The sequence below is a fragment of the Clarias gariepinus genome, chromosome 3, assembly GCF_024256425.1.
Source record: "Clarias gariepinus isolate MV-2021 ecotype Netherlands chromosome 3, CGAR_prim_01v2, whole genome shotgun sequence".
Lineage (NCBI taxonomy): Eukaryota > Metazoa > Chordata > Actinopteri > Siluriformes > Clariidae > Clarias > Clarias gariepinus.
Window position 1 is genome coordinate 9,627,053 of NC_071102.1, and position 576,716 is coordinate 10,203,768.

General features: G+C 37.9%; 3 protein-coding genes and 1 long non-coding RNA gene across 7 annotated transcripts in view; 2 read left to right on the plus strand and 2 right to left on the minus strand.

The window, feature by feature from the left end:
- znf507 (zinc finger protein 507) overlaps positions 1 to 15,447 on the plus strand; it is a 20,192-nt gene extending 4,745 nt beyond the window's left edge. The window contains exons 2-7 of the mRNA XM_053493306.1: positions 1 to 1,075; positions 4,729 to 4,846; positions 6,141 to 6,252; positions 7,885 to 7,989; positions 9,105 to 9,239; positions 13,051 to 15,447. The exon at positions 1 to 1,075 is cut by the window's left edge and continues 1,018 nt beyond it. Of these exons, the coding sequence (XP_053349281.1) occupies positions 1 to 1,075; positions 4,729 to 4,846; positions 6,141 to 6,252; positions 7,885 to 7,989; positions 9,105 to 9,239; positions 13,051 to 13,366 (1,861 nt within the window). The 3' untranslated portion in view covers positions 13,367 to 15,447. The remainder of the gene's footprint in view (positions 1,076 to 4,728; positions 4,847 to 6,140; positions 6,253 to 7,884; positions 7,990 to 9,104; positions 9,240 to 13,050) is intronic.
- Positions 15,448 to 27,436: 11,989 nt separating this feature from the next.
- dpy19l3 (dpy-19 like C-mannosyltransferase 3) lies at positions 27,437 to 87,455 on the plus strand. 3 transcript variants are annotated; one of them, XM_053493511.1, is made up of 19 exons: positions 27,437 to 27,665; positions 30,407 to 30,530; positions 30,635 to 30,759; positions 39,545 to 39,635; positions 42,962 to 43,083; positions 43,516 to 43,661; positions 43,881 to 44,004; positions 45,409 to 45,543; positions 46,840 to 46,971; positions 48,640 to 48,741; positions 53,774 to 53,847; positions 54,959 to 55,117; positions 58,582 to 58,704; positions 60,768 to 60,879; positions 62,332 to 62,388; positions 62,784 to 62,866; positions 77,114 to 77,246; positions 81,635 to 81,793; positions 87,134 to 87,455. In XM_053493511.1, exons 2-19 carry the CDS (start codon positions 30,422 to 30,424, stop codon positions 87,320 to 87,322), a joined length of 2,175 nt encoding a protein of 724 aa, XP_053349486.1. In that variant the 5' UTR covers positions 27,437 to 27,665; positions 30,407 to 30,421; the 3' UTR covers positions 87,323 to 87,455. The 3 variants fall into 3 exon arrangements, with proteins under 3 accessions (XP_053349486.1, XP_053349484.1, XP_053349483.1); XM_053493509.1 differs by having other exon boundaries at positions 27,438 to 27,665; positions 30,632 to 30,759; XM_053493508.1 differs by lacking the exons at positions 27,437 to 27,665; positions 30,407 to 30,530; positions 30,635 to 30,759 and adding an exon at positions 38,252 to 38,727.
- Positions 87,456 to 93,049: 5,594 nt separating this feature from the next.
- On the minus strand, positions 93,050 to 378,799 carry si:ch211-186j3.6 (neural-cadherin). The gene is made up of 33 exons (XM_053492457.1): positions 377,655 to 378,799; positions 288,557 to 288,754; positions 286,411 to 286,636; positions 283,153 to 283,357; positions 276,762 to 276,873; positions 268,913 to 269,162; positions 263,062 to 263,204; positions 249,516 to 249,688; positions 246,115 to 246,283; positions 244,983 to 245,153; positions 244,597 to 244,769; positions 240,753 to 240,920; positions 236,820 to 237,069; positions 233,663 to 233,790; positions 228,326 to 228,512; positions 221,119 to 221,262; positions 216,841 to 217,124; positions 214,418 to 216,041; positions 211,543 to 211,636; positions 208,603 to 208,787; positions 203,650 to 203,876; positions 194,273 to 194,550; positions 173,448 to 173,662; positions 151,016 to 151,143; positions 150,103 to 150,230; positions 149,345 to 149,468; positions 147,492 to 147,672; positions 146,850 to 147,016; positions 133,733 to 133,997; positions 125,602 to 125,782; positions 116,700 to 116,944; positions 97,065 to 97,219; positions 93,050 to 94,777 (listed from the first exon to the last, which is right to left on the minus strand). The coding sequence occupies exons 1-33, from the start codon at positions 378,658 to 378,660 to the stop codon at positions 94,217 to 94,219; spliced, it is 8,745 nt and encodes a 2,914-aa protein (XP_053348432.1). The 5' UTR covers positions 378,661 to 378,799; the 3' UTR covers positions 93,050 to 94,216.
- Positions 118,371 to 120,347, minus strand: LOC128518976 (uncharacterized). Of its 2 annotated transcripts, XR_008357795.1 has the most exons (4): positions 120,190 to 120,347; positions 119,982 to 120,062; positions 119,344 to 119,880; positions 118,371 to 119,269 (listed from the first exon to the last, which is right to left on the minus strand). It is a non-coding gene; the product is annotated as an uncharacterized LOC128518976 (long non-coding RNA). The 2 variants fall into 2 exon arrangements; XR_008357794.1 differs by having other exon boundaries at positions 118,371 to 119,880.
- Positions 378,800 to 576,716: the final 197,917 nt, after the last annotated feature.

Consider the following 576,716-nt stretch of genomic DNA (forward strand, 5'->3'; position numbering starts at 1 on the left):
AGAGGAGCCTCCAGGAGAGGTTCAGGTGACCCCTGAGGCGCAGATGGAGTTGGAGTTGGAGACGGAAAACCAGCAGACTACAACTGACAGCTTGTTGTCTTCAGTACAGAAGATCATTAGTTCAAGTGGCAACAGTGCCGGCCATGTCAATGTCATTGTGGAGAGACTGCCCTGCACTGAGGAACCTGTCTCCAATAAACCTCTGCTCCTGAGCCCAGAGGTGGCTAGATACAAGACCCTACTAGCCTCCCAGGAGATGGGAATTGAGCGCCAATCTCATCCCGTATACTACGAGGAGCAGGTTCTGATTGACTGGAATGACAGCGACGAGCATCCTGTAATGGAGAGTCAAGAGTCTGTCCCACCTCCGAATGAGAATCTGCCTCCAACACGTAGGAGGACACATTCTGAGTGCTTGCGGTTGCACTCTTTGGCAGCTGAAGCCCTTGTGACTATGCCCTGGAGAGCTACAGAGCTGACCGATCCTGCTGTTAAGGGGACTTCGAGTGTGATCTCTGACACAGGCCAAAAAATACTTGATCTGTCTGCCACTTCTGCAGCATCCAACGCAAAGGTAGCTTCATCAGAGCCAGAACCAGCAACCCTTCTGAACCTCAGCCAGAGTTCCAGGGATCAATTGTTAGAAGGACCCTCAAAAGCTGGAATCAGCACATCTTTACTGACGGTCATTGAGCGGCTACGGGAAAGGTCGGATCAGAATGCATCCGATGAAGATATTCTAAGGGAACTACAGGACAATCCACAGATTCTGAACGGCAGTACATCTACGGGAGATGCAGATGTGGCATGCGAGGTTTCCTCTGCTGAAGCTGATCTGGTGGAGTACATTGCCGGGAGTGACAGACCGTACCGTTGCCGTCTGTGCCTTTACAGCAGTGGCAACAAGGGCTATGTCAAGCAGCACCTGCGTGTTCACAGGCAGCGACAGCCTTACCAATGCCCCATCTGTGAGCACATTGCCTCTGACAGCAAGGATCTGGAGAGCCATATGATGCACCACCGCAAGAGCCGCATGTACCAGTGCAAGCATTGCAACGAGATCTTTCACTATAAGGTGATTGTGCATGACGGGAAAAAAAAAATTCATAATGAATTTTAGATTAGTAGCATGTGGGACCCATAGTACAGTCTTAAATTAAAGGTTAAATCTAGATCTCTAAAAGGTTCTTTTGCTTGTTCCTCAGGGGTACATTAAAGGTTCCTTGTAAAGCCCTACAATTTTGCTTTCATGCACAAGTTTTCCAGTAAGCAATGGACCCTAGGGCTCCAAACTATCTAAAAGGCTCTAAGAAACACTTTTTTTTAACAAGAATATGTTACTTAAATAGCCTCTAAAGTTCCACAAGGTTTGTGCACACAGTTCCCTTTTTTATCTACAAAGGAAATTAATTAACTATTCGGATAAAACCACAAGGGCCTTTATGTTCCAAACATATTTTGCATGCATTTAAACTTATGCAAATAAATAACTTGTTGCCACAATTTAATGTCTTGAAGACACAGGGAAAAGGAAAAAATACAACTTTTTGACCTTTAGAGACTCCATAGTTTTGGTCTTAAGAATTAAGAAGTGTTTTAATGCCCTCAAAATCTGTATTTTTTAGCTGTTAAATGTTAGTTTAATGTGCAAGACTGGTCAGTGCTAAAAAAAAAAATGTGTCATAAAATGTAATAGCCTATCATGTTCCAATATGCAAATGAAGGCCATAGGATTTCTGGAGTTTCCATTTAAAGTACGTACACTCATACTTCCGTGATTGTGCATAAGAGCTTGTTTTCCTGGTTGAACTACAAAGTCGAGAATATACACATTTATTAGACAAACTTCCCCATATAACATGTAGTTAATTAAATATGGAGCCAAATTATGGGAAAGAACCCAGCCCCCAGGTGTCTTTTCATATTTACTCGAGTAAGATTAAAATTTAGCCCCACTGACTCAAATACAATAATAATGCTTTACGGTAAGGTCTAATTTTGCATCATTAGTTAACATCAACAAACCATGAACTTCAGCAGCAGTAAACCCAGCAATTTTAATCTTTAAAGAAACTTAATGTTCAGAATGTATTAGTGTCTCAGCTAATTGTGTCTCATGAACACGCTCATCTACTTTTCTTGGTATTCATAAAATTGTCCCGATACGACTGAACCGATACCACTTCAAGGCCGGTGAGCTGTTTCTCGCTCCAGCCAGTGGAACCAGCTTTCTGGTCATGAACAAAGAAACAAACAAAAAACACCACGAGAGGAAACTTTGGCAACAGCAATAATTGGGTCCGCTTGCGCGCTCTCTGTAGTTTTAATGACCAAGCTTAGCAGCACATTATCTGTGCTTTCAGTGCCAGCCACGAGGGCCGCAGAAATATTTACACGTTAAATTTTTTGCATGGAAAGATGGAAACATAATCACAGCAGTGAATCGCGAAAAACTGTACATACGTCCATCATGCAAAACCGCATAGGTGAGACAGGGTTATTAACACTGTGGCCTCTCAACTGCAGCGTTGAGGGTTGTTCTTGTTCATGTTCTTTCCATCCTTGATGGGTTTCCTCCAATGACCTGAAGAGTAGGGCAATTGGTGTTTCCAAATTGGCCAAAATGTGTGTCTGTGTGTGTGTTCCTGTGATTAACTAGCCTAACTTCACCTAGTCCTACGAGTCCCCGGGATAGGCCATGCCCTCCCATGACCCGGTACAGAATAAGCATTCTATAGAATGAGTAAGCGGCAGTTCAATGCTGCAGAAGTTTATGCCACCTGTGGTGTAGTGCTTCTCTGAAGTTAGAAGATGTATTGACTTTTCTTCTTCCTCAGGGTTCATACCGATGATTGATAAAAAAGTAAACTCGCATTTTTAAGGTTTATAAGGTTCTTACTTCTGGGAACAACAAGCGAGAGAATACTTGATTTTTCCATCGTACAGTGCTGTAAAAATAAAAAATCTCTTTTTGCGTTGTCATACTTAAGTGATTGTGTAATAATATTACAATACTAATCATTTTGTTTGTTGACCTCAAAGATGATCAGAGTAAATACAAAATGCATTTTTTTCCCCTGATTTTTCTCCCTTATTTTAGTTTTGTCCAATTCCTCCCCATCACGAGGGGACTCCCACATTAAGTCGGGAGGGCCGAAGACCATTAGGTGTTTCCTTCGAACCACATGACCCCAGTCGACCGCATCTGCTCGCTCACGCACCGTTGTGGGTGGAGTAACACACTCGGAGGCAGCGCTATTCGCTCCTTCCGCTTTCATGAGCTCACAGACGCCCCTGATTGGCCGTGATTTAATGTGTGAGCACTAAGTACCTCTCATCCCTCCCCTCTGGGAGAGCTCAGCCAATCAGCTCTCTCTAGACCTCCGGCTGCGAGAGCTTACAGCATCACCCAGGAATCGGACTCGCGATCTCTGGATGATAGGGAGAGCACTTTACCACTGCACCACTAGCGGGCCCCAAAATGCAGCTTTTAAACGATCATTTCATTTATTAAGGAAAAAAAGCTGTACCTGACCTATCTGGTCCTAGGTGAAAAAGTAATTGCCCCTAAAACTCAGTCTGGTTGTACCACCCCTGGCAGCAACAACTGCAGTCAGGCATTTGCGATATCTGGCAATAAGTTTTCCATATTGCTGTGGAGAAATTTTGGCCCACTCTTCTATGCAGAATGAGATGGATCTTCTGCTGTGTTTCAGATCATTGTCCTGCTGCATCATAACCCAAGTACGCTTGAGCTTGAGGTCACAAACAGATGCCCGGACACTTTCCTTCAGGATTTTCTGATGCAGCGTAGAATTCATGGTTCCATCAATTACTTTTCCCACATTGGGCCCGGCAGATTTGGACAGCGTTTTTTCCCCTTAATAAATGAAATCATAATTTTAAACTAATTGTATTAGTTATCATAAAAATATGATTGTATTTACTTGGCATGTAATACAATTTCCATGCATTGGCAGATGTCTAATTGTTCAATGGGTATCAAATGATGGCACTATTATGGACAGCTTGGCTGGAAAAAGAATGTTGTTATGGTAACGATAATGGCGAAACACATTATGATGGATAAATATATGAAAATATATACTTTAATGTATGCCAGATTGCCGACTGTAGTAAAACAATTCCGATTAAAACCCGTCAGCTAATAAAGTAGATATATTATTAACAGTATTCTCCAACGGTCTTTGACGAAATTACGGCCTCATGTTTGTACAAGGTGACAGTTATTACTGTCTGGCTTTAAGGAGTCTCAGACTATATAATGGATCACCTTGTCACAATTAATGAATTACAAGCACCACTTTATACATTAGAAGCACTCCCTTTCTTGGGGTGTATAATTATATTCATCATCATAAATTGGCGACGTCCATGTCGTCGCGAATAAAGTCACTTCCACACTGAACATCTATAGTGTTACTTAAAGGTGACATTCTCCTTTTCTTCCTCTCCTAATTTGTTTTCGGACGCAGAGTTTAATTTTTAATTCGTGCAATTACCTTGAAAGTGCTAAAATAACGCATTAATCTCTTGCCGGAGAAGCCGTTCAAGCCCTACGCCCAGCACGGGGGAGTTAATCCGATTAGAAAGTTTGCTATTTCTAAATGTGGAGACGCTGGCCTTTTCTCTCCACTGAGTATTTATTAATATACTTCCTGCGATGAATCACTTTTTTTCCTTTCTTTTTCTTCCGTCCATTTCCAGAGTCAGCTGCGGAACCACGAGAGAGAGCAACACGGGATAAGTGACACGGCGGCGGCCCTCGCGCTTGATGGCGAAACGAAAGCGAACGTGGACGAGTCTGAGAAGATGACTGATGATGGTGAGTCACACCGTTACAGCAGTCTGTAGGACCAGCGCTGGTCTTCTTAAGCATGTGCCGTGATATTCTATCGTAAGTAAGCCGACAAAACCGGCGCAGCTCCCGAAATAAAATGCAGCTGGTCAGTAGGCAGGTTTCGGTGCCATCAGGGATTTGGGTGTAGTGACAGTTTGTTACCACAACAACAGCTTGAGTGGCTCAGGTTACCACAACATGAGCAGAGATAATAGTGCAATGAAAATACTAATAAATATGTTAATTACTAATGCTATCCACTTTCATTAAGGAGCTAAACGCGACATTAAAATGATATATCAATCATGTAAGCATAAGGCAAATTACAATAAGTCAAAGGTGCTTGTCCGTGTATCAATCTTCGGGCTGCGCCGAAAGCGCTTTGGCAGACGCCCTCACCCAAAGAGCAGGTGGGGGTTAAGGGCCTTGCTCAAGGGCTCAACAGTGTGGTGCAGGGATTTGAACCTGTGACCTTTCGATCAGCAGTCCAACACCTAACGACTGAGCTGCCCCTGAGCTTCACATTCACCTTGGCACATGTTTTGCAGCAGATGCTTTTGTATCCAGACTTGGGACCTGCACTAAGGATGTCCTGCATCCAATTCGTTTGCTGAGAATCGAACCAGCATGGTACGCAAGAAAGCTACCACTAAGCCATCACTACCCCAAAAGTGTCATATAATGATGTTTGATAAACACATATGCTTTATAATATGTATATATGGGCAAAGATATCTAGGAAGATATCGATATCTATGACTGAGTGAAAATAAATAATAAACATATTTTAGATTGCATTCAACTTTGTCATTGTACAAAGCCAAATAAATGCAGTTATTTAAATTGTGCAAATATAATAGGGTTTTAATTGTTATTTAAAAAACAATACAAATAAACGTAAGACAATAGAAGACCAAAATCCCTGATGGGGCAAAATCCCTATTGGGACATACTTTAACACAATATTGAAATAATTTGAAATAAAAGTCAGGTTGTCTCGTTATTCTTAGAAAATAATCTGTCATACTTAGTTGCTCGATTCTCATCCTGTTCTGATGACCTCATGATTTGCCGCCTAAACCTGTGCAAACTTTTATCAGATATTTTCCTCTCCACACAAAACTTTCATAACTTTGAGGATTTACGACAGAACAACATGAAACACTCGTGTTTAAAGATTTTATTTTAAAATAATAAAGTATATTTTTGCCACATTATTAGTTAAAATTCCCTGCATAAGTTGTTCGAGTTTCTATCTGTGTGTGTACTTTTCCTGCAGATTGTGTCAGCGAGCAGAAAGTGTATAAATGTGACATGTGTGACTACACCAGCTCTACCTACGTCGGAGTGCGGAACCATCGCAGGATCCACAGTTCCGACAAGCCCTACAGGTGCGTCTCGGTACATCGGTAGCACATCAGTCCAAAAATGTCTGAAAATCACTGCATTGGCCATAATTACTTTATTAATTAGTAATTACTATTAATAGTAATTATTGTAATTAATATTAAAATGAATTCATAGTAGTTTTTGACCTGCTGACAAGGTGACGCATAAATTACAATTCTTAAACACTTCCACGTGTATATAAAAAGTTTCCCATGGGTGTGTATGTGTACGTGTGTAGGAGCAGCATTTAACCACAGGAGGGCAGTAAACTCTAAGTTAAATGTAAAAAAACATTTCTGTAGATGAGCTGTGGGTGTGTTTGAGAGTGTGTAGCTTGCAGAGTGGTAGCGATGCAAGATAGCGGATCACAATCTGGCAAGGGATCACCCCGGCTGGGTCGCCGATGATGAAAGACCTGATGATATTGCTGACCATGTGTCTTAAGTTGCATGTTAGAACGCATCATTGTTCAGCTAATATAGGAATTAACAATTAATTTAACATTTATTATTATTATTAGTAGTAGTATTACTACAATAAAACATTAATTAATTATTTTAATTGAAACATTTTACATGTTATCATATGTAGCTGTGTAAGCTTGTATGTCTTCACATGTTACATAAGAAAAGAAAGTCAAAGTTTAATCCCATTTACTGCACCAACATAACTACCAGCCAGTGTCTTGTTGGCCAGTTATGTAACTTTTAGCTGATTTTATATTCGATAAATAAAAAAAATAAAACAACACTGACAAGCGTTCCATCCAGTGTAGGATCTGCATCCGCTGCGACCAAGACCAGGATGAACTGGTTACTGTGTATAAATTTATAAAAAAAAAAAAAACATGATCATGATTTAAAAACCCAGCAGTAGATGTGAAAAAAAATGATCCATAACACACACACACACACACACACACACACACACACATAGTGGATCTCGTTCTCCAGCTCTTAGCCACGCACGCTGACATCTTTCAGCCATTTTGCTTCTCTCACCTACGCCTGCTTCAAACAGCCCCTCTGAGACGCGCAGCCCTTTCAACTAGCACTCGCCTGAGCACTGAGTGGGATGCAGTGGAAGTGGCAGACAGCATGATGATTTTCTGTCTTTTATAGCAGGGGAAAAAAAAATATTTTAAGCATTCTCCAAGTGGGTGAAATGCAAATGAAACCCATTAAATCCTTTCCGCCAGGGTTCGTACAGTGGGTAAATGCTGTAATGTCAGCTTTTAGCCACAAGAGGGCAGTAAGGCTCAAGTACAATTACACACATACACACATGTAGGGCACTTGCACGTTCTTCAGCTCTCAGCAGGGCCTCTTTGAGCGCGTGGAGTTGTCTCTCAGCCATTCCGCTCCTCTAACCTACGCCTACTTCAAACAGGCCCTCAGAGACGCGCGCCCCTTTCAACGAACGCTTACTTCACCGCCACCCTTTGAGCTCAGACTCCATACAAATGGCTTCTAGCTTCAGATGCAGCACCGTGAGGCGATTGTACATGAGCACGCATCCGAAATTCACACTGGGGGGGGCGCACTCACTCGCTCACTCACTCTGCCGACGGGCGGGGGTTAGACGACTTTCCGTATTTAGAAGTGTTTTTATATGTTCGCTCTGATCTGCCACAGGTGCTGCAGCTGCGACTTCGCCACCACCAACATGAACAGCCTGAAGAGCCACATGAAGAGACACCCACAGGAGCACCAGGCCGTGCAGCTGCTCGAGCAGTACAGGTGAGCGACACGGCACCGAGGCGACTGCCTTCTGTACTCCTGAACCCCCAAGTGGCTCGACAGTCAAAGCTTTTGGCTTTAACGACGAGTTTGAATCCTGACGTAACTATGCACGCCCACGGATCCCACGAGGAAATAATTGGCTCCGCTGTCTTCGCTGGCTGGAAGAAATAAAGGAATGACCATCTTCTCTCCTGTCAATCAAACTGACAGATTTAATCACGGGAATCTGTTCCTTTGCGGAATCCTAAATAACCTGCCGCAGCGGTTTAATGATGTCGCATGAATTACGCGAACGGCAAGCCAAAAGCTGCACTTGTAATCTGTTCCGCGTTTCTCGGTACATTTAATAATCCCGATGTCATTAACGGGGCAGGGAAGCGGCTACCGAGCTGTCGCGCGATGCTGTAAGTCATCGCAAGTTGTTTGCAAGTTTGCTGCAACAGTTGCTTCGACATTACCCGTCCCTGGCGCGGTGCTCTACTGTCCTAAACGGACACCTGGGAAACAAACAAACATTCTCATGCTATTTATTCCCACTCTGTCTGTGTCTGTTTTCACACACGACCCATAACTGCTGGAGATTCAGTAGGCCGGACGAGTCGTTCAGCACCTAGAGGACTTGGATGTAACTAGCTAACTAACTGTAAGGAGGCTAAATTTAAAAGCTTTAAAATTTTTTTTATCCAGGTTCATTTAGGTTTCCAGGCAACCAAAACACGAGACCAGGCAGCACGCTGGAGTTTTTATTTGCTAATGAATTTCACATTTGTCCACCTCTGGCAATTTATTTTAGTTTGCCACGAGGCAGATGAAGTGGATATGAATCATAACGAACAGATTTTGCTGAACTGAAGGTCACTGCGATACACCAGCGTTAGATCTAAATATACAGAAACGGCATAAGGAAACACGCCAATTTATACAGTGTCCAGGAGAACCTCGGCTACACACTTTTACCCGTCTTGTTCTTGCATATCGCGTTCTTTTGTAGTTTTGCTTTAGTTATTTGTTTCTAGTGTTAATTACATAGTTTCTTTATCGTTCCTATAGCGTGAAGATAAATAATATATATTTTTTAATTATTATTATTCATATTTGTCTTTTCTGCTCAGGTGCTCGCTCTGCGGCTACGTGTGCAGTCATCCTCCATCCCTCAAGTCCCACATGTGGAAACACGCCGGGGATCAGAACTACAACTACGAACAAGTGAACAAGGCCATCAACGAGGCCATCTCGCAAAGCAGCCGGTGAGTGTCACCTGGAATCGGTTCTGATCATTATAACTGCAGTGTAGCTTGTTCTGAGGACGTGCTGGAGCTGTACTGCTATAATTTAAGTCTGGATTGGTGTGTCGAGTAAAAAAAAAAGGAATTAATAATAAAATGCTTCGATGTTTCTATTATTTTGTTCGACAGCACAGTCATGTTAGAGTCACGTCTACTGCAGGTCGGCCCTCTGAGTATTGTTTTATTTTTATTATTATTATGTCTCATTTCTATTTACGTTCACAGAGCAGTCAATAACTCAGCACATGGGATTAGTGGCATCAATAGGATCAAATCAAACTGATCCTCTACGTCTGAACTTACAGAATTTTTTAGATTTTTTTAAAATTAAGATTAAGAAGGTCAAGTCAATAAATATCTTCGGTCCGAGGTCAGAGTTTTATGTTCGTGTTAGGATTCAGATAGAAATTTCAAATATATATATATATATATATATATATATATATATATATATATATATATAAAAGTTTAATAATATTTGTCAATCTGGACAATTTGATTTTCGATGCCTTTGTATATTTCCTTGTATTTGTATCGAACACCAACAACATGCTTTGGTCAATCTTCATCACCTTGGACGGCTGCGGATATGTTTGCTTATACTGTCACATTATATGCGCGTCACATTACTGCTTTTTATGAGCCCTACGGTTTCGAAACATATGAGACAAACATCCATACACTGTAGAAGGTTCAGTTTTCATAGTCTACTTTTCTATTTAGAAGTAAGCCATGCTCTCTCATGCTTTCGGTTCTGTTTTGTTGTTTTTTTCCCACACATTCTGTCGATACACACTAAACTATAGGCTTTGCTGAATGATGCATTTCTGGGTAAAAAGATAAGTAAGCTAGGGTAAGCTAGATTACTGGTTTAATAATTATTCACGTTTATACAAATACACCTTTTCTTCGGGAAATTCTTCGCCCAAATTCACTGTCAAAACACCTGGGCCAGCTGACCGACATTAATATAAAGCATCCTCCAGTAAACTGGCTTCTGTTAGAAAACATGAACAGCACCTGTTCCACCTGTTGCATGCTGCAATGCCACGGAACAAAAGAGTGTAACACAGCGACTTTCCTTCATTCATTCGTCTTTAGTAACTAGTTTGTTTGAAACATTTCGGCAAGATTGCTTTTGTGCACCCTTTCAGTGTATGTGGCTGTCTAAAATCATCTTAAGGGCCTCTGTGTGGTGCAGTGGTAAAGTGCTCGCCCTCTCATCCGGAGATCGCGAGTTCGATTCCCGGGTGATGCTGTAACCTCTCGCGGCCGAAGGTCTAGAGAGAGCTAATTGGTTGAGGTACTTTGTGTTCCCACATTAAATCACAGCTCTAAAGCCAATCAGGGAGCGGATAGCGCTGTCCTCCAAGTGTGTTACACCGCCCACAATGATGCGTGAGCGAGCAGTAGTGACAGAGAGGAATTGGACATGACTAAATTGGGGAAAATATCCAAAATAGCCCTCCTCTCAGTATTTAAAAGTCACTTTGTATAACTGTTCTCATCTATGTTCAGTTCAGATTTTTGCACAACAGAAAAGACTCTATAAGTGTAATATCGACACACGTACATTAACAGGATGAAAAAAGTAGTTCATCCTGTGCCAGGAAGCCAATCAAGCGAGTGTGAAGGGCTGGTCCTCTAGCCCATAATTCCACAGCAATTACTGATTATAGTCCATAATATTTTAATTGAATAGATTAGCTGTCATAAATTATTAGTAGACCTGTAATTGTGGATGTACGTTTTAGAAGCTAGTCCATATTGTCCTTACAGTATCATTAGAGCGATGCTGGCTGTGTCCTCCGCACTCAAAGACATTACAGATTATAGGGGGAAAAATGTGTTTAAGTAAAAATATTCGGTTGTAATCTAATAATATATATATAATCTAACTATTTAACTGTAGATGTGCGTCATGCATTAATGGCATGTACATTATAATTATTGGCAAATAGCTGTGGAATAACGAAAAAAATAAATAAATACACTTCCATAAGGAATAGACCCGGATGCTCCATAATGTTATAGTAACTGATACAGTTTGTCTTACCGTCTCAGTTATTTTCCAGGTAAACTAATGTTTTTTTTCTCCTAAAGCACATGACAAAATGACAAATTTTGTCGAACTCTTTCCAACTAGATTGAACAGTGAGAAATGTCCGAGAGGCAGGTTAGTTCCTGTTATCACTTAATGCGCTTAAAGCTACAGTATAGAGAGTCGATTTCTCATCAGCTTCACTTTTTTGCTCTCCCTTGAAGTTAAGACAAGACAGATATGATAAGAGAGCAGTGCTAAGTACGGAAAAAGGACTTAATAATGTATTTATTTATTTATTTATTTGTAAATTGCAAAACTTTTTAAGCAGTTTATAATTTAGCTTAAATTATGTAGAGCATCCAACATAAGACCATGTGAATTAGGGCTGCAGGATGTGATATAAAAATGACATTGCAAAAGTTTGGACATACAACTGCAATGTTTATTTATTTTATTTGGACACCATTGTCTTACTAGTAACATAATTCCAGGTAATTCCTTTTATATTTAAACTTAAAGTTTACATTTTAAAGTTGCTTCGTGATTTTTATAATTAACAAGCCATAAAAGATTATTTATATAGAAACTGTTTTCATAGAACTTTTAAACTTTGAGGCCACCTCTGGTCAATAAATGTTCCCCAAAACTTTATATGGGGTCAAATGACCCCAAAGATAACAGGAGGGTTAAAGTTAAAAAAATAAATGACTTAAATGTCTTAAATTGCTACATATTCAGTGACTTTTATACATAAACTTGGATAACATTATACAACAAATAAGCAATAAGACAAAAGTTGCTATATACTAATACAGGTGTGTGTGAACAGATTTGCCAGGAACTTGAAATATTAATAAAAGAGAAAGCGTGACATATGTGAATTGAATGGTTTTAATATTAATTTCTTTATATTTTATTATATTACTAATTATTAATATTAAGATATTAAATATTATGATTATTATAAGGACATTATTATTGACAGACTTTAGATAAATTCCCAACTATGTCTATATTACCTGTAATAAAGTGAGGTGTTTTTAAATATTTAATGTAAAGAATTGCACAGATTCGTATTGCGATTTTGATGTTTGTGCGATTAATTGTGTAGCAGGTTGTTACTATAGCAACAATAAGATATTACAATACTCTCAAGTTTTAATCATTTACAAATTTATTTGTTTTTGTTTAGTGATTTATTTTCTGTATTCTACAGCGATACTGGGGATTTCAAAACTATGAAATAACACACATGGATTTAGGTATTTACAGTATGTAACAACAACAACAACAGTCTCTTGTTATTTTAAGGTCAGCCTTTCTGGAACAGTATTGTGTCAAGTGCATTTGCAAAACCAGTTAAGCTCCATGACGAAACTGGCTTCGATGAAGACCTACCCAGTAAGGCAAGGCCAAAACCCACCTCTGCTGCAGAGAAGTTGTTCATTTAGAGTCACCAGCCTCAGAAATCACCAATTAACAAACATCACCTCAGAATAGAGGCGTTATGAAGGCTTTACAGATCATAAGTAGCAGATACATCTCAACATTAACCATTGAAGGGAGATTATTGGACGCCTTTAGGTTTGCTTTGGAATGTAGAAAGAAATAAAAATCTGGAACTAATCTGAACAGAAGTTCCAGTTCAATTAACTTGTACAGTTCTAGTAGAATGATCTTCATGACTTAAAGCCTTCATAGACACTCATTTTCACCGTTTCTCTGTAGGCCTCCAGTTGCGCCTTCTAAGTCAGTTCCAGATCCGTCCACAGACCGTCCGTACATCTTCCTGAGCCAGAAAGAGAAGACGTCGCCTCCTCCAGGGTCGAGAGCGCCATGTGTATCAGTGAGGAAAGGAGGCGCCGGGCTTCCGACATCAGGCATGGAGTACTGCGTGCTGCTCTTCTGCTGCTGCATCTGCGGCTTCGAGTCCACCAGTAAGGAACAGCTGATGGAGCACATGAAGGAGCACGACATCATCAGCATCATACTGAGCAAAGAGCAGCAGGGAGGCCAGGCTTCTGAGGCCACCACAGCGCAGTGAGGGAAATCAGTGCACACACACACACACAGTAAATCTCTTAAAATTAGAGCCAGTAAATTTTTTTTGTTTGTTTGTTTTTGCACATTTTTTTCTTTAATACTTGCTTTTGATACACTGCTTTTACAGATAAAGAAACTCTGCACTCTTATTATATTTTTCTCTTTCCTCTTTTATTTCTCAGTGTCATTAAGGGTTATTCAAACACAATTCAGGATTCGGACGTTTCCTCCGAAAAACATCCTCAGACGTTTTTTTTTTATTATTATTATTATTAACCGAGAAACATAAAATATCATTATATAGTAGGTGAATTTATTTACCTGAATTGCATTTCATACCTCACTTTTCTATATGGTATAAATGAAAATCATTAGGGTTAAATCATCCACAGGGCAGCTTTTCTACTTCACTGTAATATTATTTATCAGTATTGTTTATATAGACTTCATGGTAAGGGAAGAAAAGATAAAGGTGTAGGGTAATTACCTTCTGGTTTGTCAATATTTGTGTTAATATTTATCGCGCTAATTTATATCTTTGCATGTACCCTTCCGTTATGCTCGCAGAAAGAGAGCGGTATCGTCGCGGATCCTGGTTTTTTTTTTTGGTGCTACAGACGCTTTCTCCGGCTCGAGAACGAAGCGTCACATCAGGAATGTATCTTAAACCTACAGATAATAAGCCAGCCGAAATCGTGTGTTTGTTTGCTAGTACTGTTTAATGCACAGTCACGGGACATTCTAATGGTCACTGGTCCAAAAATATTTTAAATCAGGTGATAAAAACTCTATCCTGCAGCTGAAAGCCAAGTATAATGTCATACATCAACTGTGAGGGATTAAAACATAGGCATTTAAAAGACTTGTGCATTGGATACGGTGATGTATCGTGACTTACGTACCGTTTTCTTTTAATAGGACACCACTGTCTTACTAGTAACATAGATTGATGCTAAGTAGTTCCTTTTATATTTAAATTAGTTTTTTTTTTTAAGTTTACATTTTAAAGTTGCTCTGTAATTTTTTATAATTAAAAGGCCGCAGAAGATTATTTATATAGTAAATATTTCCATAAAACTTTTAAACTTTAAACCTACCTCCGGTCCATAATGTTCCCTGAAACCTCAACTTGATCTAATTAGTCTTATATTTTAAAGGAATAATTCGCATCCCCTCACTGATTTCAGATGGGAGAGGAGAAGGGGATCCAATCCATAATTCATAGGTTTTGAGATTGCATTTGGGGAGAACAATGTGTCAAGCGAAGTAAATTATTTTATGTAAGAAAATCTCGCTAACACACGGAATTATGAATATCAGGAAGATAATGACTTGGTATGCATGTGGAGCATGCAATCACTTGAGCTCATTGTGCATTTTAATCACAGTAATTCGAGTCTAGCCGAGGCACACGGAAACCTTTGTACGATCCGGAATTGCTTTCCCATTTCCGTGTTTTTGTTGTTGTTTTTTTACATGTACATCCAGTCAGACGATGTAGATGCAATCTGATGTTGAGCGTATGCATTCTGAATGCATTTTGACATTTTTTTTTCTTTTCAGTTCTTATTAATAATGGAACAGCTTATTAATCTGTTTAGACTGTAGGAAAAGGTGGAGGAAGTGAAGAATAGTAATATAGCTAGTTTTGTATAACCTCTTTTGGAGCTTAAGTAACTTTGCAATTATTCAGCTTAAATTCTGCACCCACTGAACTCATCATGTTAACTGATTTATTCATTTATTTATAAAAAAAATTTCCCCCCTGAAAAATCTCTAAACATGGTGCTCAGACTGTTTTGTGCCTTGCATTCTTACTCCTGATCAGCTCTCTCTTTGAAATGTATGCCAAATGTTACCCCATAATTGGTTGTGATAAAATTAGGCCTTAATTCTGCCCTTATAGTTTTTGTAATGTACTGACAAAAAGTACTGTAGTATGGCTTTATACATCACTGGCTGTGTATATACTGTTAAATTTGGATTGATTATATTTTTGAAGAATTTCTATTTTTAAGGCAACTACAGGTAAACACTACAGTTGTACAAAAAAAAATGGATTATTGTCTAGCCAAAGTGTATGTCTAGACATGCCAAAGTGTATGTCTAGACATGTCAAAATGTCCTTTTTTTTAGGTCTGAGTAATGGAAAAGTTATTACCAGAAGTTTGTAACGCTGCCAAAGGAGATAGAGGACGGTAGACTTTAACATTATTTATGCCTTTCACCACTGTTTTCCAAGTTCACGTCGTAGTGGTCGTGCAGGGCCGTATTTCGTAAAACCTAGTGTTCCATTCGACTATTTATTTACCGTTCATAGACTGTAAAATGTTATGACTTGTATTTTTGGTATTAAAAACCGAACAATGACATCAACCTTGTGAATGTGTCGTTATTTTTGGTTGTCAGCACAAAAAAAGGAAAAAAACTGAATCCACAGAGCTTAACTTTTTCATTTCACACAGCAGCAAAGTTCAGCATGTTCATTGTGCTTTTATCCAGCTGATCGACTTTCTCAACTGTGAAGTCTGGCCCTTTCGGATTTCAGAAAGTTTAAGAAAGACCTCTATGACACTTTTTGTAGTAAATCGCATCATGGGACTTTGGAGCAGTCAGAGGTAAAGCTGTACGTTTTCCTGTCACAGAAAAGTCTTAAGTCTCAAGATTTTGCGCTTTGTGGTTTCTCGGTAACAAGACAACTTTTTTTTTTTTTTTTTGGTCATAACTTTTAAAAAGGGCAAAACCAAAGCAGATGAGGGAATGACTGTTAAAGATTGTCTAAATGTAAGTAATAACAGTGATTATTTGGTTCAGAGACATTCAACAACTTTAAGTTAATAAAAAGTATAATGTGTAAAAAAAAAAATTTGCAATCATTTGCAATTTGTAAAATGAATAAAATTCTTCAGGATGCAGTGTCACTGTCATGCTCTATCCCACCAGCCAGTCATTAATTAAATAAAAATCGAATTAAATCTAATTAAATATATAAATTAAGCAATGTAAAAACGAGTTCATAAAAGGTTTGTATCAACTCCAGGTCACTGCTTTACAAAGATTATAATTAGTTTCTAATTTGGTTTTAGTCGAGGATACTTGAAAAATCAAAGCAGTGTTAACTTTAGTTGAAAGCTGTGATCTAAAAAAAAATTCAATTAATTCATTTAATAATAAATGATTAATTTGAGTTTATAATTGGCAGCATGGTGGCTTAGTGGTTAGGACTGCCGCCTTGCATCTCCAGAGTCTGGGTTCGATTCCTGTCCTGGGTCTGTGTGCAGGGAGTTTGCATGTTATCCCCGTGGTTGGTGGGTTTCCTCCGTGTCCTCTTATATGCCAAAATCACTTTTGGTAAAGCGTAGTCCTTGTCAGGGTTGTAATGGATCTGGAGCTCATTTTAAGAGCACACCCTGGATTGAATGTCGTTCCATGATAGGGCACCACACACACACACACAGTAGTGATAATGCTACTTTGCTGCATTATTATATCGTCCTCTTTAATCCAATAATGGTTCCTTAATTATAGTAAAGTGGGTACAACTTGATTTGGGGGGAAAAAAATCTATAACCTCAAATAAAAGTCATACTGAATCCATTGTGCAAGACATTTTCTAACAGGAGACGGACATTAGTATAAATGACATCACAAAACAACAGACTTCGTGGTTAAGGTATGGCATAAACCATTTAATGATAAGCAAGTGCTATTCCAATGCTGTTAAGTCAGTTTCACATTCTTTGAGAGCACAGGATTTAGTGAAACATGAAGTCAATAGCCAGTATTTAAATGTAAAGCGGTCTCTGGTGGATTTAATGTTGGTAAATATCATAACCCTGGACTGCAGGAACAGTGATAAGCCAGCGGGGGGAATTGAACTGTGCTTTGGTAAAGAAAAAAGAAAGCCTCTTTTCAAAGCTTTTTGAAAATGGAGTTCAGGGCAAAACAAGAGATGACTGGAGAGGGAGCGAGCGAGCGAGAGGGAGAGAGTAAAGGAAATCACTTAGGAAAAAAAGAAAGAAAGCGCACTTGTGTCAAGTGACTCTCTTGCCTGTTTTGTCCTTTTTACCAGATAAATCCAAATCCCTTATTTTTTTCTTTACACACCCCCGAAAAAAACTTGTTTTTGTGTTTGGGTTAGTGGATGGGGGGAAAAAAACAGACACTGTTTTCTCTCATGGGTTTATGAAATTGCACACGGGTCGACTAGAAAACATAGTAGAATAACTTTAATAAGCCATGGCCTCGTGCTTTAAATCTCTTACTTCCCCATCCAAACTTTCTCCAGAAAGAGATAGTGTGTGTGAAATGAAGAAAAAGGCCGCAACCTACTTTTTCCTTTGGGCTTATCGGGAACTAAAGCCAGACACATAAGTGCCTTCCAAGAATAAATAAATTTAAAAAAGTGAGAGAATGATAGAAAGAGAGAGCCATTAAACATTTACACTTTTCTTGCGCCATAATCCTTCACTCCAGTGAACTGCCTGCCAATTTATTCTCCTAAATCTCTTTGATAATCTTAAACCCTTTCATACCGGCTGCAGCATTCTTTTAATACTTCTCCTCCATCCGTGTGGATGCACACATCTTTCTCTTTCATCAGTTTCAGCGTGGAACATCTAAGAATTTCAAAGCGGTTCCACACACAATGGCACATATGCATATCTAAAAGATGCTCTTTAGGCGTTTTGTGAATTCTGTCTTCAAGCAGCATGATCCAACATGCCTGAATTTTAAATATGATTGGGACTTACATGAAGGACACAATAAATTATATCACAGTCATTCTTTTTAATCTTATTTGCCAGTGGGATGTTCGGGCGCATCTGTGCGACGTACTCTGCATGATCAGCGCTCGAGCTCGTAAAACATTCAACAAACAAGGCTTTACCGAAAGAGGGGTATATTTCCATGCAAATACGAAGGTCAGTGTGTCCAAACGCAAATGGCATTAAATCAAAGGTTTAGTATATTAATTGGCCATAAACTGTGTAAAATTGCAAGTTGCAAACTTTCCTCACTATGACTGTCGGGGGGGGATTCATCAATTCACTGGACAGGAAGTGTCAGTTTGACAGATGGACAGGTTTAACTGAAGCTCTTCGATCCTTGATGCATTGGCCAGAGGGCTGAAAAATAAAGCACATTTAAGAAGGAAACACTCCAGCAACAGCATATTCATATAAAGGATAGGTAGACTGACAGGAAGCTGACATTAGGACATTTGAAGAATTATCTATATCTATATACACTGGTGTATCTCAATCAATTAGAATATCATCAAAAACTTGATTGATTTCAGTAATTTAATCCCAAAGTGAAACTCATAAATTACAGTATCTCACAAAAGTAAGTACACCCCTCACATTTTTGTAAATATTTTATTATATCTTTTCGAGGGACAACGCTAAAGATATGAAACTCTGATAGAATGTAAAGTAATCAGTGTACAGCTTGTATAATGGTGTAAAGTTGATGTCCTCTCAAAATAATCCAACACACAGCCATTAATGTCTGAACTGCAGGCAACAAAAGTAAGTACATCCCTAAATGAAAATGTTCAAACTGTGCCCAGTGTCAATATTTTGTGTGGCCACCATTATTTTCCAGCACTGCCTTAACGCTCTTACTGTAGGCATGGAGTTCACTAGAGCTTCACAGGTTGCCACGGGAATCCTCTTCCACTCCTCCATGATCACGTCACGAAGCTGGTGAATGTTGGCACCATGCGCTTCTCCACCTTCCGTTTGAGGATGCCCCACACATGCTCAATAGGGTTTAGGTCTGGAGACATGTTTGGCCAGTCCAGCACCTTTACCCTCAGTTTCTTTAGCAAGGCAGTGGTTGTCTTGGAAGTGTGTTTGTGGTCATTATCATGTTGGAATACTGCTCTACGGCCCAGTTTCCGAAGACAGGGGATCATGCTCTTCTTCAGTATGGCACAGTACATGTTGGCATTCATGGTTCCCTCACTGACAGGCTGGCTCCCCATCCCTTCAACCTCTGCAGCAATGCTGGCAGCACTCACACGTCTATTTTCAAAAGCCAACCTCTGGACATGACGCTGAGCACTGCATTCAACTTCTTTGGTCTACCATGGCGGGGCCTGTTCTGAGTGGAACCTGTCCTTTTAAACCGCTGTATGGTCTTAGCCACCGTGTTGCAGCTCAGTTTTAGGTTGTTAGCAATCTTCTTATAGCCTAGGCCATCTTTGTGTAGAGCAATAATTCTTTCTTTCAGATCCTCAGAGAATTCTTTGCCATGAGGTGCCATGTTAAACGTCTAGTGACCAGTATGAGAGTGTGAGAGCGATAACACCAAATTTAACACACCTGCTCCCTAAGGACACCTAAGACCTTGTAACACTAACAAGTGACAGCGGGATACTCACTTTTGTTGCCAGCAGTTCAGACATTAATGGCTGTGTGTTGAGTTATTTTGAGGGGACATCAACTTTACACCATTATACAAGCTGTACACTGATTACTTTACATTCTATCAGTTTTTCAGTTGTCCCTTGAAAAGATATAATAAAATATTTACAAAAATGTGAGGGGTGTACTCACTTTTGTGAGATACTGTATATACAGTAGATTCATTACACAGACTGGTACTCTATATTTTAAGTGTTTTTTTATTATTTATTTGAATTTTGATGATCATGGCTTACAGTTAAAGAAAACCCAAAATTCAGTATCTCAGGTAATGTACAGTATATATTCCTTTAAACTAAAAGAAAAAATTAACACAGAAATGTTGTACCACTGAAAAGTTTACATGTACATCACTCAATACTTGGTCAGGCTCCCTTTGCATAAATTACTGCAGCAATGCAGTATGACATGGAGGCGATCAGTCTGTGGCACTGCTAAGGTGTTATGGAAGTCCAGGTTGCTCTGATAGCAGCCTTCAGCTCTTCTGCGTTGTTGGGTCTGGTGTCTCGCATTTTCCTCTTCATACAGTAATACCCCATAGATTCTCTAAGGGGTTTAGGTCGAGCAATTTGTTGGTCAATCCAGCACAAGGATACCATGGTTCAGTGCTTGGTTCCAAAACCAGGTATTAGTTGGTACTTTTGGCAGTGTGGGCAGGTGCCAGGTCCTGCCGGAAAATGAAATTAGCATTTTCATAAAGCTGGTCAGCAGAGGGAAGCATGAAGTACTTTAAAACTTTCTGGTAGGGATGACACAGAGTGGACCAACACCACTGACTGTGCAAACTTTACACTGGACCTCAAGCAACTTGCATTCTGTGCCTCTCCTCTCATCCTCCAGATTCTGTGACCTTGATTTCCAATGGAAATGCATATTCTCCTGGACTTTTAAAGACTCTCATGGACTTTGGACCAGTAAGCAACACTCCAGTCCTTTTTGTCTTTAGCCCAGGTAAGACACTGCTAACGTTGTCTCTGGTTCTAGAGTGGCTTGACACAAAGAATGCAACAGTTGTAGCCCATGTCTTGGATAGGTACAGTATGTGCATGGTGACTCTTGAATCTCCACCAAATTCTTGAACAGGCTTCGTTTGACAACCCTTTTAAGATTGTGGTTATTCCTGTTGCTTGTGCACCTTTTTCCATTACATTTTTCCCTTTCATTTAACTTCACGATAATGTGCTTGGATACAGGGTGTCAATTATAATCTTTTGGACAAGTCAGCAGTTTCCCTTTAGATTGTGTAGCCTACTGAACCAGACTGTGAGACCATTTAAAGGCTCAGAAAACCTTTGCAGGTGTTTTAAGTTAATTAGATGATTAGAGTGTGACACAATGAGTTTCTAATATTGAACTTTTTCACAATATTCAAATTTTTTTAAAGATTTTTTTAAAGAAAGAAATAAACATTTGAAATAGATCAGTCTGTGTGTAATGAATCTAACTTTAATATGAGTTTTAGTTTTTGAATTGAATTATATACAGTAGTATATATATATATATATATATATATATATATATACACACACACACACACACACACACAGTGATTCTTTCGAAAGAGACCCCTGACATCCTGCTAAAATGAAGCAATCTGAACCAAAAACAAATGCTACATGTGTTGACGTACTGTATGTGTAATTATTTGCATTACATGCAATGCTGGAAGTAATTTTCCATTGACTACCAGACAGATTTCCACACGGCGTCCACGTTCCATTCTTTGCCGTGATAAGAGATCAATGATCCCATCGTTTCCAGTTTCCATTCCATGCTCTGAATAAGACTTTTCAAGGGTACGTCAGGAACAGCATATTTTTTCCTAAATTCACTCTGACATCGCTTAAACAAATTGGTGACCTAATAGGTTCGCACTATAAAGACATGCTGCTCATTACTGTACATCTCCATTCTGATGAGACGTTGAGTGACTGAATGAAGGAGTCTGGTGTTAAAAGGCGCGATGGCTGTCTGGCGCTTACCTTATCGGTCTGACCTAGGGGCATTCAGGCATGTTCAAAGCTCCATATACCGAGGAGCACATCATTGTACATTGTTCCGTTCAGATTGCTTTGTCCTAAAATATTTGGGGCTTTTTTCGAATGAATCACACTGTATATACGTATATTGATTAATTGATTGATTTATTCATTACTTCGACATGGATCAAGAAACTATGTGCAAAGTTGGAATACATCCAGGAAGATGCCTGAATACCTAAAAACAAGTTGGAGTTGCCAATGTACTGACATGTTCCAGGAAGATGGGAGGAATTGAAGATCCTCAGGAAGCTCACATGAGGATTTCGAAAACATGAAAAACTCCAAATGTAGGATCTGTAAGGCTGTAATGCTACTCACTGTGCCATCATGCACGTGCCTTTTTCCTTCAAGCCATGCATGAGTAATATTCATATTATCAAGTAAAAAAAAAATCTAATTCCACTATCCTTACACCTTATGAGTAATATTGACATAATCTTAAATAATATAATGATGTATATGCAAAAAAAAAATCTCAATAAACTGAGGCTGCTGAGAAACCAGACTAATTCAGATAAGTGTGGCTGAAGCTGCAGGCTCTCACCATAGCAATCAGATAGTCAATCTCTGTGGTGTCTCTGTAAGGACTCAGGCTGTTCCACACAAAAGGATGATATGCCTTCCTGCACAAAATACATGCAGAGTTTGTTTGAACCTGCAGATGAAGCATTGAGAGATAAGAACCGAAGAAAAAAAAACATTATATTGTGCTCTATTTCAGGGACATGTCTTCCAGCAGTGAGTCTATCTCCGTGTGTGAACGTCAGTGTTTCATTCACACTTCTCACGTCGACTGTAATGAAAGCTGTTTATTCATCAGATACGTAATGAATAAATCAGGATTAGGCATGCTGTTATGGGAAAATGAGCAATAACAGAGGTGTCGTGCCCCGTCACGAAGCAGAGTTACCACCCTGACGTTGATTGTTTTTCAAAAAGTTACGGAAAAACTACTCAAAATCACATCCTCCTCTGCCCTGAAGACATTGTTACTTTTGACGATTGCCTGTAAAAAGTGAGTTGCTCTCTTGTTAATTTAAGGGGTGTGTTGTACCTGGGAATAAATCATGAATGTTTTATAGTGGTATATTAATAGCAAAATCTGAATATACTAGAATATTATTATTATTATACCAGAATATTACCATGATTATTAGAAAAATTTAAGAAAAGTGCATTTTTTAACCAATACATTTTTTTTTATTTGCATGCACACCAGTGCTCTGTATTGTGGTGGAAAACTGTTGAGATATTAATGTCTGACCGTTCCGGGCGAGTGAGAGCGTGCCGTTCTGAAAGTCTCTGCATTTCTCCCTTGATCTGCTCCAGCTTTTTCTTAATAAGCCAAGAGTTGCTCATCTTTCTGGGAATGGATCACGCTACTGTATTGTACCTCTTCTCTCTGGATAGGAAAGAAAAAAAAGTTAAAATAATTTATTATTAATCTTATTAAACAGCCTGACCTAATTCAGTAGTTCTTGTGGGAATCTTCAAGAACTTTTTTATTTCTAGATTCAATCACATGGACTGCAAAAAAATCGATCTCGTTTACAAGAACTTATTAGATATCTTGCCCATGATTGACTTAAAGAGTATACAAAAATATGTGCATACACTAAAAAGAAATGCTCGTTAAATATGCTTGCATAAATCATGTGCACTGCCACAAGCATCCTTTACCTGTGGTGCATATATCTTTAGGTTTCTCTTCAATCGATTTAGCAGAGAACGAGAGAGAGAGAGAGAGAGAGAGAGAAAGAAATGCGGTGGTGCTGTTTTTGGTTGGACGGCTTGTTCTAGCTGCGTCTAAAAACAGAATGAGAGTAGACAAGTTTGGTTGAAGGTTACTCACATAGTCAACAAAGGCACTGCACAGCTCACAGTGCTAAAGTTGCCCTTAGGGTTTAAGCTGCTATTCTCTGCTACAACGTGCATGAATTATTAACATTATCTTTTCTCATTAGCTAGTCCACCATAGATAAGCAATTCAATTCAGCATCTTCTATAGAATCAAACTGCAAGAACAAAAAGTGTTGATAATTGCCTCATTCCAGTCGTGGATGCTAAACAATTAGATTAGAAAATATGCTTGAGGACAATTTACTAGTTTTGTTCCCTCTTTTTTTTTTTTTTTACCAAGATAAGAGCTCCTTTTTAAATCCTTTCGCATCCCAGTGTTTTCAGGACGCATGCAGCTGTTGCTTGAGGTGCTTCATTCACTCGAAGATGAGGATGAGTCTTGTATGCTTTCAATTGGAATCTTTTAATTAAAATACTCAGTTCGTATTTATTCCTACAGGTAAATGTGCTCCGTTTGAGAAATGGTGTGTTGCTGTGTTGTGTCCACCATGGCAACAGTGGGCAAGGAGCAGTGTGTTTGGCAGGGCCAAAGTAACACCTCCAACTGGTTCATTAAATTGTGCGATTTTTTTTCTGCCTTGTCTTAAAATGCATATCAGGATTGTCAAGGCTTTGATCAAAACTTGAGCTTCAGTATTTGAGTAAATTTTTCTCATGGATAAAGAATTGTTCTTCACCTGGGGTTTTGGGAAAGTGACTGTTACTGTACAGTATAATATGCTATGTTACACTTCATCCAATGTCTCTGGACTTTCTTTAACGTGGTGATGATTAAATGTACGAAGGGGTATAAAACTTTTTTGGGATTTGCCTGCCTTTCTCGTATGTTCTCCCTCAAACGACTTTAAGCCTGTCAGTAGAATTTGCTATTGACGCTTTGGCCCATGGGGATGAATTCTCGATTCACAATGCCACAAATGTTCAAAAAGACGATGCCTTTGCTTGAGCTGTGAACTCTTCCACTGTGAAGACTGTTGCTTCATCTCAGGGTCGTACCCATACGCTCAGGTTTCATCACCGGTAATGATCTTCGAAATGAAGGACAGGGCATACATGGCATGCTGAGTTCTTGGCAGACTTCGACACAATGTTCCTTCTGCTCCTTGTTCAGCAGCCTGGGGACAAACTTGTCAGCAACATGGTGCATGTTCAAATCACACATCAGGTTGCCTGGACTGTTCTGTATGACACACTGACAATGTCAGCATTGTTGTGGATTCTTCTCCAATGGTCATCATGACATTTTTGGGGGTTGAGCTCATTGAAGGCCCTGATCACTCGTTATCCTCCACTAATGTTCTTGCGCTTCTGAAATGCACATGCTACTCAAAACACCTTAAACTAATTATTGCAGCATTGCCCAGTTTCATGCAGAATTTCACGTTCACTCTTTGTTGTAACTTGCTGTTCATGATGAAATAGCAGACACGGTAATGCACGTTGTCAGAATAGCACCAGTTGCACATCTCCCGATCTCCCGATGTACACAGGATAATGTCTTTTGGCACACTGACTTATGAAGTTCGGTGCTTCCTGTAAGTGTGTGTGCAGCCTTGGGCAGTGTACAGTTTTGAACAAGCATTGGCTCAAGCTCTAGATAATGAATCTTACAATATTTTAATTATTGGAATAAATTAAAGGGTTCAGAGACCCTGACTCAATCATTAACTCAGGTTCCTGTATATAGAGCTTTGCATCTTCACGCCATGTCTGTGTGAGTTTCCTGCAGGCTCACTGGTCTTCTCTTACCACCCTAAAATATAATTATAAGTGGCCAAGTTATTCCAAATGTCTGCACTGTTCTCTGAGATAAACTTGTTTTCTATTCAGAATGTACTCTCATCTTTCATCCAATATTCCTGGGTCAATGTCAATGTAAGACAATGTTCTCTTGTCTACCTGTGGTTTATTATGGATGTTGGTCCTCATTCAGTCGTGTTAAACTTTTATAAAGGGTCATCCTAGTCAATACAACAATACCACATGGAGGACTGTGGCGGAAGGAAAAAAAAAGCTTCACTGGCAGTCTAAATATTCCAGGCTTAAACGTTTCCCATGCAAAACATGTTCACACTTACCAACCTGAAATGCATACATAAGGATATTTAGACTTGACCTTGAAATTCTTAATAAAGGGGGAAAAAATCTCATTTCCTCAAAAATAAACTCCTGAAATGGTTTGTTTTAAAGGACTGAAAATTAATATTGTCCTAGCTGAAACTGTCTATAGAACAAGCATCAAGGTTTGAAAAGAAGTGCACTTGTGTTCTCTAGTGCCCTATGTTTCCTGGTTATTTTAAGTTAACACATATTAAACATGTTATTCTGTTCAGGAGAAATTTAACCCATTTCAAGATGAACAATTTCCTAAATATTATTTAGTTCATTTTAGTTCAGTTTAGGTTTATTTTTAAAGTGCTTGTAAAAATTATCATTGGTACATACAAAGTAGCTTTACAAAATAATTTTAAAAAAATATGAACATGAGTTTAAAACTGTGAGGAAGTATGTATAAATCATACTTATCAGATCATCCCTGATGGTAGTAGTGGCCAATCTGCAGTCATACTGTGTGTTAGAAGGTTGGACAGTTAATATGAAGTCCAGTTTCATTATTAGAAGCAAAAAACAAAACTATTAACAAAACAGGTACAAAACTGTTGGGATTGAGAAGGGAATTTCAGTCCTAAACTACAGGGAGACTGCTGTCACAAGTTATCAAAGAACATCTGTCTGCATCAGATAATTTTTGACTCACCCTCGTATATTTTGTGCTGAGTGCAAGCAGGGACTCCAACAGGACTAACTATAACAGTATAACTAAAGTTTTACAAAGGACACTAGAGCTAAGGAATATATGGCTCTGGGTATATATAAAACTTTGTCACGGTCACATTATTTCCATATAAATCAGGGGACTAGACAAGGAAAGATCAGGGAGGCAAGCATTTAACATTTTTTTTTTCTTTTTAAGGCTGGTTTCGAAGAATTGGCTTTAAGAGAACGGGAAGATGAGGGAGAATGAGACCTACAGTTGGTGGTAATTTAATCTACTGGATTCTAACCGCCGTTAAACTTTCTGATTACCCTGCTTGAATTGCAAACATGCAGTACTAAGTGAAACTGGAGGTTTCTATGGGAATATGACACTTGTTATAATACTTTCTATAAACACATATTTAGTAACAAATAAAATCCCAGCTCAACAGTGTATAATATCACATTATTGTTTACTTAATCCAAATTAACCTTATATTAAGCATGGGGAAAGAACACTAATGGTCTCTAAGGCTACAGCTACTTACACTAGAATAATAAATAGGATGAACTCGTGACTGCCCCTAGTGGCCGCGTCCTCAATGGTTGCTATGGTTACAATAAGGTTATTCCTTAGACTCGTATACATCTAATGTGTATTCAATGAATTAGGGCAAATGTAAATAAAAAAATTAATAAAATAAATAAAAAAAGGTATTACCAGGTGTTTATGTAAAAGAGTAAATAAAGAATAGCAGTAGAAAAATGTAAACAAAACCGCAGGTTGGAAGTAAAAGCGCATTTTCAGACGTTTTAACAAGATGTGGACTTTTTTTTTTTTTTTTTTTTTAATTCTGCGGGAAGATGTTATTATCATGAACTCATCATTTTTCATTTCCTCTTTAATTAAGTCTGGCTTTTCTAATGGGAAGCTCATGAAGCATCCCCTGTGCTTTTCCACGTGGCGCTGCGCTATTGTACAGGCTCGGTTCACCGAGAGGGGAAACACAGCGGGCGGGACTCGGCCACCTCGGGACCGACTGAGAACCTGTGATAAAAAAAAAAATGGAGCGTTATTATCATTAGCCGCTTGCTAACTGAGTAGCGAGGAGCAGAGACGGTGCACTGAAGACATCCAGGCTGCTGTGCTTTTATCTCCGGAAAGAGGAGGCGTTACCAGATACCCGGCAACCTCGGGAGGAACAGGGTGAGACCCGAACTCATAGGGGGATGATTTCATCTTTATCTGTCTAAATAAGCGCAGCTGCATGCTAAAGCAGGGACATTTAAAGGGGGCTACGATGTGAGTGTCATGCGGGGATTCGGTGCCATCCTGCCGGCGGCGTGAGCAGGAAATATCGCGGCGGTAGGACAGGCCTGTGGATAAATAGGACACACGGTCACGTTTGGAGCTTTGTGTCTTATTTAGAAGCAGGCTGCTTTATAAAACAGCACAAAAGCTTTAAATAAATCGCGTATGGATGCTCCATGCCAAGCCGTAATGCGGTGTGTGATTGTTTCTAAAGCACAATAACACACAAGGTGACTGTTACTGAGATAAGTTACTTTCCAATTCTCCACTTAACCCCGAGTTCATTGTCCCTGTGCGCCCCAGACTACAACATTAGTGTTTACTCTTTTCTTAAAAGTGCATTATGGGTGTTCTGCAGTGCATTGTGGATCTCAGAGGCGTGCTAGATGAGCTGCTGTTGAGAACTCTTCAGGGGAAGGTAGCTCACGCGTTCTCAGGTCGCCAGATGACGTATGCAGCCTATCGTCTATCATGTCCCTTTGTACATCTCAAGTGCTGCAGCAGGAATCAGTCATTTCTGAATTAGATTTTTTTTTCATTATAATAGAATAAAAGTTTTTCAATAAGTAAAAAATAATAATTTATTCACTGCCACCTTGCACCTCCAGGGTCGAGGGTTCGATTCCCGCCTCAGGGTCTGTGTTTGCATGGTTTACCCATGCTTGAGGGGTTTCCTCCCAGTGCTCAGGTTTCCTCACACTGTCCAAAGACATGCAGATTAAGCTAATTAGCATTCCCAAATTGCCGGTAGTGTGTAAATTAAGCGAGTAAGTGAGTGCGTGGGTGTATGTGTATGCCCTGCGATGGATATCAACCCATAAGGGGTGTACCATGCCCCAAGTCTCCTGGGATAGGCTCAAGGCCTCTTCCGACCCTGTCCACAGGATTAAGCAGTATCAATTCACTTATGAATCACAATTTTTGTGTGTCAATGCATGTATCGCCACATTAACTCCAGAATATTTTTTTATTACATTGATAAGAGATAGGCAGCACGGTGGCTGAGTGGTTAGACCTACCGCCTTGCACCTCCAGGGTCTGGGTTTGATTCCCACCGTGGGTCTTTTTGCATGTTGCTTGATGGGTTTCCTCCGGTTACTCTGGTTTCCTTCAGTCGAATGGCTGATTGGTGTTTCCAATTTGCACGTAGTGTATAAATGAGTGTGTGTGTGGGCTATGTGATGGATTGAAGTCTACCCTGCCTCATGCCCTGTACTGTGTGCATGAGCACATTTTATGGTGTTACATTATTAAAGAAAACATGTGTTTAAAAGCCTCTAAAATGTCCTTTTTCCCTGAACTCTGTTTGCGAACTAGTCTTGAAACCCACATATTGAACATGGTTACAGTCTCAAAACACCACGTCCGCTAATTAGTCTTGAAACATGGAAGTTATAAGTGACGCATGCTCACGTTAAAAGCTGCGCGTAGCTGCATGCTCACGTTAAAAGCTGCGCGTAGCTGCATGGTCACGGTAAAAGCTGCGCGTAGCTGCATGCTCACAATTGTTAAACACATACTGAAGACTTTGGAGAGACTTGTGGCGGTACACTCTGAACTATTCACCCAAAAGCATCCCATGTGGTATGAGTGAATTATTTGCTAAGTTTGTTTAGAAATAATTATTTTGGCGAATGTAGCTTTTTGTTTAATTTACAATTGGTGGGACAACAATGATAATCAGTGATTGGTTGTACAGTGTGGATTAGTAAATAGTTGCTGGGAGTGATGATGAGCAGTGATTGATTGCTGGGAACATTGATTTCATAAAAATGCAACTCAACTCAACTTATTGTCACCAGCAGCGTTGATGTCACCTACGGTATTGAATTCAAGGCAGATGCTAACCTCCGTGTGAAAATGACTAGATTTTTATATATAAAAATGACAGTGATTTGTATAAAAGCCAGAATAAGGTCCTTATTCAACTTTTTTCTGATAAATGCAGATATATAGATATAAGTTGTGGCCAATGTTTTGACAGCAGCATTCATAAAACTAGCTTTGTCCTTGTGTAGTTCTGGGGCTCAAATGCTGTCAGTAAATTTGGTTGGAAAAGATATAAAAACCTATTTATAAATGACCCAGCATTTCAGCCCAATATTGTCCTTGAAACCAATTCTCTGCTTATTTGAGTCATCTGTACTAACTTGGGTACTATCTATTACATAGAATTTATTGAAGTGCAGGCCTGTATTAATGCATCAAGGTGATTAAAATCAGATGAGAACTTAAATAATCTGCTTGTAAATTTGAAAAAGTACAGCATTTTCAAGTAAGAGAAGGTATTCTGACTCCCTGCTTAATGTTGTCTTACAGTTCTATCTGCATAGTGACGTTGCAGCAGTGTGACTTCTTTCAAATTTGTAAATAAGTCTTTTCACATTTTTAATTCAATTAATTTGTAAAAATATTTAAAGCTAAATAATAATAATAATAATAATAATAAAAAAAAAACGAAAGCATACAAATATCATATCATATATGCAGCTCTGTGTTTAGGGCTATGACTTAAACAGCTTGTGAAATTTAGTGAGTAGTATTATTTATAAATTGAGATTTACATATTCACTTTCTGGGATGTTTATCTTGGGTCTGCTATAAAGAGCCTTTGCCTGTCTGTGTCTGTGTTTCAGGATCTGTGATCAGGCATGACTGCTCTAAGACAGAGGAAAAGCAGTAAAGTCAAGGAAGCGGGTCTGGAACCTCAGAGTCAGCGGTGTGAGCATGCATCTGCCAACTTGAATAAAACACCTTTTGGTCAGTAATATTTTCTTGTCATGGACACGTTTGCCATTGAAGCACAATAGACCTTAAAAGTACTGTGGAATATCATTGTGTAATTCTGTTTATGCTTTCAGAAGGCACATCGTGGTGGACGGTGTTGTGTGTTATCTTCGGTTCTATAGTAGGAGTTAGTCTGGGCCTGCTGTGTTGCATCTATGTGGCTACACTTCATGAAAATGACCTGTGGTTCTCCAATATAAAGGTGAGTTTTCAGTGTAATATGAAGCAGTAGAGGGACTGGTCTTTGTACAAAACACTTCATTGAAGATCCCTTTAACAAATCAGTTTATTTAATTCAGGAAAAAAAGAAACTATTACATATACATTAGGCAGCGCAAATGCTTTTAAAGTACTGGTTATTGAAGTTTGTGCATATTGCTGTATTTAACCCTCAAATGTATAATATACATTTGATGCATGATGTCACACGCAATCTATTAACGTAAAAAGTACAGGTGGAAATCTTTTTTACGCTAATAGGTTTTTAGGTTTTTATCCTCTAATATATTTTGGCATCTTTACTTACGAGTCTGCTTTATCCTAGTTCACGTGGTTAGTTCACTGCCAGCCGTTGCCTGTTTACCGCTGCCGAATTCGATACCTGTACTTGTGTCATATGCTTGGATTTTATTTAACTAATTCGACAAGCAATTGCATCCATCTGTCATTATCTGATAAGTGCAGGCTTCTATGGCCTGAAATATGTTTTGATTTTGCATCAGGTTCTAGCAAAGTCTGTTTACCTCCAAAAAAGTGTAATGGGAGAAAAATCAATTGAATGATTCCTTTCGATGGTGATGTAGGAGCATCGTGAAAATTTTGACAGCTGGTATTATTTAACAAAATTAACTCGCTTATAAACATTTTACTGCCTTTTTTTTCTTGCCTTATTTTCACATCCTACCATGCTCATGAAAATAGGAGAGACATTAAAATGGAGCATTGGCTCCAATACTGGTAATGTTGAAGTCTGTTTAGATGCTGACCTTTTGTAGGCGTTCACAACAGGAGCATTGGAGACCGTGCACTTTTCTTTAGAGATGCTGGAATGATGCTTAGAGACTCTGCACTGTTGTGAAATGTCAATATGAGCGCATCTGGGATTGTGTGCCCTTCTGTAGAGAAACTATGATAAACTGTTCTGCAGAGACGCCGTAATAGAGCAGCGGAGACTGTTGGGTGTTCTGTGAAGCTGTTGTGGTTGAAAAAGTTGTGTTTAAAATTCATTGTGTTGACTCATTATTAACACATTCACAACCCTAGTTAATTATTGAACGAAAGAAGCTTGCTCACCAGGCACAAGAAGCGGCAGTCACTGACCCTGTAAGGTTAACTATTCATTCATTAAAAATTAAAAAAACGTTTTCAGCAAGGTTATCAGGAGTACTTTTTGTTTTTTCTTTATTGCAGAATTGTCTGTTCTTAAGGGTACAAAATTACAATATATATAATATTTCTAGGTAATTCTGCAGTAATGAGCAATAAACAGTTGATGTTTTTCCTATTATCCTTTTACAAATTGTTAAATAATATCCACATGGCCAACATTTACACTGTTCTGCTGCTTAGGGTTTGAACATGTCTGAGCGCTGGATACTTGGGCCACACAGACATTTTTAGCTTTTAATGATGCTGTACAATTGACTGCACTCACTCATCGTCTATACTGCTTAATCCTGTATTCAGGGTCGGTTGGGGGGCGGGGGGGGGGGGGGGGGGGGTGGTAAAAGCCTGGAGCCTATCCCAGGAGACCTTGGACATGAGGCGGGGTACACCCTGGACAGGGTGCCAATCCATCACAGGGCACACGCATAAACTATGGGCTATTTGGGAACGCCATTTAGCCTGATCTGCAGGTCTTTGGACTGTGGGAGGAAACTGGAGTTGGGAATTTATGTAGAATTTAATATTTGTTTACTTTATTATACCTTTGAGGTGATAAATAAATCGGCAAGCATCCTCTTAATGATATCATTTTTCCCTTTATTTGCTGTTGGCTCAAACAATTAAATATGTTTGAATGCTAAACAGGACAATAATAATTAAATATCGCAGTTTAAATTGCTATTATGATGTTTCGAAATAATCACAATGCGATTGAAAAAATTATTATTATTGAATTGTGCAGCCCTAATAAAAAACATTCTACTGCAAGGGCACCCAGCGAGTCTGGTAAGTAGCATGTGAGATTAGGATAAAGAAAAAAGTCTGCATTTTAGTGAGAAACATTAACTAGTTATATCATAAGCATATCTGAGGGTTAAAACAGAAAACTGATTCACTATGTACTGAAATCTGTTCTGTAGGTGTTAAATGTAAGTCATAACATCAGACCTAAAGCATTTAAGAGTCAGAGAAAGAAAACATTTTAGCAGGCGCTCTTTTATGGTTGTTCTTTAGATGTTTGTACTTTAACCCTCAGGCCTGTTTTGAATATCACTGTGTTGCATCCATTATGAGATTCACTCACATGCAGGAAAACTCCCAGGGCTCATTTTTTTGGTTTGAACTTTATGGCACTTTTAGACAAGATAAAGAGTGAGACATGGAGAAGAGAAGATGAGCACGTTTACTTGATATTTCTGGCAGAGCCCTAGCTGTGCAAAGATTGCAAGATCTGACATTCTCCAGGAAATTAACTGACCTTTTTCCTTATGATATGAGTTTCAATGCATAATATGAAACTGAGGTATTTGTACCCAGACTGTAACAAATCGTAGTTACCATATAAACTAGTCAATTGTAAAAAAAAAAAAAAGGAAAAGAAATCTTAATTTGCACTTTTGAATGCAGCAAAGGCCAAAGCAGTGGTTTCATGTTGCATCATTTATAAGTATCCTTGTACAGTTATGGCCTCACATCTCTGGATTGAAGTCTGATAATAGGGCATTTGAGTAATCACTCTCATCCCTCTAGCAACAAGTATGAAATGGAAATGATGTGAATTGCTTTGATACAGATATCGAGTAACTTGTGGACATATTTTGTAGATCACTCCTAGCTGAATAAAATGGATACATTCATTTTACTTAATAAAAATGTACATTAATTATTGTGTTTAGGTAAAATTATGTCATGTTTAGTACACAGGGACCCCCAATTTAATAGTATCACGATAACTAGGTGCAAATGTGATTTGTATTGCAATCCTGTTAACATCTCAAATTTATAAATATCCTAAATAACTTACTTTCGGCTGTTGCCTTCAACAGCGGACTATCCACACGTAACTCTGCACATTTCAACCCTCCTATTTTATCCGGGCTTGGGAACAGCTCTGCATGCAGTGGGTGGGTAGCATGGGGTGTGGCAACCCATCCATGGCGGGGCTTGAACCCAGATCCTCAGAACCCCAAACCAACAACCTAGAGTCTTAACCAGCTTTGCAGCCTGTCAATGATGTGTGGTGGTGTCACGCTCCATTGGAAACGGTGTAATACTCAGGAAAGCGCTATCCACTCTTCCTGCTTGCATGAGATCACTTATCCCCATGATTGGCCTATGTGAGAGCGCTAGAATGTCTCCCATCCCTTTCTTCTGAGAGAGCTCAACCAATCAGCTCGCTCCAGACCCCCTGCAAAATTAACACATTTTAAAACACGATGTTAGTCTAAATCCCGAAAGGATTCCTGTTCCTATATAATAAATTCCAATCAGCCATAACATTAATTAACCTTAACATTAAAATCACTTACAGTAGACCACAGGGAGCAGCTCCACAGGGCCTCTGTGCTGTGATGTCTGGCACCAGGATGTTCTCAGTGGATTCCTTAGGTGCTGTGGATTGGACATATTTTTCAAGTATTTCAGCTCTTTGCCCGTACATGGCGGGCTGTGGTGCACCAGCTGCTCTGGTGCCGTTCTATTGTGGCCCGCAGTTACCGTTTTTTTGTGCTACATTGGCTTTCATGTGGAATTTAACTTAACGGGCTAGCCTTTGGTTCTTTTGGCATCATGAGCCTGGGGTTTCGATGTTCATGTGTATGGTTGGTGATCAATGTTATTCAGTTTACCTGTGATCAGAATGTTATGGCTGATCGGTGTATATTCCTTGATGAGTGTTGAACCTAATATCATATCATCAATGCAATATGTGTATAATATAGTAATACATGTAATACGTTATACAGCGTGATGTATCTCTTCTTAAAATTATCATAACCTGGAGATATCAATGCACTGTATTCCACTATATATATATTGCATGATCATAGCATGAAATGTTTATATCATACCACACCTAGTTCAATCAAGCATGACGAAAATGATTCTTCCTCTACTTGTTTAAATGTTAAAAGTGATATTAGAGCACTAAACGGAAAAAGCAGCTTGTTGGTTATAAATTCTTGAGAAACCTATTTATTTGGTGGTGTTCTCTAAGTTGCTACTTAATATTTGAAACACACACATGCATGCTTCCTTCTGGAAAAGTGTGATTTATTCTCCAAATGTGGTAAGTGAATGATTTGTTTTCTCAAATAATTTACATGCACTAACAGTAGGCAGGAGATTATACAGTAATTTGGAAAGCTGTAGAAGTCCAGAGGAAAGCCAAAAAGATGTCATGTTTAGGCAGAGACGTTTCCCATGGTTAATGTTCTAAAAACTATCAGAAAGGTCTGAACATGTGGCCTTCTCCAGATCAGATGATGGTTTAAACAGTTGTTTTTTTTGGCAGTGTGGTGTATCCTCATATAATGAGATTTGCTCAGACAAAAAAAAAAAAAAAAAAAACATGTGCATGACAGGGGAGTTGTAACTGGGTCATGCGGCATGTTCTGCATTCCATTTCCGTCATATTGACTTCTGTTAATAACTGTTACAATATAAATACAATATACAATATAAATCTTATTATACTGAATGTATTATATTATATTATCCCCTAAAAAGAATGGTATTGTAATGTGAAAATACTGCATAGTGTGTTTGACGAAACATGTCTTTTGTCTCAAAATTATTTGCCATAATCCCACTAAACAGTTATTAACAACATGTGACAGTTCAAAGCCTTCTGACCCTGTGGGTAGTATTTGTATTCACATCAGCCAGTTGTATTCGGCTCTGCACTATAGCCTTATGTGCTATCTTTTCAAATAATTTATTATTTTAAAAAGTAATTATTATGATAATAAAGAAATAACTGTTTCAGTTGAGTATTAATGCATTTCTGTTTCAGTGGGGTAACCAAACACTTTTGACAGAAACCCTTTGATTAATCATCATTGGAACTCTTTGTAATTATATGCATTATACTGTTTCCTAATATAAGGTTTATTTATTCTCTAAGTGCAGTAATGATAATTGGGTAATGAGAACAGACTGTCATGCACATAACTGATTTGATCAGAATTTACAGTTGATTTTATTACTATAATTCTCTGCATTTTATAACTGTCTTTATAGATTTAAAAAAGAGAAGGGAAAATGTTGAATATAGAAAACCTAGTACACTTACAGTAATACAACAGGGTATTTGAGAATAAACAATGCATTATTGCAAGAATGTAAATTATGTTCTGTTCAGTGATGTATTTATTTTGCAGTGTCAGGTATTGTCGAGCAATGAAGTTACAAACCTGCTGAATATCTTATAGATCTACAGATAGTTTGTTTTAAAAGAAAAGAAGGTAAAATTTTGAGAAAAAGTGATTTGTTGACGCAGCACGGTGGTGTAGTAGTTAGCACTGTCGCTTTGCACCTCCGGGGTCGATTCCTATCTCTGTGTGCATGGAGTGTGCATGTTCTCCGCGTGCTTGGTTTCCTCCAAAAATCAACTTTACAGTGAGTGCACATGTTGTGTGGCTGAGAGCACAAGGGCGTGTGCGGCTTCTATAGCGATTTTCGTCTAATTAGCGCTTGCAATGTTTTGAGACTGGTGTAAGTGTAAGTAAGGAGTGGTTTGGAGACTAATTCACTTAGAGAATTCGGAGGAAAGGGCAGATCAGAAGCTTTTAACACGTGTGATTTTTATTAATATAAATGTCATAAGTGCTATTAGTTCCTGTTGCAAATACTGTACTTGAGATACATACTGTATCTAGAGATACCCTCGGTAAAAATATTACCCTAATATAATAGTCCTCCATCTATATTTCTACTTAATTAAAATATTAAAAGTACTCATTTTGTTTTAGTTCACTGTAGCCAAACATTTTCTCGTGGAAATGTAGTGAAGTATAAAGTACAGATATTTACTCAACAATGTAGTGGAGTAAAAGTAATAAGTCTCCACTATTAAAACTTCTCAAGTAAAGTACAGATATGTGAAATGTACTAAAATACAGTAACAAAGTAAATTTATTTTATTACATTTCAACTTTTTTGGTGAAAATAGAAAAATAAGAACATTTACTTGGTGTGTGTGTTTAAACATAATGCATGTCACAGTGGTGCAATGTACCTCAGTACTGTTATTATATAGTAGTGTGTGTTTTTTAGATAAAAAATCCGTAACGGAGCTGCCAAGAACAACCTGCTGAACACAGTGAACAGTTTTCTCTACACAGACAAATTAGCATGCACTCGCAAGAATCTCCTGCTAACACATCATCATCTCACGGTTAAGCAGTTAAACTAATAATATTTATATTTCAAATATGAGAATAAGTCACTGTAGGCTATGGCTAGGATCCATAAAAAAAAACATACAAGAAAAGTTTTCTATTAGTTTTTGATAAATGATGACATAACAGTCCTGGGTAGTGTATTATTGGCCCTGTTATGCAAAGTCATTCTGTTTCTTTTTTTTTTTCCTGTCTTCGCCTGGTGAATGCAGTCGACGCAGCATGTGCTCGGCCCCTCATAAAAAGGTCGCATTGTGGTTTAAATCAAGTATGGCCTCAACTGTAATGGAAAGAACAAGAGTGATGCAACCATGTGCAGTATAGTATTTTAAGAATAAGTTATGACTCATTCTCTGCTGTCATCTGTTCTTTCGCTCAATACACGTGGGAGATGCTTCACTTGGCTTTGAAGGAAGAAATGACCGGAGCTTTTTTATCCCAGCATGTTCCTTGTTTCCCTCCTGTGGGTAAATGCCTCCAGGAGTTCGTCAGGGCTCATAGGAGGGCGAGTGCTTTATATTCACAGTGAAAATTCAGCATGCTGGAAATCCATTTCCCTTGGTCTTTGACAGAGCAGACTGAGAAAGCATTCTCATCAAAAGGTATCTGCCTTGTGTTTGGAGAAAATTAAATACAGTGCATGATTTAGTGTGCTCTATCAGTGTACAAGTCTGGGTCAAAATGAGTCACGCAAAGGTAAGCCAAAGTTCTCTTAAATGAACCCGATATCTTGGTAAGCTTGGTAACCAAGGTGTTTACTGTCTGCATTTTGGCCATATGTTCTGATGTTTTGATTTTCAGCCGTTGTGCCAAAATGGTCTGATGTCGGCTTGGTATCTCCTGTGGGATACCGGTGTGTGAGAAGCAAAGCGGCTGCAAGCAGTACTGCCTTGTGTGTGACGTCATGTCCGTGACAGTTATAGCACCTTGCGGATACCGTTTCAGACCGGAGCTGAGGTTTTAGATCATTTCAAAAGCCGGGACAAATGCTTTTAACATTTTTCCAAGTGATGTTCCAACTCTTTTTCCTTTGTTAAAGGTCACCGGTTGTGCTACTCAAATACCTTCCTTTTTATCTCAGCTGTCTTGTCTAGTCATGGAATGCTCAGTTCCTTTGGCCAACTGGTGGTTTATGTGCCTACAAAAGTTTCCTTACTTCTTACTGATCTCATAAAATATCCTGTGAAACGTGGATCGTTTTACAATGAGCTAGTAGCATTCGTTGAGCCAGCTCCTCCTTCGAGACTGGGAAAGCACATGCCGGATTCATTCGCCGAATTGTTCGCTGATCGTCAGTGGAAGTAAAAAGGAAGATCTCAAAGGCAAGGAGAGCAGTAATGGAGACAAGACGGAGAGGCAAGAGCATGCGGGAGAGCATTCTGGACACCGTCTATTCAACAAAAGAACACACAAGGCTCTTAAAAACAAGGCAGTGGCTGGACACAGGTTGCTGCCATTCTTCATGGATAAAGCTTAAGGACTTGAGGTGTTGGAAGACTGTTGCCATGGTGGCTGGTTTAACATTGGCAGGGGTGATTGGGCTCTTCCATGCTTGGTATGTTAATTCCATCCATGAGAACCTGCTTTGGTTTTCACAGCTGGAGGTAAGAAGGACCACTTTGAAAAAGTAAGTGCGAGTCTGTAGATCTTTGAGTGTGTGAGAAGTTTGGTTAATATGAACTTAATCTAATTTGGTGTTATGTCTACTTATGTCTAGAATTAAAAAAAATATAATAATAATCCAGTGTTTCCCTGACAGATGTATTTGTAGTCAGGCATGTCTACAATTGTGCTGCAATAAATTTGCTTTAAAAAGATAATTATATTTCTTAAACCACATGCATGCAATATTGAAAGTTGAAAGCAGCTTTGGTGCAGACTTTATAATGAGTTTCGCTATCAGGATGTTGTGACTCTTACTTTATTATTTCTCAAGCGGATTTCCAGTGCATTTTGTCTCCGTTTAAAAAAAAAGACATTAATGTGTTTTATATTTCATTTTTTCCTCATACGGTGTAAATTTAGAGCATAAGCTGAGTCTGCAAGAGCAGGGATCAATGATGCACTTCATCTGACAGTGGATCTGGGTTCTTTCACAAGAACACTGTTTGTAGGGAAGAAATACAGCAAGGGTGCGACTCTAGTTCAGCAGAGTTTCGATTGGTTATTTCAGGATATTTTGTCTGATCTGTGCTAAAAATCCATGTTAAACAGGAGGGATTTTTATATGAACTACTTTAACCAGCCACAGTTATCGCACCTGTTTGTCTTCAACTTTTATTGTAACTCCATTATGCCGACATCTGTCTGAAAACAACGTACCGCTTAAATAAGCATCTGTTACATACACAGAAGACACCGTATGTCATGGCTTTTATTTGATCCCGTTGCTCATTTGTCATGTTCTGGATTTTTTGGCAGGAAGTGGAGCGTGAAATCTCCTTTCGGACAGAATGTGGCCTCTACTACTCCTACTACAAACAGATGCTCAGTGCCTCAACTATACAGGAAGGTATGGAGATTTATTCAGTTTTGAAGCCTGCTGTCCAAATGGCCTGAAGGCTCTGCTGTTTTTTTTCTTCTTCCCCATAATAAGACAACATTGCCAGATTTTTACATAGACGCTTTTATTCAAAGTGATTTACAAGTCCAGCAGAATCTAGTCCAAATGCACAACTTTTTAAACAGAGCAGACAGCAATACAACTGTTGCCAAACTAAATGTCTATCAGTTGCTGAGATTCAAGTTGAAGCCACATGTACAAGATGGACTGGAGTTAGTGCTTTTATGTTGCCATAGATGCAAAAAACAGGCCATGAATGAAATGCAGAAGAGCACATGGTCTGCAATGAACATCAGCTCAATTTAAGGTAATCTCAATTGGGTGACAAACTTAACATAGACATATTTATACTCTTTCCTCCAGAATTATCGCCACATCTCATAAATGTATTGTATAGAATAAGAATTATGCTGAAATGTTTGCATAATAACAGTTTTCACTTGGAATTGTTTTCCCAGCTACAATGTTGTGCTATGACCAATGTGTGTGGTTCAGCAGGTGGTGGGAATAAGTAGTGCATCACGTAGTAACAGCATCAATGGACAGTCCATAATTATTTGGATGGTGATGCAATCTGATATGGCAAACACCACTGACACAGTTCTATTAAAATCCATACATTCCCATGCCATAATATTGCTTTAACATTTTGGACAGATGATGTAGTATGATTTGGATCATGAGCCCTTCCTACCTTATCCATATTCTTATACTCCCATGCTTTTGATACAAGTTCATCTTGGTTTCATCACAGAATTTTGACAGGTCCCACACTGATAGGTCATTGAAAACCATCCCGGTGGATCACTGGTGCTTTTTAGCTGTTTTATAGCTGGTGGTGCTTAGCACAAAAACCTGGTTGCCTTTGTCAGATAGTTCTACCAGGAAAGCAAAATGATTGACACAAAAATGGCACAGAAAAGGTTACAGAAATCCAAGTGTGGGATTTGTTTTCTTCTAAAAACAGGCACTCTGAACCAAAGATGGAACTTCAAATACAAGTCAAACTTGAGAATATATGTAGTAGTGGACTAGGATTTCTGTCAATGTGCCCACAATCTTTATTCCACCTGTATTTGTATGCCACTTAGCATTTGGACATATCAACGTTGCTCTAACTCTGGCGGTGTGCATTTAGATCCAGTGCTGTGATCAAACAGATATGTCCTGTAGTTTGTTTCCATTTTTACAAATTTCCTGCTGTACTCCATTTAATAATTTAAACATGCATGTGTGTTTTGTTTCTAAATTAACTTGATTTGTCCTCTTCTCTCTCTCTTTTTTTTTTTTAAACTAATTGCCATTCAGCTTACTCTTGGTCTAGATATCGAGCCAGTGGGAACTTGAATACAATGTAAATGAAGTAATGAGCTGACCAGTCATCCCTCCAGTCCACTTTGTCTGTTTTCCGTTACTGTTAGAGTAAAGCGAGTGCAATCACGGGAGTTCTGCTACTTACGGAAGAGAGAAGGACTATAACAAAAAAACTTTCTCAAAGTGCTCTGAGTGAGCCAAATCACTTTTGTGCTCCAATTAAGCCATTAGCAATGTAGAACAAATGGACAGCTGCTGCAACTATGCTTATCGCTGTTCTCTGGGTGCTGCTTTATTGTCCCTGAGCAATTGGGCATCATCATGTAAATGGTCTTGGTTCCTGATTAGATGTTCACTTCTTTATTGAATATGTTTATATGGGATTTTTGTACATAGTCTCTGTAGCATTGCTTAAGTGAGATCTATATGGCTTTAAACCTTAACTCGCAGCGTGTTTGTATAAACCGATTATAATGGCAATTTAAGATTGTGGAAAAATTTTCTTGTTGTTTAGAAAGTATGTCTTTCTTTCTTTTTTGAAATATAATTTCTAATAGTATTAACTTGTACAAAGAAAGAAAGCATTAATCATTGGCCGTTAACCAAAGTTGAAGTTCTTCTCATTATTACTACTTATTTTTATTATTATTATTATTGTTATTATTATCATTATTATTATTATTATTATTATTACTAAAATTACTAAAAGTAGTATTTGGAGCTGTGCAATGCAGTTTAATTAATTAATCGTTAAACACCTGAAAAAAATTAAGTAAGAGAGTTATAAGTAACTCTCTTAATAAATATAACTTATAACTTAATAAATAAGTAAGAGAGTAGATTTTTGGGGTACTGTGAATTTTCTATTTCTATTTAATTCAATCAAAGTTTAATTTCAAAATCGGACAGTGTACTATCTTACTTATTTATTTTAAGCAGCTATATTATTTGCATGGTTAATAAACACCAAAATACTGTGTAAACTGTGTGGGTTGCTGATAACTTAAATGTAATCTCATACACAGTGATTATCTACTGTATAGTTTATTTTTTTTAAGATGTTTTCTGTTAATAATAAAAAAATAAATATAATAATAATAATAATAATAACACTAATAATATTATGATATTATTATTATTATTATTATTATTATTATTATTATCAACAACAGACAACAATGATGTATGTTCAGCTATTGTTGTTAATATTTTTGTGGCATAAATTGTAATCATTATGTTTATTTATATTTGTAAACATTTAATTAATTTAATTACTGAAATATATTAAAAACTCTTATTCCAAATCAGTCATTTAAATAGGTCATTAGCACACATGGCAGAGCTAAAAAAAAAAAAAAAAAAAACAATTAAAAGAAGCTATAGCTACCGTTATATTTTGTTATGTTAAACATTTATTCATTTAAATAATTTTTTTTTATTTGTCACATACGCGGTCATGCACAGTATGATATGCAGTGAAATGTTTAAACAACCGCCCATGACCTAAAAATAAAAAATAAAAATAAATAATATAAAATAAAAATGTAATAATAAAATGAAAAAAATGCACCATTCTATTTTTCTTTTCCTGAAGTTTATATACACATTTTTGCCACACTGATACACAGTGTGTGTAAAATATGGCTATATCTTTGCAATACACAGTTGTGTGTGTGTGTGTGTATGTATATATATATATATATATATATATATATATATATATATATAAACTCATATAGCATCTTTGCTTTTTAGCTTTGCACAACAAGATTTTTACTATTAGACGAGTTAATTATACACAATTATTGTAGTTTCTCTTTTAGTTTTTTTTGTTATAGATTGAATAAATGTCAAAGAAAACAATGGAATTTTCATGTAATTATGTAATATTTATGGAATGTTAATGATGGCCAATGCAATAATCAGTTGAATGAGTGCTAATGTAAAGTGTGACTATGCAGGTTTATCTGCGCTGATAAATGACAACACAACAGAGTCTATGAGGACTATTAATATTCTACAGCGTATGAACATCTATCAGGAGGTGTTGCTGAGTATATTCTACAGGATGCTACCCATTCAGGTACTGTATAGCTTAATTTTTTAACAGCAGTTTCAATATAAGCACTACAATATTGTAATGTAATGCAACAGTCAAGGAAAATCTTAGCAGATGTCACTAAATCTGTAAAACAGTCCAAAAATGGCTGAAATATTGGTTAAAAACATTTTCTTCCCAATAATATGTTTTCACATTATTTAATTAAGACAATTGAGATGACTTGGGTAGGAGGAAATCCAAGTTACACCATGTAAAAATTTTAGAAATACTAGAAATGTAAATGTAAGTTTCAAATGTGCAGGCCCGCCAAGATGTTGATGACCCGAGTTCCCCATGGGTAAATGGTTTGCCCTGGTTAACACGCACATACACAATATGTTTCTTTCATGCTTAGTCTGTAAAATAATAAAAATTCATGTTTGTGTGTGTGCTTCTGTGTTTGGGTATCTACAGTCCTACCTCGAACCGGTGTACTTCTACATCTACACTGTGTTTGCTCTACAAGCAGTGTATGTACTCGCGCTCTTCCTTATCAGTTGGATGCTCAGTGATTCATGGCTGGCTGGGACTCTCGCTGGCGTCTGGTACATCCTCAACAGGTATGGTGCATACACACACGGACACAATTAAAATTCCCTCATGCAACAGGACTTCATTGCTATTCTATAAGGTTTTGCCTTTGGGACAAGGCTTTCTGAATAATTCCATTGTTGCTTTTTCTTTCTAAGAATAAAAGAACATTTAAAATACAGAGTATGACCTTGAGTACTAATTGCATTTGTGTGTGTGTGTGTGTGTGTGTGTGTGTGTGTGTGTAGAGTAGACACAACACGTGTGGAGTTCACCATCTCTCTGAGAGAGAACTGGTCTCTGCCATTTTTCGCGCTGCAGGTTGCGGCCATCACCTGCTACCTGCGTCCTCAGCTCCGGCTGCAGCACCAGGTAGGAGTCTGTCACATGATTCAGGAGACACACTATGTCACAATCGTCTCATCAATCATCTGATTCCTAACGGCAAAAGCATTTTTTTGTGTTATATAATATGTATCATATAATACAGAAAATGTGTATGCCAATGTAAAGTTTCTGCAACATGGAAGTGACCAATCTTGCTTCCCTAAAAATTTCAAGTTGCTAACTTGAGCTGTTTTGGAGAGATGATTTTATATGCCCCCCCCCCACACACACACACACAAAAAAGCTCAATTTTTAGCGTCATACTGTTAAAGTGCAAATTATTCACATTTCTTTATGGGTATTAACACTTAAATTGGTGTAATCTTCTATGAGCATATGACATATGTGTAAAAATTGCTTTTTAAACTAAAGCATCCTGTGCAAAATTAATGGTTCCCCCCCCAAATTACTAGCATTTTTTTTTATTGCAAATTAGACCTTATGTTATATGGCCATAAAACATAGAAAAGTACAGTATAGTTTATTCAGTTAAAATTGCGTTTTGTAATCTGCCCAGTAACTATTGTCAACACACATACCATTAAAAGTTCTGGGCTATCTCAGTGCTTTGTGTGAAAGCAAAAAATCTGTAGTGTCCGTAACCATTCATGCTGACATATTTAAGCAATTTAGCCTTTTGCATTTTTGAATAATATACTTTTTCAGGTTTATGTCTTTTGCATGTGAAATCTAAATTTTTCTTAAATTTCATCTGAATGACAATTTAGATTATTAAAAGATTTGAATTCAAAAAAGTTACGGACACTACATTCTGTAAAAGGGCCTGAAATTGTATTTAGTAATTTTTTATATTTCTTTTTATCTGATAAAAATATAAATTGTGTATGCATGTTTACAAAAAATGTTGCATGGATTGGGAGATAAGGAGTATTATGAAAAATGGTGTTATATGATGATATCTGAAAAAAAAAATCACTTTTTTCACCTTGTTGAGACACTTTTTAGCACCACTATACCATGTTTTGGCCGTATACTTTGAGTACAGCTGTATAACTGTCACACTGAATGAATTAAGGTATCTAACACCCATGATCACATTTCAAGTACACTCAAAAACGCTGGGAAGGATGTTTGAATCATTGTTCTTGTTAGCCACAGAATTTAGATTTCTTTTATTGACTGTTCTGAGGTGATATAACAGCTCAGATGGAGGTTTATAAACATTAGTGATCAAGCTGAAAGAGGTATTAGTGTTGAACTGGTGATGAACCGTGTGAGATGTTCCATCAGTCTATCCTTCAGACAGATGGTTATGTTTTGGAAGAATTCTCCGTAACAGGGACATCCTGTACCGAGGTTTGGAAAGTTGGGGTTTACCATTATGTGCGTGTGTGTGTGTGTGTGTGTGTGTCTGTGTTCTCTGCACAGAGGGTGGTGCTATGGCTGGTGTTTGTCTGCACGCTTAGTTTCTGTCTCACGTGGCAGTTTAATCAGTTCATCCTGCTGGTGCAGGCCTTCCTCATCTTCACTCTCGACTCGCTGGACTTTCTTACAGCAGAGCAGGTAACGCACATGCAAACACAGTATTTGACAGAAACACATAGTTTAAAAGTATTTAATTAAATCTCTTTTGAGTATATCACTAATGCAACTATCTGTATTTGTGTATGGGTATTTATATACAGTGCCTGCTGATGATTTTCAGTTTTCCACATTTTGTCATGTTTCACACTCACCCTAAAATTAATTAAACTCCCTTATTTTCTCACCAATTCCACACAATACTTCTCAATGAAAAAGTGTTCATGAAGGTGCAGGTGTTTGGAGTGTTTTGTTAATTTATTGGGTTTGTTTGCTTCATTGGGTTGAGTCTGGACTCTGTCTGGGTCACTCCAGGACTTTCACAGAGTTGTTCTGAAGCTACTTCTATGTTTTCCTCTTTCTGTATGCATAATCATCATCATCATCATCATCATCTCAACCTGAGATCCTGAGCAATCTAGAAAAGGTTTTCACTCAAGGTAGCTCTTTACTTTTCCACATCCATTTCTCCCAAGTCTCTTAGTCCCAGCCGCAGCTGCAGAAACACATCCCCACAGCACGATGCTGCCCCACTGTGTTTGACTGTAGGCATGGTTTTAATAAGGTGATGCACAGTGCCTGATTCCCTGGTTCCAAATTTTTTAACCTTTGTTTCATCACACCACAGGATTTCGACAGTCCTTCACAGCAAACTCCCAGCAGGCTGTCATGTTGATTTTTACTGAGGAATGGTTTCTACCATAGATGCCTGATTGGTTGACTGCTGCAGTGATGGTTGTTTGTCTGTCCGGATCTCCCATTTCCACAAGAGAACTCAGGATCTCATTACTAGTGACCCTTGGATTTTTGGTTACTTTTCTATTAATACCCATGTCCCCAGTTACTCAGATTGGCTGGATGGCCAGATATATGGACTCTTGTGTTGGTTGTTCCAAATCTCCTCCAAATTGAGAATGATGGAATGATGGCTATCATGCTGTTTCAATGGTGTTGATGTTCTTCGTGTATCCCTCCTCAGATCTTTGTCTGGACACAATCCTGCCTCACAGGTCTACAGACCATTCTCTCGACCTCATGTTTTTTTTTTTTTTCAAACTTCATTTACACCTTATACAGACAGGTGCTTGTCTTTGTCCAATGAATTTAGTCAGGCACAAGTGGACTCCAGAGTGTATATAAACTAATAAAACACCCTGAACACCTGTTTTTTCTTTGTGAATGTGGAGTAAAGGATTTGTGAAAAACTTGAACGAGACGGAATATTCAATACAAATACTGTTCGATTACATACCTCTCTCTCTCTCTGTGTGTATGTAGGCGACGTCTCTGTACCTGGTACAAGTTATAAGTCTGCTATGTGTGTGGCTGCTGCAGTTCTGTAACTCCATGGTGTTGGGCTCACTGGTGCTCAGCTTCATCGTGGCTGTTCTTTTCATCAAGCACTTTCAAGTATGAGCCTAAATTCACCCTTCTCATGTGGTTAGTTAAGGGGAATAAATGGCACTTGAAATGTAAAATTAAAATGAATGTAGCTTAAAGCAGAGCTCTTCTAGACATCTGGACCTTCTCTACCATCAGGAAAACAGTCCAACCTTAATGGACATCTTGTTTTTCCATGGAGTATTACTTCTTTTTCAAGATGTCAAAAATATTACTATTGGGTTTATATGGATTAAAGAAGGCCTATATTTTTAATTGAAAGTCCGGCCCGGAATGATCAGTCAGTGCTCACTGGGGAAAGTCTGAAAAATGATCCAATTTAAAAGCATTCATCTTCAAACCTGGAAAAAATGTAGAAACCATTTTAGAAAAGCTAAGAAAGCAGAAAACTTTTTCGAACAGTAGTGTGGTTGTGTTGTGTATTTTGACCACATATTTGTGTAATTTTTCCCATCTGTCCCCCTGATTTCATGATTTTTCTATTTGTTATAAGTTGAACCTTACCAAGGGGGAACTAAAAGTAGCATAGGTCATAGGATTCCTCCCAAACCACACTTGTACACTAAAAATAATAGGCGAGTGAATACACATGCTCATATTGACTACTGTCCAATGCTGAGCACCAAAAAGCTATGTAAAAAACTGCAAAGAAAAAGAGACGAAAAGAAAGAGAGGAAACAGAATGTCAAATTACAAATATAATTGCTGATTTAATAATTTCATAATGAGTTCAAATTAAAATTTTATTTTTGTCACATACAAAACCATACAGAGTATGATATTCAGTGAAAGTGCATAATCTTATCATGTAGAAATTTATTATTCAAGCACTGACTTTATATAGTTTGTAAACAACTGATTCAGACAGGTCACAACTTTATTATGAAAATGCCAGTTTATCTAAAATAATTTAATCCAAAAAAGTATAGATTTATTTGTGTTTATTTTTTATTGCTCAAACAACTTTTAAGAAAAGTTAAAGGTAACTCCCCTTTGATGAACTGTATTTTGTCTACCCAATTAGAACACAGGGATCTGAAAGATCCATGCTTAGGACACAACTAAGAGATGAAGAATGTTAGGTTAATAACTGCTAACCACTAACAGCTAACCGAGCCTTTTAGGAGTTAGCAAGAGAAAAAAAAATGAAAGCAGTGATTTTTTTCCCTCTCCTCATGTATTTTTGTGTGTTTATCCAGACTGGAGACCCAGCTGACTTTTGCACAATGGGTCCTATTTAATCATTTGGTTGAATTTTTCAGTAGAATAAGTCCAAAATATGTGCTTAAAATGTAACTAGGATCTTTAAATCCTGCTTGCAGAGAACCTGGCAACCGCTGTATAGTTATTTCGATTTTTTTTTTTTCGAGTTTGTCCTCTATTTCCATTTGTAATCTCTTTGTTTGAATAAGGCTATGCACTTGTTCTCCAAGTCAACACACTTAGATGATCTTATATCTTTCCTTGGGTGCAGATTAATTAATGTTGTATAACACATGTAATGTGTATGCACAGTCAATAAATGGACATTATGCAAATTGAAACAGCTCAGAAACCAGAATCAGTAATTGCAATGAACCTTTCTCTTTACCAAGTCTGCTTTACTTATTTTTTCCCCCTATCCTTCTACTCTTTTTTTTCTTTTTTCTTTTTTTTCCCTTTCCCCGTGGGTCTCAGACGGGACTGAAGACAGGAGGCTTTGTCGTGCGTGTAGGAAAGCTGGCTCTTCATGCGGTCCTGGTGCTCACATTAACTCTCATCATCAATTATTCAGCCAAGGTGAGTGCTGAGACATGGAGTACATCTGTTCAGAGTCAGGGCAAAAATATTCTGTCACAGGGTTACTCAACTAAAAACTGATCCACTTACATAAAATAAATTACCTATTTCAAAATGAATGGGTATATACTGTAAGTAACATGATGAAATGATGACTACAGTTATTTTTAATGGCTATTATTGCCATCAATGATCAGTTTACTGTAGCTATGATGAGTTAAAAATTAAAATCTTGTATTACATAGTTATCATTTTTGGCTAGTGCAAAAGGTTTTGCTTTTGCTATGGACAGAATACACAAATGGCCTGTTTGCGCATTAAACATCTCGTTTCCATCATTGACTTTTCTCATTTTTAATAAGAATAACATGAGCCCTGAAGCTAGTCTCTGGTCGCATGAGCTGCTTTAAGCTATATAAAAAAGAAAAAGAGGAAATTTACAAAAACACACGTATAAGCTGCAATAGAGGCTCAACTAGAGATGCCAAGCTTTTTATGAAAACTAGCCATTTAATGTAGTCTGTGATTACAGACACATGACAACCATGATGTCAGTCACAACATTAGATGGCAGAAATACTGTTAACTAAAATACTATTATATACTATGTATTATTATGTTGATAATTACGATCAAGGTTTAAGGTGTATGTTTGAGCCAAAAAAACAGAAAGATTGATTAGCTAATTGTTTACATGATGCTTGGTAACACAGATAAGAGAAACCTAGCATTTGATAGCTTCTGTTCTGCTTCTTATTTTTATGCAGTATGTTGTGGTAGACTTTGTAACTTATTCAAAAGAGGAAAAGTATGTAAACATGGATGACAAATATAATAATTTGTCAGAAGTTTGATTTGTGTGAAGGTGCAATAATATGTGACTCCTTCTGGAATTGGTGGCGTTTGCTATCGATAGCATTAACGTATCAAGTGCTTCTCTTGCAAATGACATCCATCATGCTATGGATGGAATATGCTGTGCTTTACACTTTATAAAATGATGTACTGGTAATGTGAATTAAAACTGACAATTCAAGTTTACTAATTAATAGCTACCTATTAATAAATAACTACCTATTAAGCTAATAATGAACTGTTCTGAGGATGAATCCCAAATAGCATAAAATGGAATTCTAGTGCACTATGTAGGGTGTACAAGCCCTTGTAGTGTCTCTGTTCCGGGATTAAAGAGGGATTTGGGACTCAGCCTTGTGTTCTTAGGTAGTTAGCATTGTAACTTGTGTTATCTGTGTTCAGTGGCAATTCAGAACAACTTCTAAGAAGAAAAGAAATACAGAGTGTTTTAGATGAATTAGCAAAAAAACAATCTAATTATGCTGAAGGTGTTTTGCTTCCGGTAACATCCTTTTCGCCATACCGAAATGGGCGATACCATGGTTATTTTTAGTCCCCAAAATTCAGCTGCTCTGTCGTAGTATTTAATTATTTATTTACAGGGCCGCACAATTTTTGATTATTTTGACAAATATTGCTATTGCGCTTGCAGTCCTTGCTGGCTCTACCAGTCCAGTTAATCTTTCACGTGTAGTGACCGCCCCCCCATCAAACCGTGAACTACGTAAACAAATACGTAAGGGCATGAAAATGCGTCTATAGCGCATTTTAACATGAGCAATAAGGACGTGTTATGGACAAATGATGTTTCAACAGCCAGCCATTAACGAATTTAACAATGTTCTACTGAGACCCAAATAAATAAATAAATAAATACATAAATAAATAAATGTGACAACCCTACCGTCATTAAGATAAATTAAAACGACGCTACAGACTCTTACGGAGATGTTAACTTACTCATTACGCATCTGCTATGTTTTTGTATTTCTTGTTTTTTTTTGTGATTCGAGTATAGTTTGACTAAAATAATACTTCTCACATCGACTGCACTTTCACTTTGCAAAAGGCAGCGTTTATTTAGCGAGTTTATATTTCAGTTTTGTTGTTTTTCTGGGGTACTTTCATCTGCTTTGCAAAAGTTGCCACTTTTTATGACAGAAATCAAGCTGTCCTTATCGCCTTCTACAAAGTGAAAGTTTGCGCAGCTTTATTATAGTCATACTGTAAATAAACAACCATGTTCCAGCCATTCGTGGTCATAATTATTCAATGCTGGACACAATCAGCAAAAAAACATGATTATAATAATAATAATAATAATAATAATAATAATTAAAAAAACCTGAAGAGCCTCATGTGGATTTATGTGACGAGTAATTTTCTCAGGACAAGATTCTTACATCGATATTGAAGATTTTAGTTTGTTTCTCTATTTAGGCCCTTTTTGTTCTCTTGGGCATCGGGCATGCGCTAGCACGTCTAAAAATGTAAAAGAAAATAAAAAAATTTGCAGCAGTTAGCATTTAATTACATCTGAATAGAGCCATTGACATAAATCCTGCATGTGAATGTAGCGCTAAGTGTGGGGAAGGGGATGTTTCCAACTTGTGTGGATATAAGAACCATTTTTGTACAAATGTTTCTGGGTTGCTTAAATATCACTTAATTTATAAAAAACACTTGTAAAGAGAAACAAGGGATTGGCGAAGCTGACTCCACTTTGTTCTCTCAAAGTGAAGAAAAATAATATTTACATAATCCCATTGTAATCAACACATTTACAGCTGTGCGAAGACATCAATCAGACTATCACACCTACTTTAAAACAGTGTGAGGAGTGATATAGTAATATCAAAAGAGGGAAATACAGTACATCTCAGTATTTATAATGACATTAATATATTTGCATTGAACTTAGTCATGTGGCACTTTTAATATTCATAAGGCACTCAAAAGCTAATAAATATGATTAAGAGAAAATCTTGTGAAAGAGATTCACAATCATACATACAGAACAATCCCACTTTATATTCTATATCTTTATTATTTTTTTATTTTATTTTCTCCTTCTTTTGTATCAATAAATTATTATGATTATTATCTTTGATTTTTGCTTTTCTCCTTTATTAATTTTTATCCCTAGCGTCACTTTATGTTTGACTGCACAGTTAAATGTGTGTACATATTTTAAATCTATTCATTTAAATTTTTATTTTGTCATTTGATTCTGAGCTTCTGCAGTACAGTCATTTTCTTTATCCTAATAGAGCCTGAACGATACAGGGTAAGGTGTACGATGTGTGCGGGTTGGGGGTGTCGCATGCGCACAAAACCAATGCCCTAATTTTTGATAAAATGATATGGTAAATTTTTCGTCATCTGACTTTATTATGAAATTAACATGAATTATTAGACATTTTAGATTAACACATTTCTATTGTGCATCAGACTTTAACATGTAATCTACACTACTGTTCAAAAGTTTGGGGTTACTTGCAAATTTCTTTGTTTTTGTTTATTATTTATTTTCTACATTCTACAACAATACTGGGGATTTCAAAACTATAAAATAACACATATGGAATTAGATAACTACGTAACAACAAAAACAACAGTTAGTTGTTATTTTAAGACACAGGGGTCAGCCTTTCTGTAATAGTTTGCAAAAACAGTATTGTCAAGTGCATTTGCAAAATCCATTGAGCACCATAATGAAACTGGCTCTTATGAAGGCCATCCCAGGAGGGCGAGACCAAAACCTACCTCTGCCGCAGACCAGAAGTTCATTTAGAGTTATCAGCCTGAAAAATGACCAATTAACAGCACCTCAGATTAGAGGCATTATGAAGTCTTTACAGAGCATAAGTAGCAGAAACATCTCACCATTAACTGTTCAAAGGAGATTAATGCATTTTTTGGACGTCTTCAGCATTCCTTTACAATGTAGAAAGAATTAAAAATCAGGAACGATCATGGATTTAGAAAGTGACCCCAAACTTTTGAACGGTGTAGTGTATCTTTCAATCGTGTTTTATCATGACGGTTTTCCTTAAAATATATCATTTAATTTTGTCATTACTTCCATCTCCATTAAATACGTGAATTTTTGAGTGCCAAATGCTGCTGAACTGGTAAGGAGGTGATAAAAACCGATAAGGCATAAAATCAATAATGACTCGATAAGGCGCTTATAAGTCGATACCAAGGAAGAAACGAGGCGTTAATGTATTTGCAATTTTCTAACATGCTCCAATTTTTCATTTCATTCATTTATTTCATTATTTATTGATCACCTCAAAAGTCTTTAAAAATACTTTCATTATTAAAAAACTACCAAAATTCCTGAGTACGTGAACAGTATATTATATGTAATAAATTGCAGCCTTTTGTGATTAAATAACTGCAAAGAGGTCTATATTGCAGTTTTGAATGTGACTACTGTGCAGCATTATTTATTTATGTATTTATTTAGTTAGCATTATTCAGAATGGATTGAAGAAACACTTCATTGTGTATGTTTATTAGCAGCAATGATTGCTCTATGGTAAAATATGTTTGATTTTACTCGCCGTGTCCTCTTTCTTGGTGGACGTAAACAGACAAACTTGCCATTGTTGGGCCCTTGAGCAAGGCCCTTAACCCGTAACTGCTTATATGTGTAATGAGATAAATGTACGTCGCTCCGCATAAGGGCATCTGTGCCAAATGCTGTAAATGTGGCTTATGCTGCACATGTAGAGGCGTTTGCCCCATCTGAAAATCGATGAGTGTTCTTAAACGTGCATCTATTCAGCATTGCCTTGACTACACTTCCCATAGGACCAAATATAAAATAAGGGATTATTATTGAGGCAAGAAACCTGGTGTAAAAACAGAAACGAGAGGAAAAACTTTTGGCTTTAATTAGCTAGCATGATTAATGATTGAGTTGGAAGTCCAGATGATACTACTAGTGAAGCATATTGTCACAATTATCTGTAATGATCATCCTCATATTGTCTGAAACCCACTTGTGTTTTTCTGATTATTGCCTCTAGAGTGCTGTCTTGCATTTATTTTTTATGTTTATTCAATTATTATTATTGTTTGTACACCTGTCTCTACTCTACTCCTATAACTCAATTCAGCTCACCCTTTTTCCTCTTTCCACTTTTTTCTTTGTTCCTGATGATAGCGAGTCCTTCAGCTGAGATCGGATGAGCACATCTTCAAGTTCATAAAGGCTAAGTTTGGCTTGGGGGCTACAAGGTAGGTTTTATGCTGAGACTCTCCCCTTCTGTAATTTTTAACCTTTTGGCATTAATCAGGGCCATTGATGCAGTGTTTTATTCAGGATTCAACTATTCACTGAGGCTAGACAGAACTATTAATTCGGTGTGATTTATAGAGGTCTCGCTACTGTGAAAAATGTCATCTGATGCGCAAAAGAATCAGCTCGTTCACTGGATATTACGTTTCCACATAACACACTGCCCACAGGGTTTAATGACCATTAATGCTACGATTTCTAGTTTTTTTATATACTGTGTATATATATATATATATATATATATATATATATATATATATATATATATATAACTTTCCTCTTACATTATCTATCCCCCCAGTTTCTGCTTCTCCTTCTGAGTCTTTTTTGTATTTCAATGCTGATTTAGGCCATGTCCACACATAGCTGGGTATTTTTAAAAACGTAGATGTTTATCTGCGGTTTTGGCTTTTCTCCACATGCAAACGCAATTTTGGTCATTGAAAACTCTGACTAGAAGGCTCATGAGAAGAACTGCTCAATTCTGTTTTCTGTGTAATGCACTGCATAGCGTCTATGAGAGTCACGTGACAAAAGAACAAACGATTCGGGCCAGAAGATATGAGAGGTGAGCTGCTCATTCTGTTTATATCATAATATGTCCTCAGCTGCATTGTAATATTTTCATTAATGGAACTATAGCCAAAAACTTCCCATCACTACTACAAAGCGCAATCGGTAATGACGTTTTGTCTAGTTCTGATTGGCCTCCTGTTGACTAAGGATTCTCCTAACAGCACGTAACAAGGTTGTTTTGCATTTTTATGTGGACAAAGATATTTTTAAAAACATAGTGTGAACAGAATTATTTAAAAAAACGAAGTAGAAAAATCTCAGTTTTTAAAAATACCCAGCTACGTGTGGGCGTAACCTTAATCATATTATTCATGTGAATGCTTTATACATAATATTAAGGAATAAATTATAACTTGATGCTCATAAATACATGAAATAAAAACCTATAGAATAATTATTATGCTGCCATTAATGCCCCATGGTGTATTTGGGTAAAATGAAATGTGCATGCATTGTCCTGTTTCTATTTTCCAGAGATTTTGATGCCAGTCTGTATCTGTGTGAGGAGGCATTTGGCTTGTTGCCGTTGGACACGTTCGATCGTTTAGCTGCTACTCTGCTGCTGTACCCTTACCTCTGTACACTCTCGATACTCGTCATCGTGCTGGCACTTGCTGCTCTCACCAACCTAAGGTACCCACATAAACAAACACATTTTTCATTATTTGCAGACAATAAGAATGATTTCGATTTTTTTTTTTTATCCTGATTGTTTTCTGTTGAAGGGACAAAGCAAAGTAAGAGCAATGCAATAAAGGTTTTGCTTTTCAGTATGTAACACTTTATGTGTATTGTATTTTACATTAATGGAACCACCCTGTAAAATACAAAAAAGAATTACAGTATATATATTTTTATGGTGGATAATAATTACTTATGACATTCATTTAGCATTTTAATTTTTTATAAAGGAATCCACTACGACAGAGCAATGCTTTTTTATTGTAGCATTAGCTTTGTGTTTCGAATGAAAAACAGTAGTGACAGTGTATTGTGTTTCATGTTTTCCCTTCAAATTATGATTGCTTTTCTATCTGATACAAAATCTTATTTGTACTAAATTAAATCTGATGTGACTAAATGCTAACAACACAGTTGCCTTCTATTGCTTAACTTTGTCATTTAAAAAATAAAGTCTATGTCGAGTCATTTTCGAACATTCCGCTTTTGTCAATGCTGTTTTAAAGATGCTGGAAAAATGAGTCTAGATAAGAAAATATTAGCTTATATTTCTTGCAGGGCTCTGATATGATAAAAAGTGAAACTGATGAGATTGTTCATATTTTATTTGCGCCACTACAGTATATTTAAATGGTTTTACTGCAAAATGAGTCAAACAGCATTTTTTGGCTTTTTTTTTTTGTAATTTAAAAAGTTATTTTTTCCAACAACGCTCATATATGCCCATTGCATATTTACATGGAAACATATATAGAATAGAATTTATGAAATGATTTATAGAATTTTGCAAAACAATAAAATTATTAAAACCTATATAACCAAAACAAACTGACATAATATTGAGACATTACAAATATATACCAGTTTGTAATATTTTTTGTCATCTTTTGTAAAAATCCATTTCCTCCAAACTGCCAAGTTATATTTATTTTGTTTTGCAATGTTATTTTTTTGGATAAACATGCACAAATCGATTCGCCCGTGCCCAGAATCATCCGGTTTCAACCACCATCCAATCCACCTCACATATAGCCAATTCCGTGCCAAATGTGCACTGAATCCTGAGTGGCGAAATATAAAAGTATTCGCCCAATCGTCTGAAGATCACAAGTTTAAATTTGGGCCAAGTCTTGGGAGCAGATGGATAGAGTGGCATACTTGCTCTCTCGCATTAATCATAGCGACACTAGGCAATCAGATCTGAGCTCAAAAGTATAGCCTTCCTCCTGCCTTCTAATGGAGTGTAGCAGCACTTCAACAAGAAGCAGTCGGCTGCAGTGATGTTTTCGGAGTACACGTGTGATATCCTGGTTGTTCTGTCAAGTAACCTGAAGCACTTTTTAAAAATTATTATTATTTTAAAACTAGCATAAATATCTATCATTGGCGAAAAAATAGTTTTTAGAAATTAATAGGTTACAGCTATAAATACAGTAAACCGATCAACTTTAATGTAATCAGTGATAATATTATTTTAGGTTGTAGCCCACGTACATTTGCCTGTCTTTCTGTATGGCACAACTTTCTCCCTTACTTATTAATACAAAGAAATACATTCATTTAAGGTTAACTATCTTACACCTTGTTTTACGCTAAATTGTACTTCTTTGTCGTTAGCCAATAAATATACCCCCTGTTTGGGCAATCAGAGACTAAATCACAGATGAGAAATTAAATAAGTAGATCAGGTAAAGATAAAGTTTGTCTGGAAATGACTTCAGCATGTTTATATTCGCAGTAAAATATTCTTAATAATATTGCTTATTAGTAGCTAGTGGATTATTAAATCTGAAGATAAAATTAAAATCTTATTAAATAAAAAAAAAAAAACAATTTGGGAGTAAGCCTTGATGTGTCGCGCTTCCGTTTCTTAAAGATTTTGACGTTTCTGTGTCTTCTGCATACTTTGTCTATACATGGTAACATATTGCATTAATTGCATTTTTTGAGTGACATATATAGCCATGCTCACCTCGAGGTGGATAAATTTAAATGCTAAATTAGAAAAAAACGCTAGATACCGTGACATTATCTGGCCCGTACCTGCTCATAACTTTACTTCTACTGACCATTTTGATTTCATAATTGACGCAGGTTTAACTTCAGGCAAATACTACATACAGACTGGTTTCGGGTCCTCCAGTGTAAGAAACGTAAAGATTGAAGTTTGCTCATTGAAAGAGCTCCCGAGTTCTGAGCAATGTACAGACAAAAGCATTTTTTTATTTTTATAGCTTATGCTTAGGCTTTATAAGTACTGTCTCTAACACAAAACAACATAAATCCCAAAGAAACCATGTGCTGAATGTATTTTTTTTTTGTGTGTGTGTGTTAATGAAAAATTGACCTGTGTTTAGAGGGTTAAGAAAACTGAATTGAATCGTAATCGAAGAATGGTCGAAATGTATTTGGATCCTTTGGGGAACCTGAGCTATAAAATTTTTATAAATACCCTTAACTGTAGAACATTTACTCGGTTTTTCTGATAGAAAAACACTGTTCTATGCTTCTACATAAAACATAATGAAAGTTTATAATAGAGAAACCTTAGGAATGGTAGAGTGTAGTCAATCCTCTGAACTGGCTCCTTATTCTAGTGTTGTGATCTGAGTACTGAATAGATTTCACACAAGCCTTTGTTCATAGACTGTGTTTTATCTATGTTCTCTTATCTGTAATTAACGCTGATGAATATTCACTGTTCTGTGGGAGATTCCATGATTGGGATACCATCTGCATCCCATTGATACTGCATGTACAATTAATGGAAGTAAAATAAAAGGCATTATAAATATAGATAAGAGTGTTTTTTATAACAACCTACTGTATGTTCATGCTTCAAATAAATAAGAGGAAACATACTAATATATATCTACGTTTAACCTTAAAACAACTCATTAAAATGCTTTCAAAAATATAATATGTTTTAGCATTAATGTGTGAATCTATTTAACATCTCATTTTCCATGAGTCATCTATAGGTTATAAAGAAGGCTATATTTTTAGTTGCATTGCACAAAACCCTGTTAAATGGAAGATATTCGCTGCTATTATATTTCTAATTTATTTGCAATATTCCATAAATCACATGCAGGAAGTTGCATCATCTAAATGTCCTGAAAGTCATAAAAGGAGGATATTCAATTATTATTATTTTTTTTCTTATACAGTACATACAAACTTGGTACTGAAAGTACAGGTTGAATGTAAATTCTTGATTAAAAAAAACTCAACCTAATCGAAAAATAAATAAATAAATAAATAATACAGCAGCCATTTTCACCAGAGAAATTTTGGAAAAAAATAGTCTAAATGGCTTCCCTGTAGTAGAACTACTAATTATTGTCTTCTTTTTGATACTTTATTTTCATAGAAAAATGCATACTGTATATATTTTGCCTCCTTGTCTGGTCTAGAGAATTTGGGGCTGGAAGAACATCTGGAGTGCCAGAGGAGATGGCATTCCATATGCGCCCAGATGTTGCCTACAACCTCCTACACACGATCTTCTTTGGCCTGCTGGCTTTCTCAACCATGAGGTAAAAAGAAGAACATTCAGAATCAATGGTTTGTTTATAGAGCTTTGGTTTTAAGAGCAGAAACTTAATTCCATATAAGGAGCACCATGTTTTACATTTAGCAGACTTGCATCTGTCTTAAAACATATCTTAGTTCCACATACTGACATGGAGTTTTAAGTGCAAGTTCATAATGTTAGCATTGAGTGTTGTGTTGAATCTTTAGAAATAACTGCGACAAAAAAGGAGTAATTTTTTTTTCTCTCCTGACATGACAGCTGCAGCTGCAACAATCATGAATGCAGCCACAACAGTGTGACTTGTTAGACATTAGGCACCTCGTTTAATTGCCATGTGATATGAAACACAACATCTGGTTGTCTGCTTGATACAACTGAATGACGATGAAGAGATGGGAAAAGCTAGGGCTGGGTATGAATAATAGCAATATTCTGATTAATTGTGCTGCATTTTTTTTTATTTATTTATTTACACCCCCCCCCCCCCCGCAACTGCTAATTTAAGATTATATCTGAAAAATTTTTTATGTAAATATATATTTACAAAAAAATGTTTGTAAACAATAAATATCATAAAATACATTCCATATTTAATCCTACCCTTTCGTCTGCAGTTTGGAAAGAATCATTTACACTCACTGTACCCTTTATTTGGAACACCTGCAAACCAATACATTCATGCTATTTCATTCATTCAATTCTTTGCATCTAATTGCATCTAATCTGCCAGTCATGGGGTGGCAGTTCAGTGCATGAAGATCATGTGGATATAGACCAGAAACGTAGATTAATTTTTACATCAATTAATTTTCACATCAATAGTCAGAGAAGTGATTTTGACCATGGAATGATTGTTAGTGCCAGATGTGCTGCTTTGAATATTTCTCTGTACAATGAATATATATGAATATTGAATATACCAATATGAATATTGAATATACCACTCTGTACAATTATGATGAGCAGAGATGCAGCTCATCTGAGACGGATGTACTTTTACTTTTAGAAGAATAGTATAAAGAACTGAAAGATGAGGCTGAAGTGGACACAGTTTTACCCAAACCGGATAGCTGAAGACTGGAAAAAAGGTACCGGGTCCGATAAATCTTAATTTCTGCTAAGGAACCCAGGCGGAAGGGTCAGAATTTGTTATGAACAGTATGATTTCATGGAGCCAACCTGTCCTGTGCCAGCAGTCCAAGCTGGTGGAGGTGGTGTAAAGGTGTGGTGAATGTCTTCTTCATACACTCTAGCATCATCGCTGACCATGTGCATTCCTTCAATCTGGTTTCATGAACATAGAAATTAGTTCAAGGCTCTTCAGTTGCCTTCTCAGTCACTGGATCTGACTCGAATAGAGCACCTAGGGGTTGTACTGTATTAGACCGGGAGATTTACGGGAGGAAAGTGAAAAATGTACAGGAATTGCATGATGTTAGCATGGAATCTCAGCAGAATGTTTTAAACTTCTTGTGTAATCCTTGCTTCAAAGAATTGAGAGCGTTTGGAAAGCAGAGTGAGACCCTATTCAGTATTAAATATTCCTTCTAATTAAGTGCTCAGTGAGTGTATATTGTTATATACAGTACACCATGCACATGTCATAGAAATGGTTGTATTAACTTGTTTGATTTAAATTTCAAGCCAGTATATCAGGTGTAGCTGATATGATGGTTTATACATTACTGATTTTACATACCTTCCTGTGTTCATTTATTATTTCTAAATCCCTCTGTGGTTCTTTTTTCTTTTCCTGCTGAAATTCAACTTTATCAGTTTTTTCCTCACCGACTCAGGCCAGTTCTAATCTTTAATCTCCATCTTATTAGCGGAAGCCGCAAGCTGCGGGTGGTTTCGGCTATTTCGGCAGAAACAATAATGCCGAGTGAATTATTTTGCCGAAAAAGATCGCAATATATCCTACTCGGAATTCCCTCTGGTGTCTTTTGAATACTAAAAGGTTTGAGTGTGCATGCTCATTCATAGATAATGCGTTTGCAGCATCTGGTGCGGTTCTTTATTACAAAAGCAGCAAAAAGCTCTTGACATTGTCTCTGGTTGTAGGATGAAGTACCTGTGGACCGGTCATATGTGCGCCTTTACTGCCTTCGGCGTGTGCGGTAAGGAGATGTGGACGTTGTGCCTGCGAGTGATCCATTGCAACACTGAAGGAAAGGTGAGCTCTCGCACACATATCCTGGTCTAACCGTGATATTAAAGTCGTGGTTTGTCATTTTTAGAGCGCTCTGCTGCAAATTGCATTTCTAATGAAAAGACTTTTTTTCTTAACCTTGAATCGACCGCATTGTTGAAACTTTATTTGCCTGTATTCCTATTTTAAAAGTTTTCCACAGCTCTTCAGGTCTGGAGTGGAGCTCATTTCTGGGCCAGAAAAAAAAAAAAAAAGTTTAAAGTAACCTTAAATTAAGAACTAATCAAGAACATGCACTGCAGTAATTCAATGTACCGATTACTTTAAGGTATTATACTATGTAAATTATAATAATATCGCATTAGAAACAAATTTAAACCTTACAAACTGTACCTTTAAGGCAACTTCCATCTCCTGAGAAGAAGTAGTATTAGTAGCTGGATTGTAGTTAATGTTTATTCATATGCTTTGTATAAATAGTGTTTTAATAGAATATTTTTACACAAATAAATACCTTGATCCATAGCGAGTTCCTTCTTTAATACCATTTCCCTGGAGTTTACTGCTTTGATTTACAAGCTTATCATTCAAATAACCTTTAAAAGATCATCGTTTTACCTTCTGTGCAGGGATCGCTGTACGGAAAACGCTACGCTAATCCATAGCTTTTTTTTTTTTTGGTCCCAGAGAGAATTCATGCTTGTGCTACCAGATACTGCAATAACATCCCCGCTCTGGAAGATAAGCAATGCAGTCTGTGTAAATCTGAAACCTGACAAAACAAGCATATAGATCGTATCTTGGTGTAAAGACGTATCTTGAGAGTTGCATTACTCTCCTGAGAGGAGATCGAGTTTCAGGGAAGGTTTTTTTTTTCTTTTTTTTTTTCACAGCACATCATCACCTTGTGTTTCAGATTTTCCCTCACTAGGTGGCAATGTAGTAACAACTGTAACGCCCCCTTGACCTAGTGTTAGACCCTATAAAGGGCCATCCTGGGTTCTCTTACCCGAAATACCAACGTAAAAAAAAAAAAAAGTAGTTATTTTGCTTTCTTAGGCGACTGTTAATTTTTAGCTATCTACTGTAGCTACTCCAATACAATAAACCTTAAATGCAATGCTCAAAATATATTAAGCACACACATCACAAAAGTTTGCCACTCAGTATTAATCTTTTAAATGATTGTATTTTTAATAAAAAATATAAACGGCCAGATAACTGCTTATAAAACATAAATGAATTCAATGAAAACATAAAATGTATATATACATAAGCTGTATAACAGAATAACAATACTCTACATGTCCGACAGTATATATAAATACATGCCATTTACATTACTGTACACTGTCATACTTCAAAAGAATTTTAACTCCTTCATTCCTCAGCGGGTTACACAACAGGAAAAACAAAACCATATTTCCTTTGATTCTTGCCGTGTGTTAACAGTGTTTGTGTGTGTGTTTTCCACAGTTAAAGTTGATCAGGTACTCGGTTCCGCTCGTGCTGCTGGCGTTCCTTTATTACAAGGTAATATGTTTGCAGCAGGCGATCATTTTTCTGTTTGCATATTGCGCTAATCTGCCTGGGCAGCAGGGTGGCAGGAAGCGCTTAGCTCAAACAGGCATGCATGGAAACCTGGGAGGCGGGGGTATGTGGGTGGTGGGGGTGATGCTAGAGCTCTCCAAGCATTTATTTTTAAGAGGATTTTTGCCCCTGCTGGGTTAATTCTGCTCCGTCAACAGCGGAATTGCAATATGCAATCAAGCATAAAAAGTGCAGTTGTGTCTGTGTTTGTGTCTCTCTGCCTGAGTGTGTGTGTGTGTGGTTTCTAGTAGTCATAAATCTGAAGCCTCATTACGTTTGTAGAATTCTGTCTTTCTCTCTTTTACACTTGTGTGTGTGTGTGTGTGTGTACTCTTTAGTTTTGGCCCAAACTGACAGAAGAACTTTCAGAGCTGCGAGAATTTTATGACCCGGACACTGTGGAGCTGATGACATGGATTAGGTAAGATATAATACCTCAAGATCTCAGAATATTCTAACAAATTTAATAAAGAAGTCCAAACACACTTCGTAGTCTCTCATGAAAAACATACACTGACACTTAATCACATACACACCTCACAACTCCGGCTACAAACTAAATAAAGGAGCAGAATTTTTTTTTTTTTTTTTTGGACCGTTATTAGACTTTCTGAAGATATTTGTTCTTATTAGCTTTGTGGACCGTGTTTTATAAGTGCATTTAGACAGGGGTCAGATGAAACATCATATTTGGCCTGGAATACTTATTGCTTATGAGTGCATGTGTGTGCGTGTGTGTGTGAGAGAGAGAGAGAGAGAGAGAAAAAGAGAGGCAAAGTAAAATAGAGAGAAAGAGAGTGAGTTTTGATGGCAAAGTACGCAGGTTTTTCTCGTGCTAAGAAAATCCAATTTGTGTTGGGGATTAGAGTGTGGCGTTACCTTGACTGGTGCCGTGGCGCTAAGCCTTTCCTCCACGCTAATTACCCTGCTGATGAAAGAGTTAAGCGAGGGATCGCTTTTCAGCAGCGCCGCCACTTCTAAAGCTCTTTCTGTCTCAAATGTAGATTAGTAGTGATGTCTTTTCTTCTGGGAAAATTGTCCTTGTGTGTGTGTGTGTGTGTGAGAGAGCTAGCTAATGTGTATAGTGTCACAGCTCTCAACTTCTCGTACATCCCTAATTCCAGAATATTCGCCATATAACGAATGCAGTGTTGATTGGGGAGCAGTGGTTCAACAGTAAAATTTATGTGTATTTTCGGGGGTTCTTGTTAAGCAGTGTGAAACTATTGGAAATGAAGGCAGTGATTAAGCAGTGCAAAGAAGTAAATGATGCATTTTGTTTTCCTGTCAGACAATGAAGACCGAAGATGGTATAAATGTAATAAAAATAGTTCATCAGCAGCACAGCGAGGAAAGATCCAGTTTTATGATAATCTCTTGCATGTTACATGGGCTGTCATGATCTTTTTATTTTTTTGATTTTGTACTGGATGAATGATGAAATGATGCTCATTTGTGTGCGTGCGTGTGTCAAACCAGAACTTTGACATTTATATGCAGATTTTAATTTGAAAACTAGTTATAATGAAGATAGCACAGTAGCACAGTAAGAAGATGGCATCATCATCTTATAGCAAACAGGATTCTTGGATCATGTGTTGCTTTCTAGATTGAGTTTTGCGTGTATTTGATCCTTTGATGTCGGTTTCCTTTGGTTTCAGCCCATCCTCCAAAAACATTCCCCTTGCATGTGCCAGTAAGTGTGTGCATATTGCTGTCACTGTGGCTGAGTGGTTAGCACCTCCACCTCCTGGACCCAACCCTGGAGGTGCAAGGTAAAGGTGCTAACTGCTAAAAATAAAGCCACAGAATCTTAACTCTGGTCCTGTGCGCATGAAATTTGCATGTTCTTCATGTGCTTGTTTCGTTTCCAGTGGGTTGTCACCCCATCCATGGTGGTGCATGTGCCCTAAGTCCTCTGGAACAGACTCCAGGCTCTGCACAGGTTAAATAGGATAATTTACGGATGCATGGATGGACGGATGCTGCCGTGTGATGTTCTGTTTTAGATGAGTGGATGAACAAGGATAGTAATGAGGTTTTAAGTGAAAAGTAACAACTGGGATGTCACCTTTACATACAGTGCCGATAGAAGGTTTAAGTTTAGTTTTTTATGTTAATTTATTAAAAAATTCAAACTGAAATATCCCGTTTAGTACATAAGTATTCAGGCTGTTTGTTATGACACGTGCAATTGAGCTTTGGTGCATCCTACTCCTATGAGTGATCCTTGAAATGCTTCTGCAACCTGACTGCAGTCCATCTGAAAAAAAACAAAGCCATAAGATGAAGAGAGAGACACATGAGAGAGGATTTTGTCAAGACACAGATCTGGGAAAGGATACAAGAACCTTTTTGGAGCATTAAAAGCACCCAAGAGCACAACAGTCTCCATTATTCTCAAATGGAAGAGATTTGGAACAATGGGCTTTCCAGATCTGGTCGCCCTTTGCTCTGAAAGGTAACCAAGAACCTAAGGGTCACTGTAAATGACATCCTGAGCTCTCTTGTGGAGATAGGAGAGATTTAGAGAAGGACAGCCATCACTGCATCACTTCACCCATCAGGTCTCTATGGTAGAGCGGCCAGACAGAAGTCATTTCTCACTGAAAGGCACATGACAGCCTGCTGGGAGGTCTGCCAAAAAGCACCTGAAGGACTTTCAGACCTTGAAAAACCCTCTCGTCTGATGACACAAAGATTGAACTACTTTGAATCAAGAAATCGGGACTGCATATCACCTTATTAAAACCATCTCTACAGTCAAACATGGGGTGGCAGTATCGTGCTGTTGGGATGTTTTGACTGTGACTGGGACAGCAAAATTAGTCACTATAAAGGGTAAATTGATGCAGATAAAATAAAGATCTATCCTGAGTAAAAACCTTCTCCAGAGTTCTCAGGAGCTCAGGCTGGGATCACCCAAAGCAAAAAACAAACAAAAAAACAACAACAACAACAATACAGGAGTGTCTTGAGAACAACTCTGAAAGTCCTGGAGTGGCCCAGCCAGAGTCCAGACCTGAAACCAATAGAGCATCTCTGGAGAGACCTGAAAATGGCTGTGCACTGACCTTGTCCGTTCAACCCGGTTAAGCTCGAACGATTATGCCAAGAAGAATGGACAAAACCTTGAAAAGATGGGTGTGCCAAGCTTAAAGCATCGTTCACAAACAGGCTTGAGCCTGTCACTGCTTTGAGTACTAAGTGATGGGTCTGAATAATTAAGTAAATAGGAGATTTTAGTTTATATTGTTTAATAAATTACAACACTCCAAACACCTGTTTTTACTTTGTAATGGTGGGGAATTTTGCATATGAGAAAAAATGAATTTAATACCTTTTGAGTGTTAAACATAAAATGTGTAAAACTTAAAAGGTCCTGTAAAGTTTCTGTTGGCACTGTACAGTATATACAGTCTTGTAAATGGGATATACTATTGGGAAATACAAAATCAAGTCATTGTAGGTGGAAACAGTCTAGATGGTCTTATGAAATTGAATTTGTGACTATAGTGGACTTTTCTACACATCTCAGCATTACAACTTAGTGGATCAAAAAGCTGTTCAGATAATATAAGAGAAAGTGTAGGCAGTTTTTAAGGCGAAGGTCAATTATAAGAAAGTACTTATACTGTAGCACGCTCAGAAGAGAAGATTCTTTTTGATTTTTACATCATTAGTATAGCCGGAAGAGTGCTTTTGGAACATATGTTGTGATAATGAAATAATTTGTGAAACCTAACACTCTACCACATCTTGTCAGTATAAAATAAAATTAATTTCTGTTTCTCATTTTATCCTAAGGGTATGCAAACTTTTGCATGTGATTCTGTACAGTAGGTGTTGTTGGCTGTTAAGTTTAGGTGCAGTTTAACATGGAAAAGTCTTCATCATTTGTTATGCTACTCCAAGTTATGTATTAGGAGATCTGTGTGTTTTTTTGCACATGTGGAAGTTAAGAAGTGGTACAGTAAATCAGCATAATGAATAATCCTGTAAGTTTACATTTTATAGTATACCATAGTGCACAGTATGTGTTTGTGTTCTTAATAAAAATGGAAAAGTATTGTGCGAAAAAGTGTGCGTATTAAATTTATCAAATTAACCTCAAGACGTTATTGAAGTGGCCCTAAAATTAAGATTGCTTAAGAAAGCTTTGGAAAGGACCTGTCCCCTAGTGAAAGTGGTGTGAAAAACAATATAATACTGTATCTAGAAAGTTCATCACTTCCAGGAAAATGATTCAGTTGTTCTGTTGAGTCATACCCATACCCGATACAGTCACCAATAGCATCATTATGAACACGATGCTAATATTGGGTAGGGCCTCCATTTGCTCTCAAAAACAGCCTCAACTCTTAATGGCATGAATTCAATGAGATTCCTTTGAGAGTCTGGTTTGTGTTAGCAAGCTTTTCAGGTGCACTTTAAATGTTGCGCCTCCCCTTCTATCACATCCCAAAGGTGCTCAATTGAATTCAGATCCAGTGACTAGAAAAGCTTGAAGAACACTGAACTGGTAAATTGTGAGTTGGAAGGGATGCACATAGTCTGTAATAATACTTAATCAGGCTGTGACATTCAAACAATAATTAATTGGTATTACCAGGCAATGATGGCAAGAAAATGTGGCAAGAAAAAAAGATTCACCACACCATCACACCAACTCACCATCCAGGACTCAAGGCAGGTTGGTTCCATGGATTCATCCTCTTGGTAGCAAATTCTGCCCCACCAACCATGTGCCTGAGTGGTTTCTGCTGTAAAGCTCATCCACATGGTTAGATATAAAGAAATGCACAAATGGATGTACAGGTATTCCTACCAAAGTGAGCAGTGACTATTTCTCAAAATATTAATAAATTGGTTCTCTTCAGTCATTTTCTTATTAGGTCACAGCTCTAGATAATGGTTTCCAACCATTTTTGCATCACGGACCATTTTTATGTTAGACAATTTTACATGGACCAGCCATCACATGCTCATAACAAGGCATAATAAATACTTTATGCCGTAACATAAAATGAGTGTGAGCCCTGAGCTTGTTTCTCTGCGACGAGACAGTCTCAGCTAGAAGTGATGGGAGACAATCACACCCAAAGTGTGTTCCTTATGTCCAGTCTGCTTCGTAATTTTGTTATTGTTGATTACACTGCAGATACTCCGATTCACAAAGATAGGTTATTGGAAATGGAAGCAGGGTTTTGAGCACTTTTGTGGCGAACTCAGGATATTCAGCCTTAATTTTAATCCAGAACGTTGGCGTTAGAGTTAAAGTTGTCTCAGACATACTTCTAAGGTCACATTTATTATACAGAAGAGGCTGGAGCATGTGAATCACCTGTTGCAATAAACCCATAATTTAGGTTTACTTTTTTGCAGCTTGTTTTCTGGCAGTCACATAATTGGGTGGTGGTGTTAGTCGTTTGGCTGTTCCCGTTGAGGGGTCGCCACAGCGGAATGGAAAAGGTTTTTTTTTTTTTTTTTTTTTTTTTTTTTTTAACTCATTTTGAACTAAAATTAGTTTGTATCATTAGCTTAATTTTATGGGGCATCAAAACCGATATAGAGAGAAGTGTGAGAAAAATGTTAGACAGTGGTCGGGGTTTAGGCAAAAGGTTTGTGTGCGCTGTGCTTTTATATCTAAATGAAAATATTCTTAGGTTGAAACCTATGTAGAAACTTGTTGATGCATCAATGCACCTCAGCCAACACCTGTCCACTTTGATGTTTGCAGATTGTTTTTTTTTTGTTTGTTTGTTTGTTTTGAGCTGGGAGTCACATTTACCCTTTTTCAGGCTTGAACTTAAAAACTTGTAAACACAGATTAGTTTGCAGACATAACATGATCACAGGAGACATTGCAAAAAAAAATCCCCACAAAATTAGAGCTATATATAAACAGACTAATGAGATAAGGGATGCCTTTTAAATCAAAGGCAGTTCAGGTGGGAATTTAGGCAAGTGTTCAGAATGCAGCTAAGGCAGAATTAACATATGGAACAGGACAGGCATTCCTTTTTTAATAACAATAATGCACAGGTATGTATGGACAAAAGCAGATGAATAGACAGATGAATTGATAACGTATTGTATTTGCAAATTTAGACATGCTTCTTCACTTAGGTGTCATTTGTGATTCCATTTATTGATAGCTTGTTCTCCAGCTCTATCACCTGTCACTGACCATAACGGATCTGCATATACTGTACATGACCAGGTTGATTAACATTGATTAACCATCAATCAAAGGATTTTGGCATTCCCATCCGTCACTTGCTGATGTATGAACATGTTTTGCCAGAAATCAAATAAATTGTCCCCAACTTTATTCCAGTTTTCATTTAAAAGGTACATATTTCTTTAAAACTAATTTGTATATTATCATATTAGAAGGAATCTATACTGTACCTCCCTAAAGATGTTGGTTATCCCATGGTCAGATTAGCGCTATTTGAAATTTTCACAGTGTTATGTGGTATGATATAACAGATTCCCAGTATTGTTGTATTAACAGACCATTTGAAGATACACAATCTGATAAAGATCAAAATCAAAGGAACTCATAATTTCTCATGATATATCTTTTTACATTCCCATTTAGAAACCAACATGTATGGGTGTAAGCGGGTTCAAATGTCTAGGAATTTCTAGGAGCATCAGTCTTTGATATAAAAGGTTCTGCACTATTTAAGAAAATTTATAATACTGACCAATTTAACTTTGTCAGAGGTTATATTTTCCTTTCATTATAAGGTGAAAGATATAAAATAAAATAAAGTGAAGTATGATTAGCGCCACATACAAATGAGACAAGAACCTGATAACTTGAATAAAAAACCTGATTGTTTAAAAGAATTATTACACACATTATAATAGACGGCAATACATTACCCCTAAGGTCATATGAGCAAGCATCTGATCATACACTGTGATTAACCTTAGAACCATGCCACTATAACAACTCTGCACAACATAAAAGACATCCGATGAAGTTTTATGTTCATTTATGATACAGAAAACAGAAAACCTTTTATTTTTTACATGTGTTATCATTTTACATGCATTTTGGAATCATATATCTGGTTGAATTTATAATATTTCTCCCCCTAATGATGACAAACTAATGATGTTAGAATGGATTGGGATTCGCATTTTTCCCCAGCACCATTAGCTTATGCATTTTGTGGCACATAGTCATTAATCAAACCAACCCCACCTAGCTTTTCCTTTTTATTAAGCTTATGGATGTGTTTGAAGTCGAACTTGGATTGAGCTAAATTGTACCGAATTAAGTTCCTGTCAAGTTATAAAGCAAAAGAGAAAAAAGTTATTTAATGAGGTCCAGACTGCTCATGAAATGCTGACGTTTTTGGGACACCAGCTTGCTAGCAGGCTTCATTAACTGCAGATATACTATCAGTAGCTACTCTCAGTTGAGCTGGAAAAGGCTTGCATAGTTCCTCTTTTGGCACATTAAGCAGATAATGGAAGCACATCTGGAGTAAGGACTTTGTCAAGAGCTGATTCAGATTCTGTCACTGTTGGATTTCGCACTCGATTCTGGCCTCTTCACATTCAATAAAAGTTTGAAGCACTGCTCAAAGCAGTGTAGTCACGACCTGTGATGATCAAACACACGTGGTGAACTGTTAGCTGCGCCTGAAATCGTCATGTGTGTAAGAGGTTTGCGTGAGCAGGGTATGACAGAGTGTAGTTATACTATAGTCTCTGAGCTTACCAAATATGGTGACAAACTAAACTTTCAGATTGTGCGTGTGTGTGAGTTAGAGGGAGACAGAGAAAGAAAATGTTTCCTCCTTAGTGTGAGTGATCCATGCCCTTTCACTCAGACTGTCTCTGTCCCACAGATCAGCACGTGGTCTTTGTTAGCATTGTATGTGTCTGTCATCAGAGTCAGTATTATCACTCCGAATGTCTGTCTGCCATGTAATTAATTTCTTCTCTATGGTTTTGTGATTTTTATACCACACATCTTTTTGTCAGTGCATGGAAAAACTGCAGTCTTTCCAAATGTTGCCTTGTTTTGTAATAATGAAGACAAATTAGCCTTTTATTTCTTCTGAAGGGAAAAAAAAAAACTTTTGTAACCCTTCGGAGCATGGGTAATTTATGTTCTCTGAATAAACAAAAGACACTTTTCATTTATGCTTGCTGCAGCGTCTCTGTTATTTTTTTTCCCCCCGTCTTTTGTTTTTTTTCTGTATTTCCTCCATCATGGCAGCCATCGTTTTTGTCTCCTATTCCTGTTGTATGTTGCACAGTTTTCTTTTGAATTTAAAAGTAGTAGTGTACCTGCCACAAAAGAAACTTCGCTAACACAAAGCTCAATGCCTTCTCCAACTGTGGGAACTTGCAGAGTCGTCTGGCCTTTCACACCTTACCATCTTTTTGTAAGGAAGTGGCTGGAACAAAAAAAACTTTTCACACCAAGTCACTTCTCCTCATCTGCAGATCAATCGCATGGCATTTTAGTGTTTGTTCCCGCCCAATCGATTGGATAATAATTGAACTGAGTTTGAGCTTTATAAAAATCTCCTCACTCTCCATGTCTATTTTGCTTTCTCTTTGTTCCTGGTTTGGCTTTGTGTCTTGCTGTCTGCTTCTGCCTCTGCCTCCACACACATTTGATGGCCCCTGCTGACAAACCTCCAGCAGCTCTGTGCAGTTCAGAAATCAAGGTTAGTTCAGCGTCAAAGCTAAAAGGTTCACAAGGCAAGGCTAGAAGCATGTCATTGGTGCTTTGCTTAAAAAATGTAGGTGGTTAAAAGTACATGTTTTTGGCAGGGACAAGCGCTGTTTGTGGCCACTTAAGGGCACCTGCTTATTAATACAGATGCCCTGCCTCTTAAAACAGCACGCCGTGTATACTCACTACAGAATGGTCAAGAGGTTTATTTGTTGCTCTACCAAGCATGTGTGTGGGCAGAATATGTAACCTCAGTGACTCTGGATTAGGCTTCTTTGAAACTCCAGTCCAGCTATGATACACTCTAAAGTTTACTCCAGAATAATACAATTGGTACAAAAAAAACACTATTTACTTTTAATGAGCAAGGTCATTCTCCAGCATACCATTCAAGTCCATGAAAATTTAGTTCTGACCATGGTGGACAACGCAATAGATGACATGTGAATGTATATATTGCCCCTTGAGGTGAACAGCCACTTAAAGCATTGAAGTAGTTCCACTCGATTAGGGTCACATACGAAGAAATATGCAAGGCAGCATAGGATGTGGAAACACTGAGAAAAGATAAGAAATGTTTAGCTGGTAAATTCCGTAACATTCATAGTCGTTCAGGTGAGCCAACTAAGCACTTGAAAAAGTACTATGGCAGAAGAATTTCAGATGTGTAAAAATACTTCTCGATAATAATCTAATCAAGACTTCTCCTCTGTTGTCTATTTTTATTTCCTGGTGTACTTATGTCAGGTAGCAATGTTGGCATAGTGGTTAGCACTGTGGCCTCGCGCCTCCAAAGTTGCGATTCGGTTTCTCAGGTCTGTGCATGAAGATTTTATATTCTTAGAGTACTTTTTACTTGGCATTTCCAAATTGCCTGTTGTGTGTGTGCACCCCCTGGGATAGTACTGCTTCCTCATGACTCTGAACGGGATAAAACGGTACAAAGAATGAGTTAGTCATACCACATGATGGTAGAATTAAATAATATAACACCCAAGAAGGTGTGCTGTTGTGCCTGAATATTATCATGGCTGTGGTGCAAGGAAATCAGTCCAGTTAGTAACTTGGTTGGAACTAACTGTTGTATACTGGCACATACAGGCAACTTAATATTATGTTTAACATAACTTACCTTCATTTGGTATCTTTTTGCTAATGCTGTTCTTTTTTTAAATACTGTCATATTAAAATGTCATAGCATTTAAAGTGTCATAGCAGAATAACACCACTAGCAAGGAGCATTCCAAACCAAAGGAATCAGGGTATATTTGGATTTAGGTGGAACAGCAGGTTTGCAGTATGAAGCAAGAGCAATTTCTTCTCAATGTCCAATCAACTTGTTGCCATAATTTTTGTAAGTATGTAAGTAGCCCTGTCCTACTACTAGCACTGATATAATTGGCTGTTTAAGTATGTTGGGATTTAAACAGCCAATGTATATACAAATTTAATTTAACTGAATTGAATTAATGCAGAGAAGTCAACGTCTGAATGTATTAATATCCAACATGTAGGGTGATAGAGAGTAAGCTCTGTCTATTAGCTATTTTTCTTTATCTGTATCTCCTTTTAACGTGGGCTGTACCAGCCTGCTTTGTCCACCTAACTGACATTGGAATGGATTTTCTGCTAGCTTTCTGCTGACTAACTAGAGAGCAATTGACTGATGTTAAACGTGCAGTTGTGTTATGTCCACCCACTACCAGGCTCGTTTATGTTTTAGCCTGAATCGATGGGTAGCCATTTTAAGAAATGTCTTTTGTAAATTTAAACAGCTGTTGATGTTTCATTTTGATTAGATACTGGTTTTAACCTTCTAACCAGAGGATATACTTCCTTGCTGAAGATCTAATTGAGCCCTAGTATAGCAAATTATCTATTAAGTAAGTAAGTAAGTCAGAAACTAAATCACTTCAGCTCTTTTTCCCCTCCTGTTTAGAATGTCATTTAATCCAGAAGCCTATTCTAAAAGGTTGGGATCACTTTCCAACTCTATGTTCGTTCCTGGTTTTTATTTTTTTCTACATTGTAAAGGAGCACTGAAGGTGTCCAAAAAAATGCAGTAATCTCTTTTGAGCTGTTAATGTTGAGATGTATCTGCTACCCATGAGCTGTAAAACTTCATAACGGCTCTAAATTAAGTTTTTGTTTGTTAATTGATGATTTCTGAGGCTGGTAACTCTAAATGAACTTCTCCTCTGCAGCATCATCTGCTCTTCATATAAGAGAATCTACTCAATCACCTTGCTTTTTTTTGGTTCTCTGGTGGGGTGTAGCTCAGCAGTAGGTAATTTAAACAGACAACTGAAATGGTGGGTTTCGAGGAGAAGTCTCAAAGTTCCTAAGCATTCTCTGAGGGATATTTTCATAGACTGTATAAAAAGAACCAGACAAACCCTATGTGACATCACCCATAGGTTTTCTAAGGAGTGGTTTTGAAGTTCAAGTGTGGGAGCTATGGTCATTGCCATTTTGGCTGAAGCTAACTTCAACTAAATCCTGCTTAATCCATAAATGGGCAGTACAAAGGGAGCCTGGCTGTGGTTTGGAACCTGCCTCAGATACCAGCCATAAGCTAAATGATCTTAACTTGGTTAGCTAATGAGCTTAGCTAAAATACTATTGTGACTAGCATGCCAAATTATCTTGAATGTTTTTTCTGTTTGGTGGTTAAGCCTAGCACCTAAGTTGGCATCTTGGCAAGTTATCAGTTCCAAGTTGTCAGGACCTTTAAGATCAAACGTATCTCACAAGAATAAATATATGAATTTTTAGGACACAGACTTTCCTTTTTCCTGTCATTTGAAGTTTTTTTAATTATTAAAGTCTTGAAGGTTTATTTTAAAGTTTGTGTTAACATAAAAAAAAAACACCAGTTTGCCCAGTCACTTGGTTTTTGGCATAAATATGATCAGTACCATTGTATTATAGGGAAAAAAGTCACAGGTGCCTTCCTGCCTGACAGTGAGTGGCAAGGTCAATGTTTTTATCCTGGTCTCTTTAATTTTAATGCCATTAATCAATATTTTATAATGTCAGCGAAGTGCAGACTAACATGAGCTGACATTTATGCAAGAGGATATAATACAAGAATAAAATATAAAATGCAAATCAGCCAAGGGCCCGAATAATCTCTCGTCAATATGGAGTTAATTAAACAGAAATGAACCTCCTTCCTTTCCCATGGCAGGAAGTGACCCAGACGAGAGGGTCAGAGGTTAGTCCTGTATACCAGGGAAAATGACTGGTGTAGAAATTCATCATCCACTTTGGAGATATCACATGAGACAAAGGATTGAATAGCAGTACTGAAATGGGATGCCACCGCTCTCGTGTGATACTGGCAGGATAATCAGGTTGTTTTCCTTTTTAATATTGATAATGCAATAACTCGGGCAAAAGGGACCACTTAGCCTTGAGCAGGGAATTATGGGATTTAATCTGTTGAGTGGGCGTGCAAAGAGCGTCCGAGTATCATAGAAAACCTTGGGTGCATTCACACACGTGAAAGACATGAAGACATGCTCACACACTTTGTTGCAGCTTAATCCTCCCTCTGGACTGCGTATAGAGCTGGTGGTGTATAAGAACACACATCTGCTATTTAATCACTAAATCCTGCCTCCCACATGCCATGCTCAACTGTAGAGTCGGTGTGTGTGTGGAGCTCTAACAGCAGCAATGCCATTCTGTACTGTATGTGGTGGTTTGCTTTTTCAAAGTCTTCCCTCAGGAGTCCGATAGCACCTCGTTTTCTTCTCACATTAGCCAGCGCCAGAGGACAAGTCGCTCTGCCACCCACTGACAAATGGCAACCCCTGTGTAGTCTATTACTGCTAGAATCTCTACTTTCATTCTTCTTTACTCTCTTGCTCTCCCTCACTAGCTCATTTTTTTCCCCTTCAGTCTTCTTCATCTCTCTCTTGGCGTATCTTCCTTCCCTTCCTTCCCTCTGTCTTCGCTTGATTAGAAGAGAGGATGTCGGTGAAGAGGGGGGCAGAGTGAACGCTGAGAGACAGCCTATAGTAATTGTAGCCATTTTTCAACCTTGTTCGAGTCTGCCAGTGTATCACTCCGCTCTAATTGAAAGCTCGTGTAGTGTCATTGTGTGTGTATTAAGTGTAGAAGTGAAAGTGTATTTGTACACTATATAACTGTCACATCCTTGATTCTTCATTATTAAACCGGCTGAAAGTCTTCTGAGGTTCTTTGAGGACAGATTACACAGGACACTGCATTCCTTCTTTGTAATGGAACATTTCTCCCAATGTGAGCCTATCATAATAAAGCATTCCTGCAAAAGATGCATCATGATGATACTGTCTTCTTTGCCCAATGTACACTCTATGCAGATGCTATCACCTTATTTTTGAGACTCACATCAACAGTTTTTGTGCCTTGTAGTCACTGGGTCTTCCCAGTAAAGGGTTGTGAGAATAGATATAGTTTGGCATGATTTAGGGACGTTTAGCCGAGGTGTCAACGTCTAAAGGTGTAGCCGTAGATTTCTGTATTTGACCCACTTCTATTGTGATATGGTGGCCTCCTGGAAAATGGTCTGGAACTAATATTATGGATTTCCAAAAGTGGATTTCAGTTTAAGATCTGTTACATAGTTAACGATTATCATTTACAATAAATTGGAACATAAAAGAGTATCAGCGAGAATGAAAGGAAAGGTGTTTAAGACAAGCAATGCTCTACGGCTTAGAGACAGTGGCACTGAAGACAAGACTGGAGGCAGAGCTGGAGGTAGCAGAGATGAAGTTGTTGAGGTTCTCTTTGGGAGTTATAAGGATGGATAGGATCAAGAATGAGTTTATCAGAGGGACAACCTATGTTAGATGTTTTGGAGATAAAGTCAGAGAGGCCAGAATGAGGTGGTTTGGACATGTTCAGAGGAGAGATTTTGAATATATCGGTAGAAGAATGCTGAGGTTGGAACTGCCAGGCAGGAGGTCTAAAGGAAGACCAAAAAGGAGATTTTTGTATGTAGTAAAAGAGGACATGGAGTTAGTTGGTGTGGGGGAGAGAATTTGGAGGATAGGGTTAGATGGAAGCAGATGATTCGCTGTGGCGACCCCTAAAAGGGAACAGCCGAAGACAAAGAAAAAGAAGATTGACAATAAATTGGAACACAGAAAAAATTGTTTTGAAAGTCACTCATTAGAACATCCTAAGGGCATTTGTTGCACCTTTTGTATAATGCATTTATGAATTGTTTGATCATTAAAAAATTATTTAAACCATTTTTAAACATATGTATGTACAGTAGAGAGACTCTTTTGTGTTATAAAAGTGTGCCTTTATTGTCACCGCAATTCAACATGAATAACACAATCTCTAAAAGCTGGATGAAACTGTATTTAAAAAAAAAGTGTCTCATTTTTATATCTTGACAGCAAAAAGAAACAGTTGTAGTTTGAATTTGGTACCCTTAGGTATTCATTAAGTGGGTTTTGACTCAGTGGGCTTTCTGTTCTTTTCTCGCAACAGAGATGTGTGTTATAATTATTGTCACTGGTAATCGTCCATGTTCCACCCATGGGGTAGATAAAGATTAAGTTAGGGGGAAAAAAAGTGTAAAAGGACTGTATTCTTCCTTTAAAAAACTGATTCACCAGTTAGACAGCACTTACTGTAATAATGCCGTGTGTAACCCTCTAATGCAGCCGAATGAGCCTTAAAAGTGATGATCAGGTCCCAAATGTCTCCAACAGGAGCATTTTGCACATGAGTAATGCGTGTGCGCGTACGCTTAAGTGCGCGCCCTCCTGCCGAGCCGGTTAACGTTCTTCCTTCTGTTCGAAATGAATGTCAGCAGCTGACTACAGCTTTATGTGAGATTCCAACACATGCTCATGTACACAAATACAGTATACACATGCACCCACAAGCTTAAACATTAATAAAAACAAAAAATAAGTAAAGTCAAGCACTCCCTTCTCTGCACAGCTCCAAGACCCCCAAGCGTGCAGTGTTTGCGGGGAGTATGCAACTTCTGGCTGGAATAAAACTGTGTACAGGCCGAGTGCTGACCAACCACCCACACTACGAGGACCAGGCACTGCGGGAAAGGACCAGACAGGTAAAATTTCTGATCTTACCATCATCCCTTCTTATTTTTTCTTTATTTTTGTAATATGTGAGCCATTTGTAGTTAATACCTAATGACACAGAGCCTGGATTCTCCTGCACTATCATGTACCACAAACCCATCCAGACAGGATGAACTAACAGTCTGACATTTGATTTAATATTATGATTGATAATGGATCAAAGCGGATCAGGCTTGTCAGTACCCAGTCTCTCTCGCCCCTCTTCGTCTTTTTGCAAAGATAAGGTGTGATGTATTTGGACACACTCAGTAGCACAGATTAATCGATCTGCTTCTGAGCCCATTAAGCTTGACATGGATGTTGATGAGGAGGCAGGTTGGAGCAGAAGATCCCACAAAGGTTCTGGCCTCAGTGGGCTATAGTGCTTTCACACTTATAATGCTGTGTGTGGAAGCATGACTAATGAGCAGTATGTTAGAGGAAGTCCAGACGCCTACCTTCCTGACTGCTGTGACCTTCATCTGGCTGGAGTATCACCACTGATCACACCTGATAACAGAAGTGCTAGTTAAAGAGCAAAGCCAGTGGAGGTGGAGAGATATAAACCATACATATGTGTTATATATGTGATGTAAAACAGGTGATATATAAGAATCTGTTTTATACACTCCATTTACAGCTTGTCTGATCCAGAATTATTGCTTCAACTCTATTCTTCATATTCAATATTGGAGAATGCATGGTTCAGAAATACATCTACAAGCTACAGAAATTAATTAATTTTAAGCAGGTTTTTTTTATATGTAGAAATATTTTCAAAGGCATATTTGCTTATAGAATGTCAGAATAGGAGTTCTTCTGGTAATTTCAGGCCAGTGTGACAGCTTTTTTCTACTTTCATGCTAAACTCTTTTTTTTTTTTTTTTACTGGTCTGTTATATAATATGTTGCTTTCTTCACAGGCATGACAATATTCTTCTGTAATGTTATTTATTTATTTATTTTTAATTATGTTTGGCAATTTGATAAACACACGTGTGTGTATATATACACAAATATAAACTTGATGTATGGAGAGCCGCACCACGAGATGTAATAGTGTGTATAAGAGCCCTAACGCAGGGCTTCTGAGGGGGTTAATGAAACAGGAGTTTGTGAGAGAGCTTATGACACAAACGGGAAGACCTTTCCGTTTGGAGATAGCGTGGAATTAATTGTCGACGAAACTAAAGAAACACAAAATAAACAGAGCTCCGCCGTCTACGCAAGACCGGAAGGGACTCTGGTAACGAAAAATAAAAACGTATAACGTATAGAAGTGAGAAAGAGTTTGTGTTTTTGTGTGTACACTTTTATACCTTGCCTGAGAGTGCGCGCTTAAAGGGTAGCGCGTGCCGTCTGCTCGCTCGCGCTGGTGGTGTTAGGCTCTAAAATGCCCCCCTACATAATCTTTATCAAATATAATATTAGGACATACATTCATAGGTTTATTATTATCATCAAATATGAGGCGCCGTATAGGGCTTAAATCAAACTTTACTCACGCACACACATATGAAACACTTGCATACACATATATGAAACACTCACACATACATATATACTACTAACTGCTCAAACAACTACATATGAAACACTTGCATACACATATATGAAACACTCACACATACATATATACTACTAACTGCTCAAACAACTACATATGAAATGCGCGCGCACATACATACATACTTTCCGCGTATATACATACATACTTTTCACGCACATACATACATACTTTTCACGCACATACATACATACTTTCCGCGCACATACATACATACTTTCCGCGCACATACATACATACATACATACTTTCCGCGCACACGCACGCACACACACACATACATACTTTCTGTGCACGCGCACAAAGCCAACTGTAGCGGTGTAGGGAACGAGTGAACAACGGATCTTTAGTTTAGCGGAAAAGGGAATGGATAATTTCCTATAAGTCATTACATATCGCTGGAGTGTGAAAAATTTTTACTCGAAAAAGAATTTATATTTTTATTATAATTATTATCGAGGCGAGGACATCATATAAATAGGACACAATAATTTACATTTTGATTTAATAAAGAAACCATTCGTATTATATAGGCTAGTAATCTGTAAAAATAAATAAATAAATGATACGTTTTATATTTTTTATGGTATCAGTTTTTGTTTCAATAAATAATCTATATTTAATGTCCGTAGCGTGAAATTTCCACAGCAGCAGGTATCCGAGGTGCTTGTGTTACCATGGTAACGCAAGGAGGAAGTGACGTTCCATGGTGTTCTGAATGGTGGAATTTTGTAGAGTGAAGTTCCCTTTTCAGACATTTCCTGCGCAGGGAGTAGGGTGTAGGGAGTAGTCATTTCAATGTATATGAACTTCATTCTCCCTGATTAGTAGTAGCGTTTCTTAAATAGACCGTTAATGGACAGTTTAGAAGACAACGAGTGATTTATTTATCACCACAAAAGTGGGTGATATGGGGGGTCGGAACAATGTTTGTCCCGTGGGATTCCGATGAGTTGTTGTTCATATTAGCGAAGGCGAGGAAACACATTTCACAAAACAGTATTTCTTTCTGTTGTAGGATCCGACATATTAGCCACAGATTCCGTGCTTTAATTTTCTTTTTGCAAATCATCACCTGCGTTTTCTGCCGCTGAAATATTCAGACATTATGTGGATAGTTCTGAATACGCCATGTGATTGAGCAGTGATGATACAAACCAGTAGCCTACTACCATTCAGGGAGAATGAAGCGACAAGTCCGTCTACACTGAAATGCCTTCCTTTTACACTGAAATGCCTTCCGGTTACACTGAAATGCCTTCCTTTTACACTGAAATGCCTTCCGGTTACACTGAAATGCCTTCCGGTTACACTGAGAATCTCATAGGTGAATGTGCGAGAAGAGTTTGTATGTGTGTGCGCGGAAAGTATGTATGTGTGTGCGCGGAAAGTATGTATGTATGTGCACGGAAAGTATGTATGTATGTGCGCGGAAAGTATGTATGTATGTGCGTGAAAAGTATGTATGTATGTGCGTGAAAAGTATGTATGTATATGCGCGGAAAGTATGTATGTATGTGCGCGCGCATTTCATATGTAGTTGTTTGAGCAGTTAGTAGTATATATGTATGTGTGAGTGTTTCATATATGTGTATGCAAGTGTTTCATATGTAGTTGTTTGAGCAGTTAGTAGTATATATGTATGTGTGAGTGTTTCATATATGTGTATGCAAGTGTTTCATATGTGTGTGCGTGAGTAAAGTTTGATTTAAGCCCTATACGGCGCCTCATAATCAAACATATTGTTACTGTTGTAATTAACCCTAGGCACATGACAGCCGTCGAGACGATTAATACAAATCCCCAAAAATGATTATTTTGCAGGGGTTTGTCAATGTAAAAATAAATTATTTATCACAAATTACACTAAATAAATATTGTTTGTGGTGAAAAATTACACGAAACGATTTTTATTATAAAAAAAGCAATATAAATATATACCTGTTGTATATAAAAAAAAATATATAATTTATTTTTCCCCTATACAACACTTTTTTATATTGCTTATTTTATAATTAAATTCATTTGTTATCATTTGTAATCTGTAAACCATAAACCTATGAATTTATGTTCTAATAGGCTATATTATTTGAAAGAGATTATGTAGGGGGGCAATCCGTGGCAGGGGGCATTTTAAAGCATAACAAATGAATTTAATTATAAAATAAGCAATATAAAAAAGAAACAATATTTATTTAGCGTAATTTGTGATAAATAATTTATTTTTACATTGACAAACCCCTGCAAAATAATCATTTTTGGGGATTTGTATTAATCGTCTCGACAGCTGTCACGTGCCTAGGGTTAATTACAACAGTAACAATATGTTTGATTATAATAAACCTATGAATGATTTGTCTTAATATTATATTTGATAGAGATTATGTGTGTGTGTGGGGGGGGGCAATCCATGGCAGGGGGCATTTTAGAGCCTAACAGCTTGGCAACCTCGTGTCTACCTGGCCGCGCCTCTGCCTGTCCAGAACTACGCGGGGTATCAGCATGCGGATCTGCCCGCTCTGAACAGTACAGAGTATTTATGCGTGGTTCTGCCCCTCGCGAGACGCGCGTCGTTACAGCAAGCTGTCACACAAAGTTTTATTGTATTATATCATAAACAACATATTGTGTTTCATATATATATATATATATATATATATATATATATATATATATAACATAACCCCGCCTTCATATATAATGGCTGGAACCCGTTTACTTTGAGTTTCTCTCTTCTTTCTCTTTACAGAGCATCTATTTGTTTTGTCCAAATCATTCCTTCTTCTCATGTTCTGTATCCGTCTCCTGAAGGTGTACCAGATCTACGCACGACAGTCTGCAGAAGAGGTGCACAGGATCCTGCGGGCTGTAGGAACCGATTACGTGGTGTTGGAGGACAGCATTTGCTATGAGCGTCGTCACAGCCGTGGCTGCAGGCTGAGGGACCTGCTCGACTTGGCCAATGGACATGTAGGTCACTCACCCCAACAGCCCTCTCCAGACCTACTGTACAGCTTTCCTCTTGCACTCACTAGTAAAATTTATTCTTATTAATTTTTTTTTTTTTAGAAATGAAATAAACAAAAACAGGCTCTTCCCAAGCCAGCAGGTACTCAGGCCTGCTTTGATTATTATTAGCTGTTGTTAGTTCTTGTGTGATTCACACATCCGTGCTTAAATGTCATGTTGTTCTCATAATTAACAGTAGTTCTCCAGATTTTACGATGCTGGTGTTTCTGTCCACATCGCGAGCTTTTTTTTTTTAATGTGTAAAATTAAAAAGTTACAGCTCTCCACATTTATCAGACCAACTGTAAATCTGATTTAGCACTTGGTGGTTTTTTTTTGTTAATCCTGCGGGAAGCAGCGTGTAGGATTTAGGGGGAAAAGACTTTTTCAGGCTTTTTTTTATTCGGTAAAGATGTTCAGAAAAGTTCTGCTTTTGAAAAAAAGTGCTGTGACATTAAGTACTTTTTTTTTCTTCGTACTCATCACATCATAACTTTAGGGGTCAAGGAAAAAAAGTGGAGAATAATGTGCAGATAGAAAAGTTTGTCTTGTTAGATATGTTGAGATGTTAGAGATGTTGAATTAAAAATATATATTTTTACTGCCAATATTGAAGCATCCCACAGTAGCTAATAATAACAACAACTTGGCTATTTTGGGGAAATATTTTTCCCCATGTGTTTCCCATGTATTTTTACCACAGTGATAAGGATTCGCAGAAGCAGTGATATAATATAAAATCTAAATTTATTTTTTTCCCCAGATCATCCTTAATGAGATATCTTTATGATGTATATAAGCTGAGAGGTGCATTTGCATACACACTGTAGTCATGGCCTCAGACATGCTGCCCACGACATACAGAGTATCTGAGAGCTTCTGTACATTTTTCTGGGTCACAACCTTTGAGCACTGTGTAGAAGACACTGGATCAATTCTGATTGAATTATGCATTAAAGTTTTTAAGAATGAATAATGAAGAATGAATCAGTGTTGGGTAAACATAGTCACACCAACCAATCTGCCATTGGGTTGTGGGAAAAACGCCTGTGCTGGGTGATCAGCCATGCCAGTCACACTGCCTCATTTTGTGACAGTAGGCAGTTCTTGGTCATGTTTATTTGTGAAATGTTCCAGACTCTTTAATGAAGCTTGCAAGACTGTAATCGGTTCAAACGAAAGGCACGCCACAACCCAAGCAATACGCTGATTTTGTGGCGTGATAATATTTTTTTTATGCCATACTTCATGTATGCTATTTTGCTGTTGGGGATATCACTGTCCTAATACTGATCAGGGGCCACAAGCGACAGGGGGGCGGAATTGATTCACTTATGCATCTTACGCATAGACATATATATGCAAGGGGATTTATAAGGGCAAGAGAGCATTATCTCTCAACTCATACCATGTTACCACTGATAACGTGTACTGTAGAATACGACCACTGCTCTGAAACTTCTCCAAGTTCTCATCGTTAAATATGTTGCCCTATTTCCTCCTCGTGTTCTACATCAGAAGCTCTGTGCGTCAGATAATTAATATTCATGAACACACAGGGTCTGCTTATGAATATTCATGATTAGTCAGTCACATTTATGACTAATGGACTGGAAAAAAAATAGGCTAAAGCATTTTATTACAAATGCGCATGATTTTCAGGGTAAATATTGCTTGTTATATGTTTCATAGACTCTGAGGAATAAGACAACAAAACGCCCGAAGCTAAGACTGAACTTTTAAACTGTTAAAATGGGTAAATAAGGGATAAGCATGATGCGTAGTTCTGGAATAAGGCATATAACTGCATTAGTTGTCAATAAATCCCATCAGGCCTTATGCACGTCACTCCCACTGCTAAGAGGGAACACTTTGAACTGGTTTAATTACAGATTTGATGCAAGCTGTGCACCTTACCTCCTCTGATGTTTACGATTTAGTCAGCGGGAAAAAAAAATCCCTCCTTCTTTTGATGCAGTCGGAGGAATCACTGGCAATTTGGGTTTTTCCAGAATTATTTTTCTCGTGCCCCACATCGCGTGCATTTTTCAGTATGTTGCCATATTAAACATAATGCGATTTCTTATACAGATACCAGATATAAAGTTTGATCTTTACAGAAATGATCTGCACAAGCTTGATGGAGCACCACTATAGTGCCACAGGTCATTTAAAGAGGTTCATCTTTTAGATGCTCGTGTGACTTTTTTGTTTAATGCATTACTAATGATGTAATTATTTAAAAGTTTCAGGTTTTTAGGGCAAATGTCATTTTCTTTATTTAAAATCAGTACAGATGAGGTATTTTTGTCCAATGATATGGAAATTCTATTTAGATGTACAGTGAAACCTTGGATTGCGGGCAGAGCGTAAATTAAAGCGAATGTTCCAATAAGAAATAATAAAAACTTAGATTATTTGTTCCCCAACCCAAAAAATAAATAATAATAAAAATAATTAAAGTAAAAATAATTAAAAAATATAAAGTAAAAATAAAACAAATTAACCTGCACTTTACTTTTGAAAAAAGAAAAAAAATAAATTCCGACAGATAAGTGTTTCCGTTAGTGTTGTGTTTGTTTGTGTGCCCACGTGCTGTGTATGTGTATGTGTTTGTGCATGCACGCGCTGTGTGTGTGTTTGTGCATGCACGAGCTGTGTATGTGTGTGCATGTGTGTCAAGCTAAAGTACTGTAAGAGGAGAGGAGAAATGACTCCCTCCCCTCTCATCTTACACAGTAACCCTTCCTCCTCTGTAAATATAAATAAACAAGAAATCTCTCCAATGACACTCGAGTCCGCGTCACGCTAACCGAATCACTGCTGTAAAGTAAAAATAAAACAAATTAACCTGCAATTTACCTTTAAAATGAATCGTGACAGAGCAGTGTTTCTGTTAAAGAGAGTGTGTGTGTGTGTGTGTGTGTGTGTGTGTGTGTGTGTGTGTTTACCTGTTTACGCAGCATATTGACAGTTCAGTCACATTCTAAACCACAGGCATGCCTCTACTTGCAGGCTGCAAATAACACAGAAACACACCTATGTTGAAATTTTGTTTTCCAACCCTTTGATTTATTTATCATGTACATCTTCTTTCTACGTATGATGTATTTCAAATTCGTTCATAAATAATGCACCCTGTACTAAACCACACATATCCTCAATACATCTGTTCTTGGACAGAAGCAGTCATTTCTGTTTTCATTCATCTTACTGTTTCCTAGATATGCCTTATGCTCACTTTTTTCGTGCATGAGCACGGGGTAGTTACCTGCATTACTTAAAGTCCAGTAAGTCCAGGAAATTTGAAAACAGTTAATTTTGCTTTTTATTAAAAAAAAAAAAAAAAAAAAAATATATATATATATATATATATATATATATATATATATATATATATATATAAACGTATGCTTGTTTTTTTTTCTTTTGCTTGTCACTTTAAGATTTAAAAAAAAATCTTTGCCAGCACTACCACTATGCCCAGATGTTGTTTATCTAGTTGTAATCATCAACATGTGCTGGCCTTAATTTACACGCCTCATTCTCCCAGTGTTTTACCTGAAGCCTATCTTAAATGCTACATCAATATATTAAAGAGAAAATGCCTTTATATTGTATTTTAGTGATGGGAAGTTTGAATCATTTTAGTGACTTGGTTCTTTGAATCTCGTTCATCAAAATGAACAAATCTTTTTTTGAGTCATTTAGTTAATTTAGTTCTTTTGTTAAGAAATAAAATAAATGTTATATTTTCAATAAACAGACCTCCTACACATCTACATACACAAAGTTTGACTATAGTTTCAGTAATGGAAATATTACAATGCAGCTAAGGACATAATATGATAAACAGAATGAGCAGCTCACCTCTCATATCTTCCGGTCCGAATCATTTGTTCTTTTGAATTATTGCACTGCGTAGCGTCTATGGGAGTCATGTGACAAAAGAACGAACGAACGATTTATACAAAGACTCGAGAGGTAACTATTCAATTCTGTTTCCTGTACATGACCTACGGAAGTTTTGAGATGCTTTGCGCATGTGCGCCCAGTAGAAAATGAATGAATCACTCTCCGAGACTACTCGTTCTTCTGAGACACGTTAAAGACTTGTTCAAAGAGAACGAATTGTTCATAAACGAACCCATCACTACGTATTCAGATGGTTTCTAAACTATAAAGACCAAGTGTGAGTGTTGACTTAGAACTATAACACAAGATTATTACATATTAAATAAACAGTCCTAGAAACATGCACATCCAGTAATGTTTGGGTTGAATAAGGTTCTGTGCTAGTGACCAGAACTTCTGAAGAACCCTTAAGGTTAATTGGATCACAACGCTGTTAAACTAAACCACTAATTGTCCAAAAGTGTTGGTTAAAATAAAAAATTATAAATTAGTTACATTTTATGACAGTAGTGCCAACCATAATTTAAATAACAGCTTTAAATAATAAGGGCAAGTAAAAAAAAACGAGCCACACTTTGGCCATAGAATTTCATTTGTTTTAGGCTGAGCTGTGAGCCATGACAGCACAGCTGTCTACACTTATTTATCGGAAGTGACTCTTTGTCCTCATAGGGCTGACTTGCAAATGATCGCCACATGATCCACTGTCACTCCTCTACCCGACTGAATCGTTTTACATATGGTCAATGTTTACATCAGCTGTGGATGTGGACGGGCATCCAGCTCCTTCATCACGAATAAAACAACCAAACATTTTCTCCATACAGCGGACATAAAGTCAGCGATAAATAATGGCACCAGATACACAAAACTCTGACCACATTCTTTTATGCAAATCACAAGTGGGGTGTCCAGTTTCGCTTACACCGCAGTTACAAATGGACTGGTTGTTTTAATCAAAATCATACAATGTAAGCTATTTTTAAGCAAGAAGGGAAAACATATCATTGATACGGTGACGTTTTATGAAACGTGTCTATTTAATGCTTTTTAGAGTGTCTGAGAATTTCGTACCACCTGCAGGGTTTCATTTCTCTCTCTCTCAAGAGAGAGAATTAACAATTGTCTGGTTAGAAATTATGCTACAGTATAACTTGGAACTACACATTGTGCTGATGTTCTACAACATAAAATGTCTAAACGGAAAAAATATGTAAAATATATAGATATTCAATGAATCATTTAAAATAATGAGATAATGACACATTTTTCTGTAACAGCAAACCTATGCAAAGTTGATTTGGGTAGGAGTTTTATTTATTAATTTATTTATTCTTTAACTCATTATGTTGTATTTAATAAAAAAATTTTAATTTTTTGCCATAGATCATGGACGGACCTGGAGAGAACGACCCTGACCTGGTTCTAGCCTCTCACCCACGGTTTTGCCAAGCAGTAAAGACAGGCGATCTACCGTACTCTACCCTCTTCACCCGTGTCTTTAACAATAAAACTTTTACCGTCTACAAGCTACAGAAATCAAAGAAGAAAGGCAAGAAGGATGGGGGTGTGTAGGACAGCGCATCCTCCAAATCAGCCACCTGCCTCGCTGCTGCCTGTGAGGAATGCTTAGTGAGTGAGTGATCACAGTAGGGGTGTGTGTGTGTGTGTGTGTGTGTGTGTGTCTGTCTGTGTATGTGTGTGTATGTGTGTGTATGTGTGTGTGTGTGTGTGTGTGTCTGTCTGTGTATGTGTGTGTATGTGTGTGTGTGTGTGTGTGTGTGTGTGTGTGGACAGATACCTGATTAATCCAGTGAAGGCAGATTATGTGGGGTGCGTTTGAAACTCTCTAAAGCAACAGGAGCTCATGTTTAAAGAGCAGCAGGAGACAGTGAGTGAACAAGAGATGAAAAAAAGAAATGTTTTGCCATCTGTTTTCTGTCTTTCCATCATCATCATCTTCCTTCTCTTGATATGATCTCATGTATTAAACATGTTTACACATATGTTACTAAAACATAGTTGCATGTGACACTTTGTCCTTCTGTTTTCTCTTCGCCTTTCTGTCACTTCTCACGGACTGAATGAGACTTGGGGGAAAAAAACAAATCTGTGGCGTGGGATTAAAAAAAAAAAGAAGAAGAAGAAAGAAGAGAAAACCCTCCATGTGTTAGTCAGAGAATCTGAACTATTGGGATAATTATTGTCTTTACACTGTAGCTGGAGTCGTAGCTGACTGTCGGATGTTTCCATGAGCATATGTCCGCTGCTTTCCGGATCTCCTAACAGTGACTAATAAGAGTCAGACTTGGTCACGGGTGCAACGCAAGTGCCATAAATCCACACTGTACTGCCTAACGGCTCTAGCACTGTGAATATCATTGCTTTTTTGTTCCGTTTAATTAGCCGGAGTGTAATTCGGTGCTTGGCAAATTGCCATGAGCGATGACAGATGAACAATGAATTTTTAAATATAAAATCAATCGTGTAAGACTCCGATTTAACTGGACTAACAAATGCTGGTAGATTTTGGTTTGAATATACAACATTCACTAGCATTGATGACGCATCTGAAGTGTAAATCGACTACAAATTTATATTAATCTCTTTTAGGTATATATATATGGCTGATGTAAACTATTGCAAGACTTGAATCCCGGCTAAATTATATTACTTAGTCTTGTTTTCTGCCACTAAGTATTTTACAAATTGGAAACATGTGAACATTTTCCAATCAGCCAGTGAACCAAACTCCAAGCACAATTTAACGCGACTTGGTTTTTAATGTATTTCTCAGGCTGTTCCAGGCCCAGGGTGCTACTGAATTATATCTGTTCTGGATTGCACCATCATGCCCTAAATCCATTCTTTGATGTTCTCCACAACATCTGTAACAGAAATCCTCAAACGATTTTCAGTGTAATACATAGACCAGTTCGGTCATTTCATAAAGCTCCAGAGTTCACGCCGAGCGGAAATCAGCAGGCCCGAAATGAAGCTCTGTGTTCCGATACAGTGAAGGTACGAGAGCCCCTGTGCTTTATTACAGTACTCATGGCATTAATCGCGAGGGAACATTCCAATTTAACGCTTTGGGGCCCTGATTTACTAAAGGCGTGCGTGTGTCCAAATGTGCAGCTGATTTAATATCAACATCTACAGATCTTTGTGTTTTGCAGATTAGCAAAATAACAGTATTATAACAATAAGCAGCTCCTGGCATTTATTTTTTTTTTACTTAGAAGTGCAAAAGACAGAAAATGGATTTATTTTACACTTGCAGTGTGTTTTTTTGGGGGGGTGGGAGGGAATGTGGGTTGAGTGGGTGTTAACTATTTCATAAGACAAAATTAATAAAAGTCAAATTAAACCAATTAGAAAATCCTTCGATATGGGGAATGTTACTTTTTTTTTTTTGTATCTTGATTAATGTGTGGGAGTTTAAACTAGATATTTACTGTACCATGTGAAAAGACTTTAATTCACATTTTCATTGTCAACAGAAAACATCCTCACATCAGTTTTGTTTCATTTTGTGTTCACGTTGTATTTCAAAGAGGTTTCACCTCCAGTATTTAAGGTCGGACGCATCGGCTGCTTTCACATTTAAATCTGTAATATACAGTACACTTGTGTTCGAGACAGAAATATTTTAAACATGTGATGTGAGAACAGAACAGCTTAAGTCACAGTCAGTCCACAGCCTTTTTTTTTTTTTTTTTTTTTTACAATGCAAATATGATGTGCAAATTAATTGTGCATAATTACTCATTTTGCTCAGTCTGTATTACCGCGCTGATCTAGCAAACTTTCTCAAGATACATTATGATGTTTAACAAATTTGTAGCCTGTTTGTTTAGGCCTAACTTTTCTGTGCAACCCAAACCTGGGTATTCCACTTCCCAAGTAGGTTAGCTGGTAGTAAATCAGGGCCTAAATGAGATCATTATTCGACTAGCGAGGATGGCAAAGGGACATTATATTTGTTTCGTATCCTCAGGCATTACTCAATGAAGGTTGCACTAGCTTGATCCTGTGATGTTTCAGTTGTGTGCGTAGTTGTACAAGGTCATCATTTAAAAGTAATGTTTATCTCTTGTGTTTTTTTTAATAAAATGATTTGTTCATTGATTGTTCCATGTTTATTCCTTAATTGTTCAAATTCGAAACACCATGACATTTTAAATGTACGCCACTCGAACAGGCACTAATAAAGAGAACATCTCATTGTTATTCTTACAATTAAATTATTACAAACAGAAAACTGCTCATTATCATTTGTCACTCAAAATTTCGACTTTTTTTTTTTTTCAGTATTGAAGGGTAAACCAAATAATAAGGCACACAATCTTTTACCCTAATGAAGGTGTGTGTGTGTGTATGCACAGTATGTATGGATATGCAAATTGGAACGAACCCAACCCTAAACACATCATCCTAATGGAGTCTAATAAGTTTTTGTATTTTACAATGCAGTAAAAGTTCCCTGTCCCTGGTTTAGGATTTTGATTGATATATAGTAATTATATACAACAGTGTTTGGACACACCTTTCTATTCAATGTTTTTATTATTATTATTATTATTATTTATATTATTATTATTATTATTATTATGTTTTCAACATGGTATATTTGTATATAAATTCTATTTGTAGCATTGTATATTAATACTAAATACCCCCACACCTTCACACCTCACTCCTCATACATACATCACATTGGGAACCACATACTCAGGAACCATCTGTTTACCATGTAAAACAAAGAAACAAATATCTCAAATTTGGATTCATCAGACCAAAGGAGTGTTTAGCACCAATCTAATATCCATTACTTGTATTTTCTGGCCTAAGCAAGTATCTTCTGCTTGTTCTTCCGAAGTGATGGTTTATTTTTTACAATTTGACCATGAAAGCCTGACTCACGTTGTTAGTCTTCTCTGAACAGTGGATGTTGAAATATACTGTATCTGGTGCTTGAACTCAGAGAAGCATTTATGTGGGGGGTTAATATGCGGTGCTGTAAATCAGTGGTGTCTGAGGCTGACCATGCTAATAAACTTTTCCTCTGCAGCAGATGTAGCTCTTGGTTTTTCTTTCCTGGGATGTTACCCACGAGGGCAAGTTTCATCATAACGTTTTATACAGTAATTTGATAACTATAGTCGTACAGTTGGGAATACAGTATATTCAAAGTTCTTGAGATTTTCAGACTGACTAACCGTAATGATGGACTGTTTTTTTCTCTTAGTGTTTCTTGCCAAAAATATGGATTTTTACAGTAGTTGTAGTAACACTAATAGAGCTATTGACTCTATAGACTATTGTACCCACCTTTCCCCTGCACAAGACAACCGAAGCACACTACAAAGGCAAGAATGTCACAAATTAACTCTTGACAAGGAACATCTGTGAATTGAAAACCATTCCAGGTGGCTATCTTGTGAATCTGATAAGAGAACGCCAGAAGAATGTGTCATGCTGTCATCAAAGCTAAATATAGTTAATTATGAATTTAAAACATATTCATAATTCCATGTGTTCATCCATAGTTTTGATGTCTTCAGTATTTATGTAGAAAAAAAAAAGCTGGATCCAAACTTTTGACTTGTAATGAATGAAAATTATCTTAGAGATAAAAAATTACTGTTCCAGCCAGTTGCTTATTGATGATTGTAGCTCTTGATAGTAGTGCGTATGGGTCACCAGTAGGTCAGTAACTTCTAAATGTGATGCAGGGCACATCAGATCTGATTTGATACCCAGATGTCAGAGAACTGGCTCAATCTAATGGGCACTGGTTCTAGAACTGTTCTCAGGACTTGTTTTTGGTTTCTAATCTACTTTTGGTTCAAGGATTCGTCCATTCTGATGTGACCCGCATTATGATTAAAATGATTTCATGCAAATTAAATTCCAATGTGTTTGTGACTTAATCATGTGGATCATTTGGTAACTTGCGAGGTGTGGCCTCTGTGGATTGGATATGGATTTGTCCGGTGCATTCCGTGATTGCTCGGTTGGATTGAGATCTGGGGAATTTGTTGGCGAGTCAGCAACCTTGAACTCCTTGCCTGCTAACCCCCTCACGCTTAGCTGTGATGCACTGGGAGTTCCGATACCTTTCTATCATGGCCAGTATGATTTTGCTTTTTAGGTTGGCATTTGGTTCCCACTGGCATAGATGAGCACTGGGTGGCCATGATTTTACCACCAGTTTACTGGTATGTAATTGCTAATCAGTGTTATCAGTGTTCGGCTGATCTTTGTGTGTGTGTGTGAGAGAGAGGGAGAGAAAGATAGAGCAAAAGTGAGAAAACACAAACCATAATAGTAGTAAATAACTTTATTCACTGAGAAAGAAAAATGCAAAACGTCAATAAATTTTCACCCACTGAAAGAAATATGCCTTAAAAAAGGGAAATGATAAAATACAAGCTCACGTTCAACAGCAGAAGCTTGATATTCCTCAAATGGGATTCTTGATATTTCTTTGAAAAGCAGTAACTTTCTTTGATATGTACAAATGAGGTAAAAACATCTCACAATATGCAGTACTATATAATCACCACAAAAAATAATGTCTGCGAAATTAAGATGACGCTGATCTGTCCGAGATGATAGAAAACCTGGGAGACCATTCGTGTCTCTCTGATATTATTCCCAGTCGTGTTTCGAGGATGAATCTGAACTGCAGTCCTGTTGGATCCTTTATCTTGTTCATGAAAAACCCAAGTACCATTTCTGGGCTTTATGTTGCTGCCTCTGGACAAAATTGGCACTTTTGAGATCCTTAATGAGATTGACGTCTTTTTTACTGACTCCTCCATCTCCCATGATGCTTTGGTTTGCAGCATGACAGTGAGCGATCAGTTCGTATTAGGATTAGCGTGTTGATGTCTTTTAGCACACTCCTACACAGCGCAGCTGCACTGTCATGCTCCACTTTAAGAGCTGCATGACAAAAAAAATCATGCCGGAAATGAAAGCGAAATAATAAGAAAAAAAAAACGATGGAGAGTCAGGGGGGAGAACTGTAACCTTAGAATGCATAGAGTACAATGTTGGCATTTGCGACCTCACAGGAGGACGCTATGTGACTATTCCGTCTAGCATTTAAGACGGGCAAAATGCGGCGCGTCAAACTTTTACGCCATGTGCTGCTTCATGAACCCATTAAAATGGACTGCATTGAAATGCTTAGAGTCAGAAGCTGAAAGGTCGTTTTACCTTAATTTTTTTTCCCTAATGTTCTGGATAGAATTCAGCTTTATACTGAAGTTCATCAGGATTCTCAGCAGGTATGTCAAGGGGAAAAAAATACTCACTCTCCATTCTCTAGTTTTTTTTTTTGTTGTTTTTGCCAGGAATAAAAATGCCTCATGCTGTGCAGGTTTTTGTTAAGGACATAATGCTTCCTAAAGGGAGCAAAATGCATGGAGTGGAACCTCACTGGTCTCATACCACCGAGAACAGCTCCTGTGCAGAAATCAGGTCCTAACACCGCCCGGTAATGTGAACCAGTCTCGATAAAAAGACATACATATATTCATGAAATGTATTTAGCTCTTTCAGACAAACTTTGTAGTAAAGGCCTCGGTGAAAACCTCGTCCCCGTCCTCTAATTTGCTCCAACATGGACCTGCACCCTCCGTGTCCCAAGCGCATTTGTATTCCGACTCCACTTAAGCGAGAGGGCACGATTTGTATTCCCATCCAACATTGTAGGAAAGGCTAAACAATAAGCCCGCTCTCAGCCTCATTTTCTTTAGTGCATCGTACTACATCCAGCTTTTTTTTGTTTTCACAGTCACTCATTCCCTCCATCTGAAGGGGAGTTAAAATTTATGAGAAGAGTGGTGTGAATAAAAAAAAAAGAAAGAAAAAAAAAGCTGTGACCGAGTTTGAAGGTGTAACTGATGAACATTCTGGATACTTTGACAGCAAACACGTTTAGAAAAGCAAACCAAGGAAGGCCAAAAAAAAAAAAAAAAACATCCCATCTTAAATGTCCAAGTACTTTTCCTTTATACTCAAAACACTTAAAGAAGGCAGACATGTAGGACGGCACAAAAGAAATGATAAAAGTGTGAGGCTTTTTTCCAACAGGACTCAAAGTTAGCGGATGCTATCACTTTCCGTCATCGTCACGCACGAGTTGCGGCTGAAAAGTGTTTTTTTGCAGGGCAAGAATAAGTGTCATATACAGACGCTTATGTCTTTGACTGGCATTTCCCATTTGTGGCTCATTGATAGTCCAGGAACACCAGCCTATCTCCATTTCATTCGGATCTCGGGAGAAATGTTTTGTAAATAATCAGAATCCCTCACAAGGACAGAAAGCAAAGCAGACCTTGTTCGGGTTTACAAAAAAATATTCCCTGTGATTCTGGGTCCATCCCTGACGCTCACGTTCTCCAGAAAAAGCCACCCAGAGTCTAGTCGTTCTGCTGCACATACAAAGTGTGCTTAGAGGTCACTAGCCTCCGCCCTCTCGTAAAGTGCTCGGAGTTTATCGAAGCGAGGACCCCAATCTTTAAGACACTCATGCCCGGCAGCGCTGTTCTCATCCAGTCCGGCTGAGCTGAAGGAGCTGAGAGAACCGGCTGGAGAACCTCCGCCTTCAGTAGAGAACACCTGAAGTGAATCGGCGGGTGCAGAGTCTGCGTGTTGCTCGGCATCTCGGATGATCTCGCACAAGTAGCGTGCCAGGTCCTGGCTGGAGAACGACAGGCTCTTGCGGGCGAGCTGGGCGGTGCGGACGGCTACGGGAGCGGCACACTGTCCCTGGGCAGGAGCGTGGTTCAGGGGCACGTCTCTGCGTAGGGTGGTGCTGCTGGACGACACGGAGCTTGTGCTAGTGGCTGTTGGAGCTCGGGATGGCGGGTCTGACTGGTGGAGGTGGTGTTGTTGTTGCTGCTGCTGGATGGGGGCGTGATAATGATGGAGGGCTCGCGAGCGACTATATTGCACAGACTGGGCTGGACTTGGCTGCAGGGACTTCTGCAGTTCTGCCATGTCGTAAGCATTCTGGGAGAAATGAGTAAAAAGAAATAAGGGGAAATTAGGAAATAAATAAAAGTTTATTTGAAAGACAAACTCATTAATTAAAGATAATTTGACATGCTTTCTACAGCAGTTCTTTTTAGTGTCAGAATATGAGATATGCAACATAAACAACTCTTGATCAATTGGCTAATAAGAAGTGCAGACGAAGAGACACTGACAGCGTAAGAGGCCCTGTGTCTTCATTACAGTATGCGTTTTTCTGTTAATCATTACTGACATAAATCCTGACTCATGCCTCTAATGCTAAAGCCTGATTCTTCTCTATGAGTGCACCTCTCTTTCCACCTGAGAGAGAGAAATAGAGAGAGACAGACAGAGACTGAGTGCACTGATAATTCAGCATAGTGGAACAAGATACCTCTGCCTAGCTTGAAGTTAAGATAAAGAGAATGAATGTTTATTATCCATCAGTATCAGTAATTGGACTAAACCGTGAATGGGCGTTTTTGCTTCATTTGTTGTTGTCAGCATCGTCAATGGTTCACATTATTTTTTGTATGTAACTGCAAGTGATACTTTATAATAAATTTATTCAGTTTTGTTTTGTTGAATGGCACTCAGACAAGCATTTTGTTAATAAAAATGTCATATTATATAAATCTCTGATCTGGTGAATCAGTATGTGCACATATTTATTGATAGGGACGTTTAAGCTCTTCTGTAAATATAACGACAAACATAATTAATATAAAGGTAAATATAAACAGACTAATAACCTGGGAAATAAATATTGAGGATGAATGAAGGAAGCATGTTAATGCATCCTGCTGCAGAATGTACACTTACATAGCCCCTAATATTTCATTTTACTGCTTATTCTGTACAGGGTCACAGGGGACCCAATTCCAGGCTTCCAGGGCACGAGATGGGGTACACCCATGCACACACCATACACCATTAGGCACTCATTGTTCACACAATTGGGAACACCTATTAGCGTATTCTGCATGTCTTTGGACCGCGTAAGGAAGAGTACCCGAAGGAAACCCACCAAGCCTGGGAGGAACATTAAAACTCCATGTGGGAGGAAGAGTACCTGGAGGAAATCCACCAAGCACAGGAAGAACATGGACACAGACCCGGGGTGGAAATCGATCCCTGACCCTGGAGTTGCGAGGCCACTAAGCCATCAAGCTGCCATGTAAACTAATATTCTGCTAATAATCAAAAGAACAGTCCAATTGAAATAAAAATGCATAACTGCAAACATCTAAGTTGATTGGAGAATGAATTTTCAAGCAGGGGGTGTAATTCATTCAATAGGTAAATATTAGGCATGTAAACACTTGATTCTTTTTGTACATGCTCTGAACCATTTTCCATGGGAAATATGGAAATATAACCATGGGAGTAATATTACACAACATGACACGTTTCCATAAGAGGAAAATAAAATCTGGTTCTTTTTCTGATCACTGAACTCCGAGACCAACTCTCTTTCCCACCTGTCTCCATCCACTGGGTATTTGTCTGATGAAAAGGGGACTGATTGGCTCATGATGACCAATCATAGATGAGACTGGAACTAATCATAACGCAGAAGGTGGAATTTATCAGTAAAGATGGAAAGCCAAACCTAACCTTTAAGTTGGAGAAAAATACTTCTTCTCTTACATGCTTCACAGCTGGCAGAACCACTTTAAGCAGGTCAAAAAAAAAAGTTACTCAATTAATAAAGTTTATCTGATGTGTAAATAAAACTTAAAGCAAGTAAACCAAAGACAGTCAGGTGATGCATGTGTGAATGTTTCACCTCGCTTTTTACATAAGGTGTCTGAAAGAGCTACTGCACTATACCAGCAATGTATCTACCACCTGCTGACATCAGTTCTTCTCATTCAGTAGCAATGCTTTATAGTCGGTACCCCTCCACCCACCTCTAAGATAGAATAAACTTTTAGAGCTTTTCTCCCCAGTGCATACACTTTCACTAAAAATGTCATGGGTAAAATGTCAACCTGTCATGGTATCTTGAAACGTTCAGCTCTCAACAGTTTCCAGTCGGCATGAAAAACGGATTAGGTGGGTTGCTGATGTTAAAGGTTGCCGTGGAGACAGTTCCACATGAGCCGTCATGGCAACTGTGTTTCGGTCAGACTTTTTGGACGTCCCGCCCTAGGTTGTCATAGTGACATGGACCACTCATGTCTATCTCTAACATTCCGAGTGTGCATGATATCCATGAAAAAAAAAAAAGCACACATTTTCAGAACTATTTTAATCAAGCAGTCAATGAGAAGTCATTTACCTGATCTTCCTCGCCCCCTCCTTCCTCATCATAGTTGAGCACGTTCTCGCGGATATCCTCCCAGCCATCGTGGTGAGCGGAAACGTGGTACACGCCCTCCTTCAGGCCCTTGTAGCTCCGCCAGCGTGTGTACAGAAAGATCCCGAGCAGCAGAACTACACACACACATAAAAATGAAGAAAAAAACAAAACAATGACTCAGCACTTTTCCATGATGACTTTGGCACATTTGTAGCTGATCGTTACCATAAAGCTCAAGCTAATAAGGTCAGTAGAGCCCAACTGTAGGTCAGGAAACACTACTTTTAAGTTTAACTGCTACCCGGTTGCCAATTAAAGAGAGTGATTATCTTGCCGTTATAACCTTTAACAGTGAAACTCTATAAAATATGAGGAAAAGCACATTACATAAGCATCAAATACTTTCCAGTAGATTGATAGTTTTCTGTAACCGGCATGTTTTACTGACTGGTTTTAGAAGCACTGGTCAACTCCCACATGTGCACTATGTTTGTGTGTGTGTGTGTGTGTGTGTATGCTCTACATGATGCAACCACAACTACATGCCTGCTGTGTTACTATCCTTGCTACTGGATATTAAAATTTTCCTTCAGGATCAATAAGGTATGTATTTATGTACACTATATTGCCAAAAGTATTCGCTCCCCTGCCTTTAAATGCATATGAACTTATGTAACATCCAATCCTCAATACTGTATGGGTAAATATGATGTTGGCCCACCCATTGTTAACAGCTTCAACTCTTTTTTTACATTTTTTTAATTTTTATTTTTTGCATTTTGTGCAAGATTTAGTGAAGACATAGCACCGTGTCCCAAGACACGTTAGTTTCATTTTTAAAACAGCCAGTGTCAAGAGGAATCATAAATTAAGATTAAATGAAGTTTAAGTTCATAATTTAACTTCATTTACATGTCTTTCCTAAATGTTGTGATTGTCTTCATATGCAAAAATATCATTATATTGTTGTAAAATGGTAATATTGGTAATATTTTTAGGTGGCTGGAATGGATTATCTGCATTTGCATTATTTCCTATGGGAAAATGTGTTTCGCAATACAGAATTAAATCTTAAGATCCTGCCTCTGGAACGGATTCATCTGGAACCCTATACTGTATGTGTATTCCATATTTGGTAGCCACGACGGGCATGGCCTACTGTATACAGTTTTTATTGCTGTTGTTTAAAATCTAGACCCACTAACATGGCCAGGAGAAAACTCAGAGGTAGGAATGCCAGCACTGATCGTGTGGTCTGACAGTTCCTCAACCTCAGCTACTTCACTTTAGTTATAATTGGTCTCAGCTAGAGACGTTTTATGGGACTGTTTGTGGGTGTACACTCGCCTCCCACAATATTTCCTAAATAACTGTAGAAGCTTGAATGTAGTCAAATGCTATACAATTAGACAGGGCATCTCCACGCACTGGCTCTAGCACAGAGCACAGAGTAATGAAACAGAGATCCCTGTCAACATCTTCTACCTTCAACCATTTCCAGACTCAGACTGGCCTTTAGAACAAGATTATGGGCATATATACACTCTGAATCTCAGTCTTATTATGTTCTGAGCTTCTTCCAGCATTCTCACTCTCTGCCTCGTCTCGTGCTGTTTGTTTTTTCCTAGGATTTCATGGCATTTTTCCATCTATCTTTTTTTCTTTTCCATGCAGTCCCCTTCGCCTCCGACTCATTCTGTTTCTCATTCCGTTTCCTTCGCAGTCCCACTGAGGCTTTCCTCATGTCACAGCTGTTTTGTCTCATGGTTTCCCCATTTCCCCCTTTCCCACTTTCTTTATTCATTGCTTTTTCTTAGTTACTATGGATTGCTGGTCGCAGCACACACCTCAGTTTTTGGACACAATACAGTTTGAATACACAACTGATCGTACACTTTCTATTCATAATATTCACTAACATCAGTTAAACTATACTTACTGCTATTGAAAAATCCTCAAAATGTTAACATTGATAAACATTTTTTTGCACAGAAATGGAAAACACCAAAAAAAAAAAAAAAAAACCTAAACAAAGCTGTTTTAAGTAATAAAATGATGACGTAAACACATTTATTTTGTCAATGCCTGACAACATCCAAAGACTCAGGAAGCTAAGCAATTAAAAATTACTAATTTCTTTAAATCTCTCTGCTTTGGCAAATGCCTCACATAAATGAACATCAAGTATCTCCTCTTTAGAGATTTGTCATGCTGCGTTCGTGCCAAACGAAGGTACTTACCCTAAGCCACAAGACATTTTTAGCTCGGTTTTCTCCCCTAATCACTGCAAATAGGATTTCTGGCTCATATTCAAAGAGTGGTTTAAAAGGGGAGCAGCATGCGTTCAAAGAGAAAGGTGGAGAGCAGTCCACTAATTGAATCGTCTTTTAGATAGAAACCATTTCCCTCTTAGTCTTTCCACATTCATGGAAGCTGGCTGTATCTGGACCACTCATTCTGAAGTGCTTATCAAAGAGAACCAGGACAGTAGTTGTTGATTTCAAAGTCACAATGTGGCATATGGTTTGTGTTCCAACTGTCGTTTTTATCAAACATTGTTTGAGATGATGACAGGATGTTTGGTTTGCCATAAAGAGTGTGTCTCCACATGTCTATCTAACTCAAATGACACAAAAGCTGGTGGATGCATGTTTGGGGGAAAAAAGACAGTATTTAACATTTAAAGACTTTGGCAAAAATTCATTATTGGCTGATACTTGTCTTGTTGAATGGCAACTTCACTGATGCCAGTGGCCAATAGTTAATTGCAGTTTGACTCAAAAAACAGAAGTCTACCCAGCTGCAGTATTGGAAGAGATCCAATAAGTGGTTCTATACTACCAACTATAACAGCAACAATGTGCACACATGTTAGAAAATATTGCCGGTGCGGGGATATTTTAGCAATGTGCAGTTTCTAAGACATTTCAAGACAAGGTACCTAGGAAGAATGTTGTTATGCTTCATTTTTCGAATTGCTTTTACATTTAATTACATTTTATTCATGTTACACAAAAAGGATTAGTGATTAAATAAAAAGCATCTGTCTTGTGAAATAAGATTATATTAAATTTACACTACCGTTCAAAAGTTTGGGGTCACTTGCAAATTTCTTTATTTTTGTTTACTGATTTATTTTCTACATTTTACAACAATACTGGGGATTTCAAAACTATAAAATAACACATATGGAATTAGGTAATTACAGTACATAACAACAACAAAAACAACGGTTAGTTGTTATTTTAAGACACAGAGGTCAGCCTTTCTGTAATAGTTCTTGTAAGAACAGTATTGTCAAGTGCATTTGCAAAATCCGTCAAGCACCATAATGAAACTAGCTCTCATGAAGGCCATCCCAGGAGGGCGAGACCAAAACCTACCTCTGCCGCAGACGAGAAGTTCATTTAGAGTTATCAGCCTGAAAAATGACCAATTAACAGCACCTCAGATTAGAGGCATTATGAAGTCTTTACAGAGCATAAGCAGCAGAAACATCTCACCATTAACTGTTCAAAGGAGATTAATGCATTTTTTGGATGCCTTCAGCATTTCTTTACAATGTAGAAAGAAATTAAAATCAGGAACCATCATGGAGTTAGAAAGTGACCCCAAACTTTTGGACGGTAGTGTATGTGTATACTAAACGTGCCTGCGCCTTCGCTAGTGTGGAATTTACTGTAATTGCACACTATTAAGCGCGTTTTAAAAAATGTACAGCGCCATCTGCTGAATTTTGGAATTAATTAAATTTTTACATCTTACTGCGAAGTGAGCAGAATGAAGGTGTAAAATCGCATTTATTAAGTAGAGGTGATTAAGTAGACACTTATAAGTAGACACTCATAAGTGCGTATTAAAAAAAAGTACAGCGCCACCTGTTGAATTTTAAGATGAAATAATGATTCTTTTTTCAAGGTCGATATTTTTTTTATATAAGGGCGTTTTCTATTAAAATTTTAAAGTAGCATATCTTCTCTTTCCGTGGGTCGATTGTGATGAAACAAAGCCTCATGTTACCTTAAGTTGTGCCAAATACACCCATGAAAACCCTATTAAAACTCGTTCAGAAGTTTCCACCTGATGCATGCACAAACAAACAGACAAACAAACAGACAAACATGACAAACAGTTCTTACTGTTCTTACATCCACCTAAATTATTTTTACACGCCAACTTTCAGTTTTATTACATTCATAGACAATGAAAATTTCTTTTTTTTGCCATGCACAAAAAGGGGGAATAAATGACAACGTAAAAACTATCAGTATATAATATATATATAAAATCCTCTAACCTTTGTTGTATGTAAGCACATCCTAAAAATGTGTGATGAGAAATGTGCTGTAGAAATATTTTATAGACAGGATTTTCTACAGATGGAACAATTTCATCACATAAATCAATAAAGCTACTAAAGAAATGATGCTTGCAGCTACTGGAGCCATTGAGGGTAAAAAAAAAAAATCAATTCCTCCATCTGATGCAAAAGGAGAAATAAATGAACAGATAGATAAACAGATAAATAAATAAAATACTTCCTGGATGAATAGATTCCCTGGTTTATTCAGGCTCAATATGGTTCTCTGTGGCTTTGTGAGTATTTTTTTCTCTTTCTGTTTTTTTTTTTCAAAGCGCAACTTTCAAGTTAACAGTTGTGAGAGATTTCAGAATGAGTTCTGCAAGTATTATTTCATAAGTTCGACTCTGCTGGACTGCATTCGAGTCCTGCATTCTCCATCGATCTGTAAGTCTGAGTTTCTGCCCGCGCGGGATTACCCAGCAGCCCCTGTGACTTGCCAGAGTGATCGTAAACACCTTTAGGGCTGAAGTAGTACTCATGCATCTTCTCGTTGCTTGAATGCCTGGTGTATGAATGACAGTAAGTGCACCCTCACATGAGTAATGATGATATAATGTGGGGCTCGGTGCATTCGCTGAAAACATAATTGCAAGAGGAATGAAAATATCCATCATGCAACAGACAACAAAGAATAATTATTTCTTAAGCGGAAGACAGACCTGGAGTGCAAGCGCCAAAAATAAAAAATATATACAGATGCCAGCAATCCCCAATCCAAAAAATGTGCGGGGTCATTAATTTCTCATGCCCTGAGTATACACTCGCCACCTTGTGGAGTCCCTACACTGCAGTCTCATACATACGCTCCCTAATCTTTCTCCTTTCTGTCCTTTTCTCACAATCCTCATCCTGATTTTCAGTCTACGCGCCTGTCTTCATCCTGCGCCCCATTTTGATCTCCTGCGTTCTCACTTCTCTTCTACTTTAGTCATCCTCTTTTGCTGTTCTGCTTCATCTCTCCTTCTCTATGACTGTATATGTGTGTGTGTGTGTGAGTGTGAGTGCGCGTGTTATCTGCCACAGCCCTGTTCCCATAAGCGAGCTGACTCTCTCGCCTCTGTCTCGGAGGAAAATTGTCTGCGGGGAAAATCCTTTTGAGAACTTTTAGGGCTGCAAATCAGGATCAGCATGAGACAAGGCTGACATTTACTGCCATCCAGACACTGCCTAATCTCGACACACACACACACACCACACCACACCACACCACACACATACACACCACAGAAGTACAGAAAAATAAAAAATTTAATCAGAAATGCACCATTTTATTGGATGAGGACACACACACACATATCTATATACACACACACACACACACACACACACGCACGTATTCTGAGTGCATAGCTCGACTGCTTTGCCTCAATAAACTGAGGTCTGAAAAAAAAATCAAAGGGGAATAAATCCACCAGGTTGGAACAGATATGCTTCAGAGGGTATGATGCAGTGGTTGCAGATGTACACACGGATGTGTGTGTGTGGGTGTGTTTGTGTTTGTGTCTATATAGATGTTTTCCTATCCTGAAGGGGACCCACAAGATTAGTTGTATGAAAATTATGCGACCATGTGGGGTATTGTGGTCGTTTGCTACAGCCTGAGTGTTTCCTTTAGGTTACTAAGGTTGGGGTGAATTCGGGGTTAGGTGCAGGGACAGGATAAATTACTTAAATGCATATTTATGTCATTGAAAGGACAGTAAGACAAACGTGTGTGTATGTGTGAGTGTGTGCAAGTGTGGAGAGAGCCTTCCTCACTGCATGCACTTAATTAAGCAGACCAAACTTTGTTGCCATGGAGTCCGAACATGGTGCTTATTAAAAATTAAATAAATGACTTGGCACCACACTCTGCACTTTCACTCACTTCTGCTGCACCATTAGCACAGAAGAGAAATGAATAACATCTATGATTTTTTTTGAAGATGTAATTATGGCTGCATTAAAGACAGTCTTTATGTAAATGGACGTCTGAGAACTGTGTTGGAAGAAATAGGCCAAATTAATAGGGAATGACGTGCATACAGCATGTCTGTGCTACACACCAAAGATCTACAGTATGAATTGTCCTGACGTGATAATATAATGCCTGTATAGTACTGTGCAAAAATCACTTACTCACATCTTATTTCTTTATATTAAATTAAGCTAAATTATGTCGTTTAAAAAATAATAATAATAATAATGTTTTACTGTGACAGTAAAAGTGCCTAAATATATGCAATGAAAAAAAAAAACGACATAACAGCCTTAGCAGCAACCTTGTTTCCCCTCTCATCTGTTCCAACCAATCAGCATTCAGCATCACCAGTATACTGATCTGCATCTGTTTCTCACTGGTTAATGCCTTAAGATAGATTTTTTTTTTTTTTTTTTTTTTTTTTTAGCTTGAATGATTCATAGGTCACTGTGTGGCTTAACAAACAAAAGCTTTCCTCTGAAACTGGTCAGGTACAGGGAGTGGGCTGAAAATGAGAGACAAAAACTTGCCAAAAGCGAGAGCCAAAAAGTCCTTCAGAAAGCCTGGTGAACTATTCCTCAAGACTACATTTAAAAAACACAAGAAAGTCTGGCTCTTTGGGAAGAAATATAAAGAGAAATGAGAAATGTCTCATTCCCTCTCTCTCTGTACACACTTATATACAGTATATATATATATATATACACACACACACACACACACACACACACTCTATATACTGTCTAAATAAGTCTGAATTTCAAATAACGTGCCAACATTATGGACATTGAACACTGTTGGTAGTTGGCTGTATTTAAGTGTTAGACTTACTTTGATCAAATAGAGTTGACGGCATGGGATAACTTTGAACGAACAGCCCCAACCAACGTAGTAATGTAAATACAACTTCTACACAAAATTACTTAAAGCATGTATGTTTATTTCTTTACTTTAAAAAAAAATAAAAACATGTGCTTGTTTTATTGATGCTAGTTTTTTATATTCCCCTCCCAAGGAACTATGCCAGTTTCCTGACCTGGAACAAAACGCAGGCCACAGCACTGAGAGCACTAAGTGCTAGCCACTTGTCCAAAAAGGAAACTACTGCCAGTACTTGTATGCACGTACAGGTATATTATTTTGTCAGACATGAAGCACCACAAAATAACTCCTGCATGTCAGAAATACCAGACAACTGCAATTTACCAAAAGCACTAAATCAGGAAGAAGCTTGGGGGGAAAAAAAACAAAAAGAAAAAAGCTTGGGCAATATGTCTAATGTGTATACAGGTGTCTAATGCTTTGTGTCTGAATGCTTCGGTTCTATAAAACTGGTATTTGTACCAGTACACAGTTTAGAGTGGCTACATTGTATGGATCTGACATGAGCAAATCCTGAGCAATCGCTTTGACTAATTTTCCATCTTCATGTTGTTTAATAACATTTTCATTCAAATCGATATTTCTCCTTTTCTGTTGCTGTTGATATCACTAGCTCTGCTGCATTTGGGAGCCACGATGCACTTCATGGTAATATTATGTAAAGAGAATTAAACAGAGCTTATACTACCATCTTCAAAAGATATACAAGCATGATGTATACAAAAGAATGAGACTACATTCAATATTTCAGTAGTCAGTTTTGCACTATGTCTGATTACGTCCTATACTTTGAGCTGGATTTCTAAACTCTGTCATAACCTAAGAAGATTTTCATGTTGGCGTCTATTCAGTCAGGGGTGATGAGACGTGTGAACAGACATAAACAAATGTTGATATTCTATATTCTATTGATTTGAGGTTGTATTGTATCAACATAATACAAACTTCCCAAACCAACCTAATCCTATCGTTCAACTGATGTTAGATTTTGAGTGATTAGATCACAATCTTATTACAACTGCATTAATAAGTTCATCAATGGATTGTCCTGACAGCACTATGCAATGTTAATGTAATAATAAAGAACAATCACGCAGCAACTTTGCCTATGTATACACACACACACACACACACACACACACACACACACACACACACGCACACACTGATGTCTGTAAAATATCAGCACTGCACGCCAATTTATATTCTTTCTTTTGACTGTTTTGACAGCTGAAAATGCAGTGTATCGTTTTAGATGTCTTGTTGCTACAAGTTGAGGAAGCAGGTGACACAAATGACAGTTCACTGGAATAAACATGACACAAACTGAAATATACACTGAAAAATTAGCATAACGATCTAAATTCTCTTGTTTACTGTCACATGCTTTAGTGGTGACAGCGGAACAAATTTCCATTTCTAGTCTGTTATCCTGGATATAAAAATGTCCAGATGTTTTTCATGCCATGTGTTTGTAACACAATGTTTTGTTTTGTTTTTATGGGCAAAAACATATATTACTATTGTTGTAAGGAACTTCAACTGACAAACTAATGCTAATGCTAATTAATGCTATGATACACCAAACAAACAAACAAACCTTTTAGCAGTATCTTAATAGTCGGTAATAAAAACTAAAACATATGACTCTTTAAGTAAAAAAAAAATTGACGGGGACCAATGAAATGACTCTACAAGGTCAAAACTGTTGGCTATTTTTTTCATCCAGTGGGACCATATAGTCTTTAACAGACCATATAAACTGCAAGTGTATACACCATCAGCCATAAGGATAAAAAACCTAGATTGTATGTTCCCCTGTGGGTTGAGGGGTGGGGCGTCTCTGGATCATGCTTGTTTGTCCTGTATATACAGTTTATATATGATTTGGGTGATTTGGAGACTAGAGCCAATAACCTTGATGGCTTGTGATGCATTAGTTTTACTTAGGGATTGGGCTAAGCGGGCTAGCCTTCAGTCCCTACAGGCTTAGAAGAGCCTTGGTTCCCCATCATCCTGTCACCAGATTACCGGTATATAATTGATAATCAATGTTATTCAGTTCACCTGTCAGGGGTGTTAGTGTTGTGCCTGACCGGTGTAAACACTACAGCTCTGGTGTATTGGCTTTCCCACACACAAACATAAACCCTACCCTTCACTGTTTTTTCCCCTCCATAGCTCTCTGAAATGAACATCATGAATAGTTCTGTGCTCTTTCAAGGACCAAGAAGCATGTCTACAGTTAGGATGGAAAATCTTACAGTGATATACAATTCAAATAAAGCTTCCTCTTGCCATATCCTCACTCTTACCGTTCAATGTTGTTCTCCACTATCAGAATGATGCATGCATGGTTACAGGCCTGCATTTAATAGGTTTTATGAAAACAACACATTTTGTGTAATGGAATGACTGAGGAGAATGGTGAATAGAGAAGATGTGAAAAGACTGGGAAATTAGAAAGTCAAAAATACGGTTGTATTGGCTTTTCTTTTCATGTGCTTTATATAAGGTACTCGTACAGACACTTGCTGTCATCGGCACAGAATTTTATTGTAAGTTCAATGTCACTTCTTCAATTTCAGCAAATTAAATTCTTCAATACCACCCATGCAGACATTATGCACAACACCAATAGAATTATTATGCTGGTCTGCTTTCATGTTCAGTTTTATTTAGTTTCACTTTGTATATCCACCTCAGTGGGTGGAATAATTACTATTGGTTTATGTAAGAAAGGTGAGTCAAGACCAGAATTAAATAAAAACTTGAAGCTAGCCAGAGTAGGATAATAACATTGGCTTTTGTGAACTGTTCAGTTGTTTAGGTGCAATAGCTAAAAAGTCAAACCTGTTAACTCTTATAACATTCTCACTAGGAAAAAGTGAGATTTTTTTTTAGGTGCTTATAGTTTATGTCTTGGAACATTACTAACAATACTGTTTTTTTTTTAAATAATAATAATAATAATTATTATTATTTACAGAGCCTAGCATGGGGCTTAGCGGCATGGTGTTGTAGTGGTTAGCACTGTCGCCTTTCACCTCCAGGGTCTGGGTTCGATTCCCGGCCAGGCTCGATTCCTGTCTCTGTGTGCATGGAGTTTGCATGTTCTCCCCATGCTTGCGCGGGTTTCCTCCGGGTACTCCGATTACCTCCCACAGTCCAAAGATATGCAGGTTAGGCTAATTGGCGTTCTCAAATTACTCGGAGTATATGAGTGTGTGTATGTGTTTGTGCCCTGCAATGGATTGGCACCCAGGGTGTACCCTGCCTCGTGCCCAGGAGGCTTAGGCTCCAGGTCCCCGTGTCCCGTAAATATATATATATATATATATATATATATGACATACTGCCTCAAAATGTGCTTTACCAAAAGGTTGAGCAGAACGTTAAAGGGTTTTATTATTATAGGCTTCATGCTAAATGGGAAAAAAATCCAAAGTCCATTTTTATGAATTCCATTATTGAAAAATAGAGAGAATGTAGTATAAGCCTGACACTATCTTAAGTAGGCCATCCACTGAATAGAAGTACAGGGGGGTGAGTCATAAAAACAACCAAGAGTTAAGAGGTAATTCAAGACATTGCCTTCACCACTACCAACATACTTCACCTGTTAATTAAAAATCTGAAGCATGTAGTGTCTGTATTATTAATTTCGTAAATTAAAATAAAACACTCTTCTTTGAGAACAAGCCATGTTAAGCTTTAGAGCTGATGAAGTAATACTTGATTGTGTCCTGCAATTTACACCATGAGTTTCAGCACTGCTGCTTTACAGCAGAAGACAGGCAGACAGCAGTGTGTAGCAACGGCTTCCACTCAAACCTTTTCTTCCACTCAAATTCACACGGCACACTGCCTTGTAAGTCCGTACAAACCTTTACAGTAAATCACCACACAACTCACAGACAGCATGTGGCCTCGGAACAAGTACTTATTCTAAAAGACTTTAATTGCCACACGCCACAGGATAATCTTCCATGCATGAGTTCTTTGAACACAAAAACACAGCAGGTAACTAAGTGTACACTGCACGACTAAGTCAGCAGGAGGCTCCTCTGGAAATTCTGCACCATTCATTAGGGTCTTTTGTAACTCACTGAACCAAGCTCATTCACATGGTCATGCAGGTAGAGAATCTGTGGGATAGTTACATAGTCACTGCCCTTTGTAAGAATGAAATAAAGTTATATATTAAAATAAATATACCCTTTTTGAGCACTTAGTGAATAACAAAATAAAGGCACTAAGCTGTCCCTTTTCTTGTTGCAGAGATGGTACATCAAGGGTAAGTTCTCCTTTGTATTTTTTATATGGATCTTTTACAGAGAATTGTGAATATGATGTACCTTTAATTAAATTCTATAGCAAAGCTTCAATGGTACAACAGTGGTTGTTATGCTCTTCTATATGTACAGTATACAGTATGAATATACACCTAACACGATACCACATCACCAACAAGAACAAATACAGATTAATTACCTTTAATGTTTTGAAACCATATGGGTCAATGAATTTTTTTGTTGTTGTAAGTTTTAACATGAGGATTTAACTTTAAATATTATTTTGACCTAAAAACTCATCATGTCTTATCTGTAATTTATTGATGGTATTTAGACAAATTTTATTTGTGTATATATATCAATATTTATTCATAATAAAGTTAAAAAAGTTTTACATATTTTCTAAGGAAATGTCCAACTTAAAACAACAGCAAAAAAAAATGTTAATTTGGTTAATTATTTTATTTACTTATATTTCTAAAAAAAAAAAAAAAAAAAAAAAGAACAATAAACTTTTCAATAAATTGATGACAAAGTTTGACATCAAACTTTAACACTAATTTCATTTAGTTAGTCACAGCTGTGCTGATTTTTAGCACAACAGCACGGCCTCAAGTATGATATCGCTTTCATACAACAGTTCCACTAACTCCATTCATCATTGAGAGATTATTCTTTTCTTTTCTTTATGGAACCAGTTACATATTTTTTTCCACCAATAAATATCCTTCCACGACTGGCAGAACTAATAAACCGAGAGCTGGTGACTAGAGGTGGGCGATACTGCAAAATTTTGTATCGATATAATACCAAGTAAATACGGGGCCAATATCGCCAATACTGATATTTTTAAAAATTTTTAGAACACAATATAAATCGCAAATTATTAATTTTAGTCTATAGCCTATCCACTTGTAGCTTAAAAAAGCCATCCTATAGTGTCTCTTTCATGGTTAAATTAAACACACACCGTGAACACACCCAGCGCAGTGCAGTTATTTGTTAATCTTAGTTTTTGTTAAAAAACATTAATGAAGTATTATGTATTATTAATTTAAAAAAAATTAATACATTGTTAACAAATGACACTTTACAAATAATTTATTTGTAAAGTGTTACCATTTTTCAACAGCAGCAAAATAATCACTTTAGTTTTAATAAAACCCCAGTTTTACAAAAAATACCACAGTAAAACTATGGTTAGTGTAAGCATTGTTAACTTGTGGTTTATATTACCCATGGTTACGTTTTGTTACAACAACTATGGTGATGACACTTCATGCTGAAGATCCAACATGGCTAAAAAACATATTTTTACCAGTGTTAGCAACCTGGATATTTCTGAAGCTGAAAGGACTCTGCCAGTGACTTCTGTCTCGCTGGCGGTGGGGCCCTGTCTGAAAGATTTGCCTCCTGTCTTTCTCTTTGTAGTTCCGAGCTCTCTTTGTCATGTCATTTTATGTGTTTCTGTAAGTTGGTGGTGTTACCACAGCGAATGACCTTTTTACAGACGTCGCAATTTGCTGTGTTTTTATTCACAGCAGTAAAATAATTCCACACAGCGCTCCGTTTTTTATCTGCCAGCTCCATAATACCAAGGCAGACACGCACCTCGCTCTCACTCTCTCTGCAGCTGCTTGTTTTTGGCGCTGCTGAGTCACGTGATGGTGGGGCAACAAAACACAGCAGAGCGGGGAGGGATGACCAATGTGCGTGACGTGCGAAAGGAGCTGCATAAGAGAAAGCGTTACATACAAGCTCATTTAAAATATTATATTTCATGCAAAATAAATAAAATCACTGGTTTAAAAAAGCCCTTAATATTGATATTTTGACTTTTGGATCAATCATTTTTGATACAACCCCTATATCGAAAGTATTGATATTAAGGATCGATACGCCCACCCCTACTGGTGAACGGAAGTCAGTGTAATTAAGCGTGGTGAAAATAGTTCAGCATGCTTTATATATTTCTATTTATTCCACTTTAGAATATCAGCTGTGTTAAACTGCCATATTCAGGATTGAATCCCAATTAGCATTAATGTAAAGCTAGTGCGCTATGATGTATAATCCATTGTCACACACTATGTAGAGCCCTTGATCGGGGATGAATAGCAATTTTGAATTTAGCTGTGTGTTTAGAACTAGTTAGCTTTGTAGCTGTATATATATATATATATATATATATATATATATATATATATATATATACACACCACAGCAAATTACCTTTTTACAGACGTCGCAATTTGCCGCTTCCGGAATGAATTATGCGCGCAAGGTTCCACATATTTACTGTATATATATATATATATATATATATATATATATATATATACGAGCAAAGATTTTTTTATACATTTTGACTTGAAAAACGAGCATTGTCTTGGACTTGAAGCACTGAGTATCATGTTTCACGCATGCGCTTCTTGTTTTGACGCCGAGCGTCAGGTGATCACAAATAAGCCAACTTTTTTTCTCTCTCTCGCGCTGCGGAATCGTCTCCCCTGCTGGGTCTAGTGCTCGTCTCTTACTGGTATAATCAACATCCGTGCACGCGTGTACTGTTTACTATAACACTGTGACCCAGTGTGTGTGTAAAACATATTTTACTTTGTGTTCGGAAGCGCGTGTGTACAGTGCGTGTACTGTTTAAACGTGTGTGCATGCGAGTAAAGCAAAATAGGCTAAAAATATATTTTCTTCCTCATCATGGTGTGTGTGTGTGCGCACGCGAGCGTAATTTAACACTGTGCCGTGTGTGTGTGTGTGTGTGTGTGTGTGTGTGTGTGTGTGTGAAACCCCCATTCTCCGAAGAAACTCTGTCGCAAATCTTTTCAGAGGTAAGGTGCTGGTTCATTTATTTGTTTGTTTTACTTTACAGCAGTGATTCTGTTAGTTTGTGCTCACACGAATGTCATTAGCGATGTTTATTGCTAATTTTTAGATAAACAGTGTAGTGGGAGAGAGACGTTGATTTATGGCCGCGGTTTACGGAAGTGTAGTCCAGTGCGGGAGATGCATTGTGGGTAATGCAGTCCGGTGTGTATGAACACGAATGCGAGATGTAAACTAGGATAGAGCCTGAGTTTTGTTCTTCAGTAGTTTTTTTTTGTTGGATTTAAGTGCAGGATCCCCCTGAAAGTTTGTACTATAACCTGACAATGCAGAAAATAAAAGAACGGGGGCATCAACCAGTTTGTCTATCTCATCATTACACGAGCATGAATTAACGGGCTGTTACGCTGTCGCAAGCAACAAAAAAAAAAAGCGGAGAAGGTTTAATAATTTAGAGGAGAACAACAGTCTTTCCGTTAATGTGTGTGTGAATGTGTTTAAACGAGAGGAGAACGTTTTAATGCGTAAGATGAGCAGGGGGAGGCAGCAGTGGCTGAAAGCAAGAGTCTCCACTTACTCTAGCCTCACACACACACACACACACACACACACACACACACACACACAAACACAAACACACATACACAGCGCCTGCGTGCACAAAGCGAAACACTTATCTGCCGGTATTTATTTTTTACTTTTACTTGATATTTTGTAATAATTATTTTTATGTATTTATTTTTTGGGGCTGTAGAACGAATAATTTAAATTTCCATTATTTCTTAAGGTAAAATTAAATTTGGTTTACGAGTATTTTGGAATATGAGGCCACTTCCGGAACGAAATATGCTCGTAATCCAAGATCCACTGTATATATATATATTTACTATAACAGGCTGCAAAGTACTTAAAGAAACAATTTTAAAATTGTTTGTTTATGTAACAACCTCAGTAACAACCTTACAACCCTATTTAACCTCTCTATTCATCTATTCCTACCAGTATTCCTACTGCGCATTCAGCAATATACTAATCACCAGTACAATCATCATGACACCTGTTTCTCACTGGTTGATTTAAAAGCATTAAAAAAGCATTCCTTTAAAACTGGTAAGTTTGAGTGATGGGACCGAACATGAGAGCCAAACACTTGCCAGAAATCACAAAAGTCCATTGATCAAGACTACATTAAAATCTAAGAAAAAGTCTGGCTCTTTGAATGCAAAATATAAAAAAAAGGAGTTGACTTAAACCATTTTCATAGTACTGTACACAACCAAGAATGTCTGGCTTACAACAACAGCATGTCCTTTTTCCTCTTGGAACTAGTGTTCTCACTGCTTCTCTCCACTGCTTCCACAACACTACAGTAAATCCACCTTGAATAAATCCCCCCTTATCACAACTCAGATCGTCCCAGAGTGCCGAGGGACACATGATAAAGACACTAAAGTGAGCAGACTATGCCCAAGACAAGATCACCAAGGACATGCCTCTGACACAACTCATATTGCATTAAGTTTAACACACTTGGAGGTATCATGTGGTAGCATGGATTAGTGGAAGGTCAGTGGCTAAAGATCAGAGTGAACAGTGAACCCCTTGGAGTAACTCTTGGCCTTGAGCATGACCTTCTGAGCTCAGCTGTTTGAGTTATCTCAAATTTAATCTGCCTTGGATGAAACGCCTGCCAAATGTAAATTTTAACCATGCTCCCCACGGGTGAAACCAGCTACAATTTGTTAAATAAATTCGTTTAAGAGATGGGACGGTGATGATTTATGGCTTAAAATATTATCTTTTATATATATATATATATATGCAGACTTCTACATGACTCTTAATGACAGTATAAGTCAGTTTGTTCAATTTTTCATCAATCATTTTCTTTAAATAAAATTCTACACTGAGTTATTCATCAAACCTTCTTTAGATCTGAAGCCTAAAAGAAGAGTGAAGAACTCAAGCATGACATATTAAACCTTTTAAAGTCCCTGGGAGAAATATAAAACAAAGAAAGATGAACTACTTGTGCAAAATGTCAATCGAGTGACTGGTTTCAATTCACTGGATTTTCCTCTCGCCGTTTAAACAAGGAGATAAACAGAACTGCATGTAAAATCCCAAACAGAAGTTTTTGTAGGGAGAGATCCAGACGATTGAAATTCTGTCCAAAATGGCAGATTGATCTTCATTTCCAGCCCGGCATTAGTAAACAGCACATTGCGTGCCTACAAATTAAGTAATTAACACTTCTAAAAGCTGTTGCAGCTGTGAACATCAAGGTCATGACAATAATGCCATGAGGCTAATCTGAGATTGAAGGGAAATGATTATTTCTGTTTGTTTTCAGCTTATATCGGTATGCTGCGCGAATGCTAACACAGACCTTTGATGAGAAGGCAAGGATGAAGAAATTTTAGCTGTGTAATACTTTAATTATCGGACCTTTCAGAAAGTCTAGAAATGTGATTTGTGGATAAAAAAAAGACAGAAATGAAAAGTAAAGATGTATTGACTGATATTGGGCTTTTAATTAGAAGTTTATGGAAGGAGTCTCCAGTGTACGTTCTTACTAACAGATGGAGTTAAAGCAAACAAAAAAATAAGAAACTCACTTTTTTCTAAAGTGATTTTGCATCACATTCAAGCCTAAAGAGCATCATGGGATTATTGTGAATGGTACCACATAGAGGCCTTAATGATGGTCGTGGATGTCCTCTTTTTAAACAGGTCAGCTAATGAAAAAAACTATTTGTACTCCAACATGGAGATACTAACATGAAAAAAAAAAACATGCTTCTTCTTGCCAGCATCACCTCATTTCTCACTACAGGATACGGTCTATGTATTTTATAATTAACGCTGGTAATCAAAGCAAAGAACAGTGCAAACAGTGTTCAATGAACACATCAGGAGGATGAAAATAGAAAAATTAAGCATCCTCCTACAGCACAATTAACCTGATAAAAAATAAGAGGGGGCAAGTAACTAAGTACAAATACATTTTTATTGCAACAGGGTTAATTGTTGTGACAGGGTTAAATGCTGTTATGCTTCTCAGCAGATGATGCAAAATGCACCTGTCTCAGAGAATCACCATCTCCGACACTCACTCACTAACAGTCCTTAAGAACGAGAGATTCCGACACAATAAATCCAAACAAACTGAACTTTTCTTAAAAAATTTTCTTGGACTGAAACAAAACTTTTTTTTTTTTTTTTTTTTTTGCAACCATGCGTATCTAATGTTTGCTGTATGTAATATTCTGAACATAGATAATTTACCTAATTTAAAATCAATTTGCTTAAATTACAACAAAAAAAAGACTAACATCGATTTGTCCCTAATTGCTAATAGTGAACATTTACTGTTTTAGTTAGTGAAATTGGTAGGAAAGGCAAAGGGTCCGTCCATGTGCCATCTGGCACATGGGGCGACAGATACTCCCCACCCTGGTTGTATACTGTATCTGCAGTTAATTACAGGAGTGGGTTGCCAGCCCGACGCCCGATTGTATCTGAGCACTTGAGGATAAAGGACCTTGCTCAAGGATTCAACAGAGGTGTGTGGTGGTGTCAGGGTTCGAACCGGGGACCTTCTGATCAGCAGTCCATCACCTTCAACCGAGCTACCCCTGCCCCCATCGCTACTGGTACTGTACATGGTTGGAAAAAAAGGCATCGGTGCATACTGTAGGTGAATAACATCTTTAAGCATTTATGTATGATTTTTTTTTTTAAACCAACTACGTTCAAAGAAGAGAACATTTCAAATAGATTATAAATTGCTCACAGTATAGCCTAATAAAAAAAAGCTGAAGCATCCTATAGTATTGCATGGAATGAATATATCCTGCGTTATCTTTGACAGGTGCTATAAGCAAACTCAAAAAAAATAAAAAATACTACAGAGATATGAAAGTCAAACAAATCCTACAGAATGCTGAAAATGCAGCAATTTTAACAAACAGTGAGTGGGAAGAAAAGCCACAGGCTACATTTACACAACTTCAAATTGCACTGCATGACTGATTCTATTGAGAAGCGTCCATCCATCCATTCATCCATCCATCCATCCATCCATCCATCATCTACACTGCTTTTATCTATATTGCCCCTGTGTAGGGGCATAGGGGCACCAACCCATCCCAGAACACAAGCACATAAAGTTCACACAATTACATACCTGATCACAGTGATGCACATTCCGATTTTATATATTATATACCATAGCCATCTTATTCAATAAGAATTGCAAACAACTCTATATCATCACTAATTATTTTGTACGATATAGTATGATTTAAAAGAAATCCAGTCATAATCTGTCTATTTTTAATACAGAGAAGCATCAGGGAGAAAAAATCAAATAAAATGATAAAATTGAATGCTTGCACACTGCCATGCTATAAAAATTCTGATTGACAGCCAAAGCAGGTGAATGATTGGCTCTCATCGTGTTGGCAAATTTAAACTTGATCAGCAGTTTTTTTATGCATGTTAACATTACCACCACTTTGTTCAAAAGACTTAGGTATCCTGAATTTTTCGTGATAAAGATTTTGGCTTAGATTTATGCTTGATGTCTTGTGCATTAATTGCATCGGTAAAAATGAGCCATATTTAGATTTATGCACTTGAAAAAGGACAAAACCAAAAAATCGAATTGTGATAATAAACATCTTCAGAAGAACCGTGACATGTTCTTCAAGATGCTGACAAACATATGTGTACCTAATACTAATGCCTTTTTACGATCAGAAAGTTCTCAAGACAAGTATTAAGTTCATTTAAATATATTATACTGTTTACTTTTCTTCTCTATTCCTATTTTTAAGGTTTCTTTTTCTGTGGTTCCTTTTCCTATAAGATTGATGCACAGGGCTCTATGCTATAGTTTAAAGAAAAAAAGTGTACCTATTGAGCACTGGCTGACCAGAAATCGTATGATTTATTACTGGGGCGTAAATGTAACCCATAAAAAGGAAGTGTAATTGGTCTACTTATTTCTAGTGAATTTATATTAAGCTTGTCATTTTAAACACTATGGCAAAATCCATCTGCTAAATTATATTTAAGCAAAGGCAACATATTGAGATTAAAATAAACCAGACAAAAAGCTTACTGGATATTGCATTTATATATAAAGAAAGAAAAAAAGAGGAAGGGGTAGAGAGAAAGAGAGAGAGAATGAGAGAGAAAGAGAGAGCAAATTAAAGGCAAAAGAAATTTAGCCAAGAAAAGTTAGACATGATGAGAGACATAGCTACCTAGCAGAGCCATGAAACAGATGCATATGGCAAAGAGCGATCTGAAGCTCAGGCCTACGTCGTCATGATAGATGGCCAGCGTGACCTCACAATGTCGTCCCCTGTAGCCCTCTGGACACTCGCACGTGAATTTGGATGGCGACTGAGCCACGCAGGTGCCCCGATGGCACGGCCGACTGGCACACATGGTGTACACGCAGAATTTGCCTGTAGCATTGGCCTTGACCATGTGACCGGGTGGACACCTGGGATTAAAGAGAGAAAAAAAAAAAACACAGATGGAGAGGCATTATAAAATTAATTCTTATATTTGTGCTGTACAGTAAATGTTTGCATGGATCAGATTTAAATGTCGATTTACAAAAATCATTTAAGGATTTACCAAATAATAATTATCCTCCTGAACTGCTGAATTATTGTATCTGATTAGTCAGATGTTGATGAATCAGCAGCTCTGACTGCAATAACAGCTTTCTTTTAATGTGCTCAAACTTTTAAGCTATTGTTTCTATAGCAACAACTTAGAAAGGGAATTGTAGTGTGGACGCTCCACATAATTCAGTTTAACTGTAGATTATGGCGAAGTTTGCTATAGGAGAAGTTTTTGTAGAATTCCTGGACAGCATCTCCAGCTCTCCAGCTCTTTTTAACAATTAGATTTTGTAACTTGAATTTGTCACGCTCTTTCATGATTAATTTTATGAGCGGGAATAAAAAGAGGCTGGTGAGGAAACACCTATTTGTAATGCGTTAACATGATGACAGAGACTTCACTGATGGTCCACAACATGAAAAATAACCATAAATAGATAAAATGCACAACACCTTGTCGCGATGAGTGGACTAAAACAACTTTGCAGTGGTAACTGTAACTTCAAACCTACACAACAATTTCCCATAAAATTGCCATGTTGCATTCCGAACAGTTTGTAGCGCAGCCACATAAAAGGGCATTTTAACAAACAGGGAAATGGATTAAGGAGCTAATGTGGCTCACCTGTGCTCGTAAATTTGCCCGATCTGGTTTTATTTGTCCCCATTGACAGTGTTGGTCACAGGGTAAGCTCTCGCGAGCATGCGCGATCGCAGCGCGAGCGAACCCGGAAGCGGCGTCGGGTCACGTGGGCCGGTATAAAGCCGGAACCGGCAAGTGGCTCTGCACGGAGAGATTTACCCAGCGCGCTGTTTATTCTGAGAGAGAGTTTGTTTGATGATTCTGAAGGAGTACTTTTCCCCGGTTGGATTATTCCTCATAGACACTTACAATTCACCTCTCGTTCCGTTGCTCGAGCTCCCGGATTTGTCATCTATACCGGTGAGGCCGAGCCAATCTCTCCCGTGCATCATTTCACACACTGCAATATCATTAACTCTGGACAATCATACACGCACTCACACACCCGCATACACCATACACATTGTTTCTATTTGTATATATTTTGTATATATTGGTTTTTGGTGCACCTTGTTTGTTTGTTGGTTTGTTGGGTTTAATACACTTTGTTTTGGTTTATATACGGTTATTGTGTCGCGTCTTTACTTGTCCTGTCTTGATTGCGCAATACCGGAAGTGCAGTTTAAAAACCCGTATTTTGATTCTCGACCCCGTAGCAAAGTAACTAGCGGTTTAATTAAATCCAAGTGTTACATAGTGGTGGCCCGTACGGGGAATCGGTATTTTCGGGTATTTTCCGGTTTTGTGTGTCTTGGCAGAACAAAATGGATGCTAACATTGCTAATGCTAATGCTAGTGGTGCCGTGCAGGCCGACCTTGCTGTAGCTAATAATGTGCTGGAGGATGTAGATGATGCATTTGCCACACGCCGTAACCCTACAGCTGAAATAACCTCATTGATTAGTTCACTATATATATCTGACAGACATGATGATGATGATGATGATGTTGTGTCTGATATTAATGTTGTGCATACATTGCAAACTGAACTGAATCAATGCAAAGAGGATATGGGGGCGCTTACTGATAAAGTGAACACGTTGGAGCAGGATTTTAGACAATCCATAAACAGCAGTTTGAACAGAGAAAGCAGTTTTCGGGACGCAGTGGACGCCAGCTTAGAGGGGCTGGAGCGCTACTGCCAAAAGGCCCTGGAGAAACTGGAAAGAGCTGTCACTGACTGTTTTCTGAGACGTGACGTAATCTGGGAAAACCAGATGAAAAAACTACGGCTCACAAGTACGCCCACCATCCAAAGGTTAAAGGCCTACACCCCTGCATCTCCGCAATCTCCTGTTCTACATTCTCCCAGCACGGCGATCACAGCATCTACGGCAAAGGTAAAGCACATAAGCAGTCATGAAACATACGACATTCCTCCTTGTGTCCAACCACACGCTTCTGCTCAGCTTTCCTCCTCAGTTTCACCCTCTTCTTCTTCCTTTTATGGCCGACCACCCATCCGCCTGGAGTTTCCAGCCTTTGGCGACGCTTCAGAGACAGCGGATGTTCTTAACTTCATTGAACAGTGTGAAAACTATCTGGAGATCAGACCACTGCCCAGCCCAGAACTGCTAGGAACCCTCAGCACGGTGCTACGAGGACCTGCTCTGAGCTGGTGGAAGGCAGAGAAAGGCAAGGTGAAGGACTGGAAGTCTTTTAAACAGGCATTTATGGCGGCTTTCTTACCTGATGACTACCTCACAGAAGTGGAAGAAAACTTAAGGTCTCTGGTACAGCAGCCCAGTCAACGCCTTAGAGACTTCGCCTATGACTACCGCGCCCTCTGTATGAAGTGGAAGCCTGATATCTCCGAGGAAGAACTAGTGGGGCGAATCCTGAATAACATCAACCCAAGAGTGGCAGGATGTCTAAGAGGAACAGTGAACACCGTGGAACAGCTTGTGAAGATAGGTTCTAGGGTGGAAAAAGACTGCAAGAGCTCCAAAGACTATTGGCAGAAGGTGGACTCCCAGCACAACAAGGAAAAGAGTCATAAGAAGGCAGGTGAGCGAGTTCTTTCAAAACACGCAGCGGGACTCTCCATTGCTCAACCTCTGGCAACTCCTTCGCTTCTCCTGGTTCCAGTAACAGTGCAAGGAAGGAAGGTGAATGCTGTGGTCGATACAGGAAGCTCCTACACGTTGATGAGGGAACATCTATGGAGGCAGCTCTGCGAACGGGAAGTCAGGTGTGATGTTCCTTCTCCTCAGAAGTTTGTGATGGCTGATGGGAAAACACACCAGGCGCAAACCCAGAGAAGGCTGAGTTACAACTGGCACACGATCGAATGTGAGATAGACACTTACGTCATGAGCAACTCTCACCTGGCTTTCCCTCTGATCGTGGGGCTGGACTTCTTAAAAGCCACAGGAGCCACCTTGGACGTCGCACGCGGGGAGTACGGGCTGAAAACAGAGGAGGGAGTCACGTTTCATCCCTTCATAATGTCCCAACCCCACTCTGCGCCATCTAAGTCAGCTCTAAGGAGACACCCTCATCTCCCGGCTACTGCTAACCTGTATCTAGCCTTACCTGTGACTCCTGATGATCTCCTATGTGCGGAGGAAAACTTAAAAAGTGTGACATCATGGGACACCGACAACGAAAAGGAGCTGCTGAAACTAATGGCCGCTTGGCCCCGCACCACCTCCAACATCTTAGGCAAAACAGCATTGGAGAGACACAAAATCACTTTATCTGACGACACCCCATTTAGATCCAGAGCGTACCGAGTATCACCCCTAAAGAAAAAGATTATAGAAGATCAAGTCGTCCAGATGCTGAAGGACAACATCATCGAACCTTCATGTTCGTCATGGTCGTCACCTGTTGTTTTAGTACCTAAACCCGATGGGACTTACCGTTTCTGTGTGGATTTTAGAAAATTGAACAGCAAAACCAAACCTGATGCATATCCAATGCCTTTAATACATGACATCATTGAATCACTGGATGGCGCCTCCTGGTTCTCAACGTTGGATCTGCAATCTGGTTACTGGCAGGTGGAGATGGAGAGGGACAGCTGTGAGAAGACTGCCTTCATCACTACCAAAGGTCTGTTTCAATTCCGGTCCATGCCCTACGGACTCAGAAACGCAGCTGCAACGTTCCAACGACTGATGGAGAAAGTCTTGGCGGATCTAAGAGGAAAGTATTGCTTCGTCTATATAGATGACATCATTATCTACTCACAATCACTAGAACAACATAGGATGCATCTCAACGCAGTATTTTCCAGACTCACCCAAGCCAATCTCTCCCTCAACATGAAGAAGTGTCATTTCTTCAAAAGGCGGCTGAAGTTCCTCGGTCATGTCATCTCTGAAGAAGGTGTGCAGTTAGACCCGGAGAAAACAAAGGCGGTGGCAGAATATCCTCCTCCTCAAGACTTAAAATCTCTTCAACGTTTTCTGGGTCTCGCGGGCTGGTATCACAAGTTCATTCCCCACTTTGCAGACATAACAGCTCCATTAAATAATTTAAAAAGGAAGGGAGTAAAATGGGAGTGGACCGAAGAATGCCAGAACAGCATGGATGTCATCAAACACGCACTTCAAAACCCACCAGTACTAATACAACCGAACCTAAATCTGCCATTCCAATTGCACACCGACGCCAGCGAAGTGGGCCTGGGAGCCATCCTCACCCAAACTGCAGCAGAAGGAGAACGAGCAGTAGCTTACGCCTCACGAATGTTGAGAGGAGCTGAGCAAAATTACTCCACATCAGAAAAGGAGTGTTTGGCCGTGGTCTGGGCGGTAGAAAAATGGAGGCACTATCTAGAAGGTCGTGCTTTCGAGGTCTTTACCGACCATGCCGCCCTGTCATGGGCCTTCAACTGCCCGAAAACCAGCTCGTCTCACCCGATGGACGTTACGCCTACAACAGTTCGTTTTTACAGTACATCATAGAAAAGGCTGCTTAAATCTGGGACCAGATGCGCTATCCCGGGCGCCCCCGCCGTTAGAAGTGGGCACCGCTCCATGTCTCGCCATCACAACCTCTAAATGTTCATCCGACTTACCAAATGACCTGTGCGAGATAACTCAAGCTCAACATGAGGACCCCACCATCACGAAGCTGCTCTCGAAAGACCAGCCACGAAGCACAAGAGAGCAGAGGGTCTCTTTCGAACATCACCAAGGGGCGTTATATCGCCGGGTACCGGTAAGACACGGAGAAAAATTTCAACTAGTTGTCCCCCAGTCATTAATAAAAAACTTTTTACACTACTATCATGACAATCCCTTGGGAGGACACCTGGGGCAACTAAAAACCCTGCTGAGGTTACTAGATGTGGCATGGTGGCCCACGGTGCGGAAAGACGTCTGGCACTATGTGAGAACTTGCAGCGTGTGTCAACAGTATAAAATGGAAAACACTAGACCTAGTGGGCTACTACAGAGCACGGAGGTTCCAGAGCCAGGACACACCGTGGGATTGGACATTATGGGTCCTTTTCCCAGAAGTAAAAGGCAAAATGAATATCTGCTGGTGGTGGTAGATTATTTCACCAAATGGGTGGAGATGTTTCCCCTCAGGGATGTAAAGACGCCAAAACTGGTGAAGGTTCTAAGAGAGGAGATCTTTACTAGATGGGGAGTACCCAAATATCTAGTATCCGATCGAGGACCACAGTTTACGTCTCAGCTGCTGGCACACCTCTGCCAAACCTGGGGGAGCGTCCAAAAGCTAACTACGAGCTACCACCCACAAACGAACCTGACGGAACGAGTTAACCGAACTCTGAAGACAATGATCGCTTCATACGTCGGGGACCATCACCAAAACTGGGACCAATGGTTACCAGAGCTCAGATTCGCCATCAATACAGCCCAACAGGAAACTACGGGAAAGACACCTGCAGAACTCACACTGGGTCGGCAACTAAAAGGGCCACTCGAAAGGCTCATGAATCACCCTCCAACACCTGATCACACAGCCTACTCACTACTAGACAGACAACGACTTATCACGGAGGAGGTGAAACAAAGAGTGAAACAACAACAGTCCAAACAAGCTAGATACTACAATGCCCGGAGAAAAGATGCGCACTTTAAACCGGGAGATCTAGTTTGGATAAAAACTCACCCACTCTCCTCCGCAGCGAAAAGATTTTCTGCCAAGCTAGCGCCCAAGTGGGAGGGACCAGCAGAAATAAAAACCAAAAAAGGACCAATCAACTACACAGTGTCTTGGGGCAATCCACAAAAAACTGATACAGTGAACGTGGTTAATCTAAAGCGCTTTTACGGACGTTCTCCTCAGACGCCGGAGGCTTGGGGGGGGGGTCTATGTAGCGCAGCCACATAAAAGGGCATTTTAACAAACAGGGAAATGGATTAAGGAGCTAATGTGGCTCACCTGTGCTCGTAAATTTGCCCGATCTGGTTTTATTTGTCCCCATTGACAGTGTTGGTCACAGGGTAAGCTCTCGCGAGCATGCGCGATCGCAGCGCGAGCGAACCCGGAAGCGGCGTCGGGTCACGTGGGCCGGTATAAAGCCGGAACCGGCAAGTGGCTCTGCACGGAGAGATTTACCCAGCGCGCTGTTTATTCTGAGAGAGAGTTTGTTTGATGATTCTGAAGGAGTACTTTTCCCCGGTTGGATTATTCCTCATAGACACTTACAATTCACCTCTCGTTCCGTTGCTCGAGCTCCCGGATTTGTCATCTATACCGGTGAGGCCGAGCCAATCTCTCCCGTGCATCATTTCACACACTGCAATATCATTAACTCTGGACAATCATACACGCACTCACACACCCGCATACACCATACACATTGTTTCTATTTGTATATATTTTGTATATATTGGTTTTTGGTGCACCTTGTTTGTTTGTTGGTTTGTTGGGTTTAATACACTTTGTTTTGGTTTATATACGGTTATTGTGTCGCGTCTTTACTTGTCCTGTCTTGATTGCGCAATACCGGAAGTGCAGTTTAAAAACCCGTATTTTGATTCTCGACCCCGTAGCAAAGTAACTAGCGGTTTAATTAAATCCAAGTGTTACAAGTTCCTTTAAGAACATAACAGATGCATTCAGAAAAATTTGATTCATAAACATAAACAATGTCATGATCTGCATATAAATTATAATGACAAGCCAAAGCAAAGGACTTTATAAATCATCTCGCTGTGTTTAATGCAGAGACTGTACTGGATGTCCGGATATGGAACGCTCAGACACACTCTATAATCTCTGTGAAGCAGATGGAGCAGTGAAAATGTGGGGGAAAAGAAATCGAGTGAATGCATGGCTAAATACTGTTACGCTTCTTCCTCTTTAAAACACACATCCACATACACGCACAACCACACACACACACACAGAGAAACACACAAAAAATTCGTATGAATTGCTCTTTGCTGGACGGCGGCCCCCACCGAGTCGATAAGTGAGAAAATAAGGAAAAAAGGAATTCCAGCAGATAAGAAAAAAAGCCCCCCTCTAACCCCCTCAAACACACATGAAAAACAGACACAGATGAATACGCAGGCACCCACTTACACAGACCACACACATACATACACACACACACATACACACACTGTTAACTCAAGAGTAGGAACATGGTAAAGTCCTCACAGCTTGATACTGGCAGGCTTACAGACAGTCCCCGAGCATTCAAAGCCCCCGACCTCATACTGTTTGTGTGTGTGTGTGTGTGCGTGTGTGCGTGCGTGTGTTTAAAGAGGAAAACAGGATGCAAAGTGAATAGCTACTTGTTATTGGTTTACCAGGGAGAGCGTATCTAATGCAGAAACTTAGTTCTATACACTACCTGTGTCTGTTAACTTTCACGCATGATATAAATTATTGTACATTAAATAATAATTAAACAAAAATACCAACATACTTCCTTGACAGTAGTTGTATGATGGAGATTGCAGATACTTGTATTTTTTCATATAAGGATATCATTACCAGTTATGATGAACTTAATTTTACGTCATTTAAACCAACTATACAAACATGACTGGGTCACATAGGCAAAGCAATATCACAGATACACTGTACATGGACATGTGTTCTTATGGTTTTTAGGTTGTGACTACGACCAAAAATTCCTTGGCATACGGATCCTTTTTTCGAACTAAAATTTTGAAAGGAAGTTGCCTCGGCATGTAAAGCATTTTCCGCATATGAGCAACAAGCCGGGCGCATGTACTTTCGATTGTGCGTACTGTAGCCGGCCATAACTTGTTAACCCACACCAGCAAGGCCTCAATATAAGCACTTATTATTATTATTATTATTATTATTATTTTCATTATCATCACTGGCCAATGATGTGCTGCAGGCACAGATTTGTGCCACTTGGGTTTTAAGGGAGAAACTAAATGGAAGAAAGTAGCAAACATCATTACATGCAAAACAAAAACCTCAGAGTACTCCCTAAAGCACTGATTTACTGAAAATTTGGACTTTGTTGTGTTTATTCTCATTGCACCCTGTCCTATGTAATTGTTATATAGATAAATAAAGGAGAATGTTATGATTCCTGGAAAATGCCATATCTGAGATATATTCTTGAAAAAGGGAGAATCCTGGGAAAATCAGGACAGGTGGCAACCCTGTTAACGCTTCTGTTGAGTGCACATAGATAGTACATTTAGCCGGCTGTGCTAATCTGGCAGTGAAGATTAGCACGTGGCATGCAAATTGAACACCTAGTTTTCACATTCAGGGTGCATTATTTAATCTGTGTTAAATCAGTTAGTTTTTTTCAAAGTGATATGTAGTTACTGCCTTTTTCATTTGAATAAAATAAATGATGATGACTATTGGTGTCTCCTGTGTCATGCAGCCTGATAAAAGTAGGCACTTTATTGTTAGCGGTCAGTGGCTAGCTCCACTCATGCCTGTAAGGGGAACTCTGCAATAAAACGAATGACAACATTACCAATCTTTGACAAATATGTGTGTGTGTGTGTCTACCTGCACTCGTGGATCCTCCACAGGTCGACACAGGTGAATGGAGGGCTGCATTGATTCCTCCTGCAGGAGTCTGAAGAGCAGCCCAGCGTCACTCCTACAGTGCTAAGTACTACCACGCCATCTTTAGGCTGAGCGTCTAAAGGCATGGATCGGCCGTTCAGCCTTAAGTCCCGCATACAGCCTGAAACAGACACAGAGAAAAGCTGATTAGCTATTTAACAACAGTTCAAGTCATAATTTGACTGAAAATCAACTTTTAAATAATCATAACTTCTTTCAGGATTTTCTTCAAAAACACGCCGCTACACACATATTTACACACTTATCCTATATTCACCTAACCAGCCTGAAGTAACCCAAATCTGACTTTTTTTTTTTTTTTTTTACCCTAACATGTCACAGAATTTTTTTATGGCTGTGTGAACACACAAATCAGATGTTTGTTTTTTTTCCCCCCAAATCGGACCTGAGTCACTTTCGTTTTTGGTTCTAGATTAGCTATATATCTGGAACTTGAATAAAAATGATCAGAATGCAATTAATGCAACTTGTTTCTGCTGCGCATGCGTATAGTATAATATAGTATAGTCTAAACACTAGTATAAAAGTTGGTATTATCTGGACTAAAAGACAAGCTGCTGATCAGTCCTTGGTGCATAACATCATTTGCTTTTTACAGAGCCCGACTCACACAAAGACGTGAAAACCTTCTTCAAATATATTATTAAAAGATGTTGGAATATGAGGAAACTTTTGCCAAATATTACAAAATGCATGCTCTCTTAATACAAAGAACTTGTTCTTTTTGTCTGGTGCTTTATTGACGATGAAAAAATTAATATTTTCTCAAATTATATTAGATGGCCCAAGATTACATCATCAAAAGTTTTTTAATGATTAAAAGGAGAAGGAAGAATAAAAAACATGAGGGGTAGAGAATGGTAGTAGCTGTAAAAATGAGGAATTAATAGTTAAAATAAGAATATATATATATATATATATATATATATATCGGTAAAAGGATGCTGAGGTTGGAACTGCCAGGAAGGAGGTCTAGAGGAAGACCAAAGAGGAGATTTATGGATGCAGTGAGAGAGGACATGAAGTTAGTTGGTGTGAGAGAAGAGGATGCAGAGGATAGGGTTAGATGGAGGCAAATGATTCGCTGTGGCGACCCCTGAAAGGGAACAGCCGAAAGACAAAGAAGATTAGTACTGATATTTAGTTTAAGCTAAATTTCTGTATTTAATAAGTCTCTTCTGCAATGCTTTGGCAATACCGTACATAAAGTATATGGTCATGCCAATGAAGGTCATTAAAATTATCTAAAAATATTATATCGGTAGAAGGCTGCTGAGGTTGGAGCTGCCAGGCAGGAGGTCTAGAGGAAGACCAAAGAGGAGATTTATGGATGCAGTGAGAGAGGACATGAAGTTAGTTGGTGTGAGAGAAGAGGATAGGGTTAGATGGAGGCAGATGATTCGCTGTGGCGACCCCTAAAAGGGAACAGCCGAAAGACAAAGAAGAAGATATATATATATATATATATATATATATATATATATATATATATATTTTTTTTTTTTTTTTTTTTTTTTGCGTACAAAACAATGGTCATTTTAATAGAAACACCAGTACCCCTCAATGCAATTATGCAATCAGATATAATGTACCAGCAGCACAATGAAGCATAACACATTGTAGAAAGAATTCAGGAGTTATAAAAATGAGGGAAAATGTGACTGAAATTAACAAGTTGAACACCACAAGCTGATTTGAGTATTTCAGCAACTGTTGATTTTTATGCACAATATATAAAGTTTAACAAAAGGAGGAGAATGGCCAAGCTCAACCACTCTTTACAACTGTGTGGAGCAGAAAACCATCTCAGAATGCATAATACATTGAACGTTGAGGCATAAAGTAAGCTACAATGGCTGAAGACCAAATCAATTTCAACTCCTGTCAGTCAAGTACAGAAATCTATGACTACTGTGGACAAAGGCTCAGCCAAACTGGAAAGCTCTAGTTTGGAAAAAGACTATTTTTCCAATGTTTAATTGCCCAGTTTTTATTGTCTAAAAACACTACACAAATCTAAAAATTGTTAAAATAAATAGTTTTTGTGAACTTCTATTGTATTACTGGACATTCTGAAAAACAATATTAATACAACCTATACGTTAACATAATCTATCATTTCACCTAGGTTTAGTGCTTAGACAGAAATTCTGTTAGTATTTTTTGACGTTACCCTTTAAATATATTAACTTCAGCAAGATCACCCTCTCTTTGTTTAACTGAGTTCTTCCTCAAGCCTTACAGTATAAGGAATGCTTCCTGTGGTTCACCGGATGTCTTTAGAACATGTTCTACAGGATTCTATAATTAGTGACAGGACCATGTATTTATTTTGTATTTCAGGGCATTGGCTTAGTACTTACAGTACAGTGCCGTGAAAAGGTATTTAGTAAATTTTTATTCTTTTGCATATGTGTCACACTTAAATCTTTCCAGATTTTAATATTACACAAAGACAACCAAGTAAATACAAAAAGCAGTTTTTAAATAATGATTTCATCTATTAAAGTAAAAAAGCTATCCAAACCTACCTGGCCCTATGTGAAAAAGTAGATGCTAAATCCAGAATGATTTGTGATTTTTTTAAAAAAAGGCTGAGTTCAATTTCAATGGCTGCACCCAATCCTGATTACTACCAGATCTGTCGAATCAAGAAGTTGCTTAAATTGAGCCTGTCTGACACAGCAAAGCACACTAAATTATGTAAAAAAGCAGGACAATCTGAATAACTGAGAAAACAGGTGAGAGCAATAATTTAACGTAATTAATAGACAGGCTATTTTTAAGGTTTTGAAACTCCAGCAAACTAACAGTTCAACAGGAAGAGCGATTATCCACAAGTGGAGAAACCTTGTAACACTGGTGAACTTTCCCAGGAGTGACTGGCCTACCAAAATTATTCCAAGAGCACAATGATGACTTATGAAAAGCTCATAAAAGAACCCAGAACTCTCCTCAGATAAGGTAATTGTTTATGATTCAACAATAAAAAAAGACAAAAATGACATCTGTGGAAGAGTCCAAGGTGAAAGTCACTGCTGCAAAAAGGTGTGTGTCCTGTTCCAACACAGCGTTTCATAAATAGAACATCATACCAACAGTCAAACATGGTGGTACTGTAGGTGTGTGTTGGTCTGGGGTTAAACATACCATAATTGATGTAACCATGAATTTTGCACTTTACCAGAAAAGTCTAAAGAAGAATATCAGGGCATCAGTTTGTAACCTCAAGCTTAAGTGCAACTTGGTTATGTAGCAGGACAATGATGCAAAACGGACCAGCAGGTCCAATTTTAAATGGTTTAAAAAAAAAAAAAGAAGAAAATTTTAAAGTTGCCTATTCAACTTCTATTAATAAATTTGATTGAGATGCTATGGCAACATGTCTGTATTAAAACAGTTCTGCAAAGAAGAATGGGCCAAAATTCCTCCACAGCTTTGTGAAAGATTCAACGGCAATTAACACAAATGCTTGGTTTGTAATGGTGTGAGGAATCTTTGCCAATGTACGTATTGTTGCTAAACATGTGCATCTTTTTATATTAAAAATTTGCCCCATTTTTATTCATTTTGTCACCAAGCAAAAGACATCTCAACCTGGATTCATAAACATAATCCATTTATCTATCTAACTAGGAACCTCTGGAGTCCAACCAGGGTCTAATTGTGACCATTGTAATTATTTCTATTGATAGCACCATGGTAGGACCTCCGGTCATCATTCACAAGCACAGTTACACATTATGCGAAATTTGGGGACACCGATTGGCCTAATCGGCACCTGCATCATGCATTTTTGGACTGTAGGAGGAAACCGGATTATCCAGAAAAAAACAAAATCACAGGGAGAACATACAAACTCCATGCACACAGACCACAAGGCGGGAATCTAACCTGGTCCCTGGAGGTGCTAGGGGTCAGTGCTAACCCCTGAGCCACCATGTCACTAAATATGACAATGAGCTTGCAATGCGGGAAATTCGCACTAACCTGCAGTTACTGTGAGATTAAATCATGGACAAATTGACCAGAATCTCAAAAGGGATGCTACGTAGTATTAGTATAGTGCTTTTAAAAAGGCGCTCAGTTAGTGTATAAAATACAGTATATCCATATGTTCTGTCACCTTAACAAAATAAAAAAAAAATCCAACAGGCTTTATCGCCCTCCTCAACATTCTTGCAATAATAAAATATAAAAAATAACTCCTACAGCATCCCTGTGAAATTTAAATAATGTCTAGACAGAAAGAAAGCTATATTGTCAACCATTGTATTAGTCTTTCCTTATGGGCTTAGGCACCATACAAACTTTGACATACAGTCACATGTACCCACACATGGCCTCGGATATGAAGAAAGATGCTTTTAATGTCCATTTAAAAGAGAGTGTGACACTTCCTGCCTGAGACTAGTCTAGCCCTAGGGGAGCACTTGCTATTCTTCATGTCATATGTCAATTCATCCCTTGTAATCTTATGTGTTTCATGCCAGGTGCTCGTCCACACGTTTGCTTTTATACTGAAGCTGCATTTAAGCTTATTATGAATTAATCATCACTAATAAATCTTTCATTAATGCTAATACAATAGAGCGTAATCATACAAGATAGAAGGATTTAGGTATGAATTTATTATATGATACTGATTTTTTACATGTGAGTTAATGTGAAATAAGTCTAATCCTGAGTAGAGAAACGTCAGGCTAGAGAAAATGTCCACTACCAAGGCATGTTTTCACATCACCAGTTGTGCAAAAATAAAACAATTAATTAAAAATCTATTTTACTACAAAGGAGATGTCATTCCTTGGCAATTTATAAAAGAAAGAAAAATTACCACTTGTGCCACTTTACATATTCCATACTCCTTACCTACTTTACTCCTAATTCTTTTAGAAAAGATATATGGTAGGCATTATTAAAGTTAGGTATATTATTAGGCATTAGTTAAAATAGACAGTAGTTGTTTAAATCAATAATAATTATAATAGTAATATGTTAATATCGCTCACTCTTCATACCGCTTATCCTTTACAGGGTTGTTGTAGGTTTGGAGGCAATCCAACGGGACTTGGGGCATTAGGTGAATTATACCCTTAACAGGGTGCCAATCTATTCATACACACAGACACATAATATGGGGAATTTGGAAAATCCTGTCTAAATCAGCCTAATCTTAAATCTAGTAAATCAGCCTAATCTGAATGTCTTTGGACTGCGGGATGTAACCAGAATACCCACCAAGCACGGGGGAACATGCAAACTCCACGCACACAGACCTGATGCAGGGAATTAAATCCTAGACCCTGGAGGTGCAGGACCACAGTGCTAACCACTGCGCCACTGTTCTTTAATTTTTTTTTTATTATTATCTGATTAAATAAAATTTGTACATTCGTGTCATAAAAACAATGTGATCCTTAAAGCCACTGCTAGTCTAGTCTTGTTCATCTCTGGAAAGGCCTGAGCTTTTAGATCTCATAGCTGCATTTAATACTGTACATCATTCTACCATGATTTATCATCTGCAGTACAGTGGGGGAATTACTGATTCTGTCCTGGACTGGTTCACATGTACACTATCATTCAAAAGTTTGGGATCACTTGCAAATTTCTTTGTTTTTGTTTAGTGATTTATTTTCTACATTCTACAACAATACTGGGGATTTCAAAACTATAAAATAACATATGGAATTAGGTAATTACATAACAACAACAATAACAACAGTTAGTTGTTATTTTAAGACACAGAGGTCAGCCTTTCTGTAAAGGTTTTTGCAAGAACAGTATTGTCAAGTGCATTTGCAAAATCCGTCAAGCACCATAATGAAACTGGCTCTCATGAAGGCCATCCCAGGAGGGCGAGACCAAAACCTACCTCTGCCGCAGACAAGAAGTTCATTTAGAGTTATCAGCCTGAAAAATGACCAATTAACAGCACCTCAGATTAGAGGCATTATGAAGTCTTTACAGAGCATAAGTAGCAGACACATCTCATCATTTACTGTTAAAAGGAGATTAATGCATTTTTTGGACGCCTTCAGCATTCCTTTACAATGTAGAAAGAAATAAAAATCAGGAACGATCATGGAGTTAGAAAGTAACCCCAAACTTTTGAATGGTAGTGTATGTTCAGATATCAGACATATTTTTTTCCGCTGACCTAGGTGATTCTGCATCCTCCTCAGCAGCTCTCACATGTGGAGTCCCTCAAAGGGCTATTCTTGGGCCTTTGATAATTTCACTTTACTTACTTCCATTGAGATCCATTATTAGGAATTACAGAATGTCTTTTTACTGGTATGCAGATGATATTCAAATTAATCTTTTCCCCTGAACGTCTGAAGGATGTCTTGGGCTGTTGACCCAAGACATTGAAAAGGATATACACATTTTTATTTCAAGTTAACTTGATTATTGTAGGGCTTCACTTGCACGGTTGTAGTTGGTGCAAAACGCTGCTGTGCGCTTTTTTAACGGGAACCTGTAAATGGGAACACATAACTCTTGTCCAGGCATTCGGGCACTGGCTCTCTGTGCAGTTCAGGGTCAAGTGCAAGGTCTTGTTAATAGACTACAAAGCCCTGAATAATCTAGCACCACCATATATTTCTGACCTTTTAAAGCCATACAGTCCAGCAGGGTTTTTCAGGTCTGATGATCAGACTTACAGTTCCCAAATCTTAGTTGTAGAGTCGGGGCGATTGTGCCTTTTCAGTATAGCAGCCCCCAAACTTTGGAATGAGCTGCTCACCTCAAGACCTTTTTATATTCTTACATCTCTACATTGTTTTATTTGGTTTTTATTGCATTTTATTGTCTTACTTATTGTATTTTCTTACAGCCTGTTTCTATGTCTGCAGCTATTTTAGGATTGTACAGCACTTTAGTCAACTGTGTTGTGTTAAATGTGCTTTAAAAATAAATTTGACTTTGACTGAGAATGGCTTTGCACTGATGCAGCCCATACAACCTGATTAACCTTGACTGATTCTGTCAAGAAGAATGAAAGAAACTTACAAAAAAGGGTGAGCCAAACATTTACTATAGCATCATTCACAAGCAGACTTGAGGCTGTTATTGCTGCCAAAGGTGCTTTATCCAATTACTAAGTAATGGATCGGAATGCTTATGTGAATAGGATATTTTTGTCTTTAGTCTTAATTTAAAAAAAAATGAAGCATTGTGTGTGAAATAATGTGAATCTGAAATAATGTGAAAAAATAAATTGAATGCATTTTATGACCATAAACCATAACAAAATGTGGAAAACTTGCAAGGTTGTAAAAACCTTTTATCAAGACTGTATAGTACACGTTTTGGCACTGTCTTAGCTTCTAACAAAGGGTTGAATCCCTAATCCCTCACTAATCCCTGATCAAGGCCGTGACATGGTTTGTGGAACAATATATTGTACAATTTACATAGAGCACTAGCTTTCTATTTTAGATTATTTGAATTAACATTGGAAGCTGGAAATTATTTTATATTCTATAATGGAATAAGTGAAATTTTAAAGAGCGATTTAGGAGATTTACAAGACTGTCCACCACATCCATGTTTTATTCATCTCACGTTTTTGCCTACATAGTGCTGCGACGAATATAAAACTTCTTTCGCCCCTCTTAATTATATGAACTGTCGTTGCTAAGGTGGTGGGCTTTGCCAGTTAAATTTAGTTAGTTCTGCCAGTCATGTGTTGCCAGAGCAAAATAACAGAGTGTGAATAAACCAACAAATTATAAACATTTGATAATAATATTCAGCAAAACAGCGCTCCCTCTTGTGTGATATTGCTTAAGTATGGACTCAACTTATGCACAAAGACAAAGTGTAGTATGTATAGATTTAAATAATAACCTGAAAAGTTTTCCCTCCAGGTTTTCCTTCCTTTATTAACATGTTCATTTGGAGGTTCACAACGATTTAAATTGACCAGTTAAAAAGTGCCTAAAACAACAGATTTAAGCTGTTGCATTATTAAATTCAATTCAGCTGTATAGCACATCTACAGATGCATTGAACAACTTTTTTATTAATTTATTTTTACCTTGGAAGCTCTTGTTGTGTCCAGTTGGGAATGAATTTCCGAGCATGACCAAGGAGGGGTCAATGATGATCTCCCGGCTCCGTCCAGGTGACCCCGTGACCTCTCTCCGTCCACCGCCGCCATCTACGTGTAAAGTCATCTCATTATCGTGGCGCTCCATGTGAACTTCGTGCCACTCACCGTTGTCCAGCCGATGAGAGACCATTGTCAAGTTGAAGTCTCCGTCTCCGAGGTTGTAGAAAACAGCTAACAAGCCCTGAAATATCTGGAAGCAAGGCAAATATACAAGGTGTTATACAATTTAAAGGGTTTCCAAAAAGCACATTTGCTAGTAATTCCAGATAAAGCAAAAAATAAACAGTTTTAGTTAGAGTCTGTTATGCTGATAAGAAGGCTCTGCTGGTAATAAACAGAGAAAGATGTGATGAAAGAGACAGAGGAGAACAGACAGGAAAGATGAAGGAAGAAGCTTAGCACGTATTGCACCAGCAAGCCATGGGAGATGGTTATAATCAGGTAAAGAAGGGATCTGATAAAGCCCTGCCACACACTGACAGAATTAAACATACCACCCCTTTAATTGGAAACTCTGGGACCTGGGAATTCAATACACTGTCAATTTAGGCTAGCAGCCCACTCATGCTGCAAAACACATTCTCTGCTGCATATTCTACATTTATATCCACTTTTTTTTTGTTGTTTTTGTTTTTCTTTTAATTAGTATTCATAGTATGCTATGGCTGGTATATGGAAATTACATGCTTAAAATGTTTTACTGAAAATGAAGCAATTTATAAACTCCCATAATTTATAGGATAAAACACTGTTCTTTAAATTCATTTCCAGTTTAATAGACTAGCTCATGTAGCAATCTTTAAAAGTATTCACAGTACTGGAAGATTATATGGTACCCTAGAACCTTACCGTGTCACTTTGGTAAAAGTGTTATGATTTAAAATTTCAGGGTCTACTTTAAAATATCACAGTTTTAACAGACTGTTTAAATATACTGCAATTAAACCCATGGTAAAAGGGAGGGGGAGGGGGGAGATCTTTGCACTTATTTATACACACAAGTATGTAATACATTTTCTCTTACATTGCTGAGATTTTCTGGGAATTCTTGTTCATTTTAAATCAATAATATCCTAATTAAATATATGGTGCATATACGTTTTATACATTTTTTATTGTGGTTAAGTAATTTTTACTTTTACTATGCTACATCCTATAACACATATCTGTACTTTCTACTTCACTACATATGTGTACAGTGAAACCTTGGATTACAAGCATAATTCGTTCCGGAGGTGGACTTGTATTCCAAAACACTCGTGAACCAAATTTAATTTTCCCATAAGAAATAATGAAAACTCAAATTATTTGTTTCACAGCCCAAAAAAACAACATAAAAATAATTAATAATAATATAAAGTAAAAATAAAACAAATTAACCTGCACATTACCTTTAAAAAAAGTAAAAAATAAATCCTGAGAGATAAGTGTTTCCATTTATCCACGCAGGTTCTGTGTGTGTGTGTGTGTGTGTGTGTGTGTGTGTGTGTTTGGGCCTGTCGCTATGTAATTTGACACAATGCTGGTTCAAAAACACACACACACACATACTAAAGGCGAGAAAGAGAGAGAGAGAGAGAGAGAGAGTGTGAACCAGCACGGTGTCAAATTATGCGTGCGCACACACATTGGCTCAGTTGTGATTACGTGACGTTTGGCGTCAAAACAAGAAGCGCATGCGTAATACATGATACTCGTAAACCAAGACTTGCTCATTTTTCAAGTCAAAATTTATTAAAAATCTTTGCTTGTCTTGCAGAATATTCGCAAACCGCATTACTCGCAATCCGAGGTTTCACTGTATTACATAACCAGGGAGGTGTTTAGTAAGTAAAGCGACACAAGTTGGCTCTTATGGATAATTGCAGGATTTGCCTTCCGTAAGTGGAGATCTTTGTAGCACATGCACAGTTGAAGAGGTAGATCTTTCTTGGAGATTACCAGGTCTTTGTTAACTACAGTAAGACAAACTCAATACATTTGATACTTAATTTATTTTGATGCTCAAATAGAATTGTAAATGGAGAACTTTTACTAGAGTAAAATTTGACCTAGGTTGTTTCTACTTCTCAAGTACAGGATTTGTACACTACTGTTTAAAAGTTTTAGATCACTTTCTAACTCCATGATCGTTCCTGATTTTATTTCTTTCTACATTGTAAAGGAATGCTGAAGGCGTCCAAAATAAGCATTAATCTCCTTTGAACAGTTGGTGAGATGTGTCTGCTACTTATGCTCTGTAAAGACTTCATAACGCCTCTAATCTGAGGCGCTGTTAATTGATAATTTTTCAGGCTGATAACTCTAAATGAACTTCTCGTCTGCGGCAGAGGTAGGTTTGGGTCTCGTCCTCCTGGGATGGCCTTCATGAGAGCCAATTTCATTATGGTGCTTGACGGATTTTGCAAATGTACTTGACAATACTGTTCTTGCAGGAACTATTACAGAAAGGCTGACCTCTGTGTCATAAAATAACAACTGAGTTTTGTTGCTACTTAATTATCTAATGGCATATGTGTTGGGAAAATAAATACCCAGTATTGTTTGAGAATGTAGAAAATAAATCACAAAACAAATTGGATTAGAAGGTGTGTCTGAACTTTTGATGGGTACTGTGTATACAGAGAGAGATTACGTACGTAATTACCTAATTCCATATGTGTTATTTTATAGTTTTGAAATCCCCAGTAGTGTTGTAGAATGTAGAAAATAAATCACTAAACAAAAACAAAGAAATTTGCAAGTGATCCAAAACCTTTGAACGGTAGTGTACATTTTGCCGACACCTCTGTTTAAAAACAACAAAAATTGTCAACATTCGTCAACATCTTGAGAACTTTTTCCGTAATATACTTCTAAATAAAGCACCTTGTGTTCCTTAAATGCAAGCCACCTAAAAACCTAAAGATTTTATTTCCAGAATGCAGAAACACACAAAAAAAGGTTCAGTGGGTGCAGTTAAAGAAGACAGACATCTTGGTCTTTTTCCACTTTTCAGCTGCAAAGTTTCAGTGAGCCTGTGCCCACTTCACCATCAGATTCCTGTTCTTATCTGACAAGAGTGGAACCCGATGTGGTCTTCTTTTGCTGTAGCTCATCAGTCGGACTTTTCAGTGCACTGTGCCATCTAAGATCCTTTTTTTTTTTTTTTTTTTTTTTACCATTCTATTCATTCACCTTTGATTGCTCACATTAAGAACAACTTTCTTCCCATAGAATGGCTGCTTGCAGTGTACTTTGAAAATATGGGTGTGAAAACCTTTCTTTTCTTATCTCTTCTGCAGTATACATGCCTTAGTGTTATACTATTCAATCTGGGTTGAGAATAAATGCCGGATAAGAACGAATAACAATAAGCACAATGGTATCGTTCATGAATAGCATAAACATTACGGTTGTAAATTTGAGGAAATACATTTAGCTTTGTGGTGTTTAAATTTTTCTTATCACCATTAAATTAATAACTTGATCTTATTGGTAAAATACTATGAACTAGATCGGTTCAAACCAATGCCCTTTGCGCTGGGTAACTCCAAGGATAAGATAAACCATGACACATATACCGTACCTACAGGTTTCATCAGGTTTAACTGGCAAACAATGAGCTGGTGTACAGAGCTCGACTGATTTTTATAAGAAATTGAATGTGGTAAGAATAGTAAAATTTTGTATGATATACAGTGGTGTGAAAAACTATTTGCCCCCTTCCTGATTTCTTATTCTTTTGCCTATTTGTCACACAAAAATTTTTCTGATCATCAAACACATTTAACTATTAGTCAAAGATAACACAAGTAAACACAAAATGCAGTTTTTAAATGATGTTTTTTATTATTTAGGGAGAAAAAAATCCAAACCTACATGGCCCTGTGTGAAAAAGTAAATGCCCCCTGAACCTAATAACTGGTTGGGCCACCCTTAGCAGCAATACATGCAATCAAGCATTTGCGATAACTTGCAACAAGTCTTTTACAGAGCTCTGGAGGAATTTTGGCCCACTCATCTTTGCAGAATTGTTGTAATTCAGCTTTATTTGAGGGTTTTCTAGCATGAACCGCCTTTTTAAGGTCATGCCACAACATCTCAATAGGATTCAGGTCAGGACTTTGACTAGGCCACTCCAAAGTCTTCATTTTGTTTTTCTTCAGCCATTCAGAGGTGGATTTGCTGGTGTGTTTTGGGTCATTGTCCTGCTGCAGCACCCAAGATCGCTTCAGCTTGAGTTGACGAACAGATGGCCGGACATTCTCCTTCAGGATTTTTTGGTAGACAGTAGAATTCATGGTTCCATCTATCACAGCAAGCCATCCAGGTCCTGAAGCAGCAAAACAACCCCAGACCATCACACTACCACCCCCATATTTTACTGTTGGTATGGTGTTCTTTTTCTGAAATGCTGTGTTACTTTTACGCCAGATGTAACGGGACACGCACCTTCCAAAAAGTTAAACTTTTGTCTCGTCGGTCCACAAGGTATTTTCCCAAAAGTCTTGGCAATCATTGAAATGTTTTTTAGCAAAATTGAGACGAGCATTGATGTTCTTTTTGCTTAAGTGGTTTGCGCCTTGGAAATCTGCCATGCAGGCCGTTTTTGCCCAGTCTCTTTCTTTTGGTGGAGTCGTGAACACTGACCTTAATTGAGGCAAGTGAGGCCTGCAGTTCTTTAGTTGTTGTCCTGGGGTCTTTTGTGGCCTCTCGGATGAGTTGTCTCTGCGCTCTTGGGGTAATTTTGGTCGGCTGGCCACTCCTGGGAAGGTTCACCACTGTTCCATGTTTTTGCCATTTGTGGATAATGGCTCTCACTGTGGTTCGCTGGAGTCCCAAGGCTTTGGAAATGGCTTTATAACCTTTACCAGCCTGATAGATCTCAATTACTTTTGTTCTCATTTTTTTCTGAATTTCTTTGGATCTTGGCATAATGTCTAGCTTTTGAGGTGCTTTTGGTCTGCTTCTCTGTGTCAGGTAGCTCCTATTTAAGTGATTTTTTGATTGAAACAGGTGTGGCAGTAATCAGGCCTGGGGGTGACTACAGAAATTGAACTTTTAACTGTGATAAACCACAGTTAAGTTATTTTTTAACAAGGGGGGGCAATTACTTTTTCACACAGGGCCATGTAGATTTGGAGTTTTTTTTCTCCCTTAATAACATAATCTTCATTTAAAAACTGCATTTTGTGTTAAATTATGTTATCTTTGACTAATAGTTAACAGTTTTTGATGAGCAGAAACATTTAAGTGTGACAAACATGCAAAAGAATAAGAAATCAGGAAGGGGGCAAATAGTTTTTCACACCACTGTATATGCTGTGTAACCAGAGATCTTCAGACATTTGTAACAAACAGAATTGTGTAAGAGGCGAACAGGAGAAGAGTACATGATTGTGTGTGTGTATGCATGTGAGTGCACTGACTCTCCTCGCACAGCTAACCATTCATTTTATTTCCTGAAGCCGTCCACATAAGTCCCAGAGTGCATAATTTACCTTCTCGTATTTAAAATGCCAGCCCTGGTCATGACATGGGCAAAGAAGCAGCCAAGCCAGAAAGCAGTGAAGTTTTCTCCCATTAAAATAAAACAAACTACTGTAATAAGAATAAATATTGCAATTATTAAGAATAAATAAATAAATAAATAAATAAGTAGATAACGAGGATGACCTTCACAAAGTTTACATGTCTTCCCACTTTGCTTAATTTGCTTGCACACACAGGCATTTGTCAGCCTTCTTGGCTCTGTTTATTTAAAGTGAGCTTTAAACTTAAAGGTCTGCTAATGAACTATTAATTCGATTCTATTAAAATACAGTATATTTACATAGCCCTTAGCGGGGATACTCTCTGCTTCAAAGGTCCACAATTTGCCTGCCAATTGAAGATGAAACAAAATATGCTTGTTTCTTGCCTTGGGTAGTGCAGGACCGTTATCAGGCATTCCCACTGAGAGCTGGTACGCCTTTGAATGCACCCTAAGAAATTCATTCCTATTCCTGTACCTTCTGTGTACCGAGGAACCACAGAAACATGAGTGAATAAACCTTAATGAAAGCACTGGGTCGTATCTAATTAGATATAAAAAAAAAAAATAAAAATAAAAGGTTGAGAACCTCAGAGCTGGACGGGTTTTCAAAATCTTAGATCGAAATCATAGAATGGGTTTTTGTTTGCTCGCTCACGTTGAAACTGTTCGCTGCTTGTTATCTGAGCGGGCGAAAAGACTTTCCAACATATTTTTTTCCGTCTAATCACTACAATGCTTGTATGAATAACCGTGCGGCGATTTGTTTTCCAGACTAGAGACCGACTCCAACTCGTTTAATTATACACACCGCTGTAGCTTGTTGTGCTTGTCATTTCCTCTCATCTTGATACGCAGATGATAATGTAAGGCCACCTTGCTGGAAATTCCTGCTGAGACTCGCTGGTGACAATCCAATAGGAAAAAAGAGAATGCTAAATAAGCAGCATCGCTTCACATCAATTAGCATTGTTGCTGAGGTAATTGACAGGAGAGCAGCAGGGGGACAAACCTAGCTCTGCATGGGAGATGAGGGTGGGATCGCTTTTTGGAATCGAAGCGTGATAAAATAGACAGGACACAGAGCCGTGATGCTTCACGTGAGTGACATTAGACTGTCACAGGAGAGAAAACATGAGGTCTCAGATTGCTATTATGTGCTTTAAATAAATCAGTGTAGATGTATATTAGCCAGAGAGAGAGAGAGAGATAAACAGATAAAGCAATAATCAGTGATGTAAATGTGTTATATTCAGGACGGTGTTGGATAAATGAATATAAAAAAAAGAAAAAAGCGCACATATTCTAAGTGTCAGTCAAAGTCGTATTATTGCCCCTGTGATTAAAGACAAACACACCACTCCAACGTTATACTGCTGTGGTGACAACATTCACAGAGACTAGCAGATGGGTTGCGCTGCAACACACACAGGGAACTAATAATCTTTAAGTCTCGCCAATTACCACTACTCAAACACTGCAATAATGTTAGCAGCGGGTATTTAAGCGGGGGGAAAAAAAAAGTATGACACAAAACAAAACAAAACATGTTCGATCAAACAGCATTGTACGATAGACGCTGCGTCAATGTCACACACGCCGTCAACAGAGAGGGGAACAAAAAACAAAACATCAGAGGAACGTACACAGAATGAGATAAAATACAGAAGAGAACAAACTAAAAGAAAGAAAGGAAGAAAACAACAAACTGTGCACAGCTGGAGACAAGAACAAGTCCCCACCCAGTAATAAATATGGTGGGCTCAATGTCAGGGAGACTGTGTGAAAGACAAACAAAGAGATGGGGATACAGAGGTGGTGTGTGTGAGGGAATGGAAGGGGTAGGTAAATAAAACGTGAGTGAGGAAGAAAGAGAGGGAGCGCACAGGAAAAGGTTTTAGAGGAGACAGAAATAGAGAGATATGAAGAAATAAATCCCTTACTTCTTACGTTATCTAATAAGCAAATATACGCTGCCGGGCAGGAAAAAGCCACACACTTCAAGATTTCATTGACCGCCTTTAGCTTTGATTATGGTGCCCAGTGTGGTGCAAATTCTTGTCTGTAAATGATCCCTCATGCTCCCAGAAACACACTTTTACAATGTGAGTCGTGGAATAAGCCCGTGCCATCAGGGAAATAAAAAAGGCTACTGATGTAATCATTCAATCTGGTCACTCAGGACATTTAGGTAGTCAGCTGACTTTATTTTATTGCCACATACGCAGCTGAGCCTAGACCTGACCAACTGAAGCAACCCCAGATCATAGCATTGCTTTCATAGGCTTGTACAGTGTGCACAAGGCATGATTCACTTGCACTCAGAAAGTCCAACCTTTATGATCCTCGCAAATTTAGGGTTTTTCTTTTGTCTGATTATTCTCACTAATAAGTGGTTTTCTCATGGCCACACAGATGTTTAGTCACACCCAATCCTGTGAGTTGTCATCACATTGTCAAATTGTGCATGTAAAAATATTCTTACTAACAGTATTAAACATAAAGGCTGTTTTTTCTTTCTTCTTTAACCATTTTTTTAACCAACATGCATCCTTGTAAAGCATTAAAGTGAGCTACCTTTATGATTTTTTTTCACACACATTGTGCCCTCAAGGTTGAAAGTTCAGCACAGCCCTTCCAGGTTTTAATAATGCAGGATACTTCTTAACCCGATTCCAGTAATTTCAAATCTCCATACTTGTTTTCTTTGCTTGATGCAGCCTAATAATTCGGCACTTTTAAAATGGTGACCTTTCTTTGGCCAGGTAGTGCATTTCCCAAGTACTGAATTTTATGCAGGTAAAAGTACTTGTATAAATAAAGGGTTAAAGTAACTCAAATTTTTTATGTAAAGGTGCTGAATTTAAGAAAATTTGAGAAAATTTTAAGATGTTTGTTGCACGATGTTTAGGTTCAACTACTTTAGCTCTCTTAGAGGGGAGGGATGAGAGGTACTTTGTGCTCGTACATTAATCACGGCTCTACAGCCAATCAGGGGCGTCTGTGAGCTCGCGCACACAGAAGAGCGGCTAGCGCTTTCCTCCGAGTGTGTTACTCCGCCCCTAATGGGGCGTGAGCAAGCAGTTCGAAAAGATGCAGTCGGCTGGCGTCACGCGGTTCGGAGGAAACACATGAGTCTTCGGCCCTCCCAACTGAGTGGTAGTAGTAGCCTTAATGTGGGTGTCTCAAAAGTTCCAGTAGACTTGTATGCCACTCTCTCTCTCTCTCTCTCTCTCTCTCTCTCTGTATATACAGTACCCATCAAAAGTTCAGACACACCTTCTAATCCAACAATACTGGGTATTTTAAAATTAGGAACTAACACATATGGCATTAGATAATTAAGTAGCAACAAAACTCAGTTGTTATTTTAAGACATGAAGGCCAGCTGTTCTGTAATAGCTCTTGCCAGAACAGTATTGTCAAGTGTATTTGCAAAACCCATCAAGCACCATGATGAAACTGATGAAATTGGTTTTTGGTCATCATGAGAGTCATGATGAAACTGGCTCTCGTGATAACCAAAACATACCTCTGCTGCAGAGGGGAAGTTCATTTAGAGTTACCAACCACAAAAATCAATTAACAGCAACTCCGATTAAACTCGCTATAAAGACTTTACAGAGCATAAATAGTAGACACTATCAACTGTTCAAAGGAGATTCAACTGTTCAAAGGAGATTATTGTATATCTTGGATGCCTTCAGCATTATTTTACAATGTAGAAGGAAATAAAACCAGGAAAGACCATGAAATTTGAAGGTGTGTCCAAACTTTTGACTGGTAGTGTAGTTACAGTATATATGACAACAAAACCAGCAGGCCAATATTGTGTAGGTCACCACAAAAACAACTCTGACCCATTGCGACATGGACTTCGCAAGTCCACTTAAGGTCTGAAGGTGTGCTGTGTTATCTGGGACCAAGACATAAGCAGCAGATCCTTTAAGTCCAGCTATAAGTTATGAGGCAGGGCCTCCATGGGTCATGTTTGTCCAGTACAAAGAAAAAAAAAACACAATTTATTAGACCAGGCCACCTTTTTCTATTGCTTAGTGCTCATACTCCTACACCTTCTATAAACATTTTCAGAGGTGGACAGGGGTCAGCGTGGGCAATCTGACTGGTCTGTGGCTGCTCAAGGCAAAGAAGTGTCCCCTTAATGTTTTTGAGCAGTATATATATATATATATATATATATATATATATATATATATATATATATATATATCCTATGTTTGGTCTGTTCAGCAGGGGACCGCAGCCCTGGTATGCCTTGTATACTCTCCGCATGGTCAGAAATCAGATTTGGGAGTGGACCAGTGAAATGTGCCTAAGGGTATCTGAGTGAGTTGATGTCGTTTTGGTTCAGTTGCACTCAAAAAGTGATTCAACCCTGAACTGACTCATTTGCAGGGCTGCAGAAATTCTTTTTTCAAATGTAACCTGCTACAAAGAGCCATAAGGTACAATCTGAGTTGAGTAAAGAATAAAGCTACTGTGATTTGTTCTAGGTATTTGTTCCAACAAACAGAAAGACAAGATAAATACTGTGTGCAACACACAAAATTGTCATAATTATCTAACTATTTATTGAGCGCGGGCTTCGTGTTCTTCATGCTTGGAAGATTTTTGAGATTTCTATGTACACTATCGTTGCTATGTCAATAAGTGTGATTTCACCCCATGCTCTAAGTTAATGTTTTTCTTTTCTTGTATAGTTTTTTTTTCACTTTGTGGTTTACTTATTCTTGTTCAGCATGTGTAAACATACCAATAAATATACATTTTCACTCCGATTCAGACACAGTACATGGACTAAGAGGTGTGGACCACCTTGACGCAGTCAGAATTCACTCACATAAAATCTAACAATTAATGATGCATGTTGTGATGTTTGTTTTCTGACATGTAGTAAGAAAACGTCAAAAGTATTAGGTGATAAAAGTACAAGTAAAATAAACATACTTAAACGTTACCTAAGATTGAGTGCGGTAACAAAGTACAGTACAGTATGTGCCAAAATATAGAGTACGGAAATAAACAGATGAACAATATTACCTTGTTGTTACTACAGTACGCCTCGCCTTAGACAGTGTTCATATTGTTCATGCAGATTCTCAACAAAGATTAACAACGGTTACTGCAGACTCCTGCAAAAGGAGACGATTTGTCTTGGGCAGTTCTTGGCGGATCTTCACAGTTGAACACAACAAGTAGGCATCAAGTGGTGTAAAGTGGGGGGAATAGGACCGATATGGGAAGCAATATGTTCTGCCACCTTCTTTAAACTCGGCCCCCGTTCACGTCTACTATCCTCAACTATGGACACTTTTACCTCTGTTGAGAGACCTATTTCCGCAACAAATGCACAACACAACTTCCTTTTCACTACTGGGAACACGTGTGTCTGGAGCTCTTCTCCGTTAACAAACGCAAATGCATGTCAAGGATGCGCGAGTTTTAGTACTATATATTTTCGTTCGAACTGAACAGTAATTGCACTTTGTCACTTTCCACCTCTGATAATACTGTAAGTCAATGTTTTATAAGACAGCTCGTAGCTAAATGGTCTATAATGGTAACTGTAAGAAAATGATTTGAGAATAAAAAAAGAAAAAAGAAAAGAAAAGAAATATTCTGTGACTAAAAACTGTTCCCTTTTCTCTGTATTGTCATTTTTTTAGAGTCTGGCTGACCCACAGAATTCTGGGATAAATATAACTGTTTACTTCTTACATGACTCAATGCCTTCCTGTCTCTGAATAAACCTAAGGCAGATTGTTTTTTAAATATTTTGGATAGAACCATAGAGAGAAAGAGAGAAAAAGTGTCAGAGAGAAAGAGAGAATAAGAAATACAGATTGTATGAGAGAGAGAGAGAGAGAGAGAGAGAGAGAGAGATTGATAACCTTTTTCCAATGACAAGGTGATGTCAGAACCTGTCTTGCTTTTCGACAGCGATCAACAGTTTGTTTCAAAGTCTTTTTTCTTTCTTTCATCTAAAGGCTTATTTGAAAACATTCCGGGAATTTATACTGTAGGTCGGCGTTTTATGGCATCTTGGCAGTTTAATGTGCTTAAGGTTTCTAAAATGACTGTGCCTTTCATTAAAGAAACATTTTTGTATTAGTTCTCTGCTATCCTACTATTGAAAATAATAGTTAAATATAGGGAACAAAACAGGCATATATTCCTACTTATTGAAACCATTTATGATACAAATACAGACTGTTTGTACCTTAGTGTCTTCTGTTTTATCTTGGAGGAAAAGAGAGATACTACATACAGTATAATATTTCAAAGCCATGAATCACATAATGTTTATTTAGATCATTCTTTCAATTAAACATTCTTTACAATCACCAGCTCATGACAGGTGAAAATGAGTGTTGTTCCAATAACAAATTGCCTAATGGTTTTAGGATCCTAACATCTCAGAAGCTACGATTCATTACTTCCATAATTTATTCGTTCAATCATCTCTTAAAACATGTGGAGGGTCACATGGGTCTGGAGCTCAGGGCACGAGGCGTGGGGTATCCTGGGCAATGTGTCCATCCATTGCCGAGCACAAGCGCACACTTGTAACAGTTTGAAAACATTACAATATTAATCTTGTCTTTTTATGGCTAATATACTATTGGCAGCTTGAGTGAAATCTACAGCTTTAGTGAAATCTGGATTGTAATACAGTGGTGGATAAAAGTATTAAGACAACATATGCCTTATATTATAGTTCTCTCTGTACCTAAAAACAGATCATTTTACTAATTAGTTCTAGTCGTTCTGGCTGAAAAGTTGTGCTAATTAACTGGAAAACTAGTGAAAAACCGACTATGTGACGATGGTGTTCAGCTCCTGGACCCCTGGCCTGGGTCACCTCCAGGCATAGAATAGTAACAAAAGCAGTAGCAGGCTAAAAACATTTTTACAGGATGTTCAGGAAGGAATCAAGGAGAATAGATTAAGCAAGTGAGAGTACTGCAGATTTCTTTTTAACTCTATGTCCAGCCATATTCAGTAGATTTTAAAGAATAAAGCACTTCGTCCTAAATATTATTTTGTTGTACAGTAATTCCATTGCATAAGATAACAAATGATTCTTAAGACATTTAGGCATTTGCAGAGAGGCTTATCCAAAGCAACTTAGATTTTTATCTCATTACAGTTTATATCTGAGCAATCAAGGATTAAGGTGGTCATGGGATTTGAACCTATAATGTATACATATATATATATATATATATATATATATATATATATATATATATATATATATATATATATATATATAAAATACAATAATATTGCAATTGTAATTTAAACATACCCATTCAATTTCTTCTCATTCTGTGTGCTCTGCTATGCAACTCCTACATCTGATTATGTAATCGATCATTGCTTGAACCAATGAAGTGCACCAGGACTTAGAAAAGGTTTTCTGGTTTAATAAAGCCTGCACTGGCACCATCATGCAGAGGCAGAGAAAGAGGGAAAGTGAGAAAGATAGAGAGAGATCCTCACCTCCAGTCGGATGTACTCATTCTGTGCAGCGGAGAGCAGGCTGAGGACGGAGCTGCTGTGTTTACGAGTTCGGATCAGAACCTGCACCTGTGTGTGTCTGGCTTGAAGCGTCCCAGAAAGCTGATAATGCACATAGCTCCTGCCATCAAAGGAATACTCAGGAAGCTCTGTCAATCACATAAACACAAACCCACGCACACACACGCACACACACACACACACACACACACACACACACACACACACACACACACACACACACTGTTAATGGCTAAACACGTGAGGAGAGTACAAAAATCAGAACTCATAAGCGATGTATGTTGTTTCCTGACAGGATGTTCCCAGGGTATTACATAAACACAACCTACTGTACAGTTCATATCACTTCAGAATACTTCTGATTTCTGTTTCTGCCAAACCAGCGTTGGCTGCTAACATGCTCTCCTCCCACACATTACTGCCATTCAAAGGCCCTGCTTTTACTCTCTAAGGAAAAAAAAAAAAGCCTCCCATACTCTATACTCACACGTCCTCTTTTTTACACCTTCATTCACTAATGTCGCTCGCAGCAGAATTCTAATCATCCCTAACTCTTATACTTAGAGTGCACCCACGGTGTGTGTGGATTTCGTGTCTCGTTACCTTGTTCACACTGATGCCCGCTGTACCCAGCTATACACTGGCAGCTGAAGGAGCCCCATTCACCATGGCAGCGACCCCTGGTGCCACACGAGGGGAAACCCATGTTCACACAACTCCTGTCTGTCATCGAGCAGCCAGGAGAGCTCCCGGAGGAATCAGCTGGAGAACCCAGATCATACACCTGAGGAAAAGGAACCAAAAAACAATCTGATGCTTTGTTTAAGTCACAGGGGTGTTATAACCTAAAGCCGAAATTGTTTTCATCATATCAAATTAGTTACATCCCTGAGTTCCCATATCATTTGGTTTTGGATCCCTAATAAGGTTCTTCTACTTTCCCGAAATAGCTCCTCTGGTACAAAAAAAAAAAAAATCATCTCAATAATTTCTTAAAAGACTGCAGTGGTGAAGATGTTTCTTAACCGTCCCTTGAGCCCTCACACAATGAGCAACATTAAGAAGTGTTTAAAAGTGATTTAAGAAGCCAAGTGGAACATTAAGTGGAAGAAGGAGTGCCTTTAATTATGTTTACGAGCTCACTATTATGCAGTGGAAATCACCCCAGCGAGATCAGGGCTCCATACGTATAAAGCCGCTCAGAATGTCCACGAGAAAAGGACATGAGAACCTTTATTTCTCTTCAAACACTTCCTAAAGGAAGACATGTCTGGTTTACACAATTTAGTTCAACTGCATTGTTTTTATTAGTGTAATGTATGTATTTTATCTTTATGGGCAGTGTGATGGGAAATGAAATAAATGAATGCTGCAGACAGATTAGAAATGAGATAGGGAGAGAGAGAAAGAGACGTGAAATGGAAAATACAGTAAGAACTGCAATGTCCTGTCTTTCGCCTCACGTTTTTGAACTCGTGACATGCTTTATGCGTCAGCAAACCAAATGAGTTTGTAAAAACACTTATCAAGCTTTTCCAAAACCATTAATAGATGCTAAGATATGGTAATGGAATATATTAAATTCCATATAGCAATTCATATGCTTTTATAGCACCGTGTGTTTATTATAAACTTACTGTATATTAACTAGTGAATAAAGTAACAACAAGGCACAATCCATGTGTTTGTGTGTGTGTGTGTGAGAGAGAGAAAAAAAGAGAGACCAAAAGGATAACTTTCGTAACTGAAAAGTTAAAAGTTATGAAGTTAGTATGGTTTTCAACTATAAAAAGCTAATAGATTGTAACAGAAAGAAAGAAAGAAAGAAAATACATAAATGTAAAGAAAAGATAGAAAGCTAAGTAAATAGGCACCAGACAAATAAGGACTGAAATGAATGAATGAATGAATGAATAAATGAATAAAAAAGAAAGAAAGAAAGAAAAGTAAATAAAAAGCAGAGAGAGCAAGAGAGAGAGAAGTAAAAAAGATACAATAAAAAATCGCCAAATATGCAGCAGACAGAAAGAAGAAAGGAAGGCAGAAAGAAATATAGAAAGAAAAGAAAGAAAAGTAAATAGGAAGCACAGAGATAATGAAAAGAAGAAAGTGAGCTAGACCCAATGAAAGACAGCTACTGTAAATAGGCAGCAGACAAGAAAGAGAGAAAGAAAGAAAGAAAGAAAGAAAGAAAATAGTGAGTGAAAACAGAGAGAGAGAGAAAGAGAGAGAGAGAAAGAAAAGTAAGAAGAGAGACGCAATGAAAGACGGGCAAATAGGCAGCAAACAAAGAAGGAAAGTAAGTAAGAACGAAAAAGAAAACCTGACTGACCCATCCGAGGCCCAACACCTTTCCATTCTAGTTCCTATCATGTGAATCCAGTAGCAGCTTCTTTTGTTTTTGTCTTTTTCTCAGTTGTTTATCAGAAGCTGTGCTGTTTTGCTGGAACTGTTACCTTGCTGTCGACGACGAGGTTGCTGATGCATCCGGTGAAGTGTTTGTGCTGGAGCTGGGGGTAGATGTAGGGCACGTTCTCATTCACTCCTCCCAGCTGCAGCACCTGCGTCCCATTCAGATGCCTGTGCACAGATCAGAGCTGCGGTTACCTCTGAACAAGTTAATGAGCTGCTCGCTCAGTGGACATTACCGCTCTGGCAAAGACGGCAGCCTGAAGCTTGGGTGTTACCCAGAGCCGGGTTACATGTACTGATGCGCTTAATCAATCTCGCAACCCTTTAACCCTAATCTCTAATGCGATTATCAGAAAATCGATATCTTACCACATCAATACTTGACAAGGAAACATTAAATACTTTATCGATTCGGCCCATCACACCAGTAATCACTGATACGGGCTGATACTTTAACTGAGGCTAGATCAGCCTGCTCCATGGCATTGCGGAAAGCTCATGCAAATAGACGAAGGTCACTGCCATTTTCTGAAACGTTTGCGCAGGAGCTGCTGAAAAATATTTTGAGTTTTGATGCTATTACAGCGATAACTACAGCTCTCAGAGCTGACAGCAGGAAAGAGGCTTTTTAAAACCCACTCATTTTTTCCCCCTCAATATTTTACTGTTTCCACTCATCCGGAATATTTTCTATGGAACTTAGTTGGCCCGGGATTGTTTTAAATAGCAAGAAGTATGGTTCATTATAGCAAAAAATCTGTTGTAACAGTTGTAAAAGCTGAAATGTAATTAAAGGTTTAACCTGTCCAGATTCGGTGTGACTCCCATCACCTCGCAGGAAGTGTGGTCCTCGGTGGTCAGCCAGCTGCCTACACCCTCCGTCTCCATAACCGTGGCTCCGGCACAGCGGTCTAACGTTAAGCGCACATCCTGAAAGAGACAGAGCAACCATACCCACCCACCGACAAACACACACACACACGTTATGAATCACAGAAGCAAGCGCAAACTTAAGTGTAAGGTTTCAATTTCCACTTGACCATGGGCTCATTCTCTTTCCCTCAGGTTGCTGTTCAGTAAATATCCTTAAGCTCTTACAGACGCACAACTGTAACAGCGGGTTCACCCTCAAACCGAGGCGGATCTGCATTACAAAACGACGCTGAATCGACACCAGACATCTCGTCATTCTCACCTCGCGTACAGCTTTATAAAACGCAATTAAAGATGTCAAGCAATTCACATTTACACTTGCAAACACACTACCTGTCAGGTTCTATCAGCTACAATACAATTAAACTCAACGCATGTCAAATAGATAAGAGCAGTGAATCGCAATATTCCCAAACAGCCAGCGGCAGGCGCGCACACTGTTTTTTAATATAAAGCGAGCATTATAAATTAGAATGTGTAACTGTCCCTGAGGTACTTGCCTTAGTCACTGAAATTTCACTCACTAAAAATGGAAGCATTGGAAGAAAAGCTTCATTTAGTCTGCGCCATGTCCATCCACAGGTGCTATAGACTATATGTATACACATCCTTACAATATATATCCTTTATTTCTATTTCTGTCACTGTGAGCATAGAGATAAGTGCAGGGTTGGAATGGAAAAAAAAGAGAGGAGTACAAAGTTCAGACTAGGTAAAGCATAAAAAGTCCCTTTGGGCTACAAGGCTTGGTGGAGGTCCAGGTGCCACCCACACATGCCCACCTTGCTGTTGCTCCTCACATCCAGTCTGTGCCACCGTCTGTCCGCTACATTCACGTTGCCCGGCAACTGCAAGACTAGAGTGCCCGAGCCGTGGTTTATCTTCAGGGTGGGAGTGCCGTCGATCAGCTCTGATAGAGAAACAGAAATGAAGAAAGACGGAAATGAAGAGGAAGGAAAAAAAATTGTGTTGACTTTATCGTTTAAGTTTCATTAAGCATTATTTTATTAACACTACGCATTAACAACACAAGAACATTACAATTAACAAAGAAAATACATGATGATGCATGATGCTATATGGAAAAAAAAATCTGTGCTCAGTTGGAGTGAGGCCTTTTCCACCACAAGACTGCCTCATTTTTATTTATGAAAAATGTTGTGGTATTGTTAAAGATCCACAAAACTATATAGTTGGTGATATCCAGGGCTGGATTGGTAATCGGGAATTCCTGGCATTTTACAGGTAGGTTGACACACTTTGCGGCTGATGCATTGTATTATTATTTATTCATTAATTACTTTCCTATACTGCTTATACACCCTGGACTGGGTGTGAATCAGTTTCAGGGCACACACGCACTCACACTCATTCACACAGCACAGGGAATTTTGGAATGACAGTTAGCCTAGTCTGCATGTCTTTGAACTGTGGGAAGAAACCGGAGTAAGCAGAGGAAACCCACAAAGCAGGGGGAGAACATGAAAACTCCATGGACACAGACCTGAGGCAGGAATTAAACACGCAACCCTGGAGATGTAATAACCACTACACACTTTTTTGCCAAAATGCCGGGACAGCGGCCCATTGCTTTACCTTCCATACTGCCACTGAAAGACCAATTCCTTGCCGTCATAGACAGAGCCATAAAGTATCTTGTTTTGCCTAAATCTAAAAATCTTTTCCCATAACCCATCTCTCCTTCTTTTCCATCTCTTGTCTCAAAATGGACAGAGCAAAGCAGAAAGTGGTGGCGTGGAAAAGCTATGCAAGAAAAAGCCTAAAACTTTGGAGGCTGATGCCACCAAATGTACGAGGATTTCAGAGGTTTGCTGTAAGGGCTGCTGCAGTAGCCACTTCCTCATCGGCAGTGCCAAAGTTTGTGGAACATCATCAGGCAAATGTAGAGGAGCAGGAGTGTACTGTATTTGATGATGCCAGTGTATATACAGTGCAGCATTCGAAGAATTTTAATATTGTGGAAAAGGTGTTAAAACTCTCATATATTGCAAATTCATCACACATTAAAAATGAAATATTTCAAGCATTCTTTGTTTTAATTTTAAAGCTAACAGATCATAAAAATCCAGTATCTCAGAATATAAGAATATTTCCTAAAATTAATCACAATAAATCGTTTACAATACAGAGAGTCCATAAATGAACATGCTTTTTAGAAGTTGGACATTCTGTACTGTAAATCCTTTTTGACTTGAGATGCAACTGGACCGATTCTGGCAGACCCCCTGGACCAAAATGCCAGACCTGATTATTATTTTTTTTGTCTGAGTCCAGCCCTGCTGCTAGGGATGTTAATTCCCTCACCCTCTCTGAAAAACTCTAACTGCCTCTTTCCAGAATACTTTGCTTTCTTGGTTGTTTCATTTGTTGTTGGTTTAAAAGCATTTACACTGGAGACTGACTCTAAAAATGTTTGACTAACACCTCCTCAGGGAGATCTTTACCATGCGAGACATCCACCATTATACAATACATCCCTGTGTATGCTTGCTGCCAGAGAACAAAAAATGTCAACTGAAAATAGTCAGAGCTCCTACTGTATCATAAAAAAAAAAACAATAAGAAGTTTAAAAAAAAATCTGAATAAACTCAGTTTAATGACAATTTTGTGCAGACTAATTCACGTGTGTTCAGACTCATGTGTTCCTATCCTTGACTAAAAATAAGTACAGAAATATTTGTAAAAAAAAAAAAAAAAACTAAAAAACAAAAAACCTCAAATTTTCTTAATTGTTTTTAAACTTCCTGAACTCTGGTCTCCATTAATTAATAATAAAACTTTTTCCTCACTCACAAACGTGGTAAAGTGCTGTCCATGTTCACTATGTCCTTACTTTTTCGTCTTAACACTATAAACAGTTTTACCGTATTGATTCTGAATATTTGACCTTTTGCTTTTAAACCACGTTTCAGATTTAAAATAACACTGGCAACAAATAACCCGGCACCAAATGTGACATATTCACTTCTCTAGTTATTTATGGTTCCAGATAAAGTGATTAAATCTTAAAAGAAAAAAAACAAACATGCAAATCTCTTTTATCTGTTAATGTAATTAAATGTTACATCTGGTATAATACAAGAGGCGTTCAAGTTAAAATAAAACTTTTGGTTGTGCAGAATAACAAAATTCACTTTAAAATTACTTTATTTCGCTACTGTATATAGTCTCTTGCTACCGTAATACATTTATCACAGCATAACATTAGTTTTTTAATAAAGTTTTTTTTTATTATTATTATTATACTGAAGCCATGATCAAACTGCCTGTTTCACTTCTGAAATGCTGGCCTCCCAAGAACTCCTTTAATGGCCCAAACATGTGGAAATGACTTAGGGAGATTAGGGCTGGTCAGGCAATAACTCCCAGATTAGTTCCTGTAACATGCAAGTGGTGTTAATGAATAATTGTGTGTACGATTCCCATAGACAGATGTGTCTCCTCTTTTGCAAGACGACGTAACAAGTTATGTTGATTTTCAAGGAGCAGAAGTTCCATTTGCTAAATGTTCATGGAAATGACTATATGGATCACAATTTAAAGAAGTAAGTCTTTCTTTAAATGTTTGCACCATTTAATCTTTGCACCATTCGGTCATCTCCAGTATATGTCGATCAGTTTTATGCCTTCATTCATGCGCAATCACAAGTCCTGGTTTGACTTGAACACCCCAGATTGTATGAATGCATATCATTTTATAATAATAACTTCACTCAAAATTCTGTATTTTCCAGTACAGGAATAAAATAACTTCATTTACTCGCAGATTTTTGTTTATTTAGCATGAACGTTAAATAACACTTAATAACTTGCTTCACTTTACAAGCTTTCATGAGTAACACCCAGATATAATAATGTAATGGCACAGAGGCAGCAAACCTTGCATGAGCTGCTGTAATTATAGTACAAAAACAAAAATATTAAGAAAAGTTTGCCTTTATCTGAGCTAGTCGATTGGCAAATTAAAAATTAATGAGGCAACAGAGGCTCCCCTCAGCTTTGAATAGTTAGACAGGCGTTCTGACTGTGAACATGTAGTGATTCTGCATTAATCAGTTTGGCCTTGACAGCTAGCCGCCCTTGTAAAGATACCTACAAGTAAAGCTTTTTTTTTTTTTTTTCAAGCATGATCTCTGCCATTTTTTTTTTCTTCAAAATGCATTTACCTTTTCCTTCTTAATAGTCTTTTTTGAGAGATGAAAACTGGGTGTAATTAGGCTTGGTGTATGCACTGACACTTCAAGATGGCAAAGGTCAGCCAAAGCATGATTAAAGACAACAAGACAAGCGACCTACACATTTATTAACACATCCTATTACTATATTATATTGAAATAAGGTCAGGTAATTTTCTTACAGCTAAATGCACAGCATTCGGATCAAGATCGGGACTGTTTAATACCACCTTCATGTTAGTACTTTTCTGTCCTTTAAAAAGGACCACTGATTGATTGTTTAGGATCTTCTTGCTTTCATCCAACCATTGAAGCCATGAACCACAAAAATGTACAAAATTGCTTTAGGTAGCAATTAAGAGAGGACTATAAATTAATTTCTAAAATATTAAATGCACCATGGAACACAGTGAAGACCATCAAACAATGAAGAAAATGAGACACCATGGGGACATTACTAAGAACATGACGTGCCGCTAAAATTGATGAAAGGACAGGAAGGAATTTATAAAAGCTGCCAAGAAACCTACTGTATCTGGCAAGTACAAGTTACTACAGTGGCCCTGAATACAAAACACGATGAACGTTGCTAAAACACAACATCATCTCACAACACTCAAAAAAGAATTCTCAAAACACAACCACATTTATGAATTCATAAAATGTTTTTGTGGTTTATTAAGTGTTTTTGTGTTTTGTGAAATGTTTTTGTGTTTTGTATTCAGGCCAACGGTAGTAACTTGTACGTGCCAGGTACTCCTGCATCTCCTTTGCAGAAGGTCTGTTGGCAGCTTCTCTGATAAGCTTCTCGGAAAACATTTTCTGAAATGTTTTTGTGTTTCATAAAATGTTTTTGTGTTTCAGGAAATCAAAGTCGAACTACTGTAGTCTGAATCTAGATCTAAATCCTGTGAAATGACATAAAAAAAAAAAACATCTGTGCGCAGGAGATCTGGATCGTGTTTGCCAGGAAAAGTGGAATAAAATTGCCAAAATTACCAAATCAAGCAGTGCTTCATACACAAAAAGACTGAAATCTGCATTACAAAACGAAAATGTGCCTCAACGACATTTTAGTTAAGGGGTATGCACACAAGCTATTGTAATACTCTTTTCTTTTTTTTTCTCTTTACCTAAAATGGTTTCATTTTTTTATATCACAAAAATCTGCAATTTGAATATGACGGTGTACTGTAAATGTGTTATATTCACTTTATACATGATGTGATTGCCCAAATTTCAAACCAATCTTTTCTCATCTAATGAAGAATATGACTTTAAAATTCTGATTCTTTTTATCTTCTACAATTGAGCATTCATGACCAAAACTATTGCTCAAGTCCGAAATAAAGTTCCTCTCATTACACAAAAACTTCATATATTTTTAACAGAACTTATTATGATTTTTGGGTGTCTCAGGGTTAAGACAAGAATTTAGTAAAGAATCTTAAAAAAACAGTGAAGGACAACAGCCTACAGATTTCTAACGGCACCACTTGCTTCGTCGCAGCAAAATCATCTCTATCACAATTTTATCTTTGACTTAAATAAGCGGAGATGGGACATCCAGAACGTGTGGACATAAATATATGGAAAATATTTATGTTAAAACAACATTAATGCATTACACATATACAGTACTACAGCTTATTGTCTCTAGCTGGCGTTGTTTCTATCTGTTCTAGCTAGTGGTTTCAAAATCTCATCTATAAACATCAATTTAATGTTTCAGATTCTATTTAAATTATTTACCCCACAAGTTTCATATCACTGTTTAACTTAGTATGAAATGTCTTCCCCTTCATCCATTAAAGCAAATTCTCGGTGACGAGCTTGATCATATGATCGCACTGTACGCCTGATTGCGCTTTCATTTCGAGTAGTTAACGCCTTTTGTGTCTACCAAATCACCACCTGATAAATTCCAGAAAACTTTGAGTTCTTTTTACTTGCATTGGAAAAACACCACACACACACACATACTTGACCAGGTTCTGGGTTTTAGGTTTTGTTGCAGCTGTTCTATGCCTTTTGGAAGAGAGGCGCTAGAACAAACTGAGGCAGTGCTTGAGCAGGGCTGAAATTCCTGTGAGGGAAGACACTGTCAGCTTGGGTTACTCGTTTGTTGGATAAAGTTTATGCCGGGCTTTGTGAATGAAATATGAGACGCGGGAACTGGCCTTGGGTTATCTTTTGAGGTTAAGTGATCTTTGATGTTTTGTCTCTGTTCATTTTATTTAGCTTATTTCTTACTTTTAGATTCTTTAAAGGTTTGAGGGAGTGCATTGGATCAGTGATGCTGAAATCCCTGTGGGGAAGCCTGGTTTGTCTGGACTGTTTCAAAGCCAACGCCCCTAAGAACATCTCTCTCTCTCTCTCTCTCTCTCTCTCTCGCTCTCTCTTTTTTTTCCTCTGGCTCTCTTCCTCTCACACACACAATCTCAGCATCCATGGTGGTCACTCTATCTGTGTTGTCTGACCTCTACTGACTGTTAATCCTGATGTGACATTTGAGCCACTGGAAATCTACAGCAATAGGACCGAGTCTGGAACAAAGGCAAGACAAAAGCAGACTGACAAAGAAAGTGGCATGACGAAAAGTGATGGAAAGGATTGGAACGAGCAGAGCCTGTCTGCACACATGTAGATGTCTGAGAGGGACACGGAGACATGTCTCTGAGCCTGCACATAATCTTATAGATGTCTTTTGAACATTTCCATTTAGAGGGGATCCAAGTAGTGATTGCACAATTGATTGCATACCCTGCCAATCATGATGAACTTAGAGGTAATGTTAAAAGTAAAGATAATTAATATGTGTATAATTAAGCCCTTCAACACAAAAGGAGGGAGGGGGGTCGTAAGACGTTTTCAGTTTGTATTGTACCAGTAATATGTACCCCAAAGGAAAAAAGATTAAACCATGGAGGACGTTGCTATTCAGTGCTGAGAATAGCTTTACTTCATATTTCCTTTTATTCCACGGTTGCATTAAATAAAAAGCTAGTGTGCTAGGGAAGTTATACTCCCTTGTTTCACAAACCAATGAATGTTCTTGGTTATGGATTTGGGATTCAGCCTTGCGTAGCTCGAGTTAGCCATGAACAGAACGACACGGATGGTTCAGAGGCAATTCTAAGCAACTTAAAAGCCTTTGATGCTTTTGATCTTGTCATGTCAATTGTTCATTCATATAAATAATGTTGATCATAAAACCTGTTGTAATGTTACAGTATGGCTAATCTGTGTCAACCAGTGATTTGTCAAATTGTTCTGCTACCAATACGTCAACATTTTTATATATTTTGTTAACACATACACGGTACTAACCTTATATTATTGGCCCGGCCAGCATAAAGGAATTCGAAACTCCGAATGCATGAGATATGAGATGAGACAAAGCAAAAAAAGAAAAAAAAAAGTGAGATCATTTTGTCAGAAGAAAAATAGAGCTGGAAGATTTTAGGTCTGTGTTTCTCCAGTGTGTATCATTCTTGCTGTTTTACAATGTCACGGATGTGTAAATAGCCTCCCTATGGCTCCACTCCTGAGCTCTATGTGCCAGAAAGCGTGTACTTCAACCACTACACGCATTTGCACTTAGATACAGTGCTCGGCAGTCATGCTGAACTGCCTTGTCTTTCCTCTACTTGTCCCTAATTCATTCCAACCTTCTCTGAACATCAGTGCACATTAATCCCAGTGCCAGCACAAGACTGAGACGGAGAGTCGGGAGAGACCTTAAACACCCCCAGACAGTTTTCTCTTCTTAAACATGAAAAATGGTTTCCCTCTTTCAGTCTCACCGAAAAATCTTGAGCATATGGACTGAGCAAATAGCATTACAAATCACTTAGCTCACACAAATCTGTAGCATAAGAGGAGAAAATGGTGTATGTGTGCATTTAGATGGTTTTTCATCATGCTAGCTTCCCGACTTGCAGTGCCCCGCTCAGGAAATGAGGAAGTTGGAAAGCGATATTTGAAACCCAGCTCACCAGGCAAAAATCTGTGTTGTTTAAATGTAAAGCAGATTTTGCAAATCAACCAAAATATGCATGTCACACTTGGATGCAACTGTACTGTATGTCCTTTAACCTCATTCATCCGTAGACATGCCCTCCAAAAATGTGCGTGCGTGCATGCATTCATGGTTGTGGTCTGCAAACTTTATACCCTGTTTGCTTCTGCTCTCTCTCTTTTTTTTCTCTCTTGTGAGGCCTTTGGCTTTAATAAATACATGGCACGCACAAAGACAGTGTCTAATTTTGAAAAATTGCCTGGATTAAAATAGAAAAAAGAAAACATTAAACCATTATTCATAAATATCATTTTGAATCATGGTTTGATTTATGCTTGTATTATCCTCGGTATCAGAAAATTAACTTCATGTCCAATCATTGTGCAGGAAAATTAAAAAAGGAAAGAAAAAAAATCACGTATATAACATATATTGAGAATTTTTCTTGTGACAAATGAGATGGAAAATGCAAAACAGTGTAATCATTGTTTAAAAAGATAATTATAATCAAAAAATAAAAAGTTAGAATTATATTATATATATTAATATATGTTATAGTATAATTTGACATTGGACTCAACATGACACTTATCGTATACGTTGTACATCTTTGCCTGGATTGAGAAGTGAACCGATCGCATTGTCGTGTCACAAAGGGACAATAAATGTCATTTAATTTCCTTGCGGATCATTGCTGCCCGAGGCACTGCTGACACAAAGGCACTGCTGAGACACCTCTCAGCCTCAGCAAAGCCTCTGGAAACTTACCATTACCATGCTTAATCAACCAAATTTAATTTGTCAGTCTAATTTGTCCATTGATTAGACACTCGCCCTTGTTCTGCTCTGAATCTTTGTGCAACCTTGAAAAGAGACTCTAACCAGTACCGAGACCCACACAAATTTTCCTGGCCTTTTCATCTAAGGAGATTAATCGAGAGAAAAGCCAAGCGGTCAGGGAGGAAATGTGAGTCCTGCCTGGCATGAGAGATCGTGTTGATGGAAGAGAAAAAAAAAAGAAAGCAAGGAAAAAATAAGGACGGACTCTAAAAGATGAATGAGATCGGCAACAAAAGCCACATGCACATCGTTACCAGTGTGATGAAAAGTACAGCATATGCAACCTCTGTAAATGATGAAAACCACATGGTTTCACTTCACCTAATCAGTGAATCCTAGTGAACCTTGACGCTTCTTCAGATCTGTATGCATGACTGATTACGAGTGGAGTTTGTACAATGGGAACATTATGAAAATGACAAATCGATCTCTCAGCATGAGGTAAAGCGTCAGGTCTGGATCTTAGTTTTAGCTAGGGGTACTCGATCTGCTTTGGGGGGGGGGGGTATGGTTAAGGCTTGTAAAGATTCAAAACTTTCTACTACTTTCTATATTTTACTCTAAAGTTTACTCTGAAAAGTTTTTTTAAACAATTAAAAGCTTTTCAAATTTTCTTATAACACCCACCGCGTGATAACAGTCCACAAAACAGTCCTAATAAACCATAAACATAATACAAATCATGTATTCTTAATGCACTAATCCCACACGCATAATACAGTAGCAGTTTCTATTTCATTTGCAGGGACTTTGTTTTATTAACATTCGTGGGAAGGTGAAAATCTTCAGCTTTCAAAATTGTAATAATGTACCTCGTCACACATCAAGTTTATATACTATTCCTAGCCACTTCCCTGTCAGGTGTCAGGACTCAAAATCCTTAAAAAAGAAACTATCTGCATTTTGAGCAAAATAAATAAATAAATAAATAAATAAATAAATAAAACAATTTCTAAACACATTGTATAAACCGCATTTTATTATTTCTGTGTTTAATATCATTAAGTTGTACTGAAAAAAAACGATACCAGACACTTGCATGGTAAATGTTTTTAAACCAAATAAAACTGGCACAAAATCTCCAAAATACACAAATACTTCTAAAGTGCTAAATACTATATAATCTGGGGAAGACATGTTTACCACACCATCATGAACACCTTTCTGTAATATATGAGAAGAGTAAAACTCAACTTCAAAGTGCAGAGCAATCCAATGAATATCTATTAAAAACCTGGGAGGATGGAAAATAATTACATTAATGGCATATCATGAGTCAGTCCATCCATCCATTTAGGAACCTCTGTAGTTGAACTAAAAACCATGTAGGCCAAATATGACTATTTATTTCATTTCTACAACCGTGGTAGGATCTTCGGTCAACATTCACACAGTACGGACGATTTGGACAAGGGAATGTACCTAATCTGCATGTCTTCGGACTGTGGGAAGTAACTGGAGTACCCAGGGGAAACCCACCAAGCACATAGGCCCCGAGGCAGGAATCAAACCCAGACCCTGAAGGTGCAAGGGCACAGTGCTAACCACTAAGCCACCATGCTGATATCATTATTCGTCTATACCTGTTCTGTCCAGAGTTGTGTGAGACTTGGAGCCTATCCCAGGAGACTTCGGGCATGCAACGGAGTTCACCCTGGACACACAATACGGGCAATTTTGGAATGCCAGTTAGTCTAATCTGCATGACTTTGACCTGTGGGAGAAAACTGGAGTATCTAGTGGAAATCCACAAAGAACAGAAAGAACATCCAAACAGAACTGCAGTGGGGATTAAACCCTCGACCACGGAGGTGCCGGGCCGCAGTGCTAACCACTTTGCCCCCATAGTGATGTAATAATTGTTTAAAATAAATTTTGTTCCCAGCATGTTTCTGAATGGTATCAAGCTATACAATGTTATGGTTTTAGAAAAGTTGAACTGGATTTTCTGAGAACATTTTGTGTTATATCTCCAAATTATGCTACATTGCTGCTATAATTTTTTCCTTCATCCTGCAACCCACTATTATTGTTGATATGATGATGATGATGATGATTATTATTAGTTGTTGTTGTTTTATAAACATTACATCTATCACACTTTCTTAGAGGATTTAATTCGTTTACACACTTCCAACCTTATACATCACATGCACACACACTCACACATACACATATGCAATAAGTGTAACTACCTCGGAGTTGTAACTGTAAGAAAGACACACCTCCAGCGGTGGGACGGATGCTTTCTAGAGACCATTTTATTGTAAAAACACAGAAATCTACAACAGGTTAAGTTTAATTGTATTATTTAGAGCTGTAAGGCAGCAGAGCTGAGCTGTCCGATATATATGTGTCTTTTTTATTTACTTTTAATCGCATAAAAATTGCACTTTGTATGCCTAAACCTGTAAATGGTTCATATCAAGAATACGCCATATTGCACCGCCATATTGCGAGATCTGAACATCAGTATTTAGCATTTGGATGAATTCTAGAAGTAAGAGGATGTGACAGAGAGGCAGAGAGAGTATGCGTGCATGTGTGTGTATGTCTGAGAGAGAGAGAGAGAGAGAGAGAGATGGTGTGAGAGAGCATCTGCGTGTGGGTGTGTGTTAGGAAGAGAGGAAGAAAGAAGAAGAAAAAAAAAAGCATGAGCGAGCAGCTCCGGCGGAAGTGTTGTAGCAACCGCGTCGGTGTGTATAATAAGGAGAAGAGAGGCATGAAGCTGGCAGGAATGAGGCCGATGATAAGGTTTAATAGGGTGCGCTGAAAAACAGGTGAAAATAATAGGGTCTAATGGAGTGAAAATCTGGAGGAGTAGCGAGAGTGATGCTTCGAGACAGACTGTGGCAACATTCGTTTAGCTGTCTCTTCTCTTTCACGTTGCCATTCATCATTCATCATCCACTTCCTGCCCTCCTCTTTCCATCTTCTTCGTAACACCGCCGTTTCTTCTCCCGCTGTTGAGGCTTTTACGCTTCGACTCTATCGCCGTCTCTCAGGCGTCTAGCCCAGAGTATCCACATCCTCCGCATCCTCGAATCCTTCACTCTCATTCTTTTCTCCAGCTATTCTCTCAATTCTATCCATGTGACTGCTATCTAGAGCTGTGTTTTAAAACGCCTATACCTGACCTAATGCTTTCAAATACTATAATGATATTAATGTTTACTACATTGAGCATTTAACCGGGTATCTGCATTAAAAGGATCTAGCTAATCTTGAAATTTGTTATTTACTTGTCACAGTGTTTAAGGGGTTGCTGGGTGTATTTTTACAAGTACAGTACCTTGCAAAAGTTTTGAGCCACTCCTTTATATTTTGCCTCCAAAGAGCCACACTTTCATGGTTTTTAAATGTAGTCTTGAGGAATAGTTCTCCAGAATTTTTTGACTCACTTCTGCAAGGTTGGCTCTTATTTTTCAGTCCATTCCCTGTACCTGAACAGTTTTAGAGGACTTTTTAATGCACGAACCAGTGATAAACAGGTGCAGATGCTGACAGATTATCAGGCCAGTGATTAGTATACTGGTGATGCTGAGTAGTTGGAACAGATGAGAGGGGAAATGAGGTTGCTGCTAAGGTTTTTTCAATTTGTCAACCAAATTTTTTATTGTATCTTCAGGCATTTTGCATCATGTCTCAGTAAAATGCTTGTTCTCATTTCTTTAATTTAATCTATATAATTTAATTTAATGTAATATGAAGAAAGGGAGTATGTGTCAATACTTTTGCACAGTACTATAGTTCATTAGGAATACCAATTTAAAAATGGAAACAGAAATGTTGTCCGGGCCAAATAATTCTGTGTTTGGGCTCTTTTTTCTCTGTGTCGGGGCAGTGGTAGCTCAAAGGGTTAAGGCACTGATTTACTGATCAGAAGATCGGCGGTTCGATGCCCAGCTCCACCAGGTTGCCACTGTTGGGCCCTTGAGCAAGGTCCTTAACCCTAACTGCTCCAGGGGTGCTGTATCATGGCTGATCCTGCGCTCTGACCCCAGTTTCGCTGGGATATGCGAAGAAGCAATTTCCCTCTGGGATTAATAAAGTTCTAATTATTATTATTTATATTATTAATTCATAGTTATTTGTTGATTTTTACCAAACAAATATTTGTATTGGATAAATAGCTATAAACTCTCCACAGCTGATTATAGTGAACTTGTTGGCCAGTGACATGCTTTTCGTAAATGGCGCCAACACGATGTATTACATAATCATAAATGTGTAATAAATCTGTATTAATGAAAATATCTACATAACTAGTCCATTATACATTATTAATGTAAATTACATTAGCTACTATTTTCAGACAGGTTAACCAGGTTTATATAAAATATCTAATAAATCATTAATTAATTTACAGGTATATTTACACTAATGACAAATATTGTTGCATAATTTTTTAATTTAAACCACAGAATAAACCAGTGCAGTTATTTAATCGTAAAAGGCTGCACTTTATTACAGGTAATATATACATAATTTGTGCCTTTATTAGCTGTTAGAGTAAAATAAATATGCATAAATATAAAATGGGACATTTAATATTTACATATAGATTTTTAAATCCCAATCGTGACGTGTATCTCACATGCTGAAAAGTTGTTTTATGGAGATAAATTCAAACTGTATTGATTTTTTTTACCAATTAAATTATGTATATAAATTCTGTAATTGTGTTGTTTTTATCATTTATGTTTGTTTCTTGAGGAAAGTAGATAATTTATACCACTGTGTATTAATAAGAACTTTGTGTGCTTTGTTTTTTTAAGGAACTGCAGCTTTTGGGAATAAAGCAAATTTTATGTGTGGAAAAAAAAAAAGAAAAAAGAAAAACAGAAGCTCAAAATAAAGAAACTAGCCAGATCCATATGCATGCATGGAAACTTTTGCATATAGCAAACTGCATCTTTAAGCCTTTTCCTCTGTTTTCCGTTCACCTACAGTACCATTCTCACCCTCATCTTTGGCCTATCTCTGTTCTTATACCCCAACCTCTCTCTCTTAGCAATAGCCTCCTGTGTGCCTCTGTTAGCCTCTTCTCTCATCTCTCTCCCGCTGTATGCTTGTCTCCATCAGCAGCATGTGGGGACACACTTCACCCTACTCAGGTAAGAAAACACTACATGGCACGAATGAGCCGGAGTCAATTTGGATATGCTACTTGCCTGGAGAAAACTTTGCGCGGATTGGGCACACCAAAATATGTAGCAAGCTGTGCAAAACGTTCCTCTCAATCGATATCGCCGTGGCCCATCGCAAATCATTTTCTTTCTCTCACTGTCTCCTCGTCTTTCCACCTCCTCATCCTTCTTGCTCTATCCTTTAATCTCTCATCCCACACTGTGTTCATGATCTACTGTGTACTGTGTACTAAATTATATTACTTTAAGCGAAATTAGCGGAAGGTACGTCAGACTACTGAGATGAGGAAAAAAGATGTATAAGAATACTACGCGACAACAGGTTAGCAGTCCATGTTTCCATTAGTGCTAGATCTGGAGTGTGTCATGCATTAAATAAGCCTTTTTTTTTTTCCTCATGCATTTTGAAGTACAGCAATCAGGGGGAGGATTTGATGATGAGTCAGAGCTGCAGCAGACAATCGCTATTCAAGACACAGAGAGCGAGAGCGCGAGGGAAGTGAAGAGAAGGCTGTCAGAAAATGTGGCTGCTGCTTAAAAAAAAAAAGAGAGAGATGCCATGTAAATTGTTTAACCGTTATATAAAGAGCTGTGAGTATCTGATTTGATTTTGATCTTTTTCCTTACATTCTGTGCTCTCCCCACACACACACACACACACACACACACACACACACACACAAATAACATGCAGTCTCTGCTTTATCGAAATATTCCCTTTAGTATTCCATCTAAAAATGTTAGGCTATAACATTCCATCGATCCTGTGATCAGGTTACTGTCTGTGCAGAGTTTTGCATGTTTCTTTGTCTGTGTGTGTTTGTTTAGCTTTCTCCAGTTTCCTCCCACCTCCCAAAAATATGCTAGTTGGGAGCCTGGCTGCTCTAGATTGCCCACTTAAGTCAATGTGTGTTAAGGCTGATTTATGCTCCTGTGTCAAGCCTAGGCAGAGCCTACGCCGTAGGGTACAGAACTGGCCTACGGCATTGTTAGCATTTATACTTGTGTGTTTGTGTCACACTGCATTACACCACCAAACCAAAAGCTGGTGGAGAGGTTTCTATGCCATTGTGCTGAGTCTCTTCGTCACTCTCTGGTCAGAGTTCAAACAATGCCACATAAAAGTGAGTTATTATTGGAGGTGAAGCTAATAGATATTAAACAACAATCGTTGGTCTTTCAACTGCTCCTGGCAAGGAGTCGAGAAAATCGAATGGAGAAAACATTTACAAAATTTTGGGATTAGTTCCTCCACAATTTGGTCCATGTTCGTTTGGATTTCAACTTGAATCGTAGAAGAAGCTAAAAATGTGATGCCACAATGCGCTGTCTGAATGCACAAATCTGATCAGATTTAAGGTCAATTTTCATATTGGGTTTTATATCTGATGCATAACTTATTATGTGGTCAGACAACCTGAATGAGAATGGGCAGATCAGATTTCATGTAACATTTTGCCTCTGCGCATGCATGGGGCACTCACTGATGTCAGTCAGCGCAGACAGTGTGGGGATTTCATAGAAGCACCAGCAAAAACTAAATTGAGGCATCTGGCTTTTTTCCTTCTTCTGGACCTCAACAAACAAACTGCTTGTTTACTTGCTTACTCCAGAGCAAAATTATATTATAAAAAGGATATTTTTTTGCTAAAATCACGTCCGTTGTATTTTAAAATGAATGAGTGGTCGAGAAAACACATGATGTGCTTTAATCCAAATAGTGCGAGGCAAAAACGTATAGAAGTGCGCATGCTTGCAGTTTCTGAGGTCAGAGGCATCCATATTAGACCCAGATAAAAGTCACTTTTTGTGAAAATTGTGCTCAGAAAAATCAGAACTGAGCAATGTGGCTTGTAAAGTCAACACAGGCAGACACAGTCGTTTATCAAACTTCACTCTACACCTTGTTCCCTTCGAGCTACAAGCATAGCTTGTCTTGATCCAAAATTCTTCAAGACACAAGGAAGCCATGCATTAAGACTGTTCCCTGCGCTAGCACTCGTGTTTAGGACTGGACAAGTATTGTTTTGACGTAATTCATATTTATTTAAATAAACCTTACTTATGAACATTTCTTGTCTTTTAAATTTTTACAATCAACACGCCTTGCCTTGAATTGATCTCCAAAAGCTTAATTAAACTGAATTAGCATATTATGAATTAACAAAACGTGGTCTCAGTGAGTGATTAAATTTACTTCAATTCTTTTCAAAAACATTCTATCAAATTGTAGCAATAATTTTGTGTTACATAAAAGTATTTGACGTTCGTTTTGAGACAACAGTTCTAGACGATGGTTGGCTTGTCAGTGGTCACGCGCTCATGGCAATTTGAAAAAAAAAAAAGTCATTCCACAAAGCATGTCTTAGTACTGTGAGAGGAAACCAGAATACCACCAACCAGACACTTCCCACTCATTCAACTTACACTTCAATCAGTCAATCATGTCGCAGTGGTGCAAAGCACAGAATCACAAAGGTACAGGTCAAGAACTCCAGTTAACCCTCACATCCAAGTATAGTATGGTAAATACTGTGATCCTAATCACTTTGACCACGGAATAGTTATTAATGCCAAATAGCAACATAATATTCTCTGCTCATTATGGATGTAATGAGTGGTTATTTAAATTACGGTAGATTCCAGTCAGGTCAAATAAGTTTACTCTGCCCTCTCTCATCAAGGCTTTTCCATCCACAGACCCACTACTCACTTAATTAAAAAAAAAAAAACACTATTATCTATAAACTCTAGAGTGTGTAAAAATCCCAGATGTGTTCTTTCTAAAATAAACCAGCTTGTATGACATCAAAGTTCACAACATCCTATTTTTCTCCTTTCTGTGCCCATTAGCTGAAGCTATTGATCTCTATGTGCATGATTTTATGCATTGGCCTGCTGCCACATAATTAGCTGATTGGATGAGTGTACAGGTTTTTCTTAATAAAGTGGATGGGGAGTGTACTATAAATGCATTTAAACACAATCTTAAACTCCATACAGAGTATATTGAAACCGGATGCAGGTTTCATACTTAACACATAACCTCTGCAGTGCAGAATGTGGCGTAGTGTTTAAAAGCTTGGCTCAAATAGTTTACTATATCAAATAAAAAGCAAACCTTATAGAGATGAAGGTTATTGAAATTTTCCTAGAGCTACAAATATGTATGTTTGGAATCCTGTGGTAAGAATTTCCGTCAAGAAAATGTAAAAGAATTATCGAATGTCCTTAGAACCAAAGTCCTTCAAGCATTTCTTCTAGACTACTAATCATATCCACACCAAGCAGACTGCGAGCAGAGATTTTCTTTAGAGAAGTATTCAGAGCACGCATCAAACATGGTAGAGTTCATTAGAGCTGTAAATGTGTACACCCTATTGTAATTACTCTCTGAGAAGAATGACAAATAAGGCTTTAATGCATAATGAGCATCTTTGTTAACTTGTGGCAAACTAAGACGCACGCGCTGCCTCCAAAAGACGGAAGAGGTTATACGCCGCAGACTGGGTTTCACTTGCACAGAAGCACAATAACCTTTTTTTTTTGTTGTTAACTGTGTTTTTGGACTGTTGTTTGGCTAAGCAAATCTCCCCTGAGAGTTTCAGTCTTCAAACTTTTATATTAAAAACATTAAATCATCGCTGAAGGGGGATGGAGGGGATTTAAGCACTCAGTCAAACTCTCTCTCTCTCTCTTTCTCTCTCTCTCTCAGACCAACATGCACACATACTCTCTATCCATTTTAGTTCAATTTAACAAGTCTTCATTAGCATAAAAGCCACATTACGACCAAATAAATTAACATAAATATAAATGAGGGAACAAATGGAAATAAAATAGACAGATAAATAGAACAATAAAAAATGTAAAATTTGCAAAATTACAAATCATACACAGGGTTGAGAAGGGTTTTTACTTTCCCTTTTTTTTCAAAATAACATTGCATTATTCACAAGGTGCCATGAATCTTTAACCTCTCACGTCTAATATTTTTACCCAAAACACAAAATATATTTAGATGTTTTTTTAATTGCATATTACAAATTCGACAAAAAACAAAAAGTAAACTTCAAGCAATTAGGATGTGCAGCTCAGTCTACAGTATATTGATCTTTGCATAATTTTAAAATTTAAGTGTTTTTTTAAGGTCATTTCCAGAAAATAGGTAGAAAAAACATAACCATGAAAAAATTTATTTAATTGAAGAAGCAACAACAGACGATAAAATAGCTCACAAAATATGAACCAGCAAACAGCGTCTGGCTGTTAAGAGTATAAAATCAATTATATTAGCAAAAAGTTGCCCAGACCTAAAGTTTCGCTGGAGAGTGAAATACTCTGACTAAATCAGTTAATCAATGCCTATAACATGCTGCTTAATATTTTTAGATTTTAAGTTGATGTGATTGGGGGATTGGTGCCACAGTTGTAAGTGTTTCGTCTGACACGCGGAAGCCCCGGGTTCGATTCCCAGCCACTGGAGGCAGGGCCGCCCCAGATAAAATGGGAGGGTTGCATCAGGAAGGGCATCTGACGTAAAACCTGTACCAAGCTTGTATTTGCAGACAGAATGGGCCGAAAGACAACCACCATCAACAACAATTTAAGTTGATGAGAATCAAGGTCTCCAAGCTAAAAAGGCAACACAGGTTGTATACTTTCTTAAGAACAGTGCACCATGGCGAGTAGCAAACTCTACTAACCTAAGTAAGCACTTCTGTCAACTTTACTCCATCTTATAATAGCTGCTTGGTAATAAACACGCAGTGCATTCATTTGTGGGCAACAGTAAGTGTTTCCTAACTAGCCAAACAAAAGATCTATTACTAGCTTTAATTTGTGTATGTGTGTGCCAGCAGCCAATGAGGATAGAGACTAATTACTAAATAGCCATATTTATTAGAAGAAATACATCTTTTTTATTACTGTTATGTGAGGTATAGCAGCACATGATGAACCATCTCGTTAAACCACAATAGTACGAGGGGTGTTCAAGTTCCTTATTCATAATTCCTTATGGATGTAGGCATAAAACCAACTTAATTTCAAGGAAAGTACAGTGATGTCTTAGCTACAGTAAACATCTGAATGGTGTAAATGTTTTTAAGAAATCAAAAACATCCATGAAGTGACAACCGCTTACAGCCAACTGCAGTCGTTCTTGCAAACATTCAGCAAGAGGGATGCTTTCCGGGAAAAAAAAAAAAAAAAGCCTAGTTTGATCACCAAAGGCGTTCTGTTTTTTTACCGGACAATGCACGAGCTCATACTGCCCACAGCACTACTTGCACATTACAGGAAGTCAGCTGGGAGTTATTGTCACATCCCAAGTACAGACCTAACCTTGCTCCAAGCCATTTCCACATGTTTGGGCCATTAAAAAAAGTTTCTAGGAATCCAGTGTTTCAGACGTGAAGCAGTCAGTCTGATCATGACTCTTTCTACCTTGATGGCGTCCAAGCACTTATGAAACACTGGGGTAAGTGGATTAGTGTAGCAGGGGATTATATCAAGAGATAAAGAGAGTTTTTACTTTCATACAAAAGTCAGTGAGGTGTTATACACACTGTTATTACCTCAGTGTACTTGTTCATATATCATTACCCAAAGTGTGCTATTCTGCTTATACAGCAACAATGTATAACAAATTATAAAAGAAAAAAAAAAACAGATTGTGAAATCTGAAGATTTTCTACCAAAAATTTATAAACGTGATAATAACTAACAATGACAAAAATATTTTTTAAATCTAAAAAGAAAAAACATCCTATCGTCACATTAATCAAAAAGATCAAATAAAATAGGTTTGCTTTCACTTTCTAAATAGTTTTTACATTCTTGGTCTGTTTTTAGGCACAAGTGACAATTCTTCTTTTTAAAGAAACACTGTTATACATAATTATAGAATATTTTCCATTATATTAAAAATGATACATATTTTAACAGTATAAATTTTATGTAAATTTGCAAAAAAACTGTACCTCCAACATTTTATTTATTTAATTATTTATTATAACAATAAATAAACCACCATGCAGTTGTGTTTATGGTTAATTATGTATGCCATTACACACGCACAGTAAAATAACCCAAACTCATACTTTGTTCTTTTGTAGTGAGTCAAAAAAGCAATGTAATGAAAAATTGCATTAAAAACAACAACACTTTAGTTGACAATGTATTATCAGCTTCCTTTTCTACCACTGTCAGTTTCATATACGCCACAAAATTATAATATAGTTTAGAAAGTCCAGTAGAAAACAGGACGTGGAGGACAGAACCAGACATAACAAACCAACAGCCTCCCACACACCGACATACATTTCTAATGTCCACAAAGTTCATGCATCTTTGAAGTGTTATTATGTTATTTCTCTGTTAAATTATTTTTTCGAAAATATTTCAGTAAGTGGATCAGCACCATCAAACCAATGCCAGTGAGAACTGGAGCAAGCAGAAAAAAAGAGAAGTATTGATTTGGAAGTGAGAGAAGGTGGCACTAAACATCTTACTTTACCACAGTAAGATTTACTACAGTATCTCACATACCATTGCTATATAGCTTTGATCCAATATAGTGTAGCGAATAACAGGGCTCCCATAGAGAGAACAGTCAATGGATCACATTCCTGAACACCCTCTTCCAGCATGCATGGCACCATCCTGATAACCTTATCTGGTTTGCTATCTTAAGGGGGACGTCTGTAAAACTAAGAAACTCCACAAGGCCAGATGCTTTGAAGTAGACCCCGAAACCGAGGGTGTAAATCGGCGATCCGGTAAACAAAGAAGACAGTTTTACAGCTCCACCCCAAGCTGGGGAGGAAGAGGCCTCATCACACCTGGACAGTCTCTTGACCTCTGGAAGACATGCCTTTCCATGAACAAAGGCATACGGCATGGACACTATTTTAAACATCTTTAAAGTGTGCCAGTAGGGCAAAACGTATTTACATATATTTACTCAGTTCCTTTTATTCCTGTGTACATGTTTGATTAATCTGCATAACGTTCAAGGTGTAATCAGCATTTACAAACCTTTTTATTAGATAAAGGAAGGAATGAGTGGGTAAGATATGTAATGTTTGGTGTCAATCTCAAGCTGGCTTTATTTCAAGAATGTTGGTGAACATGGGTAATTGGTAGCATGAACAGAGCTCATGCAAAATTACTTTTTATAAAGTATTAAAAACTCCAACCGGATGGGTCACACGTGACTGCCGAAACACCTGGCTAATTTATGCACAGAAGGAGGAACCACGTGAGGTGTGGCTAAGCCCTGCAATCACATCCGATTGGATGAATCACCTGTGGGACGACCTGACCCCCAAGGGACAAAAACCCTCAGGAAGTCCACAAGAAGAAAAAGAAGAGAAGTTATCATCACAACTGCAACCTACAACATCTTTCAAGCAGCTCGGGCTCCCGCCCTTGCGGGCGCTGCACCGCCGCTGCTGGCGTCATCCGCTCTTCAAGAACTCTCAACGAGACTTCGTGCCAGAACTCCAAAGTCCCGCAACGAAGGAAACCTCAGGAGAAGTTCCAGAGCGCAGCCATCGGTAACCAGGCAACCAACGCCTCACCGAAGGGCTTTTCCGACTGACGTCATCTCTACAACAGCGCACCAACCAATCAGCAACGCCGTGATTCCCTTCGCTGGAGGCGAACGCACGGATGAGAACGAAACATAACGCAAGTAAACAAACAATGCTGCATACCTTGCTGAAGTTGGTGCTCGTTTCATAACTAAACCGTAAGATTGAACCCAAGACTCTGCTCTTGTGACTTTCGTTGATCTAGTAACCAGTACTAGAATAACTTCATTCATTTTCGCTTGCCAAATTGTTTGTGTGTATGTGTGTGTGTGTGTGCACGTGCGTTCAAGTAGTGTAGTTTCATGTATCGTAGATTAGTCAAATAAATTCTCGTTTCTTTATAAAGAACTGTTGTCTTGGTCGTGTATTTTAAAGTCTAAACATTTGCCCAGATCGTGTTACCTTGCTCATAAATTGCTAAATACTAGATTTTGTGTTATAGCTGTTGGCCATGTGATAACCAGAACTAGTAAGATACACTAAATTGTGCTAAACGCTGGACGGGTAGTCAATATAGTGTACGTTATAAATTTTGATTCAATTAATCAAATTAAACCGAATCGTTAAAGATTCGATACAACTCTGACCCAGAGCTAAAAATTACTTGTTAATGATGACGGATGCGTTGGCATTGTGTTCACATTAAAATGTCTATATTTATTGGTGGACAATGCAACCGTCATTCGTTGTCTTGATTATGTAAACCCTACGTATTAATGATGAAGAATGCCGGAAACTATTCATGGTCATTATTATGTTAAAACTCTACCTATACACAGTATTATGGTGGAGAATGCCGGCAGCTTTTCATTGTCATTATAACGTTAAAACGCTACAATAGTTTTGCTTAATATACAAATTGCATTATGTCCTATTTCACAGACTGTAGAAAGGAGGCATACCTATAGTTTGTAAGTGACGGGGTAACAGTGACAGTAACAAAGTGGAAATATACCTTTTCTTACCTTCAACATACTCCAAAACTCCAATGGACACATTCAGTTAATTTAGCGACAGCGTTTGTTTTGTGCAACAATAGTTTTACTTCACTGAGCATGCAACAGAAAGAAAAAATGGAATTGGCTTATTACAGTGTTGCAACTTTTGCTTATGACGTGTCTTGCCTAAAAAGTGAAATTCAAAGCATCTAAAAAGTGCATATGTAGCTGTTTTTAAAATAAATATTTTGTCATAGACAACCTTGTGTGCCAGAGGAAAATATGTAAAAATATATAAGTATATAAATTAAAAAGTAATACGAGTAAACTAAGTGAACTAAATCTGAAAATGTCATTCATCAGGTTTTGCTGTCAAACTGTTTAAATATGTTTTCTCCATCACGCCAGCTCACTATTGCTATCTCTTTCATCCTCTGACATTCTCAATGTTGAAAAGTCTTGTAGGTTACCTATAGCCATGAAATCCTCAGGTTCCCAGGGTTGCAACGGAGCGAGTGGACCACTGTAGAGCAGCAGACCGTCTGCCACCTCCGTGATGAACTCCAGAGAGAGGTGGCTCTCGAAGCATGGCCTTATGGGAGGAAACCAGGCATAGCCGTTGCCATGGAAACTATGCTTGGTCTGCTGACATTCAGGTCCATCAAACTGTGCCGGGCACTGACATCTAAAACATGGACACGCACACACACACATACACACACATATTAAAATAGAGCAAGGTGAAAAAGTCTGACTTTACAAAAGCTGTTTTTATTACATCATACAAAAAAAAACACTTTTAATTTTACTCTGATGCACACAATTTCGCTGATGCTGTCTCACAATGATAATTCCACATTAGTATGATACTTACTAAGCTGATACATATTTTAAAAAATTAGGGGCGTGGCCTAATGTGTTATGACATAATGTAACCAGACAAAATATAAGGTAATTCAGTAGTAACCTTCAAGCTGTCTATTTATTAAATAAACAACACAAAGCTTGGGATAATACCACCATACTTAACTATCATATTATGACATGTCGAATATACGGTATAAAAAGCCTATAAGAATAACTGTCTCATGCACAATTGTCACATATTTTTACTGACTAGCTATTTTACCTGCTTATTCACCACTTTTGAATTATGCATCTTAGGCAACTTCACGCAGGATCAGCTCCATCCATCTTCACAATAACATTATAGAAAATCTAGTCCATTAAGACACAAAAAGTCCCCAGCTGTTTAAACTTTGCTTTGCACATGCACATTGTCTCTCTACAAGATGGATATTAAAACGTAATTAGAAAGCAATGATGGATTTAAGCGACGCCCTTGGGCATTAGACAGGGAACATAGGACAGTCATTCTAGCCTCTAGTTCTATGCCATAAAATAATATTCTTTTGCCATAAGTATGATGTCATGCAGGTGGTACGGTGGCTTTTTCGTTAGCACTGTCGCCTTGCATTTCCAGTTTCCGTGTTCGATTCCCGGCTAGGTTCGATTCCTGCCTCTGTGTCCATGGAGTTTGCATGTTCTCCCCGTGCTTATTGGGTTCCCTGCGGGTACTCCGGTTTCCTCTCACAGTCCAAAGACATGCAGATTAGGGTAATTTGCGTTCCCAAATTGCCCATAGTGTGTGAATGTGATTGTGTAAGTGAGTGCCCTGAGATAGATTGTACTCCGCCTCATGCCATAAGTCACTTGGGATAGGCTTTAAGCCCCCCTAGGTTTGTACACAGGATAAAGTGGTATGAAAAATGAGTGAGTGATGTCATGATATGAGAAAAAACACACACATATCACATATACTGTACACAAGTACCAACATAAAGACAAGCTAGTTGTTAATATAGATTTTTTTTTACAATGAAGTTTATATTGACATCAATCATATCACTTTTTTTATTTTCTCTTTCATCTTATTTGATATCATTTTTATAAGAAGTCTCTCTTTGTCTTATTCATTTTCATTTCTTGGCTTAGTTAGTATGCGTCTCTTTGCTTTTCCTCTCTCCATCTTTCTACCACGCACGAAGCTGCATATCTCTGATTGCATGATCACAAGAGAATTGTTGTTGTGCACCAACAGCTTCTTAACACGTCTAACAGATTCAGGAGCAAACTTTACTCAGGTGAACCTGCTGAATTAAAGCTGGCTGTGTTTTCTGACACGATATACTGAAGCATGGGACAAGAGCTGAAACGATAATGCGAATAATATGGAGTGCAACTGAGGAAGTCTGAAAGCACTCCAGGGCCTTGCATCATTTAAGACGTTTTCACAAACTCAGTCGTACTTTCAGTCTGTTTAGACAAACCCTTTATTGGGCTGAGTAATGCCATGGTAACAGAGGCTGCTCTAAAAACTAAGGTAGCTCAAGGGATGTTTATAAAGATTCCAGTAATCGAAGGAAAGGACAAATAGAGCACTATGATAGCAGGGCCACGCTTCAATCTAACAAACAGCAGTCAACAATGCAAGCTGTCCATGAATAAAGTCTGAGTGATAGACCTACAATGCACTCTGAATCGCTTCACAAAAAGTTTATGACAGCACAAGATGTCCAGAGATACTCCCTACAGTAGACTTTTTTATTACAGGCCTAGGATGCTTCAGATTGTTCTTGCGTTCGCACCATTTACGAAGCATTCATCACACGCATGACAGGGGGTATGAGTGCCGAATGGAATTCTAATGTGCGCCAGCAGAGAAATTTACTGTGATAATATGCTGTTATTGCATTCCTAATATGGGGACATTGATTAATGTCAGTCTCTTGAAGAACCCAATCCAGATAGTTTTCCAGCCCAGTGCAGCTAATTCTCTCCCCAGACACACATTCAGGACATAAGACAGGGCTGGGCTGCTTGCAATAAGGCGACACTTCACCCTACGATCAATACAATAAAGGGTGGAATTGTCTGGAGGATGGCATCGTTTTAAGCTAGGGTTTCATAAAAAGCCACTCTGACGTTCTACTGGCCAACTTCTCGTTTTGACTAAGACTCAGGTTACACTCGAGTTACTGTGACTGGTGTTGGTCCTTGTCTACCTTAACCTGCTCACACATGGCCAGTGATGGATAGCTTGGGTATTTTGCATGGAGCGTTTAGGCATAGAGCAATACATTCAAGTGACAGAAGCAATAACAAAGGATCTGAACCATCACAGAGGCTGAAAACAAAAGTAGTACAGAGACAGAGTGAATGGGCTGCACAGAAAAGAATGCAAGTAACTCTTGTGATTACTCATGAATCAACCGATTACCTTCTTGAGGCCATGGTAGAAAGTTACCGTATATCACAATAATATACTTTAATCAGCCATAACATTAAAAGCACTGACAAGTAAAGTGAAAAGCAAATTGATTGACTGCTCATATTGACACCAGTCATTGGGTGGGATATATTAGGCAGCAGAAGTGAAGAGTCAGTTCTCAAAGTTGATATGACCTTTAAGTTATGCCCAATAATGAGTCAAGTCTCCTTCTACAGTGCCCTTTCATGGGATACGAGAGGCCAGATGTACAATTCACAACCACCACCCCATAATCCAGGTTCTGTTTGGACATGGGAGCTCCTACCATCCAGGTCCATCACAGAGAACATATACAGGACATAATCTAGATAAGAATACTCAGCAGGAACCCTTTCATCGTCCCCTGTCAGGTCAACTTGTAACAAAAGTAGCTCATATTGGTTACTTTGAACCTAGGGTTTGGGCAGAAACCCTAGGTTCAATGTCATGGTTACTATGAAAATGAACATGATAGCAACCCACGCAAGTCAAGGCAAGGTTGATGTCCAGATAAATAGTTTCTAAAGCAATGCAAATTTTTAACAAGGCTGAGATCCCACATACAGTAAAGTTCTGGTGGCCGATGCTTCCTTGACATGTTCCACAGTGATGCGTTGTGCTTCAATTGCCAAGCTCATGCACCTTAACTATATAAATGGGCTTTTTGCTGTCTAGCGGTCCACATCGGAAAAAAAAAAGAAAAGTGGTTTAGGAACAAGGTAGTGCACTTGATATAGATAATGGCATTCACATCAAACATGGTAGACTCATTCGTTTATACTGTACAGTAAGTCAGACAGGAGCATGTGGCAGCACAAAAGATGTCGTGAAATTTAGGTAAACAATGTAACATGCAGGTTTGATGTATAACATAATATAGATTTTTAAAGATTCTCTCCTGTGTGTGTGTATGTGTGTGTGTGTGTGTGTGAGAATAACACCAAGAGGGAAAGATGAAAGCTTGGAAATCTATGCACTTTCACCAGTATTTGATAAGCATCAAATTTGCTGAGAACGGTCACAGGTTTCAAAGATTAGGTTCAATATGTCACAACATTGAACCACCTGAGCCACCAAGGCATCAGATCGTGTCATTCACCCAGGCTGATAATCAAACTCTTGGCCTCAGGGTACACAGCAGGGTCATCTGCAAAAGACATTCCAATCTTGAAAGCAACAGATTTCTTTGCACGAGTGTGTGCGGTGTTTAGATAGCTGGTGTTTCTGAGAAAATTCTGTCTACTTTTAAAGAAACACTTGTATACACGCACATGAAATCAGACAAATATGTGGCATTAGTTAGTTTTGGGGAAAAATTTTTGATCTCATTGCCTTTGATGCAAAATGGATGTCGGTGCCAAAAATGTTGCTTTGAGTGATGGGTTTCGAGAGTAGAAAAAAATGGTTAAGTAGAATCAACTTAAATGATCATTGGGGTCATTTCTGAAAAACCACACAATGCAGAACTTTTTTTTTTACAACACAAGAGTAAAGCAACAAATATAATTGATAATGATGCTCTTTGTTAGCTACCAGATATTAAACCAGTTTTCAAAATCAAGCTTTAATCATAAGAATTGCTTTTCATAAAATGACCAAAATAGGTTTTTGCTATCACTTATTACAGTACAGTACTGTATATTCTTACTTTTTCGCCACAGTGACATTTCTCTGCCAATTAAAACCAACCTAGAGTGAAAATGGCATTCTCTTTACTGTGGTAGACTGTCCGAACTTGTGAAAAACATAGAACTGCAAATGGCTTTTTTTTTCACAACTGCTTGTTACTGCAGATAAGTCTCTGACAGAAAAATATTTGTCCAAGACGAAGGTAAATTGCAGAAAAGACCAAATTTACTCTGTGAAAATAAGAAAAAGGTGCAACTTTCTTCATATCCTCCAGCAAGACTAGTTCTGAGTAAATTTCCCAGACACAATCTGGAAAAGTGCGGGTGCGGCCCTAGGTAAAAACTGATAAGTTTACATTTGGTAAATTAACAGAAATCAGTATAACTAGTGACTGCCTGACATACTCATACCATTTACGTAAAACTCACTTTTTGACGTTATTAACTCGAAAACTTTTGGGTTGACTGTTAGAGAAAAATGTCGGTCTGACATGGAATGCTACAGTAATATTTCAGTCTTGAGGATGGTGTTTCTTAATTGGGGGGTGAGTGTATATTTTGTTCTTTAAAACATACAGTAAATGCCATTCCTTAACCCTTAGCTCGCCTGTGTTATTGCTCAGCCATGTTGGGGGACGTTACTTTTGAAGTAAATAATTACATTTCAAAATTACTGTCTTTAAAAAGTAATCAATTACATTGTAGCATTACTTTCTGATAAAAGTAGCTGGTTAGAGTAGTTTTCTATTGCAGAAAATGAAAACTCCTTTGTGATTCCTCATACATGTTGTTTTAGTCAGGACCTTTATAATTGTTCTACCAATATCACTCAGCAAAGTTTGGCCAATAATCTGTTAACTACTAATACCCCTATAAGTACGGTTCATCATGATTCACTGTGAGTTTGGTGCTGTGATTAGGTTTCCATCTTTTCGTGCGTCGGTCCTCACATAGTCAAACCGCATACAGTAGGTGAGATAGGGGTGTAACAGCAGGAATACCTAAGAAGGGGATGGGTTATCAGGGGCAGGGCTTGTAGGACGACTTTCACACACACGCACGCACGCACACACACACTAACGGATTGGGAATGACTGCTGTCTGGCTTGGTCCTGGCTTGGATTACATAAATTGTCTAAATAACGGATTACATTTTTGAAAAAATAACTAAATAACTGAGTACTTAAATGGTGGACCTAACGTGTTAGATTACTTGTTACATCAAAAAAGAAATACAAGTACTCTAACAAGTTACTTTGTAATGCGTTACACCCAACACCTTTGCTAAGTGATAAGATCAAGGTCTTGTATGGTATGATTTCTTTTGCTTCAGGTACAGTAAAATACAATAAGTAACATGGAGGAATCTATTGTGTACTATAAGTGTGCAGTGCACTTGATGCAGGTAGTCTACTGAGATATATTGCTACTGCTAACTGTGTACAGTATAAGCTCATGGCTGAGGTCGCTCAGTGAAAAACCCAGAATCTGCCAGCATCCCTAATCAGCCCGGTACATTTAATCAAGCCACAACACTGGGGAGAAAAAGCCTCTGTGAGTTACATTCCCTTACAGGAAACTGCTGATCCCAATTTGTGCACTAGGGTCAAAATCCTGAGACAGCTACAGTTGAGAAACAACCTGTTGTTTGAAACATTGCATTTCTAACCCAGGCTTTCAATATTGTCCTGTAATTAAAGGGTACTATTTAACACAAGGAGAATATTTTATTTGTCCATAACCTAAACAAAAAAGATCATGGCATTGTTTTGAGTGGGCTCTTTCTGGAAATTAGTGTTTATTTATTAACTGGGGGCAACTGTACCCGGTAGACGACTTTCCCCAGTCGCTTCAAGATTAAGCACGGGCCCAACCAGGAGCTATGCAACTGAGGGCATCGCCCCTTCTTCCGGATCAAGGCATAGACCCAGACTGACTCCCATCCCTTTCTCTGGCACGAAGGTTATAATTCCTCTTTTGTCTGACTCCTGCATTCTACAGTTGACTCAGGGCATATGCCTGTGCGATGTCCATTCGTCTTGGAGACGTCTGGCATAATCCGGCCCAGCAGGAGTAGCTGGTGTATCTGGGGGATGCCCAAAGGCAAATTTTAAATTTGATTCAAATTTCCTTCCCTTTACTATGGATAGCCTCCGGGAGTCCCAGCCGGCTAAACATTCCTCCAACGAGGGCATTAACAACAGTCTCGGCCTTCTGGTCTGGCAGTCCTCAAGCCATTTAGTGCAGTGGTTCTCAAACATTTTCTGTCATTCCCCACTTGAGAGGGTGGGCGAATTTTCAAGCCCCACTTGTCAACAAAATGATAACGAAAACGGCCAAGTGTACTATTTGTTGAAATATCAATTTCTAAACCGATAAGATCAAATAACACCAAGTTCAAAACTAAAATACACGTGCAATTGTTATAACAGGCTTACTTCCTCACTTATCTAGAGCTTTCTTTCAAAAAAAGATGTTGTCGATAAGTGTCTTCCTACTTTGTCTCATGCTGTCTGCTGCCAGCGGTTTAAGACACAAAACACACAGAGGTCTCTCCTCTGCCCTCACCATCCCCACCATGAATTCAAGCGCAGCATAGGCTTCATCATGTTTTCCTTTCGGCTGGATCTTTGGTTGATTGGGCTGATAGGGCTGAATCACCTGCTTATTTGTGGTCCATGTAACAAATGTATCCATTGATGTTATTATGCTCACTACATACAGTACGCTACTGTGTTATTGTCTAAAATGCCCCCGACCTAGGCCACGGATTGCCCACCTAAATTCATAGGTTTATGGTTTACAAATTACAAATTATAACAAATGAATTTAATTATAAAGTAAGCAATATAAAAAAAAGGTTGTATAGGGGGCAAAATATATAAATTATATATTTTTTCATATACCACATGTATATTTTTATATTGCTTATTTTATAATAAAAATAATTTCCTGTAATTTTTCACCACAAACAATATTTAGTGTAATTTGTGATAAATAATTTATTTGTACATTGACAAACCCCTGCAAAATAAATGTGCCATAAAATAATCATTTTGGGGGATTTGTATTAATCGTCTCGAAGTGTGTCACGTGCCTAGGGTTAATTATAATAGTAATAATATATTTGATTATAATAAACCTTTGAATGTATGTCCTAATATACTATTTGATAGAGATTATGTAGGGGGGCAATCCGTGGCAGGGGGGCATTTTAGCGAATAACACCTGTTTGTGTCCGCGGTAAAGTTAGTTTGATATTCGCATCTCCGAATTCAATAGCTGCGTGAATAAACCCGCAAATAAGATACCCACATATATTTCCTCTCTACATTGTCTTTAAGCTACATCCGCCTTAAATTATACATGTTTAAAAGCATAAACACCATTATTCTCTACGGCGCAACGAGTGATTTAGGGATCATCGCAAAATGCCGCACACCAACAAAAAGCGTAGAACGATATTGACCTTCCCTTCTGTTCAGCGCCTGAAGGATTAAAAAGCAACTTTGTTGCCGCACTAGAAACTAGAAATGCCAGACTAGTACTGCCTGATAAAATATTAATGTTTAACAAAAACACAGAAACATCAGCATACACATTGAAATAAATGAAATGACATATATAATACCGAATGTTTACTTATATATTGTTCCTCTGCAATCAACATGCCGACGTTAAACCGTTATTGTTGCACTATGGTTCCACTTTTTCTCTAATGTTATTTTAATTTACTTGTATTAATAATCCATTTCTTTGTGTGTCATTATTTAGTTTCGAGTGTCCGATAAAGAAAATAAAGATTAAATAAATCAATAAAGAAAAGCATGAATTAGAATAGGTACTTTCCTATTATTTTCCACTAATTCCCTCCCGTTCATTGCGCCCCACCTGTCATATCTCTATTCCCCACTAGTGGGGCGCGCCCCACACTTTGAGAACCACTGATTTAGTGAAATAGTTCATGCAGGGGGTATGGAGCGATTACTACGAGCTGCACGTAGGAATGGACCTAACACATCAATGCCGACTTGCTGCATGGGTTCCCCCACTGAAACCTGATGAAGCGGGGCCCTCGATTGTCCCTGAGGCCCTTTACAGGTACGTGACGTACAATGGTCACAGCACCAACAAAAGTCCTATACATCTTTTTTCATGTGCCCCCAGTAATGCAGGACAAAGCAAGTTTATTGATAAAGCACATTTCATACACAATGGTAATTCAAAGTGCTTTACATAAAAGAGAAAAAATTATTATAAAAAGAAATAAAAAATAATAGCAGGAAAACTTTTTTAATTATTTACGTTTTATTTAAAATGAAAATGAAAATGCTTTTAAAACTTCTAAAAATTTGATTTAGAAACAGTTAAAAATCCAAGGTAAACATGAAATACTTTGCAGACAATTCGGACATAGCACAGTGTTCGTTTAATAAATGCACAGCTAAACAGATGAGTTTTAAGTCTAGATTTAAATGTGACTAATGTTTTAGCACTTCTGATCTCTTCTGGAAGCTGGTTTCAACTGTGGGCAGCATAATGGCTAAAAGTAGACTCCCCTTGTTTTATGTGAACCCTTGGTATTTCTAACTGACTTGATCCTAACGATCTGGGTGGTCTGTTACGTTTATATTCAGTGAGCATATCTGCAGTGTATTTAGGTCCCAGGCCATTGAGTGATTTATAAACGAGTAGAAGTTACAGGAAGCCAGTGTAAGGACTGGTGTGATGTGTTCAGATTTTCTGGTTCTAGTCAGAAGGCAGTAGAAGGTTTGCCCCAAGTGGCGCAGTGTTTTTGTAACCCCGTAGTGACCAGAACTAACAGAATCATGCATGGCTTTGAGGACTTTTCCTTTTTCCCTCTGCTTGGACACCACGACCTGCCACCTATTTTCCCCAGTCACTGGCTCCACCCAGGCTCGTTGAAGGACACCGCAGATGTTCAAACTTGGCCCACAACCCTTTTGTCTCTAACGATAGAGCCACCACTTTTTGCCATCAGGCCGTCGGAATATGCGTCTGCATTACCATGTTGCTTCCCTGCACGATGAGGGATGGTGAAGTCATAGCACTGTAATTCCTCCAGCCAACGGGCTAACTGTCCCTCCGGTTCCTGAAACTTCATCAGCCACTGCAGAGAGGCATGGTCCATGTGTATGGTGAAAGGTCGGCCACACAAATAGTACTTGAAATGTCCAGTACAGTAGGTCTCTGTGAGTCACACAATACTGCCTCTCAGCCTTGTTCAGGGTCTTGCTGTAATAAGCCATAACCTTCTCTTCCTTTGGCCGTGCCTGTGATAAGACCGCACCTACCCCCTCCCCACTCGCATTAGTGTCCAATTTGGGGGTTATGGTGTGTTAGAATAGGTTATGGTGTGTTAGAACGTTTGTCAAGGCCTGCTGTAGCTTGCAAAAGGTCTTTCCACAGTATTCCGACCAGGTAAATGGCTGGTTTTTCTTTAGTAATTTGTGAAGTGGGGCTGCAATGCCCGAAAACCCAGGCACAAATCTCATGTAATAAGAGGCCAATCCCAAGAAGCTTTTTAACCCCCTTCTGATCTGTGAGAATGGGCCACTCCTTTATTGCCAGCACCTTCTCCTCCGCAGTTCCAAAGAAAGTCAACTCCCTGCACGTTAGCCTACACTTGTCTGGATATAATTTCAGCCCCATTTTTTCTGAAATTTACTAACTCTTTGCGCAGCGCTGCAATAGCAGAATCAAATGAATTGCCATGTGCCAGAATGTCATCCAAAAAAAACAGGCATTTAGTACAGCTAACACTCTATTAAGCGCTCAAATGTGGCCGAAGCATTACATACATGTAGTCCAAAACAGAGCACTTTAAACAGCCATAGTCCTTTACCTGTGCAAAAAACAGTCCTAGGTCATGCTTCTGGAGACAATGGAACCTGTCAGTAGCCGCTCCTCAAATCCAAGGACAAGAACCATGAAAAACCAGCCACCATATCCAAGCACTCATTGACACATGGGAGAAGGTATGAGTCCCTTTTAGTGACCTCGTTTAATTTCCTGTAATCCACACAAAAACACCACTCTCCCCCTTTTTTGGGTACCATAACCACTGGCGACGCCCAGAGGCTCTCAGAGGGCTCAATTATTCCTGCCCACTGCATTTTTATCAATGCCTGCTCTGCTGCTTCCTGCTGGCCCAGAGGAAGGTGTCGTGGTCACTGCCGTATTGGTCTGGCCTCTCCTATGTCTATGGAGTGCTCCATCAGAAATGTCTTTCCCAGCTCGTCCTCTTCGCAAGGAAAACAGTCCTGAAATTCCATAAGTAGCTGCCACAATTGCTCCTGCTGTTGCTCATTAAGATCACTGACACTCCACTGCCATACCTCATGCAGACAGCTTATTCTTATGTTCATGATGTTCATTGTGACAATTGGGTATGTAGCGCTGTAGTGAGTAGCCGACATCCCCATGGCCTTTTCTCCATAGCTTTTCTGAGCTGGTTTCCCCCAATTTGACTCTTCCATATCTGCCATCGAACACAACTTGGGTTCACTTGTGTGTGTGTGTGTGTGTGTGTGTGTGTGTGTGTGTGTGTGTGTGTGTGTGTGTGTGTGTGTTTTACACGGGGCTTGATTTCTTCCTACTGTGCGTGGGTACGAGTATCCCCCCCTCCCATCGTCATCTTTCACATTAGTAATATTGTTCTGTACCCGAGTACCCCCTGCGTATTTACACTCTCATATAGAGAAGGGGTGGTAGGCACTCTTTGATATATATATATACTGTATATAGTATAATTATAATAATATATGGGCCAACATTGCAACATTCAATGAAACAGCTAAACTTACTGCAACATATATTTCTCATTTTTTCAAGATTTTTTTCCCACAATGCCGCCTGACTTCATGTAGTTATTGTTATTACGGCTGATTTGTCAAACAGAGTCATGTGATTATTGTTGCTGCGTTTGATTGGTGAAACAGTCATGTGGTAGATCTACTGTACTGCCGGCATGTGCGGAATAAATGGTTAGAAAAGTAATGAGTCGAGTTTAGCTGAGTGTAGCGGAGTAAGAGTAGCGTTTCTTCACAAATCTACTCAAGTAAAAGTAAAAAGTATGGTGCAGTAAAACTACTCATAGAAGTACATATTTTCAAAAAGTTATTTAAGTAAATGTAACTGGTTACTACCCAACTCTGTGACTAACGTCTGGTTCATATTTAGTAGCTACAACCAAGTTAATTGTTACAGGTGATGTGATTCAGTCCATTGTGTTTAGGTGGGTTTTACTGCCTACTTATGAAACTGGGTGATGAACAGAGTAGATTAACAAACTAAGTTGTACAAAATAAGACAGTCTTGTTTAAAGGGTACTCATTTTTGGACAATCACAGGTGTCTGCAGTGTGTATGGCACTTCTATAACCATCCATGCATTTCTGACCAGGAATAAAATCAAGTATTAAAAAGTATGGTAAAAAAAATAATTTAAATAAATTAATCCTTTGCCACAGCCAAATTAGCAATACACATAGCAATATACTGTAAAACTATGGCCTCATGCCAAGGTCTCACCTTAAGAGAGAGCACTACTATATATGTACGTTTACCACCCACTTTATTAAAACCACCTATACTCCTTCACGGTCATGCAGTTATGCAATCAGGCTATCATGTGGAAGCAGTGCAATGCAAAATATCATCTAATCAGGCCAAAAGCTTCAGGTTATCCTTTCATTAAACTTCAGAATAAGTAAAAAGTCTGATCTTTGTTACTTTGATCATGGCACAGATGTTGGTACCAGGGGCTGGTATAAGTATTTCATAAAATATTGATCTCCTGGGATTTTCAGCGTTTACACAGAATTGCATATCACAGAAATGCATAAATCAGCAGGCACAGGTGTTCCTATTAATGTTGGATAGTAAGTGTATGTCCTAACATTATTTTTTTCTTCATAGCATCAGATGTGGCCAGCTCCCTATACAATGTGTTTAGGAGGAAAATAAAAGACCTGTTCAAAGGACTTGCTGAGGTTAAACTGGACTGGCTGACTTTGTACGTTTCGTTTTAGTAGTTATAGTGTTAAATCACTTTAGTCAGCAAACAAAATGACAGCATCAATTTCAAAGAAAGATCTGAAAGAAATTTGCAATGTAGGCCTATATCCAGACAGTCTGAAGGCCTGGGATTTTTGCATATGACATCCCATTAGCACTTTATCGTAAAAAATACTTTTCCCAGCCAATACCTAAACCCCAGTCAGTGGATCCAGAGTGAGTTCTTAGCCTGGATAAAATACATGAGTCAGGAAGGGAATCCTGTTTAAAACATGTGCCAAGTATTATGCGGACAGAGTGGTCTGTTGTGTCGACCCCTTGATACAGATATTACATTACTACAAAAATCTAATTATTTTTGTTTTCAGAGCAGAATTCATTTAATATCTCATGCTTGAAACAACCGTTCCCAAGAGTCATCTATTATCAGTTCTTTAAATGTACTTTTTAATTTCACGGTGCTTTTACACAAGGCTTGATTGCTTCCTACTGTGTCTGGGTAAGAGTCTCCCCCCTCCCATCCCCTTTCCCTCACTGGTCATATTTCACATTAGTAATATTGTTCCGTACCGGAGTACCCCTTGCCTATTTACACTCTCCTATAGAGAAGGGGCGGTAGGCACCTACTGTAAGCTGGTTGGTAAGCTGCCAATAAACACAACAAGAAGAAAAGTACAAGGAAGGCAACCTTTGTGCTACACCTGATATTATTGATATTTTGGTAAAAATGTCAAAAACGAACCCCCCACCTGCCTGACTTTATTACCCATGGGTGTGTAATTCAGGGATGTTTGCACACACATATTTCAGAGGTGTTCTAAACAGCAGTCCACCTCCATGCTCATGTAAGTTTGGTCCTCATATTTGACTCAAACTGTTCTGGAGAACACCAGCTGATCCGTGCCCGGGCAAAGTATACAATGTTTACTTAAAAAAAAAAATCATGCTAGGTTTAGAGGTGAAGGCTACTTGGATCGGTTCCACAGCGGGGTTCCTAGTGTGAAAGCACCCTTACCGTCCCACAAAATTCACTCTACCTCAACACATTCATCCCTTATAAAATTGCTGGAATACAAACGGTCTTCGATATAAACCGATATATTTTTACTTTAATAGGAGCAACAGCGATATGCAAAAAGTATTTAAAATCTTTTTTTATTAAAGCTAGAATTGTGTGATGCAGTAATCTTTCATGAAGCCAATGCCAGAGAGCCACAACTTCCACTCAGCCGTGTGACCTTGATGGTAAACAAGTGACTTTGCCTTACTGTAACTCCGGACTGTAATTGCACAGTGTGTGAAAAATCAGTGGTAGTGCATTTAAATTACACCCTAATGAGGTACTGTTTAAAGTACTCCTAAGTCAAAAAAAGATTTGACTCATGTGTGTGTGTGTGTGTGTGTGTGTGTGTGTGTTTGTGTGTGTGTGTGTGTGTGTTTGGAAGACCTTAATACCCACACCATGCCAATAGGAAAGCAAAGAAATGGCTGAAAGCTTGGATTACCATTGGGTTCATGACACAAATAGCTCTGGAGAAAAAAAGAAATGATCCTGGGACATACATTATGTCGGAAAAGTATTCCAAGACATACCTTTTTTACAGTTTTAAGTTTCTCCCATAAGGACAGATGAGAAAAGAAGAAAAAGAAGAACAAGAAGAAAAAAAAAAACAAGATGCAGAGTAGAACAGCAGCTCCAGATTGCTAATGAATATGGATTTTTCTTTCCCAATGGCATCCCTTTTTTTCCTTTCTTTTTTTTTTTCAACTGCCTAATTAATCAGATGAGACTTGGCAAGATAACTGTTGTTCTCTGCCATCTATCACAGATCATGGGATGAGAACATGTGTACATCTGTATGTTCATATTTGTTTGGAAGAAGTGATGCTGATTCGACGATCTTACCAAGATATTTCTTAATATAAATTAATTTGATCAAGGCTACATAACGAAGATATTGTTCATGTGTACTCTAAACTCAGTATTGGGTTTTAAAGAAATTGCAGGACAAGCATGTTGCAGTACCTGCAGCGGTTAAGGTGGCCGGAACGGTGTTCTGTCACCTTCAGTAGATAAGGTAATATTTAGACTGGCCGATTAGAGAAAGAATCACTTTAATCTGCAAACTGTTAAATTAACCTTTTGTGTGTTGCAGTCTGGTTGAAGCTTGACTTTTCTTTAGTCTCATACCATCAATATACTCCCTTAAGTAATCAGAGCATATTATATGGTCTTGCATTACTTATAAAAATGGCGTATCTTGAATGCTTCTGTCACAAAACTCCACAAGGACACACTTTTTTTTTTAAACTCACGGCTTATGCATCTGAGTTATTTTAAGGTGAGTCATTTTCCCCTCTGCACAGCTCCACAGTATTTTCCTGTAGGTTTCGCCCACCTGTCAAATCCCACGTTAACCCCTGGTTACATATAGTTCAAACCAAATGAATGCACAACATTCAGAATAAGAAATGGTAGATATGTCAAAAAAAAAAACAGACATGTCCGTCCCCGCCAGATGATTACACCTACGAGTCTCGTAAAATAAGCTTTACTTCTCCTCTTCCCTGCAAACATAACCAGGCTTACAAATCACATGGTAATGCGGTCATTATAAAAAAACAAAAAAACTGAAAGTCTCCGTAGGTCGAAGAATTCTTCACTCCTACATCCTCGACAGGTATTATAGTAATGTGGGAGTAAAATATTTATAGAGACATTCATTATATCAATGAAAGATTCCTATCGAGGCATCATATGGGACAATTTCATTACAAATCAATAATATACTGTTAAAATCAATTAAAAGTCACAAGTAAACTATTAGGACGCTTGCGCTGTGATATTAACACATTAACAGAAAACACAACACTATTAATAATCATCATTACAGCTTATTACAAAACCACCAGAAACCAATGAAGAAATGCATTTGCCCAAAATTCTTCTGTTAAACTGGTTATATAGCACTTTTGACTAGGAAGCTTATTTGACTTGATAATAACTGATTTAACCTCATTATTATTTTTTATCTTAATTGAGTTATTAGTCATTATTAGGCTAAAAATTTATCTCCCTATTTATTGGAACTAGTACATACAGTATTCATACGTTACTACAGTGAGGCATGGATAGCATGTGTGCGTTTAAGGAGGTGTTGATTGCCTGATACCTGATAGATTATGCAGCAATCAAATGCAAGGCACTTAATTTTAAATAAGCTCTTTGGAATACACTACTTGATACTGATGATGTGTTTGTTGCTCTGCATTACTAATGACCCTACGGGATATTAATTATACCGCATTTGTAAACATTTTGCATCATTACCACAGAAAGAAAGCTACTATTTCCCCCTCTATATTTATTCCAATCTATGCACTGTACAACATGCAATGAAATACTAAAGCGCATTACGTGGAATCTCTCACATACTCAGATATATTTCCTTCCACATAATTGAAAGAGATCAGGAAGGAACGAGGCTCCCTCAGGCAATAAGTCCAACCTGTTGCAGAAGCTCACATTCACAGTGGATTCCCAGAGTTGCTTCTAATGAGAAATTAAAGATGTGAACTATATTCTGTCTGCCAGCAACCCCTTGGCTGACATTGGAGATTTAGCTATTAACTAAATTTTCATACTGAAATAAATAAATTAATGACTTAATTAATTGTGCGGCATGTTGGCTTAGTGGTTAGCACTGTGGCCTTGCACCTCTAGGGTCTGGGTTCGATTCCCAGCCAGGTTTGATTCTCGCCTCTGCGTGCATGGAGTTTGCATGTTCTCTCTGCGCTTGGTTGGTTTCCTCCGTTTTCTTCTCACAGTCCAAATAAATGCAGATTAAGCTAATTGCCTTTTCTCAAATTGCCCATAGTGTTGATAGGTGTGTGTGCCAGGCAATTGGATTGGCACCCCATCCAGGGTGTACCCCACCTCGTAACCTACAGTAAGTCACCTGGGATGGCCATCAGGTCTCCCGCCATCCAGTATACAGGTTAAAGCCGTATAGACGATGAGTGAATAATGAATTAATTAATAATTAAATAAATAAATCTTCTTCCATCCATCACCATTTTTCCAGACGTCTCCCAGTGTATTTTTATTCTGTAAGGAAAATCAATAGTCATAAAGGACCTTGGTAATTGAATTGAATAGCAAGCAGAAGAAAAACTTGCTGCACCTCATATTTGCAAAAACTCTCGGTGGTGAGAAGATTATCCTTACAAATATTAGAAGAGCTCTAGCTGGAAAGTTCATTCGAACTTGAGTTATACGGCATTCTCAAAGATGCCGGTGAGCATAAGAAAGAGAAAAAGGGGAACAAGCCTAACTCTTTCACGCTGTTTCATCACACACTTTCATCATACTGTACAGAGACCAAACTTCCAATATGTTGCGTTTAGCCTCATGCTTAAGTAGTGTTTATTGACCATGAGTGCATAAGCACTGGTCCAGCAGACCATCTCTAATCCAGGTAACTGAAATGATATCTGAAGCAATGCTTTCAGCAAAGTTTTAAGCAAAGGACCCAGATTTTTTTTTTTTATGAATAATATGAATATTATTATATTAAATAGAATGTAAGGGCCATATTTCATTTTTGAAATTTGTTGTTGTGTTTATTTCATTTTAATTTGTTAGTTACTGTAAGCATTAAGCATTAAGTCTGTTGGTTAAGCATTAAACATTAAGTCCATTGAGTTTATTAGTTCAAGCATTAAGCATTATACCGTAATTTGTATTGTGACATCATTTCATAAGTTGTTCTGTGACATCATCCCACAGTTGTGTAGCTGCATGTCTATCTCGCACGTTAGTTGTTCAGTTGTTGTTAAGACACGGAAGAATACAGAAAGGTGTAGAGAACACAAGCTTTTGACCGTGATACTGTAAGCTAAAGGATACAGTAAAATAAGTTGTTGTAACTGTAATCTACTGAAGCTACAGAACACAGCAAACGACTTGTCGTGACCACTGTGGATTTATGCACGGAACTGTAACAACCGTTGTACTTTGATGTTAAAAATAAAACAAGAGGCAAAGAAATCAACGGACGTCTGGAGTCGTGAGTGTGTAACAAGAAAGACATGCGTCAGAACTTGTGAATAACATGCACGTACAAAGAATATGGATAAATTTTGTTAATCGGTATCACATACAAAGCTAAGGATCTAATGTGCTCTAATCATGATGTGCTTCAAGTCATGACGTCTAAATTCTAATTCTGTTTCTCAATTGTTAAACTCAATCTGCAGCAAAATTGTTGCAGTTATAGACATTTAAAACCCATACGGCACAATTTCCTAATCACAAGCCGGATGCAAAAAAATAGGAACTCTCTTAGGATGAGAGCATTGCAAAAAGAAAAAAAAAAAATTACCATATCTTGTCAAATGCCTTTGTGTAATCATATTTTAAACATTACTCTTAACTATAATCAACAAAACTAATTAACATATTGAAAAATATCACAAAAATATATATTTTTGTGCAATAGGTGAGTTTTCTTTTTACAACCCTTTTTACATTATCTAATTTTTTTTCTCTACATTTCATTGTAACCAATTATTATTATTTTTAAATCTGAGCATATGATAAAATTTCCTACACGTTTTGTTACAATAGACATATTACTAGCCTGGGGTGTCTGGTACCAGATGATTTTGTATTTGGTAATCTTTTTTATTTTGTCACATACAGTAAGTAGGCTGAACATCCAGAAAACGATGTAAAATAACAACCCTATTCCTTAATGAATTTTACACACACGCACAGAAAAAAAAAAAATACCACGAAAGTCCATTTCAACTAAATGTTTAAGTTTGGAAACGCTAAAAACGTGTTATGTAGCACAATATCCAGTCATCTTGTCCTTTTAAAACCCATTGAGAAAAAAATAAGGAGGTTGCCAGAGGTCAATAATACACTAATCAATCAAAGATTTAAACCCAATACATTATAGGCAATAGTGTGTGAGCTCCCCTTGTACAGTACCACTGGAAAAGCTCCACAATACCTCTGGGGTTGTGCTGTGGTGTCTACCAGGTCAGTAGCTGCAGATCTTTTGGGTGCTATGGGTTGCAAGGTGGGGCCTCCATGGATTGGACTTGTTTGTCCGGCATGTCCCATGGATGCTCAGTTTGACTAAGATCTGGGGAACTTGGAGGCCAACCTTGAACTCTTTTCTTGCTAAGCCCTATACACAGCAGGCCAGGTCACTGAGTGTTCTCAAAAAAAGTGCTACTTTTCCAGCATTGACCTTTTTTGTAATTTGTGCTGCATTGGCTTTTCTGTGGGGTTGGACCAGACAGGCTGGCCTCAGGTGCCCATGCTCCTGTTACCAATTTACTAGTATATAATTGGTACTCAGTGTTATTAAATTGGACCTGGTAGTGGTATTGTTCGAGTTGTGAATGATTGGTGTATATTTTACACACGAAGTGAATACGACAGCTTATAAAGGAAGCACTGGTCAATGACCGGCTGGCTTTTCATTGAGTGCACAACCAATTTATATAATTTAGTTGTTTGTTTTCTTTATGTCTATACTAATGCATGTAGCTTACCATGCTATTACATTAGATGGATACTTTTGTGGCTGAGTTAATGAGATTTCTTGGACTGGGGCAGTTTGTCCACATCTCATCATATATATTTAAATGTATTTGAATATGTATTTGAAAGTATTTGAATGTTTTACTCATCACCACTGTTCTGTTTTATTATATTTTAAAAGACAATAGACACAATTTAGTATATAAATAAAGGAAAATGCACAGTGTGAATGTTTTATGAGTGTGTGTTTTATAATTGCATATATTCATGACCATATGAACATGCAATTAAAACAGTTTAAATTACGTTTCCATTAATTTACATCTTTAATTATGAATTATTTATGAAATATGCAGATGTGTTTAAGCGATTATTACAAGAAAGACACTACAAAAAAGTGTTATATTGGCATAGGTTCGCACAAACACACTGTCCCAGAGCTGGTTTGCAGTGTTCTATAAAAGAAACAATGCCACAGCGAAGCAGAAAAGCAGAATGGCTTCTAAGCAACAACTTATTCACACAGACAAATTGGCACTTGCAACCATTCCACTATTCTGGCACTGATGCCTGATTTCAGCCTAAAAGCACTATATGAAAAGACTGGCAAGACCATAACTACATAAAAGCAAAGCCGGTTAGCTTACTCACCCATTTGATGGCTGGTGTACATAGCATTGCTAATAATAATTAAATATGCTAAAATGAAATATATTTAGCCTTAATTGCACATGTTAGCTAGCTAATTAGTAGAGGGCAACCTAATCCAATTATAATAGCTTATAACATAGTGTCCAGATTGTTAGAGAGAAGGGGGACCAGGGGGACCAGATGTTTAAATATATCTATTCGTTGGATGTTGGCCTGTGCAATGCTTTTTCTTTCCTCCCTCTTCTGCTTTAAGGTTCACAGTCAACATCTTTGTCAAATGACCTGGCACTGTTAGAAATGAACAAAGTGGTGTAATTGGACCAGCAGCAAATCACCAAATCACTTGATGAAAGTTCCTTAGATCTCTGAACAGAGGAAATGTCATTAATGGTTTTTCAAAATAATGCAATTTTTTATGGTTATAAAAGGTTTGACTGAATTTAATAAATGAGCCAGATTGGTTAAATAGTGTAATTTAAATGCAGGCTAATGTCCACTTGGGTCCACCTTTTTATGATTTACTACTGCACAGTATAAAGCCTAGATTTTATCTATTTTTTTTTACTTTTATATTTGTATTTAATTATTTAGTTGTATTTTTTTTTTTTTTTTTTGCAATTTTGCTTTATTACTGTTTGTTTATAAAACTTATAGCTCAGTTCATGCACTTAAATGTATATGGTAATAAATGTTTGACTTTATGGGCCTATAAAGGAATTGTTGATTTCACACCAACAGCATTAATGCAAACAAATGAATCTATCTAAACAACCCAAAACAAAGTAATACGAAGGTAATGGTGAATGAATTTTATATTGTGAATTCGTACAGGCACATTTATTCTTCTGTGAACAGTATATATCCTCTAGTAAAGACACCACAAGCTCTCAACACAAGCTCTCAAGGCCCCAGAGGGTAATAAAGTAAATGTATACGTATAGCTACTAGTTTTAAAAAAAGCAATCAGGCCACAACAGGGGGAAAAACAGACTTACACCTAGTCATCCAATTAAGCATTATCTTAAACTTATACAGTACATGTAACTGGTTAAAAACAGAGCCTTTATGGTTTAAACACACAATGACAGAATGGCAGAAACTGTCTAACCTGTATCCATTCTGACTGTCCACGCACACTCCTCCATTGTGGCAGGGGTTCCTGGGATACGTGGAGCATCCTTGGTGCAGGTGCTCCCGGGCCGAGCAGCCACACACAGCTGTGGACTCCAGTGTCACTGACACCAAAGCCATACTCTCTGAATCCACCACGGAGGGCCTCTCGCTTACACTCAGCCTGTTCATGCAGCCTCCACCTCCGCTGCAGTCCACCGCCGCACACTCGTCGATGTGCACCTGGGTAACATTCACCTGCAGGAATGACTGCAACTTGGGATAGTAAGAGAGGAAGAAATAATAGAGAGAGAGAGAGAGAGAGAGAGAGAGTAGGGCATTAAAGAGAGCATCCACTGACGTGATGAAAAAGAGATTTTTTCAGTCAATCCTATGCCTTGATCAGAAACCTCGAAAAGATGGGAAATGAAAGAACAAGGTCAATGAGGCCCTACGCTCCAGTGTTAGCATGCAGAGCAACAAACAACAGCCACAAACCCATAAAAAAACAAAAAAAAACAAAACGAACTGCAACAAAATGAAATGACTTCAGTCCTCTCAGGTAAAAGTCATACAACAGTAAACACCCTCATCTGCACACTTTGTTTCATCTCCTGCCACTGCAACCGACGACTTATCCCACTCCGCACTTTTTCTGAAAGCGCATAAACGATAAAACGTAACCTTTGCTCTGTGCTTCAACAGCAATTTTTCAACAGCTTGCTAAGGACTGCGTATTGTCTTGTGATTCAACGACTCTCATCTTATCCAGAGTGCGTAGGTACTGTATATATAAGTGTATTCACAGCTGGCAAATAATATACAGGGGACAGAGAGTAAGAGATGAGACTGTGCCTTAGTTCTAAATGTAACTGAATATGTAACTGCGCTCTCCTCTGTAAAGGAAATCCATTTGCTTTAATAATAATCGTAAAAGCAGTGACAGGCTAAGCTAACGTCATAGTGCGGCTGCTGAGAGGACCTGCTAGATTAGTGCTCAAATAACTGATTAATGATAGTGGCTTGTTTTACTCTGGAACGTCCAGGCCATTATGGCACCACATTGATGTGGTACAGCCCACCAGTAGGGAGCTTTTATCGCTTTCTGCTTTATTGTCACAACTGCTTTTAAATCTATATACAGTGTCATGAATGGGCAATAAATCAAAGCCAAGAATAACATGTGTGAAGTTTTAAAATAATATAGAGCATGACTGGTAAATATACAACAAATTACAGCATTGCTTTTGTCCCAAATTACCTACTGTTTGAAGAGTTTGCACCATTATCAGGTGTGTTTTTTTATATAATTTTTATACTACTACTACTACTACTACTTCTTATAATAATAATAATATTTACCAATCAACCATAATGTTATGACCACTAGGTGAACTAAACAACACTAATTACCAACTTTACGCCAGCAAACTGGCTCGTGGGCACCCAAGGCTCTCCCCTTTGAGCAAAAGCCAACCCAGCTGCTTTAATCCCAGAGAAAAGCCAATGCAGCATAAATCGGCAAAAAAAGCCAGTGCTGGACACAATAGAAAGAGATCTAAACACTAAGTGCATGACAGCCTGACACACATGCGGGAGCTGACAAAGAGCCCAGGGCCACCGACCTAACTCTGGCCCTCCAACTCCCCAGATCCCATTCCCATCGAGCGCCAACAGAATGCACTGGACAAACAAGTCAGATGCATGGATGCTCCACCTTGCAACCCACAGCATCCAGAGGATCTGCTGCCAGCGCTGTGGTGGCAGACACTACAGCCACCCTTGTGACACAAGTAAATTAAAAACTAGGTGGTTTTAATGTTGATATTTTTATGTGTTTGGCTGATTTATCCTTAGTAAATTATTCATTCATTCATCTGTATCTTCAGTAAGTTTTTGAGCCTGGTCACGAAGTAGAGACAATCCCGTAAAAAAATTACTATAAGTTGGATGGGAAAATTAACCCCTGGAATTTCTGAAGAAGTTGGACGTAGAGAGTTTTAATACAAAGCTTATTCTTTCATTTGAGGACAACTTGCCTTAATTGCTCTTTATGCAATGTAACTGATGTTTCAGCTGATCTTTTGGACTTTGGGACTATTTTTCTCTTTTTTCTAGGTGTGGGTTTGGAGGCAGGCTGTTTGAACTTGTCTATTTGTAGTGTTTTCTATGTAACCAAGGGCTTTATAAAAGAATGAGGGGTGGCCCAAGACTTTTACACAGTACTGTATACTAATTTATAGACCCTGTACTACTTATTTATCATTTATTTATCACTATTTAAAAAAAAATTACATGTATTATTATCATTATTATTATTATTATTATTATAAAGAATATGATGAATAAGCATCACTATCTTGAAAGATGAACTTTTTTCCCAAAAGAACATAACAAATATTTGCATAAAACTCGGCATAAAAATATCCTTCGTTCATTTTTGCAGTTTTTTTCCAAAGATTTTAAACGTGATGACAGTCCTGAAACGCGACTGATTCTCACTTTCAGACCTATCTGAGATAAATCTGTAAGCCTTAATGATCTAGATTTAATGTAATTTAAAGCTGCTAAATGTAACAGATTTTTATTAGCAGCAAGCATGGAGATTAAAATATAATGCGTTAGAGAATAAGTGCATCACAGCAACTTACTAATTAAGCATTTCTAAAAAACTTTCTTTTTTAAACTAAATTATTTCTAAAGAAATGTGGCTTGTTTTGAATATGTGGCAGGAGTACAGCATATGAATGTTAATGATATTGTCACAAAAATGATCAAATTCAGGATGGTACATCTCCCTACATGATGATTATTTTCCTAACACAGCATGCCACATCATGTTTTATTCCCTACTTAGTAAATCCCCCTGTCTAATTTGCAATTGATCCAACCCCTATTTCAAGAGCAATGTGTCCAGCCCTCCTCACACAGACAGTAAAGGTTAAAATGTTCAATAACACCACTGGCTAAACTCCCCGAGCGCTCTAGCTGTCGCTCCGCTGTTCTCCTGGGACCCGGAGGCTTTTCTATTTACCATACAAAGTGTGGCCAGCATAGGGCACACAGGCCTCTAACTGCCACTTTCATGTGCTAATGCTTGCTAAAAAGGTGATTTGCATGCATTACCTGTGAGGTTAACCACCGAAAAAGAGGTCTCATTTCATCAGAGCTCAGAGACATCCGATCAGCCCTGGCTTCATATCGCCAGACGAGACGGAGTAACAGAAGCCCACACATGGGAGCTGGGGATCTGCACACAGCCCATAGCTAGTTGACGGAAAATCTAATCACGCTAGCTGGCTCTGGCTCATCTTTCTCTCTTTCTGGCTCTCCATCGTTGTCTCTCTCTATCCTCCAGGCTATCTCCAAATGGTTGTATTTGTACTGCAAGTCTGCTTCTTCCTCAGAGTTAATTTCCAAACGCCACCCAATATGAAACCTAGCGGAATTAGACCTACAATACCCACAATTCCCACATGAACAACAGTCTGCAGAGGGAGTACTCTGGCAGAGAAGAATCTCCTGGGGATTGTTCAAAAACAGTGGTTATGGCATCATTTACTCTGTTTAGGAGCAGTTTTCACTCTTACTAGTCTTAAACAGAGCTAAATTAATACGTGTTTTTTTTTTTTTTTTTTTTGCTGTTTGGTTTGCATCACACTTATCGCACTTCGCTGGTTGAATCAGAATATCCAGAGCGCATCGCACTTCCGCAGTACTACAGCTCTCTCAGGCTACGATCATGAAAGCACAATAAACTACAATAGGTTCTTCATGTGCTCCATCCGGCTTCGCTTCACATACTCTCACCACTAGAACACCAAATTACACACACCACTGTGCTTTTCCATCTCTGCCGTTATGCTCGCATGCTCGGTCTGAACTTCTCATAATGAGCAACAGGTGTGACATTCAGCATGACAATACTTACTATCACAACAACTGCTGATGTCCTCAAAGCAGGCATCTTAAATTACAAAAAAAACAAAAAAAACAAATAGAATGCTGTGCATTTGTCAAAGTGTGGCCCTATCTTTCAAGTCAACCTGAAAAATCTTCCAATTATTTATTTGGCACATAATTACTGCAGCTGCTGACATTCTGGGGAGCTCTGAAAATCATAGACCTAAAAATCTGACTTGAGCCACAATGTTGTTTTGCCAGCATAAAGACATAAAACTCTGTTTTGTCTAAGAAAAAAAAAACAACAAGTTTTGCACCTCATTTCATGCTCCGGTGCCTGCATGCAACAGATAAAAAGCTGCTCCCAGTAATGAGCAACTAGCGTTCTCAAGCTGTCTCAAATCACGTCTTCACACACTTTTAATGCAGGTAGTGTGTTCACCATGGGAAATTCAACAAGATGTAGTGTTAGTTGGATTTAAAATTAGCTAGGCCTTTAGGGCCAACAGCAGCTGTAGTTATGTTTATTTATATGTCAATGTAGCGACAAAAAAAGAAATCTACACCTCACTAATTTGTTTTTACACACCACTAGGGGCTTATTATTCTAATTTCTGCACAAAAATGTAGGCTTGCTTGAAAATCTGGTGGTTCCGGTAGAATGAATAAATAAGTAAATAAATAAATAAATAAACAAATAGACACACCATACATTTAATAATGACATTTGTCATTGATACAAAAAACACGGATATGATATACTGTAGATCTGCCACAATTAGAAACTAATTTAGATCCTTTATTTAATTTAAATAGGATTTTGTCATAATATATATTTATATAAGACTTAAAATAATAATAAAAAAGAAAAGAAAGAAAGAAAATATCTAAAACAAAATTAAACATTACAAAATTATAAAGAGATTATAAACCATAATGAACTGAAGAAAGTCAATATTTAGTGTGGCAACACTTAATGCTTTTAAGGATTTAAATGATTAATTAACAGTCTCGGGTACAGTTTGTATATTATTATAAGTATTATTATTATTAGTATTATTATTATTACTATTATTTTTTAACATTTTTATAAAAGGGTTTATCATATCATATGTATGCTTTCTTAACTAAGTACCCCTCTTTTAATTCATTATTTATTTATTTTTTTCTATAAAACCATAATAATTTCTTTAAAAAAATCATCTGATCATACGTTATAACCCTTTTCTAGATTGATGCATGGCAAAAATTGCTTTTTTAAAACCATTGCTTTTGTCTTTCCTTCTTGGCACTGTATTAACAGACACCTAGAGCAAACTGCCAAAACTTCTGCTTTTATACTTACCTGCTGATGAGCAATTATTCACTGGCTGCAACTTACCCTCTAACATCCTGTGGAAACACTAAGTGGGTACAGTACTTACTGTGGTATTGCACACCTGTTTTTTTTTTTTTTCTTTTTGTCTTCATTCATTTAAATAAATAATGGCATGGTGAAAAATGTTATATGTTGTTTGTCTGAGGTTGTATTAGCCTAACACTAAGAGCGACTACAATCAGAAGAGTTTCATTGTTTTGCACAAAAACACATAGGATTAAAAGAAGGTACAAGCTTAAATACAAGCTCAGCACTTTCGATGCTTGAGTACACATGTACCGTAGGTAAGTACTTCTGTACTTTTTTCAAGTGGAAATGTATATGGAGGATTTTGCTCTGTACCGACTAACAAACAAACTTTTTTTCCCCTCTAACATTTAATTTGTTGGGAGAGAAAAAGTTTGGGACTGTAAAGTTTGTTGTTCTGATGCAATAACACACAAAACAATAAAAGTCATAAAATGAACATTTGTACTAAAATAAGACTGCACAGTACAGTCTGCACTTCATCTCACTACAGCATTAAATTTGCCCACTGACCTCTCCTACCGCATTCAAGTGAGTAAATGAGGCTCTGGGTGTACGAGTCTTTTATAAGAAAAATAATCAGGGGGAAAAAATCTTGTGCACTCTTTTTGTCTTAAAATCACACTAAAAAGTTTCTATAAACCACAAAGACTCGTTATCTCTGGATCAGCATACAGTATGTCTATAAATATTGACTTGATTTAAATATCGAAGCTTAAAAACCCACATATTAATACAGTGCAGGGTTCTGTGCAAAAGTCTTAGACACCATCTTACAGTACAGAAGAATAGGTTTATGTCTGTAAGGAAAGCAACATAATTTTTTGGAGAAAAATAATAATGTAGGAGTTATGCTAATAATGTAGGAGTTTTGCATGAAAATAGGAAGGAGCAAGTGTGACAAAGCCTAACAGCTGTTTTACTTGAGGTATTGTGCAACAAAAAAAAGATGCTTAACCATGAATAAAAATGCTTTTGAAAAGATTTCTACATAAAAGAAACATATAAAGAGCATTAAAGAGTGGTAAAGTTAACAGTCAATATTTGGTGTTAAAACTTTTGGCTTGAAAATAATCAGTAAAGTTAGATAAGAATGTGTGAAGTTTTAAACATCGGGGAGGTTTTACTGAGTGTGCTGGAGAATATACAGTACAGTCTTCTGGTCACTTTGCTACACTTGCTTATTAGAGCCCAAGCACTATTGGGTACAAAGGACCCACTTGTTTTCCTAATGGATTCTTGGATTTTTTTTTTTCCCCACCTAAATCTTTGGCTTTTTGGGGGTTGTAACATGCTTAAAAACTAAAAAAAAAAAAAAGGTTGGAATCTGCTCCCATAGGGTACTAGAGAGTAGCGTGGCCTGGGATTTCGGCTCTGGGGCACTGAGAAACCTTTCTTATCTTTATAGTATCCAAGAACTAGACGCCTTCAGTACTTGGATACTATAATGCTGAGATAAATGCATTAGTGTAGCAAAGGATTATATAGAGAAATAAAGGTATTTTTACTTTAATTATTATGTTCTGTTAATCTGCACAATCAAAAGTCTTGGTTTGACTTAAACACTCCTTTGTTTACCAAAAAACAATTAAAATTGCAATATGGAGTTGAAAGATTTTTTTCCCCTTCAAAGTGCCCAAACATTGCTTCAATAGTCTTCCTGTCTTTCATGTTTTTAAACGTAATTCTTTAATGCTGCTGATGGTTGAGTGGCAAAACATTGCTGCTTCAGTGCTCTTATGCCTGTCCTACCTTCCAGCTCCCCCAGACGTGCTATAATTACAATGTACAACCTTTTAAGCCACTGTAAGATAAGAGCATAACTAATGATCTGTTCTCTTCGTCTGTAGAGTTGTACTGTATGCCAGATCCTGACACACTGCTACTCTGATCATCCACTGATGCAGAATGATTCATCCTGATGAATCATACATATATCCTCTATACTCGTGTTCCTCTACCATCTTAATCTAAAACATTCTGCACTTGTGACTCAACTTCTCCTGCCATGGATGGTTCCACAGGTGGGACCGGGGACATCTCTAGGACTTCTTAAAAGCAGTTACTCTATAAGAGCCACCTTCACCTTTTTACTAGAGAACAGCATATTTACGCATCATGGAGATTACTGTAGCTTATGCTCATCCTAGTATTAAAAACAATACGATTATACCCAATAAGCATTCCATATCCTTTCCACAACATTATGTCCTTCGGCTTTTCTGTACTGTATATGGCTGTTTTTGATAAATTATCCAACTGTCATCCAGGATATTATTATTCCCCCTTTGGTATGTATGGTTCAGTTCAAAGTTTCTCCTTAGGGCATTTCACCTTTCTTTTTTTGTCAATGGTTAGATCTAGGATTTCAGTTAAGCTGAATTGTGATAATATAAATCATTAAAATATCTCATCAGACACCAAATTCTCAGTTCTGTTTCCTGTACATCCAGCAGCTTGAACGCTGAATGAATACAGGAGGAACATCTCTGGGACTTTAGAGACAAAGGAGGGTGATTTTCTCATCTTCTGAAATGTCAGCATGGGCATGCACTGATGCTGATAATCGCTGAGGTATTCTGAGCATATCTGTCCATGGGGATGGTGGGTTAAGGAAGCAGGATGGAAGGATGAACCCCAGGGAGATGACCGATGTGCCCCTCGATCTGGTTCCTTTATCCCAGCAGGCCACAGGAGAATCCTGGGATGTTCAAAACTGAGCATGTTCGGGGGAAAAAGGGAGAGAGAGCTAAATTCTCAGAGCTCACTGAAGAGGATTAGGCAATGCTGAAAACTGGATATAAGGAGGCGTCTCTGTTTCTGTCTCCCTCTCATCATCCACCCCGAGCTTATCTGACACGCAGACAGCCATCGTGGTTGCCAAAAATAAAGCAATAACTTGAGAGGTTGAAATCTTTACATGATCCCCCCCCCCTTTTTTTTTTCTTTTTCGATTTTTTGTTTATTGTTTAATTTAAAGCTGGTGTGGATTCCATGCCGCACTCCTTTTAAATAAAATTTCATTATCCTAAATAAACTCTTTTTCATAGTATCCCCAATACAATATGGTGGAACAAAGCAGGTATTCCATATTAATAGGGTGCTCCAGGTAAATATACACCTTCTTCTGGCCAAACGCTTGGCTTTGAGTAATGAAAGCAAGAACTAGCAGAGGCAAGAGAATAAGGGATCAAACAAGTCAGAGAATAAGAAAGTGGGTCTTTTGTGGAGTATTTCCTGCAATTAGAATGCCAAACACTGATAACTCTAGCTCTCCTCTTCATCTCTACTGCCCCTCCTTTATGTGCCTCTCTCCCAGCTCTATAGCTCACTCTCAGCTTTATACTTCCTCTCTCATTCTGATCAACGTCTGTCCTCTGAGGGCAAGCGCATTCAAATAAATTGCTGCAGGCTGCTCGAAAATCACACCTGAACTCTTCTTCGGCTTCTTTGTGCTTAAATCGCTTTATATTTGCAGAAGAGAGGCAGGAGAGCGGCACATATTTCACAGAAAAGAACTGTGTAGCCAGTGGCAGAATGATCCCGAAAGGGCTTTTAATCTAAGTAATTAAGCTGAAGTAAAGAACATGTCTCAAGCCTTTTCAAGCATGCTTAAGGGAAAGTTGCTCATTTTGTCGACCCGCGATCTACAGGTGACTGCGAGAGTAATGATGCCAAGCTTAAGTAATTGAGACAGTTGTTATAACTGTTGTATGTCTTTTGTGTGACGGCTCATATTTTTGCAGCCGGGTTCACAGACGAAGCTTGCCTACAGCTTGCTCGTGGCAACAACTAATTATCATGCAAACAGATCTCACAAAAGTATGGCAAACTATATCGGAGATAAGCAGATACAAAACAATTATTTTAAAACTTTCAATCCTGAACTAGAAGATGCATATCAGGGAAAAATATATATATATATACAAAACCCTTCTATTGTTTATTGCACTGTGCATTGCGAGTCCAGGATAATAAAGTACACTCTACCCTGAGAGATATTCCCCTTTACTGCTCTATATCTTTATATAACTACAGTATGCATGAAACCAGGACAGAAAACCTACCTTCTGTTTATGAGCTGCGAGATATCCGTGCAGTCTCTCGGCACGCTGGAAGGGGTTACTGTGCACTGAGAAGCGCACGTCCAGGGTCCTGTCCCGCACTTCTATAAGGCTAAAGATATTAACATCATCTGCACCAACAGACAGCATCTCGGAAAGGAAGTCTCCCAGCAACTCATATCTGCTCCGTAGACCTCCTCGCTGCTCCATAAACTCTTTTGCGGTGATGTCTGTGGAGAGTGCACAAAGAAAGCGTCTGGTTGATTTTCCGTCCTGTCTACATCCTGTCCTGATTGACATGTAGTTAAAATATTGCTTTGGAATGATGATCAAGTGAACTCGGTGTTCAACTCAAGCTCAGAACTCAATAAGTCTACTTTCATCCTGAAGCTGCTGTTACACATGGTCGATTGTATTTACTGCCTCGAGGCTGTGATAAATAGGAATAATCAGGCATGAGAAACAACATGGAACAGTGGATTTAGAAAAAAAAAAGTCTGAATCTTTCTGTGCTGTCTTCTAGTGTTTATGCTTTTATGCTCCTGCTTTTTTTTTGAGACCTCCTATTCTTCTAAGCAGCCATCATGGAAATGTCTGCAGTCAGACCAAGCAATGACGATTCGAGTTCAAAGTCATGTTTTATCCAAAGAAAGACCAGCATAGGTCAGAAGCTCGAGCACCCACAGAAGAGACCTCATAAAGAATGCATTCTCAACTTTTTGCCCTCCTCAACATGTTTGTACATCATTAAGTGAAGTCAGCGCCTGGTGATTGCTGCACTTTTAAACTGAAGCTGACAGGACGCATCCAAAAGTCGAGGCTGATGCAATCACAGCATTTGTTGTAAAGCTGTGGTCTGGCTTATTCTTTCAATCCGTAGTCACACTTTTGTATGAATGGATGGACTAGGCATTGTGGACAAACAGCCTAAATCATCTGCTTCTACTGTCTTCGTACTTATGCCTGAGGTTTCACAATAAATAGGGGTCAAGTACTGTAGGCTTCAAGTTCCCAGCTCATAACAACACATATTCCGGCCCTAACAGTTACCAAGATGAGCTGCCAAAACATACCACTAGTTTCCACGGGCCTTCTGTAATTGGGTGTCTTTCTTTTTTGTTGTTTTTGGAAGCTTGTGACCTGCTTAGTTAGGTGTGTTAGTCCATGTATCACTCAGGACCTCTCTTGGCAGCATAAAGCTTCTATTTTTAGACAATAACAGAGGTCTGCTGGGACCCTTATTGATGCTTTGCAGCACATAGGCAGAGGAAAACATAATTTTGGGGAGATTCTAAACTTTAATGAGATCAGGATACTATCAACTGCACTCTACCAGCCTTTGTATATACAGTACTGTAATATATACTGCATAATATTGCAAAGCGTTCAGAATGATGTTTTAAGAAAGCTTTTATATAATTGTATGACTAGGAAATAAATATATAAAAGTGGCGAAAAAATCCACCATCTAAAAGCATGAGTTTTGTACACATTCCTTTATAGAAAAAATAATTTTTGTTTGCATCTCAGTTGGGTTCCATGTGTAAGTACTGGAGCATGAGTCATAGCAAGTTTGCATGTGGGTGTATCCGTGTAAGTGAATGAATGCAACAGGGTGAGTGGCAGTGTGCTTTCAGAGTTTTTCACAGCTTTAAAATACTGCTCTGACAGCTCCTTAAACAGTGTCCACACTAGAACAGCACAGTGAAGGTTGTTCCATCCGTCAGTCCAAAAACAGGAAGTGGATTAATAGGGGGGAAAAAAGTTTAGAGCGGCAAAAGATGACAAGTCTTCTGTTTAAAATTACAACCAGATCTGATAGCCAGGGTTGACTTAACATTGTCATGTTTCCATGCACTCTGAGCAGGGTCAGGCCATAACTATATGACATAATAATTCATCATTGTATATAAAACATCAGTGGGGGTGAAGCAGGTAGAGGCTGGGACACTGTTTGTGTATTTTGTGCATATGCATGTTTCTTCCAATTTCCTTCTACTTTTCAAAAGCATGCTGGTAATTTGTGCCTTACAATAGATTAGACTCCCATTTGGAGTGTATTCCTGTTTTTGGCATTCTCTTCAAGTGACTAGTGAATGTCAAGTTTTTCACTACGGAAAATCACCAGGAAAAATTTGAAAACATGAAGTATAAGTTCAGTTTAAGTCATTTTTTTTAACATACATCATTAGGTTGTTAAGGCCCATTGGGATGGAGCCTCGGTGGATTGTACTTGTTTGTCCCATGTATCCCAGGGGTGCTTGATTAGATTGGGATATTGGGAGTATGGAAGCCATGTCCGTAACCTTTGGCTTTTCGTCTGCTGGGCCCCATGCGAGGCTGGCTGTGGTAAAGTGGATGTTCTGGTACTTTTCTATCATGGCCAACATGAACTCTTGGACGAGTTGGCATGAGTGAGCCTTGGATGCCCATGACCCTGTCACCAATTTGCTGGTGTATTGATAGTGATCAATATGAATGTGTTAACATTTGTGGTGTTGGTGTTATGGCTGATCAGTCTACACTACAAGTTCACATATGTGTTCTATATCCATGAACCTATTTTATATTCTGTGTGTCTGTGAGTAATGATCCAGAGATACACAAGATCGTGTGTAGAATCTAAATGTGCACAACACAGGTATGTGCATGTATTTCAATTATGCACTCTAGAGGAAACAATATGGTAGAAATATCCTACAGAAGACAGTTATGTCAAGAGAAATGGACACACATACATATTGTCACAGCACGTAATTAAGCATTAATAGGAATTTAGGCTGCGGTGAGCTGCAGGACATTGCTAACCGTTAATGAGACCTTTGGATGGAGCACCAATCCCACTTAATAACTGCAGATATTTTACCCAATTACTATTTTTATTGATTGCACTAGGCTGTACAGGAGCACAGAATCCTTGACAAGAATATTGGAAAATATAAACAAGTGAGACATTCTGCATGTTTTAAAAGACAAAAGTGACTCAGAATCTCTCCAGAGTTTTCCCCTCCTATGATAGCTATTTCAGAGATGCATGTTTTCCTGTATGTTTGTGAATCTTCATGCCCGTTTACCACATGCTTTTCCTTTAACCAAGTTTACATGCAAATTTTACAGAAAAACAATACGCCTTCAACTTTATAAAGCAAACAGACATTTTTAAGTAGCCTTATTGCAGTCAATATTTGTTTTTTTGAAATAAGATTTCAAATGTCAAGGAAGCTGAAATCAAAAGTATGCCTTAGTATTTTCATTACCCTGAAAGCTAGGATTCGGTGTGTGTTAGGAAAGGGGGAAGAAGGCATGGCAAATGGTAGATACACTTATCACCTGTCAATTTGAAAGTCTTGAGTAGTAAGAGTTGCTGTCTGAGAAGGAAAGCTGGCATGGATGAGTGAACATCCACTGGATGGGAAATGCAGCATTTTAAGAAATATTCACGTCTGTCTAAGAACAATAGACTGGAGTAACCTGGTCCCAGATAATATTAGGACAATGCAATATTTATGTAGTATATGCAGAGCAATTACTTTAGCAGGTCCTGTTCTTGTGTACTGTACTGTATGTCATTAATATAATACTTTATCATCTTGTATTACTATCCGGACTTATGGATGCCCTTAAAAAAAAAAAAAAACTTAAATATAGATAATAACCTCCCATTTTTGTTAAAATAAAATTTTTAATCAATATTACTTACACACCCAAATGAATAGCTAAAATAATGATATGTACACCAATCGGCTATAAAATTAAAAGATTAACATTAAAAACATGTAGGTTTAGGGTTCCCTTTTGGGCGACCGGGGCAGTTCTGTGGGTGTGCTGTAGTGTTTGGCACCAAGAAGTTTTCAGCGGATCCTTTGAGTTCTGTATGGATTGGACTTGTTGGCCTCGATCAGATTGGGATTTGGGGAGATTGTCTGTTTGCCTGTTCTGCTCCTTGTGTGTCAAGCTGTGGTGCATGTGGTGTTCTGGTGTCTTTCTATCGTGGCCAGCAATGACTGTTTTTGTGCTGAATTAACTATTCTGCAGAACCGGACCGGATGGTCTGGCTTTTGATCCAGCACATGGGTGAGCTCTGGGTGATATATATATATATATATATATGTATATATATATATAATGTGTTAGGATTATTAATGATGCTAATCTTATGGCTAATTTCTGTAATTCATAATTACATTCTTGAAAATTATTTTATTGCCCGTTGTTGCATATAAGAAAATCTCATGTTCCATATTTTCAGTAATGCTATTTGACAATTTAAGCAAAATTGTACAGTACTTTATGTACAGTACTGTATATAGGTCATAACATCACTCATTACAAAGCGTATTCGATTCTCTAACATTTATAAGGTTGTTTATAAATCTGGAATTGGATGTACATTATAACATCACATATCTATAACTGAGTACCACTCTCATTTTTACTTTCCCCAATAGTGTTTAATATCATAAACTCCTTCAGCCATCACCTAATTTCAAGGCTGCTATCCCACTGGGAAATGTTCTATCTACTATTAAAATGCTGATGGTTGTAAAGCCACAAGCCATCCTGCTGGCACCACTTTGGAATTTATTACACTATCACTTGACATGACCAACATTAAAGCTCGCTCTGATTATAGATCGGACATGCCAGGCCCTACTGAATCGGTATCATTACTGCAGCTCCGTGCCATCATGTGACACCTACAACTTGAAATCGACTTGTGTCATAGGTCTCAAAAATGATCCAAATTTTAAGGCAGGTCCCCAGATGTTTATTAGGTTATGCAGAATTTACAACAAACACAAAGAAATATGAGAACCTTTGCACATTATTATCAATTAGCAGACGGAATAAATTGACGTGCTGTGAACTGTGTTGGTTTAATAAACAGGCTTCCTATTGTTTTTAATTGCATTTCATACAAGTTATTTTAGGCAAATTTGCATAGTTGTATAGTACCTGCGAGACGAAGTGAGGCAGAATTGTAGATGATTTCGTCCCGTAACTCTCGGACGTGAACTCTGACGCTGGACACAGCATCTGGCCACTCGCCATCCGACACACGAACCTGGAACTCATATGTGCCAGGTGGAGCGTTCTCTTTTATAACCAGGAAACCTGTCCGCTTGTTCAAGATGAAGTAACTGCAGAGCCAGAAAAAAGAAACAAATTAATCATTAAACATGTCATTATATATACTATACTGTGTGTCTAATAAAAGTTTGGATACCCTCAGTTAGTGAGAGTGACAGCTAGGAGTCTACCAACTGTTGTTTAATACATTCCTACCCATACACCCTTGGACGACACTTCTACAGTAGATGTGAGATTTTCATGTTCTGTCTTGTATGTCCAGCACAATTCAGACTTTAATAATGTTAAAGCCAGAGGACTTTGTGCTGGCGATTCCTAGAGGTTCCGCTTGCAATTCATAAGATATCCATGGTGAAATTTGAGGTATGCCTTTAATTATTGTTGTTATTGATGATCAATTCAGTCTCCTGACTGACTGCTTAAAGACTTTCCAGATAAATACCCAAATCCATTTGTCCATTTACCTGAGAATTGTTTGTAAAATGTAATGCAATGTACGCAGCTTGTCAACTACCTGACGTACTATAAAGTGAGTGTGATTTCAGGGAAGTGTTTCTGCTATCGGAACGAAAATTTCAATATGTGCACCTATCGTGTTCAACATGTCAGTTACTTATTATTAAATAGCGTGTTTGTACAAGCTTGTGGTCAAATCACAGCTGTTCCGATATTCAGCATAACTGCTTTTTAATTACTTTGCTTGTCTGGCTACGGGACAGGAAGTCTATCTCAGAGATTTCTTTGACTTGACGTCCACAGTCCCCTTTAATCGCCAGCAGACATTATGAGAGGAGATAACGCTTTGATATCGTTCAAAAGCATTCCACTGCCTTACAAGCATCAGTTAGCCTCAGTCTGCGGAGTTCACGGTTGGTGAGTATCACGTGGTTTTAAGGGTTTGATAATTTATTATTCTCTGAAATTGTCGACCTTCCTAATTCTTGAGCTTCCAAAAAAGTCCTAATGATTTTATTTTTAAGGCTTAAACAAGTCTGGGACTTTATACCTTTTTCAATGGCCACACTTTTATATCGGCATGTGTGTGTATATATATATATATATATATATATAAAATATATATATATATATATATATACACACACACACACTGTACTTTATATTAATGTTGCCATTAAACAAGAGAATGAAAAAAATGTGATCTCAGTGACTTTCTCTTCAATATGCCCCATTGTGCACGCTGCATATAATAAATTACTCAGCCTGTAAACTCACATGCTGCTTAGCAGTTAAAATAACCTGGTGGTATTTTCTATGCAAACTTTGATTGGTGAAACAGTGATCACTACAGAGACATATTCATATTTATTCAGTGACCAGTGAAATAGAATAAAAAATCATACAGCTTACAGAACCCCAAATATATACATTTATCAAAAAAAAACTAAAAATATTATTTAAGGTCTCAAATCAATAAAAGCTCTTGACCAGCATTTTTTTCAATTACTAGAGTAATAGTTAGTTTTTTTTTTTGCTTCACTCTTTATGATGTTAAGGTCACTTTAACAAATAGAAGTCGAAAAGCTTTACATATTTTTTAATCCACACAGTTTCCACAACTATTAAAAGCAATAAGACACTTTTTTTATTGTTACAACCACTCTAATTTGGCACAGGTACGCCAAAATAATCATCCACTCTTGAGCTTTATTTCGGAAGGAAGAGCAAAGAAGGGGTTTAAATTAAGCTCACCATCCATTAATAATGTGCAGCCATTGCCGTGTTCATTACTTGCACATTCTGAGTAAATCCCCCATTAAACTGGCCAAGCCCAACAGACTAAATGGTCCTACCAAGTCTATAATTAGTCGTTGTCTCATTAAATAAATGCATAGCTCTGTTAACAATGTTTTAAAAAATAGAATTGATAATAATGTAATTATGCATTCAGTCCAAAGTAGCAAGAAGATACTAGAAGTAGAAATACTTTCTATATTTTCGAACATTAAAAAAGTTTAACCAAAAGGTAAATGGATCAAACTGGTCATTTTAATATTATTTATCTTATGACAAACAAAATTTCTGAATTAACAGAAAACTGGCATTTTGGTCAAATAAGCTCTGAAACCATTGCAGGCGGATAGATATTCAGACTAAATGGGATGCCACTTTAAATCAGACAAAAGGTGAGAGAGGGCAGCAAGGACATTCCCATGAACACAAGAGATCAGGGAGTGTAAAGTGAGGTGAGGAGAGTTAAAAGGGGAGAGGAATGGAAGTGAGAGAGAGCAACAGCTTTTCTAGAAGCTTCCTTCATCTTTAATTAGCAGCGCTGATAACTGGAGGGCGAATGGTCTTGCTAAGATGTGCTGATTTAAAATTCAAGGCCCTGGCCATAAAACTGACATGAGCCTGATTGCTTCTTAAAATTTAACTTTATCCTGGCATCCAGCCCCCAAACCAATGGATGATTACAGAGATATCAGCATAGAGAGTGAGAAAGGGAGGAAGAGAGGACATCAGGAGAGTACAGATCAGTGCTTAGACCTCTCAAGGCTAAAGCTGCCTCCATTAGGGTCCTTTTACACAGTCCTTAATCACACAGCCATTGAGGTGTCTAACATCAATAAGGAAGGAAGGAGGCAGAAAGGAGACGAAAAGATGAAGGCAGATTAATGTGGATAACATAAAGGTATTGAACTGTGAAATTCTAGTAAAGACGAATGATAATATGATAATGAATAATAATGTATAATACAAACAAAGAAAAACATAAAATAGAAAAAAGGAAAGAAAGAAAGAAAGAAAGAAAGAAAGAAAGAAAGAAAGTAGATGCTTATATCTTACTTAGGGACATGTCCTTCAAATGCATAGGTTTTATTGTCCCAGTCATCAGGATCTGGAGCACACACCTTGCCCAAAACAGATGTCGGCATTCTCCCTGTTGGCAGAAAATATATTCAGTGTCTATCCGTCCATACAAATATCTGTCCACAAATATCTTGTATCTCATGATTCCAATAATTGAATTACATAATAATAATAATAATAATAATAATTCAAACTAGTGTAGTAACTTATACTGTATGTAACTAATGTTTAGATCATCAGTGGTCATTTAATCATTTAAATTTCTATTTTTAATGTTAACATGTCATTTGCTCCTCTATACCAGCGTAATTTCTGTAGGTACTGCGGTTCTTTTATTTATTTATTTAATTATTTATTTATTTTTCTAATACTTGGATCTAATTGCTGCCCTGGTCTCAGTAGGGTAAGTTGTGCTTTCTCCACCTCATTAACACTGAGCCCCAATGCACAGATGGGCACACACTTTGTCGCTGTTACTACTCTTCTCAGAGAGATAAATGACCTTGGATCATTTTGCCTTCCCAACCTTTCAGAGCAAAACAGTACATTTTTTTTTCTATCGTGATTTTTAACAAATATACAGTAATTATACAACATTTTGTCCTTCAAAGTCTTTACGGCATACACATTCAGTATAGGTTGTAATATGTTGTAAGTGAAGGCCTTTAAAAAAATAGAGGAAAAAAACTCTGATTCTATAGGATATGAAGTTCCCATACCCAGGGGATTAATATTTTCTAGCAAAATGATATCAAAAATCTCTCATCCAAAGGTCTTTCATCCTGAGCGGGAGATGTGCATGTTTACAAAGAGATCAAAGGAATGCTTTGTAAATAATCTTAACTTTTGCTTAAAGTTTCTCAAACGTCTTAAGCCACCAATCATTTCTACATATGAAATGAAATAAACAAAATAATATTTATAATAATTATAATAATTAAAAATTATGAGTGAGTATTTTACTTCCAGTGGCTGCAATATGCCTAAAAATGCTATTTAAAAACTGGTTGTTCATGTAACAATCTAAAAGGTCACTCTGTGGTTTAACAAACAAAAACTATTCCTCAAAAACTGGTCAAGTACAGGCACTGGAATGAAAATGTGAGCCAAAACAGTCTCTCAGGGAGCCTAAATAACTATTCCTTAAAACTACATACAAAAATAAATAAATAAATAAATAAATAAATAAATAAATAAAACAAAAAGGAAGGGTGGCTCAAGACATTTGCACAGTACAGTATATATGGAGACTTTGGGGCACCTCTAAAAAAATGCTGAGAAAGTCCAAAATACTGTGGTTATAGGGCTAGATAAAGACCTACAGTACATTAACCCTTTTAGATAACCGACAAAAATCTACATCCTGTAACAATAAAATGAAATAAGGAAAAAATATATATCATTGGTGTTGATTTCCATAAAGAAAACAATACATAAATAGTATGTAAACAAAATATATATTATTTGACTGAAGTACAGTAATAAACAGTTATATTTTTATATATAAAAAGTATAGGAAATGTAGCTTTATATCAGTAGACATAAATGGTTAATAAAGTAATGTGTTACCCAACAAATTAGCTAACAAATGCTTTAATGAAAATTGCATGATCAAGAGGGCATTAAGTTTTTACTTAAAAAACAAACCAAAAAAAAAAAAAAAAAAACTTTTGATTGTCTTCAGTTTGTTCACACAGACCTGTTAATAAATAAGCAAAGGCATCTGTTAAGCTTTGTTTTGCCAAAAGCATCCTTAAGTAAAAAAACAGAACAAAAAAAAAACTAAATGCTAAATATTTATCTGTTAATGAATTCTGTGATATTTCTGAGAAATCACAGATAGAGACAAGTGTAAGACCTGAAAACTTTTTTTGGCATAAAGCATTTTGAGTCGTTGGCTGTACTCCTTTTCTGTTTATTTTCAACCTACCTAGATGGGCATAATATAACCAAAGCAGTAGCAATTAATCTAGGTTCAGCCTGAGCAGCGTACTTTGGCACATTCACTAGTAAACAAAATAATTCCTCATGCATCCTGAAAATGAGCAGACAACAAGAGCTTTAACAGGCTAATGAACATGATGCCCAAAATTCTGAATAGTTCTATGTAATGGAAGGATTTTTTTTCCAAACGTAAGACATTTTCAGACATCCCTTTTTGCAAGAAAAACAAGTGCTAGCCCTGGAAGCTGCTGTGCCATATTTCGTTTCGGGCTTTAAATACCTTAATGGACCCAGCCACGCTTTGCTCTGGTTGCTATGCTTTTAGCACAAGACGTTCTTGCGCAAAAAAACAGCCCCTCAAAACATATAAGAATGAGGTCAGCCAGCAGCTGCATCAGCACTATTCTCTCATCTTTTCATCACAGCTCACCTGAGAGCTCCAGCTCCATCCATTTATCTTAAGAACTCTCAGAAAATTTAACAAAAGCATTCCCCATATGCTGGGAAAAAACTAACAAACAGCAGAAATTGCTGGTGAAGTTTGACACAATGGAAAAAAAAATGAGCATATTTTTCTCTAAAGACAAAGATCTTTACTAAGAGACGATATTTGTTTTACATTAATAACACCTATTAGATTTATGACTTTCACTGTTGGGTTGGGTTTGATATTCCATTCACCTTTGCCTAAAATAATACAAGAAAGTGGTCCATGTAACAAAATGCAGACAATGTATTCAAACTGTTATAAGTCAGAAAAAAGGGGGGTGTGGGGTGCAGTTTGGTATAGTTTAGGTATGTTTGATAAACTTCCCATTAATTTATCTTTTTTTCATTTAATTATTCCTGAATAATTAACCATCTACTCTCTATCAGTTTACTCATAAGATGAGTTATAGTAGCTTACCTCTGTGACTGTTAAGATATATTGTCTTCTCTCCAGCAACATGGGCATGGTCATTCTTGTCACCGATAGTGATAGTTAGTGTGCTGGTGACTGTTTTGGGTGGTTTTCCACTGTCAGTCATGATAACTGGGAGCAGGAACTCCTTCTGTCTTTCTCGGTCAAAGGCCCTGAGGGCTGTTATGGTGGCCGTGTCATTCCTGTTATCTTGCAAGTAAAAGTCATTGCTGTAACGGTATTCAGGGGGGACAGAAAAGGAGAAAGGTGAACCATTTTCGGCAGAGTCTTGGTCAACAGCTCTAAGCAGTGTGGAGCTAGTGTTGAGATGAACCAGCTGAGGCCCTGGAACATTCTCCCACACTACTGGTGAGTATGCAGACTCAAACTCAGGACCATTGTCATTTACATCCAGCAGGGAGATGTAAATGGTGGCGGTGCCAGTCAAAGGCGGCGTCCCATGGTCAGTTGCAAGGATGATCAAATTATGCTGGGCAGTAATCTCACGGTCCAGCTGCCCAGCCACAATCACCAGACCAGTCTGATCAATTGAAAAGAGGCCATATGGGTCAGATTCAGGTGCTATACTGTAGCTAATCTCCCGATTTAGACCGGAATCTGAGTCACTGGCAACCATTGAGGCAACACTCGTACCAATCAAGACATCCTCCCTAAGGTCAGGAATCTGAACAAAGTGAGGGATGAATACTGGAGCATGGTCATTGCAGTCCTCCACCTCTAATGTACAATGGAGAAGGCTGGAATAATCCAGATCTTCCACCTTAATGGTAAGATTGAAGCGTTGTTCACCTGGCCTCTCGAAATCTAATCGCTTCTTGAGCCGCAGCGTGCCCCGTTGCTCCTGCCGGTGACTCACCATGTAGAACTTCTGCTCTGGGTCTCCAGATACCACACTGAATGTCAGCTGACCATTCTCACCAGCGTCTGCATCCTCAGCTACCAGGTCAAGTAGAGCAGTGTTGGGCTCACTGCTCTCAGGAATCCGTGCTGAACAAGAGCGATCTAAGAAACGAGGAGTATGGTCATTCACATCTGTTACATGGATGGCAGCAGTGGCTGTGCCTGTCATCCCACCTCCATCCCTGGCTTCCACCACTAAGAGGTATAAATCTGTCTGCTCTCGGTCCAGACCAGTCTTGGCCAGTGAGATGGTTCCAGTAGCTGGGTTGATAGTAAACATTTCGACCCCACTAGTGCCTCCACTCACGGCTGTATTACCAACAATTCTATAGGCTAGTACAGCATTTTGCCCTACAGCTGCATCATCCAAATCAGTGGCAGTCATCTCCATGACTGAAGTCCCAGGTGGGGAGTTCTCAGCTACATCTCCCTGACAGTTGTCTGGTGCACAGGCAAAGATGGGGGCATTGTCATTAATGTCCCACACACTAATGATGACATCAGTAAAGCCAGTCAAGCCTTCGCCACCCTCATCTGTGGCTAAAACCACAAAGCGCCATACAGCCCGTGCCTCTCGGTCCAAGGTCCTCTGTGCGTAAATCTTCCCTGTCACCTCATCAATGATGAATTCACTTTCAGCTCCCTGACCATGCAGTGAGTAGCGTAGAGCCTCTTGGTCAGCATCCTTATCTGGGTCAGTTGCTGTTACCTAAAACATCAAACAGAATGTCTTAACCTTTGCTTTAAAATTGCTGCAGTCTGCTGACTTGGACAAAAAAAAAATCGAAAGCTTAAATACCCCTAAAGGTATGAATTCAAGCAGCAAACAGTTAACAAGCAACTAACAGCAATAAATTTTATATAATTTAACCTAATAATTATACAAACAATAAAGTGAGTACAGTACTTTTCCAGGCCACAAATTAGATGAAGAACATTATGGCAAAGCATGATGTCATCCACTGCAATTCTGGCTTTAAACAACTCCTTGATGAACAATATACTCAAGTCCAAAAATCTGTTTATCCATATTGTGGGTTCGATAAGTGCTTGTACAAAGCCTTAAAATCTAACTACTGCTGCAACATGAATCATTTCTCTGCTCATTCAAAACAAATTATACAGCAATTTTCAAGACAGGATGTGGAATTCTGTAACATCCCTCAATTCAGGGAAATGGGACTCACCACCAACTCCCAAGGGTAAAAATCATTTTGAAGAAATGACTCAACCTAGCTTTGTGCTGTTTGAAAATGCTGAATTTCGTTAATGGATTCACTTTTAAAACATCTTGAAAAACTAGAAGATTTAATACAAAAGTGAACATATTTACCTAGCCTGAAAGCATAATATAATTTACTTAATGGATATGGTCAAGACCTAGCAGTCACTGCTTATTCACAGTAACATATAAAAGCATACCTCCCCAACCCTCCCATAGTTAAGACATATAATAAGAAAAGTAGAGCTCTGCAATCCTCCATTATTATTTTTTGTAAACGCATCACCTGCAGTACAAACACTGGAGAACCATCCAGCTCCTCTGTCACGCTGCCGTAGTACTCATTGACAGAGAACACTGGTGCCTCATCGTTCTTATTCACCACGTTGACAACAACAGCAGTGTAGTCTTCCCACTTCCCATCCGAGGCCAGTACATACAGCTTGTAACGTTTGATTTGCTCATAGTCCAGTGGTTGGGCGATAAAGATGGTGCCGACTTCGGGCTCAACATCAAAGACACCACCTGTGTTACCTGCAGTAATCTGGTAACGCAGCTTAGCGTTGGCACCTGCGAAACAACAAAGTGGCCTTGAGTTTCCTAAAGATAGATATTCTAACAGACTTTCTGATATCAATTTAGTCCATATTGTCACATGTAAATGTCTAAATAAATAGGTATGCATATAAAGTAGGTAACATTTACAGCTTATTGGTGCTAGATTCTATGCCATGGGTGTAAACTCATTCTTCTTAATATCCAGTAGCTATGGGGAGGCATATTAATGATCGGAAAACAAATCATACTGTAAATAGTAAATATTTTTTAATAATTTTATATAACTAAAGGTACAAAGACAAAAATAACTGAGAAAAGATAAATATATTAATACAGATTACAACTGAAATATTAATAGTTTGTATTGAGTAATTTCCAGAAGCAGTTTCAGGTATCAGGAATACATCATAACAGCTGGTAATATTTAATAAAAACTTTAAATACAAAAAGTGTTCAAGTCAAACCAACCGGGACTTGTGATGAAATTTCTTGTGAAAGGCATAAAACCGAATGACATTTACAGAACTTAAAGCACAGTATGGAAATGAGACTCTTAGCCTCAGTAAAATATTTGAGTGGTGGAAATGTTTTAAAAAAGGCTATATGTCCGTGAATTACAATCCCAGATGAGGTGGCCCGGAGCCCACTTCAGTTGTTCCCGTGAACACTCAGTGGAACGCGTGATTCTCAAGTGGAAAACCAATGGACAAATTTGTTGCCAGCTTGCTGAAGTCTGCCCTTGGGAGAACACCAGCTTAACTCCAACTCGGCTGGGAGATATTGCAACATCTTCTTTACAGTTCTGACCTCGCTCAAAGCTGTTTCTACATGTTAAGGACACTAAAAAAGTTCCAGGGAGGCCAGCATTTCAGATGTGAAGCAGGCCAGCTGATCATGGCTCATGGCTTTCTGTTATTCGGGACTGAGTTTTAGGTAACTATTCCAAATAACTTTACTACTTATTTATGTCCAATGCAAAAATGTTTGCTTTTTTTTCTTTACTAGTTTACCCAAGAAAACTGTATCCTTCTAGTTTCTATCAACTGGCATCAGCTTCTCCAGTCCAAGGCAAAGGCAAATATTACATAAATAAATGAATGAAATATAGACCCTGTTGAAAATATTTACTCTCAAAGGTAAAACGAGGCATGCAGATTTAGTATATTTAGCATACTATTTTATTTACTTGATGACTCAATCCAACCTACTATTTCACATGCTTTAGCTTGGAATGAATGAAATCAATCGTGTTACTGGAAGGCTAATAAACTGTAGCAAGAATTTGTGATCCAGCACAAGAGAGAAGCTGAAATCTCAAGAGCAAAGGAATGAAAGGGAGGCAGCATGAGAAAGACAGGTAATTTTTAATCTTGCAATCTACCGCATCTTCCAACATTAAAGTCAAAGAAATAAACCATTTTTGTTTCATATTAGATTCGCACCCAGCACGGATCTACTCCCTGTGGAACACTCTGTTTGTAAAGATGGCATGAGCAAACAAAGAGAAAACAGAAACAATATATACACCTTTCATCTTTCTGCCTTTCAGTTTTCCTGCTGAAAGGGGAATAATGAACAAGACACAACGCTCGAGCAGCATCATTTCTGTTCTAAATTTTGATCTTGCTATCGCCCCTGAGCAGCTGTGATAAATGACCAGAAGTATCATGTTGTTAGCGTTTTTAGAGGTGAGCACTTTATCAGGACTTTTATGAAAAGGGATAAGCACAAAGTATGACAGCTCATACTCCCTGACATGACCAGAAACCATTATGGAAGATCAGTTTCAGACTGATGTCTTTCGTAATGAGGCTAAAGGCCCAGATAAATGCCTGATGATCATCGCAGCAGTGTCTCACATATCCAAACCAGACGCAACAAAGCAAGGCATTATGGACCTGACATGGCTAACCAATGAGAAATGAGTGATGTCTTAACTGTGGTGTGCTTCCGTCTGGATAGATTAACATGTGAGAGGCTAATGATTGAGCGTTCATTTATTTATTTCTTTTTAGGTGCTTGCATTGTCTATATAAGGCATCTGTGTATGTAAGAGTGAGAGTTAACTTGTTGGTACATGGGCTGGTATAAATGATCTTACAAATGGTACAGTATAAATGGTCTTATATGACTATTAAAAATGACCCTTAGTTTGAAAAAACAGATGGTTGTTGGACGAGTCAGGTAATAGATATAAATCATAATCACACACACACTCACTCTCTTTATTGCTTTATCCTGTATACAAGGTTGCGGGGTGCCTGGAGCCTATCCCAGGCAATTTAGGGCACGGGGCGGGGTACATTCTGGATGGGGTGCCAATCAATTGCAGGGCACACACGTACACACACTTACATGCTCTTTCACACCCTAACAGCAATTTGGGAATGCCAATTAGCCAAATTAGAATTTTTTGGACTGTGGAAACTGTGAAAACTGAAACACTCTAAGGAAATCAACCAAACACGGGGAGAACATGAGAACTCCATGCAGACAGGATTTTAAAAGGCTGTTTAAAATTGAACAGTTAGAAATTTAAAGAGGGATGTCACAAACTTCATGGAAGCTCTTCATTATTAGCCACCCCAAAAAAATGAGGGGTGCCTCAAGACTTTTGCTTAGTACTTTCATTTAAATTTCTAGCACAGAACCTGACCAGAGAACAGGACAAATACAACAGAATAATTTGTATTTGTGCATTTTAAGTTACTTGTATGCAAAGTGATTTTTGTGTCTGTTCTTTGTTGTAGCGTTCTCTCTTGTTAATTTCCCCATAAAAAATATTACAATAGATAAATAAAACACTATGGGGCATAAAAATAGGCCTTGACAGATCAGGTTAATGCTGAAACCAAAAATTATTATATATATATATATTATATATATAGCTACACATGCGGAAGATATTGTTTCTCCTCGTGATTTACAGTGTTTGGGCAGAAATTTATTTATTTATGTATTTATTTTTAAGATTTTAAGATTTTGCTTAGCCATTTATAGTTAGATTTTAATATTGTCCCTAAGGGAAACAAAAATATCAAAAGAAGCAAAAAAGCACATTAATATAAACATGGCATTTAGGTTGCAACACTAAGCAAGCGATATCACAAGAGGGAGTGCTGTTGTACCAAATATCAGCATGGTTGTGATTGTAGGCACGAGGGCGGAACCCGAGCGCTGTAGATAACCTGCTGAAAGTACCATTCCAAGCTATTTTTATCCATATTGACAACCGACAATTAATGATTGTTAAAATACCTTTGATGAGGTGTGATACATATTATAGTATGTCTCAGTGCTGTCATGCTCTGTGTCACCACTCGTGGAATGCCTCTCGTCCAATCAGATTACTCGGCTAAAACTAAGTGCTGTATAACTTTGAAATCAGATGTGACAAAAATACTGCTCGTCACTGTGTTACTGGATGTATCTTGATGTCAGCAGTTAACTGTGTGAGTTTTGTTTCAGACCTGCTCAGTCTGTTTGGGGATGGATAAAACATTTATGGCAGTAAAGGCAGTGATCTTAAAGGCTTATGAATTTTGCATCGATCAGATTTTTCTTTGTCTTTGATTTTTTTTTGGGGGGGGGGGGTGTCAGAAAGAAAAACATCAGTACGAAAAATGATACTGACTGCTACAAAACTGAACATTCCTCAGCTTCACACCCATTTAGACCAAAAACACTGCTAAGAAACATCTAACAAAAACTGCATAGATACTTCTTTAAGTCGGTAAAATCCTTACAATCTTTTAAACTGAATGATTAACTTTAAGGTATGTACATTTTTCTGCAATCAGAGGTACAAAATAAAGAATTTAAAGACGCACAGCTGTGTCTTGTGTCCTGTGAATCGAAGGTTGAGCTCACGCTGTGTGAGGTTGTGAAAAGCTGGCTTGAAATTTCTCCGACCTCTCATCATCCCTGCACCCAGCTAGTCATGTGACCCATGTGGCTTCACTTTGTATCCGTATGTATTCACACCTTATCTTTATCCTGGGCTTACCTTCATCTTCGTCATTAGCACTCACGGTGAGGATGGTGGAGCCGACATCTGCGTCCTCATCCACATCAACTTCATACACCGTCTGTGCGAACACCGGCTTGTTATCGTTCACATCGCTGATGAAAATCCGCACGTACGCCGTGTCTGAGGGAGACAGCACATACGCACACACAAAATATTAAACAAATGTCTGTGACCTTAGTCTTTCAAGCTGAATCTTTTTTTTTCCTTCTCAATGCACTTGTTCTTATCTTTCTACCTCCTTCTCTCTAAATGCACGTTTGTCTTGTTTTGCCTCCCATTTTTGGCTCCCACCTTCTTCATCCTTTATCTCCATTTCTCATTTTCATCCCCCTCTTCTCTTCACCTGCTCTGTTCGTCTCGTCCTCTTTCTCGATCTTTTCATCTCTGAAGGTTTGAATCAGTATTCAGTTGTGTGGTTGGAGCCATGGTGACTCAATAATGGATGCAGTGAAAGGAAAGGAAAGAACGGCGAAGACGGCCATTCCTCCCTCTAATTTTCCTTTCTTTGATATTACTTTCAAAAGAGACATAATTTGTAATATACTTCTCAAAAACAGATCAAATATTTAAACAGGTTCTGGAGGCAGCTCAGTCAAAGTTATGATTTCAGACAAATTGGGGAACAAACACACAAAACATACATTAAGACAATAATCAATTAATCAACCAATCAATTAATCGTGGCAGCTTTCGCTAATCCATCAGACATACAGTACAGCTGTAGGAGTCAGTACATGTAAGAATGAGCTTAAAACACTGTACAGGTAGCTGTCATTCAATGACAAGTTGACATGTTGTTCAGAGTCCTCTTGTGTAGACATGGCCATGTCATTGTCGCACAAATAAACAAGCATCACTGGGCTGTCACTTCCTGCTTCTGTGCTTTTGGTTCCGGTTGTCATGCCAATCATTCTGACGGGATAACTTCATCACATTATTGCACATAGGAACTGACAGACCTGCACTGACTGTGAAAATAGGATTTGGTGGGATTTGGGCACAGCATGTAACTGACTAATACAAAACCGGTACATGTGTAGTGTCATTAAAACTACAGATACTGTACGTAGATTCACACTTCACTATAAATCCCCTCACATCATGGCTCATTACGAAACGTCCCTACACCTAACTATCGACAGAATAACACAAAACATGATTTAAACGCATCCCAAAATCATCACACTCCCCAACAATCTGGTATGTGATATCGCACAGCATCGTGTCTCATTACCTCCCAATGCAAGATGGCACCTCTGGTCATATATTCTTGCAGGGAAAACACAGATTAATGGATTGCAGTATTATGAGTGGGTCTTTAATAGATGTTTATATAGTTTCGAAAATTGCATTCTTTTTCTAAAGTGATTCTTTTTTTTATGTTGGAATGTAACCCAGCCAGAAGGAAAGAGTAAAATTATAAAGTTATAAAATTGCATTTCAATTTAATGTTATAAAATTGCATTTAAGATTCCATCTTAAGAAAAATGCCCCACTTGCCACTATATTTATAACCTAATCTACTCATGGAAAAACCTTTAAAGCGGTATACGTTTTCAACAGGAAACCAGGCATCAATTTCATAATAATCATCCACATTAGTCTGTGTCTCATCACCTGAGGTAAGAATCACTTGTGCCATTTTAACACAAGCACATGTCTTCTTGTAACTCGATAAGAAAAATAATTAATGATTAATTCAGTAAGTGATTATTTCAGTGCAGGTTTTACTATGGACTAATTTGAACATTTTAAAGCCGTCTTTGTTGTTATCTATACAAAGGATGTAAGCACGCCTTTACATTTTAATGAGGTGTGATGGCACATGGTACACATCTGGCATCTTTTGATACTTTTCATCTGTTATTTTTGGGTGTTTTTTCAAAACGTTGGCCGATTAATCTATGAATCTGATTTATTTTTCAAGGCCATCAAACACAAAATCTAGAATGGTTGCTGAAACATTTTTTGTGTTGCTTTATCTGGAACGGTCCTTTAAATGTTAAACAGACCAAATAAAAGAGCTCTTTAATTGGACTTTACTTCAAGAGAAATCAAGTGAAGATCATGCCAAATATAGAAGCATTTAAGCACAACTTGTCACAAAGGCATGTTGTGGTCTACTTATGAAAGAGAAGACTTTAACTGTTAAGCTAAAAACACTCATTATATAAGCAATATGTTAACTAAATATTGATTAATATGAACAACACCTGTTGTACCTGTGTATACACTGATTAGCCATAACATTTTGATCAGAGCATCGCCAATCAGTGATCGCCAACTACATACCGGCAAACTGATGATAGGATCATGGACACTCAAACCTCACCAATGTCCACAGGAAAAAAAGGACAGCTTGTCCAGTCCGATCCCACAGAAAAGCCGCACAAAATGCCAATGTTGGGCATGAAACATAGACACCAGAACACCAGTGCACCACAGCTCACTACCATGAGGGCTCGGACGACAAGGAGCCTAAGGTCGCTGCTCCAGCCTTCAAACTCCCCAGATCCCGATCCGATTGAGCATCCATTAAATGTGCTGAACAGACATGCCTGATCCGCAAAAGTCCCATTCCGTAGCTAAAAGATTTACAGCAGTCAAAGGATCTGCTGCTAACGTCCCTGTGCCAGACACCACAGCACACCCCCAGAGGCCTTGCGGAAGCATGCCGCACGGGACCTGAGCCGCCCTGGTGGCACAAGAGGAACTTAAAACCTGGGTGGCTATAGTGTTAATGTTGATCAGTCTACTTTATCAAACTCTGTTTATCAACTGTGGATGTCTTTTAGAGAACTCAACTCAACTCAACTTTATTTGTATAGCACTTTAACAACATGAATGCCCCAAAGTGCTTCACATAAATAAAAAAATAACATTGTAATCTAATAAAATAATGAATAATAATAATAATAATAATAATAATAATAATAATAAAAATAATAATAATAAAATAAATAAAAATAAAATAATACAAAAATAAAAGATTATTTGTAATAAATTGTAAAACAATATGTAAAAGCAACATGTCATGTTGGTTTAAATGCCAGGGAAAACATGTGAGTTTTAAGATGGGACTTAAACACCCTCAATGATGTGGCCTCACGAATGGTCAATGGTAAATCATTCCATAATTTGGGAGCCGCCACAGAGAACGCCCGATCGCCCCTGAGCTTGCATTTAGTCTTGGGTACCATTAGCAAACGTTTATCTGATGATCTGAGAGACCGGGGTGGGGCATAGGGCTGGAGCAGTTCTGAGAGGTAGGGAGGGGCAAGGCCATGTAAACATTTAAACGTAACCAAGAGAATTTTAAAATTAATTCGGTACTGTACCGGGAGCCAATGAAGAGAAGCCAGAACTGGAGAGATATGTTCTCTTTTACGCATAGACGTTAATAGTCGAGCAGCAGAGTTTTGGATCAGCTGTAGCCGATGTAATGCTGTCTGAGAAACCCCAAAATACAGAGCATTACAATAATCAATGCGAGTGGTGATGAAGGCATGGATGGCTATTTCGAACAGCCTAAAGGACAAAACAGGTTTAAGTTTTGCCAGTTGCCGTAACTGAAAGAAACTGGACCGAACCACAGCACTAATCTGTTTGTCAAATTTAAGGCCATGATCAAAAATAACCCCTAGATTCGATGCTGTAGGTTTAACATACTGCTCCAAACCTCCTAAATCCAGAGGTGGAACTTTACCCCTGGCACCAGGACCAAATACCAAAACCTCCGTCTTTTTATCATTAAAATGTAAAAAATTTTGGGCTAACCATGCCTTAATATCGTCTAGACATGTTAATAACGCTTTGACAGAGTAGCCTTCCTTCTGTTTTAACGGGAGATAAATTTGACTGTCATCTGCATAGCAGTGAAAGGAGATGCCATGATTTCTCAGGATATAGCCGAGCGGCAACAAATATAACGAGAAAAGAAGGGGTCCAAGGATAGACCCCTGTGGGACCCCATATGTAAGAGGAGCTGATGATGACTCAAGATCTCCAAGGCTAACAGAAAAAGTTCTATCAATAAGATAGGACCTAAACCAGTCTAGAACTGTCCCCCTAACTCCCACCCAGTGTTCTAAGCGTGACAGAAGAATGTCATGGTCTACTGTATCAAAGGCAGCTGTTAAATCAAGCAGCAGAAGAATCACACAGTTACCAGAATCGGTAATACAATAAATATCATTTAAGACTCTTAACAGAGCTGTTTCAGTACTGTGAAGAGCCTTGAAACCAGACTGAAAAACTTCAAGCATTCCATGATCACCAAGATAACTTATTAGTTGTGTGTAAACTACCTTCTCCAGAATCTTAGACAGAAATGGTAGCTTAGAGATTGGTCTGTAATTAGACAACACAGACGGATCAAGATTAGGTTTTTTTAACAAAGGCTGCACAACTGCATGTTTAAAATGTATGGGTACCACCCCAGAACCCAAGCTGCTATTTATAATATTTAAGACTATAGGACCTAGGATGGGAGCCAACTCTTTGAAAAGGTGTGGAGGAATGGGATCAGCAGGAGATCCTGCAGGCTTCATAATATTAATAATTTCTAACAGAAAAGAAAGAATTACTCATTCATCCATATGCCGTTTAGCTTGAGCAGCATTACTCTGTATGGGAACAATAATAAATGGAGGATCCCCATAAACAGTCCCAGCATTTGGTGAACCATGCAAGAGAGGAGCTGAAGCAAAAAAATCTCTTGGGTGGCCATCAAAGTGCAAACCAGAAGAAAACAGAAGGTGTATAACCTCAGTCAGGTGACGTCATTTGATTAGGTGCACCTGGAGGTTCTAAATAGGCATGAACCGGAAACATTCTCAGCTCTTTTTGTCTTCAGGACTGCATTGTTGTGTGCGTGTGTGCAAGCACTTTTTCAAAAGAAAGTGAAAATAGAAAGTGTCCTATTACTCACCAGAAAGATGGCAGAGTTGGACAGGAGTCCGTCCCTGAGTGTAAAAGAATATCTTGCTGAGGGGGATCTCCACGCTTTCTGTTTTCAGTGTTTGGGGGAAGAGCACGCTATCCTCGGGCTTCAGGAATCAGGTAAGTATTGCGAAGTCCTTAAAACGAAACCATGAGCAGCGGCTCATTTCTCTCGTGCAAATCTGTGCTTCAGCGCTTCTTGTGAAAAGGGGGAAAAAACCTTCTCTCCCACTTCCGCCGAGATGGAAACTATCACTTTAGAGCGTATTAGTTGTTGGCAGAGGTGGTAACACGCGCGGTCTGATGAGCCGTGAATTTTTTTTTTATAATAATAAGATCCCCCAAACGCTCAAAGTTAGACGACAGGTTTCTGTCGGGTGGCCGGAGGAGGGGCCCCAATGATGGCCCCTCCCCTTCTTGGCAACTTTAATGATGAGTTAAATTTTTCATGGAATAGGTCCACACTCCCCACCAAGCCGTGTATCTTTTTCAGCCAGCGGGTCAGGCTGGTGTTGCCCTGCACACAATGGCTTTGCAGGCATGACAGGCTGACCTACTGAGAGATCTGAGCACTGGCAGATCTGTCGATGACGCGGTGTTTGCGGAACTTATTTTTCACCGAACCACAGATTATTTCTCTGTGCCACCAAGCAGATGGCCTGTGCTCACCACGGAGAGACAGCTGTGGCCTAACCTCACGAACATCAAGGACGAGGATCACGGATCGCGTCTTCCTCCTTGATGTTCCCATCTCGCCTTCCGGCCTTTTTGGCGAAGCCGTGAACACTGCTGCCAGATCTATGAGCGGGCCTTTGTGAGGTTTTCCCCGCCGTGTTCAGGGGTCAGGATTGTCAGCCACCCAGTCCTTCTCGCCAGGCGTGAAGCGCAAAGGGTGTGCCAAGCCTAGCACCCCCTCGTAGATTGGGACGGGACTCGCCGCGCCTCGCAGTCAGGGAGGCCGTGGTTCAATCTCCGCCACCACTGGTGTTTCGGGGAGCAGCGGTCTCCAGCAAAATGTTAGGTGTCCGGTTCCATTCTGCCGTGTTTCAGTGTGCAGAACATCTAATGCCCCACTAGTTACATGTGCTAATGCATAGAGGTCCTATGTGTTCGTGAAATTAAATCCTTACAGAATTAGTGCGTAAGCATGCATTAACAGTGCCAGTGGAGCTTATCACAGCCTCAGTCAATGGGGAGTATGGATAATATTTTTGTCCATGTGATTTCTAATCTTGTGAAATAGGTCATCTTTTAAGATTGTGAACTTAAAAAGTTGAATGAGAACTATCAATGTGAATTAGTAATTTTGATGTGTGTGAACAGAGCTTTGAGATCTTGAGAAGGATGAGCTTGCACAAAAACTGCTTGTGGCAACTGCAACAATGAACCCTTATATACAGTATATAAAAGTGAGGTATTGGTTTGTTTTTCCACTGTAGCCTCAGCTTTTTAGCAGTAGCAGCTAAAATCTTTAAAACGGCCAATCTGGCATTAATAATGATGCCATAATAAAAGAGAATAAAACCACCACATTTTTTCCCTTTCTGATGCAAACCTTGTTTTTCTGTGCTATACTCCTGCTACATGATTGGGTTACTGGATAATTGCATAAATGTGCAGGTGCATTAATCCCTGGTGTGAAGCTCGTCAAATTTTGAAATATCTGGAGGTTCTGATCAAAAATAGCATTTGTTAAACATCTCATAATGACTCACTCACTGCGGCTAAGTGCATATTGTTTCAGATTTACAGCAACACCAAAAAAAGTTTGCCTAAAGTCTTAAAATCCTCAGCAATAAGGGGCTAATGAGAAAATGGATGACATGCTGAGGCCTAGGAGGCTCACTGTGACTCATGTGGAGTTTAAGGCTAATTAGTACAAGTTTATCATCATATCAAGCATGTATACGTTTAGATATACAGTATGTCATCACTCACCACTTCTGAGTAATTTCTTCAGATGCTTTAGTGGTTAGGGTTCTTTTTCCTTGGACATAAACTACATACTGTAGGGAATAAAACCTCTCCTATGCTTAGGTGCAAAACTGATATCTGTCACTCCCATCAGTTAATGTTAACCCTTGACTCATTAGAGCTACATTCAGACATCACAGTTCTATGCAGTCCAACTTCTACTCCGTTCTAAAAGAATAAATCAATAGCTTTAGAGTAGTCCGACTAAATGGACCCAGACAACTTAGCGCAGAGGTTTGTCTGAGGAAGCGGGCTTGACTGTCCGTACCAGAATTAGGCTGTCCATGCCTTCCTGGCCTGGCAGACTCCCAGCCATCCATGGAGTTTACTTCTAAAAGATAAGAACCCTTAGTTTCCCGGTCAAACACGGCTTCCGTGTAGATGGAGCCCAGTTCCGAATCAATGCGGAAGAACTGATAGTCTCCACTCCGGTCGTTCAGCAGGGAGTAGGAAATCTGAGAAAAAGAAATAGAGAGAAATGTGGATAAAGCAAAAAAAAAAGCAAAAAACAAATGTTCAATGATTTTCACAAGTACTTAACAAGTAAGAAAGTAAGATTTATTTACAAGCAATGGTGTCAATCGATTATAAATTACTCATAGTCATAGACTCTAATTAAACACAATTTAAAAATACTCAGATTTACTTGCATCATAAACGTGCAATGTGGGGAAAAAGAAATGCATAAAAGATTATGATGTTTTATAATATCTCAAACATTAACATTTAACAAATGTTAAAATAAAATCTCTTGAATGGTAAACTGATTGCACCAGCACTCATATTGAGTCCTGTCCGTTCATATATTAGTGACCATGTACGGTATGTTATCTCTTTTCCAACTTGTCTACAATAGCGTGTGCATGGGCAACATGTCTTGTATTTTCGTAAAAATAATTCCTATTAAAGAGAGCTCGAGCACACAACATTTGTTTTATCCAACCTTCCATGTAGAAGCTTTTTATAATAACACTTGCGGTTTAACACACCTGGTGATGTTTCCATAGTCATCTTTTATAGTCGATTATGGGAAGCCATTATGGTCAAACTTGGTAATATGATCAATTATTTGATTTATTATTGACAGCTCTATTGGCAGCTCTATTGGCTTAAACCTATTTGTTGATAATACATGAAATGGTTTAAGAAATAAAGTAGCATAATTAATTTTTAAAAATGGAACAAGAAAATCAGAAAATATTCTATCAATACTTCTTTAATGCAGGCAAATGCAAGTATATTTTAAGACAATATTTAGAATGTCGGTTATCAACTGTCCCACATGTACATGAAAAAAAAAAAAAATAGAAACCAGACCTCGACTTTAAAAACAATTGTGTGAGCACGCTGCGGATTTCATCAATTATAAGGACAAAAATAACTGGACAAGAAGCCAGCTCTTGAGTTTTTTCTCAAAAACTGTTTTCCAAGTGCCCTAGCCAATGCCACAAACTCTGACAGCATTCACTTTCTAAAAATGTACTAATACTTTCATGGCAGTTTAATGGCATAAAAAAGGTTAAGAGGATGAAAAGACATGGAGACTCTTTCCACAGCATCTGACAACCCCAAGTGGCAATTATTAGGTAAGGAGCAATACTATTACAGCATGTCTTGGATAATAACTGGTGCCCTGCCAGCTGATTTAGTGCAGAAAAACAAATATAAGGGACATGAGATAATATAATAAAAAGCTTGTAGGGGAGTCAAGCTTAAACGATAAGCAGCGATCTCCAACTGTTATAATAAAGATGGCAGTCTGAATCATACATACAGTATAGTACTTAGCAAATACTGTGGTTACTAATACTATACTGTATATTCTAGCCCATAAACGATACTCATTATATCTAAATATGGCATTGCATGACATCTGTGATTCAGCGTGCTGGTTACAAGGTTACTCAGACAGCAATTACACAGCCAAGGACAGACTCTCTCTACAAGCTAAAGCCTTGTCATTCCACAAGTAATTCTATTTAAAAGGTAAAGCAGAGTCAGAGCGTAGCTGCTGTTATGTTATGCCCCTGTTGTGGATTTAATACTCAGTTGCTTTATGCACACTGTGTAGAATTTCTGCTAGGCAGACCTACAGTAGGACTGAAGAATGATAGCACTGTCCCCCAATCTCTGCAGTAGAATAGATGTAAATGGATGGATGCATGTGATGAATAAGCCTATGACAAAGCTTTTTACTGACATATCGGTCATTACTCATGCTTTATGAGCCTTTTCTGATGAGTTAGTGGCAATTTCCCCCATTTTCTCAGTAAAAAACCTTCAAATTGTCATCACTTTAAAAGCAAAGCCAAGTGAAATGAAAGGCTTTGCTTTATATTATTGTACAGTAAAGCAATGCAAAGTATGATATAAAAATTATAAAAATCATACTTTTGTGGCAGTTTAATGGCATAAATAAGGTTAAGAGGATAAAAAGACTTGAAGACTCTTTCCACAGCATCTGACAACCCCAAGTGTCAATTATTACAGTACAGGTGAGGATGCACATGTTAATTCCATGTTTTTCCATGTAATTCCATGTTTAAATATTCAATACTGTGATGTAGATTAAATTGAAAAATTGGGAACAAATTTGGCACACACACAAAGTGCCTAAGGATACAATTTAAAAATGTGCTTGTTTATGTAACAACCTCAGCAGCACCTCATTTCCCCTCTCGTCTGTTTCAACAACTCTGCAATCACCATCACCGGTATAATAATCAACGGCCTGGTCATCTGTTATCATCTGCACCTGTTTCTCACTGGTTCAAGTTTTTGTATGTTTGAAATGTTTCCTTACTTGTACAGTACATTTCTTGAAGCTGGTCAGGTGCAGAGACTTTACTTATAATGAGAGCTTAAAAAAAAAAAAAGTCTGGAGAACTATTTCTCAAGACTACATAAAAAAATACAGTAAAGTCTGGCTTTGTCGAAAGTTTTAAGAACTTTGCACAGAACTGTATGTACTGCAGATATATTCATTATGAGGATCTGATTAAAACATGGATTAAACCCATAAAGGGTTGCATTCAAAAGGTGGCTTCACTTTGGGACAGTATAAAGAAGGTACTGTAAATAAATTGAACTAAGAACATTCAGGCAGTAATATACAGTACTAATATTTCAAATATTAGCTGCACGTAGATGCGCAAAACGTATCACACTGATTCAATTTGTTCAGTGTGTTTGTTACTGCAAAAACCTAACAATAAATCTAATTAAATAAATAAATAAAAAAACAGAATACCCATGAATTCTGCTTATAATCTTTTTATAGGCTTTTTATATGGCAAACTGTAATATAAAACAAATTTCCACCATTGTATTATTAGGTTCTAATTTTGAGAATTTTCCAATTATTTTAAGGTACTACAGTGTAATTCCATTAAACTTTCTCATTACTAAAACTTTGTAAATTGGAGATGTTTGTCTTCAAATGTTGGAAATGAGCTTCTGCTAATTTAATACCTGTCCTTTGGTTGCATTAATTGGCACACACAATCACTGTTCCCAAAGCGACTTTCCGACTGCAGATGCTAAATTAATCCACTGTATTTGCACTGACACTGCTCTGTAATTTCAGGTAGAAACGTGCTTATTTGCATATTTATAAAGGCAACCACAAAATAAATAAATAAATAAATCCCTGTTTTAGCAGTCTGAAAGATGCAATTCACCATACACCGCTGTGTGTAAAGCAGCTGAAGTTTGGTCTTTGTGTTATTAAGATCAAGGGGCTTTATTTAAGTTGCAACGATGCCCTTTTGTTATATGTAAAATAATAAAGTGACTGTATTACACTGGACAGTTTATAAATTAAAGTGTTGATCTACTGTATATATATATTTATATATAAGGTCTGTCCAGGAAGAATCCAGTCATGTCGTCGAGCGACCCATTTGTGCAACTTTGATGTAACCTGCTATCGAATTAATCTATATAATATTAAATATATTATGTGGCCTAGCCCCCCAGGTATATGTGTGTGTTTGCATGTTCTTCCCATGCTTGGTGGGTTTCTTTTGGGTACTCCAACAGTTCAAAAACATGGAGATTAAAGGTTAACATGCTTGTTGAGGCCTGTAGGGTCTGCGATCTAGCTGTTTTTTTCCCTGCTGAGCATTGCACGGTCTGACCTTGAGGTGAATGTGCTGGGACGACCACTCTTGGGAAAGTATTGAATCTTTTTCACTTCTGAATAACTTTCTCAGTGTAGAACTTTGAACTCCGAGTAGTTTGGAAATGGTTTTATAACCCTTTCCAGATTGATGTGCTTTTTTTTTTTTACGACTATTGCTTGTACATTTTCCTTCTGGCGCTGTGTTGTTTACACACACACCTGAATGTATGTTTTTATAGAGGTCTGCACACCTGCTGATGATAAATTAATTAAAGGCTGGTGATTAGCAGCACTTGGCTGCGACTTGCCCTCTTAAGTCCTGTGAAAGCAGTAAGAGGTACTCGGTGTTGCCCACGTTTGTTACCTAGATAATAGCATGGTGGTAAAAGGTGGATGTTGTTGTGTGCCTAAGGTTGTATTTGTCTAATACTGAGGCCTGCTACGATAAGATTTTTATTATGTTTTTAGATAAAAAAAACAGTAAAGAGCAGGTACTAGCTTTTACACATGAGCCTAAATCTGATATATAAGTGACTGCATGTCTGTCGTTCAAGGAGATTATAGCTTTTACTTTCTTTGTACACACGCATAAGAGGAAAGTAGTACAAAAGATGCAATTTTTTTTCTTTAGATCTCATTGACTCCAAAGGAGGAATTCATTTGAGATGCAGGAAACTGAAATTATGTGATTTATCATAAACTGTGCTGTTGCATAAAATCCATAAGTAAAAAAAAAAAAGTTAACTCTGTACTGAAATCTCGTTTTCTAAATATGATATAAACATTCTCTGTCAACTTGCATGCCTACCACCCTTTTACCAGGTTAAGTTTGTCTTAAATCAACTGCAGCGTGTTAAAATTCACTTATACCTCTTCAGCACTGTTATTTCAGCTGTAAAAATATTAAGTAATCCCAGTAAAAATAATTGGTTTGGTCTTTCCAATTAATATCTATTGGTGCTGGTGTTTGTTTACATTAAGCAAGTAGCGCATTAGTAGCTTAATTTGAAGTAGATTATTAAATCCGTCACATAACTGTTCAAACCATCACTTTTATTCCACAGTTTTTATTTCATTTATGGTGCAGATTAAACTTTAGACAGATATCTAAGTACTGCAAAAGTACCATTAAACTCTGCCAGTTTTGCTTTGACATGATCTGCCACATAACTGCTCATAACTTCACTTCTATGCAACATTTCGATTTTGATACCACTGAAGTTTCATAAAATTCTGTTCAGCCAGTTGTGCATGATGCTGTGATAAAATCTGGATGGACAGCACACAGACAAACAGACAGAAATGTTTCTGAAACTGGTTTCGGGTTCTATGATGTACTGTATGAAACGTATAGACATAGTTAAAAGATTGAGTTCTGACTAATGCACAGACAAAACCGTTCTTTCATTTTTTATAGATAGCTTACACTTTCAGATTAAAACTATATGCAATGAATAAAAGTTTGATAGCTTTATAATGTACCTTTCCATTTAAGCCCAGATCGAGGTCATTGGCAGACACCTGCAGGACCAGAGTCCCAACCTCAACCCCTTCTGTCACAGAGGCCTCATAAATAGAGGAGGTGAAGAATGGAACATTGTCATTCACATCTGTTGAAAGAAGCAGGCACACGCTGTAATGTCGCAGCACATTTAACATGGATATTAATGTTGTATAAGGAAACACTTTATAGAAAACAAGAATAGGCATTTTTAACGGTTCGTCATGACCATGACATTTTTAACTCATTTATATCCATGGGAAAAAAAAAAAAGTTTAGCAAAAGTATAACTGCAAAAATGATTTTAGTCTTTCACAGGGATCCTAGTCACATGTTAAATACACGACTTTAATTATTGTTTACTATTGGCTAGCTGCATGGCTTTAGCTGCAGTTGTTGCCACACTTAAGAGTGATTCATCATCTACCCAAGGTGTATTATTGACTCTCTTTAGCTGCCAGGCACAATAGAACAATCTGACCTTGTACTGTAGTGAAGAGGGGAAAAAAAGAAAAAATAAATAAATGAAATAAAGCATAAATATAGCCCTTATATCACAGAAAACCTTTTCAAAAGAAAAGATATGTCAAAGTCAGTAGAACTTTAAATGGAATTTTGAAAATGTCAAACAGGGAGTGTGTCAGTTTTAGTTTTATTGCCATGCCACAGTTTACAGTTACTAAGTAAAGTTTAAAAGTGCAATTATTATGTGCCATAACATTATGATCACTCACTTAATATTAAGTAAGCCCCTCTTTTTTTAAGCCTCCTTTTTGCCACAAAAACAGCCCTGAGGCCTGGACTCCATTACACCTCTGAAGGTGGGCTGTGGTATCTGGCACCAAGCCATTAGTGGAAGATCCTTTAAATCCTTTAAAAGGTGCAAGATAGGGACTCCATCGATTGGGCTTTTCAAGCACATCCCACAGATGATTGATTGGATTGAGATCGGGAGAATTTGGAGGACAAGTCAATGGCTCAAACTCATTGTGTTCCTTAAACCATTCTTGAACCATTTTTGCAGTATGGCAGCATGCAGTATCCTGCTGAAAGAGGCCACTGCCATCAGGGTGCATGGTTTCCATAAAGGGGGTATACTTTATCCGGTGGACATGCCTTCTTCCAATAGTGCACAGGAAATTTAAGCATGTGCCCCCGGCCATCCTCATGATGTAAAAGCAGACCAGACCAGCTTTTTCCATTGCTCTGTGGTCCAGTTCTGATGTTCACATGCACATTGTGGACAGTTTGGCAGAGGACACAAGTAAGTATGTGCACCCTAAGTGGTTGGTGGCTACAAAGCCCCATCCACAACAAACTGCAACAGTTTCTTTCAGAACCAGCATTAACTTTTTAAAGCATTGCCAGCCTTTTTTTCACACTAGTATCAATGAGCCTCGGCCACCCATGACCCAGTTCAATGGTTTTCCTTCCACTGGTCACTGGTTCAATGGTTTTTCATCCATGTACTGTTCCACTTTTGGTAGGTCTTGACCACTGAAGATGAGTAACATTCCACACCAGCTGCAGTTTTGCCATCACAATTTGGCCCTTGTCACAGTCATTCAAATCCTTACACTTGCTCATTTTTCCTGCTTGCAGCAGGTCAACTTCAGGGACAAAACTTCCAGGTGTCATAGTATCCATGTCACCAGTCAGTAGTAATAATATTATGACTGCTTAGATGTATAGTGTATCTTAAAGGAAATTATATGTATTTTATATATCGAATATGATATGCATTATTTGTCACAACAAGTGTGTGTACTGTACTGTATGTGTGTGTTTCCTCAGTAATGGAAGGGAAGTAGGAGGAGTGAAATTTAGGGCAAGATCTTTAATGGATTGAACGATCCAAAGCACTAATCGCCATCTGATGTACTTCTAGGTTTTTAATTTTCTCCCAGCCAATGTCGTAATCCATGAATTAAACACGAGGTCCAAATCCATTACAGCTTTCTCTCTCTCTCTCTCTCTCTCTCTCTCTTTCTCTCACTGTCTTACGCTTTCCTATGCCACTAGTTGTGCTTTCAATTGCAGAAGGAGGGCATGAAAAAGTGAAGGAAAGGTTTGGCACTGATCTGCACAAGGTGTCCACTTTTAAAGGAGAAGCACCAGCTAAAAGCAACCTCATCATAAAGCTCTTATTGGATTAATATTAGGCAGGGGTGGAGTGAGGGTAGGAGGATCCTCAATCAGTATTAGAGTGCACTCATAAATGGAACAGAGCAAGAGATTCATGCATGAGTTGCGCCCAATTATGGCTTTGGGGAAGAGCCAGTAAATCACATAGGATGGCGTAGAGATTTCCTGCAGTGGAATTAGAAATGCAAGGCTTTATTGAAGAAGAGAAAGGGATTGAAGAAGAGAAAGGGATAAGCAAGTGGTAAAATGCTGGATTGCTTTTCAGGTTGGTAAGTGTAAGTTCATGAGCTGAGAAAGTGAGTTAAAATAAGGGATTAAAGTATGTCAGGCTTTCAATAAATACTTAGGAGGATTAAAGCTATAAGAGAAAATAACATAATACTAGATACCATGTTTTGCAGAATAGTTTATATTAAAGTCATGCATTAGAAATCAAAGGGTGCATGAGTTGCATTTTTTTCCATTCATACCCATCATCTCTACTGATACATTAATCTATTATCCATCCACCCATCCATCAATCCACCATCCATCCAAGCTATTCATATCATGCCATCAATTTATACATTATTCATCAACCTGTCCATCCAACAAATATTTATATTAGTATTTTGATACTAGATGCTAGACCTCATTAAGACCTTTGGCTTAATCTACATATAGTACTGTACACCTCTCCCCAGAATATTAAAGTCAATATCAGACTACAAATCTGTAATACAGTCATATGAACTATTTTAAATATTAATGCATTTATTTAGAAATATATATATATATTTTTTTACCTTCATTTTTGTCTTAGTATTAGAAAAAACATTATGTGACTATGTTATTATGTTTGGCTAATAAAGATAGCCAAAGGAAAAATAGATATTGATGCTGCAGTAAATGTCGCACCATTTTTGTCATTGTCAACTTTGTCATTCTTAAAATCATCACGTGTTTTGGCGTTTGATTGTCATTTGCGTCACACAGAGATGAAGGTGATTTTACCTGTGAGGTTGACATACACTGTTGTAAAAGCAGCTAAAGGCACGGCAGCAACGTTCTGAGCACGGACACGGAGCATAAAGTTGCGTGTCGTCTCATAATCCAGTGGCTCAGCCACCAGGATGGAGGCAGATCCGTCCTCTCGGTTGGGAGTCAGGTAGAAACGTACAGGCATGTTGGTCTCAGGTACCAAGCCATCCTCCAGGTTATAGGTCACTCGGGGGTCACCCAGCGGAGAGGTGGCTTTCACTGTCTATACAGCGTAGAAAGAAAATCTACATTAAATAAGGCAAATTTCTTTCCTTTTTTTACATTTCTGAGCCACAGATAACTCTAGTACTGTAGGATTCTAAGTCAAATCACAAGATTTAAGCAAGGCCCTACATTCTATCTGTTTCAGGGGCGGTGCGTTCTGTCTAACTCTGACCCCAGCTTCCTAACTGAAATATGTGAGAAAAAAAATAATTTCACTGTGTATGAAATCCTATTGAATGTTGAGCTTAACATAAAAAGTGTACTTTGTAGCCAGTTAAAACCATGCAGAGCCTAGATGTTTAAAAAACTGACTAAATATTTTTATATTTAACATTTGTGTGTTCAGACATCCCTAAAAATCTGTGAAATTGACAGATTGCATCAGATTGTGGAACATTTAATAAAGGTAATAAAGGTGCTAAACTGTACCTCTCTTGCTGCTGTGGTAAAATCATTATTGTTATTTATTTTATTTTTTTTGTATTTAAAAAGTATGTATTTCCTATTTAAAATGTTCCTTCGTTGTATCTTTAAAAGAGCTACATAATTGGCCCATAATTACCTTCTCGTTTAAAGCTTTAAAGCTACACTACATGGAACTTTTTAAGCTAGAAACTTGCTAAAGGTGCAAAAAATGGATATGACAAGGAACGCTACAGTTGATTGAACTTTATTTCTGAGTAGATTGTTTTTATTGTCTTCCATAGCTTCTTTGGTAGAATTACTGGAACACTTATTCTGTCTGATTTAAAGTGCAAAAAGAAATCTGTGTCGATGCCCATTATAGCCTTAAAGTCATAGTGTTCAATTAGAACAAGACAAGCAATTCCATTGCTGATCTATTAAATATCCATCAGGCCTCATTGCATTCTCTGCTAACAAGAAAATCTAGCATTTATCCCAATGATCAATTAAGCCAGAAACAGCAAATCTTTTCCCCCCGTTTCTATCCCTTTAGACTTCATACATTTAGTATAACATTTGTCCATTGTCTTTAAATTGCTTTAAAAGCTTCAAAAAAAAAAAAAAGGGGGAAGATCCAGAAAATCAATTTTCAATGCACATTTAACTAAATGAAAAAAAATCATCGTGAATAATAAAAAGGCAGTTACTGGCCAAGTCCAGTGGTCAGGAGGTGGCAGTTCACTTAAAATACCAGACTGCAATCCCCAGAGACACGAGCACCTGGCTATTCTGAGATATGCAAAAAAAAAAAAAAAAAAAAAAAAGGTATATAGGCTATGTGTGTGCGTGTGTGTGTGTGTGATAATAGGTGTAAGAATGGGCTAAATAAAACAATGTAGCCATTTTGTCTTTAGTCTTGTCATTGATTTAAATGGAGGTAGATGCTCCTGTACGCTGTGTGTGTGTGTGTGTGTGTGTGTGTGAGTGTGTGTGCGCACATGTGGGAATGTAGAATGTGTGGGAGTGTACTTCTGTGCATATGAGAGAGAGTGTGTGTGTGTGTGTGTGTGTGTGAGAGAGAGAGAGAGAGGGAGAGAGAGAGAGAGAGAGAGAGAAGATGTACAAGCTCAGAAAGAAAACCAAGGTAGCTGACAGAACTTGACAGCACAGAGTAGAGTGCCTGGGAGTAAACTCCCGTGTCAAATAACCATCTCAGTTATAGGATCATTTCATCCAGTCACCTGAGAGATGCCACAGTATATTAAATGCAGATCTTATGAGGTAGTGTTTAGAGCAAAACAGGAATCTTGTTGAGCTTTAACCTTATCGGATTTGCCATCTCACTGGTGCAATAAAACCCTATGTAGTTTTTAGAGATTTACTGCTCTTCACCTCTTTGACTAAAACAGGAGCAGTTTGTTTCCTGTGATTTTTTTATTTATTCATTCCAGAAATCTTTCAAAAACCAAACAGGCCTTGATGTAGTTTTTTAAGTTACATAAAGCTTAATTTATAGAAGGTCCAGTATATCAGGTATATCATGCACTGTATGTGACTATTACTTTGAGGGTTATGGCAAGTGAAGAGGCATATGTATGTATTTCACATTTTTGTCAGATGTCTGAAATATCCCTTTAAACATTTGCGTAACTTTTTGGTAGAGCATACTGAAAAATACGTTAACTATAACCTGTGTGGGACATCTCTACCACTCTCTACCTCTCAGTTGAGGTATGCTACAGTATGCTAAGAATACATGAGATGATGTCTGTATGGCTTTGTAGTCTACCATGGGATATAAAGTACATCCAGTTTCCAAAAACATTTTAAATTATTGCACCAGTAATAACAAAAAAGATTAGCATTTCATGTTGATATTATATGTGACCTTTAAATAAATTTTGTTGTGTTTTATTTTTTTTATTGTAAATAATTTGATACTTTTATCATGAAGCAATATCGTGACTTTTTGGTAGAGGCCAAAACTGGAGTAAAAAATAAATAACCATTGACTTTTGTTATATTTGCCCCAATTAATAAAAAAGTTTTTTTTTTCTTAATGAAGATGTTAAAGGGATATTACAGCGTGATCTCACACTCCCAACTGCATTTCTCATCACACAGGAGAAACACCTTTTTTAATTATAGCTCACTTAATTCTATGACAAAAATCTGTCCCCTGGGTAAATAGATATGTGATACTTTGTATATTGTATTCCTATTGTACTTGTTCTAAGTTGGTTTTAGTCATGTTGTGTGTACATTTTTCACCTTATAATGTTACATTATAGTTATTTGCCTCAAGCATGGCCATGACTACGCATTGTGCGTAATTAATAATTATACCACAGTTAGTTACGGCTGAATAATCTAAATAAAAGAGAGGTATTATACAACAGATAATCATAATACCTCTGGGATGTTTAACTATATGTACCATTCCACATCACATGTGTTCTCTTAATTATTAATTACACTAACTGTTGGCTGCAGGGTAAAAGTAGGTCAGTACCGTCTGCAGCACTAGAGAAAGGAGAGGGCAGCTGCCTGCCAAAACCTACCCTAAAAACCAGTCACGAAATCACTTAAAGCAAAAAAAAAAAAAAACACATCTGATAATGTTGTCCTCTTAAACAACACTGTCTCCCTAGTAATTGTTTCTTTGTCATTCCTATTCGCCTCTAAACCATCCTTGTTGTTCTGTTCATGGCTAACGCAATCTACACAGCAAACTAGCTAACTCCCAATCAAGGGCACTACTTGGTGAGTGGAACAAGGGTTTGTACACACTACATAGCATACTTACTTTCCATTTAATGCTATTTGGGTTTTAACCCCAAAACACCAAAAGTTAGCTGATGATTTAAAGTGGAATAAGTTGACATATAAAGTAAATCTTGTTAATTTCTCAAACCTGTCCACCACCTTCAAGGTTTATCCTCCTCGCCTTTTGGCTGCATAATACTAATAAGAATTTCAAACTACTTTTCCCCACTGTCAATAACTTGACAATAACAATTTATTTAATTTTTTTGCAGCTTAAATGCTAGTTTTTCCAGTTTGTTATATCTTCAGCACTCGTGCTAAGATATAGTTAGGCTCTTTTTGCCAATAGTTTGTTTTGGCTCTTTATGCTAATAACTGCATCTCAGACATCAGCTGTGCTGATATTCAGTACAACAGCACTCCCTCTTTTATAATACTGCTTAAATAACTGTTGACTTGAATGCAAATTGTCTATGCATAGTGCATTCGTTAAAGTATGATGAATCATACCACGATGGGAGTGTCTCGGACAGTGTTCTCTGGTATGACCATTTCGTAGCTTTCCTTCTCCCATTGAGGAGGTTGATTCTTCACATTGGTGATGGTGACAGCCAACTCAACAGAGCTACTTCGGTTCCCGCCATCTGTGGCTATGATCTCTCTGGTGATGTAGGTCCTCTGCAATCAAAATAGCACAAAGCATTAAAGCCTCCTAACCAGCACTGTATGATGATGATGAACTCATTTTGGACTAGTCTATAAAATGTTCAGTAATGTCTGAACACTTATTTCTTGTGTCTTTTTAAGGAACGTGGTTTTAAGCATCTCATCGTTGCATTTAAACACACATGGTGAGTGACTAATAATGGAGCCGGAATACTGCTTAATCATAACTTCAAATGGTTGTTTGCATGTGCGATGCTGTGAGCTCGGTAGACAGAGTGTGGGAGAGGTGAGCGTGGAGAGAGCCTGCACCAATCCCAGCTGATGTGCCACTTTGACTTGTATTAAAAGAAGTGTGTGTGTGCTGTCTGATGTAATGACAGCCAAACAAATTCAGACTGACCTCTTCACACACATACGCTTCATCATACACCCTTGGTAGTCATGGAAACTGTTCTAACTGAGACTGCTTCTCTAAGGGGCCTTCATACCAAACGATTTAATTTACTCTCCTTTCATCCCTATCCACACACCTCCCACCCGCTCTTTCACTCCTTCCCTCCTGATCATCACATTTAAATAATTAGGCTTTTTTTTTTTTTGGACTTATCATCAAATAGCATTAATTAGATGTATTAATTAGTATGTAAAAGAGCTATACTTAAAGGTCGGGGCAGTGAGATTTATATTTGGCAAAATTTACCTCACACTGCAGCAGCTGGAAATATAATCTGCTCAAAGTTAAAATCTCTCCTGTGGAATTCTTGTGGTTTTATAGGATCAGAGAAAAAATATAAGGGTAACCAAGAACATCGGCTAGTCAGGACTTGGATGTGTCTCAGCTTGCTTGTGACTCTTGTTGCCTGTCTATTCTGAAGGCTTTCCATCTTGTACAAGCATTAAGGCATTTTTGCCTGGACATGTGTTCTGGATGTAGGGTTTCAGAGACACTGAATCATAAATCTCAGATAGCTTGCTAAGTCACGTTTAGATCTTTGCCTTTGTTGAAGGGGAAGCAAAAAAAATGCAACAGGAGTATAAAATATTCTATTTGTGAGAATAAAAGTATTTACAACATTGTATTGGGATCATTTATTCAACATTATTCCAACACCATGCAGTCAAGGTTTGTTAGTCCAACAAACTTTGAAACAATTTTGCTGTTGTTTTTCTTTTAGAATGCTCTTTCTCAGCAGGGTTTGGCCATTGGCTGGAGATCAAACCTGGGCCCTCTGCATGGCAGGTGAGAACACAGCCACTAAGCCGATGTCGCTAAGTGTGTAACACTGCAACCAGGTTTTGACAACCAAACATTCCTGCTGAGTTGTGAGCCTTTAAGCTGCTACTGTTTTTCCCCTCTTTTCCATATGTTTGACTGACCTTTGCTTTTGCACTTTGGGCCATCAACAAATCCACTGGTTGCTGCTAGGGGCAGATTTCCCAGGGCCATAATCTTTTATGTGGGATGCATGTCCGACTGCTCATCATGTAAAAAGGACAGCAACTCATCTCTTTTGTTATGTCAATAATTTGTGTGAAAGGCATCTAAGCAACCTCAGGTTTCTCAACAACTAATATCTCATAGGATTCTATGTAAATCCCTACACAGACTTTCTATCTCATGGAAAACAATCCATGTAGAGCTCTTATGGAAAATATAAACTCTTAATTATCACAATAACAACAACAACAACAAAAATCTTAAGAATCCCTTTTTGTCTGAGTGTGCATTCTAAAGGTTTTCCTTGATATCGGGCAAACAATCTGGCTATTACATCACAAATCCAAGCCTCCTCTTTACATTAAACTGAATTACTCTTTAAATCACTATGTGCTGACAGAGTGGGATTTAAATCTACTATATTGGATTTCATCAACCTGGCGCATGTTTACTGAACACACGTTCTAGCTAATATATCTCCACACTAGTAGACAGTATGTTGGACAAGAGATCAAAGTGAACTCTGCTGGAGAGAAATATTCATGAATGTTATAAAACCTACTTACTATACATTGTCCCTTAACCAAGCAAAATCAATTATATGATGAAGATTCTGTATATTCTGTATTTTTCATAACTGTCAGCAACATTATAAGTGTTATTGTAAACATTATTAAGGTGGGAGGTGTGGTAAGACATACTTGTGTGATATCCAATCAAATCAGCATCTCTGATCCCCTTTACGAAAAAGCGCAGCACCGTGATGTTTTTTATAATTTCAATAACAATCAATCCTCTTTCGTCTCCATTTGTGCTTGTACAGTATAATAAAAACCAGCTGTAAGCCAGCAGGACCAATTATTGTTGTTTTGGTTGTATTGTTGTTGGAGCACTTTTTGCTCTTATATATTGGCAATACATTTGTGAATCTAATTAGTTTTCTTTAGGATTTTAAGGAAGTCTATTAATTATGTTTTTTCATGCATAATGACCATGTGATCTTTTTGTAACAGGCTGGGAAATAAGCAAAAAATAATAATCTTCTTGTAGCTAAATTTTAATAACAAGACATTTTTTTTAACTTACACTTTTTTTTTGTCTTGGTGTAGCTTAGTACAATCTCTTAATGTTAGTATTAAACAATACTACATCGAAAAGCTGTCCAAAAGACTTCAACACTGGATGTCAGTACGATGCATGAACAACTGAATTTATGATATAGTCATAGCTTGATATTAGTTATAGCTTAACTTTATTTACACAATTAGAATTAACTGATTTATTTGCATCACATGGGTATGGACAAACAATGATGTAAAAAACAGACCCCAGAAAAACTAAGTAAGCAGTTTAATTTTTATTTCTGGTCACCAGATGTTAATTTAAGCATGGGATCAGCTATCCTACAATTTGTACTGTATACTGGAATAACATTACTTTATTGCACCAGAAAAACATATAGAATATATGTTGGATATATATAGTAGGAAACGTTCTGAACATTATTTAGATTAGATTAGCGTTTAGATTATTTTTGAAGCAAAGCGACATAACTTCTGTAGAACTATTCTGTAAGAAATGGATGAGGATATTTAAAAGTCTACATCAAGCCAAGAAATTACTCTTCTATTATTCTGATCTTTGTACTAAAAGACGATAACAAAGGGCAATATATACAGTGTGTGTGTGTGTATATATATATATATATATATATATATATATATATATATATATATATATATATACATACAGTATATATATATATATATATATATATATATACATACAGTATATATATATATATATATATATATATATATATATATATATATATATATAAATATATATGTATATATATAAATATATATATATATATATATATTTTTTTTTTTTTAACCAAAAGTGGATTTCATAAAGCATCAAACATTCTCCAGCACAGACCTAAATTAGTGCCTTAATTTTAAAGCATGAAAAAGTAACGAGGCAAGAAGTGGAAAAACTTGGCTCACACTCAACCAAATTAGCAATATGCTGGCTTTATACCAACAAATTAAATCTGTATGAGAATAGACCTCATATGTAAAATGCCTTTCTGTAGCAGGGCACAATTTCAATTTACTGTACCTTCTCCCGTAAGAGAGCAATTCATCTTTTCCCTAAACCTCATAGATGTATATCTCTCTAACCTAAGAGATTTGTGTGTGTGAGTGTGTGTCTGTGTGTGTGTGTGTGTAGATATTAGATACAGACCTGAGAGATGGGCTGGTTGACGTAAACCCAGCCCGTAACAGGATTGACTCGCAGGTATTCTGGCTGCTCTTTAGACATGGAATATGTGATAGCTGCGTTGGTGCTGTAGTCATCATCATGTGCAGCGACTCGCAGGAAACTGGTGCCAATCATGGTGTCCTCCCTCAAGAAGTCTGTATGAAGGTAGACCAGAATACAAATTATTTTAATCAGAGCCATGGGGAAAAGGTGTGTCGTTACATATTTTTGATTTGTATGTTCTATTCAAACTCTATCAAGCCACGAGGTCAAATGAAGTTCACTTCAAGATTAATTCAAAACTTGTAGGTTTATCGGAAATTCAAAAGTCGACAGGCTAAATTAAAATAAGGAAATGGCCTGCTTACACTCGTAGCGCAGGTTCTCGAACTTCGGGCTGTTGTCATTCTCATCCAGTATGAGGATGTTGAGTTGGCAGATGCCTATGAGAGGATCTGCTGCCTGATCTGTAGCCGTGACCGTCACCGCGTACTCCCTCTGTCGCTCCCTATCGAACTTCCTTGCAGTCATGATTGCACCTTATTCGCGTCAAAATAAAACAACATTATGATGGTGTCTAATTAAACTGACAAAATAATACTGGAAAATAGCACAGGAAAAGGAATCTGAGAAGCCATTAATCCTTTCTGTATAATTGGTTTATTGCTTTCACAAACCCAATATTCCCTTCCAGACTGTGTAAGCTTTCAAACTTGTTCTCTTTTTTTAAATCTATTTAAATTTATTCATTTTTGGTAACTGGTTTATGCTGGTTATTGAAGACTGAGTGTGTTGAAGCAATACCATTCACAGCTAGAGACAAATGACAAGGCCAATCCATTCACTGGCAGGTTTTTTTTGAAAGATACGAGAAAACCCTAGAACCTAAAGGAAGCCTAGAGCGATATACAGGAGAAACACTCCAAACAGACCCGAGGACCCTGAAGCTGTAATGTGGCTACCCTAGCTGGTGCGCAACCATATAATTCGTCTTAATGCTTAAATGCATAACTGAAATTAAAAGCCATAAGCCGCAAGTAGAACAAAGCTCCACCCATAAACCTTAATATTCCTTTTCACACAATTTAATTGGAATAAAGAAATTCGAAATGTCACACATTTTTTCCCCATTCCTCTTTCTTTTGTTGCAAATTGCTGAAGGTTGGATGTATAATAAACGTTCAGGTTTCATCAAGCATTAGATTTCATTAAAGATGTCGAGATGAGTTGCTAAATGGCATCTTTTTTTTTTTTTACTTTAGAAAGCTGACATGTTTTAAATGGCTGTGATTAAAGTGAATTAGTGTGAACTTTCGGATTCATGAAAATGCTACAATTCAAGTGATTTCCAAGTGTCAGATCATTAGAAAGAAAAAAAATTCTTTTTTGTCAACAATTAAAACAGAATCCATGTATGTATTTTGCACAATTACCACAGTATGGTAATGAAAATGGACATTTGTCCAAAAATCATTTGATCTAGCTTAATTTTGGAAGCACCTGTATCAGGATCGATGTTAAAGGCCGGCACCGTGCTATCTTTGTGCATGAAGCCATATGTCACTTTCCCATTGGCTCCCTCATCAGCGTCTACGGCGTGTACCTGCAGCACGAACGTCCCTGCCGGCTTATTTTCTGGAACAGACGCCATCTCCTTATAGTGCTGACACTGAGACACGGAGAAAGAGATGGTAAAATAAGTTGGAACAATCTGCACTAATTTGAAGCTACAATACAATAAATACAATTTTCATAGCCGCTGTAGTCGCATAGCTAGGAATTCAACTTATTTAAAGAATAGATATAAAAATAAAATGCTGGAAACTATGGGTAAAAAAAACAGACAACAAAAAATGAAAGCAAGGAGCAATGCAGAGAGATAGAATTACAGACTAGGGAAAGCGAAAAAAAAGTGAATGAGGAAGGTGAAGAAAGTGGGAAGCTGAGGTTTATGAATCTGTTCTGTAGCATTGAGATTCATCAGTGTTGTAACTGAATCGTCCTAGAATCAATTCCATCTTGCTGAGTCCTCTGATACTGCTGAAAGGAGCCACGATAATTCAGCCGTCCTGGGCTGCACACACACCAGTATCAACTTCATCAGTGCAATGCGGAAACCATCATTATCTACACCTTATATGAAACCCGGAGCACAGCAAATAAATAGACATAATAAATAGGATGAAACAAAGTAACAAACAAAAACAAACTACAATACATTTCCACACTGGCAGTTTGTTGAATAAATTAACTAAGAAATGGGCTTGATATGTTTCTGTTTATTTTGTAACAAATTGGTAAATCTCTTTTTAATGCCGTTTTAATCTCAGTCCAGGTTAGTAAGAGTTATTGTGATAGCAGGCCTTAAATAAAAAAAAAAGGCCCAAACCCTGAATCCACACCACATGAGAAAAGAAAAACCAGTAAATCCCTTTTTTTCTACCCCATCATCCTTTCCAAGTAGCAACAGAGGATTGTTCCGAACAAAAACGGAACCCCATGATGTGAGATTGGCTCCATTGCTGAAAAGTTCCCCTATTACAGACGTTCTTGCACCCAGTCAAGAGTTGGTTCTTATAGAACCCCACACCAAAGGGGGGCATGCAGTCAAGAATAGAAGAAGCGGAGGAGACAAGGTTAATAACACAACATGAAGCCATTTTTCTCTCTCTCCTGCTGGTTCCTGGCAAGTCCCATGGAGAGCAGAAAAGTCAGAAATCCAACCAAAGAGTAAAAAAAAGTTTAAAATAAAGAGAGTCGCTGATCAAGAGATAAAAATTGATATTGTATGAGATAGTTTGACTCTGACGGAAACAGAAGGAGAAGTAGAGATTGAGCGGATGGACTGAGTGAAGAGAAAAGAGATGTCAGCCTGAACAGTGGTATGAAAGCATTATTTCTCCTGCCTTTTGGATATTTTTTGCTTGAAAGTCTTTTGGTCAGGAACGGAACACTGAAGCTCTTCAAGCCACTTCATCTCTCTTGCTGCAGTTCAGGAAGTGTAGAGACACGTCTCCTGCCTTCTCGAGAAAGCAGTTTGACCTCTCTTTCAAAAAGGGCTGACGCTAATTTACCTCACTTCTCATTGAGCTGAACTCAGGAAGAACGTTTCACAGCTGCAGAAATGGTTCCGCGGTGTTAACGCTCCCTGAAGATCGTCTCCTCACCTCAGCACCCTCGTTTAAGACCTCCTGAAACCCCTCATCTCATGTTAAATTGAGACATTTTCAAGCAGGTAAGCCCAAGGTAATTTGGCAGACATTTCACACGTTAATTAAAAAGAGCCTGAGATGATCTAGGGCTAGTGCAGACTGGCTGGCTAATCACTTCTCTAGAGGATAGATGGACATAGAGGCTGCAATAAAGATGGGCTTAAAAGGATGTCAGATAGAGGAAATCAGATAGAGAAATTGACTACATGCTGTGGGAGTATACAGTGGGCTTAATTAATCTGAGTCCGTAATAAGAATAGTTCTTAATTGATAAGCTGTTAAAAATATGTTGGCTTCTTAGACATCTTGTATTTTCTTTAAGTAAACGAAAAAAAAGAAAAAAAAATTTTGCCTGCTTTTCCATTCAATGAAAATTTATATATTTATTGCTTGTTTACAAATGTCTGGATAGGCAACTACCATGACTTTATGGTGGCAAGAGTTAACATTTAAAACCTATCCAGCTATAAATAAAACTATTTTAAGTAGTTACATTTAGGGTCATGCTGCCACCTTATGTTCCAAGTCATCTTTAAACGTTTTTAGATGTAAAATAAATAAATAAATCATGCAAAAGGTTTTATTTTTTCATTTATTTAAATTTAGTGAAATTCCCATATATTCTAGATTAATTAAACATAAAGTTAAATATATTTTAAAACTTTTTTTATTTTTAATGATTACAGCTTACAGCAAGTAAAAATAAAAAATATTGTGAAATATTTAATTTTGAGTTTAAGTAAATTAATATTCATATATATATATATAAATATATAAAAATAACATGTATGGATCCAGTCCATGCAACCAAAATCTTTATTGATTTCCTACTGTGGTAAAAAAAAAAAAAGGTGCACAAACCACAGCAGGTTTAAGAAGACAAGTAGTGGTGCGAGCGTGGAGTCATTGCAGAGGAAGAAATGAGGTCCGAAAAAAAAAAAACATCCTTAATGTCCATGATGGGAGATCACTTAAAGGCTAAGTGTAACAAAATAATAAAATAAACAATAGTAAAACTCACAGTTATGTTTAATGGTGAAAGGAAGAGCACTTGCACACTGACAATGCAAAGAGAACTCAAAGGATTGGAACTAAACAGCTGTGTAGCCGTAAGAAAACCACTTATCAGAGAGGCATAAAGAATAACATAAAGAATGAAATTTGAAAAAAAGGTCATATGGTCTGATGAGACCAGATTTACCCTGGCACAGAGTGATGGAGTGATGTACCCATCATGCTCTAGTGCCTACTATACAAGCGTTTGGGGCCAGATTAATGATCTGAGGTTGCTTCTGGTGGTCAGGTTAAGGTTTACCAATGTCATGTGTGCAAAAAATGATGTCAGCTGACTACCTCAACATACTTAATAACCAGGTTTTTCCATCATGGCATGTTCCAAGATGAGAACACCAGGATTCATTGGACTGAAAAGAGGGTTCAGGGAGCATGAGACATTATTTTCACATATGGATTGGTCACCCAGTCCAGACCTTAACCCCACTGAGAATCTTTTGCATGTAGTGGAAAATTCTTTACTCAGTGGTCTGACTCTCCCATCTTCCATCAAGCAAAAGGCTTTTTTTTTGTGTGACTTTTGGCCGAGCAAGGCATATGTAAATATAAAACTGTTAACTTTGATAGTTGACTGCAAGACTATCCAGCTAAATACTTAAACTTAAACTTAGATACCTTCTCAAAGATGGGCTTGTTGTTGTTTACGTCATCCACTCCCACAATGACCTGGGCCGTGGCTGACAGAGACTGGGGTCCTCCAGAGGCATTGTCATCTGTGGCTGTGATGTTTAAGATGTACTCCACCCCCTGCAATTTTGGAGGGGGGTTGGAGCGAAGGCGGATGAGCCCTAAGAAATAAAAAAATGTCAGGTGGCTTTTAATATGCAATGTTTTCCAGAAGTAGAACCTTAAAAATATGAAAAGCCATTGGTAGTCAAATCCATCCTGAGTGACAAGAGAAAATCAACAGCAGTATGTTGATTCAACAGTAATGGAATATGCACTCGATTCAATCTTATCTAATGAAGATGTCTTTGTAAACAGCATCCAATAAACATTTTGCCTTTGAACATCAATATCAACATATGTTCATTTTAAAAAGTTCTATCCTTGTTTCTTTTCCATTATCTGAAAACACTGTTTTATAGCTTCTGTACCAGCTACTGTATACATAAAACATTCCTGTTGTTTTAGTATTGTGTCCTATTGTGTTCTCTCTCTCTAGAGCATATTTTCCTGTTTATTGCCTAAGGGGAGTAGTCTTGTACTACACATCTATACTGTACATCTGACCCTCTGATCCTTTCTGGGAGTTTTGCTTACAGTCAATATACCGAGATTTGATCTTTATGCCAATGCCGGTAAGGCTAGCATAAACCTTGTGACCTCTCTATAACTCAGCACACACAGCATCTCTGCAAAACTTTGGAGAGTTTTAAATTTTCAGTTGACACAAAGTTCCCTGATGTTATAGGTGTTAAACACATTCAATGAAAACAACTTACTGCAGTTGAATTAGTTGAGCCAATGTGGCCACTTCAGAGCTTTTGACCCCCACATGTTTTCTAGTTCAACAGCACATTCTTACATGTCTAGTTATAGTGGGCTATAACAAAAAATATGACAGTATATATCTTTGATAGTGGCAAAGAACACATCTTAATTTATTTCGGGTTTTCATAAATCAGCACAGCACAAACTTATACATACAGGGCCAAAAATATAGCACATCTACTATTTGGTCACATATTTGACCACCGTTTTTGGCAGAAATGATCGAGTTTAATTAAATTTGTTGGTGTCCTGAAATGGCCCTGACGGCCCTGTACAGGGTCCAAAAGCTTGACCTTAGCCTGTTTTATCCATTTCACAACCAGCTTTGATGTGTGTTTGGAGTCACTGACTTGGTATAACTAGTTTAACTGTAGACAATATTGCTGGTGTTGCAATAACTTCCAGTTCAAGTCAGGCTTGTACAGTACCTTGTTGGTTCCTGAGTTGTTTCTCTTAGCTAAGGGTGAAAGATTGGGCCTTTTTGGCTACAGCCCCAAATAACCTTTCCCATTTTATGTTGGCACAGAGAATCTACAGTATTAGATGTAGTCAATCACGATAAGTAACAGAAAGTTAAGATGCCTTGGGCTGTCATGAAATTTCTCATAAATGAAGGTGTATAACTGATTGCAAAAGACTTAAAGCACATTATTTTTTAAAGAAGGCTGTACATCCCTGAATGATGATCCTGGCCGAGGTGGCTTAGAGCCCTCTGCGGTCAGTCCAATGAATATTCAGGGAGGGGAATGTCTGGTCCTTGAAAATCAGTGGATAACTTGTCGGCAACTTGCAGAAGAGATGCAGCTGTCTGTTGGAACTGTACAAACAATGATTCATAAACACCCCTTGCTCATTGAGTAACCTCAGTTGTATCAATAACAGCTGGGAGTTATTGATATATGCCTTGTACACTCCTGGCCTCACTAAAAGTGTTTTTGGCCATTAAAGGAGTTCCTGGGAGGCCAGCAATTCAGGCCTAAAGCAGGCAGTCTGATCCTGGCTCTGGTGTACTTTTCTGGTGAAAACTTATTCATTTAAAAGTATCCAACCACTAGTAACATGCTGGGATAAGTACATTAGTGTAGCGGGGGATTGTATTGAGAGGTAAATATAGTATTTACTCTCATAACTATGTTTTGTTTTTTCTGTGCAAAATGTACAAAATGCATATCTTGTTATCCCATTATTCTGTTCTAGCAGCATTGGTGGCTCAATGGTAGGCTTGTTGTCTGCCAAGCAATTCCTAGTTAATGCCTAAACCATCCTTAAGTCACAGAATGGGAGGTTCCTTAATAGGAGCAGGTGAACGGTGTTGTAGCAGCTCATTCACGGAGAACTGTATGGCAGATATTGTTCGTAATATACGACCATTAATGAATTGTTCAAGAAAATGGACTGATATTTAACATACAAAGTATTATAATCGATATGGTAGGGTATTTGCTAGGTGAATGACACACACTGGGACATGCTACAGTATTACAGTAAAATCAACTTCAGCTTTGTATAGGACCATATTACACCACTCTAGTTCTGATTATTTTTTCATAAAAGCAAACACTATCATGTGCTACTCTTTACATCTGCAATGCAGTGTATAATGTGTGGGCTGCTGTTTCCCCAATATTGAGTTACACAACATTAGTTGTGACATCAGGACTCAGCTTAAATATGACCTATATGACAACTCTAGACATTTCCTCTACTCTCCCTCAGCCTCATCAGACAATCTGTATTTAGCGAGAGAGCTGGATGCCTCCTATCTGCAGCTCCCAGCTAAAGCACATTAAAGGGAGCCCTACAGCTACTGAGGAATCACATTCACCTCAGGGCCGTGAATTGATTCTAATGCGTTGTGTTAGTTCTTTTGTGGCAAAGCTTAAGGGGGGAGGCGGGGTGGGGGGGGGGATGTGTAATCAATTCTAATTCAATCTGAATTACATCCCCCCCAACCAATGTCAAAGTGCAATGAGGTCTGCCGAGGCAGAAAAGAAAAAGTGTGCGTGTGTGTGTGTGCATTGTTCCAATGACATACAGCTGTACCCAGCTTATACAGATGTGGTCTTTAAAAACGCGCGTTTTCGGAAAAGGGATCCCACGACTTACCGCGAGTGCGCGCGGCAAGCTGTGAAAATGCCCTTCAATACCTGTAGGGGGCAGTCGTGTTTCAGTCTAAAGTATTGTGTGTCTACTGAAGCCGAAAAGTGTTATGTCTCTTAGGCGCCCATTGACGGCAAGCGACAGAGCTCATAAACGTGTCAAGCTCAAACTGTTATGTATTTATTCATCATTTTCATTCAGAATTATTATTATTATTAGAAGTAGTTCTCCAAATTTATTATTATTATTATTATTGTAACGCACCCGCGCGTGTGCAAAAGGACTACAAAGATGTATGACGTTAGCCTATATTTACGCGCTTTCAAAGCAGACGGGTACTGGTGGCTCAGTGGTAGGTGATTCGCCCGCCATGCGGGAGACCCGGGTTCGATTCCCAGCCAGTGCTATTCGCTAAAATACCACGATATAGCCATTACATTATCAAGTTATGCTTCAGTACTAAATGCATGTTGGCAATTGAGAATTTTTTTTTCTTAAGCTATGAAACACATTAGCACTCACCACACAGTTGCTGTAATTTAATGATTATCATAAGCAAAAAGTGTAAAACAAAGAATTCACATTTATTACATTTTCACCCAGAGCGGGATTCGAACCAGGGTCTGGACGTTTTTTTAGGATATACGGATATTATACAGATATTATTTAAGCAACGCCACACCACGTGGAAAGCAACAAAAATGCTTCAATTTCATTGGCTGTCACTAAGTGTCAGCTATTCACGACTGGCCCCCGCGGAACACAGAATCCCCGGGCTTTGACTGCGCTTTCTCCATTCGTTATTACAGGGGCGGACTGGGACCAAAAAGTGTCCCTGGACTTCCTGGCCCACAGCAGCCCACACCATAATACATTGGCTCATTAATGTAGAGATACATTTTTAACACCAGTTACTAGTATAAAAATATAACACAATACAGAAATCAATGCTATTTAAACATGTTATTTGAAGTATCACTGAACATATATTGGGTCAAAGAAACGAAAAAAAAGAACATCAAGACAAACAACATATAAATCTATAAAGACAATATTTTAAAAGGAATGGCAATAAAACTGAACACGTAAGCTGAAATAAAATCAGTAGCAGCAGTAGCTCACGCTAGTAAACTAGTTAATTATTTTAATTATTAGGGTAGTCAATATTAACACGAAATAATACTGAGAAACATTATTTCAATTAATATTGACCACCATCATAATAACTAGCACAAGTTAGTGCTGCTACTAATTTTATTCTGTTTGATTGCCATTCTTTTTACTTGGCTCTGGTAGATCAGGGGAGACGTGTTGGTCATCATCAGCATGTATTATGATGTGGGATGTGGTGCGCTGCTGGATCCAGCCTCACTGTCCCTGACCTGTTATAGGCAGAATCTGTTCATTTGAAGCATTTCACAGCATTTACCTCTAAAGCTTTTTCTTATTTTCGCGTAACCTTTTCTTCTTCCTGCTTTTCATTCATGGAAATTATTATTAATTTGCTCAGAAAATTCGCTGCATCGAGAAAGGATCAATATCTAAAAATTTAAAGATGCCCACGTGTGTGGACAAAGAATACAAAAGTGTATAATATTTAATAAAGTTAATCTAATACAATATTGTTTCCAATGCTGAAGCAAACATGATTTTGTTTTAGTCTATTCATTAAATACAACGCGCAGCGCGCTCCGAGGTGAAGCGCTCCCACAGTTACTGTAATCCCCCATCTCACCTTTACAACAGGTGTGAAGTCATCAAACCGGTTTCGCTGCTGGGGGAATTCACAGAATTGGGGGTTTTAAAACAAATTAACAAGACCGAGGGGGGGGGGGGGGGGGGGAGTCTCGCCCGCGGAGCAATTCACTGTAGAACCGCCACTGCCTATTTTCCACCACATCACGTACTTCCCTGATCTCGGACTAAACTCTGCGCTTTGCTTTTATAATGTGGAGCAAGCCCGAGATCATATTAACGTAGCATTCATCATTCAAAGTTATTCATATCAGTGTATAGTAAGCGTGATTTGAAAAGTGCTATAACTCCACCTGCTACAGTTTCAGCCACTGGAACAATCTGACTACATGTGAAGTGCCATGAAAAAGTATTTGCCCCTTCCTATTTATTTTTTTTTTGCATTTCTTTGCATATTTGTCACACTTATATAGGTGGAATTTTACCTTTAGGTGAGAACGTATAGGTTAATATGTATAGGTGAGAACAGCTGATTCACACTTGGGGAGAGTGAATAATTTGCATTTGAATGTTGTCTGGCATTGTAAGCACACGCAGTGACACTAAAAGAACAATAGGATTAATAGGAATAGGAGGCACTAAAGAGGAGGATTTTCATTTAGACTATAAAAAAATTAACCTGCGTCTATTTTTAGGCGTGCCAGCTGCCACTTTTTAGTCTTATAATGCCCACATGACATGCTGGTACAGAGCTGGACGTAGCTCATCCATGCCAATAATCCCGTGTTTGCACCCTGCGCTATAAAATACGAGTACGACGGCCATCCGCGGACAGCAGCTCCTGCCTCCGTCCGCTCGCGCTTGCTCTTCTGGGGCGCGTTCCAATTGCCCCGTTTGCATGCCGCACTTCCGCGTTGTGTGCGCGCGTCTCACTCACACCGCGTAGTAAAATCCACTGTAAACCAACAAACCCCGAGTATTTTATAGCGCGGATGAACCCGGGATCATTAGCAAGGAGAGCTCTTCTTCACTATTCATGCCTAATTCTGCAGCCCTGCTTTTTCGCATATCTGAAGGAGAGGCCGCCTAACTAGTGAGCGAGGAGCAATATTGATTTGGGCGCACGCCGTGACAGGCTAAAAAAAAACTATTGTCCTAGAAAATGTAACAGATGAGGACTCTGATTAATGTGCAAAAACTATATAATAAAACTATATAAGACTACATGCCTTTATAAGACTCAACTTTTATTTAAGCGCACTCACAATAACGAAAAAACGTGATTTTATAAATGTTTGAAAGCAAATAAGCTGCGCTGTTCTGTATTGTTTTTGGTGAACTTGAGCGCGTCAGAAAATGAACGCAAACGTTTTTTTTTTAATGGTTAGAGTCAGTCTGCTTGCTGTTTTCCCGACGCGTTCATAATCATTAGTCTACTTCTGCCGGTGCGCTCTGGAAAACTTTATGCATGAGGCTGAGCGCTGATTAAAACTATGGAGTAAATTAAAGAGGAGAATCACGATGCCGAATCGAAGTCCTGAGCCCAAACCTCATTTAAATTAAATTAACAAATACTATAAGTAAAAAAAAAAACAATAGCCCACGTTTAGAAACCGTTTATAAATTCTTTCCGACATGAGTTGGCCCGGTGTTATGCGCAGAGCGCCGGGAGATTTTCTGAAGCTCCGAAATCACGGGGCATTTTTTCTAAATAGATGCTATTGTTAATAACTGATGGAGGTTTTGAGCTGTATACACACACATTTTTGAGGGGTTTAAAACGAATTAGTCCGAGCAGACCTACATGAAAGGTGAGAAGTGAGTAACTGCGCGCGCTGTCGCGGTGTATATACTGTACAACACACGTTTATCAACCTACATAAAAACGCTGCCTTTAAAAAACGCTTTATAAAAACGCTGCCTTTTGTAAAGTGAAAGTACTTTACAAGAGACAAACTGCTTTATTTTAGTCATGAATTCACAATCACATCACACTCCAGCTATTATTTCCAGCCGTGGTTAAATAATGTATGAAATAATTATTAAATGCTGGACACAAACAGCAAATATAATGATTATTATAAAATGCCAGAAGAAGCTCGTGGTCATAAAATAATATTTACTTAATAATATAATATATATAGTTCATTCATGTCTTCTGATGATGTCGACACATTTTTTACGTTTTAAGTGAGATATGTTGGCATATTCACGAATCAGGACATTCGCATAGTTAAGACTATCAGATAGCCTACTATCAGGAAATTAAATTAATTTCAACACCATGTAAACCGAGACATTGCCATGTCTTTTACTGTTTTGTCCCTGTTAAAACATTACAAAAAAATATATAAGAAACTTATTAAAAATTTTAAAGCACGAATTTGGGCATCTCATTTCATCATTATGAAAAAAATATGAAGCACATATACACACATTTATCATGAAAGATCTGTTGTAAAGCAAAATAAAATTCATGTTTGCTTCAGCATTGGGAACAATATTGTTTTAGACTAAGTAATTATACACAATTCTTCGTTGTACAGTACTTGGTCCGGCGTGCGTTTAAATAAAGTCCTTCCATGCGCCATCTGGCGGATATTCAGTGAAGCACAACACATTTATTTAAATTCCCGAATGTTGCTTACGGCAAGTCGCGGCGCCGCGCGCGCTAAATTGAGGCATCCCGCGGGAAAACACACGCAGTCTTAATGACCACATCTGTAAATGCTGTAGGCACAGTCGGGTCTATTCCACTAGAAACGGGTATTATGGAAGGTAATGTTCAATAGATACCAGCAAGACATTCAATATATGGCTGATAAAATAGAAACAAGGAAAAAAAAAAACTTAATTTATGGCAGATGTAATAAAGGTCACCAACATTTCTGTGATTGAAGTGGACATAAATGATAGTTTTAAGAATACGGTAATGACAAACAAATATTCTACAACAGGTTTATCTTATTACAGATAAACCTGTTATGGAAGACTAGGAGTTGTCCCCACACCATACCGTGGCTTAAGCTCCACCCCACGTGAGGAGGAGGAGAAACAAAACAATTCGACCAATCCTAGTTTACAGAAATGATTGGCAGGTCATCATGAGAGTGCTGATCGGTTAGGGAATGATGGTTACCTGGGCAATGGATCTCGTCCCATTTGGACCAAGATTCTTCTGCCTCGTATCTCGAAGTTGAAAAGTAATCTACAGTATTTGATAGAAACTAATGACTATTTTAAATGGTTAATCTATCAATTATTGAAATGATTAACTGATTAATTAGAATAAAAATGACACGATGACGCTTTGTAGAAGAAACCCAGTCACAACCCATTAAACACCGTACTATTTAGAGGGGCCAGTTTGTTGTATATAGCACCTATTAAATACTTTCACCTGCACAGTCAAATAATTTGTCCTAAACGATCTACACCGCTGTAATATTTGCCAAATAATCAAGAGACAAGACTTAACACTTAGGAGCACGATTTCAATATTTGTAAATATAAATTTTCTGCTAGATTTACCCAACAACAGCACAGTCATGAAGTGGTAGACCACACAAAGTCAGCGTGTGGCTGCTGAGTGCTAAAGGGTGCTGCATCACTTACTATGATCACTATGATCACTCTGTGTAAGGAGATTTATGAAATTGGATTCCATGGCTGAGCATCTACAAAAAAGCCTAAGATCACCATGCATGATGCCAAGCTACAGCTGAAGCAGTGCAAAGCATGCTGCCACTTAACTCTAGAGCAGTGAAAACGTTCTCTTGAGTGGTGAATCATGCTTCACCACTATCTGGCTATCTTACAGATGAATACCCAGTTTGGTGGATGCCAAGAGAACACTAGATGACTGAAATGCCTCATGCCAAGTGTTAAGTTTGGGGATGGAGGGATAATGGTCCAGAGCTGATTTTCTGATCAAAATGAGGTTTATAAAGTCAGAGTTTGAGAAATCTGGTATGGACAAACTCCAGTGGCCTGCACAGAGGCTGGACCTAAAGCCCAAATAAACATCTCTGAGATTAATTGCAATGTAGACTGCAAAGGAAAAGAGTAGCTACTGTAAAAACTACGACTTTATATTTATGTAATGCCTTTGCAATGAGCTTTTCAACAACACATGCATGTGGAAACCACAGTTTACTAGAACTTAGGGCCCAAACCTTGAGTGAGATGCCGCAAGTGGCCTGCACAATATTTTGACCTCAACTCCTTTAAATGCCTTTGGGACGTATTGGATGATAGCTGCAAACCAGGCCTTCACATCCAACAACACTCCCTGACCTCACTGATACTCCTGTGGCTGAAAGGGCACAACCCCCCACAGCCATGTTCCTTAATATAAAGCCTTTCCAGAAGAGTAGAATTTGTTATAGCAGCAAAGGTAAGCAAAGGTGGAGGTGATTTGGAATGATGAATAGGCTAAAATCCAAACTCATTGCTAAAAAAAATGTGATTACTTCTTACTGTAGACATCTCAAAGCTGAAAGAAAAATAGGTACTGTATGCAACAAAATACTAATGTTTGTACTTTATGCTGCTCAGATATTTTTGAAACATATACAGTCATGTGTAAAACGTAGTGCCCCCTCTTTGAATTAAATGTGTTTGTGTAAAAGCATAATAAAAAACTTCTCATCATAGCAGGTCTTAGTATTACACAAATATAACCTCAGACTAACAACATCATATAATGATTTTAACAGCATCATTTTTTTAAATAAAAATGAAGCCAAAAATGACTGCTCCCAAAGGATTTGAGGGGGTAAGTTGCAGTCAGGTGCTGCTAATCGTCAGTTCTTGAGTTATTGATCATCAGCAGGTGTGCAGACCTCTATGAAAGCAAAAGTTGCCAATTTGTTGAGTTGGAGCATTCAGTGTGTGTTAACACAATACCAAAAGGGAAAATACATACAGTAAGCAGTCTTAATGACAACCATTTCCAAACAACTTGGAGTTCAACCTTCCACTGTAAAAAAAAGATTATTCACAGGTGGAAATTATTTAAGACAATTGCCAGACTTCCCAAGTGTGCCATTCCAGCACAATCACGCCAAGGTACAAGATGATTAAACACAAGATCTACATCTCAGACCCTACAGGCCCCAGTAAGCATATTAAATGTAAACATATACTGTATGATGGGACAATTAGAAGAAAACTGAAAAAGTGTGGTTTGTTAGGAAGGGTTACCACGAGAAAGCCTCTTCTGTCTAAAGTGAACATAGATACACTAAAGTTTGCAAAACTGCATTTAAAGCATGCAATATATCATGGACAGATTAGATCAAAATTAAGTTGATTGATGATTTGGGCTTGTTTTGCAGCCACAGCACATGGGCACCTTGCAGTCATTTGGCTGACCATGAACTCCTCTGTATACCAGCGTATTTTAGAGAACAAATAGGTCCTTCAACAGGACAATGATCTGAACCAAATCAGTAAATCTACATCAGAATGGATAAAAAATTAAAGTATTAAGGTTTCGGACTGGCCTACTGTAGTCAAAGTCCAGACCTCAACCCAACTGAAATGATGTGGCAGGACCTTGACAGAGGTCAGCATAGACGAATACCCAAAAACCTCAAAGAATTGAATCAAATAAAGTCATACGGTGAACAATTCATTCAAGTAACTGCTGCTAAAGGAGCTACAACATATTGAATTATCAGGTTTCACCTTCTTTAAACGTCTTCATCCATCTGTGCACATTGCTCTTGTCAATGGCACATCATCTCTGTAAACATTGCGACACCATCAATTGAGACAATGGGTTTTTTCAAAGAAGATTCGAGAATTTGATTCAACAATAAATGCAAATGTATGACTTGTGATAGAGACTATGTTGAGTACTACAGTACATCAGTATGTCTATTTCTTTTTTTGGGTATTTGGTAAAGGGATGGAAAATACATAATTTTAGAAGAATTATGCTAATTAGACTGCTCTCTGAATCAAGCTGAATGCAAGCTTTAAGTTAATTACAAAGTGTTTTTGTACATGGGCACAAGTGCATGTGTGTCCGTGACCTTTGCATGGAGTAGAAAGTAAAATAATGAAGCAGCCAGCACATATCAGCATACATCAAAGATAAAGATAATGTTAGTTCGGGGGATGAACGAGGAAAAGTCCCTTTAAATGAAAGAGAAGTGGGTAAACAACCACTGGCCCTCAGCCCACATCAGCTCCAATCAGCATCTCAACCATAAACACTATACACTTAGGGCATGATAAAAGAGAACAATAATAATAAAAAATTAATAATAAAAAAGACAAAAGGCCAAATGAACGTTTATAGAAAGTCCTTTTTACCATCAGTCATTTTTAACTTCTTTCTTTACTATTTAACCGCCTTACAGTGACTAAGACCAATTTTGAAAAAGCTGCTTAGTTAAACATTAACATAATACTTGATATACGAATTGATATTGTGTGTTTTCAAACAAACTGGTTTATTTTATGTGCTATATGCTTTGTGTGTGGCCTCAGTAATTGCAATTTTAAAAGCAACTCATTAGTAATCATAAAGTGTTAACAGTCTGTCTACTCCATCATTTATCCGTCTCCACCTTTACAAGGGCAGACATCAAGTTGATGAAAGCTCTCTTAACTCTATTCTGTCTGTGAGCCAAAATAACACAAAAAAAAAAAACACCTTAAATAAGTGAGAGGTAAATAAACACAAGGGGTGTTCAAGTCAAACTGGGAATTATGATAAAACATCTTGTGAATGAAAGCATAAAATTGATTGACAGTTACAGAAGAGTTTAAGCACGGTACAAAGATAAGACTCTTAGCCGCAGTAAAACATTTTAAATAGAGAACGTTTAAAAAAAAAAATAGGCCGTACATCAGCGAATGACAACCCTGGCTGAGGTGGCTCAGAGCCCACTGCAGTCGTTTCCATGAACGTTCCACAAATAAAACACTTTACATCCACCTGGAGACCAGATCTATGACCACCGCCCCCTTGTTTGGGGTCACAAGGGAGTATGTGTGACCATCACGTCTCAACTACTCCCCCACATTCTCCATTGTCCATCAACGCTATTGTCTATCAATAAGCCTATTTAGGTGAGAAATGGCCCTTTGGGGATATATTTGGCATCCCTGACCAATCTGTCTCAGACTGAAGAAGATGTTTGGATGAGTAGTGAAACATTTCAAACCAAGAAGAAGTCCCTTTAACATGAATGCATGAAAGGTTCAGCCTTGGTCTGTGTAACCAAACCAAACCTGCACCAGCTGAGAAAATCACTCTGGAGGCCCCCTTTAGATAAATAACATATTATTCATCAGGTCTTTAGAATATGCCTTAGCTGTACTTTCCTGTAATACTGTACCTTGCTTCTGCTGCCCTTGATATTTTGGGACTAGCAGACTTGCCTTTGGCCTACTCCATGTGCACTGTTGCTGCAACATCTAATGCATTCCTACTTTTATCTTGTTCCTATGTCAATATTTGTGATATGCCTCTCCGGTTAAGAACTCACAGTTAATAATCATTGACTTTGTTCCTTGCCCTGCTTTACCACTCAACACAATCTTTCTTTGACTCAGATCAATTGTCCCTCATCCACTGACCCAGAGCCTCTATTATCATCAGAATCCGCCTGTATCTACGCTTTAATCCTAAGTTCGGCTCAGCTATTGGTTCTGAGCTTTCTAGCTTCTGGCCTGCATCTTGATTCTATGTTAAAATCAGTGTCATTGCCTAAGTCTAGCCTAGTCCTGTCAACTTCATGTCACTATTACAAGCCCTGTGTTTCACCCTGCATCACTGTAAGGCCCTTTCTGAACTTGCCCCAGTGTTGGTAACAGCTTCAATAAGCCTCTGTCATTCACATCCTGTAATTCATATCCCAATGTCAATCCCAGCCTCTGTAGCCGTTATTAATATATATCAGAGCCTTTGTTTTTTCCCCAAGTGTCAATCATAGCTTCTGTAACTTGCTTATAATTTGTCACGCATCTGTTCCTTTCATAGCCTTTCTTCCTTCTTTAGCGGTTGTCATTGCCTCTGTCTTTCTCAGCACCTTCCACACCGAGTCACAATGTTTTCATCACTTGCCATTTCCCAGGTATATTGAGTTTCCATGCTTCTTGTCTCGTAGTTTTCTTTGTAGTGCTAGTTTCCTTCATCATTAGTCTTCTTAGCAACTTAAAAAATATTCTGCTATTGAAATTTGCTAGCTTGCTATTTTGGTTTATGTTAATGGATTCCATTGTGACATTGTGCAATGTTTTAGGACAAATTCTGAATGTTGTTCATGAACATTGAATTTAAGTTTTAAACCTCAACAAAAGAACAAGAACAGTAATAATAATAATAATAATAATAATAATAATAATAATAATAATAATAATATCTTTGCAATACCCTAAACATGCCTTTGAAACAAACTCTAAGATACAAACTGAAAATGGTTTGAAAGGCAACCTTCAAATGTCACATTTAACAGACATTTACATCCTTACATTTCTCAGGCAATTTGCTCAATGTAATAAATTATCAGCCCTGAAAAGATTATATCCAGAAGCAGTAACCTTATTATCCTTAAATTAGATATGCTGATCCAGCTATATAGACAGCCTGAAGGACTTGTCAGGACATTCATCTCTCTGCATCACTGTATGTCTTTCTTCTAGCCTTGGTTAACAAGGTCAATCAGTTGCACAATTATCTATTAAAAGTTTATTCTGAAATACTAAATAAAATACACCAACCAAATGCTGAATTAAAAAAATAATAATTTCTACAAACACTTATGTAAATTGTAGTATACTGTAATATGTCATATGTATAGCATAAGCTTGATTTGTGTTGATTTGAGAAGAAAGGAAAGTAAAGTAACATTACCTTTTTGACTGTCAATAACAAAGTTGCCTTCATCATTCCCTGCTGAGATTCTGTACGTGATTCCATCGCCATCAGGATCTTTAGCCAGTACTGTTGCAACCAAGGTATTGGGTCCAGCATCTTCAGACACAAAAGTACGGTATCTGAAAAGAACACCCACACAAACAAACATGCAGAAACAGATATTAACACTTCCATTCTCTCATAAACAATGATCGAAGTGTGGGTGCTTACAGCAAACCATGTATTGTGTCCACTCCTGACATTATTGTTGTTTCATAATCAGCTCACTTATGCTTTAATGAATGCAATTTCCATATGTCGCACTTTATTTAAAGTTCAAAAGGATGAGATGAATTTGCTAGGAAGTGTGAATGAGATAAGGTGAGCTGTCAGGTGCTTGTGCCTCAATTAAAAGCAGCAAACAAACCTAACAACAGTGCATGTGCAATATTTACATAACCAGAACTTAGCCACGAAAATACACAACACATTTATTGTAAGGGGGTAATCAGAATATGTCTCAGAGAAAGTTTTGTTTAAAATAAATCTAAGTTTTCTAATTTTCTTTAAGTAAATGCCATTATGGGGCTTATTCTGCCAGAAGAGTAGAGAGGAGCTTTGGGCAAACTGGCCAATGTGTAATCATTTTTAAGCTCTTAATTATAGCATATACTGTACACCACTCCGGAGTGCCATCATTATAAAGTACTAAAATTTGAATGGGTGTAACTGTGTTTCCTGTTGGCACTGTGTCCCCTTTTGCTGTACAAAATAATACATTCTATTTGATAGTACAATGGATTGACAAATTAGCACTGCTGATGTGCGATCTTCAGCTATACAAGTCAAATCTTGAGCCACCCATCAAGAGTTGTAAAATCACAGTGGAAACGTTATCTTGGCAACGGTAAAGACTTTGGGACATTGGTTGTTTTTGAAAGTTAGAATTACATAGATAGATTGACATTGGATCAACGTTGACTACTTAAACTCCAACCCTGATTCTGAGGGTGTGTTTATGATTGATGTAAACTATATGAAAAAGTCATCCAACAGTTGGGTTCGGGTTGGGGAACTTTGGGTAATGTCTAAATTTCTTGTAGAGATTTTCTTTTCTTTTTTCTGTAACTTATGATAGGACAAGGATTAAAACAGGACATTCCAATGTCCAGATAATAGTATTTTTTTTATGAAAAAGATTTTTTTCACCATTAATCCATAGTCATCAATTTTCTATATACAGTACTGTACAAAATTATTGAGCCACCCTACATATAAAATTAAATTAAATTATGTAAATTACATCCAAGAGATGAAAAAAAAAAATGTTACTGTGGCCCGAAAGAAAAAAGATCAAAGACATAGTTGTAAAAAATTGGTTGTATGTCTATTTTCGGGGAATAAAAAAAGGATAAAAAGGGGATGTACTACATATACCATCACAGTGAAATATACAAACTCAACTTAGCTCAGTTGGACTGGAGAAGCTTTGGCATGCAATTTACCATGGAACGAGGGTTGTTGAATATGGTCCTGGTTACATAGATTGTACTCGCATTTCGGTTTTGTGCAGAGGGGGGACATTTATAATGACCAAAACCTATTGTAATGTACTTACATGCACCTCAATTTTAATTGAGGGCAGAATTAAAAAAAATTGAATTGTCCCTTTAAATTTCATGTTTTTTTTATGGTTGAATGATTAATAGGTCACTGTGTGGCTTAACAGAAAAGATACATTCTTCTGAAACTGGTCAGGTACAGGCACTGGACTGAAAATGAAAATTAAAAAAATCCTTCAGGAACCCGGGATTACTACTCATCAAGACATTTAAAATAGAAAAAGGGTCTGGCTCTTTAAAGGCAAAATCTGAAAAAAATATGAGTGGCTTACGACTTTTGCACCGTACTGTATATTTATAACAACAAAAATTTTTTTACTAAAAACTGGGATAAATATTTAAAGACCCACACAAGTGCCCCAGTAAATGTGGCTTAGACAACTGGAGTAAATCATATCTTCAATAAAAAGACTACCAAACGACGATACGTTTCCAAACAAGATTTTCCCACTAGGCATTTCCCTAGCTTCCATTTCACAGAATTTCTTCATTGCATAGTGGTGAATGACACAAACAGGAATTTCTCATCTGCACAGTGTGACATTCTAATCTGTCCACATGGTCCTCTGATTTTTTTTTTCCCCCAGGTGCGTAGACATTTCTGAACTAAGGTATTAAAACGAAGAACAGGAAAGCACACACACTGACAGCTTGACTGCGAAGATCTCATGCACCCTCCTGCCCACTATTTGTTCTCATACAGCCTTAAAGATCTCATTCCTCTCCCACTGACACATTGAGGAAGAACAATGTTGTATTAGACAGAACTGAAAGCACTTTTTTCTTCATCTCAGAAGGGGTGTAATAGTCTATCATGGCTGATAAAGGTCAAGTGCAGATAGAGCTGTGATGGACTGATGTTACGTTCTGCACTTAGTAGGTCAGAAAAACAGAAAAAAGGGACAAAAGTTTAAAATCGAACTCGTATTGGACGTTAACCTATTGGTAACATCTTTGTAAAGCAAGTTCTTTGCAAAATCCAAATCCAGAAAGTAGATTGTGGTGACTTTGCAAAGAAATGCAAACTGCCAGATAATACCACCATCAGGGCTGATACTAAGAAGAATATAACTTGTAATTCAACTTGTGTGGTCCTTAGCTTAGAATTAGCTTGTGGTCCTGATACGGTGGAAGAAACTGCACAGCTTTATTTGAACTGAGATTTCTAAGCAATCTATCAAAGACAGTGCATGAATGCTTCTGTTATTCCTACAAACCATATTGCGGTTGTGTTGAGTCAGTTAAAAGAACCACGTAACACTTGTAACACTGTCACCTCCTTTAACAGTTTTGAAGTAATCAACAGATGTCCCTAGTAATAGACACATCATAACATCTAATTGGTCCAAGTTCTAACGCAAAAGTGTGACATTTCAAAGCAAAACTTTACCATTAATCTCAGTCTGACGAAGTGAGTAATACACACAGTACATTCCAAAAGTCCAAAAGTTTGTAGATACCTGACCTTCACAACCATATGTGGGTCTTTCCCAAACGGTTGTCACAAAGCTGGGACCACAACAATTGTTTAAGATGTCTTTGTATGCATTATTTCTACAGTTTCTGTTCACTTTAACTTAGAGGCCCAAACTTGTTTCACCACAATCGTGTCCCTGTGCACACAGCACTGTATCTGAAAAACATATTTTGCCAAGGTTACTGTGAAAGAACCTGAGTGGCCTTCACAGAAAATCAACTCTGCTAAACACTTTTGTGATGAACTGGAACGCTGTCTCCCAGGTCTCCTCATCCAACCTCAGTGCCTGACCTCGCTAACACTCTCATGGTTGAACAGGTAAATCCCCACAGCCATGTTCCCAAATGTTGTATAAAGCCTTTTTAGAAAAGAAGAGACTTTTATAACGGCAAAGGAGGACTGAATCTGGAATGAGATGCTCATGGGTGAGGGTGTGAGGGTCATTTGTTTACAAACACAAACTTTTGGGACAGTCAAGAGGAGGAATGTGTGAAATAAGACATGAATGCATAATGAGAGTAACGAGATAGGGAAAATTGAAAGAATTTTGGCTATAAAACACACAGATCCTGAATAAAAGACAGGGAACAGGAGAGTAACGACAAAGTGTCATTCAGTACAACGTATTACTACAAAACTACTGTACGTTAATGTAGGTGTCTAATCTTCGTGGGGCCACCACCTACAGTACGTATACATCAATAACCTTCACAGAGGTAACATCAACAATCTACAAAATTTCTCTACATATTGATCAAAAGTGACCATGCTGATATCCTCTTACACCTTACAACAAACCAGAAACTGTACAGGAACCGTTATCCAATGCCGGGAAGAGATCTCAGCCACAGTAACATGATAAGCATGGGATTAAATCAATGCGTAGTTTGTCTTCTCCACATGCTTTCTCCTTTGTTGACATGTTCAATCATTTTTCTGAATGAGGAGCAAACTGTTTAACAGCTAAAATTATTTTAGTCCAATTATACTTACTAAAATATGAGGCTTTCAAGTCAAACCAGGACTTTTGATGAAATGTCCTATGAATAAAACCAATAGATATTTTCATGGGATTTCAAGCACAGTATGGTGATGAGAGTCTTAGCCGCGGTAAAATACCTAAACGGTGCAAACGATTTAAAGAAGGCGTGAATGATGATCCCGGCCAAAGTGTCTCTGTCTGTGGAAACTGTACACATCATTCACAAACCCCATTTAGCTGGGAGTAATTACCACATTTCATGTAAATGTACATGTTAGAGCAATGAAAGGAGTTCCTGGGAGGCCATCATTTCAGATGTAAAGCAGGCAGTCCAATCATACCTCTAGCTTACTAAGAAAACTTTCTACCTATCCAAGCTTAAGTAGAACCCTGAAATTTGGGCATTAATGTAGCAAGGGATTGCATAGAAAAATAAGTAGTTTTGACTCTCATAACTGTTTTGTTCTTGTGCACAATCAAAAGTCCCAGTCTGACTTGAACACCCCTTTTTTACTTTAAGTTCTTAAAACAAATTTGCTAAATAAAAAAATTAAAGCCTGCAGACTTATGTTTTTATGCTCATTATTGTTCTCTCTTTCTCTCTTTCCCTCTCTCTTTCTCTCCTGTGTCAACACACCGTAAAATCTCATCCTGTTCTTTCAGAAATATGACTCAGTAGTTTCCTCTCACTTTTTTTGTGTCTCCCTTCTATTTTGGCTCAGACGAGCAGCTTCAGTAATGATGTACTGTGGAGACGTGTCTGCCTGAGTGACAAGGCTCATCTTTGGTCTTAGTGGAACGTCTTGTAACGCAAATTAGCCCAGTGAATTGGAACAAACAGCAGTGACAGACATTACAAACTACTCAATTACTGTCCGGACACAAGCGAGCTCAGCTATTTAATGGGTAAGATGGAGGATAATCAATGGGATGCGCCAAGATGGGTGTTTAGGGACAACAGGTCAGGTGGAAAGCAGAGGCAGGACAAAGTCAATATTTCCGCTATCACCTTGTACCAGATTTTATTCTAACGATTCTTGTAGGAAGGTGGACGGAATAAAGAAAGACATGTCTTATAGGTCTATATATACAGTACATATAATAAAGTGTGACAACAAAGAGTATAAAGTCATTTTCAGCAAACATAGTCATAATAATTAATTAAAATATGCATGATAGCCTTAGAGGGGGGGGGGGGGGGGGGCATGGTGGTGTGGCGTGGAGGGGTATCTGTTGCTCCTCCCAGTCTCTTCAGTTCTGCACGGCTCACTGAACCTGCCTCAGTGCCTCATTGCTTCACTGAGCATGCTGCCAGAAAATCGGCCAATTAACAAAGCCAAGGGCCCAGGATCCCCAAGCAAAAAGGGGAAAATTGCAAAAAACAGTTAAGCTCATTACAACAAAACTATCAACACTGGCACAGTGTTGCAACCCCAGACTGACGCACCTGGACAAGAGAAGAGACAAATAGGTAGAGACTGAGCTATGGACATGATGGAGCACTTCACATGCACAGAACTGCACAGCTGAGTCTGAAAGGCATCCGGAGATAGGCAGGAATGTAATTTTCGTACTGGATTGTGGGTAATATACCAAGAGCAACCTTGATGTTATGAAAGCATGTTATAAAACATCAAACGTGTCGTCAGCTAATTTGAAAATAAATCTAAGCCTAAATGATAAATAAAAAACTTTTCTTCAAGCAGATGATATGTTCTATTGAATCAAATGAAAGTGTAGAAGAACATTTTAAAAACCTGCACTCACACTGGCTGGGAGAATTCGGGCGGCTCATCATTGACGTTGGCCATACGCAGGCGTACCGTAGCTGTTCCTGTCCGTGGCACCTCACCCTTATCCACAGCCATTACCACAAACTCATATAAATGGTTGGGGCGCTCATAATCCAGAGCTCCTGCCGGGAAGATGGTGCCATGGGGGGAGATGATGAAATCTGAGCTCAGTGTGTAGTAAGTGATGTCAGCATTCTGCTCCGAGTCACAGTCAGTGGCTGACACTGCAGGAGAGACAGAGACAGAAACAGAAAGAAAACAGGAAAAGAAAGACAGGAGGAAGTAGAAGAGCAGGAGAATGGAAGAAATAGAGGAGAAACAGGTAGATGGTGATGAGAGTGAACAAGAGAAATTTGTGTTCATAGACTCACAGGATCAACATATATTTGAGCTTCCTTGAGAAAATAGATAGTCTAGATGCAGTTTCCACCTGCTTAAGTAAGATTTGCTTATAACAAAGTGAATCTGACATGCAATCAAAAGGTCTCGGGCTGAGGGGTTCATTGCATTCAACAACTATAGCTGAACGCAAATAAACCACGGGCCTTTTTTGTATACTACTCAGAATGAAAAGCTGCACACACAGCAGCCACTTTGTGAGTTGACACCCTAAGAAGAGAAGGGGGGGGAAAACTGAAGTAAACATTTTTGATTCTAGGGGTAGTTTTCCTGATTCTGCACTACAGAAGCAGCTTTTTTTTTTGCTGAATCTCAGATGATAAATTATGGGCTTCTGAGATGTGCTTTATTTACAACTTCATGGCATAAAAGGTTAGATGTTAACAGCTGTCATTAAACACTGAGGCTCAGCAGAAATCTACCATTCAAGCCAAATTCCTGCTATATGTGCATAAAATGTTGGTCTATAGTGGTCAGCAGAATATTGCAAGCTAACACTTTATTTCTTGAAAACATGAATTTAATATGATCAAAAACAGAAGCTGGCTGATGTACAGTACCTGAGGGGGGTTTCGAAAGAATAAGTTGTTATCAGCAGTAAGGTGGTATTTCATACTGGATATTTAAAACCGGCCTATTCGATACTGTACCTCAATGGGACATCGTTCAACTTGTTCAACTGCCAAATGCCCAAATGTAAATGTTCAACTCCTGTCATCCTGAGCACAGCATGTTACACACATTATCTCTTTTGGTGATCAAGTCAACTTACTGACAAAAGACCTCTGTGTGTGCTTTCTTATATTTAGGATAACCAAGCTGGGATGGAGTACAAGCTTTAATCTGCAATTCTGATGTCCGGCAGGGATTTTGTGCCACAGGGGATAAGATTACACCGCACTTGGGATTTAAAACGCACAATTTCCGCTTACCAATCATTTTCCCTGAAATGAATATTAAAACTTTAAAATTCTTCAATTAATAATTTCTTAGAGATTTAAGGGTTTGTTCTTACAGTACATGGCAGGACAGAGGTCAACATCTAACAAACATACAATCACAACATGACAATACACTCATAATAAATTTTATGCAATATTTTTAGAAAATTGGTGACAAGATCATGGGCACCCAAGCCTCATTTATGCCTGTGTAGGCAAGTTTCCTACAGAAAAGCCAATTCATTCGCTGTGATAGAAAAGTATCAGATCGTGTATAGACCTTAGACGCCTGAGAGTTCAAACTTGTTGATCCAGCCTCCAAATTCACGAGATCTCATTCAGATCGAGCAACCGTGGGATGTGCGGTACAAACAAGTCTGATCCGTGGAGGCCCAACTGTGCAACTTACAGCACTTAGGATTTGTAGCGCATTTAAGGGATCTGCTGCTAATGTCCAGACGCCACAACACACCTTCAGAGGTCTTGTGAAATCATGCCCCTAGGGGTCAGAGCTGTTTTTAGTGGCACAAGGGGAACTGACATAACATTGGACTTAATAAAATGGCTGACTTTTATTTATCCGGAAAAGTTTTAATTCACATTAGTGACAAGACTAATGGTGTTCTATCTTCTAGTGGTTGTATTTGGTTAATTATGATCTCATGTATGGTGTTTATACATCATAACTATTAAGAACATGGTTTCATTTTTTTTTCAACCTCCTTTTACAACCGATTGGGAATAATAGTACTAGTAGTTTTTGTTTCTGATTGGTCAGTAGGTGAGGATTGATCGTAACAGCATGACTTTCATCAGTAGAAAAAGAGTCACAGGTATACATTAAACATAAATGTAAATTGCTTGAAAAACGTAGTAAAAAAAAAATAAAACACTGGCAGCTTGCAGTGGTATAACAGAAAAGAAACACCTAGTGATGTACGGTTATTGGAAAATAATAAACTTCAGGGCTGATCACACCACCTGGTCATGTTCTATTCCTTACATTAGATTTGTTTTAGGAGAACATTTAAAATTTTATTTAAGTGTCTTAGAGTATTAGTGGATTTTTGTTCAAGAGAGAGAGAAATAAATGAGCTATTCTTCAATTATTAATTTTATTGTTGTCAGTATAAATTGTGAATTTAGGTGCGAACACAATCTGAGCAAGTAAACTAGACGAGATAAATGTTCAGCATCATCTGTTTCAACGCTGCGGATGCTGTAACTGTAGTAACGACTCCACATTACGGTCAATCCTGTACGTCCTCAAACAATTACTGATACATATTATTATAATTAATATTAATAATCTGAAATATATTTAATTTTAAAAATATACGTTCTATTTCAATCGCCCATTTGATAAATCTTAAACTATGTATATACATACTGTAGTTAGGTCAATGCTATGAGCATCACAGGATGAGACATTTTGATTATCCCCCCATGAATACATTTAGGTATAATCCTTGAGTACCAGAGACTACTCTGACTGTATAATGCTCTCCAAATTCTCAAACAATAAATGTACGCTTGTCATCTCCCTTGGTTCAATCTGGTCCTCTCGTTCCCAGCACACTAATCCTACAGACAGTTTTCTAATCTCTGTGCCTGCTCCTTAATAAAGCACTACAAGATGCAGCCCTGGAAATAATAACTGCCATTTCTTCAAAAAATTATAATAATAAACAAAAGTAGAAGGAAGTGTTCCCAGAGGAGATCAATCAGATATAATTTGCATGTGAGAAATTAAAATAGGAACAATTAGCATCAAAATATGCGACTTGTAAATTTTGTATGGTTGTATATTTATTTATTTGTAATATGTGAAATTTATAATTCATAATCTCTTCATTATTTAGAGCGCAGCCTTTCTGCAGATGGTTTTATATGACATTTTCTGCTCATTCATTGCAGATGTTTGACTAATAATCTGCCAGAAAATGAAATGTACCTTCATCTGGTGTTCTGAAGTTGTTTAATCGGAGCGTAAGGAACATTTTGAGCTTGGTGGATAATCTGCAGGAAGCCTGCTCACCCCGCCACACAGATGCGGTTCAGCTGCACCTGCTGAGCACAGCCAGGACACCTGCTGTACATTTCTCTGCTTCACCTTCTTTAATCTACCAGCAGTCTCTTAGCTAATCTATTGAAATGTCTGCCAAAAACTTGTTTTCCTAAAGTCACAACAAACCCCTTTGGAAATCCAGCCTGGTGTGTGTTTTCAGGGAAAAAAATAAAAAATAAATAAAAAACTTTGCATGTTGTTGGGTCTAAATTTGCCACTTGTTTAGTCTCTTCAGCTTTTGTTTCACTTCAGACTCTCGTTCACTCGCCACCTCCTCACTCTTTTCCTCCTGTACGAGCAGCCGTGCTGCAGCAGCTGTTCACGCTTCTTGTTTCATGCATGTTCCTGTTTGCATCAGGCTATCAAACTCTTCTATGATCCCTATTGCCTCAGGCGTATGTCTGCCGCTGTGTGCTTCAAGTGCACTTGCAGGATACTGAATGAAGGCATGCCAAGATTTGCTATGAAATTTACAGACAAGAAAGTAAAATGTCAGTATGGTAAAATTATAAAAGTAAAAAGGTAAGAAAGGCAACAACTGTTTGTGTGTCAATCTATGTGTGTGTGTGTGTGTGTGTGTGTGTGTGTGTGTGTGTGTGTGTGTGTGTGTCTGTGTGTGTGTGTGTGTGTGTGCGAGCCGGTGTGGGCGCATGTCTGTGTGGGCATCTGTGTGGGCATCTGTGTGTATCCATCAAGTTATAGTCATGTATAACAAGCAACTTATTTGAAATGTGTGTGTGTGTGTGTGTGTGTGTGTGTGTGTGTGTGTGTGTGTGTGTGTGTATCTGTGTTTCAAGCACCTGTCATTCTGTCACTGTGTACATTGGACTATTGGACTTTAATTACATTTTAGGTTTAAGAGAATTCTATAATGACTCAGACAACCATAACTTTTATCAGAAAGAAGATGAAAATCCAATTCAGTTAAATCACATCAGTAAAACCACATCCCCATATCCAGATACTCCAATAAGCATTAACATTGATTATCAATTACATACCAGTAAACTGCTGGCAGGAACATGGGCACCCAACGGTCACCAATTTCAGCAGGAAAACAAAATCCGGCCCATCAGAACAAACACTACTGTAGTTTGTGCTGGCCACGAAAGAAGGGCACGCGAACACCCAATGCCACATAGTCCCTGCACATGGGGCCCAGCAGGGAAAGAGCCCAAGACCTTCAGCCCTGCCTACAAATTCCCCAGATCCCAATCCAATCCAGCACCCCTAGGATGGGCCGAACAAACTAATCCAAATCACATAGGCCTCACCTTGCAACCTACAGCACCCGACAGAACCACTGCAAACATCCTGGTGCCATACACCAATGCACACTCCTAGAGGTCTTGTGGAGTCATGAGCCGCCCCAGGGGCACAATTTTATGGCTGATCAATGTACATTACGAAAGTTAAAAATTGTTTTCATAAATGGCTAGAACAATAGCTAATATATACAGTGGTGTGAAAAACTATTTGCCCCCTTCCTGATTTCTTATTCTTTTGCATGTTTGTCACACTTAAATGTTTCTGATCATCAAAAACCGTTAACTATTAGTCAAAGATAACATAATTGAACACAAAATGCAGTTTTTAAATGAAGATTATGTTATTAAGGGAGAAAAAAAACTTCAAATCTACATGGCCCTGTGTGAAAAAGTAATTCCCCCCCCTTGTTAAAAAATAACTTAACTGTGGTTTATCACATCTGAGTTCAATTTCTGTAGTCACCCCCAGGCCTGATTACTGCCACACCTGTTTCAATCAAAAAATCACTTAAATAGGAGCTACCTGACACAGAGAAGTAGACCAAAAGCACCTCAAAAGCTAGACATTATGCCAAGATCCAAAGAAATTCAGAAAAAAATGAGAACAAAAGTAATTGAGATCTATCAGTCTGGTAAAGGTTATAAAGCCATTTCCAAAGCCTTGGGACTCCAGCGAACCACAGTGAGAGCCATCATCCACAAATGGCAAAAACATGGAACAGTGGTGAACCTTCCCAGGAGTGGCCAGCCGACCAAAATTACCCCAAGAGCGCAGAGACAACTCATCCGAGAGGCCACAAAAGACCCCAGGACAACAACTAAAGAACTGCAGGCCTCACTTGCCTCAATTAAGGTCAGTGTTCACGACTCCACCAAAAGAAAGAGACTGGGCAAAAACGGCCTGCATGGCAGATTTCCAAGGCGCAAACCACTTAAGCAAAAAGAACATCAAGGCTCGTCTCAATTTTGCTAAAAAACATCTCAATGATTGCCAAGACTTTTGGGAAAATACCTTGTGGACCGACGAGACAAAAGTTTAACTTTTTGGAAGGTGCGTGTCCCGTTACATCTGGCGTAAAAGTAACACAGCATTTCAGAAAAAGAACACCATACCAACAGTAAACTATGGTGGTGGTAGTGTGATGGTCTGGGGTTGTTTTGCTGCTTCAGGACCTGGAAGGCTTGCTGTGATAGATGGAACCATGAATTCTACTGTCTACCAAAAAATCCTGAAGGAGAATGTCCGGCCATCTGTTCGTCAACTCAAGCTGAAGCGATCTTGGGTGCTGCAGCAGGACAATGACCCAAAACACACCAGCAAATCCACCTCTGAATGGCTGAAGAAAAACAAAATGAAGACTTTGGAGTGGCCCAGTCAAAGTCCTGACCTGAATCCTATTGAGATGTTGTGGCATGACCTTAAAAAGGCGGTTCATGCTAGAAAACTCTCAAATAAAGCTGAATTACAACAATTCTGCAAAGATGAGTGGGCCAAAATTCCTCCAGAGCTCTGTAAAAGACTCGTTGCAAGTTATCGCAAACACTTGATTGCAGTTATTGCTGCTAAGGGTGGCCCAACGAGTTATTAGGTTCAGGGGGCAATTACTTTTTCACACAGGGCCATGTAAGTTTGGATTTTTTTTCTCCCTAAATAATAAAAACCATCATTTAAAAACTGCATTTTGTGTTTACTTGTGTTATCTTTGACTAATAGTTAAATGTGTTTGATGATCAGAAACATTTAAGTGTGACAAACATGCAAAAGAATAAGAAATCAGGAAGGGGGCAAATAGTTTTTCACACCACTGTATATAGTAATATTCAGGCTAAATGTACTTACTTTTAAACAGATTTGTGAGTACAGTATATGCCGCTCAGTGTAAAACAATCAGAAACATGCAATTTGCTAATATAACCTGTATCAATTAATTTCTAAAATCAGTCTTAGACTTAAACTATGAAACAAGTAGCATCAGATATGCATAGTAATATTTATTGTTATAATAAAATACCCGCTGTTCCCAACATTGATTTTGGATCCACTATGAACCTAATCAGAATAAAGCAAGTTCTAGAACTAAAGAAATGAAATTTTAATAGCAATTATAAAATCTTTTTGCTTTTAAAACATAATTACAATAATAAATCTTCTCTCCAAGGTTCCGGACGTGGAATTGTATATTACCTATTGCACACTTGGAGTTATCAATCCCATTTCTAGATAGAGACCATTTTAACAAAAAAAAAAAAAAAAAAAAGTCAGCAAAAATTCTATTTTAAAAAATTGCATAGTATAAATTATTTAAAATTCTATAAAATTATGTTTGGATTAAATCTATCCAGTTATTGGACCAGTACTATAAGAACACATAATCAGTAATAAATATAATCATTTTGATTATTATGGGTTTCCATAGCTGTACTGTAGCTCCCCACTGACTGTGCTTTACAAACCCCCAGGTCCACACTAAAACCCACTTAATCTACAAATCATGAATGCAATTAGATTAGCAATCGTAAATTAATTTACTAATAAGAAAAAGGAGACCAATTCACTGACAAAAACACATTTACACAGTAATGTAGCTATCATATGTAATACTAGGAATGGTATAAAGTGGAGTGCATACAAAAGGAAATGATCTCATGTCATAGTTATTTAATCTAATTTAGGATGACTGTATTGTTTTTATCCATCTGTCTGGTATCAGAATATAGTTTTTATTTTGGAAGTTTTGCAATCTCAATCAAATGTACAATAAGGAATATTAGTTGTAAGTGTGAAATCCCTATTGGTTAGTGAACAAACTCTGGACAGTGGGAGGAAACCGGAGTACCTGGAGAAAACCCACCAAGCACAGGGAGAACATGCAAAGTCCATGCACACAGAGACAGGGGTCTAACCTGGCCGGGAATCGAACCCGGACCCTGAAGGTGCAAGGCAATAGTGCTATTTGGTACACACACACAGTTAAATATAAATGTAAATGTATAACCAGCACATGTAAATTAAAACACTATTCTGGTCAGGGTTAAAACCAAAATAAAAATCCAGTTTATGGCATGTCCTCGAAACCCCACACAACACCATTTTACGTTATGCTTAAATGGACCCCAGTAAATATCTGCGTACTGTATAAACCTTACCTTGAAGCAGAGATGTTGCTGTCGTTACCGTTTCTGGGATGCCTTCTTTGCTATAAATGGACTGCAGGAATTCTGGAACACAATCGTTTTCGTCTGTGATAATGACACGTACCTGATGCATATGAAAAACAGGAAAAAAAAAACAAGAGATAAGGGCAGGATAAAGGCAGAAAGGGGGGAACAAGGAAAGGGACAAATATCTACAATCAGTGATATGTGTTTTGAGACTGTGCATATGATCCATGGCACAGTGAATTGTGGAGATAAAAGAAAAAGGGATTAGGAGAAAAGGGGTGCAATGGGACGATATTATTAAGTTCTAGTGAAAGACACTGATTGTGTTGGGGATAAGGGGCTAGGGAGCACACAGGAAGGATTTGGCAGTAATTGTCCCGATTTCTTGCCATACACTGGAAGCTATTTTGGCTAGATTGCCCTTTTAGCAATAACCCTGCTAAATTGACCTACCTTGATGAATTGGTACGAATATTCTTTTTGGGTAAAAATGTAAAATCACTTGATTTCCAGCTCTTTCTGATTCCCTATACTAGTAGATGAACACCCAGTAATGTACTGTAGTACCAGTGTTAATCATATGTATCAGTTGCCTATATACTGTTCTGTAGCAAAGTAATATACATATTGTAAATAAAGATTTGTTGAATATACTTAAATGATTATTGGAAGCAGCCTGCACTCAAAACTTTACATTTTATGAGCATGAAATTGCTAGTATACGTGACATTGTTTCACTGTTGTGTCATGTAAAGAAAGACACAAAACTGTTGGAATTTGCATTATAGTAATAATACTAAGTACTAAGAATAACATTAATTATTCCAAATATTATTTTTTTTAACCAGGCATTTGGGAATTCAATACCAAAACAAAACATTGTAAGAAATTGAAACCTGAAAATCATTTTTCCTGCGTTTTACTCAAATATTAAATGCTACTGAACTCGACAGCTGAGTTTGCACAGTGTTATAAAGTCTTGATTCATTTATGTCGAAGAGAAAATTTAGAGAAAAAAGCACTCAGCTGAACTCAGCACAGTTGATGAGAACAAATACAGATAGACATTTATTTATCTGGCAGATGCTTTTATCCAAAGTTACAATACAACAATATATTTGTGCTGAACAGATGTGTGAACTGTATCAGTTATGTCATATGGCTAACTTACATTTGTACTAAAATACACAATAACTGAGAATGATATCTACTCAGTTTAGCTTCAATGTGACTGCAAAAGCTTCGAGTCTTACAGTACCTGAACTGTGGAATGCATTTTTCATGGAACAAGGGTTGTGAAATTTGACTCGATTACTTCTCTTGTGTTCCTTTCCTGGTTGACAATCTTCATCATCAGTGTGTGGACCAGGAAGCTTTCTAATGACCAAAACCTACCGTAATGTACTTATATGCATCGCACATGCACTACATGTGCATTTGTCATGATATTTCCTAGTACTGTACTTCAATTTATATGGTCCCAGTAATTCAACTTTTTTTATGTTCTTATGACCTGCATTTATTTATCTGTTTTATACTTCTCTAGTTCAAGTTCATTTATTTTCTGTGTTTAACATTTTATTTATCCGTTACTCCCTTGGTTTAAAGCCTAAGCATTCAAGCCGAGTGTTCTGTTCACCTTATCTTTTTATGTTTTATTAAAATCTGGTAACGTTTCTTGTTTTATCATGAACTCTTTTCAAGGCAAGCAAGATAAATGGCTATTTGTTAAAGTTCAACAATGAAAGCGTACATTTACTGTTAAAGCTCTTAACTACGATTTATTACTAATTGTAATTTAAAACTAATTGCTTTGTTTCCTTCACAGCTCCTCCTCTAATCCACTCTCAATCACAATACTAGTGATTTCTCAATTTTGATTGGGCAGAAGGTGAGCATCAATTTTCTTAACAGAACGGCTCTTAGAGGTGGTGACAGCTGCAATAAATCCAACGTGTTTATTACTTTGTCGGTTTTAATGGTTTGGGTATTTAATGTTTATGGCAGTCCAATAATTCACAGGAATGGCTTAATTCAGTTGCTGATTTCCAAAAAAAAAAAAAAAAAGTTTGATTTACTAATTACAAAGATATTATGTCACATCTATATTTTCTGCATATGGAACCCAGCAAAAAGTTTTGTTTGTTAAAATATTGTGGCAACGTCAATTTGGCAACTTTACAGATTGAGAAACTCGTCTATTACTTAAATGAAATGATGTTGAATCTACGTTGAATACATGATTTTGGGATAATGCTGAACAAATGACCAGAATCGCAATGTTCAAAGAAGACTTCAAAACAACATTAAACAATGAAATTTATTTTTATTTCTTAAGTGAAAAACCTTTAATAGAAGTTTATTCCCTTTTTCCTATAATTTGTTCTGTTAAACCAGACATTCTACAGTTTAGATGTTGGCACACCCCATCTTACAGGAGAGTGTAGCTGTTTAATATTTTTTTAGTTCACTTTTTAATCTACAGTATACTTTTACATTGCCTTTTTCTGCAGCCATCACTAGCCCTGATTTTGCTGTATTCAGAAGTCATGATGCACTTTATGGTAATATTTTCAAAAGAAAACTGACCAGGGAGATAATCAGTGTTGAGGGACGTTACGTTTTAAAGTACCTAATTACATTTCAAAATTACTATCATTAAAAAGTAATCAGTTACATTACAGCATTACTTTTTGATAAAAGTAACTAGTTAGAGTACTTTTCAATTGCAGAAAATGAAAACCCCTTTGTGATTCCCCATGCATGTTGTTTAAGTCAAGACCTTTATAATTGTTCTACCATCATCACTTAGCTAAATTTGGCCCATAATCTGTTAACAACTAATACCCCTATCTCACCTTGGCCGTGAGTACGGTTCATCATGATTCACCGTGAGTTTTGGCGCTGTGATTATGTTTCCATCTTTCTACGTGTCGGTCCTCAGATAGTCAAACCACATAGGTGAGATAGGGGTATAACAGCAGGAATAACAGATAGGGTTGGTTATTGGGGGCGGCGCTTGTAGGACGACTTTCACACACACTAATGTATAGGGAATGGCTGCTGCCTGGCTCACGGATTACATAAATTGTCTGAATAACAGATTACATTTTTGAAAAATTACTAAATAACTGAGTACTTATATGGCGGACCGTGTTAGATTACTCATTACATCAAAAAATTAATTCGCGTACTCTAATGCACCCAACACCCAACACTGGACATAATGCTACAACACTCAAGAGATGCACAAGCACTCTGTGTTCAAGAAACCTGAGACACACGCTCTGTGTGGGATACTGTTGAGTTCTTCTAGGTCTTCGATCAGGATTTCTAAATTCTGTTACAAACTTAAGGGACCAGGGGTGTATTGGTGATTGGTGAAGATTGTGCAAACAGATGTTAGGTGGTATTAATGCTATAAATAAAGGTTGAAGGTTTGTTGTATTGGCAAAAATGGGTTGGGGTAATGCTTGTCTTTGGTTTTATTTAAATATGCCTTTTTATAAAAGATAAGGTGCTAGTATGTTTTCAACAGATTTTTTTTTTTGTTCCTGTATTACTGTTGCCACTAAATAAAGTGTGTAGGAGTGTTTTATGAGAGAGACAGTTTGTCTCTAAAGCCCATAGACAGTTGCTTAGTAACTTTCAAAGCAGCGGAGATCAAAAATAGTCTGAGCTCCTCCAGAAATGACAAGCACCTAACAAGAGATCACTGTCTAAAGCATCGCTGTGAAGTCCATAACTCATTAAGCATCACAAGTAGATTTAAAAGAGAATGAGTAGGGACGAACAAGGCCCCAAGCTCTTTGTGATGATAAGATAAAGACATTTGTGATGAGATCTGAGATGTGACATGAACTGAAAAAGAAACAAAATTATTTAGGATGACAGGAGTTTTCAGTATAGCTTGTAGTCCAACTTTCACTTCTGTCTCTCTTGGTCTGTTTTTTATCTTTAACCCCAAGACTTTAGATCACAGATTGAACAGATCGGAGAAACAGCTGCCCGTCATTCCATTGCCCTGTACTGCACTTATCAAGCCCTCTTGGTGTTTGCACTTGAGTGCACTGGCATTGTTTTGTACCATCCTCTTGGCCCACCACATGTCTGTGTGCTTGACTAACTCTCCTTAGGACAAGAAAGTCCTATGGATCACTGAGCAGCACAGATTGTGCCTCGCCAAAGCAAGATTTGAGTCGCAAGGGTCATGTTGTTGTTGGAGCCATCCAAGCGGCTATCAATCACAGACTTAAATCACTGCCGTTGCACTTTTTTTTTTTTTTTCAATTTTAGTCTCTAATTCAGCCATACAAACAGACATTTAGACAATGACCTGGGTTTAAATAGATATATTTCATGAACAAAACCTATAACTATCAATTAAGGACTAAGCAACAGTTTGGATTTACAGTATACATTTGACTTTGTTGCTCAGACATTTACATTAAATAATTATTTAAAAGGTTTATATGAAACATTTGAACGTTGAACCTGAATTGCTCCAAAGCGTGTGACATATTCTACATTTGACACATACAGTATAGTAAAACTATAAAGTGTATGCTTTGGTATTGGTACATTTTTTTGTTAAATGTACTCCACCAAAACCTCTTATAAAGAATTTGCCTATAAGATAAAGTACAGTAGGTCATAATACAGGAGCACGCTTCAGGTAAAAAGTAGTAGGAAACTACTCTCATCCACTGATGTGTTTTAATACAGTCTTCCAGGCCGCACTCCGTGACCAAATGTTGTATTATATAAAGGCTTACGTCAGGGGGTGATATAGGCCCTCAAAAATTTTAATAATAAAATTCGATAAAAGCTTTGAGAAGAAATGAGCCATCTAGATTCATATATGAGGTCTGGAAGTAGAGGATGCAATAGACTTGAAGGGTTCATTTGAAACACAATTTCTATAGTCCAGATCCATCACCCTGAGTAAGACATCAAATTGTTCAGGGAATGAGTGCTTCCAATAAAGTTTGAATGTGAGAAGCAGTGAAACTCACTGTCACACCGGTTTAAGATACAAGAAGGGAAGGTCTTTTTTAGGGGTGATTGATATCCATTCAGCGACATGGTGTAAAGACACACAGGAGCCATAAAGAAGCAAAGAATTTAAACACATACTGAGCAAGGTTAAGCAATGACTCGACTAAGGGGACTAATATTCAGGGAAAGAAAAAAGCCTTTCTATCTACTAGAGGCAACAAATATGATAACCTAGAAAAATAAAGATATTTGTTAAGTCAAGAATATGCTTTTTTGTATCATTTATAAAGCATTTAAAAGTAGAGGGAGTGTTCAAGTCCAACCAGGTTTTTCTTTTTTTTTTTTTCAATATAAAAGTACAAAGTAGTCAGAGTGAAAACTGCAATTATTTCTCTATGTAATCCCCTGCTACACTAATGCATTTATCCCAGTGTTTCACTTCTGTTTATATATCATCAATGTAGAAAGTTTTCCCAGTATGCCGAAGCCATGATCACATCTGACACACTGGCCTCATTTAATGGTCCAAACATGTGGAAATGGCTTGGGGTGATGTCAAGACTGTAAGAAGGATGTGGCAATAACTCCCATCCGAGTTACTGGACCTTTTCAGCAGAATAACAGAACACAATTATGAGAGAAAAACTTTTTATCTTTCAATTTAATCACCTGCTAAACTAATGCACTTATCCCAGCATTTCGATAGTGCTTGGATACCATCGAAGTAAAAAGTTTTCTCATGGCCAAAGCAATAATCAGACTTTCTGATTCACATCTAAATCGCTGGCCTCTCTGGAACTCCTTTAATGACCCAAACCTGTCGAAATTGCTTGAAGCGAGGTCGGGACTATACACAACAGAGGCTTTGGTAATAACTCCTACTGTAGCTGAGTTCCTGTAATGTGTGTTCAGTTACTCCTGACGAGTTGGCGATTCAAGGATCAAGCGTTTGACTTGCACATGCTAAAGACTGCAGTGGGCTTTAAGCTACCTCCGCTAGGATTGTCTTTCACAGACATACAGTCTGCTCATCACCATACTGTGCTTAAAGTCTTCTGTAAACGTCAGTCGGTTTAACTTGTTCTTTCACGAGAAACTTAATCCTAGAGAAAGTCCTGGTTTGCCTTGAATGCTCTCGTATTTTTTCTCAGCATCTGTCCGCAGACTGTATTTATATTGGATTTCTAAGTCAACAGCTTCCCTTTTCTTTTCTTAGTAAAGGGGATTGTGCAGTATACTGTACATAATGTACTGCACATATATAACAGATAATAAATAGAAAATTCAAAACATTAATTCAATTAATAAACCGTGCAGTATTCTGACTTGATGTCTTTTTTTTTAAAGACATATTAGCCATGGTTCTGCTATCGCTCACCTCTGCTGCACTGCTAAGGCTCTCCTTGTTCTCGCTGGCTCTCACGAGCAGCAGGTATCGATGCTGGTCGGTCTCATAGTCAAGGCTCTGCGTTAAGCTGATCTCTCCACTCTCCTGATCAATGTTGAATAGACTGCTGGGGTTGATAAGCAAGCTGTAGCTGATCGCTTCCTTCTGGAAAGACAGTGCTGGAGTGACCAGAAAGCTGGAGAAGAAACAGAGAGATGGATGTTACAACAAGAACGAAAGGTAAATTCATGCAACCTGATGAAAAGAAAATGTGTAAAAAGGTTTCCAGGAATTATATTAAAATTTTGTAAATATTAATTAATTAATTTATGCAATGTCTCCTTCGACAAGCATGTCATTATAACTTCAAGCAAGGTTGATGAAAGACTATGCATTTTGGCAAATTAAGTTTGACAAAGGTAACCCAGGAAGCGAACATTTTATCCATTTACCCCACAAAATATCATGGTAACAGCACCCAAGAGAAGCCTCTGTGTGCATTTCTGTGAACCAACTTGTGCAGGGCCACTTAATCTTAATCGCTGCAGGCCTGAGGGCATAAACAAAGCCCACAACCATCATTTCTTCAATAGATTACAGCCTAAAACAATCACTGAGCACAGACTGAAACTGGTGATGAAAGCCTGCAGGGTCCAGAGACTTATCAGACAGCAGCCAGATTACAGTAACATGGCTGCCATATGATCTGCATCAGTTTTTGACAAAGGGAGAAGTAAACGAGATAAACGGATGAAGTCAGATGGAAGAACAGAACGATGACAGAAATAGTTATCACCGCATAAAGGGATTGATAATAAGTAGATACTGTCTGCTCATGGGGAAAAGTACATGCAAAGTGTTGAAAGTACATGATGTGTAATATAGTTCTCGGCATTAAAACAATAAATAAAAATCTCCATTGTATGCTTGTATATAGGCAATCACTGCATAGGTACAGTAGTGGCAAGAAAAAGGTGATTAAAGATCATTGCGTCATGTTCTGCTAACAGGGTTTACAGTATGTAAAAATGTAAAATTTCTATTTAAAAATAGAAGGTGATTAATGGTAAAAAAAAAAAAAAAGAATAACATGGCAGGTGAAAACATTAACAGGATGCGTTGAATCCATGTGCCGTCCAAGTCCATTTTTTTCACCACTTTTATAAAAGCAAAATACGGTTCCAAAGTTCAAGAACCACCAGAAAACCACCTTATAACAGCCTAGTTGTACTGCAGTGATCATTCATCTATAATATTAGGATTAATAAATGTATATTTATTAGACAACAAAAAAGCTGTTTTTTAATCACCTGTATTATTACTGAAAAACAGGGAAAAAGGAAGAAGAGTTCTCAATTTCTACAATTTTAAAGTTTCCTGAAAGCAAGTCCAAGACAACCATGGAACATGACCATATTTTAATCTTAATGAGACCATATCTTAGGCATGACTGGGAACAATGTCTTCGAGCTAAAATTCCACATAACCATGATGGCATTTAAACCATTTTATTACAATACTGTAGCTCTTTAAGTCTAAATCTAGCTCCTTTTAGGACAAATTACCCCAAATACACACTTTTCTATATTAATAATTCACCGATTCCAAAGCATTGTCCTTGAAGTCTCCTTTTCTGCACATTATGATGTTTTCCCTGCTCTATAACATGCACTTTAAATTAAAAAAGGCTCTTAATTAGCTAATGAGTTGTGTTGGTAGCTGCAAAATCCCTAAAACATGCAGAGCAAGGAAAGGTTGTGAACCGGTGTCACAACTGATCCAGATGTGCTAAAATTCAGCCATTTCCATCCTGGATTCCAAAAGCAATTCCATGGCTGGTTATAATTAGTCCACTTTGGCTTAAAACTTGCCAATGGCTTATCTGACTCAAATTCTAACAAATTTAAAACCATTTCATTTAGTAAAGTTAGCAGACATTTTTAATTTTTAACAAAATTAGTAAAAAAAAAAATTATTATTATTGTTGTAGGTACAGTAGACATTTAACATGAACAAATCCCTACCAGAAGTTTCCAAATATACAGTATGTATTCAAAGACAGCCAGGGAACTAACAATGTAAGGGGCATTCAAGTCAAAGAAGGACTTTTGATTGTGTAGAATAACTGAACACAGTTCTGAGGATAAAAAAAAAGATTAAAGAAAAAAAGATAAGCTGAACCTGTGGAAATCACTTGGAGCGAGGTCAGGACTACAGTACATACTGTAGAGGATGTGTCAGATGCTTCTCTTCTACAAGTTGCTTAAAAGTTATTAATTGATTTTTCAAGGATCAGACATTGCACTTGCTGAATGTTCGTGGAAACGACCTGCCTCGGCCGAGATTCTTTAAAGATTTGCGCAGTGTACTTGAAGTCTTTTGTTCTTCGTTCATGAGAAAATTCATCACAAGTTCGGGATTGACTTGAAAGCTCCTCGTAGAAAAAAATAGTATTTCTTTTTTTCCTTTCCTACAGCAACTACACTTCTAATACCTAGATTTTGTTTAGGTATGCAGTACCTGTGGAAAGCTTCAGTGAGATGAACATGCATATTATACTGACTCTTCCATTTTAAAAGAGGATATAGGAAATTATGGTGTGAGAGTAATATCTGTAGCACTTGGTAAGGGAGGCAAATGCGAATAATGAGGAGCTATATTTTAGGATTACTTTATATCTCCCAGCTGTAGGGACTGTGTTTATTCTTGTAAAATGTAATTACAAATCAGCTCATATAGTGAAAACACAAGCCAAGGAAATTAATTGGATGAAGCCAGCACAGACAGGGTAAACAAAGACAAACAGTCTTTACTTGCTGCCTTGGAAAAGTCCGAAAATAAACAGAAATACACCTAAGAAAATGTATGTTTCTCAGTTTTTACTCCAAAGTCTACTAATCCCCTACTGTGAGAGCATGTGTGATAAGCATGACTTTGCTGAATTAGCATGTGTCATACATAGTTAATGCTTCCCATCATACAGCTGCACAAACAGAGCCATTAATGAGCCGTGCACGCACTCTATTGAGCACAGACTGTATGCTTCAGCGAGCGGGGAAAAGAGCACCACAGAGGCAAAGATGAGAATGTCGCTGCTGTGATGAGGAAGATGATGATGATGAGCAATGTGTGACTGACACCGAGTAAAAAATCCATAGTTCATACAGTATGGGTGATTTTGTATGTACCGTACAGTATGTATGGTGTTAAAGTAATTAGTTCGCATTGGTGTGCGATATCATTACTCACGGCTGTCCCTCAAGTGTGTTTTCGGGGATGGATATTGTATAGGAGGCGTTGGTAAATTGTGGCGCTCGGGGTCCTGCTATCACGGAAAGGACGGCAGGGATGCTGCGACTTCCCAGAAGGTCAGCAGCAATGACAGTCAGTAAATATTCTCTGTCCCGCTGCAGAGGCAAACCCGTGGTCCGCACATGACCCATCTTCCGGTCCACATCAAATCGGCCATCGCCTCCTGCATTAAACATATTGAGAAACAAATGATACAGGAAACCGCACCGCACTTCTCAGTCTGATATGAGGTAAATTATCTCACGACACTTATGTTCAATGACTAATCCAATCAGTATTAAAATACACCCTGAAATATATACACATATTGCCAAAAGTATTCGCTCGTCTGCCTTCACATGCATACTGTATAAACTTAGATGAACTCCACACCAGTGCAAAAAGCAAGGTCCATAAAGACACGGATGAGTAAGTTCGGTCTGGAAGAACTTGAGTGGCCTGCAGAGAATCCTGATCTCAACCTGACAGAACACCTTTGGGATGAATTAGAGTGGAGACTGCGAGCCAGGCCTTCTCATTTAACATCAGTGTCTGACCTCACAAATGCGCTTCTGGAAGAATTTCCAATAAACACACTCCTAAACTTTGTGGATAACAAGGGTGGGTCAACATCATATTAAACCCTATGGATTAAGTCTCTGTGTGCATGGAGTTTGCATGTTCTCTCCGTGATTGGTCCAAAGATATGCAGATTAGGATAATTGGCATCCCCAAAATGCCCGTAGTGTGTGAGTGGATATGTGTGTGTGTGTGTGTGTGTGTCTGTGTGTGTGTGTGTGCCCTGTGATGGATTGACACCCTTTGCGTCGTGTGCCCCGCCTCATGCCCTAGGCCTCCAGGGATGGGCTCCAGGCACGCCCCCCCCCCCCCACCCCCAACCCTGAATTCAGGATAAAGCGGTATAGACAATGAGTGACTGAGTGACTGAGTGGATTAAGACTTGGAAGTTATCAAAGTTATGGGAAGACTGGCGAATACTTTTGGCAATATAGTGCAGGTTTATATCGAAATATATGTGATGTGCTCAGCAATTCTGAGGCTTTTTTTGGTGGTGTACTTTTGCTATCTTGAGATCCGAGTGGATGTATTCTATTCTGGCATCACAGGGGGATAGGTTCCCTAGTGCTAGTTTGCTAGTGAAGTTGCAGAGTTCCAATGCCTATTAATAGGGGGAAAATAAACAATATTTTAAACAGGCAGGTATCATTGTTAGAGCCTGAAAAACTGAAAAAAGTGCTTCTTTTTTCAATCAGCGATGTTCCATGTTATATTAAAGGAAAAAAATCTAATATACTGTAGATTTAGCAAAGGCAGCAAACTCAATGTTGACTCAAAGTTGCTTTAATTTCCCAACACAGAATTGGCTGATATAGATCTATGAGGAATCTATGAGATTAAAAGCACAATGGCACTGAGGCTGAGATTAGCATAACATTTGAAGCTTAAAATTGGATGTTAAACTTTCTGAGCATGAGGAGGTGAGAGAGCTGGACAGACTAATGGACTAAATCGCTGCTGCATGGCTCTCTTCAGGTAGAGATAAAGCAAAGGCTAAATCCCAATGGTGTTATTATGAATAGGTAGTTGAAAGGCATCGTTAAAAAAACATTAGACAACCTAAAAGAGATGAACATTTATAAAAATCCGATCTAAACATGTTAATTATGAAGGTTAATATGCAAACTGTTTACGGTGCAAACGGTGGATTTTCCTGTTGCATGTTTATCACTTCCGTAAATTGCTCTGCATAAGGGCATCTGCTAAATTGTGCTAATGTAAATATAAACGCCATTGACTTAGACCGTATTTCTGTTTAAGGAACAGCTTGAACAAGTCTTTTCATTTTTACAGCACAAATTTAACCCCTATAATCACTACACATACATACTTCAAGTTTTAGAGTTTCAATTTTCTCATTTCAAAAGAAAAAAAAAAAAGAGTGTCAACCTCTCCTGGTATATTTATATCTGTCTGGCATGCTTTGCCTGTCTCCCATCTGGATTTGCTTTAAAACATCCTCGCTTCATTTTCTCTGACTCGCCTGCAAAGGTACAAAAGCTGGTTATGAAAGGAGCTGTCTTACCATCAGACAGGAAGTATTCCACCTCTCCGTTGACACCCTCGTCGCCGTCCCGAGCTGTGAGCTTGTATACGAGTGTGCTGGGGGCTGCGATAGGAGACACGACTGCCAAGTAAGGAAAGGGTACCATTGTCCACTCTGGAGCATTATCATTGACATCCAGGACTGTCAGCTCAACTCGCACCAAATACCAATCTGGACCTGCAGCAAAAAGAAGAGAGGCATTATTACCCAGGTTACGTGTACAGACTCGTGTTACACAACAGAAAACACATGAATACAACAGGGTAATAAACCAATGGCAGGAGATCCAACTACAATCACAAGCAGGGCTCACTGAGTTTGCAAAAGCTATGAGGAAATAAGAGCAAAACAATACATACAGAATTGGGTTTGTATTATTTATTTATATTCGCTCTTTATAACATTTTATTGATCTGAACAACTGAAGCAACCCCAGATCATCACACTGGCTTCATAGCTTGGTATGCACTATGCATGATGGGTGCATCGCTTCATGCACTCCTCTTCTTACCCTGATGCACCCATCACTCTGAATACGATCATCCTGAACTCGTCAGACCACATGACCTTTTTCCATTGCTCCAAGATCCAATCTATATGTTCCCTAGCAAATGTAGGCCTTTTTTTCTGATTCATCTCACTAGCGTGGTTTCTTACTAGGTTTCTTATGCCCACACAGCTGTTTAGTCTCAATCCTGTGAGTTCTCAATACAGTGTTTACAGTGCTTACATTAACTATTAAGCATAGTCATTGTTGTTGTTGTTGTTTTTTACTGTAAAACTTCACAAAATGTTTGTGATCTCTATTCAGATTTTATTTTTTTACTGATCACATCTCTGGTTAGCACCATCGCCTTGCACCTCCAGGGTCCAGGTTCGATTCCCGGCCAGACTCGATTCTCGTCTTTGTGTGCAGGGAATTTGAATGTTCTCCCCGTGCATGGTGGGTTTCCTCCAGGTACTCTGGTTTCCTCCCACATTTCAAAGACCTGCTAATTGGCATTCCCAAATTGCCCGTAATGAGTGTGTGTCTGTTTGTGTGCTGAGTGATGGATTGGCACCCTCTCCACCTCACCACTCCAAAGGCACCCCACCTTGTGCCCTAAGCTTCCTGGGATAGGTTCCAGGTCCCCGCGACCCTGACTCAGGAAAAGGAGGTATATATGATGCTGACGATGAGTGAGTGAGTGATATTATGAATCGGAATGATCTTAATCCGGAAAACAGTTGCACCATCTATGACTTCTAAACATAGTCCGTTTTTCTAGGCATTCACTGATTTATTTTGCTGTGCCTAATGCAGGATTTCCCAGAGGTTTGTATAGCCATTTGGGGCTTTTAATCTGAGTCCTTAAAAAATAATAATAATCCCCAACAAACCTCATCTTTTCATTACACCCTCTCTTTTCTTTCTGTTGCTCATTCAAAATCCAACTTTGCATGTCAGTGTTTCTGTGTGCGGCTTGACGTTTTTGAGTGGTGGAGACTGTGATTCCTGACTGGTCCTGTCACTCTGATTGGCACTGACAGCACAACACCTGCCATCTCACATTGTTTACAGCAGTGATGAAGTTTTACCAAGACGAGTTACAGATGAAAGAGAATCATATATCAATAAAGGGAAAAGCAAAGTGGCAACAGCTGAGACAGAAATAAATACAGGGAGGGAAGAAAAGAGAGAGAGAGAGAGAGAGAGAGAGAGAGAGAGAGAGAGATTTCTATCCTTGCACATATTAACAACTGGTAATTAAAAGCAAGGATCTACACCATAAATCAAGACATTTTTTATAGGAACGACCGCAAAGACACAACACAGTGTTTGATTAACTCTCAAACGATCAGCCTTCTCCAGACAAGGTTGATAATAAATTCAGGCACGAACCTCCATATTGGGTGTCTTTTATCAGTTTTGTGTGTAAACACTTTCATAGGATAGCCTTCGTACCGCTTGTGCGTTCATGGCAAACATAAAAAAGGAGAAAATACTAACTAAATGGTGAACGTGTGTCTCCTAAATGCAGTGTGTGCTCAATCTTCCACCAATGCAGCTTAGCCATTAGACGTCTTCAGCTACTGAAGCAAACATTCCAACTCCATCTATGCAATGAGTAAATAACTAGCATTAATTCAAAGATTGCGTTTAAATTGCTTTCTTTTTAATTCATTATTTAACTGAGGTCTGTAATTTTTATTAACTGTGCATAATAACATATATGAGCTAATTTAACCTGATAGAATATTGTTTAGATGAATTTGCAATAAATTGTACCAATTGGACGACCTCAAGCCGATCAGTCGAGCCTCCTTATACATAAACTGACTTAAAATAAAAATAAAAAATCTTGGGAAACTTTTTGTACAGTACTTTTCCTGAAACAGCTAGATTGTGATAAACTCCATGAACTTTTTTCCCCTTATTTTTGCTCCTGCAAATGACTTCTGAAAAGATTTTATTTATATCCACTTGATATATATAAGTAATGCGCAGAACCACGTGGAGGTTTAGCTTCCTCAAAAAAAAAAATCTTGTTTGTTAACACAGGATATAAGGCAGCAAGAGGCCCAGATGGAATGTTAATGCATATAATCACTGTATTTAGGAACTAATCAGCCTGTGAGGATCTTGAAGCTTGTTGGCACTCTGCAACTCGCAGTTAGCGGAGAGATGAAGAGATAACGCAGGCTTACAGGTGGACTACAGCGCTTGTGTAGAGTTTCCTTCAGAGCCATGCCATATGGCTTACTGCCATTCTCCAGCCTGGGGGCTCACACCAGATAAATTTAAAAAGGTCCTGCTCCACATTACTGATAAGACCAAAACCCCTGAGCGCTGCTTGATCCGTTAACTTTCATCCATTTTCACTGAATTATAAAAGTAAAGTAGTACGGTGGATGATTTCCGAATTACAGCAAAACAAGTTCAGGATGCATTATGCATTACGTTATATAAAAAAGTGGAACTTGAATAAAGGTGACTTGAAGCTAATAGAGGTGGGGGGGAAATCAGCAGGAAAAAAGGATGATATTAAAGGATTTCATGGCAGATGGAAAGCATCACATCAATTCACTGGAGAAAGTAGAGCAATATGAGAATAGAAGAAATTGGGAAAGTGAGTGGACAAACTGAGAGCTGCATTAAGACAAAGTGCAGCAGGACAGCAATAAAATGGTTCAAAGGTTGTTATGGAAACAGGATAAAAACACACGGATTAAAAAACAACCTGACAAGTGACTGCAAAAAACGATGCCATTAAGAAAGAGGGTGTACAGGAGGGAGCCAACAAAACTGACAAATGGAACAGTGGAGGCATTCTGATAAGTTTTAGAGAAAAGAGAATGACAGCGTGACGGCTGAAATAATTACATATTTTCTTACAAAACACACACACACACACACAGAAAGCACAAACCTGACAGTAACAATTTTCTTAATTTTACCTATGTAAACCACAAGGGTAATAAAATAAAGCCATTAAGATGTGATTGACGTGTAGACTTTTAGCTAACGCTCAGGAAGCCTTGGAACCCATGGACATTACCAATCCTTACCAAGCCTTCAGTTGCATCTTGTCTGGAGTGCTGGAGTTTTGTGAGTGAAAAGCATCATGTGGTCAGGTCAGGGTCACCAGCAGGATTATAGTTCATGTTCAGCAGAAAAAACGTCTTTATTACATCCCTTTAATCACTGAGTGCAACGCGGAGACATACACTCACCTAAAGGATTATTAGGAACACCTGTTTAATTTCTCAATAATGCAATTATCTAAATCAACCAATCACATGGCAGTTGCTTCAATGCATTTATGGGTGTGGTCCTGGTCAAGACAATCTCCTGATCTCCAAACTGAATGTCAGAATGGAAAAGAAAGGTGATTTAAGCAATTTTGAGCGTGGCATGGTGGTTGGTGCCAGACGGGCCGGTCTGAGTATTTCACAATCTGCTCAGTTACTGGGATTTTCACGCACAACGACTTCTAGGGTTTACAAAGAATGGTGTAAAAAGGGAAAAACATCCAGTACGCGGCAGTCCTGTGGGCAAAAATGCCTTGTTGATGTTAGAGGTCAGAGGAGAATGTGCCGAGTGATTCAAGCTGATAGAAGAGCAACTTTGACTGAAATAACCACTCGTTATAACCGAGGTATGCAGCAAAGCATTTGTGAAGCCACAACACGCACAACCTTGAGGCAGATGGGCTACAACAGCAGAAGTCCCCACCGGGTACCACTCATCTCCACTACAAATAGGAAAAAGAGGCTACAAATTGCACGAGCTCACCAAAATTGGACAGTTGAAGACTGGAAAAATGTTGCCTGGTCAGTTTGGGACATTCAAATGGTGGAGTCGGAATTTGGCTTAAACAGAATGAGAACATGGATCCATCATGGCTTGTTACCACTGTGCAGGCTGGTGGTGGTGGTGTAATGGTGTGGGGGATGTTTTCTTGGCACACTTTAGGCCCCTTAGTGCCAATTGGGCATCGTTTAAATGCCACAGGCTACCTGAGCATTGTTTCTGACCATGTCCATCCCTTTATGATCACCATGTACCCATCCTCTGATGGCTACTTCCAGCAGGATAATGCACCATGTCACAAAGCTCGAATCATTTCAAATTAGTTTCTTGAACATGACAATGAGTTCACTGTACTAAAATGGCCCCCACAGTCACCAGATCTCAACGCAATAGAGCATCTTTGGGATGTGGTGGAACGGGAGCTTCGTGCCCTGGATGTGCATCCCACAAATCTCCATCAACTGCAAGATGCTATCCTATCAATATGGGCTAACATTTCTAAAGAATGCTTTTAGCACCTTGTTGAATCAATGCCACGTAGAATTGACGCAGTTCTGAAGGCGAAAGGGGGTCAAACACGTGTGTATGACTCTACTCGGCACACAAGTTGAGAGAGATCAAAATTTTTTGATACAACAACCCCATAAAACTCTGCATTTCAAAGGACACAAAGGCCTACCCAATGTTCGGTTGGGTTTTAAGTATGGATGGATGGATGGATGGATGGATCCCAAAGGAAATTTTGCCTGCTAACACACAGGATAGGTTAAATGTGAAAAAAAAAAAACTAGAAATGTGTATTGACCAACAGATGCCCCAAGTGTTTACAAATGCCCCTTAGTTAGGTGATTGACTTTGTATTTTCTTTTTCTTAAGGAGCTCCTCGTTTCCTTTCGCAAGATGTTTTGCCATCTGTACTATAAAGTGCTGTTTCTGATCAGAAACTATGGCTTTCTACACTTCAGAACTCATCTTGCTTCTAGCAGTCATTAATCATACATCAATCAATACCTCTGATAGAAGTTAATCTTGGTATCATATATTCTAAGAATTTAGCATTAAATCCGTACAGGTTTTTAAATGTTTTCTAGGAAAGACCAATCAGTGTATGTTCTATAATGTTACCAGTGGTTAGCATCTTGTGGTAAGCTCTTAGTATGTCACGAAGGCAAATTCTGAACATGCCTTTTTCAGTGTTTTTGGCTTAGTTTCATCTATCCATCTACTGTAGGAACCTCTGCAGTCCAAATATGGACCATTAGTCAGTGGTGACCTTTGTATTTATTTCCATTTTGTACGACCTTGGGAGGACCTTCCGTCAAAATTCACACACAGGGCAATTTGGGAATGCCAATTAGCCTACTCGGCATGTTTTTGAGTTCTGGGGGGAAACTCACCAAGCATGGGGAGATCATGTACACAGACCAGACGAAAAATCAAACTCAGGTTGGAGGTGCAAGGCGACAGTGCTAGCATGCCATTTAAACCATTTACCAGTGTCACAGTCACACCTGACACCTCAGGGTTCCCACAATGTACATTTCTTAATACTTGCAAATTATAGATAACAATACTATCATTAATTTTATAAACTGCATCAAGCCCATTAAAACTGATGTAGTTTTATACAGATTTAAATTCAAGATACTATATTGAATCATTGGTTATTATTTAGTCATGCATCCATAGTCATAACAGACTAGACAATCACGGTCTTACTATAACATTTTTAAATGTATGTGCCTCACATGTATGTGAACACGTGTATGCGAGACACTTTTCTGGGTTGCTGTTTATAAACACTGTAGCACATTTGCTGTTTGAAAATCTTATAAATAATTGCATTTTAGTTGCTTTTTGTCAGGTACAAAATCCAAATGCTAATTCAACACCTGAAATCAACTCAAGGCCTTTTAGATCTCCTTAATTCGTCCAAAAACAGGCCATGAAACTGCTTATCAGTCAGTCAGCCAATTTCTTTTGGCCTTGTAAAACGTAATACATGGTCAGAATTTCTAAATGATTAAGTCAATATTTTTATTAAACACCTATTGAATTAAAGCTGAAAGTCTACACTTCAGATCCATTGCGCTGATGTACAGAGCCAAAAGCAAGCAAGCAAGCAAACAAATTTCGTCGCTATCCAATACTTTTGGACCTGAATGTTGGAACTGAGTATACTCTGGATAATATGTCATTATCTATACAGTACCTCTTAATACTGTACGCAGGGAGTCTGGATCCTATCCCAGAAGACTTAGGGCACAAGGCAGGGTACACCCTGGACAGGTGCCCATTTATCGCAGTGCACACACTTACTCACTCACTCACTCACACACTACAGGCAATTTGGGAACACCAATTAGCCTAATCTGCATCTCTTTGGACTGTGGGAGGAAACCGGAGTACCCGGAGGAAACCCACCAAGCACGGGGAGCACAAACTCCATCCAAATTGGTTTAAATGTATTATTAGTAACAGTAGGAGAAGAAGTGCTAAGTTGAGTTTGTACAAAGTGCAAAAACTTTAGTGATTAATGCAGGTCGAAGTGGTCTGATCCCTTCTCCCCACCAAGAATGGCTTCATATTACTTATCTAAGAATTCTGACCAATTGGTTCCCAATTTCGTTTTTAAGTTATGAGGATCCATTTGGTACGCGTGCCACTGCCCTGACTCCTAGCCCGCATGTTCTTGGTCTGATTGGAAAACGTGACGCTGTGACGAAGAGCTCAAAGAACTCTAATACTAGTACTGGTAAAAAAAAATCATATCGATCAAACATAATTCACTCCTTTAAAAGTGGTCCTAAAATCACTGCAAAAATCACTCCATAGACTATAATTGGATTTGTAGAGTGGATGCCCACTGAAAAATAGCTTTTTGACCGCTTTGGAAAAACCTGCTATCCTGCATTCGAGTTATTACTCGACAACATATACACATATATAAAACTTTAAAATCTTCTCTCTCAAATGATCAAAGATCCAAAGCTGTAGTGTCTACGGTTCCTCTAACAGAAGTTAAAGAAGCACACGAGTGCTGTTGGCTTTAAAGTAAAAGCTGGATACACACATACACACACACACACACACACACACACACACACACACACACTTTAATCACAGGCAGTGAACAGACTGTAACCGTATGGGCTAAAAAGCTGGTGTAGTTATTATTTATTAATTATTATTAATAATCTTTTAAACTAAGCTAATAAAAACAAAACTCTTCCAATAAGTTGTATAATTTTCTTAGTTTAAATGTATTATTATAATTATAATTATTATTATTATTATAATATTATAATTAATAATAATAATAGGTAGAAAGAAAGTCGACTAGTCATTTCTTTGCACAAAAACTTGCTGTTTTTGGCAATCCTTACATCGAGCAAGACAGCGAAGCATGTATGGCATCATCCTAATCACCATAAAATCACAGGTGACAGGTTTTACGTAGCAGCCAACCAGGGGAAAAAATGTCAGTGGAAAGCACTGCGGGCGTGGTGGGTAGGTTTAGGGTTTTGTTATTGTTCCTGTTGTTGTTGATGATGATGATAGTGAGAAATAATTTCAGAAAAGTCTAAACATACCATACACCTTGTATGGTATTCCACCTAGCTCCAGGTATCCTGGCAACATCTTGATGCAGGCTGATTGTTAAACCTGTCTCAAACTATTTTCTTTCAGGTGCCATCATTGCTACTGCCTTCTAAGATAGGTGCACGAGCCAGCACAGGCAGCAAGCAGACCCAGCCGGTGACTAGGTGCCGAGTGCATTTACATTTACAGCATTTGACAGACGCCCTTATCCAGAGTGACTTACAGAAGTGCTTTATAGTCTCCATCAAAAAATATACCCTCATGCAAGTATAAATAGCCCAGGGTCTAAAAGTACTATAAAACGAAAATCCTGTTGCAGAGAAGTGGTTTATTTAAGTGGTTTTGAAAGTGCATGTTGAAGAGGTACAGTAGTCTTAAGCCGCTTTTAGACTGTGTAATTACAACAGGCTTTAAAGATTATTACTTTTTACACACTGTATGAGATTATTCCAATAAAAATTTGCGCAATACCGTGAATACTAAACATTTTACGTCTGAGAGACGTCCACACAGACATCAACACTGGGTGCCCGTAGATTAGCCACATGAGGTCTAATGTTTCAGATCAGAAGGCGGGTACAGAAAAATATAATTTCCACGAATAAGTCACGACAAATATTTTCAAATTAACTACTGGATGTTATCCATGTCAGATTATATGATGAACTGCAGTTAAGCAAAGAATAACATATGAAGGACTATGCTACTTACACATGGACCTGTGTACGAAAGAGAGAGAGGAGTGAGCGAATCAATGCAATGGATACAATAAAAAAATTATTTAGTAATTCATTCATTCCTTTTTCATAATGTTTATTCTGTACAGGGTAGTGGGAAGCCTGGAGCCTCTCCAAGGAGACTTCCGGCACGAGGCAGGGTACACCCTGAGCAGGGTGCCAATCCATTGCAGAGCACACACACACACACACACACACACTACAGCCAATTTGGGAACACCATGTCCATGTCTTTGGTATGTGGGCGGAAACCCAGCAAGCATAAGATGAAACATCCAAACTCCATGCACACAGACCCGAGGTGGGAATCGAAGCCAATCGGGCAGTCGAGGAGTTAAGGCGATGTATACATGAGATTGTATTTAGCAATGAGTAAATGAACAAGAGGGAATGACTACCATTCATTTTCATTTTCATTCATTTTCATTTTCATTCATTGTAGTATACAATTGGTATATTACCACAACCTTACTTCTGACCAACCAGATTCAAGAATTCATCTGTGCTATGGTAAAAGGAAAATGAATATGCGCTGCTTAAGTCATCATTTAGAATACCTGTTCTCTGTAAGAAAAAAAGGCTGTTTAAACCGGAACATTTGTCAAAGTGAGCTTGTGGTAATAAGAATCATTTGCTGTTTACATTTCCTTATTGCCACTGCTGTATTTCTAGCAGTCCCAGGAGTTTTACATAATGATCTTTTCACGCATGTTTTCCTCGTATCTTACAAGATGGTGGGTCAAGTTAAGCTGTATCATAGACTCATACCGAATGTGTTGCAGAAAGTGCACAACTTGATACATATTTTTTCCTGACATTTAGTTTCACTATGTCCTAATTTTATCATTACGAGCTTATGACCATAATTACTCGATAATTGCTAGAAAGCCATCTGACATTCCACAGACGCACACGAACAACAATAAATAGCTAGGGTGTACATGACTGTAACCGCACAACAGTTAAAACTCAGATGATATTCAAGAGATCTCTGGAAGCCAGAACTAAGTGCGATGGTGGAATATATTCGCACGTGCCCTTGTTACCTCTCTAGCCGAACCCCAATCAAGACCTCCTGCACATATTCTCTCCATCCCGATTTCTGCTGACAGTGGGAGGGTTGAAGGCAATTTGCCACCCTATGCATGAAGAACTCTTTCTTCCATTCAGGGCTCAGCATGCTAACTAACTTACAGTGATTCCCGGGTCTCTAGAGCTGAAGGAAAAAGCTGGATCACAGCAAGAGCTGAGAAAAAGAGTTGAGAGAAAAGGAGTGCTTGTAAAAAAAAAAAAAAGAAAAAAGAAATAAATAAATGAAAAGCAGGGAATGAGAGCAACTTGGGTCTACCGCTAATTAAATATTCTCCAATTCTCTCAAAGGATTACCAAGGGGTTATTTGCGCCTCTCTGGAATTGTGATTTTCATAATCGTATTATAGCATGTCAAATTTTTTCTCTTTTCATGTCAAATTATGATTGCAAAGTTTAACGCGCCCAACAGCGTCCACGGAAACTGAGAAACACTTTTACATGAACACTTAGTTTAACACATTAACGAGTGCATACACTGACATAAAAAGCGGTTCAACACAGACTTTTCACAGAACTCCAAGAACATAAATCTGTGAAAGAGCTGGATGATGCGGCAACCAAGACACGATGATCCTGGTGTTCTTTTGTACTTAAAAAAAATAAATAAATAAATAAAAAATCATCTGTGAGTTAGACAGAACATGGGTGTTAACACACTCAGAAGTGCTGCACTGCTGCGGATAGTCAGGTGTTCTTATCAGAAAGGCTGTTATATGCAGTGGGGTTTAAAGTTGCTTTAGAGAAGAAGAAACTATTGAATGTTTGGGATAATTTATTGCCAGATCCTACATGGTAAGGTAAAGGCTCTATTCATATATACTGTAAGTGTCACTATATTACTACAGCCATTGTATATATTCATGTCACTAAAAACACCCAAAATACCCCGCTCCCCACCCCACCCACACCTCCTTTTTTTTTTTTTTTTCCTTTTCAGCAGGGGTGGACCAGGTCGGGGGGTAAATACCCGATAGCTGCCATGTGGCTACTCTCACCATGGTGCAAATAAATACACACTATATTCTTTGTTATTTCTTATTTTTTCTTATTCCCTTCATATATATTCATACTTAATGCACAGTAGTGCAGCAGGTAGCACCATACAGCTTCAAGGCCTCTAGACTGATCCTGAGTTCAGCTTGAGTCTCTGTATAGAACTTTACACATAGATATTTTGCTTGTAGGTTTCCTCCAGGTTCTTTGCTTTCAACCATCCCCCTCTTAAAAACCTGTCCCTGGGCGTGAATGGGTTCCTGCATCATGCTCTGTAATAGACTGACATTCAAGGTATATTCTCACATCGCGCCTAGTGCTCTTGTGATAGGCTCCGGATCCACCGCGATGAATGAATAAAGGAAGGTACTGTAGTATGGAAGGGAAAAAGAATAGTTATACCCCTGCCAGTATATTTTCTATGGAGTAATAGATGGAAAGGAGACAGGGGAATCAAACCAGAGCTGGAACTAATAAGGGTAATCTAAGAGAAGAGAAAATCTGATGGACTTCTTCTGATGGAATTTTTTTTCTTTTTCCCTGCTGGTTGATTTCAATTACCATATGAGATCGGCTGCTACCTTGTAACGTCGATTTGTACATAAAAATATACCAGATTACCAAGACCCACCCATCCCGGACAAAACCTAAGAATGTTTTTAACAATGAACTATTTAGCAGAGTATCATCGATGAACACTGTGCAGTTCTGAAAGTAATGTTTTGCATGTGTTGTCAATTAATTGCAAACAAAAGTAACACTTATTAATGACTATTAAGTCAGCCTATTTGACACTGATGTAAGTGCGCAATAGTCTTGTCAGCTAAGTGGTATTTTCTGGAATGTGTCAAATAAATGCAAATGACTTTTTGAGTCTTTAGTTGTTCTAACTAGAGATAATTAATTGTATTTTTAATTGTGATGACTATTCTGGCTCTCTTAATTAATGGAAAGTAAATGCCAGTATTAATTGTAAGCTTAGCTAATCGGATAAACGTTATATAGCTATGTTGAGTATATTAGTTGCTTTTTATATGACTTAGCATTACTTACAGACTTGAGATTGTGTTTCTCTATTGACTGACAATCAGATTGATTCATCCACCGTCATCCCATACTGTGTATACAGGACTATCAAATGTCTTATGCATACCTCATTTCTTAATATTTTGCTTCCGAAGAACCAGACTTCCTTGTATATTTAAAGAAGTCTTAAGGAACATGTCTTTTAGGTTCCTAAAAGGCTTTTTCGACTCTCAAGTTTTTGGTTCAAATTTCCACTCCAGCCTCTGTACTTGACCAGTTTCAGAGGAATGCTTTTTTTTTGTTTTTTAAGCCACACAGGAACCTATGAATCATTCAGGCATTAAAAAAAAAAAACATGTAACCCAATGCATGAACCAGTGAGAAACAGGTGCAGTCGATAATAGATTTTCAGGTTGGTGAATATGAGTGCTGAATGCTGGTTGGAAGAGATGAGAGGGGAAATGAGGTCGCTGCTGAGCTTGTTAAGTAAACAACTATGTTTTAAATTGTAAAACCTTTATTAACCTTTCTTTAATTTAATCTCTTAATTTAACATAAAGCCATGAAAGGTGACTCCAGACTATCGCTCTGTTTGGTGATTTAATGTTACCTGTCTTTTTAAATGTATATCCATCCATCCATCTATCCATCCATCCATCCATCTATCAATCATTCTATTTAGTATACCACTTATCCTGTTTTGATTTGAAGCGGGGTCATGGAGCTTATCCCATGGATCCTATGGTACAAGACGGGGTAAACTCTGGATATGTGGGCCAACACACCTACTCACATGTACAATCACACACTACAGGCACACTGAAAATGCCAATCAAGAATCTTTGGACTGTGTGAGGAACCCGACGATAACCCCTTTTAACTTTATTAAAAGTATTTGTTAATTTTAATACAAACAGAAGGTGAAATAGATTTGAACAGTAGATGTGAATGAATGTGTGTGTTTATTGTGGCTTTTGACAGACTGGCATTCCATCCTAAACATTTTGTGTTCAAGTCCTGGGGTTTGAGCCGGATCCTCTGCAACCATACCTAAGATAAATCGTTACTGAAGATGTACAAATGAATAAATAATAATCCTAGACATAAAAGTGTTTCCCACTTGCCTTTGGCCTTATATTGTTGGGGCTTGACACTAAGTACATCTCCTCCTGTAATGCCTGTAATAAGAGGCTTAACCTATCTGACCAATCCCTATTCTCTGATGACAGCTCTAACATTGCTCATCATTTGAGCTCAGTCAGGACCTGCCAGAGCAGTGCTGTTTGACTTCCATTATTGCTTTAACCTAACATGAGAACACAAAAGGCCACTTCAGAGAATTGGGGCACACTGCACAGGCACAGGCTGGCTATATTCTCTCAGTAGGAAGCACTAATAGAGGGAACGGGATGCTCGTTTCAGTGGTGGTGAGCCTTTTACATACCATAAGAGGGTTAGAGGATTGAGAGCTAATGGTGAGCAGAAATGGCGTTCTTAGTTTATCCGGCTGGGAAGTGTCATCTTTTGCGAAAGAATGGACCTACGGCAAACCAGATCTGCTAGACTTATCCTCGCCGAATAGTGGCTTCGTTTGAATCTGTTACAGCTGACACACCAATGCGAGGCTGAAATAAATAGCAACCTAATCCTCTTTGTAAACTCTATCTAACAGCCACACTGGAGCTTTGTGTAGGAGGGCAGAAACCACCAGCGTGATTTCCCTGACATGCTGTACTACATTACTACATTATATCTGTGTTGTCCTCACACCACACTTTTTGATGACTTTTACATGCTTCAAAAGACTGGGAGTCACTTGGCGTGCGTTTGGATTCTCCCTATTTAAAGCTCCATTAGTAGTCTCAGTGCATGGTGTTGGACTGATACTTTGCCTTTGCATACACTGCACAGTCACTGAAAAAAGAGAGGGACTAAAAGAGATAAAAAGGGAAGGTTTAGATCTTGGAAAGATTCTGAAAATCAATTCCCTAAGCTAATGATAGAATGACTATTTGAAAGAACTGAGGAAATGGTACGCAGTGTCTCTACCCCCTCCTGCCTCCAAAGAGCCTTTGAAACATTTTGGCACTGATAATTCTCTTATTGTAGTTAGACAGGAAAAGAAAGGGTTTATTCTGCTCACCCCTGATAAATAGAGTATAAATGGAAGTATTATGCAAGACTGATCTGTAATGGGAATATTCATTTGGCATGTTGACACTTATAAAGGGTCTTTCCACCAGTTCATGCAGCTGCAGCGTAACTGTAAGGCCCAGAAGAATGATCTTTACTGCTGAAGTAGTGATTTATTACATTGACACCCAGTACTGTGCAAAAGTCTTGGGCTGCCCCTCATGTATCCCTCATCTATTCTTATTAAATTACTGTTAATTAAATGATGTAGATTTTATGAAATGAATTGAAATAGATATTTTGCTGTGACCGGCTGCAAATACCAAAAGAAACAAAAACAAAATAGTTTCTTCATGTAATAACCTCAGCAGCAACCTCATTTCCATACACCTATCCTATACAGGGTCACTCAATCTTTTAGTCAGTTCTCAAAATGGCTGCGATTCTATACTGGAAAGAGAGAAAATGTAGACATAGTGGTATAAAAATCATATTAGTTAGGTTTCCGTCTCCATAACTCTCCTCAACCTAGCTTGTCTTTTTGCCAATAAATCCTGAAGTACAATTACCACAAAAAAAAAAAACCTCAATACACTTGACAATGAGCTTCATTCCATTCCAGAAAGCAAGTCTCATGTGACTCCCTGCTCTTTCTCAACCTCATGCTTCTCATTAAAAGCATACTTTATCGTTCAGAGTCATAATCTCACCCGGGACGCATCTAACAGCCAACGCCCACTTTGTTTTGACATTTCCCAGATACCGCCGCTGTCGTATCAGCCTCAAAATCAGGCTAAAGTAAATCTGTTCCTCATTTAATGGGTTGCACATTTAATCTGCCCTTTTTTTAGGCAGAAATATTAACACCACACAGATCTCTTCCCTAAGACTAATCACAAACACTCAGATTTTTAATGGAATGACATCACGATTCAAAGTGGAGTATTATGCTAGAAGCATTGAAAAGAAGATTACACCATGACCATGAAAGTCAGGATGCTTAATTTATAAAACAGATGAACCTGGAAGGATTAGTAATGAGCAACTAAGAGGGTTGTTAATACCACTTACAATAAATTCATTACATGAGAAGACTAGGGTCAAACATTTCTGATCTAAATGTAGAAGTGTAAAAATATGCCTCATGAATATCATAATATTTCACATACTGTTTCACCAACATGTTTTACACTTCGGTTAACTTTATGTCTATATAAGGGCTGCACTTAGGGCACTATTTTACTACATGTTTCTATTCAGTTCTCCAAATATTCGTACCTGTATCCAGATTTAAACCTATGGTGGGCGGGGCCATCTTTTTTTCCCTGCCTTACTTTTGTACATGTGAATCATACAATGGACAATATTCATAATTGGGAAAATTGTCTATCTAAGGTGAAAAAACCAAACCATAAGGTCAAGAGAATTATATGTAGACCTGCGAGACAGGATTGGGTCATGATAACTGAGGAAGAACACAGTACCGTCCATCATTCTTACTTGGAAAAGATTTGGAACTACCAAAAAGTTTTCCCATATCTGGCCGTCCAGCCAAACTGAGCAATCAGGGATAAAGGTCCTTTGTCAGACAGGTAACCAAAAACGCAACGGTCACTATAAATGAGATCCTTGTGTAGGTGGGAGAGCCGTACAGAAAGATAACCATCACTGCAGCACTCCACCAATCAGGCCTCTATGGTAGAGTAGCCAGATGGAAGCCATTCCTTACTAAAAGGTACATACTAGCCTGCTGAGAGTTTGTCAAAAAGACCCTGAAGGACTCTCAGACTATGAGAAGAGAATCCTCTGGGGGGATGATACAAGGATTGAACAATTTGGAATCAGGAAATTGGGCACTGTGCATCACCTTATTAAAACCATCCCTACAGGCAAACACAGTGGTGGCAGCATCAAGCTGTGGGGATGATTTTCTGCGACTTGGACTGGGACACTACTTAGTATAAAGGGGGGAAATGGATGCAGAAAAATAAAGAGCTATCCTGAGTAAAAACCTTCTCCAGATTGCTCAGGATCTCAGCTGCAGAACAACTCTGTGAAAGTCCCAGTGTCGCCCAGTCAGAGTCCGGACCTAAGACCAGTCGAGCATCTCTGGAAAGACGTGAAATATGGCTGTGCACTGAATGTGCCCATCCAAGCTGGTTGACCTTAAACAATTCTGCCAAGAAGAATGAAAAAACCCTGCCAAAGAATTGGTGTACCCAGGTTGTAGCCAAATGTGCAATAACCAAGTACTAAGTGATGGGTCTGGTATGTAAATTGAATATTTAAAAAAAAAAAATAGTTTTTTTTTGTTTTAAAATACTTATTTATTTAATGATTTTTATAAATTGTGGAGATAGTGGAGACTTTTTTTTAATGTATTAAAATTTAAAACGGTTTATATTTTACCAACAATTAATCATTTTGTGAAGCTGCTTTGAGACAGTGATCATTGTTAAAAGCGCTATATAAATAAAATTTAATTGAAATAAGCAAATTTTTACATTTTTTATTGTAAATTTTGTTATCACTAGCTATTTATTCAAACCATTTATTTTAAAAGCTACTGCTAGAACACCGGGACACATTAAGCCTGGGATTTTAAATATAGCATTATAGCCATAAGTGTAATCTACTGCAGGACAAACATGGTCAGCGAATGAAGCTGCAGCAATTAGCAATTTAAAACTGCACATATCTGTTTCAAAGTGTCTCGAGAACCTTTACTGTACCTTATCAGGATTGCTGGAATGCTGATTAAAATGCTTCTCATCCCGGTGAGCTAAATTACAGACAGACACCGTTATATAACAGTAAAATGTTGATTGCAATCAGACCTCTAGAAGAATCTGTTAGGCAATCTGTTGTTTCAGCATGTAAGCCTAGTTAATGTAACCCCAAGCTTAGCCTGCAAATGACAGTGGAGGGGAGGAGGAAAAAAAAAAACGCTCATCTCAGTGTTTGCCAGTTTTTCCACCTGTAAGCCAACAGGATGATAATTAAGATGGAAAATTTCAATAAAGTCTTCATCACACCAGCAGGATGCCTTCTGCAAGAGGTAGGGAGAAATCTGCTGTAAAAGAGAAACTTCATTAACCTGTAGCAGTCTGAGTTTTTTAACAGCTGGGAGATGCCAGATTAGGAGAAGCTTACTCATTCATTATTTTTTTGTGCTTGAAATAAATTGGTAAGGGCAAAAAGAAATAAAACATCCAAGATGTGAAAAATTTTAATGGTGGCGGAATGGCTGGGAGAAGCAGCTAGAAAAAGCTCTGTCTCGCTTTCTGCTCAAACACAATGCCAATAAACTGTAATGTGTGAAAGCTCCTAAACGGATTACTATCAGGATTAATAATGTGCAGGGTGAACACAGGAAGAGAGGATTATCCATGTAGCTTTGAAGTCGATTTGAGGAGGAAGAAATTGACTCAGAATGCTCAACACCTCATTTGGAAATGAAGGCTACGCTAAGTGACAAAACAGGAGCCAAGAGAAGTTATAAAAAATATGCAAAGGCATGAGAACACTTTGGAAGCACTTCCATCAAATACGATTTTTCTGCACAAGACACAAGATGTACAAGATTAAATGCTCTTTTCATAGGTAGGAGCTGTGCTTATCTGTCATATTTTTAAATTTTGGATTAATAAAAAAAAAAAAAAACTATTGAAATTTATATCACCACTGTCTCCTGAGCGAGTTTTAATTTCTCTTACAAAAATGATTTTCTTTTATAATCTGTACAAAAACAGGAAGAATAAATACGGGTAAAATGTACGAAAACAATATCTTGGTTGAACGTGCGTCCTTTCTGGCATCACAGAATAGTAAATTACGGTATGATTCGGACAAAGCGTTTTCTCATTAGTCTGATTCAGAAAACCTTAATCAGTGTGGAGGTGGATAGAGAACATGGCACTGGAGCATAGAATCAATTATTGTGCTCTGTCAAAATTATTCGCCTGATACTAGCACTCTTTCACCCACAGCCAAAAGGGGAGAAAGAGAGAGAGAGAGAGAGAGAGTAGGAGACGGCAAGTGAGAGACAAAGAGAGGAAAAAAGAGCCGATGAGATCAATGAAAATGTCATGATTCACTCATTGCGGTGTGAAGCTTTATTTTTGCTCGATCGATAGTGAAGCTGCATTTTGTTCACCTTCTGTGATCTGCTTTTCAATAAAAAGTCTAGTATGAGTAGTATGAGTAGTAAGTGATAGGCTCTTACCAATCACACATGCAGGGCAATCAATAGAGGTGTCTAACAAGTGCCGATGCTATTGATTTCTCGAAGGATCAACAATTACCCACACTGCACACATATCAGACTTATCTGAGTGTAAAAACAAAAGTGGGTCGAAACCTGACTGTAGTCTCATGCCACAGTATCTTGCAGCCTTCTGAGTTTTCACATTTTCTCTTAGGGATTGCTAAAGTACATCGGGTCATCCAACCATTTATCCAATCATCCATCCATCCATCAATCTTAGCTGCAAAAAAAAACCATCTACAGCTTATTTATTCCTTCTTACTTATTGTCAGGTCAGAGACTTACTAGGATTCAGTAAATTAAGCTATTAGTTTTCATATTTTATACAGTACTAGATGTGCCATGTGTACATGTATGACGCCATGTGTTGAATTTTGGAATAAGCAAAATCTTCTATGTATTACGGTGAAGTATGCGTAAAAGGTGTTAGGTCGCGTTTATTAAGTAGATTTCACTTGCACACTCATCAGCATGTATTAAACATGCACAGCGCCATCTGTTGACTTTTGAGATGAACTAATGATTTTTTCAAGGTTGATTTTTGAATAATATAATAATGCATATTCCATTTAAATTTCAAAGTGGCAAATCTTCTCTTTCTGTGGGTTGACTGCGATGAAATAAAGCCAATGTCTTACCTCAAGCTTAGCCAAATACACCATTAAAATTTGTTAAGTAGTTTTTGCATGATGCATGCACAAACAAACAGACAAACAGACAGAAAAAAAAATCCCAAAACCATCTGGATGTGTTCTATTACTCATCTTACATCCCCTCCAGAAGGTTTTTTCTCAAATATCTTCAATGTACAGACATGACAACTGTCAACTGTAATTATATTTATAGATTTTGTTCACATTTTTAAAATAATGTTATAATAATACTAATAATAGCTTGTGTTTATTTAATATCTATCACTTCAGTAAGTAAGGAAAAGTGTATGTGCATCTGTTGAAGGGTTCTGAAGTTCACATATCCAGCGCTCGTTCCTTTTCAATCGAACCCTGGTGCATTTTTTTCCATCAGTGTGGTTTTTCCGGGCAGAAGAAAGTGCAAAAAAAAAAAAACATCTTGGTCTCGGTCTGCTTCCAAGCGAACTCTAAGTTCAATTAGTGAGAAAGCAATCTGACTCTGAATCGACCCAAATCTGAATCAAAGCAAACCAAACGACACTTGATCCGTTCGTGTTTTCCCTGAATAGGTTTGAAAGTGTGACAAGTTATCAGAGGGTGCTCGGTGTGGATTAGTCTGAAAAAGTCTGAAAGCTTTACGACTGGCAGTTTATTATTTTTTTTTTCCCAGATGCAGTTTTGCAAAGACATATCAATTTAAGACCAAATGGAACAGCCTTGTCAGCATATCATGGCAATCTGTCTCACTGCTAACGCATTGCTGTGCAGTTATTTAAGACCGGTGTCACAGTAAACATGTAATGATTTGGTGCTGTGAAGTAAAACATATTTTTTCTTTATGTCTGCACAAACTGAGAGGCTCCTTGCCACATTTTATACAAGAGGTTTGCCTCAGCGGTTGACGTTTTAAAAGAAAAGAGGGAAACGGGTAAATTTACGTTTGATTAAGCGTTAACTACAGTTGCCAAAGCATGCAGTGCAAAACAGGTCTCTCTCTCTCTCTCCTTAGAAAAATGGTAGCTTTTGCACACAAAAAATTATTATTACTCATAAATTATTATAACCGTTAACTGCTATCGGTTAAGTTAAGCATGCCACGACTTAATTAAATAATGTTTAAGCTTAAAATGTAACAGTAGTGTATATGACAGCTGTAGCAAGTCTCTCTCACTGACTAGCATACAGATAAGCCGCTGCAGTGAATAAAGGCATATATTATTCAAATAATGCTTTGAAAGATATGAGTAGTTCTCTCACCCCCTTGAGGTCAGCCCACTGACTTCCTGCTAAAGCAAGAATCAATTTCAGAAATCTTGTTGTTGCTTTTTTCCCTCCATCCCAGACCTCTGTAAAACATTATCTTCACAATCTGAGACTCAGTGTGTCTCTGCTCCATCCGCAAATGTCTAAACATCTTCCTCCTCAGACAGTATCTAGGATTACGCCTGTATTTTCTATGTATTTATCCTGAACTGATTGCTTTATTGTATTACTTCTGGTTTTTTTTTTTTATGTTTTTTTTTCTGCACTAAGTGTAGAGAATGCCCATTTTTGCTGTGCATCTCTGTATTTATTCTTGGATTTCCTGAATTTATTTGTTGTTCTGTCGACCTAGATGACTTTAAATAATTTTGTTTCTGGTTCTAGATCTGGTACCCCTTGCAAATTTGGTAAATAGTTTTTGCTGCGCCTCCACCATCACATTTTGTAAATCACTTGGAAAGAGAGAGTTGTATGGTTTTGGGATGCTCATACAGTATGAATGACTTATTTAGTAATCTGGTTTAAGAGTAAATAGTTTACCATAAGGAAAGACTTGGGTGTTGAATGTACAGTAGTAATGCACATATTTATTGTGACTGATAACTTCGTCCTAATTATAAAAAACCTAATTATATATAAATGATTCTGACAAAGATCAATGACGATGATGTGGCAATACATGAATCACCAAACAAAAGAATTGTACTATGTAACTGAATAAATTTTTTTCCCCTTCTCTAAAATCTATGTTAAGAATATTAACTCTTTTGCATGCTCATAGTTAGTACATTTACATGCATAACTAAGCTGAGCTATGGTTGTAGCTTGATGAGGCCATGTAATTGTGTAACTTCTTGTCCCCTTATACAAGCATGGCAGAGAAATCGATTTATTGAACAAAGTATGTTCAACTCCACTACAATAGGTAGCTTGTTAGTATCGTATTCCTGGTTGACATATAAACATTACTCATGACAGACAATTAAACAAGTTAGCTAGCTGTAAACTGGCAGCCCATCAAGCAGTGAAAACATGAAAAACTTTACAGCACTGGAAATTTTGAAAGCTTTGCTGTACGCTGTACATGTTACTTTGGGTAGAAATGAGATGCACGCTATCTATCCCTTGTGGTTATGGTGTTATCTGAAGGCAGACAACACCGCCGTATTAGTGGCTTCCATAGCTGTTAGGCATTTTGTTTAATTTCTGGGTCAAAGCCTGGGATGGGAGCTGTGGAGCATGTATAGTGTGTCTGAGCTGGTTTTATGGATTTATACATGGAGGAGAAGCTTGACTCCCAACCACATTGTCTGGGTGTGCTAACCCACACGGACTAATGTTTACATTTATTTAAAAAATATAATTTTTGTAGTAGAACTAACACATCACCCTGTAACACCCTGTACTGGGGGATTAAACTGCTTACAAAGCTTTTACACATCTACATACATACTTCCTTGATGTATAAACTTGGCCTTCCAGTTGTTGTTAGTCTTTCGGCTGCTCCCATTTAGGGGTCGCCACAGCCGACCATCTGATCCATACACAAGCGTTATACCAGCAAACCCTTTCTGAGACAATTCTCCTATTTATTCAGACATGGAAATTTGCATCCAGTGGCTGGGGTTTCGGTGGGAATTGGACACTGGCCTTTAGCATGGCAGGCAAGAAACCTACCACTGAGCCACCAATGTCCAATAAACTCGGGCTTCCAAGGAAACATAAAATGGGAATATGCCAAGGTGGTTGCGGTTTTACTTATCAAGTGGACTCGATAATATATCTATAATTTGTCCACCCATTGGTGAAGCCAGTTTAGCTTTTTTTAACTTTAATGAGAAAAAACTTCAACAAATAAAGATTAGTACAAAATAACCAAAAAAGTCTATTAGAGGCGATTTTAGGAAAGATCTTTTGGGCCACTTGGAAAACTTCCACCACAGCACATACTGTATATAAAGTCAAACATGACCAGCGTACCTGTACTACAGTATAGAACCTGCATTCCTTTCTTACATTCTCATTCATGATATCAATTCTTTATCATAAATTGTGCATAAATCAAAAAAAGTTTCTCTAGAAAAAAAGCCAAAGTGAATGATATTATATACATTGTAATCTAACACTAAACATACAGTACACACATGAGCTCATGGAGAAAGACGACGATATTCTCCCAGTGTTGGTTTGGAGTGACTGAGCCAGTTGGAAAAGAAAGTAAAAGAACAGAAAAAGAACTAAAACAAATAACTATTCAAAATATTAAGTCTAAATATAACACTAATGTAGATAACAAGCATGCAAAAATACAAAATTTAACCTCCATCAGAACAAGCCAAAAGGTCTAATAATCCACATTCCCCTGACACAGGCCGGAGTAAATCGAACAGATGTATGATTAATCAGAGCTGCTAGACGGAGCTGGTTAGAGCTAAATTGCTGCATGCAGTCCTGCAGGTCAATAACAATATTTCCATGCTCAATTCTGAACTGCCGATAACACTTTAAAAAGTATCAGAAATCTTTGTCTGCATAAATAATAGCCATTCTAGAATCTAGTTAGCTCTGCCATTTTAAAATATGTTAATAATTTTCCTAAAAACATGGATTAATTTTTTATCAAAAACCAAAATAATAAGTGCTTGCTCAATATCTATTTAAATAGCTCATAAATCATCTATCCCTATCTCCGAGCACAAGTAATCTGCCTTTCCAGTGGTTTATTAGCTATATTTTCAAATGAATGCTGGCGATATTTTGAAGCAGCACCATTAAGCAGCACAGGCACAATCTGAGTAGTCCATAAATGAACAGATAAAGGATTGCATTCGGTAGATTGAGGAACAAAAAGCTTGCGCTGAGCATAGAATCAACCCCATGGAGACCATCACCGCTGGTCTGCAGACAGTAAAGAGCAACAGAGTGAAAAACCTCAAGCGCTTTCGGGAACAGTATTCCTACAGCACTGCTGGGACCTCCCTGAGCCATCTCCACTTACAACCCAAACACAGACAAACACACACCCAAACATACTGCTTTCTGACAGCAACCATACACGTGAGGTGTAGACATTTCGGAATCAATTACGACAGAAACACGAGACAACAGGCACCATGGTTTAGTTCCAATTTAAGACGGGAGAACTGTCATTCAAGATGCGACTTCAGACAGGTCATAGGTGTATCCCTGGCATGGAATGCTGAATTTCTTGCAGGAAACTTAAGCTTCTAAGAGATCCAAATCGGCATGTCTCAATATAAAGCACAGCTCATATAAAGAAAACTACAGTGTAGAATAGTTCGAGAACATACACAATTTAAATTAATGCTAATAAACAATGTGAGTTGTTTTTCGCAGTTGATTTTGCCCTTAATTTCCCAGGTTGTGTCATATGGAAACATTAATTAGCACTAATTATTCACAATGGATGTTGGTAGATATGCAGTGTTTCTCCTGCCCAAGTTGGCAAAGCTTTATAGCCTGAAAACAAATGTGAATGTCAATGTTATTGGCATCCAAACCGTAGATGTGTGTGGGGGCAGAAAGCAAATTTTAGGGTCACATACTGTATATAACAAAATAATAGTATTATCTGTTAATATACTATTGCAAATGATTAGTCTACAGAGTGATTGTTCGGATAGGGTATTAAATAGTTGTTTTATGGTAGTGTTATATTCCCCTAAGTGCTCGTTATTACACAAGTAAGTGTGTGATACAAATCCTGCATAATTAACTTGAGTAAAAATAAGATAATTACCAAGAAAGAGTAAGTAAAGTGCTGAAATGATGAGGATGCATTAACTTTAACCAAATAAACTTCAGAACTATACAGTTAAACCTTGGATTGTGAGCATAATTCATTCAGAAAGCGTGCTTGTAGTGCACATCAAAGCAATCGTATATGTAAGCAAATTTTCCCTATCAGAATTAATGAAAACTTACATAATTTGTTCCACAACTCAAAAATATTCGTATAAAGATAATCAATACAAAATGTAAAGTAAAAATAAAAAAATAATCCTGCACTTTACCTTTAAAAAGAATCTAGGCAGAACAGACATTAGTGTGTGTGTATGTGTTTGTGTATACAGTGTGTGTGTGTGTGTGTGTGTGTGTGCACACATGTGTATATGTGTGAAGGCGAGAGGAGAGGAGGAGGGAGGGGGCTACTGTGTAGGACAACTTACACACACTCACACACACACTAATGGAAACACTGCTCTGTCTAGAAACTTTTTGACAAGGAACCTCTCTAAGCACACACACACATACACTAATGGAATCACTGCTTTCTGACAGAAAGAGACTCTGGACCTTAAACAAGGAACCTCTCTAATGACACTTGCACACACACACACACACACACACACTGGGTCACAATGTGTGTGTGTGGGCCAGGGGTAGCTCAGTGGTTATGGCATTGGACTACGGTTCAAAAGATCCCAGGTTCAAAAGATCCCAGGTTCAAACCCCACAACCACCAAGTTGCCACTGTTGGGCCCTTGAGCAAGGCCCTTAACCCCCAACTGCTCAGATGTGTAATGAGATAAAAATGTAAGTCGCTCTGGATAAAAGCGTCTGCCAAATGTAAATGTTATAATAAACAGTACACGCACCCATGGATGATGACTATATGAGTGACACATGTTCCATTACCCCCATGCTCAGTCTTGCTCAGTAGCGAGCGAGAGAGAAGGACTATTGGCTAAGTGGTGATTATGTGACGCTTGGCAGACACGCAAAATGCATGCGTACTCCTCGTATATCAAGCCTTCACTCGTTTATTAAGTTAAAATGTATTTTAAAATTTTGACCACAAAGACCTTAAAAACCTTACTGAGCATGTTAAATGAAGAAGACTGAACAAGTACGGTTTGTTTGGAAGGGTTACCAGGAGAAAGCCTCTTCTGTTTAGAAAGAACATGGAAGCATGATTGAACACAAAGTTTTTGGAACAATGTCCTATGGACAGATGAGACCAAAGTGGAGTTCTTTTTTCTTAGTGCCCAGTAACATGTTTGGCCAGAACACCTCATACCCACTGTCAAGCACATTTAGTAGTGGGGTGAAAATTTGGGCTTGTTTTGCAGCCAAAGGACCTGAGCACCTTGCAGTCAATAAGTCGACTATGAACTCCACATACCTCAACAGGCTGTAGGCCAGAGTATTCTAGAGGCAAATGTGAGGCCATCTGTCTGACAGCTAAAGGTTGGTTGAAAATGGGTCATGCAACAAAACAATGATCAAAAGGCATACCACTAATCTAATGTACATCAGGACGACTGAAAAATGAAAGAAGGGAGGCTTGGGAATGATCCAGTCAATTCCAGACCTCAATCCAACTGAAATGGCAGGACCTTAAGAAAGCTGTTCATATGCAAATTCCCGAAAAACTCAATGAGCTGAAGGAATTCCTCGGCACTGATGGGGGAGACTGATGGAAATGACTACTTCAAGTTATTGCTGCTGAAGTTGGATATACAAGCTATTGAAACATGAGGGTACTTAGTACTTTCTAAACTTTTTTTTTTTCTTTTTGCCTTTTTTTTTGTATGGGAAATAAATAATAGCACAATCAAATATAAAAAAAAGTCAAATGTTGTTGATGTGAGATTGTATTTGCCTAATACTAAAACCTGCTATGATCAAGTGATTTTTCTTTGCACAAAAACACAGAATTTAAACAAACTTTTGAAGATGATTGTAGAAAACAATTTTGTATAAAATATATACAGTATAATATAATATATATTTAATTTTATTTATATTATATTTAGTTTAGTAATTAATAACAAAAGGCAGCAGACTAAAATAAATAAAACATAATAAATTGTTTGTATTGAAAGCATAAGCCAAATAACTTACTTTGCAATGAAATGCATATGTATTAACTTAGCATATTTTTACTTTTACAAACTAAGTGTTAAATCAACATTTGGGTGGTAAATTCACACTGAGGATTTTGCTATATAAAACAGATTGAAGAGTGGGTGCTGTTTTGGAGCAAGACATTTTTTTAGCATGTCCCATTCACAAATTTCCATTTTTAGGTTTTTTTTTTTGGGGGAATGTCTAAGAAAAGTAGTTGAAATGTCTGAAAAATACTACAACGTTCTACACAAGCATACATCACACTTCTTACAGAAACGTCATAAAATGACTACATTTGTTAAACACAGTGCTTATGTGGTATTTGAGCCAAAGGTGAAGTACCTGTGTAAGATGTTACAATAATATTTATGCTATAATGCCTGTCTGTTATTTATACAGTACATGTTTCTGTGAAATGATTTGTAATAAATGCATTTTCGCATTTTCTTTGCAAACTTTAAAGATTCTTTGTGCATAAAAAAAACTTCAGTGTGATATTCAAATTCAGCTTATAAACCTTTTTATTATTATTATTGAAATTGTCAGCAGGTGTGCAGCAAAACAGATCAATTATTCATACTTTACAGAGTTGTTAAAACATGTTTTAATTTCTAATTCCTATTCAAGTTTGTAGCCAGCAAAGTAAAAAGGACAAAATCTATCCAAATAGCCTAAGGGTAATATCACCTTTGTAACATTGTTCCCAATTTTAACTGTGCATCACTTCCACTAGGGAAGTCTTCATAGACATATGCCTCATTTCTGTGACATATTTCACTGAACTTGAAATCATTGAAATAAACTTAAAATAATAGTATTTTTAGGTGAGTTTTTGTATCCCTCTGTTTTTTTTTAGAGTAACGACTTGAAAGAAGTTCATTGGCTTTTCATCTAAACCTTGAGAGACTTAAAGGTTCATTTAGAGTACAAGTTAAATCATTAAGTTTACAAGTCAACAATTTTACAAGATAACAATGTACTATTTCAGTTCCCACTTCAAATAAAATGCCATTCCTGAGCAAAGACTAAAGATTCAACTGTCTACAGACTATTATGGCAATTTGTATAATTGGAGCAGTTGGAATTTTATGTCCTATGGTGCTCTATTCGTAGTTCAAATTCATGTGTAATGACTTGGGCATTTATTAAACAGCCTCACTGGGACAGTATGATCCTGACCTACTGTACTTTTAATTAATGTCTAGATTTACTCTTGTTGCTATTCAAGGGACATAATAATTAATTAGGTTACATGGAGCAAGCAGGCAACAATGCGATCAAAGGACAAATTAATACGTAGTCATGATTACACTAATTATCTTTGACTTACCAACAACACAATAGGTTTAAAATGACAACACGATTCCCAAAATGTGGGACGACATTAGAAATACAGTGCATGAATTTAATGGTGTATGAGACCAGGCAGTCAGATGGATCAAAAAGAAAAACAGCTTTTGTCCTTATGGCAACTGATATAACACATGGAACAGTCTGAATGCTCCTGAGTAGAAGATAACACACTCCTGAGAGATACTGAGTTTAAAACTGCAGCCACCCATGGTCAGGAGCCCAAGAGAGAATAATTGGTTGTTGTTTTTTTTCTTGGTGGGAGGGATAGCTATTACACACTTCCCTGTCCTTCAGATCAAACTGAACAAAATGATCAAGTGGCCAAGACAAAAAACTAAATGAAAACAAACACAAGCTAAAAATCAGTCTGTCAGTGTTTCTGTGGTTGCCATTTAGTCCTTAGTTAGAAACGTTAATAACAGGGCATGATCTTAATTAACTTTCACAGCTCCTAAACTACTATACTGTAGGTTTAGGAATTACCTAGACATTATTATTAGCAGTGTTGGGTGCAACGCGTTACAAAGTTAAAGTACTTGGATTACTTTTTTTATGTAATGAGTAATCTAACGCGTTAGGTCTGCCATTTAAGTACCTAGTTATTTAGTTAAATTAAAAAAAATGTAATCCGGTATTCAGACAATTTATGTAATCCGTGAGCCGGACAGCAGTCATTTAGTTAGCTTGTGTGTGTGCGCGCGTGTGTGAAAGTTGTCCTACAAGCCCCGCCCCACCACCGCCCCCGCCCCCGCCCCGGCCCTCAATAACCCATACCCCTCTGTTATTCCTGCTGTTAGTACTTACGAGATTATGGGCCAAACTTTGCTGAGTGATGATGGTAGAATAATTATTTTAGAAATAATTAATTTAGTCTTGACTAAAACAACATGCATGAGGAATCGCGAAGGAGTTTTCAATTTCTGCAATGGACAAGTACTCTAACTAGTTACTTTTATCAGAAGGTTAATGCTGTAATGTAACTGATTACTTTTTAATGACAGTAATTTTATAATGTAATTGGTTACTTTAAAAAGTAACGTCCCGCAACACTGATTAGTCATAGAATCATGAATGGCTCCAAATATCACTACATTTTGACAAAAAAACAAACAAAACAAAAAAATGGTAGGCTTTTGGTAAACAGCTGACAAATCCCACTTTTTAGCCTAATTTATGCATGAGCAAGTTTTCCAAGAAAGATTGGAATAAACACGCAGGGGGGCCTGGAGCCTATCCCGGGAGATTTAGGGCACAAGGCAGGGACAGGACACCCACACATACACACACTCATTCACACACTACAGGTAGCTTTTGGGAATGTGGGAATCGAACCCGGACCCTGTACAGTACTGTAGGTGCAAGGCGACTGTTCTAACCACACTACCGCTCCACCTTTATTAGCACCATTATGCTACTTTAAAAGATATACATTCAAATTTTTTTCTTGCATTTTTCTCATTTGCTATTTGACATTGGAAAATTACCTGACATGATGTACTTTGGTTTCATATATTTAAAATGCAATTCTTAAAGGAGTGTGAGGTTGTTTTTTATTCACTGTGTATACAGTTTATTTATATTTTAGATATATTACATTCTATTTGGGCAGCAGCATACAGTAACTAAAAATCATAAACACTGACTAATAACATAGTGGCATCAGAGATGGTTCTCTGCATAGGAATACAACAGCATAATGACGAACAGAGTAAAAGTTAATATTCTGTTGTCTTTTTTGGAAACCGTTTTATTGACTTGAATTACGCATACAACTGAAAATGTAATACAAAAACTGATATGAACAAGAGGGACACTATCTTTTTTTTTTTTTTTTTTTTTTTCATAAAGTAGTCCACAGCTTGCCTGTTGTTGCAGAGCTCTAGACTCAAGCTTGCATGGTGGATTTCTCCTGGCCTTGATATTTTATGAGTTTCTGTGTGTCCTCTGGCTGTGCAATGACTGCGCCAGCATGTCTATTGCTTTCGTCAATGGCAGGGAACTTCTGCTATTTTACTGCTTTGTGTTGTATGATGTGCTGGGTCTGAGCAATTTTGGATCTTTTGCTCGACCCTCTGTGCCATGTCTGTGCTTGCTTTGTGGGGCATTTGTCTCAACATGTTTTCAGTTTAAAATGTCATTTTGAAACTAATACTTCCAAGCAGATTGCACATGATGCACAGAGCAGCATATCTCTCCTAGGGTTTTCAATCAATCAATCAATCAATCAATCAATCAATCAATCAATCAATCAATCCCCTTGATATAGTAAAACAAAAATCCTTTACAATATACTACATCTATAAATAAATATTAACAAAAAAATTATATGGACACCTTAATTTTTTTTTTGTAATGTATTATTAAAAAAAATAAGGACAGAAACAGTTTAAATCCAAATGCACTCAGTAAAAACACCAGCATTAAGCTTAGCTCACACTTTGACAATTTTGTTGGAGCTACTTTTATGTATAAGACCACTTTGTCAGTCATCTCACGTCTCCCAGTAGCGATCTGTAGACCCTTTCAACGCTCCCAAGAACTATTTTTAAGTAATTGTCCTTCAATCGGTCAACTTTCCCATGCCTTTTTGCACTACTGGGTTAAAAGCGTTTCAGAGCCATTGCAGTGCTGATGTCAGAGTGTGTCAGAGTCATGGCAAGCTGCAATTTTTAAACAATAGAAAAATGTAGCAAAAATCATAAAAGTGGGAACTGGGCTTCACAGCTGAGATTTAGCTGTTCCTCTTTAATCCTGCAGGTGGCACGCTCAACGTAAACTATTCCCACAGACTAGCATTCTGTCTGGAAGAAGCAAATTATTTCCTATGATTGTTTCGATTTGTAACAAAATCTGTAAAAAAAAAAAAAAAAGGTTCATTGAATCAGGATGTCTATAAATTTGTGATTACAAAATCGTTCTACAAATCACATACTGTAGGCATCGTGATAATATCGTATCGGGTGGTCCTTTTTAACTCTCGTCCCTGTTATTTTGTTAATGTAATGTCATAGAATTTTTTTCTCAGTAACACTTGGCACATGTCATATTTAATCATCGCTTCACAGCTTTTAAAACTGTCAGGTCGCTGACATAAAATCCCTGGAAAAAAAAGGCCACAATTGGTCTATGTTTTAGCAGTTTTTCGCAAAACAACATGTTGTTTAGAATCCCCAAGAACAGCGTTGACATCAGGACCTGTTATGGTCACTTGAGACTTGAATCTTGTTCTAAACCTAATGAGAACTCGGCACTGAGAGCGAGGCGGAAAATGAGCACGCACTTATCTGCTTTTTTTATCTGACGTATGCATACGCCTGTCAGAGCCTGCTAGCTGGTTAAGTGGGTTCTTCCATGTTTTTACACATAAATGGAAAAGGAAGGCAAATGCAATAGCAAAAGGCACTATGGTTTATTTGGAATTATTTCTAAAGTTCCCAGAAGGCCGGCAAACTGCTTTTTAAAAAACCCATCAGCATATCACAAAAACAGATTTGTGAATTGTCTCATGCACATATGCACATACACACACACACACACACAAACCCCAGCAATAAAAGTGCAGATTATTATTCGCAACCTTTCCCTAAATATGCTGCAAATCCAGCTTAGTGCACTCTGAAATGTGTCAGGTCTGCGTATGCTGCTGCACGCTCTGACAGCTCTTAAATAGAAAAGTGTCCCTGAGCAGATACAGAAGCACAGATAATAATAATAATAATAATATTAATAATAATAATAAAAAGTGGAGGGAATTTGACCAGGCAGCTAGCCAGAGATCTTGAGTCGCTCCTCTGTTCTGGCAATATCGCATGGCGTTGGACCAATGAACACACTAAGGCAGCTGCAGCTCAGGACTCGGGCTATCATTGTGCTATCAAAGCGTCCCAGCCTTCCCAGGCTAATACCAAACACACAGACACCCTCACACTATCCCTGTCTGTATCTCTTTTCCACCAATGGTCAGTCTTTACTGCCTGTCTGTGTGTGAGAGAGACTAAAAGAAAGTAATCAAATAGCAAGACCACCATCAGCCTCAAGGAGCCCAGCATCCCCCGGTTTCCCAAAACGTATTGAAACACTGGACGGTGGGAAATCATCAGTGCATACGGATGCAGACAGCCGGAGTGTGAGAAAGTAAAAAAAAAAAAAAGAAAGAAATTATATATATATTTTTTGAAATAATAATAATAAAAAAAAACATGCAGGAACAAAACAAGCAGGAAAGCTAAAGCTCAGCACAGTGCCAAGTGCAGCCCAGAGGTTTTGTTTCATATCCTTGTGTTTTTTTTCTTCCTCTGTCTAACTCAAAGACTGCAAAGGATAGAGTCTCTCTCTCTCTCTCTCTCTCGCTCTCTCTGCCCCAGAGCAGTCAACCCATATAACTGTCAGTGAGATGTACTATTGTGTCCTATTCAGCCTCACAGATGCTAATTCTACCATTATTCTCAATAAGAGATTAGCCTCTGGTGGGACGGTTTGAGGCAGAGATATGTGGAATGATGCAATGGAGTTGGATTGTAATGAGACATCTAGAGGCTGCAGGTCAGAGAAAATCTGGCCAAGCGGGATCCCCGGGCAGTGCCGCTAGCCCTGGAGATGGCCTAGCATCAACACGCCCTCCTATGATAAAGGGTTATGTGATCTTATTGTTTTACACAAGACATTGATGCCTTTCTGACTGGAGGTCTGCCTGTTGTAGGATTCTTAATGATGCCCAGAAAGGATTTGAAGGCACGGGCAGCTGATTCAATTACGTGAAAAATGTCTATTTCTTCCTACCTGGAACATTGCTCTGCTGAAGTACGGGATGTTTCGAGAGACACGTCTGATGCAGCGACCTGGCCTCGCAATCTAGTTCACTCTCTAAATTAAAGATGTAATTGTTAGATTGGGGTGGATATCTCAGGTCACAGGCTATAGTAACATTTTATTCTGTACGGGAAGTCGATCAAGACTCAGGAAGACAGATGTGATGTGATTAAAGTGGAGGTATTAAATCTTTAGCAGCAGCGCAGTATGGCTGGAACAAGGAGTCCAACAGAAGTTTCGCAGAGTGCCGCTCACTTTAAATGAAAATACAAGCCGATTACGCATCTGCCAATGTATGGCTAAAAATCGTATTATTTTGAATTGGGCCGTGGTAACAGCTTCTGAGTATCGCAACGGAACAGTTCAGAGTACCAGGAACCGCTTATGAACTTCTTAATTAACGGATATATAATAAGACAGAAACTGAATTTGTTTCGTAAAAATTGAAACACGGTCTGTCTGTTGTGTTTTTAATCCCACTCTTGCCTTCTCATGAAGGAATTCTGGTCAAGACCGCTGGTTTTCCACAGAAGCTTTGCCCAAAACCAGACATTTGATTACTTACTCACTCATTGTCTATACTGATTTATCCTGTATTCACGGTGATGGGGACCTGGAGCCTATCCTAGGAGGCTTAGGGCATGAGGCGGGGTAAACCCTGGACAGTGTGCCAATCCATCGCAGGGCACACACACATACACACACTCATTCACACACTACGGGCAATTTGGAAACGCCAAATAGCCTAATCTACATGTCATTGGACTGTGGGAGGAAACCGGAGTACCCAGAGGAAACCCACCAAGCACAGGGAGAACATGCAAACTTTAGGCACACAGAGACGGAAATCGAGTCTGGCTGGGAATCAAACCCGGACCCTGGAGGTGCTAACCACTACACCACCGTGCCCCCTACCATTTGATTACTACTATACCTATTTTTATTAGCACCTGCCTGCAACATCTACAGTATAATGCTAATGACCTCACTTGGCTTTGTGGCGTCCATTCGATTATCCTCAGTAAACAACTTTAATCCAGTTAAGATATCATGGGGTTCATGATGGATCCAGAAGCTATTTCAGGTCCTATAGGTCCTATTTGGACACAACCTGAATGTAATCCTAATGAGTTTTTTTTTTCAAAGATTTTATTTTATTGGTTTGATTTTTTTATTATTATTATTATTATTATTATTATTATTATTATTATTATTATTATTATTATTATTATTTTTACGATTAATCAAGTAGACAAACAATTTTTTTAAGTGAATTTAGTTATAATTTTCCGGTTGGATGATTAATCCTTTAATCAACTTGCCAGTATATAATCACCATAACTTTGATGTTTAAGCTTTAATCCTATTATTAAATATGTATTAAAAATAGGTATTTCTTATATAAAATATGCATTTTATTACTTTTAATAGTAAATAAATAAATATTGTAAAAATCAATGATGTCCAGTGACCATGTGTGGCACCCGTACAGTGACACACACACACATACAGAGAGAGAGAGAGAGAGAGAGAGAGAGAGAGAGAGAGAGAGAGTGTTCGCCAAAAATGTTTACACACAAAAGAAAAACTATTTTATATAAAGAATAAATATTTTAATATACATATTTGATAATATGATGATATTATATTAATATAAAATACATCATAGATTATATATAAGTCTATATCTTTATCTATATATAAAGTACATATACAGTACATTAATCTTCTCATTCATTAAAAAATTTAAATGATAATGACTTGTAAATAAACACGCATAAACAAACTCTTTCCAACTCGCCAATGCACTGGAACACGGCATTGCCAGACTAGCCATTAACATCTACTCTGGAGAATCGTCTGTTGATTTCTTGTCTGAAACGTAACTGATAAGAGTGCAGTGACTCCCAGGCACTGACTTCCACCAGACACACTTAGGTTTCTGTCTTACCGTTTTGAGGTCACAGAGAACGGGTTGTAGGGGCAAACTACAGTAGGGGCATTTCAGCTCATGCAGTCCTCTACTGGGGTGACAATTTGGAGGAAACTCACATGGACGTGAACTGAGGATGAAACTGAGGTCCCTGGAGATGTGCTGGTAATGATACCTGCTGCCTCATCACCACACCGCCTCGTTCTGTTTCTCAAATCATTAAACAAATCAGTAATTTAATGCAAAGCAACCCCAATCATAGTAAAGTGTTTACTCAAAATAAATGAATTCAGTAAAGACATCTTGCAAAGGTGTGGGAGCGCAGGGTTTGTCAAATGTACTGTCATTTTGGTTAACTTGTCCCACAAACTAATCATTTTCTGGCTGCTCCCACCCACATCAGAGTGGATCCCACTACGCAAAACAAACAAACAACAAAAAAACAAATATAATGCTCCCATAAATGTCTATATAAACATGTCAAATTTATGTTCATTTATCTTCTTTACCGCTTATTCTGTACTGAGTCATTGGGGCCTGGAGCCTAAGGTGGGGCACAAGGTGGGGTGAACCCTGGACAGAGTGCCAGTCCAAATGCATACACACTCATTCAAACACTAAAGGCAACTTTAAAAACATCAATTAGCTTAATCTGAATGTTCTTGGACCGTTGGAAGAAACCTGAGTACCTGGAGGAAACTCACCAAGCGAGGTTAACCACTACACTTCATTATAATTGATCATTTCATCACCCTCTAAAATAGCTTTACTGATATTAAGTTAGTATTTGCGCGCTTCTGTTTAACGTTTTCCCCTCGGATCTTGCATAACTACAGCATGCTGAAAATATTTGCCTACTGAAAGTATGCATGGGAGAACTAAAGTATGCCTTATGCATACAGCATAAAAATGATTGAACATTATAAACAGGCAGCATTGTACCCATGCTGGTGAATCTGATTCATCAGTGCAGCACAGATTTATTCACACATCCTTCCATGTTCTCAAATTTGATCTCATTTCTGGCCGTTTCTAATGAAAAGAGGCATATAACTATGCATCATGACATAAGAAAACTAACTTCAAGCTAGTCATTAAGGAAAATGTGATTACATAACTGAATGATGATCGGCATTAACAAGCTTTAATATTTGTTTCTTCTCAGGCCCAAGCCATACTCCTGAGGTCAGGGCTTTAATAGAAATGCATCTCATCTGTTTGAGCTGTCCACAGTCCTAAGACATGACTTAATAAAGGAATAAAAATAAATAAAAGTTGTCCCGGTGACAAGAAGATAAAAGAATAATATTGTATGAGGGGCTGAGGAGTGCTGGACACAGTGATGACAAAAATCATTACAGTGATGAGAAAAGCATTGATGCAGTTAGATAAAACGTTAAAGGATGGGTAACAAAAAATAAATAATTAAATCGAATAAGGACAGCCAACTGACTTTGTCCGCTGTAGGTCATGTGAACCCCTTGAGCTTTAAAACAATGCTTTCATTGAGAGCAGAGGGAATACAAATAGGGCTGAGGTCTGCGCTCGCCCACTGCACATTCTGCTCTGTAATCTCAGCATGTAGGAGCTAAATTACACGGTTCATCTCGTCAAGCACAGAATTGTGTTTCTTGACATGCTACTAAAAGCAATGAGAAGTCCTCACGGACACACTCGTGGTTTATTTATTACCTTCTCAGTCATTCTTTATCTATCTCCGTGCTACATCGCACTCGAACCAGAACAATTATATCCCTCGTTCTTATGGGTTTTTTTTTTTTTTGTGTTATACCCTATGAGGCATTCTATATCCTTCATTGAACCCTGATCATATGTTCATAAGTGTATGCACAGTGCTGTGTGTGTATGTGTGCGCATGTTTCATTATCTGTGATCGATGCTGCAGATGTGCAAAGACGCAGAAGATTCTGAAAATTATCCATGTGTGTAATTACAATTCACTTTCACTTCACCACCACAATTGATTCTGGATTGTCATCTTTTTACAATTAAAATAACACCACAAAATGAATAAACTACATGCACAAAACATTCATTCATTCTCATTTCTAAGAGTGTTATATTGGTTGTCTGGGGTTATATTACACCACTTATCGTTGCAAACATATTTTAATCTATGAAGCCTTAAACTTGTTTATATTGCACGACATGTAGCAGCTTTAACAGGTTCCTCAGTGGTGTCCAACCCTTCTTTTTCTTTTTTCTTATCACAGTCTGCTGCCACTCTCAGGTAAGGGGAAGAAACTGGAGCGTGGTGGCTAGAAAGCCACCTATCTTACATTGTAAGACAAAACCCATGTCACAATTGACACCTGACAAAGGGACACATTTGTCATCATGGAGGCACAGACTCGGGACACCGTCTGTTTTAAATAAATAAAATAAAATAAATAAATAAATAAATAAAAAGTGAGAACTACTATTTTTATCAGCAGAAGCTTAAACATTTATATTTCTTCTCCTACATGGTGCAGTGCACCTCTTCTTCTAGAATAAGAGAGCAACAGAAGAAATATATGCACATAGACTGTATATAAAGACCTGGACAAGCCCTCCATGATGTCACCTGTAGGGTTTCTGTAAAGTGACTTTGTTAAAGCTCAACTGTAGAGACTCTGGTCATTGCCATCTTAGGAGGCAGATATACTGTATCTCCAGGGTGGAACAAGGTAATGTTCTTTGTTTACAGCTTGGTTAAATTTAAAGTCAACTTGTGACACTATCTTACATAATATTCTAAACATACATCTTTGACAACTGTTAAGGCATGTAATATTTAGGATGTTTGAAATGATGATGAAATTAATTTGTTTAATAATATACCCAAATTTACCCTATAGTCAATGTCATAGCCAACTGTAGCTAATTGCCAAGGCAGCAAAATTGACTATGCTCTCTGGGTGCAGGGGAAAGACACACTGTTTATCTTGTAAATCATACTGAAACTAGCCATGTGTAAATGTATAAAGCTGTGTAAATGTATAAACGCATGTACTATATGCAGAAAAGGGATAGCGTATAATGCTGCTTAGTGACACAGCATAAGCAGCAGTTTAAAAATGGTGTTTCAAATGTCTCGGTAAAAGCATGTGTTAGTGTTTACTCTCTCAGGTTGGAAGCTGTTGTATGTTATGTGTGAGAGCTGGCTGGGGAGCAAATTGGAGAGAATAATGTGGAAAAATCTTATAGTGGGAAATCTGATCTGCTGGAGTTCAAGCTGAGCATCAGAATGGAAACGAAAAGGTGATTTAAGTGACTTTGAACATGCCGTGGTTGTTCGTGCCAGACGTGGTGGTCTGAGTATTTCCGAAACTGCTCATTAACTGGGATTTCCATGAACAGGCATCCCTAGGATTTTCCGAAAAAGAGAAAATACCCAGTGAGTGGCCAAACACTGGGCGAAAATGCCTTGTTGATGCCAGCGATCAGAAGACAATGGCCAGACTGGTTTGAAAACCACACGGGTACGACTCCTGGCAGCATGTCAGAATTTGTTGTAAACGGCATGAAAGCATGCATATATCCTGCCTTGTATCAATAGTTCAAGGTGGTGGTTGTACAGTATGCAGTATTGGTGAAGGGGATATTTTCTTGGTGCACTTTGGGTTACTGAGCATTGCTTAAATCCCTGGTTTCTTCAAGTTCAAGTTCAAGTAGGCTTTATTGTCACTTCAACCATATACAGTTAGTACACAGTGAAACGAAACAACGTTCCTCCAGGACCAAGATGCTACATGCAACATAAACTTACAACATAAATTAACAGAGAAGCTAAACTAGCTAACTAAGAGGCCTAGTTAGCTGGCTAGCAGAGACAAGACAGAACATGACGAGTTTACTGTACTCAAATGGCCTCAACAGTCACCAGATCTCAATCCAATGGTGCGCCTTCGGGATGTGGTGGGACGGGAGATTTGTACCATAGGTGTGCACCTGACAAAAGCGTAGCAACTGTGTGACACTGTAATGTCAATATGGACCAAAGTCTCTAAGGAATGTTTCCAGCACCTTGTTAAATCTACAGTATGCAATGAAGAATTAAGACCATTCCGAAGGCAACACGGGATCCAACCCAGTACAAGCAATGTGGTACAATGTAGTGGCTGGTGAGTGCATAGTATACTGTGCATTAATTGTAGTTCTTTTACATTTTTAAATATTGCAAAAAATAATGTAATTTCATAAAAGGAAAATGCTTTTTGGAACTCCTATGGTGAAAATACTACACTTCACTTTGCTGAATGTAGCTTTTTTGTTAAAAAAGTTTTACTTTGAAAATGCATAAGAGGCCAAATGAGGTTGGTGCGCTCATTGTTCTAATGCTCTTCGTTCATTGATCTTCAGTAAATGCTTTATTCTGGACAGTGCTGCAATGAATCTGGAGCCTATCCCAGGAACACGAGCTGGGAATACACCCCGGATGAGAATCTGGTACATCACACGCACACACTCACTCACCTAGTGTGCAAGTCAGAGTCATCAATCCACATAGCTACACTTTTGGGGGATGTAGAAGCACAACCCTGCAAAAGCCTACACACACACACACAGGGAGAACATCTATGAAGTGGCAATACTCACCCTAAATTACAGTAATGCAAAAGATAATTACTCACATAACATTACGAACATAAATTTATGGGCGAATGCGTAAAGCCACATGAAGCCATGCTTTTCCTAAAATTTCATTAAAAGGAAACGTCACAATAAAATGTTTACCACAGTGTCTATATTATATTATTGTGGAATTCACCCTTTTAATGAATCATATGACCAAATAACTCACTGGATTATCACAGTTTAATCGTTTAACTCAAAGTGCATAGCACAGCCTGTGTGAAAATCTCCTTTGGAGCCCAAAAACCAGTCTAATAAATACACACAGTGAAGCTTGTGCATTAGCGCGACAGAGTGTGTTAGTTGATCATATAATCCCTGTTTTAATGGGGTGGAAGATTGGCCAATGATCACTGGCTTTTAATGCATCATTTGGAGTCCTGGCCGGACACAAAGGCTTCACTGGGAGTAAATAGAGTGTGTGTAAGGGTGATGTTTGCACAGAAAAAAAAATATCTTGCCATGCTTGTTAGACACTGGGCTCTTCATTTGTTTCACCTGAACCCATGCTTCTACTTATGATGATTGGTAGACCTCTCATACGACTGAACCATGTAACCAGCTGCTAATTAGTGGAACTAATAATGAAAATGAACATGACTAACATATTCACACAAGTTGGTGGGAATAACACTGATAGAGCTTTTAGAGTGGGATGGATACCATACTCTCTCTTCACTGTCAATCACAGACATGCTAGTCAAGCGTAGGCATCTGTGTGCTAACCCATAGTAAAATTTTGTTGCTCAGAATGAGCTTTTTCTTGTCTCATGAGACTGAATTAAGTCTCATTACAAGCTCGACTTTGTCTTTTTTTATTTCTCCTAAACCCCACTAAGGAGAAACAAAGAGACATACATTTGAGAAACATTTAAAAAATCTGAATGTACATAAGAAACTAAACTGCATTTGAAGGAGAAGCAAATGAGCCATATATAAGACCATAATGAGATTAAAGTCAGATATAAATGAGATGCATGAAACAAATAAGAAATATTATAGTTTTATTGAACACATCAAAAATCCTCAGTTAACAGCATACAGTATAGTGCAATAAATTTACAATTCACACAATATAACAGACACCAGCAAAACCTGGCAAATCAAGGCCAGGTACTAACTGAATGATACAAAATGTCACCCAACCTGACAAAGATATTAAGTGTCACACTGCTTAACTCAAAGTATGATTTATACAGGAGTTACACAAAGGCCACAGCATTGTGACAATCTTCCAATGAAAAAAATCTGTCAAATAGGAGATGAAAATTTTTAAAGAAAAATTGGTTGCTTGCTGTAAGTACAGTAAGGGCTAAAGAAACGGGCCAATGCCAGGAAAGGCTCTTGTGGTGGATGTCCAACAAGTTTGTCCAAAGTCTGCAACTACTGGAGTTGTTTAGTATCTAATGGAACAAATATATATAAACATTTGAGATTTACCAAAACATCATTCAGCTACTCTATTAACAACTTTCAAATCAGAAGTATCATACAGTAGTTCCTTAATTCCATTTAAATTCATCTTCATATTTTCTTCTCATTGTATAGATATGTATATATATATATATATATATATATATATATATATATAATTAGAAATTTTGATTTGAGCTAGCTGGTGCTTACCTGACTGATGATATGCTGATGGAGACTCCGGAACATTCTCCTGCATTCTTAGTCTCCTGAGGTGGCATGCTTCTAAAAAGAACCCAGTTAAAGTAAAATGTACAGTATATAAGTACCAGATAACCTTTCCACAAACAAACATATTGGTCCTTATTTATAAAATATAATTAAACAATGTCTCTAAAGTTCCGGTAACTACTGTTAAACAATGAACACTCTATAATAAAACTACTGGTTTTTAAAAACTGATCTTGCAGTAACATGAACTTACTATTAAAAAAAAGCCTAATAATAATAATAATAATACTGTAGCCAGCTGACTGATTTTTTTTTTATTAAAAAAACAACAACTTTCAACCTCACAAGAGTTAGTTTCCTAGATATGCTAATCCACATGCTAAACTAAACCACCCACAAGTAGCATTTGAATTCTTTTTGCTATTTAAGAATAAACGTAAGCTGTGTAAATTTTAGCTAAGTATACCACAGTTTTTTGTTGTTGTTGTTTTACCACAGACTCTGTGGTTTTAACTTACATTTTGACTCCTTGTCAACAATAATTAATTTTAAATTCGATGTGAAAAAGTAAAACCCACCTTCATGGTCCGCTTTGCCTTCTTGGTCTTTTCTTCATTTTTATCTGTGGCAGGCGAGGTAGGTGGTGCGCTACCACCTACAGGTCTGGATAAATGATGGATAAAGTGTTGTTGTTTTTTTTTTCTTTTTACTTGACACCGAGGCCTGGTGATGTCCTGCACATTTCTCCAACACACTGTCCAATATGTAGACGCATTGGGAGTCTTTTTATTTAAACATAGGCTTGCAGGCTTGGAGCATGTGAGGGAGAAATTATGTCTTTGTATATGTGTACTGTAGGCTTATATGTATTATACAGTAGGCTTAATTGGGTTGGCCATGAAAAAATATTGAATATTTGGTCATAAATGTATATTTTAAAAAATTTATAATTTAAAAAAGGTTTGGTCTTAAATGATTAGTGTATACAGAAATTCTGTATATTGTATTTTAGTTCTTTATTGGTAATAACATTTGTACAGAATGTAAAGTAAGTTTGCCATTTGCCAGTTTAATTTCAATATCATTCTGGTGTACAGATTTGTAAAAAGTAGCCATGTTGATTAACTCGGGCCACCTGGGTGTACTGTACAATAATATAATTGGTGGTTGGATTTTTTTGAAAATAAAAATTTAGGTTTTAAAATATAACATTTTAAACGGGGGTTTTGCGGTATATAACGGTCGTTCGTTCTTTTGTCACGTGACTTCCATAGACGCTATGCAATGCAGGACACAGAAAACAGAATTGAACGATTCTCATCAATGAGTCTACAAGTCCGGAGTCGTTCGTTCCTTTGTCACGTGACTCCCATAGAAGCTATGCAATGCAATAGATTCAAAAGAACGAACGACTCAGACTGGAAGATATAAGAGGTGAGCTACCCCTTTTGACACACTTATCTGTGAAAGGAATCCACAGTACCCGAAGGAAACCCAACAAGCACAGAAAGAACATGCACACAAACAAACTAGAGGCGGGAAGCAAACCTGGATCCTCGTGGTGCAAGACAACAGTGCTAACCACTACGCCACCGTGCCACCTTCTGGCAAGAACTAATCAGAGGGGAAAAAATGGGCAAAACACAAAAAAAACGGCTAAGAAATGCTCTGTCCATCTGCTAGCTCTCAAAGTGGACAATTTGTACTTTTGAGTGATTAAATGCTGTCCAGTATGACAATGTTTCCAACTGTTCATCCTCCACTTTTAGACATCTTAACAGCAGTTGGTGAAGGACAATTATAGAGCCAACCAAAGCTCTGCAACAAAACGTTCCTAAACCTTGGCAACAGGTTGCATATGAGGCCTAAATCTGTAAACACCCATATCTGCTGAAACAGATGCACAAACACATAAGTATGTACAAGCCATGCACATTTTACACATACCTAATCCTCTTACAAAGTATTTAATAATTTGAAGGTCCAGTGTGCAACAAAATTGGGGCATTGTTATATTTAAAGACCTTTAAGCTATACTGAATTATTGTAAAAACTGTAACATCTGGTTGAAATGATTTAGAAAGAAACAAACAACACAAAATCTAAGTATGCACACAAGTGCTGGAAACATTTATAAAACTAAATGAGGCTGGGTCAAAAATGGTCCGCAATCTGGCTGTAGAATTTATTTGAATAAACTTTTAGAAAAAAACAAATACATAATTTTTCGACACAATCTTCTTATTTTTAATACATCTGTCCATCTGTCTACAAGCTTCCGTATTCTGTGTTATTACATATAATTGTAAATATTGGTATCTGGTGCAATGGATAGTTTTTAGTCTAGTTTTTGGACAACACACATAAGCACTTCCGGGAATGTTCTTACTGTAGATCCGTCGTCAGTTTGTTTCTATGGAAATTTGCAAACTCAATGTTTGTAACTCAGGGACTAACTGTATACTAATAATAAATAAACCAAAGATCTAATTAAAGAATTTGAGAGATAAAAGTACCAAAGTGAGCAGAGTATGCAGCTATATAATAAAATGCACTGACACTGTGGACTCTTTCCATAAATGTTAAATGCACATGTCCTAACAGAAAGCTTCACCATATCACTATGAATTAGTCTTTACAATAGCAACAATAACATTAAATGAATGCAATAAATATAAATATAATTCATATAAGCCCTGACTTTGGTTTCCAGCTTTCACCACTATTACTTAATCCACACCCATCATGGAATTCATCAGCGCTGCATAATAATAATAGCATGTACTGTTGTATAATCCAAGTTTACGAAGATGTCTCTATCATTATGGACAGTTGTTGTTGTTGTTGTTTGTGTTTCAGCTGCTCACATCAAGCAATCGCCACAGCGGACCATCTGATCTGCACACAACTTGGCACAGGTTTTACGCCAGCTGCCCGTCCTGATGCAACCCTTCCATTTTATCCAGGCTTGGGAACACCACTGCATCCAGTTGCTGGGGTTGAGGCAATAAGCTGGGACTTGAACCCAGGTCTTTAATGCCTTATATCATTATATACAGCTTGGCTAAAAACGTCACCCTTTTAGAAGGGACACATCATTGGCAAGCATCAAGGAAGGAAACATTAAAAAATTTTAAAAATAATTGCGAAAAAAATGACCATGTGGTCATAGAAAGGCCACTTGTTTGTAAGGATGATTATATAAGTCGGATACACTTTTCCACATTCACGGGCGTGACAGGGTAAGAAGGGAGGCGCATAAAGTGGTGCACACATCATCAAGCATAGTACAGTGGGTACAAGCCTTTGAAAGCAGTGTTATGATCTGAAGTTGCTTAAGTTGGTCAGATCTGCGCTCAGCAGCATTATGTGGCAATAAAATAAAATCAGCAGACTACCTGAATGTACTGTATGAACATGATTCTTCTCCTCTGATGGCACGGCCACATTACATGAATCAAACTATGAAATAAAGTCTTGTCCATCATCGAGCTATTCTTCTATTAGCTATTCTTCTCATGGATATTTTTTGACATTGACCTATACTCATAGACACATTAAATATCTGCTGAATATCTGTTCACATTAGCATACAGATGGTTTAGAATATAGGCCATGTTGCAGAGCAGTGTCCTCTGACATGACTTTTCGAGTAGATAATAAAACATTGTGTCCCACTATCTAGGACAACTATGTCTCAGGATCAGAATGAACTCAGTGACACGTGCTTTGTGATTTTTATGCTAGATATTATGGGTCATTGATTATAGAACATTAATGAAAGACAAATCAATTTATACTTAACATGAAGTAATTAATGAAGTGAATTACAATGTGTTCATGCTTAAAGGCACAGGGTAATTAATGTTTGAGTATATATTGTAGCTACACTTACTGACGTTTAACATATAGCATATTATAATAATTACGCATACTGAAATTTTTTCTGACATTTCCCTTTGAATGTGTTAACTTTCGCAGATTTCTCTGTCTCCTCCTCTTTCCTTATACGGCAATACTTATAGTCCTATAGTCTGCATCTGGACAGATATTCATGCAACTTCCTCTCTCTTTGTTCTCGCCAAATATGTTAATGACTTTTGTTCTTTTGATGTACTGAATAAGACACAGGGTGTTTGGCCAAGAATTTAAATATCGTTTTATGCTGTTAATAAACCAGAAAAACCCTTATTTTAAACCTAGACAGTCAGTATATACTTTTTAGATATAACATGTACAGGTTTTAAGAACTTGTTAGGGCAATACAGGAGACACCTTGAAAGCATGTTTTTCTCTGTCTTTTCAGATAACGTGTTTCTCAGAGGAAATACAATACAGATGAAAAAGCCTTTTAACAGAATGAAGGGAGGACACATGGTGTGGGGACCATCCACGTGCCCTATATATCTGCATATAGAGATATCTGTTGATTCAATGGCAGGGTCCGGTTGTATCTGAGTGCTTGGTAAAAGGTAAAAGATCTTGCTTAGAGGTCCAACAAGGGCAGCCAGGCGGCATCAGCACTTGAATCGGTGACCTCCTGATCAGCAGCCCACCATAGATCTACCCCTGCACCCAGAGGACAGGATAGACATAAAAAGTCTGATTTGTGAAAACATGATCCTCAGCCCTACAAGCTATTAAAAAAAAAAGAGATTAGACGGTGATGCACTTCTACCTCTTTATTATTATTATTATTATTATTATATCTTAATAAAGAGCTTGAAAATCATTAATTATTTTAGCCTTGTTGTTGTCCTATTGTATTTTATATATTTTTTTGTGATAAAAGAGAAAGACATGCTGAGTATACAAACTGCTACAAATAAGTGAAAAACAAAAAAGCTGTAAAAAGTTTATTATGGGCAACATAGGATTGAAGAATGAACCTGACTGGTCGGCCATGCACTTACAGTACATTATGTAATCAATTTAAGTAAGCTTAAATTCAGTTGGTTGTGTATAAATGCAAATGTTTCTTGCATTAAGTAAGGCAGTATGCCATCACAGGGCATGTGTTTCAGTGAGTTTATCAATTTTATATATAATAAAACTGTAAACTTGTTTTTACATTGACGATATTTGCAAAAGAAAATAATTTTGAGCAGGGGGGGAGGGGGGTAGAGGCATAAAATGAATAATAGAACACATCTAGATGTTTTTTTTTTTTTGTAATTATCGGCTGTCTGTGCACACATTGCAAAAAAACTACTGTTTTCACAGGTGCATTTGGACAGGCTTAAAGTAACATATAGTATCATCTAACTCATATCATCGAAATGTTTTACGGAAATCAGCAGGGAAGAAAACATATGCTACTTTGATTTTTAAATGGAAAATGCATTTTCCATAAAAAATTAATAAATACATAATAATAATAATAATAATAAAATAAATTTAAAAAAATGACCTAAAAAATTATTAGGTATTCTCAAAATTTAACAGACGGCACTGTACATTTTTTTTAAGCACACATTTATCAGTGTGCAATCAAAATCTTTATAAACACAACCTCGCACCTTCATTGAGCGCACTTCACGGTAAAATGTTAATTAATTACAAAATTCAACAGATGCCGTTTTAGACTTTTTTTTAAAAAACATGCTTATGGGTATGAATTGAATTCCACGCAAACGAAGTCGCGGTATAATATATTACATTTAAATTAAATTTAATTCAATTGAATGATGTTGATTAAATTAAAGAAATGGCAACAAATGTTTTACTGCAACAAGTGTCATGTTGTGCAGCAACTTGCATTTCCATTCTCTTGTCTGTTCCAACCAATCAGCATTTAGCATCACCAGTATACTTAATCACCAGCCTGATCATCTGTCATCATCTGCACATGTTCATGCTATAAATTAGATGTTTGGTTTTTTTGTTTGTAATGCTGGAATGATTCATAAGTCACTATGTAGCTTTTTAAAAAAAAAAACATTCATCAGAAACTGCTCAGGTACAGGGACTTAAAAAATCCTTCAGGAATAATATTAATACAAAAAACTCCAACCCTAGGCAAACTTGCCTAATGAACTGGATACACAGTGTTTAGAACACCTCTGTCATGCACTTATTTCAGGTATACTAATGAAAAGATCAAGTTTAGATAAGATAATCAATACGGTCGATGTGCCTAATTAAGTATTTGTTTTTTACACGTTTGTTCTTTCCCCAGATATTTGCTGCTGAAATGAAAAGTGTACTTCAACAAAACACTCCCCCTTCTCATGTAGTTCTGCAAAAGGTTCTTATTGCATAAATTATAAACTAGTAAAGCACCTTGACATTTGCTGGAGAATTAGCTTAAAATGCATGGCTTGAACAAATAAATATTTTCCTCGAATTATTCAATGTTCCTTTAAGGAACTCCCCGGGCTGGTTAGAAAATGCCTCACTGTGTTATTTATCATGCGGTCATCCTGCCAGCTCTTGGTGATCTCTTCCTGTTCAGTTTGTTTGTTGACCCCTGTGTGCACACCGGTTCACTTGGCCTCCTAAAGAGAAGCAGTCATACAATCAGTAAAATCCTCCACACTCTGAGCTCATGTCTGGCCCGGCTGCCACGCTCCCTGGCTTGGATCGATCTCGGCCTTTTCCCTGATGCAGCTGCCAGTTACTGAAGTGAATGCACGCAGCAGAGGCCAATCAATGACAAGCATTTAGCTGCACCATGTCAGCTAGAGTAAAACGTTTAGTCTTGGGAAAGCATGTGTGCTTATGCAAGTGTCTAGGGTGAGCCGAGGCTCCTGTAGTCACCGATTCAACAGCACCAATTCACATGATACCAAGTCAAAAACCTGTTGCAACTCTGTGTCTCATCAGTGCATCGGTGGGCAATTTACAGAACCACCATAAAGATACTCTGAAAGAACGATTTTAGGAAGCGCTGGAATAGATTATGATTTTCAATCATCTGGGCTCTGTTAAAATGTGGCTATAATCTGGCGGCAATATACACTTATTTTTATGAAGTAACATCTGGAGGTTTTTTATTTTCACCATGAAAACAAAGTATTTATTTATTTTTATGTTGAGCTTCAATGCAGATCATTTTGATTACAACTGTTACAGACACATTTAGGTTTATGTTTATGGCATTGGCCTTACACAGCGATTCAGATAGACAAGGACAGTTCATCTCAGTGCTGGGGCATCAGTAAATTTAAGCAATAATCTTAAGTCTGGATCATTGGGGGTTTGAGCCATGCCTTAATTGTGGAAGCACAGTGCAGGATTTTATCATTGCCATCAGTTAGAGAGACAATTGTACCCTGCTCTGCCAAAAAAAAAAAAAGAAAAAAAAAAGTCACACACTTGAATATTTCTTTGGCCTGCTCTTTGCTTTGATTATGTCGTGCATTCGCCATGGCATCATTTTGATAAGCTTATGCAAGGTCGCAACATTCATTTCCGGCCAGAGTCACATTCATTTTTCTCCAAGATCTTGTACTGATGATGGGAGAGTCAGACTGTGCTTGTGTGTGCCCTGCGATGGCCTGCCACCTCGTCCAGGGTGTACCCTGCCTACAGCCCCTAGTCCTCTGGGAGAGGCCACCTGCAAGCCTGTATAATAAGTGAATAGTAAATAGGATAAGTGAATGATTGAGTGAGTTACATTGTATAATGTTGATAAGTAAAATGAAATTTGCCAGAATTCAGAATTTCACAGCTACATCAAACAAGACTTTCCTTATAAATGGACGAATGCACATTGTCACAAAGCGACTTTACAGAAATAAAACTTCCAGATATAAATGTTAAAAATGTATACATTTATAGCCTTATAAATTTATCCCTAACGAGCAAGTTTCTGCCCTCAGGGATGACTTCAACAAAGTAGAACAATGCAGAAGGGGTGGTACTACATCCGATTTACAGCACCAATCCTTAGATCACTTCAAGACTTCTTCCCCCCTCCCTCTCTATCGCAAACTCACTCCTTTCTAATTTGTGCAACATTAAAACTACTTGCTATCTGTCTTTTATTCAACCTTTCTCCTGCACTTTACTGGCACACTGATTGAGCCCTATACTACCAGTCTGTGGTATTGGCTCACACACATTAAGTGGTCTGGCTTTCCAGTGGTTAAGCCGACATCCTGCAAATGGACCTTGTCTGCTTCTTCTCTAGCACGTGCCCACGCTAACACAGAAGAATAACAGCACAGTTAGGAAGAGCAGCCCTGCCTGGTGATGATTTTCTTCCTTTGTAGAGGAAGGAAAAATATCAGGTTAGGAGCAAGTACAGTACAGTACATACTGTATGCACGGAAGTAGACCGCTGTGTATTCACTATGGTACATCACTGGTATAAACTGCATCATAGTATTTCACCGGTATAATGAAGTCACTAGTGACCAGTGCTGTATGAAAGAATGCATTCAGTGCTATGGGTTGCATGTCACTTTATAGTTCCACTCAGCTACTGCGTGCCAGCTGATAAAAAGCTGCTTGAGATGCTGCTGAGGCTCGGTTCCACTGCAGTTTAACTCCTGGGTCATTACCGGTCTGGAAAGCCCCCCCGCTTAAGGCATCGCATCCTCCATCCAACAGAGCCCCGTCATTAAGCTATAAGCAAAGCTCTGTTAACAGACATACTGTAGACTCCCTTGCTGTGCAGTCTCAAGTCAATTCAACTGTCAAGTCAGGTGGCTTTTGTTGTCGTTTTCACTATATACAGTACAGTACGCAGTGAATAAAATGCTTACCTAGGACCAAGATGCCACACAAAACAACACAAAGCTATGTTTAAATAAACTCTGAGCAGTTAAACAGTGTAATATGATGAGAGGGCTGGACTGAGACTGATAGAGATGTGAACATTCAGTAGACTGTGGGTTGAATTTTATTGGGCTTTTTTTGATGAAGTTTTGTCAAATGAATATTATTGCCATGTTTATTTCAAATAAATTCTATTAAGCAGCTACAATCTAACAGATATATTTAAGTCATATAATTAAAATGACTCAGTCTGACAAAAATACACAAGGTGGAGAGAGAGAGAGAGAGAGACAAAAGAGAGAAAGCGCGCGTGAGAGAGAGAGAGACATTATCTCCTGTTCTTGGACCTTTACTCCGTGTGACTCATTCAGTTAGCTGCTTACTTCACACCCAGTTTGCAGGACCCAGGAATAGCAGCATTTCATACTTCTTAGGATGGCCATCACACATTCCTTTCACACATCCTCTGTCACAGACAGATCCCTGTTCCACTGTCTCATTGTCTTTCTGTCTGTCTGTCTGCTTTTCGCTTTTTCTCCATATCCCAATTGCCTTTCTTCCTTACGTATAGTTTAAAAAAAATTTTTTAATTTTTTTTTAGTCCCAGAGTATAGTTTAATATCTAGAAAATATCTAAAATATTTAAAGTTTCCTTGGGACTATATCCCAAGCTATACTGTACATCTCGCAAACCTACACAGGTCAAATGGAAGCGGTGCTTTAGAGACGGGAATCGTGCCAGCAGACGGGTCATCCGAATTAATTTACAGACACCGTGAACATGGCAGAAAAAATGTTCATCCAAGGAAGGCTGGTTATAAAACTAGAAGCAGGAAATGAGTTTCGGTGCTCCAGTTTCAGGATAAACCTAGGCCTTGTTGCCACAGAAGTGCATTTCGGAAGTCCGCAGATTTATTACTGGGCGTTTTCATTAACAGTGTGACCTAAAAACACTGACACTGGTCATTTGTAGCCTGTGTACAGTACAGCCTTTAATTGAAATGTAGTTTGACACATTCTTTTTCTGGGGCATTATTCAACCGCACTAATAAAACCTGCAAAATAACATCGCCTTAAGTACGATTTTGCTTTAATTATGAAAAGTATTACTACTTTTTTAATTACTGGTGAACTTTGCAAACCATGCAACCCCTATTTACAGCTTAAATTTACTACCCAGTTATCAAATTTCACACAGTTCTTTTAGTGGTCTGTGAAAGTTTGGTATTCTTTTAGAATCTAAAAACATGCTTAAAGACTGGGGTGCGAGTAGCACTCAGGGCAGCGGCTTAGGTGCAAAAAAGGAAGTGTGAAACAAACGCTACCTTCAGCAGTACCAGTATGTATTTTAAGAATGTATATCAGCTAAGAAAACTTTGATTAAATAGTGTTTTGAAATCATATTTTTAGCATTGTGTTGGTGCCATAAGTTATCCCAACATCATATAGTCAATGTTAGTCCAACATCATTTTATAAGTTATTTATCAGAGTTCTCAATTAAAATGTTTACAGTGGAGCAAAAAAAGTATTTAGTCAGCCACAAATTTTGCAAGTTCTCCCACTTAAAAAGATAAGAGGGGCCTGTAGGTACAGTATACCTTCATCATACTGTAGATATATCTCAATTAGGAGAAACAAAATAAGAAAAAAAATTCCAGTAAATCACATCGTAGGATTTTTAATGGATTAATTGGTAAATTAAAGTATTTGTTCACCTACAAACAAGCAAGATTTCTGGTTCTCACAGACCTGTAACTTCTTTAAGATGCTCCTTTGTCCTTCACTTGTTTCCTGTATTAATGGCATCTGTTTGAACTCGTTATCTGTATAAAAGACACAACCTTAAACAGTTACACTCCAAACTCCACTATGGCCAAGACCAAAAAGATGTCAAAGGACACCAGAAACAAAATTGTAGACCTGCACCAGGCTGGGAAGACTGAATCTGCAATAGGTAAGCAGCTTGATGTGAAGTAATCAACTGTGGGAGCAATTATTAGAAAATGGAAGACATACAAGACCACTGATAATCTCACTTGATTTGGGGCTCTACGCAAGATCTCACCTCATGGGGTCAAAAAGATCACAAGAACTGTGAGCAAAAATCCCAGAACCACACAGGGGGACCTAGTGAATGAACTGCAGAGAGCTGAAACCAAAGTAACAAAGGCTACCATCAGTAACACGCTGCGCCGCCAGGGACTCAAATCCTGCAGTGCCAGACGTGTCCCCTTGCTTAAGCCAGTGCATGTCCAGGTCCATCTGAAGTTTGCTAGAAAGCATTTGGATGATCGAGAAGAGGATTTGAAGAAGAGCATATGGTCAGATGAAACCAAAATATAACTTTTTGGTTCAAACTCAACTTGTCGTGTTTGGAGGAGAAAAAATGCTGAGTTGCATCCAAAGAACAGCATACGTACTGTGAAGCATGGGGGTGGAAACATCATGCTTTGGGGCTGTTTTTCTGCAAATTGACCAGGACGACTGATCCGTGTAAAGGAAAGACTGAATGGGCCATGTATCATGAGATTTGAGTAAAAACCTCCTTCCATCAGCAAGGGCATTAAATGTGAAACATGGCTGGGACTTTCAGCATGACAATGATCCCAACACACCGCCCGGGAAACGAAGGAGTGGCTTTGTAAGAAGCATTTCAAGGTCCTGGAGTGGCTTAGGCAGGCTCCAGATCTTAACCCCATAGAAAATCTTTTGAGGGGGTTGAAAGTCAATAAGTACAATAAGTCCACTGCACACAAATGGCCTCCACGGTCAGCAGATGTCAATCCAATAGAGCACCTTTGGGATGTGGTGGATGTGTGTGTCTCTGTAATGCTATGAATATGCAATATGAACTAAAAACTCTTGGGAATGTTTCCAGCATGTTGTTGAATCTATGCCATTAAGAATTAAGGCAGTTCTAAAGGCAAAAAAAGGTCCATCCTAGTACTGGCAAGGTGTACCTAATAAACTGGCTGGCAAGTGCATATTAGATTAGGCCAAAAGGTACAATGGGAAACCCAAAATCACAGATACATCAGAAGAGTAACTTAGATGTCTAGATAGTTTTGCTTTTCAATACCAGAAAAAAAGGGTATTGGAGATTATAATTGAGAAACAACACTGTAAATCGACTGGGAGACCAAGATTGAGCTTAAACATGGATGTCATTATAAGTACAGCACACAGTAACATGTCTCTTATCTTTGCCGATGAGCCCATGGGCTGTTCTTGTCATTTTGATTAGTGTCTCATGAGATGTTCACCCAATTATGCCCTTGTGCCTGACAAGCGTAGCCATCCTGCCCCTGCAGTCTTCTATTTTCACCACAGCAATGGGCATTAATAATGCAACTGCAATGTTTGCACTCACACACACACACACACACACACACACACACACACACACGCACACACACACACTATAGGAAACTAGACACAGAGTTTGTGGAGCTGTTTGGACAAAAAAAAAGTGCAGAAACAGGTAAAAAAAAAAAAAAAAAGACTTGCCAAAAGAAATCCATGTAACTGCGAACATGGCAAAGAGTGTGAGAGCTAGAGAAAGCCACACTGAGATAAATAAAACCAGCACCAAACATAGAAATTAAAGCAGCTGCTCTTTTATGCAACAGTAGAGTGAGAAAGTTTCCCCTGACCACATGTACACACACCCACGCGCCCACGCACGGCGAATTCAAAGTTACATAAATGCGTTAGGGTAGTAAGCAGTGTCCTAAATGCTCCCTGGAGATGAAGGCCAGAGAAGCACATCTGCCTCCAGCTCAGCCCTTTAAGGAGTCCACCTAAGCATTCGCAAGCTGTAAAGCCGTTCGTCGTCGATCAATGACCCCTTACGATACCCTGTGCCTTGCTGTAAAACTCGCTGGCATGGTCAATGCGCAAATGCACACACATACACACACACACACACATACACACACCTGAGGTGGGCTCAGCTGGATGCCTTTGATGAACAGTTTCATTAAAGCCAAAGATCTGAGCTTTAATCGAGTCTACAGATGCTGCAATAAGCGTAATTCTTCATTACTTCTTACCCACAGCCAGCAAGGGCTCATTGTACAAAAGGCTAATGCATTAGAGCATGAAACTCTTTCTGTTTATGAATACATGTGCTGGACACTGTATGCACCGTGACTTGCATAAATATTCACCCCCTTAGACCCTTTCACATACTGAAAGAACTAAATTGGGATTTAACTGTGATTTAACATATATCAACAATTAATACTATACAATTTACAAGAAAAAGAGATAAAGGATTTTTTTAAGCATTTACTCCTTGGCTGTAAAATTACCTCCAGTTGTCACTAGACGTTACATAATTAAATTAATTAAGTCTATTTGTTTGCAGTTACAGTGTGACGTGATTTCCATATAAATGCACCTGTTTCTGAAAGACCGCAGATTTTGTTGAAAATAAACAAATGTAAATCAAAAAGCAAGTATCTCTCAAACCAATTATTTAGTAATAAAAGACATCCCAAATTGTAAACTTCTATCAGTACCATTAAATCCTCTGCCAAAAGGAGGCACCTTGTGAAATTCAGTAACCGGGTAAAAGAGGGGTTTAGCCAAGCAACTGAGATTCAAACCTGCAAACACTAAAAACACTACTGTGAAGTGAATTGAATAACATTGATTATCAACTGGCGACAGGATCATGGGCTCCCAAGGATCATTTATGCCTGTGGGGATAAGACCAGCTCATCTGTTCTGACCCAACAGAAAAGCTAAAGTTGCACAAACTGATAAAGAAAAGTAATTGGTGGTGGTCACGATGAACACCCAGTGCATCACAGCCCGCCACATACAGTACAGTATGGGGATCAGCACGCAAGGAGTTCAAGTTTATTGATCCGGCCTCAAAATTCCCCAGAACACGAACTGGCCAGGCATCCATGGAAAAGCAACGGACAAACAAGTTTGATCCATGAGGTCCTACCACGCAACCCACAGCATCCAAAGGATCTGCTGCTGACATCCCAGCGCCGGAAACCACAGCACACAGCAGAGGTATTGTGGACTCATGCCCTGAGGGGCCAGAACTGCCCTGGTTTCACAATGGTATGTCTAGACACTTACTTTTTTTTTTTTTTTGTATGTGATATAACCAACTAGAGGAAGTAACTCAAAAATAAGGATTGTAAGTTCAATATGTAAAAAAAAAAAAAAAAAAAAAAAAACATTGTTCAAGAAAAAACCCATCATTTGCAGCCATATTCCTCAACAGAATAATAACAAAAATAAAAAAAGTCCATAAAGTTTAACCATCTTACTATCAGCAGAACAGCATCATTGAGAATGAATAGTCTTCATTATCTCCAGTCAAGCCAAAGCACAACTCCCCTGCATTACGTCTACATGCTCTAGTGCAAAACAACTGAGAGATCATTTTCCATCAGCAAACGCAAATGTGCCATGTCTCAGTACATGGTATCCAGCACCTCTGTCTCCAGTGGGGAGGAGAGCAAATTGGTGCTGTGTTTGGAGTGTGAACCATGAACCACCTGCTCACCTCTGGTGAAAATGAACACTGCTTCTGAGTGTGCCCATTGTAAACAAATCTTACACATTCTGACAATCTAACACCCACTGGAACGATGATCTTTTCCCCCTTTTGGTTTTACCCATCTGTGAGAGCAAAACATCTATTTTGGTAACATAAATTGATAAAGTTGTTGTGACTTTATATTGTAGGTGACAATGTCGTGCATGTATTCGATGCAGAAGAAAGAAATTGTCATGTACTGTTTTTCTTTTCCTTCATGTCACAGATAATAACCAACTATTGTAGCGCTACTATTTTGATCTGATTTAGTATTCTTCCAACTCAAGGATTGGAAAACAAAGCCATTTTGTAGCATTTTAGTTTTTTTTCATGCAAAAAGTATTAAAGATATTATATACACTGAAACCAAAGACATTAAAAAATAATAATAATTTAACATATGATCTTTAGTAGCGTCCAAGATTTATTTTGAGTTGACTTTAAATTCCTTGTACTGAGCAGGTTCTAGCTTTATTTTCTTTATGCTATAGTTCTCATTTATTACTGCTAGAAAGTGGCCTGTTTTCATGCAAAAATGCAAAAAATAAAATGTATGCATGGAATAATTGTGATCATATGTTCCATGTGTAAACGTATGAACCTTGGAGTGACATGAGCTGCTGTACTGCTATAGACTCCATATAACCGAAGGGATTTGTCAACCGTAAAGAGTTGGCCCCGAGACCGCAGGGTGCAGGAAAATCATGCACAGGGATGTGTTGATTAAACAGTTCTGAGTTCATCCCCTGGTTAGAGCCACTTATAGGCCTAGCTAAGCACTGATTTAACCTGCCACTGATCACTAGAGCTGGTGGCACACTAAGGGGAAATGTGAAGGAATAGAACAATGCATGCTGTGATCTGTCTATCCCCTAAAGCAGGAGGTGCAATAGGGTGCCAATGCACAGCTTGTCCTCATTCACAGGACCTGATGCATGCATCCAGCCGGGACACTAATTATCAGCAACAGCTAATTGGCTTGCTGGACCTGTAGAAAGGCTCATGTGACAGCTACATGCATCATAATCACTCAACACTCTCTCAATGCAGCAAGGGTAATTAAATGATAGGAAAAGAGAAAAAAAAAAAGGGGGAAAGAGAAGGCGACGAATTTAGAACGCCATCTATATATTACTGATGGACAGTGACAAAGCCTGAATTAAATCGCAAAGAACACTTCTACTTTAAAATCCCAGACTCCTCCTATGGCTAGACAGAACCACCACTTACCTGTAGTCCCTTTCACTCCCTCGCACAGCCTCCTTTTGATTCATTTGATTAGCAGAACTAAAGACTTCCTCTTATAGATCACAGCCATCCAACTGTCCAAAACACAAAGAGCTCATGGTGCTAACTAAGAGACAAGCCGATGCTAATGAGGACCTGCAGCTCAGATGTGATCATCAACTGCCTTTGAACTGCATTTTTTCCAGACCCCGGTTACAACAGGCAATAGACTGCTAAATATCCTAAAAAAGGACTGTTGCAGACAGGGGTCCGTAAAGGGGTGAGTGAGTAAGGACGATTCCAATGGGCCTCTAACTGACTGGGGGCCCTTAAAAATGGTATGGCAATTGAAAAATATTGGCTTTTTCGGGTTAGGGGGCCAAGTTTATTAGATTTTCAATGGGCCCCGGAATCTCTAGAAGCGCCCCTGGCTGCACCATCTACCCCGAGTTATGACACACCATGTGAAGGGTTTGCATATGGCATTCTGTAATACAGCTAAAACATGACAGCAAGTGAAATATTCTTGAATTTAGCCAAAACGGTTTATAATTTCCTAAAAATTAGTTTACAACCAACCAATTATAGGATTATTAATCTAAGTTTAATCAAATGTTATTAAAATTGCAAGTGAAAAATGTCATGTTCTGTTTGTAGAAAATTTTGCTGCTTTCAAGAAATTAATTCCTGAAACCACTAAAATGATCTGCCAACAAGACATTTTTTACTGGCCTTTTTTAATTTAAGCTTAATATTTGGTTTGGTGTAATGCTATTTTAAGAAATTATAAACAGATGTGGCTAGATTTAATAATATTTCACTTGTTAAAATGCCTTTTTTTTGTAGTGCATATTCCAAATACAACTGTGATACAAAACAATAAAACATGCTATGGTGCTCTTTATGGTGCATTAGAATTAAACATTAAACTATTAAACATGGTTAATTAAACATTAATTCTCTGGCCCGGGTTTCACTGTAGTGTGCAGGGTTGCACAGTTCTCAGTGGAACAATAGCATTTCAAGAAATACAAAAAAATGACCAAAAAACCTCCTAAAAATGTTCAATCACTGGAAAAGTTTTTTTTTTTTCACTGTTTTAGTCTTAACAAACCTGCCACCTTGTTTTAAAACTATTCCAATTTGTCACAAAAACCTTGTGACTGTTATACTTATTGCAAGGCACTTTATATCAGCGTTGCCTGCATTGCATCCACCTTCCTGCAAGGCATCAGTATCCACCAATTTACAAAATGTTGTCTATCTATCTTTTTACAAATACACATTCTGCACATAATAAATACTGTGCACAAGAAACAATATTTTTTTTTTAATACTTTCAGACTGAAACTGGGTCCATCACTTTTTCTGAGTCACTAAACGAGTAGTGATGCTGGCTAGATGTTTCTGCACAGCAGGGATTCAGTCACAGCAGGTTAATAAAACATAGAATCAATTGTTTTTGATACCATTCTGCTCACATTACTATATTCTTTTCTGCCAAACGCTGAGCTAGTAAACGACAGCTGCATTGTGTAGCCATTTCTCTTGCCAATTATATAACTGTATAATATATCTATGAAAAAAGAAAAAAGCAAGCCTGTACCAAGAAAATAAAAGTATTGAAATGGGCTGCATGCAATCACTACTAATGCAAATAAAATCATAAACATAAACGATATGTTTTTGTTTACTACCTGACTTTTTTTTTCTTGTTATAATGTTAGGGACTTTTTCTTTGACGCATATGCATGAATTCAAATGAACAGGTAATCTTGATAAAACAGTAACAGCTGATAACTACTAATTACTTCCATATTAGTGTCGGCCGGTAATGGGGTCATATGTTATCCTGGGGTGTTTAAAATAGCAACGGTGTCCCCTTAATTACTGACATGAAAAAAAAAAAATCTGCTGTGTAATGTGCACAGCTTATAACAAGGTTTGCACTGGTAACATCACTGACAACAGTTGAAAAGTGTTTCCCATCACCATGTACAATCTACACTAAAATGGGTGAATGTGTATCAGATGATCTTAGGGATGCAGTACAATGCCACTATCTGTACTGTATCTGTTTAGTTCTCCAAATATTTGTATTATCGTATTTATCTGTATTCGGAATGAAATACGATTTATCAGACAGGAAAGCAACATCAGCATGGTTCATAATTGATTCCAACTAGAGATGTGCTTGTACATTATGTTTGTACCTGCCTGCAATAGTTTCAAAAGAGTTATGTTAGTTAAGCTTCCCAAAAGATTATATTGCACTCTAATTTATACCACAGTGATGCTTGGCCAGGCCAAGTACATTAGGAAAAACAACATGGTAGCGAATGTGGTCTTTATCATTTAAACTTTATAAATGTAAAAACCTTATTTTTTAGTTGGCTCCCCTGAGATTACAAGCTGTAATGCATGAATACTGGGCCTTATATTTGTTTCTGTACTAACAGTAAAACATTTTATCTGTTTCTTCCAAATTATATATTCTTACTTGGTTACATCTTTATATGAGGGTGAGTCAAAAACGTGTTCCCTCTCTGGCTGTAGTATTTATATTAATTAACTTAAAAGAAAACCGATATAATCTCTATGTTTTTTAATACACTTTGTCCATCTTTGATGTTTTTGCAGAGTGTGGACAGTGGCATGCAACATCATAATGCCCTTGGATATCAGTCCACTGTGTTTAAGTTTAGGCTTCAGCTCTTCAATAAACATCTTACTGTAACAAGCACTGTTGTTTGTTGAACCTTTTTTTCTGATAATGTTCCAATACTGATGAATCCCAGGAAATTGTAGCATAAATTTTCCAACTGATGGCTGACTTTTGAACTTTTTCTGGGTGGGTGATTAAGGATGTTTCCGTCCCATGCTGTTTACTCTCTTGTAGTGATGAATTCATGCCTCATCACCAGTAGTGATTTTCTTTAAGACACTCTGACCTTCCTTAGGGTATTGGTCCAATTTTTGTTTGCAGATATCCTTCTGTTTATGCTCCTCCTCCACTAAAAATGAATCACTGCAAGCTATTCTTCTTTCTTGCAGATCACAAGTGGGGCATCCATTTTTGCTCGCACGCAGTTACAATTGAACCGATGTACAGTAACACACCTTCACAGCAGTGACTGAGGAGACGGTAGCCTCGAATGGAAAGCGCTGGACTAATAAGAGCCTACAAATGTTTTAATATAAATAAAGCGCAGATCATTTCTGACTTACTCACTCATTCACTCGCTCATCCTCATAATATCTCTTGCACTAGTTTTCCCTAATGAACAAACTTAAAGTGTTATGTGTAGTGTTTGGTCCCTGATGCCACATCAGAAGGTTAATCTGATTTTCTTTGACTGCTAATTTACTTTTAAATTACAAGTCATAACAGTAATGACAATTATAATCATAGACCTGCTGGCTGGTTTTCTTTTCGGCTTATTTATTTTTTTGTTGTATGACAGCGACATGTCATACATGACTAAAAAACTAGGTTTTGTTACTGGATAGTGTTATATTTTGTTGTTAGTTTTTCTGCCCCTCCCGTCAATGGGTCGCCACAACAGACTATTTGATCTGCATTCTAAAACAGACTATGATGTTAGTGTTATACGCCACATCCAGACTCAACCCTCCCATTTTATCCGGGCCACTTATCCAGTGGCTGGGGTTTGGGCATTGGCTGTGAATCAAACCCGGGCCTTTCGCATATCAGGTGAGAGACCTACTGTACCACTGAGCCACCAATGCACTTGTTATATAATGTAGAGTATTTGGTCCTAATTATTTCAGCATGATACAGGACACGCTATGGTTCACTGAGTGGGTGTGGCTAAGTATCAGAGGGCATTTAAATTCCAGTAGACCTACTGTATTGACATTTGTGAATATTTTACTGTCAGTAAGAAGGAGATATAAGATATATCATAGATATAAGAAATCTATATGCTGCTTCAGGGAGAGATTAAGGTCTTTTTCTGGGGTGACGTTCGAGTTTTAAGCCTAAACGGGGGTGACCCTCCCATATTTAGCAGATTTAAATTCAAAGCACAGGTATACATTCATAGTAACGGCACAATGTCCAGCTTTTGGATGCAAGTTACACTGACACTTTAGAACAAGTGAATAAAAATTACTTTCCACAAGAGAAACCTCAAGATATATAAGTTTGTATTTTATTCAGATTTATATTGTTTAGATTTATTTATTTTTAGTATTTGTAATGTCATTTGAGGTTTGGTAAGATCAGATTAACAAATAGAGTTATAGTTTGATTTGCGGCTGTTTTTTGTTTTTTTTTATACACATGGATTAAAGTTGCTCCAACCCCTCAGCGTGCTGCACACTAAAACAAACAAGAAGGAAGACAAGCTTACACAAATGTAATTAGCGGACGAGGCATTGAATGATTTGCGACAAGACCTATATGTTTACCTGGTATTGATATTGCTTCAATCTTTGACGTTGCCATTTTAGGGTAATGACCAGATTGTTAAATCAAATTAGTATGCTGGCAGGGTGCTTTTTAGCAGCTGTTTAGATAGATGATCAACAGAATAATTTGTCATTTTTAGAAAGCCTATTACTCTCCACCCCCGCTATGTTGAGCTAACCAATTTGCCCTAATGACAAAGTGACACTGCGTAGGCTTTTTTTTTTTTTTTTTTTTGTATATCAGAAATATTTTCCATTATAAATTGAAGCCTAGACAAGACCTATTATGAAAGTCCTTGAATTTGATCCCCTTGTGGAGAATATTCAGCCTGAGTGAACGTGGGAGTTGGTGTTACAAGCCAGGTCTATGAGGTGCTTGTTCTCTAAAACATGATGTTAGTGTTATATTTTTAGAGATACAAGTTTATTTAATTCCAGACTGCTGCCAGGCTTATTTTTATGCTGTTCTGCATTTCAGGGGCAGCTCTGTGCTTGCGACGCTTCTGCATTCGCCTTTTGATTAATTTCTGATTAACAAGCGATAGTTTGTCAACAAACTGCAAGTCGTCCATCAAATGTCAAACATTAAGAACGAACTGAAAAAGAAAAAAAATGTAAATTAGTTATGTTAACAAGTATGAAGATAAATCTGAGTGCTAGCACAATGTTGAGTTATCAGGTAGCTGCTTGCATATTAAACACTATCTGAAATCTATTGTAATATACTTCATAGTTTTTTAACTCATCTCATCTCATTGTCTATACCGCTCAATCCTGTATTCAGGGTCATGGAAAGCCTGAAGTCTATCCCAGGAGACAAAGGGCATAAGGCGGGGTACACCCTGGACAGGGCGCCAATCCATCGCAGGGCACACGCATACACACACTCATTCACACACTATGGGAAATTTGGGAACACCAATTAGCTCAATGTTCAATGTCTTTGAAATGTTGGAGGAAAAAACGGAGAACCCGGAGGAAACCCACCTACTGTAACACAGAACCAGAACCGTTGAGGTGCAAGGAGACAGTGCTGACCGCCTACAGCTGTCAGCATTTTAACTAAAATAAATAACAGAATATAATCAACATTGCTCTTCATTTCGTATTTTAGTTTCGAACAGAAATACAATCAGGTGAGAAATTAAAGCTGTTTTGATGTGGGGCATTCATTTTACTGGATTGGCCTGGCACCACTTCTCCCTGTAGAGGAAAGATTCAAATCAATACACTTCCCATGACTGATCACCTAACTCTATGATGAAAAATCTCTATTCAGATGGGAGAAGTCTTTTCAAGGATGACAGTGTTCTATCTACAGGACACAAGGGCTCGTTGAATGATTTGATGTGGATAAAAATGACCATAAATCATATGTTATGGCCTTTGCTCAAAAGAGAAACACAGGAGTGCTGACACCATGTGCCAGAGAGCACAGACTCAAGCACTGATCCCCTTTGTGTTTCCACTATATACATTATGCTATATACTGTATATATGTCTCGAGCCACCTGTGCCATTTCTTTACAGAATCATGTACGCCTATAAATTTTGCAGTTCTCCAACAACTTCCCAAATGCCATATTGTATATATTGCCTGCTAGTTAAAAAAGAGTGTGTTAAAATGATTACTTTTACTTCCTGGATTTCAATTAATTCAACTTCCATTTGTGTAGTGAATAGACCGTGGACATCATGCTGTTCAATGATTCTCCGAAGAGGATACGAATAGACGCACTTTAATTTCTTTAGCCATTTCAGAAGTGCTTTAAGATCAATCAAGATATTTTTTAAGGCACTTTCTACTATTAAAAAAAGGGCTTTTTTCTTTCACTAGCTTAACAAGTCCACATGTTTTCATTTTTCTGAATTTTGAGGATAGAGACAAGAACCCACAAGTACAAAGAATGAGGCTCCAAGCTGGAAACCTACACCATGAAGATATGCACCAGGTCAGTCTTGACATGGCATAACAGTATCAGCTTTTATTCGTGAAGTCGGATTTCAATTAGTGAAGAAGTAAACAGTAGAACGATGAGTTTAAAAGTAATGAGTGAAGCTGTACGAAGGCTGTTAGGCAACTATAAGCTATCAAGAACAGATAAAGAGACGAGGTCTGGGCAAAGAAAGACTTATCACAGATGATAGAGATTTTATAAAAAAAAAAAAAAAGAAGGAGAGATTAAGAAGTTAAAGTCGGCTTCTTCAGATGCTGGGCTAATTAAAAGAAGAGAGCTGAGTGGTAGGAAATGCTGTGACTAAAAGGATGAGGCAAAAAGACAAGGGGATAGGAATATGGACAAGCAGAGGGAGAAAAAAGAAGAAGGGAAAATCTTACTGTGTGAAGAAGCCTGTCTTATTCTGACTCATGTAGTCAAAGTGAACAATGGAAGATAAATGGTTAGCCGAGTGCTTTAAATGCCAAAGGGACCGTCGCAAAGAGAAGACAGAAGTTAATAGTTGTTTAAAGTTTACCCACACATTATTGGAAGATGGGCTGATTGCATTCTATAAAATCTATTATATATCACCTTTTCTTTCTTTATATTAAATCACAATATGTAGATTACATTTTGGATTATTTATTTTTTTCACTGGCTTCAAAGTGCCTAAAGATACAATTTAAAAACTGGTTCTTTATGTAACAACAACAGCTCCGACCCTATTTGTCTGTTCCAACCACTCTGTATTCAGCATCACCAGTATACTGATCATCTGTCATCATCTACACCTGTTTCTTACTGGTTTACGCCTTAGGTTAGATGCTTTTTTTTTTCATGCTTGAATGATTCATAGGTCACTGTGTGAATTAAGAAACAAAATACATTCCTCTGAAACTGGTCGGGTACGGGGACTGGACTAAAAATGAGAGCCAAAAACTTGCCAGAAAATGAGTGTAAAGAAAGTCAGTCCTTCAGGAAGATTGAAGAACTAGTCCTCGAGACTACATTAAAAACGCAAGAAGGCCTGGCTCTTTGGATGCAAAATATAAAGAAATAATGGGTGGCTCAAAAGTTTTGCACAGTACTGTATATGTATATACAGTACAGAATGGTATGCCCTGTAAACTTACATAGAGAAGTGTATGGTGCCTGCATTTTTTACTTCCCAAAATATATATATATTAATTCATTTTTTCATTTTTTCAGTGCTTATTGAGAAAAGCGTAGCTTATGTGAGACGTAGGCCGGGGGGCGAAGGCAATGTCTTCTGATTAAGGATTAATTCAGATTTTCGCATCTCAGACAACGCGAAGCCGTTGAATCCATAATAATACCGTAAACATAACCCAAAATATACAAGACACAAAAGACATCCACATGATCAATATCATCGTGAGTAAAGAAAAAAAAGGCAGAGATATAAACCACATAAACAAACCTCCAGCATCATTAGATGTTTGCAGTAAACAACATTTTCTCTCCAAACCTACACGTTCACATCCAATGCACTTAAAGTGATTAGTAATAAGCAGCTACAGCTGTGACATTTTGTCTATGCAAAACGCCAGATGATTTAAAATGAAACCCAGGGACTGTATTAACGTGAATACTTGAGTGTGACTAATTAACGTCTAAACAAACAAAATGTTCAGTAAATACTGGACTTTTATCTAACAGTATGTCAGTCTTTTTTTTTTTCTTCCTTTTTTTTGTCGGGAGACTTCTCTTTAAAGGTGACTCATCTGAATTATTGCTGCGGGTTAGAAAGTTAGAGGACATCTTAACAGTTGTTATTTGACAAATTGTCACATTGATGACTCTCTGCAGAGCAATTTGGTTTTGGTTGGCGATCGTCTATTTGCAGGACAAAAGACAGACAGACCAGCTTTTTCATACACTCTAAATGTCTCCGCATTATTTTTAAACGAGTGCCATGTTTAAAAAAGAAACACTGTAGACTGTATGTTTGTTTTTTATATTAAAAATGCTTTGAATCTGATTGTGTAATATAAATTTTGCTTTAACCTTTCGACACGAGCACGCAGTTTAAAAACATATTGTTATTTCGACATCCTTGACATAGCTTTGATAAATTTCCTTTCCCTTTCTGCCTTTCTGATGGTTGATATAGTGACTGCAAAGTTTGCTACCTTGAAATGTTATGGCAATATTTTGACATATAACCTCGAGCTTTTTCAAAGATGTTCAAAGAGTGTGCCTACTGTAATGTCAGCAACATGTAATAGAAATTGTTTTATTGCATTTTTAAAAATTGAGAAAAACTGTAGTCTACACGTTGCTGTTCTGTTTTGTGATACTTACAATAGGCCTGGGTAGTAAATTAAATTTGGGGTTATCGAGATTGTAAAGAACCGGAAATTATTAATTAATTAGTGCCTCTGATCGATCTATCTATCTATCTATCTATCTATCTATCTATCTATCTATCTATCTATCTATTCTAGGGGTCAGCCTATTATACCAATGTATGAGGGGTGTTCAAGTCAAACTGGGACTTTTGATCGTGCAGGATAACAGAACGCAGTTATGCAAGTAAAAAAATCCCTTTATTTTTCTATACAATCCCTGTTACACTAATGCACTCATCCCAGCATTTCATTAGTCCTTAAATACCTTCAAGGTAGAAATGTCTGAAGCCCTGGCCTCCCTGGAACCCCTATTCAAGGGGTCAGGACTATACAGGGGGATGCCAGCCAAATTCCTGTAATGTTCAAGTGGTGTTTGTGAATGATTGTGTGCACAGTTCCCACAGACAAATGCATCTCTTCCGCAAGCTGGTGACAAGTTATCTGTCAAATTTTTTTTAATGGGAACAACTGGAGTGGGCTCAGAGCCACCTCGGCCGGGATTACCATTCACGGACATATGGCCTTCTTCAAAACATTTGCACCATTCGAATGTTTTACTGCAGCTAAGAGTCTCATCACCATACTGTGCTTGTAGTGTTCTGTAAATGTCAATAGGTTTTACGTCTTCATTCATGAGAAATTTGTACTCAAGTCACGGTTTGGCTTGAAAGCTCTTCATAATAACAGACCACAAATAAATGAACCACAAATGTAATACAAATCTGCAGCTTTTATTGTAATAATCCCACAAATTTAATAAATGCCCATGAAAGAAATAATAAATACATCGGTTTATTATGTTTGTGGCCTGTCATTACATTGGTGGGTGTTAGAGGGACAATTTAAAAAATGAGAAATTATTGGGAAATTATTTTTGTTGTGCGGCTTGTCATCGCCAGGAATATCAATGTGCTTGATGTGTGTTGATGCTGGAAAAATATATTGGGGTTTCAACAGTTGTCGATGCTTGATTGAGAGCGCTGAGCTTTCTGACTCCACACTTGAGGATCACCTTGGCAAGTACTGATTGAACGAGAGCTCTGATTGGAATCTGGCAGAGTGTTTAGCTGTGTCAATCTAATATCCACCATACATCCCCTGTGGTCTGTTGTTTAACTCAACGAACTGAAGAAACAACTGATTCTGAAAAACACTTGTCAGAAACGTTTGGAATGCACGTTTTCGACTGTCTTGTTAATCCTGGCTTAAGAAATACAGTAACTAGTGCATCTGTGGAAAAATAACACATTCTATTGACATCCATAGCAAATGCAATTGTTTGGCTTTTTGTCTGTAAGAAGACGCTGACTGGATTAGTCCGAGTTCTCAACCCTATCAGGAATGAGTTTGGTCTGCTGAAGAAGAGCGATGCGCACGGGGAAATGAGACGCATGTTGAGAATGCTTCAGTGTCACACTTGATAGTCAGAGTAATCTTTTGCCTCCATATCATTTACATACTGTAGCCACAATTCTTTAAAGTATCTTCTTTCAAAGGCAGAAAGATGTGTTATGGGGATGTTCTGTCTGCTTTTTATAAAAAGATTTATTTATTTGAGGGTGTAAAATAGACAACAAGGGCAAAACAGGTGTAGGATGGACGACAGGAGATACTTTATTTGAGTTAATAACTCACAGGAAAGAACAACACAGAGAAAAGAGATGAGACCAGAAGGAGAAAGAAAGAATTACGTGAAGCTCCGTCTCCTCTGGTTGACTGTGAAAAGTTCCCAGCTACGTATAACCCTCATGTCCCTTAGCTGATAATGCACTGCGGTGATTTCATAAACAAAATCCTCAAGTCCCATTAGTTTCAAGCCTGATCAGGACCAGCTCATTTCCCCTGAGCGCTTCCTACACAAGCATCATTTCATCTACACTGACTTCTTCAAGACCTTACAGTAGCAAACACAAGCGGAGCATGACGCTGTGAAAACCATTTGAAAATGGAAGCTTTTTCATATTCAATGGGCTTGTGTTCCACTATATTATACATCAAAACATTTAGAGCAGTGATGTATGCTGCAGACTGGGAAAACCTTTCACGTTAGGAAAGTTTGACATTTCTTGTGATATATAATTCTGAAAACGTTCCTGAACTGAAATATGCTTCAAGTGGAGTTACAGAAGTTATATCGGGTGAATTTACAATAAAAAAATGGATTCAGATTGCATTGTGGGTATTTTGACAGCAGGTTTCGGAATACAAATTAAACTGATTACACATACAGTATGTTTATTTCTATGTGAAACTCACAGTATGAGAAAATCACAGTAGGATTTGAATATCGATCAGCAGACTGACTGATATTACTACTTTTTTTTCCCAACATGATCAACACATTGCATGGTACTCATGACAAAAAGTAAAAGAAAACATTTTATTGTCCTTATTGTAAACTTCATCTATAGCAAAACCTAATCGTCAGATTCCGTCATAGACACACCTGATGGTTTCTAAAGAACTCCACATACTGTAAATACAAGAGGCATTTAAGGAAAACTAGGACTTTTGGTTGAACAGAACACAGTTATTAGAGTTAAAAACTCTTGTTATTTTTCTATATAATCCCCTACTACGCTTATCCCAGTGTTTCACTTCTTGATGCAGTCAGAATAGAAAGTACTGTATGCAGGAATCATGAACAGACTGCCTGCTTTATGTCTGAAATGCCTTGAACATGTACTGAGCACTGTACAGGGATGTGGCAAAAACTCCCAGCAGAGTTCCTGTAATGTACAAGTGGTGTTCATGAATGATTGTCTATACGATTCCCACTGACAGACGCATCTCTTTTACAAATTGGCGTCAATCATTGGCTTCTTTAAAACAACTGCATCATTTAAATATTTACAGTGTCTCATGACTGTACTGTGTCTAAAGTCTTTTGCAAATGTCAATCGGTTTTACACCTTTATTAATGAGAATTTTTTTCCCCAGTTTGACCTGAATTGTTGGTCTTTCGGCCGCTCCCGGTAACGGGTCGCCATACAAGATTGGCACAGGTTTTACGCCGGACACCCATCCTGACGCAACCCTTGCATTTTATCCGGGCTTGGGACAGGCACTGCATCCAGTGGCTGGGGTTTGGGCACTGGCCGGGAATTGAACCCCGGCCTTCTCCATGGCAGGCGAAACACCCACCACTGAGCAAACAGTGCCCCTCCCAGTTTGACTTGAATGCCCTTCGTAAATTATGGGAGGTGTATGATAAATAATTTTTGAGTTTGTTTTAAGGATTTAAGGTTGTTTGACAGTATATGCTAAACCTTTGCACTAGGATTAAAATGCACTAAAAATCTTAAGCTCTATATTTAAAAAGCTTACCAACAGTAAAGAAGAGGTTTGCAGAACAGCATAGTAGTTGATTTTATTCTAGGGTTACATCAATATTGAACAATGCAGAGACGATAATGACAAGAATAAAACTCCACTTCTTTCTTTTGGATTTTTAGCAAATTTTCTTCCTCATTTAGTCATATCCAATTCCCACCCATCACTAGGGGACTCCCACATTAAGGCTACTACTACCAGTCAGGAAGTGCTAACCATGTGACACCAGCCAACTGCATCTTTTCGAGCTGCATCATTGGGGGTGGCATAACACACTCAGAGGACACATATCTCAGTCAATTAGCTCTCTCTCTCTCTAGGCCCCTGGCTGCGGGAGGCATCACCTGGGAATTGAACTAGTGATCGTCGGATAAAGCGCTTTACCAGGTGTAATAAACCTTTCTATTACCCACCCATGCTCTTCTGGATGATAACAGATAGCGGGATTATAAATAATTATTCTTTTATAACTGCACTCTGTATAAACCAAACTAGTACAATATGTGAAAAGAACGCTCTGTTTGAACATGTTCAAGAGTCCTGAGACGAGTCTATGATTACAGCAGCAGTTCTGAAATACAAATTGATGTTGCTCTAATCAGAGGAGTCTAGATCCAGAGGCTGAGAGAAGCCACAGTACATTATGATGAGTTTTTCCTCGTTCTACTTTCATTGTTTCCTTATTTCATATCTTCCTTACTAGACACGTTGGTATTTCTCTATTAACCTTCCTGTATGTCAGTAAATACGCTTTAGTGTGCAACAGGCATTGATATTTAAATGGTATTTGTTTATGAGAGGCACTGTGAGAAGGTTGCATACGCGGTTCATTTTACTGTCAAGCTGATTTATTTATTTATTTTGCCCCCCTAATGCTTAATTAACATATTTTCTATTGAAATGACTGAAATGTGGCCATATGACTCTAATGCAATGTTGGCTTATACGAGAGATTTATTATAGCATTACCAAACTGTAAGTGATATTATAGCAAATATCAATTTCAAAAAAATGCACAAATATGGTTTATTATACAGAATGACATGTTGTTTTGTATGTGATCATGATTAAATATAAGTACAAGTAAAAATTTATACATCTATGCATCTGTTTTTTTTAGCTGACAAATTGGGAGACATAAACCACAGCTAATATTCTTTGCAATGACTAGGTCATTTTATTGTAACAGCAAAAATGGATTATATACTAAAAAAGGGTCTCTACAGGCCAGAGCCATCTCCATATGGATGAGGCTGCCTCCAAATTCCCTATATATAGGATAAATCAGGGTTGGGAAATGGAGCAATCATGCTCTACTGAGACATTCTACAGTATCTGATGTTAGCTCACAAGCTCATTTGAAACCCCATGAATCTGACTGGCACTGTACCAACTGTGAGCTGACCAGAGGGTTAAGAGATGTATTAAAAGTTCTGCTTGGTTTAACTATCTGTGACAGCTTCCTGATCAATAATTGATGTAAATTTCTAAAAAGGAATATAGATTACCCAAAGACACGGTTCAGTATCCAACTCGATTTTACAGTCACGGCTCAGCACAGTGTAGTGAAAATAAATAAATAAATAAATAAATTTTGTCTTATATTTAGTCTGTGTTCAGCTTATACACGTGTACAAACTTGGAAAGAGTTTATCCAAGTTATTTTCAATATACTGTACTAAAAAAAATATTCGGAACCATGACTTTAAAATCGAGTGGCTATAATCCTATACACACAGTAGGTGCAGGTACAAGAGGCGCTGTGCACATGCACGACATTTTAAATGTTAATATGTCCAGCTGACATATCGTGGTATCAGAAGTGGGAAAAACAGTCAGTGCGTTTTGTTTTCACATCATCATACCCCACTTAGACAACGCTAGGAGAGGGGTCGGTCAAAATGCTTCAACCTGGTGCAATGCAAGTAGAGGGCACTCCCATTTTCAGGTTATGAAACAGATCCCCAACAACTATATCCACTACTGATCGCCCTGGGTTCTGCGTGACAAGGATGAGTCATCTGAACTTTAAATTTCTGATGCTGATAGACACAGATTTGTGTGTCTATCAAACTTTCTTTTAATTAGATTTTATTTCCATTTATTTATTAGAAATAAATCTTTTTAAAAAGATGTGCAATATTTTTTGATTTTTCATGAGTATAAAGGTAAAATCTTTAGATTAACCTCTTCAGACCCAAATGTCCTCATAGGAGGACATGACATTTTCTTCCAACTACTGTATACTGCCTATAGTGTATATCCTTGACCAATCCTCACTGAATACATGTACTACCATATGTGCACTAATTATGTTTTTGTTTCCATATACATAATCTCTAATTAAGTTCTTTTTTTTTTCTATTTCTTTGCCAGCTTTTTCTTGGGTATTACCTTTGCTGTAGTTTGGCGATTATGTGTTTCGGATCTCTCTGCCCTTCCTTTTGTTTGTTACTATAATTTATTCTTGTTTTTAGAATCTCCATATTATTATTATTTTTTGATTATTAAAAACCTGCACTTGCATCTGCATTAACTAAGTGACAGTTAGTTATGCTGACAAGTTTGAATATAAAGGTCGTTCCAAACATTTCCATACATATTAATGCTTTTTAGAAAAATGCAGTTTCACTTACCATACATCTTAAAATATTATATCTTAAAATAACAGTTGTTTTTGTTGTTGCTTAATTACCTAACACCATATGTGTTATTTCACAGTCTAATAAAAATTCAGTTTTGTTCTAAAACATAAAATATAAAATTAAACTTGTGTACAGACTTTTGAGTAGTGTGTCCTTATATCACCAGTTAAACATTTGGACACAGCTTCTCCTTCATTGGTATTCTTTATAGTTTTTGAAATTGTACATTAATAATGAAGACTGTTTCGTTAGGAAAAGGAAACTTGGTGGTGGAATAAGGAAGGCCAGAAGTGGATACAAAGAAAGAGGTTAGTTAAGAGGAAGTGGGACACTGAAAGGACTGAAAAGAGTAGACAGCAGTATAGGGAGATTCAGCGTAAGGTGAAGGTGGAGGTGGCAAAAGCCAAACAAAGATCATATAAGGAATTGTATGCTAGGCTGGACAGTAAGGAGGGAGTGGTGGATCTGTACAGGTTGGCGAGGCAAAGAGATGGAGATGGAAAGGATATAGAGCAGGTTGGAGTAATTGGGATAGGGATGGAAATGTGCTGACAGGCGCCAGGAGGGTGATGGGAAGATGGAAGAAGTCCTTTGAAGAGTTGATGAATGAGAAAAATTAGAGAGAACCAAAAATAGAAGAGGTGACTGTTGTGGAGCAGGAATTAGCAAAAATCAGTAATGAGGTGAGGATGGCGTTGAATTCGATGAAGTGTGGAAAGGCAGTTGGTCCTGATGAAATATCTGTGGAGGTATGGAAGTGCTTAGGAGAGGTGGCAGTAGAGTTTCTGACTAGTCTGTTTAACAAGATCTTGGAGAGTGAGAGGATTCCAGATGAATGGAGGAGAAGTGTAGTGCCAATCTTTAAGAGCAAGGGATATATGCAAAGCTGTGGCAACTACAGGGGAATAAAGCTGATGAGCCATACAATGAAGCTTTGGGAAAGAGTAGTGGGAGGGTGAGTATTTGGCAGATGCTGAGGTGAGCATTTGTGAGCAACAATATGATTTCATGCCTAGAAAGAGTAAAACAGATGCAATATTTGCTTTGAGGATGCTGTGGAGAAGTACAGAGAAGGTAATAGGAAGTTGCATTGTGTCTTTGTAGATTTAGAGAACATGTATGACAGAGTGCCGAGAGAGGAACTGTGGTATTGTATGAGGAAGTCTGGAGTGGCAGAGAAGTATGTTAGAGTGGTACAGGGCATGTATGAGAGCTGTAAGACAGTGGTGAGATGTGCTATTAGTGTGACAGAAGAGTTTCAAGGTGGAGGTGGGGCTGCATTATGGATCGGCTCTGAACCCCTACTTGTTTGCTCTGGCGATGGACAGGATGATTGAGAGCAGGGAACAGGTGAAGGAAAATTTAGAAAGGCAAAGGAAAACAGAGGAAGAAAGGTTAGCAATAGCAAGACTGTATGTGAATGAGAGGACCCAAGTGGAATGTTAAAGCTACAGAGAACAGAGGTAAAGAAGGTGCAGGACTTTAAGGACTTCGGGTCAAGAGGTGCAAGGTGAAGAGGCAGGTACAAGCAAGTTTGACTGGGTGGAGAAGTGTCAGAGTTGTTATGTGATAAAAGAGTATCAGCTAGAATAAAAGGAAAGGTGTTCAAGACAGCGGTGAGACCAGCGATGCTCTACGGCTTGGAGACGGTGGCACTGAAGACAAGACAGGAGGCAAAGTTGGAGGTAGCAGAGCTGAAGATGTTGGGGTTCTCTTTGGGAGTGACAAGGATGGATAGGATCAAGAATGAGTTCATCAGAGGTAAAAACCCATGTTAGATGTTTGGAGATAAAGTCAGAGAGGCCAGATTGAGGTGGATTGGACATGTTCAGAGGTGAGATTGTGCATTGTGCATATCGGTAGAAGGATGCTGTGGAACTGCCAGGTGAGAGGTCTAAAGAAAGACCAAAAAGGAGATTTATAGATGCCGTGAGAGAGGACATGAAGAGGATGCAGAGGATAGTGTTAGATGGAGGTAGATGATGACAGCCGAAAGACAAAAAAGACATTAATACCGAAGACATCCAAACTACAGTATAGAATTATGTAGTAAACAAAAAAGTGTTAAATAACCAAAGATATAGACAATATGGTACCAACCTTTACAGAAAGAATTAAAAATAAAAATATATTTTTATTTTTATTTTCATTTTACTGACTATCAGAGTCTGTAGAGTGTTTCTTTTTGAAAAATGATCAGATCGTCTCCCATTTGCTTCCGTCTGCATCTCTTTCCCACACTTTTCTCTGTATCAATTTTAGTTACAATTAAGCTAATGTTACAAGTTACTCTAGCTAAAAAAAAATAGTAAGAACAACAACAACAAAAAATGGAGCTTTTTTGAAATAGGGAAAATACAAAAAATACCACAAAAATACCCTGCATTGACAGGAACAATAATTAATTTATGGAGCAGAATGGACATAAGGAACACACTTCGGGTGTGATTGTCTCCCATTACTCCTAGTTGTGATGATCTCTGGATATTCCAATTTGATTTTAATCCAGAATGTTGGCAGAAGTGAAGTTGTCTTAAATGTCAACATCTATCACATAGAGGGGGCTTGGAGAATGTGACTGATCTGTTGTGATAAACCCATAATTTTATCATTTTTAGCTAGAGTTAATATTAGCTTAATTTTATCGGGCATGAAAACTGATACAAGGAGAGGTGTGGGAAAGAGGTAAAGTCAGAAGTGAATGTGAGATAATCTGATACAAGAAACATACATTTTAATGAAAAAAACAGTCTAGCATTACTTCAAGCAGTGAAGGTCAGTCAATCCAAAATCTGAAGAACTTTGAATAGATTCCTAAATGCAGTCACCAAAACCATCAAACGCTATGATAAAACTGGCTCCCATGAGGAATGTCCCAGGACAGAGAGACCAAGAGCAACCTCTAATGCAGAGGATAGGTTTATAAGGACGACCAGCCTCAGAAACCACTAATTTAAAGCAACTCAAATTAGAGCACACATACTGTAAATGCTTCTTGGAGTTCAAACAGCAGACATATTTCAACATTCACTGTTTAGAGGAGATTGCATGAGTTCGGTCTTCATGGGCGAATTGCAAAGAAGAAACCATACTGTAACTTCAAAAGAACAACAAGGAGAAGAGACGTATTTGGGCCACAAAGAAACACAAGGAATACACATTAGATCCTTGGAAAACTGTCCTTTGGTCTGATGAGTCCAAATTTGAGATTTTTGTTTCTAATCACCATCTTTTTGTTAGACAAAGATATTGAAAGTTACTGATTGTGTGGTTCCCACTGTGAAGCGTGGAGGAGGATGTGTGATGGTATGGGGGTGGTTTGCTAGTGACACTGTTGGTGACCTTTACAATCACCCAATATTAAAGTCATATTGAGATGGTTTGGGATGAGTTGGACCGGAGAGGGAAGTACTCAAGACCTCTGGGAACTCCTTTAACATCGTTGGAAAACCAAGTGTTAATTTCCCCTATCTATGGAGACTTTATGACACCCTGTAATTTCTCTTAATTTAACGTAATGCGATTTAATATAAACCTGCTCATTCAGTGGAACTCAGTCAATTCATGTTAATAACTGGAAAAGGAGCCATTTAAAATATATCCACAAAGTAAGACAAACAAGGCAAGTCAAAACATAACAAATTGAACTATATGGAAAGAGGAGGTGGATCTGGATCTGTTTGTGTGGCTGCCGTGCCGTTGCCGTGACTGAAAGTAGTGTTTATTTTCTACTGATTTTAAGCTCCTTATGAGCTTTACCCTTCATAAAGCTTTATGTAAATGTAAACAAGAGGAGAAATTAAGTCAAAATAGGACTTGTGATAAAATTTCTCATGTATTTAGATAAGTGAAACCGACTGACATTTAAAGAAGACGTCATTCATCGTACAGTGATGAGACAGTGAGCTGCAGTAAAAAAAAAAATTAAAATTAACAGTGCAAAAGTTTTAAAGAAGGCTGTATGTCTGACTGTAAATGACAATACAAGCCGAAATGGCTCAGAGTCCTGGTGAAAGTGCACAATCAAAGGTCCAAACATACTTGCACTTAATTTTTTCAGTACTTAATAGACTGATGTACAGTATGTACAGTAACGATCAGCATAATTGAAACTTGAGTGAATCTAGCTAGAATATTTCGTTCATGTTGGTGTACAAAAACGCACACAACTGTAGAGATGCATGTGTAAGAAAGAACACGTACACTACAGACATTTTAAATTGTCTTTATAAAAACATGCATGCCTTTAATTTTAATAGTGATGTTAAGAAGGATTGTGCAAGCAAAAAAAAAAAAAAAAAACTGTATAAATGGCCTGGTAAATGCTTACAGCACATAGATAAGTCTTTTTCACCTTAATAATGCACATGAGGAAAAGATTTGCACATTTTATATAACTGAACTTTAAAAGTAATTTTGAACAGAACTAAAGGTTCTTCTCAATTGCTCTTCTGTTGTTCATGGCTTCACAATGCACCCTGTAAAATCCTGTTTGAAATACACTGTCCAAAGGTCAGGGGAAAAAATGCCCAGAAAAGCTGAAGTAAAGATGTGCTCAAAGTGCACTGAGTTAATATAATGGAATATAAAAGGGATTACTGGAAATGAGAGACAGAGAGTGAATGATGGAAAAAGAAAGAAAAGAGGCAGGGTGACTTATCGGGAAATGGAGAAGGAAAGGTATGAAGATGGAGATACTATAAAGGCAGAAATGGCAGGAAGAATACACATTGAAAAAGGAAGATTGAGACAGGAAGTGAGTGAGAGAGAGAAAGAGAGAGAGGTGCTTAATGTTGGAAAAGGAGGCTACAGGTGTTCGTTTGAGCAGTAAGATCACTTACTAAGACTGTGTCGTTATTTTTACCATTGCATTATTCCACATAGAAAAAATAAGTCTAATATAATTTAGGGAAAACTCAGCCATAATGTATGTGTGTGTGCATACACATAGACACAAACACACACATCTGCAAATGTCCAACCCAAAAAGCTGTTTTGCTCCTAATGCCGTATCATTTTCAGCCAGTCCTCTCAAGTGATCGATCCCAGACCAATCTGTCAGGAGAAATTCGGAACCCATCAAATCATCACACGGCACACACGGGGTCTTTACATGATGAATGCTAAGAGACAGCCATTAGCTATAGCGTCTCAGACAAAGAGGTTGAGCGGCAATTGGGAATCATGGAAAAAGCCACATTACTCACCACTCCACTGTAACAAAGACGGATGTACTGTATATGTGTGTCTGTGTGTGTGTGTGTGTGTGTGTGTGTGTGTGTGTGTGTGTGTGTGTGTGTGCGCGCATGCGCGTGCATGTGTGCCCACTTACCACAAGCTACGACTACTCACAGCCACACGGCCCATTAGGTGCAGCTAGAAAATGGCACTCACACAAACACGCGCTCACACACGCATTTGTCAACATTATTAACAGAGGAGCAGGCTTGCTACTATCTTCCTGAAAAGCTGAGGCAGGGATGCCATGTTGGAAAGGTCACAGGCTGCCTACCATCGCTCGTGTTTGTCTGTTTGATTAAGTCTGGCCATTAGAACGCTTGGCCAACACACTGGTTGTGTCCTATTTCACAGGCAGCCAGACTGAATACAAACTAATCAGGAGGAGGAGGAGGAGGAGGGGGGGGGAAAGCTGCAGGAGAAAAAAACCAAGGCAGAGGGAGGGAAGAGATCAGAAACTGAATGACATGCCAAAAGGGCAACTTCAGACAGCTTGATGAAACAATCAATCAGTGAAGGAGGAAAGTGTGAGACAGATAAGGTGAGAGAGAGAGAGTGAGAGAGAGTGAGAGAAAGCGCGTTGAGATGAAGAAATGGGGGTGGATAAAAGAGATTTTTTATAATTAATACACACACACACAAAAATAAATAGATAGATAAAAAGCAAGACGAGGCGAGGCAAAGCATTTTCGGACAATTAATCCAGCCAAGAATTATTGACGGCTAACCCGCGCTCCCTTTCTTTGCAAATGATTGCGGATGAACACAAAATTAAGAGATTGACAGAGCAACACACAGCAACAGACGTCTTACATAACTGCATAGATAAAAAAAACAAAAAAAAACAAATTAACCACCCACACACGCATACACAACTCCACAGTCACTGGCCTGACTGAGGTGACAATGACAGACAGGGTGGCATGCAGCGCAAACTTCTAATTAACGCGACTTTGGAGCAAGACCGAGGAGGAAGATACGTGAAAAAGGCAGGAGGCAGAAACACTTGTCCATTCTTTCATCCTCACGCAGTGTGTCAAGGCCTTGGTCTAAATTGCTGGAAATTTGTGTGTGTATTGAGCTGGCTAAATGCTCCGTAATGGATTGTGTGTGTGTGTGTAAGAGAGAGAAAGAAAGATGGACAGACAATATGGGCATTGACCTGACTAAATGTTACATGAGCTCCATCATGAGTGCTCTTTCTCTCTCTTTCTCTCTATATATGTATGTTCATATGTGTGTGTGTGCGTGTGAGAGTGTATCGATCACTAGCTCTTGCCTGCCCATCATTATTACAAACACATCCCTTATCATGGCAACCTGGCCTTGTCACAGGTGTGGCTGTCAAGGCAACCTTACAATCACCATATAGATAGGTATTTACCATAAAACTGGAGCTGAAAGTGTGTGTGCAAGTGTTTGTGTGTGTGTGTGTTTGTGTGTGTGTGTGTGCATGCCTGTGTGTATAAAACTAGCTAAAATCACGAAGATTAATCGCCTTCTTCTCCGCCAACGACAATTCTATATTATTGCCCACATTTTCAACAAAACTGTCCATTTTTCAAAACATACGCAGTCGCTCGCACAAATCTCCAGGCCTGCAGGTCTCATACACACTCATCACTCATGGAGCAGCACCTTCTTGTAATCGTTTGCAGTCTTGCACACAGCTTACGCAACTAACCCCAATCTTTATTTTTCCAATGATCCGGTGGTACGTATCATTGCGCTTACAGGAACATAAGTGCAAAGTAGAACTGACACAATCATACATTAATACATTAACAAGGCCAAGAATCTCGAAACTTTTACAAAACATCATGGACTCCACAAAACTATGCCCCAGAACCAAATTGTCAATTCAGCTCGATGTATCAGGATGAATGTAGGAGAAGCGGCGTGAGAATCCATTTGCAAGAAATTTGAATGTAAATGATGGCAAAGACAATTTGAACATCCACAACCGTAAGACAGGCGAATGTCAAAACATGCCTATTGCAACTGGTTACAGAAACGATGACCCATAATCATAAGCAAGGCTTTAAAACTCACTCAAATATATATAATGCCAAAAACTTTGAAAGTCAGTGAAAAGTTTGTATACTCTAATATGAGGATGTTGCGATGTAGGTTAAAGGTTGTGCAAGTATTCTGGTGAGTATGATCCGTGCTGGCAGGAAGCTGAAATGTCCTGAGTCCATCTAGAATCGTAATCATAGCAGGGGTCAAAGCAAAGTGAAACAATCATAGTTCATAATCAGAAATGTGCAGCAGGAGCTGAAGTTGAAGCTTACAGTAAATGGAGAATAAGAAAATAGATTATTGTGTGAAACCAAGCTTTGGACCACAAAAGCAGATAATAAGCCTTACATACAGTAGCCAGGAAACCATCATAGCATAATTCAGTGTTGGTTTGTAGCTAAGAGTGATGGGCGTAATCTCTCCTCTGTCAATCACCAGCCATAGACATCTGCAAGCTCATGATTGCAGAAGAAAGGGCTGACTAGCTCTTCTTACGCTGCCCTGTGACACAGTATGAGAAGATGTGCATGGCTGGCTTCATGTGTCTCAGATGAAGCACTTTCTCAATTGTTGCCTGATAAGGAAGATCTGAGTGGTGAATAGAGGCATTGGTAAAAGTGAAACTATACTGGGACACAGGCCCACGTTTTTAAAATGACACAGTTCATGCTGTACAGTTGTATTTCTCCATATTCCACAATAATACAAATAAATACCAATATTTGTCCATGCAAAGATCATTTCAAACAAACAACCATTCCATGAACTGAGTCAGCAATTAAAAATTAAGTATATACACTCACATATACACTTTACATATATTTTATTTATGGAGTCAATTTCATTTATTAAATCACGGGATTGCAACAGCTACAGTGGTGTGAAAAACTATTTGCCCCCTTCCTGATTTCTTATTCTTTTGCATGTTTGTCACACTTAAAATGTTTCTGCTCATCAAAAACCCTTAACTATTAGTCAAAGATAACATAATTGAACACAAAATGTAGTTTTTAAATGAAGGTTTACGTTATTAAGGGAGAAAAAAAAACTCCAAATCTACATGGCCCTGTGTGAAAAAGTGATTGCCCCCCTTGTTAAAAAATAACTTAACTGTGGTTTATTACACCTGAGTTCAATTTCTGTAGTCACCCCCAGGCCTGATTACTGCCACACCTTTTTCAATCAAGAAATCACTTAAATAGGAGCTACCTGACACAGAGAAGTAGACCAAAAGTATCTCAAAAGTAGAACAAAAGTAATTGAGATCCATCAGTCTGGTAAAGGTTATAAAGCCATTTCTAAAGCTTTGGGACTTCAGCGAACCATAGTGAGAGCCATTATCCACAAATGGCAAAAACATGGAACAGTGGTGAATCTTCCCAGGAGTGGCCGGCCGACCAAAATTACCCCAAGAGCGCAGAGACAACTCATCCGAGAGGCCACAAAAGACCCCAGGACAACATCTAAAGAACTGCAGGCCTCACTTGCCTCAATTAAGGTCAGTGTTCACGACTCCACCAAAAGAAAGAGACTGGGCAAAAACGGCCTGCATGGCAGATTTCCAAGGCGCAAACCACTTTTAAGCAAAAAGAACATTAAGGCTCGTCTCAATTTAGCTAAAAAACATCTCAATGATTGCCAATACTTTTGGGAAAATAGCTTGTGGACCGACGAGACAAAAGTTGAACTTTTTGGAAGGTGCGTGTCCCGTTACATCTGGCGTAAAAGTAACACAGCATTTCAGAAAAAGAACATCATACCAACAGTAAAATATGGGGGTGGTAGTGTGATGGTCTGGGGTTGTTTTGCTGCTTCAGGACCTGGAAGGCTTGCTGTGATAGATGGAACCATGAATTCTACTGTCTACCAAAAAATCCTGAAGGAGAATGTCCAGCCATCTGTACGTCAACTCAAGCTGAAGCGATCTTGGGTGCTGCAGCAGGACAATGACCCAAAACACACCAGCAAATCTACCTCTGAATGGCTGAAGAAAAACAAAATTAAGACTTTGGAGTGGCCTAGTCAAAGTCCTGACCTGAATCCTATTGAGATGTTGTGGCATGACCTTAAAAAGGCGGTTCATGCTAGAAAACCCTCAAATAAAGCTGAATTACAACAATTCTTCAAAGATGAGTGGGCCAAAATTCCTCCAGAGCGCTGTAAAAGACTCATTGCAAGCTCAACCAGAAAATTGAACTCAGGTGTGATAAACCACAGTTAAGTTATTTTTTAACAAGGGGGGCAATTACTTTTTCACACAGGGCCATGTAGGTTTGGATTTTTTTTCTCCCTAAATAATAAAAACCATCATTTAAAAAACTGCATTTTGTGTTTACTAGTGTTATCTTTGACTAATAGTTAAATGTGTTTGATGATCAGAAACAGCTGTGGTGTACACACCCTGACCGCAAGGTGTGCTTCACCTTTTGCTTTGGGTTAGTCTACGTTGCAATAAAATTGAGGATTAATAAATAAAATCTAATATTTGTCTTAATTATCAATGGAAATTAATTCTGTGCCAAATATGGATTTTTGTCCAAATTTTACTGGGGCGCGACAGATCAATACTGGTGCACATGCCCTAGTAAAACGGGTCCGGCGATGCCAGTGTGGTGACTAATTTAGGGATAAAAATATCTCGCCAATAATGCTTTTTCCAAAGAATGTCAGCCTATGTATAAATGTATTTCTAATACAAACAATATTTAGTAATTTAATAAAGATGAGATGCTGTGAACTCTTTTTTTTTTACCCTTATACCACGAGTGTCACGAATCTATGCTGTAAATGCAACGATGGTTATGGTTTCAACCACTTGTGTGGATGTAATGTCAGTGTGTAATGATAAATGAGGCTTTAGATGATTCAGACAGTGTGGTTGGGTGTTCTTGATATGCCATGTACAAACAAAGTTAGCATTACTATTTTACCACTACTCGGATATGGGAATGATGTCGCAAAAATGTTGAACTCAAAACATGATCATATCATAAATGTGTGTGTGTGTGTGTATATATATATATATATATATATATATATATATATATATTTTTTTTTTTGCTCAGTCATGATTATGACTAATTATTATGATTATATGTTCAGTTAAAATTTAATTGTTTGTCTTTTCGCCTAGGTTGTGCTGAAAAAGCATATAAAAAGCTCTATATGGCACGACCTTGACCAAGTTTTGAGGGGTGTAAATTCAATTCAACATTATTCTTAAAAATTTTACATCCCAGTTTATTTTGTACTGTAGTAAACTGAAAAAGAAAAGCATTTCGGCTATACAGTACTTGTACTGTTTACTATAACACTATGACCGCGTGTGTGCGTGTAAAACTTATTTTATTTTGTGTTTGTAAGCGTCTGTACAGCGAGCGTGTACAGTTTCTTATAACACGTGTGTGTGCACGTGTAAAGCGAAAGAAAGTCTCATTAGAGGTTAAAGATCCATTTTCTCCCTCTCTGTTTCAGCTTGTCGTTATATGTGCACGCGCGTAATTTGACACCGTGCCCCTTCACACACACACTCTTGCCTTTACACACATCCCCTCTCGGCTTCACAAACATACATTCTTTTCAAAGGTAAAGTGCAGGTTCTTTTGTTTGTTTGTTTTACTTTACTGCAGTGATTCCATTAGTATGCGCTCACGCGAATGTTATTAGCGATGTTCCTAATTTTTCAGATTAATTTGTGTGTGTGAAATTGAAATAAGAGAGGAGAAGGAATTACTGTGTACGATGAGAAGTGATAGACGGGAGAAGTGTCCTCTTACTTTAGATTCACACACACATACACACACAAACACACACACACACATAAACGGAAACACTTATCTGTTAGGATTTATTTTTACTTTTTATTTAAGGTAAATTGCTGGTTAATTTGTTGCTTTGATTTATGAGTGTTTTGGAATAGTAGCCCACACGAATTATGCTCGTAATCCAAGGTTCCACTGTACATGCAGATGCAGTGGCATTACACTGCAACCTTCAGCACTCTCAAGCAGTGAAGTGTACATATAAACATGAGACGATTACGAAAACAAAGTGTAATCCTTACGATCTGTATTTTGTGACTCATTAACCACTCATTCAGTCTAGCGGTTTCATTAGGTTTATACTAGTCTTTATTGTCCATAATATCCTCTTACCTACAGTAAGCAAATTTTCTTTCTCACAGTTATAATGCATTCAGCGCTTATCCAGAAACAAAGGCTACCATGAATACAACCCAAATATAAAGTGGGCACAGTCGTTTACACCTCAATGACATTTAGAGTAGCCAGTCAGAGAAAACCTACGAACCTGGAGCACATAATTGTATAAGTCGGTAACCTGAGCTCAGGATCAAACCGTGGAACCTTGGAGCTCTGCGGCTCTATATAATATGTGTTAAACGATTTAATGATACCCACTCAGCAAGCTGTCAAATGAATGACTCACTCTTGGAAATTCCACGCAGGGCAAAAGTCAAGATGTGTCTTTTTCACAGATGCCAACAGAGACAAAGATGGACACAGGCAGAGTGTTAATGAAGGACAAACGAGTCATGTGGAGTGTGACTGAACTTCTGGACATATGTCGCATGGTGCTAGTGCTTCTGCTGGTGTGTTTATTAGTGCGACATTCAGTCTGAGTGTTTGTAAGTGTGAGTGTGTGAGAGAGCTGGGGCAAGTTTGCATTACTCTGCGTGAGCATTTGTAATCTGCTCCATCTGTACATGTCCATATGACCCTTTCAGTCACAGAGTACACTTTTTAGCGCTTTTGCTTTCCTCACAGAAAATCCCACCATATGCTTCTGTAATTCTTTGGCTTATGCCAAGAAGATTAACAGATTTGTGCCACTGATGCCTGTTCTGATGCCCCGGACAAACGCTGAGGTTTGAAAATGAAAGCTCCAGTGCTTTGTGTGAGTAAGCCAGAGCCTTGCTCTCGTTTAAAACTCCAGTTTTGGTTTTATCAAACAAGCGAGGCTCCCCTGCGCAAGCCTGCCAGGTTGATTGAAGGCTCTCTTGGTTGGACATATACTTGAGTCATGCAAATAAACACTTTTTCCTTAGTACCTTGACAGGTGCCACTGTAAGGCACTGGCAACACATCACTCATAGTGTCCTGTTAGATAACATAAAAAAATGGCACACTGACTGAGATCCTGTAGGATGACAGAAGGGAAAGGAAAGGAAGATGGGTGAGGGTGTACAGATGATTACAACAGGGTCTCGAAGATGATAGTGTAGGTGTATTTCGTACTGGACAGGCATCTTATTATCACATGCACACCATCTTTAGATCTTTCTCTCTCTTGCTGTCCCTCTCTCGCACAGTCTCTCAATTTAATTCCATTTAATTCACTAAGCTTTCCTGGCATGAATATATGCCGTTACAGTATTGCCAAATCATTACAGCAAAATAGTTTAATAAATAGTTATATCAACAAGAATCCATAAAGAGAAATAGAACAGAAAACAATATTTTAATAGCAATAATCGTAACAATTATAATGATCTAATAATCAAAAAACGTGGAATCCGGTTTTTCTAACACTGAGAGTGTCAATACTCTAACTGCAAGAAACAAAAATAAATAAATAATAAAACGCATGTATTTTGTTAGTACTAACTGTAATATGATTTGGTAATATACATAAATATATGTTTTATGCACATATGCCTAGCCACTCAAGCCAAAGTTCTTGGCTTTAATGATTCGTAATGTGACCAAAAACCACATGCTTTAATATGAACCTTGGTACTGTAAATATATACTTAAATATAAATCAAGTGGTGGACATGGAATTTAAATCATGCTTGTTTGGTACTAAGGGGCCCAAATGTACCAATAAAAATATCCTCCACACCAATACACTACCACTAGCAGCTTGAATTGTTAATACAGTACAAGGAAGAATGAATTTCTGACCCCACCATCCAGATGCTGCAGAAGAAATGAGACTTATCAAATCAGGCAGTGTTTTTTTCCAATCTTCTATTGTCCAAATTTGGTGTGGCCATGCAAATTATAGCCCTAGTTTCCTGTGATTTGCTGACAGGAGTGGCACCCGGTGTGGTTTTCTGCGGCTGTAGCCTATCTCCTTCAAGGTTTGATGTGTTGTTCACTTAAGGATGCTCTTCAGCATACATTAAGTCAATTTTTTCTCTGGCCTCTGGTATCAACAAGATATTTTTACTCAAAGAACCGCTCCTCATTGGATACTTTCACTTTTTCCGCCGGTTCTCCCTATGATAAACCGTAAAGATGATTTTGAGTGAAAATCCCAGTAGGTCAGCAGATTTTAAAATACTCAGGCCAGTCCATCTGGAGCCAACAACCATGCAATATTCAAAATCACTTAAATCGGGTTTAACTTTAAATCGTATTGACCATGTCTACATGCGTAAATGCATTAGGTTGCTGCTATTTTATTAGCTGATTATATATTTGCATTAACAAGCAGTTGAACAGGTGTGCCTAATGGAGTTTCCGGTGGGTATATGGTATTGTTTTGCTTTGTAAGATTTCTTCCTCTGCTGATGTCTTAAATACCGGTTTGCACTTGGCTATCCACATGGCTTGTTGTTAAGAGTGTCATCTCGATAAACATTTTGTAACGCGGTGGGAGACCAACTGTAACAAAACTGCGATTTTTAAGGACACATACTGTATGCTTTCTATCACAATGTACTGAAAATGCATCACTTGTGATGGAGACTATGTTGAGTATACCTTTGTATATGTCAGCCAGTACAGCTCTTGTATTATTATGTTGTTTGTATCTGTAGTAAGTGTGCAGCCTTGCACTTCATTAACCTGCTATTTTGCATGTCATACTTAATGAAAAAACAGGGGAGAAAATATTTACACACAAACTGACAATTTAAAGCTCTATGTATATACTGTACACATTCTCTGTCTGCACACGTGTAGGTCTTACATTCATACAGTACTCTTACATAATGAACAGCTAGAAGTCATGCTAAAAAAAAATCCACACAGCCATGTTCTCGTAGCCCGTCACACTGTAAGCGCTGCCAGGTTATTAGACAGTGCTGATGGCTACAATGACTCACTTTTAGCAGTTTATGCAGTTCGAACCATGCAAATTCCTTTCACATAATGTATAGTTATGGTTATAACCCATCATTTCAAACTGTCTCCATAACAACCTATTTTTATCACTAACAGCAGCTTTTGCTTATATTATATTCTTACATTAGAAGCAGAAACAGGTTAAAATAGTATTATATATTATTATTACACAGTGTGTGTTGGGATCAAACAGTCGTCTGTTGCAGAACTGCAAGCAAGTTCAAAAATACTACAACTTGTCTACTTTCTGATGCAATTAAGTGAGATCATATTACTTCCGTCTTTGATCTTTGGTTCATTTTGGGGTTAAATATTACAATGACAGTTTGCTTTTTAAGCTTATAATTTACTATATTTTATGTTTTGTGATTTTTTTTCCCCCTACTGTGTCAGTGTTTTTTTAGGCAAAGTTATAACATAAGAACAGATGCATTTCTAGGTTCTCAATAACATGACAGCTCCATTTTTCTCATATTAAATTTAGGAAAGATAAGAAAGTGAGTCTGTTGAAGGGAACCGTTATAGCTGTTATAACAAGCGACAACAATAAACAACTTGTTTAACAATTTGCTGTGGTATAAACAGAATGAATCACACCTTGACTGATGGAAATTTTATTCACAGCCTGGTATTTCAGAAACCAGCTTACAAAAACAGCACTTGTTTTTGTGCATGAACTTTTAAATCGTCCCGTCTGCCTCGATTAAATGAGTCATTCCGAACGGACAATTAATTTACAAACTGCCTATCGCTAGTGTCTGACTGGGGCCCTTTTAGATACAAGAGACAGCGAACCACTTATCTTCTCTTGAAGAAATTCAGCAGTTTCCTCCAGCTAACCGCACTGCCACTCTTAACTCCGCAAAATGAGAAAGTGAATGAGATGGGATTACACAGCTAATGCGAGCAGATGAAGGAAGGTTGGCCGGAATCTTTCACTTGAAAAAGGATTAAACTGACCAGCATTTCTGAGGAGCGTCTCTTCATCCTTTACAGCGTCATCAGATGTTCATATCTACGTTTACAGTGGAAGGAGGGAAAAATGTCCCCGAATATCAAAACAAATGTCACAAACACAAAACCTGATGACATGACTCTGTCTATAAACATATTAATATCATTATTATTATTATTATTATTATTATTATTATTATCATCAATGTTGGTGCTATGAATGTTTTAGCATTTTAATGTACTTATTTATATATAAAAGCTTTTAACCAGATCTTACTTGATACCATAAGAGCAATTTTCCCATAATTATTAATGAAAAAACAACATTTTATATACAAAGCTCATATTGTAATCTTGTCCAAATCAATGTGGCATGGGATGTATGTTTATTTAGCATGTGTAATTGTTGAGTTAAGCACTGTACATACATTACTTCCCCACCAGTCTACTGAGAGAAGCAAGCAAACATCTTGATGCAGTGTGAAGTGCGTAGTGCACTTTGTAAAGTTCGATGCAGGCTCTTGTTTGAGGTATTGACTAAAGCTACTAAGCCAAAGCATGCTGACTACGAGCTCAGACACTCAGACTACATGTTGCATTAGCCACCGGGTCTGTCCTGTTCCTACACCCTTGAGTGCTTATGAATTTTATTGGCGTTTTGTGACATGACATGTCAACTAGCCAATGTTCGACTAGCTGTTAAATAAGCAAGTGCATGATAATTAAAGAGAGGACATACTTAATGGCCATGTGTTATTGCATCATAAATTAGGGCCATCAGTGTGTGCGAAAAACTATTGATTAGCCTAGTGTTAGGAATGTTTCTCACACAATTTTTTTAAAGATGACGCTGCAGGATGGAGGGCTGGCAGCACGGCTAGCATGTCTAAGCTCCCCTGTATAGCACTGACGTGCACAGAGCAGATCAGGGCCCAAGCAACTGCCCATTTGGCCTTTTTGGCCAAACTTTCCTTTAGAGGAAAGAAAACATTTTTTTATTGCTCATATCGCATCTACAGAAATGTAAGTAGCCCATAACTGCTAAAGTTAAATGGAAAAAAGGAGGCATCTGGAGGCAGTGTTATGATGTTAGGTCTAGACTCGGCAACGTAAAAAGTTAGCTGAATAAGTTAGCTGAATGACTTACCTGACTACCTTAATGTACTGAATTACTAGATTAATGGATTTTTTCCTTCCCTGATGAAATGGGGATATTCCAGGATAAGATAAAAAGTGTAAGTGAAAGAGTGTATCAGGAAGCCACAATGCTGAAAAAGAACGGAAGACCATAAAGGTCATAAGAAACATTCACTGGATAATATAAAGAAGCTGATGGCTGATTTCTTTCTAACTCAAACTGTAGATCCATGCAGCCTACTGGTGAAAAACTGTTATAGTTGATTACACAGAATGAAACAACCCCTAGAATTGAATAGATCTTAGAATCCTTTTGCTAAGACATCATCAGCAGTGATTTTAAATGCAGTTACAGGGTTAACTGACTAAAAAAGAGGTGGTTTATTTACTCTCTCATCATTTCCCCCTTAACATCCCATTGAAAAAGAAACTAAAATGAGATAGACAGAGCAAACCTTGTCCAATTACATGATATTCTGAATTGTAAGTTCGACGTTGTTTTATGGCTTTAATGAAAGGATTTCATGCTCACCAGCAATTGTTAAAATGATACTCACTTTTTTAAAAACATTTTTGCCTCACTGCCTTTACCTCGTGATAAAAAAAATGCACCAATCTGCTATTGCATAACAGTGCTGAGGCTGATACTGGCTGTAAGAGCGAGTCCTGAGAAATATGTGACCGCTTGTTATTCGATAATCATAATAATCAGTGATAATTAACTACTGCATATTGATAATCAGATGATAGTTATTATATTTAAATCATGTATATGTAGTCATTTTAGTAAAATACCGTAATTTTTTTTAAGCATGTTGTTTTGTTTTGAGATGGCAGGTTATCTATGATATAAAGTAGAAATGAGTGATATGACAATGTAAAAGATACCAAATCATTACTTGAAAAGCCATAAAGGTTGGCTTCCATTCAAACGCAAAAGCAAAACAAAACCTTATTTAATCCATTATTTAATGTCTATAATGCAGGATTTTGGTTAATTTTTTATGTAAAATTAATTGTGACTTTTAACATCAAATCAGCTTCGTTCTGGAAGTTTTAGTTTAACAAATACTACTTAAAATACTTAGTTAAAATATTGCAATATCTCAAATTGTGCATTGCGGCATATTTCATTGCACTATTTATATTAAATAAAATGCTTAATGTTTTATGACTTGGCATATCCAGCTATGTATTTTTTAATTATAACATTATAAATAGATTTTTTTTATTTCCTAACTTTTTTTTGCCCTTGGAGAAGTTCTGTGAGCAAATCTGACAATGTGACAAATTGACTTCACTGATGTGTTTTATGTTTTTATGGACACAGCTTTTCTTACGTCGTAAGCATGCAGCCACACCTCACTTGCATAACTTAGCAACAGAAGCTTTGCAGACGCTCCGCTCTGGTCCTGTGGGGATGCGAGTGACGCAGAGCCGACACTCAGAGCTGATATCATTATCAAATCGAAAATTGGATTTTACTGAGAATGGGATGTCTACCCAATAGGAAATTTGCACGATAAGAATGTTAACCTGTCTTGCTGCCATACACCACTGAGAACAGAAGTTAGCATCTCTTCCAAGCAGTTTCGGAGGCTCTGTGAATACCCCCCCCCCCCCCCCCCCCGCACCTCTCCCCCGTTTCCTTTTCTTCCTTGCAGGTCGCAAGATCTTAACTGTGAGTGTTAATTAACCTGGCATAACGCATTACCCTTATTTCCTACAGAAGCCAAATACGCGCATCACTTCTTTTTTTCCTCAAAGCAAGAATACTAACAGGATTGAGAATGTATATGTTTTATGTTTAAGCAAATAAGTAAACGGATCAGGATTAGAAGAGGGCAATTTTAAAAATTAAACCTGTTTACTGATGCGACTATAAAATGGGTCAGAGATTTCCGACTGAACATGAATGCATTCCGAGGAGATATATTTAAGTTTGTTTAGGGGGTAATTCAGATGTAGAAGAGATTTTTTTTTTTATTTTAACATCAGGGAGTTTGCCGTGGATTTTCTGCACAATAAAGGTGTCAGGAGGGGAACAAACTGATCCACAAGATCTAGATTAGGGTAAAGAGACTCCTGAGCGCGCGCTTTACCTCGTTTATCCTGCACTTTAACAGTAATTTCCACTACAGGTTCAGTCTCCCGGTCAAGGCTCCTGGAGATCACCAGCTCCCCGCTCTCTCTGCTGACGCTGACCGGAGAGGTTTCCGCGTCGGGGTAAAGCAGCTCGAAAGTAACCGCCTGAAACCGGACCGGGTTCAGGTTCATGATCACAGAGCCGATTGCTGCGTCTTCGGACACACTCACGCTCACAGGCTCGCTGGGCTCCAGAGCGGAGCGAGACTTTCTCAGGAGTCGGGAGGATGATGATGTTGATACCGAGGGGAAGGCGACTGGCCACTGTCGGGGACTGATCTCCACCTGCATGTGGCGACCTGTGCGCGACGGCCATCCCCGGTCTCTGGCAAAGACGCTGAACTTTATGGGCGACGCGAGACCGAGGATAGAGTCCACGAGAAGAACTTCACCCGTTTTGGGCACCACGTAGAAGCTCCCGTTCCTCGGCAGCGCGTAATAGATGAGCTCGGCGTTCTTTCCGCTATCCGTATCCTCCGCTGTCACTTTATAAACCACCGACCTAAGCGCGGTGGCATCGTCTAGGGTTATTTTGACGTCCGCGTGTCTGAAAGCAGGCTCGTGGTCGTTCGTGTCGAGGACGTCCACCCGAACCGACGCCACGCGCGACAAGACGCGCTCGGGCGAAGCGCAGCTGGCGCAACACAGGCCGACATCCAGTACATACTCCGCGCGCTCCTCTCGGTCCAACACGCTGACGGTTTTCAGCTGCACGTGCCCGCGTCCGTGGTGCGCAAAAACCCGAAAGTCCTCGCTCCCGTCTCCGAGTAACTTCAGGTACGCGCCCGAGCCGGAGCACCAGCGCAGCGCGTCGATGCGCCTCGCCGGGATGCTGAGCCCGTTCACCCTCGAGCCCGGCGGGGAGTTTTCAAACACGTGCCCGTGGAAAAACGGCGTCCGCTCGTCGGTTTTATTTCCCAAAACCAAAGTCACGCAGAAGAATATAATAACAGCCCAAATCATGGTTTTCAGTTATTAAGAAAAAGCGCTGAACATACTCAAAAATCTCAGTCGGAAACCATTCTGGTAAACATTTCCGTCCTCGAGTTATCCGTTATGGTTTCTGTGAGCCGCGCCGTTACTTGAGAACGCGGCGGAACTTTTGCCTTCAGATGTGCGGTGCTCCGGTGGCGCTCTGCCTCACAGCCTCCAGTGCACAGCGCGCGCGTGTTAAAGCTGCTTAGTTTCGTGAGAGCAGCAAGCGCTGCCGGACAGCGCGCGGCGGCTCGAGCGGAGGGGGCGGGGCTACGGAGAGACCACGCGGGGAATCCTCTGGGAACAGTCACTCACTTCAGATGTTCATTCAATATATACCCGACTTTTACCATACACTAAAGTACACTTTATTTACAGCATGGGGAAATTCAGATTAATACTCGAATACATGGAACACATCTTAATCTTTATGGATCTACAAATACATAGATATCTATTTAGACATAGATGTATTATTATAATACATAAATGTAAAAAAAAACATACCTCAGTACATAAATATAATGACACAAGATAAATAAAGCAACCTCCTAAATACAACTCTTCTCTGGAGTGGTATTCTACCAGCTGTCATCATCATCAATATAATAATAATAATAATAATAATAATAATAATTCATTCATCTTTTACACTGCTTATCCCGTGAACAGACACACACACACACACACACACTATGGGCAATGTCTTCAGTCTGTAGGAGTAAACCAGAGTACCCGGAGGAAACCAGCCAAGCACGGGGAGAACATGCAAACTCCACGCACACAAACCTGAGCCGGGCATTGAATTATGACTATTATTATTATGATTATAATTTTCTTATTTTCACCTTCTTTCTTTTACCAATATATTTGATGATTTTATCCTTTGCTTAATACTGTTGTTTTTTTCCCTCAAACATACTTTCTCTTGGTATTTGCTAACCTATATAATATTTCTAAAATACATAATTGTATGTCTGAGTAAATTATGATGTTCCAGTAAATTTGGCCTAATAAGGAAAGACTACAAGATCACTTGGGAAACTAAAATAAAAACACTACAGACTTATTAAATTGGACCAACTGTTAGAATCACAAATAGTTTGTGTGTGAGTAAGAGAGAGCAAGAAAAAGAGAGAGAGAGACAGAGAGAGAGAGAGCAACTGAAAAAACTCTGAAACAAACCTAAAGAAATCAAGAACACATTCAGCGCAAATTATATATCAACCAGTGGCTATTATTTGTTTCTCATCAGTGTAATGGACGTAGTCTGACAGAGGTCAGGAAGACCACAATCTGTCACCCTGCTTCAAAGCCGAAAGGTTGGAACCGGTTGGAATGATGACATGACGGCTAGAGGACATGGGTCTTTACCTGCTTAAGGAACTGGAACAGGTTATGAATTGCGGCATGGAATGTCCAGTTTCAGTAAACATTGATTTATACTTCTCCAGCAGCCATTTACTTCAGTGCTCCCACTGGTCATTGCCTTTTATCTGCGTTTTCTTGGACACAAACATATGCCAATTTTCTCTGGTATTAAGACCAGATTTAATATTTCCTGTTGTTGTGTCCAGAACATACTTTGCAAGTAATAGGTCTCTAGAAGGTGCCAAATGACTTCAAGATCATAATCATTGCAATTATTTGCATATTAAATGTGTTGATAAAACATAAAGTTTTCCAGTTATTTCAGTTATATAGTTCTGATGGAAAATAATTGGATATTTTTTTCTTAATGAACAACTATACAGTAAAGAAAGACAGTACTTTGTGTGATAACCCCTTGCCTAAAATAGTTTTTTTTTTAATTAAATATAACCAAATAAGTCATTAGATTCAGAAACAGTTTGTGCATTTCCCAAGACAGTCTCATCTTGATGAGAGTTGTAAGAGTTGTGTTTTTTCTGCTGACTTTTTAAACAAAAAAAAATCTTGTCTGAAAAGTGGTTGGTTTACATAATATTATCTTGCTCTCTTTATATAAAAATAAAATACAAATATATTTGTATTTTTTTTTTTTTTATTTAAACAGGTGATATACGTTTATGGTTGGAATAACATTTCTGAAAATACCTCTTAATGCTTTAAATTATAGTTCTCATGCATATCTTTTAGCATTGCTTAAGGTGATAGCAATGCTAAAAGATATGATTAGCTCTTTATCTAGTCTAGATAGTCTAGAGTCTAGATTAACTCTTTATCGCTTTATCCTGTATTCAGGGTTGCGGGGGCCTGGAGCCTATCCCAGGAGACTTAGGGTACGAGGCAAGGTACACCCTGGACAGGGTGCCAGTGCGTCGCAGGGCACACACATACAGACACTACAGGCAATTTGGGAATGCCAATTAGCCTAATCTGCATATCTTTAAATTGTGGGAGGAAACCGGGGTACACGGAGGAAACCCACAAAGCATGGTGAGAACTTTTGTGTTTAACAAAAAAAAAAGAAAGAAAAGAAAAAGATACTTTTATGACAACTAACAGGTGATTCAAACAACACTGCTAACCAACAATACACTTACGAACTGCAGTACAACTCACCAAAAAAAGTCAGGCATCAGAACACCATGTTCACCGCAGCCAAACGCACACGGGTCCAAGAGGCAAAGACCTCAAGGCTGCCAACCAGCTTCCAAACTCTCCAAATCCGAATAGGATTGAGCACACATGGAGTGCACCAGACAAACAAGCCCAATCTACAGAGGCTCTACCCTTAATCCCACAGCACCCAAAACTGCCAATGTCCTGGTGTTAGACACAAAAGCACACCCCCAGAGGGCCTGCGAAGGCACATCCCGGTGGCAAAATGTGATCCCAAAAATCCAGGTAGTTTTAAAGTTAATGGATTTAATGTTACTGTTCCGTATTTACAATATAAATAAAAACATCCAGAGAAAATGTCTCTAAGATAAGCAATTTTTCTGGTTAAAATAATTTTATTGATTAAGTCAGTGCATTTCATGTATTTTTATCACAGATCTTTCCACAGGGAGCTGCAGATCCTTAGTGCACTGTGGAGCTATTACCAAATCAAGACAAAATTACAGTTTTTTTGCCTTTATGTAGCACTACTCTATTTTTTCTTACCTCTACCTTAATGCTTTGTTGCTATGTGGTAACTAATGATATCAGAATGTACTGGAGCCATGGAAAGCTAAGAATTTGAAACCACAGTGATTTGTAGTAAAAAAAAAAAAAAAAAATACACAGAATGGGAACTAAGCTGAACTCAATAACTGAATACTCAATATAGTTACCAGTTGTGACAGAATTTTCAAATTTGCTTTTTTTTAAACTTCATGCAAAATGTACCCAGGCCTCCATGACTCAGGGTAGTTTTCAGGTGTCAATGCCCCGTCTCTTAAAAAAGATACAAAAGTCAAAGCTACACTTTCCTCGCCGTAACAGAAATTTTATAATTAATTTTAAATACAGTAAAAAATACATACTTATACAATATATATTGTGGCGTGGGCGGGGCGGCGGCTGACGACCAGCATGCTTTGCGGGAATGTCGGTGTGTTCACCATGATGGGGAAAGAACGTTCTCAGGCCTGAGGGACAGCCGGACTACCGCTTCAACGTTCTCAGGCCTGAGGGACAGCGTACACCAGCAGCCGCTAGACTAGCGCCGGGAGGACGCGTGGTAAGCCGCGCTGGGCTCTACATCGACTGTGTGCTGGATGGCGTCTTACTGTGGGCGCTCGTGGACACCGGCTCCACTGTTTCGCTGCTGTGCTCTGGATTACTGGGGCAAAGCAAGCGTGTTTGCGGACGGCCTGATCCTGCCTTCAGCATCTGCACCGTTGCTGGGGGCTACGTGAAGGTAAGGGCGTGTCGCAGGTGGTTGGACGAACTTATTCCCACGGGTTCGTTGTGGGGGACGTCGAGGAGGACTGCGTTTTGGGGTTGGATATTTTGGAGAGGTGGGGTGCGCTGCTGAATTTGTCCAGCGGAACTCTGCATGGTAACTTCGGGGTAGCCAGGTTGCTCGGACCCAAACCACAGCCGGACAGGTTAGCAGCACACACCCGGGGGGCGGAACTTCTGGTAGCAGACCGAGCGGGAAATCTGCGCGCTAACACCGGCGCTTTACCTCGCCGGCCGGGCAGCAAAGCGCGTGGTCGGTACTGCGAGCAAGTGGAGCGCCGTCGCGACGTAGAACCCTCGACGCAGGACGTTCCCCCCGTGCAGTCCTCCAGGTCCTCCGGTGGTGATCAGCCGTCCGAGCCAGCATGCAGCCGTCTTACTGCGTCCCCCAGAGCGTCACCCGCAGTCGCTCCGCCGGTCTCACAGCTGAACTTTGAACCGCTCTTCGCCAGGCAGAAGGGCCCCACCCAGCGCTCGCGGGCACCGCTGCAAGACTTTCAGGTGGGGGCACCTATGGGGCGAATGGGCGTGGACACTCACAGCCAGGGGCGAGATTTTGCTGCTGGCGAGCAGGTGTGGGTGTGTTCCTCCGGAAGGAGAGGAGGGGGCTCTCGGCCGGGCGTGTGTCTCACTGGGTGGGCCCCTGTGCGGTAATAGCTCGGCTCTCCGATGTCATCTACCGGGTGCGGTTGGCGGGGCGGGTACGAGTTTTGCTCCACCGGGACCGTCTTGCGCCTTACCAGCCGCACGCCGATGAAACATCGAACTCTGTGGAGGCCGGACCGCCTCAGGACTATGTTCGCGTTCATCCCTCACCTGCCAAAGGACGCCGGCGTTCCCACCGCCAGCGCCGACCGCCTCCACGCCTCCAAAACAAACTTCGTCATGGTGACCAGGGACGGTCACAGCTCGATGGGGGCAGTGTGGCGTGGGCGGGGCGGCGGCTGACGACCAGCATGCTTTGCGGGAATGTCGGTGTGTTCACCATGATGGGGAAAGGTGTTTGGGTTAGTGACTTCGGCCCTGTTGTGTGTGTGTTGAGGTGTGTAACGTGTGAAATGTGCTCTAGTTCAGGCTGACGCTGAATTAGAGGTAGGCTCCTGAGTGAAGGTGCTGCTCATGCCATACCGGCTATATGCTAAATAAAGTACCCCCAGCCATTGCATTGGGCAGCAAATAAGCTAGCTAGCTAGATAGATAGATAGTAGACACATTATAACTCAATAACACACATTTTGTCAGAAGTGATATGTGCGATAAGTACATTCTGTATATACGCTGCCTGGCAAAAAAAAAAAAAAGTCACCATTTCAGAACGGTCAAAAATGTGAAATTCCTGAAACTTGGTTAAGACCCCTTCAACACATTATCGAAACCTAGAAAGGTAGTGCTAAAATGTCACCTTCGTGAAAGAAATATAGTTGGAAAAGAATCGTTAATGGAGATCATTTTAATGCTTACTGAAGGTGTATGGGAAACAACAACAACAAAAAAAAACACCATAGCTCTATGTTTAAAAGGTAAAGTAAGAGTATTTCAGTGTGCACACAATGTGATGAAAATTTGCAGCAATGGGACTGAACAGATGTGTAGCTACAGTATTAAAAAACACATCTTAGTGACGCTCATAAGCAAGAAAAAAAAATTGTTATGGAGCATAAAGATTGAACTTTGGGGCAATAAAAAAAGGTCAGGCGTTTAGCTGAGTTCAGATTGATCGTATTCCAATGTGCATCAGGGTAAGAAGGGAAGTGAATGCACCACATGCATAGTTTCCACTGTATACTGTAAGCATCTGGAGGCAGTGTTATGATCTGGGGTTGCTTCAGTTGGTCAGGTCTAGACGCAGCAACATTATGTGGTAATAAAATTAAGTCCTGAATGTACTGAATAACCAGATCACATCAATGGAGTTTTTCTTCCCTAATAGCACATTCATCTTAAAGGACTTGAATTGTAAGAGTGAGCATGATGAATAATTTTCTCCCATAAACTGGTGCTTTAATCAGAGCTAAAAGTAATAGAAGAAATGTTTTCTTTTTTGGGGGGACAGATAGTGTATGTTCCCTCCCCCCCAGTGTTTCTTATAATAGTTAACCTTTATAACGATTAAACTTATTTAACTTATATAAAATGTATTGTTTTATGATGAAGTTTTGAAATAGAGGATGTTTTTAAATTTGTATTTAGTTTCAAACATTATCATTAAAAGAAGTACACTAAGTAGTTAAATTGTTTAAGTTTTAAATTTTTTATTTTAAAATACTTTATATTTAATGTATATTCACTGTATACTGTACATACAGTATACTGTACTGTACAGTTATTAGAGAAATTATATACTTATTTATTATGTCAGTCAATAAGACCAGGGTCAGTTAGATTAGATAAAGATGAATGGATAAATGTATGTGTTGGTAATGTTATGTTTTTGGTAAAATTTATGTTAGCACATTTGATTTCATTTCCTATTCATTAGCGCTTTTGAGCCAATCTTTATGAAAAGAAACAGTGTCCAAGGCAACCTTTTGTGCAAATTATAAGAAGCAAATACAATTTCCAGCTTTTAATTATATATTTAATATCTACCATAAAGAAAAGACTGGTAATAATTTATACTTTAATAAAAAAAAAGTGATAGTTAAAACACATCATCACCAAACATTTATTATCAGTCCAAATTACAGGTTCTTGAGCAAAGAAAGCACATACTTCTTGAAGGATGCAAACCTCTTCCAAAATATAAAGGATTTGCTACAATCAGCTTGCTGATACTGCCAGTGATAGACTGATTTCTTCTCCAATGTGTATGCTTCTTTGTCAAGCCAAGTGTTCCCAGGATAAACTACACCTTACAACTTAAAAGGACACCACGTGTATGTTCAGTATCTAGACAATGTAACATTTTCAAAATCCCCTTGACAATAATGAATTTGAAGCATGGTGGTGGAGGGGTTTTCCAGCTAACAGTTTCATGGACCTTGGTTTGATACTGAGCTGAGATTACGGTCTGAATGTACTGTACTATATATCTCTCCCTGCCTTTTTTGCAAAAACATGCCACTAGGTGGGTTAGCTATTTGTAGTTTAATCAGGCAGGGTGTAAACCCAGCTCCTGCCCAGTGTGCAAAAAAATATAGAGACCCTGATGAAGTAATTATTTACGGCATTATAGCGGAACATTATATTCTTAAAAATGGAGTGCAAAGCTAAACTTTACAGAACTTCATAAGGCTGAAAATACTGTATTTAGTGTAAAACCTGCTGCTACCTATTTTACTTTTATCAAGTAAAACTATAAAATCTAATTTAAAACATGTAGTTACAGTAAATCTGTCATTCCATTTACTGTAAGAACAAGCATAAGATGCTTAAATGGGAAAATTCACAGTAAGAAACTGTTCAAATAAACAATCACAATAACAATGATGGACTCACTTGGTCACAGTCAGTGTATTGTACTTTTTAAACTAATTACATTACAAAATTACTGTCTTTAAAAAGTAATCAGTTACATTACAGCGTTACTTTTTAATAAAAGTAACTATTTAGAGTATTCTTTCATCTTTGTGAAGCTGCTTTGAGACATTGAAAATTGTTAAAAGCGCTATATAAATAAAATTGAATTGAATTGAATTGAGAGTACTTGTCCATTGCAGAAAATGAAAACTTCTTTGTGATTCCTTATGCATGTTGTTTTAGTCAAGACCTTTATAATTATTCTACAATCATCACTCAGCGAAGTTTGGCCCATAATCTGTTAAATACTAATACCCCTATTTCACCCCTGCAATTGCCGTAAGTACGTTCATCATGATTCAATGCGAGTCTTGGCGCTGTCAGTCCTTGCATAGTCAAACCGCATAGATGAGATTAGGGTATAACAGCAGGAATAACGGGGTGTCCGGTTATCAGGGGGCGGGGCTTGTAGGACAACTTTCACACACACACACTAACGGACTGCTGTGTGAATAATGGATTACATTTTTGAAAAAGTAACTAAATAACTAAGTACTTAAATGATCTCATATACTGAACATTGACAAAAAATATTAACAATTATCAGGCTTTAACTATACCCATGCCTATGCTTATACCATCAGCTAAAGACACTGATTTGAGACATTATTTAAAGTATTAATAAACACTGAAAAATAACTCCTGCACCACATTTGTGTAGTCTTTTGTTTATCTTTAAGTCAGACGAGTTCTTTAGTAAAGTATGTAATAAAACCTTGGCATTTTCACAAACATTAATATGCATTGTTCAGAGGTTGTTAAATTTTTTTTTCTTTAGCTAACTGCAAATGGGATATGGAAGAAAAAAAATGATGGAAGCTCGGAGATTGAGACCAGCAATTGGTTACTCAATAGAAGAATCAATAACAGCAACTGCAGGAGTAGCATACACACTACTGTATACATCACTTTGTACTGTATGTCTCTGTATAATACAATAGTCAAGAACGGAGGCAGCATGATAGATCCAAAAGCACTTGGATCTATGCCATCTTGTTAAAAACCTGTGATACTGCCAAAAGCAATTAAAATTATCAATAAAAGCAATGCCTAAAGATTGTACTGGACTTCAATCCTTCTTGTTCTACACGAGTAAAGCTTACTATAACATTACACATCCATCTTCAAATGAAGTAATGGACCAGGGATTTTACAAGGGTAAAGGGTTCCACAAGATCTTGAAGTGTTCCTACAGATTGTCATTAAGTCGGAAGGAGTATCAGATAATAATTTAAAAGATACTAAAATTCAACACTCTACTCTGCTACAGAAAGCCATTGAACAAACAACATTATCAAGCTTAATGTTCTTTGTCATGGAATCATTCGCAACCGGAGCCTCCTGTGACGATTCAGCAATGGCAACAGCATGATTTCAATCCCTTGATATGACAAACTTGTTGCATTACTATTAAAACACGGTGTAGCTTTAGAGCAGACTGTAGCTATCTGTCAAGACCGAGAATAAAGAAGAGAATATAGGGTTCCAGTATGATTGATGCTTAGCAGCAGATGAGGAACATGACTCAAAACTTTGTCAGTTCTTGTACTTAGTTATAAAAGAAAAAAAAATCCTGAATTGGACTACTAGAGCTTTTTTTTTTTTTTTATGAATTATTACAATTTCAGGCAAGCACATAAAAATTTAAAAAACAGATTAGGATACAGTTTTTGTATACCCGGTCGCTTAGGAAATTATAGCATTCAATTATATCTTAATTTAATGTTAACTATATAATGTTTAATCATACATGAGAATGGAGAAAAAATATCTATGTGACTTTAAACAGCAGAGTATTTCAGAATCTCCTGAGAATGGGTCATTGGTCAAGCTGACCTAAGGGTCGTGGTATATGAAAGCAGCTGCTCTCTCCTCAGTACTTTGGACCGTACTGACCTACTTTCACCCATGGTGGTGATTGCGAAAAGTTATTGCAATTAAAGATTTTTAGAACACCTGTGTAACAGAGTGATATGTACATATATTTAAACGCCCCAGTTCTGTTAAAATATATATATCATCACTCGTGGTATGTCCTTCGTCCAAATCATATGAATATATTTATTTGGTAAGACATCTGCGTTGAATGATACGTCATGTGTCCTAATGTTTAGCTAATCGAGGTACCAGTTTGGGTAAACGTTGGGTATTGTTACTCCTATTTCATGACTGAGTCCTATTAATTTTGGAACGTTCTTGCAAAAGGACTCCCCAAACTACAGTACTGTACATGCTCTATTAATTAGTCCAATTCCTGTGACATTTTCATAGTTAAAATGAAAGCAAACTTTAAAACATTTTGTAAAATGTTATATTTTAAGTAGGCCTAGTCTGTGCAGGTTTTGGAACAATGCAAGAATAACATAAAGGTTAAAAAATTTATGATGTACTATTTCTATATTAACTATGGCACTTTTCTGTGATACAGACCTCGCCAAAATGTTGATCGGAATTACACCCCTGACTATACAATAGCTTCACAAAATCTTTCACTTCTGCTGTATTTTTCTGTTACAAATTTGTCCTTCCAGGACATTTTATACGCTTTTAAAATTTAAGTTAATTGTTGGACATGTTAAGGGAGAAGGACCATTTTCACACTTCCCACTTATTTCCTCTCATTTTCTCTCCCTCTTGCTGATTATTTAGCTGTTAATGCAAAACACTTTCTATTTAGGAATATGTAAACATTTAACGTTCTGGAACATCCACAACACAAGTGTTATTACTTAAGTTATAGAAAAGAACTTGTCATTATGTTGAAAAATGTGCTCTAGGCTGCTTGCATAAATGATAAATAAATGTCTTTTTACAGAAAGCTGCAACAGTTCAATTATATAACTTCTTATTTTTATTCTTATTATTAGCGTTAGATGAAAGTGATGATGATGATGATAATGATGATTTTTGTTGTTGTGCAGCATCAGCTCTATAAGACCTTGGGAATTAAGCTGGCACAATAAAAATGGTAACAAGTGCCTTCAAATAAACCTACAACTGATACACTGTTAATGTTAACAAAACAGAATGCTGGAGGCTCCTATCATTAATGTTAAATAAATGTCTTTTTACAAAAAGCTGCAACAGTTCAATTATATTACTTTTCATTTTTATTCTTATTATTAGCCCTAGATGATAGGGATGATGATGATGATGATGATGATGATTCTTGTTGTTGTGCTACATCAGCCCTATAAGACCTTGGCACTATAGAAATAGTAACAACTGCCTTAAAATAAACCTACAACTGGAATTACAGCTGCCATGCCTTATGACCAAGTAGAATCTAGGATTCAGCTGTGCTCAACTGTGCTGTGCTGTGACAGGCACACATTAACCTAAACAGCCTATGTAGCCATGCTGGCATCGACTGAAAATTACTAGATTTCTAGATAGATTACTGCTCTAACTGTAGCTAGTTGCTTGCCTTATGTCACTTGAGCACCTTCTCTCTTGTCAGTTTGCAATAATAATATTCTGTAAAAGTATTAAAACCTGCCAATGTTATTGGAGTATTGTTACAGGATGAAACCGTTTTAACAATTCCCATGTATTCCCTCCTATTTTCTTTCTACCTTGCTAGTACTCTGTCTGTTGATATTACTGCAAGTTATTTTTTTAGAAATATGTGAACTTTTTTTAATGTATGAACAATCATTACTTATGACCAAGCAACCGTAAGAAACCGTCCAGATCTTATGAGATTTTAACAACATGAAAATGCAAATATATGCATTAATAACCCACCACTTGAATATCATCCAGGGACAAGTATAATAAATTGTGTTTTTCTCCCCATAGAACACAAAAATATGATACCGAGTGTACTAAATTATTACTTTACAGTCTAATAGGTTTACATTGTGGTGGAACATATGCAATTTCTTCAGTATTGACTCCCACATACTTGCTTATGTTTCAGAATTGAAGCTATTAAAAAAAATGTCTCATACTGATTGCACAGTTTGTGCCGTTGCACAAAAAAAAAACATGAAATCACCAGATGGTGTGGTATCTCTTCACATTTTTTTAAAACAAAAGGAAAATGAAGAATTAATAAATAAGCTTTTCTATAAAGCTAAAACCACATTCATTCATACCAACAAATTGTAAGTTAGTGACGGCAATCCATATAAATAGCACAATTCATTGTTAATAAATCTGGATTTAATTTTACAACCAGAATTCCAGAAAAGTTGAAAGTTAAAAATAAATAAATAAATAAATAAATAAACACTAAAAGACTTTCAAATCACATGAGGCAATATTTTATTCACGATAAAACATACAGTAGATAAAATAAATGTTTAAACTGAGATATTTTACACTTTTATTCACTAAATGAGCTCATTCCAAATTTTATGCCTGCTATAGGTTTCAAAAACTTTGGGATGGGCTAAAAAAGCAAGAAATAATAATAATTAAAAAAAAAGATACATCTAACATCAGGTCTTTAACATGATTTGCTATCAAAGGGATGTCTAATAGAGGTAGAGTCTCCAAAAAGTAAAGATGGGCAGAAGCTCTTCAATCTGTGAAAGAGTGTGTAAAAAGATTGTGGAATTATTTAAAAACAAAGTCAAATTGCAGAAGCTTTGCAAATCTCATCATACAGTGCATTACATCATCATAAGATTTAAAGAAACTAGAGAGATCTATGTGTGTAAGGGACAAGGATGAAGACCTTTGTTGGATGCCAGTGGTCTTTAGGCCCTCAATCAACACTGCATCATTTATCAGCATGATGGTGTCACTGACATTACTAAATTGGCCCAGGAATACTTCCAGAAACCACTGTCGGTAAACACAATCTGTCATGCCATCTACAGATGCCAACTAAAGCTCTATCATGCAAAAAAGGAGCCATATGTGAACAGGGTCCAGAAGCACTATCGTGTCCTGTGGGCCAAGGCTCATTTAAAATAGACTGTTTCATGTAGAAAAGTGTTCTATGGTCAGACGAGTCCAAATTTGACATTCCTGATGGAAATCACTATTTGGAAGGCACTATCAATGCTGAAAAGTATATAAAGGTTTTAGACAACAAAAAACTTTTTTTAGGGAAAGCTTTGTGTATTTCAGCAGTACAGTGCAACACCACGACCTTTTCAGCACCTGGAAGCCTACTGTATATCAGGCAAGAATGTAACCAAGATCAAAACTCCAGAAACTCAATGCCCAGATGGTTTCAAATTGTTTTGAAATGTTTCCATGGTAAACATGTCCCTGTCCCAACTTTTTTGAGACCTGTAGCAGGCATTAAATTGGAAATGAGCTAATTTTGTGCATAAAATTTTAAAATTTCTTAGATTAAACAGTCTAAAACATGTTCTATTGTGAATAAAATATTGGCTCATGTGAAAGTGTTTAGTTTTAATTTTTTTCAAGTTTAAAAAAAAGTCCTAACTTTTCTGGAATTTGGTTTGTATATAATTTAACAGCTTTCAGAAAATAGATACATATTCTTTATGAAAGACCTTATACTCCATTTTTTATTCACTTTTGGTGCTTGAAATGTTCCAGTATATAGTAACAACCCTTCCAAAAATGCAGATTTTGCTGCTGGTTAACAATGTTAGAAAGTGGCTTTTTTGTGTTTTAAACAAAACAATTGATTGCTGTTGTATTTGGGTAACTACACCAATGCAGGTGTATGGTTCAGTGCATCACCAAAGTTCACCAAGTTAACACTGTTGGTGTTTGAGCAAAGCCCTCAACCCTGAACTGCTCAGATGTATAATAAGATAAAAATGTAAGTTGCTCGGGATAATGATAACTAATATTATCATATGATTTCAAAGTGACACCCTGAGATTTGGCAAACGGACACTTATGGCATTTACTGTAAAGTACGAATGTTGCTAGATAAACAACAAGTAACAAATAAAACACTATGTGGTGTGCTATTACACAGTTTCTGTTAGAAATTGATTTATTGATGAACATGAATTTTATGGTAATGTTGAACCTTCAATGTTTTCTTTTAACTGAAAATTTTTCTGGCACAAAATGATTACATAATCTAGAAAAACCCAAGAATTCGTTTTTTTCAATTTTATTTGATTTGGGTTTTCTGAGAGCAAAAAATGGGACAAAATAATTAATAAAGGGTGAAAAATATGCCTTTACAGACAAATCATTAATTCGGTGGTGGTGAAAATTTCAAATTGTCTTTTCATTTGGCAAGTGCAAGACCTCACAACTTTCTGTTAGAGATCATGATTAACTACAGCCAATAGCTTCTGATTGCCAACACAAAAAATGTTTTTTTCACAGCACTTTTTGGATTGAACATCATACAAAGCAATTCTAAACAAAAGCAGATTAAAAGGATCAGTTCAAACTATTGAACATAAGTACCCTAACCCTAGTTATCTGGGGGCGTAGCCACTTTGCCATGGCACTGTTAGAATCGACTGAGCATTATAGCTTACAACGGTAACTGTAACTAGCAATATCTTTATAATATTCTGTAAAAGTATTTAAAATCACCAGGATTATTTGAGTTTCGGTACAGGAAAAAATCTTCCTAGAGAAAGAGTAACATAAGGTATCTGTTTAAATTGGGGTCATATGGTTTGAATAGGATGCAAAAAAGGATTTTAGCTAAGAGGTAAAATTGTCAGAATTAAGAAATAATAAAAAAAAGAGGTGAATCTTATTGTTAAATCCCTTTAGCCTTCACCTTTTAGCTAAAGGTTTCACTTTTTGTTTTTCTTGCTCTGTCATAGACCTTTTCCCACTGACCAAAGGTGAGAGACATAAAACCTACTCCCACAATCCATCAGGCTTTTTTATACTCTGATTATAGATTAATTCTTTCATTTTTTTGTGCCTAGGGTTTGGCCATGATGTATTGTATTTCCATAATTCATTTTTTCTTTCATTTCTATATTTTATGACACAATAATATCTTTATTATCAAACAAACCCCTAGATAACTCCCTGTCAGGCCCCACAAACCACTGCTCGTGCTATATTGACAATGGTTGCATGTGGTTTTGAAGGTCCTAAATTACTTGGAAGGAAAACAACTAAATAACTTTGTGTCTCTTTTGGATGCCATACATCTGGATAAAGTTGTCTGGATGACAACCAGTCAACTCGATGACTTGTTTTGGTTTAAAGTATTTTGCTACTAAAGCAGGTAGCTTCTTCAGTCTGAGAAAGGTTGTTTTGGGACTCCATATATATTTTATATCCATGGGCCAGTTATGGAGCTCTAAACACTCCTCACCACACTGGACTGCATACACTCAGTACTGTATGTTGCTCTTCTTGTCTTTCGTGGTGCACTTATTTTCATGGACTAGTCTCTGTCTTGGGATGTTGGTGGGTTTGAAAGTAACACATTGATTTACAAAGAGTATATTAAGCTTTTCAAATACACCTGCCACCCAAAAAAAACCCCACACCTCTGTGCGGACCACAGAAAAGTCACTGCAGGGTCTAAATGTGACACATACCCAATGCCTTGCATTGATCAGTTAGGTATGTCTCACTTATATTTAATACTGGATTAACTATGGGGTACTGGCAGATTCCTTTGACTCCAATATCATGCGAATAAGACACACCTGGCATTTTCCATACTGGTAAATTACACCAATTTGTAACATTTCTGGTCAGATTGTTCAGAGCTGACAGTGACATTTTAGCAAGTCATGGGCCATATCTTTTGTCCACATGCTGCATATGCAGCCGCATAACTATACATTATAATTATTTATAGTGATGATTGGCAACAGTACATGCAACACCTTAGAGCTGTCCTTAGATTGCTGAGTAACTGTGCAAATGAAAGTACAGTATCTGGGTTTCTACTTGGATCATAAGCAGGTGCATCTCCATTCTAATAAGACTAGAGCAATTTGAGGCCAGACCAAGACCTAAGACCAACAAGGGTGTGAGGCAGTTCCTGGGGCTGGATGAGTTATTATAGAAGGGTTGCTCCTGATTTTTTGATACTGTATCACCAGCCCCTTCACTGACCTCTCTAAAAAGGCATCAGGTCCAGTTTAGTGGACGGAGCAATGCAAACAGGCTTTTAAACAGGTAAAAGTGATTTTCTGTGGGGGCACACTTTTGAATTTACCTGCTTTTTCCTGTACCTTTTTTTTCATGCATTGGACAGAAAGCGAGGGGCCACCTTGTCCCAGGTGTTGGAGTGGGAGGAGCCCCTGGTGCTGTAGATCCTATCAAAAAAAGTCCTCCCAACAGTGTTTAACTGATGGTACATAGTAAGTAACCCAGTGTAAAGATCTACCCTACAGTATGATGGAAACTTACAATAAGCACTTTGGTAACTCCCTCTGGATAAGAGCGTCTTCCAAATGCCTAAATGTAATGTACTTCCCTTTGTTCTTTCACTGTCCGTTATATAAAATGTCCTACTATAGTGGCTCCACTGCATAAAGGATGCCAACAGGTGGGTCACATGATGGTTTCTGGAAAGCCAAACATTTAAGTTTGAGGTGGTCCATAGACTGGGTACACAGATGGCTATAACAGATTTCGTTTCCTACTGGAGGGTCACCTGCTGGCGTGTAGCTTCCTGAGCTGAGAGGATGGTGGGCATATATGGCAGCAGGGCATTCGTGTGCAGTCGAAGAGATGCAAGTTAAACCAACTGGTAATGTGTAATGCCTTCTACCTGTGCTTTGTTGTGCATTTTTTTCTTTTTACATGTATTTCCTTGTATTAGCAAAAAGAGAAAGAGAGAAAATGACCTGTGCCTAAATAAGCAAGCACACTAAGCAGAACGTGTGTGTGTGTGTGTGTGTGTGTGTGTGTGTGTGTGTGTGCGCGCTGAAAAGCCACATTCCCTTTTATTCACTAGTTGAGCAGGAATAAAGACAACTAAGCCTGCTTCCAGTCCCTTTGTTCCCTGAAAAATTTAGAAGTGTCACAAGACAGTTTAGAATAATTCTATTATTTAATCCATCTTAATTAATGGGACCCAGTGTTTTAAATAGGAAATAAATGCACTAATGCTTTATACACTATTTGACCAAAAGTTTATACACAGTTGAACATTACACCCCATATGTAGATTCTTCCCCAGTCTATTGCAACATACTTGGAAAAACACAATTATGCAAGAAACATTTAACGCAATAGTATTAAACTTTTCTTACAGTAGAACTAAGTGACCCAAAAGCATTATTATAACAGCAAAAGGAGGACAGAAATGGGATGCTCAAAATACATATGAGTCTGATGGTCAGATGTCAACTTTTTTTTGTCCATTGAGTGTATTTATTAAATAGTTTTATACTGGCACATTATTTTGATACTACAGTATAATATTTTTTACTTGCGAGTCAAAGTAAAATCCACTTTTGTTTTTTAGACTTTACCCTTATAATTTATTTTATGCTTCTTGCTGTATGTGAACTTGAACTATTATAACGTTTAGTGGGTACTACTACATGCAAATGAGTTGTGCTGGTAAATGCGTGTTGCTTGTTATGGGTGATCAATATGCAAGTATTGACAAAAGCAGCTTTTCTGAAACTTTGTTAATACACCATAAAGGTTAAGTTGAGTTTAGTTTAAACAAACACAATTTTAGTAAAAAAAATAATAATAATTAAAAAAAAGATGGTAAATGAGACCCAATGTCAGCATCACACTGCTTAGAACAGCAGCAGTGCAATGCATGTACTGTAAGCCGTTTTATTTGGGCTTGTGTGTGGCAATGGTAGTGAGTCAATAAAAATAATGAATACCAATTATATGGCAGTTTTACAGCTTGCTTGGCACTTTCAACTTTGGTCTGGTCATAGGAAAATGAAGTGCCCAGAGAGGAAAATGAGAGAAAAAAGGAGTCCCACAGCCATGGTAATACCTGTACTGTAGACTAAACTGTAAACTAAACACCACTTGTTACAGTATATCTAACTTTCCAGTATACAAAAACACATCATGACAGTTCATAAAAAGGTAAATATTTTGCCAGCAGTCTTCATTTATTCTGGTCAGAAAATCTCTTTGTTTGCTATGCACAGATTACTGGATACTGAGGAATAAATATGTCTCGGTGTCAGCTCATATTAGCTTAGAATAACATATTAGGCAGCTGCAAACATCAATATAGGACTTTCTCAATTCTAAGCAAATTTGGTTAACAACAATTGCACCTTGTATCCTTCCATATACAGTAAGGTCAACCCAATCGAGACTGATGACAAAACTGAAGGCTAAAAAAACCCACCAACAAGGAACAGCCAAAGACATCTTGGTCATGTGCGGGCAGTCACTAACTGCAAAGAATTTTCCTCCATGCCTATGGGAACCCTAAGGTTGTAATTATGTTAGTTTGTTCCATTATTTATGACCCATGTCTGTAATTCCTGAATAGTTAATGCTACACATTTGTCGCAACCCTTGAATTAAAGCTCTAAGTCTTGACATCACTCGCATCTTAAGGTGTTTTATCTTAAATTCAATTTAGTTGTGTACAGAGGCCATATAGCAAAAACACCCACATTATCATTGCTCCAACATTTATGAACCTGGCTGTGCAAGCTCTAATTAAAGTGTAGAGATAGGGGAGAGAAAGTGATTCCATACCTGCCATTTTCCCACCTTTTGAACATAGCAAGTTTTTTTTTTCTCTTGTCTCCTAGACACAGACATGCAGTAAGCTTTCTGATTACATAGAAACTGTAGATGGCCTTTTTGCTTCGTCATGTGCAGCAGTAAAAGACATTGGTGTGATTATTGATTCCAGCTTTTAATTTAAAGTTTATTTTTTGATAATATTACAAAGGTAGGTTTCTTTTATCTCAGACACATTGCTAAATAAAACATTATAATGTCACTACACTATGTAGAGAAACTAGTTAATGCTTTTAATACCCCTAGGTTAGATTAGTGTAATGCCTTATAGTCTCAATGTTAAACTAGATACTTAAACAAGCTCACGTTTGTTCAAAATACAGCAGCAAGAGTCCTCACTAGAACCAGGATATGAAATCATGAAACTACATCAGCTCCCAGTGAAATTCTACAATGATTAAAAAAAAATACTATTAACCTCTAAAACACTGAATAATCTTGTGCTAGCATCTACCATACCTACTCTGATCAAAAGGTGAAGGCTATTTGTTTGTACTTTGTATAAAGAAGATTACAACAAGGGACAGAGGTTTTTTTGTCAAGGCTTTTAGAATTATTATTTTTTTAAATAAACAAGCGGATCTGGAGACTTAAGGGCACAGTGTTTTATGGTGCATGGGTAATATTTGAATGATGTCTCCCCTGACTCTCAGTGATCACTTAGTTTTGTTGACCTGAAGTCACTATCTGCCTTAATTCACAGGAAGTCCCCATATTTGTGTTTCCTTCTGACCCTCCCTTTAATTATGCTGTCATAAGTAGTCTTGCTGGAGTCCCTGTTTGCAGTCTACTCAAAAGTAAGTATACATATATTTTTTTCCAACCTCCACCCATCCCTCCTTGGTCAATGGCTTCCTTTCTTGATGGATTTGGTCGAGCTACACATGGCATTCCTGATTTACCAGTAATCTCGACCGTGTCTACTCTCTGGACCTCCCTGATCCATCCTAATGCCCTACTCCTTATTGGCACTTCTTATCTGGAATTTCCCTAACACTGCTTTGCAACAATGTATTTAGTGCTAATGGCACAATATAAAAAAAATATTTCTGTTACTGTGTCTCATTAACAGCTTCCCTACCTTAAACAATTTCTTTTATACTGTACTTCACACAGCTGCTTAAACCTGTTGTCTTCAGTACAACAGGACCTGGATATAGAAGGCAGCCCAGCCACCCCCACAAATGCTGTCCCAGTATAATTTCTAATCATTAAAGTAATGAAAAAATAAATTGAGCACAGTCAATAAAAAGGCTAAATGTAAGGCAATGAAATGACATATTCTACAGTGGAACTCAACATGCCACTTGTGCTGACTCACATGCTGAGTAACTGTAGAGCTTTGCAGCAGTAAGGGGCAGAACGGACATGGATCAGAGAGCTGACATGGAGAAAGTGCTCTTTAATTTTAAAAGTAAAATGGGAAAGTAAAAGAGGAAAGGGTAGATGGTGTGAGAGAGAAACAATAAAAAGCCCAGGACCTGCATTAAGTGGCTGGGTATTGGGCAGTGGTTTGCGGCTGGGAATTTAAACCAGGTGAGAATCACTGCCACCAATGCCCAGGTCTTATTTTACTCTAAACTCATAAAATAATACATCGAATCACGGTCTATTTTTATTCTTCTTTTTTTTTTTTTTTTTTTTTTACAATCACAATTTAGCTTTGAGACCTAAGACCTAATGAACAGGTTGGCCATATTTGCCTAATTGTGTGTGGATGGGGGTATTAGTGTTTTTGCGTGTGGGTGTGGGTAGGTATGATTGGAAACGGAGTGGGTGTTATTATAAATGTGAAATGCCAGTTAGCACATGTAATTAGATAGTCTGGCAATGAGGCCTGTCATCCATAGTACATTTTTTTTAAATGAGGCTTATCTCCATGCTCTTTTAACTGCCCCCCTCCCCATCTCTTCTGTGCAACTCAGCCAAGATACTCCAGTACATTGACTGTGTATAATCAGAGCATAAATGTACTCATTACACAAAATACCTTGCAGTTACTCGCAATGCAAGGTTTCACTTTACCATGATTTAATAGCTAGTGTAAATAAATGCATTTTCAATTTAGACTTACAAGAGGCCAGATCCATAACACCGAAATTTCAAGTGATAGCGAATTCCATAGTTTGAAGGCCACTACCACAAATGCCTGATCGCCAAACCGTTTGCATCTGGATTATGGCACTTCTAAAAAAAATTGACCAGGCCCCATTTTCTGATAACGCACACTATTAGCGTGCTAAGAAGACTCTTAAAATATATCTTACGTAAAGTGATAACCTTTCTAAGTGGGTTTTCCCGAACTGTCCCTTAGGAGTCTTCTTAAGTTGCTGCCTCCTACGTCCAGCGTTACAAGGCGCGGTCTACAGTGAAGGTATTAAATTATTTGACATCGGTTGCTCAGGAATAGATTTTTGACTCCTTTTGCATTACAGCGTTAAGAAAGAAAGCACTTTCTATGCAAATTAAACATTGCACTAAATTCTACCAATAACATTTATTTCAACATGCAGTAACATATTAATAGCATGCGATAATAGACAAATATATAAAGTTTAAGTTAAGCCTTTATTCGTCACACATACCTTACTGCACAGTGAAATTCTTTATTCTTCACATATCCCAGCTTCTTGTTAGTAGGCAGGGGTCAGAGCGCAGTAACCTGTAGTGACGGTGAAACGAACTGGGTATACAATCATAGTTGATTGAAAAACAGCTGACAACACTTTTCACGGTTTCGAGCAGTGGCCATAAGTACGGTTTATCATGATTCAGCATGGGTTTTGGTGCCGTGATTACGTTTCCATCTTACCACGCAAAAAAAAATTAAACATGTTTAACATGCAGAAGCTTACGGACCTTGCAAAACTTTGCTTAACGTTGGGCAGTAACTCGAGGCAGCTCATGGTGCTTAATACCCCTACAGTATATCACCTATTCAATGTTAGGCACCATGAGCCGCCGCGATTGCCTGCTGACGTTTAGCGAAATTCTGCATGGTCGGCAAGCCTCTGTGAGGACCGGCAAAAAAAATAACCTGTTTAATTTTTCATGCGGATAGGGGTATAACTCCGTATCTCACAGCGAGTCAAACCGCATAAGTGAGATAGGGATAAAAAGCATTACAATCACTCAGAAAAATAAACAAACATAAATTTAAAAACAAACATCAATAATTTAAAATTGATTCTAAAATGAAAAAGCAGTTGCGCTTTATACTAATTGAAGGCGAGAGTGATAGAACTGATTAGCACCAATGTACAGTACAATGCATTACAGTAATCTTACCTGGAACTAATAAAAGCATGTATCACATTTTCAAGGTCAATGAGTGATTGAAAAGGCTTGACTTTGGCCAGCAGGTGTAGTTGGAAAAAGCTCGTTTTAACTACAGAATTAATCTGTTTATTGAATTTCAAGCTGCTGTTGAATTAACTCTCAGATTTTTAACAAATAGATTAATGTACAAAGTAAGATGCTCATGGTCTAGGTTTACGGTTCCTTGCAAGGCCGTGGCTTCAAGTTAAATACACTTAGTCTAATTTTCATTCAGACGAAGAAAGTTTTGTAAAAGCCAGGGTTTGATGGTTTAAACAGTGGCTGGAGTGTATAAAAATTCGTATTATAATTTTTGCAAAAGAGTATAAAGAAAGATTGTACTGCTTAAATATTGACTCCAGAGGGGGCATATAAAGTAAAAAAAGGAGAGGGCCAAGAATAGAACCCTGTGGCACTTCACAGGCGAGAGAGGCACAGGAAAAGAAAAAATCGCCAATCATAACTGAAAACTTCTATTGACTAGATTCGATTGGAAACATTTGAGGGCCGAGCCAGACTTAAGATGTGAGCTCCAAAAGAACCAATGCCATAGGAGTTTGAGCATCAACAGATAAAAGAATATCATTATAGTCTTTTGGCAGTGTAGTCTCCGTGCTGTGCTGAGTTCTAAAACTAAATTAAATTTTTTCAAATATATGATTCTTTTCTAGAAAGGGCTGCAATTGTATGAATACAGTTCTCTCTAGAACTTAAGAGAGAAATGGAAGACGAGAAATTGGTCTAAAGTTGGACATAGCTAAAGAATCAAGGTGAGATTTTTTAAGAAGATGAGTGACCGCAGCGTCTGGGACACAGCCAAGGATAAGACAACTATTGACGAAGATGAGAAGACGTTAAAATGTCTCCTCATATTAAATGTTGCCACTATATTAAAAACCTCTTTTAGTAGTTTTCCTGAAACTGTATCTTTGGGACAGTATGTGGAATTAATGTTTTGCTCTACTTTAATGAGAAGCGAGAGAAAGAAAGGCTCTAACTGCTCAAATATTGCTGGGTGCCCAGGAACAGTTTCTCAGGTGAACAGTAGTTTGCAGCCTGACTGACAATACCCACCTTATCAATGAAACAGTGTAAACACTTTTTATAGGTATCAGTTGTTTCATTAATTGAAACAATGTTGCATAGATTGCACAGAGTCTATAGTTTTAAAAGTGCTGAGGGCACGGGTGGTCTCACTCAGCCAGGGTTTTAGTTTAGGTTTAGAAGATTTGTATCTAAAAGGGGCAACTAAGTCCAGGATAACAGAACATGTGGAATTAAAACATGACATTAGGCCATCTGGGTTGTAGTCAGACACAGTAACATTTATGGAGTATAGTGGAGAATTTATGAAAGCAGCAGCAAATTCTCCAGCTGTTGTGGGGGTAAGAGTGCAACGACGATGAGCTGGAACCCATGGCTTGGGCATAGGAGGGATTGCAACTTCAAATAGAGCGGTAAAGTGATCTGAGATGCCGGTGTCACAGATGTCACTGACATTAATGCTGATTCCAATAGATATAACAAGGTGCAAAGTATGTCCCTGTTCATATGTTGGAACCAGCGCTGATTGGCACTGAAGTTTAAAGGAGTCCAGCAAAAAGATAAAATCATTTGCTAATTGGTTAAAAGAACAGGAAACTCATTCACTTACTCACTCACTCACCGTCTATACCGCTTCATCTTGTATTCATGGTCGTGGGGGGCCTGGACCCTATCCCAGGAGGCTTAGGGCACAAGGCAGTGTATACACCCTGGACGGGGTGCCCCTTGATCCTGAAGGTGCTAACCACTATACCACCATGCCTGTCTAGGGCAGCAAACATAAAAAAATTTAAATCATCACATATTAGGATCTTGTCATATTTTGGTACAATACCAGCAAGAAACTCTGAGAATTCCTTAATAAAGTTTTTATTAAAAGGATAGTTAAAATCAACCACATACTGTATAACTGGAGTTCAACACTAGAGAAGTCATCTGTAGGAATAAACCGGCAGCTAAAATTGTCTTTAAAGATAGATCTTCGAATCTGTAATTTATCCAAAGAATTACATCTGTTGAGTAAGACTGGGTAATAAGACACTAATACTGATGACACATTTTGAGTGATTAATGAAAAAAACAGATAAGTTATTAGGACAGACAACACAAGCACACGGTGTGCTATACACATCGTGTCATACACATCAGCACCATCTTGTTTTACAACAAACCTTATTCAGTTGCCTACTTTAACATCACAGATAATTTAAGGTTTTGCTTTTACTGTTTTCTTAATGATCACTATTACACTAATACAATAAAAAAAAAACGTTTTTTTTTATGGTGTGTGTTGTTCATTACTAACTTTATAATATATTCACAGTTTCAAACTAACTGTATGCACATTTAGGATCATAAAAGAGTGCTTTAAGTGAATGATGAGTATGAGTATTTTCTTTTTCTCATTATGATTGTTATTATATAATTTAATAAGACAGTACAAACTTTGTCTTATTTGTAATGTGTTATGGGAAGACTTAATAATAGGCATGCACACTGCTGAAAATTAGACATTACAAAAAAGTGTCTCAGGCTATGTATGTTCACATTGCCAGCCTGAAGTGACTCAATTTTGATCTTTTACTCTATTGTGACACAGGATACACAAAACTGATGCTTTTCAAAGTAGATGAGAACTCACTTTCATATGTGATCCTAGATCAGATACTGTACATATACAAAACAAGGTTATGCAACCTGAATGAGAACTGGTAGATTAGAATTTGTGTGACTTTTTTATTAAATTTTTACCTCTGAGACCACGTGACCTGAGACCTCATTATAATTTTCTTCAGAACAACCATTATGGTGGACATGAGGCCAACTTGCAAAAAAAAAAAAAAAAAGCTTTTTACAGAATCTGGCAGGAAAAATGTTCCATTGTTTAGGTTTCCGACATCTTGTTTGTTTGACACCTTGTCACATGACCATTGAATTTGCGTCCTCATTAATATTCATAAGCCAAAGATGGGCGTGTCAGCAGGATCAGCCTTGTCCATGTTCTATAGTATTTGCTATACTATACATAAATAAAATACATTCATACACATGAAATATACTGTAGCGTTTTTACCGCTAAGCAGAACTTGGAGAGACAAGTGAGCTTCCTGGCTGCCCAATGCAAATGGCTGGGAGTACTTTATTGAGCAACAGCACATTCCACAGTCACTAAACAGACATCTACCCACACACACACACAACCTGGCCGAAGCCACTACCCCAAACACCTTTCACCAACACGGTGAACACATCATAACCCCTCCCGCAAAGCATGATGGTCGTCTGTCAAACCCCACCCACGCCACACTGCCCCCACCTGAGCTGTGACCGTCCCCGGTCACCATGGCGAACTCAGTCCTGGAGGCGTGACGGTGGCCGGCGCTGGCGTTGTGAACGCCGGAGTCCTTCCGCGGGGGAAGAAGGGGTGCAGCCCCCCTCCCGAGGCGGACCGGCCTCCACAGAGTTCAATGTTTCACTGGCGTTGGGCCGATAGGGAGCGAGACGGTCTCGGTGGAGCACGACCACTCGCGACCGCCCCGTCAACCGCACCCGGTAGACTACATCGGAGAGCTGGGCAATGACCGTGCAGGGGCCCACCCAGTGAGACATGAGCTTAGGCGAGAGCCCCCTTTTCCTTCCAGGGGAATACACCCACACCTGCTCCCCAGCAGCAAAGTCTCGCCCCTGGCTGTGAGTGTCATACACGCGGCGCTGTTTAACACCGGCGTCCGCCAAGTGTCTACGTGCCAACTCGTGGACACGGAACAGTTTGTCTTTCAGTACAAAAAAATAATCCAACCCTTCGTGGGTAAATCCACTTGTGGGGGGGACCCGAACACAAGGTCCACGGGCGTGCGCAACTCGTGACCGAACATTAACGCAGCTGGCGTCAGCTGTGAGGACTCCTGCACTGCTGTGCGATAAGCCCAAAGCACGAGAGGCAAATGTTCGTCCCAATCCTTTTGACGGTCGCTGGTAAGCACGGCGAGTTGGGTGGTGAGCGTGCGATTGAAGCGTTCCACGAGGCCGTCACTCTGCGGATGAAGGGGCGTGGTGCGGGTCTTTCTCACCCCGAGGCGCTCGCACACCGCCGCAAACACCTCCGCCTCGAAGTTACGCCCCTGATCGCTGTGCAACTGCTCCGGGGCGCCCATGTCCACGCCCATACGCTCCATAGGTGCCCCCACCCGAAAGTCTTGCAGGGGTGCCCGCGAGCGCTGGGTAGGTCCCTTCTTTGCCGTGCAGATGTCGCATCTGTGCACAAAGAGTTCACTATCCGTGTGGCAGCCCGGCCAGTAGAAGCGAGCGCGCAACCGCCGCAGCGTTTTAGTGACTCCGAAGTGTCCCGCACCCGCATGCCCGTGTACCATTCCCAACACTCGTGACCGCAGATTCCGCGGCACCAGCAGCTGTAAAGATTCGCCAGCGCCGCACGGTCGTTCCCAGTGACGGTAGAGTAACCCTCCCCGCAACACTAGTCGGTTGAACTGCGATTGGAGAGCTTTTTCCTCGGGCCCCAGGTGAGCAACCGCGGCATAATCCGGTCTCTGGCCCGCGTTAACCCACCCCAGCACCCGCTGCAGCGCCGGATCCTTCTCCTGCTCGGCAGTTAGCTGATCACAGTCCATCTGGAGCACAGGCGAAACGGCTACAGGCGATGGTTTACGTGACGCGATAACTCGGCTGCACACCGGATCGGACGGCTGATTACCGACGGGGGCTCCGGAGGACTGCGCAGGGAGAACATTCGGCTTCACGGGGGTCAGAGAGTGTTCGATGTCGCGACCACCCACGCGCTCCTTCACCCGCTCGCAGTGCCGACAACGCTCTTTGCTGCACGGCCGGCAGGATAAAGCATCGGCGTTGGCATGCAGTTTTCCCGCTCGGTGCTGAACGGTAAAATGGTAGTCCTGCAACCGCTCGAGCCATCGCGCTAACTGCCCCTCGGGCTCTTTAAAACTAAGCAGCCACATCAGCGAAGCGTGATCGGTCCGCAGCAGGAAGGATTGCCCGTATAAATACGGCCTAAAATGTATAGCATGCTCTTTACCCTCGGAAACCTGAGACAGGACGGCCCCCAGCCCTACATCGCTTGCGTCCGTGTCGAGGATAAACATACGAGATGTATCAGGATATCCGAGAACGGGCGACGTGACCAAAGCTTTCCGTAACCGAGTAAAAGCATGCGCGTGCACCCTGTCCCAGCGAAACGGCTGATTCTTTCTTGTGAGCCCGTGCAGCGGACTGGCGATCGTGGCAAAATCCTTCACAAACCGGCGATAGTAAGAGGCTAACCCGAGGAAGGTGCGCAGTTGTGACACATTTAGCGGTTCAGGCCAATTCTGCACTGCCGCAATTTTTGCTGGATCGGTGGCAATACCTCTAGCACTAATTACGTGTCATAGAAAACCCGTCTCCCGCCGCAACAGCTGGCACTTTTTGGGGTTGAGCCGCAAATTCGCCCGCCGGATAGCCGAAAATACTTCACGCAAGTTAGCTAGCGCAACCTCAAACTCCTTGCCGTGCACCAATAAATCGTCCAGGTAAACGACACAACGGTTGCGAGGAATATCCGTCAACACTTTCTCCATCAACCGTTCGAACGTCGCTGGCGCGTTACAGAGGCCGAACGGCATGCGCTGAAATTGCCATAGCCCTTGGCCGATCGTGAACGCGGTTTTTGGTCGTGCTTCCGGGGCGAGCTCTACTTGCCAATACCCGCTACGCAAATCCAACGAGCTAAACCACGCCGAGCCCGCAATGTGCTCCAGCGCGTCATCTATCCGCGGTAACGGATAAGAATCTTTACGCGTTACCTCGTTTAACCGCCGGTAGTCCACACAAAACCGCCACGATTCGTCCTTTTTACGCACGAGCACAACGGGTGAAGACCACGGTCCGGACGCTGGCTCTATGACGCCCGAGTCGGCCATCTCGCGCAGCTTCTGCTCGGCGATAGCTCGTTTAGCTAATGGGAGGCGTCTCGGATGTAGCCGAACAGGCGCTGCGTTACCCGTATCAATCGTGTGCTGCACCAGATTGGTATGTGTGCACTCGCGCTCATCTACCGCAAAAATATCCGCGAACTCGTGCAAAAGGGACTTCCGGTGTCGGCCTGTGACTGGCTAAGCCCTACACTGCTACGCTGCATTAGCTCGGCCATTATCCTAGCTCGGTCGGCTACCGGATGTTTACATGGCACGTCCACCGGAAGTTCCGCCCCCCCTGGTGCGTGCTTCTAACCCGTCCGGCTGCGCTTTGGGCACTAGCAACCTGGCTAACCCGAAGTTACCGTGCAGAGTTCCGTCCACGAGATTCAGTACCGCACCCCACCTTTCCAAAATGTCTAAACCCAAGATACAATCATCCTCGATGTCTGCCACAAAGAACGGATGGGAAAGAATGATTGCACCTACTTGTATTAGCACCGTGCGACAGGCCCGTATCTTCAAATAACTTCCCGATACGGTGCGAATGCTCAAAGCCGGGTCCGGCAGCATACAACCGCGCTCGCCTTGATCTAATACTCCCCAGCGCAGCAGCGAAACCGTAGAGCCAGTGTCCACGAGCGCCCGTAGCGAAACGTTGTCCAGGCCACAGTTCACGTAGACACCCGCGCGATTTCCTACGCGTCCTGACCGGATGCGTCCTGACCGGCTATGTTCACCTACCGAGCGGCCCCGAGCCACGGGAAAACGCTCGGCTCTTTCCCCGTGGTGGTCTGCCATGATGGGCTCTGCGCGCTAGGCTTCGCGCAGCGCCTCAAACAGGGAAGCCGGTGCCGCCAACCGGATGTGCTCGCGAGCCCGCGACGGCCGAATTCCCCGCAGGAACGCACGCCGTGCTAGCTCTTCCTGCTGGACGGGCCCGAATTCCGGGTAGCCCCGGCGTGCGAGAGATCTCAGGTCCATGGCGAACGCCCCTAGTGGCTCGGAGGCGCTCCGCACGCGGGTTGCCAGCTCCTCGCACGCGGCCTCGTTACGGTCATTTTCGCCGAACCGGAAGTGTAGCGACTCCCGCAACTTCGCCCAGTTCTTCCGCTCATCCGGCTGGAGGTCTTCCAATGCCCGGAGAGCTTCGCCCTCCAGCGAGAGGGCCACCCGGACGGCTGTTTCCGCCGGGGACCAGCCCGCGAAGTCAGCGGCTAGCTCCACCTGGGCGGTGAATGCGTGGGGCTCGACAGCGCCGTTGTAGGACGGCAGGTGCAGCTGTAGGTCGCCTCGCCGGCTGACGGCGCACGGAGCTGTAGCTTGCTCTGGGGTGCGCTCTAAGCCGTTACTCTCCATCCCACTTCTGACACCAAATGTAGCGTTTTTACCGCTAAGCAGAACTTGGAGAGACAAGTGAGCTTCCTGGCTGCCCAATGCAAATGGCTGGGAGTACTTTATTGAGCAACAGCACATTCCACAGTCACTAAACAGACATCTACCCACACACACACACAACCTGGCCGAAGCCCCTACCCCAAACACCTTTCCCCAACACGGTGAACACATCATAACCCCTCCCGCAAAGCATGATGGTCGTCTGTCAAACCCCACCCATGCCACAATACATTTTGTGAGCCATGTACTGTCTGTGTCAATCTTTTAATGTGCAAAATGCATGGGATAAAACAAAATAAGACAAGAAACAATATAGTACTACAAAAGTTATTAAACCAAAAGTTAGAAAAAATAAATTAACGCATTAACGATTTTAAATAAATTAACGCATTAAATTAGATACTGTAGATAAATAAATAAACATAAAAAAATAAGATTAAACTTTTATTTAAATTTGTAACATTAAGTAAAGGTTAATTTAAAAAAACAAAGACCAAAGCAGACTTGACAGGAAACCTTGGACAACCTTAGACTAAACTAAAAGCAACTAAGAAAAGAGGTCTTCAGTTTTGATGTAAAACTGTCAATAGTAGTAGCAGACCTAATGTGATCAGGGAGACTATTCCAAAGCCTAGGTGAAGCAACAGCAGAAGCCCTGTCACATCTGATCTTTAAAAGGTAGTGTGGGACTAAGAGGAGCTGTTTAGATGCTGATCTGAATGATCTTGTAGTCAACAATGTATTAAGGGGCTAGACCATTGAGGGCTTTAAAAACAAAAAGTAAAACTTTAAAATTGATTTTATATTTAAGGTGGAATCAGTGCAGCTGAGCCAAGACAGGGGTGATTGCCTTTTCCTTGTTCCAGTTAAGGCAAGGCAAGGCAAGGCAAGTTTATTTGTATAGCACATTTCATACACAATGGTAATTCAAAGTGCTTTACATAGAAGAAGAAAATAAACATGAAATGAAATAAAAGATAATAGCAATAAGACATTTTAACAAAAACTTTTAAATTTCATTTAAAATAAAAATAAATGCAGTTTGCAACAAAACTTTAAACTAATTAAAATTTAATTAAAATAAAAATAAAAGACTAAGTAAAACTAATAAAAACATAATTTCAAATAAAAATAAAACAGTTTAAGAAATTAGATAAACATAAGATAGTACAGTCAGTTCGGACGTAGCACAGTGCTCATTGAATACAGTGGTGTGAAAAACTATTTGCCCCCTTCCTGATTTCTTATTCTTTTGCATGTTTGTCACACTTAAATGTTTCTGCTCATCAAAAACCGTTAACTATTAGTCAAAGATAATATAATTGAACAAAAAATGCAGTTTTTAAATGATGGTTTTTATTATTTGGGGAGAAAAAAAATCCAAACCTACATGGCCCTGTGTGAAAAAGTGATTGCCCCCCTTGTTAAAAAATAACTTAACTGTGGTTTATCATACCTGAGTTCAATTTCTGTAGTCACCCCCAGGCCTGATTACTGCCACACCTGTTTCAATCAAGAAATCACTTAAATAGGAGCTACCTGACACAGAGAAGTAGACCAAAAGCACCTCAAAAGCTAGACATCATGCCAAGATCCAAAGAAATTCAGGAAAAAATAAAAACAAAAGTAATTGAGATCTATCAGTCTGGTAAAGGTTATAAAGCCATTTCTAAAGCTTTGGGACTCCAGCGAACCACAGTGAAAGCCATTATCCACAAATGGCAAAAACATGGAACAGTGGTGAACCTTCCCAGGAGTGGCCGGCCGACCAAAATCACCCCAAGAGCGCAGAGACAACTCATCCGAGAGGCCACAAAAGACCCCAGGACAACATCTAAAGAACTGCTGGCCTCACTTGCCTCAATTAAGGTCAGTGTTCACGACTCCACCATAAGATAGAGACTGGGCAAAAATGGCCTGCATGGCAGATTTCCAAGGCGCAAACCACTTAAGCAAAAAGAACATTAAGGCTCGTCTCAATTTTGCTAAAAAACATCTCAATGATTGCCAAGACTTTTGGGAAAATACCTTGTGGACCGACGAGACAAAAGTTGAACTTTTTGGAAGGTGCGTGTCCCGTTACATCTGGCGTAAAAGTAACACATCATTTCAGAAAAAGAACATCATACCAACAGTAAAATATGGTGGTGGTAGTGTGATGGTCTGGGGTTGTTTTGCTGCTTCAGGACCTGGAAGGCTTGCTGTGATAGATGGAACCATGAATTCTACTGTCTACCAAAAAATCCTGAAGGAGAATGTCCGGCCATCTGTTCGTCAACTCAAGCTGAAGCGATCTTGGGTGCTGCAGCAGGACAATGACCCATAACACACCAGCAAATCCACCTCTGAATGGCTGAAGAAAAACAAAATGAAGACTTTGGAGTGGCCTAGTCAAAGTCCTGACCTGAATCCTATTGAGATGTTGTGGCATGACCTTAAAAAGGCGGTTCATGCTAGAAAACCCTCAAATAAAGCTGAATTAAAACAATTCTGCAAAGATGAGTGGGCCAAAATTCCTCCAGAGCGCTGTAAAAGACTCGTTGCAAGTTATCGCAAACGCTTGATTGCAGTTATTGCTGCTAAGGGTGGCCCAACCAGTTATTAGGTTTAGGGGGCAATTACTTTTCCACACAGGGCCATGTAAGTTTGGATTTTTTTTCTCCCCAAATAATAAAAACCATCATTTAAAAACTGCATTTTTTGTTCAATTATATTATCTTTGACTAATAGTTAAATGTGTTTGATGATCAGAAACATTTTGTGTGACAAACATGCAAAAGAATAAGAAATCAGGAAGGGGGCAAATAGTTTTTCACACCACTGTAAATGCACAGCTGAACAGATGAGTTTTGAGTCTAGATTTAAATGTGACTAATGTTTTAGCACATCTGATCTCTTCTGGAAGCTGGTTCCAACTGCGGGCAGCATAATGGCTAAAGGCGGATTCCCCTTGTTTTGTGTGAACCCTTGGTATTTTTAACTGACTTGAACCTAACGATCTGAGTGGTCTGTTAGGGTTATATTCAGTGAGCATATCTGTAATGTATTTAGGTCCTAGGCCATTAAGTGATTTATAAACAAGTAAAAGTACTTTAAAATCTAACCTAAATGTTACAGGAAGCCAGTGTAAGGACCTGAGGACTGGTGTGATGTGATCAGATTTTCTGGTTCTAGTCAGAATCCTGGCAGCAGCGTTCTGGATGAGCTGCAGCTGTCTAATGGTCTTCTTGGGAAGGCCGGTGAGGAGACCATTACAATAATCCACCCTGCTGGTGATAAAGGCATGGACTAGTTTCTCCAAGTCTTGATTTGAGACAAAACATCTAATTCTTGCAATGTTTTTGAGATGATAGTATGCTGATTTAGTTACTGCTTTGACATGACTACTGAAACTAAGGTCTGTCTCCAGAATCACCCCAAGATTCTTGACTTGATTTTTAGTTATCTGACCCCTAGAGTGAAGGTATGCATTCACCTTCAGAGCTTCATCTTTGTTTCCAAATGCAATGACTTCAGTTTTCTCCTTGTTTAATTGAAGGAAATTCTGGCACATCCAACTGTTAATTTCATCAATGCATTTGCAGAGGGAGTCTATGGGGCTAAAATCATTTGGAGATAAGGCTAGGTAAAGCTGGGTATCATCAGCATAGCTGTGATAGGCAATTTGGTTCTTTCTCATTATCTGACTTAGAGGGAGCATATACAGGCTAAACAGGAGCGGTGCAAGAATTGAGCCTTGTGGGACTCCGCATGTCATGGACGTCCACTTGGACTTGTGCTCTCCTATACTCACATAATAACCTCTCCCTTCTAAGTATGACCTGAACCATTTGAGTACCATGCCAGAAAGCCCGACCCAGTTTTCCAGTCTTTCTATTAGTATGTTATGATCAACAGTGTCAAACGCAGCGCTGAGATCTAGCAGTACCAACACTGATATTTTGCCGGAGTCAGAATTTAAACGAATATCATTTATTATCTTTAGGAGCGCTGTCTCTGTACTGTGATGCGCTCGGAAACCAGATTGAAAACTGTCTAGGTATTCATTTGAGTTTAAATGGTTGTTCACCTGATGAAAGACAACCTTTTCAATAATCTTACCTATAAACGGAAGATTTGATATTGGTCTGTAGTTATTTAATACGGAGTTATCAAGATTATTCTTTTTTAAAAGTGGCTTAACAACTGCGGTTTTCAGAGAGTTTGGAAAAGTCCCAGAGAGAAGTGAAGTGTTCACCACTTCTAATAAATCTGTTTCCAAACAGTTTAACACACTTTTGAGAAAAGATGTAGGAAGTGTGTCAAGGTCGCAGGTTGACGATTTGAGGTGCTGCACTGTTTCTTTCAAGATTTTGCTATCAATTGCTTGAAAGACAGACATAGTAACTGTTTTGTGAGGTTGTGTTTGAGTTTTTCTGATCTCTGTACAACTTGTTGTGTTAATAGCCCTCCTAATATTACTGATTTTCTCAGAGAAAAAGAAAGCAAACTCATTGCATTTGCTGTCAGAGAGCATTTCAATAGGAATCTGACTTGGTGGGTTTGTCAGTCTCTCAACAGTAGCAAAAAGAGTGCGTGTGTTGTTTATGTTGCTGTTTATAATGTTTGAGAAATAGGTCTGTCTAGCTTTGGCTAGTTCCACACTGAAAACACGAAGGCTGTCTTTATAGATGCTATAGTGGATTTCAAGTTTTGTCTTCCGCCACATCCGCTCAGCTTTTCGACATTGTCTTTTCATATTCTGAACTGCTGTTGATTTTCTCCATGGTGATTTCTGTCTGCCCGCCTTTCGGACCTTTTCTGGAGCAATATCGTCAATAACATTCTTAACTTTTGAGTTAAAGGAATCAAGGAGAACATCAACAGAGTCTGCAGAAATGCTTGGTGTTAAAGATATAGCCTTCATAAATAGTGCACTTGTGTTCTCATTAATGCATCTTTTTCTGATAGATACAGATCTAGATTCGGTGGTAACAGAGATCAATATATCAAAGAAAATACAGAAATGATCAGATAGTGCTACGTCCTTTATAATAATGGATGAGATATTTAGACCCTTACTGATGAGTAAGTCTAGAGTGTGTCCACGATTATGTGTGGGTCCGTGCACATGCTGAATCAGGTCAAAAGTGTTTAAAACACTTATCATTTCTTTTGTAATATTGATTTCTACATTATCAGTGTGAATATTAAAGTCCCCTGCTATGGCAAAACAGTCAAACTCTGAGGAAATCATTGATAGCAGTTCTGTAAACTCTTCAATAAAGTCTGGAGAATATTTTGGAGGTCTGTAAATAATGATAAACAGAATGCGTGGGGTACCTTTCAGCAATATACCTAGATATTCAAAAGATAAATACTGACCAAATGACATTTGCTTGCATTGATAGACATCTTTAAATAGAGCAGCTACACCTCCGCCTCTCCTAGCAGTTCTGCAGACACTCATGAAAGTAAAGTTAGGAGGCGCTGTTTCATTTAGGACTGTTGCACTGCAGCTATCATCTAACCAAGTTTCATTAAAAAACATAAAATCCAATTTGTTCGTGGTGATCAAATCATTGATTAGAAATGATTTATTTATTTATTTATTTATTTATTTTTTTTTTTTGAAACGAAGAGTCTGGCTGGACATACACAAAAAAATACACCAAGCTATTAAATTTCATTGTACAAATATGAAGATGGGACCAAGCAAATTAACTAGTCTAGAAGCAGAACTGGAGAGGACCAAATACAATTAATTCAGTTTTGTTTTTGTTTGGCTTCAAAAAGTTTTAAAATTACAGACATCTCAAAACTCAGCACTTGGTTATACCACAGGACGAAAAACATTCTGCTTTTTGTATTAAAAAGGTTGTGTTGCTTAAGTAAGAGGGGAACCATTCTAACACAGGTCCCTGCAAACCAGCCTTAACCTCTAAAAGATTCAAATGAATGTTCGATTGTGTTAAAGCTGCACTAAAGCCCCGTTTACACTGCAGGTCTCGATGCCCAATTCTGATTTGTTGCCTATATCTGATTTTTTTGAATGTCTGTTTACAAGTTCTTTTAACTATGACCCATATCCAGTTCAAGTGTTTACACTTGCCATACCATCTGAAACATTGCGCATACTTAAAGGGAGGTTCTTGCGCTACACATTAACCAAGATGGACGAAGACAAAATATGCTTGATGCTAGCTCTGCGATATATGCAAAGTTCGCGAAACGTCACCACGGTTTTGAAACGAAGGGAGAGGAAAAGGGTCATCATTGCAGCCTGTGCATATGCTTCATATAATGTGTCTTCAACCATTTAGAGGAATGTATGGGGGCAAGAGAGATCTCAGGACTGGTGGGAGCACGTTGTGGCTGGCTTTAACGAGGAGCGGTGCGTCCGAAATTTTGGGATGAGCAGACCAACATTTAATATGTTGTGTTAACATTGGTCCACATTCCTCTTCTACGAAAAACACAACATTTCGTTGGGCCATATCTTCCTATCTGGTGGCTTGCAACAGGTGGGAACTACAGCACACTGGCGCATCTGTTTGACATGAGCAGCGCATCGGTGTGCCTGATCGTCAATGAGTTCTGTCAAGCCATGCAAGACAAGCTGTGGCGTGAGTACATCCAGCCTTTACAGCTGGATGAGCTTTAGAACGTCATTAGAGGTTTTAAAACCCACTGGGGATTCCCTCAGTGCCTGGGGCTATTGATGGGAGCCACATACCGGTCATCGTTCCATCTGAGGACCACACTGACTACTTTAATCGATGCAAAAGGCATGGCATTGTGGGATTTAGAAAGCTGTTGTGGACCACAGATTTTGGTAAGGACAACATATACTTAAAACATGAATTGTAAATATTTATGATCTGTACTTTTAATCTGTACATTGACTGCAGTTACACATTTTCTGATATTTCCACTTAGATCACAGATGATATCCAAGGCACACAGGTGCCTATCATGCTGCTGGAAGATCCGGCCTACCCACTTCGACCATGGCACATGAAGGGCTACCCTGATACAGAAAACCTAACTGAAGACCAGCGCTACATCAACCAGAGGTTAAGCAGGGCTAGAATGGCAGTGCAATGTGCATTTGGTCCATTAAAAGGTAGATGGAGATGACTAGCCAAACAACTTGATGTTGACATAGCTTTGGTCCCCACTGTTATTGTTACATGTTGCACTCTGCACAATATATATGAAAAGCACAATAAAACATATGGTGAGGACCTCCCTGCAGCTGGCCCTCCTGAAGCAGCAGGTGAAGATGGTGACCCAGTGGGTGCTGTGGATACTCAACCACTGAGTGATCAGGAGGCACTGACCCAGCATTTTGCTACTCAGAACTGAAAATGGCAATACAGCAAATTAAGAATGTGTGAATACTGTACAAATTCAATGAAATGTAGTATGAATACCTTTGAATTATTTGTTATTATTTTTTAAACTTTTACACTGTTGTGGCAGTTTACAGGCAAATTACCAAGTTATCTTGTTCCAATAAAATCAAGACCACATTTAAGCTTGCTGAACATCTATTTATTTTAACTGTATTTAGAATCAGGTCACGTGTTGAAAAATGAAAATGACAAGTGCATTCAAGTCACATGAGATCAAAATGAATTCCTCTCAATAATAGGCCATTCTAAACCTTCAATTCCCTGAGTACTGATAAATACAAAATAGGATGCAGGAGTTGCCCATCCATATTTCAAATATGAACAGTAGAGAAAACAAACTAGAGGGAGTTCTTAGCTTTGAACTGCTAGATTATTATTTCTAAACACTATCAATTGTGGGGGTAGGGCTGGGTGCTGAGGCTGAATACTGTTGGGCTGAGAGTGTGTGTGGCCCTGGTAAGTGGTCGAAGGTTGGACATCACCTGCCTTCTCAACCTGTGGGGTGAAGAGTCATTCCACACACGCTTTCACCGGAGAATTACATTGCATCATTAAACCGCAAAAAAAATCGCAGTTTTAATGACGTACAGAAGACAATGCCTCAGAAAAACCGTTCTGTCTGTTTACACGACAATCACATTAGCCCATATCTGATTTATATCTGACTTATTTCCACATAAAACTGATCTCGAAATATTGGAATGCATGCTTTTTTTTTCATTTACATGGACATAGAACATATCCAATATGTGTCACATATGAGCAAAAATTGGGTCACATTTAACTGACAGTGTAAACATAGCTTATGATCTAATAAGACTTAAATGGCACAAGAGCCAGAGTCAACAGTGAGCAGGATGTCATTTTAAACCTTTAATAACGCAGATTCTGTGCTGTGTAGTGCTCTAAATCCAGATTGAAACATGGGTGGGTGGCGAACTGGTGAAGACAAACTTTTCTAAATCTTAGAAAAAGAGTTTGTAGTTAGGCCTGTAGTTTTTGATGTCATTGTGGTTAGAGACAGGTTTCTGTAGTAAGGGTTGCACCATTGCATGTTTAAAGCTGTGACCCTTTCATTTAATAGGGAGCTATTAATTATAGGCAAAGCAATAGGGCATAAAGTTTATAAACTTAATACTTCTAATGTCTGACCATTTTAGCCAGCTGAGAGGGCACATTGCCTGCAGGAAGAATATATGATCGTATGTCAATTTTGTCAATGAATGTTGTTTTAAACTCTTTACAGTTTTTGAGAGTAGGAGCAGAAGAGGCAGAAGAAGCAGCAATAGGATTTCAAATTGAATTAACAGTGTTGAACAAAACTTTGGGTCTGGGTAATTTTATTAATTAAATCTGCATAGTACACACAGCCAAAGCCATCTTAACAGATCTTTGATATATTTTTAAAGTCTCTAAAAACATCAGGTGAGACTCGAAGCTTGTCATTTTCCATCTACGCTCTGCTCTCCTGCATTCAATTCAATTCAGGTTTATTTATGCAGCACTTGTAACAATGGGCATTGTCACAAAGCAGCTTAACAGAAAAAGAAATATGGAAATGAGTTCAAAAGGTGCGAGGAAATATGTATAAATTATGATCTGATTGTTCCTGATGAGCAAGTCAGGGGTAATGGTGGCAAGGAAGAACTCCTTAAGTTGACAATAGGAAGAAAAATTAAGAGGAGCCAGTGAATGGGGAACCCATCTTCATTTGGGTGATATGAAATAGCAGGGATTTATTTGCACTCATACTGTGTGTTAGGGGGCTGGAAGCAACCTGTCACAAACATAAGTGATTAATGAGAGTGTGGTAAGACAGTATCCAAACATACCAGTTCACTATAATATTCTACATCCATAAGTCCCCCAGGTCTACACCTTTGCCTTATACAAATCTATTCACAAAGGCCTTGGCTAATTAAATATGTTTTTAACTGTGACTTTCGAGCATTAATTGGAAGGCTTTTCCATAATTTTGGGGCTTTGTAGGAAAAAACTCTGACTGAAAATCATGAAATACTAGCAGTTCACTCAGGGTTTTACTGTGAATAAGATGGGGTGATGTGCTTATACAGTATTTTCAGGTACTCGACATCTATGGGCATTTAAGATGTAAGGTAAGAAAGTGGATGTGAAAGTGTTAAGTGTGAAAGTAGCTAAATTTAAGGAATGGACAAATGAGTGGAAGGCAGCTTTCTTCTAGTCTAAATTTGTCCTGAACTTGTGGAGTCTAAGTAACAACATTGCTTAACAGCTCAATCTTGTGGTGAGAGAAACCACCTTCTTATTCACTTTTTGGTGTTTTTCGCCCCCATCATCCACGGTACAGGAGCATGATTAGTTATTAGAGTGAAGTGCCACCCTTCTACAGTAGGTAATACTTATATTAATATAGCTCCTCCCCCCAAAAAAGGCACATACCTGTTTCCTTGTCTTGGGTTGTGGGTATGACTAGATGGGCTTTACTTTCTTCGCCTGTGGTTTCAGCAAGCCATGTCCGATCTTATATCCGAGGTACTGTGCCTCGCTTAGCCCCAAATGACATTATACATTGTTTGCCATAAGCCCTGCCTTCCGCAACTCCTCCGCTACCTTTTTGAGGTGATACAGCTACAGTGAACCCTCGGATTGCGAGTAATGCAGTTTTAAATTTTGGTTTACAAGTAGCGAGTATCATGTATCATGCATTCGCTTCTTGTTTTTCTGGGGCGGTGGATTTTTTCCTGATTTTCTCCCTAATTTAGTCGTATTCAATTCCTTCGTGTCACTAGGGGGCTCCCCAATAGGAACATATTTTATTTTGTGTTTGTAAGTGCATGCGTACAGTGTGTGTGTACTACGTGTGTGCGTGCGTGTAAAGCAAAAGAAAGTGTTATTAGAGGGGATAAGATCCATTTTCTCCTTTAAAGGGGTCATACAGCACTACATGCACTATTTTAAGCTGTTTGGACTAAACTGTGTGTTAGGAGAGTGCGTACACAACCACTCTACGATGATAAAGAGCCGCCCAGTGGTTTTCTTTTCGTTTATTACAGTAACATCCCCCTTCTGAAATCAGGCCAATCGCAAAAGCCTTGCCTTGTGACGCCACACCACAAGAGGGCGTTCCTACACAAGTTGATTGACACTGGTGTTTTAGCAAAGACCCGCCCCGAGTGAGAAGACGCTGTCGGCCATTGTTTTTTCGCCGCTGGAGCAAAATGACGCCTAAGCGAGTGTTGTGTACAGTTGTTGGGTGTAATAGCGAACACAGCAGTCGTCATTCACTACCTAGGGTATCTGAGCCACTGAGGACGCAGTGGCTGAATTTAGTTTTTAAAGCTAACGTCCCCGCTGATTTACCTAAATGCGTTCATGTTTGCGATAATCATTTTTCACCAGACTGCTTTATAAACGCGGGTCAATATAAAGCAGGTTTTACTGGGAAGCTGCTCCTAAAAAATGGATCTGTACTAACGCTTCGTGTTCCTGCTTCATCTTCACCAGGCTCGGTGAGTGTGATTTATTTTACTATGAGTCTTTGCAGATCGCCTTTTCTAATAATCACGATAAATGCGGAGTGTAAGTTAACTTATACTCTCATAGAACATGGTTATGGCTTCTTCTCTATGTACATCCGTCTCTATATAATCCCTAATCGCCCGTTTATAATAAACAATGCATTAAGGTGATTGTCTAGTTGCAAACTGTGTACGTAGTCGGAAAACTATATTATGCTTACCTTTGTTACGTTAGATGGTTTATAACGATGTCTGTCGAAGATTAAGAAGTCATGTAAACACATCAGTAAACACATCGCGTCCGTATCTCTCTCGGTAAGCTTCTCCGCTTTTCTTGTTGTTGCTCGCGGCAGCGCAACAGCCCGTTAATTCATGCACATGCAGTGATGAGAAAGACAAACGGGTCGATGCATGTCCATTCTTTTAATTTCTGCGTTGTCAGGCGATATTACAAACTTCCGCGTAGTTTCCGTACTTAAATCAAACCAAACACGACTGAAGAAAACAGGCTCGGGCTCTATAATCCATAGTTTTCCAGTTTGGACTGCATTACCCACAAAGCACTGCGTTGTGGCAATCCTTTGTGGATAATGCAGTCCAAAGCATTGCCCGCACTGGACTACACTTCCGTCGCTATACCCTACGTGTCACGCCCCACAGAAGGGGGGGGGGGGCTCAGCAGAGGTCATGAGCATTTAAATTAGCATGTACTGAAACAGGTTGCTAAGAACAGAGCTAGTTTTTACCAGGTAAAAGTAGTGTTTTTTTACACAATCCTTTTGAATTTTTAATTAACGTATAATACAAACTTTTCATTAGGACCCTAAAGATCATATTAAAATTTAATGAAAAATATAATGTGTAGGACCTTTAAAGGTAAAGTGCAGGTTAATTTGTTTTATTTTTACTTAATAATTTGTATTAATTATTTTTTATGTATTTATTTTTTGGGTCTCTGGAATGAATAATTGAATTTTCCATTATTTCTTATGGAAAATTTTGCTTTGATTTACAAGCCCATTTCTGGAACGAATTATACTATAATCCAAGGTTTCACTGTACTTGAATGAATAACTTCATCGTCTTCGCAGCAGCATAGGGGCGATAATGGTCCATTGGTCATTGAAAAGTATGGGCGTCAGTTCCTCTCCACGTTGTACTGTACCAGCTCACGACCCTGCTTGGCAGAAGAAAGAGAGCCGAGAGCTGAGATGTGCGGTATCGGTTCAATCCACCTTTTTAATAAATGGATATGATACAGCTCAGTGCTTTTGCACTTACCCGGCTGTTGCAGTCTGTTATTCACTGGTCCAACTCTTTCCATTACTGTGAAATGCAGGCACTGTAAAATGCACAAATTTACAGGTGGCACTGGGGAGCAACAGGAGAACTCGGTCACTAGGCTGGAACTCCCATGGTTATGTGGGCCAGTCAGAAGATCTTTTTTGTTCCGCTTGAGCCTTCTGCACATTCTGTTTGGCAATAGAGAGAACATGATTAATATTATTTTGCAGATCTTAGACATTCTCAACTACTGATCTGAAAGGCAAAGATGGCAGGTGCACATAAGGGTGCATGGTAGACAGCTTCCTCCTAGGTAAATTTTTTCCTGAACTTGAGTCTGTTAAAACAGGAGACACACGTGAGTGCACGGTATGAAAGAATTTACTCACCAATCTGTGGATCCATGGCTCTTTAATAGACCATGGGTGACAGTAGAATAGTAAGTGCCCTCCAGCAGCTCAGGTAGGTTTAGACGTCCCACACCCTTTCCACACACCCAGGGGCTTCCAAAAGCACTGAATGATCTGTGTGCCGCGATTGACAGGTTCAAGTGAGAAAGTGACTGAAGTGTGCGCACTCTGTCTGTAAGTCTGTTGTCACAGTGGTTAAAGATCTGACATTATAACAGGCTGTGTAAACTGTATCTAAGTCACCTCCATGACCTGTAGTCTTTGAAGAGTAAGCATGTGTGCAAGTGTGCCCTTTCAGAAGGGATGCATCTACATTAGAGTCGGATAAAAGTCACTTTTATGAATGTACAGTAAACCATTATGACATACAAAACCAATCTGACCAAAAAAGTTTAAGGAATTTAACAACATGGCTTGTAATGTAAATGCAGACTTAAATGTCTCAGGCACACATGTTTAGCAGTTACTTTTTTTGAGGACTCATATTATATGTTGAAGCAGTGATGACATTTTAAATATTTATAATGTTTAATAATTGTTTATAGATTATTACTGTTCATAATTATAATGCAACAGTAATAATCTTGGTTAGTGTTATTTATAGATTATTTCTGTTGCTCTATATTTATGAACAGATGATTATTATATCTTATGGGTAGAGATTTGGGAGTGACAAGCATGGATAGGATTAAGAATGAGTTTATCAGAGGGACAACCCACGTTAGATGTTTCGGAGATAAGGTCAGAGAGGCCAGATTAAGGTGGTTTGGACATGTTCAGAGAAGAGATTGTGAATATATCAGTAGAAGGATGCTGAGGTTGGAACTGCCAGGCAGGAGGTCTAGAGGAAGACCAAAGAGGAGATTTATGGATGCAGTGAGAGAGGACATGAAGTTAGTTGGTGTGAGAGAAGAGGATGCAGAGGATAGGGTTAGATGGAGGCAAATGATTCGCTGTGGCGACCCCTGAAAGGGAACAGCCGAAAGACAAAGAAGAAGAAGATGGGTAGAGATTTATTACTATGGTGTTATAATAAAGACATTACAAAAAAAATGTTTCAATAAGCTTATGCAAATGTCACATTTATTTTAGTCTATACTTGCATTAATTTCTCTTTAAGATCTTTTATTGACAATAGGAGATTTGGATGGCTGCATAAAGCCTTTTCCAGCATACCCCAAAGATTCTCAATGGGGTTAAGGTCTGGTCTCTGTGGGATGGCATGTGTGAAAATGAGGTCTCATGCTCCCTCAACCACTCTTTTACAATTTAGTATGATGAATCCTGGCATTGTCATCTTGGAATACACACATGCCATCAGGAAACAAAACATTTATTGACATCTATTAAAACCTTTTTCTTTAGTATATTCAGGTAGTCAGCTGCGTCATCTTTTAGGCACTTTTGGGCACACCAACATAAGCAACCCTAAATTATAACACTGCCCCCACAGGCTTGAACGTACGCATCACTTCATTTGCCTCTCTTTTTACAGTACCTTCATGCATCCATCACTTTAAAATAGAATAAATCTGTTCTCATCAGAACTTTTTCCACAGTCAATTCTGTATGCTCCCTAGCAAATTAAAACCTTTTTTCCTGACTTAGCATTACTGATCAATGTTTTACTACTGTATTAAGATAGCACTGAGCTCTATGTTTTTTTTTTTTTTTCCAATTTCATTTCACTAAGCTTTTAAAACTCTTAAAACTCAAGTGGCACAGATGCATGCCGGCAATGCGGCATAGGTCAATGACGAGTCAAAAAATGTAAACATATTTATATTGAAGCCTTGCCAGTGTGTGTTAATGGGGAGGCTGTAGACATCAAACTGTGTATTTGGGTTTTTGGATATATCAGGTAGAAGAAAATGTATTACTTTCGTAAAAAGGTAAATTTTACCACTACTAAAGTATGGGAATAATGTTGCGAAAATGTAGAACTCTCAAAATAAGCATGTTATTATTATTTTATGGTCATAGAAACAACCAAAAACAATAATACAAATATTCGATTGTGTGTATTTTGCCAATTCTTGCTCACTTATATTTTTTATAGATGGTTTAAAATAAACTAAAATTAAGCAAACTAAGTTTTCATATTGCCTATAATCATATTGCCTATTTTGTGCATATATTGTGTACATTATCAAGGAAACACTTATAGTACATTTTTAGAGCTTTACAATTAATTATTCTGGTTTATTAAAGGCCTGCACACAGGTTTCTCTATGAAGATATAAAAACAAGACCTGGATAAACAGATGGAGAGATACAGAAAGAGAGAGAGAGAGAGAGAGAGTTTCAGGAGCAGGAATTAAAGAAAAACAGATATTAAACCTTTGTGTTTTCTGTATGGCCAATAATCCTTGATCTAGGTCAAGGATTCACCCTCCTGAGCAGGGGAGGTCATGTTTTTTGAAGCCACTGAAGTGGAAAGTGAAAGAGTTCAAGCTCCAGCAGTTGCTTATGGTAACAGTGATTTCGTTTTTGAACAGACAGAAAATAGCCAGGATTAAAAGTTCAAGGTCAGTATCTGGTGTATTGGTGGAAGTGCAACTTTAAGTTCTAAGATGGGAGCTATACTGATCTTTAAAGGATTGATGAATGGTCTCAGTTGGAGTCACATAAATCCTCTGGCTCACTTCCCTAAACCCTGAAGAATAGGCTGCTCAGAGACACATGTTCATTTCTCCAAAACCTTCCTCCCTACTTTATTTATTTATTTTATAAAATACAGCAAACCTCCTACTGTTGAATGAACACCCAGAGTGTTGCTTTAGCACTTTAAGATTACGGTTGTGGCCATTTGGTGATATATAAACACTCAGGGTGTTAATTCAGCACTGTGGATTTTGTAAAGTAAGACAGCAATAAATACAATGCAAAAACAAGATTATAGGAACAATGGAGTGATGCAATGATACCACGCTAACAGGTTAAGTTACTAAGAACAGCACATTGTGCATGGCATATTTAGTGTGGCTTTATAAAATTAAACCATTAATCTTAGTGGATATAATGAACAGAATAACAAGGAAAGTGTATTTGTATATATTTCCGAACAACAGCTTCACAGACATTTGTCTAATAAAAAAATTAACAGTGTAAGAGCAGTGAGATGAAACGCTATGCCTGAAGGGTCACAGTGCCTTTTCATTGTTTTGTGCATCTGATTCAATACACAAGGAGCTTTATAATTAGATGGCTAGATGAAATGTGTGTATTAAATCACAATAAACCAGAGTGGTGTCTCTCTAGTCCTGAAGGTTATAAAATTAAACACAGGGTGTCACAGAGAATATTCTACACAAGGTTTTATATTTAAAACACAGCACCAGTTTGGTACCAGCCCATAGATTGTTTGGTAACGCGTGGCAATACGTTAGAACACCGGACTTCATCTGGTTGAAGGTCAGGATTGGCTGCTAATTATTCGATGTCCTTTTATAATTCATTGCTTTAAATTTGCTTTTTACCCTTGTTTTAACCATGCATAAAATAAAACAATTCATGTTTAGCAATTTACAGGTGTTATTATTGCTTCTAACAGGGAAAAAGTATTAAAAAAAGCATGCATTGGCTGAAAATGGCATACATGCTTGCATATATAGGCAGTAAGTTTAATGTAGGGTTACCTTATTATCAGAACAACAAAAATTATTCTTATTATCAAAACAACAATTATCAGTAATTGGCAAAAGTATACACAGTTTGGAATGTGTGGACAGTCTCTGGATCCACTAAAGAAATATAAAGCAAATAAAAGTCAAATAAAGCAACTATTCTGCCCACATTTTGCCATTAAATACTTATTATATATATAAAAAAGTGTACTATTAACATCTTGTCTATGATGACTATACTTATTATTATTATTCATTATGTATTACTGTATATATAAAACTATACATACAGCTCCGGAAGTAAAATAAGAGAACACTGCAAAATAATTTGTTTCTTATGTTTTTTTTTTCCTACAGGTGCATGTACAGTATTGGTGAGTTTTGTTCTATTTAACTATTGCTACTAGTGTACATTTAAAGGAAATGATTTCACAACACATCAAAATAACCCAAGATCACGCAGTATTTCCAGAGCTTTAATGATTCAAATAAAACAAATTACAAATCATTTGTACATAAATTGTGTTAACGTTTTAGCTAAATAACAATAAAGAATCCTTATTTGGTGGAATAAATTGAATTTGCAATTACAGCTTTCATGTGTTTTGGCATGCTCTCCACCAGCTTTTCACAATTTCGCTGATGGGTAAGTTTATACCATTTTTTTTCTTTTTTGTTTTTTTAAAGCAAACATCTCAGCTTTGCTTGATGGTTTGTAACCATCCATCTTCCTGTTTATGACATTCCAGCAGTTTTCTGAAGTAAATTGCAGTGGGCTCTTATTTTTGCCAGAACTGTATATCACCAGTCAAAGTTTGGACACACCTTCAAATTTCATGGGTTTTTCTTGATCTTTTTTTCTTTTTACATTGCGAAGCAATGCTGAAGGCAATAATCTCCTTTGGACAGTTGATTGAGATGTCATAATGGTTTTACTCTGAGGTGCTGAGAAACTTAAAATGAACTTCAGTTTTGGTCCTATGGGAAGGTCTTCATGAGACCCTGTTTCATTAGGGTGCTTGAATATATTGCTTTCCATAACTATTCTAGAACAGCTGATTTTAAAATAACAATGACTCTTGTTGTTGTTGATACATAATTACATAATGCAATATATGTTATTTCAAAATATTTTTAAAAAATCCAGTATTGTTCTAGAATGTAGAAAAAAAAAATCAAACTTCTGTCCAAGCTTTTGACTGGTACTACACACACACACACACACACACACACACACACACACACACACACAGTACAAAACTTTTGTTTTCTTTAGTGCCCTTTTGTATTTAATTATTATTATCTTTAACATTGTACATTAATACTGATGCCAGCTAAACCATGAAAGAGAAACTATGGAATTGTGTAGTAAATGAACTGAAAGGTGTTTAACAACCCAGAATATTTTTTTTATATTTTAGATTATCCAAAATAGCTAAAATAGCTTTGATGACAGCTTGGCACACTCTTGGCATACTTTTAAAAGATTCATGGGGTATTCAATTTACAGGTGCGCTATGTCAAGGTATCACTTGCCTTCCTAATTAGCATTAGACCATCCATTGTCTTGTGCACAAGACAGAGTCAATTAGTGCTATAGCAACTATTGTACAAATCCATATTATGGCAAACACTCAAAAACACTCAGTTAAGTGAAGAGAAAAGAAATGTAGGTCAGTAAATCTAAAAAATTTCAAGAACAAATATCCCCAAGTGCTGTCGCCAAAACCATCAAATGCTATGATGAAACAGGAAGCCCATGGAAGACCGAGAGCTACAGTACATCTGCTACAGAGGATAAATTGATTACAATGACCACACAGAAACTGCTGATTTCGGGGACCTCACGAAAGGGCCTACATACTGTAAATGCTTTTTTGAGTTCATGCGGCAGACATATTTTAACATCCACTGTTCAGAGGAGACTGCATGAGTAAAAAAAAAACATTACTTCAGAAGAACAACAAGCAGAAAAGACTTGCTTGGGCCAAGAAAGGACTGGACTTCATATCAATATAAAGTCCTTTGGTCTTATGAGTACAAATTTGTGATTTGGTGTTCTACTCTTAGTGTCTATATTAGTCAAGTGGGAACAGACTGTTCCTTAATGTGTGGCTCCCACTGTGAAGCATAAAAAAGGAAGGTGTGATGGTTTGGGGGTGCTTTACTGGTGACACCATCATGGCAGCCACAGAATTTTGCAGCAACATGCCATGCCATCTGAAACTTAGTGGGATAATTTGCTTTCCAAAAAGACAATGACCCCAAACACACCTTTAGGTTATTCAATTCAATTCAATTCAATTTTATTTATATAGCGCTTTTAACAATGGTCATTGTCCCAAAGCAGCTTCACAAGAAAAAAATGAAAGATTTTTTTTTTTTTTTTTTTTTTTTTTTAAGAAAGAAAAGAAAAGAAAATATTTGGAAGTGTGTATGTGTGAGAAAAATGTGTCTAGATAATAATTAAATGAATGAATGATGAATGAAATGTCTCTGATGAGCAAGCCAAGGGTGACGGCGACAGTGGCAAGGAAAAACTCCCTGAGATGGCAATAGGAAGAAACCTTGAGAGGAGCCAGACTCAACAGGGAACCCATCCTCATCTGGGTGATAACAGATAGAAATAACATCAAGTGTGTTGTGCAGGTGAAAGTTCAATATATCAGAAATTGTGTAGATTCAGTTCAGCAGTAGGTGCAGAGGGCAGATGGGGTCAGATCACTGGAAGCACAGGAGCAGGATGTGTAGCTCCAGCCATCATAAAGCAGAATCTAGCTGGAGCAGGTCCTTCTCAAGATGCTTTAGAAACCTCGCAGGGTTGGCCTTTGTCTACTGAAGCTGGCACAATCTCCAGATGTCTCAGGATGGGTAGAAAAATACAGAAAAGATGGAGAGAATTAGCGTAGTTGCCATTCAGGATAAGTGTAATGGAGTATGAGGTTATGGGTTGAGTTACGCGTATGCCAGATTAAAGAGATGCGTCTTGAGCCTACTTTTGAATTGGGAAACCGTGTCTGCTCCCCGAACAGTGTCTGGAAGGCTATTCCAAAGCTTTGGAGCCAAATATGAAAATGCCCTGCCCCCTTTTGTAGATTTTAAAATTCTGGGAATTACCAGAAGTCTGGAGTTTTGTGATCTTAAGGGACGTGGTGGATTATAGCGTATCAAAAGACTGGTTAGGTATGAGGGAGCTAAACCATTTAAAGCCTTGTATGTAAGTAGTACTATTTTGTAATTAATTCTAAATTGAACAGGTAGCCAGTGCAGGGATGATAATATAGGTGTTATATGATCATATTTTCTGGATCTAGTGAGAACCCTGGCAGCTGCATTTTGGACTAACTGTAGCTTGTTTATTGAGGATGCAGGACAACCACCTAGTAATGCATTACAATAGTCCAGTCTGGAGGTCATGAATGCATGAACTAGCTTTTCTGCATCAGATACGGATAGGATACTCCTAAGTTTGGCAATATTTCTAAGATGGAAAAAGGCTGTTTTTGTGATATTGGAAATATGATTTTCAAAAGACAAGTTGTTGTCTAATATCACGCCCAGGTCTTTTACTGTTGAGCTAGTAGTAACAGTACATCCTTCTAAACGCAGGCTGAATTGTGAAAGCTGTTGTGTGCTGGTTTTTGGGCCGATGAGCAATATCTCTGTCTTATCTGAATTTAGTAAAAGAAAGTTATTGGTCATCCAATCTTTTATGTCCTGGACACACTCTGTTAATCTAGACAACTTGGGTATTTCATCTGGTTTTGTTGAGATGTATAATTGGGTATCATCAGCATAACAATGGAAACTAATCCCATGCCTTCTAATGATGTTTCCCAGGGGAAGCATGTAAATTGAGAACAGGAGAGGTCCTAAAACTGACCCTTGTGGGACACCATATTTCACTGGCATTACATCAGACGGTACTCCATTTAGATCTACAAAATAGTATCGATCAGACAGGTATGATCTAAACCATTTTAATGCCTGCCCCTGAATACCTATATGATTTTGTAGGCGGTCTATGAGAATATTATGATCTATGGTGTCGAATGCAGCACTTAGATCAAGTAAGACTAATATTGAGATGCAGCCTTGGTCTGAAGCTAAAAACAAGTCGTTTGCAATCTTAACTAGTGCAGTTTCTGTACTATGATGTGGCCTGAAACCTGACTAAAATTCTTCTAGGATGTTGTTTTCCTGCAAGAATGTGCATATTTGAGCTGATACTACTTTTTCTAATATTTTTGATATGAACGGAAGGTTTGAAATCGGTCTATAATTTGTTATTTCATTCGCGTCCAAATTAGATTTTTTAAGAAGCGGCTTAATAACTGCCAGCTTCAAAGGTTTAGGGACGTGACCTAGATATAATGAAGAATTAATAATGTTTAGAATTGGCTCTCCAACTGTAAGCATCACTTCTTTTAAAAATCTGGTTGGTATTGGGTCTAACAGGCACGTTGTTGATTTAGCTGAGGTGATAAGTTTATACAGCTCTTCCTGTCCTATACCTGTAAAGCACTGAAAATCTAAATGTGAAGCTCTAGGCTGAACTAGATCATGAGATGCTATTAGAGGTTGAACCTCTGTTATTTTCTTCCTTATGCTATTGATTTTTTCATTAAAGAAGTCCATAAAATCTTCACTACTAAAATGTTGTGGAGTACTCTCTGCAGGCATCTTAGGTTTTGTTAGGCAGGCTACTGTACTAAATAAGAACTTGGGATTGTTTTGGTTTCTTGCTATCAGTTGGCTAAGATGCTCGGTCCTAGCGGTTTTTAGAGCCCGTCTATAGCTGCACATACTGTCTTTAAACGCAATTCGAAAAACTTCTAATTTAGTTTTTCTCCATTTTCGCTCAAGGTTACGGGTTGCTCTCTTTAGGGCGCGAGTATGACTATTGTACCAAGGAGCAAGTGTTTTATCTCTGACTTTTTTCAATCTGATGGGAGCAACAGTGTCTAATGTACTGGTAAAAATAGTACCCATGCTGCTGGTCACTTCGTCTAGATCGTCTGCATTTAGGGGTCTAATAAGAATTTGGGACAGATCCGGTAGATTACTTGTGAATCTGTCTTTAGTAGTCAGATTCATATTTCTAACAAATCGATAACGTGGAGAGACACAGCTAATCTGTTCTACGGGTAGAGTATATATCAGGAGGTGATGATCTGTGATATCATCACTTTGAGTTAAAATCTCTATATTAGTGACATCTATACCATGAGATATAATTAAATCTAGTGTATGATTACAGCGGTGAGTTAATCTATTTATATTTTGTTTAACCCCAAAGGAATTTAGTAAGTCCATAAATGCGAGGGCTAAAGTGTCATTAGCATCATCTACATGAATGTTAAAGTCACCTACTATCAACACTTTGTCAGAGTTAACAATTAGGTCTGATGTTATGTAAGAACTATTTGTCCAAGAGGAGAATGATGTAGTGCTGGTTCAGGTGGCATCGTCTCTACAATTACCTGATCTAAATCCAGCTGGGATGGTTTAAATAAATTAGACTGAATACCTCGTGAGGTTGACTGAAAAAATAACACGAATATGCAAAGCTGTCACCAAAAACAAAATGTTGCTACTTTGAAGGATTGAAAAATCACATATGGTGGTTATATGCTGTATATATAACTGTCCCTAGTTATAACTAATGAGCAACCACTAGAGAAAGGAGGGGCAAAAGTCTGCACATGATTTCTATTATCTCACAGTGCCAAGGTTTATAGATTCACAGGTTCACTTAAATTAAGTTATTGCAAAGCAAGAGTCACTGCTACAGCGCTTTAAATATTTGCCAAATTTTAGGTATGGCTGCAGCGTCAACTGAAACCAAAGACAAGTAAAGATTTCCAGGGTCCTCTTCCCCAAATATATTTTATCTTATATAGACATTGCTTGGGAAAATCTAATGCATGTTCCCCTGCTGGGGGGAAACGTCATTGGTAATAGGCAGTGTTAAAATGCTTGTGCTTTTAAGGGATACTGTTGATTTATTGATTCCAAATGCCTACATTTTTATAGAGATAAGAGATGCCAATTATTGTTTTATACACTGCCTGGCCAAAGAAAAGGTCTGAAGGGTTAAATTACTGGCTTGCATCAAGTACAAAACAATTTGGAAGATTTGACATGAATGGAATTTGGTTCTTGACTGTCCCACACATTTTTTTGAATATGCAAGGGCTGAATCTTTAACTTTGTGGAAGTAATGAAGTCACAAGTAACTGAATGGAAATCACTTATGCTTTGTAAAGATGCATGGTAAAAAAAAAAAAAAAAAAACGACAGCAGAAATCACAGTATAATAAGCATTAAGAAAACCACTTGTTAAGAAACTACTTTAAAGAAATAAAAAAAAAAGTTCATGTGGTCTGATGAGTACAGATTGACCCTATATCAAAGTGAGGTCCACATCAGGGTAAGAAGGGGAACACATGAAGCAATGCACCCATCATGCATTGTGCCTACTGTACAAGCCTGAGGCAGTGTTATAATCTGTGGTTGTCTCAGTTGGTTCGAGTATAGTGTCAGCAACATTATTTTGCAATTAAATAAAGTCATCTGATGACCTAAATGTCTTGAATGAGCAGGTTAGCACATCTATGGAGTTTTTTCTTCCCTGACTGCACAGAAATATTCTAGAATCGAAGAGATTCTGGGAGCATGAGAAATCATTTTCACCCATGAACTGACCTGCACAGTTTGTGCTGTAATCAAAGCTAAAGGTGAGTGAATGATATCTTAGAGTGTGGGATTTTTGGAGGGCGAGAAAGAGGGATTATTCATGTGACATGAAATTCATTCATCTTTTACAGTATTTCACTTTATTCGTACAGGGTCTTGAGGGCATGGAGGATATCCATTGCAACACGCACACAAAATATGCAGTTCGGAAATGCCATTTAACCTAAAGTGCATGTCTTTGGACTGTTTGGACTGTGGGAGGAAACCAGAGTACCCAGAGAAAACCCACAACATGCAAACTTTATGCACACAGACCCGAGGTGGAAATCGAGGTGTGAGGCTACAGTGTTACAAGAACTTGTACTGGTAATGGGACTCTCCTGCATAACTAAACATGGTATAATGCATTTTGTGGGGTAGTACCACTCTTTCTTTCTCTTTTATTATTATTATTATTATTATTATTATTATTATTATTATTATTAATAGTAGTAGTAGCATCAGTAGTAGTTATTGTAACTTTTGTGGCTTTTGAGTGCTCAGGCCTTTCAGTGATGTGTAACTTCTATGAGAAGCAGAACACAAAGCTATTGAATTAAAATTTTATTCCAATCCACATTTTCCTCTGTCCAGACAATATAAGGTAATATGTACACTAATTTGTGAATTCTCTTGAAGCAAGGTTAGAGGAGCGATGCATTGAATTACTTATAAAATATTCTCTCGTTTGACAATAACAAGCTGGTTTGGTGGGTGAATGCAAGAGTGGCACCTCAAAAATAGACTTTTGTTCATTTATCCGCAAAAATACACAGAGAAAGGACACAATGAGCCTCGGGGTGTTAGAGTGAAACAACTCTGAAACTATAGCCTTGTTTTGAACACATATCCATGAAACTTGCTGTTCTGCTGCAACACTATTCATTTACTTTAGACACATCTGCAGAATTGACTCCAAAGCTTCAATAAGCACCTCCATAAGAGACAGACCTAATGCTTTTTGCACATTATATCATTTAATTGATCTTGTAGTGCAATATATTTAAAATGCAAATCATTTCCCTTTGACTGTAAACAATGATCTCTTTAAAAAATTCTCCAGAACATAACAATGTAATCATCATTTAGATCAATCAGAACATGAATGTTTCCATGGTAAAATGAAAAATAATAACGTCCAAGCCTTTGTAGCAACTGTACCCTCTCCCTCATTCATGACATCTAGTAAAATGCAGTTTCTGCCTTCATACATGAACAATAGACATGAAATAATTTCCTCTCAGCTAAACCCAGAATTGATCTAGCTATTTGTGGGAATTCAATTGAATTGAATTCAATTCAGTTTTAATGTCTTTCTCTACTCCTTTCACAAACCTATTATCTTGCACGGGCCTGTTTGCATTTACTTTATAGTTCAAATGTCAATCCCACAAAAGCAGTCGGAGCCACATGCAAACCAGCCCAGAATGCAATTTCGAACAGTGATCCTTCATAGAGATACATGATGAGCAGGTGCGTCTTCACAATGAGAACTGTTTTGCAATAAGAAATGCAAATTTGATTTGTGAGTAAACCATGTCATCTGCATTACACTGAATCTCTAACCACACACCTCCAGTCTGTTGTCATTGTAGGATGTGGTAGATGTATGCGGAAGCAGTGGGCATTATTTATGCCATTGGAATGACAAAGTCCTTTATATGATGCATCACTGAATACTGAATCACACAGCACAGCTTATGTAAGACAGAAAAAAAGAGTCATTTAAAAATAACTATCTAAAAATGTTCTTTAAATATGACAAGTCTTTTCAAAAAAGTAACAAATAAAATGCACTGTTATTTTGCACAGATATACCAAATCACATATTAAACTATTTGCTGTATACACAATCAATTTTTTCTTTTTGGCATATTACAGAATTATATCATTTTAACCATTTGGAGTAACAGTACACCTTAAATGTCTGAAAAACAAGTTAGTTCCTGTTATCACTTTATCACTTTTTTTTTTTATTATAATCTCTCTCTCACATACAAGTTATAAAATGCAGCTTGACATGTTTCCAGGAAATTGCAACGCCCATAATCTTTAAAACTTTTATTAGGCTGGAAAACTATAAACTAAATATATTTAACTCTACAGTTGTTTCTATTTTATACTGTATGTAGTTGGATTGCAACAAAGCACTGATATTGGAGACTCATTTTTAAGATGTAAAATTAACTCCTCTCATCTCATCACAGAAACCAACCCTTAGTCCAGGGGTCGGCAACGTGTGGTTCCGGAGCCACATGTGGCTCTTTCACCCCCCTGCTATGGCTTCAGAAAATTAATTAAGAGTATTTTATTAAAATGTATTTTATTTTAGTTCGTTTTTCAAATCTAGTTCTAAATTTGAAGATTATGGTGATCCTGTAACATTAAAATAAAACGTGTTAAATTTTTTGTTGCACAAATTATGCATCACAACTGCTGATGTGTGACACCCGCCAGCACGCGATTTATTGAGCTTTTCAAGCCCCGAGCTGAATTCCATTTCAAAGTGTACTTCACAGGGTGCACCCTGCTCCCTCATTCATTTGCGTATTGACGATAATTATAATAATTGATTAAAGATGTACCAAAATTTATTTATTATATTACAGATTACTGGCCTCTATAATATTAATGATTTCTTGATTTAGTTAAAGTTGAAATTATTGTGTCATAATAATATGATATCATCGTCGATAATAATGATATTGATCTTTTTTGGGGATCTGTTTTTTTTTTTGGTTGACAGCTGACTGAAAGCTTCAGTACACGCAATAAAAAGATGACGGCACACAGAAGCAGACAGCAGTTTTGGTTTGCTGCAGGTGGATAATTAAAGTTTGTCTTTTTATTTTATAAATCCGAGGAAGAAAAATAGACACAGAGTATTTTATTTGAAAGTAACCTTCAACCCAGTGTTTTTTTTTTTTTTTTTCAATTTTGGAATTTCGAAGTTCTGTAGTTCGCAGTTCATTGATTTCATAAATGCAACACACTATAGTTTTTTATACATAAAATAAAGTAAAAAAAAAAAAAAAAACTATATATGCAGTGTTATCTTTATTTTAGATGTCAAAAGGGTCTTGTGACTCCCGGTGTTTTTTTTTGTTTTGTTTTTTTTGTGGGAAATGAGTCCAAATGGCTTAAGGTTGCCGACTCCTGCCGTAGTCAAATTGATACATTAAAACAATTATTTCATTCCTTTTAAGTATATAAATTATTATTATTAGTAGTAGTAGTGTTAGTATGAACTCAATTACCAGTCACTGTTTTTCAGTCAAGTCGGAGCCCAGCCCAGTTAAGATTGTTTGTTTGCTAACTGCCTGCAGGGAGGCAATAATGCTTTCCTTAGCTGTTCCAGCCTGAACCCCCCTTCTCTTAGCAAAAGCAGGTTGGCAAATGCATATTCATGCTCTGAGCTTCTTCACTTTTGGAACTAGCAGCAGATGGAATGAGCCACCATTCAAGGCGGGGGAATTTCACGAGGGATCCAGCATAGACCTGCTCACAGAACTGGGGTGCAGAGAACACCAAGCAAGCACTGACAATCTAATTGGCATATCGATCTGCCTCAATAAAGTGTGGAAGAGGCACCAGCCTGTATAAGCCAAGTTTAACCAGGTTCCAGATGCACCAAGGGGAGTGACAGGATCGTTAACATGAACATCTTTTGAAAAATAGGCAGTTTTTTTTTTTTTTTATGGCAGACCGCGGCATTGTGCACAGTGCACCGTCAAAGTGCACAAAAAGACCCAGTCAAAGCCCCAATGCTCACTTCAGCTTGGTGAGTAAGGTTCACATGCCCAAAGCAATTTTTTTTTCTTACCAAATTTGAACTACACAGTGCATACAACCTTATCCACATACAAGTTTAGCATGGGTTCACTTTGACTCCTGAAGTATGTGATTTTTTTTATTAATAATGCATCTTTCTAACCTTGTTTCTAAGATTGTTTTGTTGTGGCCCTTGAAACACCAGCTCTATGTCAAGAAGAAATCAAAGTTTCATGTTCCTGGTGTGGCATGTCGGGCTACGTCTCAGGGCCAAAGGTGGTGCTGATGGACCAGGAGAAGGAGTCAGCATTCACAGGGTGGCCTGTTCCAACTACTACCTAAGATCTGCAGAGTATTATTCGCATCAACATTTTTTTTGTTCTGGGATTCCTGCAGTGGAACTCAACTGCCACCCAAGCCTTCATAAAGTTTAAGGAGACCCTTACTTCTGCTTTCATTCTGAAACACACTAAGCCTTTTACTGTCAGGGCCAATGCTTCAAAAAATTGAATGTGTTAAGGCAGGTCTCTCCTTGGCTGAAAGTAATTAGGACATGAGAACTTCTCAAATTGAAGCTGGCCTTGGAGGAGTGGCTAAGTACTGTTTTGTGTGGGATAACCTGGAACCCAGATTTCCAAAACTTGCTTTGACACTCTGGAATCCAGTGTTTCAAATATCCATTCCAGTGTCTCCTGGGGGGTACCTGTCTGCAATTTTTCCTTGGGATGTTAGCATCTGCTCCAGTACCTCCATTTCCGTGGGCTACATTTTTCTCCTGTTCCTTTCAAATCTAATCCATGTTTTCCCTCCACTCTTATTCTTGGCTGCTTCTGAACACCTGCAGCCATTTTCCTCACATCAGCCAGTTCTACTAAAAAGCTGCTTAAATTTACTTGCCTGGTTATCGCAAGGCATGTGTTTGTGGATCAAGTCTGAATGCATCATGAAAGTGTCTGAGCTCATGGATTATATAGCATTTTGTCACTTTAAACATTTTAGAACCTTTGGAATTGTCCTGTCTTTATTAAGCAAGAGGCCTTTTAAATGTCTCTGCATTGACTCTTGCCAAGCATGTTTTGAGGTCTCTGAGAGAGACCTATCGGACATCTCTTATTGTCATCATTCTCTTATGTGACCACCTATGCTCACAACTGTTTTTAGTGCAGGAGATCTCTAAATTGACTCAGTTGATGACCTCGTTGTCATCTATACTCATTACTGTATATTTTTCTCACTTTGAGTTTTAATTAAAATTTCTCTGGTCTCTGGAGTCAGCTCTTGCATACTTCCAAATCAAACCAAGTTTTTCTGGAGCTTGTAAGTAGAACCCCAAACTCACACATTAACAAACTAGGAGGAAATTGTGTCATCTTTGGTTCACTCAAGGGTATAAAGAAAGTCTTAATGTAAAGGTGTCACCTATAATCTGGGGTAGCCATGCCATACTGAATATGGATAAGTGCAATTTTGTTAGCAAAGACTTTGTCTATAACGGAGCACTAAATACACCCCTGTATGGTAACAATTCCACATCTCCGAAATTTACTACTGTATTTTCAATTTGACTTGTAATGGACTCGAAAACTTTTACCATCTCAAATTTCTTACAAAAACTTTAGCATCCGATTTTACACACTTTAAAGAAGACTGGTCTCTGCTTCACGTAATGCACATATTGTAAAGCTTTGCATTACTTCACATGACCTCTAGAGTATTTATATAATGGTCTGAATAATCTTTCTTTTTATGTTGTGTTAGAACTTCGCACTTAAGAGCATATCATTGAGAAGCTGTATGTTTCAGATCATTATAAAAAGTTACATTTATATTCTGCAGTATTTCATGTTCTTAATAATTCAGTAAACTGTTCTTACAAAAATGGTCAGTTAAGTTAGTTAGTTAAGATTTTATTCACTCTTTATTTCACTTCATATCAAGTGTCTCTAATAACCTTGTAGTTACATAGTAAATATATTTATGGTTAACTTTACAGACAACTCTAATGTAGATTTTAGTAAAGTTTATATCAAAAACAATTTGTTAAAGTAACAAATGTTAATTCATACACAGCTGACCAAAAATAAAAGATGCCCTATGGATTTATATAAGAAAATATGTACAGTAAGAGCATGCACAATAATGCATTAATTACTGCAGTGATAAGTATGTTCCTGCTGGCAAATATTCTTTAGACCCGAACTGCACTGAATAACTTCTAAATTCTTCTAAAAACAACCATGTTGGTAGAGGTATCCGGTGGTACCATTAAATTAAGAGCGTTTCCACACCTACAGTGTGGTGAGAACTCATAGGATTAGGACTTAAGTGCTATGTAGTCATAAGAAAACCACTCTTTCTTTGTTTTTGTCTTTTAAGTTAACTTCAAGTACATTCTTTCCTTAGTGCAATTTTTCTCTTCTATTATGCAGAAGCATATAAAATTGTATCTCATTTTTCCTTTCCTTTTTTAGGTCACGAACATTGGTTTAAGCATTTCATTGCTTATAATACTGTGTATGGTTGTACATGATGAAAAAAAAAAACATTGAATTTAATTTTTTTTTGCCTCTAAATAACTTTCTACCATATTGAAATAAACACTTCAAGACAAACAAGACTGAGAAACAGGATTGGTTTGTTGGAGCTAATATTCACAGACAACATTCAGAAACATAACACAAGCAAGGCAAACTATTTAGAAATCAACACAAACTGGGTGTAGTTGTAAACAGTTATGTGACGAGCAGTGATTGTTGGAATATGCACAACAGTGCTTCCATGGCACTTCCCTTACAGAATATGAATTTAATAATACAATTTCTAGTATAATCACACACCCAAAAAAGAATCAACAAGGGAAGTTATTTATGTTTTTAAAGAAAAAAAATCTCACACACAGACCTTATTACTGATTACTCTTATAATCGAGCCATGGGCAATCATGATCATCAGACAACAGTCTGATGTGATTGTGCATTGCTTTTTATTTAAACCACCCATTTTGTCTGCTTCCTGAGAATCAGCCCAGGAGCAGAGATGTCCAAGTTGATCTTTCTATAAACCCAGGGGAAGGCAGTTAGTTGGCTTTATGTTGCGTTATATTAGGGGTCAGAGAATGTGCACGCTGTTTTACTCTAAATCTGTGGTGGATTTATCTGTTCTTTTTTAAAAGCTTACACAAGTAAGCACAAAGAAATGGGTATTTTTTAGGTGTACAACACTAAGCAGTAGTAATAACTACAGCTGTAATCTCTATAGGGAATACTCTACAGTATGTGTGATTTTTTTTTCTAGTCTTTTTAAGTGTATTATAAAGGTTAGTAAGATTTTCCCTTAGGAGACTCCGTATAGTTGCTCTGTTTGACTAACTGTTCAGCATCAGTCATAGACCTGTTTCTTTTTCATTAGATTTTGAGCATTTTCCAAATTTCATAGTCTGGAAATGAATAATCTTAACTGTGAACAGAGCATATGGGATAGGAATCAACACAGTTTCCAAAATTATTTACAAATAAAAATTTAAAAGTTGTATCTGCCTATATTCATATCCCATTCTGTGATCACCTATGTTAGTTTTGCTGCAACCTGAAGAGATATACAGTAATTGATATAATTAAAACGATATAACTAATCTCAAGTCAAATAATTTAAGACCCCATGTGCAATAGAATGGAAGGCTGCAGAGAAAGATAGAGAATGTGGAACCTTAATAAACAACCTGAAGACCAAGATGCCTTTAAAACAAGTTTAGGATTAAAACATGCATTTGGCATTTTTATGATGCTTCCTAGGCATTAATCGTTGAAGTAGCCAAAGTGCAGTGGGTATAATCCAGCTGGGTGCCAAGTGATCCAGCTGAGTCAAGAAGAATAAAATTATTGAGAAAAAGCTTTAGGGAGGTTGTTTGAGAATCATGAAATAAGTGGATAAGTCTGTATGGCTGATGTGACCAAAATTTTTTAATACTTGGCACAAAGTGTTAAATTTGACACAGACAGATAAACGCTAATCATCACACTGCAAACATCATGGTGTTGGTGGTGATGGTAGCATCATGTGGTGGGGATTCCTTTTATCAGCATGGTCTGGGAAAACAGGCAAGGATAAGGACAGGATGGAGGCAATCATCGATGCAAATCAATTATAGAAGAATTTCTGTTCTGCTGAAGAAGTTCAGTTCTGACTTAAATGGAGAATGGGGTACAAATTCACCCTATGTATAATGCTATTGCTGCACTTACTGTAGGCATTTTAAAGCTAAGGATCTGAAAGTGGTGAAATGGCTCCCTCAAACCCCAGAACTGAATCCATTTGTGAATGTGTAAAAGAGCTTAAATAGTGCTGTTCACCAACTGACTCAATTCATTTTAGAGGAGATTGTACAAATTTTCCAAGGCTAATGGGCGCAAATATTAGGATCCAGATGTGCAAAGTTGATAGACAAATATCACAGACGGCTTGTAGTTGTAACAGCAGCCAAGTATTGGCCAAGGGACACGAATTCTTTGCAACCAACAAATGTCAGCAACAACACATTTTTTAAAGTAAATGTAGAAAACCAATAATAAATGTTAAGTAAATATGTTTGAATATTCTACAGTACATGCGCTGTATATTGTCTGTCCTTCTTGCTTGTTCATATTTTATTCAACATCTGTATTTTTTTTTTTTACAGAATATTGTTTATACTGTATATTTGCTTGTGATAATGCTGCTTTGCTCTTTTTAAAAAATATTCTACCCATTTCTAATAGGTTCTTCATATTTTCTGGGACATTCCAGATAAGCCTTCTTACATCCATGCTTCTAATAATGATTAGCAAACATCAGAGTGGACATATGTACCTAGAAAAGGAAAAAGATGAGAGAGTTAGTGTCAGCCAGAATAATTAGCTCGAAGCTAATTCTTGGATTAATAGTACTTGATCAGAAGGAATCAAAAGCAAACAACTCAGCATTACTTGAACCATATGGCAAAGCAAATGCATGTTTGCCAAATCAAGTGGGGAAAAAAAACATTATGCATCTGCTGCACACACATTATCCTATTACCATCTCACAGTCACTTTATAGCATGAGATAAGATCCTAAGCAGCTCTAAGCTATCTCTCATCTCCATCTCTTCATTAGCCAAACCACTCTTCGGTTTGTCCTTATGTTTCCACTCTCACTCGATCCCCCAGTGGAGCTATTTAGCCTCCCACAACATCACTTTCTGATATACTTGCTCACACAGTCGCAGCAGAGTAGCACACACTCACACACATGCTTCATCCCATTAACTCTGCATCTCACTAACACCCCCTTGACACCACTATGCAACAGTGTGTATCTTTTCCCCTATTCCCATTTTTTGCGTTCTTGGTCTTTCTATTACGAACAAGCATCCTTTTTTCCCTCCTCAGGGGTGATGATAATATCTGTAGGTGTAGGAGAATTCAAATACAAATAAGTTTCTTCTAACTGTTTCACAGTTATGTCACTTTGCAGCTATTACTGCACTAAGGCTTGTACTCCTTATTTTACTAGACTGTCATGTTCTGAATTATCTACTGTTATCTAATATCTCTATTGCCTGGCCAAAGAAAAGTCATTATTTGGACTTTAATAGGCAAATACTTAAGAGTTTTTGATTGGATGATTGTTGCAGACTAAAATAGTGATCAGTTGTTCATGAACAATTCATTCTTTTGGAATAAGTCTTAAACGTGACTCAAAAGAACGAATAGTCTCGGAGAGTGATTAATTCATTTTCTACTGTAGTTCAGTACACAGGAAACAGAATTGAGTGGTTCTTCTCAATGAGTCCTCTTGTCCGAGTCATTCATTTCTTTTGTCACGTGACTCCCATAGAAGCTATGTGGTGCAATAGATTCAAAAGAACGAATGACTCAGACCAGAAGATATTAGAGGTGAGCTGCTCATTCTGTTTTTCATAATTTATACATATAGTTTGTGTATGTAGATATGTTGGGGGTCTGTTTATTGAAAATGTAACACTTATTTTTTTTGATCGAAAAAACAAAATGAACTAAATGACTCAAAAAAGATTAGCTCATTTTGAAAAAAACGAGTCACTAAAATGATTAAAACTTACTAATCTAAAGAAGTGCATACAGTACAGTATAATTTCTTAAACAAATGTATCATGTAGTTGTAGAAAAAAGCCTTACTGTGTTTTATGAATGGCTTATCCCATAAATGTTTAATAAAGGTGACAGTACGAGCATTTCCACACACACAATGTGATGAGAACTTACAAGATTATAAGCAAACACCTGTTTGGCAATTATAAAACTTGTTGGTCATGCTTACCAGATAGGGAAGAGCATGAAGCGATGCAAACATTTCGCATAGTGGACACTGTACAAGCCTCTGAAAGCAGTGATACTGTATGTGGCAAAAAATGAAGTCAGCTGATGACCTTAATATACTGAATGACCAGGATTTTTTTATATTTTAAAATGACAATGCCAAAATGAATTGGGCTCAAATTGTAAAAAGGGTGGCTCTGGAAGTATGAGAACTCATTTACATAAGTCAATTGGGCACAACAGAGTCTTAACCTTAACCTAGGTTGGAAATCCTGCTGAAGTTGAAGTGTGCTGGAAAAGACTTTATGCCATTGTTTGAAAATATAAGATCTAAGGCAACAATAATGCAACTTTGTAAAAAAATAAATGTCAAACCAATGGCACAGAAATTGAGCACCACAACCAGAGCTAAAGGTGGGTGACAAAACATTATAACATGCAACATTTTTGTACCACTAAGATCGACTCTGGTATTCTACTTATTTTTCTTCACAAAGTCTTTTCAATTCTCTCATGATCACAGACACACATGGCTCTCAATAAAATACTACCGTTTACACCCAGGGACTAATTAAAGCACAGTTTGTATAATTACAGTACAAATTGCAAGCAGGGAGGTTTTGTGTGGCTTGTCTGCTGTCTAAGAGCAAGTGCACCTTTTCTGTTTACCAGGCTTGTTATTCGAAAGAAACAGGACATGATAACATACTTGAAACACATTAGTAAGTAAGTCAATTTTATTTGTAAAGTGGAACTTGAGAACACATGTCGCAAAGCACTTTCCAAAAACAGTAAGCAATAAACTCAAAATAGGAAAATTAAAGAAAACACACAAAATAGATATTAAAAACTAGTAAACAGCAGTCTTGAAGACATACATTTTTAGCTGCTTTTCAAAATTGTCCACAGTGCTTACAGATAGTAATTCCATGAGCAGATCATTCCACCATCTAGGAGCTGCAGTTGTGGAAGCACTGTCACCTGAAGCAGGGGATAACAAGCAGATCTTGATAAAATGTAAAGAGGATCAAATCCAAGACAGAATGCTAAGGAACCCTCCATGACAAAGTTTTAGTATTTGGGGGAAAAAAAAACATGTTAACCACAGAAAAAAAATCTTATTATTTGACATGGCAATTATTTCCATAGACTTTTCATGAGGAAAAAAAAACAAACAATACATTTCAATACATACACTTTTAGACATTCACTAAAGTCTCTCCTGGTTTTCACTAATCGTGTAGATGCAGGATGGCAACGGTGAGATTGAGGAGTGACTGAGGAGATTTAGGAGCAATTGATGAGAAGTACTATGAGTTCAGTGTGAACACGTTTTATACTTGAAGAGAGTTCTAGAGAGATTGAAGAGAACAAGAAGAGCATTGGCGAGTGATCTATGTAATCCAGGAAAGAGTTGGCAAGATTAAAGAGAGCGTTGGCAAGAACCCCTGCCAGGGGCCCGCGGCACATGCAGCGCTAATGTCTTGCCAAGTTCTTCTCACGGGACTCTCATTGAGCACTCCTTACCTCTTCTCATTCCTATACGAACGCTCCTCATTCTTTCTGTTCACAAAACCATGAGATTACTCCCGCACTCACCATGCACTCGCCAAGAACTCCTTGTTCTTCTCAAAGCTCTCTTCACATCTGTATGCCCACAATGTAAAAACTTTTCTAGGTCATGAAATGACCATTTTCTTATTCACCGAAATCTCTTTCTCTCTCAGACCCCAGTGTGTATGAAAGAGGCTTACGACTATACAAAGCAAGCTGTTTAGCAAATATTTTTTAGACATTTGTGATAAAAGAAAGTTTTGAAAAAGGTCTACATTTCTGAGGCAAAAATATATCAAGGTCACAAATAACTGTACAACAGCCTGTTTAAAGAATGCATGAACATGACCAGGTATCAAGGATGCGTCAAAATCACATCATGACCAACCGAATTGAATCAGGTTTTGAATAGAAAAAAGGGTATGGGATCAATAGGACAAGACAGAATTTTTATGTTGCTTGCCACTTCCATAAAATCATTATACTGTATGCTATAAAAGAAAATTTCTATACCGCTTTTGGTGAAAACAAGCAAGAAATAGAAGAAAATGTTTTTAGATCATTGATATTATCAGCAGAAAAAAGACAGAGAATTTAGCACTCTTTCACAGAATAATCTGGAACACCAGAATATGGACGTATAACACTGTTGTTGGTTGCAACAAACAGCATTTTAGGATTGAGTTGACTATTGGAGAACCTATCATCCCTAAAACATCTTTTTAAAGTTTTTTTAAAGTTAATTCTTTCATAATATTTGTCCCACATTTGGACAGATCAGTTTAAAAGAACAAATTTTGTGATCCAGCCAAGGGGTGGGATCAACATAAAACAATCTAGATTTGAAATAAGCCGCATGATTTAAAACAGCCATGCAGTGCTCAATAAATAAGTGTACCTGCAGGTCTACACTGATCAGCAATACCATTAACCCCATTGCCAGGTAAATTGAATATACCACTGATTATCAATTACATATCAAGCCAAGTAGTGACACTCAAGGGTCCACTCCCAGCATAAAATCTAGGTGGTTTTAATGTTATGGCTGATCAGAGTACATCACAACTGGACAAAAATAAGAGATAAAGATTTATTTCAGGAACTTATATTTCAGTATAAACAGAATTATTAGGTAAACCAAATGTAAAAACTGTATATATATAGTCTAGTCTAGTTTATATATATATATATATATATATATATAAACTAGACTAGACTATTCATCTTAGAGTATGTAAATAATCTCTTGTAGCTATTGAAATATTTTTTTTTTTACAAAAAGTGGATTCATATAAACTTACATTAAATGAACTCATTAATATAAATCCTAATCAATACCTTCCAACCAATCAAAATCAAGAGTTTAGCATTACTATATTATATAACATATACTATATTATCCATTTTGCAACTACAGCCACTGGATAATTATTGAAATTATTTTAGATTTGCTGTTAGGTACTTTCTAGAAAATTAAAATTTTAATATTAAAAAGGCTTTCCTCGGACATTTCTTGGTTTGAGGTTGAAATAATTGTAGAGGATAGAAATGTTGAAAATCCTGTTAATCTGGTAAATTAAAATACAATACAATTTTATACAGTAGCAAGATTGATGCTATGGCCTGAAACTCTGTGCTGACAAAGCCGTAATCTTCTGCCAGGTTACTGTCACAAATAAAATATCCATGATTTTAGCCATGATTAAGTCATTTATTAAAAAATACTTATTTCTTATGGAATGGGAATTTAGCAGCTCTATCTTATCAGGGTATAAGGCTCAGTTGTCACTAGAAAGAGCCACAGGGAAATCTCTAAATAGCTGATGCAGCTGATGGAAAATCCCTCTACCATATGCGTGCACTCCGCTCAGTGAAGAAGAAGCGATCAACTCACTGGGAAATTAAGGAAGGATGGGACAGGATTATGACAAACTGACATATTTAGCCAATGTCTAAGACATATTCTCCCACTTCAGCATGTGCCAAGAAAGAGCTGAACAGTAATGAGTAACATATTTTTATGTCAGCGCCTTGCTTCCAATGCCTACATCTGGATCTTCTGAAACAGATACAAAAGGAGGCACCAAGTATAATCTGGAACAATAACCAAAGAAACGATTGTAATCCACCATAGATTTCCTAATGTATAAAAAAAATTAAAATAAAATGATGAGTAACACAGACAACCATCTTGAATCCCCGAAGATTATAACAAATTTGACCTAATAATTAGCCTTTTCACAAGTTTAAATAAGTCTGTTTAATGTTCCAGCTCAAATAATCTTAAAATCATGCATTCTGACAGCCGTTTCCGTCTGGTTTGCTACTTTTCCATACAAGCTTTTTAGCCATAAAGGCTAACTAACATAGTGGTGCATACAGATGCAGCACAGCAACCCGGCGCTCCAATTTTCAGTTCTCTTTATAAGTGTTTTTGTTTACATTTATGTTCATCATTATTTATCTCACTTGTACAAATCTCGTTTTACAGACACCGTGATTGTCTGGTCTTCAGGATGTTATACTGAAGGAGATAATGATGGCACTGAGCTGTCCATAAATAGATGTTAGCTCTGGCAAGTATCAGAGGTGGAGGAGACATAGGAAGCAAAAGTGTGGCTGCCAGTCCGGCCTGCTCGCTAGGACAAGATAACAACCACCCAAACCTTTCCTTCCCAGCATTTTTCTCACCAGTGACAGATTCATAACCAACAAAATGGACAACCCGAAGTTACAGACCTCAAAATAGAAACTTAGAGGTGACTGTTGCATCTGGTTAATAACGGAGAAACAGCTATATTCACTTATTCCAGATGTACAGTAGCCTTTAAGCTAGCAAGCTGCACACTGATTCACTGGGATGGAAACAAAGACTCAACAAGTGCACTTTTTCTGAATTCATAGGCTTGCACTGTTTTTCTGGTTTGGAGTAAACGGCACTTAAATCCAGGCCGTTTTACCTTCCATGTGAGTTTACTGTCGTTATAGCACACTAAGCTGTTTACATCCCACTGGAGGTTAATGCTAGCACAGCCTTGGACTACATGATGAGTGCTTTAAATTCACAGTAAAGCATCTGTCCCACGGCAGTCCTTGTTATAAGTGGTGCTTTTATCCATACAGAAGTAAAGGCAGTTTCTCTGAAGTCTGACCACCTACAGTATGCACACTCCTACAGTTACCCCAACATACACCCTTTCCATAGAAAAGCTCAACCTACCACAATGACTGCCAAGACATGGTCTGAAAGTGCTTGCTTACAGCTGCAGTAATGGTTTAAAAAGTCTGATTCAGACATTTTTGAGAACCAGAATCAAGAGGAGTGTAAAACAACTCTAATCTACTACATAAAGAACTGAGTTACTGCCAACACACAAATCTGGGTGTTCCTCAATCAGCCCTGGATGAAAAAGTAGGGTCAAACCAAAACACTTATCAATGACCATTGCATTCAGTTCTGGCAAAAGAGCCTTATACCCCTATCTCACCTATGCAAGTTTTTGGCGCTGTGAGTATGTTTTCATCTTTCTGCGCGAAAAATTAAACATGTTAAATTTTTTTGCCGGTCCTCGCGGAAGCTCCTTACAGAACTTTGCGGAATGCCAGCGGAACGTCGGCGGGCAATCGCGGCGACTCACGGTGCCTAACTCCGCATCTCACCGTGAGTCAAACCGCATAGGTGAGATAGGGGTATTATATAGTGCCTCTGGAGCCAATCAGATGAGAGGCATCTAAGAAGAGTAAGCAGTCTAAAAGAGGAGAACTGAGGACTGCTTCATCAACGATGACCCATGGAGAGTATGGCAGAGCATTTAGCACATCATCAATATTAAGACCAGTAACAGCATGACTGGTAAAGGCAACACCTTGATGGCAAAAACAAACGTCATTTTTTCTTTGCTCATTATGAGGTGCTGACAGCAGAGAGAGTCCTGGTACCTCCAACAGCCATATACTCTCTGTAAAGCATGAATTGAGCAGGGAACCCAAGGAAAGCTGTTGAATTTGATTCTTAGCTGTGATAGGAAGGGTGATGAAGAAATGTGCCGAACAGCTCCCTTTAGTTTTCAACTTCATCTTCAACTTATCCATATCCAAATCCAGCATACCGTTTTGCCCTAAGTCTGACAATCTCCCCTGTACCACAAAACCCACAGCATTAGTATATATTTCATTATATATCATTATATGTCATCATTGCCTTGCATGTAAGCTTTATCCTGCTTCAAAATGCAACACAAGCTACTGTACTGTTCATAGTACTCATAATGCGCATACATTTTCCCAATGAGCTTAACAATCTAAACATGCCAAATGTAAAGTAACTTTAAATATAGCAACACTCTCAGCTTGAGACGGAAGTTGAGTCACAGACAGCTGGAATATATCCACTCTGGAGCTTCACTATTCTTGCAAATCCAGCTTTAAATTATCCCTCATTCGGAAAGCAGTCTAATGTGAAATGTTGGGAACACACACATATATCATTGGACATAACTGTGAACATTTTCACCATAAATAAACATTAACCATATTTTTTATACTTTTGTGGGAGATGTGAGCAATAAAAGAAAGAAAGAAAGAAAAAGTTCTTGTTTACAGCCAGTAACATAGCATTCACCATGTCTTGCTTTTGGCGTTAATGCTCTAGTTTACAACACAAGTCTGTTGTAGGCAAGTTAAATGGTTATTCTTTATAACAAATTACCACATTCTTACAGCCAGAATAACAAATTAATCTAGGTGACTATCCAAAAATAATTACAATGTGAATTTTCTTAATTTGTGACCTTCATAAAGGTAACAATCATTCATACTATTGCCTCACTTTAAATATCGAGAAGTGGCAACAATAGGCACTTGATGCAAGAAACCTGAGCCATATATGGAAAAATACATTTTCATGGATAATATTTATTAAATCTTAATGAAATCGTTCTAATTAGATTTTCCAACTGTTCACATGGATGCTGAGTTGATGATGCTAATATGTTTATACATGCTCAGAGCATTTTGTTCAAAAAGTAGCTTTTTACATCTACTGGAAAATCTAACAGATGACGAAACAGATGTTAGGCTAGTCTGGGCTTCTCATATTTTATGACAAACTCTGGGTTCTAACTTTTTTATAACTGGTTACAAAAATTAAGTCTCATCTACATTTGAGTCGATACGTTAATATGTGTAAAATGTAAGCAAATCAGGGTTCCTTTCTTCAGCAAACAACCAGTGGATTAAAGTCTGAAATAAAAAAGAATGGAAGGGAGTTGTTGTTATGAAGTTTACAAGCAGGAATGGAAGCAAAATTTCCTTTCTGGAAACTCGTCACATCATCTAATTTTACCTGCGCATATGGCAAATATATAGAAAAAATATATTGATTACAACAAAAAAGAAACAATCAGATCAAGTGTGTTACTTGATGACTAATTTGTGCCTATTTAACAGTTTCTTAAAGGTTTACACCACCCCTCTCATTCTGATTGAAAATTCATTCTGATCTAGATTGAGGAGGTCAGACTGTTCTAATGAGGTGGTTACACAAGGCCTTCTTATTCTGATTGGACTGTTATTACAATGATTAACAGAATATTGTAGTCAATGTAAATATACATACTGCCCTTTATTAATTTTTCATTTTCCCTTTATCTCAATATTAAGCTGTGGCAGCATTGTCAGTTTCTAGCTTAGAGCACAGATTCACTCCTTAGTTTTACCCAAACAGACCCATTGTCATGGACACTGCATTCTCTGCCACCGATGCCAAATGTTTGGTAAAAGCATATGAATAGTGAGGCTATTATCCCTATCCTGATCTTTCCTCTGCTTTCAAACAGTCGTACTGACTATTGACAGCTTACAGTAAGTGACATCAAACCACACCATACAGACTCAGACACTGATGCGTGTACACTTGAAAAGGTGGTCTCAAGCATGGTACAGTTTACTCTAGCACAGTTTGAATCAAATATAAACAACAATCGTAAACAAACACAAATGGAACGCCATTTATAATGCAACGTCATCAACCGCTCCTGTCTCCTCTGATATCTCTGTGTGGGTACAGAACACACTGATCTCATTCTTTAAACCTCCTGGACGTAGCTCATAAAGTATAAAGTATGGAGGCCGGAAATTAAAGTTACGTTTGACATTTTTTCCCCCAAAATATCAATATGTTTATGCACTGTGAGAAGCTTGAGTTCCTTTTAGTCTTCTCTTTGTGTTTATTTACAGGTCACAAACTACCTAAGTGCATACTGCCACCTACTGTATGGGAGACCGTAAAATAAGCACTTGGCACCTCCAGGGTCCGGATTTGATTCCCATCTCAGGATCTGTGTGGTTCGAGTTTGCATGATCTCCCTGTGCTTAATGGAATGTTCTTCGGGTTTTACTTTCACAGTCCAAAGACATGAAGATTAGGCTGATTGGAGTTCCCAAATTGCCTGTAGTTTGTGAACGCATGTGTGTAGGTTGAGTGGAGGTCCTACTATTGTCATAAGATGGGAATAAATACAATGGTAATCACCATTGGCTGTAGTTGAACTAGAGAGGTTCCTAGATACAGTAGATGGATGGAAATAAGGACGTAGGTGTGTATGCTTGTGACATAGTTAAAGCAACAGTGCCTAGTGTGAAAGCAACATACAATATAAGATACAATATATCTGTTAGCAATTGTTAGTGTAGTTTTGCTGGCCTTTGCAATACCATTACATATTTTGTAAAGAACCAAAATGCAACGTATAACGAAACCCAAAATATATTTTTGTAGCCTAACAGGTTTCTGCTAGGTTTCTGTTTGCCGCTTTAAATAAAAATATTGAATATTAGACAATTAAACTCTAAAACTTTCAATATGTTTTGCTATTTTACTTTTACCCCTTTTGTCCTGCCAACCATCTGTCCATTTTTCAATTTAGTCAGAAGGAAGACACTAAAAGGCCTGATGCCAGCATTAGCAGAGATGCCTCCATACACCACTGGCTTGACAATGATAAATTTGTGCAGAGGCTTCACTGTTCTGAGACTTCGCCACTGTCAAACACGTATTGTAAAAATGTTTGATGGCTCAATTTGTGCTGAGACGGAAAACTAATAATTAGTTGGAAGGACTATTTGACAAAGGCATTAATGAATATACCTGTCATTCAAGCTGATTCACCAACAAATCAGTTGTGACAATTGAATGCTGTTTTAACTGGCACCAGGAACTTGATGATGTAACAGGCATTCAAACCCACAAAGTTGTTGTCAGCTGAATACAAGGGCTCATGTCAATCATAAGTTATCAGACCTGGATCAAATGCTGTACGTTTGAAATAATTTATCTGATGGTTCTCTCGTCTGGCTGTCTCATCAGAGGTCTAGACTTTTTGACAGTTCACTGGGGTTTAGACAGAAGCACTAGAGCTAGGGGCTAAATTAAGCTTCTGCAGCCTGGTTAAAACTGGAAAAATGTTGATGTTAACATGACTCATAATACTGTATATTAGTGTAAAAATAATGATGTAAGGCATCAGAGAACTAAACTGAGCCTTAAAAATATTGCAGCAGGAGACAATAAACATAAAGGTCTGTAGTAGTAATAATAATATTAATAATAAGCGTCATTAATGGCTTAATGGTTAGCATTGTCGCCTTGCACCTCCAGGGTCCGGGTTCAAATCCTGGCAAGGATCAATTCCCACAAAATGGATAAAGACGATAAGAGAGTGATATTAGCAACTAGATGACATGTTAATATTTATCATTCATTATTTTAAATTCATTTGTTGAGAGCAGGTTCTTGGACCATAGAGTAACTTCAGGGCTAGAGACAGCTCTCTCATTTTATTTACTTTCTCTGGTCTGATTTACAATCTGACAACACGACTTGTTTCAAAAGACATATAAGCTTCAGGATCACAGTCAAATCAGGTAATGTAATATCTGTTCTCTATCTCCAATACTTGTCCAAAGGGTTAATGTGAAGTACAACTATGAAACCATACACAGCCACTTTGCAGTGTTTTTAGTCCTATTTATAGTTATGAACTAATCAGTGGAACATGAAAAGGTTATAGTTGTCACTGTTGAGTTGCTTAAGCAGATCTTTTTTTTTTTCTTCCATACCCATTGTATATTTAGTCAAATTATCATATGTATTGTATAATGCAACCACGAGGGGGCGCAATCCAGTGTCTTCTTGTGCCAGTCCCAAGTCTGGATAAATGTAGAGGGTTGTGTCAGGAAGGGCATCCGACGTAAAACATTTGCCAAATCAATGATGCGAATCAAGAATATAATTCCCATACCGGATCGGTCGTGGCCCGGGTTAACAACGACCGCCACTGGTGCTGTTGACCTACAGGGTGCTGGTGGAAATTGGGCTACTGTTGGTCGAAGAAGGAGAGGAGGAAGGCGTGTTCGTAAGCAGAGAGAGAAGAGGAAAGGCAAGAGTTTAGGAGTGATAGTAGGGACTTTGAATGTTGGGACCATGACAGGGAAGGGAAGAGAGTTAGTTGATATGATGCAGAGAAGGAAGGTGGATATACTGTGTGTCCAGGAGACCAGGTGGAAAGGTAGCAAGGCTAGAAGCTTAGGATCAGGGTTCAAATTGTTTTACCATGGTGTGGATAGGAAAAGAAATGGAGTAGGAGTTATTCTAAAAGAGGAGTTTGTAAGGAATGTTCTAGAGGTAAAGAGAGTATCAGATAGGGTGATGAGTCTGAAGCTGGAAATTGAAGGGATAATGTTCAATGTTGTTAGTGGTTATGCCCCACAGGTAGGATGTGAGTTAAAAGAGAAGGAGATATTCTGGAGTGAGTTAGATGAAGTGATGCAGAGCATCCCCAGAGGTGAAAGAGTGGTGATTGGTGCAGACTTCAATGGACATGTTGGGGAAGGGAACAGAGGTGATGAAAATGTGATGGGCAGGTTTGGTCTTCAGGACAGGAATGTAGAAGGACAGATGGTGGTGGACTTTGCAAAGAGGATGAAAATGGCAGTAGTAAATACTTTCTTCCAGAAGAGGCAGGAACATAGGGTGACATATAAGAGTGGAGGCAGAAGCACTCAGGTCGACTACATCTTGTGTCGACGTTGTAACCTGAAAGAGATCAGTGACTGCAAAGTGTTGGTAGGGGAGAGTGTAGCCAGACAACACAGAATGGTGGTGTGTAAAATAACCCTGGTGGTAAGGAAGGCTAAGAGGACAAAGGCAGAGCAGAGGACAAAGTGGTGGAAGCTGAGAAAGGAAGAATGTTGTGAAGTCTTTAGGGAGGAGTTGAGACAGGCTATGGGTGGTCAGGAGGTGCTTTCAGTTGACTGGACAACTACAGCCAATGTGATCAGGGAGACAGGTAGGAGGGTACTTGGTGTATCATCAGGTAAGGGGAAAGTGGACAAGGAGACTTGGTGGTGGAATGAGGAAGTCCAGGTGTGTATACAGGGAAAGAGGCTGGCTAAGAAGAAGTGGGACACTGAGAGGACTGAAGAGAGTAGACAGGAGTACAGGGAGATGCAGAGTAAGGTGAAGGTAGAGGTGGCAAAGGCCAAACAAAGAGCATATGAGGACTTGTATGCTAGGCTAGACAGTAAGGAGGGAGAGGGGGATCTGTACAGGTTGGCAAGGCAGAGAGATAGGAAGGATGTGCAGCAGGTTAGAGTGATTAAAGATAGAGATGGAAATGTACTGACAGATGCCAGAAGGGTGATGGGAAGATGGAAGGAGTACTTTAAGGAGTTAATGAATGAGGAAAACAAAAGAGAACAAAGAATAGAAGAGGTGACTGTTGTGGAACAGGAAGTAGCAAATATTGGTAGAAGTGAGGTGAGAAGGGCGTTGAAGAGGATGAAGAGTGGAAAGGCTGTTGGTCCTGATGACATACCTGTGGAGGTATGGAAGTGCTTAGGAGAGGTGGCAGTAGAGTTTTTGACAAGTTTGTTTAACAAGATCTTGGAGAGTGAGAGGATTCCAGAGGAATGGAGGAGAAGTGTATTGGTGCCAATTTTTAAGAACAAGGGAGATGTGCAAAGCTGTGGCAATTATAGAGGTATAAAGCTAATGAGCCAGACAATGAAGCTGTGGGAAAGAGTAGTGGAAGCTAGGTTAAGGGTAGAGGTGAGCATTTGTGAGCAGCAATATGGTTTTATGCCTAGAAAGAGTACATCAGATGCAGTATTTGCTTTGAGGATGCTGGCGGAGAAGTACAGAGAAGGTAACAGGGAGTTGCATTGTGTCTTCTTAGATTTAGAGAAAGCGTATGACAGGGTGCCAAGAGAGGAGCTGTGGTATTGTATGAGGAAGTCTGGAGTGGCAGAGAAGTATGTTAGAGTGGTGCAGGACATGTATGAGAGCTGTAAGACAGTGGTAAGATGTGCTGTAGGTGTGACAGAAGAGTTTAAGGTGGAGGTGGGTCTGCATCAAGGATCGGCTCTAAGCCCCTTTTTGTTTGCTCTGGTGATGGACAGGATGACAGATGAGGTAAGACAGGAGTCCCCATGGACTATGATGTTTGCAGATGACATTGTGCTCTGTAGCGAGAGCAGGGAACAGGTGGAGGAAAATTTGGAGAGGTGGAGGTATGCTCTGGAAAGCAGAGGAATGAAGGTTAGCCGCAGCAAGACGGAATACATGTGTGTGAATGAGAGGGACCCAGCAGGATCGGTGAGGCTACAGGGAGCAGAGGTAAAGAAGGTGCAGGATTTTAAGTACTTGGGGTCAACGGTCCAGAGCAACGGAGAGTGTGGAAAGGAGGTGAAGAGGCGGGTACAGGCAGGTTGGAATGGGTGGAGAAAAGTGTCAGGTGTGTTGTGTGATAAAAGAGTATCAGCGAGAATGAAAGGAAAGGTGTACAGGACAGTGGTGAGACCAGCGATGCTCTACGGCTTAGAGACAGTGGCGCTGAAGAAAAGACAGGAGGCAGAGTTGGAGGTAGCAGAGCTGAAGATGTTGAGGTTCTCTTTGGGAGTGACAAGGATGGATAGGATTAAGAATGAGTTTATCAGAGGGACAACCCACGTTAGATGTTTTGGAGATAAAGTCAGAGAGGCCAGATTGAGGTGGTTTGGACATGTTCAGAGGAGAGATGGTGAATATATCGGTAGAAGGATGCTGAGGTTGGAACTGCCAGGCAGGAGGTCTAGAGGAAGACCAAAGAGGAGATTTATGGATGCAGTGAGAGAGGACATGAAGTTAGTTGGTGTGAGAGAAGAGGATGCAGAGGATAGGGTTAGATGGAGGCAGATGATTCGCTGTGGCGACCCCTGAAAGGGAACAGCCGAAAGACAAAGAAGAAGATCATATGTATTGTATCTACACTCACCAGCTGCTTTGCCTTGCTTGTACTGGGCTGGACCTATTTTGCCCTAAGTGCCTTAATTCTTCATGGCATAGATTCAATAAAGATTTTTTTGTAATTTGGGTCCATATTCACAAGATAGAAGAACGCATCATGCAACTCCCCCAACCCACCACATCAGAAAGGTGATCTGTTATCTTCAGATCTAGTGACTGTGGAGGCCATTCGAGTACAGTGAACTCATTGTTATGATCAAAAAGTCAGTCTGAGATCATTTTAGCTTTGTGACATGGTGTGATATCTTGTGGTCATAAATGGATGGTCAGCAGCAATACCCAGGTAGGCTGTGGAATTTAAATGATGCATCAAATGTGCCCAAAGTGTACTACAACCTCCACTAGCCCTAACCAGTGATATGAGACAGAAATGATCCATGCTTTTATGTTAGTCATGCGAAAGTCTGACCCTAAAATCCAAATATTGCTGCGGAAATCAAGAGTTATTAGCACAAGTAATATTTTTTTACAAATCTTCTATTAACCAGTTTTGGTGAGCCCATGTGAGTTGTAACTTATTTTTTCTGTTATTAACTGACTGTATTGTCTTCTGCTGCTGGTTTGATATGTAGTGCATTCAGAGATGTTCTTTGGCATACCTCTATTGTAACAGGATGTTATTTGAATTACAGTTGCCTTTCTATCATCGCCGACGAGTCTGGCCATTATCTAAACTATGGACAAAAAGTGCATTTAAAGCGGTAGGAACACTAATGTTCCAAAGTAAAAGCAACATTCATTCCCTGTAATATTAAAGATCTGAGTAAGTAGTTTTACTTAACCTGTCTATGTTTTCTCTTTTTACCGCTGCTATAGCAACAACTACAGTGGCAGGGATAACTATGTCTAGTGCTGATTCATTGTTTAGGTCACACACCATTGAAAAAAGAGAAAGAAAGAAATATCTGTGAAAACATGATGAGACAATCTTTTTAGTTTCTTACTATGGTAAAGATAAACTGCTGCAGTGATACACAAGGGGTGATGAATACAAAAAAAAAAAAAAATTATAAGGTTAGAATTTTTAGTTAATACGCTACTATTTGTCAGATCATTTATTGCCTCTTGACAAAGTGGTACATACAATGTAAAATATTACATAAAATAATAACTGCAATTGTGCTTTGAATCTTAATTTCTGATCTTGCATCTGAGATGATTAGTGTTTGACTTTGTGGCTTGCCCCTAAAAAAATGTAAAGAAAGCAAACTTTTATTTTTATTGTAGATATTCTACCTTCTAATGTGGGATAAGAGCATGGGGATGGTTGTGTTACAGCAACGTTGGAGTAAAGTAGATAAATGGCCTTAGAAATAATTTTGATATTGGGACTCTCAACCCTTAAATCAGCAACATGAATCCTCCCACCACTGCACATTGATAAATAATTGTTGGGGTCCTATTTTACATTATATTGAACATGAACAGAGGTACTTCTCAGTATGTGCATAACTGTTGCTCTGTGGTGTCTGAATATTGAACAGGGTCGATGCGTAACACCTTCAAGTCACCTTGCGCGCACACACACACACACACACACACACACACACACACACACACACACACACACACACACACACTGAGATCTTTCAAAAAGGTTCCATAATGATGTATGGTTTAGGATTTGCTATAAATACTGCCATCATACATCATTCCCTTAAACCAACTTGTGTAGATTTCCTAATGACAAGGACATCAAGTACAAGCAATGTCATGAGTAAAGAGGCTCACCTTAGATCTTCCCTAAAAGGTGCTCAGTGATGAAAAATGCGCTTAACACCACTGGAAAATGCAATGATAAAATAATAAAAAAAAAAAACTGTAGGAAATAAAATATGATGCGAAGGTAAGAGAAGAGCAGGCTTCCTGAATTGGCACACACCTCTAATGAAAAGAAAAAAAATGCTTCTTGTAGAAGAACATCTCACAGCAGGGTCCAGCGCATCTCTGCATTCTAAACAAGCTGGGTTAAATGTAACCCAATTTAAGTATTTTCTGTACTTTAGTGCCAGGTCAATATAAAGTAAAACATGCAGTATATAACAGAAATGAGTAATTTGACCAGACACTGGCATACTGTAAGTGGTAAACCCAACACACTGCTTTAATAAACGTAAACATATTCATTTAGTTAAAGTCAGTTTTATCCCCTTTTTCAGGTATTCAACATATTCATGATTGTTTCTGACCCAAATTGAAGATTTCAATACATTAAAATGAGATAATTTGTTAGCACATGATTTGTATAGTCCATTATACAGTATGTGTACTCCCAAAACCATGAACTATAAATAGATTATAGATGACATATGCCAATCAAAATCTAATGTACAGCATGTACCCTATGAAGCAACATGATCTTAGTGAACTGACTACACTGCTTTAATACCTAAAGATATTCATTTAGTACCAGGCACAGGTCAGTTTTATTTCGTTTTCAATTATACAACATACTCATTATTATTTCAGTCCCAAATGGAGGATTTCAATAAATAAAAAAAATAATAATCTGTTAGCACATGATTTGTATAATCCATTATATGTACACTCTCAAAAACATCTGCAGACTGTTGAAGCGATGCAGTAGCTTAAAGACGACAAAGTTGATTAAAATCCACAGTACGTTGCAAAAGTCTTAAGCAATTAGTGTTTTTTTAGTCCAAACATCGCTATAGATTTTTTTTCATTTTTTACTGCCTTTATAATTCAGTCAGTACAAAACATTTCTGGTTTTCAAACATTAGTATTTCTCCACAAAATTAAAAGTTCCAAAAAAATATTTGTAAGTCAGAAAAAAAGCAGCATATTACAGTATATAGGTGACCATTTTTGGATGAAAACAAAATGGAAGCTGCTGGATTTTGCATCTAAAAAAGAAGCAGGTGCAACAGACAGACTTTGGGTGGTTCTTCAGGATGGTCAGTAAAACATAGGTAAAATTGGTTGGGTTTATTAATAAAATTTGGCTCTAATACTATAGGGTCCTCAAAGCATTATCCTACCAAATACTGATTTTGTTAAATTAATTTCGTTTTTTTTTTTTTTTTTTAAACGCATCCTTGCTTTATGCACTGTGTACAGTACAGTAGCTTTTTAATGAAAAATATCCCTAGACAATTATGGCAAAGAGAAAAGCATTTCAGAAAGCACAATGTAAAACATTGAGGCAGATGGGCTGCAAAAGCAGGTTCCACTTCTGTCAGCCAAGAACAAGAATCTGAGGCACACCTGACCTAATCCCTGATGTTAAACATTTACTAAAGCTTTTGACCTGTATCTGCATCATTTTTTGGATCAAGCCTCAGGCCAATTACTTAGCATTCACACACTTGTTTCAGTATCAGTAGTTGATTCAATGTCTCAAATTTTTAATTTAGGCACACATCGAATAATAATAAAAAAATGTTCACAGACTAATTTTTTATGTGTATCATGAGAATACTACAGCTCCTAACTTAAATGTTAGGGTTTTTTTTGCATATTGAAAGACATTTTTGTCAAGGGTGCGAAGTGTTATCCAGATGATAGGGGTGGTGAAATTTAACCAATGTTATAATATCTAAATAAGGTGTTGTTTCTATTTTTACATATTAAATTTATGGGTCCTTTTGTGTACCCCACAAACCCCTCTGTCTCTGTTTCCCGATTTAACACAATTAAAGAATGAATTCAATGTACTTATTTTACATAAAAATTTGGCATTATTATTATTATTATTATTATTCATAATTATTGCTTAATAATAATAATAATAATAATAATAATAATAAATTAAAAAAACATAATTTGGTATCATCGCTCTTTTCTATTTAAATCCTCATCGCACTAAACTAATTTGTTAGGGAATTGAGTGACAAAAAAAGAACGAGAGGTTACGCTCTATAAGTTTATAATATCAGACAAGTGTGCTTCCTAATTCTTGCAGTAATGAGCACAGCTCAAGGGTACATTCATCTTGATGGAGAGCCGGTGTCTGGCAAGCGATGTAGAGATGAACGTATAATCAGGACTGGATTTTGCTATCATTAGGCTTGAGTGAGCTTCTCATCACATCAACCATGGCACCCCTACTTAACCTCTTTGAAAGGGGGTCGAATTGCAGAGAGAGAAAAAAAAGAAGTTTTAAGATCTTACCATTATCTAGCATGCCAAAGGTTTCCTGGAATAATAGTGGGATCAGCTGCTTTTTTAGCCATGTCCATGCCACCATGAAATTCATATGATATTTAGGGAATATAATAACTATTAATTTATTGGGTGAATATTATCCATCAAATTAAAATACTGGCTCAAAGAGCTTTGTATCGTTCATGGCTGGAGCTGTAAGGCCAGCATCTTGCTCATGTCATGACATTCATGACATTCTAGACAATTCTTCAGTATCTAGGATTAGGATAACGTTACCTTGGTCTTTTGATTGCTTCTCTGAATAAAGCTCACTTTACCTTGATGATGACTTACTTTTAGTAAATAGCCTCTTCTATGAGTCATAGTCTTACAGCTTTTTAATAATACTTTTACATAAGATGTTCATTTTTTAAGATGTTTTCTTATAACTAAGCATCGATTGACAGTCTTTTTAAAACTTTGTTTGGTCTCGGGTTACTTTGCTGTAACCATGTTCCCTAAAAAGGCGGGAATGAGATGCTGCGTGAAAACGCTATGGGAAACATCTTGTCATGTTGCCGGTTGTGAAGTATGTGTGTATCAAACACGCCAAATTTTTGGATTATATAACCTCCGTCGGGTGACGTCATCTGATAAGACGCACCTGCAGGTTATAAATAGGAGTGAACCGGAAACATTTCTCAGATTGATTTGTCTGAATGGACGTCCGGTCACGTAGGCAGTGCGGCATTGGGACACAGCATCTCGTTACCCGAAAGTAACCCGAGACGTTTCCTTTCAAAGGCTACACTTGATGCTGCGTAAAACACTATGGGAACGAGAGTGCCAACACCGCCACACTGCAAGTGTCTGGACTCCAAGGTTGTGTAGCGTGTGCGCACAAGGCCGAGAAGGTCTCAGAACTATGTCTGGGTAGCTGACTCGAGGACCCGTGAGCCCGGAGTAGCATGAGCATCCAGACTATAACTGTAACAAATGTGTGCGGAGAGGACAACCCTCCGTGTCACACACTTGCTGCAGGGGAATACCTCTTGCTAGTGCAATAGATGGGGCGATCCCCCTGGTTAAATGAGCCCTAATTCTTAGAGGCAAAGTGAGCCCACGCGCCCATTAGGAGAGGGCAATAGCCCAGTATAGTGGCGGCCGCCCCCCGGTTGAGGCCCCAGAACATGTAAAAGCTGCTTTGACTTACGCCACTAGCTGATGCGGTGGATGTAAATCTAAAGAGCACGTACTGGACACAGTAAGTGAAGTCTCTCCTGCTCCGAAGCTGTAAAGGCGGAGGACAGAAGGCTTCAAAAACAATAGGGTGCATGTTGGCAAATGTGTGCAGAGAGGACCAACCCTCTGCGTCACACACTTGCTGCAGAGGAATACCTTTTGCTAGTGCAATAGATGAGGCGATCCCCCTGTTTAAATAAGCCCTGATTCCTAGAGGGGAAGTGAGCCCACGCGCCTCATAGGAGAGAGTCTGCCATAGTGTTGTCCACCCGCACTAGGACATGGTAGTCTCAACTGCTAAAAGAAGTGCTTTAGGGCCCGAAATCATTTCGAGGCAATTGATGTGCTATGCGAGAAGATGGCCTCTCCAGCTCCCTTGGGTTGGACGGTCATCTAATACCGCACCCCAGCCCATGAGAGAGGCGTCTGTCATTAGCATCTGCGATGACAAGACGAACTTAGAGTGGGACCCAAAGTCAGAAACCAGGGTCTGAACCACATAGGAAGGGTACGAAGCACCTGGCGCGTAGCCCGTATTGGGGATTGGCCCTAGAGTGAAATCCCCTGGTTCTTAGCCACAACTGAAATGCTTTCATGTGCAGAAGGCCCAAAGGTGTCACCGTGGATACAGCTGCCATAGGGCTAAGATCTCTGAAAGTGATGGTCACTTTCTGGTCTAGCTTGATTTCCTTGAGGGTGTTGAAAATAGATTCGACATGAGCGGGAGACAGCTGTGCCCGCTTACGCTCGAATCCCATGTGACACCCAAATATGTTGTCCTCTGAATAGGAAAGAGCACGCTTTCATGGCGTTGGATCTCAATCCTAAGAAACAAAGATGAGCTAGGATGACATGCTGATGTCAAAGCGATAGCTACTGAGACTAGGCCAGCCAGTCATGTAATTCAAATACGGATGCTCTGGAGTCTTAAGAGCCAGAACTACATCTATGTATTTTGTGTATGAGCAAGTGAGAGAGCTAGACCAAATGGAAGAACCCAATACCGGTAAGCTTCGTCCCCGAAAGCGAACCTCAGGAACCTCCTGTGTTGTGGCAATATTTCTATTGATTTAGTTTTAGATAGCAGTAAAGCCCGCGGAATCAAAAAATTGGTTGCAGCCCCCCGTTTCTCTTGGAAACCAAGAAATACCGACTGTAGTAGCCTGACTCTCTGTCTGGTAGGGGAACATGTTACATGTTCCCATTTCCCAGCAACTTCTGTCAGCAGATGCGCACTTTCCGGTTTCTCCGGTTTTCCGGAGACCACGCCATTGAAATGCGGAGGGTGATGTGAGAACTGAATCCTGTAGTTTCTCTAGAGTGCTTAGTACACAAGGAGATATACTTGGCAGTAGCTTCCACGCTGCCAGTTTCTCAGAAAGGGGCAAAGTCTCGGCGGCTTGGTTAAACGGGAGGGCCACCCCCCACGGTCCTGGGCACATGAACCTCAGGGCTTCTTTGTGAAGAAGACAATATGCCAGTCTGCCCTCTTTTGAGGCGGATTGTGTGTTTCACGCCTTGCAAGAGTCAGACCCGGTCGAGACTGTGTGGCCGACAGTCCCGACTCTTGAGCACGGCGGGGAAGGAATTTCCTGAAGGCTTGTTATATACCTTCGCCTCATGAACCTAGTGGCGACCAAGTTAACGACATCGCCAAGTTGGCCGGAACGCGAGATGGGGGCATCAAGGAGGAATGCACGATTCTTTTCCTTGATACTCCTGAGATTCAACCACAAGTGCCTCTCTGCAGAAACTATCGCAGCCAAAAAAAAACTAGGTAAAGACAAGAATCTGAGTAATGTTTCCGGTTCACTCCTATTTATAACCTGCAGGTGCATTTTATCAGACGACGTCACCCGACCAAGGTTATATACTGTAAGCCAAAAATTTGGCGTGTTTGATACACACATGCTTCACACAAAATTTTAAAAAAGATTACCCTCCCCTTTTTCTTCATGTTTTTTTGGGTTGGCATCAAGCTTTTGGGCGAGTTACCACCACCCACTGGACTGTAGAATATTGCTCACGAAAAAAGAAAATCCTCCTTACTGTGCTTTGAAATTACTATCTCATTAATAAAAGTTTTTCCTAACATACTTAACATACAACATCTTATTTTACAATTTGTTTCTAAAAATGAGTGTCAATCTGCAAACTTATATGTGAATAGGATTGCCATTTTCTTTCTTTCAAATATAGCCTTCTGCATTATGATTGGCTACAAGAATTCAATCTAATCATGGATTGTTTATAGCACTGTTTTAAAAAAATGCACTGTTATGATTATTTATTAATTATTAAATATTAGCGTTAGTCTGAAACATAATTACTGTACATAACTTTTTTTTATATTTGCTTTCAAATAGATCGAAGAATGGACCCTATTTCTTATGGTAAAATATGTATTCTGCTTTTCAAATAAGTGACCTGTTGTTAGCAATGTCCTAGCTAGCTGCAGGACATACTTGTGCAGCTTGAATGCCAGCAATTTCTAAGCACACATTAAGCAATCTCAAAAGCTTTGATTCATGCTGTAAGGACAGGCCATACAAAACTGTTACTCTACATAGAAAAATGTTTTTCAATGGCAGGACAGTTGAATAAATCTAAGATCTCTATGCTTGCACCAAATGATGTAAGTAAATATTTAATGAAATGAAATATCGTGCTGCATAAATTGACCACATGTACTAAAGATGACACTGTGGCATCTACATAAATGTCTATGTATTTGTATGATGTTAACTATTTCATTTTGAGATGTTTCAGACTGAACCACCGATACTGGAGAAAAATAATTATTTTTTATATATATAAAAATACAATTGTATTTTATTTATTTATTTGTTTGTTTGTTTTGGGGGGGTACTTTCACTAAGGTTATTTTTAGCACACCGTCTAATGAGTGTCCACCTTGTTTTGACACTGGTCATCTCTTATCTCCTGATTCTGGGGTATATCACGCATGCCTTTACAAGGTATTTAATAATGATTGGATTCAGGGTGGAAGTACTATAACAGCCATATGTGTATAGAGTGAAAAGTAAAAGGAAACTAATGCAACCTTGAGAAGCTCTATAAATAGTAATAGTTTTTCTGACATTTTCCATTAAATGTGTTAACTTTCATGTCTTTACAGTATCTTCCTCCTCATTTCTTATATGCCAATAGTTCCAATAGTCCACATCTGATTGGATATTTATGCAACTTATTTTTTTTTTTCAGAACATATTAATAATGACTTTTTTTAATGTATCAGATGAATGTGACACAGCATGTTTGGCCAAGGATTTAACTATTTTTCTATGCTGGTAAAAACTGAAAGGAATGTACAGTAAGAGACGGCTAATAAGCTCGTGGCGGCACAACGGGCACTTTAAGCAACTCTTCCCTCATATTTAAACTTACCAAACAGTCATGAAAGAATTGAGACAGTTTACTTTTAAATGTTACATTCTCTTGGTTAGGAAGGAACTGTACTAATACATCAAATATGGACTGACCTCAAAGCATTATATTAATGGCAGCTGAAAATTTTCTAAAAAAAAAAAAGAAAAAAAGAAAAAAAAAAGACGCTTTTGTACATAGGTGCTATGGTCTATAGAAAGCCTTACTTATCCTCTTAGTAAAGGGTATCTTCAAGGCCATTACCTGATCAATTTGCAAACTGATAGGTTTCTAGTTTACCTTTAATACATCTGATACAATACTATGCTGGAATTTTTTAGGCACTGCATAAACTTTGGAGTGAGTCCTACTGGCCTGTAGCCATTATGTTTTTTTAGGCAATTTTTTTTTTAATACAAAGGAGTGATATTTTCCAAATAGGTGCTATTACATGTTCATCTATAAACCACTGAAATTTCATTTGGCAGGCTAGGGCCAATTTAAACGCAAAGAATTTTAGGATGAAGAACCCTAACATATCTGTACCTGTTACATTCTTTTTTTGTAGCCAACTCAGAACCCAGGATAACCACAATCCTGTCAGTCTTGCTAAATTAAACAGTTCCTAAAATATTACAGGACCGATTACCCATACTCTCATGGGTAGGTTTTTATCCTTACCAAGAAAAGTATGCCAATTCATACATATTACATATACTAATCTTCTATTTTTTTTCTGTTATTTAGTTTTCATTGTGTTTTTGCTTCCATGTCCTTTTAGGGCAGTGGTTCTCAAACATTTTTTGTCATTCCCCACTTAAGTGGGTGGGCGAATTTTCAAGCCCCATTTGTCAACCAAATGGTAACGAAATAGGCAAAGTTTACTATTTATAGAAATATCAATTTCTAAACCAATAAGATCAAGTAACACTAAGTTCAGAACAGATAAAATGCACATGCAATTGGTATAACAGGCTTACTTTGTCACTTATCTAGAGCTTTCTTTCAAAGAAGTCGATTGGTGGTGTATTGTCGCTAAGTGACTTCCCACTTTGTTGGATCCCATGCTGTCTGCTGCCAGCAGTTTAAGACACAAAACACACACGGGTCTCTCCTCTGCCCCCACCATCCCCACCATGAATCCAAGCAACATAGGCTTATAATATTGTCTTTTCGGCTGGCTTTTTTGGTTGATTAGGCTGATAGTGCTAAATCACCTGCTTTTTTGTGGTCCATGTAACAAGTGTATCCATGGACGTTATTATGCTCACTACATACAGTACGCTACTGACTGGGTTTGTGTCTGCAGTAAAGTTAGTTTGATATTCACATTTTCGAATTCAATAGCTGAGTAAATAAACCCGCAAATAAGATACCCACGTATATTTCCTTTTTACACTGTCTTTAAGCTACATCCGCCTTAAATTTTACATGTTTAAAGCATAAATACCATTATTCTCTACGGTGCAACAAATGCATTAGGGCTCATCGCAAAATGCCGCACACCAACAAAAAGTGTAAAACGATATTGATCTTTCCTTCTGTTCAGTGACTGATAAAAATAGATTTTTACCAAAAATACAGAAACATCAGCATAAACATTGTAATAAATGAAATGACATATATAATACCGAATGTTTCTTTATATATTGTTCCTCTGCAAGTAACATGCCGACGTTAAACCACTGTTGCACTATGCACTATGCACTATGGTTCCACTTTTTATCTGATGTTATTTTACTTTACTTGTATTGATGATCCATTTCTTTGTGTGTGATTGTTTTGTTTCAAGTGTCCGATCTTTATTGTCAATGAAGAAAATCATGAATTAGTATAGGTACTTTTCTATTATTATTCACTAATTCCCAGTAATTAGATACTGTAGATGTGTTCATTGCACCCCACCTGTCATGTCTGTATTCCCCACTGGTGGGGCGCACCCCACCCTTTGAGAACCATGGCTTAGGGGCTCCAAACAGAAATGAATAAAGAACTGTGAAACACTTTCAATGTCTTAATATTTTATAGGTCTGACTGTTTTAGATAAAATGTACAAATGTATATTCATGTATATAGTGTTGATGCAAATCAATCAGAGGGATTATATAAGATGGTGAAGAGGGTTTTTGCTTTTCACATCTCAGATAGCACCTGTTTCATATTAGCTTCTTGGTCTTTATGCATCATTATCTTTAGCAAACTCTAGTGTCTTTCACGAACAGGTGGGTGTTTTATAATTCAGATGCTGGAAATTTTAACAATAATCTGATGCACACTATCATATTGAATGCCATGTTTAGTAATTTCTGATTGATTGCATTCTTACAAAAACTTTTTAAAACTTAAAACAATACTTTTCATGTCATTGTGCCCCCCCCCCCCCCCCTCCCCTTATTTACCATATTAAATTCAGGGAGATGGAAGTGTGATCTGAACAATAACCACCATGTTGGTTGTGATATATTTTACTGCCTGGACAAAATAATTAAACAAATAAATAATAAAAAGTCACACTAATGTTTAGCTATGATTTCAGCACAGTTTTCCTGAATGTTTTACTGCTAATCTAAGTAGCTTCTTTAGTTTGAGGGAAAATATGTATGATTCCACATATTTGTATGTTCCAGGGTCAAGCATCCTCCCCTGCCTGAAAATGCTCATTAGGAGAAGAAATGGAGAAGATGAGAGTAGGAGGAAGAGTAATTAAAGAGTATGGGAGTAAGAGAGTAGTTAAGAAGACCAGTAATAGAGAGAGATTAGAGAGAGTCGTTAAGATGTAATAACCAGAGAGAGTGTAGGGGGAGTTCTTGGGTATGGCTTCCCTGGTGGACCCGTGAGGAGGTCTTGATCGTCCTGAGAAATGGACTGAAGGGCTGCATGAAAAACTGTGTTGTTACATCCTTCTAGGCAGAGGATGTTTTAAATTCCCATTGTAGAGCTCCTCTTCTGTTTCAGTGTCCGATCTTTGGGGTGGACGAGTTTCTGTCTTGTATGTGGTGTTTTCCAAAAATCCTTTTTAGCTTTTTGGACACTTTAGCCACACAAGAGATGATACAGTTCCATTTTAGCTAAAAATTTGAATTCAGAATGTACATGCCTTCACAGGAAATATCAACACAACTGACACCATAATCAAGTTCTAGTTCAAGTCTCCTATCTATTTTTCATGATGTCCTTTCATCTATCCCCGGGAAGATCAAGACCTCTTCACAGTTCTACCAGGAAAGCCACATCTAATGATTCAGAGTATGCTCTCTGGTCATTTCATCTTAAAATCTACCTAATCTGTCTCTATTACAAATATTAAAGCCTCTGCCTCCTCAAGTCTTTAATGACTCTCCTTCCTACTCTCATCTTCTCATTTTTTTACCTAATGAGCCTTTTTAGGCAGGGGATGATTCTTGACCCTGGGAGAGTCCTAACTTCTGAAGAAGAAGTAGCAATGCAGATGAGTAGCGAGACCTAACAAGAATGATATCCAGCTGACATGCCTCAACTTCCAGATAACCTCACCTCGATGACTGAGAATCTTTACAGACATCCAGAGATGCATTAATTTTCTGCTGAGATCATGTATTGATGATGGGATAATTTAACCACTCAATGAAGTCTTCTCAAGCAAACGCCCATTTCCATTTGAATATAATTCATCATGGTCCCAGGACTAATCATGTCATTGTCATTGTAGAATATGTCCAGTGGAAAATAGTATAACCTGATTATTCTGTATGTTTAGATACTGTAGATGTGACAACCTGAAGTTCATCACACTTCCTTTAAAGACTAGTACTGTGGGCTCTGTGCATGATGGGCTTATCGGGCATGTGCTTCTCTTTTTACCCAAATGAACTCATCTTTCTGGAATAGGGTCAATCTGGACTCATCAACCACATAACATTTTTCATTTCCTGTGCTTCAAAGTCCAAACTTTATGCTCCCTTTGAAGCCCCCCAATTATTCTCACTAACAACTGGTTTAAGAGATCTCCTCACATGGTGAAATTGCATACATGTTAACTCCATAGAACTAATAATCTCACTTCTGATGAGGTTTTACAGCAATGGTGGTAAACGCTTATATAACCACCAATTATAAGTTTTTTTTAAATTTTGAAATAGTTGTAAACTGAAATAACATGGTCAATTTTGTGTAAATTTATGATAGAAAATTCCAATTAATTATGTCCAATTAATTTCAAGTTTCTACTTCTACAAAATGTGGAAAAGGTCAAAGGAGTGAATATTTATGCAAGCCACAGTATGTTGAATGACACCACAATTAATCAAACAAGGTTTGTATTTCCTCACTCACCTCTCTGGTTCTATAAATGGTCTGCTTTTTGCAAATCTTTCCAATGTTGAAGATGCCAAGGACCTTTCAGAAGTCACCAACCACTGAATGTGGAAACTGGCTCATGCTGTAAAAATGTGAAAAGAAACCTGGATGCCAAGTTGTATATTTAGCAAACAAAGAAAATAAGATTTTTAAATATCCTAATGCCTTTTGACATTCAAATGTGTTGAATATGAGTGTCCAAGTCAGTGGCTGTAATGTGTGAAGGAGTGTGATAGCTCCCTCTGAGAACCACTCATAATGCGCTGTGGGAGACAAACAACAGTGGAGCAATCCTTCTCTCCCACATTTTCCTTTCTGCAGTGCCAGTTCCTCTTTACTATTTCTCACACAAATCCCACACTCAAACCTCCAGAGAAATCCAGAGTGATTTTTCACACAAACAAAGTTATTTTTTTAATATTAAAATGCATCACTGCCATGTCACTGTAGGAGACTACCTTCGGATTTCTGCACACACCAAGTATCAAATGACCACCTCTAATAAACCGCAGATGGAACTGAGGATCGATATTATTCATCCATTGAAAATGTCAAAGCTTCTAGTGATGAAGTGCAATAAAAAGTAATCATAAACATGAAATATTTTATGAGTAGCAAAGGAAAGTGAATTTCCAATATGTAGTGGGCAGTCTCTGAATCCTCAGAATGCACCAGGATATTATGGAATCTGACCCACTTATGGAAATTTACTCCATGTCTCCTTCACTTTTCCATCTCACTGTCCCATGCTGCCTCGGGGAGTACAAGTTCCCCTTTTCAATCTTTGACTCAACACTAAAGGTTTCTTTATATCATATTAGGGAGTTTTCTTAGCCACTGGTGCCCTTTAAATTGTTCACTGGGAGTCTGAGACCTTTAAAATACTACTTTCTTTGAAAATGTGTTGTATAGAGGGAGAAAATATATATACTAAACTGAAACTAGACTGAATACTGTTGTAACTGACATTATTTTACTTTCTGTCAGGTCCAACTACCACTATGCAGAAATAAATGGCTAATTTGATAGAATTTGGGAAATTATGATTAAATGAAGGCATAGTTAACATTAAAATCCTATTCATTTTAAAGTTGATGATGCCTGTGCACAGCTTTATCTCAGAGATCTTGTGACAGTGTTATGCCACCTGTTGTTGGTTGTTTGCAGTTGGCCATTGCTGATTACAGTTGAAAGTCAAATGGCTTTGCAATACATTGAGAAGGTGCTTAGCTTCCCAAGATTGAGGTTACAAGTCATTTTTAGGAGCGACGGGAATCCTTTTACAACATAGTGATTCTGGTTTTTTTAATTTTTTTTTTTTATTTAATTTCATTTTTGGTGTCACCTTTCGCTTCTTTCACTTGAATGATAAAAGTTGCAAAACAAAAACTCTGTCTTTATTTTAGGCTGCAGAAGCAACAAAATGTGATTGTTTTAACGGGGGTGATTATTTTCTATACCCACTGCACTGTTCAAATGAATTAATGCGTCAAGTAATAAATGCTTGTAAGTAAATATGTTTAGCTAATGCAATTATGTAATCACATTTTGCCTGATAAAAATCCAAATTCAACACTACAATCTTTCAATAAATTAATCAGAAATAAAATATATAAACAGTCTGGTTTAGATAAATAAAACCAGTTCATGTTATTAAATTCACAAAAAAAAATTCTTTCCACATTTATAAACTTGCATGGGCATTGAACTGAAATATAAATAAGGTACACAGTTGCTGGCTTTAATAGAAGAGACCTTCTAGTTTTTTATAAGATGAATTAAGAATGCAAGTGTTCAAACTCCTCACAGTATATTCACATATATTTCCTATGTAGGCAGTAAGCTGAGTGCCCGAAACTATTCTTGGACCTCAGAGCTGCGAGACAACAACCGTGTTACTCCATTATACTGAATTATAAAAAAAGAAATCCATCAAGGTCTTTAGAGAAGCATCGACTACAATGTTTAAGCTTTGATTGGTTATGCAAAAAAAATAAACAGAACCCAGACTATAGTTCGCTAGGAAACCTTTTTTTTTTTGTCAAACTGTATTAGTATTTGCACACAAAATGCTAAAATCAATGTCATACACATTACCACCATGTCGCATCCTTTATCTGCATTTATTAGAGTCTTAAATTAAATAAGTCTCAGATCTTTAAAATTCAGACATGAAATTGTGAGAGTGTCTCAGCTTATGCAATAACCCTCATATTAATCTTTCTCCTTCTTTTAATGTTCTTCCTTACCCGAGGCATGCCCCTTATTCACTACCATACACTTTGATCAGTCATCTTAGAACTTATTTAGCCTGATATCTTAATCTTTTTTCATTTACTTCCCCAAAGTGCAAACGCAGATTTGCGTCGCTTATTGAAATGTGGTTAGATAACTCTTTCCACTTGTAGTCGCCTTAAGCAATGTTGATTAAATTCACTGCTGTTGCAACAAGACAAGCTGGCAAACCATCATAAAAAAACTAACACTGAGAGCCCTTTGGAGAGCACACATGTGGTTGTTTGCAGTCGTTAACATACCCAAGTCCTCCAGCACTATCAAATCGATAGGGACATTAAAATAACTCAAGAAAACCAGCACCTGGTTTGTTCAGCCTGGCAACCGAGAACATCCTGAGAAGCTTTGACTGCTCTTAGTATAAGAGAAGCTTATTAAAATCACTTGCACACACCTGCATGGCATTGACCTCCATCACAACATAGTATTTTTATTGTCTCACAGCAACACTGCCTAGTTACATGTTGTCTAGATGCTTTGTGTGCATTGCCTAGGTACTACCATTAAAAGATAAGCAAATATACAGTATGGGGCTTTACAGAATGAGGATATTTTTTATATGCAATTAATTCTATCTGAGTAATATTATTGAATGAGAGGCATTCCCGAGTGCTGATATGGAGCATAACAGCACTGGGACATTTAACTACTAAAGTCACTTTGTGCCACAGGTGTGCTAACAATCGCTAATTGCACTAACCATCTATTGCCCGCATGGGTGAAAGTACTGTAGGTCAGCACAGTCTGTTTTAGGTAAGTTGGAACATATTTGAGACAGATTTCTGTGTGTAAAAAATCTGAAAAACTTTTGGATATAGTTGTGTGCCCCTTATTTTAGCAACTATTTTAGACAAACACCTTCTATTGCATACAATACCCTTTTTATGTACTGTTACAAGCTCAACATTTAACTTTAACATCACTAAAATTTGTAAAAATTATTTGAACGATAAAGGTGGTTAAACTGGTAGAGCAGAGTGGGGTAAGATAACAAGTGGGTAAGTTGCCTCATACCCTGTATCTTGCCCTGTAACCATGCAGTTTTATTGTCATATGACAATACATTTTGGAATCACCCATCAGTTCTGCCAGACTGTAAAAGAAAAATGAGATGCAGAAGCGAGAGTTGGTAAGCCCCAACCAATGTACTTTAGAAAGTAAAATTTAAGCATAACAGTTGTAATGACTGCCACATCAAAGCAAATTTATAAAAACCTAAGAATAATTATGATGCATGTTGTTGATTAGCCAAAATATATAACCATTTTTTCTTTATTTAAAAATAAACAATGCAACTATGGGTAAAGTGAATAAAATGCTGGGGGTAAACTTACCTCACCATCAGGTTAAAATCATAAGGTTAAATCTTAGAAGAATAAACTGTTATTTTAATGTAATATTGAAACTGGTTTAGTTTAACATATCTATCCATCAATCCATCTAGGAATCTCTGAAATCCGAATAGAGAGCATGGAGGCCAATGGTAATTACCAATTTATGTTATGAGTGTTTGGGACCTCTAGGACCATGGTGCAACATTCACTTTCATTCACACACTATGTGGGAATGCCAATTAGCCCAATATACAGTGGTGTGAAAAACTATTTGCCCCCTTCCTGATTTCTTATTCTTTTGCATGTTTGTCACACTTAAATGTTTCTGCTCATCAAAAACCGTTGACTATTAGTCAAAGATAACATAATTGAACACAAAATGCAGTTTTTAAATGAAGATTATGTTATTAAGGGAGAAAAAAAACTCCAAATCTACATGGCCCTGTGTGAAAAAGTAATTGCCCCCCCTTGTTAAAAAATAACTTAACTGTGGTTTATCACAGTTAAAAGTTCAATTTCTGTAGTCACCCCCAGGCCTGATTACTGCCACACCTGTTTCAATCAAAAAATCACTTAAATAGGAGCTACCTGACACAGAGAAGTAGACCAAAAGCACCTCAAAAGCTAGACATTATGCCAAGATCCAAAGAAATTCAGAAAAAAATGAGAACAAAAGTAATTGAGATCTATCAGGCTGGTAAAGGTTATAAAGCCATTTCCAAAGCCTTGGGACTCCAGCGAACCACAGTGAGAGCCATCATCCACAAATGGCAAAAACATGGAACAGTGGTGAACCTTCCCAGGAGTGGCCAGCCGACCAAAATTACCCCAAGAGCGCAGAGACAACTCATCCGAGAGGCCACAAAAGACCCCAGGACAACAACTAAAGAACTGCAGGCCTCACTTGCCTCAATTAAGGTCAGTGTTCACGACTCCACCAAAAGAAAGAGACTGGGCAAAAACGGCCTGCATGGCAGATTTCCAAGGCGCAAACCACTTAAGCAAAAAGAACATTAAGGCTTGTCTCAATTTTGCTAAAAAACATCTCAATGATTGCCAAGACTTTTGGGAAAATACCTTGTGGACCGACGAGACAAAAGTTTAACTTTTTGGAAGGTGCGTGTCCCGTTACATCTGGCGTAAAAGTAACACAGCATTCAGAAAAAGAACACCATACCAACAGTAAAATATGGGGGTGGTAGTGTGATGGTCTGGGGTTGTTTTGCTGCTTCAGGACCTGGATGGCTTGCTGTGATAGATGGAACCATGAATTCTACTGTCTACCAAAAAATCCTGAAGGAGAATGTCCGGCCATCTGTTCATCAACTCAAGCTGAAGCGATCTTGGGTGCTGCAGCAGGACAATGACCCAAAACACACCAGCAAATCCACCTCTGAATGGCTGAAGAAAAACAAAATGAAGACTTTGGAGTGGCCTAGTCAAAGTCCTGACCTGAATCCTATTGAGATGTTGTGGCATGACCTTAAAAAGGCGGTTCATGCTAGAAAACCCTCAAATAAAGCTGAATTACAACAATTCTGCAAAGATGAGTGGGCCAAAATTCCTCCAGAGGTCTGTAAAAGACTCGTTGCAAGTTATCGCAAACACTTGATTGCAGTTATTGCTGCTAAGGGTGGCCCAACCAGTTATTAGGTTCAGGGGGCAATTACTTTTTCACACAGGGCCATGTAAGTTTGGATTTTTTTTCTCCCTAAATAATAAAAACCATCATTTAAAAACTGCATTTTGTGTTTACTTGTGTTATCTTTGACTAATAGTTAAATGTGTTTGATGATCAGAAACATTTAAGTGTGACAAACATGCAAAAGAATAAGAAATCAGGAAGGGGGCAAATAGTTTTTCACACCACTGTACATGTCCTTGGACTGTGGGAGGAAACTGGAATACCCGAAAGAAACCCATCAAGTATGGGGAAAACATGCAAAATCTATGCACACACACCCTGTGGTGGGAATTGGACACAGACTCTGGAAGTGCTAGGTGACAATGCTAACCACTAAGCCACTGCGCTATATATATATATATATATATATATATATATATATATATATATATACTGTATATATATATATATATATATATATATATATATATATATATATATACAGTGCACCCGGAAAGTATTCACAGCGCATCACTTCCACATTTTGTTATGTCACAGCCTTATTCTATTATTTGGATTCAATTAATTTTTTCCATAGAATTCTACACACAACACCTCATAATGACAACTTGAGATTTTTGCAAATTTATTGAAAATAGAAAAATTGAGCACATGTACATAAGTATTCACAGCCTCTGCGATTAAGCTCAAAATTAAGCTCAGGTGCATCCTGTTTCCCCTGATCACCCCCGAAATGTTTCTGCAGCTTAGTTGAAGTCCACCTGAGGTAAATTCAGTTGATTAGACATGATTTGGAAAGGCACACACCTGTCTATATAAGGTCCCACAGTTGACAGTTCACGTCAGAGCACAAACCAAGCATAAAGTCAAAGGAATTGTCTGTAGACCTCCGAGACAGGATTGTCTCGAGGCACAAATTTGGGAAAGGTTACAGAAAAATTTCTGCTGCTTTGAAGATCCCAATGAGCACAGTGGCCTCCATCATCCATAAGTGGAAAAAGTTTGAAACCACCAGGATTTTTCTAGAGCTGGCCGTCCATCTAAACTGAGCGATTGGGGGAGAAGAGCCTTAGAAGTGACCAAGAACTGTGTCTGAATGTCTACAATCTACTGGATACATATAAAAATGAATTAAAAAGTACATCTTATAAAAAAAAATACTATATATTTACAAATTACTGTATGTACAAAAATCCTTTACATTTCATTTCATGGTTTTTAAAACACACAATCCAAAGAAATCATTTTGAACTCAAGCAACATTCATATAGTTCAGTCTGCTTTAAAAATTCTTTGAGACATATTAAAAAAAAAATTATTAAAAACACAACTCTTTGGCCTTTTTTTAAACTTGCCACTGTCTTGATTCCAAATCATGGTACAGTTGCAGACCATATAGGATCACTGTTTCCCAACTCCTGGATCCATGGTTAAGTCATTACATTACTATACTGTGAGGAGTTTGCATGTTCTCTCCATTCCAATCTGGGTTCTGTTCAGTCTCTAGAAAGTTTCACTACTGGCTATGTCAAATATAAATGTGCATGTCTGTGTGCATGGTGCCCTGAAATGGACTGTCAACCAATCCTGGGTGTATTTCTGTGTATTCATGAGAGCCATTTCAACCTTTTACCATGATAAAATGAAGCAGTGCTGCATGCTGACATCCTATCTTATCATGGAAGTGCTACAACAGCTGCAGGAAAAAATGGAAAGAAGAGAAGGTATATATATATATATATATATATATATATATATATATATATATATAGCAGGAAAGATATAGACAGAAACACAGAAAGGCATGGACAGAAAGTTAGAACAATAGATAAAAAAAAGAGAGATCAGCTTCAGTGAATCAGACTTGATGGTGCACCATGACTCAAGCTGAAGGGTTTGCATTATTCAAAATGCCTCCCATTTTCCCTCTTACCTAGGGCAGACAGTCCAAACCCATTAGACTGATTTTTACTCAGGACGTTTTCAGGCCTCAGCACCATCCACAGACTTCGCATGCAATTTGCCCACAATCAATATATTTGTGTTTTTGTTAGACACTGTGTCAACCCAGCTGTGTATTCACCATAGGGCACTGTTGTACTTTACCAAGGAGCTAGCAGCAGTTTAAATAATCGGTTTTTGAGGGTGCGTTCATAGCTAAAGGGAATGCATTAACATGGCTTAGCTACATTTTATAATTAGCAGTGGGTGTTATGAAGCACGTCCGGTTGTGATCATCAGCATCAGGTGATGTACCGAGCATCTGTGAAGATTATACATAAAGAGAAAACTATCTAATAGCAAAACAAAGTACTGTCAGGATGGTGCCAACACAGAAGCTAATATTCTGTTTATATGTTTTAACATGTAGAAAGTTACACTAAGGAATTGTGCCTCCTACCTAGTGCTAAGCAAACAAGAAGGAAGATGCTACCAAGTAAAGAGCAAGTCTAGACTTAGAGATAGTGGCCAAAAACAAGCTTACACCTGTTGATTTCTTCTAAAATATGAAGCATCTTGTCAAAATACTCTATGAACTATACATAATCATATCACTGCATGAAAAATGAAACTTAGCTGCTCTTTAGTAAAAAAAAAAAAAAGAAAAGAAAAAAAAGGAAAGAAAAAAAGAAAAAACTTAGAAATTTCTGACCTTGGTCTTAGACCATGCAGCTCCTGTCTGTAGAGAGAGAGAGGAAAAACAGAGATCAGGTCAGAGACGTAACAAAGGATTTAAGTTTCTATGCACGATTCACAATACTACAGTCTACAGAACATCAGACATGACTGTTGGTTTTAAGAGATCTTTTGATGCAATGATCTCCAAAACCAAAAAATCTGACTCCTTTAAAGCCACAGGTTTAATCGATTGACCATGTGTATTGACTGAGCTCTGATCTATTATACCCAGTGAGCTCTGATCTATTATACCCAGTAGACAGGTCTATGCTTTTGCCTCAGATCATATTTGGTATTGCACAAGCAAAAAGTCCTTGAATTAAAAATGATGACTATTTGATGATAAAAACATTAAAACCCCGAACCTGAGGGGATTGTTCTGGGTTGATCCATCCAGTTAGTGTTGTTAGGCTGCATCACTTCTTGTTAGTTACTCACTACTTTGGTTAAAAAAAAGTAAAGAAAAATAGTATGATATTAGGATGCTGGTGAAATGAAATATTTTTAATGGAAAAAAAAACAAGAAGATGTAAAAAAAAGGTTGTAAAAATTTGTACAGAAATAAATAAATGAATAAATTAAATAAATAAATAAATAAATAATAAAAATTATTATTATTATATATATATATATATTTTTTTTTTTTATTAAGACAGTTCAGCATATTCTAGATTTTTTTTTTATTAAGACAGTTCAGCATATTCTAGAAATTTTCATTAATTAACTACCATGTACTAAGCTCTAACCAGGCCATCTTGGGTGACTTATGATCTCATTTAATTTCCTGCCAGTAATGAGGAGATCTTTAAAATTTATATAAAATGATGAAGAAATTATGTTTTTTCTCCATATAACACATTCAAAATTACTATTATGACTTTATTATTGACTCCTACAGGCCAATTTTTGCTTTAGTGACTATGGCTTTTATTAAGAAACAAATATAACATCTCTCTCTCTTTGTATTTTGCTGCATGATAATTTACTTGTGCATGTTGTGGCTGACCTGTACATGTCTTGGTCCATATTTCAATCACATATTAAATTAATGTTTAGGTTCCTATTGATGGTTGCGTTTTGAAAAGTTATCCATATACTTTAGAATTAGAGTAAGCTTTCTTTTATTCATACCTATAACATGCCAGGATAAACCAATTGTGATTGTCATATCCTCTGTTTGTCTAACTGAACACAATTTCTCTTTCATGTGTTAAAAAGCATTTTTGTATGAGAGGGGGTTTTGCAGGGTCAGGGCACACTGTTTTTTATTAAAAAGTGCAAGAATGATCATACATTCTCTCAGAAACTGAAGAAGTAACTTTTAAGTCCTCTGGCCAGCTATATAGCTCTGTCAGCCAAAGCCATGAAGACAATTCATTATAATCTCATTGATGGAGAAATATAAATTCAGTGACGTGTGACAATCACTGGATAAGTAGTACCAAGGTCAGTGTAACACACCCATCCCTAACACACACACACACACACACACACACACACACACACACACACACACACACACACACACACACACACACACACACACACAGTCCACTTCACCAAGCTTCATATCTTGATGATTTGTGTTAACAGAGACAAAGTAAAGGAGAATAAGGACAAAATATTGTCCTGTAATTCATCTTGGCAAAGACAATAATCAGGAGCCATCAAATGTTACAGCATAAAAGTCTACAGAATGTGGAGACAAAGAGAAAAAATAAAGCCAATTCATGGAGTGGGAGAAAAAAAATCAAAGTCCTAAGTAGGCCTGTTAATGTTCGTCTACCTGATTAGATTACTCAGCCAGACTACTTTCAGATTGTTGATGGAAAAAGACATATGAATTCTCACACCCTCAGATTTTTTACTTTGTGGTTTTTATTGCGAGCTGGGCAGAATATGCATTTATTTACGCAGGAGTATTATATATCTTACAGGATGAGATTGCACGAGATATGGTATCTTATTTCCCATGGCTTTACTCAAACTCCCAACTTCCCACATCACTTACTTTAATGCACATTTTCTTGACTTCTTCATGAAGTCAATCAATAACGTGTTAAACCTTTTTACTTCCATTTGCACATTTTCTGTTTGTATGTAGCAGAAACTGTTGCTCCAAAACCTGAATTACATATAATCAATGATTGGATGATGACCAAGCTTCATCAATTCCAGATGAAGACACTAGCCCTCATATTGAACAGATTTGATTATCTTCTCCAGGTAACCAGTTCTTCAGTCAGCCTATCTGTCAACTGCCATGGGGGTCTTGCTGAGACTGATTTATAATGTGTTTCGTGGCGAGTCCTGAGGAAACAGCCTCCTGCAGTAGCTAATAATGCTATCCATACCCTGTAACACCAGCCTCAATAATCTCTTATTCAAAGCACAGCCTAGGACACAGCCTCCGTGGTAGGAGATTGCAAACACTTGTTTATGTCTTGCGGAAGATCTGGAAGTGAATCTTTTTTTTATAGAACAGATGACCTGCACCAAGGAAATGATCCCAAATGCAATCCTTGCTTGATGAATGTGAGATGTAATCGAAGGAATACTGTAGCCTTTATATCAAAATTATTCATAACAGTCATTAGCAACATAAATATCTCTCAGAAATGGTATATACTGTACAGTACAATACCAAAAGTGTCTAATTTTGTATGCTGAGGTTTACATATACATGCATTTTTAAATGGAATAGAAAATATGTATAATACTTTTAACTATATATGGGGGAAAAAAAGTCATAGTGGTTTAATGATTAGCAGTGTTGCCTCACATCTCCAGGGACGAGGATTGAAATCTCACCCCTGGTAGGTGTTTATGGACTATGAATGTTCTCCCTGTGTTTCCCTTTACAGTCCTATGACATGAGCTTGGTGATTGGTGAATTCATACCCTACTGTGTAATAAGTGGTGTTGAAAATTAATTAAAATATACAGTCTTGGTCCGCACATTATTTCTCCGTATTTTGCTCCTGAACAGCCAGACTTTCTTGTCTTTTAAATGTAGCCTTAAGGAATAGTTCTAGAGGCTTCCTGAGAATAGTTCTGGCAAGTTAATGACTCTTATTTTCTGTCCAGGCCATGCACCTGAACAGTTGCAGTGGTCTTTTGCTTGTTAAGCCACACAGTGACCTATAAATCATTTACATGTATGACATTTACATTTTATACAAATGGCAGACGCCCTTATTCAGAGCAATTTATATTTTATCTTATTATACATCTAAGCGGTAGCACAGGGATGTAGTGGTGGTCTTGCACCTCCAGGGTCTGGGGTCGATTCCCGGCAAGGTACGATTTCCATCTCTGTGTGCATGAAGTTGCATGTTCCCTCTGTGCTTGGTGGGTTTTCCTCCAGGTACTCCGGTTTCCTCCCACAGTCCAAAGACATGCAGATTAGGCTAATTGCTGCTTTCAAAATTGCTCGTTGCTGAATGAGTGTATGAGGGTGTGTGTACAGTATGTGCGGGCCCTGTTATGGATTGGCACCATATCCAAGGTATGCCCTGCCTTGTACCCTAAGTCTCCTGGGAAAGGCTCCCTTGAAACCCTGTATACAGGATTACGCGCTATAGACAAGGAGTGAGTAAGTAAGTGAGCGTATGCATCTGAGAAATTCAGAGTGAAGAGTCTAAACTTGGTGGTGGGGCTTAAACCAAGGAACTTCCAACCAGCAGTCCAACACCTTAACCACTGAGCTAACCCCTGCATGAATCTCCTCTTACCAATATATATATATACCAATATATATATATATATATATACTGTATATATTATATATATAATTTAAACTTAAAAGAAAAATCTCACTGAAGGCATGAACTAGTAAAATGTCAGATGCAACAGAAGCAGATGATGACAGATGATCAGGCCGGTGATTATTAAACTGGTGATGCTGAATACTGAGTGGTTGGAACAGATGACAGGGAAAATGAGACTGCTGCCAATGTTGTTACATAAACGACCAATTTTCAAGTCTTTTTTATGCAATTTAATTTAAATTAAAATAAAGAAATATTGTTTCATAAAGCTGTTAATGTCTATACTGTCTGTTTACCACCCCGCCTTCCGATTTTTATTTAAGGTTAATAAACTGCATTCAATTTGATCCAACCACTTCCCTAATTGTGATAGTGAGAGAATGCATGAAAAACAAAGGGGTGGGGTGTATTCAGGATGTGGATTGAGGTATATTACTTTATTAATATGTCTGTAGTGACAAATCTCATCTTACCTCTAATTTTTTGTTCTATTTCATGCTGAGAATGCGTTTGTGTGTACATCAATAGGCTCACAGCCCATAGCCTTTGCTCAGCCAGAAAGCAGAGCCACATATTAAAGAGTACTAAATAAATAAGAAAGTGAAAAGCAGTAATCCCTACAGGCATGGTAAGTCAGGCTAGTAAACATCTTTGAGGGAAACTGTGCATAAATCATGCGCAACTGGCTTCTAGGGAATAATACGGAAAAAAAAAAAAAAAAACTACCAGTGCACCTCATGCAGCTAAAGTATAGCTAAAATTATTTCAGGTAAAAGATAAACAATGCAGGTATTGATATATAATAAATTGATTAGACACCCTCACTTGTGAAGTAATTTAAACTTTAATTTAAACTTTGAGTTGCTCATACTGTATTTCCTTTGCTTGATTTTTTGTTTTTATATTTGCACTTGTAGAGTTCAACAACATTCAAACTTGAAACATGAATGAATAGGTCTGTAGGAAAAACAAATATCCTGTGAACATATTTCATGAATGTGCACTTTTACTTAATTTTTTTTTTCAAGTGCATCTTACTATTTTTAATTGGGCATCAAGCTCTACCTAAAAACGAGCAGATTAATTAGCTGCCAACAAAATGACAATAGGCATGATGCTCATAAACTGTGCACGAGCTGTCTAATAAATGAGAAAACAATACACTACAAATTACACCAATTTAATTAGTGTCATAAAATGCTGTAACTGACCTTGGGAAAAATTGTTGTAAGTAATAAATCTCAAACACGCATTCTGACAGAGTGTGATTTTATAAACAAAGATAGCAATTCATAAAACTATAACTATACCTTGCAATAAACTAGGATCAGGTTGGTAAAAGCCTGCAATCCAGTATGGTGACTTTTGTCAACCCCAAAATACAGTAAGTTAAATCAATCGAGCATGGTAATTCCGAGTTTCCTCCAAATGGGAGGCATTTACAACTCCTTTGTTAGATGTAAAATTCTTAAGTTTTTTGAACCAATTATTAAAAAGTTATATCCATAATTCAATGTTCAAATAATCACACATTTGTCAGCTATGTAGGTAAAAGTCAATATTGCCACTTTCCCAAAATTAAGTTCTAATGTTTTATACAAAAGTAAGGGTGAATTTCTCAATATGTGAAAACAAAAATTGTCAATATTTTTCAACTTTTAAAAAGGTCAATGTTGCTACGTGCCCTAAATTAAATTCTACCGTTTTATACAAAAGGAAGGTTGAAATTCTGACTGTGAGAAAAAGTTTGTTTTTGTTGCTTTTTCTCAACTTCTAAAAACCAATCAAGAAATTCATCTCCACTGCCCTTACAAGTCCATAAAGCCTGGCTTGCTAATACTTTGCAACCACAAACTAAGCAGACTTGATGAAAGACTCAGCCACACCGTGCCACGGTGGCACCAGCTGCATGCAGTAAGAGCCTCATGCTGATGTAGTAAATGCTTATAATAGGCAACCTAATGGAGACTCTCTTCTTGAGTGAACATACATGCTGGGAGAGAGCCTGTTAGTCAATAAAGTGCCAATTTCCAATATGTCCCCAGCCAACAGTGGAACAGTATGTTCACAGCATTCTCCAGTATTCTGATTCATTAACAGTAGCAATTGAGTAAGGGAACAGCAGCTAGAAAGCTTACATAGATTCATGTATTGCCTGTGCTATTTGCTAAGATAATTGAGAATGGGGTCATTACAAATGATCCACTTACTTCTGTTGGAAACTGCCATGACGATGTCTTTGAGTGGATGTTTCTAGTGTTGATAGGGCCATTTTAGAACACAAATGGAATTACAAAAGAAAATTCTGTCACTTTGTAAAGGTTCCAAGTAATGTGAAAAAAAAGTTCACTCCATCATTGGAAGACTGCATGCTCAAACTTAAAATTGCTATAACCATTCATGGTCGGCAGACAAGAAAGTTAAAAAAATGGTGTGGATGATAGGTATGGCATACAGACGATCACCAGTCAGTAGACAGTCATTAGTACATAAATGCTAGTGCTAAAAAATAGGTGACTTGTTGACTGGTCTACAGTCAATTATATTTGAAATTCTGTAAAAACTGAAAAAGTAACAAATGTATAACACAGTTAAAGAAACACCAGATCTTATGGAAGTTGCAGTTCTTCTTAAGGCAATTCAGCACAGAGAATTGTGTACTTGGCAATTACATGTAAAGCAATGCAGAATTTTTACAGCAATAATGGCGGTCTTCCTTGCTTACTGCTCTGATGAAAAGTCCAAAACAAGTCTTAAACTAACCATCAAATTTTTCCTTTGCTTTTAGATAGTAAAAAAGCTGTTTCTAAAAAGTCCCTAATATAAAGTACGTATACGACAAGGTTCGGGTCTAGGCCAGCTATTATTCCCAAATTATATTGTCTAGGAGCGGACTTGGCTGCAGCAGAACTTGGTCAAAATCAGGCAAGGGTCAGAAGATCAACAAACAAGCTTTTGGGAAGACCAAAAAAAATGGAATAAACCAAAAAGCAAGTAGCAAACAAACAACCAAACAAAAAAAAACAAGGCTTGGTATGTCTTCCTGAAAAAAAATGTCAATGCTTGAATTGTGCAACAGTTGGTGAGAACTTTGTATTGTACAAGCAAGTATGATCTGTGCCCAGGTACAAACTGTTTTATTTCTGGAAACAGAAGTGCATTCTGGGATGCAGAATTTAATACTTCTGACACTGACACGACATACTATATATTTAAAACATGTGTGCAACTGTGGGCATTATATATTACGTCTTATGATGTTATATATTTGTAACAAGGTTTTGTTGATGTTAAATGAATGACCCCAGATCCTAGTTGTAAAAACACCCTTAAAACAACAGAATATCAGTATTTACTTATAATATTTATACTGCTGTGAACTCTGTTGTAAGTTCATAAAGTTTCGAAATCCCAACTAGAGTATAGGATAAATATATCAGTGTCCTGCACAGAGTAAAGGTACCTCATGTCTCTTGTACACAAAGCGCTCTTGTGTGTCTCTTGAGTTTAAATTTCTTTTCGAAAATGTTACTGTAGAGTGAATCACACATCCCAAATGCAGCAAAACCAGTATTAGAGACAGCAGGAGCAAAAGGGAAAGGAGAAATATTGATTTGGTAGGGAAGCAAAGGGTTATTAATACACAGGAAGGTAAAAAAAAAAAAGGGAACATTAGTTAGGTTGCTTGGGAAAAATCATGTATTCAACATTGTATACCTACATCGGTCAAATGTACCTTCATTAAAGTTATTCTAACTTTTAAAAACAACTTAATACTTTTATAATAATAGTGTCCCAACGTATAGTATGTAATATTGCCAATTAAACAATTTCACAACATGATAACCTAAAATTCCTGCTGTGTTTGTTTTACCAAAAAAAAAAAAGTCAAAATCAGAAATCTGGAGGTGGTCACTATTTTTGTCAGTTAAAGCAATGCTGGGTAAACTAAATCAGCAAAAGTCAAGCCAGAAATGGCAATTGGAGAAAATAATTGCACATAGAAGAAAAATGCCAAGATAATTGCAAACATAACACAACTGTCAAAGCAGACTTTGACTGTCATTGTAGGCCAACCAGTATTTACCACAGTACACATATTACTTGTGACATTTTTACATAATCACATTTACTGTATTTTAACTCTTTTGTTTGTGGTTAGTTATTTTTCATGACAGTCCATATATAGTATACAGTGTGTGAGAAGATTTACTTGAAAATTTTTTACCAGTGTTAAAAACATGTTGATAATTACATTTCTATAGTTAATGTGAAGAAATTACAAAGCTGTCATGCAGAAATATAAATTTTATGGTCTCTGTACTTGCTAGCATGATTCGTATAGTATACTGTCTGACGGGCGAATGTGGAATTTCATGTTATTCAGTGATTTTATATAGTGTTTCTGTGGAACTTATATGTGAAAATAGAATGCTATTTCCACTGTAGTATATAAACTGAAAACCTTGAAGTCTGTAGGGCAGTGCTGAGGACTCATTGTACGGTGTTATTTGTCCATCAACGCATATTTTTTTTTTTTTACCTGACAACAAAGCCTATCGTTAGAATGATTCTTCATGAGCTGTTGAAGGAAGACAACATAGATTTTCTTTCAACTCCAAATGCTGTTTCAGACAATGCCTGCCAAGGCCAGCCATTCAGTGAGGAAAACAAGGGAAAACTGTAATACTCGACAGCCATCAAAGTAGAACAGAGAAGTCTCCTTTGTTCCCTCCATGCCCCTCTTCTTTTTCAAGCATCTACAAGAGAGTAAAAAGAACACAGTTTATACAAAAAAAAATTATATGTACTGGTCATGTAATTTGAACAGGGTAATTTAAATAGAAAAATGTCAACACCTGAATTCACGCATCACATAACTGACCTCATACAGCAATTAGTTCCGACTGAAGAATATGATTTGATGAGAGGCATTCCATGAGTGGCGATAATAGACAGTAACAGCACTGGGGCATTTAAAGATATAAAGCACTCTTCATCCCATGTATTCTCATATCGTTAATTACACTCACACTTAGTCACCAGCATGGGTGAAAATCGGTTGGTATGGTCCTCATTACTGAGGAGAGAGCAGCTGAATGCCAAAACCACATTCATTCAAAAGTCATAAAAGCAGTTTTAGTAAGAAAATACTTTATATCTTATTTAAATGCTTCAAATTTTCTTAGAATTGTGTCTGTGCAGTTTTATTCATATAGGACAGCAACAAAGCTAGTACCTTCCACCACAATGCTGAATCCTAACCCCCCCTTTCTAATCCCTAATCAAGGACACTACTTGGTGTGTGGAACAAGGGATTGTACACCCTACAGGTAAAACTCGAAAAATTTAGAATATTGTGAAAAAAGTTCATTTATTTCTGTAATGCAACTTAAAAAGGTGCAACTAATATATGAGATAGACACATTACATGCAAAGCAAGATAGTTCAAGTTGTGATTTGTCATAATTGAGGTGATTATGGCTTACAGCTCATGAAAACTCCAAATTAACAATCTCAAAAAATAAGAATATTGTAAAAAGGTTCAATATTTTAGCCTCAAAGTGTCCCACTCTAATCAGCTAATTGAGGCATAACACCTGCAAAGGGTTCCTGGGCCTTTAAATGGTGTCTCAGGCTGGTTCAGTAGGAAGCTCATTTGTGGGAAAGACTGCTAATCTGGCAGTTGTGCAGGAAACCATCATTGACATCCTCCATAAGGAGCGAAAGCCTCAAAAGGTAATTGCAAAAGAAGTTGGATGTTCCCAAAGTGCTGTATCAAAACACATTAATAGAAAGTTATGTTTAAGAGAAAAGTGTGGAAAAAAAAAGGTGCACAAGCAGCACGGATGACCACAGCCTGGAGAGGATGGTCAGGAAAAGGCCATTTAAAATGTTGAGGACTTTCACAGAGAGTCGACTGAGGCTGGAGTCAGTGCATCAAGAGCCACCACACACAGACGGATCCTGGACATAGGCTTCAAATATCGTATTCCTCTTGTCAAGCCGCTCCTGAACAACAAACAACGTCAGAAGTGTCTTACCTACACTGTTGCTCAGTGGTCCAAAGTCGTCTTCTCTGGCGAGAGCAACTTTTGTATCTCATTTGTAAACAAAGGTTTGCACGCAATGAGTGTCTCATATATTAGTTTCACCTTTTAAGTTGCATTACTGAAATAAATGAACTTTTGCACAATATTCAATTTTTTTCGAGTTTCACCTGTACATAGCACACTAGCTTTCCATTTAAAGGTATTTAGGATTTAACAGAGTAGCTCCACTAATCACAGAAGGATTTGTGTGGCAGAGCAAAATAACTGATTAAATGAAATATAGATAATTATCTGTTGATAATAAATAGTATTTGTTAAACTGTTGTGTAAAAGGAATTTCACATTTGAGGTTGTGCTGTTGAGCATCCTGCTCATGTTTCATGCTGCTTGACCTATTTAATAATAAAGTAATGCTACAGTAACAACCAAAAGCAAGTTAATCAAAAAAATGTTATCAAGAATTCATGCATGTGCAAAAGGATAACAAACATGACAAAACCCAAATTGATCCAATACGGGCTTTAAATAATCCTACTAATGAATAATTAACAGGACACACCTGAAGTGACACAAACAGGAAACAACACAGGAAATGACTCAGGAAATGCTATAATAAAAACTAAAGTCAGTGTCAAATGAAAAGTTCTACAAAACCGAAAACCCCTAAGAAATGTAAAAATGTAGAAATGTTACACATAAACAGAGGTGAGTAGAGAAGCCAAAAAATGGATTCACAAGTAGGATCAATTTATACTGTAGAACTTGAATTCCCGCTAATTTAGTTCCCCTAATTTAATCCCCCTAATAATAGTTGTCATTTCCTATTAGACTATGAAAAAACATACACTAGATGTTTTTTAATAGTAAAATTGCAATATGTAGCTTATAATTATTAAAAGAATTACTATAGTGATAAAAGATTTTCAGTGTAACATGTTACAAGTAAAAGTCAAAGATATTACATTCTACCTTTAGTGATCTCCCATGCTATTTTTAGTCAATATACATATGTATTTAAATATAATTCCATAAAAATCTTTAAGGGTCTCCATGTTTTTATTATTTTATTGCATCATGTTTGACCAAAGCCTACATGTAATTTGAAAAAAGTCTGTCAAACTGCTTAACATAGCATTTCTTTAAACCATCCAACTCACTTATTTGTGCTTACTACAAGGCAGAGTTAGAACTGAACTTTCAGGGTCAAGGGTTTGATTCCCGCCTTGGGTCTGTGTGCTTGGAGTTTGCATTTTCTTCCCTTGCTTGGTGGATTTCCTTTCACAGACCAAAGACATGCAGATTAAGTAAATTGGTACTCCCAAATTGTCTGTGTGTGTGTGCCCTATGATGGATTGGCTCCCAGGGTGTCTCCTGCTTTGTACCCTATGTCACCTGGATTAGGAGCACAAGCACAACCCTGTACTACTATAATAAGTGGTATAGATGATAAATTAATAAATCTCACTACTAGTGTAAAAAAAAAATTTAATCATAATATCATCATAAAAAAATTGACTTCCTTAGTTTTTTATTTAGTAAAGACGAACCAAATGAGATGGCAAACCAAAAGAGAATCAGACAATATATTGTCTTGACAATATGCTTGCTGAAAATCTCATTCCAGGTTTAGTCACCCTATTCTTTTATAATAACCTGTACTTTTCTAAATAGGCTTTCCACAGGATTTCAGAACATAGCTGTAGGGATTTTTGGAACATGGCATGTAGTATATTAAGCCACAAGAGCATTAGTGAGGTCAGGCACTGATGTTGGGCAAGGAGGCCTGGCACATAGTCTGCATTTCAATTCATCCCAAATCTGTTCAGTGGGGTTGAGGTCAGTTTTTTTTTTTTTCCCACACCAACCATGCAATCCATGTCCTTATGGAACAAATTTTGTAGAGAGGGAAATTGTCATGCTGGAACAGGTTTCAGTCTCTAAACTTCTTTAAAAGGAACTCTTAATATTGCATCACAAAAGAAAAGTATAGACAATTCTGCACTTAAGTTAGGGAAAGTCTAACATCTGTGGATGATTATCAGGTGTTCACAAAATTTTGGCAATATACAGCAGGTTGGGATTTTTTTTTTTTTTTTTTACATTTGTTCCCTGCAATTAGCCAGTCATTAAATTAAATTAAACCCATACAGTACATACAGTAGATGCAGATGTGTCGTTAAACCTGTCAGCTTAATCACTTTAACACTGCATAGACAGTGCTGCTGGGAATCTCAAACACAGCCTGAGGGCATCCCCAACAATATCATCCCAAAGCAAGCAGGCATAAGGCTGTTCAACTCTCACTTTCTAGCATCTACTCCATATTTGTATTGGTCATTAAAAAGATATAAATACTGTATCTGCAAATTAACTGAGACCATTGCATATAATAATATAAATTGGTGCCTAATGTATACACAGCATTTTTTTTTTAGGCATGGTCATAATTAAATCTAATTTAATAGTCACAGTTATTTCAATTTTACTTCTTGTTTGTTTAGGTATAGATTGTATATTGTGGAAAATAGAATCAACTTTAAATGTCAAGGGCAGGTAAAAACAAAAAAAATCTAAAAGCAGCCTTGCATACTACCTGAGGTTGAATTACTGTCACAGAATTAATTTACAGTAAATACCGTGCTGACAGTGGTGCCATTTCAACCTCTGCTTTTTGATGTAAAATTGATTGTTTTAAATTAAATAAACATCCTTTATTCCACTGATTAGATAATTATTTTATGATTAATATGTTTTATCTGTCAATGTTTTTCAACATTGTCATATGTCAGAAGACATACAGTATCTGTAGTACTGATGAGACGTTTGGATCATTTTAGTGACCCAGTTCTTTAAATCTTGTTCATTAAAATTAACAAGTCTTTTTTGAGTCATTCGGTTCATTTCGTGCTTTTGATCAGAAATAAAATTAAATGTTACATTTTTAATAAACAGACCCCCAACATGTCTACATACACAAACTTTCGCTATAGTTCCAGCAATGAAAATATTACAATGCAGCTAAGGACATACTATAATAAACAGAATGAGCAGCTCACCTCTCATATCTTCTGGTCCGAATCATTCGTTCTTTTCTCAAGTGACTCCCATAGACACTATGCAGTGCATTATACAGAAAACAGAATTGAACGTTTTTTTTTCATGAGTCTTCTAGTCAGAGTCATTTGTTCTTTTGAATCTATTGCACTGCATAGCGTCTATGGGAGTCATGTGACAATAGAACAAACGACTCTGACTCGAAGACTCATGAGAAGAATTGCTCAATTTTGTTTTCTGTATAATGCACAGCATAGCATCTATGGGAGTCACTTGACAAAAGAACGAATGATTCGGACTGGACGACTCAAAAGTAACTATTCATTTCTGTTTCCTGTACATAACCTATGTGTGATACTTTATGCATGCGCACCCAGTAGAAAATTAACAAATCACTCTCTGAGACTTCTCGTTCTTCTAAGTCATGTTAAAGACTTGTTCAAAAAGAACGAATTGTTCATAAATGATCCACCACTAATCTGTAGTTGTGAAAAAGATATCAGTGTGTTTGAAAAGGTTAAATTATTAGCCTGCATCAAGCCAAAAACAAAAAAAGATGATGATGTGATTGGTTTCTCAAGGATCTTAACCCCATTGAAAAAGTCTTTAGGATTTACTGGACAAGTTGTTTGACTCTCTGATCATCAAACGAATGCAACCAAAAACGAATGCAACCAAAGAATGTGTTTAAAGAAAAATGTTAGTAACTGTAGCTTATTAGCTAAATCAGCTTGGACCTAAAAACATAAATGTGCAGGGCAGATGATCCACCATTGTTCAGGGCTGCAAACCAATGGTCGAATTAACAACAAACAAAAAAAAAAAAAACACACACATTAAAATTAATACATTTATAGCAACCTATTGTTCTTAATAATTCTTTATAGCATTTAGTACATGCTAAAATGTATTGAAATAAAAGATTTAAAACAGAAGATTTAATTATTACAATCTTCCATTCACATGCTGTTAATTTATAATTTATTATAAAGTTGTTGGTTACCTAACACAATTGTATTTCCTTAGCATTTTATTTTTTTTTTTGACTTAAAGCCGACCAACACAAACTATAACTAGGACTAATGCTAAAACCATTACTTAGGTAATTCACAATGGTAAAAAAAAATGCATGACAAAGACCAAATTAAAAAGCAGGCTATAAATGGCCAAGCTAATCAGACTAAACAAGGTGCAGGTGACTACAATAAATTCAATTCAATTCAATTCAATTTTATTTATATAGCGCTTTTAACAATGGTCATTGTCTCAAAGCAGCTTCACAAAGTTTGAAAGAAATTCAATAATAATAATAATAAAATAATAATAATAATAATAAAATAATAATAATAATAATAATAATATATTAATAATAATAATAATATATTAATAATAATAATAATATATTAATAATAATAATAAAATATTAATAATAATAATAAATTGTGTATGTGTGAGAAAAATGCTAGATAATAATGAGATGAATGAATGAAATTTCTCTGATAAGCAAGCCAAGGGTGACGGCGACAGTGGCAAGGAAAAACTCCCTGAGATGGCAATAGGAAGAAACCTTGAGAGGAACCAGACTCAACAGGGAACCCATCCTCATTTGGGTGATAACAGATAGAGATGATATAACATCATGTGTGTTATGCAGCTGAGAGTACAATATAACAGAAACTCTTTAAATTAACATAAAGTCCAGTTCAGCATAGGGATGAGTCAGTAGGTGCAGAGGGCAGATGGGGTCTGGATCACTGGGAGCACAGGAGCAGGATGTGTAGCTCCAATCATAATAAGGCAGAATTCAGCTGGAGCTGGTCCTTCTCTGGATGCCTCAGGATCCTCACAGGGTTGGCCTTTATCTACTGAAGCTGGTACAATCTCCAGATGCTTTGGGATGGGTAGAAAAGTACAGAACAGATGGAGAGAATTAGCGTAGTTGCCATTCAGAATAGATGTACTGAAGTATGAAGTTATGGGATGAGTTACGCGTATGCCAGATTAAAGAAATGCGTCTTGAGTCTACTTTTAAACTGGGAAACTGTGTCTGAGCCCCGAACACTGTCTGGAAGGCTATTCCAAAGTTTTGGAGCTAAATATGAAAAAGCTCTACCCCTTTTTGAAATTTTTTGATTTTGAAATTCTGGGAACTACCAGAAGTCCAGAGTTTTGTGATCTTAAGGAGCGTGGCGGATTATAGCGTTTCAGAAGACTGGTATGGTATGTGGGAGCTAAACCATTTAAAACCTTGTATGTAAGTAGTACTATTTTGTAATTAATTCTAAACTGAACAGGTAGCCAGTGCAAGGATGATAATATTGGGGTTATATGATCATATTTTCTGGATCTGGTGAGAACCCTGGCGGCTGCATTTTGGACTAACTGAAGCTTGTTTATTGAGGATGCAGGACAACCACTTAGTAATGCATTACAATAGTCCAGTCTGGAGGTCATGAATGCATGAACTAGCTTTTCTGCATCAGATACGGATAAGATGCTCCTAAGTTTGGCAATATTTCTAAGATGGAAAAAGGCTGTTTTTGTGATATCGGAAATATGATTTTCAAATGACAAATTACTGTCTAATATTACGCCCAGGTCTTTTACTGTTGAGCTAGTAGTAACAGTACATCCTTCTAAACGCAGGCTAAATTGTGAAAGCTGTTGTGTGCTGGTTTTTGGGCTGATGAGTAATATCTCTGTCTTGTCTGAGTTTAGTAAAAGGAAGTTATTGGTCATCCAATCTTTTATGTCCTGGACACACTCGGTTAATCTAGACAATTTAGGTATTTCGTCTGGTTTTGTTGAGATATATAATTGGGTATCATCAGCATAACAATGGAAACTAATCCCATGTCTTCTAATGATGTTACCCAGGGGAAGCATGTATATTGAGAACAATGTCATGTGATTGTAAAGTGCATTTTGGGAAATGGAGTCTGGTAACTAAAAGTCAGCTTAGGAGTCTTCCCAAGCACAGAAGTAAAAAAATAAAATAAAAAATGCAGGAAGAAATATGGGAAGAACCTTGACAGTACACCACAACCCCACCACCTAAGGCATCATTCCTGTGCACCTAACAGGAGGGCCTGAGGAGTTACTTCACCCTCCCACATTAGCTCCCCTGAATGTATGGATCTAAAAGTATGCAGCAGAAGCCACCCTTATAATCTAAACATGATGATCAGGTGGGAGCTTGGCAATATGGCTTGGTTGGAGGTTGATATTGGCACCAGGTCAGAATTTGACACACGCACAGAGATGGAGCTGGACATGGACACTAGGTCATGAAGCTGGATCTTGGCACTTGTACTTGGTCAGGGATTGACACATGCATCGGATCTGTGGTAAGGCATGAACACTGATTTGGAACATGGCACAGAGATGGAACTTGGTAAGGGCACTGGATGGGAGCTTGGTACTCAGCTGGACCCTTGGCATGGGCACTGTTTTAGAGTTGACAAAAAGCCAGAGCTTGGCAAGTTCATTAGTTCTGAGCTGGAACTTTGCATGCCCACTGGGTCTGAACATGATAAACTGCTTCTTGGGCTTTGTGAAACATTGGTGCCAGCACACCTGTCAAAAAGCCAGGTTGTAGCACCAGCACAGCATTCCTGAAGCTGGCTGGGCGGTGACACCTTTATGGTTTTGCAGCCTCTGAGTGGATCAAATATGAGGTTTTGTGAACCAGGAGAAGGGGCCAGCATAGCGTCTCCAAAATCCAGGTAGCATAGGCAGCAATGAGTCCTTGAAGCCAGGTGATGGAAGAAGAACATGGTTCTTGAAGCTCCTTGGTGCCAGAGGACACAGCTGGGTACCAGAGGACTTTGGTTGGATTGGTGCATGACCTAGCTGGGACTTTGCAAGCAGAAAAAGACTAAATCCTAAGCAGTGTATGGCATGGGATAGGGTATGATTTAGACATATCTAGGCAAGATTCAGGCATATCTTGACATGAAATAGGTCAATAAACAAATGGCACCTTAATATCAAAAGCATATTAAAAAGGTTAATCAAAAGACCAAATATTGGTGGGTCAGGTGAAACATTTAAATTCATTAAATTTAAATTATACAAATTTTTTATTCTACAATAATTCAAAATCACTGTGCAGTGAAATTATTGATGGAAGAAAATTACCATGGTGTAATTATCGTCATAACTCTTTAAAAGAGGAACATTACTGAGAGATGCATGCTGAGAGAGAGAAATTAATAATTTTCCATTAAACAGGATTTTCAGTAATTGTATGTCAAGCAAAAACTTTGAGTGCATCTAGCATTAAATGTTACGCTAATGAAACATCAGTGAGTCCTATCAGCACTTAAAGGCTCACAAATGTGACACATGGACACATACTGTCTGACAAAAAGACAAAATCAGTTACCCTTTCTGCATTTACTCGGTATATGTGCCTAAGGGATCTATCCATTCCGATCAAAGCAGAGTTTCACTTTCAATTCTCATTAAAAGAAAAAAAAACCTTATTCATGTTAACATATTTTACATAATGCCTCTTTTTACCTACCCAATAACTGTAGTCCTACCACGTGTATCTCTGTATTAAGAGAGGTACACTTACAAAAAATAAATAAAATAAATACAAGGCTAACTTTATTAAGTAGATTAAATTCCAACTGACACAGAGAAAAATTGCTGTGGTTATTTATATGTACCAGCATATCAACATGATTGCACTTTTCATTTTCTCTCTATGCTTATGCTCCGAGTCAGAGTCTTGCATGAGTCAGAGTCAGGCATGAATAAATCTGTGTATAATGACACTAATGCTTTAGAGAAAACATGTATTAAGAAAACACACACATGCACACACCTATCTCAAATCTCCATTTAATGAATACATTGTTGAATCCCACAGTGCTCTTTGCATGTTAATTTGTTATTAACAATATCCCACTTTACAGCAAATACTGTGATTAACCGTCTCGCTCCTCATAAATCTGTAAAGTTTGTTTCTCTTTATTTTTTCTTTCCATGTGGAGTTATCCCTCAGGCTCAGTCTAATTTTAAATTGAACCAAAACTCTTTGTACAATAAACAGAGCTGATTTAGCAGTTAGGTCATTTTTCACAACAGACTCTTAAATTATAAATCAATAAGCGTTAGCCTAACGTAGCGTGCTTACTCAGGACGTCAGGACAAGAAAGTCAGGTTGAATCGTTTCATTTTCAATTAAACGGAATCCAATATGGCCGTGTACCCTTTACTGTATCTCTGCCTTTTTTTTTCATCACGGCTAAGTAATTTTTCATGGAGACCCATACCTACGACAAAGACAAAGAGGTTAACCCAAAGCAGACTTGTAAAACAAAGTTTCTAAATTCATGTTGCTGTAAGATTAAATGCATTTGTTAAGTAGGACACAACTAAATGAGGGGAGTGAATATTTATGTCTGTGAAATGTATTTATTTAAATGTAGAATGTATTCAATTATTTTTAACACTCTTTTTGGGGGTAAGCACTTTCTTGTGTTCAGGACATGCTGAATAGGGAGTCTGATTCCAGCAACACTTAAGGGAACACAGGAATACTGATCCATCACAGGGGATGATGCACACCTGTGGTATACCATAATTTGGCATACTAGCCTGTTTTAAAGAGGCACTGTATATGGAAACCCAAAACACAGCAGACACGCATTTACTCATAAACATCCAAAATTACATAATGACCTTAACCCGAGCTCAGCATTAATCCCAGGACCCTGCAGTTTTGAGTCTGAGTCTGTATAATTACAGAAAGAGGCTGGGCATGATGGGATGTGGAACCAGCCACAGCAGGAACGTGTAGAACTTAATGTGTGTCCGGGGACGCCTCTGCTACCACCAAGTCTAAAAACATAAACTTAAACATAAAGCAAGCTATCAAAGTAAAACTATTTAGGACATTTGAACATGTTGCAACCTTGATCCTGCTTAAATTAATTAAGAACAAAGTTTATTTGTGACCATAACCATGTACATCTAACCACTTATTCTTGTCAAATCTCAGTAACAAGAAACTAAGGCAGATGTACAGATGAATGGATGGACACTAAAAAACACAGAGTAATCGAAACATAATGTCTCCTCCACTGGGTAGAGAAGGCATAAAAAGGAGGTAAAAAAGAATATCAAGCTTGTCCCAAGGGCAGAAAGTGCCACAGCAGTTTAAGTGTGTCATTGTCCATCATTAGCATTACATTTTTCAGCATGAGTGGAAATAATGGACAAAACAAAAGAAGATTATGCTTTTATTCTGCAGTGGTTTGTAAGGGGATACATTGTGATCACCCAACCATACATTTACACATCACCTATTTCTATACTTATACGTGCCTGTCACATACCCAAAATGTGAACATATTCCAATAATGTGAGAAAATGGCATGTAGAAAATAAAATCACATGGCCAGCATATGAAACCAAAACATGTCGCACCAAATGTGTCGCTAGGCCCTATTTATGGGCCATTGATCTGCTGTGCCCCAGTAAAATCTCACATTCAAGTTTTAACAAGCACTTATTTTTAGCAGTAGATTCATTTAGATTGAAAATAACAGGGAATAATGGATTTAATTTCCTAATCCTCGCTGCGATTGCAACGCAGATTAACCAAAAGTACAAGCTGTGGCGCATCTTGCCACTCACATGTCTTGCTGGTGAACTGCAACGCTTTTGCAGCAAACAATGTATCGGTGCACGAAACAAGAATCAGGATTGACGTGTGATAACACAACGGGACTAAAGAAGGTTTTTTAATACTTATTTTGACTGAATGATTGAATGATTGACTTCTCTAGATGGGTATCAGACAATTCTTCAGAAAAGACAGAGACAGGGAAGCAGTAAGGAGAGATGAGAGTGGGAGAAGTAGGGCCCGGCTGCAGTTCGTGATAAACGTGCATGAAAATCCCAAGAAAGCAGGAGCTTCTGAAATACTTAAACTGGTTCATTTGGAACCAAAAACCATGCAATGATTAAAGTCACAGGGATCAGACTTTTTGCTTTATTCTAATGTTTCATGTAAACATTAACTAAAGTTCTTGACTTGCATACATTTATACATTGTGTTGTTCCCATGTGATTGGCTAATTGAATAAATGAAATTAATTGCATAAATGAGCAGGTGTATTGAAGTGGAGATAGATGGATGGATGGATGCTTTATTGACCATGAAGGAAATTTAAGTGTCCCGGGTTGCACCATCTGATGTTAATGAAGACATCCACCCTTGCGCTTGTCCCTTTTGTTAGTGTCTCTGTCCCTGCCAGCATCCAGTGTGTTGCTGGTTAGCTCTATATCCTCTGATTGCTGGCCAGGGCCGCTGGCTCATTGGTCTTATTAGCTAGGAAATTCATGTTCCTCATAATGACAGATGGAATAGAATGTTTGTATCTCCGCTGCTTATCTTTTAGCTTAGCCTTTAGATTAGCCCCTAGCTTGGCACCGGTTCTGCAGCCCCTGCTCATTAATTCGTCTGAAACAGGAAATGTAGTAGTAAGTTGTCTAAGAGCCAGAAGTTCTTTTGAATAAATAAGATGATTACAGCTGGACTGCACAGAAATAGATTTTATATTGATATGATAGACTATTAAAAATATAGGAATGAGAAAAAAAGTACAAAACAAGCAATACATAATAGATAAAACACAGACAGATTTACAGGATGGGCTACAACTTGCGTCGGCACTATTATTAGTGTTCCGGGTGCAGTAAGGGTGTTTAACACCGGGAATCAATAGGGTCAATGTCTTGGGGTGGAATGAAAGGCATGCATACTGTACAGTATATTGATCAGTGGGTAGTGTCACATGCGGAGTCTACAGGAGTCTGAACCATATGTATGTGAGGAGTGTATGAGTGTTACATGGCTTGTGTGGCTGATGCCTTACAGTTTAAACCAATGTCTTTACATGTCTCTTTATGTAGACAATTCATGTGTTTATGCATTCTATTTATCACTTAAATAGGAAAAAATATAAAATATAATTATAATAGACAGGCATACTATTGAAAGACAGTTCCCAGAGGTAGCAAGTAACAAAGCAAAGTACTCTGTTACCGTACTTTTTTTTATATACAGTATCTATACGTTTCTTGAGTATCTTCCATATATTATACCTTTTACTTTTACTCACTTTATTTCTGCTAAAAAACCTTTACTTCTCACATTTTAAACAAAGACTCTAATTTTCATCACTGATTTTCTGATCTAAACATAAGTGTTTATGCTGCCAGTCAAACCCCATCATGACTGAGCTACAGGTCATGTGGGAAGGAGAGAAACAAAACAATTTCACCAGTCCAAGCAGGTCTAAACTTAGAGAAAAGACTGGCAGGTTATTATAAAAGAACATATTGGTTAGCAAACCAAAGTGACGGTTACCTGGACAACAAATCACGAGTGCACTTCAAGTCAATTTAATTTTATTTATACTCTAAAGCGCTTTTAACAAAAGCTTTCAACTTTACAAAATAAAAAAAAAATTAGGGGAATTTAAAATGGAATGTGGGAGAAAATACAGTGGAACCTTGGATTATGAGCATATATCATTCCGTAAGCGGGCTCATATTTTAAAACACTTGTAAACCAAATTTTCCCATAAGAAATAATGGAAAATATAAATTATTCGTTCCACAGCCCCAAAAAAATTATACATAAAATAATGAACACAAATATAAAGTAAAAATAAATCCCGACAGATAAGTGTTTCCGTTTGTGCACACAGGCGATGTGTATGTGTGTAAAGCTAAAGTAAGGAGTCCCTCCTCTCTCCCCCTTTCATCTTACACAGTTACACTTCCTTTACTCTTTTCACACCTACGCGCGCACACAATGGAAACACTGTTTTATCGGAAACATTAACAAGAAATCACTTGATTGAGCGACACACTAACGGAATCACTGCTGTGAGGTAAAAACAAATCAAATGGACCTGCACTTTACCTTTGAAAAGAATTGTGACAGAGCAGTGTTTCTGTGTAGAGCAGAAAAAAAGAGTGTCTGTGAAGGCGAAAGTAGGAAGGGTGTGTCTGTCTGTCTGTGTGTCTGTGTGTGTGTGTGTGTGTGTGTGTGTGTGTGGCACTGTGTCCAATGTGACCAGGCTGATACAGAGAGAGAACATGGATTTTTAACCTCTCTAATGAGACTTGCTTTTGCTTTACACACGCACACACACGTGGTCATAGTGTTAAAGTAAACAGTGCACGCGTGCACGGATGATGATTATACTAGTGAGAGACGAGCACTAAGGCCCAGCGGGGCAAACAATTACCCACAATTCCGCAGCACAAGAGAAAGAAAAACTGTTGGCTTAATTGTGATCACGTGACGCTCGGCATCAAAACAAGAAGTGCAAACCAAGACTTGTTCGTTTCCAAGTAATAAAAAAAAAAAAAGTAATTTAAATTCCTTGCTCGTCTTGCAGAACACTCGCAAACCGCCCTACTCGCAATCCGCGGTTTCACTGTATGTATAATTCAAAATTGTTAAGGTAAGTTTAGTGGTCTAGTTAGCAGCCAATACCAATGTCATTTTTATAACAATCCTACAATTATAATGTTTTGCCATATCCTTTACCCATATTGTATTTTGTATTACTGGAGTGTCCCAGTGTTAACTTATTTAAGGCTATTTAAATTATACAGGGTATCAGTGTTAACAACTAGCTAGCTAAGCTACCTACAATTAGGTAGCTACCCACTATTTGTTTTTAGTTTATGTCATTATTATTTTCTACTAGACTTGTACACTAATTTTATCAACAACAGTAGTTATGTTTAAAATACTTAAATATACCATTTATCAGTAACTCAGTTAAACACATATCCAGAAAAATCTGTTTCTTTGTGGATTACTTGTACTTAAAGTACATTTTAGAGCACTTTAAAATGTACTTAGTACTTCAAATTTAAACTTTAAAGTGGTACTTTTACTTTTGCAGTACATACTTGGGTAAGTACTATTACTTATAGAGTATACAGTAACAGGCCTGCGTATACAGTAACAGGCCTGCAGATATCCATCATAAGCCAACCGTTCGCTATTTTACTTTTCTAATTCAGAAGCTTCTAACGACTGTTGAAACTTCAAAGCGAATCAATGGAATATGGATTAGGAAAGGGAGCGTGTGAAATAAATAGTAATAAAAAAAAAAAAAGATGTTTCTCCTGACGGGAAACATCACAACCTGGTTCGGGAACAGCACCATGCAGGACAGACAAGCTCTACAGAGCTCCCTGACCTGCACTCGATCAACAGCAGGCGGTGCTGGACCAAGGCCAGGAAGATCGTGAAGGCCAACACAGAGAGACTGAGGAGGAGCTTCTTCCCGCAGGCGATACGGTCTCTTGATCAGTACACCACACAGTACTGACCCACACATATGGTTTTTACACTCTGGACATTCTGGACATTCATTTACACTAGTGGTCACTGCACAACTGCACTTCGTGGTCATTAGTTAAATCACTCTATTACAAGCCACTTTAAATGAATCACTTTTAAGCATATTTGCACGCACAAGACACTTTAAATATGTGGATTGCACAACCCCGGACATTACCATTTTTTATTACTATTTATATCTAACTTCATTCCACACAAAATGCCACAAATCTATACGTACTTTGTACAGCTGTTTCTTATTGTTCTATATTTCTTCATATTTTTCTATATTGTGTATTTTTGTTGTAGTTATTTTATTTTTATATTTTATTTTATTCTTTCTTAGTTAAATTTACCTTCTATTTTATTTTTCATATTTATTTCCTATGCATAGTCTTTTATTTTAAGGTCACGAGCAGTTGTCTAAGCATTTTACTGCATATCGTACTGTGTATGACTGTGTATGTGACAAATAAGATTTGAATTTGAATTTGACTACATTCTTCTTATGACTGCAGGGTGACCTTTTAAAGTCTTTGCAGCATCAAAGTAGAAAACATGACATCAAATATGAAAACAATATGCAACAATAGAATGTCAAAATCTCATTGTAGATGGAGGTGTATATTATTATTATTATTATTATTATTATTAATAAATAATAATAATAATAATAATAATAATAATAATAATAATTACACTCACTCACACACACACACACACAAGGGGAGGTCATATTAGTATTATGGTATGAAAAAATGAAAAATATTTGCTCAAATTATGTCTCCGGAATTAGTTTGTTTATGAACATTTCTTCTTGCATAATGCTGCTAGAGGGTCTAAACCAAAATGACGCACCCGGTTTCTTATTTCTGGGCCGGTATGGTAAGTTTTAACAGGTTTTGTTTTATCAGCTTCAAGGGAGGGTGGTGAGGTAACAATAGCTTATGGCTGTTGTAAGTGAAAACAGAACAGAGCTCAGTGGCTCTGCTCATCTCGCACAACATTAATCATAACTACAAACAACATTATCTTTTTTAATTAGTGTCACATTGCTGTGAAACCAAAGGAATAACACACTTCAGGATGTACTGTTGATGTGGTGTGATGAAGCCTGACATGAAGCTGAGATTTGTTACCACTGCATAATTGAACAATTTTCTGACAAGAGCTTCTCCTTTTGATTATAAACCTATAACAGCAAGCACACTCATGTTTTATTTGCTTCTTTATTACTTGCCAATATAACAAAAATAAACCAGCTAATAACCGAACATGAGATGCCATCACAGAAAAAAGTCTGATATTGGTAAACAGAAAAAGTTGATTAAAATTTGGTCACTTCTGACCAAAAAAAAAAAACATTTTTCATTACAGTCTTTATGAGAGCCAGTGTCATCATGGTGCTTGATAGGCAAATTTGGCAAACTCTGATTGTCCTATTTGTCGATTTGCAGACCCTTATCTTATTTTAAATGATACACTCATTTATTCATTCGCTGGATATAAAAACTTTTTTAGTGTTTAAGGAGAAAAGCTTAATGAATAAATTATATGTGATAATTTGTCATTTTTATAATTTTGCTGAACTCTCATACAAACTAGGGTACACCAATCTTTTGATGATAACTGGCTACTCCCAGAACTTCAAGGTCCATCTCTCATGTCATCAAGTGAAGTACACACAGACTGAATGTCGTGTCATGGTTCAGCACTTTCCAGTTTCTAAAGCACTTAAAAGACTACAAAAGCACTTCTTCTGTAAACTTCTATAACCTTATATTTAGCTATTTATGGGCAGCTAAGCCATATGTTTTTCATTTAGATAAGACAGAGATATTGGCCCAAAAACCAGTACACAACAGCTTTTACAATTTAGCTTGCATTTAGAAGGATGTACTATTACTACCAGCTCAACAGTGAAAGACCTGGGTGTAATATTACAGTATTAGACAGTAACTTGTTCTTTTGAAAATATCACAAAAACAGCCTTTTTCCACCTTAGAAATATTGCCAAGCGTAGAAACATTTTATCCATGTCTGATGCAGAAAAGCTAGTTCATAAATTCATGACCTCCAGACTGGACTATTGTATTGCATTACTAGTGGTGGTTGTCCTGCATCCTCAGTAAACAAGCTTCAGTTAGTCTAAAATGCAGCCGCCAGGGTTCTCACTAGATCCAGAAAATATGATCACAAAACCCCAATATTATCATCCCTGCACTGGCTACCTGTTCAGTTTAGAATTAATTACAAAATAGCATTACTTACATACAAGGCTTTAAATGATTAAGCTCCCATATCTAGCCGGTTTTCTGATACGCTACAATCCACCACGTTCCTTAAGATCACAAAACTCTGGACTTCTGGTAGTCCAGAATATCAAAATCTAAAAAAGGGGTAGGGCGTTTTCATATTTAGCTCCAAAGCTTTGGAATAGCCTTCCAGACAGTTTAAAAAGTCTTCCAGTTTAAAAGTAGACTCAAGATGCATCTATTCAATCTGGCATACACGTAATTCATCCCATAACCTCATACTCCAGTACACCTATCCTGAACGGCAACTATGTTCATTCTTTCCACCTGTTTTTTTTTTTTTTTTTACCCATCCCGAGGCATCTGGAGATTGTGCCAGCTTTAGTAGACAAAGGCCAACCCTGCTAGGATGCTGTGGCATCCAGAGAAGGACCAGCTCCAGCTGGATTCTGCTTCATGATGGTTGGAGCTACACATGCTGCTCCTGTGCTCCCAGTGATCTGGACTTTTTTTGGACTAATTAAAATAACTTTATTATATTCAGCTTGGTTATATTCAACTTTCATAACATACATGATGTTATATAATTTCTATCAGTTATCACCCAAATGATGATGGGTTCCCTGTTGAGTCTGGTTCTTCTCAAGGTTTCTTCCTATTGCCATCTCAGGGAGTTTTTCCTTGCCACTGTCGCCATCACCCTTGGTTTGCTCATCAGAGACAGTTCATTCATTCATCTCATAATCTAGACACATTTTTCTCACACACACACTTCCATAAGTTTTCTTTTCAAATTGTCTTTTCATTTTTGTGAAGCTGCTTTAAGCCAATGACTATAGTTAAAAGTGTTATATGAATAAAATTGAATTTAACTGAATGTTAAAAGCCTTTAAACTGTCTATTTACCTTCCAGCATCTCCAACATGTGTAGCTGCCTACATTTTTTTTTTTTTTTTTTTTTTTTTTTTCGTTTATGTGTTTAGCCTCTATTACAGCCCTGGATGTAAATTTCTTTTTTTAAACAATAAAAAATAGAAGCATAATCTATACTGTACTCAACCTAACTCCAACACAGAGAAAATATAAGGTTCATATATTAAAGAAATTAATCACAAACAACACTTAGAACTGGCATCACATGACATGACATTTAGACCATGACATCACAGCATTGCAATAAACATAAATACTGTATATGAGCTGCTTATATACACTATGGAAAGATTTAAAACAGAAAATGTGTGCATACAGAAAAAAAAATCAGTTCGGATATGAAACAGGAATACAGCCTGGATTTAACATGACTCCATCGCAGGGGACCAAACATACAACCATTCCCATATTCATAGAAACACAGATTCCACACTAACTGCAACATATGTAGCCTTTACTAATATGTGGTCACCAAAAAAAGAGTTACTGTACATATTAAGTATTTTTCCTTGGGTGATAAAGACATCTGTTACACTCATTCAAAAACAACGTTCAGAATGAAAGAAATCTCAGCTCCTCGGTTCAGTCCTTGATGCCTCTTTTCAGAAATCTGACCCAAATCATAAATTCAATAACCAGTGGTCAAGTACATCACCCGAGGATGTGTCATGCACAACAGCTTTCATAATGACTTGAATCTAGATCTGAAAAGTGGGACTCCAGATGTCACTGTGTTGTTTACAAGCCTCCTGGCTCCAGCTTCCAAAGACTGGAATGTATTCAAAATGTTAATAAACATAAAATCATCACATGGCCAACAAATATAGAGCAGATTTGTATTATTTAAATGCAAGCTGGGAAAATGAAATAAAATACAGCACTGAAGGGAGGCATTTATAAAAAAAAAAAAAAAGAAAGAAATCTGCCAATGATATAAGAAGATTAGGGAGATCAGTGGAGGCTGTTACACATGAAGCAGATGGGTTATGACAGAATGAACAGACAGGCTGAGAAGAATCTAGAGATGAGGTGAATGAAGCAAGATCAGTCAAAATAAGCAAAGAAAGGAAGAAAATAGGCTGAGGAGATGACCAAAAATCAAAGAAAAAGGGTCAGCTGAAAAGAAACTGCCACAAAATGCAATAAAGGAAAATATGAACATTATGAAAAGTGATAGAAGGAAGAAGGATCAGATAAAATGAGCCAAAGAGGTAGCAGAGAAATAAGGTGAAAACAGAAACTAAAAAAAGTTAGTATGGCATAAAGGCTATGCCATATTTAGATCAACCAAGTCAGTCTCTCTCTTGGGTTGAGAGCAGGTGACTGACTTGTTTAGTAAAAAATATTATCCATCTGAAAAATATGAATATGAGCCAGTGGCAGTTTTGTCAGTTTTTCGGCACTTGGCTGAATGTAAGCAGATAATATAGCCCTTTACACTTCAGGATCTATCCTTCTCCCTTTATCAGCATTTTGGTCATCAATAAACACCAGTGACCGGGTTCCCATAACACCTACACCTTGTTTTACCGATGATGTTGTACGATATGCTTTGGATCATGAGCTGTTCCTTACTTTCTCCATAATTTTCTCCTACCATCATTCTGGTAGACATTACATTTGGTTTCATCAGTTCAAAGAATCTGGCAAAGTCTAATCTGGTAGCGTACTTCATAAAGCTGTCTTTTGACTGTAGACTTTTAGGACAAACCTAACTCATGAAGAGTAAAAGGGTTCTCTTTACCATGAACAGAAACATATAGTTAATACATTTGTTTTAAGAATGCCCCAAACTGTTGTTTGGCCACGCAGAATGTTTCTATCTTTCTGATAGGTTTATTTTGTTGTTTCAGACTAAAAATGGCCACCTTCACTTGCAAACACCCTTTTGGACCTCATGTTAGGAGTTCAAAGGAACAGCTACCAAATGCAAATGTAAACAGCTGGTCTCACCCTGGTCTCAGGGATTGAAGAAGACATGCATCTAGACACTTTTCTGTTCTGGCACCTAGGTGGTGGAATGAACTTCCTCTAGATGTCTTTGGCAATCTTTAAATGACAACTTAATAAATGCCTAAATCTAAATAACAAGGGAACAGTCGGCAACTTACCAACTACAACTAGAATTGCAGTGGAACCAGAACCATTTCCATGAAGACTGGAAAATTAGCTTGATTTCTTGAATGTTTGTGTAAGACCTCTGTAAATGCAGAATAAAGACACCTTCTACTGAAAAGCATGTAACTCTCTCTCTCTCTCTCTCAAAAAAAAAAGAAGCAAAATGTGTGATTTTGTAATATGGAATATCATATGAACATTGCGGATAAATAAAGTCATTACTGTCATTACTACTAGACTTAATACATTATGTTTAATGTTTATTTAACTATAAATTTAATTTCTACAAGTAAACAATGTACTGTGTGAATATGAAATTCATTTAACCACCACACACACCACACAGCTACTGCCTGGTCTTTATACTGATAGTTTTATGGTATCAACTTGTGCCAAATATGTTAGCGATAAATTCCTGCATGCCAATTCCTACATTCTTGGTATATTTTTTTAATTTATAAAGCATTCCATATTACAGAAAGAGATGCACACCGAAGACTAGTACACTGTAACAAATTCGGACAGAATATTTGCAATTATTATCTGCGATAGCCCAAGATGCATCTTGAGATGCAGAAACATCTGTTGACACATGTGCAAGACCATTTATTGCAGGGTTTTCACTTAGTGTCAGGGAAAGAGTTTAATACGACACTGTGCCTCCCCCAGAGCAATGTTGGGGAAAACAATCTCAGAGCTGCCAAGATTACTAACAAGAAAATCCTAGCAGGCACGGAAAAGAAAAGTAGATTTTTACCATAAAAAAAACCCTTTTTCTATTTCAGCAGACGGGGCGGCTCACTAACAACATAAATGATAAAAAACGATTGTGTGAACTGATGCACAGCAGTAAACATTCCACAAACTGTCCTCAGACTGCTCTCTTTTATTTTGTGATTTTTCATTATTTTTTTTTGGTTTGAATTGAACCAAAGCATCTCAAGCTAACACTTTTCAGAATGCCACATGTCCAAAGATTTGAACTACAGGCAATATTCTTGTCATAAAAAAATGATTATTATTATTTAGCAATAAAGAATAATGATCTTTTCTAAAGCTAAAACACTGAAGCCCATGTACATGTCTGCCTTATCACTGCATTAATTAGCACCATGGTTTTGAAACATATGAGACAAACTGGCTTTAAACGTCCCGCAGGAAGAATAAACATAATGATCTGTCTATAAATCTTTAAAGATTCAGTTTTTGAAAGTTGCATACCATAAAGTTGCATAAGCCATGTTGTGTCTCGTGTTTGTTTGTGTTAGTAAGGATTTGGGTGCTTTGTAAGAAAATTTTGGTTGTTTCTTAACTAACAGCATAACTTAAATTCTAAATAATGTATTCCCGGTAAACTATCATGCTGATTGGCCCTGATGGGTCACACCCACTTTGAGGGCAAAAGCACTGTATTTGTTCAAATAAACAATGGCTGCTGTTAGGTGATCTGGCACAAAACTGCTCATGACCTCCCTTCTACTCAACATTTTGATTTAAATTATATATTTAGAATATATGCTAATTTATTTTTGGAACAAAGAAGAAATACTTTATTAATGGTGATTTTCTAAATTTGCACAGTAAAATATATATCCTCCATATAGACCCCATTTTGATAAGCACTTTGTCAAATCACTGTCGTCTTCTGCCCATTCTCAGCATGCATTCCAATCATCACAACACAGTATTGCCTACAGACATAGCTAGCACACTGCAACTACCAAGCCAATGCTTAAGTTCCCTTTTCCTGAAGTTCTGATAATAGACATCAGTTGTCAGTCACCTCAGCCGCAGACTCTGTGTACACTTCACCCCCTGTAAGTAGCTTCACTACTGATAACAGCAATTACTAAGCCTTTTGGTTTTGAGCTTGTTATTCTAGTTCATGATCCTGTTTGTTTTGGGGTTTTTTGACTGAACATCTTGCCATTGACTGTCATATCCTGTTTGCCTATTGTCTGAACTACTAGCTGTTTTGACATTGACTCCTCTCTGCCATTGTATGCATGTATGAACTAATATTATCAAAAGGGACCTAGCGTATTATGAAAAAATTGACTTTTTAGTATTTTTAAATATTCAGATGAGTCTTTAGTATGCAAAATAAAAAAAAATTGGCCAGTATGTGCAAGCAAATTAGAATTTCCCCTATAGTGACCTCATATAGCAAGATCCCTCATCCAGCTTGGTGCACTGTGGTTTAACAATATTTCTTTTACATAGACACGGAAATGGTGTATTTTAGAGCAGGAATAGAAAAAAGAGAGTTTTAGGTACAAAAAAAACAAATATCAGCTGAGGCATTAAACAGATACTGTACACCTTGGAGGACCTCTGTAACCCATTATCTACTCCCATTCTCTAATACACTTGTCTACACTGATTAAGTTCACCTTAATTTAATCACTATACAATGAACTGAGCTTGCCTTTAATACAGTAAATATGTAGTTTACTAGTTTAGCTTAGTATTAAGTTTAACCTAGCTTTATACAATGTTTGGTATGCATTTTGGGTATGTGTGCATGTTTTAGAAAGGTACTTATTGTAACATTGCATCAGGATAAAGTGTGTAGCAGAGAGACACCACATATGAAAACAGGTAAAAGTTTCCATATTAAAACATTTAAATAGAAAATAAAGTCAGTTTTCTTCCTGTCATACCTATTATTTTTCTTCTTTAAATATCTACTTTCCATTAAAAAATGCAAAGAAAAATCTGCTTGCCTGTGATATTCCATCTCATAGTGTTTGTACTAAGGGAAAGAGAGAGTGCAGTGGAGTGTGTGTGTGTGTGTGTGTGTGTGTGTGTGTGTGAGAGAGAGAGAGAGAGAGAGAGAGAGAGAGAGAGAGAGAGAGAGAGAGAGAAACAAATCCAAATCCAACCATGCAACAAGTAATACATACTAAATTGATTACCATCTATCAACATAATTAACATATTTTAAAAATCTCTTACATCCTCTCACCCATCAAAACCCTCACATTCTCACATATCTTTTACAGTTATTTTTTACCTAACATAACAATTTGCATATCTGCTGACGGAGGGAGAGAAGTGATATACTGTACATACACACATACACATACAACACAAATGAGAACTATGCCCTTTTCCATTCCCATCATACATTCTCACTGTAGGCTGAGCCCCCCTAAGGGCTAAAATCTAGAATCGCCCTTGCCCTGTTTGTATATTTTCTATTACAGTTACATGAAAGATGGGCATTCCCCCAATGCAGCTCATACATTATTGACTACCACACATATTTGTGTTGCTCAGGCCCACAAGAAGCATTGGGAGTTCTTCAAAGTGATACTTACAACTAAACCATAGTGGGCCCTGATCTAAAGTAAAGTATCTCCCAAATTTCAATAAGGCACCTTTATACGTATAGACTCATATTATTACTCAAAAATCATATACAGGCTTGGTTAATAAAAATTGCATCTTTTGTCCTATAAATTCGTTATTCAAACAATAAAATATAACTATTTTATATGTAATATCTTACTGGAAGTAACTTAACGCTGCTCTTACACTATCTAGTAATAGAAAGACAAAGAAGTTTGATTTATTTACTTATTTTATTTTGGCCATATAATATTCGTACAATCAGAATTGTTAGATATTATTATTATTTTTCCTCTGTACAAGTGATTCCACACAGCTTCATTAGATGGCTATTGTAGTGCTGTACATCCTAAATCTGTCCAATCTTTTTTTGTATATACTGTAATTTTACGGCTTATATGGGTGAAGTAAAAAGTTTACAAATCAATTCTCCCAAAGATACAGCATTTACTTATTTATCCTTAGTAACTGCTTTAACATTGGGCTGAAGGTAGAAATGGATAGAACAGCAATTTAGAGTCATTCATCCACTTAGGTTTGTTTATATGTTTTATTTTGAGAGCTGAAGGAAACCAGAGAACCCAAATGAAACCCATGAGGACAAAATGCAAATAAACTGAGCTCCGGATTGAATCCAGCGAGGCACCAATTCTCTGCAAATCCATGCAACCCCTGATGAAATATGATACACTGAAATGTTTTATGACAATCGTAGGAATCTAGATCATAATGAATCCACCTCCATGATTCACAAAAGTCTAAAAACCTCCCTGAGCTTCTCACCAACTTATTTTCTTAAGCCCCCCATCACACTGTAATAAAGGCATCGAAGTCCTAACTGCTTTCTAAAAATATCAAAGAATGCAGAGGGAATGGGGTCAAAATAAAAAAAAAAATGTGCATTTATCAAGTTCATAGTACTCCCTAGCCATGTCTCTGTCAGGTTCTCAGTGCGTCTATCATGTCATTGATCACACACATGATTACATGCTCACCAGGTTCAATGATATTAAAACATGTCCTTCCTATACCTGATCAGATTGCACAACATTCTAACCAGCCTCTTTATCCTGTGCTCACTATGCTGCTAATGAGTTTGACACACCTTGGGGGTCCACCGATTATGTAGTAATTTTCTTTTTTTCACTGCTCCCATCAAGGGGTCACCATGGCGGACCATCCAATCCACACACAATGTGGCGCAGGTTTTACGCCAGAAACAATTCTTGATACAACCCTCACATTTTTCTAACTTTGAATTGGTCCTGCTTGCAGTGGATGGGTAGTATGGGGTGTGGCAACCCACCAATGGCAGGGCTCAAACCCAGATCCTCAGATCCTCTATTTAACAACATAGAGCCTTAGCCACCTGAACCACCACTCTTTTTTTTTTTTTTTTTTTTTTTTTTTTTTTTTAATAACACTGTCTTTGATGATGTCGGTTGTTTGACAAAGAGGGAAGTATACGTACAGTACAACAATCAAGGACAGATCTGCATTCTCAGACATCTGTTATTTTAACTATTATGTTGCATGTTAAAGCCCACACCTTCTCCAATCTTTTCTAATCCCTGTAGTTAAACCAATATTATACTCTTTTCTCTTATTTTTGTCCTCCTTGTTAATTACTTTCATAACCAAGGTAGTAGATAGCATCCCAGACAAGTAAGTAGTCAAGTTAGTAATTTAAACAACAGAGATGCTGAGCAGGGTTAAGTAGTGACTAAGGATAAATTAATGAATAAACATTGAAAGCGCATTATATGCAGCACTGCACTTGCAATGTGCCACTTCCATTATGCTCAAAGATGTTAATGAATGTGGCCTCAAGCATAATGAATGCCAACTCACACCTGCATGAAAATATACACCATTTCCACAAACTTTTCTATTTTAATGCACACATGTAATTGCATCACATTTTCCAGATATTTCCATTATAATTGTAATCATAAAAATAATTAAGATGTGAAAGTGAATCTTTAACACAAGTATTCTTAAGATTTTAATTTGTGTTTGCTGGAGTGCATTTCTGTCAAGAAATACTTTGTAACATTTTTCATAACCATTTGTGCACTATATAGTAAAGGATATGTTAAAGAAAAGGTCTAAGAGGACTTAACAGCAACAATGACTAACTTTTAATGCCAAAATTAATTCAGTCCATTTAATTCAGTCACTCACTTCATCACTCACTCATCATTATACTGCTTTATCCTCAGGGTCACAGGGTAAAGTCTATCCCAGGAGACTTGGGGCACGAGGTAGAGTACATCCTGGGCAGAGTTCTAATCTATTGCAGGGCACACACATTCACACACTATGGGTGATTTGGGAATGCCAATTAGCCTAATCTGTATGTCTTTGGACTGCGGGAGAAAACCAAAGTACCCAGAGGAAACCCACGGGGAAAACATGCAAACTTCATGCACACAGACTCAAGGTGGGAATCAAACCCGGACCCTGGAGGTGCAAGGAGACAGTGCTAATCATGACACCACTGTGCCGCCAAACAGTTTAATTTGTAAATTAAAATAAAGATATAAAAAAACAAGATATTTCTGTTTAAGGTAATGTCTTTGGCCCTTCTTTTATCTAAAAAGCTTACATACTGTAGCGTTTTTACCGCTAAGCAGAACTTGGAGAGACAAGTGAGCTTCCTGGCTGCCCAATGCAAATGGCTGGGAGTACTTTATTGAGCAACAGCACATTCCACAGTCACTAAACAGACATCTACCCCACACACACACACAACCTGGCCGAAGCCACTACCCCAAACACCTTTCCCCAACACGGTGAACACATCATAACCCCTCCCGCAAAGCATGATGGTCGTCTGTCAAACCCCACCCATGCCACAATACATTAATGAGTTAGATAACAGAGAAGCTGCTACCAAAGTTGCACTGTTTCTATTTAGAAAAAACTAGACTCACTGAAATTGGTGGCATGGTGGTGTAGTCGTTAGCACCGTGGTGCCTTGCACCTTCAGGGTCCAGGTTTTTAGCCCTGCCTTGGGGTTTGTGTACAAGGAGTTTGCATGCTGTCCCCTTGCTCGGTGGGTTTCCTCTGGGTGCTCCAGTTTTCTCCCACAGTCCAAAGACAGGCATACTGTATTAGCCTAATTGGCATTCCCAAAGTGGCTGTAGTTTGTGAATGAGCATGTGAATGCACATGTGTCTCCTGCGATGGATTGGCAACCTGTCCAGTCTGTCTCCTAGGATAGGCTCCAGGCCCCGTGCAAAAAATCTGAGTATCAACTAGTACAACTTTTTAATTTTTTGTTGCAATTAATAATTCATATGGCTCTGGCATGGCAATATGCAATTGCCTTTTCTTGCACAGTATGCATATATATTGTCTTTTATGTCAATGCCCTTATGTATACATATATACAAAACACCTGCTTAATTGCCTTTGTTTGTCTTTTTCCTCACAAGTTAATTGTTTTCTTATTTTTTCCCTTAGGGAGTAAACAAGTGTAAAAAAAAAAAAAAGTATCTTGAACTAGGTAAACATAATTAAGTCACTTACCCTACAGTTTTCCCTTATGAATCACATTTGAGATGTTCTTATAAATCGTGTCTCATTTACATAACAATTAAACAACAGAGATGTATTTGGATCTCTTAAAACTGTGATTAGAAATGGTAAATTTCTTAAGGCTTTTTTTTTTTTTTAAACCAGAGTAGAACACATGGATTAAATACAATACCAATTAACTAAATCATTTCCTTTAGGAGACAAAGTGTCCAAATGAAAAGTTAATTACATCAATGCAAAACACAGCTGAGATAACTTTTAATTAAAGATGTTGATTAATTCAGGTGTTTTATAATGTTCACAACTACTGTGAAAGAAAAGAGTGTGATCTTAAGAAGGCATTGTTTCCACCTTCCCTAACCTATGAAAACAATATCATCTCCTAAAACAAAACATCCAAAAATACTTTAGAGGTCTCTTGTTAGCATCTTATTCCAGTCTACCAATAAGAGATGAAAGATACCAATAAAGAGTGGAAACAATAGAGCTGTATATTTACTCTTTTGGGGATGTAGGTGGGGATAGAGGAGCTGGGAGGTGCGGATGTTTCTCCAAGCAACCATCTATGGCATCATGAGACTACTTACCCCAAATTTTCCATACTAGAAGGTGATTTTTAGAGGCTTTTTTTTTTTTTTCTTATTTTTCTAATCACCACAAATATTCTCATATCCTTCAGAGCTACACAGGTTGCTGAGATCTAATGCTGTTTTAATGTCAGGGGTCATTGTTTTTTTTTTTTTTTTTTTTTTTTTTACAATCAAATCCAGTATAACCAGTAGAGTCAAAAGTTTAAATATTCCACTTGCTGACTAGGAAATGAGCAGATATATCATTATCCCTGCAATTGGCCCCACCATCTTCCTTAGAATTTGTTAGATTTTGGTTTAGATTTCCCCGACCACACCCACTTCCTGTTTTACGCTTTATTTGGTGCTTTGAATGATTGTTTTCATTGACATGTGGCTTAACTTTGTCTATGCCTGTGAGGTCTGGGAAATTTATGATTGTGTTTTACCATGTTCATATCTAATGTGTCCTGGGTCGGCCCCGGGGCCTCTGTCTCACTGGTCGCTCTTGGTACACCTCTAATAGGAGTCAACGAGGGGGCACCCTTATCAGGTGTCCAAACCACCTCAACTGATCAACAAAATATACATGCACAACATATACATGAGATACATGCACACACAAATAATTACTGAATAAGGAACAAAAAATGCTTTCCACAATGAGATCAGTTATGAACTTTAATAATTTATCAGACAAATAAACAGACAAATCACAGTGTTTAAATCTAAATAGCCCTGCAGATACAGTACAAATATCTGAAGCACAGATACAGTTAAAGATAATGGCATTGTATTACATCTACAGTATAATACCATGCAGCCATCAACAAATCAGGTTATCAGTCAGCTCATTCAGTTGTAATTTACATATAAAAGAAAAGTTTCAAAATGTAGGTCTATGAGGCTTTTAACAATAAAGTGTTCAGTGAAAGCAGTGACTTTTTCCTAGATTTGCAAAGCCTTTACAGTGAATACATTTGCTTTTTCAGTGCATGATATTTACATGAATATTAAGGATCTCGTAGGCAGACATTTACATACACAACCTCCCACAAGGGAAATTGCAGAAAGTTTTATAAGAATCTTTGCTTCAGTGTGTTAATTCATTCATTCATCTTCTGGAGCCTAGATTCTATCCCAGGAGAATTTGGACACGAGGCAGGGTTTACCCTGGACGGGTTGCCAATCTATTGCAGGGCACACACATACACACAAACACACCCTGTAGGCAATTTGGGAATTCCTAATCTGCATGTTTTTGGATTGTGGGAGGAAACCGGAGTGCCTGGAGGAAACCCACCAAGCACAGGGGCAAATATTAAACTCTATAAACAGTCCCAAGGTGGGAATCAAACCCTCATCACTGGAGGTGCAAGGCTACAGTGCTAACCACTACACCACTGTACTATTAAACTGCATTAGTATGCATTATAATGCTGTCCAAAACTTATAGAAGCAGTGTCACAATGAGTTTCCAGGGAATAAAGGATAGGTTTTTCTAAATATTGTTGGTTTGTTTGCAACTTTTTATTATCATGATGTTAAATGTCATTGTTAATACTGATTTAGGGTTTTCTAAATATTTTGGCATCATTAAATAGGCAGCATTGTGGATGTTGGGACACTGTTGGCATTAGGTTGTTTTTGAATGTTTAAATCATTTTGATAAAATGACATTAAATCAATGTTGACTACATTACATTGGGATAAAGTGGAAAAAATGACCCCAATCCAGTGTTAAAAATAGGACTTAAAAGCAACATAAATGAACCTTATTTGTCTTTCAAGTGATCTTTAAGACACTTTATTAATTTGTTTGTTTGTTTTTAACCCTTGTCTTGTTGTGTATGCCCTTGCCAGGAATTAGATCACATAAATCACATGGGTGACAGAGCAAAATGCTTACCCTATGTTATTGCTGGTCTTGGACATTCAAGTTTTGGCACAGGTTTTACGCTGGATGCTCTTCCTGACGCAACCCTACTACTTCATCCAGGCTTGGGACCACACTGCATACAGTGGCTGGGGTTTGGGCACTGGCTGAGAATGGAACCCAGGTCTTCAGCATGGCAGGCAAAACACCTACCACTGAGCCACCACATACAAAAAAAACTTAAAAAAAAAAAAAAAAACAGCATGAGCATATCAGATATGTAAATATTTATGCTGCTTTACATTCATTCTGTGAAACCACACATTATGCAGTTTTAGAGATAATGTGTGAAACCGATATTACTGTTCAGCAATTTAGAGAAGGTGTACTGTAGCACTGTATTACAGTGCTGTCGGAAAGTATTCTGACACTTTCACGTTTTCTACATTATGTTTCACACTAATTAAAATGAACCCAAATCCCTTGTTTCTTATCATTCTACACCCTATCCTCTGCACTGAAAGAGCACAGCAGCCATTATTATTATTAAGTGGAAGAGATATAAAACAACAATAGTCTTCCCAGTTCTGTCTGCCCAGCTCTGTTGAAGGGCATGGGGCAGACAGGTAACAATCACGGCAGCAGTCCACCAATCTGGCCTCTATCGTAGAACGGCCAGACAGAAACCATTCCTCAGTTAAAAAAAAAAAAAAAAAAAGACACATAACAAGCCACGTTTTGCCAAAAAGCCCATGAAGGACACTCAGACAATAAGAAAACAAAAACAAGAAAACAATCATCTGGTCTGATGTCACGATATTTACAGCATTTATCAGACGCTCTTTGGCATGTAAATATTTTGAATTCTCCATCACTAAATATATACTTGCTTTATATATATATATATATATATATATATATATATATATATATATATATATATATATATATATAAAATATATGTTCTTTTGTTTTTGGTGGGGTTTAACCCTAAATACATAAGAAACAGATAAGACCTTTGATGTTATTTAAAGATTGCCAGTGGCTCAGGTGCTAGCCAGAAAGTCCAGATGCATGTTGTCCTACAGTAGATTCCTTAAAGATAGTGAAACCACTTAAGCGGTGCTGGAGGATCGGCGGGAACATGGTGTAGTATGCGGTTAAAAAAGGACCATTTTTGACTTTGTAGACAAGCATCTGTGTCATAAATCTGATGTGGGAGGCCAGTAGAGAAAGTGAGTGGTGGAGTTGTACAGTATCAGAAAGTGGTGGGAGAAAGCTGTAGGAAGGTTAAAAAACTATTCATCCAGCTGCATTCTAGATCAGCTGCAGTGGTTGAACGGTACACAGAGACACACCTGTTAGGAATGAGTTTAGTAGTCCAGTCTCAAAATAACAAAGGACCAATCAAGCACCTGTCTGATGTGGAGATAAATTGACCAATCCTTTCAATGTTATGAAGAATAAACTCACATGACCTTGTAAGGTTAGCAATATAAATTGTTAAGGACAGTTGATTGTGTGGGGTTATCCCAAGGTTGCAGTCAGTGAGCGAAGGTGGAATCCCTGAGTTGCCCATTGAGATTACAAGATCCTACTGGGTGATGAATCACCTGGGATGATCAGCAGTTTAGTTTTACTGTGATTTTCAGCTCATGTGCTGCCAGCCAAGATGAGACTTTTTAGGATCTGAGTGGAAACATAAATGTCTAAGGGATTAAAGGTGAGAATGAGTAGAGTGTCATCTGCATAACAATGGTATGGGAAGATGTCCATGTAAGGATATGACCTCACCAACAGATTGAGCATAAAGGGAGAACAGAAGAGGACCAAATAACGAGTCATGTGGGACACCAGTGTATATCTTGGGCAGATGTGACTCATCCATGTCACCTCACATAACAGACCATCTACATAGATTGTCTGTCATGTGAAGCAATCTATGTAGATGGTTTTTGTGCAGAAACTTCCACCGTCCCTGTGAAATGAAGCAAAAAAGTCACTTTACATTAAAATTAAGGCAGGAGAATATAGTACGAGTTAAGATCTAAAACAAGTTGTGATTTCTTCCACTTTCTCTGTGCAGCTCTTAATTCTCTTCAATTGCTGCGCAGTACATCTGATAGCCAAAGAGCAGGGAAAGTAATCTCCCTTGATTTAGAAGACTGGGGGCCTAGGAGGGATGAGAAAAGAGATGAGAGAAAAGTATGCATGGCTATGTCTAATGTAGGAGAAGAAGAGTAATTGGGGTCTGGGAAGAATAATAGGGTACAGGAAGACAGAGCAAGGGGTAACAGGGCTGGTTTTGAGAATTGAAAATAATTGTTAATGGTTGGTTTTAGGCAGGACACAAGGGGTAAATGTAAGGGATACCAGGTGATGATAAGAGGTGTGATGTTGTAGTGATGTCTGTAGCTGGGGAGGGGTAGAAGAAATCCAGGTCCAGGTAATTCCCTCTCTTGTGGGCTGGGCTGGCTGTTAAATGGTAAGTGAGAAGGAATTAAGAAGAAGGAGTAGGAAAAAGGATTGGACCTTGTCAGAGGGGGTTGTTAAAGTTTTAAAGAACAGAAAAAGGAGTTTTGTCCGAAAGGAAAAGAAAAACCTAAAAAACGTCTTATGGAGGACCAGGAGGTCAGTAGATACAATAACAATGAGGAAATGTTAAGTTGAGACAGACTTATAGTTTCAGAGCCTACCTACCACCAATGTGTGAGAGTAATACAGCAGTCGAGGGTAAATGAGGTTTATGAGTTTTTCACATTTGCTTTTTGGAAGAAACTGTCTTGCTCAGTGAAAAGTTACAACAGAGATTTTAAGGCACTTGTCTACAGCCTAGTCAGGAATGAAGGCAGTGTCTTTACTAAGACAGGGGAAAAAATTACAATTCTAAGAAATGTACTGGGTGATTGAAGTAAAAGTGATTATGTTTATGTGTTTTGATTATGTAAATTAAATTTATGTAAATCACTGCAAATAATTTTTTTGTCATTATGGAGTATTGTGTATACAATGGTAAGAGAATTAAAAAAAATATCAATTTTAAGATGAATCTGGTTTTCCACACAGACATGTGGAAAACCTCCTATTAGCAGGAAGTACCTGCAGTGTACAAGTGCAACATGAGCAGTATCAGTCACTCATTTTTTTACCTTCATGTTGCTTAATACCCTTTTGTTTCACTTCCAAATTGATTTTCTCCTTTGTCTCTTGCTGATTATATATCACTGGTTTTGAGTCATGGTGAAGTTCATTGTAATACAGTACAAGTAAAAAGTTTGAAAACAAGTTTGGATTTATTTTCCACATTCTTTAACAATACAGTAATTTTTGTTAAATCTATGAAATTATAAATATGGCATTAGGTATTTTAGTAAAAACAACAACAATGACAACAGTCAGTTGTTTTTTTAGGACACAAAGGTCAGCTGTTCTGAAATAGTTCTTGCAAGTATTACAATATTGTCAAGAGCATTTGTAAAAACTCATCAAGCACCCTGATGAAACTGGCTCTCGTGAAAACTATCGCAGGAAGGCAAGACCAAAACTTACTTTTGCTGCTAATGAGGCATTCATTTAGAGTGTACTAGCCTCAAACATCACAAAATAACACCACCTCAGATTGGAGACAGTTTTTACAGACCATAAGTAGCAGACACATCTCAATATCAACTATTCAAAGAAGATTTCAGATATATTCAGTATTGCTTAACAATGTAGAAAAAAATATAAAAATGAGGGAAGACCATTGAAATAGAAGGTGTGTACAAACCTTAGACTGGTAGTGTATATTCAAAAGAAGATTAAACTGAAAGTAAGATTTTGGCCTTGTGTAGCTTGTATATATATATATATATATATATATATTTTACATACATTAAACATAAAATATTTTGTAAGTTTGTAAATAAACGTGATTCCTTTTTAATGAGTTTAACATAAGCATATAAATTTTATTACCTTTAAAATAAATTATTTTATTATCTTTTAATAAAAAAGATTTATTTTATTATTATGTTATTCATTTAAAATTATTATGCCTATATTTTATCTCTTATGATCTTTTTATCTTTTATTTTATCTAATTTTACTTTTAACTTTAACATCCAGTAATGATGTAATGCTATGTTTTGGTGGAGCCTAATTACAGCCAAACAGTATGACCATGTCAAACAAAACCATGGCTCAAGCTAGAATTACATTTTCTACCAAATGCCAAGGCCCTAATTTGCAAAAACCTCTCACTTCGATGCAGTAAAATATCCCAATCCAAAGTATATGGTATCGTCTCCCATTCAAATCACACCATGACCTTGGAAGGAACAGAAATATCATAAAATATGATACTTTGTCAGAATACCATTACATGGAGCTGTTAATGTGATGTGGTTGTTATTTTTTAATAAGGCATGGTCATGAATTATTATATTGACACCATGAAAAAAAGGATCTTACGGCCAAGAATTATTAAGTTGTGTCATGTCAAGAATTGAAAAACTTGAGGTCACAACTTAAAATGTTGTGGAACATTGTTCTTAATGTGTGGCCTCCAGTTAATTATTAGACAGGAACAGCTGCTAAAGTCTATTAGCTTCCATAATTTGCTTAAGGTGAGATAGGCTAATGATGTGGGATATACAGTATTCATGCTGCAGTGCCAGAGAGAATATCTAGTATGTCTTTATCCATCATTCCAAGGTTGAAGCTGTAATATTTTCATCTCTGCTATTTTTTCTGGCCATGAAATATATCTTGAGAAACTTAATGATTGGCCTTAATATAATATTTAAGCGTGACACTATGTGATCTCAGTGACTGTGTTCTGTTACACACTAGGAGGAATGACACACGCACACACACACACGCACACACACACACACGCACACACACACACACACACGCACACACACAAGAGTGTGCTCTTCAATTGGAATTTAAATCGTTCTATATGCACAACTCAGTCAAGCCCTGTTTAATATACAGCACTAAAAAATCCTGAAATGTGTATAAGGATAGGGTTACTGTATTTCACAAATACAAACATTCACTGGTGCCTGTATTAATAAGGGTCAGGTATATTTTTACAGTGATTGTTTGTTCCATCTTCACGTTATGCTGGAGGCCACTTTTTGTCCATTGTTGGGACAAATTACCCAGCAGGAATTTGTATGACATTGTCAAATAGTTGTTTTAAAGCATTTATGACATATTACATGAATTTGCCCAACATTCAATTACATATACAGCCATGGTACTTTAAGTTTAAAACAAAGTTTAGAAATTCCAATCAGAGAAACTGGCATAGATTCCCACACAAAGCACATGTACCTCATGTTTCTTGTATACAAGATGCTTGCAAGTCTCTTGAGTGCTTTAATGTTATCTCTTTGTTTAAAATTCTTTTGAAAATATTACCATGAAATGCATGAAGAGTAGCAATAAGAGGCACAAAAGTAGTATTGATTGGGAGTAAAAGAAAAGGTTTTTGATCAACAGGTTTTTGAAAAAAAAAATGCTACATTTTCATGGACAATACTTCTTCAATCAGGTTACAATTATTCCAATAAGAGATGCATGTTTAGATTTTCAAAGCATTAAATAAGGATCAAAAATTAGTTTGACTTGCACAAAGAGTTTCTGACCGCTGTGAAGCCATGAGAAATGTAGGCCGATCAGCGACCCTTATTCTGCCAAAACCCCAGTGAATGAGAGTCTGAAGTAAAGACAAGTGGGGAAGAGATGTTCTCATAGAGTTTATTGACCATGGAATTGAAGACAGAATTCATATCTAGTTACCTATTTTTACTCCATGTGATGCAAACATGCATAGAAACAATTTATTCAGAGAAGCAATCAGAACAAGCGTTTTACAGATGTGTTGAACAGATTATCAAAAGTTTACACCACCCCTCTCGTCCTGATGGAATACTCATTTTATTGTATGAGAAGTTCGATGATATAGTTCAGGTAAGATAGAAAAACATAAGTGCTTAACAATATTTTAATTGTGTGCTTGTAACATTGTGTTGGTGCCACTAGTTCCCCAAAATGTTATCCTATTGTCATGTAGTCACTGTTAGTCAGGCATCATTTTAACAAATCAATTCTAACTTTTAAAAGCAACCCAAAACCTGCTGTATGCCAACATCTGTAAAGCAGTAAAAGGTGACAGTTCTGATCTTTGATTAAACTTGATTAAAGTAAGGCAGAAAGCTTAGCATATTTAAGCTTATTTCTGATTTTTGGTTCAGATGTTTCGGTTCCATTTTAAATTGTGTGGTAAAAAACACAAAAAGCTCCAAACCTCTGCCAAAAATCCACATCTGTAAAGTCTTTCTATATGCACCACACTGTGTTCAACCCCATTATGCACATATGAACTGTATAAGCTTTTCTCTTCTGTTATATACCTCATTCGATCATTTTTCAATTCAATTACATATACACACACTGTGTGCGTGTGACTCAATCACATTATAGAAAAGACAATGAAAGCAATATTACAATTTATTCAGAGCTACAAGAGCTTTAACATAATTTCATACATGTCTAAACACTGATTCGCTTTACTGGCCCATAACACTGACGCAAGTAAACACTCTAAAATGCCTATAATGCTCACACTTTCGTACTGTAATTGTATATATTAAAAACATCAATTTATCTGTCTCAAGACCTCTGGCTATCCTTGTACGTATATGTTTAAAAGACAAATTTTAAAAGCTATGCTAACATTTCTTAAACACTGAGATTGTAGAAGCCTGGGTTTGCTTTATTTATCCAAATACAATTGTGCTAATTCAGGTTTAAAGTTGGAAACCACACTGAAATGTTGCAATAGGGGTAGCTTTAATTTTACAACAGTAGTCTCCTACTCACCTGCCCAAACTCACTTAAAAAGATGCTTGTTATAATAAACAACAGTTTGATAAATAAAATAAAACAAATAAATGTATAACAATTATTTATAAGGTTTTCATGGATTGATATTACTGGTGACTTCTAAGTGTCATTTTTTCCACCAGTCCTTAATTCAAATAAACCTTTAAAGATTGTACTTAAATATTGATACTGGTGTAATCCATTAAGGGCCACAACACAAAAGAAGCTCCAATCAGATGCAAAGACAATTTACAGCATTCTAAAGCATCTCCTACAGCATGCAAAACAATTTCCTACCATGCAGAGATAAGCTCCATAGAGTTCTGGAATAGAAAACATTCTGGTTAAAAGATTTTGGTTAGAGCAGGATTATTAGTGAACCAGTTGCATGCCTGATCAGCACTGTGGAACCTGACATCATCTTAAATAACCACCTAGTGTGATTGCTTTGTCTGCTCTGGAACACTCCTTAAAACCATTATATTGAAAACCTCAGCTGGTGTGCTGTTTTCAAAAAGCTAGCCAAGTATGATCAAATATGATTATAAAAGGAGCATACAAAATTTTCATATATATTTTTCCTCTTACCACGCGTTTTATTCTTGGATGATCTTTACAGTCATGCTCATTGTTGTAATGCATGCAACCTTAACACAAAAAGGAAAATTTTTAGTATATTTTAGCAAACTTTGCTGTGATTTTACTTTGTTAAATTATTTTCTTTAACTGGCACATAATTACAACACTTGTATAAATGAGGAAATATTTTATCTAAATAAGATAACACAAGGATGTATTGGTGTCTGCTTAATGCATATTACATGTAAATAATGAGTTGGTTGTGCTTAAATCTGGATTGTTCTCAAATTACCACTTGTTTTCCTGTCATTCGACCGACACAGATTTGTTTGTATGCTCAAATCTGCACTCATTTCTATGCAAATGCGATGAATAAAGGTCATTGTATGACATTTCCTGATAGTGGTACTTCCACAATTGCCCAGTGGCTAATAAAGCTGCCCTCTTCACCTTCTTTTATGGAGGTTAAACATATGAATAGTGCACTCATGATGTGTATCTCTCACATTAAGCTTAAAATCTGCGCAACAAAAAGATACACTTACTAACAAAATACAACGATACTGTCTGACTGTACAAATCGCATAGTACTGTGTACACATTACAGTAATGCACCATTCTGTAAAAACACGCAATATTATAATGGTTTTAAAGGAAGACACTTAGATAGGGGAAAACAATACATTTTTAGATCATAAACTATAGTAATAAAAGTATGAGAATGCAACAGAAAATTAATTACTTCTTACTAATTCATGTCAACACCTAATAGCAACAAAGCAGGCTTATTTCTAGAGCCGGAATGCTGCAAATGACAAATTATGTCTCATTATGAATAAGAAACTATTTATTCATATAATAAGCTCTACATGATAACAATTGTTAAGTCCATGTTTTCTGTTGAATTTTGTTGCATCCATGCGACTGCTTCTTGACCCGGCCATCAGTATGTTTTCAGTTTGCTGCTAATTCGTGAAATGCTTATTTTTAGGTTTGTATAGTGCTCAAATATACAGATATACAGTATATATTTTCCCCTTTTTTTTGCAGGGGGCGGGGAATTTTCCTGATTTCTTCCTAATTTTGTCTTTGTTGCTAAATCAGCAGGGTACTCCCGCATCAAGACTACGACTACCAACCAGGGAGGGTGAATGTTATAAAATGCTTCCCTCAAGACCATGTGATGCCACCAGCCACGTCTTTTTGCACCATTGGGAGCGGTGTTACACACTCTGAGGACAACGATATTTGCCCCTTCTCTTTGTGCTCACAGACATTGATTGAATGTAAAGCCGTGATTGGATGTGGAACCATGATTGATGTGCAAGTGCTTAGTGCCTTACATCTATCCCCTCAGAGGGCTCGGCCAATCAGCTCTTTTTACGCCCCTGGCTGTAAGAGTCTTCCGCATCACCTGGAATTTGAAAAGAAACACTTTTTGATCAGAGTATAGCAGCAGCAAGTCAATTAAACTTTAGGAATATTGATCTGGTCAGTTACAGTAAGTAGCTGAGGGGGTTGTTAATTAGTTTTAGCTGCTTTGGTGTTAATGAAATTAAAAACAGGAACACTAGAGGGGCAACAATAAGACAACCTTCAAAACAGGTGGAGGCCACTGACAATTTTTCCCTATTCATTTTTTCTAATTGTCTTTCACTTGTTTGGCATTTGGCCAAGGTAATTGTTACTACTTGTAGCATGGGGTGATACCAGGACCCTACAGGTGTTGCACAGGCAGTCCAGGGTCATGGGTTCCTTCTGGTGCACAACAATGCCCAGAGTCATATGGCAAGAGTATGCCGGCAGTTCCTGAAAAATGAGGGAATTGATACTATAAACATGCCCCCACTCGCCTGAACTAAATCCACTAACACACCTCTGGGACATTATGTTTTGGTCCATCCGACCAAACCATGCTTGCAACTCCAGCTTAGTGATGCCCCGGTCCAAATCTGGGAGGAGATACCCCAGGACACCTTATGCCCTCCCATTAGGAGCATGCCCCTACTTTGTCAGACATGCAAACAAGCACATGGGGGCTATACAAACTATTGAGTACAGAACCATTTTGAGTTGCTGCAATGAAATTTTAGCAAAATGAACTAACCTGCTAAAACATTTTTAGTGATTCTCAAGGTGACTTTGAATTCAGCCCTCTGTAGATTAATAATTTTTATTTCCATCAAATGATGTGGCATCCTTTCATCCTTAATACATTACCTGGTCCATATAAATATCCAGCATATATTTTTATCATTGAGATCTGATGTGTTTTCAAAATGTTTCTTTTACTTTTTTTGAGCCTTGGTAAAATATAGGTAAAGATGAGAGACAGTCTCTTTTCAAATAAGCAAATAATATAGCATACTATTAAAGAATATTTTGTTCATGGTTTCTTTGAGTCACAAAAACGCATTGATGTTAAACAGAAATAAATGGTAAATTTAAAATTGACAAAAAAGTAATCTACATTATTTTGCGAAACACTATAAATTTCGCATTTTTTGGCACAATTAAACGATTTGTCTGCAACTGTGTTCGTGACAATGCAAAGACGCGATTAAATATCCATAATATGTCGATTAAATCATTAAATTAATTAATTAAAAACAATGTACAAGTTCAATTACAATGCACTATTATCAACCTCCTCCTGTAATAGTTTTAGTTTTGTATTGGTACCACGTCAGTAGTTCATGAGCACTTTATCTTAACAAAGTTACACATCTGTTCAGAGAAAAAAAAACTCACCGGAAATAGTCTTCAGCATAGCAACAGCTGAGGGAAATGATGTGTCTAAATAAAAATGGCATTTATTGTGTTTTGTAGTGAAATTTTCCATATTTAAACATCAGTATAAATAAATGAAAACAAAAAACCAATATCATGAGTAATTACATGGCAAAGACTGATATCTATTGTTTAAAAAAACTATTTACCTGTAATGCCTTGACTTATTATTATTATTATTATTATTATTATTATATTAATTTTAAACATTAAAATAGATTGCGTTACTGATATGCTTGGGTTCAGAAAAAACACTTAACTTCCAAGACACTGTTGTAAATATTATGCATTGTTTAGCTGTTTTTATGATTGCACTTTTTGGTATTTTAAAAAGTGCCATGCTTTTCTGCAAATGATCATCTAAGTCTATTTCTACAAAACACACTATAGAGCTATTCAATTATTCATTACTCATGGGCACTGTCACAAAGCATTCTTACAAATATCCTAAATAAAATAAAATAATAATTAAAGAAAAACAGTTATTGTGGCTGTTTATGTGTTATTGTATCATGTGGATCCAAAGCATGTAAACACTTCTATTGTGCGATTAACAGCCCGCAGGTTTTTGAATGCAGTGTGGTCAGTTGTTTTTTTTTTTGTTTTGTTTTTTAACTTTTGTCCACTGAGACCTGTGTTTCAGCTCAGATTAAGAGGCACAGACTTAGCAGATTTAGTACTCTATAGGTGGATAACAATAACACATTTGCAGTAACATGGTTTCTTTCATATAGTTCTATCTGGAAACTTTTCATTAAGCGATTCCTTAGCCTGAATGGATAATTAGTAAATGCTATTGCATTATGATAATGGGAAAGCTCAGCATTTTGTTAATCCATTTATTCCATTATTTATAAGCCCCCAAGATGGTGTGTGTGTGTGAGAGAGAGTTTGTGTGTGTGAGAAAATAGCTATAATTCCAGAATGGTTAATGCCACACATTTTTCAAAGCCCTCGAATTAAAGCTGAAAGTCTTGACTTTGCTCACATCTCGAGTGTTTTATTTTAAATTGAGTGTGGTGGTGCACGTAAGTCTTAAGATACTGAACATTTAAAGAACTAGTAAATCTCCAATGTGTCTTTTTCTTTTTTTTTTGTTACTTTTTTGTACATTTATTTACACATAATTTTAAATGACTTTCTTTTATCTGGGAGCTCTAGACTATGTCTTAATGGAATTGTAGAAACTACATAATGTGTTATGTCATTGATAACATTTTATTTAAGATTCAACCACAAAAATTGGGCAGCTCTAATGAGCATCTGATATTTATTACTTTAGTATTCTGCTAAATTGGATATCACATACACAATGTTCAATTTAATCAGGCACTTAGTAGTTAATTTTTTTTATTTGGTTAAACAAAACAAAGAAATGTAATAAGCATCTAATTTCAACATAATAAAAATAATAATAATATATTATTATAATATATAATAATATAAAAGTTGATTCGTCTCATTGTCAGGATGTGAGAAACCAGTGTTTTGCAAAACAAAATTGTGTTACTTGCTTATTATTATTATTATTATTATTATTATTATTATTATTATTATTATTATTATTATGCAGTGTTAAAATCATTCTGCATCCCAACATTTTGAAGTATGAAATGGGTATGAAATTATGAATGCATATACAGGATACTGTCACAAAGAGAGGGTCAAATTACAGTTTTACAGGGTTGCAGTTATACAGGGCTTTAATGAACATAACAGGCAAACAATCTAAATCAGCATTCATAAGCAGACTGTAATCAGCAAGCAAAGGTCAGATGATGTATCAATAAAAATATGAGGGCAAAGTCAATATTACAAATGCGGAGGCAATCAAGGTCAAAACTAGAATTACAAATCGAAGAAAGGCTTAGTAAATATAGATGCAACAATACACATTTTACACATTTACAACTTCATTGACATTAAAGTTCAGTTTAGAGTCTATTTTAATGGGTACAAGTGCCCCTGTTGGTAGGGTTGGTTGTAACATTTGGGGTGTTGAAGTCTTTTGGTTGGAGTTTATTGCTGATTCGCTGAAATATACTGTCTATTGTTTAAGATCAAAAGAGGGATATCAGAAGATTCATCAGAAATGCAGCTTTCATTATCTGGTGTTTAGGTTTAAATGCGTTAAACATCTTAAAATGTGATACCTTCAGTGATAGACCAACCATTTTTTTTGGTAAGCGATACTATCAAAACAGATACAGTAAATTTAAGTAAATAGCACTTAATATTAAAATGAATCGTCCTTGCTTACCCTGTCATTTAAATATTTTTAAAGGGACAGTAAATGTGTTTTTTCTCACTTGCACGCTGCATGGTAATAATTCTGGAGTTGACTACATGAGCCATGCTCTAAGCTGACTGAGAACTACTGTATAGGCAGTATTTATATATTATTAGTAATTATATTATACTTAATCATATTTTTTTCCCTTTAAGATCAGACATACATGATAAACAGTAAAAATAAATTGAATGAAAGAATGTGATCATGTGTGGAATGTTGTCTCTAAGTCAGTGTAGAAAATTCCAAACAGCTGACAAGTAGCTGAATCCTAGGGGTGTCTTTACCATTTGGCTGAACCTAAGTGCAGTTTTTCAGTATGTCTCATCTTCATTCTCTCTCCTTCCAAAATTATATGTTCCTGTTTCTCCCATTCCTTCTACCTCAGATGTTTTTCTTTTTGATCCAACCCTCCATTTCTGTTTTTTTTTTCATGTTTCTCTAAACCCTTAATTCTTGCCATGCATTCCCCCCACTGGCATGGGTGAAAAAAGACTGATAAGCACTTAGCATTTTCCTCTCATGTTTTTTGTATAAACACAGGGCTTCCTTTCATCTTCTTCATTTCTTTCTTCATCTTCTTTATTGCTCTGCAGATGTATATATTTGGTTCTCTGGTTTTTCTCTGGATTGTTTGAAATATTTCAAGTTTGTCTCTAACAGGTTGACAATCTTGCCATGTCCCACAGGCACTTTAATTGGATTTCTGTTCAATCAGACCAACATACGTTTATTTTCCCCTCTTTGTGTGTGTGTGTGTGTGTGTTTTGGCATACTACATATTTCAAAGCAATTCAAGATCATATTTGCAATCTTGCCTCTTTATGATCAACACCACTCAGAATTATCATTCAGATGCATCAATGAGAGAATCATTGCAAACTAGGCAGCTGCAAAAAGTTCTATCAGAGATGTTGTTATTGAAAATTAATCAACAATTTCAGATTCAGGAATTCTACAGTGATATCATATAAAAAGAGAATATACTGGATCAGAGATGGTAACTCCTACTACCTTTTAAAACACCCTTCCATTATTTTATGATTGCTGCACATCTCACAAAGCTAGTGTTGATTTAAATGCTGATTATAATGTAAGCATAACAGTTGCATGACTTATGCAACTCATACAGATAACTAAAATATAAAACAAAAATGCTTTTGGTGTCAATTGTTAAATTATTACAATCATGGACAACTACATTTGTATTCTTTTATATATGAGGTCAGTGCAGCCTTCTATTAAAAAAGTGGTTGCATTGCAATTGCATTGCAAGTTACACCCTGGCTTCTTTCAACTATTCATTTCTGATGCTGTTTTAAGAAAGCCTCTGAATATTTTAAGGGTTTGATCAAATCCCAGGAGCATCATGAAACTTTCCACAACAACATTATCAACAAGCTACAGTGGGGTAATCAATATAGCCCCTACAGTTTTGCAACAAAGACGAGTCAAAACACTCTCACTGTATTTATCTATGAGTTTAATACAAACTAAAGTGAAAATTTTATCCAAGCTGTACTAGTTTTCAGAAGCAAATATGAAAATCTGGTATACTCTCAGACATCTACATCTTGGTGTTTCACTTACACCAAGTGGACATTTGGAATTTGGAGGCTAGATCAACAAGCCCCATATGCTGCAGGCTCTGATTGCACTGGGTGTTCTGAATCATTTCTATATTGGAAAGCATTAAATTTCAGCAATTTGTGCTACATTCCATTTTGTGTGGGATCAGACCGGACAGATCAGCTTTTGCTATAGCCACAGGCATGGATGAGCTTTGTTTGCCTATGATCCTGTCATAAGTTAATGGGTACATAATTGTATAATCTTATAGTTGTATTAATAAAACAGGTGATCGATATATGTGAAAATCTTAAGCTTGGAAGAAGGTGCAGGTTAAATAATGTGCCTTCTGGTCCAATATTTATGCTTGTGTTACTTGGTTACTTGTTATTGGGTAACACGTTATTTATGCCTTTCTTCATTAACAGCATATTCTTTAGTTTTTTTTTGTTTTGTTTTGTTTTTTTAATGTACACTTTGTACTCATAAGTACCTGCATCATTTCTTATCCCACAAATGATCAGTTGTGGACAGTAACAATACAATCTGTTAATGCATTTAAGTACTTTTTTTAAGTTAAAATAATATAAAAAAAATAATAAAGCATTTCTATTTTTATTAAATATATTTTTACTTTTACTTAAAGTGTTAAACATTCTATTCCACTCCACAACAAGTTTTTTTTTTTTTTTTTTTGAAAGTTGTGGAACAGAAGAAAAAAGTGGTTTATTACCAAATGCCTTCCTTGTCCTTTTCATTCCAATGATTTTAGCTCGCAAGAAAACACATAAATTTAAGCCCATGTTTGTGTTAGTGGTCATTTTCCTTAATATGGCATCTAATATAAGTATTCAGTCAACTTTCATTGTGAATGAGATTTGATTATTTTGTGTGCATGGCGAGTTAGTCAAGTAATTGATAACTCTTGAGCAGCAAAGCATTGGAATACCATAACCCAATGCAACAGTAGCAACACAAGATCAATCAGTTTATCAGCTGAATGTTTTCATATTATGCAACGCTAAACATTTAATGTTATCACAAGGGAAAAATAAAAATCTATTTGGACTAGTTTTGCATGCAGCTATTGAATCTAAAAACAATTTCCATGTGGAGTGGAGTTCTACTTTTGTGTGTACTAACCAACTGAGATTGCTATTTCCACCAAATCAGCTTCTACTGGCTGCGATAATAACCCCTGCTAAACTATCAGACAACTCAGTGTCTCAATACACAAGACAAGGGGCTGATGATTTTTATTTATCAAAGAAAGGAATATTGATAACTAGAATATTGTTAAAATGTTTTTTTCTTTCTCTAAAGAAATTACAGTGATGTGAAAAAGTGCTTGCCCCCTTACTGATTTCTTATTTTTTTGCATGTTTGTCACACTTTAATGTTTCAGATCATCAAACAAATTTAAATATTAGTCATAGATAACACAAGGAAAACACAACATGCAGTTTTTAAATGAAGTTTTTTATTAGTTAGGAGAAAAACACAATCCAAAACTACATAGCCACCCACACCCTGCACCCCCCCCCCCCCCCACCACCCCTTTGCAATTGCCTTTGCAATTGCCTTTGCAATTTAAGAACAAAAATTAACTGTGGAATTTTCAGCTAAAATACTACCCTACATGTACTGTAGGCTCAATTACTGTAGGTTGGCCATGAGAAAATTCTGAACAATCTGTCATAATTGTATAATCAAAAATAGGTTTCGCCTTAAATGATAAGTGTAGATAGAAATTACTAAACACGAACATTATCTCATTGCTTTACTTCTTGATAAAAAATATTCTGTATATTGTATTTTAGCTTTTATTTTCATTGAACACATGGTTGATTAAAAGAGACACTTCCTTGGCACTTGGTAATGCATTTTTGCAGTTCTAAAGCAGAAAGTTCAAATAATTTGGACATTGCAGTGTTTTCCACAGGTGTGAAATACACTCACCTAAAGGATTATTAGAAGCACCTAATTAATTTCTCATTTCAGCAATTATCTAATCAACCAATCACATGGCAGTTACTTCAATGCATTAAAAAAAAAAATCTTTAATTTTTTGTGAAGCTGCTTTGAGACAATGACCATTGTTAAAAGCCCTATATAAATAAAATTGAATTGAATTGAATTGAATTTAGGGGTGTAGTCCTGGTCAAGACAATCTCCTGATCTCCAAACTGAACGTCAGAATGGAAAACAAAAGTTATTTAAGCAATTTTGAGCGTGGCACAGTTGTTGGTGCCAGACGGGCCGGTCTGAGTATTTCATAATCTGCTCAGTTACTGGGATTTTCACGCACAACCATTTCTAGGGTTTAAAAAGAATGGTGTGAAAAGGGAAAAACATCCAGTATGCGGCAGTCCTGTGGGCAAAAATGCCCTGTTGATGCTAGAGGTCAGAGGAGAATGGGCCGACTAATTCAAACTGATAGGAGAGCAACTTAGACTTAGTCATTCGTTACAACCGAGGTATGCAGCAAAGCATTTGTGAAGCCACAACACGCACAACCTTGAGGCGGATGGGCTACAACAGCAGAAGACCCCACCGGGTACCACTCATCTCCACTACAAATAGGAAAAAGAGGCTACAATTTGCACGAGCTCACCAAAATTGGATGGTTGGAGACTGGAAAAATGTTGCCTGGTCTGATTAAGACATTCAAATGGTAGAGTCAGAATTTGGCATAAACACAATGAGAACATGGATCCATCATGCCTTGTTACCACTGTGCAAGCTGGTGGTGGTGGTGTAATGGTGCGGCGGATGTTTTCTTGGCACACTTTAGGCCCCTTAGTGCCAATTGGGCATCGTTTAAATGCCACGGGCTACCTGAGCATTGTTTCTGACCATGTCCATCCCTTTATGACCACCATGTACCCATTCTCTGATGGCTACTTGCCACAAAGCTTGAATCTTTTCAAATTGTTTTCTTGAACATGACAATGAGTTCACTGTACTAAAATGGCCCCCACAGTCACCAGATCTCAACCCAATAGAGCATCTTTGGGATGTGGTGGAACAGGAGCTTCGTGCCCTGGATGTGCATCCCACAAATCTCCATCAACTGCAAGATGCTATCCTATCAATATGGGCCAACACTTCTGAAGAATGCTTTCAGCACCTTGTTGAATCAATGCTACGAAGAATTAAGGCAGTTCTAAAGGCAAAAGGGGGTCAAACACCGTATTAGTATGGTGTTCCTAATAATCCTTTAGGTGAGTGTATACCTGCGGTGAGAGCCAGCAGAGCAGGCTGAAATTACCTGCACCACAAACGTGGTCTACTCTACACAACTAACAGTAAATATATATGACCTTTAACATAATATTTAGATTTATTTTATATTTTATTAATTTTACATTTCAGAGATCCAACCTATTAACCATCTTCTCCATCTACCCGTATGTAAAGAGTAAGATAAAGTACTGTATATAAAAAGTACTAAACACTCTTAAGCATAGATGGCACTGTTTGTTAGAGAACCCTCGGCTCTTAAACCCCAAAGAATCTTTTGCCATTCTTTGCATTTTTATGTTTTAAAAATACATGGGATTCAGAATTGTGCAATATAGAGTGAAGGAGTGCAACGGAGTGGGTATTCTCGGGTATTCTCGTTCCCATAGCGTTTTCACGCAGCATCGAGTATAGCTTTTGAAAGGGAATGTCTTGGGTTACTTTGCTGTAACCCTGTTCCCTAAAAAAGCAGGACCGAGATGGGAACGTTTCCTCGTGAGTGGGTGTGAAGCACGTGTGTGTCAAACACGCGAAATATTTTGGCTTATATAACCTCGGTCAGGTGACGTCAACCGATGAGGTGCAACTGCAGATTATAAATAGGAGTAAACTAAAAACATCCTCAGGTCAATATTGAAGGATGTCCAGTCACGTCTGCAGTGCGGCATTGGAGCGCAGCATCTCTTTCCCGCTTTTTCAGGGAACAGGGTTTCAGCAAAGTAACGCAAGACATTTCCTTTCAAAAGCTATACTCGATGCTGCATGAAAACGCTATGGGAACGAGAATACCCACTCCGTCGCACTGCAAGTGTCTGGACCCTGTAGGATTACAAATTTATAAAATGTTAAATCTAACTTCCAGCGTAATAGTATATAAACTGAACAAGTTATGTACATTGGGTTTTACATTTTAAGGTAAAGTTGGTGACATTCTAAGAAGATCAAGTCTTGCACCCCAGGTGTCAGAGACATTAACCTTTTGTCTTTATGTACTTCCTGACCACTGGGTAGGGTCCCAAAGTCAATGTGAATGCTAATCTCAAGGCCAGGCTATGCCTTTTGTCTCTATGAGAATGTAAAGGTTTAGGGGATACTGTCAGGCTGATTAGATTAGCACCTATGCATTTGAAAGCCACTGTTATGCTGATGAGATCAGGGCTGGGAAACTTCCGTTACCAGGCTGACTCCTGTACTAGACTATGCTTTGTTTAGATTGTCTCCACCTCTTTGTATCCCTCCCTCTTGTAAAGTATAAACTCTTCAGAGCTAAGTTTTTCCCTCAGACTTGGATGACTACAGCGACGCTCGGCGAGTTCTCAATAAAGAGTAACTTCTGCTTGAATGATATCCCAATCGTCTCCTGGTCTCTGAAAAAGTTCCCAACAACCCCCAGGGTTGTGTAGTGTGCGCACAGTCCCCCCAAGGAGTCTTAGACATAATTTGCTGTTGCTGACTCGAGGACACGCAAGCCTGGCCCCCAACTATGAAGCCTGATGAATGTCTTGCGGAAAAGGCAACCTGCCGGATGACACACTTGGGAGCTCCTCTAGCCAGAGCATCTGATGAGGCAAGCTTTCTGGTCGAATGGGCCCTAATCACTAGAGGCGAAGTGGGCCACGCGCCTTATAGGCTAGGGCACTAGCATCTCTCACCCGACTTGTCTAGTGGCGGCTGCCCTTCGGCCGTGGCCCCATTACATATGAAAACCTGCTCTGATTTATGCCACTGGCTAGTGCGGTGGTGTTCTGTAAATTTTGAAAAGCATAAACTGGACACAGTGATTGAAGTCTTACTGCTCCGGAGCTGTAACGGCTGAGGACAGAGACTTTGAGAACAACTGTGAAAGATAGTTGGGTGAGGATGCAGAATAGCTTTAGCTAGCCAATTGGCAAAGCCTAAGCATGCTAGAAAGTCTGATAGAAAGGGTGCTTTCCACAAACCCCATCAGTCAGGACATAGGCCGAAAAGCGGCTACGTACGTTCTGAGTGTACTAGACACAGACCTAGAGTGGGACCCAGAGTCAAGAACGAGGGTCTAAACCACATAGAGAGGGTACGAGGCTCTTGGCGCATAACCCTTATTGCCACTGGGAATTGGCCTTTGGATGAAATCCCCCGGCACGGCTCTAGGAGCGGTAAAGTTACTTCCTGGCCTAGCTTGGGCTCCTTTAGGGTGCTATAAATTGATTTGGCGTGCGCAGGAGACAGGTGTGCCCTTATTGCGGTCGGATTCCACATGACACTCAACATGTCATACTTTGTGTAGGAAGGAGAACTCTTTCTGTGGTGTTAAGACTCCACCCTAAGAAAAATGAGGTGAGCTAGGGCTATGTGTCAACGCTGAATGGCTCTGTCAGGGAAGGGTACATGTGCTTTGGCCCCTTTTGCCAGCAAGTCTGTGATTTCGAATTAACAGAGGTACTCACTGTGGTTTTACAGAAGTGGAAAACCCACACCAGGGAGACATGCTTGGCAGTAGCTTTTACGCTGCCAGTTCTCCGAAGGGGCGGTAGCTTAGACGCTTAGCTAGGCGGAGGGGCGGTGGTGATGGTGGTGGCTGTTAGGTGTTTGGTGTCCTGAAACACGACAGGAGAGAACCAAGCACCTAACACTTTGTCGGAGACTGCTGTCCCCGAAACACCAATGGCGGCGGGAATTGAACACCGATCTCCTGAGGGTGCCGACAAGAAAAGAGACACCCTCACGGTCCTGAGGACTTTCTTCTTTTGGAGATAATGGTCCTCAGGTCTGCTCTCCTTACGGCGGACTGTGACGCTTTGCAAGCTCCACCTTGGTCACTGCGAGGGGGTGCCGGCTCGCCACACTCTCGTTCTGAACCTCACGCCTCGGGGAGGCCAGAGCTGGTCGGGACTGGGTGGCCGGCAGTTCCGACTGTTGAGCACAGCGGGGAAGGAACCTATCGGAGGCTTCTTAAAAAAGTTTTGCCTCCCGAAACTTCTTCATGATGGTCATGATGGCATCACCGAACAGACCGGAAGGCAAGATAGGGACATCAAGAAGGAAAACACGATCCCTATCCTTGATGCCCATAAGATTAAGCCATAGATGTCTCTCTGTAGACACCATGGCAGCCATGAAGCGGCCAATAGCACGGGCCGTCTGCTTGGTTGCCCTTAGAGACAGGTCTGTGGCTTGACATAACTCTAATAGCGCTGCTTCGTTGGTGACCCCGCCGGTGCTCAGGTTATTTAACAAGTCAGCCTGGTATGCCTGTAAAACAGCCATGGTGTGCAGAGCAGCTCTTCCATGAATGGGTTAATTTGTCATGGAGATCACCAAAAAAAGGGGAAGAAGCACCGATGAGGCTCCTCCCTCCGGCCACCTGACAGAAACCTGTAATCTAGTTTCGAGTGCATGGGGGAGTCTTGCTCTCGTGGCCATTCGAGGTGTAGGCGCTCAACCGCGCATGTTACAATCTCTACTAACACCTGACACACCCGCTCATTGCTAGAGGGGTGCTCCGAAGCGACGGTTTCCATGTCCGCGGAAGCAAGACAGGAAATTTTTTCCTCTGCTTCACAAGAAAGCACCGAAGCACGTTTGAGAAGTAGGTGGAAACGGCTCACGATTCGGCGAAAGAGCGAGAGATAGGGCAAACTCCATCTCGATAGATGCATTTTCTAATAAACTCAGCTCAGATAATTTTCTAATAATTTACTACTTCGCTGAAATGCTTGCACACACGCACACACAAAAACGGATCCTGAAGACAAAAGGATCTGAGGATGTTTCCGGTTTACTCCGATTTATAATCTGCAGGTGCACCTCATCGGTTGACGTCACCTGACCGAGGTTATATAAGACAGAATATTTGGCATGTTTGACACACATGTGATTCGCAACTGGTCACTAGGAAACGTTCCCATAGCTTTTTCATGCAGCATTGAGTGTAGCTTTTGAAGGGAACTAGATTTTTGCATCATCATTCTGGTAGTGGTAAAATGTACATTATTTAAAACTAATGAGTTTAATTCTACATGGCATATTAGAAAACCTCAAATTTACAAGTTTACAAGCACTGTATACTATTTGTGTGTATTCATTCAAGTGTCAAAGACGGCTCATTTCTGTATAAGTGAGTCGCACACAAGTCAAATATAAATTATCTCTGAGATTTAGCGGTAATGAGCCACATTTGAGACTACTTTGAGAAGATGCAAAAAGCACCTTAATCTCATTTAAGTCTTAAAGACAGCTCATTTATGTCTAGGGAAAAAAGAAGAGAATTACATAAGATCTCATCTTGGAGTTTCCTTAATCAGAGCACACCAACAAAGTAAAAGTGTGTGTTTAATTCTTAACGTGCATAAAGTTTCAATAAATGTTTCAATAAAACAATTATAAGTATAAATATAGTGGTATATATATATATATATATATATATATATATATATATATATATATATATAAATAAATATAAGCACTATTTTTCTATATATGGAAATGTATTATTTATTATATTGTATTATATTTTACAATATATCGTCTTTTTTTCGTGAGTGTTTTAAAGAAGAATCCCCTGATGTTGGAGAGTGGCTCATGGAAAAGGATCAATGCCAAGCAACCTGTCAGGAATAATTTAGGAAGGGGGCTCCCAAACTATAGTAAATAGAACCAACTCTACTTCTCAGCCCTGCAAAGAATTCGATTTCTTCTGACTGCCCCACCATGGGCATCACACTATCTTTTTAATATTTCCAGGATGTCACTACAACACTTTGCAAATTTACCTTTGGTCCCTTGAGATGGCAGTTGCTTTGTTTTCATGTCTTGTACAGTATGTTGCACCACCCCTTAGATATCAGGAGGAGACTGGACTGTTTTACTACATGTCTAGGTCACTGCATCTCCTGCCAGCTAAGATAAGAGTAGCACTCTTTAAAAACCTATTGGCCTATGGGCCGTTATCTGCTAAGGGACATCTCACATCACTGTCCAGGCCCCCCACCTGATTGTGTTTAGTTCTTTGAGAGCCACATGTTACCGAGACTTGTTCTGGTAGCACCACAGTTGAAAAGAACTACACTACCCATCAGCCCAGCATGTCAGATTTTACAATCAATATTACCTCTCTCATTTCACAGTAATTGCCTACTTAAGTTATTTAACTACTTAAGTTTCTGATCCAATGGGCTTTTTTTCATGCTTTTTCTTCATTGATACTACGAATCACATATCACTTATAGTCGCTTTGAGTTTGTCTCAAAGCTCGTGATTATTAATCTTAGTATTTAATCCACACATGCATCTGCCTTTGCCACCTATTTTTAACATAATGATGCTATTAATAGATCTACTATAAGTGCTTGCATGATGTTAGTTTAATACACTAGCTTTATCATTGTACCAGATTGAAGATAGACACACGCTCTAATTAAGCTTGTACGGCTGGAAAAGTTCACTATCAGAAACCTAATTCCTAAAACAGATGGAGGTAAAGTCTTCACAGGCAATAGTTTTTTTAATATAATTTTTTGCAATATAGAACATTTCTAGGGTTTAACTAAAATAAATTGCCCTTTCCTCCGCAATACAATACACTCCCTGATCCGCTTATCCTCTCCATTCCATCTCAGCAATACAAAACACTTTTTAATAATTTTGGATGCACTTTTTGATAATTAAATAGTTTGAATCCCAGGTGATGTCCCAGTATAGCCAAAAGGCTTACTGAGTAAATTGTCCAAATTCTTAGGGGCGAAAAGGGGGCGTAATTGCACTTTAATCACAGTGACACTAGCTCACTCAGTCACATGAACTTACGCAAGCAGAAGAGGGCAGCTTGCGCTTTCCTCTAAATGTTTTAGGCTGCTCCCTAAGTGTCCGTGAGCAGGAGCAGCTAGCTAGCTAAATATGGCAATAAATAGATACAGTACCAGATGCACTGTTGGATGTTTAATTTTACACATTCAATTAGTTGGACAGAATTGAATATACTTTAATTTATCATTAACACCACATTAAGGTGAACTGAACAAGATTGTTCACCAACTATACCCCTTGCAAACTGATGACAGGATCATGGGCAACTAGACACCTAGTTTCATGTTAATGATCTTAATGTTATGGGTAATTGATATGCTTTTAGTTTCAGATTTTGCATCTTTATTTTCAATTTCATTATAAAATCAGCTTTTGCGGCTTATTTCGTTTTAATGAAGCTTGGCCTTGACTCAGTGTAGGAATGATGTGTTAAAGAAATCAATGTTCACTATGTTTGTGTATAAAATTTATAAAAATTGTGTACTGTTGTAGTGTTTGGTCTCCTCATTCCACATCTACTACACTTAAATGACCCCAATATTTGCAAGAGAGATGCCTTTGGGACCAGGAGGTTCTCTGGTGGTTGCATGCAAGAAAAATGCATTTTTAGTATTAGTCACTTGTTTCTACACTTTCATCTCTACTATATTTCTTTGCCTAGATGTTTTATTTCTTTTTTGAATAAACAGTTTCACGTCTTATATTGATTTTTCATTGATTTTAGGATTAGTAGTCAAGAGCGCAGTAGATTAGTTCTTCAATAATGAAATAATTGACTCATGGAGAGTTTTGTTGTGTTTATGTTTCCCATGTTGTGTTGACACGTATGCTTTCATTTCTCACGCAAACATAAAATATTAGAAAAACATTATATATTGTTGCATCTTGAACACACACACATACACACACAGATTTGTCGTACTTAGACTTTTACAGTATTAATTATTATTAATATATATTATTAATTATTATTACTGTAGATTATGAATGTATATTATTAATTATCATTACTGTACATTACAGTGTGCACACACACATATACACTCATACACACACTATGGACCAAATAACCTAATCTGCATGTCTTTGGAAACCAGAGCACTCGAAGTAAACCCACCAAGTACAGGAAGAACATGCAAACTCCACGCACACAGATCTAAGGCGAGAATTGAACCCTCAACCCAGGTGGTTGGTGCAAGGCCACAGTGATAACCACCACATCAAAGGTTTTTAGGGCTGTTGGAGATTCACGCCTTTTATAAAAATCTGACCTTTTCACCCAGGTAAACCAGCCTAGAATCATCACGCACCTGACAAAATATGTTATTTTCTACAGATTACCCAGCTCCTCTTTCAGCCTAGCCAGCATGTCTAATGCCACTAAACCAATACAGGCCTCTGAAGTGACTATGACAGTGGCCCAGCTGGTGTTGTTAATGCATGCTCAGTGCCACTTATTCTAGATGAATTCCTCCTGTAACACCCAAAAGTCATTTATAAAACCTCTCACCATAGCTGAGCATCTAAAAATGGGATCATCAGTTGATGACTCCAACAGTTTTCCAGCTACTTTAAAATGATGTAGAATGAAACAGTATGGTTTTTTGACAAATGCTTGAATGGAAGCAGATTAGGGCCATCATTTTGACTTTAAACTCATAATTCTAACCTAAAAATGTTTTTAAAGGTAGCCATAATCTTCCATATATTTGCAGTTAACACAACTCACTCACTCACCCATGTTCTATACCACTTTATCCTGTATTCAGGGTCGCGGGGACCTGGAACCTACAGTATCCTAGGAGGCTTAGGACATGAGGCAGGTGCACCCTGGACAGGGTACCAATCCATTGCAGGGCACACACATACACACAATGGGCAATTTGGGAATGCCAAATAGCCTAACCTGCATATCTTTGGACTGTGGAAGGGGAAACGGAGTACCCGGAGGAAACCAACCAAGCACAGGGAGAACGTGCAAACTCTCTGCACACAGAGACCTGAATCAAGCCCGGACCTTGTAAGTGCTAGGCGACAGCTACACTACACCACTGTGCTGCCTGCAGTTAACAATCCAAAATTAAAAAGGAAGCTTTTCATTTCCCTCACCCTCATGGAATATGAGATCATGTAGTGCACTACGCCTGCAGGTGAAATCCCGTTGATGACACTACTCTCTAAACCAGTTTACTTACACAATCTGATCATAGGTGTTAGCACTATAGTGTGTGATAAACGAGCATATACTGTATCTGTGACAAAAGTAAGCACAAGATGTGTTTTGACAGTATTCCAATGAAATGAACCCATGCTCACCGTGCCAGTCGATGTCATTCTGTTCCATTCACTACTCTTTGCAAAAGACTCAGTAACAGAACTCTACTTCGCTTCAATGTCAGAGCACATCCAAAGATAAAACCATTTAAAATTAAACATTTGTAATTTTTTTATAACATTCACTAGAGCTCTTGCGCTTTGTTCTTTAATGAAATCCACTTTGGAATCTAAAATATGAAAAATGTAATATATATATATATATATATATATATATATATATATATATATATATATATATATATACATATATGTAAGACAGATTTGAAGGATAAAAATGAGTAAAATCCTTGTGTGTTTCATAGGCATCAGTGTGTGATTCAGCAATGATCCTGAATTTAAGCCAGGTTAATCATGATTGTGTGTGGAACAAAAATCTTAATTAATAATAAAATTATATGAGTAGTACAGAGAAATGTATGTTCTGTGGTTCCTCATTAGCCTCTGAGCTACTGCACATCATTTCATCTGTGACTATTGTTTTTCTGCATTTATTAAAATCAAACTTTAAAGCCAACTCATATTTTATATAATCTAAGTCTAGGGTTAGCATTAATTAAATTAATATATTTCAAAGTTCATTTGACTCTAATTAATAGACCTGTATCTTATTGTTTTTAGACAATTATTTTCTTCCTGTGTCTATAAACAAATCCTATTTGGCCTTTTCTACAAAACTTATTAATTTTGAATGAAGAAATCGCAGTAGCACAAACCTCTATCCTTGTGAATAGGTCCTTAATTAATTTAGTTATAAAGCATAATAGTTTGTTTATGTTACTTGAGTTTAGTAGAGGTAATCAGCAAGGTAAATCACATAGCTAATCGCTAAATTAGTTCTCTCCTTTAAAATTAGTGTTTTGCATACTGTGTATGTGGCCACAGTTAAACCTTAACTGTTATAATAACAATCATTTAAACAACAATTATAAAACACGCTGCTTGATTCTATGCCACAGTATAATTACTGTTATAAGTATAGTGATTTATAGCAAATATGCAAAGCAAATTATACATCAATCCACTGCAATAAATTACACAAAAACAACAATGTGTATTTCTTAAGCGTGCAGTGACATTACATGGCATTTCAACATTTGAAGTTGCTGCCGTCTCTTTGTTCGCTTAAGTCTTACCTAAGACTCAGAACATAAATGTCAAGGAAGTGAACAGAAACAAGTCCATGCAAATAATAATGTTATACTTAAAAATTAGGATGGTACAATCAGTAAGAAAATCATTTTGAGTTTGGTCCATAATTCTTATTCCAGCTATTTTATAAAAATTTAATCACAAAAATAGAGTATGACCTTTGGAGTCTGTATTAAACATACAGTATATACAGTATAAATGTTTAAAAAAAATAGTTTTCAATGTTTTAGGGAAAATATCCAATTTATACAGTATACATAAAGTAGAAATAAGAAATATAACAAAAATATTAGAAATATTTTAAAAATCCCAGGTTTTTGTGATGTAAAAAAAAATTATCAAGATAAATAATTTCAGAATTTTTCACCTTATATGTGAACTATAGCCATGACATTTTCTTAGTCGCACCTTACAGCAAAAGCCATGGTCCGCAAAGAGCGTCCAATGCATCAGAGGGATTTATTGTTAAGAGGTATCAGCCAGGAGAAGGCTACAAAAGAATTTCCAAGGGATTAAATATACTGTACCATGAAACACAGTGACGACATCATCAAGTAGAAAAAAATATGCTGCAGCAGAGACATTACCAAGAACTGGACACCAAGAGGCCTACAGCAACATTTGAGGAGCTGCAGGAATCTCTGGTATGTTCTGGCTGTGTAGTATATGTGACAACAATCTCCCGTATTCTTCATATAACTGCGCTAAGGGGTAGGATGAAGATAAACATCCAAGCCCGGATAAATTGTGCAAAGTCTCCCAAAAGCTTGCGGGAAAATGTGTTATGGTCTGATGAAACCAATGGTAAACTTTTTTGGCCATAATTCCAGAAGGTACTGTATGTTTGATGCAATAACAACACTGCACCAAAATAACATCATATCCACAGTGAAGCATGGCTGTGGCAGCATCATACTTTGGGGCTGCTTTCCTTCAGCTTAAACTGGGGCCGTAGTCAAATTGGAGAGATTATGAATAGTGCCAAATACCAGTCAATGTTTGCACAAAACCTTTAGGCTATATATATATATATATATATATATATATATATAGAGAGAGAGAGAGAGAGAGAGAGAGAGAGAGAGAGAGATTACCCCACACCAGCCATTACTTTTTTTAATAAATACAGTGATTTTACCCTCAAAGTGGGCGTGGCTATACCAGTCACTCAAAACTATAGTTTACCATAAATTCAGTGTACTGTGTGTAGAACACACAGAAACGACGATAATGCCCCCAAAAAGGAACCCAAATCCTCACCAAACACAAACAAACACGTGACATAGCATGGCTTACACCAAAAAAAAGGTATGTAACTTTTGAAGTTCAACTTGAACCAGGTATAAGATACTCCCCCTTACAAAATTTATTTGTATTAAGAAAGAAAAGTAGAGATGTACATGGTCTTGAACCTGTAATAATAATATCACTGATTACATTAAAGCTGATCAGCCTATTTTTAGCTTTAACCTTTTAATTATTTTCAAAAACTCTGTAACCGTCAATGATGAGTACAAACACTTATATATAACTAAACTAGTTTTTTTTATATATATACACTGGTCAGAACTCGCTCTTTTGATGATATTTTAACATTTCAAATGTTGCTGGACCCAAAACCAGTGTCCAAAAATGTTTTGTCTGTATTTCTTTTTTTCAGCCCTTTGGTACTTGCATGAATGTTAATCTGAATCATACATTAAACCAAAATGTTGAGGTTTTTTTAATCCTAATTTATCTCTTTTTCTTCGAAGTGGGAAACATCACTTAACAGAGCTAATCAACACAATAGTTTACAGTGAATACACAGAGTAAGTATGCGGAAGACACAGAAATGCACCTAAAATTGCCACAATCTTCACCAAACACAAACAAAAACCCGACACATCATGGCTTACTTCACTATAAAAACTGAACCTTGTGCCATAAATTGAATCAAAATGTTGAGAGGAGTTATGAGCAGTTATGTGCCAATTCCCACCAATCACAGTAACGGCAGTCTCCCATAATGGAGACAGCTTATCATGAGCTTCCCCTGAGACACATAATGCTCGTTGACTGCATCATTTCCAAATGCCGCTTACACATTGGGATCTGCGTAACACACTTGGGGAGACCATGGCTAATCTGCCCTCTGGACTTCTGGCTACAGATGACTGCAGCATCACACGGGAACTGAAATTGGGATCTCCAGATGTTAGTGACAAATAAAAACATTATTGCTCCACCACTCTAGGGCTATTCTTTTATATATATTTTTTTTATTATATCTACCTTTTTCACTTTATGAAGATAACAAGACAAATAAACAGCCCTCTGCCACAAAGACATACTGTACCCGCAACAGAAAAAACCTAAAGAAATATCTTAATAATTCTGTCACTGATAACTTCTTTCAAAAAGGGTACTAAACACCTTCTTACAACAAACGTCACCTTATCTTTAATAGAATGCTTTCACAAAGACTTATACATTGTACCATTTTGCATGCATTTCTGGTTTATTCACTATTGTTACAACAGTGATGTTCTTCAGATGCAGTATGTAAGGGTGCTCACAAAGCCCCTGCAGCAAGCAGGAGAGAGGTATCATAAATACACTACTGTAAAGGGAAGATAACACTTTAACGAGAACGAAGACCCAAACTAATGGTAGCCCACACCCTTCACTGTGAAGTTCTTTGTGTTGACAGGGTGTCTTTAACAGGATTTCATCTATAATATTAGTTTTGAGGCACATGCATCAATTTATTATGTACTAGTGAAATTAAATTGTACACTCAATCACAGTTATAAAATATACAGTGCTATCTGTTAAATTTTGAAATGAACTGATAATTTTTTTAATGGTTGATTTAAAAAAAAAATATATATAAGGGTGTTTTCTATTTAAATTTCAAATTAACATATTTTCTCTTTCCATGGGCCGAATGCAATAAAACACAGCCTATATGTTACCTCAGGCTTGGCAAAATACACCTGTGAATGCCCCATTAAAATCTGTTCAGTCGTTTTTACATGATGCATGCACAAATAAACAGGCACACAGATGTACAAAAATTCCCAAAACAATCTTGATGTTTTCTGTTACTCATCTTACTGTATGTCCTCCCAAATTATTATTCCGTAAAAAAATCTTCAATAAACAGACAGGATATATATTATACCACCAATGGTTCATATTATTTAAATACTGGAGCTGTTTTATTCGAAGAAGCAAATTGCACTTTTTTTTTTTTTTTTTTTTTGCCTAGTCTTATTTGAGCCTTGTTGGGTTCAACTAGCCCGCCTGGTGTAAAATGTCTGCTACAGACCTTTTTATATTTCCAAATGGAGAAATGGTTGCAACGTAGATTCACAAAGCTTTGTCTCCTGGGATCACACTTACCTGGGAAGCTGAAGAAGCTGATACAGGTTTTTGTGCGGAGAGGGACATGGCACTCATGATACTGAAAAATATAATTCTTTGAAAATATATTTGAAAACTCTTTGAAAGAGTCTTAAAAAATACCTGGCCTTAAATACACTTGTTTTGATCACACTGTAAAGAACAAAAAAAAAAAAAACATACCCTAAAAGACTGGCTGTAAACAGTGCTAATGAAAACTTAAGGAGCGCACAAATTTAAACTGAAATCAGAAATCATAGTTGTAGTTTGTGGGGAGGCAGGAGGAGTATTTACAGGAGGGGCACAAATACCTTGGCTAAGCCTATGTGTGATATAGCACAAAGTGATCAGAAACTGATTTAATGCATGTTGTTGTCTTTGTGGCATTTGTTACTACAGAATGTAAATAAGGCAACTGGAACTTGTGTCTGAGCCTTGTTGTTATAGAAACTTAAAAAAAAAAAAAAAAAAAAATCTATCAAGATCTATCTAAGTCACTGCTCTACAGTCTTGCCTAGCATTAATAATTATTTGATTACATCTTCAGTGAAAAGAGGAACAAGGGGCATTAGAGACCTGCATGATCTTTCCACTACATTTTCTTTTTTACCCTTTAATTTACATTTCGGTTCACAATTACAGAATTATGCAGGAATTTTAAGAAATATGGAATAACCTTTAAGTGACTATTTAATAACATATTTAATATCACAAAGTTTCCAACATTCTGCATAGGTTTAAAAGGTCTAAAAAAGGTTTTGCTGCTGATTTTCATTTGTACCTATTGTCCAGACCATCTCTTCACAATGTCCTACAATAATCAGCCATCACTGATGAACTCCTGTTGCCCTGATACCTTTTCTCTTTGTGGAGAAACTTTTCACCATGTTCATCACCAGCTGTACTTAGATTTTCTGGAAAGAAGTCCAAGTGTGCATGCTAAATGCTTAAAGGAAATCTTCCATGACATTTTGCACTTCATGGTTTTGTAAGACTGTAAGAAGTTTTTTGTCAACCATTTGAATGTACTATATTTATAAGAAAATGCTCAATTACATCCTTGGATGTTTTTCAGCTGATTTTCTCCACACCCTCTAACAGATCAATGAACCGCCTGTTTGATGATATTTGATCTCTGGACCAATGAAAATGTTTCACCTTCATTCTTCATCACTTTCATTAACATTTTTCATCATTCTTAATTTTATGTAAAGCACAAATATGTTTGTTGGGTCAATAAGTGGGTCATGTGCCACATTCATCTGCCCTGGAACCAATTTACTTTGGAGTCGCAATTTCTTTTTAATGTAACGTGACTGTTTTGCATGGCTGTCCCATTCACAAATGTAATATTACTTGGTATACATGAGTTGCATATCAAGCAGCAGAGACACTAATTTTAGAGCTCCACAGATATTCTGGTTGTACTTGATATACTGGATGTGCTTCAACAACAGCTCCATGTTTTCAATATCCTTTCATATGTGGAGCACAGATATCAGGTATCAAAAGGTATACAGTCACTTAGAGAAACAAGACAGCCTTGAGGCTTATCTTGGTGCCCAAACTGTACCAATTCCACGAATGTTACACAACATGGCCTGAGTGCATCCCTGGACATGCATGGGTTACACAAATCATTGTATAACACAAGCAAAAATGAATAAATCCAAAATGTAAAAAATACTTTGCAAAAATGGTTAAGATTTAAATAATTCGGTAGATGATAGGTTCAAATAAAAGTTATATTTGTGAGTTTTATAGAACTTTGCAGTTCTGTGTAATTAGAAGATACAATATCTAAATAAATAAATAATGTGAATTGGGCGCGAATCAGCAATCATACTGTATGTCTTGGCATGCTCTTGTCCAATATTTGAGATTGCTCTTGGGTAACTTCATGCCGTTGTGCAAAAATACATTCTATGATGGCTTTTGATCCTCAATGCTCCTCTTGATCACATTGCAGAGGTTTTGAAGATCTGTGGTTCAGATCGGGAAATTGGGCTGGCCATTGCAAAATCTTAATTTGTCAGGTGCCCATTCACACCTTGATTGCGTGGCTTGGACTATTGTACATTTTTGGGGAGGAGAAAACAATCTTGAGATATGGGGAACATAGTCAATGCAGAATTAAGCAAATGTTCTTCCAGGAAACCCTTGTGATATATGTGGCTTGATTCACACATACTTTCCAAAGACAAATCTGCCTGATTCCAGTCTGCTGATCCACTCCAGATGATCCCCAATCCCACCTCTATATTTCAGGAATTTTTCCCCAGTATGAGACACTGTGGCTTGTAGGCATCTTCAAGTCTAAACACAAGATGACCAGGTGATTTCCAAAGGATTCATTAGAGAAGATGAATCCTTTACCCCAGTTCTCAACAGTCTTTTGCAAACTTCAGCCTGGCTCTTTTGCTTCTCAGTGATGACAGGCTTTTGTCTGCCTTTTCCCATCTTAAGGAGCCTTTTAAGAAGCATCCTCTGTGAGCAATTCATACCAGCATTAGTTGTCTGCTGTGTTCCAAGGTCACTTGTTTTTATGTCATCCTTGTCAGTAGAGATTGATTAAGAATGGGAAAAAAAAACATTCTCTACTATGTGTAGCATTTTTATGTCAATTTGCAATACTTATAATAATTATAAAAAAGGTTTAAAAACATTTTCAAAATAGTTCCCCAAACTTTTTACAACATTTATAAGGAAAACATTCCTTTTCCTATTTTGAACAACTTTATGCACATTTAAGCAACAGCACCTGCTAGTGGACAAAAATATATTACATTGTACAGAAGTAATGATGATAATCAAATCCAAAAGAGATTGTTTGCATTCATAATGCTGCAAACTCAGGAGAAGGAGCGTGGGAGAGATACATGCGATCCACTCCCTGTTGATGTTCACCTCTGACAAAAGAAGTGTGTGTGTGTGTGTGTGTGTGCACGCTGTCTGTTGTGACGACAGTCAAGCGCATTCAGACTGACCCCCTCAGACACACAAACACTTATCATCATGGTAACTGCTCTACCTAAAAGCACTTCCCTGTTTTTTGATTTCTCTCTCTGAATTTCTCTTTCCTACATCCACACTCACAGAAATGTCTACCAAGATTTTATGAAGTTAGATTTGTATTGTTATATGTATAAAAGTATATGCATTACAGGGATTTGTTTTTAAATAGTTAAATGTGTCTTAGGTAGGAAGTGTTGAGCAGTATGACTAAAATCCCTTACCTGTGACAAAATTACATTAAAAATGTAATGCATGTAAGAATTTTATTTTAAATAAAATGGTGACAAATTAATAAGATCAAAGCAGTGTCCTGTGGTTAGTACATGATTTTAATCTGTTACTAATAATATACACAGAAAGAACTTTCCAATTTAGTAAACTTGCTGATACGCGACAAAATGGGCCAAAATTAGGCTTAAACTATTCAATTATTTAGGTGTGTATACATATTGTGGCGTGGGCGGGGCGGCGGCTGACGACCAGCATGCCTTGCGGGGATGTCGGTGTGTGTTCACCATGTTGGGGAAAGGTGTTTGGGTTGGTGGCTTCGGCCCTGTTGTGTGTGAGGGGGGTGTGACGTGTGAAATGTGCTCCAGTTCAAGCTAGTGCTGAGTTGGATGTAGGCTCCTGAGTGAAGGTGCTGCTATGCCTTACATGCTGTGTGCTTAATAAAGTACTCCCAGCCATTGCATTGGGTAGCAAATAAGCTCACTCGTCTCTCCAGCATTCTTCCCGGCGTAAAAACGCTACAATATCATTGATTTTAGCTCACAGCTTTAAACATAGCTCAACCAATAAAGTTTTTGCAAAGACACTATATGTTTTACAATAAGACATTATTTCTATTATTTCTCTAAGAAACCCAGTATTTTGCTCTTCTGTTCTAAGCTGCTTGAAGTTTATTGAATTCTTAGGGTTCGATGAATTAATAAAAATACAAATGAAACCTTTAAGACCTAGATGACACAGAAGGCACAATTATACTTTTATTACAACAGAAATAAGAATATCTGTTAAATTCCCATTCCGTTCTTGAATTGAAATTCAAGAATTAGGTTGTACGGGTCCTTGATTTTTAGCAAGGATGTAGCATACTAATGACTCTAAATTTGCATCTTGGTGTGAATGAGTTATGAATATTTGTGTTCATGTTTCCCTGTATTCCTACCAAGAAGGTGGCAAGCTGGGCAGAGAGGGCAGTGTAATGCTCTGGGCTATGTTCTGCTGGCAAAACTGGGGTCCTGGAATTATTGTGGGTGTTTTTTTGACACATACAACCTATGTTAATTTTGTTGCAAACCAAGTACGCCTCCTCATGGCAGTGGTATTCCCTAATGGCAGTTACCTCTTTCAGCAGGATAATGCACCCTGCTACAATGCATGAAAAATGTTCAGGAATAGAATATGACAAAGAGTTCAAGGTCTCAGCTTGGCCTCCAAATTCCCCAGATATTAATGTGATTGAGCAGCTGGGGGGATATTCTAGACAAACAAGTCTTATTCATGGAGTCTCAACTCGCAACATGTGGAGTCTGTTTGGGAACACAGTGGCGTCCTACACAATATTATGCAGAAGATTTTAATGTCATGGCTGATGGAATAATACAAACATGCACACACAATATGTAGTCTAGGACCAGGACAAGTCTGTTGTGAAGTCACTGGACATGTCCACACACATTGTTTGTTCTGTAACAACTTATATTTTATTATAATTATTATTTTTTTACACAATCCAAGCAATTATCCATGAAACCAGGGAATGAATACAGTAGTTATAGTAAAAACTAGTAGTCTTTATTCTGTAGATGCTATCACTCGTTGAAGAAACATCTCAAAGAAACTTCAAAAGAAATGTGTAAAATTTTTTATTATATATATATATATATATATATATTTTTTTTTTTTTTTTTTTTCCTAGGGTTCTGACATCAAGTGTATAAAAGTGTTTCCTTATTGACAAACCACAACACTTTGGTTACAAGAAAAGGCACCAATCAACTACAAATCCACATGGTGTGGCCACTTCAATATAAATTCGCACTTGTGACTAAACTGTGAGCCAAGTCAAAAATTTTGCATTTTGCACAAACCTGCCAGGTACAATACGACAATATCGAAATCATTTTAGACAGTTTACCATCATTTTGCGCTTCATTCCCTTTTATAGAAAGGTAGAAGATTGATGGACAATGAATGGTTACGTTTCATGAAGCATTGCGTTTCACAAAGCACATCTTGAAAGAAGTTGTAAATGCTGTTTTGTTTTTTTTTCTCCTCAGAGCTGGTACATTTTCAAAGGCTGTGATTAAAGTGAATTAGTCTGAACTCTGGGGCTCATAAAAACACTTTAATGCATATGCCTTCCAAGTGGCAGCTGAGTGGGTGCAAGGGAGTGAGAGATGGGCTGAGCTGGTCAAACAAAAAAAATGATAAGCAGAAGGAATTTTTATAAATAAAATGATTTGAGAAAATAATAACTGCTGTTAGGGGTGTAACATAATAATAATAATAATAATAATAATAATAATAATAATTATTATTATTATTATTATTATTATTATTGTTCTTGTTGTTCTTGTTGTTGTTGTTGTTGTTGTTGCTATCGGAAATGGCCACATAGTATCTACTTAAGGCTGGGTCTTTGGGGAAAAAATCCATTATCAATCCAGATGAGAATAAGTTTTTTTCCTCTGTACAAGCTATTGAATATTTTGGTTGAAATGTACAGTAATTTCTTTCCATGCCTTATACTATGTGTATGCATTTGTGCAGTGTAGATTGTTAGGTTAATTGCCCTGTCCATCAGAAATAATTAATTGTTCCAGGTTAGATGCCCAGTGTTGCCATGGCATTCATGTTTGTGATGAGTCTATGTGAACAGTTTTACTGCAAAATTAGACAGCACCATTTAGGCAGTTTTGAGGAAAAACAATGTTTCCTTCAAAAGAAGCAAGATGCATTACACACTGATAATTTGTAAATGGGTTCTTTGGGTCACAAGCATGATGAAAATATTAATAAAATGTCAAAACATCGGGTCAAAATAATTGTTGCTTTAGCAAAATGCTATTAATTCCATCTCCCACAGTTCAAAAATTTGTTTAGTGTTAATCTCCCAGAAATAGTTTTTTTGACAATTCACTAGTATACAGTGTGTATGTATAAATACAATTTACTCACTTACTCACTCACTCATTTTCTGTACCAATTTTGACTTGTACTACCATTTCCTGGACCTTGAACTTCTCAGCTGCTCAACTGTAAAATAAGAATGCTGTAAGTCACTCTTAATAAGGGTATCTACCAAATGCCATTAATATAAATGAAAAATAAATGTTTTCATTAATATGACATGTAAGTGGATTAGTGCACAGTATAAAAATCAAGACAAAATCATTTAATTTGTTTCCCATCCAATATGATTGCTAAATAGCCTCATGATGGTGCAGAGGAAAATGTATGGACAGACATCTGCTTTCCTGAAATCTGTGCATTATGAACAAACTGTCCTTTATATCAGAAATCTAAAAAAAAAAAAAATTCCCTTACCCTTACAATAATCTTATCCATATTGGTGATTATTGGACATTTTTTTTTTATCCAATTTTTTCAATTATTTTATTTTTCATTTGTAATTTTGTTATCCAGTATGGCAAAAATAAGCATCATAGTACCTACAGTACCTACAGTATTGACCTCAGCATAACCACGGATGTATTTTTATTTTAACATTGTGCTGCAGATGTATTCCTGCTATGTCTAAATTTGCCCTCCTGCTAATAGTTGATTTCAGAAGACGAAGAAGAATAAAAACTGACACACACTAATATGAATCTTATTTCTATAATTGACTTCTGCTTTAGTCAGTTTCACCTTTGTGAATTCATTGATTAATTCTTTGATACTGAAATAAACTGATAATTCTGCCATGCAACCTACATGTGTGTAACAGAAAAAAAAATCCTTGTAAATCAGATGTCTTAGCTCGCTCAGTTTTACATGAATTTAAGAACAAACACAACAAATAAATAAATGAAACTGCAAGAAAAAATAAATGAAAGTAGTCAAAATTCCCCAATAACATTGCTTGATACTTCAGAATTAGTTAACTGACACTTCCACTCCACTTCCACTTTTTTTTAACAATAGTGTTTTCTGTATCAAGATAAAAGCAGCACCAGTGATGTCTTTTCAGTAAGAACATTTTTTTTTCTTTTGTCAGTAACCTTTTGCTTTGTGCATTACATTTCACTTTAGAAAATGTCAGCTCTCACCTACACACACTGAGAGCAGGGCCGAAAATGTAGAGAGGTTGATCAGTCATTTATGTTTTCATGTCTAGAACATCTTTGCTCTACCCCAAGGAACACACACTAGAGGAGACCACAGAGTAGATGAGAGGAGGCAGGCTCTAACACAGCATGAATACATTTCCCAGTCTTTCTCTCCCACTGTTTCCCAGCATACCCCATGGAGAGCACAAAAGGGACCAAAGTTTAGTTGGAAAAAAGTGAAAGAAAAAAAAAAAACTGAGAAAAAGTGATTTGTTATAAACAGAAAAAAAATTTATTAAGTAAAAAAAAAAGCTATCAAGCCAAGAATTCTGTATGACAAAACATTATTTTTACTACCTATTTTGGACTCTAAAGTCTGGCATCCAAAGGTGTCATCCTTAGATAGTGCCACGTTTGAAGTCACTCAGTTTTTTCATATGACTAATTCCACTGCTAGTGCCTATGGAGATTGTATTACTATGAGCTTAATTGTATGCACATGTTAGAAATAGATGCACCTAAAACACCAAATAATTAATATTTAGTAGGGTTTACCTACTTAATGCAAGTACACAAACTAAAATTGTAGTAAAAATATGTGTTTGTTAAAAAGAAAATAAATAAGATATAATAGGGGTCAATTGGTTATTTATAAACAAGTGTACATCCCAACATTCTTCTATCTCCTATTATACCATAGCAGTTGTCAATAATTATACATTTTATCTCTACATTTTTATTATAATATTATAATAATTATATAAAAATATTTTATTTATTTATATAATAATAATTATAATAAATTCTCTAACCAGAATATCTTCTCTTCTGAATAATTAGCCATGAGAGAGAACATCTCCTTATGGATAACCTCATAATAACAATTACTTTTTGTAAGGAAGGGTTACATTATGTGGAGTATTGATTGTTTATACACTGAGGTGTCACTATTAAAACAATAGTAAATTATAATAAAACAATATAAACCTTTTATTCTATATACTACAACTCACACCATAACTGCAGTTCCGGAAAACTGATCAATACTGAATAATGAATCACATTCAAGAATTCAGCAGCACTGTGGTATAAATTACAGTACTTTGGATCATTTACAACAACAAATGCATTCTCTAAGACTTAAAATGTCCATTGTTTTAAAGACTTTTAGCACAGTAAAAAATCAAAGTGACATTGTCCTTTTAACAAGTGGTTTTCTTAGGGCCGTGAGATTTTTCGTCTCAGTCCTGTGAGTTCTTGTCGCATTATATGTGTGTGTGTCTTACTCTTATTATTAAACATAGCTGTGATTTCTACTGTTGAACTTTTCTACGTACGATGCAACTTCCAGGCTTAAATTGGACAATTCTTAACCCAACTTAGTTGTTCTTTGCCTGGGTCAGGACAATAATTTTTGACCCTTCGCAAATGGCAGCCTTTTGTTTGGCCAGGCACTGTAGTTGCCTTGCAAGTTCCCATACCATGCAACTTCACAGGTATTGAAGACATTTAAAATAGAATTTAAAATAAATTTAAAATAAAGTGAAACTGACACAGAATGTTTCTCAACCCAGTCCTGAGTCCTCTTATCTTGGCACCGGCAGTATGAAACCTCTTGAACACAATCATTAATTCAGACAATTTACATTATTTCAGACAATAGTAAGCAGGTAATGTAGGCCCATGATGAATCAGCAGATATTTCTGATACTTAATTAAAAAGGCCCTAAGATGAACTAGTGCAAATAGGCTGGCTAATCACTTCTCAAGAGGATAGAAGGTGTGTGGAGCGCTTATTCATAAATAAGCGCTTAAAAAAGGGAGAGAATTTCAGAGAACTCCGGAAAAAAGGATGAAAAGGACTTAGATATTTATTCAAAAATATGAATAGATATATTCTATATTTCTATAGAGTCTTTAAAAAAACAATATGATTAAAGGAAGTCATATGCTTAAGATGCCTCCCCGTAGCCTTTTCCCCCTGAAAAATATACATTACATATGCCGTTTTATAAGTTTTAGTATAAATTTCAACAAAGTCAAGCACATGTTAATAATACACTATATGGACCATGGTTTGTGGCCACCTGAGCATCACACCCATAGTCAAGCCTTCCTTCCACAAAGTTGGAGGAACATAATTGTATAGTAAGTTTTCCTTCACTTGATGTATGAGAGTGCCATTGCTCAAAAAGTCATTGTCTAAGGTTGAAGTGAAATGACTTGAGTGACATTCACAAACGACCTTAACTTTACTAAAATATTGGTATGAACTTGAATGCAGATTGAGCCCCCGACTCCCTCGCTCCACTTCAGTGTATGACTTCACTAATGCTCTTGTTATTCAGTTAGCAAAAACAGCCCCAAAAAAATTCAGTAAAAAGCCTTCCCAGGAGTGCAGATGTATTCTAACAGCAAAGGAGACCTAAATCTAATGGGGATTCCAGGAACAATTTAAAAGCACTTTGCGTCCACCAAGATCTTGTTGTATAGCAAATAATCAAGAATTAAATCTAATAAATTACAGACGATACATCTCTGATTTCAGTACAGAACCATTTCGTTTAAAACATGTTGTTGTTAGTCTTTTGGCTGCTCCCGTCGAGGGGTCGTCACAGTGTTTTACTCTGGATGCCCCTCCTAATGCAACCCTCCCATTTTTATTCAGTGCCTCTCTTGAACAGCTTCATGCTCAACTACTACAAAGGGGATTTACAGAGTTTTTGGCACCTTGGACAGCTCCACTGTGTGCACAGGAAGGGCAGGGCACCCTACAGTAACTCACCACTGCATGTTTGTGGAACTTGGTCTGTTTTTCTATCCACCTTGTCGAGTCATTACAAGGGGTTAAAACCCAAATACCGTAAAATGGAAGTGCATTATGAAGGGTGTAAGAATCTCTTGTTTTACATTACATATAGTGTCCTTGTTCAGGTGTTAGAGAGTGATTTGAAATTCAGCCTTGTGTTAGAAGCTAGTTAACTTGATAGGTCAGTTAGTCATGAACAAAGCAGTGAGGTGAGTCACACACTTTCCACCGTGCTGGCAGAAGCCCTCACTCACATTAATTACCAGTAATGAAAGATCAAAACACAACATGATGGTTCAGATGCAATTTGGAACAACTTGGAAGCTACTGTATTACTAAAGAAATAAAGTTTTGTTTAAGATGACATAACATTAGCATATGTTTTTGCTTATAAAAATTGTTTCAGCGACTAGTTTTGAATGTGTCAGGCAACTGCTCTTCCCCCTTTTTGGTACTATTTACTGCCACTAAAACTTTTGGTGGTATGCAGTACCGAAATGTACTGGTCTACTTTTACCCATGGTGTAAATGCAAAAACAAACTCCTGGTTGGAGCCTTATGCTAAGTGATTATGTAGTTAGACCTCAGTTTACTATTATGGGGTACTCCAAAAATGCTTAGGGCATGTCTGATATGCTTTGTACGGTTTTTCATATGCTTGGTGGGCATCCTACAAATTCTCCGGTTTTCTTCTGCAGTCCAAACACATGTAAATTAGGCTAATTGGTGTTTCTAAATTGCCCAGAGTGTGTAAGTGTGTGCTTGTGTGCCCGCCGATGGACTCACACCCAGTCTAGGGTTTACTTTGCCTTGCACTTCAAGTCCCCTGAGATAGGCTCAAGGCCTCCTGCAACCCTGAAAAGGATAAGTGATATAGAGAATGTGTAAGTAAGTAAAATACTTTTTAAATAATAATTTTGGGATTATACCATTGTTAATGTTGTCCCACCAAAATATATGGTCATTAGCTGCTGCTGGCTCTCTAAACCAGTCTTCAAAATTAAAAGCCCTTCAAAATTAATACCAAGCCCAAGTGCATTGGCATGCTGCTACAAACCATTTAAAATGACCTGGATGACTGAGAAACTTCAAAGCCAAACTCATGGTTCATGCTGTAATTGAATATCACACATCCGTTTTGGAATAGACTTCACCAACTCTGCTGCAATGTAATGCTGTGTTTGGAGACCTTTTACTGTGTTTACTGCGTGGGCTACAGCCAAACTAAATATACAGCAAGCTTCAGCTTAAATCTGACCTACCAGACTTTAGAACTGCTCTCATGCAACCTCATCAGATGATGCGCATTAAGGTCTGCTCTCATAAGCCTGAGAGCTGGATGCCTTCTATCTGCAGTTCACAGACCATCAAAGAAATCCTTCCAGCCTGACACAGACCTGGCATTGGAGAAATCAAATTCATCCCAGGACTATTATTTGAGCTCAATGTGTGATGCTTGTGCTGTTTTTAACAAGCTTTAAGCTTTAGAGATGAAAGAGAATATGTCATAAATTATAATTAAATCTAAATTCATGACTGACCCAACCAACAATGCAATGAGGTTTTAGGCAGATAGGGTTTATGTGTTAGAAATTGATATCTAAATCTAGATTTGTTTGGCCTATCCCAATTGCTGTAATCAGTAGCTATATGTGCAATATAGTATGTGGATGAGACAGTGTTTGGAAATGTTTTAATGTGTGTATTAGTTTTATAAAAGATGATGGGCTGGATAGCATAAAATTAGATGCATTCTTTTAAATATGTTATTGTTTATATAGAAACAGCTCATACCCAGGTATGAGATATATGAAGGAGACATGACCTAATCTAAGCCTAATAATAAATCAGTTCAATCAATGTTGTTTGTTGTTTATCAAAGAAAATCATATAATCACTGTTGTGAAATTTTATGTTATGAGATATTTATGTAACGTTTTCTAAGGAGCTTTAGGTCACAGTTCCTTGCGACAGATTTGTTTACTTTTTTCCCCCCAATGGAACAAAGCACCTTTTATAATATTTTGCAGCAGCCTTGGGTCGGGCACAGACCTGGACTGTTGTGTACCTTGTGTATGCCCCTTCCTGTTATATTAGCCCCTAATATCTAAAAACCTAATCTTCTCTGCATGGCCAAAAAATAGCTCTAAAATTCTCACTTACTCATTCTCAAAAGTGTATTGAATATCCTGTACAGGTTCTGGAGCCTATCCCAGGGGACGTTTGGAAGTCTGCATGTCTTTAAACCCTCAATCCTTAACCTTTGTGGGAAGCCAGAGTGGTAACCAATATGCAACCATGATGCATTTTCTTATGGGCTTCAGTTGCAAGCTCAATGCCCAACTGTACTGTATATGAGCAGTTAAGGGTGCAGGACCCCACTCACGGGCCCAACAGTGGCAATATGGTGCCAATGGGCTTCCAACCAGAGACCTTCTAAACAGCAGCCCTCCACCTTAACCTATGAGCTCCCCTGCCTCTCTGTAATGAATGAACAAATTAATATTTAATAAAATGCTAACATATCCCAGATTATAAACAGAAGGTGGCAGAAGTTCTTTTACTAGGACCACATGCAGCTAGAAGTTAGCTTTTTGATCACGCAGTAACTCTGAATGACTTTTCTGTTTTATCAAGTGCAACAGTAAAAGACCTTGGTGTGATTATAGATTAAAATCTCATTGAGATACTATTACCAGGATAGCATTCTTTTATGTTAGAAATATTGCCAAGATAAGGAATATATTGTCACTAAACAATGCAGAAAAATTAGGTTTTTACTTTTACCACCTCTAGGCTGGACTATTGTAATGTCTTACTGTTTGGTTGTTTAACTAGCTGCATAAGCAAGCTTCAGTTGATTTAGGAAGAAGCAGCGAGAGTCCTTACTAGAACCAGAAGATGTGAGTACATCACCCCTATCTTAGCCTCATTGCATTGGCTCTCTAAGAAATCTAGCATCAATTTGAAATTCTACTTTTGACCTATAAAGCACTAAATGGTCATGCCACAGTACCTGAGTAATCAACTAGAGTTTACTGGAGTATGATCTGCCATGCCTACTTTGATCAACGGATGCAGGCTGCTTGCCAGTACCGTGTATTATGAAAACTACAGTGAGGGAAGAGTTTTTTCTTACGAAGCGAAAAATTTTGGAATTCCAATTATATATTATACAATATTATATATATATATATATATATATATATACAATTATATGTAAAGGAGCAGATCTAGAGGACTCATGGAAATAAAGTATTATGGTGAACTGGTGACCATACCTAATTGTTATCTCTTTTCTTCTCCCCTCTTTTCACCTCTCTCTTTCTGTCTTTTTCACCCTCTCCTTGTCTCTCTGTGTCGAGCTACACATGATGCCCCTGCCAGTGATTCAGAACCCTTCTGCGCTTTGGACCTGTCTGACTCATCCTGGTGCCCTGCTTCTGGTTGGTGATCTCGTCGCATGGAGGGTCGTGTGGTCTGTTTGGAATGTTTACTGGGAATGATTCCACTTTACCATGGAGTTAATCCTGGCCTCGGCTGGTGCAGACAGCTGTTCTTTGAGGACTTTTGACTACAGTTACTAAATAGTCCGGACTGGAATTTTCTAAAATAACAATAACAAACTGGACTCCATGTTACATTAAACTTCCACCTGTCCAACACACAGTGTGACTGCACTAAACAAATAAAACGTGCTTAACAAAGACAAAACAAACTAACACTTTAAGGTAATGACATGCCAGTACATTGTATGTTATTTCCTTCACAAGTTATTTTAAAGGTTTTTTTTTGTACTTTTGTAGTTTAAATGCATCAAAAGTTTTGATGTACTGTGCATTATATGAAATGTAAATAAATACATGCATACATATTTTTCAGTAAAATAGTTTTCCTCTGTGATGAGACATTCCAGGGGGTAAAAAAAAATGTCATGCATGGGTATGTAGCTGTGCATGTAAACAGTTACCACTGTGTATGTGGTATGCATATTTTATGATGGCAGATGACCCAGTATGGGAGCAGAAAGCAGAACAATGAGGCCGCCAGCATATATCAGCATACTTTAAAGATGGAAATGATGTTCGTCTAGGCCACAGCTGGGTAAACCATTGGCTCTTATCCAATGCCAGCTGTAAACAGCAAATATAATACAATTATAGTTTTTTTTTTTTTTTTTTAAAGCAAGTAACAAGGACAAAACCAAAGTAAGTAGGTTATGAATTTCACTGAATTTTAACAATCAATAACGTTGCTTCCTCAAACAGATAATGGACTCAATTAGCCTTAGGCCAAATGGGTGGGAAGTAAAGTATTTTTCAATAAAACAAAAATCATAATTTTTTATCCAAAACATCAGATGAGTGTAAAATGTTATCAGAGCATATAAACATTTAACCAACACATTTCCTAATGCCCTTAAAGAAGCAAACATTTCCTAAAAATTTCCTGAAAAAATGTTATTTGAGTAACATTATATAATACAAGGTCTCTATGTAGTAATTTTCAAAAAAATTTATAACCTGTCACTTGATGTTAACAGTCTTTCTGAGGCATCAAATTCCCAATCAGTTTAATTTCTTTAAGCATTCTCACAAGACCAGACGTTAATATGATGAAATATTTCTTAACTCTGTCCACTGGACCAGAAACAACAAAAAATCAAAACACCATAAATAACCATAAAAAAAAACATAAAAAAAATCTGACAGCTGCAGTGTTATGGAGATGATCTGGCTGATTATTGGCATAAACATTTTGTGAGCATCTATAAATGCATCTTTTAAACAGCTGGATGCTCCCTTTGTATTTATGCCTTAAATATAACATCTTATTGACTGCACAGTTTGAATCCTTAAAGCTGCAGTCACTCAAACAGAACCTATTCCTCCGTGGGCCTGAGAAAATTACTGCAGAGCATCAAGTACACCACAGCTCTGTTTCACCCCGCAGAAAACCCTCTAATGGAGGAGAGGGAGTCTAATGAATGATTGAGAAAACTGCAGGAAAGGCTGAGATTTGACGAGCCATGGAAATGGGGCAATAAAAGCAGCATTTGATCTTTTGAGAGAGGAAGGGGGATAGGCTTTGAAAGAAATGGGAACTTTTCGCAAATGATGAAGTGGATCTACTAAAGCAATGCTTAGAGACCTTAAGATTATCTGAACTGGGTAATAATAATCATTACCATATTAAAATTCTCTGCTTAACATTCTCTTCAGGATATTTGGCTCAATCATCAGACATATTTATAACGCAGCCTGGGAAAACCCGTTGGGGCTATATTCTGGCAAAAATCCACAACATGGCGAAAAATCAAGTTCTATTGGTAATATGCCTCACACTTAGACCTCTATGCAACCAGAATTATTATAGAAGGTTTAGGATCCCATATGCATTTACTAAAACCTCAAACTAAAAAAAAGGCAAAAGGTCCACAACAACAGTTAAAGAAAGAGCAACAGTCAAAAAGACAAGAGAAATAAGTCAGACACAGGCAAGGGAATTAGAGTTAACATGGCTCACAGTTTACAATACATGGTGTGTTGCCAAGGCTGACCTCTATGAAATACAGTATATTACCAAAATGTGCAAATTAAGTCTGTGCACGCATAGTGACAGTCCCAAGTCTTAATAGAATGGAAGGATGGATCCAAAAGGGCATCCAGCTTGAAAGAAAATCATTTCTGATTAAAAAAAAGAATATATATATATATATATATATATATATATATATATATATATATATATATATATATATATATATATATATGTGTGTGTGTGTGTGTGTGTGAGTGTGTGAGCACAGAATGTACATATAATTATTAATACTATAATATTTATTAACTTAATACTAATTAAAAATACAAAATTATTGTTGATATAATAATTTAAAGTGGATATTTTTTGCTACACAAACTAACTAAAACTAAAGACTTTTTTAAATGCAGTGTTTATATATATATATATATATATATATATATATATATATATATATATATATATATATATATATATAATATGAATGGCTTACCAATGCCCCCACACATATGACATATATGCCCCCACACATATGAGCGCTGATGATGCCCAGAAAAAAAAAATCGGTCCTAAATTATAGTGCAAAAAAGAGATAATCACATTTACTTGCCTGTACATTCTAAAATATTGACTTATTGACTATAGCTCTATGTACAGGTACATCTAAAATGGTAAATTACAGTTTAGTGACGAAACACCAAATTTAAGTACACTAAGGTAAATGTCAATTCTTATATCTTACTAGCATACTAGATGTCAGTTTAGAATTTGTCATAACACAGCCTTATGTTAACAAAAATCTGTTACTTAGGTGTTTTATCTAGAAATCAAATATATTTTAATTTAGATGTGATGTAAAATAAACATCTTTCTAAAAACATATATATTTACTCTATGTGCGTCATTTGCCATGTACAGTATAATTTATGTACGTATTAGGCAGCTGACTAGACTCACAAACACCACTCTTAAATAAATACTTACCCGTCGTCAAATATTTTCATTTTCTGCTCCAACTAGAGAAAGATTTTCCGTGTTTACGTGTGTGTGTGTGTGTGTGTCTACACACATACATGAACACACATTATCTCTTAGGGCAGCTCTACACAGGTGTTAATGTAAAAATAAACAAACCATAGACATGTGACAAACTGTTGTCACTTCACTATCTCACTTATTCCTTACTAAATTCATCCACCACATGTCACACATTATTTAAAGTTCAAAACGAGGAGATGAATTTTTTACAAAGTGTAAATGATCTGTCACATTTCCCACGATATTGGGCAAACAAAGTATTAAAATACAGTTCAATTTGCTTTCAATTAAAAAATTTAACATGTCATGAAGAGCAAACACTTTCTTTAAATAACTAGAACTAATTAGCATTCTTCATTTAAAGATTTTCTTAATGCAAAGTCATTGAATTTACATAGAGTTTTAGGCCTGAGCTTGGGTTACCGTGTGTTTGAAGTTTTATCTATGACCATAAGCAGGATGTTACTTAGTGATAGTTAGATTTAAAAAGTAGAGTGGCCAAATTGTTAAGTTTTAAGATAATTAAAAGTGTAAGAATTATTTCTTGATGTGTCTGCTGCACTTTGATACGTGTATGGATGATGGACTAACAGGGGGAGATGGACAAACACACACACACACACACACACACACACGCACATCAAGTTTGATGATCTCCGTTTATTATCAGCAAAGAGAGCACATTAAAGCTTTTGGCCAGGAGCCCTGTGTCACGTACATCCCCTACATCAAAAGAACCAGTCATTAAAATTAACATCATAGAGAGACCCGGCGACAGATGATAGGAAATTAATTTGCATTTTTCTGGTTAAACAAAAGGGTTTCAACAGACACAATCTGTTTGGACGTACATTTGTCTGGATACAGGCTATAGGAAGTGTTACCACATAAATAGTTAGGAAGCGCAATAAGGTTTTTTTTATCATATTATAAAACTTTACAGTGACTGTGAATAAACTAGGAGGAATGTTTTGCATAAGGTTATAGCTCCTATTTTGTGACCTCTCAAAATGGTCCTCTTAAATCCTACAGTGGTGCACAAAGTATAGTGACGCTTAGGCTGCTGGAAAGAATCATATCACCTTCAAGAAACTATTGTATGCAAAAACAGCACCTAACCCACTGACATAAATAAAAGAAAAGTTTTGTCTGTACACTGGTCAGAACAACTAAACAAATAAAGAGCTTTACTGAATGATAGCACAACACAGCAAGTAGACTATGAAATCTGAAACTTCAAAGATGAATGGACATATTAATGCATGTTTATTCTGTCTGCGGGAAGAATTTTGTATTTTTAATTAAGTATTAAGTTAATAAGTATTTAAGTATTAATAATTATATATACGTTCTGTGCCGACAGAAACACAGGTCTGTGCAGTAAGGCTTGTCGTGGTGGCTTCTCAGTTTACATCAATATGGAATTACTCTGTTTCTAGTTACTGCACATTATTGGTCAATTTTTTACTACTGTGCTTATAGCTGTGGTACACATTTCACCCAGTGCTAATGATAAGAAGGCACCATGTGAACAGTTTGGAGCTATGAGTGAATTGAAGAACACACACCCGATGGACTGTTTAATGTTGCCATGCAAATTCCAAGTCAGTGCTCCATAAACTCCATCAATCTGTGGACTTTGCAATTAAAAAGAGCAAATCTAATGAATCATGTTTACACAAATGTTATACACACTGCCTACCATGCAGAGCCTTGCCTCCACCTTGGCTACTCTGTAATGCTAATCCCAGTATACAGACCGATCATCAGACACTTCGACTGATTCTGGGAAAGGTAAAAACCTGGCCAGCAGAAGCCATCTCAGCACTTCAGGACTGCTTTGAGCATACTGACTCACATGTTCAGGGAGGCTGCAACAAATGGCACTAATTTGGAGAAGTGTATGGCATCACTGTCTCCAAGACCAGCAAAACAATGCTGCAACCAGGAGCTGTCGATGACTGCAGTAATACATGAGCTGCTGAAGACCAGAGACTGTCCCAGGCCATCAGAAGGGCAAACCAGCATAAGCCCAGAGAATGCACAACCACTTCCAGAACAGCAGTGACACAGTGCATGTGGTATGACATCCAGACCATCATCAACTACAGGACAACATCTCCTACCTGGGATGGTGATGCCTCCCTTCCAGATGCAATAAACAACCCCCTATGCCTGGCTCGCGACACAAAATGATGTAGCTGTAAGGAAACCCACCTCCTCTTTTAGTAATCATGTTTGCTGTTTTGCCAAAGAAGCTGTAAAAAAAAAAAAAAAACTGCACAGAGTCAACCCATGGAAGGCTGTTGGACCAAACAACATTCATGGCTGAGTGATTAGAGAATGTGCACACAGTCTAGTGGATATTCTCAGAAACATATTCAACACCTCTATGAGCTGTGCTGTCATTCTGATGTGCTTCAAAGCCACCGCCATCATTCCACCTATGAAATCTCCTGAGAAGTGTCCTGCCTCAATGAGTACCATCCCATTCACACCCACCATCATGAAGTGCTTTCAGAGGCTTGACATGAGGCACATCAAATACCTGCAAGTACCCTGACTGGACCCCCTGCAAGTCGAGTTTCCTCCCAACCACCCAAGGTGCCATTATGCCACCACCTTCCAACTGACACATGAACAAGAAGGACACATGCTTTAGTTCAACATTAATAACAATAATTTCTCAAAAAATAATTGAAAAGCTGATCAATTTCTTGACTGGGAGGACATCAACAGTCCAGATAAGAAGATACATCTTCAGCACCACCACACTACTAGTGCACTCTACCCCACTGCTTTTCACTCATCTGAGTCATGATTGTGCAGCAATGGACAGCTCAAACCACATCATTACAGTATGTTTGACAATCAGCAGTGGTGGGTCCGCAAAAAATGATGAGTCAGCATACAGAGACAAAATAACCCCTAGATAAAACTAAAGAGATGTTTCTTGCACACAAAGGGACTCTCCCCTGATCATTACCAGGCTTTCTTTGTAGCCTATTAAGAGCTCCAGATTCCTCTATGTTCATCTCAAGAAGAACCTCAACTGTTCATGGACACCAGTCCCATGGACAGAAAAGCCCAGAAAAAAATGCTCCTCTTTCACCCCACATTGTCATCACATTTAATAGAGGGACAAACATGAATACCCTGAGCAGCTGTATCTGGTAGCTAGCACTTCCAGGTTTGGGAAATGCACCGTCTCAAATCACAAGACTCTGCAGAGGACAGTAAAGACAGCTTCAAAGACATTTACACCGGCAGCAATGTGGATAACCCCACACACCGATTACACAAACACTTTACCCATATAGTCAGACTGTGTAACAGTATCTTCCCTCAAGCCATAAGCCTCCTAAATAAGATACTGGACTTTTCATTTTATGTAGCACCATGTTTTTGGAGGGGAAAGTTGTTTCAGTTTACTATGTACTATCCCTACTCAATCTGGTTAAAATGACAATAAAAAGCACTTGACCTGACTTGAGATCTGCACAGTATGATGATATTCATCATTTTACCTTCACAAATATATATATATATATATATATATATATATATATATATATATATATATATATAAATGTATTTAAAAAAATAGGAGACGGAAGGACTGATGCTCACATCTTGACAGTGATGAACTCCTTCACCTCACTGCCCCATATTTAATCTTATTGAGCCTTTGAAGTTTGGTAGCTTCTGAAAGAAGTATGTGTTTCAGCAGAACTAAGAGCTTTCCTTCTTTATCTGAAGAGGATAAAATAGTCCGTCATAACTGTTAAAGGTCAAGTACAGACAGGGCTGTGATGGACTGCTTGTGGGCTCTGCACTTAGCAGGTCAGAGATAAATACATGTGCTCATAATTTCTTTTTCTGTAGATCTTTGTATCTTACCAAAAATGAATCATTGGGACTTCAACCATCTATAGCTACAGTATGAGACAAAAATATATACAGTATATTGCTTAAATCCTCAGCAAATGAAGGTTTCAACAGTAGAATTCAAGGGTTAATCTCACTCAGGGTTTATGCACTGAGTATAATTATCTTTCATGCAATTTTACATACAAGATCATATACATTTACTGGCCAATTTAATCGAAACACCTATACAGGACATTAAATCAGTCATGCAATTATCCAATCAGGTAATTATAAGACAGCGATGCAGTGAATAAAATCATGCAGATTCAGGCCAGGAGCTTTAGTCAGTGTTCACATTAAACATCAGAAGAAAGTAAAAATATTCTCAGTGGCACTATTTTTAAGTGTGGATGGTTTGTTGGTGCCACACTGAGTGTTTCAGAAACTGATGATTAAACATTCTGAACATTGAGAATGGTGTAAAAACAACAACAACAACAACAAAAAAAAAAACACATCTAGTGGGTGGCAGTTCTGTGTGTGGAAACCCGTAAAAACTCTGTGTTGATGTGTGTGGCTGGAGAAGGATGGGCAGACTGATTTGATTTGACAGGAAAGGTACAGTAACTCAAATAACAGCTCTATGCAACTATGGTGAGCAGGACAACAAAAGTTGGTGGCCAACAAAAGCAGCTTGGTTCCAATCCAAGAAAAATAATCTGAGGCTACAGTTGGCACAGGTTCACCAAAACTGAACGATTGAAGACTGGAGAGAAAAAAAATCACTTTAAAAATATAATTATTTTTCAGAAGCAGCTTCTTTTGTTAAGCAGATTTGGTAACCCTGGTCATAGTGGATAGAATGAGGCTTTGAAGTTTTGCTGCGGAAAAAATGCTAATAGAATAATAGCAATTAAGAAATATTTTATTTTTCTGCACTTTTTTTTTATTCTTGGCTCCAAGTCCTATGGCATATTAACTTTTTATGTTTCCCCAAATTCTATTAATTTTTAACCCAGAGGTAGTACTGTATTACACCTTCTAGGATATTTTGATTGGAATTAATTTTTCATCTGTTTACAAATTTATTTCATCACTAAGCTTGCGTTTTTTTCTCTATCCGCAAGCTTGTTGACAGCTCCATGGTTAGTCATTTGCACTGTTTTACATTGGCTTGGAATAAGGAGGGAGCCTTTAGTACAGGGTTGAATGCACAATTACAGCCTTGGTAAACGGAACATTAGGTTTAGATGAATTGCAAGTGTACTGTATATTATTGGCCTGTCTTACATACATACAGCCACAATCACAGAAAGAACAATAAATAAAAATAATAATAAAAGGAGAAAGATTGCATTGAAAAAAATGAAAGATGGAAAACAATTGATGAAAAGGGAAGAATGCATAAGCGTGATGAGTGGATGTCAATCAAAATACAAATATTTCAGAGTTCCAGGAGGAGTTATAGGAAGGTACAGGAAAGTTTTTAAATCTGACGTTATGTCTAATGTGGGTCTGATGGATGGCTAACCAAGGATTAATGGCTAACCATATTTCATGTAGGTGATGTATGTTGTTTTCGAGCATCTCAGCACCTGTCATACATTTTACACGTATGCTATATGGAATTTGTTATAAACTTAGTTATTCACATAAATATTCACACACCATCATGCTGAAAGGAAGTCCTTGTTCTTTCAGTTGCACTTACCAGGGTTTAACAGTCTCGTGTTAGTGGCAACGGAAACCCAAAAAAACATTCACCTTGCTTCAGTCTGCTGCTAAGACGGCAGCACTGGGGGAAAGTGGTTTAAGAAAGGATGCCAGTCAACAAGGCGTTAAGAGACCTGGCTCAGCGCCTGATCTGTTTTTTTTTTTTTTTTTTTGGCTTGTTTGTTTGTTTTCCACATGTACCCTTTCAATTTTGGTCATTATCCAAACTGTTAGGCTTATTTTCTTGGCCACCCACTACTGGAGAACAAATTGTTCGATAGCACGACAAATTAATACAATGTCAACCAAATAATATAGTTTTCTATAACAGATTCAACATACACTCTGCTCCAAACATCATCTCACACACAATTAACAGCTACTAATGATATCTTCCCCATAAATAAATTACAAGTCTGCAGACTGTCGTGTTTATGCTCATTACTGCACTCCCTGGGTCTCTTACGTGTCAACACACTGTTACAGCCCATCACTTAGCCCTTCTCACTTTTTTTTGTGTGTGTCTCCATTCCATTCGGCTCAGACGAGCGGCTCCAGTAATGATCTACTGCAGTGATGCATCAGCCTGAGTGACAAGGGTCATTTTCCGTCTTAGTCGACAAGCTCATAACAGCAAATTAGCTTGACGGAATGAAACCAACAGCAGTGACGGACATCACAAGCCACTCAATTACTGTCTGGACAAAAGCAGGCTTGGATTTAATAAAACAAGATGAAGGGGTGAATAAATGAGCTTTGGATGCACCAGGATGGGTTTTAGGGATTATAAGTCAGGAGGTAGGACCGGCAAGCTCCAATGAAACAGGTAGGAGGGAGAAAAGTATTGAGAATGTCAATACTCACCAAAGCTTCCTGCCAAAATTCATTCTAGCGGCCAAACTCTAGCTCACTCACATCCCACACTTACTTGTACAGTATACATGCCAATATACAGCAAGTGTGACATCTTTCAAAAGACAGACAGACAGATAGACAAACACATGCAGCCAAAGGCACATATACGGTACTACATCTCTCTCTACCGCTCTCTCTCACTCTCTCTCTCCATTCTCTTTTTTCCTCAGCTGAATGCATGGTTGACTGAACCTGCCTTCCTGCTTCACTGAGCTTGCTGACAGAAAATTGGCCAATTAAAAGAGCCAGGGGCTGTCGTTCTACTAGAAAAAAAAAGGAATAGTGCAGGACACAGTAATGCTTGGTTACAACAAAACTATTAGAACACATACATAAAAGAGGCGTGAAAAGACCAGGCAAGGAGTCAAAGCACATATGGCCATATCAGTATCCATGTTGGAAGTCTCTATACTCTTAAAAATTTGTTTTGCGTTGCATCAGCTCATGGAATGAGAGAGTCAGCAATACTGTTATGGGTAGCTGTGTGTGGCAGGGAGCCTGGGATTTGGCAATGGATGTGGACTTGCAGCAATTATGGTGCATTATGGTCCGTAGAATATACCGGTTGAAAAAAAAAAACATTTATTTTGGCTGATTTAATGAATACACAAGATTTGAGCTTAAATTTAAGTTGGTTAATATTGGATAATATTTAAAAAAAACAACAACTGACAGTCAGTTACTGTACATAATGTTTTTAGATATTTTTAATTGAGAAAAAGAATATAAATACATGGCAGCCTGAGAATACCCTTCACTTAGTCAAATTCTAACATTTATTAAATATAATCTATTTATATATTTAATTTAATAATATATTTTATGTTATTTGCAATGCATACAGTATAGTACATTTCCACCTTAATGCAATGATCCAATCAGCCAATCCTATGTGAATTTTGTCAAAATGGTGTGGAAAAAAAGAAAGAAAGAAAAAAAGATTCAGTAACTATATTTTACATCCACGATAGAAATATATTCAGAAAGAATAAAATGTAAGCAAAGTATACGCAAAAGCAAACATTATACATGACTGTCTGTTTCACTCTTATCATATCCCTAGCAATTTCCACAATCTCATGACAACGATAGGGCTGCATTTGGTATACATTTATAGGAATAAATGTGGATAAAAGGATTCACATACAGCACTCATGCTGTATTGAGAAAGAAAGTAAACAATTTCAAGAGTAGTTTTCCAGAATCTGAGATATACTGTTCGCATAACCAACACACATAACCAACATGGTCTTTACCTGATTTGAAGTGATGCCACTTTTACTTGACACTGTCACCATATATACATTAAATATACTTTAAAGGTAAAAAGTAGAATATATTTTTAATATTCTACAAATATTAAATTTTTTTTTTTTTTAAATGCTTGACATTTATCGGGAAGTGCAAACATATAATAAGCTTTTTTAATCACGTATTAAACATTGCAACATCTTTTGAGTTGTTTTTATTATGAGAAAGCATCAAAGAACTATATTTCTATATTGTATTAATTAAAAATCAAAGGATGATTTAAAATAATTGTTTCTTTCTAAAGCTCATAATTAATTAATAAATAATCATTATTATATGTGCTTTACTCGACCGCTCAGATTCTCCATTACAGATGTATAATATTATATATTATCACCGACCATATTTGTTTTATTAGTTATTAGCACTTTTGACTTGCACCTCCAGGTCCTGAGGTTGATAACTGCATCTGGCCTGCGTGCACGGAGTTTGCGTGTTCCTCTGTGCTTTGTGGATCTCCTCCAGGGCTCTGGTTTCCTCTCACAGTCCAAAGACATGCAAATTAGGCTAATTGGTTCCAAATTGCACGTAGTGTGTGTGCGCCAATGTTGACCAGAGATTTTACAAAATGGGAATAAAGACAATGCTCACTGTTGGACTACAGAGGTTCCTGGATGGATGGATGGATGGATGGATGGATATATACAATATCTTTTGCTGCTAGTTTTAATTAAAGTTTAATGTACAGTTGAATAGCTGCCTAGTTAGTCAAATCTTAGAGTGCAATGAGTCAAATCATTAGGTGGCTATTCTTTGAAATTAACTCTACAGCCAAAAATATATCTTTTTTAAATATTGTAATTATGGTACAGTTGTCTTTGTATATGTACAATTGACATTTGTGTACACGTGAAACATCACACCACATTACATTCAACTCGGATGTACGCACTGGATGAGGCACAGCTCAAAATACAACTGGAAGCAGCCACAAAATGTGCTTGTAATGTATCTGAAATTAACATTCAATTTACTAAGGCTGTAGCTCATTAAACAAACTACACCAGAGACTGCCCACTAAAGGCTCAGTGTGAGAGAATATTATAGTTTAAAAGCCGCCGTGAAGTGGTGTAACCGTAGAGCCAGCCACAGAGCCCTAAAAAAGCTTGTGACTGCAAAAGAAATACAGGGTTTATATGAAAGACATAAATGTGGTAATAAAGATTCTAGTGTCAGAGGAAATAAACAGTGCCTCTGATTTAAACCATACATAGAGTAAAACTCATGCACCTAAATGGAACAGTCCCTTTTTTTCCTGAGAACTAGGGGTGAACTGGGAACAGAAACTGACATTTTGTATAGGTTGAGATTGAGGCTACTTTGTAAAAAGATTAAACTAATTTGTCCATGCTTTTAGAATGTTATAATTTGGCTTAACAGCCTGCTTTTATTATTAGAATGATGTAATCTGGTGCAACAGTCAATGGTGTTTTAAAAACAGAACAAAATAAAAACCAGCAGACTCTTGTTTCCATACTAAAGACCTTTTGCAGAGACATGACTACTGCACCATGACATAGTGCAGACAGCAGAAATACATTTAACCTATATTATGCTACTACTGTATGTATTTTTGGTAATGATTATGTTTAATGTTTATTATTTTATAATTGAATGCTTACCTACCGGATTCTCTGATGCTTTGTCACACAGATAACAGTACTGTATGCTGATCATACAGTATGCATTACTGTTTGTTGTGGTGGACTTTGCAACTTAGTCAAAAGAGAAACAAGAGTTAAAATGGTGATAAAATAGTGTAAAATGGAGATTTTATTGATATACTACAAGCCTGGTGCAGATGCGAAAGATTGGATGGCATTCTGCCTGAGGTGTCATTGGGATGTTGCTCTGTGGAGTTCCCACAATGACCTACTCAGCTTAGTGCTATTGCGTCCTTCCAGGGCGTACCACATGTGCATGGCACACCCATGAAACAGGTTATCAGTGTCTTGGTTTGGGCAGGTTATCAGTGTCTCATTAGACTTATTATATGACTTATTGATGATAGGAAATTGTAGACAACATGCATTGAGAGATGCATTGAGAACCTGTATGCAGTATGAACTTGATTAATGTACATTTTTCCATTTTGATCCTATTCCTGCTGCATTCTTTGACTTCTTTTTAGGACACTGTGGAAACTTACCTTGGTCTTAATTACAATGTAATGGGGCATTTGGTTGTAATAAACATTTTGTTGTGTTTGAATTACCGTCTTGGTGGTCAAGCTTACACAATTGGAAGTAGATTGTAAGAAATAGCATTAATGGTTTTAAAATGCCTGACACCTGTTTGGCAGTTGGATGTCATAATCAAAGGGAGCAAAGGGATGGCAGGATTTCCTGCTGACAAACAGACATGGGATTTGTGGTTAGCAGCAGTTAATTGAGCCAACACAAATATAAAAAGGACAGATGTAGAATCCAAATGGAAGCTATTTGCACTTTTGTAGTTATCCCTTCGTGTCAGGTGATGCCATTTGTTCTTTTCTTGTGTGTATTGATAGTAATAATAGTTAAAGAAAATAACATCCAGTGGAGGCTGTAAAAAGTACTTTTATCACACATACCCTCATCGTCTATATCGCTTTTCCTGTATACGGGGGAGCAGGAGGTTGGGGCATGAGACGGGGTGCCAATCCATCGCAGGGCACGCACACGCACGCACACGTTTGGACTGTGGGAGGAAACCAGATTACCTTGAGAAACCCAGCAAGCATGTGGAGAATGTGCAAACTTCTGAGGAGGGAATCAAACCCTCCTCTGGAGGTGCAAGGCAACAGTGTTAATCACTACACTACTGTCCGCCCTTTCATTTTTACATAATATTGAGGTGCACTGTACTTTCAAAAGATGCATATTGATAATGTACATATTATAAAACATGACAAAGGTGATTGAGTCTTAGTTAACTTTAAAAGATTAGACCTAAAATGTGAAAAATTAACTAGTTAGTAAATCATTGCTTATGATGTACCTTGTCCATCTGAAACTGCCTCCATGGACGCATAAGATTGGACCATCGTTATTTACAGTAAGAGGTGGAATACAGAAAAATATCTGAATCTTTGGCATCTTTAATTGAACAGAATCAAGTAATACATGCAGCTCAGAACTTGTCTGATGTAACTGGGGAACACATGCATATATGCATACTTTCTGTATATGCAAACTTTCTTTTGTGAAAGCAGATTAAAAAAATGGATCAAGTAGGTGTAACTGTGTAGGTACAGTATTGTAAGTCTGGCACTTTCCACATCACTAGCAGTTGTAAACAGCACAGTAGGAGCACTCCCTGTAGGGGTTCACAATGCCCAGATAAAATCATTTCAACATGTAACTAATAGCTTGAATTTATTTATTTATTTATAGATAGATGATGCTAGATGTGTAGTGTGAAGGTGTGAATTTGGTTAATATGGGCTCCCCATAATGAGAGTACATACAGTAGGTGATCTAAACCATAGCAACATCTTTTAAAAAGACTTCAAAACAATCAATCATTCTGTAATTAATGAAAAATGATATGTATGGTTTTATGTTGTGGTTTAAGAAGTCTGTCTTTTCTGTGACTTGCATTTGCACCAGACACGTGATATGCTTCAGAAATGCTAGAGCTGCAAATTGGCCTGGATGCTTTTTTTCTTTATTTTTCACATAATCAATCTTGTTCACAGCATTTTTTAAAACAACAAATGCAATCAAGGTTAAAACTCCACCAACATCACATCCTTAAAGGAGAAAGTGGTACCCGTCACATTTATTTTTCCAACAAGAACTGATCTTAGTGAAACAATTTACACGATTAAAATGGTCTGTGTGTTTTGAGACACTTAATGATCTCCCTATTTTATTTACACTCAGCCTTTGAGTTTCTTCAGGTTGCCCTGCGTGTATAACATTAACATACCATTTTCTAAACTACATGAGAACACTTTCATTACAAAGAGAAGCCTCGTAAATTACTACTGCCATTTCTGCACAAATGTACAAAACGTAGAGTTCCCTGGGGAGGTTAATCATACATTAGGCACAGATAGGACATAAAAATTTGAGTTTTGTCAGTGTCGGTATTTAAATACTTTTCTTATCTGTGTGAAATTCATATTCTCCATCATGTTCACATCTGAATATGTAGCAATTAATCATAATTACTCCGACCTGTTCTTTCTGCAGAAGCTTTTATCTGACATTTTCAGTTCATTCACTGCTGATATTTGACTACTAACCTATCTGAAAAATGATTTAATAGATTTTGGCGAATCATATGCACAGCAGATCATATTTAAGAAGCCCGTGCACTTACATGGTTAAAAATTTGGCTGCAAGCTGTGCCTGCTGAAGGCAGTCAGGACACCTGCTGAATATCCCAGTTCTTCACTTCGCTATTCTTTGTAAATGACTGTAAATTAGTAATTGGTAGAAAACAATGGAAATGCAGAAGTGAGGCAATAATAAGTTATGCCAGACAGATTCACAGTTTTTGCTCTGTATAGAGTTATAAGTTTAAGTTCATCTTATTTCTAAGAAAGAGAGAGAGATAGTTTGTATTTATACTTTGTATAGTTATCGTGTACAAACCAAACATTAAGAGCAGAGGTCAATACACCTGGAGGCAATACACAGAAGGAGAAATCATCAAAAATGGCACAAAATATTTCATACTGGGGTTAGATAGTTCTAAAAGTGGAAAGTCAAAGCAAGAAATGCAGATAGGGGAGGTTTGACTACATAAATGGTATGTTTGATTTAATTATGTTTTGGCAACTAGCAATGGAGTTCTAATTAACTTACATTATGTAAACTGCATAGGTTAATAGAGAAAATACTGTATATTTGTTTTATGTGTGGTATGTACTGACATTTCTTTACAGGAACGTTGCAGAGCATTTACAGTTTCTTCATCCAATAAGTGAAAAACTGCAAAGTGAGTAGTGCTCTGTAGTGTAATATTAAATGTTTGAGAGAGCTGAATGGTTTTTATGCCATCAAGCAATGGGGAAAGCATTCTTCAGTCTATGATCTTACTTTTCATCATGCAGGAGATCACAGTGGTCATGTGTAGCCTGCCAGGGGTAACTCAAGACTGAAGATTTTCTACTCTACTACTGTGTGAAAGCTTTTGCCTTCAAGTAGATTCAAGGAGATATACAAAATTGGATGGGTATACTCATTTGTTACATCTTTAAGAGAAAAGAAATGAAAAAAAAATAATAATAAATTCGGTGCATAAGAATTAATTTCTTTTGGGTTTTCCGACATCAACATATTAAGATTATACATACATACATACAAAAAAAAAGCCTTAGTAACAGGTTGCACAGATTAAAAAAAACTCAACACCAAACCACTAAATTATTTAAGTCAGCTCAAGGTGTTTTGGTTGTAGGTTTAATTATTTTTTGGGGGGTTGATTTAGCCTAACTTTTCATTTACTCAAAAAAGGTAAGTTGTCTCCCATTCTAGCCAATTGATATAGTTGGTTCAAGTGATTTTTTTTTTCATATTAATTTGGCCTCACAAAACCCGAACAATTAATACTTGAAACACACAAGCATTACTTTATTAAAAACTTTATTCTTCCAAAACTAGTCAAAGTTAAAACCGTAACTGCACAGAACAGGAGAATACGGATTCTATTTTGCTGAAAGGTCAATAAAGTTCTTTTTTCCCCAAGGTATCAAACATAAGAAAAGATTCCATGGCAACAAGAGTTTGTTCCTTAACATGTGAATCTGAGGGGAAACTGTCTCTCCAAGTCCAATAAAAATCCTTTGAATGGCTTCAAAGGTTTACATGCAGCCCTTTTGGAATTCAATGTTCAGAGCACAGACCTGACTAAACATGACTCCTAAAACTGCTGCATAGTCAACCAGGCCCTTAAGGACTACAGTCCCCTCCAACAGCACAGCAACTTCAACAGCTTGTTCATGCTAGTCTAGTAGCTCCCAAAGGCCATCCATCACCCCTCTGACCCAATCCTCCACAGCAGAGCTCTGGTTTAAAAAACAACAACAAGAGAAGTCTTGTAAAGACATAGATAAATAAAGATAAATAGGGATAAATTTTATGAAATGTTGAATTTTATAAGATGTTGATTTTTGGAGCAGGGGCTGTTTGGACAGTAGTCTTTTCATCCAATCCATGATGGTAAACTTGAGCAATCGTAGACAGTGACACTGGTGGTTCATTGTGTTCCAGTTCATGGTCCTGTGCTTTCGTGTTTCCTGGGTGATTCCTGACCATCCAAACAAATTCACAGGCTCATCTTACATTTTGAGCTTTTGAGCACATATTTTTTTGTATTCTGTGGACTGATAAGACAAAAGTTTAACTTTTTTGAAGAAGTGTGTTCCATTTTACATCTGGCATAAAAGTAACAGCATTTTATAAAAAGAACATAATACCAACCATCAATCATGGTGGTGAAAGTGTAATGGACCTTGACGACTTGTCATAATTGATGGGCCTACAGGTTGTCCGGGCATCAGTTTGGGACATCAAACTTAAGCACACTTGGGTTATGCAGCAGGACAATGAGTCAAAGCACACCAGCAAGCCTTCCTTGAATAGCTCAAAAAATTTTTAAAAATGTAATAAAAAAAAAAAACGGTTTTGAAGTTAAATCGATTGAGATTTGAGATGTGACCCTAAGTTAAACCCATCAATGTGCTGCATTAAAACAAATCTGCAGCAAAGAGCACAGTTTGGGTCAAATACTTTTTCAGATAACCGCATTTCATACAATAATTCTTTACAAGATAAAAAAAAAATCCAAATAAACCATTTAAGGCCTAATACTGCAAGCACATGATAAGTGTATGCTGCAAACTAAACCTTCCTATTCTCAGTCTCTGTGTTTTCTGCATTGCATCTACCCTTTCTGCCAGCCGCTTTGCAGTAGCAGTTGCCTCTCCTGGTGTTTGCATACAGTATGTTTGCAGTTGTTTTAGTGCCATCCTCTTACCCTACCACATGGCTGTATGCTTAACTGCCTCACTTTAGACCTGGAAAGACATATGGTTCACTGAGCAGAACAGATCGAGCCGTACCAAAGCAAGAGCTGCTTCTCAGGGGTAATGTTATTGTCAGAGGCGTAGACATAAAACATTACCCTTCCGCTTTCTGCAGTACAATGAATTCACTTAGCCATCCTTTCAGGCTAAGTTAAAGTAATTTTAGGTGAAGGGATAAACATTGTGAACACATTCTGACATTTATTTTAATTATTGGATTAGGTGCACAGTTTATGCATCCACAAATCCAGCTTTTAGTTTAAATACCGGATAGTAGGAGCATATCTTTTTAAGTATTTACTCACAAACTTGCCTTATAAGTTTATTATAAAATATAACAATATTATAATTAATGCTTTTCATGTATCAGAATTTTTAAAAAGCCACACAAATACAAAGATAAGTACCAGCCATCATAATAGAATCATAAAGTGAAAGGACACAAGACTGATATATTCACCCCCCCAAAACATTTTGGTTGATTAGACATACAGTGTTGGTGCAGGTGGACTTGGGTTAAATAGGTTTAATTAGCAGACTCAGTAGTCATAAATGGTGTCCTGTATGGCAAGGAGAAAAAACAAATCAACCATGCTTGCTATAGTCTTGATGGTGGGGGATGTGGACCCAGTTAATATAACAAATTCAATAGACTACAACATGTACTATGTTGAGGGAAGTAAACCCATTAGGAGAGAAAGAGAATTAAGTGCCTCTGCTGAGCAACAGCAGAGAGCCAGTTCAAAAAAGGTAACTAATAACAGCTTGAGCCTATCTCTATAAAAATGTTCAGAATCTATTAAAAAAATATATTGCAGCAGAAGACATGGGAAAAGGCTATTGCCAGATTTGTAACTTTGTAACTTTAACTGTATTCATAAGCTGCTGGGAGGATAGCTCCCTAGGGTTTACATGTACTGTAGTCCAGTGTGGGTATGAGGTGTAAGGAAGAAAGTTATAGATAGCTGTCTGACAGCGGTATGTAATGCAAATACTGCACCATATATCACTTTTGCATGCGCGCACACAGTAACATATCCAGGTAGAACAGAGACTGGGAGCTTAATTTTGATGTAATCGTCAAAATAAAAATAAAAAAGGCTTGAAAATGTGGCAGGGTGCCAATCCATCGCAGGGCAAATATATTTTTAAATGAAATTACGAAAGAAAATTGTATATATTATATAATAAGAATAATATATATATACACACACTGGATGCAGTGCCGGTCCTAAGCCCAGATAAAATGGGAGGGTTGCGTCAGGAAGGGCATCCGGCGTAAAGCCTGTGCCAAGTTGTGGTGCGGACTGTGTATTCCGCTGTGGCGACCCCTTACCGGGAGCAGCCGAAAGACCAACAGCAACAACACAAACCGATGATCTGCCATAATGTTAAAACCACGGCATAGATATTTAAAGGTAACTGCCAGGTACAGTAACACACACCATTGCACAGTCCTCTTTTCAAATGAAAGTTGCTGTTGATCTTTTGGCTGCTCCCAGCAAGGGGTCGCCACAGCAGACCATCCGGTCCACACATACAATACAAGTTTGTCACAAGTTTTACGCCAGATGCCCTTCCTGACACAATCCTCCTATTTTATCCAGGCTTGGGACCAGCACTGCATCCAGTGGCTGGAGCTTGGGAACTGGACAGGAATCAAACCCTGGCCTTCCACATGGGAGGCGAAACACCTACCACTGAGCCACCAGTGCCCACAGAATCCAATTAGCTTAAAGTCCCGTGTAGTTTCCACAGCTGGTGATGATTAAGGGTGCCATGTCAACCGCTGGTGTTGGTCCACTTTGTCGGGTACAAAGTCAACACAGCTCTCTATGCTGAGATTTTAGACCACTTCATGCTTGTCTGCTAATAAGCTTTATGGAAATGCTGAATTCCTTTTTCAGCAGGACGTAACACTCTCGCAGTGCGAAAACTACCACTGTTTATTTATTTATTATTTATATATTGGGCATTCAATGGCCAGCCAACTCACTTCTCTTGAATCCCATAGAAAATCTATGTGTTATTGTCAAGAGGAAGATGAGAATTACTATTTTTAACTTTTTAACTGATAACCGAAGATAAAAACCTTTTTGGACTACACATGGGTCTTAAAGGCTTTAAAAAATTAAAACCTCAGATTGAAATCGATTAAGAAATGCAAACAATATATTACTTTTTAATCAGAAAAACAAACGTGGCTTCATTACTGAACCATACTTGGTTACAGGTCAAGGTCTAGGTATCAGTGGCCATGATGGACATCAGCTACTGTCTCCACCTCCAAACTGACAAAAGGTTGAAGTGCATAGTGAGCAATAATCATAATAAATTATATCATTTTTCTCCAGTTTTGACTTTTTGATTTTAAATCCTGCTCTTACAGCATCAGTTGTTTCATTTATCTTAGGTAAATCAATTACTAATTCACAGATATTATTTAACTAGTCATGCACCAGAAGCAATATCAAAAATGTACTTTATTAAATTTGAGGAATATGAGCCTTATGACTGATAGTATGAATCCTACGACACATACCGAGTGAAGCAAACAGGCAAAATAAGTATGGGACGTGGGTGTAAAGTATAGATATTTCAGTTACTATGGAAATAATTAGCATTTAATAGTTGTTCTTCTGACGGTGAAACTGCAAATGAGCATGTAGGAGAAGACGGTTTTAGCTCGGCGCTTAGCATTTCTAATAATTAATTAAGCACTATAATGCATACACAATTCAAAAGGATGTCACAACTACTCAAATAACAATTTTATGTCTCTGAAAGGTATACTTTGAATTCACCTGTACAAAATGCAGTACTTGCTTAAGACCCCTCTGGGAACATGTTTGATAAGCATACAAATGCTGAATTAGTGTGTGTCATGCATGGTTAACACTGCTCATCATACAGATGAACAAACACCACATCACTTAATGAGCACTGCATG

What these genes read in the sequence shown, in the direction of transcription:
- si:ch211-186j3.6 (XM_053492457.1), bottom strand. Translation starts at nt 378,660, where the DNA reads ATGATTTGGGCTGTTATTATATTCTTCTGCGTGACTTTGGTTTTGGGA. An exon ending in CGGGCATCAGTGTGAACAAG is followed by an intron (nt 147,017 to 147,491) that starts GTAACGAGACAC and finishes TGTGATTGACAG; the next exon opens with AGCTTCCTGAGTATTCCTTT. An exon ending in CTGTTTCATGGCTCTGCTAG is followed by an intron (nt 97,220 to 116,699) that starts GTAGCTATGTCT and finishes GTGTGTGTGTAG; the next exon opens with TTCTGCTGCTCGGGATCTTT.
- dpy19l3 (XM_053493508.1), top strand. Translation starts at nt 38,461, where the DNA reads ATGGAGACAAGACGGAGAGGCAAGAGCATGCGGGAGAGCATTCTGGAC. An exon ending in TTTGGCTTGGGGGCTACAAG is followed by an intron (nt 53,848 to 54,958) that starts GTAGGTTTTATG and finishes TCTATTTTCCAG; the next exon opens with AGATTTTGATGCCAGTCTGT. An exon ending in TGGCGTTCCTTTATTACAAG is followed by an intron (nt 62,389 to 62,783) that starts GTAATATGTTTG and finishes TGTACTCTTTAG; the next exon opens with TTTTGGCCCAAACTGACAGA.